Here is a 416,141-nt window from a genome sequence, read left to right on the forward strand (position 1 = left end):
CCAAAAGAAGAAAAGAAACCGCAGCCAAAAGATGGATGAAAGCCATGCAGAGCAGAAGTGAAACTCAGACAAGAGAAGAAGCCAAAGGAAAAGGAAAGAAAGAAAGCAAAGTAACAGCACATGCAAAGCTCAAAACGAAGAAGGAACCGTCCTGGGTATGACATTAAACTGCAACCAAAGAGAAAGCAAAATAACAACACATGCAAGACTCAAAAAGAAAAAAAAGAAGAAGCCAAACAAGGTTCATGGGATGCCGAAAAGGACAGATGGGGTCCCGCCTGAAGAAGGACAAATACCTCCGAAACGTCGCGATCGGGCCCCATCTCAACAAAGCGCTCTGGGGTGGTAATTAATTTAGAATAACAAAGGCGAAACACATACATACAAAGCTCAGATACGAGAGAAAAAGAAAGGCCAAGCAAAGGAGACAGAAAAGACTAAGTTAAGTAGAAAGAAGCTCATGCAAGAGAAAGAACTTAAATTAAAGATAGAAGAAAGACCAAATTGGGAGGAGTGTTTGTGGCACTGAAGACTCTGAGGCGCGGAAGGGCTCGAGTAATGGCAGGACCGTGCACTTCCTCCCTTATTGGGAGTTTCTTTCCTCTCACCTAACCAGCCTGTGCCGCCTTCTCGGCCCTAAACCCAACCCTCGGAGGACCTAGGTGACCCTTACCTATTAATGTGTATTAATGCCCTACTGTATGAAAACCCTAAACTCAACCAAATTACTGTGTGTCGAAAACCCGAATTGTCAATCTGCTAACCCTAATTGGATGTAACCCTTATTGCGGAGTATTGGAACCTAAATTAAGATGTAGCCCTAATTGTGATATACTTACCGTTGTACTTACCTGTGGGATGGGAGCCTATGCTACTTACCTGTACTTACCTCAAATCTGAAGACAGCCAACCCTGACCCAGATTGGATGGGTGGATGACTAACCTCAAACTAGAGTAGTCTTATGTAATAGGTGGCACGGTGTGTGCTCTGCGTAAAACCTGCGATAGGTGGCAAGACTCTACAACCTGCGTAAAACCTGCTAAATTATGGGATGGGAGTGTCAGTGCTTGTGCGAACTTTGGAGGAGATGGAAGTCTGGAAAAGAACATAGCCGGGGGAGTTGGATGGAAAACGGATGAAAGAGGAGAAGCAGATGGAGGAAAGGATAAGGGGGTGCCATAAGAGAAAATACAGAATTGAATACCACACCCAAAAGAAGAAAAGAAACCGCAGCCAAAAGATGGATGAAAGCCATGCAGAGCAGAAGTGAAACTCAGACAAGAGAAGAAGCCAAAGGAAAAGGAAAGAAAGAAAGCAAAGTAACAGCACATGCAAAGCTCAAAACGAAGAAGGAACCGTCCTGGGTATGACATTAAACTGCAACCAAAGAGAAAGCAAAATAACAACACATGCAAGACTCAAAAAGAAAAAAAAGAAGAAGCCAAACAAGGTTCATGGGATGCCGAAAAGGACAGATGGGGTCCCGCCTGAAGAAGGACAAATACCTCCGAAACGTCGCGATCGGGCCCCATCTCAACAAAGCGCTCTGGGGTGGTAATTAATTTAGAATAACAAAGGCGAAACACATACATACAAAGCTCAGATACGAGAGAAAAAGAAAGGCCAAGCAAAGGAGACAGAAAAGACTAAGTTAAGTAGAAAGAAGCTCATGCAAGAGAAAGAACTTAAATTAAAGATAGAAGAAAGACCAAATTGGGAGGAGTGTTTGTGGCACTGAAGACTCTGAGGCGCGGAAGGGCTCGAGTAATGGCAGGACCGTGCACTTCCTCCCTTATTGGGAGTTTCTTTCCTCTCACCTAACCCTAATGATAATCCCAACACATAACCCATAACCCGGTCTAATCCTTTAACCCCAACCCCTAACCATAACCGCTAACCCTAATCCCATCCCATAACCCTAAAACATGACTTTAACCCTAATCCGGTCTAATAAATTCTTAATTCGGGCCTAGAATAACCCTAACCCTTAACCCCAATCTCTAGCAATGATAAAAACTATTATGATAATTAAGATTAATGATAAAAATTTAAATACTTGTAAAATGGCTAAAAAGATAAATATATCATATAAATATTATAAAAGTTTAAATATTTGTAAATTGGCAAAAAAGATAAATATATCATATAAATATTATAAATATGTACATAGAGACAGTTACATTAAAAAATAAAAACAAAAAAAATACAGATGTGTATATAGTTGGGATGTATGTAATGTAAAAAATATATATAAAAATTGTATAAATATATAAAAATTGTATAAATGTATTGTAATCTTACTGTGTATATATATGGGATACTTTTATTTTAGGTAAAGTGCATTTCAGTTTCATAATTTTTGTTACAATGTATTTCAGTTTCATAATTTTTGTTACAATGTATTTCAGTTTTGTGATTTAGTTGTGTACGGACTCACGGCTGTTCAGTTGGAGTTTGATCGCGAAGGAGAAAACATCTCTTCAATAACTGCTTAATAGCAACTTGATTGTATTCATTGTGCCATAAACCTGAGGAAGGCTCTGAACGAGCCGAAACGTCGTTTTGGCACACAAATTTTCAAAATTTGATTATTAAGAAAAGATTTGAATATTTTTTTGTTTTTTTTCCTATTTTTTTATTTTTTTTATTATTACTTATATAACAAAGGCGACCCCTACAATTGGAAATTAGTGTTAATTAACTCATTATAAATATCAAACCTAGATACAAAAAAAATATATACAGATAAACAATAAAAAAATAAATATATATACATATAATGGATAGTGGATGGACAGTGGTCCACTATGGACGCCGGAGACCGGCGCGTTCCGAAAGGGACTATGGCGCTGGGAGGGGCCGAGGATGGAAGGACCGTGCACCTTCCTTCCGCTCCAGGAGAGGGGGATATTCCCCCTACCCTGCGAGAGGAAGGGCTCAGACCTTCACTCCTAACCGGCCAGTGCCTCCTCCGCGGCCCCCCCAGTATGCCGGTCCCAGGAATCGCTCGTATGCAGCGGTAGTCCAACAACGCTGGAGACCCGCTCAACGCAGACCCCCCTCGCGGGAGACAGGAACAGACGTACGACGACAAGCAGCAGACCCCCAGTTCGGGAAGCTGGTGCGAAAATTACACGCGGTGGTCAAGGTGGTACATCATCTACGCAATGTAGACATGAAATACAACAATCCACAACCACGCATGATTGGAAGAATGGTTGACATTTTGACCTCGATGATCAAGCCGGCATTCCCCAAACGTCAGACATTGGAGCTGGTGGAGGGGAATGCAAAAAATTGGGCCCACACCACCTGCATGATTTTGGTAGAACACTATCAGGGGTGCTTGGAGGAACTCTTGGGAGAGTTATCAGAGATACTCACCCCAGATTGGAAAACGGCTCTAGAAGTGGCAGTCCGTTGGGCCAAGAGAAAGCTACCCCGGGTCACACAGGAGGTGATTGACCAGGTGGAGACACTGGTCAAGACCATAGTGGATGTCATCAGTCCGGAGGTAGCACAGGCTCCGCGGCCAACTATGCCGACGCCCGAGGCACCATTACATTCTACACCAATGCCCGAGGCGCGACCAGCGGCCCGATTTCAAGTTTCTGCCCATGAAAATGCGGGAGAGGACCAAGTGGAGATCCCCAAGGAGCCTGCACGAGAACGTAGAGAATCCCGGAAAGTCAAACTTCCTACAACTTGGGTGCAGCCTCTCGAACTAGAGAAGGAAGATGTTCAGACCCTCGAGTGGGAGGGGGAGAAGGTGGATGCACCACAAGTTGAGAGATTTGAGGGGACCTTGGAAACCACGATTGGGAAAATGTGGAGGGATTGGATTCCGGAAACAATGAAAGAATTATTGTTGAGGCCCCCAGTGGAGGACCCCGAGGGGTTGCTGTCACTGGAACCACGGCCACAGCCTCCAATAAACTTGGCCTTACAAAGAATTCTGGAAACAACTGAGCCGGAGGAAGTTGTAGGCGAATTAATCTCCTTAGAAGAAGAACCAGCCCAGGAAGAAGTCCAGAGGCCACTAACCAGGACGGAGGAAAGCTCCGTGAGCGGGTGGTGGGACGTAGAGGAACCCCGGCCAAGTAGGGTCGTACGTCACCGGAACACACAAAGGAAGCTGACGGACTGGACACTTGAGGTTGGGAGAAAGTACCTAATAATTGGAGATTCCAACCTAGCTAAGATCCCACCTTATCACAATAAAGACATACAAGTGGACAGTTTCCCAGGCAGTCATTTCAGGCACGGTCAGGCCCTGATGGAAAAAACAGTGGCACCAAGTGATGTAGTGGTTGAAAAAATTGTGTTGGCCTTTGGCATCAATAGCAGAGCCAACAAAAGTAAGGAAACCACAGTTAAGAATCTACAGGGAGCTATCAGAGCCGCTAAAAGAAAGTTCCCATATACAGAGGTTTGGGTGCCCCTGATCAATTTCTCAGAAAACCTCCCGGAGGAAGAGAAAGAGAATCTACAGGAATTGAACGGCCACATTGAGAGAAATATGGGCTATATCCCCCGATTGCCGGCATCCCACTTTCAGGTGGAGGAAGATGACATACATTGGACCGAGGAGACGGCGGCAGCCATGTTTTCCCATTGGCTGGAAACGTTAAACTTGTCCGCCCATTGAGTCTCAAGATGGAAGGGGCGGTGAAGGAACGGTCCTTGGTGGCACAGGATGTTGTGGTCCTAGCAACAAATTTTTCTTTGTCCGGGCCGCAACTGAGTGTGCTACAGAAGGGCTTGTCTTTCATTCCTTCCTTGGATATTGGAAAAGATCAAAAAGCACAATTTGAATTAGATTTGCAAAATTATCATAGGAAATTAAAATTGATTGCCTATTACAAAGACTCAGGTAGACAGGACGCACTACCATGGGTGGGCCCTTCTACATGGGCACCTCTGATACAGGAATTACCTGGTGAAATCCAACAATTGATTCAGACAGATCACGAAACTTTTGACAAATTTTGGATACCGACTTTAGAAAAACATAATTTGACGATCGAAGAGGTTAAAGCATTACGAGACTTAATGCATATGAAACACATTGTCATAAAGCCGGCTGATAAAGGCTCGGCGGTGGTAATCTTGAGTAGAGAACAGTATATCATGGAAGCGGAGAGGCAATTAAATGATCATGTATATTATAAGAAATTAGAAAAACCCATATACAGGGAAACATTGCCAAAAGTGGCTGAAATTGTAAAACGATTAAAAGACAAAAAATTCATAAATGCAAAACAACAGAAATACTTGATGGGGGAGACGGACCCTAGGGAACGTCGATTTTATATCCTTCCCAAAATTCATAAAAGCCCCGAAAAGTGGACGGTCCCATTTCAGGTCCCCCCTGGAAGACCGATAGTATCAGACTGTGAGAGCGACACATATGCCACGGCTGAGTACTTAGATTACTATCTAAATCCGCTTTCGGTGAAACATCCAGCGTATGTGAGAGATACGTACCACTTCATTGAGATGGTGAAGGCGTTGAGGATTTCCTCTGACTTCCTGTTTTTTTCTATGGATGTGGACAATCTGTACACCAACATTCCAATCCCAGCAGGGATGGAATGTATACGAAGAATATTTGAAAAATTCCCCGACCCAAAACGCCCGGATGCCGAACTGTTAGAACTATTAAACATTAATTTGACAAGAAATGATTTCAATTTTAACAACAAGTATTATTTACAAATTAAGGGAACAGCCATGGGCAAAAAATTTGCCCCGGCATATGCCAATATATTTATGGCAAATTGGGAGAAAGAAGCTCTGGCCAAATGTGTACAGAAACCAGCCTGTTACCTAAGATATCTTGACGATATATGGGGCATTTGGACCGGAACAGAACAGGAATTCTGGAAATTTGTCGAAATTTTAAATTCACATGATTCGTCAATTCAATTAAAAACAGAAATTAACCGCCAATCCATTAATTTTTTAGATACTACAATATATAAAGGAGATAATTTTACTCAGGATTTCAAATTGGACATAAAGGTGCATTTCAAAACTACCGATACACATGCTCTAGTACATAAATCGAGCTTTCATCCAGCCCACACGTTCAGGGGAATTGTAAAATCACAAATATTACGTTTCCATCGAATATGTACAAAACAGGAAGATTTCATAGAGGCAGTCAAGACCTTATTCAAAGCGCTGAGGGGCCGTGGTTATGGGAAGTCATTTTTACGGCACTGCCTGAAGACCTTCCAAAAAAAAGGGAAACGAGACCGCCCCAATCTCATTCCATTGATCGTTACTTACTCATCAACGACTAATAGACTACAAAGTAGATTAAAACAGAACTTTCAACAAATTTTGTCTTCGACGACATGGATGCCAAAATCGTCGGTAATAGCGGCATTCAGAAGAAACAAAAATTTACAAGACTTATTAGTCAGGGCCAATTTACCATCATTGGAAACTCGAAAACCGCAGCCACTGAGTAGGCATTTCGCGAGTCTTAAATTTGTTCGAAATACCCGCGAAAAAACGCTTTTCAAAATCGAACAGAGCTTCAGCCCGCGTTCCACAAATTGTGTTTATTTGATTTTTTGTACGAAATGTGGTGTCAAATACGTAGGGGAAACCAAAAATTCCCTAATACTACGGGTGACACAACACATATATAATATACGAAACAGAAAAGAAATGGACAGACCATTGGTCTCCCATTTTGTGGACCATGGTCTGGATTCACTTAGAATTGCAGGATTACAGAGAAATATGGGTTGGTTAGAGAGTCGGAGGAAAGCGGTTGAACGGCATTGGATTTGGTTGTTGGGCACGCGGATTCCATTTGGGCTGAATACCGGGGAACGCTAGGAGGAGTGTCACGTATGGAGAGTTAATCCCAACCATGGGGAGGTGACGAACCCTCACCCCGTTCTGACCCTAATCTCAACCAATTTCCCTGGGAGGGGACTAACCCTCACCTACATTTAAACCCTAAACTCAACCAACCCACTACCCCCTACCCCTAAACATAACCCTAAATTTAAACCCTAAACTCAACCAACCCCCTACCCCCTACCCCTAAACATAACCCTAATGATAATCCCAACACATAACCCATAACCCGGTCTAATCCTTTAACCCCAACCCCTAACCATAACCGCTAACCCTAATCCCATCCCATAACCCTAAAACATGACTTTAACCCTAATCCGGTCTAATAAATTCTTAATTCGGGCCTAGAATAACCCTAACCCTTAACCCCAATCTCTAGCAATGATAAAAACTATTATGATAATTAAGATTAATGATAAAAATTTAAATACTTGTAAAATGGCTAAAAAGATAAATATATCATATAAATATTATAAAAGTTTAAATATTTGTAAATTGGCAAAAAAGATAAATATATCATATAAATATTATAAATATGTACATAGAGACAGTTACATTAAAAAATAAAAACAAAAAAAATACAGATGTGTATATAGTTGGGATGTATGTAATGTAAAAAATATATATAAAAATTGTATAAATATATAAAAATTGTATAAATGTATTGTAATCTTACTGTGTATATATATGGGATACTTTTATTTTAGGTAAAGTGCATTTCAGTTTCATAATTTTTGTTACAATGTATTTCAGTTTCATAATTTTTGTTACAATGTATTTCAGTTTTGTGATTTAGTTGTGTACGGACTCACGGCTGTTCAGTTGGAGTTTGATCGCGAAGGAGAAAACATCTCTTCAATAACTGCTTAATAGCAACTTGATTGTATTCATTGTGCCATAAACCTGAGGAAGGCTCTGAACGAGCCGAAACGTCGTTTTGGCACACAAATTTTCAAAATTTGATTATTAAGAAAAGATTTGAATATTTTTTTGTTTTTTTTCCTATTTTTTTATTTTTTTTATTATTACTTATATAACAAAGGCGACCCCTACAATTGGAAATTAGTGTTAATTAACTCATTATAAATATCAAACCTAGATACAAAAAAAATATATACAGATAAACAATAAAAAAATAAATATATATACATATAATGGATAGTGGATGGACAGTGGTCCACTATGGACGCCGGAGACCGGCGCGTTCCGAAAGGGACTATGGCGCTGGGAGGGGCCGAGGATGGAAGGACCGTGCACCTTCCTTCCGCTCCAGGAGAGGGGGATATTCCCCCTACCCTGCGAGAGGAAGGGCTCAGACCTTCACTCCTAACCGGCCAGTGCCTCCTCCGCGGCCCCCCCAGTATGCCGGTCCCAGGAATCGCTCGTATGCAGCGGTAGTCCAACAACGCTGGAGACCCGCTCAACGCAGACCCCCCTCGCGGGAGACAGGAACAGACGTACGACGACAAGCAGCAGACCCCCAGTTCGGGAAGCTGGTGCGAAAATTACACGCGGTGGTCAAGGTGGTACATCATCTACGCAATGTAGACATGAAATACAACAATCCACAACCACGCATGATTGGAAGAATGGTTGACATTTTGACCTCGATGATCAAGCCGGCATTCCCCAAACGTCAGACATTGGAGCTGGTGGAGGGGAATGCAAAAAATTGGGCCCACACCACCTGCATGATTTTGGTAGAACACTATCAGGGGTGCTTGGAGGAACTCTTGGGAGAGTTATCAGAGATACTCACCCCAGATTGGAAAACGGCTCTAGAAGTGGCAGTCCGTTGGGCCAAGAGAAAGCTACCCCGGGTCACACAGGAGGTGATTGACCAGGTGGAGACACTGGTCAAGACCATAGTGGATGTCATCAGTCCGGAGGTAGCACAGGCTCCGCGGCCAACTATGCCGACGCCCGAGGCACCATTACATTCTACACCAATGCCCGAGGCGCGACCAGCGGCCCGATTTCAAGTTTCTGCCCATGAAAATGCGGGAGAGGACCAAGTGGAGATCCCCAAGGAGCCTGCACGAGAACGTAGAGAATCCCGGAAAGTCAAACTTCCTACAACTTGGGTGCAGCCTCTCGAACTAGAGAAGGAAGATGTTCAGACCCTCGAGTGGGAGGGGGAGAAGGTGGATGCACCACAAGTTGAGAGATTTGAGGGGACCTTGGAAACCACGATTGGGAAAATGTGGAGGGATTGGATTCCGGAAACAATGAAAGAATTATTGTTGAGGCCCCCAGTGGAGGACCCCGAGGGGTTGCTGTCACTGGAACCACGGCCACAGCCTCCAATAAACTTGGCCTTACAAAGAATTCTGGAAACAACTGAGCCGGAGGAAGTTGTAGGCGAATTAATCTCCTTAGAAGAAGAACCAGCCCAGGAAGAAGTCCAGAGGCCACTAACCAGGACGGAGGAAAGCTCCGTGAGCGGGTGGTGGGACGTAGAGGAACCCCGGCCAAGTAGGGTCGTACGTCACCGGAACACACAAAGGAAGCTGACGGACTGGACACTTGAGGTTGGGAGAAAGTACCTAATAATTGGAGATTCCAACCTAGCTAAGATCCCACCTTATCACAATAAAGACATACAAGTGGACAGTTTCCCAGGCAGTCATTTCAGGCACGGTCAGGCCCTGATGGAAAAAACAGTGGCACCAAGTGATGTAGTGGTTGAAAAAATTGTGTTGGCCTTTGGCATCAATAGCAGAGCCAACAAAAGTAAGGAAACCACAGTTAAGAATCTACAGGGAGCTATCAGAGCCGCTAAAAGAAAGTTCCCATATACAGAGGTTTGGGTGCCCCTGATCAATTTCTCAGAAAACCTCCCGGAGGAAGAGAAAGAGAATCTACAGGAATTGAACGGCCACATTGAGAGAAATATGGGCTATATCCCCCGATTGCCGGCATCCCACTTTCAGGTGGAGGAAGATGACATACATTGGACCGAGGAGACGGCGGCAGCCATGTTTTCCCATTGGCTGGAAACGTTAAACTTGTCCGCCCATTGAGTCTCAAGATGGAAGGGGCGGTGAAGGAACGGTCCTTGGTGGCACAGGATGTTGTGGTCCTAGCAACAAATTTTTCTTTGTCCGGGCCGCAACTGAGTGTGCTACAGAAGGGCTTGTCTTTCATTCCTTCCTTGGATATTGGAAAAGATCAAAAAGCACAATTTGAATTAGATTTGCAAAATTATCATAGGAAATTAAAATTGATTGCCTATTACAAAGACTCAGGTAGACAGGACGCACTACCATGGGTGGGCCCTTCTACATGGGCACCTCTGATACAGGAATTACCTGGTGAAATCCAACAATTGATTCAGACAGATCACGAAACTTTTGACAAATTTTGGATACCGACTTTAGAAAAACATAATTTGACGATCGAAGAGGTTAAAGCATTACGAGACTTAATGCATATGAAACACATTGTCATAAAGCCGGCTGATAAAGGCTCGGCGGTGGTAATCTTGAGTAGAGAACAGTATATCATGGAAGCGGAGAGGCAATTAAATGATCATGTATATTATAAGAAATTAGAAAAACCCATATACAGGGAAACATTGCCAAAAGTGGCTGAAATTGTAAAACGATTAAAAGACAAAAAATTCATAAATGCAAAACAACAGAAATACTTGATGGGGGAGACGGACCCTAGGGAACGTCGATTTTATATCCTTCCCAAAATTCATAAAAGCCCCGAAAAGTGGACGGTCCCATTTCAGGTCCCCCCTGGAAGACCGATAGTATCAGACTGTGAGAGCGACACATATGCCACGGCTGAGTACTTAGATTACTATCTAAATCCGCTTTCGGTGAAACATCCAGCGTATGTGAGAGATACGTACCACTTCATTGAGATGGTGAAGGCGTTGAGGATTTCCTCTGACTTCCTGTTTTTTTCTATGGATGTGGACAATCTGTACACCAACATTCCAATCCCAGCAGGGATGGAATGTATACGAAGAATATTTGAAAAATTCCCCGACCCAAAACGCCCGGATGCCGAACTGTTAGAACTATTAAACATTAATTTGACAAGAAATGATTTCAATTTTAACAACAAGTATTATTTACAAATTAAGGGAACAGCCATGGGCAAAAAATTTGCCCCGGCATATGCCAATATATTTATGGCAAATTGGGAGAAAGAAGCTCTGGCCAAATGTGTACAGAAACCAGCCTGTTACCTAAGATATCTTGACGATATATGGGGCATTTGGACCGGAACAGAACAGGAATTCTGGAAATTTGTCGAAATTTTAAATTCACATGATTCGTCAATTCAATTAAAAACAGAAATTAACCGCCAATCCATTAATTTTTTAGATACTACAATATATAAAGGAGATAATTTTACTCAGGATTTCAAATTGGACATAAAGGTGCATTTCAAAACTACCGATACACATGCTCTAGTACATAAATCGAGCTTTCATCCAGCCCACACGTTCAGGGGAATTGTAAAATCACAAATATTACGTTTCCATCGAATATGTACAAAACAGGAAGATTTCATAGAGGCAGTCAAGACCTTATTCAAAGCGCTGAGGGGCCGTGGTTATGGGAAGTCATTTTTACGGCACTGCCTGAAGACCTTCCAAAAAAAAGGGAAACGAGACCGCCCCAATCTCATTCCATTGATCGTTACTTACTCATCAACGACTAATAGACTACAAAGTAGATTAAAACAGAACTTTCAACAAATTTTGTCTTCGACGACATGGATGCCAAAATCGTCGGTAATAGCGGCATTCAGAAGAAACAAAAATTTACAAGACTTATTAGTCAGGGCCAATTTACCATCATTGGAAACTCGAAAACCGCAGCCACTGAGTAGGCATTTCGCGAGTCTTAAATTTGTTCGAAATACCCGCGAAAAAACGCTTTTCAAAATCGAACAGAGCTTCAGCCCGCGTTCCACAAATTGTGTTTATTTGATTTTTTGTACGAAATGTGGTGTCAAATACGTAGGGGAAACCAAAAATTCCCTAATACTACGGGTGACACAACACATATATAATATACGAAACAGAAAAGAAATGGACAGACCATTGGTCTCCCATTTTGTGGACCATGGTCTGGATTCACTTAGAATTGCAGGATTACAGAGAAATATGGGTTGGTTAGAGAGTCGGAGGAAAGCGGTTGAACGGCATTGGATTTGGTTGTTGGGCACGCGGATTCCATTTGGGCTGAATACCGGGGAACGCTAGGAGGAGTGTCACGTATGGAGAGTTAATCCCAACCATGGGGAGGTGACGAACCCTCACCCCGTTCTGACCCTAATCTCAACCAATTTCCCTGGGAGGGGACTAACCCTCACCTACATTTAAACCCTAAACTCAACCAACCCACTACCCCCTACCCCTAAACATAACCCTAAATTTAAACCCTAAACTCAACCAACCCCCTACCCCCTACCCCTAAACATAACCCTAATGATAATCCCAACACATAACCCATAACCCGGTCTAATCCTTTAACCCCAACCCCTAACCATAACCGCTAACCCTAATCCCATCCCATAACCCTAAAACATGACTTTAACCCTAATCCGGTCTAATAAATTCTTAATTCGGGCCTAGAATAACCCTAACCCTTAACCCCAATCTCTAGCAATGATAAAAACTATTATGATAATTAAGATTAATGATAAAAATTTAAATACTTGTAAAATGGCTAAAAAGATAAATATATCATATAAATATTATAAAAGTTTAAATATTTGTAAATTGGCAAAAAAGATAAATATATCATATAAATATTATAAATATGTACATAGAGACAGTTACATTAAAAAATAAAAACAAAAAAAATACAGATGTGTATATAGTTGGGATGTATGTAATGTAAAAAATATATATAAAAATTGTATAAATATATAAAAATTGTATAAATGTATTGTAATCTTACTGTGTATATATATGGGATACTTTTATTTTAGGTAAAGTGCATTTCAGTTTCATAATTTTTGTTACAATGTATTTCAGTTTCATAATTTTTGTTACAATGTATTTCAGTTTTGTGATTTAGTTGTGTACGGACTCACGGCTGTTCAGTTGGAGTTTGATCGCGAAGGAGAAAACATCTCTTCAATAACTGCTTAATAGCAACTTGATTGTATTCATTGTGCCATAAACCTGAGGAAGGCTCTGAACGAGCCGAAACGTCGTTTTGGCACACAAATTTTCAAAATTTGATTATTAAGAAAAGATTTGAATATTTTTTTGTTTTTTTTCCTATTTTTTTATTTTTTTTATTATTACTTATATAACAAAGGCGACCCCTACAATTGGAAATTAGTGTTAATTAACTCATTATAAATATCAAACCTAGATACAAAAAAAAATATATACAGATAAACAATAAAAAAATAAATATATATACATATAATGGATAGTGGATGGACAGTGGTCCACTATGGACGCCGGAGACCGGCGCGTTCCGAAAGGGACTATGGCGCTGGGAGGGGCCGAGGATGGAAGGACCGTGCACCTTCCTTCCGCTCCAGGAGAGGGGGATATTCCCCCTACCCTGCGAGAGGAAGGGCTCAGACCTTCACTCCTAACCCTAACCCTAACCCTAACCCTAACCCTAACCCACTAACCCTAACCCACTAACCCTAACCCTAACCCTAACCCTAACCCTAACCCTAACCCTTGGGCTTGATGACATCATTCATCCCGTTCGCGGCAGTCTAAGACGTAAATAAGCCATTAAAATTCCCTGGATGAGTTTATTTCACAAAAGACAGTTGAAAGAATGAATCATTAAGTCAACTGACAACCGAAAAACGTGCCAAATGCACAGCATTATTCCAAAAACAACCGAAAGAAGCGAAAACTACAAAACCGCCGCCATTTTTGTAGTCCCGAGGTAGACACGTGGCCCCCACGCCCAGCGACAGCGCCCTCTGCTGGTCGCGGGTGGCTTGGGCTTGATGACATCATTCATCCCGTTCGCGGCAGTCTAAGACGTAAATAAGCCATTAAAATTCCCTGGATGAGTTTATTTCACAAAAGACAGTTGAAAGAATGAATCATTAAGTCAACTGACAACCGAAAAACGTGCCAAATGCACAGCATTATTCCAAAAACAACCGAAAGAAGCGAAAACTACAAAACCGCAGCCATTTTTGTAGTCCCGAGGTAGACACGTGGCCCCCACGCCCAGCGACAGCGCCCTCTGCTGGTCGCGGGTGGCTTGGGCTTGATGACATCATTCATCCCGTTCGCGGCAGTCTAAGACGTAAATAAGCCATTAAAATTCCCTGGATGAGTTTATTTCACAAAAGACAGTTGAAAGAATGAATCATTAAGTCAACTGACAACCGAAAAACGTGCCAAATGCACAGCATTATTCCAAAAACAACCGAAAGAAGCGAAAACTACAAAACCGCCGCCATTTTTGTAGTCCCGAGGTAGACACGTGGCCCCCACGCCCAGCGACAGCGCCCTCTGCTGGTCGCGGGTGGCTTGGGCTTGATGACATCATTCATCCCGTTCGCGGCAGTCTAAGACGTAAATAAGCCATTAAAATTCCCTGGATGAGTTTATTTCACAAATGACAGTTGAAAGAATGAATCATTAAGTCAACTGACAACCGAAAAACGTGCCAAATGCACAGCATTATTCCAAAAACAACCGAAAGAAGCGAAAACTACAAAACCGCCGCCATTTTTGTAGTCCCGAGGTAGACACGTGGCCCCCACGCCCAGCGACAGCGCCCTCTGCTGGTCGCGGGTGGCTTGGGCTTGATGACATCATTCATCCCGTTCGCGGCAGTCTAAGACGTAAATAAGCCATTAAAATTCCCTGGATGAGTTTATTTCACAAAAGACAGTTGAAAGAATGAATCATTAAGTCAACTGACAGCCGAAAAACGTGCCAAATGCACAGCATTATTCCAAAAACAACCGAAAGAAGCGAAAACTACAAAACCGCCGCCATTTTTGTAGTCCCGAGGTAGACACGTGGCCCCCACGCCCAGCGACAGCGCCCTCTGCTGGTCGCGGGTGGCTTGGGCTTGATGACATCATTCATCCCGTTCGCGGCAGTCTAAGACGTAAATAAGCCATTAAAATTCCCTGGATGAGTTTATTTCACAAAAGACAGTTGAAAGAATGAATCATTAAGTCAACTGACAACCGAAAAACGTGCCAAATGCACAGCATTTTTCCAAAAACAACCGAAAGAAGCGAAAACTACAAAACCGCCGCCATTTTTGTAGTCCCGAGGTAGACACGTGGCCCCCACGCCCAGCGACAGCGCCCTCTGCTGGTCGCGGGTGGCTTGGGCTTGATGACATCATTCATCCCGTTCGCGGCAGTCTAAGACGTAAATAAGCCATTAAAATTCCCTGGATGAGTTTATTTCACAAAAGACAGTTGAAAGAATGAATCATTAAGTCAACTGACAACCGAAAAACGTGCCAAATGCACAGCATTTTTCCAAAAACAACCGAAAGAAGCGAAAACTACAAAACCGCCGCCATTTTTGTAGTCCCGAGGTAGACACGTGGCCCCCACGCCCAGCGACAGCGCCCTCTGCTGGTCGCGGGTGGCTTGGGCTTGATGACATCATTCATCCCGTTCGCGGCAGTCTAAGACGTAAATAAGCCATTAAAATTCCCTGGATGAGTTTATTTCACAAAAGACAGTTGAAAGAATGAATCATTAAGTCAACTGACAACCGAAAAACGTGCCAAATGCACAGCATTATTCCAAAAACAACCGAAAGAAGCGAAAACTACAAAACCGCCGCAATTTTTGTAGTCCCGAGGTAGACACGTGGCCCCCACGCCCAGCGACAGCGCCCTCTGCTGGTCGCGGGTGGCTTGGGCTTGATGACATCATTCATCCCGTTCGCGGCAGTCTAAGACGTAAATAAGCCATTAAAATTCCCTGGATGAGTTTATTTCACAAAAGACAGTTGAAAGAATGAATCATTAAGTCAACTGACAACCGAAAAACGTGCCAAATGCACAGCATTATTCCAAAAACAACCGAAAGAAGCGAAAACTACAAAACCGCCGCCATTTTTGTAGTCCCGAGGTAGACACGTGGCCCCCACGCCCAGCGACAGCGCCCTCTGCTGGTCGCGGGTGGCTTGGGCTTGATGACATCATTCATCCCGTTCGCGGCAGTCTAAGACGTAAATAAGCCATTAAAATTCCCTGGATGAGTTTATTTCACAAAAGACAGTTGAAAGAATGAATCATTAAGTCAACTGACAACCGAAAAACGTGCCAAATGCACAGCATTATTCCAAAAACAACCGAAAGAAGCGAAAACTACAAAACCGCCGCCATTTTTGTAGTCCCGAGGTAGACACGTGGCCCCCACGCCCAGCGACAGCGCCCTCTGCTGGTCGCGGGTGGCTTGGGCTTGATGACATCATTCATCCCGTTCGCGGCAGTCTAAGACGTAAATAAGCCATTAAAATTCCCTGGATGAGTTTATTTCACAAAAGACAGTTGAAAGAATGAATCATTAAGTCAACTGACAACCGAAAAACGTGCCAAATGCACAGCATTATTCCAAAAACAACCGAAAGAAGCGAAAACTACAAAACCGCCGCCATTTTTGTAGTCCCGAGGTAGACACGTGGCCCCCACGCCCAGCGACAGCGCCCTCTGCTGGTCGCGGGTGGCTTGGGCTTGATGACATCATTCATCCCGTTCGCGGCAGTCTAAGACGTAAATAAGCCATTAAAATTCCCTGGATGAGTTTATTTCACAAAAGACAGTTGAAAGAATGAATCATTAAGTCAACTGACAACCGAAAAACGTGCCAAATGCACAGCATTATTCCAAAAACAACCGAAAGAAGCGAAAACTACAAAACCGCCGCCATTTTTGTAGTCCCGAGGTAGACACGTGGCCCCCACGCCCAGCGACAGCGCCCTCTGCTGGTCGCGGGTGGCTTGGGCTTGATGACATCATTCATCCCGTTCGCGGCAGTCTAAGACGTAAATAAGCCATTAAAATTCCCTGGATGAGTTTATTTCACAAAAGACAGTTGAAAGAATGAATCATTAAGTCAACTGACAACCGAAAAACGTGCCAAATGCACAGCATTTTTCCAAAAACAACCGAAAGAAGCGAAAACTACAAAACCGCCGCCATTTTTGTAGTCCCGAGGTAGACACGTGGCCCCCACGCCCAGCGACAGCGCCCTCTGCTGGTCGCGGGTGGCTTGGGCTTGATGACATCATTCATCCCGTTCGCGGCAGTCTAAGACGTAAATAAGCCATTAAAATTCCCTGGATGAGTTTATTTCACAAAAGACAGTTGAAAGAATGAATCATTAAGTCAACTGACAACCGAAAAACGTGCCAAATGCACAGCATTTTTCCAAAAACAACCGAAAGAAGCGAAAACTACAAAACCGCCGCCATTTTTGTAGTCCCGAGGTAGACACGTGGCCCCCACGCCCAGCGACAGCGCCCTCTGCTGGTCGCGGGTGGCTTGGGCTTGATGACATCATTCATCCCGTTCGCGGCAGTCTAAGACGTAAATAAGCCATTAAAATTCCCTGGATGAGTTTATTTCACAAAAGACAGTTGAAAGAATGAATCATTAAGTCAACTGACAACCGAAAAACGTGCCAAATGCACAGCATTATTCCAAAAACAACCGAAAGAAGCGAAAACTACAAAACCGCCGCAATTTTTGTAGTCCCGAGGTAGACACGTGGCCCCCACGCCCAGCGACAGCGCCCTCTGCTGGTCGCGGGTGGCTTGGGCTTGATGACATCATTCATCCCGTTCGCGGCAGTCTAAGACGTAAATAAGCCATTAAAATTCCCTGGATGAGTTTATTTCACAAATGACAGTTGAAAGAATGAATCATTAAGTCAACTGACAACCGAAAAACGTGCCAAATGCACAGCATTATTCCAAAAACAACCGAAAGAAGCGAAAACTACAAAACCGCCGCCATTTTTGTAGTCCCGAGGTAGACACGTGGCCCCCACGCCCAGCGACAGCGCCCTCTGCTGGTCGCGGGTGGCTTGGGCTTGATGACATCATTCATCCCGTTCGCGGCAGTCTAAGACGTAAATAAGCCATTAAAATTCCCTGGATGAGTTTATTTCACAAAAGACAGTTGAAAGAATGAATCATTAAGTCAACTGACAACCGAAAAACGTGCCAAATGCACAGCATTTTTCCAAAAACAACCGAAAGAAGCGAAAACTACAAAACCGCCGCCATTTTTGTAGTCCCGAGGTAGACACGTGGCCCCCACGCCCAGCGACAGCGCCCTCTGCTGGTCGCGGGTGGCTTGGGCTTGATGACATCATTCATCCCGTTCGCGGCAGTCTAAGACGTAAATAAGCCATTAAAATTCCCTGGATGAGTTTATTTCACAAAAGACAGTTGAAAGAATGAATCATTAAGTCAACTGACAACCGAAAAACGTGCCAAATGCACAGCATTTTTCCAAAAACAACCGAAAGAAGCGAAAACTACAAAACCGCCGCCATTTTTGTAGTCCCGAGGTAGACACGTGGCCCCCACGCCCAGCGACAGCGCCCTCTGCTGGTCGCGGGTGGCTTGGGCTTGATGACATCATTCATCCCGTTCGCGGCAGTCTAAGACGTAAATAAGCCATTAAAATTCCCTGGATGAGTTTATTTCACAAATGACAGTTGAAAGAATGAATCATTAAGTCAACTGACAACCGAAAAACGTGCCAAATGCACAGCATTATTCCAAAAACAACCGAAAGAAGCGAAAACTACAAAACCCCCGCCATTTTTGTAGTCCCCAGCTAGACACGTGGCGCCCACGCCCAGCGACAGCGCCCTCTGCTGTCGCGGGTGGCTTGAAAAATTCGTTAAATCCGTTCGAGTCAGTCTAAGACTTAAATAAGCCATTAAAATTCCCTGGATGAGGTTATTTCACAAGAGAGAGTTGAAAGAATGAATCATTAAGTCAACTGACAACCGAAAAACGTGCCAAATGCACAGTATTTTTCCAAAAACAACCGAAAGAAGCGAAAACTACAAAACCGCCGCCATTTTTGTAGTCCCGAGGTAGACACGTGGCCCCCACGCCCAGCGACAGCGCCCTCTGCTGGTCGCGGGTGGCTTGGGCTTGATGACATCATTCATCCCGTTCGCGGCAGTCTAAGACGTAAATAAGCCATTAAAATTCCCTGGATGAGTTTATTTCACAAATGACAGTTGAAAGAATGAATCATTAAGTCAACTGACAACCGAAAAACGTGCCAAATGCACAGCATTATTCCAAAAACAACCGAAAGAAGCGAAAACTACAAAACCGCCGCCATTTTTGTAGTCCCGAGGTAGACACGTGGCCCCCACGCCCAGCGACAGCGCCCTCTGCTGGTCGCGGGTGGCTTGGGCTTGATGACATCATTCATCCCGTTCGCGGCAGTCTAAGACGTAAATAAGCCATTAAAATTCCCTGGATGAGTTTATTTCACAAAAGACAGTTGAAAGAATGAATCATTAAGTCAACTGACAACCGAAAAACGTGCCAAATGCACAGCATTATTCCAAAAACAACCGAAAGAAGCGAAAACTACAAAACCGCCGCCATTTTTGTAGTCCCGAGGTAGACACGTGGCCCCCACGCCCAGCGACAGCGCCCTCTGCTGGTCGCGGGTGGCTTGGGCTTGATGACATCATTCATCCCGTTCGCGGCAGTCTAAGACGTAAATAAGCCATTAAAATTCCCTGGATGAGTTTATTTCACAAAAGACAGTTGAAAGAATGAATCATTAAGTCAACTGACAACCGAAAAACGTGCCAAATGCACAGCATTATTCCAAAAACAACCGAAAGAAGCGAAAACTACAAAACCGCCGCCATTTTTGTAGTCCCGAGGTAGACACGTGGCCCCCACGCCCAGCGACAGCGCCCTCTGCTGGTCGCGGGTGGCTTGGGCTTGATGACATCATTCATCCCGTTCGCGGCAGTCTAAGACGTAAATAAGCCATTAAAATTCCCTGGATGAGTTTATTTCACAAAAGACAGTTGAAAGAATGAATCATTAAGTCAACTGACAACCGAAAAACGTGCCAAATGCACAGCATTATTCCAAAAACAACCGAAAGAAGCGAAAACTACAAAACCGCCGCCATTTTTGTAGTCCCGAGGTAGACACGTGGCCCCCACGCCCAGCGACAGCGCCCTCTGCTGGTCGCGGGTGGCTTGGGCTTGATGACATCATTCATCCCGTTCGCGGCAGTCTAAGACGTAAATAAGCCATTAAAATTCCCTGGATGAGTTTATTTCACAAAAGACAGTTGAAAGAATGAATCATTAAGTCAACTGACAACCGAAAAACGTGCCAAATGCACAGCATTATTCCAAAAACAACCGAAAGAAGCGAAAACTACAAAACCGCCGCCATTTTTGTAGTCCCGAGGTAGACACGTGGCCCCCACGCCCAGCGACAGCGCCCTCTGCTGGTCGCGGGTGGCTTGGGCTTGATGACATCATTCATCCCGTTCGCGGCAGTCTAAGACGTAAATAAGCCATTAAAATTCCCTGGATGAGTTTATTTCACAAAAGACAGTTGAAAGAATGAATCATTAAGTCAACTGACAACCGAAAAACGTGCCAAATGCACAGCATTATTCCAAAAACAACCGAAAGAAGCGAAAACTACAAAACCGCCGCCATTTTTGTAGTCCCGAGGTAGACACGTGGCCCCCACGCCCAGCGACAGCGCCCTCTGCTGGTCGCGGGTGGCTTGGGCTTGATGACATCATTCATCCCGTTCGCGGCAGTCTAAGACGTAAATAAGCCATTAAAATTCCCTGGATGAGTTTATTTCACAAATGACAGTTGAAAGAATGAATCATTAAGTCAACTGACAACCGAAAAACGTGCCAAATGCACAGCATTATTCCAAAAACAACCGAAAGAAGCGAAAACTACAAAACCGCCGCCATTTTTGTAGTCCCGAGGTAGACACGTGGCCCCCACGCCCAGCGACAGCGCCCTCTGCTGGTCGCGGGTGGCTTGGGCTTGATGACATCATTCATCCCGTTCGCGGCAGTCTAAGACGTAAATAAGCCATTAAAATTCCCTGGATGAGTTTATTTCACAAATGACAGTTGAAAGAATGAATCATTAAGTCAACTGACAACCGAAAAACGTGCCAAATGCACAGCATTATTCCAAAAACAACCGAAAGAAGCGAAAACTACAAAACCGCCGCCATTTTTGTAGTCCCGAGGTAGACACGTGGCCCCCACGCCCAGCGACAGCGCCCTCTGCTGGTCGCGGGTGGCTTGGGCTTGATGACATCATTCATCCCGTTCGCGGCAGTCTAAGACGTAAATAAGCCATTAAAATTCCCTGGATGAGTTTATTTCACAAAAGACAGTTGAAAGAATGAATCATTAAGTCAACTGACAACCGAAAAACGTGCCAAATGCACAGCATTATTCCAAAAACAACCGAAAGAAGCGAAAACTACAAAACCGCCGCCATTTTTGTAGTCCCGAGGTAGACACGTGGCCCCCACGCCCAGCGACAGCGCCCTCTGCTGGTCGCGGGTGGCTTGGGCTTGATGACATCATTCATCCCGTTCGCGGCAGTCTAAGACGTAAATAAGCCATTAAAATTCCCTGGATGAGTTTATTTCACAAAAGACAGTTGAAAGAATGAATCATTAAGTCAACTGACAACCGAAAAACGTGCCAAATGCACAGCATTTTTCCAAAAACAACCGAAAGAAGCGAAAACTACAAAACCGCCGCCATTTTTGTAGTCCCGAGGTAGACACGTGGCCCCCACGCCCAGCGACAGCGCCCTCTGCTGGTCGCGGGTGGCTTGGGCTTGATGACATCATTCATCCCGTTCGCGGCAGTCTAAGACGTAAATAAGCCATTAAAATTCCCTGGATGAGTTTATTTCACAAAAGACAGTTGAAAGAATGAATCATTAAGTCAACTGACAACCGAAAAACGTGCCAAATGCACAGCATTTTTCCAAAAACAACCGAAAGAAGCGAAAACTACAAAACCGCCGCCATTTTTGTAGTCCCGAGGTAGACACGTGGCCCCCACGCCCAGCGACAGCGCCCTCTGCTGGTCGCGGGTGGCTTGGGCTTGATGACATCATTCATCCCGTTCGCGGCAGTCTAAGACGTAAATAAGCCATTAAAATTCCCTGGATGAGTTTATTTCACAAATGACAGTTGAAAGAATGAATCATTAAGTCAACTGACAACCGAAAAACGTGCCAAATGCACAGCATTATTCCAAAAACAACCGAAAGAAGCGAAAACTACAAAACCCCCGCCATTTTTGTAGTCCCCAGCTAGACACGTGGCGCCCACGCCCAGCGACAGCGCCCTCTGCTGTCGCGGGTGGCTTGAAAAATTCGTTAAATCCGTTCGAGTCAGTCTAAGACTTAAATAAGCCATTAAAATTCCCTGGATGAGGTTATTTCACAAGAGAGAGTTGAAAGAATGAATCATTAAGTCAACTGACAACCGAAAAACGTGCCAAATGCACAGTATTTTTCCAAAAACAACCGAAAGAAGCGAAAACTACAAAACCGCCGCCATTTTTGTAGTCCCGAGGTAGACACGTGGCCCCCACGCCCAGCGACAGCGCCCTCTGCTGGTCGCGGGTGGCTTGGGCTTGATGACATCATTCATCCCGTTCGCGGCAGTCTAAGACGTAAATAAGCCATTAAAATTCCCTGGATGAGTTTATTTCACAAAAGACAGTTGAAAGAATGAATCATTAAGTCAACTGACAACCGAAAAACGTGCCAAATGCACAGCATTATTCCAAAAACAACCGAAAGAAGCGAAAACTACAAAACCGCCGCCATTTTTGTAGTCCCGAGGTAGACACGTGGCCCCCACGCCCAGCGACAGCGCCCTCTGCTGGTCGCGGGTGGCTTGGGCTTGATGACATCATTCATCCCGTTCGCGGCAGTCTAAGACGTAAATAAGCCATTAAAATTCCCTGGATGAGTTTATTTCACAAAAGACAGTTGAAAGAATGAATCATTAAGTCAACTGACAACCGAAAAACGTGCCAAATGCACAGCATTATTCCAAAAACAACCGAAAGAAGCGAAAACTACAAAACCGCCGCCATTTTTGTAGTCCCGAGGTAGACACGTGGCCCCCACGCCCAGCGACAGCGCCCTCTGCTGGTCGCGGGTGGCTTGGGCTTGATGACATCATTCATCCCGTTCGCGGCAGTCTAAGACGTAAATAAGCCATTAAAATTCCCTGGATGAGTTTATTTCACAAAAGACAGTTGAAATAATGAATCATTAAGTCAACTGACAACCGAAAAACGTGCCAAATGCACAGCATTTTTCCAAAAACAACCGAAAGAAGCGAAAACTACAAAACCGCCGCCATTTTTGTAGTCCCGAGGTAGACACGTGGCCCCCACGCCCAGCGACAGCGCCCTCTGCTGGTCGCGGGTGGCTTGGGCTTGATGACATCATTCATCCCGTTCGCGGCAGTCTAAGACGTAAATAAGCCATTAAAATTCCCTGGATGAGTTTATTTCACAAAAGACAGTTGAAAGAATGAATCATTAAGTCAACTGACAACCGAAAAACGTGCCAAATGCACAGCATTTTTCCAAAAACAACCGAAAGAAGCGAAAACTACAAAACCGCCGCCATTTTTGTAGTCCCGAGGTAGACACGTGGCCCCCACGCCCAGCGACAGCGCCCTCTGCTGGTCGCGGGTGGCTTGGGCTTGATGACATCATTCATCCCGTTCGCGGCAGTCTAAGACGTAAATAAGCCATTAAAATTCCCTGGATGAGTTTATTTCACAAAAGACAGTTGAAAGAATGAATCATTAAGTCAACTGACAACCGAAAAACGTGCCAAATGCACAGCATTTTTCCAAAAACAACCGAAAGAAGCGAAAACTACAAAACCGCCGCCATTTTTGTAGTCCCGAGGTAGACACATGGCCCCCACGCCCAGCGACAGCGCCCTCTGCTGGTCGCGGGTGGCTTGGGCTTGATGACATCATTCATCCCGTTCGCGGCAGTCTAAGACGTAAATAAGCCATTAAAATTCCCTGAATGAGTTTATTTCACAAAAGACAGTTGAAAGAATGAATCATTAAGTCAACTGACAACCGAAAAACGTGCCAAATGCACAGCATTATTCCAAAAACAACCGAAAGAAGCGAAAACTACAAAACCGCCGCCATTTTTGTAGTCCCGAGGTAGACACGTGGCCCCCACGCCCAGCGACAGCGCCCTCTGCTGGTCGCGGGTGGCTTGGGCTTGATGACATCATTCATCCCGTTCGCGGCAGTCTAAGACGTAAATAAGCCATTAAAATTCCCTGGATGAGTTTATTTCACAAAAGACAGTTGAAAGAATGAATCATTAAGTCAACTGACAACCGAAAAACGTGCCAAATGCACAGCATTTTTCCAAAAACAACCGAAAGAAGCGAAAACTACAAAACCCCCGCCATTTTTGTAGTCCCCAGCTAGACACGTGGCGCCCACGCCCAGCGACAGCGCCCTCTGCTGTCGCGGGTGGCTTGAAAAATTCGTTAAATCCGTTCGAGTCAGTCTAAGACTTAAATAAGCCATTAAAATTCCCTGGATGAGGTTATTTCACAAGAGAGAGTTGAATGAATGAATCATTAAGTTAACAGACAACCGAAAAACGTGCCAAATGCGCAGCATTAATTCAAAAACAACCGAAATAAGCGAAAACTACAAAACCGCCGCCATTTTTGTAGTCCCGAGCTAGACACGTGGCGCCCACGGCCAGCGACATCGCCCTCTGCTGTCGCGGATGGCTTGATAAATTTCTTAAATCCGTTCGAGTCAGTCTAAGACTTAAATTAGCCATTAAAATTCCCTGGATGAGGTTATTTCACAAGAGAGAGTTGAATGAATGAATCATTAAGTCAACTGACAACCGAAAAACGTGCCAAATGCACAGCATTATTCCAAAAACAACCGAAAGAAGCGAAAACTACAAAACCGCCGCCATTTTTGTAGTCCCGAGGTAGACACGTGGCCCCCACGCCCAGCGACAGCGCCCTCTGCTGGTCGCGGGTGGCTTGGGCTTGATGACATCATTCATCCCGTTCGCGGCAGTCTAAGACGTAAATAAGCCATTAAAATTCCCTGGATGAGTTTATTTCACAAAAGACAGTTGAAAGAATGAATCATTAAGTCAACTGACAACCGAAAAACGTGCCAAATGCACAGCATTATTCCAAAAACAACCGAAAGAAGCGAAAACTACAAAACCGCCGCCATTTTTGTAGTCCCGAGGTAGACACGTGGCCCCCACGCCCAGCGACAGCGCCCTCTGCTGGTCGCGGGTGGCTTGGGCTTGATGACATCATTCATCCCGTTCGCGGCAGTCTAAGACGTAAATAAGCCATTAAAATTCCCTGGATGAGTTTATTTCACAAAAGACAGTTGAAAGAATGAATCATTAAGTCAACTGACAACCGAAAAACGTGCCAAATGCACAGCATTATTCCAAAAACAACCGAAAGAAGCGAAAACTACAAAACCGCCGCCATTTTTGTAGTCCCGAGGTAGACACGTGGCCCCCACGCCCAGCGACAGCGCCCTCTGCTGGTCGCGGGTGGCTTGGGCTTGATGACATCATTCATCCCGTTCGCGGCAGTCTAAGACGTAAATAAGCCATTAAAATTCCCTGGATGAGTTTATTTCACAAAAGACAGTTGAAAGAATGAATCATTAAGTCAACTGACAACCGAAAAACGTGCCAAATGCACAGCATTATTCCAAAAACAACCGAAAGAAGCGAAAACTACAAAACCGCCGCCATTTTTGTAGTCCCGAGGTAGACACGTGGCCCCCACGCCCAGCGACAGCGCCCTCTGCTGGTCGCGGGTGGCTTGGGCTTGATGACATCATTCATCCCGTTCGCGGCAGTCTAAGACGTAAATAAGCCATTAAAATTCCCTGGATGAGTTTATTTCACAAATGACAGTTGAAAGAATGAATCATTAAGTCAACTGACAACCGAAAAACGTGCCAAATGCACAGCATTATTCCAAAAACAACCGAAAGAAGCGAAAACTACAAAACCGCCGCCATTTTTGTAGTCCCGAGGTAGACACGTGGCCCCCACGCCCAGCGACAGCGCCCTCTGCTGGTCGCGGGTGGCTTGGGCTTGATGACATCATTCATCCCGTTCGCGGCAGTCTAAGACGTAAATAAGCCATTAAAATTCCCTGGATGAGTTTATTTCACAAATGACAGTTGAAAGAATGAATCATTAAGTCAACTGACAACCGAAAAACGTGCCAAATGCACAGCATTATTCCAAAAACAACCGAAAGAAGCGAAAACTACAAAACCGCCGCCATTTTTGTAGTCCCGAGGTAGACACGTGGCCCCCACGCCCAGCGACAGCGCCCTCTGCTGGTCGCGGGTGGCTTGGGCTTGATGACATCATTCATCCCGTTCGCGGCAGTCTAAGACGTAAATAAGCCATTAAAATTCCCTGGATGAGTTTATTTCACAAAAGACAGTTGAAAGAATGAATCATTAAGTCAACTGACAACCGAAAAACGTGCCAAATGCACAGCATTATTCCAAAAACAACCGAAAGAAGCGAAAACTACAAAACCGCCGCCATTTTTGTAGTCCCGAGGTAGACACGTGGCCCCCACGCCCAGCGACAGCGCCCTCTGCTGGTCGCGGGTGGCTTGGGCTTGATGACATCATTCATCCCGTTCGCGGCAGTCTAAGACGTAAATAAGCCATTAAAATTCCCTGGATGAGTTTATTTCACAAAAGACAGTTGAAAGAATGAATCATTAAGTCAACTGACAACCGAAAAACGTGCCAAATGCACAGCATTTTTCCAAAAACAACCGAAAGAAGCGAAAACTACAAAACCGCCGCCATTTTTGTAGTCCCGAGGTAGACACGTGGCCCCCACGCCCAGCGACAGCGCCCTCTGCTGGTCGCGGGTGGCTTGGGCTTGATGACATCATTCATCCCGTTCGCGGCAGTCTAAGACGTAAATAAGCCATTAAAATTCCCTGGATGAGTTTATTTCACAAAAGACAGTTGAAAGAATGAATCATTAAGTCAACTGACAACCGAAAAACGTGCCAAATGCACAGCATTTTTCCAAAAACAACCGAAAGAAGCGAAAACTACAAAACCGCCGCCATTTTTGTAGTCCCGAGGTAGACACGTGGCCCCCACGCCCAGCGACAGCGCCCTCTGCTGGTCGCGGGTGGCTTGGGCTTGATGACATCATTCATCCCGTTCGCGGCAGTCTAAGACGTAAATAAGCCATTAAAATTCCCTGGATGAGTTTATTTCACAAATGACAGTTGAAAGAATGAATCATTAAGTCAACTGACAACCGAAAAACGTGCCAAATGCACAGCATTATTCCAAAAACAACCGAAAGAAGCGAAAACTACAAAACCCCCGCCATTTTTGTAGTCCCCAGCTAGACACGTGGCGCCCACGCCCAGCGACAGCGCCCTCTGCTGTCGCGGGTGGCTTGAAAAATTCGTTAAATCCGTTCGAGTCAGTCTAAGACTTAAATAAGCCATTAAAATTCCCTGGATGAGGTTATTTCACAAGAGAGAGTTGAAAGAATGAATCATTAAGTCAACTGACAACCGAAAAACGTGCCAAATGCACAGTATTTTTCCAAAAACAACCGAAAGAAGCGAAAACTACAAAACCGCCGCCATTTTTGTAGTCCCGAGGTAGACACGTGGCCCCCACGCCCAGCGACAGCGCCCTCTGCTGGTCGCGGGTGGCTTGGGCTTGATGACATCATTCATCCCGTTCGCGGCAGTCTAAGACGTAAATAAGCCATTAAAATTCCCTGGATGAGTTTATTTCACAAAAGACAGTTGAAAGAATGAATCATTAAGTCAACTGACAACCGAAAAACGTGCCAAATGCACAGCATTATTCCAAAAACAACCGAAAGAAGCGAAAACTACAAAACCGCCGCCATTTTTGTAGTCCCGAGGTAGACACGTGGCCCCCACGCCCAGCGACAGCGCCCTCTGCTGGTCGCGGGTGGCTTGGGCTTGATGACATCATTCATCCCGTTCGCGGCAGTCTAAGACGTAAATAAGCCATTAAAATTCCCTGGATGAGTTTATTTCACAAAAGACAGTTGAAAGAATGAATCATTAAGTCAACTGACAACCGAAAAACGTGCCAAATGCACAGCATTATTCCAAAAACAACCGAAAGAAGCGAAAACTACAAAACCGCCGCCATTTTTGTAGTCCCGAGGTAGACACGTGGCCCCCACGCCCAGCGACAGCGCCCTCTGCTGGTCGCGGGTGGCTTGGGCTTGATGACATCATTCATCCCGTTCGCGGCAGTCTAAGACGTAAATAAGCCATTAAAATTCCCTGGATGAGTTTATTTCACAAAAGACAGTTGAAAGAATGAATCATTAAGTCAACTGACAACCGAAAAACGTGCCAAATGCACAGCATTATTCCAAAAACAACCGAAAGAAGCGAAAACTACAAAACCGCCGCCATTTTTGTAGTCCCGAGGTAGACACGTGGCCCCCACGCCCAGCGACAGCGCCCTCTGCTGGTCGCGGGTGGCTTGGGCTTGATGACATCATTCATCCCGTTCGCGGCAGTCTAAGACGTAAATAAGCCATTAAAATTCCCTGGATGAGTTTATTTCACAAATGACAGTTGAAAGAATGAATCATTAAGTCAACTGACAACCGAAAAACGTGCCAAATGCACAGCATTATTCCAAAAACAACCGAAAGAAGCGAAAACTACAAAACCGCCGCCATTTTTGTAGTCCCGAGGTAGACACGTGGCCCCCACGCCCAGCGACAGCGCCCTCTGCTGGTCGCGGGTGGCTTGGGCTTGATGACATCATTCATCCCGTTCGCGGCAGTCTAAGACGTAAATAAGCCATTAAAATTCCCTGGATGAGTTTATTTCACAAAAGACAGTTGAAAGAATGAATCATTAAGTCAACTGACAACCGAAAAACGTGCCAAATGCACAGCATTTTTCCAAAAACAACCGAAAGAAGCGAAAACTACAAAACCGCCGCCATTTTTGTAGTCCCGAGGTAGACACGTGGCCCCCACGCCCAGCGACAGCGCCCTCTGCTGGTCGCGGGTGGCTTGGGCTTGATGACATCATTCATCCCGTTCGCGGCAGTCTAAGACGTAAATAAGCCATTAAAATTCCCTGGATGAGTTTATTTCACAAAAGACAGTTGAAAGAATGAATCATTAAGTCAACTGACAACCGAAAAACGTGCCAAATGCACAGCATTATTCCAAAAACAACCGAAAGAAGCGAAAACTACAAAACCGCCGCAATTTTTGTAGTCCCGAGGTAGACACGTGGCCCCCACGCCCAGCGACAGCGCCCTCTGCTGGTCGCGGGTGGCTTGGGCTTGATGACATCATTCATCCCGTTCGCGGCAGTCTAAGACGTAAATAAGCCATTAAAATTCCCTGGATGAGTTTATTTCACAAATGACAGTTGAAAGAATGAATCATTAAGTCAACTGACAACCGAAAAACGTGCCAAATGCACAGCATTATTCCAAAAACAACCGAAAGAAGCGAAAACTACAAAACCGCCGCCATTTTTGTAGTCCCGAGGTAGACACGTGGCCCCCACGCCCAGCGACAGCGCCCTCTGCTGGTCGCGGGTGGCTTGGGCTTGATGACATCATTCATCCCGTTCGCGGCAGTCTAAGACGTAAATAAGCCATTAAAATTCCCTGGATGAGTTTATTTCACAAAAGACAGTTGAAAGAATGAATCATTAAGTCAACTGACAACCGAAAAACGTGCCAAATGCACAGCATTTTTCCAAAAACAACCGAAAGAAGCGAAAACTACAAAACCGCCGCCATTTTTGTAGTCCCGAGGTAGACACGTGGCCCCCACGCCCAGCGACAGCGCCCTCTGCTGGTCGCGGGTGGCTTGGGCTTGATGACATCATTCATCCCGTTCGCGGCAGTCTAAGACGTAAATAAGCCATTAAAATTCCCTGGATGAGTTTATTTCACAAAAGACAGTTGAAAGAATGAATCATTAAGTCAACTGACAACCGAAAAACGTGCCAAATGCACAGCATTTTTCCAAAAACAACCGAAAGAAGCGAAAACTACAAAACCGCCGCCATTTTTGTAGTCCCGAGGTAGACACGTGGCCCCCACGCCCAGCGACAGCGCCCTCTGCTGGTCGCGGGTGGCTTGGGCTTGATGACATCATTCATCCCGTTCGCGGCAGTCTAAGACGTAAATAAGCCATTAAAATTCCCTGGATGAGTTTATTTCACAAAAGACAGTTGAAAGAATGAATCATTAAGTCAACTGACAACCGAAAAACGTGCCAAATGCACAGCATTTTTCCAAAAACAACCGAAAGAAGCGAAAACTACAAAACCGCCGCCATTTTTGTAGTCCCGAGGTAGACACGTGGCCCCCACGCCCAGCGACAGCGCCCTCTGCTGGTCGCGGGTGGCTTGGGCTTGATGACATCATTCATCCCGTTCGCGGCAGTCTAAGACGTAAATAAGCCATTAAAATTCCCTGGATGAGTTTATTTCACAAAAGACAGTTGAAAGAATGAATCATTAAGTCAACTGACAACCGAAAAACGTGCCAAATGCACAGCATTATTCCAAAAACAACCGAAAGAAGCGAAAACTACAAAACCGCCGCCATTTTTGTAGTCCCGAGGTAGACACGTGGCCCCCACGCCCAGCGACAGCGCCCTCTGCTGGTCGCGGGTGGCTTGGGCTTGATGACATCATTCATCCCGTTCGCGGCAGTCTAAGACGTAAATAAGCCATTAAAATTCCCTGGATGAGTTTATTTCACAAAAGACAGTTGAAAGAATGAATCATTAAGTCAACTGACAACCGAAAAACGTGCCAAATGCACAGCATTATTCCAAAAACAACCGAAAGAAGCGAAAACTACAAAACCGCCGCCATTTTTGTAGTCCCGAGGTAGACACGTGGCCCCCACGCCCAGCGACAGCGCCCTCTGCTGGTCGCGGGTGGCTTGGGCTTGATGACATCATTCATCCCGTTCGCGGCAGTCTAAGACGTAAATAAGCCATTAAAATTCCCTGGATGAGTTTATTTCACAAATGACAGTTGAAAGAATGAATCATTAAGTCAACTGACAACCGAAAAACGTGCCAAATGCACAGCATTATTCCAAAAACAACCGAAAGAAGCGAAAACTACAAAACCGCCGCCATTTTTGTAGTCCCGAGGTAGACACGTGGCCCCCACGCCCAGCGACAGCGCCCTCTGCTGGTCGCGGGTGGCTTGGGCTTGATGACATCATTCATCCCGTTCGCGGCAGTCTAAGACGTAAATAAGCCATTAAAATTCCCTGGATGAGTTTATTTCACAAATGACAGTTGAAAGAATGAATCATTAAGTCAACTGACAACCGAAAAACGTGCCAAATGCACAGCATTATTCCAAAAACAACCGAAAGAAGCGAAAACTACAAAACCGCCGCCATTTTTGTAGTCCCGAGGTAGACACGTGGCCCCCACGCCCAGCGACAGCGCCCTCTGCTGGTCGCGGGTGGCTTGGGCTTGATGACATCATTCATCCCGTTCGCGGCAGTCTAAGACGTAAATAAGCCATTAAAATTCCCTGGATGAGTTTATTTCACAAAAGACAGTTGAAAGAATGAATCATTAAGTCAACTGACAACCGAAAAACGTGCCAAATGCACAGCATTATTCCAAAAACAACCGAAAGAAGCGAAAACTACAAAACCGCCGCCATTTTTGTAGTCCCGAGGTAGACACGTGGCCCCCACGCCCAGCGACAGCGCCCTCTGCTGGTCGCGGGTGGCTTGGGCTTGATGACATCATTCATCCCGTTCGCGGCAGTCTAAGACGTAAATAAGCCATTAAAATTCCCTGGATGAGTTTATTTCACAAAAGACAGTTGAAAGAATGAATCATTAAGTCAACTGACAACCGAAAAACGTGCCAAATGCACAGCATTTTTCCAAAAACAACCGAAAGAAGCGAAAACTACAAAACCGCCGCCATTTTTGTAGTCCCGAGGTAGACACGTGGCCCCCACGCCCAGCGACAGCGCCCTCTGCTGGTCGCGGGTGGCTTGGGCTTGATGACATCATTCATCCCGTTCGCGGCAGTCTAAGACGTAAATAAGCCATTAAAATTCCCTGGATGAGTTTATTTCACAAAAGACAGTTGAAAGAATGAATCATTAAGTCAACTGACAACCGAAAAACGTGCCAAATGCACAGCATTTTTCCAAAAACAACCGAAAGAAGCGAAAACTACAAAACCGCCGCCATTTTTGTAGTCCCGAGGTAGACACGTGGCCCCCACGCCCAGCGACAGCGCCCTCTGCTGGTCGCGGGTGGCTTGGGCTTGATGACATCATTCATCCCGTTCGCGGCAGTCTAAGACGTAAATAAGCCATTAAAATTCCCTGGATGAGTTTATTTCACAAATGACAGTTGAAAGAATGAATCATTAAGTCAACTGACAACCGAAAAACGTGCCAAATGCACAGCATTATTCCAAAAACAACCGAAAGAAGCGAAAACTACAAAACCCCCGCCATTTTTGTAGTCCCCAGCTAGACACGTGGCGCCCACGCCCAGCGACAGCGCCCTCTGCTGTCGCGGGTGGCTTGAAAAATTCGTTAAATCCGTTCGAGTCAGTCTAAGACTTAAATAAGCCATTAAAATTCCCTGGATGAGGTTATTTCACAAGAGAGAGTTGAAAGAATGAATCATTAAGTCAACTGACAACCGAAAAACGTGCCAAATGCACAGTATTTTTCCAAAAACAACCGAAAGAAGCGAAAACTACAAAACCGCCGCCATTTTTGTAGTCCCGAGGTAGACACGTGGCCCCCACGCCCAGCGACAGCGCCCTCTGCTGGTCGCGGGTGGCTTGGGCTTGATGACATCATTCATCCCGTTCGCGGCAGTCTAAGACGTAAATAAGCCATTAAAATTCCCTGGATGAGTTTATTTCACAAAAGACAGTTGAAAGAATGAATCATTAAGTCAACTGACAACCGAAAAACGTGCCAAATGCACAGCATTATTCCAAAAACAACCGAAAGAAGCGAAAACTACAAAACCGCCGCAATTTTTGTAGTCCCGAGGTAGACACGTGGCCCCCACGCCCAGCGACAGCGCCCTCTGCTGGTCGCGGGTGGCTTGGGCTTGATGACATCATTCATCCCGTTCGCGGCAGTCTAAGACGTAAATAAGCCATTAAAATTCCCTGGATGAGTTTATTTCACAAATGACAGTTGAAAGAATGAATCATTAAGTCAACTGACAACCGAAAAACGTGCCAAATGCACAGCATTATTCCAAAAACAACCGAAAGAAGCGAAAACTACAAAACCGCCGCCATTTTTGTAGTCCCGAGGTAGACACGTGGCCCCCACGCCCAGCGACAGCGCCCTCTGCTGGTCGCGGGTGGCTTGGGCTTGATGACATCATTCATCCCGTTCGCGGCAGTCTAAGACGTAAATAAGCCATTAAAATTCCCTGGATGAGTTTATTTCACAAAAGACAGTTGAAAGAATGAATCATTAAGTCAACTGACAACCGAAAAACGTGCCAAATGCACAGCATTTTTCCAAAAACAACCGAAAGAAGCGAAAACTACAAAACCGCCGCCATTTTTGTAGTCCCGAGGTAGACACGTGGCCCCCACGCCCAGCGACAGCGCCCTCTGCTGGTCGCGGGTGGCTTGGGCTTGATGACATCATTCATCCCGTTCGCGGCAGTCTAAGACGTAAATAAGCCATTAAAATTCCCTGGATGAGTTTATTTCACAAAAGACAGTTGAAAGAATGAATCATTAAGTCAACTGACAACCGAAAAACGTGCCAAATGCACAGCATTTTTCCAAAAACAACCGAAAGAAGCGAAAACTACAAAACCGCCGCCATTTTTGTAGTCCCGAGGTAGACACGTGGCCCCCACGCCCAGCGACAGCGCCCTCTGCTGGTCGCGGGTGGCTTGGGCTTGATGACATCATTCATCCCGTTCGCGGCAGTCTAAGACGTAAATAAGCCATTAAAATTCCCTGGATGAGTTTATTTCACAAAAGACAGTTGAAAGAATGAATCATTAAGTCAACTGACAACCGAAAAACGTGCCAAATGCACAGCATTTTTCCAAAAACAACCGAAAGAAGCGAAAACTACAAAACCGCCGCCATTTTTGTAGTCCCGAGGTAGACACGTGGCCCCCACGCCCAGCGACAGCGCCCTCTGCTGGTCGCGGGTGGCTTGGGCTTGATGACATCATTCATCCCGTTCGCGGCAGTCTAAGACGTAAATAAGCCATTAAAATTCCCTGGATGAGTTTATTTCACAAAAGACAGTTGAAAGAATGAATCATTAAGTCAACTGACAACCGAAAAACGTGCCAAATGCACAGCATTATTCCAAAAACAACCGAAAGAAGCGAAAACTACAAAACCGCCGCCATTTTTGTAGTCCCGAGGTAGACACGTGGCCCCCACGCCCAGCGACAGCGCCCTCTGCTGGTCGCGGGTGGCTTGGGCTTGATGACATCATTCATCCCGTTCGCGGCAGTCTAAGACGTAAATAAGCCATTAAAATTCCCTGGATGAGTTTATTTCACAAAAGACAGTTGAAAGAATGAATCATTAAGTCAACTGACAACCGAAAAACGTGCCAAATGCACAGCATTATTCCAAAAACAACCGAAAGAAGCGAAAACTACAAAACCGCCGCCATTTTTGTAGTCCCGAGGTAGACACGTGGCCCCCACGCCCAGCGACAGCGCCCTCTGCTGGTCGCGGGTGGCTTGGGCTTGATGACATCATTCATCCCGTTCGCGGCAGTCTAAGACGTAAATAAGCCATTAAAATTCCCTGGATGAGTTTATTTCACAAATGACAGTTGAAAGAATGAATCATTAAGTCAACTGACAACCGAAAAACGTGCCAAATGCACAGCATTATTCCAAAAACAACCGAAAGAAGCGAAAACTACAAAACCGCCGCCATTTTTGTAGTCCCGAGGTAGACACGTGGCCCCCACGCCCAGCGACAGCGCCCTCTGCTGGTCGCGGGTGGCTTGGGCTTGATGACATCATTCATCCCGTTCGCGGCAGTCTAAGACGTAAATAAGCCATTAAAATTCCCTGGATGAGTTTATTTCACAAATGACAGTTGAAAGAATGAATCATTAAGTCAACTGACAACCGAAAAACGTGCCAAATGCACAGCATTATTCCAAAAACAACCGAAAGAAGCGAAAACTACAAAACCGCCGCCATTTTTGTAGTCCCGAGGTAGACACGTGGCCCCCACGCCCAGCGACAGCGCCCTCTGCTGGTCGCGGGTGGCTTGGGCTTGATGACATCATTCATCCCGTTCGCGGCAGTCTAAGACGTAAATAAGCCATTAAAATTCCCTGGATGAGTTTATTTCACAAAAGACAGTTGAAAGAATGAATCATTAAGTCAACTGACAACCGAAAAACGTGCCAAATGCACAGCATTATTCCAAAAACAACCGAAAGAAGCGAAAACTACAAAACCGCCGCCATTTTTGTAGTCCCGAGGTAGACACGTGGCCCCCACGCCCAGCGACAGCGCCCTCTGCTGGTCGCGGGTGGCTTGGGCTTGATGACATCATTCATCCCGTTCGCGGCAGTCTAAGACGTAAATAAGCCATTAAAATTCCCTGGATGAGTTTATTTCACAAAAGACAGTTGAAAGAATGAATCATTAAGTCAACTGACAACCGAAAAACGTGCCAAATGCACAGCATTTTTCCAAAAACAACCGAAAGAAGCGAAAACTACAAAACCGCCGCCATTTTTGTAGTCCCGAGGTAGACACGTGGCCCCCACGCCCAGCGACAGCGCCCTCTGCTGGTCGCGGGTGGCTTGGGCTTGATGACATCATTCATCCCGTTCGCGGCAGTCTAAGACGTAAATAAGCCATTAAAATTCCCTGGATGAGTTTATTTCACAAAAGACAGTTGAAAGAATGAATCATTAAGTCAACTGACAACCGAAAAACGTGCCAAATGCACAGCATTTTTCCAAAAACAACCGAAAGAAGCGAAAACTACAAAACCGCCGCCATTTTTGTAGTCCCGAGGTAGACACGTGGCCCCCACGCCCAGCGACAGCGCCCTCTGCTGGTCGCGGGTGGCTTGGGCTTGATGACATCATTCATCCCGTTCGCGGCAGTCTAAGACGTAAATAAGCCATTAAAATTCCCTGGATGAGTTTATTTCACAAATGACAGTTGAAAGAATGAATCATTAAGTCAACTGACAACCGAAAAACGTGCCAAATGCACAGCATTATTCCAAAAACAACCGAAAGAAGCGAAAACTACAAAACCCCCGCCATTTTTGTAGTCCCCAGCTAGACACGTGGCGCCCACGCCCAGCGACAGCGCCCTCTGCTGTCGCGGGTGGCTTGAAAAATTCGTTAAATCCGTTCGAGTCAGTCTAAGACTTAAATAAGCCATTAAAATTCCCTGGATGAGGTTATTTCACAAGAGAGAGTTGAAAGAATGAATCATTAAGTCAACTGACAACCGAAAAACGTGCCAAATGCACAGTATTTTTCCAAAAACAACCGAAAGAAGCGAAAACTACAAAACCGCCGCCATTTTTGTAGTCCCGAGGTAGACACGTGGCCCCCACGCCCAGCGACAGCGCCCTCTGCTGGTCGCGGGTGGCTTGGGCTTGATGACATCATTCATCCCGTTCGCGGCAGTCTAAGACGTAAATAAGCCATTAAAATTCCCTGGATGAGTTTATTTCACAAAAGACAGTTGAAAGAATGAATCATTAAGTCAACTGACAACCGAAAAACGTGCCAAATGCACAGCATTATTCCAAAAACAACCGAAAGAAGCGAATACTACAAAACCGCCGCCATTTTTGTAGTCCCGAGGTAGACACGTGGCCCCCACGCCCAGCGACAGCGCCCTCTGCTGGTCGCGGGTGGCTTGGGCTTGATGACATCATTCATCCCGTTCGCGGCAGTCTAAGACGTAAATAAGCCATTAAAATTCCCTGGATGAGTTTATTTCACAAAAGACAGTTGAAAGAATGAATCATTAAGTCAACTGACAACCGAAAAACGTGCCAAATGCACAGCATTATTCCAAAAACAACCGAAAGAAGCGAAAACTACAAAACCGCCGCCATTTTTGTAGTCCCGAGGTAGACACGTGGCCCCAGCGACAGCGCCCTCTGCTGGTCGCGGGTGGCTTGGGCTTGATGACATCATTCATCCCGTTCGCGGCAGTCTAAGACGTAAATAAGCCATTAAAATTCCCTGGATGAGTTTATTTCACAAAAGACAGTTGAAAGAATGAATCATTAAGTCAACTGACAACCGAAAAACGTGCCAAATGCACAGCATTATTCCAAAAACAACCGAAAGAAGCGAAAACTACAAAACCGCCGCCATTTTTGTAGTCCCGAGGTAGACACGTGGCCCCCACGCCCAGCGACAGCGCCCTCTGCTGGTCGCGGGTGGCTTGGGCTTGATGACATCATTCATCCCGTTCGCGGCAGTCTAAGACGTAAATAAGCCATTAAAATTCCCTGGATGAGTTTATTTCACAAATGACAGTTGAAAGAATGAATCATTAAGTCAACTGACAACCGAAAAACGTGCCAAATGCACAGCATTATTCCAAAAACAACCGAAAGAAGCGAAAACTACAAAACCGCCGCCATTTTTGTAGTCCCGAGGTAGACACGTGGCCCCCACGCCCAGCGACAGCGCCCTCTGCTGGTCGCGGGTGGCTTGGGCTTGATGACATCATTCATCCCGTTCGCGGCAGTCTAAGACGTAAATAAGCCATTAAAATTCCCTGGATGAGTTTATTTCACAAAAGACAGTTGAAAGAATGAATCATTAAGTCAACTGACAACCGAAAAACGTGCCAAATGCACAGCATTTTTCCAAAAACAACCGAAAGAAGCGAAAACTACAAAACCGCCGCCATTTTTGTAGTCCCGAGGTAGACACGTGGCCCCCACGCCCAGCGACAGCGCCCTCTGCTGGTCGCGGGTGGCTTGGGCTTGATGACATCATTCATCCCGTTCGCGGCAGTCTAAGACGTAAATAAGCCATTAAAATTCCCTGGATGAGTTTATTTCACAAAAGACAGTTGAAAGAATGAATCATTAAGTCAACTGACAACCGAAAAACGTGCCAAATGCACAGCATTATTCCAAAAACAACCGAAAGAAGCGAAAACTACAAAACCGCCGCAATTTTTGTAGTCCCGAGGTAGACACGTGGCCCCCACGCCCAGCGACAGCGCCCTCTGCTGGTCGCGGGTGGCTTGGGCTTGATGACATCATTCATCCCGTTCGCGGCAGTCTAAGACGTAAATAAGCCATTAAAATTCCCTGGATGAGTTTATTTCACAAATGACAGTTGAAAGAATGAATCATTAAGTCAACTGACAACCGAAAAACGTGCCAAATGCACAGCATTATTCCAAAAACAACCGAAAGAAGCGAAAACTACAAAACCGCCGCCATTTTTGTAGTCCCGAGGTAGACACGTGGCCCCCACGCCCAGCGACAGCGCCCTCTGCTGGTCGCGGGTGGCTTGGGCTTGATGACATCATTCATCCCGTTCGCGGCAGTCTAAGACGTAAATAAGCCATTAAAATTCCCTGGATGAGTTTATTTCACAAAAGACAGTTGAAAGAATGAATCATTAAGTCAACTGACAACCGAAAAACGTGCCAAATGCACAGCATTTTTCCAAAAACAACCGAAAGAAGCGAAAACTACAAAACCGCCGCCATTTTTGTAGTCCCGAGGTAGACACGTGGCCCCCACGCCCAGCGACAGCGCCCTCTGCTGGTCGCGGGTGGCTTGGGCTTGATGACATCATTCATCCCGTTCGCGGCAGTCTAAGACGTAAATAAGCCATTAAAATTCCCTGGATGAGTTTATTTCACAAAAGACAGTTGAAAGAATGAATCATTAAGTCAACTGACAACCGAAAAACGTGCCAAATGCACAGCATTTTTCCAAAAACAACCGAAAGAAGCGAAAACTACAAAACCGCCGCCATTTTTGTAGTCCCGAGGTAGACACGTGGCCCCCACGCCCAGCGACAGCGCCCTCTGCTGGTCGCGGGTGGCTTGGGCTTGATGACATCATTCATCCCGTTCGCGGCAGTCTAAGACGTAAATAAGCCATTAAAATTCCCTGGATGAGTTTATTTCACAAAAGACAGTTGAAAGAATGAATCATTAAGTCAACTGACAACCGAAAAACGTGCCAAATGCACAGCATTTTTCCAAAAACAACCGAAAGAAGCGAAAACTACAAAACCGCCGCCATTTTTGTAGTCCCGAGGTAGACACGTGGCCCCCACGCCCAGCGACAGCGCCCTCTGCTGGTCGCGGGTGGCTTGGGCTTGATGACATCATTCATCCCGTTCGCGGCAGTCTAAGACGTAAATAAGCCATTAAAATTCCCTGGATGAGTTTATTTCACAAAAGACAGTTGAAAGAATGAATCATTAAGTCAACTGACAACCGAAAAACGTGCCAAATGCACAGCATTTTTCCAAAAACAACCGAAAGAAGCGAAAACTACAAAACCGCCGCCATTTTTGTAGTCCCGAGGTAGACACATGGCCCCCACGCCCAGCGACAGCGCCCTCTGCTGGTCGCGGGTGGCTTGGGCTTGATGACATCATTCATCCCGTTCGCGGCAGTCTAAGACGTAAATAAGCCATTAAAATTCCCTGAATGAGTTTATTTCACAAAAGACAGTTGAAAGAATGAATCATTAAGTCAACTGACAACCGAAAAACGTGCCAAATGCACAGCATTATTCCAAAAACAACCGAAAGAAGCGAAAACTACAAAACCGCCGCCATTTTTGTAGTCCCGAGGTAGACACGTGGCCCCCACGCCCAGCGACAGCGCCCTCTGCTGGTCGCGGGTGGCTTGGGCTTGATGACATCATTCATCCCGTTCGCGGCAGTCTAAGACGTAAATAAGCCATTAAAATTCCCTGGATGAGTTTATTTCACAAAAGACAGTTGAAAGAATGAATCATTAAGTCAACTGACAACCGAAAAACGTGCCAAATGCACAGCATTATTCCAAAAACAACCGAAAGAAGCGAAAACTACAAAACCGCCGCCATTTTTGTAGTCCCGAGGTAGACACGTGGCCCCCACGCCCAGCGACAGCGCCCTCTGCTGGTCGCGGGTGGCTTGGGCTTGATGACATCATTCATCCCGTTCGCGGCAGTCTAAGACGTAAATAAGCCATTAAAATTCCCTGGATGAGTTTATTTCACAAAAGACAGTTGAAAGAATGAATCATTAAGTCAACTGACAACCGAAAAACGTGCCAAATGCACAGCATTATTCCAAAAACAACCGAAAGAAGCGAAAACTACAAAACCGCCGCCATTTTTGTAGTCCCGAGGTAGACACGTGGCCCCCACGCCCAGCGACAGCGCCCTCTGCTGGTCGCGGGTGGCTTGGGCTTGATGACATCATTCATCCCGTTCGCGGCAGTCTAAGACGTAAATAAGCCATTAAAATTCCCTGGATGAGTTTATTTCACAAAAGACAGTTGAAAGAATGAATCATTAAGTCAACTGACAACCGAAAAACGTGCCAAATGCACAGCATTATTCCAAAAACAACCGAAAGAAGCGAAAACTACAAAACCGCCGCCATTTTTGTAGTCCCGAGGTAGACACGTGGCCCCCACGCCCAGCGACAGCGCCCTCTGCTGGTCGCGGGTGGCTTGGGCTTGATGACATCATTCATCCCGTTCGCGGCAGTCTAAGACGTAAATAAGCCATTAAAATTCCCTGGATGAGTTTATTTCACAAAAGACAGTTGAAAGAATGAATCATTAAGTCAACTGACAACCGAAAAACGTGCCAAATGCACAGCATTATTCCAAAAACAACCGAAAGAAGCGAAAACTACAAAACCGCCGCCATTTTTGTAGTCCCGAGGTAGACACGTGGCCCCCACGCCCAGCGACAGCGCCCTCTGCTGGTCGCGGGTGGCTTGGGCTTGATGACATCATTCATCCCGTTCGCGGCAGTCTAAGACGTAAATAAGCCATTAAAATTCCCTGGATGAGTTTATTTCACAAAAGACAGTTGAAAGAATGAATCATTAAGTCAACTGACAACCGAAAAACGTGCCAAATGCACAGCATTATTCCAAAAACAACCGAAAGAAGCGAAAACTACAAAACCGCCGCCATTTTTGTAGTTCCGAGGTAGACACGTGGCCCCCACGCCCAGCGACAGCGCCCTCTGCTGGTCGCGGGTGGCTTGGGCTTGATGACATCATTCATCCCGTTCGCGGCAGTCTAAGACGTAAATAAGCCATTAAAATTCCCTGGATGAGTTTATTTCACAAATGACAGTTGAAAGAATGAATCATTAAGTCAACTGACAACCGAAAAACGTGCCAAATGCACAGCATTATTCCAAAAACAACCGAAAGAAGCGAAAACTACAAAACCGCCGCCATTTTTGTAGTCCCGAGGTAGACACGTGGCCCCCACGCCCAGCGACAGCGCCCTCTGCTGGTCGCGGGTGGCTTGGGCTTGATGACATCATTCATCCCGTTCGCGGCAGTCTAAGACGTAAATAAGCCATTAAAATTCCCTGGATGAGTTTATTTCACAAATGACAGTTGAAAGAATGAATCATTAAGTCAACTGACAACCGAAAAACGTGCCAAATGCACAGCATTATTCCAAAAACAACCGAAAGAAGCGAAAACTACAAAACCGCCGCCATTTTTGTAGTCCCGAGGTAGACACGTGGCCCCCACGCCCAGCGACAGCGCCCTCTGCTGGTCGCGGGTGGCTTGGGCTTGATGACATCATTCATCCCGTTCGCGGCAGTCTAAGACGTAAATAAGCCATTAAAATTCCCTGGATGAGTTTATTTCACAAAAGACAGTTGAAAGAATGAATCATTAAGTCAACTGACAACCGAAAAACGTGCCAAATGCACAGCATTATTCCAAAAACAACCGAAAGAAGCGAAAACTACAAAACCGCCGCCATTTTTGTAGTCCCGAGGTAGACACGTGGCCCCCACGCCCAGCGACAGCGCCCTCTGCTGGTCGCGGGTGGCTTGGGCTTGATGACATCATTCATCCCGTTCGCGGCAGTCTAAGACGTAAATAAGCCATTAAAATTCCCTGGATGAGTTTATTTCACAAAAGACAGTTGAAAGAATGAATCATTAAGTCAACTGACAACCGAAAAACGTGCCAAATGCACAGCATTTTTCCAAAAACAACCGAAAGAAGCGAAAACTACAAAACCGCCGCCATTTTTGTAGTCCCGAGGTAGACACGTGGCCCCCACGCCCAGCGACAGCGCCCTCTGCTGGTCGCGGGTGGCTTGGGCTTGATGACATCATTCATCCCGTTCGCGGCAGTCTAAGACGTAAATAAGCCATTAAAATTCCCTGGATGAGTTTATTTCACAAAAGACAGTTGAAAGAATGAATCATTAAGTCAACTGACAACCGAAAAACGTGCCAAATGCACAGCATTTTTCCAAAAACAACCGAAAGAAGCGAAAACTACAAAACCGCCGCCATTTTTGTAGTCCCGAGGTAGACACGTGGCCCCCACGCCCAGCGACAGCGCCCTCTGCTGGTCGCGGGTGGCTTGGGCTTGATGACATCATTCATCCCGTTCGCGGCAGTCTAAGACGTAAATAAGCCATTAAAATTCCCTGGATGAGTTTATTTCACAAATGACAGTTGAAAGAATGAATCATTAAGTCAACTGACAACCGAAAAACGTGCCAAATGCACAGCATTATTCCAAAAACAACCGAAAGAAGCGAAAACTACAAAACCCCCGCCATTTTTGTAGTCCCCAGCTAGACACGTGGCGCCCACGCCCAGCGACAGCGCCCTCTGCTGTCGCGGGTGGCTTGAAAAATTCGTTAAATCCGTTCGAGTCAGTCTAAGACTTAAATAAGCCATTAAAATTCCCTGGATGAGGTTATTTCACAAGAGAGAGTTGAAAGAATGAATCATTAAGTCAACTGACAACCGAAAAACGTGCCAAATGCACAGTATTTTTCCAAAAACAACCGAAAGAAGCGAAAACTACAAAACCGCCGCCATTTTTGTAGTCCCGAGGTAGACACGTGGCCCCCACGCCCAGCGACAGCGCCCTCTGCTGGTCGCGGGTGGCTTGGGCTTGATGACATCATTCATCCCGTTCGCGGCAGTCTAAGACGTAAATAAGCCATTAAAATTCCCTGGATGAGTTTATTTCACAAATGACAGTTGAAAGAATGAATCATTAAGTCAACTGACAACCGAAAAACGTGCCAAATGCACAGCATTATTCCAAAAACAACCGAAAGAAGCGAAAACTACAAAACCGCCGCCATTTTTGTAGTCCCGAGGTAGACACGTGGCCCCCACGCCCAGCGACAGCGCCCTCTGCTGGTCGCGGGTGGCTTGGGCTTGATGACATCATTCATCCCGTTCGCGGCAGTCTAAGACGTAAATAAGCCATTAAAATTCCCTGGATGAGTTTATTTCACAAAAGACAGTTGAAAGAATGAATCATTAAGTCAACTGACAACCGAAAAACGTGCCAAATGCACAGCATTATTCCAAAAACAACCGAAAGAAGCGAAAACTACAAAACCGCCGCCATTTTTGTAGTCCCGAGGTAGACACGTGGCCCCCACGCCCAGCGACAGCGCCCTCTGCTGGTCGCGGGTGGCTTGGGCTTGATGACATCATTCATCCCGTTCGCGGCAGTCTAAGACGTAAATAAGCCATTAAAATTCCCTGGATGAGTTTATTTCACAAAAGACAGTTGAAAGAATGAATCATTAAGTCAACTGACAACCGAAAAACGTGCCAAATGCACAGCATTATTCCAAAAACAACCGAAAGAAGCGAAAACTACAAAACCGCCGCCATTTTTGTAGTCCCGAGGTAGACACGTGGCCCCCACGCCCAGCGACAGCGCCCTCTGCTGGTCGCGGGTGGCTTGGGCTTGATGACATCATTCATCCCGTTCGCGGCAGTCTAAGACGTAAATAAGCCATTAAAATTCCCTGGATGAGTTTATTTCACAAAAGACAGTTGAAAGAATGAATCATTAAGTCAACTGACAACCGAAAAACGTGCCAAATGCACAGCATTATTCCAAAAACAACCGAAAGAAGCGAAAACTACAAAACCGCCGCCATTTTTGTAGTCCCGAGGTAGACACGTGGCCCCCACGCCCAGCGACAGCGCCCTCTGCTGGTCGCGGGTGGCTTGGGCTTGATGACATCATTCATCCCGTTCGCGGCAGTCTAAGACGTAAATAAGCCATTAAAATTCCCTGGATGAGTTTATTTCACAAAAGACAGTTGAAAGAATGAATCATTAAGTCAACTGACAACCGAAAAACGTGCCAAATGCACAGCATTATTCCAAAAACAACCGAAAGAAGCGAAAACTACAAAACCGCCGCCATTTTTGTAGTCCCGAGGTAGACACGTGGCCCCCACGCCCAGCGACAGCGCCCTCTGCTGGTCGCGGGTGGCTTGGGCTTGATGACATCATTCATCCCGTTCGCGGCAGTCTAAGACGTAAATAAGCCATTAAAATTCCCTGGATGAGTTTATTTCACAAATGACAGTTGAAAGAATGAATCATTAAGTCAACTGACAACCGAAAAACGTGCCAAATGCACAGCATTATTCCAAAAACAACCGAAAGAAGCGAAAACTACAAAACCGCCGCCATTTTTGTAGTCCCGAGGTAGACACGTGGCCCCCACGCCCAGCGACAGCGCCCTCTGCTGGTCGCGGGTGGCTTGGGCTTGATGACATCATTCATCCCGTTCGCGGCAGTCTAAGACGTAAATAAGCCATTAAAATTCCCTGGATGAGTTTATTTCACAAAAGACAGTTGAAAGAATGAATCATTAAGTCAACTGACAACCGAAAAACGTGCCAAATGCACAGCATTATTCCAAAAACAACCGAAAGAAGCGAAAACTACAAAACCGCCGCCATTTTTGTAGTCCCGAGGTAGACACGTGGCCCCCACGCCCAGCGACAGCGCCCTCTGCTGGTCGCGGGTGGCTTGGGCTTGATGACATCATTCATCCCGTTCGCGGCAGTCTAAGACGTAAATAAGCCATTAAAATTCCCTGGATGAGTTTATTTCACAAAAGACAGTTGAAAGAATGAATCATTAAGTCAACTGACAACCGAAAAACGTGCCAAATGCACAGCATTATTCCAAAAACAACCGAAAGAAGCGAAAACTACAAAACCGCCGCCATTTTTGTAGTCCCGAGGTAGACACGTGGCCCCCACGCCCAGCGACAGCGCCCTCTGCTGGTCGCGGGTGGCTTGGGCTTGATGACATCATTCATCCCGTTCGCGGCAGTCTAAGACGTAAATAAGCCATTAAAATTCCCTGGATGAGTTTATTTCACAAATGACAGTTGAAAGAATGAATCATTAAGTCAACTGACAACCGAAAAACGTGCCAAATGCACAGCATTATTCCAAAAACAACCGAAAGAAGCGAAAACTACAAAACCGCCGCCATTTTTGTAGTCCCGAGGTAGACACGTGGCCCCCACGCCCAGCGACAGCGCCCTCTGCTGGTCGCGGGTGGCTTGGGCTTGATGACATCATTCATCCCGTTCGCGGCAGTCTAAGACGTAAATAAGCCATTAAAATTCCCTGGATGAGTTTATTTCACAAATGACAGTTGAAAGAATGAATCATTAAGTCAACTGACAACCGAAAAACGTGCCAAATGCACAGCATTATTCCAAAAACAACCGAAAGAAGCGAAAACTACAAAACCGCCGCCATTTTTGTAGTCCCGAGGTAGACACGTGGCCCCCACGCCCAGCGACAGCGCCCTCTGCTGGTCGCGGGTGGCTTGGGCTTGATGACATCATTCATCCCGTTCGCGGCAGTCTAAGACGTAAATAAGCCATTAAAATTCCCTGGATGAGTTTATTTCACAAAAGACAGTTGAAAGAATGAATCATTAAGTCAACTGACAACCGAAAAACGTGCCAAATGCACAGCATTATTCCAAAAACAACCGAAAGAAGCGAAAACTACAAAACCGCCGCCATTTTTGTAGTCCCGAGGTAGACACGTGGCCCCCACGCCCAGCGACAGCGCCCTCTGCTGGTCGCGGGTGGCTTGGGCTTGATGACATCATTCATCCCGTTCGCGGCAGTCTAAGACGTAAATAAGCCATTAAAATTCCCTGGATGAGTTTATTTCACAAAAGACAGTTGAAAGAATGAATCATTAAGTCAACTGACAACCGAAAAACGTGCCAAATGCACAGCATTATTCCAAAAACAACCGAAAGAAGCGAAAACTACAAAACCGCCGCCATTTTTGTAGTCCCGAGGTAGACACGTGGCCCCCACGCCCAGCGACAGCGCCCTCTGCTGGTCGCGGGTGGCTTGGGCTTGATGACATCATTCATCCCGTTCGCGGCAGTCTAAGACGTAAATAAGCCATTAAAATTCCCTGGATGAGTTTATTTCACAAATGACAGTTGAAAGAATGAATCATTAAGTCAACTGACAACCGAAAAACGTGCCAAATGCACAGCATTATTCCAAAAACAACCGAAAGAAGCGAAAACTACAAAACCGCCGCCATTTTTGTAGTCCCGAGGTAGACACGTGGCCCCCACGCCCAGCGACAGCGCCCTCTGCTGGTCGCGGGTGGCTTGGGCTTGATGACATCATTCATCCCGTTCGCGGCAGTCTAAGACGTAAATAAGCCATTAAAATTCCCTGGATGAGTTTATTTCACAAATGACAGTTGAAAGAATGAATCATTAAGTCAACTGACAACCGAAAAACGTGCCAAATGCACAGCATTATTCCAAAAACAACCGAAAGAAGCGAAAACTACAAAACCGCCGCCATTTTTGTAGTCCCGAGGTAGACACGTGGCCCCCACGCCCAGCGACAGCGCCCTCTGCTGGTCGCGGGTGGCTTGGGCTTGATGACATCATTCATCCCGTTCGCGGCAGTCTAAGACGTAAATAAGCCATTAAAATTCCCTGGATGAGTTTATTTCACAAAAGACAGTTGAAAGAATGAATCATTAAGTCAACTGACAACCGAAAAACGTGCCAAATGCACAGCATTATTCCAAAAACAACCGAAAGAAGCGAAAACTACAAAACCGCCGCCATTTTTGTAGTCCCGAGGTAGACACGTGGCCCCCACGCCCAGCGACAGCGCCCTCTGCTGGTCGCGGGTGGCTTGGGCTTGATGACATCATTCATCCCGTTCGCGGCAGTCTAAGACGTAAATAAGCCATTAAAATTCCCTGGATGAGTTTATTTCACAAAAGACAGTTGAAATAATGAATCATTAAGTCAACTGACAACCGAAAAACGTGCCAAATGCACAGCATTTTTCCAAAAACAACCGAAAGAAGCGAAAACTACAAAACCGCCGCCATTTTTGTAGTCCCGAGGTAGACACGTGGCCCCCACGCCCAGCGACAGCGCCCTCTGCTGGTCGCGGGTGGCTTGGGCTTGATGACATCATTCATCCCGTTCGCGGCAGTCTAAGACGTAAATAAGCCATTAAAATTCCCTGGATGAGTTTATTTCACAAAAGACAGTTGAAAGAATGAATCATTAAGTCAACTGACAACCGAAAAACGTGCCAAATGCACAGCATTTTTCCAAAAACAACCGAAAGAAGCGAAAACTACAAAACCGCCGCCATTTTTGTAGTCCCGAGGTAGACACGTGGCCCCCACGCCCAGCGACAGCGCCCTCTGCTGGTCGCGGGTGGCTTGGGCTTGATGACATCATTCATCCCGTTCGCGGCAGTCTAAGACGTAAATAAGCCATTAAAATTCCCTGGATGAGTTTATTTCACAAAAGACAGTTGAAAGAATGAATCATTAAGTCAACTGACAACCGAAAAACGTGCCAAATGCACAGCATTTTTCCAAAAACAACCGAAAGAAGCGAAAACTACAAAACCGCCGCCATTTTTGTAGTCCCGAGGTAGACACATGGCCCCCACGCCCAGCGACAGCGCCCTCTGCTGGTCGCGGGTGGCTTGGGCTTGATGACATCATTCATCCCGTTCGCGGCAGTCTAAGACGTAAATAAGCCATTAAAATTCCCTGAATGAGTTTATTTCACAAAAGACAGTTGAAAGAATGAATCATTAAGTCAACTGACAACCGAAAAACGTGCCAAATGCACAGCATTATTCCAAAAACAACCGAAAGAAGCGAAAACTACAAAACCGCCGCCATTTTTGTAGTCCCGAGGTAGACACGTGGCCCCCACGCCCAGCGACAGCGCCCTCTGCTGGTCGCGGGTGGCTTGGGCTTGATGACATCATTCATCCCGTTCGCGGCAGTCTAAGACGTAAATAAGCCATTAAAATTCCCTGGATGAGTTTATTTCACAAAAGACAGTTGAAAGAATGAATCATTAAGTCAACTGACAACCGAAAAACGTGCCAAATGCACAGCATTTTTCCAAAAACAACCGAAAGAAGCGAAAACTACAAAACCCCCGCCATTTTTGTAGTCCCCAGCTAGACACGTGGCGCCCACGCCCAGCGACAGCGCCCTCTGCTGTCGCGGGTGGCTTGAAAAATTCGTTAAATCCGTTCGAGTCAGTCTAAGACTTAAATAAGCCATTAAAATTCCCTGGATGAGGTTATTTCACAAGAGAGAGTTGAATGAATGAATCATTAAGTTAACAGACAACCGAAAAACGTGCCAAATGCGCAGCATTAATTCAAAAACAACCGAAATAAGCGAAAACTACAAAACCGCCGCCATTTTTGTAGTCCCGAGCTAGACACGTGGCGCCCACGGCCAGCGACATCGCCCTCTGCTGTCGCGGATGGCTTGATAAATTTCTTAAATCCGTTCGAGTCAGTCTAAGACTTAAATTAGCCATTAAAATTCCCTGGATGAGGTTATTTCACAAGAGAGAGTTGAATGAATGAATCATTAAGTTAACTGACAAGCGAAAAACGTGCCAAATGCACAGCATTATTCCAAAAACAACCGAAAGAAGCGAAAACTACAAAACCGCTGCCATTTTTGTAGTCCCCAGCTAGACACGTGGCGCCCACGCCCAGCGACAGCGCCCTCTGCTGTCGCGGGTGGCTTGATAAATTCGTTAAATCCGTTCGTCAGTCTAAGACTTAAATAAGCCATTAAAATTCCCTGGATGAGGTTATTCACAAGAGACAGTTGAAAGAATGAATCATTAAGTTAACTGACAAGCGAAAAACGTGCCAAATGCACAGCATTAATCAAAAGCCGAACTAAGCGAAAACCATACAACCGCCGCCATTTTTGTAGTCCCAAGCGACTGACAGGGAGTTTCAAATATTCAAGTCTAATCTAATCTTATTAACGTCTGTTTCAGAGAATTTTCGGACGATCGGTGTTTGTTTGTTCTTATAGGAATTAACTGAGTGTTTAAATATGTTCAGAGTGTTTGATTTGGTACATTTTATTCTAAAAGGTTTTGGCTAAAACTGTGTAATGTTGAGAAGCTTGGGCTGGTAAATTCTACATGTCCACGTTCTCAATCTGTTGCTTGACAGCTCGAGGAATTGCTTTTGAAATCTTTTTAAATGTTCATCTTCGACATATTGTAGAGCGCACACAAATGTTGAAAAGGAAAGCCAGTTGCCCTGATCAACCATTAGATGGCGTAGTGACCCACACTCCTTTATCTCTCCAGTTGTGCGAGGAGATTGATTTTGTTTTGCCAATAACATAACCGTTGTTCCATATTTGGGATTGATGTGTTGTAAAATTGTGCTTGTACATAAGGGAGCAGGGCTTGCTTATGAAAAGACTATTATAATACTGTCAGTTTATCAACGTTAAATAAAAATAAAAAAATCACACCGAAGCACAAATTCATCACCTCCCATGTATTTATTTTTTTTAAAACACCTTTGGAGAGAAAACCAGATGCTATTATTTTCTATCAGTAAAGATATTACGTAACCATTTGATTTTTAGTACAATACGTCAACATTAAAAATCAATTGCTGTAAGTCCACCTTCTTTATCTTTTTTTCCCCATATGGTGGACTCTGTTTTTCCACAAATGAAAACGATTTGGTTTATTGCTTGTATTGATTTGTCATCGCGAATATGCTGGATAAATGCATCTTGCTAAAGATTCCATTTTAGTTGCATATGGTTCCATCTTGGTTGTAGCCAAGAATTCAATTTGAGTTGACACTGATTGATCTTTCTTTGGATATTGAATGATTGACTTGCAGCAGTGTCTTTCGTTAGGTTCCTAATAGCTCGGTATGTATTTCACACAAGATTTCATGGGGATACGATATGTATTGCGCCATCTAGTTTGTTTTGGGGAGGGAAACAATGCTGACTCGCGCCGTTTGTTTGTTTTGAACAATTTCCTCGCTTCTTTTCTAAGCCACAACATAGCGAGAAGGCAGGCAGGCACTCGGTTTGCCGAGCAAGGTACCTTTCGAAGACGGCAGTGCACCTCGTTCCTTCCACATGCAGCACGAAGTGACGTTGCTTCTCTTTGGTCACACTTGACGGCTGCACGTATTCAAAGTTGATTGTTGGACTTTCACTGGATTCCAAGATCGCGTTTGCACGCTCAACAAAACAGTTTCTTCCCCATGCAGGTTCACCCCACCAGGTGATCAATGCCAGATAGCCACACCCTCCCCAACACAGGTGAGCCCACTTACCAATTAAGCCAGACCACGCCCACCGCCAATCATCGTGCGAGTACAATGTGCGAACGTTGATGACGTGTTCATCGCAATTATCCGCACATCCCACAACAGGAAGAAACCACCAAAATATGGATCATACAGTATTCATCACATGCAATCTTACTTTCATCATCGTCTGCAAAAACAAACAAACAAACAAACAAACAGAATGTTGTCCCATTCCAAAGATTTTCCAACAGTCCCGCAGATCGTCCCACAAAGTTTTTGTGCAAACACATCTTCTGTATTTTCAATGTCTTGCTCACAAATAAATACATTTTGCTCAATATTAAAACTTTTTCTAAGCAGTTCACTGGATGGATGAATATCATACAAGATCTTAAAAAATAAAAATCATGGAGCTAAGGCGTTATTTTGTTTTTTTAAAAACAGGAAGGTGTTTCTTTTTTTTTCCCGACTGCTTGTGCAATAGCAGCTTTAACCAGCAGATGGGGCGCTATTGCAGTGTGACCATCTGAATCCGCGGGGGGGGGCCATGTTGGGCGGGGCTTGAGTGTGCCTGTCGTTTGCACGCAAACTCAATCAATTGCGATCTTTTGCCATTCTTTGATGTACTTAACAAAACAGGCGAGTGCTGATTTTCAACGCTGAATGCTGGAAATGTGTTCAAATAAGAGATGATTTGCTTGCTTTGGCTCCTGATTCCAAGTCGGAGCGACGGTTGCGCAAACGCATTTGAGATGCGAGTTGCGCTCACACCAATTTGCCACTTAATTGGAACAAAAAACTCGTCAAGTGCAAACAAAAAAACAACAAACAAACATTTGCTTGCCATTCAAAAGAAAAGGAAAAACTCAATGAAGCTGCCCTTGACATCAAGGTCAAAGTTCAATTCTGCACTCTTGTAAAAACAACCCAAAAGTATACATGCAGGTCAGCAGTGTCACCCCCTAGTGGTAAAACAAAAATATCTCCAATAAAAGAGGCGACATTTTTAAAATCACAGGAAACCAAAAATCAAACATCTTCAGTGCGTCATACGAACAACAACAGCAAATACAAGAGTTTTTTTTAAATGATTATTATTTGACACTCTAGTGGAGAGCTGCAAAACATTTCCACTTACTTTCCATGACAAATTGAAAGTTGGCAAAAGAATGACGCCAAATTAGAAAGTGACAAATTCAAACCCGAGCGCAAATGTTTTGCTTGACGTCACTCTTCTTCAACACATTTAACAATTGCAACAGCTGCATTACTTTTTTGGGGGGTTTTTGGACTTGAACGTCACCAAGTGGAAAATCTTCAACGATGGACATGTTCCAAACAATCGGCATGGAAAAATGACGCATATGAAAAAGCTCTTCATCATCATCATCATCATCAGTGACTGCTCAACGTGTTTGTCGCTTGTGTGTGGGAAGAACACAGGTCACATGACCTGCTCAGATGATCATTTCCATATGAAAAATGGAAAGATGTCAAATCAATCCTTGTTCAGAACAATTTGCCTTGATGTATTTGTCAGGATGTTTTGCTTGCTATTACTGATCAATAACTTTTTGACTCCAAAGTCACAGCACACATGGACGTCGTTTTCCACGCCTTGTAGCTGTAATGGCGCGGCTCTGCCACAAGGTGGAGGCGCCGTTTTGACACGCGTGTGACATCACTTCCTGTACTCTGTTTGTTTCAAACGCCAGTTGGCATGTCGAGGACACAAGTTGGACTTCCACTTGACTTGATTGATCCCTCTGGGAAATTGGCATGTCCAGCAGCAATGAGAACACATCATCAAATCCAAAATCATTCAATCAATCAATCAATCAATCAATAAGCTTATGACACCGGAGATTGAATGAAATAAATGAAAGCGCACGCTCCCCCCTCGCCCCCCCAGTGAGGACTTGCCGATTTGCGGACAAAAGAGAGTTGTTGAGTGTGTTGGTCGGCCGCTCGGGGAGCTGGCGACGTTTGACCTTACACGCTTTCAACGGCGCACAATGGCCGCGGGCTCAGCTTACGCCGGCAAACACAAGCGCCTTTCACGCTCAAAGAGCAGACGGCCGACGACGCCACCCGACCCCGCCGGCAAAATTCCCCAGCGCCGACCAAAAGGAGCAAAGGATCGAGCGGACGCCGGTCGCCCGACGGGAGCGCTGACCACATCGTGGCGTCCCACTCCATGACCGGCGACCCCCGCAACCACCAAAAAAGCAACAATGCGGGTCCCGCCCCCGCTTCAATTCCATCCGGTTGCGGCCGGTAATCGGAGCGGAGGAGCCGGCGCGGGAGGGGGATTCCGCAGACACAAGCGCGCACTTGTTGTGTGGGGAAACACGCTGATGAGGGCACAAGAGAGCGCCTGGGCGGGTCAAAGGTCACGGGTCGGAAAAGGCGGCAAGTCCGACGTGACGTGACAGTCGACGTCGTGAAATGGTCAGCTTGAAAAACACAAAATCCACGTTGGGAAAAAAAAAAAGGGAGCGGATCAGCTGATCAGTTGACGTGGTGGGCGGGGCACAGAGAAACCATGCCAGGAAAAGACTTTTGCCGTTTGTTTTTTGTTGCGACGCTCCATCCTCCAAAAATGTTGATTTTGGTTCGCTCCGCAGCCAATTGACAATTTGGTGCTCTTCAATCAGCCGTTTGCCACCAAAGTCGCAGTTGGCATCTCAACGCCCCACTTGGCGAGTATCCGGCAACACGTGGAATATTGCTGGCAAAAACAGCAAACGTTTGTGTGTGCGCGAGTGGACGCTTCACACAGGAATGTCACGCGCGCGCACGCCTGCGCGCACGCGTGTGCGCTGACATTTTGGGGAGATATATAAACGGCGGCGCAGGACGGCGCAGGGCACAGCCTTCCTCCACGGACCGCCCTGACCGCAGCATGTTGACCAGGTAGGTCCGCAATGCGAGTTGAGCTCAATGAAATGTTGGAAAATGGCCTCCATTTGCCAGAATGACAAGAAAAAAAACAAAAAAAAGTTGCTTTTGTTTGTGATTGGCAGACGGGCGCCCTTCCTCCTCCTCCTCCTCCTCCTCCTCTGCTTGTCCGCGTTGGTGGTGCGGGTGCAGGGAGACATCAACGCCGACGGTCAGTTGACGTTTGCGTCCGACTTGTCAACTTTCTTGCTCACGGCTCGCAATTTTCTTTTTCTTTCTTTCTTCCCCGTGCAGATTCCACCTCCGACGAACTTCCCACTGGTGAGCGGCAAACATTTGCCACTTTCTTGACACACGCAAAGTTGAGGGCGGGCAAATCCGACTCGCGGCGTATTTGTTGGTCAGCAGGGTCCGCAAATCTTTCATCCCGCCAATCGGCAACGGCCACAAAATCTCATTTGGGGCGGCCATGTTGAATTGAGCGCACATCCGTTTCCTCGCCGACCGCATATGACGCATTCCAGATGCACACGGATGACGTCGCCAGCGATCAATCGATCACATTGATCGCTGGCGTTTGGCCGAAGGACGAGTTTGTCGTTGCAGGCTGCCGCAACGCTTGCCGTCAGCTCGGCCAATCGGACAGGAAACATCCGGAAGGTGGTCGCTCAGCCATTTTTCTTTGGGAGATGCTGTTGCCGTGGTGACTGATGACTTGGGCCATTTCTGGCAAGACATGAAAACAAACGCAAAAGGCTGAGCGTCTTCAGACAGATGCACTCCAACAAAGGACAAATGCATGTGACAGTGGGCGGGGCTTAGTTGCGGCTTCCTGCTGGAAACGCGGCACGCAATCCGCTCGGCGCCTTTCGCCAATTAGCGAGTCACTGGTGTATCGACACGACATTTGTTTTCAATGTTGTTTTCTTGCAGCTGGCGCCGCCAATCGGGTAACAATCGTCGGTACGTCTCGTTTGGCCGCCCGCTCCTTTTCTTCACGCACACGCGCGTGACCCTTCTTCAATTGCTTTGCAGAAGCGGCGGCGGCGGCAAACGGCGGCGCCGAAGCGGAAGAAGGTGAGAGGGCGGCGGGCGCGTGGCGCCTCCTTTGCTTGAAATGATTCTCCGCTCACCATGACGACGAGAGCAAATGTCATCTTGCGGCCACACAAATCAAAGTGGGCGCTTTGCCGTCTTTTCTTGCAGATGACGAGAGTCCGGTCGAGAGACGCCAGGACACGTTCAGTCGTCCCGCCGCCAAAGCCGAAAGGGTGGCCGGCGCCGGTTTGAGCCTCGCCTCCAATTTGCTTCATGTTGAGCGTCCCCGGGGCCCCGGCGCTTCCACGGGCCCCAAAAGTCCATCTGGCCGCCTTGGAGCCAAACTTGCGGCAAGAAAGGGAAACGCGTCCAAAAGGAAATCCAAAGTGCGCCGCGTGTGAAAAGCAGCAAGAAAAAAAAAGCAGCTTGATAATAAAAGATTACAACCTTGTCACTCCTCCACTCATCAATCAATCCATCAATCAATCAATCAATCCTTGACATATCTTCCATTTGGCATGAGGTCGTGTTTGCGTTTGCTTCTTCAACCAAAGTCTGATATGATATTTGTGCGGATGAAACGCTCCCCCACGTCCCGTTGCAGCATTTAGCGCAAAACAACAATCACCGCCACCAGCGGCTCCATCCAATGGCGGCCATCTTGCATGTGGCGCTTTTTGGGGCCTGCTGGAAGATCAAGGCCGGCTTTTTGCAAACAAACATTCAACAAGCAACAAAAAATAATCATGTTTTCCAAACGTCGTACTGACCGGTCGTGACAAGCGTCGCCGCTGCCGCCTTTCCGTTTGGCCAGCGCGTCACCGGCTTTTGTCGACATGTCCTCACTTCCTGTTGGACTGCCACCAGACGGCACACTTGCACCACTTTTCATGTCAAACGCGTCACTGGCTGCAAACATCCAAAATGGTGCACAAGTATAAAGCGACTGCGTTCACGGCTCAAACCTGAGACAAAGAGGAAAAAAAAAAAAAAAAAAATCAACTTGTCATCAAGTCACATTTTTTCAACGCTTGTTCAATTTGACCAGCAAAAAATTTGCTTTCACAGCTGCTGAATGCACAACATTACATTTGGAATGGCCGTCAAATCAAGTGCATACTCTCGGAAATTTTTTTTTTGTAAAAATCAACATGCACACTCTTGAAAAAAATCACAAAAAAAAATCAAAGTGCGCACTCTCATTCAATCTCACATTGAAAGCCGGATGCACTTCATGGACGAGTCCAAAGTCCAAATGAGCTCAGCAGATTTGCTGCTCCGGGAACAACTTTTGAAGGAATTCCTTTGGCGCAGGATCACCTCATTTCATTACGCTTCATTTTGTTTCGTTGACTTTCATTTCGTTTCGTTGACTTTCATTTCGTTTCGTTGCGTTTCATCTCGCTTCGTTTCGCTTCATTTCATTGGTGCCTTTATTTCCCTAATGTGACAGGTGGCAGATCCGGTTCTTCCAGCTTGAATGCGGCCCGCTCGTTCAGCTTTGGCTGTCGCCATGACGACGATGAAGAAGGTGAAGGTCGACCTCGACCTTTGACCTGCGCACAGACGGGGAGGGGTCGCCTCCGCTCGTCCGTCACCTTCCCGTCGGCTCCTTCCGCTCCGCTCCCGCCGTCTCGCGGCTCGGGTGGGCGGAGCGTGAGGAGGCGTGGCCCCGGCCAGCCCACCCATAAAAGCGTCGCCGGTCCGCGGCGAGAGGATGAAGTTGAGCGGGCGCGACGGGAGAAGCCACCGTGAGATCTCGCTGACGTCGCCGGCCGTCTCGCCAAAATGTTGACACGGTGAGTTGAGCGACGGGAAGGCGAGCCGGCGCGAGCGAGCGAGCGTGCGTGGCAATCTTTTGCCCAAGACGGACGATTGGCGCCTTCAGCGACTTTTCTTGCAGCCAATGAACAAGGCGGCTCCGAGGCTCGCTCGTCACAACAAACTTTGTGTATTTGGATGTAGGACAATTAGAATGTGCTTCTTTTATTTGACTGCAATTGTGTTCCAATCGTGTTGCCGATTGTGTGTGCGCGTATGTTGCAGGTGTATCCCAGTGTTAGCGCTCGTCACGTTTGCCGCTTTTTGTGCAGCTGCTCCGATTTCTGGTGAGCCGGCAACATTTACTCTCACCTTTGCGTTCTATTTCCAAATGAATGAATGAATGAATGACTGCCTTATGCGGCCAAATGGCAATTGGATGTTTTTTTGTTTTTTGGAAAGATAGTGCACCAGGTGGTGCCCAAAGCGCTTCACAAAGCTCGCCATTCATACACGTGCACGCACACACCCCAGTGGTGCTCTTCTGCCATGTAAGCGCCAGTGGGAGAAAACGGCTTTCAGTGTCTGGCTGGAGGAAACTTGGTCACAAGCGCTGAGGATGGAAGGCACAACCTCGAGCACTCGAGCCGTGCGACTGACAAAGTCGCTTGCTTTGAAGATTTGCAATTGAAAAAGGCGCCTGCAATGGAAGCAGAAATGTGTTTGATTTGTTCCAGGCAGAAATGCGGCGCCGATCGCTCACCTTGACGGTAAATTTGGTTTGGACGTTTGTCCTGGTGTTTGAATTGTCAACGTTTTGTTCCTGCAGGAAAAGCAACAACGCCAGCGACGGCGACGTCACGGCCAGGTGCGCTCCACACACACACGCACGCACATGGGGGTGGGCGGAGCCTGACCCAAATGAATCTCATGTTTCATTACGTGGCACATAAGCGACATTAGCATGTTGCGTCATCCGTTGCCGTGTTGTTGAGAAAGTGGTGCTTGTGAAAATGCGCTTCCATCTCAACGCGCTCCGTTTGCGTTGCAGTCCGTACCGAGTGGCGCCACACGTCCCATCCTCCAGGTTTGAGTGCGCTTTTTCCCCACACGTCTTTCTTTGCGTCTCTCGCGGCGCCGACTGGAAGCTTTGCGTTTGTCCGCAGATGCCGACGACTCGCAAGAACGAGGCCAAGGTAGATAGAGTCCGAGCCGGTCTTGTTCTCGTGCCGTTCGTAGGAGTCATCCGGTATTTTGTGTTGCTCAGCGCAAGCCGACGACGAGGACATGGAGCAAGTGGAGCGCCAAGGTCGGAATCCTTCAAAGTCGTTTCTGGTGCGCTAACTGACTCCTCACTTGACCGAGTGTCACGTTCATGTCCGCAGGTGCTTCCGACTCTCCGGATTCAGGTAGGGCTGGGTCTGCAACAGATCCAGTATTTGCGGTGCTCTTCTTGACACATTTAAAAAAAAAAAATAAAAAATGAATGCGTGTGTTCACAAGACTAGCTGACCGACTTGCAGTCTTCTCAATGGGTTTACCAAGCATCCCGTTGAAGAATCCTAAACGTTTCCATACTGACGATGATGTCAACATGTTAACAACACACTATATCTCTGCAGAAGGAGCAGCAGAAGGTCCTGACAAGTCCCTCATGGAAAGTCAAGGTACAACCGTATGTCTTCTTACCCTAGCCAAGTCTGTCAAAGACTTGGAGGACTTTTTGAACCCCCAACAAAAAAAACAAACAAAAAAACAACAACTTGACAGATGAGAAACAGTTTCTATTTTTTAACAGTTCCAGAGTCTCTAGAATCAGCCGATTCCAAAAAATCACGCGAGTCTGCAGAATCATCAGAGTCTGTGGATACACCAGGGTCTGCAGAATCTGAAGAGTCTGTGGATACACCAGGGTCTGCAGAATCATCAGAGTCTGTGGATACACCAGGGTCTGCAGAATCTGAAGAGTCTGTGGATACACCAGGGTCTGCAGAATCATCAGAGTCTGTGGATACACCAGGGTCTGCAGAATCTGAAGAGTCTGTAGATACACCAGGGTCTGCAGAATCATCAGAGTCTGTAGATACACCAGGGTCTGCAGAATTCTCAGAGTATGAGGATACGCCAGAGTCCGCAGAATCTGCAGAGTCCGTGGCATCGCGAGAGTCTGCAGCCAAGTCTGCAGAGTCGGCCCAGTCGTCAAAGTCTGCTGATTCGGCAGAGACCTCCGATTCACCCGACTCCCCTGAATCACCCGAGTCTCTGGACTTGCCGGACTCTGTGTCAGAGTCGGGTTAGTTGCTGCGTTACCTTAAACTGATACCCTTTGACCACATTGAGAAATGCTGGCCAGGTTTGACATTCCGCTACCTTCTGTTGTCAGAGTCAAGTTCGGAGACCGACAAGGACAAGAAGAAGACGAGCGCCGAGTCCGAGTCGGACACCGCCGGCGCCGGCATTGATGATGAGGGCGACGGTTCTGACCCCGTGGCTACATTAGAGGAGGGAGGCGAGGCGGGTCCGGAGGTCTTAGATGAGGACGACGCTCGGGCCCGGGAAGGAAGCCAGATGGCGGGAATGGACTTGTCTGAGCAGTCAGACTTGATGGAAGGGGAGGAGATGAGAGCCCAAGATGAAATCTCTCCCAAGGACGACAGAAGGTCCGATGGCGGCGTCAGCATGGAGGAGGTGGAGCTTGGCAGAGATGGCGTCAAGGAGGAAGTGGCCACGGAGGAGGAGCAGAAGAATTTTGAAGCACGTGACAAGAGCTCCCAAATCTTCCAGTCCACTGAGGGTAACCCAGTCCCGCAAACACGCGTGTTCAACTCCAAGTCGCTTTCTGACCTTGCTTGCTTGCTTGTTTGTTTGCTCTTTGACAGCAACTCTTGTTGACAAGCCAAAGGTCACGCCCTCCCACCTCGGGGTAAATCCCACCTTCACATCCGACACCTGAAATATACAAAAAGCTGGCCAGGAAGAACCAACTTGAACATTCTTCTTGTGCTTTTCTTCCTTCAGGGGTGAATTTGACCTTCCAGCTCCAACTGAGAGGGTGACGACCCCCATCCTTGTCCAGATCTGGATCGACTTGCGCACATCTGACGCCTGTGCTTTCTTTTTTCTTTTTTCTTTTCTTTTCTTTTGTGTGTTTGCAGAAGCAAGCGTTCACGAGGCGCGGGACTTCCTGGAATGCTGTTGCCATGACAACTTCCCGTCCGCCGAATGAACATGTACATCCGCGTCTGTTGTGTAGCACTCGACGCAATAAATCCCATTTCAACCCTCACCTTGTCCTTGTTGTCATTTCTGGCCGCTCCATTTGCTTTGCTTTCTGTTCTTCTCAAGCTTGTCTTGCAGTCTTGCCACTTTTGTTCCGACCTGTGCTCGTCAAGTGAAGTCCTCGCCTCGTGTCTTCCAATCAATCGGCCGCTTTTGTTTGTCCTTGGGTTTGGGGTTAGGGCCTTCTTTCACTCTTTGGCGGGCAGCTCCTTGTTGCTGTCACCTTGTTAGCCGACCCTTCACTTTCCTGCTCTTACTTTCACTTTGCTTTGACTTGTTGACTTTCAATTGACAGCTTTCTCGTGCTTTCGTGAGTAAAAGGGGCTTTGTTCAGTCCAGCCTGCGTTCTTGCCCGCTGCTTCTTCAAATTGATCATTGACGTGTTGAGCAAATCAGACGGCCAAAAGTTCCAGCTCCAGTCAGCCCGGCCCGGCCACTTGGAATGTTTCGGGTCAAATCAACAAAGCCATTACGGCCGTTTGCCACAAATGAGTCGGCTGTGTGGGATTTTCTCGCCTTTGGCAAAGTCACAACTGCACCGCTGGACTTGAGTTGACTGCAAGTTGTGCATGTGGACACCACGCGCACCTTTGAAACATTAAGAGTCCGAAGCAAAGACATTTTTCTCTCAGCAACCAATTGAAGTCAATAAAATGATTTGGACTTCCCTCGCTTGCGTTCTATCTCGTCAGTTTTCACTTAATCCCCCCCCCCGCACCCCCCTCGCTCTTTCCGTCTCTCTCGCTCTCTTTGGAGGGCATTTCAAGTTTCTTTGAGAATCCCAAGTTAATTGCAGGAGTGGAGGCGGGTGGTTTTAGGTTACGCGGTGGGAGGTGGGGGTCAGTCTGTGGTCCAGTTACCCACATGCAAGAATGACGGAGATGAACAAGATGTAGTTTCCCCAAAACCATCAATGAGGAAGGTTGGTGGTCTTCACACACACACGCACGCACGCACGCACGCGCACGCACGCAGTGGCCTAAGCCCGCCCCCTGGGTATAAAATGCTGAAGCAGAACTTTTGCGCAGAGCAGCATCGTCATGTCGTCGTCTCGGTGAGTAAACTTGGACAGCCAAATGCTGAAATCTGATTGACTGATTGATAAGCGCTGAAATATGTGATGATATGTTCATGACTTGTGATCCGGAAGACGATAGTAGCTCATTATTGACGGGCACGATGACTGATATTGATTTGCCGCGTGATGTGTTGACCGATGGGTGGCTTCGGGGCCCTCAGGAACTTGATTGCGATGTCCCTGCTGGTTGTCCTGGCGGCATCGGCGGCACGGGCGGCTTCCGTGGAGGGTAAGGCCAAGCGAAGGCCGTTTGCCGCTCGCCGACGTCAGCCCTGCGCTTCTTTTCCAGAGCGCGAGGAGGCGGAGCCGGCCGAGGAGGCGGACGGCGACCGGTCCGAGGAGGACGAGGGTAGGCCGAGGCCGAGTTAGGCCCGCACGACGCGTTGGTCACCATTAAGCCGGACGGCTCATTTATGAAACGCTTCTTGACTGTCAAGACACGAAAGCTTGCCGACTGACTGGGAAAGCTTTCGGTTGGTTTGGCATCGGTTGAAAAAGACATCAAATGGCGTCCGCTGGTCCAGTGGTGCTTTGACTTGCGTGTGAAGGCAAAGCAAGCGACGGCGTGCTCGCCAATTAAGCGCTGCATTCCAGACAAGCCACCAAGGCCAATACGAGCAAAATGCGGATGTGTCCTTTTCCTTTCAGATGACGCCGACTCCACAAAGGAGGAGGGTGAGAGGGGCCCACCTTTCCCCTCGTACCTTTCCCACATAACATAAAGTCAATCCCAAGTCGCTCTTAGGGGGACAAAGGGAAGCCATGTGAATGAAAGGCAACCTTTGTCCAGTTTTTCATTAAGTGCAGGAAACCTGAGCAGCATTCATTCAGTGTCTCTCCTCTCCAGCAGGCCCGGCGGGCGCCCACCAGAGCGCAGCGGGTAAGTCACGTAAGTCACACAGCTTTTCCCCATCCTCAAAATCAGACCACTTTCTGATCCCAACAAAAACCGGCAGGGTTAACGCACTTTCCTCTCAAAAACAAACAAAACACCCATTCTGTTTAGAACTTTCATGGACAGAGTTTCGAGGCACTGAGGGAGTCCGGTTTGGTGGCCTCAACATTGCATCTCTGCCTTTTGCTGATGATGTGGTGCTGTTGGCTTCATCAAGCCGGGATCTCCAACTCTCACTGGAGCGGTTCACAGCTGAGTTTGAAGCGGTCGGGATGAAGATCAGCACCTCCAAAGCTGAGACCATGGTCCTCAGTCGGAAAAGGTTGTTGGCTTGCCATCTCCGGGTCGGGGATGAGATGCTGCCCCAAGCGGAGGAGTTCAAGTATCTCAGGCTCTGGTTCACGAGTGAGGGCGGGATGGAGCGGGAGATCGCCAGGCGGATCGGTGCAGCGTCTGCAGTCATGCGGACTCTGTATCGGTCCGTTGTGGTGAAGAAAGAGCTGAGCCTAAAGGCAAAGCTCTCAATTTATCAGTCCATCTACGTTCCGACCCTCACCTATGGTCACGGGCTGTGGGTCGTGACGGAAAGAACAAGCGGCCCAAATGAGTTTCCTCCGCAGGGTGTCCGGGCTCTCCCTTCGAGATAGGGTGAGCCAGCTGAGGTGGCTCGGGCATCTGGTTCGGATGCCTCTTGGACGCCTCCTTGGGGAGGTGTTCCGGGCATGTCCCACCGGCAGGAGGCCCCGGGTACGACTCGGGACACGCTGGAAAGACTGTCTCTCAGCGTGCCTGGGAACGTCTGGGGATCCCACCGGATGAGCTGGTTGAAGTGGCCGAGGAGAGGGAAGTCCAGGCTTCCCTCCTAAAGATGCTGTCCCCGCGACCCGACCCCGGATAAGCGGTAGTAAATGGATGGATGGACAAAAGGGGGCCGACTTGCTCCAGCCGTCACTCGTCATCGTCAAAGTCACGGCACTTTTCGACCGCCCGTCTCCTTCATTGTTAGCTCATCTCCCGCTGCTCGTTTCTCACCTTCATGGTGGCTTCATTCCATTGGTCATGAGCTCACCTCCATGATTGTTGCTTCTCTTCCCTTTGTCATCCGCGGGTTGGGCGTAGCAGCAGGCGTCAGACCCGACATGTGGTCGTCGTCGTCGTCATCCCTCCCCGACATCAGCGGTGAGCAAACATCCGGGAACGAGTCCGAGCGCGTGTTGGCCTGATCTCGAGCTGACGGCTCTTTTGTCACCCGCCAGGTGCTCAGGAGGCCTCGGCGGCTGCAGGACGCGCCGACGAGAGAGCGGATGCGTCGACAGGTACGTGACAGCTCGCCGAGCGGCAGGTAACGACACTGGTGACAAAGGCGCTGCCGGCCTGCCGGGCACAGTCAAGAAAACCAAAGAACTCAACTGGACAAGATCAAAATGTGACTTGAGCTTTGCGGCGGCTTGCCGACATGTACGACATGTCGGTGTGGGACGCCCAGGTGGGCGCGGTCTTGCTTTGCCGGTTGATATCTTTTGTGCGTCGGCAGATGCTGACGACGTGGACGCGCATCCAAACGGTGACGATCTTTTCAAACTGGAACGGCGACGGTGAGCAATCAATTCAAACGTCTTCCCTTATGCGAGCGCGTTGTGCTTCAGCCAATGGAGAGAAACTGTTGACCGGAATGGGCGGAGGCACGGGAGCCACAGGTGAGCATAAGAGGGAGGGGCAACAGCAGGAAGGATGTGAGACATATGATTGGTTGTCAGGAGCGCTGACGTCATCGGAGGGAGGGGTCTCTCAGCCGGAGTACACAGGTGAGGCTGGGATGTCGGAGGGGCGGGGCCCCAGGCCAAATGTCAAGGTAATTGACGGCCGGCTCTCTGTTTGGAAGGAACCGCCGACGGCCACTTCCTGCTCGGCCTGCCGGGTAAGCAAAACGGCCGTCGGGAACCGGCGTCGGCGAGGAAAACGAGACAAAAAGCTCACGGTGACGCGGCTTTTCTTTCGGCCCAAAGCAGGCCAAGACACTTGGAGCGACTCCACAGGTGCGTACGACTTCTTTTTCTTCAATCTTCTTCCCACGAGCCGTCGCGGCATCACCTTGATGACAAGTGTGGGGATGCAGACCAAGAAGGTCCGACTGAGTCTGACGTCATCACGCGAGCGGAAGGCGAGCACACCGGGGACCAATCCGCTTCTACTCCTGCCGCAGGCCACGCCCACTCGTGTACTTGCTCAAAACGCTTTCACGCTCAGGGACAAAAAAGAACCTGCTTGTAAACTTTGCTGTCCTCTTTTGTTCAGCATGGTCCTCCTCCGCATCGCCCTCAGCCCGGCAAGAAGGTAATTGAATGAGCGTGTACTCCAATTGATGTGTGCAAGCGGAGGCTCAAAGGCGTTCAGTGCCGACGTGTAGCAAAATCAACCGACAGGCTCTCGTGCGGCCTCCCGGCTACAAGAGCGAGCGCAAGTCGGCAACTAAGCAGATCAATCCAATCTTTTGTCCTTTCCGCAGGCGGCGACCGCTCCCAAGCAAACGGTACCGACAACCGTCTTTTGGCACGAGCGAGTCGTTAGCACGCCTTAAGTGCTCGCTGCTGACGAGCGTCTTGTGTTGAACAGGAAATGGCCGACAGACTCATCTGCTGGACAAAGATGGAGGTCAGCAACGTGCACGTGGGGACGCCAGTGAGCATGACCGACAAGCGCACCCGCTTACAGGCTCCTCCTCCTTGTTGTTGTTGTCGTGTTCCGCAGTGACTCAGCTGACTTCCGTCAGCCGACCTTCAGTCGACCTTCAGGCTCACCAACTCCCGTGGACCCGTCGGTGGGCGAGCGCTCGCGTTCTTCCCCTGTCAACTTTGGCCCAGGACAACTGGCGTGTACGCACGGACGGCACGGGTGAGCGCCGCCTTCAACACAAAGCTGCCGTCCGTCTTTTCCACAGGGAGAAAGTCAGTCACATGTCCAAATGATTTTGGTGACTCAACATGGACGGTAATCACTTCAAATAGGGCGAAAGAAAACACTAGAAAGCTGCAAATATCCACTCGGGTGTCCAAATCAAAGAGCGGAAGGAAAAGCAGCCGATAGTTGCGCTTGACGCTGCAAAGTCGGGCAGGCCCAACACGTGCCAACATTAAATCAATAAATCAATACACCACTAGATATTTTCATTCATTCAATGTTTCATTTATGAATTCAATGTGGAATTAAATAAATCAGTTATTAAATGTGTCATTCATGAATTAAATTCCCTATGATTATTTGTAAATGTATTGAATTGTCTATCGAATGATTTCCTGGCGAGTGTGTTGCGCTGTTTTGTGAATGGATTGTATCTGTCAAATTGGCCCATCCAAAAATGGTACTTTATGGAAATGGAAGAAATGTTGCTTTGATTTTGATGTTGCTTTTCACTCTATATCGGCAAAAAATCCATCACCATAGCCGCCACGTTTGGAACCAATTCAGGCCCAAGCAGTCCATTAAGCAAGATTTGAGTGAAGCATGCTTTAGCCCCGCCCACTAACTTTGACGGGCCAGTTTGACAGATCAAATAAATTCATGAAACGCTGCAACACAGGACCATGAAATAAATAAATACAGAAAATAATTTGATATATCGATATATAGATAATTGAATCAAGTTTAACTCTTGTTTTTTGAATTCCATTTGGAATGCAATGACATTGAATTTTTTCACGATAACTGTATTTGATGATTTAATGTTGGCACTTTTGGTCCTTCCTAAATATCCTGTCGGGCATCAGCATTCCAAATGAATGAATGAAAAGTGAGGTGTGAATAAGAGGATGAAAAGACGCGAGGTCACAAAGGACCCTGAGAGGTCAACCGGACTCAATGAAAAGGTCGTCCGTCATCCATTGATATGAAGGAGGATGGCAGCAGAAAAGAAGGCTGCCGCTTCCCAAATGGGCCTTGGCAAGTCCAAACTCGATTTCACTCCAGGTCAGCACATACACGTCGGGCCACATTGGGGAAGGTCGCGTTTTGACTTCTGAGCGCATTCAACTCATATGTCAAGGCGCCTCTGTCATGTGTTGATCCTGTCGCGTGACCTCACTTCTAGAGTCGTCCGCGCACGTGCACGTGCGCAGCGAGCCGGCAGGGGGCACCTTGGCCGACACTCCGCTCACAGGTACGTGCGCGTGCACATTGTCAACATGCCAATCGCGGCGCCATTGATCGCTCCCGTTTGTCGCAGGCACGCCGGCGTGGGCCACCGATGCCGTTACCATGGCAACCCATTCAGGTAAGCCACCGGCGCGACATCGGCCAATCGTTTCAAGCTGACAAAAGTGGCGTCGACCATCTTTTCAGAGGCGACAGGAAGGCCCCTGCAGGACTCCAGTAAGTCCGATATTTACAGTTGCCTTCACGTGCTATGGGAAAAAGGAACGCTCGCGCTCGCCAACCGCTAATTACGACCAAGTTGCGTTCATGCCGTTTTGCTGTTATCGCAAAATTGCGTATGCTACATCATTGTATAGATTGATGTGCTAGCGGACGATGACAGCCTTCTAAGTGTGAATATTTCTTGCCATTCACAAATCCGCCATGTTGAAACTTGAAAAGTTCTCGCAACTCGGGTATTAAAATCAATTCCCGCTTGTTGAGTAGAAAACACAATTTTCGACTTGACGTGCTATTTCGCATGATTAGAATTTCACATGAATGCATCACGAGTGGCAAGTGATCAAACGTATCGATTGCTTCCAAAAGTCTTGACAGCAACATTGAAGTAGGTACGGACGATGTGATGCGGAGTGTCTCACTCACCTCCAGATGCATTGTGGGACGGAAGGAAAACATTCGGGCAGGCTGCCGCAAACGCCGTCCGCAGGTGACGTGGCGTGACTTTGCCTTTGTGTGCTTGCAGGCGGCGGTCGGGCGTGGCAAGACCCCCACAAGGCCGGTGAGTGTTGTCACGGCGACGGTGACGACAAGCCGTCATGGCCGCCGTGCTAATTGCGCCGTGCGCTCTGCCGGCGCGACTCGCTCTCCGCAGATTCCGTCACGGAACGCTTGGACGCCGCCTGGGGTGCGGGTCCTGAAGGTGAGGCCGCGGTTGGCGTCGCCGTGACGACCGCACTCCATCCCATAAGTCCCTCCGCCATCTTTTTGTGCCCGCAGCTGCGGACAACGCGGACGTGGAGGACACCTGCTGACCCGCAAGTTGGCTTTTGCCGCCGCCGCTTGCAGTGCGTCCGCCCGTGCCGACGACGCTCCGCCGGCGACAGGCGGGCACCGGAAATATTTGTAGACTCCATTTGTAGAAGCGGCTCAACTTGACTTTGTGAGAGAGAGAGAGAAAAAAAAAAAAAAAAGAAAAAAAAAGAAAAAAAAAAAAAAAAAAAGTGTGTGTGTGTGTGTATTTACAACATGGACGACGTCCGTTGGCTCAAAATGGCTTCTCACCTTCAAGCGGGTGACAACAATCAATAAAACATGTTGCAAAATCATTTCCAGCATCATTTTGTGAAGAAAATAAAAGGCACAGCGGAGGAAATTCATGTCAATGGGAAACGCCCGACAATGATCCGAGAACATTTGTGTGTGCGTGCGCACGCAGGTACGTACGTAGGTAGGTAGGTAGGTAAGGCGGGTCAGGTGAGCAGACGGGAGAGAGAAATGCGCGCAAACAGCTTTAATGCGGCGGACACTATAAATACAAGATCAACGTTTGCAAAAATATTGTCATTCCTTCTCTTGTGATCAAAGCAAAGAAAAGATGGCTGGCGAGTCGTCTGCATAGGAAAATTGTCACCTCCGACCTGGTCGTCGTCGTCCCGCCCCCCCGCATCCTGTCAGAGGTCAGAGTTCAAGCCGGCGCTCAGGTCAGGGCTGAGGAAAGGCTCCGCCTCCAGCTCCAGAAGCGCCGGCAGGTCGGCGACGCCCTCGCAAGTCTGCACGGGCGTGTACTGCACCAGCTGCTTGCCTGGACCAATCACAGAGCGCCGGCGTTACCTTCGGACGCACCTTGACTTCGCCACTTTATTTGCTCCCAAAGCAACATTTGATTTTGAACATTTGACAGCGCTTCCCGTTTCCAGAACATACAGTTTTGTCTGGCAGTCACCTCTGTTGGGCAATATCGCCCTCTGCTGGCGCATGTTGGTAGCTTTTTCCACTCAAGGGCCTCAAGAGCCAAAGAAAGCAAAAGTGAAAAGCTCATCAGCTCAATAAGCGGAAAAAGTCAAACGTTGCTTGGGGCATTTGGCGTGACGTCACACGTGTCATCCATCACACGCTCACGTTTGCATTGGCCAATCTTTCACGGCTCGTGTCACGGATGTGTGCATGCGTTTTTACCGGCATCGTCGCTTCCCTCGGCTCCTTTGGCCAAGTTGTCACACAGAAGCTGGCAAGAAAAAGCAAACCAAAAAAAAACAGGACAAGACGGCAAATGAGCAATCGCCGTCATCTCAAATGTTGTCATAGTGGCGTCACACGCGTTTCTCACACTCACCGTGTCCAACGCGCTGATGTCGAAATCTCCCGGCGGACACGACGGGTTGAAGAACTGAACACACAGAAGACGTTTGTCACGTTTGCGGGCGTGTTCGACACACGGACACGCACGCACGCACCTCCATGAGCGGCGACGTGTCAAAGGTGAAGGTTTGGCTGTTGAGGATGTTCTGCAGGTTTTCCAGACTGTTGTCAATCGTCTCGACGTGATCCGTCAATTCCGACCTGAAACGCGCACGATGTCAGCAACTCGACGCCATCCGCGCGTCCGTACATACGTCCGTCCGTACGAGCGGCGAGCATACTTGTCAATGCACACGACCGTCTGGCAGGTGGACGCCGGGTCCGGGTTGGTGGCGGTGAACGGACGAGGCCTGGCAGCTGCAGGAAAATAAAACAAAACAAAACAAAAGTTGATTGTCAAGTCAACGAGGAGACGGCGACGTCAACTTGGAAGCGGACTTGCCCGCCGTTGACAGCGTGCCTGCGTCGGACGCGTCGCCGTCTTGCAGGATGGAGTCGATGAAGGTGGTGGGAGAAAGGGGCGTGTCTGGCGAGGCAACCGCCACGTCGGGGGTCGCCGGCTCCTCCTCCTCCGCCGGCCCCTTCCTGCGGAGGGCAAACGCGCTTCAGGCTTCACTCACGCCACATTTTTGCAGGCGTCATTATTTTGTTTTTGTTTTTGGTGCCAGAAAGCAGCCATAAAGAGACCTGCTGGTGACGGAGATGTTTGGAAATTGCCAAACATGTTTGTGACGTGACGACGCTGTCGGACACCTTGAAGGTGCCCGTGTGGCTTTCCAGAAAGCAAATTGGAGAAGACGGACAACAATTTGGGATTGAAAGAAAAGAAATAACAAAAAAGCTCTGGGGCCCCATTTATAAAAATAAATACATAAATAAATAAAAAAGACGCTTACATGCAATCACAATGAGGCAAAAAAAACGGTACGTTGGAACATTTCCGCGCCAAAGCTGCTATTTATAGCAAATAAAGTGAAGGTGAGACTTTCCGCACGACCACATCACGTCTGGACCGAGCGGACGCAATCTGCACATTCTGGAGATGTGCACGGAAAATAGTGACACACACGACTCTCTGCTGCCTCAAACACGTCACGGATGCATTTCCATTCCTCAAACACGTCACGTTTGTCGGATGTTGGCTGACGCAAAGGTTTGTTTTGGCTCCAGACTGGCTCGGATGTCACAAGCGGCTACAATAATTTCACCCGCTCGTCATTGCAGTAGCAAAGACGACATCAAAGTAGGATATTTGCCACCAGACCGTACGGATAAAAATGAGGTGGGAAAATAGCGTCTGGTACAAACGAGTATCTTCGCTATGATATGCTTTTGTCCGGCAAGAAATAAATCAAGGAAAGAAAGGCGTCAATAAAGTCTGTGGCGAGCGTTCACAGTAAGGCTGCACGATATTGGAAAAAAATGACATGTGCGATATAGTTGTTGAATATTGCTAGATCCATATTACTGCAAAATTTAACATACATCTAAAGAAATGACATTTTATTATGAAATGAAAGAATAAGGTGGTAAAATAAGTTCTTGATGAATGAATTGTAATGGCCGTCGATAATGTTCAACTATTGGATGATGATGCACGTGTAAGTTTGTGTCTGATTGGTCAAATTCAGGTCAAAGCAAAAAATTCCATCTGAAAATGATTGCATGCCTTTGCAATATGCATATTGCATGGGCCACTATCGCAATGTCAATATTTTTTGGATATATTGCACAGCTCTAGTTCACAATGCAATCCACACAGCTGTGGTGATGTTGGATGAAAATCCATAAGCAACACATTGGGAATAATAATAAAACTATTAATACGAACAATAATGACAATAATTATACTATTAATCGCCTCATTTTTGCTTCGCAGGGACAAGTCATTTTAACAAGTGTATTAAAGACGACAAAATTGGACAAATTATTTATGTTCACCTTTGTATCAGACCAAATTATTATTATTATTATTATATTTTTCTGTGGGCGGCACAGTGGATGAGCGGTTAGCACGTCGTCCACCTCCCAGTACTGAGGACTCAGGTTCGAGTCCAGGCTCCGGCCTTCCTGGGTGGAGTTTGCATGTTCTCCCCGTGCCCGCGTGGGTCTTCTCCGGGTACTCCCGTCTCCTCCCACATTCCAAAGACAAGTTGATTGAACGATCCCAATTGTCCTTAGGTGTGCTCGTGAGTGTGGATGCTTGTTCATCTCTGCGATTGGCTGGCAACCAGTTCAGGGTGTCCCCCGCCTACTGCATAAAGCCAGCTGAGATAGGCTCCAGCACCCCCTGCGACCCATGTGAGGAATAAGCGGTCAAGAAAATGGATGGATGGATGGATGGATATTTTTCAGTTTCTTTTTTTCAATGTGCGGCCAATCATCACGGCCTTCCGTGACTCCACCTCTCCAACTGTTCTTATTATTGACAGAAAAATTGAACGGACACCACGGTGACATTAGCCTTCTTTCGTGCCTTTTGCTGATCGTCCATCGTTTTCATTTGTTGCTCGCCGACATGTGCCGCTTTCCAATTTTCAAAAGCATAAATAATCATTTCGAAGTGGAAATTGCGTGCGCGTGTCTCCTAATCTCCTTTTTTTTTCTGCGTACATGAGTTTTGGGTTTTGTTTTCTGCGCAGGTTTTCACGGACAGTTGTTAGAAATGACATCACTGGTGAACGCTTGACATTCACAATCACAAAATCAGATCTGGATTTGTTTTGTTTTTTTTTGCGAAAAGTCAAAATCAACAAAAGTTTGGCGTTTCCCTGCCTTGTCCAAACGGAAAGAGAAAATCCTGCCGACGGGTTTTGCCGACGGGCATAGTGTTGCATGCCGATTTTGCGTCATTTTTGACCGACATCAATTTGATTCAGGCAAAGACACGACTGACACGACTGACGCGCACTTCCACGCGCACGTCCTCACCCGACTCGCATCCACTCGCCGAGCGCCTCGGGCGGAGGGGGCGTGGCCAGCTCGGTGACGTCTGAGATGATGGGCCCCCCCGAGCCCGCGGAGGACCCCGGCGGCAAGATGGAGGGCGCGGGCTCCAAGGAAAAGGCGCGGGCGTACTTGGGCAGCGAGTGGGCGGAGCCCGAGTCGTTGAGCATCAGCGGGCTGCGGACGGACAGACGCACGGACAAAAAGTATCAGACATGCGGCAGCGCCGGTGGAAAAAGGCAACGGTGGGTCAACTTGCAGTTTGCGCTTGACTCCCATGATCCTGTTGGACTGCACCAGCGACACCAGGAAGTGGATCAACTGCACACGCGTGCGCATTTGCACACAATCAGCACACTTGCACACCAGACCAAAGCAGACCAGACGCCATCGTTACCTTGTTGACCATTTTCTGCTGCTGAGCGTGCTTCTGTCTCAGACACACCAACTCCCTCCACAAAGCCTCGTTCTCACTGAAACATCACAAAAAAAAACAAAAAACAAAAAAACATCAGCATTGCGCACACGCTGTCCCCGCCGCTGGCCGGCTTCTTACTGTTTCATGGCCATGATTTTGGAGTCCATGCTCTCCTGCTTTCCCTTCATGGCCTGCACGTCGCTCAGGAGCTTGCTGACCTCGTGAGACGACATCTTGCCCTCCTCCTGACGCGCCGCCGCCGCCGCCGCCGACACCTGCGGCGGCAAAGGACAGACGAGATGGAGGCGATGCCGTGGAAGGCGGCAGCTGCGTGTCGCGCGCTCACGTTGGTGACTTTGCGTTTGATCTTCTCCAGCAAGTGCTCCTGGCCTCGCACGAAGAACGGGTGCTGGAACTCCGTGTCGTCTTTCTCGGGCTTCAGCAGGCCGCCCTGCTCCATGTGGACCACCTTGCGGAAGCCGTCTTGGAGAGGGGAAAAAAAAAAAGAAAAAAAAAAAAAAGAAAAAAAAGAGGCACGCTCAGTTTGAGCAAAAGGCCAGCAGCGGCCTTCACGCATCTGTCGGCTACTCACACATGTTGAGCTGCCGAATGAAGCTGGCCATGTTGTTGTGTTTGAAGAATTTGGGCAGGACCTCTTTGGAGAAGCGACCCTGATCGTACACGTGGAAACTGGTTCCGCTCTGGCAACAGGACAAACAAACACACAACAAGTTGTTGGCAGCTCACAGGCCGCTGCCGACGGGCCCGTGAGCAAGCCAAGCAAACAAACGCTCGGTCGGGTGTCAAACGTAACAAGTCGGATATCAAGCTTTTGACCTTTTCCATTCGGACAGCAAAGGTGAATGCAAAGCGAGCAACTGTGCTTATGTGAAGAAAAGGGAATCATTCTTACACTTCAAACGTCTTTTTGTTCTCCCATTGATGAAATGAACGCATGCTCGTTTGGTCTGGCAAAGACTTTTTTTTTCCCACACTTACCTCCAGCAGCTAACAGCAGCTAGCTAGCTAGCCTCCATTCCCCAAGTAGGCTAAGCTAAACCGCGCTGACGACGAAGCGAAAGTTTGGAGTTCGAAATGCAAAAGTCGTACCGGGCTCCAGCAGATGAGCGGGTCGGTGTCGGGGTCTTCCAACAAAGTCCACAGTTTGCTGAGGAAGGCCGGGACGTTACTGGCTGCCAGCAGCGAGCCTTCCAGCGAACCTCTGGCGTACTCCATCGGCGGGAGCGAGCAAAGTCAACGCGCAACTTATTAGTAAGCAGCTTGCTTATTGTACTTGGCCCAGTTCTCGTGTCGGTGCTCCTCAGGAGTTTCGAATCGAAGTCGCAAACGCAAGTCCCAAGATTCTCCAGAGGACTCTGGTGGAAAATTCCAAACAAGTAACTTACTGCGCAGCGCCGACAACGTCGCCTGCTGATGACGTCACTGCCAACTCTCCCGAAAAAAAAAAGAAAAAAAAACCCCAAATACAACTTGTTTTATGCTTTTAATTCCATTTCGATTCTTTTATCACAGCTGTCGAAAACAATTTTGCCGTTGACTTGTAATAAAGATTACGCAACTGTCCTGTGTGTCCCTTCATTCACTTCTTGGACTTGAGTCTTGTAACTTATGATTACGCATTGAAGCAGTTACTTGTTAGCGCTCACCTGGCAGGCAAAGTGGAAACAAATGATTCGTTCGCTGCGACGTGAATTGAATCAAATGACATCACATTTGCCGTCATATTTTGACGCATTTTATTTATGTATTTATTTGAGCGTTTTTTGTGCTTTATCGTACGTCAGACTTGTGTTGTGTGACGCCATCGGTCTGATTTGTTACTGTCCGCCGTTGTGGTGTCAATAAAGTTTTGGCTCTGACGTTGCCTCGTCGGGCAAGTTCACGTGAGAGCGATGGCGGACACGCGGATGAGCGAAAAGGTGGACGGGGACCCCGTCGGCAAAGTTCCACAAAAAAATCCAAAGAAGAAGGAGAAAACCAAGCGGGCCGCCGAGGACGATGAGGTGACACGCCGACGATACATCTCGAATCGGACGCGAAACACAACCGGAACCGGGCTAGCTAGTTAGCTAGCGGCTGCCTGTTAGCATGCGAAGCCGAATAGGCTGCAAATGTTGCTTGATCCAATGTGTACTCCGCGTGGAAGCGTGCCGAGACGAGACCAGACGACGCATACTTGCTCACGTTTCTTCTCAGGAGAACGTGCAGAATGTCAGTTCATGAAAAACGTTCGATCCACTTGTGATCAAGTCAAGGCCCTCCCGAAAAAAAAAATCGCATGAGAATATCCACAAGCAAAAAATTGCCTACTACTGCCTGTTCATATAAAGCTGTAATAGCAGCATTAGATGATTCCGAAGCATTTCAGCTGGGTAGTCTGCACATTCCAACTTGTTGACAAAATGTTTGTTGCTGGGGAATATGTCGTTCTTGTGCCGATTTGCTCGTGCGCGTCTGACGTTGTTGCAGATCTTCAGCATCAAAGTTGACGACGACGAGTCGGCAAGCGAGGAGAGCGTTTTTTCTGGACTGGAAGATTCAGGGAGCGACAGTGAGGATGAGGATGGCTCATGCAAGGATGAGGATGGCTCATGCAAGGATGAGGATGAGGATGAAGTGCTGCAGAAGGACGACGCGTTGAACGGCGAACAGACGGAAGAGTACGAGCAGGACTCGTCAGATGAGGAGGTGAGTTGTTTTCTTGGCGTCTTGTTTGCCTTGAGTGACTTTTTGTCTGTTGCTGTCGCTGGCTCAGGACATCCGCAACACGGTGGGGAACATCCCCATGGAGTGGTACAAAGACTTCCCTCACATCGGCTACAATCTGGACGGAAAGAAGATCTTCAAGCCCATCCGAAGCAAGGACGAGCTGGACCAGTTCTTGGATAAGATGGAGAACCCCGACTACTGGTGAGTGCGTCGCGCTTGCCGGTTGCTGGCGGCGGGCGGACCATGCTAACGTGCTAACGTGCTAACGTGCAGGAGAACGGTGCACGACAAGCAGACGGCGAGCGACGTGGTGCTGTCGGACGAGCAGGTGGCGCTGGTCAAGCGCCTGCAGAGGGGACAGTTTGGAGACGCCAACTTTGACGAGTTCCAGGTGAGGCGCTCTGCTCGCCGCTCCCGCTCGTCATGCTAACGCGCGTCTCTCGATGGCCCGCAGCCCTCGCTGGACTTCTTCAGCCAAGACGTGATGCTTCATCCCGTCAGCAACCGGCCGGCCCACAAGCGCAGCTTCATCCCCTCGCTGGTGGAGAAGGAGAAGGTGAGCGCCGACGTGACGTGACGTGAGGCTGACGTGACGTGACGTGACGTGACGTGACGCGAGGCGGTCCGCTTGCAGGTGTCCAAGCTGGTCCACGCCATCAAGATGGGTTGGATCAAGCCTCGCCGCGCACGGGACGACAGCCGGGGGCGCTACTACGACCTCTGGGGCAAGGAGGACTCGTCTGTGCTGGCCCAACACAGGATGCACCTGCCCGCCCCCAAGACCCCTCTGCCCGGACACCACGAGTCCTACAACCCCCCGCCAGAGTACCTGTTCAGTGAAGAGGAGGTACGTCCGTCTGTCCGCCCGTCCGTCCGTCCGTCCGTCCACCCCGCTTGACCGTCCGATCTGGTCCGCAGCGAGCCGCGTGGGAGCAGCAGGACCCCGAAGAGCGCAAGTTGCCTTTTCTTCCGGTCCAGTTCTCCAGCCTGCGGCAGGTTCCCGCCTTCCCTCGCTTCATCCACGAGAGATTTGAGCGCTGCCTGGACCTTTACCTGTGCCCCCGCCAGAGGAAGATGAGGGTAAGGCCCGCCCCCTGGGCAGCGGCCGGCTGACGCTCTGCCGCTCGCTCTCGCCGCAGGTCAACGTGGATCCCGACGATCTCATTCCCAAGCTTCCCAAACCCAAAGACCTGCAGCCGTTTCCCACCACGCAGTCGCTGGTATGCGCGCGCACGCACACACACGTTGGCGGAAGGTGAGGTCAGGTGTGACCCCGACCCGCGTTTGCGTCTGCCTGTGTTAGGTTTATCGGGGTCACAGCGGTCTGGTTCGCTCCATCAGCATTTCTCCATCGGGACAGTGGCTCGCGTCAGGTAGGTGCAAGGAGGCCCCCTGCTGGTCGGGAGGGACATCTCACGTCCTGGTCCTGCTTTCCAAGACTTTTAAAGGCTTGACAACAACTCTAATTATCTGCACGCAATGGCGACGACATTTTGGAGAGCCGCTGACAAAAGCTAACGTCTTGAGACTTAACCCCATTCGCTGCCCTTCAGAACTTGTGTTGGGAGCGAGCAAAATGGCTTGACGGGATTTTGTTCCGACGTGTCCGTCCGTCCTCTTCCAGGAAGTGACGACGGCTCGGTCCGGTTGTGGGAAGTTTGCTCTTCCCGCTGCGTCAAGGTGCTGCAGGTGGGCGGAGCCGTCAAGAGTGTGAGCTGGAACCCCAACCCGTCCGTGTGTCTCCTGGCCGTGGCCACGTAAGGACACGCCGGCCCCGCCTATCTGGCTCCGGGACCGCCCAACTGACCGATGTGCGTCGGCAGGGACTCGCTGGTGCTGATCGCGTCGCCGGCGCTGGCGGATCGGCAGGTGCTGTCGTCCACGGAGGGTCTGCTGGCGGCGCCGCCGGAGGCCGAGGCGGGGGACGGCGCGGGGTCCGTCAGCTGGAGCGAGGCGGAAGGCGAGGAGCGCGGGCGGGACTTGCGGCTGAAGATCCGACACCCAAAAGTGCGACGTCGCCCGACGACGCTTCTTTCTTTCTTTCTTTCTTTCTTTCTTTCGATCGATCGCGACTTGACACGTGCGCTTGCGCGCAGGCGGTCCAGCAGGTGACGTGGCACGCCAAAGGCGACTACCTGGCCTCGGTGATGCCGGAGCACTCCAGCCACCAGCAGGTGCTGATCCACCAGCTGAGCCGGCGCCGCAGCCAGAACCCGTTCCGGCGCAACAAGGGCCTGGTGCAGTGCGTGCGCTTCCACCCGCTGCGGCCGTACCTGCTGGTGGCCACGCAGCGCAGCGTGCGCATCTACAACCTGCTCAAGCAGGAGATGAGCAAGAAGCTGCACGCCAACTCCAAGTGGATCTCCAGCATGGACGTGCATCCCGGAGGTGGGTCGCCGGTTTGTTGGCTCGTTCAGGCGTGTTGCGAGATTTGACGCGTGCGTCTTTGTCGCAGGCGATCACGTGATCTGCGGCAGCTACGACTGCCGGCTGGCCTGGTTTGACCTGGACCTGTCGGCCAAGCCTTACAAGATGCTGCGGTAGGTGGCGGGCGGCTCCTCCCTCTTCTCCTCTTCCTCTTCTTCTCTCACGGCGGCGGCGCCACTTCCTGTTTGGTCTGCAGGCAGCACAAGAAGGCAGTGCGGGCCGTGGCCTATCACAGATCGTACCCGCTTTTTGCCTCGGCCTCGGACGACGGATCCGTCATCGTCTGCCACGGGACCGTTTACAAGTAAGTGCACGCACGCACGCGCAAGTGGCGTAAATGAAAGGGTGCCGGCGCTTGTGCTTTCAGTGACTTGCTGCAGAACCCGCTGATTGTTCCGGTCAAGGTTCTGAAAGGTCACATGGTGACTCACGAAGTGGGGGTCCTCGATGTGACCTTTCACCCCAGCCAGCCGTGGGTCTTTTCGTCAGGTGCCGACGCCACCATTCGCCTCTTCACCTAGAGGCCCCGCCCCCACCTGCCGCTCAAATGTTGCTTTTCGAATAAATGTTGTTTTTTGAAGCTTGTGACTTATGTTTGGTCTTTCAAATGATATTTGAAGTGGCAAGCCCACCAAACCGTCGTTTGGGTGCAACTTCGTACGAGCAATTTGTTGTCATCTTTTGTGGGGTTTTGTTGTTGGGGGCTCGCACCAAGCAGGAATTCTTTTGGCTACCTAACTTTCCTCGACAATTGGCGAAGATTGATCAACTGACCAAAACATGGTCAACATTTTTCTACTTGCCGTCGACGGGTGATGACATCACCTGTGCTGAGGAAGTAGGTAAGTAGGTAGTAGGTCAATCACGGCTCAGTTTGCTGACCAAGCCCGGATAAACAGGTGAGTCATGATTGGTCGTTACCTACTTCCTCAGCACGGGTGATGATGTCATCACCAGTCGACAGCAAGAGGAAAAAACATTTTTTTAAAGGTATTAATTGTACATTAAAAAAAATAATGAAGTTATCAAATTCATTCTGGACAAAATCTGAACTTTTGACTGCTGAAAATTGTCAATCCATCAATCAATATCATAATGATAGCTCAGTAAATGAAAAAGTATGAAAGTGAACAAAGTCCATTATTGTGGAAATGGCATCATTTCTCAAGAAAATGAGAAGAAGAACAAATTTAGGCAACTTTACCCACGTGGAGCTTTTCTTTGGGAGATTGTGGCAAAATGCGCGACAGCAAAACTGCTCACGTTTCTTCTTCTTTCTCAATCTCTGGACACAAAACAAATGGAGAAATCAAATTTGTATCCTTCTCAGTTTTTAAAGTCAAAATGGAACGATTTCATCATTTCGTCTGATTCCCAAAACGGAAAAAACATCTTGATTAATGTTGTCAATTGGATCTCCAAATGGGGGAGCTGGACGGCGAAAACATCTTGAAACAGACGCAATGTGCCACACTTTCTATTTCAACTGTCGTTCAATTTCAAACGAATAAATGACAAGGGACAAAGGGGCGGTCTGTTCGGACAATAGCACCAGGAACACCACGACCATCCCGACCGCCAATAGCCAGAGGTCAGCCATCTTGCGTTGCCACCCTTGCCGACAACTTGAACGCACTTTTCAGGGCCTGATTTGACTTGAGTCTTTTGCAATCAAGTGAGTCCACGTGGAAACTCTTTGCACACTTTGATTCACCGACGACGACGATGGCCGGTCAGTGGGTGTGTCCGACGTCTGTCCTGACCATTGCTGTCCTCAAAGTCACTCAATGGCGCCTCGTTTGCACTAAAACGTCTTTGAGAGTGCAGGAGAGAGCAATCACAAAAGGTCAGCCCAAAATAGGGCTGCAAAATATATGGAAAAAATATCCATATTTGCATATTGGCTCATGCAATATGCATATCGCAAAGTCATGCACTAAGTTTCATAAGGAATTTGATGCTTTTTTTTTTTTTTTTTTTATATCTGAATTTGACCAGTCAGTCGCTAACTAAAATGTGCACCGCCATCCAATAGTTGAACATTATCGAGAGGTCATTACGATTAATTACGATGATACTGAATTTGCTCAATTTGCTGCATGAAAATATTCAGCAACTATGTGGCATGATTTTCCAATATGGTCCAAAAGGGCCCTGCGATTGGCTGGCAACCAGTCCAGGGTGTCCCCCGCCGACTGCCCAGAGCCAGCTGAGATAGGCGCCAGCACCCCCCGCGACCCTTATGAGGAATAAGCGGTCAAGAAAATGGATGGATGGATGGAAGGATGGTCCAAAACATCCAAAATCTGTTGACGGTGCAAATCCGCTTTGTTCTGCTCCTGGCTTGTTTGCATTTTTGCCTTTGAAGTAGGCCGTCACGAGTGTGACTTGATGATGACCTTTGACCTCTTGGTTGCTTGCTAAGGTCCTGATTGGGATTGAATGCAAGTTGCTTTTTGTCAGCCTTTTGGCGATCCACAACTTGCAAAAGAGATGCAAATTTGCCCCAGTACGTAGCTCCGCCCCTGAGGAAAGCGGAAGGAGGGGCGGATGTGCTGACGGGTGGCGCGGCCTCAATCCTCATTCCAGGATTATTCTGATTTACGCCGTCTGTCTTATTTGCAGCAGAGGATGAAGACGACGAGCGCCCGCGTGCTGCTGCTGCTGCTGCTGCTGCTGGCTGGGGCGTGTTTGCGGAAGGCCGAGTGCAGCCTGCCCGTGGAGGTAGACCACGCCCACAAGACCGTCCCCGGGCCTCACCTTGGAGACAGGCGGTCCGACGCGGACCGACTTCCCGGACTGTGTCGGCGCCTGAGGAGGCGTCGCCTCGGCTACCTGGTAAACAAACCAAACGCCGCCGCCACGTTGTGAGTGACGTTAGCCTGGCACGCTGACGGCTTCCTGTCTCGGCAGTGTCACAAGAAGAACTTCTGCTGGTGGGGGCGGAGCCGGGGGCGGGGACCGAGTGGCCAGACGTGCAGATGCCCGCGAGGTTCCACGTGTGGGCGCGTCTTCATTCCGAGCATCTGATGACGAAAGTTCATTTTACGTCCAAATGTGCTCACTTGTGTTATTTGAATTTCGTGTTGAATTAATTTCTTGTTACTTTGTGAATGTGTCATTTGGGATTTTGGAATATAATCGGACTGCCCACGTACAATTGTATTTAGAAAGCTTCTTATTATTTTTGAAAATTTCATCAATCCAAATGTTTGCGTACGAAAGCAAACTGTGTTGAAAATGATTTTTCGACATGATCATCTAGTTGAAAGAAACAAGAAGCTGTGAAAAGGGATGATGACGGCAAACAGTGTTTAGTTGCTTGAGGTTACATTGCATCTTCTTTTCCATTTCATCTTTATTTATTATTATTTTTGTTATCCTTTGTGAGCTCCCTGCCATGACGTCATTGGTGAATTTGCACACGATATTTTTCGATACAAATGGGTCATTAAATCAAGTTTCTTGCAAAGAAGAAGCGGGACTTGAATTTCTTCTATTGAATGGAACGTAATGTTATAATCAGAACGATAGCAATTCCAATGTATGAGACTCTCGAAGTGTTTGCCCCCCCCCCCCCAAAAAAAAAAAAAAAAAAAAAAAAAAAAACAATGCACAAACTCTCACTGTGAGATTGTCGCCATCTCCTGGCCGGTATGAGAATTGCTCGCGGTGCCTTCAAAAGTCTTGGCCTCGCGGCTATCCAGCGACATATATAGATCAGTGGTAAGTGTTGACGTAGGCGACTGTCAGGCCGCAACTTCCGGTTATGCGCCAATAGGAAAAGCTCATACGCGTCTTTCATAATAAAGAGACACAGTACGAGCCAGTGAATATTTAAGACGGTCTACGAAAGGAATAAAAGATACGACCCATTAAAATCTGATTAGTAATCGTTCAAGGTGTATCATGAAAATTCCCAACTTGTTTGTTCGCCACGCGACGGAGTGTGAGGCGGCGTCAGTGGTGTTATTGTGAAGGCTCACTGGCGGACTTGCTGCTGCGGCATCAATGGAGACTTGAGGCTTCATCGTCATTATCATCATGTTCGTGTTGTCGTCGACGTGATCAGTCCGATCAAGACAAATATTCATTCGCTCGACGTCGTCACCTTCGCTCGTTAGCTGGAGTTGACGCTTGAAAAAAAATTGACCGTTTGATTGGCTGCTAAAATGACGATGACGGTGAGTGTGCTAACACTAGCATCTGTTAGCATTAGCACTTACAATAGCTTCTTCGTGGATGACGTCACATAGTGTCTGGAAGGGATCAACGTAGGGGTTCATTTCATTCTTTCAAACACGAGCGAAATATTCCATACGTCAGCGCGTCCGCCATATTAGATGTGTGACAAAGCTGTCAATGGACAGCACTACGCCAAGTCGCAAAAATGCAAAAACAGACAACTACGGAGCAAGAATTAGTCCGGGAGTTTTACAATAAGTCAAGAAATGTGACGTGGATTCTAACTAACAAGAGAATTCTTACAAATAAGCACGTCAACCTTTCTTTGGTGCTTTTTATGACTTTTTTTTTTTGCAGCTACTAGGGGTGTGAATTGCCTAGCGCCTAACGATTCGATTCGTATCACGATTAATAGGTCACGATTCGATTGGATACCGATTAATCCCGATACAAATGTATAAATCGATTGTTGCGATTTTTTACTCAAATTTAGAAAATACTGTTCAGTAAACTTGTGCATGTACACTGTAAGATTTGTATGAAAAGGTATTATTTATGTATCTGAAACTTCACTCTTATAACTGTGAGCCACTGTATCTAACAAACAGGTTGCAACCTGTTTCATGTTGGAACAGCATTGAAATAAAATATTAAGGCTTAATGTTCCATTAATATAACATTCTTCCATGCTTAAGGTGTGAATCCTAACCCTAAGTAAGACGTTTTGTTGAATATTTTTCCATCAAAAATTGATATTTAAAAATTGATTCGAGAATTGCGAGCTGTAGTATCGCGATATATTGCCCAATCGATTTTTTTTAGTACCCCTAGCAGCTACCATGTATAGATTGTGGCTACTAAACTGATTTCAAGCAGGCCAAAGTTGAAAGGTCATTGTGGAAATGTGACAGCAAGGTGTCAAATGTTTGCTTACTTGTCCAAGCAGCACGAGTGAGATCTTCCTGTCGTCACCACCTGGCACCCTTGCTTGCCACATCCAATATGGACGGCGCATTGCGCGCTTGATCGGGCCAGCGGATGTGGTAGAGACTGACGACGCAGCCTGACGTCCTTTGAGCGGCTTTCAGCATCATCTCGGATGGAGAGCAGCGGCGGGTGTTGGCGGGCGCCGCTGGCGTGCTTCCGCCCTCGCGTGCTGCTCCTGCACGCTCTCTTCTGGGGCCTGGTGGCCCTCAGGTGGGTCCAGCCGCCGCCGCCGCAGTGCACTCGCTCGACTCTCCTTCCTTGACTCATTGGGACGCTTGCCTTCCAGAGTGTTTGGAGCCGCCCTGCTGGCAGAAGACAAACTTGCAGGTAACAGCCATCCACAAGGACAACCAAGTTGATGTCCATTTGATTATCTGTCAACTCGCCACTTCTCCAAACAAGTGTGCTTCCACATACAAGTTTGTTTTGCTTCTATGTTTAGTAATTGCCATCCAAAATGATTGTTTCAACTGCAAGTGCAGTTTTTTTGTTCCACAAATTGCTGCACGATGTTTCGCAATCCGCTAAGTCCTCTTTTAGTTGCGGACTTTCTTTGTCTCGTCTTGTCGCTGTTACCTCATTGACTGGCAGCCATTTTGACATTGAGCAACCCACGTCGCTCCCAACTGTTTTACGGGATTTGGACTGATTTTGCAAGGCCCACACAATATTGTGTTTGATTGCTATAAAAACGTGGAACGTACCAAAACAAAGATTAGAGTCTGTTCTTTCATCAGGGGGGGAAGAAAAAAAAGTCTATTTCTATCTGTTTCCGTTTTGCAGCAATTAGCATGAGAATATCGCTAAGTTTCATTATTATTCACAAATATGTGAGCGATGGATTAATACGTTTTTGGGAGCAAATGACACGTTGCGATAGAAGTCAGCGCCGCTTAGCATCTTGTGGTAGTTAATAATAATAATAATAATGAAGTCAATTTGTAATGCACTTTTCATCAGCAGGATCTCACAGTGCTACAGAAAATAAAATAACAAAAAAAAAAAAAAAGGAAATAGAATAAAATCGAATTCTCAATTAAATATGATAGGCCTTTCTAAATGAAAAGGTTTTCAGGCCTGATTTCAAAGAGTCCAGGCTCTGGGTGGCCCTCAATCGAGTTGGGAGTCGCGGTGCGGCTGCGCAGAAAGCGCTTTCGGAAAGGACTTTGTATGTAGGATTCTTTGAGGTAGGTTGGTGCAGATCCGTGGATTCATTTGTGAGTCAGGAAGAGAATTTTGAAATTGATCCGGGATGCAGCAGGGAGCCAGTGAAGTGATTTGAGAATGCGAGTCATGTCCGTCCGTCCGTCCATCCATTTTCTTGACCGCTTCTTCCTCGAGTTGCGGTGCGTCAGCGTTGTTGTGGTCTGCTGTCATTCACGCAGCCGTCAAGGCCGCCGTGGCCCCCTGCTGGCTGCTGGAGGAGTTTGTGGTGACGGCCGAGTGCTCGCAGTGCGACGCCTTCCAGACGGTACGTTGACGGGCTTTCGGCCGCCGGCTAACAGCGCACTGAGCGACGTCTGCCTTTGTGTTCAGAAGACGCGGGCGGCGTGTGGCCAGACGGGCTACGTGGAGAAGGTCAACTGCACCAAATCCAACCGGGACGAGTACAAGAGGTCAGGCGGGTCCCCGCGTGCGCCTCCGCCATCCCGCACACGTTCTCATCTGGTCTTCTGTGGTCCGTCCTCAGCTGCCGCTCGGCCGTCATGGAGGAGCATCTCTTCTGGAAGTTCGAGGCGGCCATGTTGTCCGTGGCGGCCTTGTCGGCCATCTTGGTGGTCCTGCGTCAGCACCGGCTGGACCGCCTGGCCTCGGAGAAAGTGCGCCGACAGATCGAGTCCATCTAGCGGCGGCGTGGGGGGAGCGGCTCGGGATGCGGAAAACGGCCGCCGCCCAAGTCAGGAAAAGTGGGCGGGGCTCAGTCCTTCCGCAACATTTCCCATCATCCTTCACAAGCAGCCGCCACTACAAAATGCCATTTGTAAGGCTCGTTAAAAAAAAAAAGTGGAGGTGGACATCACAAGGTGTGCGTTTTTGGGTTTTTTTTGGGGGGGGGGGCCGGTCAGCTTTGCAACTTTTCACATCCCAGCGGCCGGGAGGATGACATTGACACATTTGTTTTGATGAATGGTAAAACTAAAATAGGAAGAACATTTCAGTGTTGAATAAAGATCATGTGGTTTTTTTTGTTTTTTGGAGCAAAAATGTCTTCTTACAGCATTTTTTTTTTTTTTTAAAGAGTTCATACATTGAAAAATTCATATAATGAAAATTAAACATTGCTTTTGAATTGTGGTGCAGCAGATTTCATAATTAAAGCACACATGAAAAATGGTGGTCACCTTCATATTTGGCTGCAAATTTTATTTGGTATTTTTTGTGCCCATGTTGCGTCAAGGATGCAGTTGAAGAATTCTGGGCCCTCCTTTGAAAATCTCTGTAGCTCACCTCTCACTATTTACCTTATGTGACGTCATCACCCAGCCGCTGACAAGTTTGAAGACATCTGTGATGCTAATTAGACAACATGGTGAAGCTACTACATTATTGATATAATAATTAAGATTATTTTCTGAGGACCATTATTTTTTTTCATGAGTTGTTTTATTACATTAATTTTTTTTTCACAAAACTGCTGATCCACAACTCAAATCAAAGTCTGATTTCCATTTTCATTTAGGGTTTTATTTGTGACTTTTTTTTAAATTTTATTTTATTATTATTCATGGTTTTTTTTTTCCCTTTCTTTCGAGCGAGGTAGCAACAATTATTTGTGCGTGGGATTTGGCTTGTTGATGGATCATTCCAGAACACGATTGTGTATCGTTTGCAGACGTCGCGCTGTCGCCATCTCCTGGACACTTTGAGAAATGCTGTCGGTGAACGTAAAACTATTCCGTGCTATAGCCTTTTTTTCGTTTAAGGAAAAAAAAAGTAAATATAGTAAAACAAAGTGTTATTGAAATGTTTTACCCAATCCAGACAACAAAGGTGAAAACTTTCAATTGTGGTGTTTCTATTTTAAAAACGAACATCACATAACGAGTCGTTTTTCGATTTCCAAACGTAGCAAAAGTGACATGGAGCTCCCGGGGGGAGATTTCACAATTCATATCAATTCTTTCTGAGCAATTAGGCAAAGCGAATATGCAGCAAACAAACAGGATTGGGAATTGTATAAAGACAAAAATATTGGTTTGAGCCACAGGTGTTTGTAATCAAGTGGCAAGTAAACGAGCTGATAGAAGAGTCAAACTACAAAGTTGACTGATACAAAAAGACAAACTATCGCCTGTTAATCGTGCCAAAAGTCAGTATTATTCCAAGACACTTTGCTTGAAACTAAATTCTCTTGCTTTGAACTAACGTTCGTCAGCTGGTTTGCCGCTAAACTAACATAAGCTGGCTCCAAATATCACGATTTGGGACTTTTGGAAGTGGAGGAAACTTGAAAATGTTCCAGGTTGAAACCAATGTTACTACACAAGACAAACAAACAAACAAACAAACATACATACCTCCATCTTGACGTTTCTCCTCATCCTTTTTTTGTTTTTTTTTCTGCTCGTGACCGACACGTCCGTCCGCGTTCACGACATGACGACTCTGTCCTGTTGCCTGCTATAGCAGTATGGGGAAAGATTTCAATTCTCACGTTTGTCTCAAAATCATTCACACAAATATAGCGACCATTTTGACGCGTTTGTTCATGTTGTGTCGTCACATATTCACCTATCGACAGGCCCGTTCCTCATCCGTCCACATGGCGGCAGTGCTGCTGTATTGATTGAACGGGAACGAACCATCTCCAAAGTTCCTCGTTTAAATTTTGAAACTGAAGAACGGAAAACGAGCCATTATCGGATCCTATTTTATCTATCTATTTATTTAACACAAAACGGGAAACAAAATGCGAGCCGTATTTGTTTCCCGTTTATATTTCTGCTGCCTTGATAGAAAGGCGTTCTGGCTGTAACGTTTTCTTCTTCTACGTCGATGAGCATGATAGAGGATCAGATAGAGCAACGCTGCCTACTTGTGGACGGAGGAGGAACGGGCCTTTAGACACGTGAATATCTGCGGATCTGTGTGCGTGTGTGTAAATATCTTGAAACGACGGAAGAGGATTAGGACCAGCGGGGAACTAAAGGTCACTTTGCCCACTGTGCAGGGTGAACATCAAGCCCCAAACACAAATCGGTCATGTAAACAAGAAGAATCGTTTTATGGCTGTGCTGTCACATGACTTAAGCTTTCCCTTTTCCACACAAGACCAGAAGACGTCACAAAGTATACGCACACTTTTATAAGATGAACAGATTGACGACAGGGTGGCGCTCACCGCATTAAGCCGCAAATATGCTGACTGTGCCTCCATGCCATGTTGCTGAGGTCTTACAAGCGTTTTCACGGCTCTTTGCGGCGTCTTTGAGCGAGGACTTGATGAAGCTCGCGGACTCAAAAGTCAGGATTTCAACCGGCAGGGGTTACAATGGGTCAAGGCCTTGAATTCTGGGGGGGGGGAAATAAAGAAGGGGTCCTCACTCATTGGTGCTCTGTGTGTGTCTGACAGGAGGCGGAGCTTTGTGAGGTTTGGAGAGAGGCGTGTCGCCGCTCTACAGGTTTGCAGAAGACCAATCGGAACGCTGACAGACGCTGACGTCCTGATGCTGAGCAGTGCTTGTGGTTGCCTAGCAACAGAAGCATCCCTTTGAAGTCAACTCAGAACATGGCGACGCTGGACCACCTGAGCCTGCTGACGCCAGGGTCCGGTGAGACCACAACCGGCGCGGTAGGCCTGACTTGCCGGCACTGACGCCCGTTTGCGCTCATAGGTCGGAGGTCGTGCTCCCCTCCGCGGGGTCCTGTCTCTCATAAACAGCTTTGCTGGAGCCCCGCCCACAGGGGGAAATCAACCAATGGCGGTGTCACCCGCAGGCCAGGAAACGCGCTCGCCATCGGTAGCCCCAGCAGCTCGGAGGAGGACCTTCTGACCGCCGTACTTGAGAACAGCGGCGGCGAGACGGACAGTGAGTGGCTACAAACTTGTGTCTACGCGGCACGCTAGTCATGTGAGAGGCAAAACGTCGGAATGTGAGGATGCCCGCCAGGAAGAGGAAATCAAGCATCACGTGACCATTTGCGTCGCCTCGCTGCGATTGGACCACAAGTCAGCGAGCCGATTACAAGCGCTGATCCGGGATCTTTCCTCTCGGGCCGAGGAGAGCGCGCCACGCCGGGCTCACGGTTCCACTGGGCTTTCCGCGACTCGGCTGAGACGGCGGCCAAGAGGAAGAAGAGGCGGAGGCAGAAGCTGCTGACCACCACAGACCGGAAAAGTCCACGGACACTCCGAGAAGTGAAAGCCTGGGAGCCTGCGAGTGCCCCTGATGACAAACGAAGCATCTCACACTCAATTGGATTAAGAGAGGGCGGGAGGGATTAGCCGGCCGGTGAGCCTGCAGATCACCATGGAGACGCCAGAATAGAAACAACATGGCCGCCGACCTGCCGGTCTTCCGCCATTTGCTGCCATTTAATGGAAGGTCCAAGAAAAATTTCAGGGCCGTCGTAACAACTTCGACCCACTCGAGTTTTGCGCTTTGACCAATCCCGTCGCGGAGGAATGAAGGCAAAAGGGCGGAGCCGTGAGTGCCGGTGCGGATGAAGTCAAGTGACATCATCATGTCACCTTTTTGCCACTTTCACACGTTCTCGTCTTCATGTGTTCATCTCTGAGTGAGTGCGGCATTCTTTCCACTTGACACGATTTTGTTTTCCAGCTTCGGCATTCATGCGTTCATCTTTGAGTGAGTGCGGCATGACATGACATCAGTGATGAGTGTGTGACGTCATGACAAAGTGTCTGACCCTTCACCTTTCCCTTGGTCGCTAGGGGACAACATGGAGCGCAGCCATTGGTGGGAAGGCAGCGAACCCGCCGCCGTGCCCTCGGTAAGTCCCGCCCCCGCCACAAGCTGCTGTTGCTTGTGTCCGTTGCGGCTCGGCGGCCGCTAATTCCGTCTCCCTGCTCTGACCCTTCAGCAACGGGTGTCATGGCAACAGTCCACGGACGGCGAGCGTCTGATTGGCCGAATTTTGCTCAACAAGACCGTGAAGGACGGATCCATTCACGCGGACACGGGCGCTCTGCTGGGACTCAAGGCTTGTCCTCCTCTCCTCATCCTTCTGTCTGTTCCTCACGACATCCCTTCATCCGTCCCCAACCGTCCCTCCTCATCCCTCCGTCCGTTCAAGCCGTTTGACTTTTTGGTGAGAGCGACCTCGTTGGACCTTGCAGGTGGTTGGCGGAAAAATGACGGATTCCGGTCACCTGTGCGCCTTCATCACGAAAGTGAAACGAGGGAGTCTGGCAGACGTTGTGGGACACCTGAGAGCAGGTCTGCCAACATAAACATGTGACCTTGCTACGCTAGAAGCCGGTCTTCAAGCTAAACCAGGATAGCTTGCTTGACAGCCGTCTTCAGGCCAAACGAGGTTGGACCTTTTCTGCGACTTCCCGTAACAGGACATGCTGTTGTGCTGTTGCCATGCTTTTAGGTGACCAGGTTGTGGAGTGGAACGGTCACGTTCTCCAAGGAGCCACCTTCAACGACGTTTACAACATCATCCTGGAGTCCAAGTCGGAGCCGCAAGTGGAGCTGTTGGTATCGCGACCAATCAGGTGAGCCGGCGCTCTTTGAAGTGGGAACACGCCGCCGACGACTGACGTCCGTCACCTGACTGTGAGTTGCTTTCCAGGGCTGCAGACTCCTCCCATCGTCAGCTGGTCTCCAGTGAGTTGACGAGCCAGTCAGATGTTTGATCTTGACTAAAGAGCCAGACGCAGTCAAATGTTTCGTTTCAACAGGTTCCGCTTCCTTTGACTCTCCCATAAGCCCAAACACGATGCAAGGACCGCTCTTGGTAAGTTTCCATGACATGCAGCGCCGTCTTCCGATTGGTCAGTCGGCTGAAAGCAGTTTGTCGTTGCTCTTTCAGACGGGCAGCGAGCACGTTTTGCTTCCCAGACTTCAGGTGAGTGAGACATCTGTGGCGTGGCCTTAACTCTGGGTTTTAGGACTATGCTAAGTTGGAGGTCCACCCCTGGTCACCAATTAGCAGAATCTCCCTACGAAACAACATGTCACAATGTTTCCAATGGCGTCTCCCAACATCTCAAACGGTCATCCATTCGATGAGCCGGCCTGTTCGGGGAAAACGGCGTTCTTGCCAACGCTGGCCTTCGGTCGACAACGTGGCAAAAACTTGAGCAGTCGTCTCTTCCTTATTCATTTAATGCAAGTGTTGAAGCGTGATTACGGCACACCGGCGTTTTCCTCAAAGGTGAAGCTGTGGTACGATCAAGTTGGCCATCAGCTGATGGTCACCATCCTCGGAGCTAAAGAACTTCCTGTTCGAGTGGACGGACGGCCCCGAAACCTTTATGTCGAAATCTACTTACTCCCTGACAGAAGGTGAGAAGGTCACCGGAGCAACGGGATGCCCTCAATGCCATGTGCTCGGCGGTTCAACGAGAATACGCTTCTTTCTTCAGCGGGAAGAGTAAGCGGAGGACAAAGACCGTGAAGAAGTTGGCAGAACCTCGGTGGAACCAGACCTTCATGTACTCCCCGGTCCACGAAGGGGAATTCCGGGAGCGCACGTTGGAGTTGACCGTCTGGGATCAGGCGGGAGTTGCCGAGGATGAGAGTCAGTTCCTCGGCGAGGTGAGAACAGGCCACGTATGGACATCATTTGCCATGCTTACCTTCAGAAGGAAAGTCAATGTCATGGCACCAACAAGTGACGTGAAAGCACCGGAGGTGGCGGAGGACGGTAAAGAAGCACGTGTGGGTGTTGCGCTTGTGCAGGTTGTGATCGGGCTGGAGAAGACCACGCTGATGGACGATCAGCCTCACTGGTTCAAACTTCACAGGAACAACTTTGCCTCTCTGCCGCGAGTCAACACCTCACCGTGCCCTCAGAGGAGAGTACTGCAGCACGGAGCCGCTGCCAGGAGGCTACATTGTGAGTACACCCACGCTCGAAGGGCTGTCGCAGTCACAAGAACACCGATCGAGCTACTCATGTCAAATCACTGCCTATCCTGTAAAAATGGATCTCGAATGGCAGCGAATGGGAATTCTGAGAACCTTCTCAGACCCAACGTGTAGACCAGTGCTGCAAGGCCATGAGATGTTGTCCACTTTCCCTTGGCGCGTCTGCAGGTTTTCATAGGTTCAGCGACGGGGACTTTTCCGATTACGACTGCGAGGACGGCCTCGGCGCGATATCAGGTGACCTCCGAATGCCAGCATGCATCGCCTACACACGACTGACTGTGCATCTCGTGGCGACGCCTCCCTTTTTATCGGCAGACTGCCTGCAGGACGGGCCACACCTCTGCAGCTCGGCCCACTCTCTGGGCGAGCGCGGGCCGTCGTCGTGTCCCGGTTCGCGATGTGACCCGATGCCGGGGAGGTGCGATCCGGTCCCAGCAAGGTGCTCGTCACCAAATCCCAGGTAGACCTGATGACTTGTCACTTAAATTTGCCACGGGGTCTGCAGCGCAAACCCACTTTACCCGCTTTACCGCGACGACGCCGTGCGGCTGCTACGAGGCTCCAAGATCACTCGAGCGCATTCTGATGTCGGACGTCATGGCAGCCTGGACAAGTAAGCAAAATGCTGCTTTCACTCGTGCAAAATATGCAACGTCATCTTCTGCCTCTACAACAATGAGGCCTTCTTAACCGTGAAAGAGGAAATGCAGCTGTCGGCCATCTTGAAGTTGCTCATGTGGAGTAACGTGCTCCATGTGTCCAGGAGGTCATTGAGGAGGAGGAGGAGGTCTGGCGCCATCTCCCTTGATTCCCATGACTGGTACTGCAAACATTCCACAAATGCTCTCTAATGCTAATCGTAATGCTAACGCTAAAAAGAAGGTGCTCTTCATCTCTGTGTGTAGTTACTCTGGAAGATCGTGCAACACTTCTTGGCCCAACGGGAGCGTTGAGGACTTCAGGTGAGTCTGGAATTTTTTTTTCCGGTTTGCCCTGAGGTTCAAACATGCTGCTCCTCTTCTGATTTTCAGCCAGAACTTCATCCCGGACTTACCTTTGGAAGGAGAACCCTTCGACGAGGAGCTGCTAAGGTACCAATGTCCGATTGTCTTGCCACCGGCCGTCCTTCTACTAGGTGAAAAATTGGATGGCTTTGGTTTTGAGCCGAATTTCTAAACGAGATCACGTCCATCCTGAGTGCTGTTGTCCAAGTGACGGCGAGACAAATGCGTCCAACAGTCAGTCTGGTGCCGAGTCATTTTTGCTGTTCCATCTCATTGTGTTCCTCCGCTAGGGTCGGCCGGCATGACGGCTCGTTCCACATGAGTCCCATCGGAAGCCCCGAGTGCACTCACCGAGGACGCCAGTTGCCCTCCGTCCCGCCCAAAGGTGCTCCAGACACACGTAAGACAGGCAGGAGACCCGCCACTCCATCCACACGCCGCTTGCTAACCCGCATCGTGCCACATCCTAGCGTGACACGGAAGCGCCACGTCATATTGCTTTCTTCTTTGTTCTGTGCGCCAATCAGCACAGCGTAGTGTGTCTCGTTCTGCCTTTGCAACTTTGGTCTTCTCTCAATCTGCTGTTGATCAGTTTGGGCCACGGCCACTCAAGGACCAGCAACTGGTGCCGGAGCTCCAGCCGCTCGCCTCTCCCCTACCCCGCTGCAGAGACGGGCTCCTCCCACTGGCAACCATCAGTGCCCTCCACTCATTAGAATACAAGCTCCGCCTCCCACAGGAGCCCCATCCTTCCAGCAACCCATTGAGGCGGCCAACCTCCAAGTCTTGTCCTCTCCTCCTGCTCCAAACGCAGCTCCTCCCCCTCCCCAATCTCATCAAGCTCCACCCCCACCCATCGCAACTTCTCCACCCTCCACTTGTCTTCAAGCTCCACCCACTCCCTTGACAACTCCCGATCAGGATTCTGCCCCCGCCCCCTCCGTGTGTCCTCAAGTTCCACCTCCACCTGCAGAACCTCCAGCAAGCTGTTCTCCAGCTCCGCCGCCTCAGACTCCAGGTGCGTGCTCAAGAACTGTTCTGCGGCGTGTTGACATCACTCGTATGTCATCATCGTATCATGTTATGACGTGTCAGAGGCGGAGAGACGTTCGGCCACGCCCGGAGGCAGCAGGAAAGGTGAGCGATTGCGCAACGCCGTCACGTGAGCTGGCCCTGAAGTCCGCCATGCAACTTGCGCTCCGTCTCTTTTGCTATTTGTCATTGTCATGCTGCGGCGCAGAGGTCACGTGGGAGGACCAGCAGGACAAAGCGACAAACGGTACGTCGCCATCTTTAGCGCCCACCGTCGCAAAACAAAAGCAAACGAGCCGAGCCCAATTCATTCAGAGGCGGCTCATCAAATGTGAGCCGATCTTGACGGAAGTCACGACAGTTACGTTGCAAGGTGGAAGTTAGCATGCTAAAGCCCGAGTTAGCCAATTGTGCGACGACGACGACGACGACTCGAGTCAGCCAAGCTGGAATCTGATCGATGCCAACAGATCGGCCGCGTGCTGCCTGATCAAAAATGCACAGAGCACCTTTGGCTTCTCAATTACTCGACAAGGGCTGCCCGATGTGCCTCGTGCAGAAGAGCATCCACATTTAACGCATTCGCTCCCAAAGACGTGTAAATGCGTTCTATTTTGATTAAATATTACCAGTGTACCAAAGACATATTTATACTTTTATTTTATTATTTTTTTATGCTAGGGCATACAGAAGGCTTTGATGCAGGTGAAGCAATGGTAGTTATTACAAAAACGGCCAGCAGGTGGGCAGCAGAGTATAAGAGATCAACCAGGGCCATGTCGCACCAAGCTGTTGTTTTCTCCAGCTTTGAGAATAATGATTTAACTGAGCTATATTCGAATGCTAATTGCTGCAAGACGGAAACAGATCGATAGAAATGTACTTTTTTTTTTTTTTTTCCCCCTTGATGAATCAAATCAAAATCAATCCAAATCCAGCAAAACAGCAGGGAGCGAAGGGGGTTCGCTTCAGTGAAAATGGCTGAGAGTGAATGAGTGAAGCACAAACGGAAGTTCACATACTTTTTTCTGCAAGTGAATGTGAGAGGGTTGACGCCAGGTTGTCTGAGTGTTGACGTCAGAGCAGGTCACATGACGGAGCTTTCCGTATTCTTGGTCCCGGTGTCTGTGCAGGTGTGACCAAGAATCCGGAAAAGGTGAGCACGCATATCACAGGTGACACCACTGGCAGATGACGCGATGGACTAACGGCGGCGGGCGCGCGCAGATGCGGGACAACCTGTCGTCCAAATCGTCCCTGAGCAACTTGAGCGACGTGTCGGCCGAGTCGCTCGTCCTCGACAACCTCCAGAGCGTCAGGTGACCGCGCTAACGTTTGCGAGCGCAGCCGGCGCGTCCCGTCCACCTTCTCATCGTGTTCTCTCGTTGCCGGATGCAGTCAGGCGGAGGGTTCGGAGGCCCTGTCGGAGGACTCGGGGATTGGGTCGGCAGAGAAGGCCACGCTGCAGACGGAAGGAGGAGATGAGGAGGAGGCCAAGTAAGTTGATGGAGCGACGCCCCGCCCCTTCGAAGGACTGCGTCTGCTGATGACGTGTAAGCATCAATGGGCAATTCAAGCCGGAAAAGGAAAAGTGAGGCAAAATTCTTCCAGCGCAGCTTCCGTCAAGTTATTGCTGCAATGGCCTGCGCAAGTCCTCATTTGGCGCAGGGGGGCAAAGACTTTTTGCCAGCTTTGTCACATTCAGCCTTGAATTTTGACGTGCCGTCCTCCCCCGCAGGGGAGCCGCCGCCGCACCGGCCGCCAAGTCCTCCAGCGTGGGCGGCGACATTTGTTCCCTGAGCCGCAACGACGACGACGACGACGACAAGAAGCGGCGATCCAGTTTGGGCGCCCGCGTGATGGGAATGGTGGGACTGGGAAAAAAGGGCCAAAGCGCCTCGCAACTCAACCCCGAGGGTGAGTCCCGTCGTCGGGCTTAGCGACAGCGAGAAATGGAAATCCGGCAGAAGCGGGACGGGGCCTTTGTCATCCTGAAAGACGCCCGAGCACTGTGAGCGGACCGCTCCTCTTTTCTCCCAACTTCAGAGGAAGAGAAGAAGAAGAAGGTGGTGAGGCTTCCCGTCCAGCGGAGTGTGGAAACCGGACTGGCCGTCGAATTTAAGTCTCGCCTCACCCGACAACCGAGCCGCGATCCTGATGCAGAGGACCCCAAGCCCGGCGCGTACGAGTCCTCCATCCCGGTGGGATCGGATCAGGCGGACTCCTCTCATCCCATCCTGTCTTTTTTCCGTCTTTCAGTTTGATCTTTCCGGGAGTCAAGCTGGCCACAGACAAACACTTCACCGGCTTCCTGGAGGGATTAGGCCCCGCCCAGCTGGCTGGGAGGCAGACGCTGGCCACGCCTTCCATGGGTACCGACCAATCGCAAAAGGTCCTGCGTAACGGCCAAGTCGGGTAACGTCCAACGAATGCCGTTGTGCCGCTCAGGCGACATCCAGATCGGAATGGTCTACAGGAAAGAGCGCCTCGACGTGGAGGTGATCCGGGCCAGGGGGCTTGTGGGTAAACAAGGCAACAAGAACACGCCGGGTAAGTCCCTCGCAGCATGTGAAGGTTCTAGACCGCAGGTCTCAAACTCCGGTCCTCGAGGGCTGCAGTCCTGCATGTTCTCGAGCTTTCTCTCCTCATCAGCAAGGAACCTGATGAATGATCCTCATGATGTGCTTCAGCTGCGTTTGACGAGCGAAACCTGCTGCCCTCCAGGACTGGAGTTTGAGACCTGTGATCTAGATGAGCTCGGTCAACGCCCCTATCCAGCCTGTTTTCCATGAGTGCCTGCTTCAACGCAGCTGAATCCAATGATCGGCAAGCTTTGCAGAAGCCTGCTAACGATCCCGATCACGGATCAGATTTGTGAGTGGGGAGAAACGTGGAAAACGGGCCGGATAGGGGGCTGTGCAGGACCGAGCCTGGGCACCGCGCAGAAAGTCGTCGGTGAATTTGTCGAGACGAGAGCGCGTGGAGTTGCGGCTGGAGTTGTGACAAATTGCTGTGTGCGTCCGTCCCAGCTGCGTACGTGAAGGTCTACCTGATGGATAACGGCAAATGTCTGTTGAAGCGGAGAACTCGCCTGGCTCGGAAAACGCTGGACCCTCTTTATCAACAGCAGCTGCAGTTTGAAGAGAACCCGGAAGGCAAAGTTCTGCAGGTAAGCAAGGCGCCAGCCACACGAGCGCTGCGACATTTGCCACTGGCAAATAACCACGGCTCCAATGCTCAGATCATCGTGTGGGGCGATTACGGCAAGATGGACCACAAATCCTTCATGGGCGCCGCTCAGGTTCTACTGGACGACTTGGACCTGTCCATCATGGTGATTGGCTGGTTCAAACTGTTTCCTGCCACGTCCCTGGTGGACCCCGCCTTGGCCCCACTTACCAATAAAGAAACGGAGGGCAGCGGCGCTCCGTAGAGCAAACTAGCAAGCGCCTCCTCGGCCGCGGAGAGGGAAGGCGCGCAATCCGTCACTCCTCCTGCAAGGTTGGGGAATCCAAGTCCACAAAGTCCAAACCTTGACATACGTTTTGTGGCTTTCTACTCAACAGGCGGAGACGATCTGGTTTACCTGCCGGGTGAGTGGAAGCGCCTGTTGCTCATGTTGCTCATGTGGCCAAAACTCTTTCAGGGTTTGGCCTTTGTGGACCTGGATCCCCCAAGCCTGCTCCCAAGGAGTCGCGTGACCTTGTGCCCACAACTAAAGCATGAGGCCAACTTGGAGAAGAGTCCAGCGAGAGGCTTATTAGCGCGCTAGCTAACGGATAGCAAACGAGTCCTGCTGTCAAATCTCCAAATAAAGATGACAAATGTCTGGCGGCTCGTTTTCATTCTGGTTGGCTTGACTTCACAGGTGACAAAAGCCTTCATTAAGCAGGGTCCCGTTTAGGACATTTGGGGCCGCCCCCGGCAAAGGTTGGCATGGGGCCCTTTGGAATGAGAAGACAACACGCAAAAGGCCACAGGTCCTTTCAATCAACAAGAAAGAAATGAATGGGGCGCTACTGCACATGATGTTGCTGCTTGCATATTTCAAATGCTCCCTGCCAACCTTCGATTGTCTCTTCGGCCCCGCTGAGATAGCTTTGTTTCATTTGGCTTTTTCTTTGACTTTGACTTATACTTTTGCGCAGTAAGGTGGACCAATCCAATGTCGTGGGAACTGGAGGGGGGGGGCAAGAAACATACGCTCTGCATGCTTTGAATGCCTCCAGACGTTCGTCTCTCTGATGCATGTCTCGCTTTTATTTGGAGGCTGGAAAATGAAATGGCACAAGAAGAATTGGATGTCGTACTGCCGGTCGCTCAAATATGGGGACAAGGTTTTTTTCAAGGAATTGCTTCATTTTTGCATAGCTTTTTTTTTTTTTTTAAAGTGGCCACTGAATCTGAAATAAAAATCAAATTGAATCAACAGCCCGGAATTCATTCCTTCCTGGTTTCTCCTACGCCTTCTCTGCCTTTGAGCTCAACCTTTTTTAGCGGCGCTCTTTGAATCTTTTTGCTTTTCACCGCGTCTGACTGGGTCGGCCCATTTGCCGCCACCGCAAGCCACTTTCGCTTTCCTCTTCATCAAGAAATGCAAAGAAGTGAGCCGTTTCAAAGTTTAATGACTGCGTTTGAAATATCAAAGGAGAAAACATCAAACAATCATGCAGCTGAGAGAACACCACAATTCCAACAACGCCAACAATAAATAGGCCAGGTACCAAAAGTGGGAACACTAAATAAAATACTGACGGGTCATTAGCAGAACGTCAAGGATCCGTTTTCATTCGCTTCACGGTTCAAATTGTGGGAGTTGCACACAAACGCATCCAGCATCAAAAGTGTCCCAGGAGAACAACACCATTGGTCCCGCTTCCAGAGGGGGAGGAGCCATCAACACGAGGAAGCGGGTCCCGTTCGCCGCTAGCGACGTTAGCGTGCTTAGCGACGGCCCGACTGCAGTCCCCAACATTAGCACTTTAGCCCGTTAGCATAGTTGAAGCAGCTCGTCGTCGCTGCTCTCCGTCTTGCCCGCCACCTCCAGACACGTGTCGGGAACGTGAGCCGTGTGAACCTTGCCGCAGTGTTCGCAAGGTCCGCCCCTGCCCGCCCTCGCGCCCTGACGCCGCGGCGGGTCCGGGAGCGGCCGGCCGACGTCGCCGAGCGACGAGGACGAGGACGACTCCGGGTCCGGGATCAAAAGCTCAACGTCTTCGTCTTGGTCCGCGCTACCTCGCCGCTCGCTGGACTCGGCCCCGCCCCTTCCCGGATCAAGCTGGCGGAGGGGACTGTGACGGGTCCAAGTCTGGTTCTGCTGGATGCCACCGCTTGGCAGAAGGTTCCTGGCCAGGCGCTGCAGATTGTGGCTCAGACGGTGCAGGGCAGAGGCGCGCGGGGCTCGGAGCTGGGACGGCTCGCCGGGACGTCCCCCGTCCGGATTGGCCGTTGCCACGGTGACCAAGCCGGCCACGGCCTCGTTTCGGGGCCGGCCGAGTCCGGGCGGCGGGTTTGCGGCGGCGGCGGCGGAGGCCGTCGACGACACGGCGGCCTCCACCGAAGTGGCGGGCGGAGTCTTTTGGGGCAGGCCGCCCACCGCCCCGACGCCGCGCTCCCTCCCCCTCTCGCTTTCCGTATCCGTGTCGTCCGAGTCCGGGGACAGCGGGTCCGACGCGGAACCGGCGCTGCCGCCGCTGTCCTCCAAGTCGGAGGAGACCAGCGGCAAAGAGCCCGACTGGCGAGAATGCGAGAAGCTGAAGAGGCTGCGCCACAGGTTGCCGCGGCGACCGGTGGAAGGGAGGCGGAGCGAGGTGAAGCCCAGTTGAGAACGCACCGCCAAACGCAGGTTCTCCAGAACCGATGCCTGAGGGCGGAAAGCCACAACAAGTCATCGTCACGTCACGACAGGACAGGACAGGACACGTCATCGTCACAACACGACACGACACGACTGGACAAGTCACCATCACGACACGACACGACACGACACGTCACGACACGACACGGCACGACACGGCACGTCACGACACGTCACGACACGACACGGCACGTCACGACACGACACGACACGACACGACACGACACGACAGGACACGACAGGACAGGACACGTCACGTCATTGTCACGTCACGTCACGACACGACAGGACACGTCATCGTCACGTCACGCCACGCCACGACACGACACGCCACGCCACGACACGCCACGCCACGACACGACACGACACGACACGACACGACACGACACGACACGGCACATTTGAGCCAAAACACGTGAGCGAGCGGGTATCACGCCTGGTGATCAACCCCCCCCGAGTCCAAGCCCTCGGGCGGGTGCACGCACGCACGCACGCACGCACGCCGGTCATTCATCCTTACCTGGCTGCCGGAGCATACGGGGAAATCCTCCACGGGCGGAATCAAACCCTGAGCAATCAGCTGGCCGTAGGAGGGCGGGGCTTCCCTCCTCAGTAGCTCCGCCTCCACCCTGGACAAGTGCGTCTCGAAGGACCTGCGGCAAGCGGAGGCCGGGAGTGAGCGCCCAGCGCCCAGCGGCCGGCACGTGCCGGCGTTTGCTCACCTGCGTTCAAACATGCGCAGCGAGTAGAGCTTGCAGGTGCAGCCCAGCGCGATGACCAGCAGCAGTCCGCACACCAGGCTGCCGATGACGGCCGCCGTGATCACCCGGGTGGGAACCACCACCGGGCAGCTCTCCTCGTCGCTGCCGTCGCCGCAGTCGTCCTGGGCGTCGCACACCCACGACTCAAACACGCAGCGGTTGTTCTGCGCACACAAGCGGACGCCGGCCACGTTGGCGCAAGTCGTGCCAAGGAGTCGCGCCAAACTCAGTTTTCATGGCAACGTCAAACGGAGCCCGTCTCGGGACGGATGAATGTCTTCCGCAAGTCAAAGAGCGCCGACGAGTCTTCTTCTTCGCCCGAAGACTCGCCTCCATTTCCCCACCACGCTTATGAGGCGCTCCCCCTAGTGGCCCGCCAAGTCATTGCTCGAGAAGCCATCAAGGGCGGAGCCTCGGTTCTCGTGGCTACAAATGTCGCGTAGGCCCAAGTAAAGTACGGCGAGATGGATCTACGGCGGCTGACCTTGCAGTGGAAGTTGCCGGGCTGACAGAACAAGCAGTTCTTCTCGTCGGATCCGTTGGGGCAGCGGTTCTGGTAGTTGCAGCGGTCCGAGCGCGGGTAGCAGGCGCCGTTGCGGGAGCACGGGAACTCGTCGGCCTGGCACGCCGAGCAGTTGGACTCGTCGCGGCCGTTGGCGCAGTGCCAGTAGCCGTCGCAGCGCTGCTGCTCCGCGTAGCAGCCCCAGCCGGCCCCGCACGGGAGCTCCCACGGCAGGCAGAAGCCCTCCACCTGAGGACCGCGGCAAACGGGCGCCATCAACGCGATCGGCGGGCGGGGCGGCCGCTCTACCAACCTGGTAGGTGACGTTGAAGCCTCTGGCGGCGTTGATCTTGTCGGCGTAGAAATGGACGCGCAGGCGACCGGACGACGACAGCACGGCCAGCGGCGCCCGCGAGTCGAAGGCCGTCAGGACCCGCAGGAGGCGGCCGGGGTTCTCCTCCAGACCGTCGTACACCTTCACGTAGTCGCCGTAGCCCGTTCCGTCCAGCTTGAAGTCGGCGAAGCGCAGGATGACCTGCGGCGCAAGCGACGGCCGTTGGAGCCGGACGGATGCCAGCCAGGTGCGGGAGCCGGACGGATGCCAGCCAGGTGCGGTCGGTCGGTACCTTCCTGTGGTCTCCGGTGTCGATGAGCCAGGTGCAGTTGCTCCCCGGAGGGTAAAAGTCCGGATAGTTTGGAGAGCTGAAGGAGCCGTAGAAGTTGCGCAAGCGTTCGCCGCAGGTCGGGACTTCGCAGTCGATCTCGTCGCCCAGATCCTGAAACCGGCGGGAGGTCAAGGGTCAAGGGTCAAGCTTAACTTATTGGCTGGCAGCCATTTTGACAGAAGCAATCCCCTTCACTCCCGGATTTTTGGGGTTTGTTTGTTTGTTTTTTACTGGATTTGGACTGACTTTGCAAGGCCCACAGAATATTGTGTTCTTTTGATATTAAAAACATATAAAAATACCTACCAAAAGATGAAAGTCTCTTCTTTCATCAGAAAAAAAAAAAAAAAAAGTATATTTCTATCTGATTGAGTTTTGTAGTAATTAGCATGAGAATAAAGCTAAGTTTCACCAAATCGAATTAGAATTGTGAGTAGTTTTTTCAACATGGCCCTGGTTGATCTCTTCAACTCTGCTGCCATCTGTTGGCCATTTGTGTAATAGCGACCATTGCTGTCAGCGTTCTCTTCAGTTGAGAGGCTGCATCAAAGCGCTAGCATAAAAAAAAATACTAATAAAACGTGTAACTACGTCTTTGGGACACCTGAAACATTTCAAATGGAACGCATTGATACGTTTTTGGGAGCACACGAGTCGACTGAAGTGGAAATTGGGCTTCCCTTGCTAGCCGAGGATCCGAACTCTGGAGACGGAAGGTAGCCAAATCTGACCTGGCAGTCGATGGATCCGTCGCAGCGCAGGCTGTGCGGCAAGCAGGTGTAGACGCGCGTGTAGCGCGACAAGCACGGGAACTGGTCCAGGCCGCAGGGCCGGAAGGAGAAAGGCGAGTCGGCGGCGCAGCGGCGCTCGTCCGAGTCGTCGCCGCACTCGTCCATGGCGTTGCAGCGCCACCAGTCCGGGATGCACTTGCCGTTGGAGCAGTGGAACTGGTCGGCGTCGCAGCTGGACGCGTCCGGCTTGCCTGGCGACGCACGCGCGGCAAACGTCAAACGTCAAACGGAGCGACGGGCCCGTCGCCGACCGCACCTGGCAAAACATCTGGATGCTCCGATTCTGCTCTTTGCATTAATTGAGGACCAACTTGCGCTCATCATCAAACACTGACAACAAATTGTCAACATTGCCAATTCAAACACAAAAGTGCCACAAAAACATCATCTGGATCCAAACGGAGGCTTTTTTTTGCGACTATAAATAGTATCATTTGACTGTAACATTGCTGCAAGCCAATGACCTGTATATATGCCTGGATATCTGTCCAAGTCACAGGGCGGCCATCTTGCACCAGCAGACTACTGTCTCAACTCGATGGCACTTAGTACAAGTGGCAGAGGCCTGTGCCGGTGCGCTTAGTATTCCAAGTAAAAATGGCGGGTAGGCGGCGCTTTTTCTCGAAGCTCACCTGTGACGTAGGACAGGCGGAATCCTTTTGCCGTGAGCGCGTCGTCCGAGCGGAAGCGGATCCAGACGCGCTCCTGCGACGAGACGTAGGGAGCCGGCAGCGAGGAGCCGCACACTCGCAGGCCGTCCAGGTTCTTGTAGCTGCTGATGGACAGCCAGTCGGACGAGCAGCGATGCGACCCCTGCAGCTCAAAGTCCTGAAAGCTGCACGCCAGCCAGCCGTGAAAACGTTGGCGCCAGCCAGCGTCATGGGCGACGTACCTGATGGTGACCCTGTCTCCGGGTCGGCCTCGGATGTTCCAGCTGCAGTTGAGGCGGGCCGGGTACCGGAGGGGCCAACCGGGACTGGCGACGACCCCGCTGGACGCCCGCAGGAGCTCCGACGAGTCGCCGCACGCTGAAAAGTGACACCGGGTGAGGACGGCTTCCGGTAAGCGCGTTTGGCGCTGAGCGCAACGCTCACCGTTGGAAAGCCCGGACACCACAACGTTTTGGTTCCTCTGAGAAGCCGCCACGCATCCTGCACAAACAAATGCGAGCAGCTGAGATGCCAAATGTGCTCATTTGCCAAGTTGCCACGAAGGTCAACGTTGCTCCCATAGGATGCCAAGTGTTTTCTACTATTGTCAAAAACAATGAAATACATAAAATGGCGCAAGCGTTGGCTTGACGTGAACTCACCTGCTAGGAGAAGCAAGAAGACACCTGGGAAGGTCATGTCCATGACGACGTTTCCAAGGTCAAAAAATAAAATGAGCACAATGAGCTCAGCAGCAGTCGATGGTGATGCTCGCGAAGCTAAGCTAAGCTAGGCTAGGCTAGGCTAGGCTAAAATAAGCTAAGCTAAGCTAAGCTAAGGTGGAAACAAAGGGGCTCGACTTGGCTCGCTCACTTTTGCTAGCCCGACTTAGCTGGACGCGCCATCATTTCTGTCGTTCGACAGTTTGGTCTACAAACGGGACATTATTGTGCTGTCCGGCCTACGGCGAGTGACGAGCCACCTTCCCGTGCTAACGTTGCCTGCCTGGCTGGCTGGCTGCCGGCGACGACGCTTGTTCACAAAAGCTTACCGAGGCCGATTAGCATCGCATGCTAACGCGGCTAAGCATTCGCTCGTCCACGACAACGTTGACGCTGCTGCCCAACATGACGGGCGCACTTTTCTGTTCGGAACACGACGAGCGTCCTTTGTGACCACGACATCCGCTCGCAGACGCGCTTTTTGTTGCCGGCAACCGCTGTTTGTTTGACCACAAACGAGACACGCCTCCCCTGTGACGTCACAGTACGAATACGGACGCGACAGGAAAACACGAAAAACTAAAACAAAATAAAAAATAAAATATAAAACAAAGTATCTTTATTGAATCCTCCTATTTTTTTATTCGACATAATCGATCTCAAATACAAACAAAATAAGCACCACATCATGTTACACACAAGTCAATGACAGAAAGCTTCAAGAAATATACCCTTCATAAAAACATACACAAATGAACAAACAAAGCACAAGGGGTGTTGTTACAAATTTCCAAAAAACAAAAGGATCCCATCAATTTGTAAAGAAATAAAATGACTTTTAAAAAATGACTTGATTTGGGAAAAACAAAACAAGCTAAAACTACAAAACCGCCACCATTTTTGTAGGCACAAGCCATACACGCGACACCTACGGCGATCGACAGCGCCCCCTGCTGTCGCTGGTGGCTTGATAAACTCATTCGTTCCATTGGCGCCAGTCTTCGCCTGGATGGACGCAAAGAGCAAACATGTCTGACGACAGGCAAGAAGGTAAAGGTCGCATTATCTTTTATGAGCCATTCAAATTCGTTGGCTGGGGTTATTTCACAAAAAGACAGTTGAAAGAATGCATCATTAAGTCAACAGTCCAATGTGGAATAAAACCAAAAACAGAAGATTTTTTTTTTGAAGACTGCTTTTCCAAAGGTATAGCGAAAGAAAGTATTTTTACAACATGATGTTTTTTTTGTGAGAAATTTCAGATCCAGTGTATGAAGAAAAAAATACAAGCAAATTGTTAAAGCTATACATCATCTCAACAAGATATGTATTACTCAAAATAAAGCCCTCATTTGAAAAGATTCTGGATCGGAGGCAGAAATGCCAGGATGTTGGCAATTATCCATAACAAAAAAAGAAAGGGAGAATTGATTCTTTTAGCTGGTTTTAACAAAATAAAAGAAATCCTATTTTGAATTGACGTGACTTCATCTTCTCGATGACACATTTTATTTTGGAAAATGTCATATCAAGCGTATGAAAGCACATTGAGCAAGACACACAAACATGCTACGTCGGCGGTGGTGCTGGCAACTGTTGCGCGTAGCGCCGCAGGAATCGCTCCAAAGTAAAAACCTGTCCCCATCCGCGGGTGGGCTCCATGCAGATGAAGTCATCCAGGTTCATGTGGGAATCTGCGGAAAGGAGAAGGTGACGTCAATCAGAGGTCACGGAGAGGTCGCCGGCTCGACAAGTCAACTTTGACCTGCGGTGGAGATTGGAGGGTAGGGCGGCGGGGGCATCTTCCAGGACCCGTCGCCATTCTTCATGTGTGTGCGGTCCGAGGCGAAGTTCCACAGGAAGCAGTCGGCGGGCACCACGCGCAACTTCCTGTGTGATGTTGACAGTGTTGTCAAGCCAAAAGTCCAAAGCGGGACTTTCCACTGCTGCAACTTTTGACACTACCAATTTGCTCTTTGGAATATTCCAAAATTGGGAGTTCGGGCATGTGGGCAAGGAGAGCCGCCCATGCAGTGGCCCGTGCGGTTTCAGTCATTGACAAAGCACACAAAAGCAACATGAAAACGTGGAAAGACACGAAGCAGTGTCGCACGCTAACCGAACCGCGGCAACAAAGTGCCACTGGTGACGTCACTCGCTCGGCCACGCCCCTCAACTGCGGCTTCATTCTGCTTTCAAAGCGCTTCGAGTCCAAAGGGGACGTTCGAAACAGGAAGAGATGCAAGTCAAGTGTGGGCGTGGCTACCTGTGGTAGGCGGGCTGGAGGCCGCGCTCGCTGCGCAGGGCGCGGGCGGCGTAAAGCTGCAGGCCGCAGGGGAACGGCAGCAGCGAGTCCAGGTCGTAGATGGCGGCCTCGCGACCCGGCCGCGCGTGAAGCAGGAGCACGTGATAATCCTGCACGGGCAACGCGCCGGTTACACGTCGCGCCGTGTCATCGCCAAGCGACGAAGGACGCCAAGCGGCCGCCCACCTACCCAAATGACGGGCTGCTCGCCGCGCGCCGACTTCTGCTTCCACAAAGGCACCTGAAGCGCATTTCCAACGGCCACGTGAGACAATCGTCGTCGTTATCATCATCTCACTCACCGTTCTGTTGTCGTTGGAGATGAACACCACCAAGAGTTCTTGGAGAGGCGCGCGCTGCTCTCTGCGGACCAACTCGCAAAGTTGCCACACATTTTCTTCACTGCAAACACACCACAGAAGAAGAAGAAGAAGAAGCAGCAATTTGTTGACATTTGTTTCCAGGCAACATCATGTCGAGCCTCGTCATTTTGCTGTACTGCAGTCGTCGCACGTCTCAATCAAATGCTATGAAAACATAAATCTCACACTGAGCCGTCATATCATACAACAAATATGTGTCACAAATGGCGAAGAACATTCAAACAAGCCATTGCGTTGGTTGTCGTTGTTTACCAGTAACAGCTGCTGTAAGCGCATTCTTCCCGCCGTGGCGTGATTCTGCCCTCCGCCGTCATTTTACAACGCCAACACAAGTGAGCGTCTGTTCTGTGTGCTCAGTTTGATTTGGATGTTTGCTGATTTTGGAAATAATAAAGGCATTAAAGAAAAACAAGTGAGTGACTTCCTCTTCCGCCACATGAATGTCACTTCCTCGCTGCGAGGTGAAAAGTGAAGCCGCCGGCGGCCATCTTACGTTGTCACTCACTCGGCCTGCCTAACTTGAATCGCCACATTGATTTCTCGACGGAGTTTTCACCTTTTTTTCTGCCGCTGCGGCGAAAATGCCAAACATGTATGAAATATGCTTGTAGCGATACGTCTGCTGGAAGTGCTACATGTAGGCGACATTTCATCGCGAAGTAAACGACTTTTAATTTTCTCTTATAGGGAATTATCTCCGGGAGCGACTCACTGTCCCTAAAAAGCAAAAAGGTGTTTTCAGTGGCTTCTTAAGATGGCTGCCTTCTGGCTTCAGCTGCGAGGATCCTGTTACTGTTATTTCCGCGTCTAAATCGCACCCGACCAGCTTTCAACTTAAAAGTACTCACCCATGCCACAAATGCACGTCTGTATTACTCTAAATGTGGATAACATTTCAAGTGTAATTATGAATAAGAAGACCTTTTCTCTCGAGGAAGTACAAGCGGCGATAAAGCTTTTAATTTGAAGAGTTACCTGGCGGAAATACCTTTTTTAAACAATTCTTTAACAATCTGTGAATGTGAACGGCATACGTATACATTGTGTACACGGGCCGTGTACCGAAAGTCCGTTTGACTTTCTAAAACGAAAATAAGAAATAGCATGAGACACAAATCGATAGAATTTGTTTTGCGTTCCCGAAAATTTGAACGGCAGCATTTCTCAAACTGTCCAGGAGATGGCGACAGAGTTGCGTCTGACGATGAGTAGTGTTCTGTCATGATACGAGAACGTCCTAAATTCCCCAAAAATCAAGTGGAAAAAAAATAAAAAAAAATAAAAATAAAAAGTGTTGGTACCCCTCCCTTAGAGAAAGTCTACTTTAAAAGTAGGAATAGATAAACCTAATGAAAATTAATTAATGAAAATCCGACATTGCTTTTGAGTTGTGGTGTCAATCACAATTATCAATCTGGCTTGTGAGGCGACTGAGATACGGTTATTTATTTATTTATTTATTTAATTTATGTATTTATTTAATTTATTTCACGTCGTCTCGGGGTACTTACCAAGAACGGAAAAAAATGGTTTCAGCCAATTTTGGCTATTTCACCAAAGCACATTCGCCACTTTGAGAGTCGACACAAGCCCGTGCTCGCTGTGGAAGTCACAGGGCGGCCATCTTGTTACCTCGCCAGCAGACTAAAGCGGTCGACGTGAAGATGAGACAGCTCGCTACAATATATGGACTTAAGGCAAGTTGTAAAATGTCGGAAGTCCTCTTGTTTAATACATTTAAATCAGCATAAATCATGCTGTTTCGACGAAATCAAACGTTTCGGATTGTATGGCAAGATGCGTTTCTTGGGAGAAGCAATATGGCGGCCTCGCGACTTCCAAAGTGGATATCCAGTCTTAACATATTCAGATCAGCGATACCGGGAAACGAGCTCGTTTTTCGACTTGTCTCGTGCTTTATATATCTATCTATCTTATTTTGGATATTATCTTTTCAAACATATTAAAAATAGAAAATGCACTGTCAAGAAGTTGTCTCAAACCGAAAGAATCAAAAGAAGCAAGCGAGTCTCTTGTTAATGAAAGATTGACTTCTTCTTATTTAGTAGCTCGGCCGGTTCGCAACATTTATGTCTTCTCATCTTCTTCCATTTTGAGATCTTGCTCATTCCAAGTATTTGATTTCAGATTTGACTCCAAAGGAGGAAATGGATGTGACAGAGGTTGTTTTGAGTCGACATTTTGTTCACAATTAGCAGATGATCCGGATGCTTGCAAAAGCTTTTTATTCACCATCTTTCAAAAATACGGAACCATCTGCTCATGTCTGGAGAACTTTTTCACAATCGGACAAAAATCCCCCCCCCCAAAAAAAATAATAAAAATAAATAAATAAATAAATAAATTCATGTTGGATGGTATTAAAGCCTGGAAAAAAATCAGCATGCGTGTACAAAACGTGAACGGATTGATTTGTCTCGATGAACTTGCGAGTCACACAAAATAAAACCATCTTGAGTAATAAACAGAAAAAAATGTTTATTTTTTTATTTTTTTTAAATTGATATTCCCATCGCCAGCATTATTGTTATTGATCATAAAAAATATGAACCATTGAGCTTATAAATCATCGGAACGCTACATGTCGGATGCTGCCCTGGCCACTGGGGGCGCCGCGACTGCTTCAAACAACAAGCTGAGGTCAGAGGTCACATCCAGCTTCCTGCTTCCGCTTTGGAAGTGAGTCAAACGTTGGAGACAAAACGACATCCGATTTGTTTTGATTTTCATGGTTGTCACGTGAAAAAAAACAAAAAAAAACGTTTTGATTTTGTAAATGTTTGCATGATTATTTGTGTCAGTCAACTTTGCATTGTGATATGTGCCCTCCCCCTTCAGATTTCACTTACCAATATGGTAGAAAAGTGGGCGGGGCTAGCGCCTTGACGTTGACGTTAGCGTAGCTTCTGCTGCCGGCGGCCGCCAGCCATTTGCCCTCAGCACCCAAACTGGCCCTGCGGCGCCGACACGTCGGGCGCGAACAAATGTTTGGGTTTGGGCGGCACTTTGGGCTTGAGCGAGACGGCGCGGCGCACGCCAACGCCGGCGTTGGCGCGCCGCACGCGCGCGCCTTCGCTGTAACTGTGCTGGCGCGTCAGGCAGGTCCCGGACGCCGACGGCGGCGGCGCCCGCTGGCGGCGCGCCGGTTGCCCGGCGCCGTCGTTGCTGTTCATTCTGGCCAGGAAATGCGAGCGCGGCGGCGCCCCCCGCTGGTTGAAGCTGTGGTGGCGCGGCAGGCCGCCAGCCATTGTGATGAGGGCGGGGCCCCGGGGCCAAACGGCCGCCTCCGGGATGGCGGCCGGTCGCGAGATAGCGCCATTAGCATTTAGCGCCAGCGCGTGGTTGCCGTGGTGATGGCCGTTGGCCCGCATCTTGCCACTCTGATGATGATGATGATGATGATGATGATGACGGTCGGCGGGGGCAGTCGTCAGGACCCTGATGCCGCCGTCGCCGTGGGCGCTGACCTGCTGGATGTGCCGCAGGAGCTCGTCCAACGCCGACACGTCGCCGCCGGGATGAGGGGGCGGAGTCGAGCGCTCGGCCGCCAAGGGGGCGGGGGCGGGCCCGCCCGCCGGACGGCGCTCCGAGCTTTGCTCGCCGTCGGGGAGTTCCGGGCTGGCGGTCGGCGGCTCGCGAGCTGCCTGCCGGCAAAATAAAAAAGTCGGAGCTTCTGATTATTCTTTTGCAATGGGGTCAAAAGGTCAAACGGGAGAAAGACTGACTTGGGGCTCAACCGCAGGAAGCGGTCGGGACGCGGTCACCGCCGTCACGGCCGCCGCCGGCGGTCCGCCGGGGATGAAGGACGCGTACGTCTTGGGGCACGGCCAATCGGCGCTTCGCTCCTCCTGGGTAGGCAAAAGGTCAGCGGGTCGCGCGTTCCCGACGGGCCGGCGTCTCACCTTGGGGGCGGGGTCCGGGAGTCCGCCCGGCCCGGCGGGGGCGTGCGGGGTCAAGGCGCGCGGCAGCGAGGCCTCCGCCTCTTTGGCGAAGGCGCCCTGCCGCCGCGCGTCTCGCCCGCCGCAACGCGACACCGCCAGGCCCGACAAGGCGGCGCCCAGCGAGAAGGCCAGCAGCGTGCACGCCAGCAGCAGAGTGTAGTGGACGCCCGACGGCGGGTCGGCATCGGCGCCATCGGCGGCGGCGTCGGCAACACGCACGCCTGAAACACGGACGACAACAACACGCCGTCAAGCGCCCGTGTGTGGCGGAGGCCACGACTTGTGAGGCGGCCATCTTGCTCCTCCCAACAAGCGTTTCACCGCAGAGCATCCGACACATTTACAGGGTCCAAATTGGGCAACATTTCAGATCGCACTTGTGCTGCATTCCAGGATGGTTGAGTGCCAACCAGGAAGTGCGTCCGGGAACGCCCCCTTGAACCCGGCGAAGTGGCAAAAACCACGGACACCGACTACAACGTGGCGTCGCTCTGAAAGGCAAAACACGATTGACTCGAGAATACAACTCGATCGCTTTGCTCATTCAAAACTATTCAGCATAAGTTGACGTACGTGACAGTGTTGTCGTTCGATCTCTGCGTGAAATTCTACGCTCAACCACTTCACTGTGTGGAATGCTTATGAAATGAGATGCAAAAAGGTCCGTTTGCCGGAGGTCCAAAAAAAAAAAAAAGATTTCCGACTTGCGACCATCCTGGAATGCAGCATGAACATTTTCAGGTCAGTGGCAAACATCAACAAGTCACACGCTCATGCTAACGTGCTAATGGTTAGCATCCGTGCGCCTTTCGGGAAGGTTGCGAGCGTGTGTCGAAAGGGCGGCCATCTTGCTCCTCCCACCTCGCCAACAGGCTTCTGTGTAAACACGTCCACCATCTTTCTGCGGCAGGTGAACAAGTCGTCCGAGGTCGTCGTCATCGCCGGCGTGCACTTTTTGTCTAATGATCAGTTCTGACCTCTTGAGTGGCGTTGGTGTGACGTGCGCAGCGGCGGGAGGCGGGGCTTACCGTAAGCCGAGTCCGCGGGGGGCACGTCGCGGTCACGAGAGGTCGCCGGCACGTCGGCTGCAAAGCAAAACACAGCAACAAAGGAGACGCGAACGCTAACGCTAACACGTCACCGTCAGGCAGTCTCACCGTGACAGGCGGCCATGTTGGAGAGGTCTCCCTCCACGTCTTGCTCAAAGCCCGCCCTGCCCGCAACGACACGCAGGCAAACGTCAGCCTTCTTTCATCGAGCTCACCCAGGTACGTGTCAGGTGCGTCGGGGGCCCACGTACTTGAATCCGGGCGCGGCGTCGGCGCACGTCCCCGTGCGCAGCCAGATGCAGTAGGGGTCGCCAGAGGCCAGGCACGACCTACGAGCGAGACCAGACCAGATGAGACGTGACGGGCGGTCGGTCGGTCGGTCGGTCGGTCGGTCGGTCGGTCGGGGCTGACCTCTTGCAGGCGCCGTGTCGTCGGCAGCGGCTGAGCGGCACGCGCAGCAGGCAGCCGCGGAAGGCCACAAACAGGGCGTGGTGCTCCTTGTCCAGCTGAAGGGACAGAACGCGGCGGTCCGGCCGGCCGACGCCCACGTCGCACCTGGCCAACGCACACGTCAGGTCAACTCGTCTCGTCACTTGGTCGCCAAAAGCACGTTTACAATCGCCGATTACAATGTTGCCGATTCCTTCGGCCGGATGCGTCGAAGCGGCGAAAGCAAACGAGGCAAACAAATTCAAGCGCAATTTGTTGTGACGGCCGTCGGACCCGATCCAGGCAAAACCTTTGAGGCATTTTTGCCGCGCTGTGCTCAAATATCTTCTCAAGCAAACGAGCTGCTGCATTTCCACCTGCATATCATTGTTCACTCTCTTTTATCATATTCATTTGAGTTTGTATTATTATGTATTGATTTATTGACATCATTTTTATTTCATTAGGAAAATTTATTTTCCATTTGTATGACTTATTATTGATTGATATTTATTTTATTATTTTATGTATTATTATTATTTTGATCATCTGTTTTTTCGATTTGTATGATTGATTTTTTATGATTCATTTTATCTGTATTTATGATTCTGATTTCAATGTATGTTTTTCCGGTTCGCTTTCTGGTAGACGACGGTGACGTGATGGATATATTGATAACGGCGGTCCGGGCATAGCGGCCGTTTGCGCCGCTCTGTTGCACCTGTTGGGGTCGTACACGTGGATGTCCTCCAGCAGTTTGGAGCCGGCGGCGCGGTCGGCCAGAACTTTGGCCACTCGCCCGTCCTCCGAGCCCAAGAAGAGCACCGTGCGATCCTTGGAAGGCCCCGCCCACACGTCGGCCGCCATCTGCGTCAGCCTGGACCTGCGCGGAAAACAAAAGAAAAACCACGTTGGGCCGGCGGGCTCCCATCGGGGAGGGGCCGGCTTGAAAACCAGGAAGCGGAATCCTATGGAGCGTCCGTCTACCTGCCGGCGGTCCGGGTGTAAAAGGGGCGTCGGTTGGCGGCGGGCACGGCGCCGTCCATCAGCGGGAAGGATTTGACGAACGCCAGCGTCTCGTCGGGGAAGTCCAGCGACGATTTCAAGGCCGACGCCGTCCCCTCGCCCGCGCACGCGCCGGGCCTGAAAGAAAAAGGTCACATGGCCATTTTACCCACCCGGATTGTCCTTTTTTTCCTGAAGCAAAAGGAGCGCGCGCGCGCCGCATGTCGGCGCTTGGCCTCGCCGTCACGTTTCTCACTTGTGCTCAACGGAACGGAAGGAACGGCGGCGCCGACGGAACGGGCGAGCGACTCTTGAAAGGCGGAAGCCAGGCGGGATCGTCACGGCAAAATAGCAAAACAGGCGACCCGAGCAAAGCGAGGCGGCGAGGTTGGCGACGCACCTGGGCGTGGGCACGGCGCGCTCGGGCACGGGCGTCCACGCCGAGTCGCCGGCGCGCTGCTCCTTGAACTTGCCGCCAAACACGTCGTCCACCTCGTCCATGTAGAAGGCGCACACCGCCGAGCCGGGAATGCTGACGCGGCACAGACGTTGACTTCCTGTCGGGGGCGGGCAAACACACCTGCACCCACCTGTTGGCCTGCGTGGTGAAGACGGCGAGCACGGCGGGGCGTCGGTTGATCTGCACGACGCCGCTCAGCGATTGGAGGACGTCAAAGTAGAAGAGCGAATCTCCCGGCAGCGAACAGTTGAGACGAGCCTGCGGCGCAAACATGACAACTTCCTGCTCCTTCTTTTTGGATTCTTACAAAAATGACGAGCAACAAAACGCAGGCTGGCTGCAATTGTGGGCCGGGAAAAAAAAAAAAAAAAGTATACTTTGGAGTTGTAATATGAGTGAGCGCCACTAGATGGCCAACGCGAGATGTTGGTCTGACTTGTTTTTTTGTGTTCAGCTGCACTGAAAAAAACACGTTTTCAGGGTGCTTTTGTTCGTTTATATTAGTTGTATTTAATAAATGCTTAGTTTGACTTCGTTTCAGTGAATTGAAATTGGAATTGTTTTTGTCCTTGGGCGCAATATTTCAAAAAACAGCATGGGGGCGACGTCACCTGAAGGTGCTTTCCTCTCGGCTGCTGCCAGATGACGTCACACTTTCCAACTTCTTCCATATTGCGCTTCATGTCAGAATAAATGTGCTTCCACTTCAAATGACTATTTATGATATATTAGTATCATAATCGACTTGGACTTGACTTTATCGATCCCTTTGGGAAATTGACATTTCCAGCAGCAATAAGAAAAAAGCATTCAATCAATCAACACATAAGGTTAGAAATAGTATACTTACTTATTATTATTAATAAGTAATACGTACATTCATTTTTATGAATAATTAATACATGATTTTTTTTATATTCTATATATTATTAGTAGTAATTCTAGTAATTCATTGCAAAAGACTAAAACAAACATTTTTGCTATAATGATAGTTTTCTAAACATAAAATGTCGTTTGAGTTTGTTGTCGTTTTTGAAAAGTATTTTTGTTTTTTTTGGGTTCACGAAAAGAACCTTGTTGACACATATCAGGATGACAACATGCTCACGATGCCCCTCCCCCCCATGACATCATCACGTTTCCCGGCCGGCGCTCTGACCTTGAGGAAGGAGGTCCAATGCTTGTGGAGAAGTCGCGGGGGGCCGCCGTCGTCGTTCTTGCAGACTCGCGCCACCCGAGAGAAGACCACCTGCGCACGCACACACGGACGTGACGCGAGCGGCGTGCCGGCGTGCCGGCGTGCCGGCGAGACGACGCACCTTGCCCAAGGCGGTGTACTCGGACGCGATCTCGCTCAGGAAAAAGTACACGTAGCTGCCGTAGTCGACGGCGTGCAGGAAGCGCGGCTCTGCGGGACGCGCGCGTGATGAGGCGTGATGGCGAGGGGGCGTGTCCCGCTGGCGTTACCTCGCAGCCACTTGGAGTCGTACTTGACGGTCCTGAGGACGGCCGGCCCGTCTCCGAGGCCGCTGCGGTAGATGACGGCGTCGCTGGCCAGGAAGTCCGTCACGGTGGCCGAGTAGAAGGCGCCGCCTGCCCGCAGAAGGTCACAGGTCACGGGTCACGGGTCACGTGCAGGGCGGGAAGGCGCGGCACGTTACCGGCGAAGGTTCCCGCGCTGGACTGTCCCGAGCGGAAGGGACAGCGCGCCTGACCCGGCAGGTCCGAGCCCACCTGCTCCAACGTGCTGGTCTGACACGCCAAAGCAAAAAGGTCAAAGGTCACGGCGGCCGCGGCCGGCCGGCCGGCGGGCGCTACCTTGTAGATGCGGCACGCGGGGTTGAAGGCGTTGGTGCCGCACACCAACAAGGTCTCGTCGTCGCGAGGCGCCAAAACTTTGATGTAGTTGTAACACTCGTCCTGGCCAGAAAACCAAAAACGAACCAGCAAACGTTAGCGCGCGGCTAACGCTAACGCTAAATAGCTTTCGACGGCGGGGAAGCGCCAGGACTCACGCCGTCCATCCCTCGCACGGCGCACTTGCTCACGTCCGACGGACGCCACGTCAGCGTCTGGAACGGGAACCGCGCCCGCGTCACTTCCTGTTGCGTCACGGCCGCCCGACGCAAACTCACCATCTGCGGGACGAAGGCCTCCGCCGCCGTGCTCAGGTTGACGGCAAACACGTGATCCCTGGCGGTGACGAAGAGCACGCGGTTGACGCGCGTCATCGTCTGGAAGCGGAGATCCGGCGGCGCCGTTCGGTCGATGGTCAACGCCGGGAAGTCGCCGGGATCTGACGGATGACGCGCACACGCACGGTGAGCCTGGGAAAAAAGCGCAAGGTGGCCACCGCCCAGCGGGGGGCGCCCTCCGCTCACCGTCCAGCACGCTGATGGCTTGCAGGTCTTGCGGGAACGAGCGCGCGCGCAGGAAGCAGGAAGTCAGCAGGAGCAGCAGCACCGGCCGCCCATCGGTCATGGTGGGCGTCGGCTGAGATGGAAGGAGAAACGGCTTGGGCGCATTCACCTGCATATATGAGCGGATAAATGAGTGCGAGCCGTTGAAGTCGCACGGCAGCCATCTTGCTACTCCCACCGGTGTCCAGTTCCTGCCCCGGCCGCCGCTGATCTCCGGGAAGCTCATCCGCGCCGTGAGTGGCGCAAGCTAGCGTGAGCCGAGCCGTCCGCCGCCGCTCACTCGGGGGACTTGATGCGCCCGCTGACCTCTGACCTCTGACCTGCTTTTTCAAGCGCGGCCGGCGGCAGGAATTAGTGGCAAAGGCGGAGCGGGGATGAGATGGCCGGCTGCCCGCCTAAACCTCAACAAGCCCGACACGATCCGATTAGCCAAAAGATGTGACGGCACAGCGGGACGAGACGGGACGAGACGGGACGAGACGGACCCCCACCACGCATGCTAATCCCCGTCTGGCTTGCGGTCAAATGCGACAATGTTTCACCCAAGTGGGGGAAAAAAACTAAACAAAACAAAAAAGGTTTGATGAAACATCCGTCCTGCTGGCGACATGCAGTCAGGATTTGGTTTTCAACACATTCTCATGCTGGTGGCGTTGATGACATCATCACGTTCGAGCGCAAATAAACGTGACTTGACGAGAAACGGACTCGGTGCAAACTAAGTCACATGACAGCCCCCTAGCAACCAGCATAGCAACCTGGCCGGGAAGACAACAAAGATGTGGAGGACAGCAAAAATATTTTCACACACGCTTGATTGGTTGAAAAGGCGCCAGATGGTTTGCCAGACAGAAATCTTCCACCACGTGTTGCGCTGGCGTTACCCACAATGCATCACACACACACACACACACACCACAGCAAATACTGGCCAAAGGTAAGCTCCGCCCCCCCACGGGCCAAAAGCCGCAAGTGTCAATCATGAGGCCACATATGGAGAAGATTGCGCAAGGATGCGGGATTAGCAAGCTAGCGAGCTAGCGAGCGAGCAGGAACGCAAGACAAAGAAAAAGAAAGGCGACAGGAGGCACTTAAGCTAATTAATGGCTCAGCGTGTGCAGATCATTTCAGGGGCTTCAATCTTAGACGCACGCACACACAATCGCTAAGAACTGCAGACATGCCAGAAACAACACAAACAAAAACAAAAAAAGGACGCAAGGATGCAAAGTCGGAAGGATGGAAGGAAAAAAAAAAAAAAGTCAAGAAGGAAGGAGAGCAAAGAGGACGCAATAAATTGCAAATGGGGGAGGGGCCTCCCAATGGAGGGGATTAGATCCAAAGGCATACGAGGCAGCATTAGGAGGGTGCGGCTCCTCGGACAGACTCCGCCCACCCCCGACCGCCATGTGGTGAAATGCTTGGCGCCCCCAAATGCAACGGCGCAATTTGGAAGGCGTTCCTGCGATGATGCCCTGGCATGCGGGAAAGGAAAAGCACACGTTTGCTTTTCTTCGACTTTTGACTTTGACCTCTGACCCCCACCAATGTCACTTCCTGTCAAACACGGGCGGCCTTTCCTTTCCAGACGCAAGCGCCGCTGCTTGCGCTGGTTGCTAGGCAACAGGCAGCCCGCCATCTGATTGGTCATCGCCAGCTCGAACTAAGATGGCGGCAGCCTGTTGTCATGACAACCACCCCAAGCTTTGAGTTGCACATCCACGCTGATGCTTCCTCTGCCTGCCAATCAACCATCATCATCCTCACACACGCACACATCCACATGAATGGGACTCACCAAGCACTTTGGCGGCGGGGGCCAATCAGGGAAGAGCAGTCGGCGCGCTCGTCAAATCTGGACAAAAACAAGAGAGTAAAGTTAACTGTGACGTCATCACATGACACGGACGAAGCCCCGCCCCCTTCCTGCACGGCTCCGAAACATCATCATGAGCACACACGTGCGCGTGCGCGCCGTTCCCACCTTCCTGCCGTTTATTTGTTGGCGCGCATGCGTGTTGACGAGCAGCACTTCCGGCTCGCATCAAATCATCACAACTTAGCCGATCACACAACTTTTTGGATGACATCATTTCTGTCACGTGACACGCCTTGGCGTTGTCCCGCCTCTCCTCAAGGGCGTTGCGGCCAGTCAACCTTTGACCTCATCAGCATTTGCCGACCATTTCCCGGAGCCCCGTTTGGGCTAAAATGCCGGGCGGCGATGACGTCATCCGCCACTCACGGCGTTGCGGGGTGAGGGGGCGGGGTCGCCCCGCGTGATTGACAGCTTCCCAAGCGTGCGCGTCGGAACGACTCACCTCTGCGCGTGCACGTCCCCCGCAGAAAAGCATCCGGCAGCTTGCAAGGCGCTCGCTGGTCCACGAGAACGAGCGCGCGCGGACAGACAGACGGACGGACGTGGCGGCAAGAAAACGGAAAGAAAAAAAGCCGGCAAAAAATGTGCAGCGAGCGTCGGAAACAAAAGGCTGCTCGCGAGCTGCTAATCGCTTCACACGGCCACCCGGCCGAGGCCACGCCCCCCGACACGCACGGCCAATCAGAGGTGGCGACGATGCCAGCCTGACTCCACCCCTTCTCTGAGCCTTTTTCCGGAACAAGATGGTTTGGTTTGCTTTTCAAAATCAATGAAATTGACACACACACACAAAATATCACATTCCAACTACTTGTGTCTTTTATTTCATCCGTACCACAACTTTTTGACTGATAACGTGCGTTTTATTTGCGTTTTATTCGGTGACGTTGCCGGATGGAAACAAACAGGAAGTGGTCATCACGCCACTTGACCTTTTTGCTCGGCATCCCTCGTCGCTATGGCAACCAGCAGCTGGAGGGAAAAAAAAAAAAAGGAAAAAAAAAAAAAAAAAAAAAGGGGGTCACTCCGCTTCCTCATCTTCATCTTGTCACACATTTGTGGGGGGAAATAAAAAAAGTGGTGTTATGGAAAAAAACAAGTATTTGCCAGCTGCTTCCTGCTTGGTGACATCAGATGGAAGCCCCGCCCACTCCAGAGCCGAGGAGCCTTCCGAGACATCCGTCTGGGGCTGTCACTCAAAGTTTTGCTCTTGTGACACGTTTTCCCATGTTGTCTTCTGGCGACCGCTCATCTGTTACCACGGCAACATCTTGACACCTGTCACGTCAATCGCGGCCTCATCTGTAAAAGGAGGCCCGTGAAAAGTCCCGCTGAGACGTTTTAGGAAATCTGCCCGGCAACAAGTACGGACGGGCATGTGTCCTCCTGGAAACCAACAACCAATTTTCTTTCTTTTGTGTTTTTTTTTTTTTTTTTGGAATTAAAAAGTTGAAAAGAGGTTGAAATCTGCCCAGCAACACCAAATGCGAGGCGCCATCCACTTCCTGTGCGGCAGGCGCTCGGCTGTTCCCAATTTCAGTCTTCCAATTCAGTGGCGAGGTCCCGTTGCATTGTGGGAAACTTGCAAGTTGACGACTTGTGCCACTTTGCCGGCAAAAGCAAAAGCAAACAATCGGCGTTTGTCTGCCACCCGAGCGGGAATGCTGAATTCCTGCCTCGCTCGTGTGCATTTGATACCGATTTGTCCTCAATTATTGAGATTTGTTTTGAACTCAATTTGTATGATTATGTATTTACCTCAAAGGTCAACACTCGAGGTGTCAAAATGAAGCGACAAGTAATTGATTATCAAATGAATCAATAACGGAGTAATTATTTCCCTAAATCGTCTGATTTGAGCATATCAACAAGAATTGACTGATTTTTGAAGAGCGATTATCCGCTTTTGACTTTGGAGCCTTTTTTTTTTTTGGCTCCAATTATCGCTGGCTTGAAAAATGGTCAACGTGATGGAAAAGCGGACTCGCCTGCAGCTCCTCCTCCCCCCTCAGGCGTGACGGCGGCCAGCGATTGGCCGAGGTCCCGACGGAGCTTAGCGTCGGACGGCGCCCTCCGCCGGCCATCTGCCGACACCTGCGGATGACGCGACCCTTCAACTTCGTTCAAGTGACGCGGCAGGTGCGCACGTACCTGCGCCAGCGCGAGCGCGAGCGCGTCTCTCTCCACGGCCAGTTTGCGGTCGCGTCGCCCGAGTCGGACTTTCTTGCGCTCCAGTTGGATCTCCAGGTGAGCCACGCGACTGAGCAGCAGCAGTCTGGCTCCGCCCCCCCGCCGACACCACGCCTCCCCGACGGCCGGCAGCTCCGCCTCCTCCTCCTCGCCCTGAAAAGGGGCCGCGCGTCATTTGCAGCTCAACTTTTTTGTTGACGCTTAATATGACTTTTTTTCCGTATGTTCAGCCTGCTCGCAATATCACAAGAATGAAGGTGACTTTTTCTTTTCAAGTTGTCAAAAATGACATTTGGATTTTTAAAGCATTGGAACAAAAGATTTTGAAATGTTACCCGAGTGGGCGTTTGTCCGCGCCTCCTCGGCTCCTCGTCCCGGCCGCTCTTGCGACTCCCTTCCTGGCTCTCCTCCTCCTCCTCCTCCTCCTCCTCCTCCTGCCGCCGTCGGTCGAGGGCGCTCCTCGGATCCTCCCGGCGGCTCTCCTGGCCCGCACGGAGGGACGGAGGAGGCGTCAGGTTGGAGTCAGGGAGCAAACGGTCGTCAAGCGATCGGCCGCACGTCCTACCGGCACGAGTCTGTGTCGCGTCTCCTCCCTGGCCTTCATGTGCTTGTTGCTCACCTGAACATCATCAAAAATGATTTATCATCAGATTGAAAAACTCAATGTTTCAATTAGAACTTTTTTTTTTTTTTTCAGATGATTTTTTGCCACGTTGCATTCATTTACAACTTTTTCATTTTTTTATTGCAATTCTATCGTCTCGTGTTTTTTGCAATTTCTATGTGAATGTTTTGTTTGTATTTGAATATTTGCTGTTTTTTGGATGCCTTCAAAATCTGAAAATGTGCCTGTTCCTGCAGGGCGGCGACGTGGAGCGCCATCTGCTGGAGCAGGCGCCGCGCTCCTCTCAGCTCCTCTTGCACGTCCACTCGCCTCCTCTCTTCCCTGGTCAGAGCCTCCCTGAGAGCCGGCAGCTCCTCCTCTTCGCTCCTCACCAGTTTGCGGTCATCCTGCGCGTCCACTCGGAGGAGTCGCGCCTCCTCGCGCTCTCCTTTGCGGACTTTCTCCTCTTCTGTCCCTCTCGGGTCCTCCTCCGCACTGATCTGGGCGGCCGTTGGGAGCTGCAGCTCCTCCGCTCGGGCCTCCTTTTGCCCCAGCTCCCCTTTGGCGTCCCGAAGCTGGGCCAAGCTCAGGCGTTGCGCAACTTGCCGCAGTTGCTCCTCCGCTTCCTGCTTCTCCTTTTCCGGCTGCGCGGCGCGGGAGCGCAGCTCCTGCTTTCCCTTGGTGACCTCCACCGGAGCTCTCTGCTCATTGGACGCCTCCTCCTCCTCCTCCTCCTCCTCCTCCTCCTCCTCCTCCTCCTCCTCCTCCTCCTCCTGTAGCGCATCAAGGCGCCTCCTCAGCTTCTCCGCCTCCTCCCTCTTTGCTCCTAACTCCCGGGCGAGTTGCTGCACGTGCTCCTCAAGGCGCCGGCTCAGGGTCGCCACCTCCGCCTCTTTTGCCCGCAAGTCCTTCCCAAGCCGCTCCTCCTCCGTCCGGCGCCGCTCCTGGCGGGAGGCGACGGCGCGCAGCTCCTGCGGCACGCATGCGAGCCGGCCTGGCGGGCGGAGCAAGATGGCGAGTGAGCGGGCGGGGGAGGCTTGAGAAGGAAAGGCGAGAAAAGCGGCGAGGCTCACCGGCGAGCGCCTCCTGCGGGGAGCGCACGCGGGCGTCCGGGCGCGACATCTGCTCCGGCAGGGACGCCGAGCGACTCCTGATGACGACACACATTTGGGGGGAGGCGGTGGGAGGCCGGACGTCCGCTTTGCGACCACCGTTACCTGAGCTCCGGCGCCTCCCGAAGGCCGCCGCCGCCGCCGCGCTCTCGGCGCTGCTCCTCCCGCACGCGCCGGATCCGGGCCGACTCCTCGGTCGCCAGTCGCAGCTCCTCCCGCGCCTCCTTCAGCTCCTGCAGCGCCGCCGCGTGCTGGGAGGAGCGCTAAAAAGAGTTTTGCAAAGTGGGCCAATTGATCAGAGAGGAGCAAGACTCCATCTGGGGTGTCCCATTAGCATGATAACTTAGCATGATAACTCAGCAATAGCGTTAGCATGCGATCATTAGCATACTAGCATTAACATTGGCGTTAGCATACTAGCACTAGCGTGATAGCTCCATAATCACACCTTCTGTGTATTTTTGTTGGCCAACGTGTATGTGAAAGAATGCAAAATGGACGTCATCATGTTTTGACACGCTCGTGTCCATTCGGACGTCCACGCGTCCTTCATGACTGCATAAAAACAATTCCCGGGGGGGCGGAGCATGTGAGGCTGCGAGCATCCGGTTGCGTCACGTATTATTGGACCTTGAGTAACTCGCCATCTCGTCGAGCGCCGCGACTTTGCGATGCTAAGCGGCCGCTAAGCTAACGCAAACCTTTTGTGACTGACGGAGCGGTCGCAGACGTTCCGATTTGTGGGCGGAATATCGAGCGGTGGCTTACCTTGAGGAGGGCGTCTCTGACGCCCGCCGCTTCTCCTTCCGCTCGGGCCCTGGCCAGCTCCTCTTTCTGCAGCGCCTCCTGCGGGACAACGCGGGTCTCGTCTCAGTGAAGAAAGGAGGCGGCGGAGGGAGGCGAGGAGGTCACCTTGACGTCTCGGACGGCGGCCTCCCGTTGCAGCAGCTCCGCCTCCAAACTGCAACAAAAGTCGCAAAAGTCGCTCACTCGCACCAACAACACCGTCGTCGCCGCTCCTGCACCTCCTCATACCTCTTCTGCACTTCCTCCTCTCTCTTCACCAGCTCACGCCGTTTCTTCTGCGCCTCCTCTTCTCTCTTCTGCAGCTCCTGCTGCCTCTTGTGCACCTCCTTCTCTCCACTCTGCACCTCCTCTTCTCTGTTCTCCACCTCCTTTACTCTGGTCTGCACCTCCTTTACTCTGGTCTGCACCTCCTCTTCTCTCTTGTGCAGCTGCTGCTGACTCTTGTGCACCTCCTCCTCTCTGCTCTGCACCTCCTCTTCTCTCTTCTGCAGCTCCTGCCACCTCTTGTGCACGTCCTTCTCTCCGGTCTGCACCTCCTCTTCTCTCTCCTGTACCTCCTGCTGCCTCTTGTGCACGTCATTCTCTTCGGTCTGCACCTCCTCTTCTCTCTTGTGCAGCTGCTGCTGACTCTTGTGCACCTCCTCCTCTCTGCTCTGCACCTCCTCTTCTCGCTTCTGCAGCTCCTGCTGCCTCTTGTGCACCTCCTTCTCTCTGCTCTGCACCTCCTCTTCTCGCTTCTGCAGCTCCTGCTGCCTCTTGTGCACCTCCTTCTCTCCGCTCTGCACCTCCTCTTCTCTGTTCTGCACCTCCTTTACTCTGGTCTGCACCTCCTCTTCTCTCTTGTGCAGCTGCTGCTGACTCTTGTGCACCTCCTCCTCTCTGCTCTGCACCTCCTCTTCTCTCTTCTGCAGCTCCTGCCACCTCTTGTGCACATCCTTCTCTCCGGTCTGCACCTCCTCTTCTCTCTCCTGTACCTCCTGCTGCCTCTTGTGCACGTCATTCTCTTCGGTCTGCACCTCCTCTTCTCTCTTGTGCAGCTGCTGCTGACTCTTGTGCACCTCCTCCTCTCTGCTCTGCACCTCCTCTTCTCGCTTCTGCAGCTCCTGCTGCCTCTTGTGCACCTTCTCTCCGCTCTGCACCTCCTCTTCTCTGTTCTGCACCTCCTTTACTCTGGTCTGCACCTCCTCTTCTCTCTTGTGCAGCTCCTGCTGACTCTTGTGCACCTCCTCCTCTCTGCTCTGCACCTCCTCTTCTCTCTTCTGCAGCTCCTGCTGCCTCTTGTGCACCTCCTTCTCTCCGCTCTGCACCTCCTCTTCTCTGTTCTGCACCTCCTTTACTCTGGTCTGCACCTCCTCTTCTCTCTTGTGCAGCTGCTGCTGACTCTTGTGCACCTCCTCCTCTCTGCTCTGCACCTCCTCTTCTCTCTCCTGTACCTCCTGCCGCCTCTTGTGCACCTCCTTCTCCCCGCTCTGCACCTCCTCGTCTCTCTTCTGCAGCTTCTGCCGACTCTTGTGCACCTCCTCTTCTCTCTCCTGTAGCTCCTGCTTCCTCTTGAGCACCTCCTCTTCTCTCTTCTGCACCTCCTTTTCTCTGGTCTGCAACTCCTCTTCTCTCTTGTGCACCTCCTTCTCCCGCTTCTGCAGGTCCTGTAGTTGATGGTGCCTCTTCTGCACCTCCTCCTGTTTCTCCTGCTCCCTTTTTAGCACCTCTTTTTCCTTCATGCGTCGCACTTCCTCTCCTTTATGCACCTCCTCCTCTCTCTTCTGTAGCACCTGCTGTGCATTATACACCTCCTGTTTTGCCCTGTGCAGAATCTGCTCACCTCGGTGGAGCGCCTCCTCCTTCCTGTGCACCTCCCCCTCTCTCTCGTGTAGCCCGGCCTCCTTGCTCCGCACCTCCTCTTCCTTGCTCCGCAGCGCCGCCATTGCCGTGCGTAGCTCCTCTTCCCTGGCGCGAAGCTCCGCCTCCAGCTGCTGCGGCGGAGGCGCGGCCTCCTGCTGTCTGCGCCAATCAAACAGTATTCAAAAAGTTGCCGGCAATCGGAAGCTCGTACACAAAAAAAAAAAAAAAAAAAAAAAAAAAAAAAAAAAAAAAATGCTTTTCTCAGTATTCCTTGCAAAAACCAAAATGAAGAAAATGGGAAAAGCGGACAACGAACGTTTCATCCAGTTTGGATATTTGCACTTGACGCAAGTTGTGTGACCTGGAAACCATTTTTTTGTTTTTTTTAATTTTTGGGTCATTCAAGAGCACATCATCAGCCATCTTTGCAATTCCTCGTGCACACTCACTGACCTGTGCATGTGCAAGCCGTTGAAGCCACAAGGCGGCCATCTTACCACTCCCATCGCGCGAGCAGACGTGTATACGCGTACGCGCTTTTCATTTCAGCGCTTCAACGCTCACCTGTCGTCCGACAGCTCGCCCAGCGACAACGTCCCCAGGCCGGACCGGTCCGACGAGGAGTCGGGGGGCGGGGTCAGCGGCCGGGACATTCCGATGAGGCGCAAGGAGGCGGAGTCGCAGCTGGACTGAAGTGACAACGACAGGCGGGACAGCTCCGTCCTCATCTCCAACAGGTCCCTACAAACACACGCGTGCACGTGTGGACGCTCGTCCGGACAGGTGAAGGCCAACGTACCTGTCGGCGGCGCTCCTGAGTGCGCGGCAGTGTTGCCTGAGCGACATGACGCCGCGCCACACGCGCCACAGCCGATCCTGATGTCGGGCCGTCTCGCTCGACGCGCACTGCACACGCACGTTTCCATGATGCGGAGGCGAGGGCGCGGCCGGCTCACCCGCCGGTCGCCGCACCTCTCGCTCCGTCTGCCATCGCGCCGCCCGACGCTCCGCCTCCTCCAGGGCGCCGGTCAGACGGGCCGTCAGCTGGCGGACGCGCTGGGCCAGCTCGCGCTTGTCCTCTTCCGATTGGCCGAGCTGCAGTCGCAGGACGGAGGCGGTCCGGCTCAGGTCCGCCGCCCTGAAAAATTCAAACACGTGGAAGCCGAGTGATCACATGACACACACACGCACGCAAGCACGCACCTTTGCTGTTCCTCCTCCAGGCTGATGAGGGCGCTCTCCAGCGACTCGGAATTCCTCTACGAAAAGGCCAATTCCGAATTGGCAACATTTTGAGGCAATCAAGTCATCTCGATGGATGTACCTGCGTGCTGATCAGCCGACTGTGTCCCGCCTTCACCTGCGCCTCCAAACGTTGACATCGCTCCCTGTACTCCATCACCTGCGCGACAGGTGGCGGCGTTAGCAGTCGCGCACGTGTTGTTGTCGGCGCACGTGGTTGACCTTGTTCTGCAGCCGGTGCACGAGCAGCGCCTGGCGGGCCTCCCGCTCCCTGGCCTCCCTGTCGCGCCTCCTCCTCTCTCTCTGCTCCTCCTCCTCCTCCTCCTGATGGCCACGGGAGAGCGAGGGAGACGCCGACTCCTGCAGCTGTGGGGACAGACAGACAGACAGACAGACAGACAGTGAGAAAGACAAAGGAAGAAGAAGAAGCGAGCAAATGAAATGAAATGTCACCCTCTCATGGAGCGCCCTGCCCCTGGACGCGAGCTCCTCCCGCTCGGCCCGACTCTTGGCCAGGTCCTCCTGCAGCAGGCGCACTTCCTGCTGAAGCTCCACCCTCTCCCGCTGCCAGCCAATCGCCGGCTGCGTGTCCATGGCGGCCGTCTGCTGAAACACGTTAACGCTCGTCGTTTTTCCAACCTGAGGTACCGCTTTCATCTAAGACGACAGCACACTCATGTCGCAAAACGTTTGCATGTCAAATCAACTTTCCAACAATTCGTTCGACCCCAAAATGGCCCGCCGCACATCACAGACGACACAAACACATTTAGCAGTTTCAAACAGGACAATTATTATTTTTTGAGTAACCACATTGGAACAGAAAATTCATCATGTTATCACATTTTTTCAAATTGACCACAGAAATGAAACTGATCACGTTGAAATGAAAAGAATCGTCTTGAAAGCACACGTGACGTCATGAAAAAGTGACGACACCAAATGCTATTTGTTGCTAGCCCGTCTAATCGATGGCATTTAAGCAGACATGAAGGAAAAGCTAAGTGATTATTTCATACAACACAATTCACTTTTGTTTTACAGGAAAATTCAGCTCGTGGTGGCAATAAACAGCTTCACATCTACGTTTATTTTCTTTTTCTTAAATGAACAATTGTTCACTAGTATTTACCTAAGTGTTGCTTGTTTCCAAGCGAGTCGAGTTCACCGTCACAATCCGTCTTCATTTGGCTTTGCTCGTATATTGTGTTTTGCTCGCTTTGTTTGGTCTTGCAAGCTGGTCGCCATTGCGAGAAACGATGTGAGAATGTGCTCAATAAATGTGGCGACGGAATGGACGCGCCTGCCTTCCTTCCTTCCTTCCTTCCTTCCTTCTCACCAGCCTTCCAAAAGTTAAACTAAGTTGTGAGACTGAACAGGATAAACGCGCTGGATGAAACAAAAGAATCTCGGCGCTGGAAGAAGTTTGCGGCAGCGGGCTAACGGCGTCGTAGCATCATGCTAACCGGAAGTGGCGCGGCGAATAAAATGTTTGTTCAACAAGTCTTTACCCGACGAAGGCGCCACTAAACTCGAGCCCGACAACAAGTTGTCGCTCATGCTTTGTTTTCCCTTTCTTCTTTTTGCTTTTGTGTTAACTTATTCGAAAAAGGCGGGTAACGTGACCTTTCAACCCAGTTGACGGAACGACGCTGAATGATGACGTCATCCAAAAACTGAACAGACAACAGGCAACAAAATTTTCGACAGCTCCTGCTATCGATTTGTGCCAACTGTTGTACACAGCTAAATTTAGACAAAAAGGCCACGTCGGCTTTAAGCCACACCTTCACAGTGACGTCATCAATTGTTTGTCTTTTTTTTTTTTTTTTGAGCGGCCAAAATCTAAAATGGACATTTTGACTCACCGTGTTGCTTTTGTTGGAATGCAGAGGAAACAATGCACCATTCACCTTTGTTTGGACAATTTCATAGTCATCAATGAAGTCATTGCACAATAAATAACCCGAAGAAATGAACAACTTCAAACTTTTAAAATAGTCAACGGATTTAACAGTTGTCTATAATTGATCACGTGCTGATGTTCTACTTTTTAATCAATTGTAGTTCACAGTAACGTTTGATAAGATCGCACAACCAAAACATTCCTTTGTCATCAAACGAATGAATTTAATATGTAGTTTGAGTTTTCATTCTGTTTGTAGGTCATCACGTGCTGCTGTTCAAACTGTAAAGTCTTTTCTTTTTTTCTTTCACAGCTTTGACACAAAAGAAGCTAACGACTAACAGAACATTTGCATTATTGGCTTATCGTACAACAAACAAAGTCACTTGACGTCACGATGGGAGTGGGCAAATTCAACTTTTCAACTGCCAATGAGCAGTCGCGAGTGGCGGGCTCAAGACGTGACATCACTTCCTGGAGGCGGGGCTTACAAGCTGCTCCCGTTCACGCGGCCGCGCGGCCGGTCGTCATCACGGTGACCAGTCAGTCCGTGCCGCTGCGTAAATTCACTCACTCACTCACACGGCGCCAGGTGATGACGTCATCACTAAAGGCCCAGGGACTTGCGCACAATCTTCTGAGCCAGTTTGTAAAAGTGATCTCTGTCCTCGCGCCACATCTTGGAGGCGTCCACATTGGCGCCGCTTTCATCGTTGGGCTCTGAAACAGAGACAGGATCCGTTTCCATGGTGACGCATCTTTGTCAACGTTTCATGGCTGTTTACACTTTGGAAGCGCTTACTTTTTAGGTTATGTTGAGCATGAGCACCCTCTTGTGGTAAAATATGTAACCAACATCCAATGGAAGAATTCCGTTGTCAACGTGTGGGAGCCAAATGACAGTTTGAGCCATAGTATGAATGCAACGTGTTGAATGAGCAACGTTGGGAACTTGCTTCGACTCCAACTCCACTTTTACTAACGGCTCAATGGCCGAAAAGCAAAAAAAAAAAAGTTTGGACTGAGGGCAAAATGAGGCACACGTGTGTACAGTAAGAGTGCGACGATATATTAATATCACGATAAATCGTGATACTTTGTCTCCTGATAGATTATCGATACGTCTACGCAAGTATCGCCATATTACGGCTCAATTTTTCACAACTTATTAAGCAATTACTTGGCGGGCCACTAGGGGGAGCACCTCATAAGACTGGTGGAGAAATGCGAACATGACTCATCAGCTTACTTTTATGATGATGATGATGATGATTAATTCTTCATTTATTATTTGTTGTATTTATATTTTATTATATATTATGTATTTATTATATTTTTTGATATGAATTCTATTTTTGTATTTGTTATTATTTATTGATATTAGTATAGTATTAGTATATTAGTTTTATTGATATTAATTTATTCTATATTTTGTATTTCATTTATTGCTATAGCTGATTCTGGCAAGAAGGTTAGCGACAAGAAATAAGTCCAAGAGGAGCCAGCAGTCATTGACGCACACGCACCAACCAACGCGAGGGGAAGTTGTGTCACGTCAACTCGCTTTCCAAAGGATGCAAATTGGGATTGGTCTCAGTTACGCAGTTAAAGTTGAAGGAATCGACAGCTTTGTCGCCTTTTCTACACTCGGCGAGTGAGTCGTCGGCTTTTTTCAGTTCCGCAGCCGATTTTTTGGACATAAAATCGTCCAATTGAAGCGTGGGAAAAGCGAGGTTTGACCGTACGTACAGCGCGGCGGCGGCGGCTACCTGCTAGCATGCTAACGACGGAGAGCAGGATCTTCTCCACGCTCTGGACGGGACTCCACCTCTCGGCGCTGCTCTCGTAGCCCATGGGGTCGTCGCCGGGCGCGTGCAGGATGGAGATGCACACGCGACCGTCCGGGTAGACTGCAAACGCGGCAACAATCACGGGGCCGTCGCTCGATGCCGACGGACGGACGGACATACGTACTGTTGGGGTGAAACATGTCGCAGGTGAACCTCATCTTGGGGGGGCTGAGCGGGTAATCGGAAGGGAAGGTGAGCACGGCCGGAAAGACGCCGCCTTCGAAACACGTGTCCTGCGGACCCCTGAAAAACCAGCACAAAGTGTGGGTGTGCTGCACGTCTTCCACGTTTCCCTCCTCCAACACACCTGATTCAGTGATCGCGATAAGGCTCACAAACATGCACCACCGCACTTTGACACGCGTGCGTTCACTGAAAATATGTTTGATTGTCAATTGGACGTCCATTTCAATGATCAACACTGACGCTAGCATGGAGCTAGCGGGCATCGTCGGTCGGCTCGTGCCGCAACCGTACGTCGCAACGTCATCATCACCCGGACTCAAAATGGAGATCTTGTGGAATGGTGGGCGGAGCCAACTCACATGATGAGCGCCTCCCACTCAAAAAAGTTCTCTTCATTGGCGGGACCTGCAAAATAGGGGAGAATCCATCACTCATCCCAAACGGTTTTCCACAGCAACTTGACGCGACGCACCTGCTACGATTCCTTCCGGCGGGTTGAGTGTCAGCTCTGGAAGAAAACACACGTTATATCTGCACGTCAAAAACAAGACCGGACGACACTTTTTTGCAAACTTTGGAGTTGACAAGAAGTACAATTGCCAAGGCAGCGCATTTAATGTCAATATCCGAATGCAAAAAAAAAAAAAAAAAGCCATCAAAAGCTGCAAATTTTAGTTCATTTCATTTCTATTGGTCACGCCATCAGGTTTTTTTTTTGTTTGTTCTGGTGAACTATGCTTGTTATTTGTTGACGAGCTTTGTTTGGTGAATGCAGATTTGCCACCACGCCATGACGGCAGCGAACGTAGACCAGGTCGCGGCATCCTTCACGGCACAATAGCGTTCGTACGGCAAAATAGAGCCACTGCCACAACTTACGTCAATTTATTAGGACACATTGTGATGACGTTAAACCCGCAATCTATCTTTTCTTTCCTGCTGGTACGGCAGCCACGATTCCGCTGTTGAATAAACGTTGAAGAGGGATGAGAAAGGCACTTTACGTTCCCGTGTGCGCTCGGCTGGCAAGCTAACAAACTAACAAGCTATCCGCCGGGACAACAGCGGCATCGTAAGTCGGAGCGGAAGTCACGCTAGCACTTAGCTCCCAACAACAACAACAACAACAACAACCGCATCAGCAAGGCTTGCTGTTGTTGTTGTTGTCATGTTGCTCGTCATTTGTCTCGAGCGAGGCGACATCACTCAAAGTGACGCCAAACGAAACCCGCAACAAATCTCCAGCGTGTCCGCGCTCAACTTGTGTTTTTCCGACTGCGTGGAAGCTTCTGGAAGCGACGGAGGCTGCGCGCGTGCGCACTTGGAGGCGCGCCGAGAACAAAACGTCGCCGTGACGTGACGTGACGGTGAGGAGTCTTTGAAGGACGTCAGCGCGGTTGTCCTCACGTTTGTATTCGGCCATGAGTCTCTTCAACGCGGTGCCCGCCATCTTCGTCGTCCTCGTCGGCGACACGACACGACGCCAACCGAGCCGCGATGACGTCACAGGCCAGCCCGCCCTCCTCGTCGCGCGTGCGCACATCCAGGCCGGCCTGGCCGTTTTGTTTTGTTTTGTTTTTATCATCCAAACAAAATGGCTACTATTCCATTCCAATCATTTTCGAAATGCACATGAATTAAGAGTTTCATCAAACAAACATTTCAATTTCAATTTCAAATAAAAAACAAAAAGGGCTCATGAAAAAAAATCCCAAGGAAGCTTTTTCAATGAATGACGTCATCTTGCTGCTATTAATAATGAACAGCAAAATATAAGATTTCAATTCCTTTTTCCAACGAGCAATATTTGGTTTTGTTCTAAAGAAACAACATTTGTGTTTACCTCGTAAAATATTGTTTCGACAAAAGTCAACATTTCCAAAAATATATTTCATATCTGATGGTAATATTAGCAATTTAGAACAAATCCAATGTTTCACATAAAAGGAAAAGATGATCCAAATCTTTATTTTATTACACTTTCACAAAAACATCTTCAATTTCTTTTGTCGGCGAAATATCAATCATTTGAAAACATTTTGTTTGCTGGCAAATTTCAAATATCTTCCAATTGAAAGTCTCTTTTTTTTTTGAAATGTGATTTTTCTGCAAGCAGTTGAGGGGCCCCGCCTGCTGCCCACTGCCAGCTGAGATAGGCTCCAGCACCCCCCGCCACCCTTGTGAGGAACAAGCGGTTCCGAAAATGGTTGCATGGATGAATGGCCTTTTTTTTTTCAAATCAACTTGATTTCATCACATTTTACATCAAATGACAAACAGCAGAAAGGCCACCAAAAAAAAGTTTCAAAATGAAACAGTGAATGAAAAGAAAGCAACACTTGGGGACTTTTTCAACCTTGACCAAATGTTTGCTGAACTCTCCTGAAGAAAGATGGCGTCGCTTTTGTGCACGTGCCATTGTGGCGCAAAAAACACAAACAACGGCAAAGTTTTGTCTGAGGAGAGAAAATCGAAATTGTCCTGCCGGGCAATTCCGCTTCTGTCCAGATGGTGGCGCCAATTCTTGCAATAATGGCGCCATTTCACCCTGAAAAGTCCGGACGGGACGTCGACGTCACGCAATGGCCACTGACGGCATCCGATCGGGAGACGCTTGCTTTTGGCCAATGGCGCGGCGGACGTCGAGGCCCCGCCCCCTCCGGCGGGACGGACGGGAAGAAGAAGAAGAAGCGAGGAGAAGACGACGCGTCCGAGTTGCGCCGCTCTTCGCTTCATCTGGCAGGTAAGCGTCACGTGACAGCTGCCACATACGTGACGTGACGCCTCGTTTGTTGTGGCACCGACACGCCACGCGCCACGTGACAGCTGCCACATACGTGACGCGACGCCTCGTTTGTTGTGGCACCGACACGCCGCGCGTCACGTGACAGCTGCCACATACGTGACGCGACGCGACGCCTCGTTTGTTGTGGCACCGACGCCACGCGACAGCTGCCACATACGTGACGCGACGCCTCGTTTGTTGTGGCACCGACACGCCGCGCGTCACGTGACACGTTGCGCGTCGCTGCTGAGCGCTAATTTTAGCGCGTTTATTTCGGTCCGGGAGGCTGGCGTGCGCCTTTGATGGTCGTCGACGTTTTCTTTTTGCAGTCCCGTCCGTGCGTCCGTCCTCGCCATCCACCATGACGGAGCAGACCTACGGCAGCGGCGCGCCGCCGCCCCCCTCGGAGGCGGAGCCCGGGTCCTCGTCCTGGCTGAGCCCGGAGCAGCGCGCCGGCGCCGTCCTGGTGGCGGGTCTGCTGCTCTTCCTGGCCGCGCTGCTGGTGCGCTGCTGCCGCATCCTGGTGGATCCGTACCGGAGCATGCCCGCATCCAACTGGACCCGACACGGACACAAGGACGCCTTGGAGCGCCGCGTGGCCTCCTGATTTCGCTCTTCCTCCTTCCTCCGGGACGCGCACTCGGAGCGACGACGAGGCGCTCTACGGCGAAATCCCCGCCCGCTCTCTTTTCTCGACGGACGAAGACCAGCCGAGCGGCTGCGTGTGGTGGCAAGTTTGGCGTTGACGTCGGCTGCTCGCAACTTGCGGAATCAACGCGCGCCACCTGCTGGACCGGCCACTTCACGCCACCATTTTTCTCTGGCAATATTGATGGTTACGAGCAGCAAACTGCCACCAATCGCTTCCCGTGATTTGACGGACGTTCTTTCATATTTGATCTGCTTTGATTTTCCGATTTGATGCGCAGCACTTTGGGAAATGTGCCATGCAAATAAAGTTGATGGATCGATGGAGAGTGGGTCCAGCAGCCCGAAGCCACAAAACAAGTCGCGGCTATTCTGCCTTTCACACACTCACGGCTGACAACGAGGCACTCGATCTGCATTTTGGGGGAGACGAGCGCCCCCAAACACGAAAGTGACTTGGATGGCAAAGGAGCGAGCGACGGAAGCTCTTGAGCAAGGCGCGCCAAACTGGGCCGCCGACCGACCTTTGACCCCGGCCGGGGCCAACATCTCGTTGGGTTTTGCATCCAAGGTTTGCTCAATCAATGCAGGCTCCTGATTGGTTGGCGTGACTCCGCCTCCCCCGCATGACATTTGGACCCGATTGTGAATCTCAAGAGTTGAAAATGTTTTCACAACTTTCGCTCATTGAGATGCAAAGAATCCAACTTTTCTTTTCCCCCTTCAATGCGACGCGATTTTTCACGCGCATCTCAAAGCGATTTTCATCAATCGAGTTCAAATTCCCCTTCAATGCAATCAGGAAGTGAAGCCGTCGCCTTTTCCAGCATTTTGAACCAAAACTTGTGACCGTCAAGAAATGAATCACGTAAGAATACAAAAGTAGAGACGAGTCAATAATCGAAACAGGAAAGCACACAAAGTCCACAATCGTCAAGACTCACAAAGGTCAGCAAACAAGGAGCAAAAAACACCTTTGATGACAAACACGACTTCAACGTCACTCAATGGGACAAAAATATTTGGAAATGTTGCCAAACATCACGACGCATGATTCTTGCATGTCACCAAATATTCACGCTCGCAAATGTCGACAAATGGAAGCAATGAATAAAAGTGATGAAACATTTTCAGCATTTCTTCCAAATATGACCAAACGTCCACTCAGGTGTTTTCAGGGTCGCCAAATGTTTGCCAGGTCCAGGTCCAGCCGGGTCGAAGGTCACGTGACCTCGCGTCAACAAAAGCACGCGTGGCCGCCAATGCTAAAGTCCGCGAGGCGGCCGTATAAAAGTGGCGCTCGCTGGTTGGTTGGTTGGTTGTTTTTGTGGCCGATTTGTCCTCATCATGAAAGCGGCGTGCCTCCACTTCCTGTTTGCGCTGGCGTGCGCCGGCGCCGCGCCGACGGCCGACGAATGCGCGCCGCTGCTCGCCCCGCTGCCGCTGGACGACCGACAACAGGTGAGCGTCGCCACACCTGCTAGCGTAGCATGTTAGCATCTCGCCAGACTGAAGGCAATCGATTCACATTCTTCAAAAAAAAAAAAGTGGATTCTCATTGAGCACAATTCAGAATCGATTTGAAATGTCCTCAAATCAATTGTATTGAAGTGATGACTTGTTTGTGTACTGGGGACACTGTTGACGTTGTACCCGATTTGGCCACTTGGGGCAGTGTGGTTCCACATGTTCCAACAATATGCAGTGAAGTTGTTGCCACGTTAGAGAGGAAAAGGAAAAAGTCAGCATCAAGTTTTGCCGATAAAAGTTGATGTTTTTTGCAACCCAAGAAGATGAGTTATGTTAAGATGCTTCTCTGGAAACATTTTTTGTTTGAATGGTCATTTTTTTTGGAGGGAAAAGAGTAGCGTGCTAATGAGCAAGTCAGACTGGAGTCGACGATGACGATTATTTGCTCATCTCGAAACTGGAGTGAGAAATTCTTGTTGACGTGTTGGCAGCTGTCGGGCTGGCGAACGTTCATCTCGGCCTACACGGACAACGAGGCGTTCAAGGCCATCCTGCGCATCACCGACAGCACCCGCCTCCAAGTCAGCGCCGCCGCCCACAACGACAAGGACCTCCTCCTCTACGAGGAGATGATGATGTCAGATGATGTTGCGACTCGTCGACGTTTCTCATTTGCCGATTTCAAACTCGCCCGCTGATTTTTGTGTGTTGTTGTTGCCATTTGCAGGAACGGCAACTGCTACGGCACCAAACTCAACATCTCCGTCGACGGCAAGGTGGCGTCGGCCACAAGTGCGCTCGCCCGCCCGCCCGCCCGCCCTCTTTTGCGGTTGGCCGCCATTGTGGTCTGACGCGTGCGCTTCTGTCGTCCGCCAGTGCAAAACATCTCGTCCGTGTACCGCCTGCTGCCGACGTGCGCCGGCTGCCAGGTGATGAGCATCAACAGCACGGCCCACCACCTGAAGGACTTCCTGGAGGCGTTCGGCATCCGCGTGGACGGGCTCGGCAACGAGGAGATCAGCGCTCGATCGCTCTACCTGTTTGGTGAGGCCCCGCCCACCCCCATTTCACCATTGAACCGGCAAGTCCGACATTTCCATCGGGTTTGTTTTGAACTGGCGCTGGAGGCTAGCGCTAGCATGCTAGCTGAGGCGGCGGATGGCGCCGTCTTGTCATTTGGAAGGTGCGTTTGTTTGCGTTTGCGCAGCTGCGGGGAAGGAGGCCAGCGACTCGGACCTGGAAGGCTTCAAGAAGCAGGCCGCCTGCTTGGGATTCTCCGGAGAACCGAACTTTATCATGGAGCCCCAAAAAGGTTTGCCGTCCCGCCGCGTCCGTCGCCAGCGCCCATGGTGCCGCCGCTCACGTCTTTTTTCTTTGTCCCTCCCGCAGACTTGTGCGACGGCCACAACGTGCTCATGATCAACTGAAGCGCTTCCTATTAAAAACGCATCCAACGGCAACAAAACCAGTTTGGGTCTTTTTGCCTCACCGCCGTCAGCGCGAGCAAAAGTCTGTCAAATGCACAAAACGCTGTTGAAGTCACAGGCAGGACGCTGGCTAGCTAGCTAGCTTTAGCCGCACTTTAGCATGATCAAACTCAATCAAGAAATGTTGCACACACACAATACAAAGAAACACAAATGGGATGCAAAAGTTGAACCCCAAAAAAGTGGAGACCAACGTAAACATTTGTTGTGCCAGTAGAGGGCGCCGGCGTTGCAATGGCATCGGCATGAGCTCAACATCACACATTCCCACATGAAGAAAAACAAAACAAAACAAAACGCGACGGCGTTCCGGAACGTTCCCCGTTTGCGTTTTGTTTTGGTCAAACTTTTGTTTTGGGCTCCATTTGTGGCCCTTTTCAAACAGTTTCACTCAACTGGTCAGCCCAAGACGACTTTGGCACTTTTGGACAAACAAAAGAGGTCGACAGCACTGAGCACGCTCACACAGACACACACACACGTGTGGGCGGGGCTTGGATGGGGGCGGGGTCACCTGCTTTAAAAGGCTTCCAACACGCGACGCCGCAGTCCAGAACAACGGCGAGGATGACGACGACGACGATGACGATGATGATGAAGATGCTGACCGTGAGCATGACGTTGTGGGCGGCGCGAGGGCACACCTGCGACCGGCATTACCAGCCCCTCCCCGCCAAGCACCTGGATCAGGTAAGCTTCATTTGGTGTGGATTTGGGCTTCTTTGGCTGACGGAGGGCGGGGCCGGGGCCGGGGGGGCGCGGCCTATCCGCAGGTGTTCGGGGAATGGCGTCTGGTTTGGGGCGCCGCCGACGTGCTGAAGATCTCCGACGTGCTCGCTTCGGTCGTCAGTTTGCACCCCAAAGGTGACGTCATTCACTTCCTGGAGAACAACAAGTACAGGTGAGGTGACGTGAGGTCGCGCGCGTGTGCGCGTGTGCGTGTGACGTTTGTGCGTTCCAGCGACCATTCGTGCGTGACGTACTCGAACGCGACGGCGCCCGTCAACAAAAGCGGCGAGGACCCCCTCGTCTCGCACGCCGTCATCGACAGTGAGACTCGCTCGCGCGCGTGCGCGCGCACACGTCCGTCCATCTCATTTGCATATGTGTGTGCGCGCGTGTCAGAGGTGGTGAGCGACGGTTCGCTGCTGGACGTCAACATTTCCTTCACGTTGCATTTCTACGAGCGGTCGCCCGACGCCATGCTGATGTTTGTGGAGGCCGAGCAGATGGGTCGCTTCCTGCTCAGCTACGGTAAGCGCGCGCGCGCGCACGCACGCACCCGCCTCGCGCGCGATGACCTGTGTGTGTGCGCGTGTGTCAGCGAGGGCGTCGGCGGACCCGGATCGCCTGAAAGCGGAACACGACAAGCTTGAGAAGATGGCGGCGTGTTTGTCCTTCACGCCCACGCCACGTTTCGTCGACGATGGCGCCGCAGGTCAGAGGTCACCCAGAATCAATGGCTGCGCACGTGTGACGTCATCGGGCGGTTTGCACGCACGAACGCACCAGTCACTTGCTTACACGTTGCGGTTGAAAATGTCCTCATCAAATCCAATTGGCCTCCATTTTGTGGACCTTTTTCCCAAAATGGAGGCATCAAGTGGATTCGTTTGGAAAAGCTTTTGACAATCGTTTGTTCTCAGCTCAAGCATAAACAAAACATGACGTCAACAAAAAGCCGCCATGTTGACTTTCTCACCATTTGACTTCATGTGGCAAATCAAGTCAAAAAACGATTCAAATGAGAAAAAAAACAAAAAAGTTGACCAATTTTTCCAACATTCGAAAAAGGAAGAAGCTCACGTTTGTTGAAGTTCACGTGTAAAATGACGTCACGTGAGCTGAGCGTGACTTTTCGTTTCATGAACAATTTCTTACCTGTTTCCTCTTTCCGTTGCTTTCCTGACCTCATTTTGCTTCTTGTCGCCGTCTAAAAGGTGCCACGGAACTAAGAAAAGCAAGCACAAGCTGGCCAAAAACTTTTGGGATCAAAAGTTGTGAATCTGAAATCAACCGGAGATAAACGAGCTTGCCAGCCAAACGGAGAACAAGAAGAAGAAGAAGAAGAAGAAGAAGCGCGCCCTTGTGTACTCTCTCACGGTGCAGTGCGCCCCCTTCAGTACGGAGGCCGCAAGCACATTGAAAACAAAGGAGGCTTGTGGAAAGCCGCCCCTCGCGCTTCATCTTCATTTGTACAAAACAAAAGTCAACAAAACAAAACAAAAGTCAACAAATAGTGCGTGACCATGGAAATGAAATGTTTGAAAAGGAGCGAGCAGAATGACGTCGCCTTCCCCTCGTCTTGTAGTGCACTACCTTGACCAGCAGATGGCGCCGTTGCCATTTAGGAAAAATGAAAGGCACTGCTGACTTCCAAACTTTTCCATCTCATCAGCCTGCAATTCAACAGCAAATATGCGAAGTTTGCCATCATTAATTTGAAAGAAAAAAAACGCTTATTTGCGACTGTTTGGTCCTGTTGATTTAAAAAATATATAAAAATTGTGAAGTGCCTCAATTGCTGTTAGCGTCCCAAAATGCGCAAAATTGTCCAATCAAACGCATCCGATAACATCAATTTCGATTGATTTGTCCTCAGAATTTTGCCAGATGACGTCAACGACGCCCGCCGAGCAGCAAGCCGACGAAGCGGCCTGACCTGATCGCAATGGAACGGAACCGTTGAGGAGAAACAACCAATAAAAAATGGGTTTGTCATCTCACCATTGCGGTCTCTCTCATTGGCGTTCGCGCATGCGTGAAAAAGACGTGCGCCATTTTGGTTGAAAACACGCCAGCAACATCACTTGAAGCCAGCAAATGTCCAAAAAGTGGCATTTCGGTGCAGCTCGGTTTACCTTTTTGCAAGTTGCGCCGCTGAAAATGAGCCCGACTGTGACGTCACAAAGACAATCGATGCGCCCCCTGTAGATCATTTCTTGTATTACGTCGACAAACAATACAATTGGACTTTTAAAGTCTGATTTACTGATCAAATCAAAACATAAATAATGAACAAGTGTCAAATATTCCATCGGGCGGGCGAGCAAGACGAAACGCCGGCGCCTCGTCCGCAACAAACCAAACAACTCAAAACATAGAAATAGGAAAATAGGCAACGTGGCTCGCGTGTGGACCCGTAAACGTTTCAAACAGTATGCGGACACTTCACAGTTTTTCAGACATAACGTGTACATATCTTTCATATACAGCCAACATATTTGAAACGCACGTCACGTTGTAAACTTTTTGTACAAAAAGAAAAAAGAAAAAATCTCATGTGACGTGTGCAACATGCAGTAAGAGTAACAAACGTACGTGTACACGTAACATATTGGAAACATGTCACCTTTCTGACACGTGAGTGACGTCAAAATCATACAACATATTTTTCAAAACGCGTTTACCATGTGTCAAGCATCTGGAAGCATATTATGGGCGTGGGAGGAACGTCCAGTGTCAAAGCGAGCGCGTCATTTGTCACTTCCTCAAAAAAAAAGTCACTTCCTGTCATGTGACATAGCACAGACGCCCCCTGCTGGCCAGGCCAGGAGGAGGCTGCCTCCCTTTCTTGCTTCCTTGGTTCGCTTCCACGCGCTCCAATCCAAACACGCGTTCGGCCATGACACCAACTGGCGACCAATCGCTCCTTCATCGACATTCTTGGCTCATGTGCTTCCGGTGGGACGACAGATTGGTCGCCAGTCAACATCCGAGAGGCGACCGTTCCGTTGCCCGTCGCAACTCGAGGACAAAGTGGCGCCAACGTGGCGGCCTTCATCGCCCCCTGCGAGGACAGGTGGGCGCCTTACGCAGGCGACGGAGGATCCGTTTGGAGAAGCCGCAGAAGACGGCCAAGCGGCGGGACGTCTCGGCCGAGTAGCGCACCGCCTCGAAGGCCGTCCGGACGGTCGGAAACGACGGCGAAGGCGGCGACGGCGGAAGATAGAGCGCCTCCATCTGAAAGAAAAAAAGAGAAGAAAAATGTGAAGGCGGCGTCCCATCATCATTCGCTCGCGGCCGGCGCTCGCTCACCTGGACGAGCGCCGTCCTGAGGAGGTCGACCAGCCGCAGCAGGTGAACGTGAGCGCCCCCCGCCGCCTCGGAGGGCACGCCCACCTTCTCGGCGCTCGCCTTGAGCCAGTGCGCGTGCGCGCCGAAGGCCAGCGCGTTGGCGTGCAATCTCCGCAGCGACTCGTCCGCCTGCCGCGACAAATGCGCGCCCAAAAAGACGTCATCGCGCGGCAAATTCCGAAGCCGCTTCCAACACACGCCGGCTCCCTCTAGTGGCTGGCCAAACAATGGCACCAATAAATCCATCAAACGTTTCTTTCCTTTTTTTTGTTTTGTTTTTCTTTCTCAAAGTGCGACGTGACACGTCTCATGCAAAAAAAATCCAAAATCAAATAAAAAAGAGCAAAGTTGACCTTCCACGTGCGCAACTGAGCGGCGCTGGTCGCCAGGATGGGAAGACTTTCAAGCGGCGCCTCCAACAGGTCGTCGTCGTCGTCGTCATCCTGAAAAAATCGTGGACATTTGCTGCAATTTGAGGATCTTTTTGTGACCTCTCAGGCCCCGAGTACTTTTTTCGCTTTATCATTCTTTTTCTGTTTTCTGTCTTTATTTCTATTTGTTGTTTTGAGCGATTGTTTCAATGATTATGTTGAAGTTGTACTTTGTGTTTGCAATAAAAATTAAAACATTTAATAAAATAAATAAATAAACAAACACGGCGACGGCCATTTGCACCCTCGCGGTCACGTGAGCAAGCAAGAAAAACTGCAAGAGGATGATGATGATGATGATGATGAGCGGCGGCGGCACGCACGCGTCGCAGGCGTTGCGCCGTCTTCCGGATGACGTCCAGTTGGCTGGCGGCCAACTTGAGCGCGTCGCAGAAGGCGGCGGGCTTGCGGTGGGCGGGGCCGCAGCGCGAAGGCCGCAGCAGCTCCACCAATAGCAGCAGGCGCAGCAGACGGGAGGCGGAGTCACGGAGCACTGCCCGGGGAGAGAAAGCTATCATCATCATCATCATCATCATCATCATCGCCGCTTGCACACGTCACTCAATCACAACAAAACAAAAACAATGACAAGAAGGACAACATGGAGGAAAATGACAACCAGGCCACGTCGGCAACAAAAAAAGTCGACCAAAAGTGCCGAACAAGCAGCGTGACCCACACGCAACCTCACTTGTGGCTTCAGCAGGTCACAAGCACGCGCATGCGCACGAGCACGCACACACACACACACGCAAGCCCGCATGTGTTTGCTGAGTCAGACGCAGCACATCAACTTTGGACTTTCCACATTTTTTTGGCCCAAAGGGCCTCCAGGGAGACGAAAGTGGCCCCAGAAAGAGGCAGGAAGTGGCTCCTGGGCGGGGTCGGCTGACCCTCACCACCTTCAAGCAGTGACCTCCATGACCTTGTCAGCATCCTTTGACAACAAGGAAGATGTGATGACATCATTTGTGTTGACAACTAGCTTTAGCACAATGCTAGCACCGGATGCTAGCTTAACACTATTTACTTTAGCTTGGCTTTATCACAATGCTAGCTACAGTTAGCTTTAGCTTCACTTTGACTTGAGCTTCTTTGGGATCGGCTTTAGCAACTTTTAGCTTGTTGACGACACAAATTTGGCGACTCCTGTTGATGTGGCCATGAAGCAAACGCACTTGCCTTGTGACAATACGTGACCTCAGGATGACCTTGAATGACATCACATTGCTTCTTTTGTCTAGACGTAGGGAAATGTTGACACACTTTGTGACCTCCTCACGAATTCATGACACGGCGCATTAATGCGCATGATGACATCACTGTCTGCACGCACACGCCCACACTTAACACACACACACACGCAAAGTGTATGCATGTGCACACATAAATATATCTCACACTCTCTCACTCCCACTCTCACGCACACACAAAGCATTGTCGCGAGCGGGCTGGCAGTGCGGCGCAGCGCCAGGAAGAAAAGGTGACGGGCCAAAAGCGTGAATCATTTGCGACGTCCCGACACGACACACCCACACTTTGGGGGTTTTACCTTTTAACTTCTTTTTTTGTGTGTCGTTTCACACAATTTTTTTTTTTTTTGGTACCATCGCGGACACGCCGGTCCATCGCAACACCTCCGATGATGAGCGTCGTCCAATAGAATGCTGCCAGCTGAGTCACGTGATCATTTGAAGACGCAAACGGTGCTCGCTAGCCAAGGTGTTATTAGCATGTTTGTAAACAAAAGGCTATTGAAGCATCCAAAACAAAACGTGGCGCCATTTTGTGACCCGGACTGAGCGTGAGGAAGAAATTACTTTCTTGAAAGAGATATTTTTTTTTCTCTTCAAGGTTTTTTTTTTTTTTTTTTTTTTTTTCTTGTGTCGGTAACAATCCGTAGTATGGCACCGCGCCACATGGTGGCGCCACTTTGTTTTTGTTGTGCTGATGCAGCACTTGTTCGTTTTGCTTTCAGTGTATTTTATGCCACGGACCTTGTACACTTATTTGTCAACAAAGTTTTTTTTTGTAATAAAGTTACTTTTGGCTTCTTGTCGTTCTTCCTTTTTTCTTTTTTTTTTTCATGTGGCCCCTTTTCATCCCAGCGACAAGCGCGGGCGCTAGCCACGCCCTCAACATGTGTCCATTCCGCAATGAAACGGCAAGAAGGAGGAAAAATAATGAATTGCCTTCTGAAAGGTGAAAAGCTTTCAGGCACACGAACTTCTCACACGCACGTCACTTCAAAGAGGTAAGAAAAGAGCAAACTTACGTCTCATATTGTTTCCGCGCGTAATCAATAAATCCAGCATGTGTGTACAGTACGCGTTGTGTTTGTGGACATGTGAAAAGTTCCCCTTTATAGCGTGCGAGTATGACACATCACCTGAGTCATCAGACGGCCGCGCGGCCATTCAAGCATCAACGCCCACCATGACACCCCCCCACACACACACACACACACAGAATCCTCCCCAACCCACACACGCACGTCTGTCTGACACGGATAAAAAAAAAAAAAAAAAATTAAGTAATTTTGTAAGTGAATAAAGTGCATCAGAAAAAAGAGACATGGCCCCGCCCCGCGGAGATGATGTCATCACACGCTGGCTGTGACGTCATCGCTAACAAACACGACAAACGATTGGCAGGGTAAAATTTGTCAAGGATGGAGAAAGGAAAGGTCGCGTGGTCCTTTTTTGGGACGTGACAAACGCTGACCTGCTCTGATTGGACGCCGTCACACCTCAAACAGAATGACAGACGACCTTTCCTTTCCCACAAGGTGTGTCCTGACGACAGGTCGCCGATGAGCTGGACTCGATCCTGGCTGACGTCTGGGGACCGGTCGCCATCCACTCGACGGACAATGGACAAACAACGAGACAACAAACAATGGACTGGTCGCTGACCAATGACGTCATCAGGGGGATGACGTCATGCTTTTCAGGAGAAGGCTGGGCTTTCCTTTCTTGCTTCTGCTGAAGCTCCGCCCACTGCGGGGACTGCAGGCAAGGTCTGACTTTTTTGCGACTGCACTTGAGCAACAAAAAAAAAAAAGAAAAAGTTTGTCTTTGACATTCCAGGCAATGGGAGAGTCAAAGCACTACTTTTATCTTAGCGAAACACCTCACCTCACTTCAAGATAGTTCCTTGACAGCAAAATGCTGCAAGACGGCATCAAAGTGCAACTTCTGTCCGACGCTTCAATTCATTAAAAAAATAAATAAAATGCACAACTTTTGTCTGAAAGATTGTTATCACAATTTGGCACCAAAGCACTACTTTTTGACTTCCTCCACTTTTGACTGCGCGATGAAACGGGATGCACTATTACGGAAAGCACTACTTTTTTGTCATCTTATTTTCATTTGTTCATTTTCGGTAACATTGTATTTATTTACTACTTTCTGTCAAAATGTGTACTTAGCGTTCGTGGAATTTTTGGATGTGGATGGATCGTTCCAAAACACGCAAATCGTTTTTTGGACGCCACTTAGTCGCCATCTCCTGGCCAGGATGAGAAATGCTCGCGGTGATGATAGTAATCATATCTAGGGCCCGTTCCACCTCTGCTCACGAGGGGGCAGTGTTGCTGTCTCCATGTAACCGTTTAAAATTAGGAATTGAAAATCGGGAAATGAACCTTGACCTTCCATTATGTGTTCGTTTTTATGTGATCTTAGTTTGTTGCCTCTAGCTCGCTTTGCCTTCACCCAGTGCTTCAACCGGAAGACACTCTTCTTCTATTGCTACGTCTTTGACCGCTGATCCTTTAGTGGCGTAAAAGAAGAAAGTTTGACAGTAGAAGAAAGTCTTGTAGATATGCTGGAGGGAAAAATCTCGTTGTGTTCAATAAATGAACATATAATTGCATATAAGATTAAGGCTCCTTTTCAGTGACGCAATTTGAAATGTTCGTTAGAGACAGTAACACTGCCACCTCGTGGACAAAGGAAGAACGGGGGAAGCAGTCTTACTTACCGGCGATATACTGTACCTTATAAGAGACGGATGAATTCTTTTTCTTTGCAATGAAATGTACTGGTAGCGCTTCTCTCAGATTGACTACGTCATCCACGGCGTCATGTTGTTTGCTGTTGAGGCAGAAAATAACGTGAAAAGGCAGCAGAGAATTCATTCAATGTATTCTTGAGCAACCCAAATGGCAACCCAAGATGGCCGCCAGGGACTTCACCGGTCCCGACGGTGAGTTGACAGTCCATTCATGTGAATTTTTTATTTTGCTTCACTGAACAAACTGCACATTCAACGTTAAATATTACAAAAATTATCAAAATAGTGCAAAAATACAGTTTGCGGATCTGAAAAACAGGTGGAAATCACGGCTGTATTGTCAAAAACAGGTTTCATTATCATTCAATTTGTCAACTAAAACCATCTATATGACAAAATTATGGCTACAATTAAATGACATTAAATTTGACATATTTGCAGCTAGATCGATGTTTATTACTCAATTAGAACTAAAAGACGCCGTTCTCTGACGTCATCGCTCTCGTCTTCATTATCAATACATCGTCGTCAGTCCGATGACATTTCCGCTTTGATGTTGACCTTCAAAACAAAGCTTGCCAATTCGATATTTGCTCGCGAACCGTTTTGAAAACAAAAGCACATTTGACACATTTGGGTAAAGCTGAAATAATCTTGTATACATAAATAGAAAACGCGTTCTAATATAACAAAGCGACGTGTCCGTTTGCAAAAGCTTTTACTTGGAAAAGGTGAAAACGGACATGAGCGATTGCCGTTGCTGCCATTCAAAATGTGTATTCGCACATTGGCTTCGCCACCGAAAACGGGCTTTTGTTTTTTCTTCCCTACCAACTGTCGCCGTTGCCAACTCGACGAAAACATAAGATGAGAGTCGGCATCCGGTTCGGTCGGTCAGGACTCGTCGACGTCGTCGGGCTTGAGGCGGAAGGGTGAGAAGAGCCAGCGAGTGACGCCCAAGCGCGGATGCTCCACGGCTAGCTAGCCGAGGCCGCTAGCTACCAGTTGCTTGCTTGACGCACGCACGCAGCTGCTAATTAAGCGGGCAGCATCGAGCTCGCTCCAGGTAAACATCATCAAGGAAACTCGTGATCCCAAATTTGAGCACGAGTGGAAGTGAATTTGTCTTGGCTCGACTCGTTGCGATGGTCGCCACTCAACTTCCGGTTGATCGAGACCAACTTGATCCATGAAGCTTTGAGTTGTTTTTTTTGTTTTTTTTAAATCGTGCGATGAAATCGTGACAGTCAAGTTAAAGTCCGACCCCCCCGCAACGGATGTAAAGATGTCGCACCAGCGAGGCGCCCGCAACTGAAGCAGCTTTGCGCCCAAAAAGTTGTCATGGCGAGCCGCAGGAAGTCCAGCACGCCGTGTATGCTTCCGCCGCACTCGGACGTGGACGTGGACGCCGATGCGGATCGGTCCGAGGACGACAGCTTCTCCGAGCCCTCGTCGGGAGGCTACGAGTGCAAGTCCTGCAGCTTCAGGACCAAAAGGCTCCAGTTGTTGACGGCGCACGTCGACTCGGAGCATCCGGACGCGGGCACGAGCACGTCGTACCACACAGGGAGGTACGCCCCGCCCACATGTGGCAAAAGTACGCGCAACAAAAAGAGCTGAACAAGTTTGAGACATAGAAAAGGTCAAAACAAAAGCAAATCTTTTCACTTTGGCCGCAAATCAGCATCAGTTCCAAATTTCGGTCTCGGGCCTCCTTGGCTACGAAGAATTGTGACTCGTCATCTCGTTATTATTTTGTTGACCAAATAGTTTTTGTTGCCGAAATGCCGACTAGTTCCCAGCTTTCCATCTGTTGCCAAGCTCTCACTCGCTCACTCTCTCTCTCGACGGCAGCTCCGACACCGTTGTGCCACACAACTGGCGCCATCACCCGGACCAGGACGAGTCGACGGGCGCCGAGGCACGACTCGGCGAGCGGACGGACCCCCGGCACGAGCGAGCGGAGGACGAGCGGCGGCGCGAAGACGGCGCGTGCCGGAAAGGCATCGCCCTCAGCAAGACGCCCATCATGAGGAGCCGAGCGGAACCCAAGAAGTTCGGCGCCGCCTCTCACAAGATGGCGGCGGAAGAGGCGCTCAAGGTGGAGAGCGAGGACGAGACGGACGAGTACGAGGAAGCGGCCGCCGTCGCCCCTCCGCCGCTCCCCGTCCCGGCGCCGCTGCAGATCCCGACGGGGCCGCAGCCCGCGTTGCTGCTCAACGGCGCCAACGTGCTGCACGTCAAAGGCGGCGGGGGCGTCGGCGCCCTCCCGGCCGAAACCCTGGCCCAGGTCCTGGCCGCGCTGCAGAAGCAGAACCAGAACCAGCTCCTCATCCCCGTCAGCAGCATCCCGGCCTACAACGCCGCCATGGACAACAATGTCCTCCTGCTGGGCGCCTACGCAAGGTAAGTGGGGTCGGGCGGTCCCAGTTCCGGCGTTGTGACCCGTTGACCCCCGCACGCAGGTTTCCCTACCCGTCGCCGGCGGAGATCGCGGCGCTGGCGTCGCAGACCCAGTTCAGCGAGGAGAACGTCAAAGTGTGGTTCTCCGCCCAGAGGCTCAAACACGGCATCAGCTGGACCCCGGACGAGGTCGGTACCGGCCTCCTCGCAGAACCCGTCCCATCGGGCTCGGTGGCAGGAAGCCATGTTGGAAAGAGAATTCATACGTTCAATGAGCAAAGTCAAATGTATGCACATTATTTGCTCCCAAAAACAGAGAAATAGGTTCTATTTGAAATGTATCAAGTGTCCCAAAGACGTATTTATACGTTTTGGTTTTTTATGCTCGAGCATATAGAAAGAAGGCTTTGGTGCAACCTTTCAACTGCAGTGAACGGGTGGAAAAAAATGGTGATAATTACAAAAAGGGCCAGCAGGTGGCAGCAGAGTACACGAGATCAACCAGGGCCATGTTGCAAAAAACTCTTCTTCCACCCCCCCCGTTTTCACCAGGAATGTGAAAAATGATGAAACTTAGATATATTCTCATGCTAATTGCTGCAGAAAACAAACCGATAGAAATCTACTTTTTTTTTTTCGTGATGAATGAAGAGACTAATCTTTCTTTTGTTAGGTTCCATGTTTTGAAATATTTAGTGGGCCTTGCAAAATCAGTCCACATCCAGTCAAATAAATATCCGGGGTTGCTTCGGTCAAAATGGCTGTTCATCACAAAAGACGGTTGAAATCAAAACAAGTGCAAGGAGCGCACAAGTTATCAATAATGATTTGCGCGCGACGCGGATGTGACGACGTGCTTGTCGCGGCAGGTGCAGGAGGCTCGCAAGAGGAAGTCCAACGGCAGCGTCCAGACGCTCCCCCAGACCATCGCCGTCATCCCCGCCAACATGGCCGCCAACGGCCTGCAGTCCATCTTCCAGACGTGTCAGATCGTGGGCCAGCCGGGGCTGGTCCTGGCGCAGGTGGGCGGCGGCCCCGCGGCGGCCCCCGTCGCGCTCGCCGTCAGCGGCGCCCGAACTTCAGAGCCCCGCCCCGAGAAGGCCTCCTCGTCCGGCGCCGCCCTCGACTCCGCCTCCAAACCTAAAAAGTCCAAAGAGCAGCTGGCCGAGCTGAAGGCCAGCTACGGCCGGCGCCAGTTTGCCACCGACGCGGAGATTTCCCGCCTCATGCAGGTGACGGGCTTGTCCAAGCGCGCCATCAAGAAGTGGTTCAGCGACACGCGCTACAACCAGAGGAACTCCAGGGACCTGCACCACGACGGCGGCCAGGTCGGCGGGAACGACGGCAAAGAGGACGACGACGACGGCGGCAAAGACGCCAACTCCGCCTCCGCCATCGTCATCGACTCCAGCGACGACGCGGGCGACTCGTCGCCGACGGCCGGCCGGGGCTGGCGGCGCAGCAAGACGCGCCACGCCTTCCCGGACTTCACGCCGCAGAAGTTCAAGGAGAAGACGTCGGGCCAGCTGCTGATCCTGGAGTCCAGCTTCCGCAAGTGCGACACGCCATCCGACGAGGAGCTGACGCGCTTGCGGGCGCAAACCAAGCTGACGCGGCGCGAGGTGGACGCCTGGTTCAGCGAGCGGCGCAAGGGGGGCGGCGCGCCCAAGGCGGGGAGCGGCGGCGAGGCGGCGGCGGCGGGGGCCGGCCGCAGGATCCTGAAGAAAACGCCGGCGCAGCTGGACATCCTGAAGAAGGCCTTTGTGCGCTCGCGCTGGCCCACGGCGCAAGAGTACGACAAGATGGCGCGCGACTGCGGCCTGCCTCGCAACTACGTGGTCAACTGGTTCGGCGACACGCGCTACGCCGCCAAGAACAGCAGCCTCAAGTGGTTTGACCTCTACCACGCCGGCAAGGTCGGGAGACGCGCAAAGCGGCAGCGCGTATACGTGCCGGTCCCAGCCTGTTTGTTTGTTTGTTTTTTGTGCAGGCGGACGAGGCCTCGCCCGACGCGGCCGCCAGAACGCCCAAGAAGTCCAGGAAGCGTTTCCGGGGTTGGTCCAGGAGGACGCGGCGGCCCTACGCCGGAAAGCAGGACGCGCCCGCGCACGCGCCCGCCGAGGTGGGTCTGTCGTGGCCACAAATGTCTCACAAGAGTGCCCCTAGTGGAGGGATCGCCAATGACAATTGCTCGCTCACCAGGCCAAGTCTTTCCTCTGTAAATTCCCATTAAAAGCGTCGTTTTTGGGTGGCGCTATGCTGGCAGACAAAAGAGTTAAGTTCAAACGGTTAGAAGGAAAAAAACGTCCATCACAACAAGCGCTTTTTGCTAACCTTGGAGCAGCCGCATCCTCGCTTTGGTTCGTCGGTCATGCAGACACACCTACTGGCCTCTTTGGGGAATCAAATGCTTGTCGTCGCCATCCTAATTGAAGCAAAAGAGTCAAAGTTGAGTGCGAGTCGATTCCAGCAAAAGCAACGTGTTGATGGAGTGAACGTAAACTTGCCATTTCAACTCCATCCGTTTTTTGTGTCTTTGGGCCAGTCCGGGATGCTTGTTGGCCACAAGAAGATGGCAAAACACATCAGCACTTGCCATTTGGTCCAAGTTGAAGACGATTGTTTGTTGGTTGGTTTGTTTGTGTGGCGCGTGCAGGCCAAGAGCGGGAAGGCCTTCCTCCGGGCCTACTTCCTCCAGCAGCCGGTCGTGAGCGAGGAGCACCTGGACGAGCTGGCGGCCAAGTCGGACATGAGCGCGCAACAAATCCGCGAGTGGTTCTCCCGGGCGGGATGCCGGCTGGCCGAGGGCAAGGAGCCCTTCAGCGACCACGACGAGCAGGAAGCGCAGGCGGCCAGTGAAGACCAGCAAAAGCAGGACACCATCCAGGAAGCGTCTCCCGGCGCCCACCAACCCGACCGTCAAACGTGAGACGGCTGCTTTGCCCGCTTTCAGAATAAGAGGCGGGACTCTCCAGCATGGCTGACGTGCGCATCGTTTGGTTTGGGGAAAAGAACATTCCGGACAACTTCCGGTGGCGGGATTGTCCCCCGATTGGCCTTTTCCAATATTAGCAAATATTTGGTTCTGTTTGTGGGCGGGGCTTTTATTGTGAAAGGAAGGCCACTTGGTGCCACACGTATGCAACAAGTTGCACTTCACGTCATCAAGATGGACAAAAGTTTGCCATGGCAACCATGACAGAAAACTTTATTGACAAGGTGGGGAAACGGACTTCCTTTCCCACTTTGCTTCGTTTATTCAAATGAGCCTTTTGAAAGATTTTCTATGATGTCACATTTGTGCATCGAAGAGCATGACAATATCACACCCCAAAAACAAACATAAAAAAATCCAAATAAATAAACATGAGAAGAATGTGACGACGGTGCACTCAACACTTTCCCGGTGGAACAAAAAAAAAAAAAAAAAAAAAAAAAGCACTTGAGACGCCAGCTTTTCTTTTTCTGCACGCACTTCCTGTTTCCCGAAGCCATTTTTAGCACGGATCTATTTATTCTCCTTCTTGGCTTTGACCGTTTCCTTGCAGGAAATAAAAGAAATGGGAAATAACGTATCGTCGTCATTGTTGTTCTGATTGGCCGATGTGTTCATTTTGTCTGCCATTTTGAAACCGACTCTCAATTTTAGTCACACGTTAGTTTTTATCACATAGTCAACTTCATCACATTTTTATTTAGTCGACTCTAAATGGAGCATTTTCTTGAATTTCGGCCAAGAAAACATCATTTTATTCATCTCGTTTTAGTCAACAAAAACTGTCAACGTTTTAGTCAGGTCAACCATATGACTCCTGCATATATATAAATATATATATATTTTTTTTTTGTCAGCAGATGATATTTTAACTTTTTCAGATCTAAAATATTTCACATCAAATGTTCTCATCTTTTTGATGAAAAGCAACTTGACACACAATGACAGCAGCTATTATCACTAAGTTAGCAGTCACATTAACATTTTTGTTGGAACGTTATTACCGCTGGATTCATGTTCAGTTTATATATATATATATATATATATATATATATATATATATATATATATATATATATTATTTTTTTTTTTTTTACCTTTCACCGTTAATTCAAAAAAAAAATATTCTAATTAAGATTTGGCAAAAATCATATTTGTCTCATTTTTGTTAATGAACTAAAATGTAGAGATTTTAGTCCAGTTTTTGTGAGAGTTCTTGACTCATTGAACAGTTTTCAGCAGTGAAAAAGTTCATATTTTGTCCACAATGAATTTGATAACTTCATTATTTTTCAAGTACAATCAATATCTATGAAAAGTCATTTTTCTACTTGCTGTCGATTGATGATGACATCATCTGTGTTGAGGAAGTATGTAACAGCCAATCACAGCTCAGTTTACTGACCAAATCCAGAAAACAGGTGCCGACTTCCTCAGCACGGGTCATGATGTCATCATCAGTCAACAGCAAGTAGAAAAATGCCTTTTTATAGTTATTGATTGGATATGAAAAATCATGAAGTTATCAAATTCATTGTGGACAAAATATGAACTTTTCACTGTTGGAAATTGTTCAACGAGTCAAGTATCCCTTTTAAGTGAAGGACATTTTTGTCTCATCTTCATTAGGTGACGAAAATCCATACTGATTAGCAGAGACAACATTGGATCAAATCATAATTTTCCTCTCATCCAATGTCAAAAGATTTGAGTCCAGTTTTTATAAGACATTTTTGTCTCGTCGTCCATGAGACGGCGAAAACGCGTACGCATTTAGTCGCAGTTATCAGTTTTAGTTGGGTGAAAAATGTGTGTTGACGAAATCATTTTATCCTGCTGACGTTCCACATTTGGACGGCAGCAGGTGAACCACGTCGGCGAGCTTGGCTGTGCAGAGGCCTCAACGGAAGGCCAACCTGGAGACCGTCAAACACGAGTTTGTCAGAACAGGTGTCGCGGCGGCTACAGGTTCCAAGACGGCGACAAAAGCGTGGCGAGCGCCGACTATACGGCGCCAACGTGTTGCGGCTGTCACGTCGCCGTTTGATGTATAGCGTCGGCATTAACCTGCATTCAAGTCAGCCGCCGTCTGCCGCTCTTCAAAGCGCCGTTTGCGTCTGTCGCTTCCCACTAAGCGTTTCGCCGCTCGCCGACGCTCCCCCGGCGCACCGCCAACTCCCGGAGGAGCCGCGTTGTCGCGCGCGCCGTTACCCGGCGGGATGACCCGGAGCCGACGCGCGCCCTCACCTCTGATCCCATGAAGACGGCGACGCGCGCGTGCCGGAGGACGCCATTTCGGAACGGAGAAAAGGCGCTTTCGCCGGCTCGTTTTGCCGCGACGTCTTTCGACAGCGGGTTGAAACGGCGGCTGATGAAAGCGCCGCCATCCTGACAGCGAGCGTGATCACAAGCGGCGGGGTGAGCGCGACTCGCACTTGAAAAGCTGACAAATCATCAAAAGCGCTCGCGTGACAAACTCGTCAGCGTGAAACTCGTCTACCGGGAACCAAAGTCACCGTCGACTTTTCTCGCCTTTGATCGCCACTCCAACATTTCGTCTTTCCGTTCTCTCCTTTTGTTCCCAACACGCTCGCCGCCTTTTCGGAAAAGGACAACGCGAGACGCCAACGTGCTCGCGGCTGCTCGTGTGATCAATACATAAGCTCAACAATCAATCAAAGAGGACGTGACGCCGATTCAGATTCTTGGAGGCCAGTGCACATTTACAAATTTGGCAGGAACATTTTACAATCAGCAATTCAAGAAAAAACATATCACACACACACACACAGCGATTCCTCGAGTTACGTCGTCGTTCCATTCCTACGCTAGCGATGTAACCCGAATTTCAACATTAAAGTCAACATTAGACATCAAAACAATTTGCATAAAAAGTCTAAAATACAATAAACACAAATAAAATAAGATGCTGTGCGACTGTCCTACTGATGCTAATGTTTGTCGGTTGCTTTCTCTCCTTTCTGTGATGTCTAGCTTGGTTTCCGCGGTAACTGCTTTCCTTTTGGCTGGACCAACATTGATAGAAGACGTTGCTTTCATCTTCTTTGAGGCCACAAAGTGGAAACATGTGGGCGAAAAAGACAAACACGTCCCGACACGTGAACGAGCACTTGCTACGGGCTAACGAGTCGACGAGGGGAGAACACTGCGACTGCGGGCGAGGAGCCAAAATGGCGGACCGGGCGTCAAAACGTCTTCGGTCCAGTGCGCCGGAACTCGAAGACTCCCTGTAGCTGATAAAATAGCTCGTTTTGCTTTTTGTTTTGTCCCTATGCATTCAGGCCGAACGTTTGACTTTTTTTTCCCAGTGAATATTTGAGAAAATGTCGGACATACTGGCCTCCAGCTCCACTTGCTGCCGTTGACGAGAACAGAACAACAAGGCGGCAATTCTTCTTCGTCGTCGTCATGGTGGTGGCAGAATGCATCAGCGGCTCAGCAACCACGCGCCCTCTAGTGGACAAACGTTGCATGCACATCACTCTGTGGGGAAACTCGACAGCATTTATTGTTTCATTTGGAAGAGATCAGCATTTTTGTTTGTTTTTTCATATCGTCCAGTAAAATGAGCCTAAAAAGATAGCAAGCACAAGATGGCGGTGTAAAAAGCGTTTTATTGGAGGACGACACAAACGTAAGCCAAAAGTGACGCCTGAGATGAGACGACGACGACGACGACAAAAAAGAAAAAAGAAAAAGAAAAACAAAATGGGTGGGGGGCTCATAGAAACAGCAGCGTGTATGCGTGTGTGTGAGGAAGAGCGTGTCCTGGTCCAAATGCTAACTGATAGCAATCAGGTGCTAATGAACTAGCATGTGTGCGTTAGCTTAGCATCAACATTCCTGCTGCGCCATCACGAGTCATGACGACGACACGCGACTGGATGGCAGCCAGCCAGTCGCGCTTCCACATTCATCAAGTCAAAGGACACAAAAGTAGTGACGGGACGGACGCAGCCATTTTGAATCTCGCCATGGAGAACGTCAACTCCATTTCTCCTGACGGCCGACATTTTTGTTGGCACCGATCCCGGGTGGCTTTTGGGCGAGAGGCCGGGTTCGCCCCGACTGGTCGCCGGCCAATCACAGGGCACAAACAGACAAACGCGTTTTTGCGCGTTTGCGTCACTGAGCTCAACAGATTTTGCCGTCTGTTGGTCCAATGGGGTAAATGGCACGGAAGAGGCGGGACCGTTTTTGCACAAATGGGTTTTGGTTCCGGTTCGGTTTGCGACGTGTGGGCTGCGTCAAAAAACGCGCTCCCCACTTTGTGCCCCTCGGTTGCGCGTTCGCAACCCGACCGGAACCAAACTGATGTGCAAAATCACGTCCCGCCTCTTCCGTGGCATATTGACCCCACTGACCTTCGTCAGCAAGCACGCCCCGCCCACTAAATGCGACAAGCCACACCCTCCACATGAGCTCAAGTGCATTCACAGGAATGACAAAAGTTGTCAAATCTTCCCTGCATTGTCAGCAAAGTCAATAAAGAAGAATGTCAATTCATATTATTCAAGGATACTTGACTCAGAGAACAATTTTCAGCAGTGAAAAAGTCATATTTTGTTCACAATGAATTTGATAATTTCATTATTTTTCATGGACAATGAATACCTTTCAAAAGTCATTTTTCTACTTGCTGTCGACTGATGATGACGAACGACATCACCTGTGCCGAGGAAGTAGGTAACGACCAATCAGGGCTCACCTGTTTTCTGGGTTTGCTCAATGAATACAGGTGATGTCATCATCAGTCGACAGCAAGTAGAAAAAATACTTTTGAACTCAAAGGCAAAAAGGTGTAAACATGGTTTTTAATACTTTGTCCTTCACTCCCAAAAACGTATTTATACATTTTGTGTGTGTGTGTTTTTATTGTATTTTTATTTTTATTTTTTAATGCCAGAGCATACAGAAGGCTTAAAGCAAAGGTAGTTATTAAATAAAAGGGCCAGCAGGTGGCAGCAGAGTATAAAAGATCAACCAGGGCCATGTTGCAACAAGCTCTTTTTGACAGTTTTCACCAGGAATGTGAATACTGATGACACTTAGCTAAATTTTAATGCTAATTGCTCCAAAACAGGAACAGATAAAACAGACTTCTTTGTTTCCTGATGAAAGAAGCGACACTAATCTTTCTTTTGGTAGCTTCCATGTTTTGATAGCAATCCAAGACAATAATCTGTGGGCCAGTCAAACAGTGAAAATGGCTGCAAGTGAATGAGGTCAAGGTACTAATTGGACATAAAAGTGACATTACAAAATATCAACTTTTTTTACTGCTGAAAATGAACAATATTCATGGATCGATATGACCTCATGGTTTCAATGTTTTGTTGCCATTTGTAGTCAATAGCAAATCAACAAACGTTAGCGTGGACGGTTTTCTATCGTTAGCCGTTGGCTAAAAACAACAACATGACGTCGTCGTTTCGGCTCATTTTGGAGGGATTGCGCTGCTCCGATGACATTTGTTGTCGTGCTTTCAGGCTTGAGGGAGGGAAGAAAACGGACACAATCGCTTCCGGCAAGGCAGAATCGGAGACGTTATCGGTGCATCCCGAAAAACAAAACTATGCACACTGCGTGTGCGTGTTGGAAGTTTGTCGGTGCGTTTTGGTCCGCTCGTGTGACATGACAAACGCGCGCGAGTGTTCGCAAAGAAAACAAGTTTCGATGGCGTGTTGCGCGCAGGACCACTTCCAAAAAATACATTTCTTCTTTTTTTTTTTGTCTGATTGAACGCGATGATCCCAACCCCCAACCGGCTTCTCTTTCTCAGCAGGGGATTGGTGGGCTCGAGTCCAGCAACCGCTCACATCGCATCAACAACTCACTCGAGTATTGCCAAGCGCTCGCACGCACGCACGCACGCACGCACGCACGCACGTTCTTTTGTGTTCAAGCGGTGGAAGCAAGCCATTTGAAAACAAAAGAATCTCTCTCACGCACGCACGCACGCACGCACAAGCTAAGAACAAAAGTTCCAAACTGCTCTTTTGTCTGACATTTTTTGCAACATCTGCACGGGACTATGAAGAGCCAAAAATCTGCAAAAACTCCAGTTGGGCAGTGAGAGTGGGTGTGGCTAAAGCTACTTACAGCAAGGAGGAAGGGGGCAGTGCCAAAAGTGTGTTGCAGTTCAGTCCTCATGGCAACCCGCCCCCCCCCCCAAAAAAAAAAAAAAAAGTCGCAAAGTCAACATGAGCGCATTGGGGAACAAAAATGGCTGCCAGCTCCGCCCCGCCCACGCTGACATGAAATGGAGACCCAACCTGAGCGGTCACGTTAGCCGCGGCAGCTAACTGTAGCAATGGTTTCGGGGGACACGCCTCCTGGCCATCGGAGACGGGTGGCGGCAGCCAATCGCAACGTGGCAGCCGGCGGGAGATGAAAAGATGATTGGTTGGGGTTATTCGCACCTGGAAAACAAACAAAAACAGATTGTCACAACGTACACCTGGATAGTTCCTCCAGCAAAAGATGCCATCATTTTCAATCGTTTGTCAGCGTGACGCTTTCGTGGCTCGGGCGCCACAGGGGGGCGCCGACAAGACCCGCTGCCACCGCCGCTATTTTGGGCACAAACGCGGATCCGCTTTGTTTGAGAGTGCAGCAAAAGCAGCCAAATATTGCACACACCTGCCAACTCATCGTTCAAACGACACAAACACAAAATGGCAAACTTCAAAAGGACAAAAAAATGCAGCAGTCGTGCCAGGATGTCGACTGCACGTGCGAAACAAAAAGATGGTGGACTGATTGATGGCAAAAGTTGTGCGGATGTTTGCCAGCGAGCAGCAGCACCGACGTCGGACAATCAACAACCGAGCGCTAAACAAAAAAGGGATCTGAATATTTGTACTTGTTAAAAAAGAAAATGGCCGCGTGTTCAAAAACGGTGACCAGCCCACCTCCGGCCTTCTGCCAACTGCCTCCGAGTTGGAAATGTTGTCGCGTTGACACGGCAGGAGAAAAGCGGCGTCGAGTGTACGCTGGTGTGCGGTATACGCTACCTGCCAGCCAGGCGGTCTTGGAGCTCGCCATGTTGCGGCGCGCCAAGGCCGTTAGCTGGCTGTTCCGCCAGCCAGCCCAGCTCCGCCTCCAGAACCTTGGCCCCTACTTCCTGGCAGCCGGACGGAGCCCTTTTGTCCGGGAGCCCCGCAACTCCACCGTTGTTGAAAAAGTCGGCGCGCAGCGTTGAACGGCCGTCGCAGAACCAGCGCGCCAGGTCCACGCGGGCCAGTCCGGGCCAAACCTCCGACGGGCTCGTCCCTTCGCTTTGAGCAAAATGGTCCTTGGGCAGCGCCGCCGCCGCCGCCGGCCAGCGGCAATTTGGAAGGGAGCGCGCCGAGCCACTTTTGCGATCCTCCGCACCGAAGCTTAGCTTGTGAATCCCGTTGAGGGGCGGAGTCGCGTCTCTGTCCAGCTCCGTCCTCTTGGTGCCCATCGAGTTGAGGAGGGCCAGTTCCAGGTTGTCCCGGAGCGCCCGGCGCTCAGCAAACCAGCCGTCGATTTCCCGGTGGGACAGACCGGTGGCGAGCGCCAGAAGATCCACGTCGCCGTGAGAGAGGAAGCTGTTCCTCAGGAATTGCTCCTCCAGAATCTTCAGCTGCGCCGCCGTCTTGCCCTTCATTCTTTCCAGCAGCGGGAACTGAGTCGGCACCGAGGACTTGTGCTGGGAATCGCCGAGCGGAAGCTTGCCGCCCTCCGTTTGCGCCAGCCCGTTGTTGTGCGCGGGTGTCGGCGCGTCGCCGGGACACTTGGAGGAGGTCCCGGACGTCCCGTCGCCAAAAGCCGTCGCGGCTCCGCGCAAACCGCCGTCCTCGTCCGCACTCGGCGGTTCTGGTCTTGGAACGCCGGCGGGGACTTTAGCCGGAGTGTGCGCGGACTGGATGATGGGGGGCCTCCTTAACTGAGGGGTGACGAGTGAAGGTGAATTTGGGAACGTCACATTCGCGGCCGGCAGAGTGTCCGGAAGCTCGTCTTTGGGAAGGCGGGGCAGGAGTAATGGGCTTTTAAATGGCGGGGCAAAGATGGGCGGCGGCGCAATCGTTGGCCTCGTTAAGGACTCGGGAAAGACGATGGATGGCAGTGACACCACTGGTTTGGTTTTGGGGTTTCCTGACAAAGGGAGAAGCTTCCCCTTGGTGCACGGAGATGATGATGATGATGATGATGAAGATGAGGTCATCAAAGGCACAACAGCGGGCGACTTCTTCATGTCGGTTGTGAAGGGCGTCACTCCTGCCGGCGGAGCCATGGGACGGTTCTCTTTTTGAGAGGGCAGCAGAAAGCCCTTTTCTTTGGGCTCCCCTTGACTCGGGGCGACTGCCATGACGGGTCTCTTAGACTCGGGACCACAGTGAGCCATCAGAGCGCATCGTTTCGGCGCATGACCGGAGCCGACGGCGACTCCGGCGGGAACGTCGGCAGCGAACGGGAGCGTGCCGGAACTTGAGGCGGCCGTTTGCAAAGGACGCGCCGCGGGGGCAGACGTTGGAGAGGCGAGACTCGTGGACGGGGCTGTGAAGGTGTGATGGGCCGCCGGGATGGAACCGTTGAACATCTTCTTGCGGGCCTCCTCCACCTCTTCCGGGGACCAAGTGATTCCTTGCTTGAGCCGCTGGGTGGTGAACCAAACTTTGATTTGCTCCTCCGGGTGCTTGGAGGCGGCCGTCAGCCAGGACAGCTCGGAGTGCGTCGGGTAGGGGAACTTGTTAAAGGAGGTGATCAGGGTCAGGTTGTGGTCCAAGGTCGGGTTGTATTTGCTGCTGTGGAGGGGAACGGCGATTTTTGGTTGGCAGTTGTAGTTGGGCGGGCGCTGGAGCACGGGGGCGACGTGGGACAGGTCTCGGAGGACGGCGGGCTCGGGAATGATGACGGTGCCGTTGATATTGAGTGCCGCGATGGGATCCTTCTGGACGGAGACTCGCCCGCCACCGTGGAGACCCTCCGAGGCGTCTGGCGATTGGACGGTGGTGGATAAGCAAGGCGGGAAGACGGAAGCGTCACTTCCAGATTGCTCTTCGGGATCGGGACGGCCCTCAAACTGGACGGCCTGTTCCAAGATGGTCTGATTGTTCTTCTTGATTCTCCTGAACTTGAAGTTGTTCTCGTCGGGATGGAGGCTCTTGTTGTGCTCTGTGAGAAGCTCAAACTTTTTGGTGTTGAAGTCGCAGACGGCGCAGTGATACATGGGATTAAGAATCACGTCGGGGTGGCTGGAGTCCACGTGGGCTTTAAAGTCTTGAAGGTTGGGACACCAGAAGGGGCAACATTTGCACTCGTAGTCTTTGGACTTTCTCTCCTGAGCCTGGAGGTCAGATTGAGACGACGATTCCCTTTCCTGCTTGTCTTCTTCACCGGACTGCTTCTCTTCTAACGTGTCAGGGTGGAACTTTGCCTGGTCCGGACCTTCCGCCTTCTGATGGCTTGCCTCACAGGGCTCAGACTCGTCCATCGGATTGTCACTGGACATTTCCATATCCAGAACGTCCACATCCAGCGCCTCCTCGGGGTCACTCGCTCCGAGGACCTGCACCATGCAGGGGTTGGAGGACTTTCTGCGACTGGGCATAACGACGACCTTCAGGGTGACGACGACGACGGGCTGACGTCAGTCGGCTTCGAGCGCTTCTCGTGGACTGCGACGGCCGGCCGGGCCGAGTGCGAGAAAGGAGGAGAGTGTGTCGGGGTGCCGACCCGGGCTCCGCTTGGCATTGGCACCGGCGCTGGAATGTCAGCTGACCAGGACTTTGTGGGGGCTCATTCCAGACCTGCACGAGAGAAAGAGAAACAAGTCAGTGCAGAGGAAGCCAATGTGCAGAGACCAAACGGCAACAAGACCAAGCTCGTTGTTGGAACGGGCCGCTTGGGTGACCAGCTGAATTTTGGTTCAGCTTGAGCCGTTTTGTTCACGCCAGCATCTGCGCCAAACCTGGCCAGGTGCCACCCGCCGGCCACACCTGGCCCGGCGGCAGTCTCAGACCGACACTCGCGGTCCTCACGCAAAAAACCCCCGCAAAACTGGCGCAGAGTTTCACTTTCTCTTTCTGCAACTTTGGACCCTGCCCTGCTCGCATGCTCTCTTTTTTTTCTTCCTTTTCAAACATCTCAACTCGGGCTGCAGGATATTGAAAAACAGGCCATAGCCGATATAGTGATTTTCCGAAAGAAATGCTATTTTTATGATCTCGTGAAAGAACGACATTTTTCCATGCGGCAAAAGAAGCAAACTCAATACATTGGTAATGAATTGGAATGACCTCTGGATAATGTTCAACTCTTTTGGTGTTCCGACGACGTCTGTTTTGCGTTTGCATGGAACCAAATAAAAAGCCAAATAAAAAGAGAGGCTGAAGAGGGGATTTTTTTTCCTGTCGTGAATCGTAGCGGTCGCTTCGTCTCCTCGCCAGCTTTCAACTGAGCGTCTTCTCGCCTTTTTTCTCACGTTGAATAAATGTCAACTCGGTGGACTGAAGGGACTTTTTCGTCCCGCATTTGCTCACAAATCAAATCTTCGAACCGGCGTTGACCTCCACAAACGCGACCTGAAGTGAAGCGAGCCGATCAAGCATCATGACATCATCACGTGATTGACAGTCAGTCGCAAGGGGGGGGGGGTGCTTGAAGTGGGCGGCGGCCTGTCAGCTGTGAGGAAGATTTGAAGAGGAGGAAGATGAGAAGAGGAAGATGATGACTCTTCTACCCCCACCGCCCTCCCCTCTCCAAAAAAAAACATCCTTTGATCATTTGGGTTCTATGACAAAACTTGATGAGGTTTCATTTGCATGACTTGACATGATGAAGAACATGTCTGTGCGTGTGGGGGGCTGTTGATGTTACCATAGCAACAGCAGCCGAAGAGACACAATGTGCCCTTGTGGCATCACACAACACGCGCACAAGAAGTGATTGGCCCTCAGCAAACAGGAAGTGATGACCGACAAACGTATTGGAGCTCAGGCAGCAGAAAGATTCTGTTGCTGGCAGGAAAAAAAAATCAATTTAACGATGAAACGAGGACCATTAAATTCATTAAACGCACGCACGCACGCACGCACGCACGCACGCACGCAGACGCTCGCGCGCCTTCTCCCGGTAGTGCAGTTGGGGTTGTTTCCATGGCAACGGGCCCAGTCTCATGGCGACGGCGGCGTGACGGGAAACCAAAAGATTGAGCCGAGTAACGTGACTTTCAAACAAGACCGCCGTCTCCACTTTCGGATAAGTGCAGCGCGTCTTGTCCAAGGAAGAAGAAGAAATATTTGGCGCCTCCCCTTCAATCTCCACCGTGACATCATTCGTCCAGAACGTTGTTGAAAGTAGACAACATGGACAACGAGAGCACCACTGCCACCTACTGTAGTGGATGCGGAACTACAATTTATACTTCTACATAAAATACTTCAGAAATGGCCAAATAATTGAAATGTGTAACAGTCTGATTGACGGATTGTTTTTAGTATGTTCAATCAGTTCAACAAAAAAACTAAATAAAACATTTGAGAGTGTGCCAGCAGGGGGCGCATTTGGCCCAGTTCAAATCCTGCAGCAGACCAATTGCCAGTCAGCGCCGTCCGCTTAGCAACTCCTGGAAGGGGGAGGAGCCGGACGCCAGTGGGCGCAGCCTGTCTGTCGTTGCACACGTCTTTCACAAGTCAGTTCATTTCATTTCCATTCTTTGGCCTGCGCTTGCTTTTCGTTCTTACAAGAGCAGAAGCAAAACGAGCCACTTCAGTCAACAAGGAAAAAGTGCACATCAACTTAAGACATGAATGATTTGATTCAGCTTTCAATTCATGTTTGACTCATCAATGAATCCGATAAAAACACAAAATAAAGTTTGCTTGATAACATTCAGTCGACATGTTCACCGCAAAAGCAGATATTTGCAAATGTCTTATTTTGCAAAAGCACATAATCAGTCTGTTTTCAGGGCTGACTACAAAAACCCGAGATTTCGTAGGATTCATGGATCAATGATCATGAATTTGATCTGATGGCTGAATCGACTAATTGTCGCGCGTCGCCTCGCCGCCACGTTGACGCGTTCTGTTGCGAAGGGTCGCAAGGTGACATCCGCAACATGTGAAGCCGCCGCAACTTTTGCTTCCGCTCCGTGCTCATCTCCATGGCAACCCGCCTTAGCAACAGGCGATCGATCACGTGCAAGCAAGCCAGTAAAAAGGCGCACACGCATGCGCGTGTGTGCAAAGGCGCGTGGCAGCCGGCGGCCATCTTGTGAGATGCCGGGGCAGATTGTTGCTTATTTTTAGTTCCGTGGCTCCCTTTGGGCGCTTTTGGTGAAACGAGTTTATCCGGAAACGGCGCCAACAGTTGGATGTTTGTGCTCAGCAAGCCGGGTCACATGATGTTTTGTTTGGTTAGAGGGGGGCGTGGCCAAGGCAGCTGCTGCGGTCCGATTCATTTCACAAGGCAACTTGCCCGTCTTTCAACTCTTTTAGGGCCTTTGAAGACCCACCAACAAACAAACAAACAAACAAAAAAATCGTTTTCTCTCACAAATCCACCAAAAATCTATTCAACAGACAAAAGCAATGTTTTGTTTCAAGCTTCTTCAGTCATCAGCAGAACACGAGCTAAAAAAAAAAAAAAGAAGCCATTTCTGATCAAAAAGCCAAGCAGAAGAGTGATTTTGAGGCACTTTTGTGTCACCTCCAACTACAAAACAAGAAAAATAGGGCGGCAAAGTCATCCTTCAACATTCACTCCACAAACTAATTTGCTCACAATCGATTTTCCAAATCAAGCTGGAAGCAAAAGCAACAGCATACCTTGGCAATTTCGTACGAAACGTTGCATTTGTGCCGCTCGTCCACTAGACGGCGCTCTAAACGTGTTCAATCCGATCCGGTTCTTGCGTTGGATTCGGCTCAGCGCGTCTGATCGGAATCAGCGTGAAAAGAAAGCACGTCAGTGGGACAACATCTGAGCCCGCCCCCAAATTCAACTTGATCCGAGCACGTCACAAGATGGCTGACGTGACACCAAATTGGAACAAGTTGCCATGTCCTGGCGGTGGCAAGGAAAAGTTTGTTTGGCGCACGCCTCAAGCATGTGTGAGACACAAAACAACAAAAGTTGGGGCCAAACGAAAGCCGCCTCCATTCAAGTCCCCATTCGATTTGTTCCGCAAAATCGCCACAAACATTCTCACGCCATGACAAATTATTCAGAAAAATAAATAAATAAATAAATAGCAAAGCGTCCAACGTTGGCGAGCCACGCCTTTTTCTCCGCGCTTCCCGACATGGACCCCGTGACGTCACTCCGACCAACGCTCGAGTCCCGCTGCCCACATTTGACACCTGCGCCACCACAACAAACTCAAAAGTGACATCACGACACAACTTATTCACACTGCTGGACTCGCCCGTGGCCGCCATAAGATCAAATGTCACGCACATGCGCAGAAACAGGCACACGCGAATACACAAACAAGAACACACGAACTACACGAATGTATACGCAACCATGAAAACAGACACAAACAGTCCAACACACGACGTCACACATATACACAAAAACGCCACAAACACGTGTCAAAGCACAGAAAAGAGACACGCGTACACACTGGCAGTGTGAGTTTACCTCGGATGACCCCCGTCTGATGTTAGCTTAGCATCGTCACACGCTGGCGTCCAGCAGGAGCAGCGGGAGGAGGAGGAGGAGGAGGAGGAGGAAAAAAAAAAAAAAAGCACTGGAGCGAGCCCGCAAGCTCGGCCGAGACGAACAGAACCGGAGCGACTCGTCAAGAACCGCTCAAGCTAAACAAGTTAGCCTGCTCGCCATGTAGAAGCTTGGCGGCTAACGGCTAACATTCGGGATGCACTTTCACCGGGGGGGGGGCGAGGGGTCACCAAGGGGGCGGGGGTGTCCACCAAAGTCCCCCCCCCCGCCCCCGAGGAAAAACGACGGCGGCGTGACGTGACGACACAACAGCAACTCTCGTTGTTCACGCTCCCGACACTTCGGCTCCGATGTCGACAGCGGGCAGAACCGAGCCGGCAGACGAGCGGCAAGAACGGCGCGCTGCCCGCTGCACGGCCGCTCGTCAAACTTTGACTTTTGCTCCCACCACTTGTTCGACATGTGGCCGAGCGGAAGCGCGACAAGTTGCCCGAGTGTTCTTGCTTCTTACCTGGCGGTGTCGCGTGCGTCAAGCTCGTCCCGTCTCGAGCGTCGCAGCGAAGGATCCAAGCAAGCAGCGATTGGGAGCGCGCGCGCGCGCGCACACACGCACCAAAACTCGCGCTGCACGACATGTCACGTGATCTGCAACGTCATCACTCGTTTGTATTTGTGCAAAGTTGACGGCCCCGCCCCCCTCCCAGAACGCGGAGGTCGTGACGATGACTGAAGGTCTCAGGCCTGACGTCACATCTCGCCTCGTGACGTCAGCGGCCTTTTGCGTCAACGTATGACCGACGACGTACAAGTGTGGCAGAGGCGACACCTGCACGTCGCCGACAGAACTACGCGTGCTGTGCATTGCGCGACCTCTGACCCCGGGACGGACGTGATGACGACATCAACGAACGTCCAACATTTTGGACACATTGCAAAAGATCAACTTTCAAGTTTTACTACCGTAAAAGGTTGTTTTTTTTAACTGTGGCGCGCGTGCCCTCGTGCGCGTGTTCGGGTGGGTGGGCGTGGTCTCTGGAGGACGGGGGTCAGATGAGGTTGCCAGGCAGCGAGCAGCAGCCAATAGGAGGAGAGCTTGGCCAACGCTGCTTAGCAACCGAGGCAAACGCGTGCAGCGGCTGAATGGAGGCACCGGGGTGAACACATGAAGCGCAGGGGTGGGGCTATCGGGGCCATCTCTTCAAGTACACAGGAAAAGATGAAGCAATGAAAACAAAGAGGTGAGCGCATGAAAACAAGTGGGGACAATATGAAGAGGTGAGCAGAGCTGGAGATGAAAAGATGGTGACGACATGAAGAGGCGGAGATCTGAAGTGGCAAAAGGGATGGAAACATGAATGACCAAGACTTGAAGAAATGCTGAATTAGGTGAAGACATGAAGGGGTGATTCCATGAAAACGTGACGGTTGTTAGTGAAAAGATGAGATCATGACATGAAGAGGTGAAAATATGAAGCCATGAAATGATGTCAAACATATGAAGAGACAAAGACATGAAATGAGGTGAATACATGAATATGAATACATGAAAAGGTCGTGAAGAAATGAAGAGGTGAATAGATGAAGCTACAAAAATGTGAAAAGAGAAAAACAGCTGACTTGAACAGAAATGAAAACATTCAAGTGTGAAGACATGAAAAGATGGTGACGACATGAAGGAGTAGATAAGTTCTTGTACTCTTCCGAGAACTTCCTGTTAGGATGCATCAGACTTGGACTGTTATGTCATTCTTTTATTATTGTGTGGACAAACTGGACAGGAAGTTGTCCAAATAAATTACTTTGACTGCCACAAGCTCATTCAAAGACTTCCTGGATGTCAAGCGCCATCATTTCCGAGTGACCAACATTTATGGACGGCGGCCAATTAGACGACGGAGGTGTGGCCTCATCTGCGGCCCTCCCGGAAGTGCTGTTGAACGACAAGCAGCATGTACAGAGATTACATGTGTTAGCGACGTTCCCTCGTCCGGACCTCCTCACACTGACGTCACTTCCTGACGCCACCTCTTCTCAGCCTCCTCTCGGGCCCCGCCCCCTCATCCTGGGGGCTCAGCTCCACTTCTGAGCGCTCCGTGTCCAGCTCCGGGTCCCGGACGGGCCGCGGCGGCGGGTAGTCGGGCTGGTAGTAGCGGTAGGGGTCGTCCTCCTCCGCCTCGCCGTAGTTGGGGAAGATGTTGGACGGCAGCTGGACTGCAGGAACAGCGGACGCCGTCACTCAACTCGGTCCATCAGTCAGCGCAGCCGCACTTCCGCGTTAGCGTAAGCCCCAAAGCAAGACGTTACCAAGACACTCAAAGAGGTTTTGATTGGGTTAGTGGGACAGGAAGAGGAGGAGCATTGGATGAGCGAGGAACGCGGCCGACTCCAGACACAAAGCGTCACGGCCCGGGTGGGTGGCCTTCGCCGTCGTACCTCCAACGTTGTAGCCCATGCAGGAGTTCTGGTCACAGTAACCGGGAGGCCCGGCAGTGCCCACTGGGCCGGGAACCCCGGGACGTCCCGGTGCTCCTGGATTTCCAGGTCTTCCCGACGAGCCCTGGCTGCCGGGTCTGCCCTGGCCCGGAGGACCTGCGGCGGGTTGGCGGGTCGGATGTGAGGAGGACGCCACTTCTTAGTGTGGAGGACAAACGATCGGAACGGGATTGATTACCAGGAGGTCCTGGCGGTCCTCTGGGGCCTTGAACTCCCACACCAGCAGAACCCTTTTCACCCCTCTCGCCTGGGGGACCTGCGCACACGCATGCACACTTGTCAATGTCCCCGTCGGGAGTTGTCCGCTCAAGGCGCCGCACCTCGTTCTCCAGGTTGGCCGTTCTGGCCGTTTTGTCCGGGGAAACCGGGCCTTCCAGAGGGGCCCTGTTCCCCCTGGGGCCCTGGGGATCCATTTCGACCAGGCTCTCCGGGAGGTCCCGGGACGGTGCGGACTGTCACAGACGAGCTGGGCGCGTGGTTCAGGATGGCGTTAAACTGAGCCATGTGACCTGCAAGCGGCAATGCACCCGTCAGGTGGGTTGAAATAGGGCCCCGCGGCGAGCTTGCGATGCTAATACACTCACTCTGGATCAGCTGCTCGCACACCTCCCTTGCGATGGTCTGGACCGTGGCCGTGGACTGCAGGTCACCCTGGCAACGCAAAACCTCAAAGTCAAGTCAGCGGAGGATAGCAAAAACAGCAGCAGATTGGAGAGAGGGATGGCGTACCCGTTCACCTTTGTCGCCCTTGGATCCTTGCGGGCCCTGCACCGAGAAGGAAAACGTTGACAGCACAAACTTGTCAAGACCTGCCCTGATTGATCAACCACTAGCAATGCCCTGCACTTCCTGGTTGATGTTTCATGCTTGGACTCACCGGCGGTCCCAGTTCTCCCTGTTTTCCCGGAGGTCCCGTGTTACCGGGGGCCCCGGGGACTCCGGGGCCTCCCTGCGTTTGAGAAGAAAGTGCACCAGCGTCATTTATACCGCGACATACAATAAGACTTTGCATCGTTCCAAACCGCTTACGATGGTTCCGGGGGGGCCCGGTCGCCCGGGGGGGCCATCTTTGCCCGACAGCCCCTGCGGACGTAAAAAGAACGCGTGTGAGACTCAACAAAGCAACGCTGATGACAGCGCGACTCACCCGGGGGCCAGGAAGTCCTTCTCTGCCGGGAACGCCCACTCGGCCGGCCACACCCTGAAACGCAGAGGTCACTCCGGGTCACCCACTGGCCAGCCAGGTTTGGAAATCGCACGACGTCGGCAGCATTTACCTGCAGACCCTGCTGACCCGACTCTCCTTTCTGTCCTTGCTCCCCCGGAGCACCCTGCACGTACGTACACATGTCGTGACACGCGTGAAGACGCACACGTGCTTGCACGCTTTTGAAATGCATAAGCTTCAGCATGCGTGACGTGCTAGCATCCCGGGGGTCTTACTGGGGAGCCTCTGATGGAGCGTCCGCTGGGCCCCAGTGGTCCTGGGGCCCCCTGGGGTCCTGGTACTCCGGGCTCACCTACTGCTCCAGCAGGCCCCTGGAGGAAGGGGTTTAATCAAGAAGTGGATCTGAAATCCCGGTCGACATTTGGATCCAAACTCACCACTGGACCGGGCACTCCACGGTCACCTCGGGCTCCTCGGATTCCGGGCCCGCCCTAATTGAAAACAGGCAGGATGACGTGCTGAATTCAGCATGTCGAAATGCAAACAGTGCGTGTGTGCGTGTGGCTCACGGGTGGTCCAGCAGGCCCCGGGGGACCTTTGCTGTCCTGCGTGCAGGTGCAGGCCTTGGGCATGGCAGGGCACTGGGCCTCGTTGCGCTGGGTGGCGTTGGCATACGAAGAGGGCGGGCGGGATGGCCGTTAGTTGATAGCGCGTGGCCGCGCAAGCATGCGGAGGACTCACCAAAGCAGGAAGTTCGCAGCACTGATCCCTGGAGGCCCACGAGGTGCTGCACATGATGTCGAACGTCTGGAGCTCAAACTGCAATGCAGCGACTGTCAGTGGCGGCACCAACCCCAACCCTGGACCCGGACCCGGACCCGGACCCGGACCCGTCCCATTTGCTCTTACCGGTGCCGAGTTGTCCTTGCTCCCTCTGGAGCGGACCATCCTGCCCAGAACTTCCATCCCCGCCGTGCTGATGTTGCCCGCCGCCTCAATGGCCTTGGTGGACACGGCCTGGCAGTCCACAAGTACGCTGGCGCTGGTCTTGCTGATTACCACATGAAGCTGCAGAGAGGACACTGTTTGGTCGACTCGTCTTCTTCACTTGAGGACAAGCGGTCGCAAAAGCCAAAGCCAGCAGCGGCACCTGACCTTGTGAAAGCTTCCGTGGAACAGTTTCTTGACGTGCGGACCCTCGAAGGTGACGGTCTGAAAGTGTCCTCGGTAGTCGTTGTTGAAGAAGGTCAAGGTCTTCCCTCCATCTGCAACGTCAGTCCGCACAAGTCAAGCGGAGCAACGACATTGGACAGTCATTATGCACCAAAGACTCACTGTCCAGGATGACGCCCACCAGTGGCTGGTGGTCCTGGTCCAGGACCTCCCAGAGTGCAAAAGGCTCCTGGGGGGTTTCAGGTAGCAGGCGGAACAGCAGCGTAATGGTGTAGTCTGAAGGAAGACCTTCGGGGTGGAGGAACCTGAGGGAGGCGGAGCATCCTGAACGAAGGTCACAACTTGCCGGCAGATTCCTTGCACCTGAGACGAAGGACAACCTGGTCGGCTGCGCCAGCAGCGCGTCGCCGTGCAGGCGGAAGCACGGGAATGCGTTGAAGGTTCCGGGCAGCATGGACACGCCGGCCAGGCTGCTGTAGCGATCCTCCAGCAGCCCAAACAGCCCCATCATGCGGAATCCTGCCAAGCACCGGAGGACAACCTCAAAGGTGACGGCCGTCTCACAGCGAGATGCTTCAAGTCTTACCAGGAGTGCTGGCGCCGTCCATGGCCACCAGAGGACATGCTGAAGACAGAGAGAAATGCTCTTGAAGTAAAAAGTCCCGATGAAGGCGCCGGACTGGTGGGCGAGCGCTCACTCACTGGCCGTGGCAGCTTCGCACACAAAGGTCACCAGCTTCTCTTCGATCTTCTTGACCCCATCCAGGTCGTCCACAAAAAAGACGTGCCTGTCGCTGGGCTTGCTGGCGATACTCACCAACTCGCCGTAGTCGGCGTCAGCGAAGCCGATGGCGAAGACGACCGAGCCTGTGGGCGACGGGGACGGGTTACAGCTCGGCCCTCACCTGCCGGGACAGGACGCGGCGAGGACCTGGGCGGACCTTCCAGCTGCATCTCCTTGGAGACCTTGTTGACATCATCCTGCGATCGGCCGTCGGTGAGGACCACCAGGACCTTGGGGACTCCCCTCCTGACTCCGCCTTCTGCCGTGAAGATGTTGTCCTTCACGTGCTGGATCGCGCGACCTAAGCAGACAGACGGACGCCATCGCTCCAGAAGGACAAGCCGAGCGCGGGGGGGCGGGTCACGTGATCACGGGTCTTGCCTGTCTTGGTGTTCCCTCCCTTGTAGGAGATTTTGTTGATGGCGTCCAGGAGGCGCTCCTTGTCGCGGTACGCGTTCAATGCAAACTCGGTGCGCGTGTCGTCGCTGAACTGAGCGATGGCGACCTGCGGCGCATCGGACTTGCTGGGGTTAACGTGTTGGTCACGTGACATGAGTGGTGTGGAAAGCGCCCAGGCTAGCCGCAGCATTTTGAGGGAGTCCAACCTGTGTGCCATCAGGTCCAATCTGGTCCAGCGCCCCAGCGGTACTGAACAAGAAGCTGATGATCTTCAGGAAGTTGTCGTCACCGATGCTCCAGGACCCGTCCACCAAGAACGCCAGGTCGGCCTTGGCTGCCTTGCAGACTGCACACGTTGCCGGAATGTCGACACGTGACGTCAGCCATGTCATCTTTCCAGCTGTTCTTCCCGCTTACTCTGCTGCCCCCTGTTGGCTTGCTAAGGTCGCTTACCTTCCTTGGCAGGGGGAATTGTGGGTAGTGGGGTGGTGCTTGGCGGCGTGGTGGGCGCTGGGGTGGGGACAGCGTCTGTACAAACAGTCGTGTCACATTCCCGCGCCACCAGAGCGAGCGTCGTCAGTCGGCGGCTACTCACGAGTCCGCTCGCTGGTAGACACGGCCGGGCCTTCGCTTCCGTCCTGCAGTTGGGCGTAAACGCTGACCTCGTACGGCGTGTCGGGCCTCAGGTTGCCGAAACAGTGCCGGCTGGATCCCGCGCTCAGCTTGGCTTCCTCCACGTCACCGCCTGACATTCGCAGGCTAAATCGGTTTTCCACGTCTTCCAGCACACGCTTCAAGGAGCCTCAGGACTCAAACCAGCAGGTTCAACAACAACTTTTTCCTGACCTCGGCCCCAACTCACCAGCGCCCCCTGGACTCAATCAACTGCACTGTCCCTGGATTAACAGCATTCGTTTTTCACTTAGCAGATAGATATACAGGTTGGGGTCTATCCATCATCTACAGCTTATCCGGGGCTGGGTCGTGGGGGGCAGAAGCATTAGGAGGGAAACTCAAGACTTCCCTCTCCCCAGCCACTTCAACCAGCTCCTCCGGCGGGATCCCAAAGGCGTCCCCAGGCCAGCCGAGAGACAGACGTCGCTCCGGCGTGTCCTGGGTCGACCCGGGGGCCTCCCGCCGGTGGGACATGCCCGGAACACCTCGACAAGGAGGCGTCCCAACCTGATGGCCGAGCCACCTCAGGTTGGGGTTAAAAAAAAAAAAAACTCAGTGAATTGAACCTATTTTCCTTCTTATAGCCTGATAGTGATTTCTAAAACCATAAATCGATCCTTTGAACACGTCCAAAAAGAGAATTTGACTTCAGTGCCTAAATGTTTCTTTTTTGTATCTTGACATTTTCTTGGAATTGACCCGGCCCATGAAATACGACATACATGACAATTCTGTTCTCGTCTTCTGCTCGAACGTGATCTCATCTCAAAGGAGTGTTTGTTCTGGTCTGTTGCCAGCAGGTGGCGTGTGACTTACTGCCGGCGGACTGGACGACAAGCCTGTAGGCGGCGGCGTGTCTGAGCGGCTGCCACTGAACGCACATGCCAGTCGTCCTCTGCTGGTAGACGCTCAGGTCGCTCACGGCCATACGCACTGCCGGGGCAACGGCCGCGCGTCAGTCGGCTTCAAACCGCCACCGCGCTTCCAAGGGCGGCGCACGCCCAGACACTCACGCGTCCTGGCCCGGCCCGACAGCGCCTCGCTGGACCCGCTGCCGTAGGACGCCAGGACCTTGACGCCGTACTCGGTGCCGCTCAGGAGGTTGACGATCATCATGGTGCTCACGTCCGCGCCCACGAAGGTCTCCAGGGCGGGTCCGGCGGCTGCAGCGGGCGGGGACGGCAACGACGGTTGGAGGGCCGCTTAACGAGCGCGAGCGACGAGCGGACACACTGACCCGACAGCGGCTGGTACACCACGCGGAAGCCCGTCGTGGGAGAACCGGGCGGGAGGTCCCAGCTGATCCGGAAGCGGTTGTACCACTCCTCCGACACGCGCAGATTCCTGGGAGGCAACTGCGGAACTGACGGACGGGATGGAAAAAAGGAGATGGATTAGCGGCAAAGGCGACATTTTTGCACCCGGCCCGTCACCACGCTAACAAACGTACGCGTGCGTCCGCTGGCCGTGGCCGCGGCTCCGTCTCCATCCAGATAAACGGCCGTGACGGACACTTTGTACTGCGTGTCGGCCGACAGGGGTTGTAAAACCAAACTGGTCTGCGTGGACGGAAGCATCCTCTGACAGCACAAAAAACAAACGAGACGTCAAATTTCAAAGCTGGTCTGGCGCGCACCGCGCCGCGGCCCTTTTGGGAACGGCGAGACAAACGTCGCAGATATCACGGCGAGTCATTGCGAGGCGGACGCCACCTTGGAGTTCCGTTGCAAAATGGCTACTGGTTGTCCGGTCTTGACGAAGCCATCGCCGATTGGCTTGGCGGAGCTCCGCACACCAAATTGTTGTCGGCCTGCTCCGGAAGCTTTTGGAGATCTGGATCAAGAACTCCAGCTGAACGCTGGCGTTTCTCCACATGACCACCGCGGGGGTAACGGGACCGTATGCCCAGTGCAGCAGTGGGGGGACGCTGATATCGAGCAAATTCCAAGCACAAAGTTGCTCCTGGCTTGCTGGCCACTCGGCGATGGTTCCGTCACCAGCATGTGCGGGTTTTTTCCCGGCTCTCCCTTTGGGAAGGCGACTCTTGCTTTGCCCGGTTTTTCCTTCCTCCCGCTCCTGGCGTCATCCCCAATCTCGTCGGGTCATCGTTTCGCGTGATCGGATCTCGTCTTGCTTTGCTCAAGTCGACCTTGACGAGGTCTCGGTGTCCCTCCATTGCTGCTCACTAATCTTTCAATTTGATTCAATTCGATCCCAATTTTTCATTCAGAACGGATTTGCCATTGAAAATGATTTGATTGACAATCAATGTGTCGTCATCGGCTCCGGTCAGTCTGACTCGTTCATGCTAATTAGCTTGCTACTCGCAGTACTTTAATCACTCAGAAGAACGTCTTTCCAACTCCCGTTGTCTTTGACAGATGACATCATCTTACCGTCTCTTGGTCGCCGTCCGCGCTGCCGTAGCTGAGGCGGTAATGGCGGACGTGGTGGGCGTCGGCCTGTTGCCATGACACTCGCAGGCTGAAGGCGCTTCGGTCATCGACGGTCAGGCCCCGCACGCCGGAACGAGGGGCTGCGAGCGCAAGCACGAGCCGCCGCCGCGTCAAAGCGCTGCGACTGGGCGGGGCTTAACAAAACGGGACGCTCACCTGCGATGCTGGCGGTCGCCGTGGCAACGGTGGTGCTTCGCTCCGCTACAAAGAACAAAAAAGCAACTCAATCTCCTCACGTGCCTGAGAGTCGGCGTGCGCGTGCGCGTGCGGGCCGCACCCGTGTATTCGAGGAGCGAGACGCGCTCGCTCTCCACCTCGTCGGCGTAGACGGCGCTCACGACGACCTCGTACTCGGTGGAGGGGCGGAGTCCGCTCACCGTGTAGCTGTTTGCGTCCACCAGCACCTGACAACACACACGGACAGCTTGAAGCTCCGCCCACCCCGACCGACAGGCCAAAAGCCAAGCGCGCCCACCTCTCCGCTGTCGCTGGCCTCACCCGGGCCAGCGTCCGCGGGCGCCCACCCGAGGCGGTAGAGAGCCACGTCGGCGGCGGGCGTCCGCCACGACACCCGGAAGCCGCCGGCGGTGGCGTCGTGGCTCCTCACGTCCGCCGGCTCCGGAACGTTGCCTGCGCGCGCGGAAGCCACCCGAGTGCGTGAGCGTGCGTGCGTGACGTCGCCGCGGCGACGGGCCCAACCTGTGGTGAAGCTCCGCGTGGCCGGCTCCGCTCGTCCCTCGTCGTACGTGGCCACCACGCCCACCGTGTACTCGGTCAGGGGGCTCAGGTTGCTTAGCAACCAGCTGGTGTCGCGGCCCACCTCCACCTGCGCGCGTCGTCATCATCGTCATCGTCATCGTCGTCATCGTCATCGAGTCGTTTTGCGCACCTGGTTGCTTTCCACGCCGTCGCTGCGGGCGTAAACGAGGCTGTAGCCCGTGGCCTTCCTGGAGGCGGAGTCCCAGCGGAGGTGGGCGGAGCTGTGGCCCACGTCCGTCACTCGCAGGTCGCTGGCCGGGAGCAGCGCCACTGAGCACACGTCAAAAACGGCGACTTTTTTGGTTTTGGAACTTTCGTGAAAGACGACATCACACGAAAGAAGCATATGGACGACCAAAACTGATGATGACATAAATAAATGTCAACACAAAAATGATCTATTATATATATATCGACAGAAATAAATACATTTGTATTTCATTTTCAAATTGGATTTTTTTATTTCTGTTTTTATTTTATAAAAGTGAAAAAAAAATGTATTTATTTATGACTTTTTTTTACATTTTTTTCAAATCTTATTTGTTTTTATGTACACTTTTTATGTCCGTTTTGGTCCTTCCGACGCCGCCAACGCCTCAAAACCAAAACAACCCAAAAACCGCCGGCATGCCGAGCGGCCATTTTGAGGACTCACGCGTGCTGATCTGCCCGGTGACGGGGTCGCTGGCCTCCTCGCCGTACATGGCGTACACCGTCACCGTGTACTCCGTCGACGGCGTCAGGCCCTCCAGCTCCGCCTCCTCCACGTCCGCCGCCACCTTCACCTGCCGCGGTCGGCGTGCGATGACGTCATCGTCCTGGAATGACCGCATGGTCTTCTTTGGCTCTCACCTCCTTCTCGTCGTCGGGCTCGCCCTGGCTGAGCGCCGCGTAGAGGATCATGTAGCCGGAGGCGGCGGGGGCGGGGCTCCAGCGGACGCCGATGGTGTTGTGGCTGGGGTCCAACAGGTCCAGGCGCTCCACGGTGGGCAGGGCCACTGCGGCGGGAGGGGCGAGGGCGGTCAACACGGGATTTTGGGCCTCGGCGTCGGCGTGCCGGCGACGTACGCGTGGCGGCGCTCCCCCTCAGCGCCTCGCTGGCGGCGCTCCGGAACACGGCGAACACGGCCACCTGGTACTCGCTGACGGAACTCAGGTGCTCCAGCAGAACGCTGCGCTCCCGGCCCGGGACCACCTGAAAAGCGCCACGGCGTCAGCGAGCGGCCATCTTGCCGTATTGGGGGGGGGGGGCCAAAAGCAAAAAGCGTCCACCTTCTCTTCGGGTCTGCCGCCGCTGGCCGGGTAGTAGACCACGCGGTAGCGCTCCACCTCGCCGGCCGGCGGCGTCCACGACACGCGGAAGCTGCGGGCCGTGATGTCGGAGGTCACCAGGTCACGGGGCGGAGCCACGACTTCCGGCGGGGGGCCGGCTCCGCCTTCCACTGCAAAACAAACCTGCTGAATGCAGCGTGTCGGCCATATTGGATGTGTCAGAGCGCTCACCTCGCTTGAGATGAATTTTACAGCTGCACAACGAATGTAAAAATGTTTGAACATGAAATTAAGTGCTTGCGTGTCAATTTTCCACTCTGCGTCCTTTTCATTTTTGTTTTAGTCAATTTGGAGAGAACAAATAGAATTGACAAATATTTTTTGCTCTTGATATTCATTTTTTGCCGATCTCATTTTCCAAGCACGAAACCAGCCGCCACATCCAAGATGGCGTGGCGTCAAGGTACCCGCCAGCTCCTCCAGCGTGCGGCAGACGCTCCTGGTGAGAACGCCCACGATGTCGCTCATGGCGTCAAAGTCGGCCACGTTGTAGACGTGCGTGCGTGCGGGCGGCGACGCGATGGCCTCCAGCTCGTCCTCGTCCGCGTTCTTCACGCCTGCCGAGGGAGGGAGCGAGATGAGCGAGCGCGAGCGCCGCCAGCCTACCGTCGCTGCGCGCGCCCGCGTCGACTCGCACCGATGGCGAAGACGCGGATGCCGGCGTCCCTCAGGGTCTGCGCGGGCGGCGCCACGTCGTCCTGGGACTTGCCGTCCGTGACCAGGATGGCCACCTTGGGAACGCGCGCTCGCGAGCCCGACTCCGCCTTGAAGCTGTTCTCCAGGACGAAGGTGAGCGCCAGACCTGCGCGCAGGTTTCAAAGCGCTAGCGAGCTGGCTACGGCGGGAGGCGACGTGGCGTACCGGTCAGCGTGTTTCCGCCTTTGTACGGCAGGTTCCTGACGGCGTCCACCACGGCGCCTTTGCTGGCGTGACTGTTGAGGTGCCACTCCACCCTCGGCTCGCCGCTGAACTGCACCAAGCCTGCCGACGCGCCGCAGGCGTCACGCGCGCGCCGCTCGCTGGCTCGCTGGCCGCGGCGCCGTCCGTCCCGGCCGCTCACCCACGCGCGTGTGCTCGCCGTCCACCGTGAAGGCCTGCACCAGCTTCTCCAGGAAGCTTCGGACCAGGCGGAAGTTGCTGCGGCCGATGCTCCACGAGCCGTCCACCAGCATCACCACGTCGGCGGCGCCCGGCGTGCCGCACGTGAAAGCGTCCGAGCCTGGGCGCAAATCGGCAAGCCTTCAAAATCAAACCTTTGGCCATCAAAATCAAAACAAGACAAAATACGCCTCATTTTGGACTTCAATTTAAAAAAAAAAAAAAATCTGTATATATTTGGACTTAATATTAAAACAATGCAAAATCTGGAACTCATTTTGGAGGTTTCAAAAAAAGAAGAGAAATCTGATTTTGGACTTTTAAAAAAAAAAAAAAAAAGAGAAATGTGGGTAATTTTGGACTTGAAATGAAAAATAAAAGTGAAAACAAACAAACAAACTTTTGTTTTCTGCGAGCAAGTGACAAATGTTAGCAAACGTGGCAAACGGTTGTCGACGTGGCGCGTCGGGCGAGCCCCAACGTGTCCCGGACATCTTGAGGCCACTTTTTGTTGTTGCTGTTTTTCGTGCAAACGCAAATTTAGGAGCCCTTCAGAACGCCCGACGACGGCCGTGGGGCGTTCAGGTGCAACGTTGCGCACGTTGCGCGCCCGCCGGGTCAAAGTTGAGCTTCTGCCGATCGTTGAAGCGTTCCGGGAGCTCGTCCGGTCTCGTCTGGTCTCGTCTCGGCTTGTCGGATTGCCGAGCCGTGACATCATCCAATTTCGCAAGGCTGCGGAATGTTTGGCTTTCGGCCATCTTGTGCTCACGTGACCAACGTTTGATTGGCACTTTGGCGCCAACAAAATCACAAATGTTTTTCAAATGATTTTTTGGGTTTCATTTTTTGACGGGTTTTGCCCAGAATTTTGGAGCGGCGCCGACGTGCGGGGACAGAACGCCGCATGATTGACAGGTCGCCGGCGCAGGCGGGAGCCGCGCCCGCCGCCTCAGCCATCCGACAAGTGCTGACAAGATGGCGCCGGGTTGCTCCGCCTTGACATACGAGTGAGTTCCTCGCCGCTTTGGGAGTCGCAAGCCTTTTTTATTTTGGCCAAAATGGTCGTTCCCAGCCGGGACAAACTCAAGTGGGAAGTCGACTCATTTCCTGCCGTGGCAGCAAAAAGTGACGTCACTTCCTGGCCGTCTCACCTTCCGCGATGGCGTTGACGTGCGCGGCGGGGCCGCCATCTTGTGGACTTTGGGACTGAAAGGGTTCTCGTCCGGCCCGCTCAGCTGAAGCAAACAAAAGACACGTCAAGCGCCAACGCGCCGACGACCTCGGCCAATTGGACGCCTTCACCTTGGTGCTTGGCCAGCAGCGGTTTGCTCCTCAGCGCCCCCCTCAGGGCAAACACCTTGAAGACGTAATCTGTGCTGGCGTCGAAGCTGTCGATCAACAGCTCGGCGTCCTCTTTGGCCACGCCCACCTCCGTCTCCTCGCCGCCTGTTGGCAAGCGCGCGTCCGTCACCATTTTTGGGTGCCTTTTTTTTTTTTTTTGGCGTGCGTGCGTGCGTGCGCCTCACCGGGCCGCGTGCTGTAGGCCAGCACGTATCCGTCCAGCGGACCTTTGGGCTCCTTCCAGGACACCAAAAGCTCGGTGGGACTCAGCACTTTGCTCCGGAACCTTCTCGGGGAAGACACTGAACCAACGGCAGCGAGGACACACGTGACCGACATGGCCGACACGCACCTCAATCAAGATGGACGCACGTCTTGATATGATATGACCGGATTAAGACTTGTGAGGTCGTGAGGCGGCCATATTGCTCCTCCCAAGAAAAGGTTCTTTCTTGCCATACGTTTACAGGATCCAAAATTGGAGAACATTTGAGACAGAAACGGTGATGACTGATGCGGTTTTAAACGTATTCAACATCAACAAAAAGACGGCAGACATTTGACGAGTTGCCTTAACGCACGTCGAAATGCTTCATGATGTTTAGCACATCTCGGATCAGTTTTGTTTCGTCTGCTGGCGAGGTGGGAGGAACAAGATGGCCGCCTGGTGACTTCAACAGCTTGCATTGGCGCGTGCAGGCAGCAAATTGCTTCATCCAATTCATTGACAAAAAAACTCGTGTACATATTAAAACGGAAACAACAGCCAACTATCGGCAAAGAAGGATGGAAATTAAAAAAAAAAAGTGTGCACAGCCAAAAGGACGCGCTTTTCCCGCTCATAGTTGACGTTTACTTGCAATCAACTGAAAAGATGTTTGCGGTCAAAATAAACATCACATTTGGAGCTTGAAATGTGGACGGGAAACAAGTAAACGCGCCAGCGAATGTGGATGATCACGTGAGGGTGATGAGCGCGTGAATGATGATGATGATGATGATGATGAAAACTCACCTTGTGCTCGCGCAACGTGGGCGCGCATCAACACCAGCAAGCCCAAAGTGACGATCCAGTGGCGTGACGTCATGGCGAAGCCGCACTTGCCTGAAACGACGCGAACGAAAAGAAAAGAAAAGAAAAGTTGGCGGCAAACGCAAACGTTAAACCTTCGCCCAACAATTGGCGCGCGTTTACCTGACGGGCGATTGGGTGTGCTCAAGAAGCTTCCGGTCGCTCGGCAGAACCCCCAACTGACGTCCGGTCCGCTCCGCGCGTCCCGCTGCTCTGAATCTGAACCTGAACCTGAACCCGGCGCACCCGCAGCCGGAAGTGCTTTCTTTCAAAATACCACCGTGACGTCACCTGCTGTTGCTCCTCTGCCTTTCAACGGGTGTCCCGCGCGGGTCAGGTGCAAACAACGACGTTGACGTCATTGGGCGTTCGGCACCTGCGGCTTCATCCCCTTCTGCCACTTTTGCACCTTTCCACGTGTTTTACTTTGCAGGTAAGTCGGCGCCACTTCCTGTATGCGCGTGCGCGTGCTCCTCTCTCGAGTCGGTTGGGACTTGTTCGACACTTTGCTTGTTTTTTTTGGGGTCTTTTCTTTCTCGCCGTCATCGCCCCGAAGGCACTCATTCCGAAGGTTAGGCCCCTCCCCCCCCACGTCCCGGACACGCCCCCACGTCGCTCGTCACCGCGGAATTTAGTTTGGTCTCAACAAGATGTCTTCAAAAAAAAAAAAAAAAGATGTCTTCAAACAAACCTGGTATTAAAAATAAAATAATTTCCTTTTCTATTTAATTTAGCATTTTTCATTCCTTTTGCATTTTGTGGTTTCCATTTTGACACTTGCTCTTGTTTTATTTCTACGTGACCGAAAGAGGGCGCCAAAATCACGTTAATGGCAGAGGACTTTCTGAAACGCGATATTTTTTTTTTTAAAACATTAGCTATATTTATTTTCCTTCATTTTGTCCATTAAATCTTTTACGTTTGCATTTTTGTCTTTTCCCCTTTTATTTTGCATTTTGTTGTTTCCATTTAATTTTGATACTTTCTATTGTGTCTATTTAAAAGTTTAGACATACAAAACAAACATATTGACTACAAACATGGCATTGTGTTAGCATCTAAGCTAACGATGCTACTGACCACTTTGGCCTGCTCAATCAACGGCAGTCTTCTTACACAAGTGACCATCACAGTCATGAATGCTTTAACAGCTTCTGAAATCAATTGGATCCATTTGCTCAACTTTTCCAACAAAGAATGATGAGAAAACGCAAGCAGCCTCGAAAGAAAGGAAAAGACGTGTCAGCCAACGCTTGTGGGCGTGTCAAGTCACGGAAACGCTGTACGCCCGCAACTTCCGGTTTAACATGTTAAAATAAAAGCATCATACTGAAAAAGGAAATAAAGATGGCAGCATTTACACAAACTAGATTCTCAATTATTTGATGATTTATCCAAGGACCGGCAAGAAGGATGAGCGCCCTCTGCTGATCCAAATAAAACGTAAATCAACTGGCGAGGAAACTAGCAAGTCTTGTTTAGATTTGTATTTCTTTATTTACAGCCAGACAAGCCAACTTGATTCGACAAACAATAAGTTGAACAAACAACCCTCACAGTTCAATTCCCAAGTAGAAAGCGATCAGGTGTGTCAATGACAACAATTAAAAAAATACAAATAAAATGCTGACCATGACCAGCATAAACAAACAAAAAGCGTCTGAAAGGATGTCAAGCGTGCTCAAGGGCGCGAATCTGAACCGCTGTCGTGTCCGTCGCGTGTGCAAATCCTAAAAGAAGCAAAATGTCATGTGACGAAGAGGAACAAACGACAAACATTTGCTCACCGAGCTGACGCAAGGCCGCCATCTTGCCGTACCTGTCCCCTGCGGGTCTGACGTCACTCCAGCAGTCCGCTACCGCTTTTTGCATACTAGCGCCGCCCGCTGGCCTGTCATCAGGACTGCAAAATGGTTGCTTTTCACGCCACAAAAGTCAGTGATATGAAGAAAAGTTATTTTGTCTTTTTTGACATTATTTGTCTTTCATGAACAGGATTGTTCCCAACAATTCCATACGCGTGTGGAGTTCGCGATTGTGGAGTTTGGTCTGGAAGTGGATGATTCCGGATCAGCTTCAGGCGCCAAAGTGCCGCCATCTCCTGGCCAGTTTGGGAAATGCTGTCGGTGACGACCACTGATCTATATATATATATGCTGGATAGCCGATAGCCAAGACTCTTTTGCGGTTGCGAGGCCGCCATATTGCTCCTCCCAAGAAACGTTTCTCGGCGTACGATGCTATCCATTTATAGTATGCAAATTGGAGAATATTTGAGACAGTACTTCACAGAAATATCATTTAAGACGTTTTAAATGTATTAAACACAGACAAGAGGACGTCAGACATTTTGCAACAGAAAATTCAACGGCTTGCACTGGCGTGTATGGGCCAGCGGTTATCAAGTCATATATACAGGTCAGTGGCATCGATGTTGACTACATTTCAGAGTGCATTGTGGGTAATTTTCGCTCCCAGCCACGACGAAGTGTTTTTCGAATGAAAGCAAAACAAGCTCAAGGGAAACAAACTAAGGTCACATTTTGTATCCCGACTTGTGTAAAATAAACACATAGCAGAGGATCAGACAACGGCTCGTTTTCCGTCCTTCAATTTCCAATTTTAAGCGACAAACGGCTCAATCCCCTCAAATGCAGACAGCAACACTGCCTCCCCGTGGACTGGGGAGGAACTGGCCTTTAGACGCATCTCGAAACAGCGGGGTTTGTCTCACAAATAAATGCGCGTGCGCGGCGATAACCACCGCCATTTTTTTCCCCAAGTTAAAAGCAAAAAAATAAGTCATTTTTCTGCCAGCTTATCATTCCATCCTTTTCACAAATTTCATTCTGGAGTTTGGGATCAAGTCCAGCTGACGTGACACATTCACGATACGCACAAAAAAAAAAAAATCCAACCCACAATCATACTGTAACTTCTTTTTTTGTTTGTTTTTTATTCAGTCAGTGTGCGTTATAATAAAATAGATGATCACATCACATGAGCGGGCGCCCACTTTTACTTCCTCTTCACGACAAACAAAAAAACGAAGACAAACGCCAAGAAAACATTTCACTCGGTTATCTTGTTTAGCTTTTTTTTTCCTCTTTTCTTTTTGACAGTTGGGTCGACTTTCCACGACGAGAACAAAGAACAAGTATAAAGTGCAAACGAGAAACAACACAAACACGGGAAAAGCATGCGGGACGTGTTGTCATAGCAACACACAAACAAAAGTCCGTTCTCGCATTCGCCGGCAGTCAAAAAGTTGATGCCAATCGCACTTCCTGCCTCCTCCTCCTACTTCCTGTGTCAAAGTGCACGATGGTGCGCGTGCGCCGCACGTTACCCGATTACCGATCTTGGATTTCTCCACCAACTTGTCCTCCTTCCAAACACTTCCTGCCACGCCTCCCTGCCGTTGCCATGGAAACTGCCAAGATGACGATCTCGTCGTCACATTTCCCCAAAAACACGTCGTCGTCCATGCGGCTTTAGTGCAAACAAACGTGTGAGCTAAGCTAACACGCTAACAACAACAACAACATTTACTGCATGAGAACATTTTGCCCAACATTGTGATCGTCGTTCTGGATGATGACGTCATCGCAGCAGCCATCAATCCATTGGAGGTCAGCGGGTCATGTGATCAGTCTTGGGGGGAGGGGTTATGAAAATACACACGCACATGTCAATAAATAAACTCGCACACACAAAGTGAAAGCGTGAAGGTGGGCGCAAAGAAAGAACCCAGAGCGGGTTCTGACCCGTCGCTGGCCCCTCCCTCCCAAATCAAACTTCCTGTTTGGGCTGGGGAGGGGGCGTGTCCTACAATTGGATGGACGGAGGAGGAGTCGCTCGGCTTCATTCATCCCATGCTGGATTTCCGCCGGTGAGAAGGATGAGGGGGCGGGGCTTTAGGGGCTGCCCGCCGCCTGGTCTTCCCGCGTGACCGCCGAGGAAGAGGACGACGGCAGGTTGCCGTCGACGGGCGTGAGGGTGATTTCCACTTTGGTGGGCGGAGTCTTGTTGTTGTTGTTGTTGTTGCTGTTGGGGCGGGGCGCCTTCTGGATGACCTCCACCATGGGCGGGCGAGCCGACGGCGGCGCCAGCTCCCAGCCGGCGTTGCCTGCGTTCTGGAAGAGCAGCAACGGGCGGGCGCGGCGGTCCGGCTCGGGAGTGGCGGCGGCGGGCGTGGCGGCGGGCAGCGCGCTGAGAAGCAAACCCGGCGGCTCTCGGATCACCAACTCCAGCACCGACGACGACGACGCCGCCGCCGCCGCCGCCTTCTGGATGACGCCGCCCGTCATGGAGGTGATGACGGGCCCGTGAGGGGGCGGCGGTTGAGGCGGCGCAGAGGTGGGCGGAGCCAGCGCGTCCTCCGGCCGCGGTTTCCTCGGTCTCCCGCGTTTGCGTTTGACGGGAGGGGCCGGCGCGGCCTCCGGGGGGCGCTTGGCGGCGCCGGACGCGGGCGGCGGGGGCAAGGGCGGCGCTTTCTCGCGCTCGTACGACAAACAGCTCTGCGGGACGATCACGAGGGGCAGCGGGCCGCCCTGCTGCTGGGACAGCGTCGCCATGGCGATCACCTTGACGCCGCCGCTCGCCGGGCCGCCCGCCGACCCGGCGCCCGAAGCGTCTTTGGGCGCCAGGGAGGGCGGCGACGAGCGCAGCGGCGGCTTGTCCGGGCTGCGGGGGAGGATTCGGGGAAGCTGCTTCATGTACGCCTCCACCTGCCACACACGCGCACACATCAGCGACAGCGACGATTTCGTGATAAATGGAGATTTCTATATTTGTCGGCCAAAAGATGAAGTGTTGGAACTCGGCAAGCGTGGCCATATTTCGAGTTGCTTTCCAGCCACTGGAACTGCTGCATTGTTGATGGCTTATTGAGCAGTTACTTGGCGGGCCACTAGGGGGTGCACCTCAAAGGTTGTGGGGAAATGGACGCAAGTCTTCGGGCAAAGAACAAGACTGACTTGTGGCCGACATTTATCTGTCCTCACTTTTGCATGTTTCCTTGGAAAAAATCTTCGATTTTAACTATTTCTATATGTTTGGATTTTCGAAGGACAATATCTGAGGAATGTTAATATTGAAGTCAATGTATTGATTGACTTTTGCAAAGTTCCAATTTTCGTCTTATGGTAGATGATGGTGGATTTATGACCTGAGCGATCGTCCTATTGTGACGTAATAGTTGTCGTGTATTGCATCATGATCGTGATCATACGGAGAGGAGATTGCCACCCGTACGAGAAACGTTTGATGTTTGCGTGACTGTAGCGCCCCCATGTGGCCACACAGCAGACGGTGCAGACGAAAACTGAACGCGGCGACGAAATGAAGATGAAAAAATGTTCTGACCTGCTTAAAATCCAAAACACGCGTGTCGGCGACCTACCGCGGGCCGCAGAGAAGAGACGGCGGGAGAGGGCGGAGCCTCAGGCGGCAGCGGTTTGGCCGAGGGCGCCGCCTTGTCGGCGGCCGGCGGCTTGGACGGCGACGAGGAGGCGGAGTCTCCGCAGTCCCTCTGAGGAAACAGGAAGCGGTGAGCGGCGACAGCGGACGCCAAACCGCCGGGGCCGTGGGGGTCACCTTGAGGTCGGCCAGCGGCGTCTTCTTGATGACCTTGTGCGGCCTGGCGGGCCCGCCGGCCAGCGCGGCCGCCGCCACCAGCTCGGCCTGGCTGCAGCGCGGGTTGACGATGTGCTCCTGGATGAGGTGTCGCGCGATCTCCACCACCGTGTCGAAGGAGCGCTTGAGGATCTTCTGCGCCCAGTCGCAGATCAGCTCGCACGCCGCCTCCGTCACTTCCTGCTTGTACGTCTGCACCAGCTCCGTCAACTCCGCCTGAGCGTCGGCGGCATGAAAAAAGGTCACAAAAATCCATCAATCAAAAAATGATCTCATCCTCATAACCGTTTATTAGGGATGGAACAACATCGATATCACCATATGACAAGATCGGGCTGCTCGCTTATGGGGAAAATAATTATCAGCATTATTTTGGCAATAACTGGAATCGCAATTATTTATGTTTTGGTACAAAACACCAAAATGTTTACACTTTTAAAAATATTAAGACCAATCAAAAATTACAAAGACTATAATTATGTAAGTTCCTTTTGGACAAAACACAATTGATAATAGTAGATATTTATAATAATATATATTTATTCATGTTGGAGTGCAGAATGTGCACTGTGCAGTATTTATTTTCCAATACAAAGCAAGAAAATGTTTAAAGGTACAATATATATATATATATTTAATTTATTTGAAACGCTATAATTACACAAGTTGATTTTAAAATTAATACAATTAAAGTTTAAAATGAATTATTGTTTATTTATTATTATTATTAATCAAATAAAATGTATTAAAAAAAAGGTGCAATTGTATAAATTTAAACAACTAAAAAATTTGTATTAAAAATCTTTTTTTTTTTTAATGATGATGCTGATTTTGTAATTGTGGAGTGTAATAATTGAAATTGTCATTAAATTTACACAGCCCTTGGTCACGATATGATAATTATTATGATATTTTGAGGAGGATGGCAATACACAAAAAAAAAAGCCATAATATTGTAAAAAAAAAAAAAAAACAATACTAAAAAAAAACAATATTGTGCATTGCGCTTTTGTATATTACAGCAAATCAAAAATATGCTAAAAATGTTAATAAAAACTCTATAAATATGTGTGCACTGAAACACAGGAGGGCCAAAACATGTCTTATGAAAATGAAACTGCATGAAAACAAACAACTGCCCAAATGGAAAAATTTTGGATATCGTGACATGCCGCCGGCGAAATATGGCGGCAGTTTGAATCCGGCGTGAATGCGTGTGCGCGCGTACCGGGTCACTCTTGAGGTCGAGGTTGGGCAGCAGCGGCATGTTGAGGACGCTCTTCCTCCTGATGCCGCTGTAACAGTACGTGTCGCCGCAGCAGTTAGGGAAAGCACACGTTGGCAAAAAGGAGGCGGGGCGGGGCGGGGCGGGGCGCGGCGCGGCGCGGCACGCCCGCTCTCCACGGCAACAAGGCTGAAGGATATTTGGACTGTCCTCGTCCGCCGAGCCGTCGGGCTTTAATGTTGGGGAAAATGTCTCGGATGATTTTGCCAAAGTTGGCGGCGCTCAGCGGCCGATGCTGCAGGTTGTCGCAGTAGCGCCTGCAAAAGGGCACGGGATGCTCAGACGGCGCGGCCGGCGGGTCGTCGCCCTGACGTGCGCTCACCTGTACGTTTCGTAGACGTCCTGCTTGGGCAGACACGTGTCCGAGTGCTCCTCCAGGTGGCTGCGGATCCAATTGCACGTGTGAACTTGTTCCGCCGCCGTCAGCAAACTGTCGCCGCCGCCGCCACCGCCGCCGCTACGCACGCACGCACACAAGATTGGTTTGGAGGGGCGGGGCAGGAAGCGGAGCGGTGGTTATTAGAGTTCGCCAATTTTCATTTGACTCAGCGTAGTTTTCATTTGGTTTGGAGGATTGTTTTTTCAATTGACTTTGTTTTCACGCCGCTTGTGTTACTTTTGATTAGTTGGAGATATTTCATCAATGCTTCGTTTTAGTTTGTTTCAGTATTAGTTTTAGTTTTTAAAAAGTTCCAAAAACTACCCGCAATAATGGAAATTGCCGTTCATTTCAAAATAAAAAAATTCCCATGAATTATACATATTTTTTGTTTATTATGTTCTTTCGTTTTGGTATTATTTTTACTTTATTATAAATGTTTCTTTTTTAATTTACATTCATTTTTCCATTAAAATGTTTTTTTTTTTATTTACTTATTACAGTATACAGCACAGTATATATATTTTTTCATTTATTTATTTATTTTTTTTTGTTTTGGTATAACTTTTAGTTTATTATGAATTCTTTTTCAATTATCATGTTTTTTTTCCCACTTACAATAATTTTTTCCCCATTAAAAGTATGTTTTACTTGTTACTTGTTAAAAAAAAAGTACGTTGTAAAAAAATTCTGCAAAACAGCAAGGCTGCGAAAGATAAACGTGCGATAAAGGAGGAAACACTGCATACGTGCGATATTTAAAAGAGCGGCGTCATCTTTTGGTACTTTTCCATTGGCTGCTGCTAGCTAGATGATGTCACTTGTGCGCGACACGCTTTCAAGCGTATTCCATATTGGGATCAACATGAAACGAAATGCAGACCTCTTGTCGCCGGCGCCGAGGCCCGACGGCAGCTGCAGGTACAAGTAGAGCTTGTCGTTGTCCGAGAAGCGCTGAACGTCTTGCTGTCAAAACAACAAGACACGATGATGTCATCAGCATGCGCCAAACACCACCACCACGGCGGCAAGGACGCGCTTCTCACCAGGATCTGCTCCACTTTCAGCTGAACGCTCTTCCTGCAAGGCAAGACAAACAAAGAGAAGGTGAGACGCCCCGACGGGCGTTTGCGCGTGACGTTGTCCGTCCGCCGTCCGGCGTGTCGTACGAGATGTTGGTCTTGAGCTTCTGCAGCAGCATGCTGGGCTCCGTGTCGCCGTCGGGCGCTTCCGCCTCGCCCTCCTTGCCGCCGCCAGGGTGGCGCCGGTGCTGCTGCTCCTCCTCCAACATGCGGACCGCCCACTACGCGGCGCTCGCGCGCGCCATCTGAATCTGAACGCATGCAGATCTTCATTCGTGCATTCCAACAAGACGCAAAAATTGCCACTTTGGCCCGTCGACTTTGGAAATCGCAATTCATACACTTAGAAAGGTCCACTTCAAGCCGTCCAGCATTTCAAAGAGCCTTCTAGTGGGACGTCACGTTTAAGTGCGCCCCCTTGCGGTGGAGGGCAGGGCGTGAATGCGAGTGAATTACAAAACAATCCGTTCAGTTCAAAATTCTCGAGCCGTTCCTGCGTGACTCACATTTCAAACAGTGTCAACAAAAACGAATCATTCCATCAACATTTCATTGAATAGCGTCACAGTGGGCACACATTTGGATGAAGCCCACCAATACACAAGTAGTTAACGCTAATTGGTAATGCAAAGAGAATGAGTTGCTACTTCCGCCGCCCGACACCGGTTCGACCCCGGGTGGAGGAGGCAAGTGACGCGAGGCTGCCTGCCTGCCTGCCTGTCGCCATGTGTCGGCTTCGTTAGCACCGAGCTAAGCGGCTAAGCTAGCCGCCAAACTAGCGGACCGCCGCGGACACGACGTGAGCACTATTCGAGTGGTCGTCGTCGAAAATGTCACGTCGCGAGCACACGCACAAAATGGCCAACACGACGACATCACAAGACAAACGACGCGAACGTTTTTCTCAGGCTAGCTAGCTAGCTACCGCGGCTAGTTGCTAGCAAATAGCATCGGCTAGCATGCGACGAAGCGCGCCCTTGACTCTTCCCCGGCTCCATTCGACTTGGAAATCATTCCCAAACGCCGGCAATGATTCGCCTTGTTAAATGGCGGCATCACAAATGACGAGCGTCACGGTTAGGACTTTTAAACAAGAAAAGGAAAGTACCTGAGCCAAGATACAGCAAAAAATAGCCCTTAAGATTATTTTGTGATTGGACGACTCTGTTATGTCTGCCTGACTACAAAGCGCACGTCCATTCCCATTGGTGGGGGTGCGCTAACCTGCCCGGATACCCAAATCTGGCCGCGTTCCATTCGTCGAGGCCAAACATTTTTCTGACGGAGATTATTCGGATTGGACAGGCGTCGTCTGGTCTGCCCAGTTACGAGACGGATGATTTTGATCTCGGCTATTCTGCATGGCAACATCACAGCAAAAATAATCGTGTGTCTGGCAGAAAATATGGAACGCAAATCAACTTCTCATTTGATACATCTATATTCACACGTGTATACTTAGAAAAGGAAAAACTGGACAATGTTTGGTTGAACACATTTATTGGAACAATACAAAAGTAACAAACACAAAAAAAAAACATTTGCGTAAGAGCAAAGAAACTGGAAGTGTGGCTCCCTCTGGTGTTCATTCAAAGCCACTGCAGGCAGACAGACAAAAGACCATACACAAACGTGTACTTCTTATTGCACCAAAAATGAATATGGACTTTTGTGGGGACTTTTGCCACCTTAGTTTGCTGCGGATGACCCAGACGAGACCTTTGACCCTTACCTGACCAGGTGAGCAATATCCCAGTTGGTTTCGCAAGACAGCGGGCCCACAATCTCCACGCCCTCCTCGGTTACCATGGCAATCTCGTACTGAAAGGACAACAAAAATGGCCGTGATGCACTTCAATCAGGAAGTGGCGTTGCCGCGCGTCGGTCGTGGAACGCACCCTGTTGTAGGAGCGAGCGTCTCGGTAGTAGAGAACCTTGAGGCAGCGCTCCACCAGCTCGCGCGCTTCCTGTTTGCTCACCTCCACCTTGTTCCCCAGCGCCTCCCGCATCAGAGGCTGCACGCACGCACATGCACACGGGTGGTCAAATAGGCGGCCACCGAGCGTATTCTGAGGGACGCCAGGACGACTGACCTGAGCCAGGTAGGCGCCAAAACCGGTGGCCACTGTGGGGGCCTCGTAGGCCACGCCCAGCTTGTCCACGTAACCCAGGAAACTGCGGACAAAAAACACGTCGCTCGTTATTCACACGTCTGTTGCCGAGGGAACTCAAACGTCACAATGAAGCCAAAACAAATGCAATGTTCGCATTTTGCCACTGGAGGGCGCTGTCGCGCCATTCGTGGCACTCACCAAGTTAGCTTGAAGAAACAAATAACACAAAAAAGCGGTCACAGGCAAGTCATTATTCATAAGCTAGTTTCAGTATTTGTTTGTTTGTTTTGTTTTAACAAAATGTGTATTACTTGTGCACAATATTCAAAAGGCAGCATGGGAGTGACGTCATCTGAAGGTGCTTTTCCATTGGCTGCTGCGAGATGACATCACTTCTGTGTGACACTTTCAAACGTCCGGTTCATATCCAAATCAATCGACTTCAAATCACATTTGAAGGGATACTTCACTGATTTAGGGCCCATTATAGCAATAAAAAGTTCACATTTTGTCTATAATTAATTGATACTTTCATTATTTTTCACATACAATTAGTATACCTTTAAAAAGACATTTTGCAACTTGCGGTCGACTGAAAATGACATCACAAGGGCCCAGGTAACCAATCACAGCTCACCCGTTTTCTCGGTTTGGTCATGTGACATTCACAAGCTGCGCTGTGATTGGTTACCTGAGCCCTTGTGATGTCATTGTCAGTCGACAGCAAGTTGCAAAATGTGTTTTTAAATTGTACATGAAAAATAATGAAAATATCACATTTATTAAAGGCAAAATATTAATGTTTGACTGCCAAAAATGGCTAAATAAGTCAAGTATCCCTTTAAATAATCCCCAAAGGCACACGCATTCTATTAATTGCCAAAAACGAAAACAAAGGACATTTTTTTTTGCGATCCTTAGTTTTAGTTTTGTAAACATAAAATGTAGTTCCAGTTCGCTTTCGTTTTTATTACGTTTTTTTTAAAGTTACAACTTACAAGACATTTTGAGCCCTCTCTTTCACAAGTATAATCACCCCAACCCCCCCATTAAAACCCTGACGTATACGATCTGACACATATGTTGCACAGATAATCCATTAGAGGGCAGTTTCACCCATCTGATGGCTTTTCCAGTGACCTTGCAAGATTACCCTAATTGATAAAGGAGAGACAATTAATAGTGGGAAATGTTTTTATCTGATTTTTGTAAACATTAATATGTTTAACATGTCTGTTTATTATTATATTTTTGTCACAGTTATGAATGTACTAATTTAAAGCATTGTGACCGGATGTATCAAATTTGACACAAAAGAAAAATCATATGTGGAAGTTGAATTTTTTTGAATGTTTTTTTTTTGTTTGTTTGTTGAAAAGGACTAATAAATAAATACTGTATTTGCAAATGTTCTCTCATCTATTTCATGGTACAGGCTTTGGTGCCAACCGACCTGCGTCCGCCGTAGAATCCGCCGATGACCACGGTGTTCCACAGTGGGTTCATCTTGCAGCGCCGGTTGTACATGACCCTGGTGAGCCACGAGTGCATGGCCTTGGGGCTGTAGCTGTGGCCGTCGCCCAGCAGCTCCTCGTCAATGCTGGCGGTTAGAGGGGGGAAAGCTGACGTCAGATTACGCGCAATTTTTGTCTTCACGCTCAAACAGAGTTGACACGTACACCATCTGCTCCATGACCTGCTTCAGGTACTGGTAGTCGGCGTAGTCGCCCGACGCGCCCAGGATAGTGCTGTTGTTCACCTGGCCAAAAACAAACACACATTACCAAACAAACATTCTCAGAGATATATAGACTTAATAACAGTCAAACTAAGTTGGCACGTAACGGTCCTTGTGCAAATTTCGGGTCATCTTGACATGTCAACTTTCTGGAAGTTGTGCACGGACGTCAACAAGCGTCACACCTTCATGAGTCGGGAGATGTTGCGGAAGCGGGCCAGGGAGCCGTACGAGCCCAACATGTCGGCCGCCATCACCACGCCGCCCGTGAACTTGACCGCCAGCACCGACGTTCCCGTCACCATGGGGGTCCTGCGCATTATTCACATTTCAACACAATTCAAACTTACGTATTCCTTCTTGTTGTGTGCAATATTCTGCCATCAACTACGCAGACCAGAAGAAAAAAAAAAAAAAAAAAAAAAAAAAGTTACTCATCATGATCTTGATTTTATTTTGAACTTAACATTTGTGTCTATGTGATGAGAATTTGTGGCCATGAAATCAGTATAACATGCGCACGAAATAGTATTTTCTGGGTTTAATATCATTCTTTTGACCAATTCTCACATCCGGGTAGGCAAATGGAGGAAACCTTCATTTGTGACCAATTCAATACGTCATGTGCTCTCTATATATATTTTTTTTAGAAGGTGGCCTCCATTTGTTTGCTTATCGCACAATTGGGTCCAAGTGTTGTGGCAGAAGGAGCCTAATCAGTTAGCTTAGCATCAGTTAGCTCGACGATGATACAGCAGCTGGAGGCGCTCAAAGCGAAAGTTAAACAGCTTCACGTTAAAAACAAACATAACGACGAAAACTTGGCTGCTCACAGCGTGTGCCGAACCGGACCGCCAGCCGAAGTCTGCCCGACGTCGCCGCCGCCGCCCCGGAGCGAGAAAAAGGCGCCCGGTTTCGGTCCATTCTCCCACAAGTTGACGTTCAAGCCGCTCGCCGCCATGTTGGGGAAAATCTTTGCCGGAAGTGACGTACCGGATGACGAGGCTTGTTGGCGAAAGTTTTATTTTTTTTTGTGTTTTCCTTTGAGGTGAATTGTTTGATTTTCTAATATTGTGAATGTTAAGAAGAAAAGATGGAAACTTTGAACTGGTGTTTATGTTCTAATACTGTAATTGTTAAAAGAAGCGGTTGAAAAAAAAATGGAATCGTGAAACCGGAAGCCAAGCCTTTTATCTTGAAAGCTTTCACCGGAAGTGGGCTTCACCCGGTGAGACTTGACTTTTCAGAGCGCTTCAGAACTTGAACAAGAGACGCAAGCGCATTCCGAAAGTCGCTCGTTGGCTGCTTTTCTTTTCAGACGGAGGTTAAGAGCAAACTTTTTTTCATTCATTTCGGTGCCGCGCGCTCGCCATGCTGCGCTTGGCGGCGCTTCGCTCTGCTGCGGTTCGACCGCGGAGGCTCCCGCCGCCGCCGCCGCCGCCGCCGTCTGCGCCGTGGCGGTTGCTCGGAACTCACGGGCGCAAAGAGGCCAGGGAGCCGCTGAACTCGCCCAGGCGGGCCAAGGAGTTCATCTACCGCCTGCAGCCCCGCGAGAGGGCCTGCTTGCTCAAGGAGCTGCAGGACTTTGAGTCCATCGCCATCGCTCAAGGTGCGTCCCTTTTTATACGCCTCACTTCCGGCTTTGAGACTCACCTGGGGGCCTTCGAAACAATGGGCGTGGCCTACACCCCAGCGCCGGCCGTGATTGGTCGCGCGAGTTTTAATTGGACATCCGGGAACTCTTTGGGAGTTCGTCAGCCCAAAGACATGTTTGTCTCCACTGGAAACATCAAATCATCCTCAAAAGATGACTTTGTTCATGTGACTCACCATATTTTTAGTCCTAGATTTTTTTTTCTGACCACCTATGTAGAAGTACCTTCTAGAAGTCCAAATTTGATAGGTTTTTTTTTTTTTTTCTCCCCCCCCCTCCACAGAATCGTTGGAACCTTCACCGCCAACCGCGGCTCAGATCCGATATGGTGAGTTTCATCAAAACTAAATTAGGACTAAAAGGACGCAAACTCACCTGGCGCCGGTTTGCTGGTTTCAGTTTTATTCCACAATACGCTTCCCTTCATCGGCTTTGGTTTCCTGGACAACGCCATCATGATCTCAGCCGTGAGTTTTTCTTGCGTTGACGTCAGCTACCGGGCATGGAAATGATGTACTGCATTGACTTTCGTCTTCCTGCAGGGAACGCAGATTGAGCTTTCCATCGGAATCACGCTGGGAATCTCCACCATGGCCGGTAACATGCTATCATTTCAAAGAAATCGTTCCCAAAAAGTTGGGAGTTGAGTTTAGCGCGGCCACCTTCCATCGCAGTGTTCCCACTAGCGCCCCCGGCTGGCCCGGAGGATCATCAGCACGACCGTTGCGAACGTTTGCAAATGTTTTTTTTTTTTTCTCTCTTTCTTTTGTGCCCGCGCAGCCGCCGCCCTGGGGAATCTGGTTTCCGACCTGGCGGGTCTCGGGTAAGAACTTTCGCCGCTTGCCTCCAACAAGTCTTGAATGGCAATTTTGGAGATGTTATCGGATTGTGATATTTGTTGCGAGCAGGCCGAGGTTATTTTAGTTCACGAAAACGAAGGAAAAGCTCAAATTCAAAAAACGAAAATGCTCTCAGAAAAACAAAAACTAACAAACTACATTTTATGTTTACAAAACTAAAAAAAAAAAAAAGTTAAATAAAATAAAAACGAAAATGCCTTCTAAACAATGAAAACTGAAACTACATTTTCCGAATTAAAACTACCTACATTAAAAAAAACAACAACTCAAGAACTAAAATAAAATGAAAACTATAATAATAATAATAATAATAATACCATCTGGCAGCAGCCAATCGAAAAGCACCAAAAGATGTTGCCTGCCCACGGTCCACAATTTGTTTCAAAAACTCAAACTCCTTCGGTACCTGCAATCTGTGCCGTCCATCTCATTTTGCTTTCTTTTTTTTTCTCTCCAGCTTGGCAGGTTACGTGGAGGCGCTGGCGTCCAAGCTGGGCATGCAGGTGCCGGACTTGACGCCCAAGCAGGCCGACATGTGGCAGACCCGGCTCAGCTCGCACACGGTCAGGCCGACGCCCGAACCCCGCCCGCTTCGCCGCCATTAATCACGTCCGTCCGTCCGTCCGTCCCGCAGGGGAAGGCCATCGGCGTCATCATCGGCTGCGTCTTGGGAATGTTCCCGCTCTTGTTTGTCAGCGACGACGACGACAAGAAGAAGAAAGCCAAAGCGGCGACGTCGTCCTGATGTCTCGTCAAGAAGCACCTGCGCAATTTCCTCACAACATTTCCACCGCAATTGTGGAATTACGGCTCCATAACATTCATTCACACGCCAAATGGCAAAATGATTGACACGCTTTCCATCATTGGCAGGAGAAAAATATTGTCTTGTGGTTGCAATCGTTTTCATGGCTTCAGTCCACTTGTGACATTCGGGAAAGTTCTCCTCTCCGATGCCACCGACGGGAAAAATGGAATGTTATTTTGCTGCGTCTCGCACCAAACACGACTTTTTTTTTTATTTTTTTTTATTGCTGGATATATTTTATGGCAAAATAAAAAATAATTTCATTAACAACATAAAATAAAAGCAAAATGCTTTTTTAAAAACACTAACTGAAAATACATGTGATGTTTACAAAAAAAAGTAAAATAAATAAAATCAAAACAAAAATGCCTTTCAAAAAATGAAAACGACCAAACTTGATTTTGTTTACAAAACTTAAAAAAAAACACTAAAACTTAAATAAAATAAAAAAATTGTTAAATAATAAAATAAATAAAACCGAAAATGCCTTTTAAACAATAAAAACTACATTTTATGTTTACAAAACTAACAAAAAAATAAAAGTAGAATAAAATGTTAAATAAAATGAAAATGCCTTTTAAAAGACAAACTACATTTTGTTTGCAATACTAACATAAAACTAAAATAAAAAAAGTTAAATTAAAAATGAAAATGCCTTTAAAAACTAACAAACTACATTTTGTGTTAATAAAATGAAAGAAATGCACAAAATAATCAATAAAAGTAATAAAACGTTTTGTTTGGCAATATATTTACATCTGGATGATTTTGTTGCCCTAAAAAAATAATAATAAAAAGAAAATAGCCAAAAATGAAAAGCCCGATCATTTTTCTCCTGAAAATGACGCGATTGATCAGGACTTGGTTTGCCATCACGTGACCGCCAGGTAAAAAATCATTTTGTACGTCAGCACAAATGCAGTCTGTCATAAAACGCATGTTAAAAGTTTACATGGCAACAATGCAACTAAGTTTGGGTTTTTTTATTGCTGGAAATATTGCAGTAATATTTTGTGGCTTGTGTTGCAGAAATTCCTGGAAAGTTTTGATGGAAATATGTCACAAATGCATTGAAATAAAAGAAAAATAGAGTTTGTTTGTGTGTGGATCGCATTTCTTACGCACGCACATTTTGGAGAGCGCAACATTTGTCACTCGAGAGTCGATGGAAAACAAAAACAAACCAAAAAAAAAGTCGTGTGCTAGCCACGGTTATTTTACTCAACAAAAACAAATTCAAAAAATAATTTCATTAACAAAATAAAAAGGAAAATGCCTTTTTAAAAAAAACTAACTGAAAATACATTTTATGTTTACAAAACTAAAATAAAAATGTAAAATAGGTCAAATAAATAAAATAACGAAATTGCGTTTTCAAAAATGAAAACTAACAAACTACATTTTTTTGTATAAAACTAACAAAATAAAATAAGATAAAGTCAAATAAAAAGGAAAATGCCTTTTAAAAAATGAAAATGAAGTGAAAGTACATTTTACGTTTGCAAAATGAACTATTATTCGAGCAGAAATTGAATGTGACTGGAAGTGGTTTCATTGGGATACGAACCGGAATTGGGTACATGCCACGGAAGAGGCGGGCGGGACTTGCGTGATTTTGCACACGAGCTTCGATTCCGGTCCGGGTTGCGAACGCGTATTGAGTATTTTTGAGGCAAAGTGATGCGGCCGCCTCTTCCGTGGCATCGAGCCCAGAATGAGGAGCTTTGAAAGTGGGTCACACACGAGTGACGTCATCTGGCAGCAGCCAATAGAAAAGCGCCAACAGATGACGTCACTCCTCTGCTCTTTTTGATACACTGCACACAAGTAATACACATTTTTTTCAACAACTAATACTAATACTGAAACTACGCATTTATTAAATCACTAAAACTAACCAAAACCACAAAAACAATCTATGGACGGAAACATCAGATTCAAAGGGACAATTTTTCCAAAATCTTTTCACTCAAATTTCCATGTGGCCTTCCAAACAAACAAAAAAAGTGACGAGTAAGATGACATTTCAAAATGGCGACTCACGTTTGTCGCGGCATTGGCAGCAAAAGTTCTTCGAGTCACCTTCAGTCGCGCTTGCTGCAAACAAAACAAACATCACAATTTCAACTATTTCCTTTTATTTTGTCAACAAACATTGCAAGCACACTTCCTGTTTGCACTTGTCTACTTCCTGTCTTGCTGGGACCGCAAGGCCAACACGCACGCACGCACACACGTGACGAGACAAAAAGCGGGAAGGAATGTCGAGGTTGCGTTCCAAGTGCCTTCAGTGTCTGTTGCCACGGCGACCGACGCCCTGCGGCCGCTCGCCGCCACAGGTCGATGACATCACTTCCTCCAAGAAACTGAGAAGGCAAAAAAAAAAAAAAGGGAAGGTGCGCATCAGTCACTGATCTGAATAAGTGCCTGGATAGCCAAGACTGGACGCCATATTGCTACTCCCAGCAAAAACATTCTGTTAACATGACTGTCATGTGAAAAATACAGAAATGATGAATTCATAATAAACTAAAAATCATAGCAAAACGAAAAAACAGATAAAAAAAATGCAAAAAATACATATTGTGATATATACTGTACTGTAACATTCAAATATGGGAAAAATGAATGAATGAAAAGCATTTCTAATAAAGCAAACGTGAATGAAAAAGGTGTATAACGAAGAGATTTTGACAGGTGCGTGCGTGCGTGCGTGCGACCTGCTGGTGTTGAGCACGGTGCTCCCGCCCAGGACGACGCGCACGCCGGGCGTGTTGCGGTTCAAGTTGTAAACGCAGAGCGCCTCCTCGTACGTGGCTCCTCCGATCACAAACGCCAGCACGTCCTGAGGCCTGCACGCACGCACGCACGCACGCACGTGGCGACAGTCAGCTCGGCTCGGCTGGCGCCGGGCGAGCCGTCGTCACGGTTACCTGTCCCTCAGGCTGCTGGAGCCCAAATAGGGAAACTGGCTGTCCTTCAGGCGACCTTTCAGCAGCTGGTCCAGCGTGTCGTGAAGAAGCGGCTGATGTTGCGCGTACACGTTCTCCACGCCCTGCGCACGCACGCACGCAGTCACATGACGCATGACGCAGTCACCTCCCAGAGGGCGAGCGCTCGCGCACCTTGAGGCCTTTGAAGAACTGCTTGGTGATGGCCACGGCGTCCGTCGGGGTCATCAGGTCGCTTCCTCGGACACGCTTGCCGCCGTACTCCACCACGCACTCCACCATCTCACACGCACACACAAATGGGACACGTTTGCGGCCAAGGACACGGACGGACGTGATCGGGGATCCCCGACTCGTTGAACAATTTTCACAACTTTTTCATGTACAGTGAAGAGCTTTCTCCTTGCTGTCGACTGATGATGTCATCACCTGTGCTGAGGTCACGGCCAATCATGACTCGCCGGCACATACCATCCACTTAGTTGATTTTTTTTTTACTTGATAAAAAATAGTGAGCACCCCAGCACAACCCCCGCCACCCCGCCGAATATTATATTATTATATTAGATTTATTATTATGATCTTTCTGATTATTATTGTTCTAATAATAATGAGCGGCACGACGGCGTGGCCTGCCGGCGAGGCGGGAGTAGCAAGATGCTTGCACGGACGCGTTGGGGCTGTCCGGTCGTGGCCACAGGCGAGCGCAAGGGGAGCAAGAACGTGGGCGTACCTTGCGGCGGCGCTCGGACACGCCCCTCCTGGCCAGCTGGTCCATGAGGGCGGGCAGCACGCCGGCGCTGTGGCGCTCGTAGCGCAGCGCGTAGAGCGCCACCAGCCGCACGGCGTCCAGCTCCGTCACGCGCGGGTTCTGCAGCAGCCGCCGCACGTTCTGCGCACACGACGGCAGGTTGAGGTCGAGCGCGCGGCGCGACATGGGCGCCGCCGCGGCGGTACCTGCTGCGCGCTGCTGTGGTCGTTCTGGCAGGCCAGCTCCTGCTCCACCTCCGACACCTCCATCAGGCGGCGCTCGGCCACCAGGCGCGACAGCTCGCCCACCACCGTCACGTGCTTGGACACGGCGCCCGACATCTTCTTGAACTGCGGGTAGTTGTCCACGAAGGCCTGCCGGGGCCGACTCGGCTCAGTGGGCGGGGCAAAACGCACGCGGACGGCGGCGGCCGCACCTTCATGTCGGAGATGGACTCCAGCTTCTGTTGGCCTTTGGGTCGCTTCTTCTGGAAGTCCTCCATCAGGTTCTTGATGTTGCTGCCGATCTCGCCAAAGTTCAAGTACAAGTTCTGAAACAAAAACAATTCCTGTCACGAATGTGACACGAGGGAAGGAAAACAAACGGAAACAATCCAGCGCTTTTCATTTTGATGGTGCTGGAGCTCATCGAGTGACACACAATTGAGGGCCCTTTCGGGCTCTTCTTCTTCTTCTCTGCAAACGATGCCATTTTCGGGGACCCAAACATTGACAAAAACTCACCAAACTTGTGATATTATGAACTTGTCATAACCACGTGACTCTATCGCGCACCCTCGCATAGGAAAACCAAAAGCAATCGCAGCTGGGGAAATTGGCAGGCACGTGCAGCGCCATTTCGCAACAGGCCACGAGGTGGCGAGGCGGCCATATTGCTCCTCCCAACCATCCAATCTATTTACAATATCCAAATGGAAGAACAGACTTTGTCGAAATAGCATCATTTATGCTGTTTTGCCTGAATGAATGATATGCTTCATGATGCTTCGTACCGTGTCGATTTTTGTTCATGAAAGAATTCCAACTGTAATTCTTCTGCCAAATCTGATATTGGGCTCAAAAGAAAAAGGTGGTGGTGAAAGCAGCACAAGCCACTTGCTACATTTTCGACTTGTTCCAAAACAGTGACCACCCCAGCACAAACCCCGCCCCCCGGCCTTCCTCTATAGTAGTGGGAGGAGCAAGACGGCCGCACTGTGACTTCAGCGTGTTTCCAGTCCGAAAAATGGCAAATCCTGTTGCAAAGGAAGAGAAACGAATTGCCAGGCCCGAATCCAACACGGTGACTCTCTTATTTTGCGGCTGCTTCCAATCGGGAGCGGAAGGCGGACGGATGTGTGATGTGTCAGCTTGGGCAAACTCACGTTGGCGTAGAAGTCGTCGCTGTCGGCGGAGAGGACCACCTCGCGCAGGTCCTTGCTGATGCCGGGAACGCCCGACAAGTCGATGCGGTTGTTGTTGAGGCCCAGCAGCTCGTGCACCATCGCCTGGTACGTCCACTGGCAGGCACGCGGGCCAACAGGGAAAGGGAAGGAAAAATAAAAACTCAACTCAAGACTAAACGAGGGGGCGGAGCGTCACCTGGTTGAGCAGCGGCGTGATGGCGTCGTCGCTGCGGTCCAGGATGAGCAGCAGCGGCGGCACTTCCGTCTTGCGGAAGTCAAACAGCTCGTACTCCTTGGTGATGATTTGCTGCGCGGCAGAGAGGTCAGAGGTCAGGTGGCCCCGGCGCCGCTCGCCACCGCGCTCGCGCCCACCTTGACGCTCTGGGCCAGCCGCTTGGCCATGTCGGAGGACAGCTGGTAGCGGATCATGGGGCACTTCTTGAGCGCCAGCAGGAGCGAGGTCAGGCCCTGCGTGCAGCGCCACAGCGCCGTCGGGTCCCAGACGCCGCCCTGTCGCCGACACGCGCGCACGTGAGCCCGCCGCCAACCGCCGGCAAAATCCCGCCTTTCCTACCTTGGCCACGGCCGGCAGGTTGAGGGAGAACACGTGAGGATTGACGGCGATGAAATCGCCGTAAAACTCCTGCGCAAGCACACACGCGCGCGCTCCATTAGCACCGGGGGAAAAATAACCATGTCAGCCATCTTTGCTTTGCTTTGCGTTAGGTGATCGCTCATTTCCAGAACCATCAAATGGCTTCTTCACCAACTTTCACATTTGTCGACTTGCCAAATTAGAAATTTGCACTTTTCACAAATTACGAGTGTGACGATAAAGATCGATATCACCATCAATTGTGATACTTGGTCTCCCAATAGATTATCGATGTCGCTGACTTATTGAGCAATTACTTGGCAGGCCACTAGGGGGAGTGCCTCATAACATGGGCGGGAAAATGGACACAAGTCTTCAGAAGAAGAAGACTCATTAGTTTACTTGTTTTTTTATTATTATGATTAATATATATATATATATATCTAATATAAATAATAATAAATAGATTTATTATTTTTTATTATTGTATTATGAATTATTCTTTATTTTCTTTTTATGTATTTTTTACTTTATTATTTATTGATATTATTATCATCATCATCATTATTATTATTATTTTGTAGTGATTAGAACATAATTCACCCACGGAAGGTTGGGACGAAGGGGGAGTTTGTTGGGATGAAAGGATGAAAGGATAAAAGAACAAAATGTTGGTAGGTCTGTGAGCCTCGCGCAGAGTGAGTTGTTGTTGCTGTTAAACGATGAGAAGCTGATATCAATAAACCGCCGGTCTTTGGCTCCGGACTTCAACACTCTGCCTCCGACTCCCGTCACTGCTCGCTACAATTTTCTGATTACTTTTATCCTTCGTAGATGATTGTGGATTTATGACCTGAGCAATATATCGATAATTGCGGTATTGTGACATCGTGAGATAATCGTTGCATGGCATATCGTATTGTATTGCGAGGTACCAATAAATCCATTTTTATTGTCATAACTTGATCGTGACGTTTTCCTTCTTCTACTCTCTAATGTAGCGACAACTTAAGTGTGTATCAGAACGTGTGGAACCACACTGCCCCTACGTGGCCAAATTGGGTACAACATGAAGAGCATCCCAATAAAGATGCACACAAACAAGGGGCAAGTCAGTCTCAAATGATTGAAGTCAAATCCATTTGGGGACATTTCAAATCAAACAATATTGTACGAAATTAGCGACGCACGCGAGCGAGCGTCGCTTTCGGCTCACCTGCACTTCGGCGACCACTTCCTGTTCGTCAGCCTCGGCCAACGCTTTGATTTCGCTTTTGCTGATCACGTTGCTGAAGTCTGACATATGCACGCAAACACATACAAATATGAGTGGCGCGCGTATGTATGTGTTCCAAGATGGCGGCCGCCGACTGCGCGTTCTCACAGATGAAGTAGACGCTGTACTTTGGTCGTCTCAGCTCCTGGATCAGATGCTCCACGTTGTCCTGCGTGCGACACAGAACAAAAAGAAAAGAAAAGAAAAAACCCGTCACCTGCTGCTCTGCATCGCCTCATGACGATGACGAGGACGAGGACGAGGACGAGGACCTTGGTGGGTCTGAGGAAGCAGACGGCCTTCAGGTGTTTCATGCTCTCCCTGCCGTGAGAGTCGATGCGCTCAAACAGGTACACCTCCTTCTGCAGGATCTCCGACTGCGTGTACACCACGCTCACCACGCTCGTCTGCGCACGCACAAGCAAAGACATTGGATGGAAATATGGATCTCAACAGCTTTTCTTTCCACGCCATTGGAAGTGACGCATTCGGGGTGGGAACCTCGGCCTGCATGGATGCGGTCGCTGCTCGGGCCCTAATAATACAAAAACTAAGCTCATGAGTCTCGTTCGCCTGAAGACTTGCATCCATTTCCCCGCCACTCTTATGAGCCGCTCCCCCTAGTGGCCCGCCAAGTCATTGCTCAATCAGTCATGAACAACGGAGCTCGTGGCTGTATATTAACTGCCTACAAATATCGCAATACTTGCGTAGTCTCGCTCTCGTGACTCCATACGTGGAAAACACGCACTGACCAGACCACAAACAAACAAACAAACGAACAAAAACTATAGGCTGTCAGTAACGGTGGCAACGTAAGATGGCTGCCCACTGGCTTCAGGGTCCTTATTAGTCCGTGCTGTCCACCTGTCAAGTGGCTGTTGCGCGCAAATGCGCATGCGCAAGTCTAGACGCCGTCGCATTATGGGGAAAAGGCTCATGTTTTTAGCCTACGACGTTCCAACGACTTTATCAATACGTTGGAAAGACACTTTGCAGTCCAAACTGACAGTGTGGACTCACTCACTCCCTCACTCACTCACTCACCGTCTCCTTATCCATGAGCAGCACCTTCATCCCGGTCCCGCTGCTCTCGATCATCTTGGAGATGTACTGCTTCACCGCCAGCGTCACGTTCATGGCGGCCGTCAACAACAACAACAACAACAACAAGGACAATAACAAGAGCCGCCAAAAGACAAGCGGGCGTCCAGGTGAGCCTGGAAAGGAAAAAAAAAACCTCGAAGCGCACTCAACTACGTCCGCTGATCCTCCGCCAGCTGCTCAACACAACACAAACTGCTGAGGAACCGTCCGCGGTGCGCATGCGCGACACGTCGGCCATTTTTGAGGAAGTGTCTTTGACGACCAACCACAACATTCAAAATAAACCTCGGCATCAGAGAAAAACAACAAAGAAAGATTATCAGCCAGCGTGAAAAATAATCAAAGTATAATGCGCAGAACACTGTTTGTTTGTGGACCCTTCAAAGCAATAAAAGTTTCTCTTCACAAATATATACCTGTATTTGGTTTTACTTTGACGAGTGACCGAACGCGACCTTAATTCAACGAAATAAGACTTGTCAAATATGAAAGAGGTGCATTATCAATACGTTTCCTTTTCCACTTCTGTACTTGAAAGCAAAATGATTGTCTTTTTGGAGTTATCGCAACACAAAATGTTTGTTGAATAAAAAAAATATTCAATGACTCTTTAGTTCCACGATAATAAAAAATAAAGGTGTACTGATGTCACAATAAAGATGATAAACATCACATATTAGTTTTCATGTGCTTTATTGTTGCTATGACGTCATCCATGTTCTGTGACCTTGCTGATCTCTGACGTCATCACGACTCCCATTCGACAGAACGAGACTGGATTTGTTTGGGCGTATTGAACAATTTTTTCAGGTCAAAATGATTACATTAAACAATTAAATTCCATAACATTTGGACATGAGTGTTTTTCCACAATTTATGCTCACGTTTGACATTTGGACGGCTTGACAGAATCCTAATAAAACATAAAGGCCACACACAGAAAGTAACCCTTCAAATTCCAGCTTGTTTTGTCTGCATGCTTGTAAACAAAGTTGGAACACAAACTACAAGGAACACATTTGCGTCAACAAACTCAAATGAGAAGGAAACCGTTTGCTTTCTTCAAAGGGGAGCGCACACCTGCGCATGCGTGACTTTGCCGTTTGCTAAAGGCCACGTTGCCTTTTCATGTTGTACTTGCTGCTTGGAGATCAACTTCATCATGCGCGCGCATGTGCCCGCGATGAAAGGCGGCTATCAGCGCACGAAATGCCAAACCAAAAGAAAAGAAGCTTGAAAGCGTCACGGTGACGTCACCTCGCTCGTCTCCGATTGGACGACCCCATCATCAGCGAGTCCAACAAACGCATCAGAAACATTTCTCAAAATTGTCGCGTGTCGATCTGGTGATGAGAGAATCCAAACTCTCCGTTCATCCTTCCAACCCGATTGTGCAAAAATCCACAAAAAGTTGATGACAGAGCAATTAAGGAACTGCGCGTTACGTGCACGTTTTTATTTTTTATCACGAGTGTAAACTTGACAGCGTTTACACTGTAAACAAGATCTTTGTGACTTCGTGTCTGTGAAAAGCGCTGCACAAATAAAGCTTGCTGACCGACTTTCTTACGTACTTACGTGACGGCGTGCAAACAGGAAGTCGTGACATGGGCAGGTTTTTTTTTTTAACTTTATTGCGATGTACAAAACAAACAAAACAACATAGGGAGATTGCCAGAAGGAACATCGTGCATACATTAAGACAAAAAATAATACAATTACAAAAGCGTCAATAATAAGGAATTACACAAGTGTGAAAGCAAAAAAAAGGTGAAAATCAAACACAAGGGAGGCAAAAAGACATTTAGATCTTTGACGATTGATTTTCTGTTTCTTGAAGAAAATGGATGTGACAAGGTGATACTTGACAGGGACAAGGACAAGGACAAGGACAGCGAGCGAGCGAGCGAGCGATCGGCGCCGCAGGTGTGGGACGCGACACGTGTCACATTTGTTTTATTATCCGCTTTTCTTTTGTGTCTGCTTGCTCGTTGACAGCAACTTCAACACTCGCTGGCGGCCATCTTACGACAAACTGCGGTTACGTCTCAAGGAGACTGCCACCTAGTGGCACTCGTGCATCATTCAACTTGTTTCCAATTGAGTGCCTTGAAAAAAAATCAATTTTTGGAAGAGAATGACTTAGCCGTTAGCATGCTAGCTGGACGACACAAGACTTTGATGCAAAATGGAGTCAAACGCGTTGGTGCGCTGGCGTCCTCGCGGTCGCTCGCTCGCTCGCTCGCTCGCTCGCTCGATCGATCGATCGATCGATCGGTCGCTCGGTAGGTTCAGTAGCAGCGCAGGAAGAATGTGTTGCAGGCGGCTCCTCGCAGGCAGTCGCACAGTCTTCCGATTCGCGGTCCGTGCTTCATGGCGCAGCGCTCGCCCACGTCGCACTGGCCACGCCCACGCACGCACAAAACACAAAACGCAAAACACTTTTGGATCACGTGTTCTTTGTGTGGCGAAACAACATCAAATGTGTCCGTTCTCACCCGCGGGATGAAGCTGGCCTTCTTCTCCAGCGGCAGGCCGGCCACGCCTCCTGACACGCCCCCCGCCACGCCTTCCGCCTCATCCAGGAAGCCGCGCAGCACCTCCGCCTTCACGCACACACGCGCCAGCCTTATCAGTACGCATGAAGAATGTGTGTGCGTGGGTGGGTGTGGTCAAATGCAGCTTGCTGATTTAGTTGGAATTTTTTTTTTTTATGTGTGCAGTATTTAAAAAAAGACACAAAAAAACAAAACACGCATGGGAGCGACGTCATGTGAAGGTGCTTTTCTATTGGCTGCTGCGAGATGATGTCACCAGTGTGTGAACATTTTCAAACGTCCTCATTCCGGCGGTTAATAAATAAATTCAATAAATTGCACTTCAAATCATATTTCAAATCATCCCCAAAGACGCGTGCATTCAATTCATTACTAAAGAGGAAAACAAAGCACATTTTTGCTGTAATTATAGTTCAAATATGAATAAATCAATGAATAAAATAAAAAGGAAAACTAACTCAAACTCCAATTTTATGTTTACAAAACTAACTCTAATTTTATTTTTTATTTTTTTATTTTTAGTTTGAGTTTTTTTGTTAGTTTTGCAAACATAAAACGGAAAGTTTCAGTTAGTTTTCTTTGAAAAACAAAAACAAAATAGTTTTTTGAATTGTATATTTTCCGTTGCCTAAAATAAGATTTGGTGACGCGTTACGGGCCAAACTTTGAGTGGCTCCGAAACAGGAAGTGTGCACGCAGTCACACAAATGCAATCGTGACGCACCAGGTCGTCGTTTTGGAGTGGCGAGAGTCGTTCTGGATCGGGCGCGGGCGGAGCCTGCGCCTGGGCGGATAACCTTTGACCCCAGCAGGCCAGCGTCAACAGGGACAGGCACACGTACGGGAAGAGGAACGCTCGCGTGCAGATCTCCATCGCACCTGCAGCAGCAACAACAACATGGTTGACATTTTGGAATTTGAGAAAAGACAAGTTTGAAATTGAAATTGTTACCTGTTTGTCACTTTCCAATTGCAATTCTGGTCCTTGTGGTGGTTGTGATGTTTGCGCGCGTCGGCGTTGCGCCGCCTTTTATGCCGTCCTCTGCCCCTCCCACCCGCTCGCTCGCTCGCTCGCTCGTTCGTCACACGCTCACCTCAAAAGTGCGTGCGTGCGTGCGTGCGTGCGTTTGGCGTGATGGATGAAGACGGCGTCCGCTCCATATTCAACAGGTCGCCGCAAGGTGAGCGAGCGGTCGCCAACAAAAAGCCCCTCGGACCCGACGGATGTCAGGCGACGGCTGCTCTGCGTCCGCTCGACATTCTGTCAGCTTTGACGCGAAACAGCGGCTGAGGTCGGAGGTCGCGTCAATCGCGTCGCCTCCTTCAGGTTGAGCGGCGACCTGTCAAAGACAAACGCAAATTTCATCTAGTGTGTAAATAACCATCATTATATTCATTGGAAATGGAAATTGTTCACTGTCGCTTCCGCTTTCAGCACTCGCACTTTGATTTTTGAAGAGTCACTTCCGGTTTTGTGCTTTCTGCACTTCAGCAAGCTCGAAAAGTTTGTTGCGCAAAAGCAAATTTCATCCCGTGTGTACCTTGTGTGTGTCAAGTACCGTCACTTCCGGTTTTAGCACTCGCACTTTGATTTTTGAAGTCACTTCCGGTTTACTACTTTCTGTACTTCAGAGAAAACGTTTGTTGCGCAAAAGCAATTTCATCAGTGTGTACTTAACACGTGTAAAAATAATCATCATATTTTCTGACCAAAGTATTGATTGTATTTTATTTTTGAAATCTAAATTGTAAACGGCCACTTCCGGTTTTGGTGCTACCACCTTTATTTTTGAAGAGCCACTTCCGGTTTAGTACTTCCTGTACTTGTGGTCACTTAACAGCGTAAACAGCATTTTGTTTCAGATTTAGTTTTTTAGTATTTATGTGTTGGCATTGGTCGCCCTCTTGTGGACGTTTTTTTTTTGTTTTATTTTTTTCCCACCAGGAAGTAAAAATGAGACGAATGTGAAACGTCCGCTCGCTTTGTGCAATTGGAAGGAAAAAACAGGCCGTTCTTGAAAATGATTGGTTGCTTTTTTTTTTTTTTTCGCTATTAGTGGTATCGGACTTGGTATCAACTCAACTCAACTCAATTCAACTTAAAAAAAAAAAAAAGAGGAAGACGATTTCCGTTTCTGATTATTGATTTGTACTTGATTGATCCTTTTTCAGAAAGGAAACAACAAAAGAAAGTGTTGAGCAATCTTTATTTTAAAAACATACCCAAAAACTTTCAATTGATTGTCTTCTTGAAATGCAAATTGTTGCGTGCGTGTCACACTTCAGGTCACGTGTGTGTTTCCATGACGACCATCGTCATCATCATCATCATCATCATCATCATGGTCACGCCCTGCACAGAAAGTCAACAAACATCAGCACAAAACATTTGCATGTTCACGCAGGTGTGACGTCATCATCGTCATCATCATCGTCATCATCATCGTCATCCTCACCGAGCAGCAGGCGAAGGTCGACGATGACGCGTTGCCGGCCGTCGTGACTCCGCCCCTCCCTGCGCGCTCCCGCTGGGTTGCTGTGGTAACGACGCCCGCCTCATCTTCATCCCAGTCCTGGTCCCGGTCCCGGTCCCGGTCCTGGTCCTCCTGCGAGTCCAGCAGTGGGTTCCCGTCCTTCAGGAAGCGGTCCAGGTCCTCGCTGCTGGTGTTACCTGCGCACGCACACTTTCACAATTGGAGTTTGTGTGTGTCGAGTCCGCGTGTTTGTGTGTCGTCTCACTGAAGAAACTGTAGTGCAGTGTGACGTTGTCGACGTAGTCGTAGTCTGGCGATGACGTCATCAGATCGTCATCGTAACCTACGCACGTGAACGAACGCAACGTTCCAGAAGAGAAGAACAAAAGTGGGAACGTGAACACAACAGCGACACAAACTAGTGATTGTTTAGATAAAGGGCGTGTCCTCATGTCATCCAGCTGTCAATCAAGGCCGCTTCCCGCCACACTTGATGTGAAAGATGGCATGATCGACAGCTGACACGAAACAGAGAAGGAAAAGAAAGTGGAGCTCACAGACGCAGGCGCGCATGCGCGAATGATGACTCACCTGCTGCGGTGACGATGACGAGGACGAGCGCGAGCGCGAGCGCGGACACACGCCAGGACGACATGTTGCACTTGTTGTGTGCTTGCGTGATTGTGTGAGTGAGTGAGTTTTTTTCCCCCAACTAGAAGGAAGAGGAGTGGGCGGGGCCTCACTGTTGCGGTTTCTTTCCCTGCCAAAGTTGATTTGGGGGCTCGCCAAAAGATGAACAACAACTTTGACTCGCGTCCACTTTTTCAACACCAACTTCTGGATACGTGTGCGCGTGCGCCACAAAACGCTCTTTGTTTCACTCGAGCACAGCTGGACGCTCAACAATGGACTCAAAACACACACGAGTCACTTCCTGCGTCTCCCTCTTTTTTTTGTCTTTTTATGATTGGAGCAGTTCCTGCGCGTCCTTCGTCCATTTTCCGTTCTCAGGCCCAAAAAAAGGAATTGGTGCTGATGACGTCATCGCAGGTGAAAGGTCAGGGTAGGCGGATTCTGCCACCAGGTCCCCCGAAAAAGAGGAAGATCGATTTTGAGGCTCCTCCCAGGAAACGTTTGTCGCCATCCCATCCCAGACATTTACAGTATCCAAATTGAACATTTGACACAGTACTAAGTAGAAACAGCATCATTTGTCACCTTTTAAGTGTATGAAACAAACAAGAGGACTAAAGACATTTTACAACTTTAAAACGGAAAGCGTCTAGTTGGCAGTCGTCTGCTCGTGAGGTGGGCGGAACAAAATGGCCGCCTTGTAACTTTCAACGGCTTGCACTGGCGTGTACGGGCTATCGGCTATCCAGGTACAGATACAGATCAGTGAGACCAAATGAGAATGGCAAAGGTCAAAGTTCACGCCAGAAAGGATGGACGGACGGCGACGTGACATCGCTCCAATCTGTTGTTCGCGGCTTTCCTTGTCCAGAAGAAGAACAAAAGTCCTTGTCCGGCGGGTCACGTGATCTGGCCGAAGGGCATCGTGGGAAAGACGACGAAGAAGAATGTGATAAGTGATGACAGGACATGGTCGGTCTCACACAGCCCAGGGGGAGGTGGGCGGGGCGGGGTGTCACTCACCCAGTGGGGTGCGCGCGCATCCTGTCAACACTCATGCGAGAATTCAACGCGTGCGCGCTCAAAAAGGTGCGGCGAGTGGGGCGCGCACAAAAGTAAAGAAGAATTTAAAACAAATAAAATAAAATAAAAGTCAGCGAGTGGTGACACGCGTGACAACAATGGCGCACAGGGGGGGTCAAAGTGCGCGGATGCGCTTCCCTTCGCGCAGCTGGCCGGCCGGCCGGCCGGCTGGCGTCCTCCTGAGAACGACGGCGCGCCCCAGGGCATGCTGGGAAAGTGCCGGCTTCTCACGACGCTAAATTTAAACCACCGCCGCAGCGGGAGCACGTCACCGACACTGTCAAATGTTCCGACGCGCAGCGAACGCATCGCGGCCGGCAGACGAGCGCACGCAGTTTTTGTTTTGGTTATGTAGACTTAAAATGTATTTCATCATTCACACAAATAAATTGGTCATTTTCACGTTTCGTAGCCACAAATGTATCACCGATTTTCACCTCATTTCAGGGATGAATTGCTGATATCAAGTTGTTTTGTTTTGCTTGAAGATGGCCCGTTCCTCCTCCGTCCACGAGGCGGCAGTGTTGCCGTCTCCGTTGAAGCAGACGTTTCTTGTTTCAAATTGGACACTGAAAAACAGAAATCGAGTCCTTATCTGACTTTTCATTTTGTGTTGATTTCGCACAAGTCTGGAAACAAAGCGAGACTTTAGTTTGTTTCCTTTGAGCTTGTTTTGCCTTCACTCGAAAGATACATTCTTCTTCTGCTGTTACATTTTCTTCTTCTACGCCACTAAATGAAACAATCTGTCAATCAAAATACGCTCGAGGGAAACAAATGAAGATCGCATTTCATTTCCCGACTTGTGTGAACTTAACACATAATAGAGGATCAATATTACGGCTCGATTCCCGTTTTTCAATTTCCAATTTGAAAAAAGGAACAGCTCGTTCGACTTTGGCCACGGCTCTGATCTGTATATATTATTGGCTAGCCGATAGGCCGCCATATTACTCCTCCAAAGAAACTTTTAATACAATTAATGACAACTAATTCAACAAAAGATGCAGCCGCCAAATCTAATATTGAGGTCTTAGGAACTGAGCGATAAAAGAAAAAGGGGGTCTTCAAAGCAGCGCACAAAAAAAAAGTCCCCAGCAACCACAGATATAGTGACATCAGTGGGCCGCTGCTGCTTTAGTGGTGTAGAAGAATGTTGTGTTTTTCGTGAGCTTGTTGCGACTTCACTTCTTCTGCTGTTAATTTTTCTTTCTTCTAGTGAAGTTGCAACAAGCTCACGAAAAACAAAACAAAAAAACAGGGTTGTGTAGCGTTTAGTTTCCCGACTCGTGTTAATAAACACAAAATGAAGCTCGGATAAAAGGCTCGTTTTCCATTTTTCAATGTCCAATTTTAAACGAATAGCGGAAGACGGCTCGTTTCCGTTCAATCGAGACAGCAACATTGCCGCCTTGTGGACAAAGGAGGAACTGACCTGAGGACGTGCGCGCCGGTATTTAAATATAACGAACAACTTGTTGAACAAATGAAAATATACTTAAAACAATTTGAGGAGTATATAAGCATTTTAGATCAAATAATTTGGAATAATCAACTCATAAAAAATAGCTATACTATTTTATTTAAAAGCTAACTTTGACTTGATGGAAATGACAAAATTTGTTTAATGAATATTATAAACTGGTAAATGCCTTGAATTCTAATCAAATAACTCAAGATTTTCAAATACGCAACAAAGCGTTTACAAGGTTTCTGTCGACTAGAGCCTCAGCGCGCCCTCCTGTGGTTGCTAAGTTCATTGTTTTGTTGACCTCTCCAACGTGGCAGCACGTTCATTTCTACGCGGATGGTTTTGGATCCTATTTTTGTTGCTGCTTTTGGACAAGAAAAAAAAACAAACAAAACAAAACCATTTGTTTTGTCATTTTATTTCCTGCTTTTACGATGACCTAAAGAGGGTCACGGTCAGAGGCCATTACCGTATTCAAATTAACAGCCCAAAAAAGGAAAAGCAAGTCTGCTTCTTTGGAACGTCCTTTTAAATCGAGAAGCTTCCGAGTAAGGACGCCATAGAAATCCATTTATTTGAATGAACCACATTTGATTTTAGGCGGACAAAATGGTTATTAATGGAACAATTTACATAACAAATGTGACTAAACAGAAAACAAAACTACACACAAGTGGATGTAAAATTCCTTTTGTAATTGTCACAAACGGTGCAATTCACAAAAAAAAAAAAAAAAAAAAAAAAAAAAAAGGGAAAAAAAAAGACCACCAGGTGTCGCCAAAGTCACATGCACCCTCTCCTAAAAAACGTGTATTCGAATTTGCCAAAGTGGAGATTGAAGGGCAACCTTTTGATTTTGGGCTTTCCCATCAAATACAAGTGACGGTGAAAAAGACTTTTTTTTTTTTTTTTTTTTTTTTATGTCAGGAACGAGCAAACGATTCCCGACTCGCCGCCAACGACTTCACGACGTCATCGTCCGCTCGCCGTCCGCCGGGCCCGGGTCGGCTTTCTGCTGCCGGTCCCGGCGCAGCACCAACACCAGCTGAACTTTCCTGGTGGCGGGACTGGGATCAGCGGGATCGGGATCGGCGGCACCGGGATCGGGATCGGGATCGGGACCGGGACCAGGAGGAGGTTTGGGGACATCCAGGGGCATGTTGAGCTTGGCGGTCAGCAATTGGATCAACTGCTCGGCGTCCGTCTGCTCCTTCTGCAGGTGGCACACCGACGCAAAGGACCTGCGGTTGCCACGGCGACATGGTCAAAAAAATAAATAAAAGGACAGGACGCACGCCAAGGAAAGCTTTCGTGTGCAAGAGGTCACGCCAGGTCAACTGCACCCAACGACAGATTTTGGATTTCAACACACCTTGCCTTGGCTCTGTTAGGTTTAGTTTTACTTTCTAAATAAAAAAAATGTTTTCGTTGGTTTCAGTACTAGTTTTTTTTGGTGTATTACTTGTGTGCAATATTTAATAAAGGCTAACCCTAACCCGTTTCAGTGAGTTTCTCTTTTTATTTCATGAGCAAAATGTTTATTTGAATGAACTCAAATAACCTCAGGTGCCACCTCAAGGAAACTTGTTTGGATGGAGGTGGGTGGAGCTTATTTGCCACTTGACGCCATCGGGTTGCAAAATGCTCTGTGGCAATAAAGGCGGCGGGGGGGAAAAAAAAAAAAAAAAAAAAAGCATCATGGGAGTTTTTTTTGACACAGTCGTCGACTTTTGCCAGCCTCAAAAAAACAAAGAAAAAAAGAAAGAAATGGCGTCTACCTTCTCAAGATGTGCGAGTCGGCGGCGAGCGTGGACGCCAGCTCGCTGAGCCAGCACGCCAACATGAGCGCCAGCTGCTCCAGACCGAGGCCGTCCAGACCGCCGCGCGCCGCCAGCTGCTTCCAGCGCGCCTGCCGCAGAGACGCCAACGTCAGATTTCCATTCGAGCGCCATTCGAGACGATGACGCGACGGACGCACCTGCAGGAAGGTGACGAGGACGGGCTTGACGCAGACGTCCAGCGGCTGCAGGCGGCAGCTGCAGCCGGCGGGGATGAGGACGGCGTCGGTGGCGGCGCCCAGCAGCGCCAAAAACTCCCTGCTGGCGTGCCCTCGGTGGACGTCGGCCAGCAGGAGCGACTTGCCGCGCGACGGCCACACGTGACTGCGCCACACCTGTCGCAAAAACAAACAAACAAACAAACAAAAACGCTCGTCAACAGTTCGCGCTCGCTCATTTGAGTTTGATTCATCAGCAACAGGGCCCGACCAATTAATTAGCCGATTAGTGGCCTTCAAACATCGGCCGATTATTTCCCTGTTAAACCGCCATTAAAGAAAAGCATGTTGTCAAAGTACCCTGAATGCACCATTTTGCATGCGTAGCATTAGCAGCTAGCAAGTATGGCGCATGTTCTTCTGTTGTCCCTTTAAGTTGTTGAATGGCACCGCAGTTGGAGTTAACTGGAAAACTAAATACACAAGGTTAAAAATCACATCCACCGTATATTTAAATCCAAAACATGCTAGCCTAGCGCTAACGGCAAGTTATCAAATGCTAACAGGAAGTTAGCATCGACTCCGGAAGTCTTTTTCCTTCAAATAACGAATACACACATACACAATTGCGGGAACACATACATACAGATGAGATAACTTAGCATTAGAGTGCCAAACTAACAGCATTAGCATTAGCATGCTAAGTTAGCAATAACATGCCGTTTCTTTTTTTCAGTTTATTCTCTTCTTATTTCACTTACTGTTTTAATTTGGTGATTTGTCCTTTCAAGTTATATTATAAAGTTGATATTTCAATGATTCAAAGACAAAATTCAAGGATGCATACATCTAAGGATTTTTTTTGTTGTGTCTTAACTAGCATTTCCAAATAACACAAGATCAAAATATATAAGAAAAGTTGAATGCTTTAAAGCAGTTTGGTTTTATTATTGACACATAAGTCTATACAATAAGCATTGAATTTTTTGGATATGCAGAGAATATTAATAGCAAAGTGGCACCCATTGAATGGTTGATTTTATGCATTATACAATGTAAAATAATCAGCAGATTCATTGGTCATTGGTATTTTTTTCTGCCAATAATCTGTCCCGGCATCAGCCTAAAAAAAGAAGAAGAAAAAAAAAAAAATGCATATCTTCATCAACAACAAAACAATTGTCAAACAAAATGAAAAATGGTTCACTAATTTCAACAGATGATTTGCAGTTGCAGACCCAAATGTTTGAACAAAACAAAAAGACGGATTGGGTTGAAAGCTCGTCATTTGTTTTTTGCCGCGCGTGTTTACCTTGCGCGTCCACAGGTGCAGCCTCTGGGCGTCGCTGAAGCCGTGGGGGCGGGCCTCCAGCAGCACGTTGTCGGGGAAGCCGTCGGGGAGGGCGGGCGGCGCCCCGCGGAAGAAGAGCACGGGCGGCAGGAAGGTCCCGTCCGACAGCGCCGACAGCACCACGTCAAAGGCGGGCGCCTGCGCCAGGCCGCGCTGCAGCTGGAAGGCCCGCCCGCTGCGCCGGGCCAGCAGCTCGGCGTCCACAAACACCGACAGCTCGTCCATGAAGCCCACGTCGCACGGACGCACGCGCGCGCTACGGATCTGGAACGCCCACAAAAGCAACATTCCATTCATTTGGACAAGACATGCGAAGTTAGCATGCTAACATACGCTAACACCATGTTAGCTTACCATGCTAACATAACATTAGCATGCTAACATGGCATTAGCATGCTAAGCTAACACCATTGTTTATTTATTCCACAAAAAAAAAAAAAAAAATCACACAAACAATGAATACAATTACGAATCCGTGTGTTCAACAAGTCTTCTTACGTCGGAATATGTATTTTTAGTTACCGGTAAATTGTGGAAAGGGACACTCCAGGAAGCTAAAAGGTTATTAAATGGGGCTCAAAGCCACCACCCTGAGCAGGAAATTGATTTACAAAGTGGAGTGTATTAACTAATGAGTAATTTATGTCATCATTAGGAAAAAAACAAAAAATAAAAAAAATAAAAAATTGGTCATTCTATTGATATATTTACAAAATACAAAACAGCTGATGCTAATGCTATGTTAGCATGCTAACATAGCATTAGCATGTTAACATTAGCATGCTAATGCTGTTAGCATTAACATGCTAATGTTAACTAAGCTTTAACTTAATCATTTTTGTTCATGTGACATTTGAATGTCGTTTTAGTTATAGGCTTGACTAAAATTAATTTGCTTTCATCCAATTTTAGTCGACTAAATTGACAGTTTAGTCTATTTCAACTTTTACACAGAATTATTTATTTTTTCTCCAACCTGGTTCCTTCTGATTGGATTGTGTCAATTTTCCTCACTGTGTTGTTTTAGCCACTGACTAGTTATCGTTTTTGTCCCATTGAATGGCTTCTATTTTATTTTTTTGTTTCATTTTCGTCTGGAAAAAAACCTTGACGAAAATGATGACAAATGTTTTGTCATTCTTATAATAATAAAAGCTAACAGAAGCAGCATGAAAACAAAACTCATGAAATGAAAACAAACTCAAATGAAAACTTTGGCGGCGGAGTCACCTGCGAGCAGAGCGAGAGGACGAAGGTGGCGCTCTTGTCCCTGATGGCGTCCAGGATTTTGTCGGACAGGCGTCGGCCCCCGCCGGGGCCGTTGGGCCCCAGCAGGCGGCGGCACAGGCGGAGGAGCGCGCCACGCCGGCGCTCCGCCTCCTCGCCGCTCTGGGACGGCGGCACGCGGGAGCCCAAGCGCAGGAGGACGTCCTCGCTGATCGCCAGCTGCTGCTCGTGGCGGAGCAGCGCCCACATGGTCATGCGCCACTCCCACTCCGCCAGCAGGTGGCCCTCTTGTGGCATCGGCGGAGGAGGGGGAGGGGGAGGAGCCGGCTGGGATGGAAAGAGCGCAGTCCGTCACATGACATTTCAAGCAGCCGTCGCCAAGGTGATTTGAGTCAACTAAAACTAACAACAAAAACTATTTTGTTAACAAAGTCAAATAATGAAAATGCTTTCTAAAAAGCAAAAATGAACTGAATCTCCATTTTATGCTTACTAAACTCAATGAAAGTGATACTGATAGCACCAATGTCCTCGTTTTCGTCTTTGGTCATTCATTTCATGCATGAGCCTTTGGGGATGATTTTAAAATGCATTTATGTGGATATGAACACAAGTGACATCACCTCGCAGCAGCCAATAGAAAAGCTCCTTCAGATGACGTCGCTCCTATGCCGGTTTTTTAAATATTGGAGGGTGACGATATATCCATAATGCGATACATTTTGACACTTTGTCTCCCGACAGGTTACCGATATTTGTTGTTAATATTCAACCACTATAATGGCTCCATTGTTCATGACTTATTGAGCAATTACTTGGAGAGCCACTAGGGGGAGCGCCTCATAAGAGTGGTGCGGAAATGGACACTATATATAATTTCTTTGTATTATTTTTTAAATATTTTATATGTATTTATGTATTATGTACTTATGTATTTTTTATTATTTATTTTTATTAATTATTTATTTATATCATTACTTTAAGATTAGTTTTATTGTAGATAATTGTGGATTTATGACCTGAGCAATATATGGATAATTGTGGTATGATCATATGGCGAGAATCGTTAACGTGAGCCTTGTATGTCATATGGAATGCTATTGTCAGGTATCCACAGGTTCCCAAACTTCCTGCCCCTACAAGTAATACATGTTTCTTTTAAAAACTCAAACTAAGCATTTATGAAAGAAGTCAAACTAATCCGAATGAACCGAACCAGAACCACTAATTAAAAACAACTTCATTTCAAAAGCAAAACCAAGTCAAATGAAAATTCCAAGACTATAATAACCCTGGCGGTCGGTCGGTCGCTTCATGTCGAGCTTCGCCACTTTCTAAACTAATAATTATCAGTCAGAATTAATCAACCAATCACATTCATTTATTGCTCGGCAGGCATCAATATGAAAATGTGACATTTCCTCATCATCTGGACAACATTCCCAGGAAATCACAATTGACCATCACTGTTGCGCTATTTGCACATCCGACCGCTTTCAACGCGCAACGAGGCAGAGAAAGACAAAAAAACAAAAGTTGGAAAGTGAGAGCAAAAAAAAAGAAAAAAGAAATGGACAAAGAGTGAGGGATGAAAAAAGAAGAGTTGGAGAGAGGTTGCGCAAGCAAAAGAAAAGAAAAGAAAGAAAGAAGATTTGAAATGGGAGCAAACTGACCTCTGCAGCTGGAGGTGGGTGTGGCCTGAGGAACTTGATGGTCATGGCGGCGGGCGAGGACGCGCCATAGGGGGAGGCCAGCGCTTTGACTGACAGCCGGCGGGACGGCGCCAGGCCGATGGGCACGAAGGCTCCTCCTCCTCCTCCTCCTCCTCCTCCCAATGAGCTCGCACGCCTGACGCACACAAAAAACAAAAAGAAAACTCCCATTTGAGCGGCGTTTCCCCTCATAGCTCAATGCAAAGTCAACCGCCACCATGACAACGTGACATTTATGTCGTGTGACTTCATTGGCTGACGTTGCTTGGAGGGGACCAAGAAGAGGAAGATTATTTTGCACATTTGAAGGGGTACTTGTTGAGATTTTGTCCAGAATCAATGTGGCAACTTCATGATTATGGAGTTCCAATCATGCTGGTGCCAAAACCCCGTCAACACAAAAAAACTCATCTACGTACACAAACAAGTAGAGTATATCGTCAATTACAAAAACAAAAACCTTTCAAGTACATCAAAAAATGTTTTGTGTACGTAAAAAACAATTCCACAACTACAGGTAAAAGTCAGGTGACTTTTGGCAGCGATATTCTGCCGAGCAGTTCGACGCGCCAAAAAGCCGACATCCACACAGTGAAAAGCCAGTCAACTTTACAGCAGGGGGCGCTGTTGAGTTTGGCCAACTTGTTGAAGACCTACTACGCTGTGATTGGTCAACTGCTGGTCACGTGACAGATGGATGTCTTGTCGTTGCCAAGTCGAAAAATGACTTTCCAAAGGTATTCAAAGGGGGGTCACCAATGATACAGTAGCAGCCGGTTTGGGGCGTCAAGCTACGTACATGTTTAAAAAATGCTTTTCCCTCTGCGATTCTTTCGGCACTGAGTGGTTATTTTTGCGGCAGCCGGCAGCAACCCTCCTCCTCGCCGTGAATGGCTCGGATGGGTCGATCAGAAGAGGGAGAAAATGCCGCGTTTCCTTGTAGACATGACTAGCGGCTATGAATAAGACAAATGTGCACTTTTAGGGCGCTGCGCCATACAAACGTGCACGCCTTCTCGTCGAGTCGAGCGGTCGATTAGCATCACAAACTCGCGTGAATTATCGGTCACGGTAAAATAAACACCGCGGATTGTTGATCTTGGCCAAACAATACGCGACCGCTTCAGTATTAACCAACCACCGTCTGTTTTTTTTTGGTTTTTCATAAGGAGTGCATCGAATCAACTTTTGTTCACCCCCAACCACACGAGCTGTTGACAGCAACAGTTTTCCTGCACGATTTGCAAGCGATTGTTTATTGGTGACAGCCTCCACACGACGAAGCTCACTCGCACTTTGTCGAAGACGCGACAGAAGTGGCGCCCGCGCTCCTACATTGGTTTTTGAGCAGCGGCGAATGACGTACAAGGTGACGTCATCACGTCAATTTTTATCACCTCAAAAAATACACCGGTAATATCGCAGACGATTTTTTTGGGAACATCTCAAGCATCGCTCAGCTCGACTCAACGGCAGCAAACAGACAGCAAATTCTCGGCTGAAGGAAAATGTGCACAAAATCTTCCAATTGGCACAAGAAAAATGATCTTATTATATTAACAGATCAAGATATGAAGAGACGTGACTTGACGGACGCGTTCACTTCAAATTGGCACCACCAGATCGGACAGAATAAAAAACAAACGTTGAGAAAGCGAGTAAGAATTGAAGGATTACATGGCTGCCGTGCAGACGACGAGCGTTCGACAGGAAGTGGCACGGGAGGAGGGAGGGGGCGGGGCTACCTGTCAGAACGGCAGGCGGGTCGGCCGTGGGCTCCTTCCGTCTCCCAAGCACCTGAAAAAGGTCACAACATTATCAGGTAAGCGAGCGAGCGACGTCGCAAACTTTTTTGGATCGCCTCTCAAAACGTGCGCACTGCAAGCCGGATAGTGTGGAGGACCAAAGCTGACAACGTTCCAAATTAAGACAGAAATAAATAAACACATGACTACAAGTGAAAATAAACACACACGCACGCACACAAATACATTTAGATTTAATTTTTGAATTATATTTTTGTTATCAATTTTTTTTTTTTTTACTTCTAGTCATTTATTTATTAATTGAGTCATTTACTGCCAAGTGGAAATGTTCATTCAAATGAGGGGGCGGTCCTAAGCACATTTTGGGTTGGACTCCGCCCTGTTGCAACAGACTTGTTGCCTAGCAACTTGCCAATGGACCACTATCTTGTCCCAACATTTTGACTTACGGCAGTACGGCTCAGAACTGAGAAATGACCAAATCAATAAATACATGAAAAAGTGAAAATAAAAATGAATATAAAAAAATAGAATTTGAAAATTATATCCAAAAAAATTCATACAAATGGTAAGAAAAGGAGAAAATAAATACATTTGTATTTATTTTTCGAACTATATTTTTTATATACATTTTTATTTTCACTTGTAGTCATTTATTTATTTGGAATTTTGGCACTTTTTGAGGTTATTTGTGGAGAAAAGGTCCAACTTGTCTAATCTCAGCCGTCCATTATTTGTAGATCAGGGGTCTTCCAAGTTGGGTCCTGGAGATCCCCTCGCCATCCAGCCCGTTTGCCATGTTCCTCTCCACTAACACACCTGATTCATGATCGGGATGGTTATCGTGCCGATTGGCTGATCACTAGATTCAGCTGAAGGACGGAGACATGGAAAACAGGCTCTCCAGGACCCAACTTGGAGACCCCTGCTGTAGATTGATCCTGCCGACCGACAGTGGGTCAATTATCAACTTTTTATGACTATGATGGGCTAAAGCAGTGAAACAGCTGCAAATATTTGTTGTCGAAGGCTACACAAGGTCACCTTTGATTTGACGCGGGTACGCCATCATTGAGAAAAATCAACAAGTCAAGCAAGCAAGCGTCGCCGCCACGCGTTACCTGCCGTCACGCACACGTGATCGAGCTCCTGTGCCAGGTGAGCGGCCATCTCGTCTCCGACGCGGGTCGCGAATGAACACAAGGCGCATATCAGATGCTCCTGCAAACTGCGCATGCAAACACACATCAACAATTCAGCGGAATTCAATTACACTCCATAATTAATAAATCAGCATCATCGTCAAAAAAATTATTCATACTGTACTCAGTTTTGAGTGGTTTCAATTGATACATTTGCACCTTTATTTTTAAAGTAACTAATTGAATAAATGTTAATTATATTGTTTCAAAGAATTTTAGTTGTCTTCATATTTTGTGTTTGTTTTTTTTACTTTTAAACATTTTGTTTTGTACCAAAAAAAAAAGAAAAGAAAAAGATCATCCTACTGCACAGTCAACATGTTGCAACTCCAAGTTTTTGCAAACATAAATAAGTAAATAAATATTATTGTTATAAATTCAGTTTGTTCTAACAGGAACTTATATAATGATAGTGTGTTTTTTTTTCATTGGTATTTTTAAATGTGTCAATATTTTGTTGTTTTGTTGCAAAAAAAAAATCATTGAATAATCGGGATTTCAATTACTGCCAAAATAATCGTGATTATTTTTTCCCTAATTGAGCAAACCTACATCAACACGCAAACGCCACAAGGCAAATTTTGCAGCAATCGAATGTAGGCGTGGCAACCTCAAGATAACGATGATCTCACGATATATGATCGATATATTGCTCAAGTCATAAATCCACGATAAAATGACTCAAGACATAAACAGATGTTTTTTCAAAGCCATCACTGAACGACAATATTCAAACTCGTGTCTTCGTCACACTGACTACTTTAGTGTATTTTGTTTTTGAAACAAATACAAACGTCTTCTAACAACTCATTTGTGTCTTTCTTAAACACTATTGTCATGCAACATGTCAATTGTTTCATTTTATAAAGTGGGACACCAATTTTTTGTGTAGCATTGGAAAAGCAAATAAATAAAATGACTTCAATATTAAAATTTCGCAAAAATTGTGTGCTTCAAAAATACGGAAACATAACATTTGTTTTAAATTGTTAAAAGTGAAGATATAATACAGATGATTTTTCCTAGAAACGTATGCAAAATGGAGTCCGCTAAAAGTCAACGTGCTTCTGCATGATGATGAGAAACTATTTTTTTTTGGTTGGCCGTGTGATTGGGAGCAGGCGTGTGCGTGAAGTTTGATGCTCACCGCGCAGGCGCCTGGAACATGCGGCTGTAGCGCCGCCTGTTGCCGACGGAGGTGTGGTCACTGTGGGCGGGGACACGAGGACGGCAGTCGAGTGAGCGTCAAGACGGACGGGACGACACGACGCGATGCGACGCGATGCGGAGGTCGCGTGTTGCGGCCACTTACTTGATCATGTGGTTGGCGTAGGCGGCGGAGCAGCAGGTGGCGAAGGCGCAGAGCGAGCAGCGCACGCGCGACGGGAAGTGAGCGCTCAGCGTGCGCACGAGCTTCAGGCACTCCACGCAGCGGCGGCGACCGGCGGCGTCCTCGCTGGCCAATTCAAAAAAAAAGAAAAAGTCAACAGACAAATAGCGTGCGTGCGTGCACGTGCGTATGTATACCTGCTCAAGTTGGTCAACAGGTGCGCTAAACTCTCCCTGGTTTTCATTTGGGGAACTCTGGGCAAGGGCAGCGCCGCCTCAACATTGACCACCTGTCGGCCATGAACAACAACTGTCAACGCAACACTTGACCAGCGTGCAATTCATTCAAAACAAAAAAACAAAAACAAAAAAAAACTGTAAAAAAAAATAAATAATCTATATATTTCCATCTATTTTTTTTTTCACCTCTGACCTCCAAGTGACTTGTTGCAGACCTGCATGAATGACTGGATCACAACTCACCTTACACGCCGTCACAGGCGGACGCACCATCGCCATCGCCATCGGCGTCGCCGCCGCCTCGCGTTTGGCTCCTGCCACCACCGAGTACGTCCTGACGGTCACCTGCAAAGGTGCGCGCGTGTGACGGGCTGACTGACTGACCGACCGACTCGGTCGTCGTACCTTGGTGCCCGGCTTGAGGCCGGTGAGCTGCGTGGGCGTGACGTGCGTGCGGTGGTGCAGGTGGGAATGCTGCTGGCGCTCTTTCACGTACAGGAAGTGGAGACGGCACTTCTTGCAGCTCAACACAAACTTTCTCTGAACAAACACATACACACATTTGTTGACATATATAATAATAATAATAATAATAATGACAAAAACAGCCACGAGCTAGCAAGTTTAGCTAGCATGGGTTAGCGGTCAGATGAGCACTGTTTGAACGTTAGCCTGTTAGCACTCTGTGGCAGCCGCTAGCCGTAGACTTGAAGGGTGCGTGTAGGGCGCCCCCTAGTGCTTTGGGGGGGGGGCAAGCGACGGCGTCGTCACCTGATGCTTGGCAAAATGCTGCATGTAGCAGAAGCCGCTGCGGAGGACCTTGAGGCAGTACGGACACATCAGGTTGTTGGTGTTGCCGTGGAACTCCTCAAAGTGGCTCCACACGTCCGAGTAGAACGACGACCTGAAGTCGCACACCTGACACACACAATCACCAATCAAGTTTGGCTTTACAATATGGAGCAATCTCAGCAAAGCAAATCCTATTGAACAACTTACAAATATTGATTTATTATTATTATTACTACATTTCATTAAAATAAATTAAATCATTTCATACAAATGTATTAAAATTAAACAAAAAAATACTGATTGACTATTTTTTATTAAATTAAATTACATTAAACAAATTAAATACAAATAAATTAATTCATTTTAATTATTTGATAAAAAAATATTAAAATTCAAAAATACTGATGGGATCATCCATTTAAAAAATTCATTTGGGTGTGTCAACAAAAAAAATAAAATTCAAAAAAATTTCGCTCACAAAATAAAATAAAAACGGAAACTTTTTTTAAACTAACTGAAACTACATTTTACGTTTACAAAACTATATAGCATTATATATATATATATATATATATATATATATATATATATATATATATACACATACATACATATATATATATATATATATATACACATACATACATATATATATATATATATACACACATATATACACAAAAGTTCTTCTTCCCAACATTTATTTCCCATAAGAAACCATTAAAATGAGAATAATCCATTCCCAGGTCCCTATAAAACATAATTTTCTACTAAATAAGCCTTAAAACTACACAAAAATAGACCTTATTTTATGTATAATAAATGTGCTATTGTATTGTAATTAAAGAAATAAATTCTACTGTATAATAAAGTGGTTTTATTTTACTTTGTGATGGTAGTTCTTAAGGATAGTAGCAATGGTAGACTTACTTCATTCGCGAGCGTTTCACCGCGTGGAGTGTTTATGGAACGGTTGTCGCTCATTCGCACTTTTTACGTTTAGCGAGTCAACAAAAAGTGAGCACCGCCAACTACTTTCACCTCTTTCCTGGGACTAAACAGCCGTGGCCCGATTTTCTCCTTTTTTGAGGTACGTGATGGCACTTTCGCTTTTTTTAGTGGCGCCAACTCCATCGACGACAATGCAAACGCGCCGCCGAATGGCCGTCCCTCGCTGGTAAGCATTCGGCTTAACACGAGCCTGTGGTGGGGTCTTTTTCGCTCCCATCATAGCAAAAGTACACTCAAAATGTCTCTCAAACACAAACCGCGTCCGCACTAAAAGAAAGTGGGTGACGAACCGGGACGCCGTGAGCGTGCGTCAGCTTCTCGTGGCCGCCACCGTGGTGCTGTTCGACCGCGCGGTTTGGTTCGTCCGCCGAAAACTAGTTCGTCTCGCAAATTGAATGTTCGTGAGGCGAAAAGTTCGTGAGCTGAAGCGTTCGTCAGCCGAGGTATCACTGTATATATACATATACACATATATATATATACATACATACATATACACACATATATACACACACACACACTACTACTACTACAATTAATAATAATAATAAGAAAAATAAAAACTAAGCTGATGAGTCGTCTTCTTCGCCTTAGACTTGCGTCCATCATGAGGAGTAATTGCTCAATAAGTCATGAACAATGGGAGCCGTTATAGTGTCTGGTTATTAACTACAAATATTGCGATACTTGCGTAGATGTTATTAATAACCTATCGGGAGATAAAGTGTGGCGATATCGAAGTATCGTCGCGCTGTCCTCGTGAAAAGGAAAAGAAAAGCGTCCGCTCACCTGGCAGACGTACGGCATCTCTCCGGCCTTGTGCGTGTACTTCATGTGTTGCAGGAAGGACGGCTCCGTGCCCAAATAGACTTCGCAGATCTCACACTTGGCTGGCACGCAAACAAAAAAGGCGTTTGACACACGCCGGCCGACGCCGTTGACCGCGCGCGCGTTACTGACCGCTGGACACGCGCTGCGTGTGCACCTCCTCCACGTGTTGCTCAAGTCGGAAGGGAGAGCCGAAGCGGCGGAAGCAGTGAGGGCAAACGCACGTCGACGACACGTGGCCGTCCTCTTCCAACATGGCGGCCGCGTGCGTCTTCAGGTGACGCATCAGCCTGCGCGACGACAACAACCGCTTGACAATTACAAACTTGATCCGCATATCCACACGTGACAATTCCACATATTGACAATATTTACTCATTCAAAGCCAAAAACGCATAAATACGTTTTTTAATACTTTGCCCTTCACTCCCAAAAAACATATTTATACCTTTTTAAGCTAGCGCATACAGAAGGCTTTGAAACGCAAACACGAATCTTAATCTTTCCTTTGGTAGATTCTAGGGGTGTTAAAAAAAATCGATTCGGCGATATATCGCGATACTACATCGCGCGATTCTCGAATCGATTCAATAATCGGCAGAATCGATTTTTTTTTTTTTTTTTTTTTTTTTAGGATTCACACCTTGAGCATGGAAGAATGTTATATGAACGGCACATTAATCCTTAATATTTTTATTTTAATGCTGTTCAAATGTGAAACAGATTGCAAACTGTTTGTGTACAGTGGCTCACGGTTATAAGCCTCAAGTTTTAGATAAATATATTCATACAAATCTTACAGTGTACATGTACAAATTTACTGATAGTATTTTCTAAATTTGAATGGAAAAAAATCGCAACAATCGACTTATAAATTCGTATCGGGATTAATCGGTATCGAATCGTGACCATTCGTATCGGGATTAATCGGTATCGAATCGAATCGTGACCTGTGAATCGTGATACGAATCGAATCGTCAGGTACTAGGCAATTCACACCCCTAGTAGATTCCATGTTTTGATATTGTTATTATATATTCTGTGGGCCTTGCAAAAATGTGTCAAAATCCAGTAAAACAGCCAGCGGGAGCGAAGGGGGTTGCTTCTGTCAAAATGGTGGCGAGTGAATGAGTTAATATTCCTCACAAATTGTGCTTCAAAAAGTCAAAACATAAAATGCGTTTTAAAAAGGTTAAAACCGAAGATATAATCGACATTTTTCATCGAAACGTATGCAAATGTGAGTCAGGTAAATGTCTTCCACAAGTCAAACAGCGCTCAAGAGTCTTCTTCGTTTTGTTGAACATTTTTCCATCAAAAATGGATGTTTAAAAATTGAATCGATTCGAGAATCACGCGCTGTAATATTGCCGAGTCTTTTTTTTTTTTTTTTTTAAAAACACCCCTAATTTGTGTAGATTGCAAACATGAAATGATCAGCGCAGAAAACGCCATTCGGTCTCTGGTTTGGTCCTCAACAGCCGACAGAAAATCAGTCAACATTATTTTGAAAAGTAAAAGCGGATGCTGATGAAAGTCGAATTTTGATCCAGCATAAATATAATCACATCAACTCTCATGGGAGGTTGGCAGAAATCGGAGAAAATTTGGAACGATTTCGACTCGGGTTGCACGATATTGGAAAAATCATGCAATATAATTCCTGAATATAGTAATAGATATTGTGATGTTTAACATTGGACCTAAAGGAAAGACATTTTTATTACCCAATGAGGGAAGAACATTTTTTATGCAGCAAAATAATCAAACTCAATATATTCTTTGTGAATTGTAATGACCTCTCGATAATGTTCAACTATTGGATGGCGGTGCACATTTTAGTTCAGTACACTTATTGCATGCAATATGCGATATGCATCTTGCATGATATGCATCTTGCATGGGCCAATACGGCGTTGTGGATGTTTTGGGCTATATGGTGGATCCCGAAAGAGGCGATTGTGTGTGGTTTCTTACTGTATGTTGTTTTGGAGGGTGTTGGTGCAGTAGAGGCAGTGGAAGGGTCCGGCGTGCCTGCCGTGGTTGTCCACGCGCTCGCTGACGGCGCCGCGTCCGGGGTCGCAGCCGTAGTAGAAGTCGTCCGCCATGATGACCAGCTTGCCGCGCTCGGGCTCGGCCCGGGCGAGCTGCGGGGAGGAGCCCAGGAGGCGAGCGGGCGCCGGCGGGCGTCCTGGAGGCGGGGCGACGGCGGGCGGAGGCGGGGAAGAGGCGGAGTTGACCTTGAGAAACTAAAAGAGAAATGAGGTCGCGCGGATGGCGGCGGCCATGCCGGGTGTTGGCACGGATGGACGGGCGGGTGGGCGGGACTCACGCCGGGCGGCGGCGACTCTTTGGCGGACGACGAGCGGTTGCCCAGCGCCAGCTGGTTGCCGACCGCCAACTCGCCTCTGACTGGCGCTGACAACTCTTTTCCCGCCGCCGCCTCTTTGATGAGCATCTTGGCTTTGATTTTCAGCCGCTTCTTGACGTTCTTCTTCTTCCGGATCGTCTTCAGCTTGTTGACGCTCTCGGCCACCACGGGACTGCACAGCTGGCGGGGAGGAAGTCACGACGACATGGTCACGTTTCAGGTTGAGGTCGCCGTCTGCGTGGCATGGCGCCAGGCGGGCGGGCCTCTTGCAGGCACGGGCCAATGAGCAGTTTGCTGCTTGACGACGATTGGCTGCTTGCACAATTGAGTCAATTACCGGACTATAAGCTGCCACTTTTTTCCTCACGCTTTCAACCCTGCGGCATTTACATTGATGCGGCCAATATATGAATTTTTCATCCTGAACCGTAACAAGCGTTTGTCGCCATAAAATTCATGACATTAACACTGGAAGCGAGAGAATATTTGATCTTTATCTCTTTCTGTGTGGGAGGATGATTGATTACTTTTCACATTGCTATCTTTGGGGATGTATTTTGTACTGTGAATGAGGTCATTGGTGGAAGGATCCATGAAAAGAAGGGGGGAGCTTCTGCTATGAAGTTCAAGCGTGCATGTTCAGTGAGCATGTGTCCTCTTTTTTTCTTTTTTGCTGGTTCTAGAGCTTGACGAGCCACTTACAGTTAATTGTTTGCTTGCCACTAATATGCGAGGATGACGCGAGCGTGGGGGGAGGGAGAGAGGGGGGCCGCGTGTCCGTGAGCTTCAACGAGGAAGAAAAAGTGGGAACACTTTCAACACAGCCGACTCCTATTTAAGCTCATCAGCAAGCTCTGCAGGAGCCTGATCATTAAATGGGGTGCGTTGGAGTATAGAGACACCTCGAAAAGCTGCAGCACTGCGGCCCACGAGGAATGCAGTTTGACACCTCCCGTTTATACAGTAGTCTGTGGCGAGATAGGAGTAGCAAGATGGCCGCCCCGTGACTTGAATGGCTTGCACGGGCGGGCGTGGTCTATCAGCTATCCAGTGGACGCTTTTTTTTTTTTGCTACGTAGGCCACGGGCCTGTTCTCGGAACAGCTCAGCAGTGAACGGGACATTGCGATTTCCTCAGCGCAGAGTTACAGAAATGGAAAGGCATCCCTTTCCTACCTTTGTTGAAATTTCTGAAGACAAAATTAACGTTGGATTGAGGCCGATTGGAAACAAAAACAGGTGGAAAGGCGTTGCTGTGGGTGCTTCCAACTTACGCAAATGAATCCTCGCAGCTCCGTGACCAGTTTGTACTGCGACGAGCAGAGCGCGCACTTGAAAGGCCGAGCCGGACCTGAACACACCGCGAGCGAGTGTCAGTCCCGTGTGTGCTTTTCCTGTTGGGAGACCGTTTGCAAACCTTTGGGAATATATCGCTTGGTGGCAACTTCCGGCCTGGCGGCGTCCTTGGGCGTTGCCGGATGCAGCTGCTGAGGCTTGTGGGTATTAACGCTGCTCTCCTGGTGCGCCTGGAAAACTTGGCGGGCGGCCCGACCCGAGACCACGCCCGTGATGATGGGGGCGGGGTCGGAGGGGGGCGGCGCCGGCACCGCGCGGACGCTGACGAAGCCGCTGGACGAGCCGGCGGGGTGGAAGTGCAGCTTCAGCTCGGTAGCGCCCCCTGCGGGGAGGTGGAGCAGGACGTTGGAACGTTGCCACGGCAACCCCAGCGACGAGCCGCTCGATCCCCCCCACCCGCTCGGAACGTCTTCCGATTTCATGTCGGCTCTCAATCGGAATATAGTTCGTGCTTTCGTTTTCAATTGGCAAGCCAAAATTAAATCAGTACAAACTTTTTGTATTCAAACATAAGGTGCGTTTCCATGGCAGTTTTTCACAATTTCAACTTGTCGGTGCTCCACAGGGAATGCGCAAAAAAAGCATTTCCGTGACACTGAACCTGAGTTTCCAACACGTAAAGCAGACTTTTCGTGAGGCTGAAAGCAAAATGGTTGCCAAGAGGCAAGCGCGGCGACGCGCGCGCTGACCTGCGGGCGGCAGACGGACGCGGCGACCGTTCACCGCGAAGCCGAGACGATCGCCTGATGACTGGACACGGAAGACGGCAGGGTGGCCGACGCTCGCCGGCGGGCCTGCTTCCTCTTCCTCATCGGCATCCTCGTCTTCCATCCCAAGCAAACATGAAAACACGCATTACATATTGCTGACTTGATGACGACGCCAAATGTCGGCAAAGTTCACCTTCGTCGTGCGGCGGCGACTCCTCTTCAAACTCCATCGGCACGTGGAAAGTGGCGGCCATCGGCACGAGACCTTCGCCAACGACAGGGACAAGTGGAAAGTCGGATACAGCCAATCACGTCGCATTTTCTAGCTTTTGGTCATGTGACATTTGCAAGCTGAGCCGCGATTGGCTGTTAACCCGAGCCTTGGACGCCATTTTCAGTCAACAAGTGGCAAAAATAAACTTTTTTTTTTTTCAGTGCCGATACCGATGCTGATTATTAGTCGTCAAGGACGCCCAATAACTGATATTTGGAGCAGATATTTTTTTTCACTAAAAAAGGGAAAATATTGGTATTAAAATTTTGGGAAAATACAAACTCCAACTTTAATTTTTTTTTTTTGGGGGGGGGGGGGGGGGGGGGGGTTAAAGCATATGTTTATTGATTGATTATTTTTTAATCTTAGTCAATAAACAAGTTTCCGGGATCTCCCAGGAGCAGTCGCATGTTTTCAAAAGTTCAATAAAAACAATTGTTTTCCACACTAAAATAAAGTATTTCAAAAATTTTAAATATCTCAAGTATTATTATTATTATTTTACTTATCTTAGTTTTATTTTCTTAATGGATCAATTATCGGCCATATGATTCTTCAAAATGGCCGATGCCGATATTCATCAAAATGCTTAATATCGGTGCTGATAATTGGGCTATCCCCAATATTGACAAAATATTCACTTTTTTACTGCTGAAAATGGCTAATTAAATAAAGCATGCCTTTGTTTGTTTGTTTGTTTTAACCTGCAAATTCTGTTTGTCTGGTGAACATTATTTTTCCACAACTACTTTAAAGCCATTGTTATTCAATGTCGTCTGGTTCTGTGTTGAAAAATTTGCTAAAAATAAATAAATAAAAATACTCCAGAAATGGGTGCATCAATTTTGCTTTACCAGTTGGAAAGATTCGTCGCTTTCCGAATGTTTGTCACGGTGAAAAATTAAGTTAAGTTCACTTGAACGGTCTTGAAAGATGTCTGACAACACTTTACATCAACTCATCTTGGAAATTTGACACATGTACTGTAGCTAAATGAACTTTCAATTGAATGTGGGACTTGCTATTTCTGACATGCCAGTAATATGAAGATAAGTCACGGTTGGAATTCAAACTGAAGGCTAATTAGTCTCCGTTGGTGACGTCACCAGCCTGAGCTGTGAAATGACACAAAAAGTTGCAAGCACAAGGCTTTTCTTTCAACATTATCCGTTACATTTCTTGTTGACTCATGCCCGTTGTGCTACTTTCCGAATGATTGTGTCCAAAGTGTTCGGTGGTGGGACTCTCCCAGGCCGCCCGCTCCCCCTCCTCCTTCTCAATCCACAGATGCTAACATGCTATCGAGCTAGCCCGGCATCTCGAATCCACCAATGCTGCCGATAACTCCGCAAAAGCGGCGTTTCAAAAAAAGTTACTCACAAATTCTCTTACCTTTTGTGTGCCTTTACAGTCTTCGAAAAACACTTCGCGGACTAAAAGTGTAACCGTAAAGTGTCGTCTTCCTCAAGAAACCAGCAAGAAACAGCTTTGACTATCTGCTAGCCGAGAGAGACACGATGTGTGCGTTTTCAGTCGTGTGATGCGGCTACTGCCTCTCGTGTATCCTTCCACCCCTCAAGTCATGCTGTATACTGCACGTTCGAGCACGCTGTCCTGGCGGAGGGATATTGTTAGCTTTGCAAGCTATGCTAACAGTTAGTCACCAGTCAACTCTTCATTTATCCCCCTGATGAAAACAAATGTTTATCCTCAACCGATAAAACAATGACTTTATATATATAGCTAATATTGCCACCTACTCAAGTGGTGAAAAGTGTATTTAGCCTCGTATTTTTGGAAGAGTTTAGTACAATCCACGTGGTTAGCGGAGGCGTAAATCACATGGGTAACTATAAGTGCGAGGGTAAAGCTTATTGTTATGATCTGTTATTCACGAACTAAACCTAGTAAGTGATCAAAGCGTGATCATGCACAAATATACGTGTATACTCTCAGTTGCTTTCATTTCATACGCGTTATTATTACGAATGCTGTGTGTGTGTGTATCCTTCCGCCCCTCCTGTATTTATGCCGGGCGGATGGATATTATTAGCATCGGAAGCTCGGCGAACACAAGTCTACTCTGAAATGATCGTCCCGATGAGAACGAACGTTATCTTCAACCGATCCTACCGATTAAAACAAATTGCCTAACTTATAAATGCGTGTACAAGTGGCTAAAAAAGTGCGCTTGTGTACAACGTCACTTTGGAATACTGTAAACAAGTCCCGAATGACGTCATTAGCATGTTGACTTGAATGGCGTTTGTCATTTCCAAGTCGTATTAAAATGTTCAGTCACTGTTAGACGAACCAGTTCTTCGATGATGATAATAATAATAATAATAATAAATCATAAAGTGCAAAAACAGAAACCTCATAGTCCCACGGCTGATGGAACCTTTTCAGCAGGAGTAAAACAATGTGCAACTAAGTTAGCAAATGCTAACCGTCCTTAGCTATCATTTTTAATGTTTTCCTATGAACGTTGTATTAATGAAAAGAATCACAAAGTCAAAAAGATTTCTTGTGTTTTTTGTATTCAATTGTGGAGTAACAATTATTTCCATCATTGTCATATGTATTAAAAAAAAGAAAAGAAAAGAAAAGTTGAACCCAGATTAGATTTAGAAAATACCACAATGTGACTTGTGAGTAAATGATATATTCAAAAGATTAAACACATTAATACACAATATGTATGCATAAAATGAGAATTTACTGGTTTCAAGTAAGGGTTGCTTTGTTTTTCATTTTGCCAAACCAAACCAATTTAGGAGATGTGCTGAGCACTATAGGAAAGAATGTCAACACTTGGTGGGGGAATGAAAAAGAAGAAGAATATATCAATTCAAATTCATGTCGATTGTATTTTTCAACATCTTCGGTGGAGTTGTGCATTCCCTTTGCTTGCGAGCCAGTTAGTCAGTTGAGCTAGCACTTCCATCGGTTTGTGGACGGAGTTAGCAAATATCGCCAGGTGCCACCAGGTCAAGAAAACGTGTGAAAAATGCGGATACGAAAATGTGCAGTCACCAAATCATGTACTGAGAAATACGTGCGAGAATGTCTTTGGTACGAGATCCACGTTCACTTCAAGCTAGCGGCTCAGGGGTCACATGATACGTCCTGACGTCAAGCCTTGCATCGTCACCAATGCCGATAATATTTGCTATATTGGAATCTGATAAGAATGTCTATACACAGTTTTAGTTGATAAATCTTATGATTGTTCTAGCCAAGTTTTACATTCATAAGTCTAAATGTAATGGATTTTTTTTTTGTATCCATGAGAAATGTTTTTTTTTGTCATTGTCTGGTTGTTTGTGTCCGAAAACTGTCAAAACCTATTGCAAACTTTATCATCTATTTATATGATTTTGTGTTATCCTTTTCTCTTTTCTTTCAATGATACTATTGATTCTATTTTGTTTAGCTTTGAGATGTTTTCACTTCTCTGGCGTGTTCATACCTTTACAAGCAGGCAGATGGCATCTGTCACGGAAAAGACAGTCATGCCTACCATGATCAAATAATGGGGCAGCTTGGTGTGCCATGGTGTGATTGTTTTGTGAAATGTGAAGAAGACTACCACCTAGAAAGAATACAAAAAAAAAATGGGAACAAACTTGATGCGTTTTTCTTCGACTACTATATTACATGCATTTGAAATAAATAGGCACATTTGTTCTACAGCTAGCATTTCTTTGCACGTCTTCATTTATGACGAGAATGATTGTATGGAGAAAGTTACATCCCCTGTCTTAAACATCTCTGAAAAAAATGTGCATCGCTCACCACTGTCAACCAGATACTGTTCAGTCTCTGCTACATGATCAGTGCTGGAGGTTTCAGCATCCGCAGCTGAAACGGACCTGGAGACGTCCTGCACATGGAGTCTGCATCTGTACACATTTTTTGCAAATGAATATCATGCATCATGCAATCAAAAATTGTCAATTGATCTGCTACTCTCGTGTCTAACAAGCTGTTAACATGTATTTGAATATTATTTGACTTGCATTTCAACTCAAATACTGGCAAGATAAGATTCTCGTGTGAAGTGTACCGTTTTTCGGGTGGCTTTGGACCGCCTCCGAGCTGCTCCCTTGTCTGGTTCGACACTTGTACAGCGAGCACAGGGTTGGGATACTCCGGAGACGGCTGTCCGTTCACAAAATGCTGCATGGAAATGGAAAACAACATAAGCTCCAGGTGCTTATTAAAATTGACAAAGCAATGTGTGAATTTGAGCTCCCAACAACATTCATACAAATGCAAAAGTGAACAGAAGACATGAAGTCAACTAACATTCAAACTTAACTTGGATAGCAAAGGCATTCTAGTAATATATATTAGTCGTCAATAGTAACTAACTACAATAACTTGAATATCCCGTTTTGTGACAGCAGATATCAAAGTACACTCCAGCTTAGCAGTTAGCATCGTCTTACCTTTGAACACACGTACGTATGCTTGTTTATTTTCGAGACATGGAGCTGGGACGGAGGTCTTCCGCATTGTTGAATCCATTGTAGGCACTGGTCCAATTTGGTTTTGGGCTTTGGAAAGGGAAAGAACTGGACTCCCCCAGACAAACTCTTTGGGTACCTCGTGTCGGACCGACATCCGCCATAGGAACACCGCTTCACCATTTTGGCGGTCCGCAGCTTGTTGAAAGTTGTTCCTCTTCTTCCGTCAAGTTTTATGCTGGTGAGCAGGCTCGGTATCCACCAAGTAAAATCAATCAGACGACGACAGCTGAGTACGGCTTGACGAACTTGACGTGCATAGCAACCGTTGCTAGAATGTATGATTGGTCAATGCCCGTTTGGGGGGCGGAGTTAAATAGCCATTAAACTAAACATCTCCTCGAACACACATTAAAATTATTCATCTTCTCATAGAGTCAAAAAAATTCGTATATATATATACAAATATTTTCTTATAATTATTATTAATGCCCAATATTATATCATTGAATTAATATCTTCATTCATTATTTTATTAATAATTTCAAATTCTTGATGCTTTCTCCAAAAGCAACAGAAAAGTGATGATTCAGTTTTGATTTGGTTTCCTTTCATGTGATCATTTCACGTTTAGGCAGTCTTTCACCTCAAACATAAAAATGGAAATGTTGTTTTGAAAATAAGCACAGGAACAGCGATAAATTAAAAAAAAAAATAAAGAAATTAAAAAAGGACAAAAAGGTGGAAAATTCCTTTTCTTTGAAACTGTCCACTTGGGCTCCCTCTAGTGGTCATCAACTGTTCCGACGACGGAGCATCACGTTCAATTTTGGATTTCGACTCCAGCACTGAATTAAGTTGATTTGCATTCTTTACGAATGGTTTCTTTCAAAGCTTTATTGAAATGGATTTTTATTTTTTCAAGCTAACTGTTGGAGGTGCTTATAGTTTGTGTTGCTTTGTCTCCCTCTACAGGCGTTTTTGAGTCATTGTTTTTTCTGTTGACTCCAGCCGTGCTCCGTCACGTGATCACTCCATGATCGATCCAGTTCGGAATAGCGAACATTATTTGTTCTTTTCAAATATTTGTTGACAGCATTTAATTGGTAGCTTTTTTTTGTGCAATAAATACTGACTATTGCAGTATAATATTTCAAAGTGCCTTCTAGTAATATGAAATGATATCAATCATTTGGTCTCGGGTATGTAAATGAATGAAGATGATCAACGGATGCAATTCATCAGTTTCCGAAAGGCTGCGAACTGCAAATTCATCCAGATCAGCACGCCGGTGACACCTAGCGGCCAACTTGGCGACCTACACCATGTCGCAAAAGTGAGGTCAAAGTTGACGACTTGTCTTGTGTTGTGTTCGTCAGCGCGCAACAATTTGTCAATGAGTCACTGGCGCGAGGCCCCGCCTCCTCCTCCTCCTCCTCTGCGGAGTGCGCAGGCGCGACCTCACCTGGCTTGCCTGCCTGCCTGCCTGCCTGGGTGTGTCCTGTACCTGCCTCTGCATTTTTCCCTTCTCAGCTCCAAGACGACGACCATGACGGCGACCACCTGCACCTGCGCCTGCGCCTGCGCCGTCCTCGCGCTCCTGCTCGCCTTGTCGGCTAAGCGCTCGCTCGCCTCAGGTGACGTCCTGTCGCCGGGCCCCGTGGACGCCGTGGTGGGCAAGAACGTGACCCTGGCGACCCTGCTGAAGGCCCCCGACTACGTGTTCGTCATCTGGGCCTTCCATGACGGCCGCCAGCAGACGCACGTCGCCACGCTGAGCCGCGACGGGCCGATGCGGGTCAACGAGCCCTACCGGGGGCGCGCGTCCGTGGACGCCGACAGCGGCGCGCTGCGGCTGAGCGCGCTCACGACGGCCGACAGCGGAGACTTCAGCGTCACCGTCGTCAGCGGGAACGGCGAGACCGCGACCGGCGAGGTGCGCGTGCGCGTGCTCGGTGAGTGGGGCGCGGGGGACACTTCCGGGGGCGCGCGAGGGCGGACGACGGGGACGTCGGCTTGGTGGACTTCCGTCAAAAAAAAAAATGCTTTTCCTGGATCCAAGACGTGCGTGCCACAGAGAAATCGTATTTTTAGAGGGCATTTTTTTTCTTGCAAATAAAGTCACAAATTTACAAGTTTGCTTGCAATTTTGCCACCTTCGAAAGTCTGAAAATTGGCTACTTTCTAAACTAATATGCTGTCAGGTTACGTGAATGGGATCAATTTCACGCTGCCAAAAGGCAAAAATTGTTTTTGCCGTCATGTCTTTTGGCTTTTTTTGCAAAAAAACGAAGCAAGTGCAAAATGGTTTGGAGTTGATGATCGTTTGCAAACTGTCCAAGCGACATGTGACATGTCAACGTGATGATTTAGTCATTTTTGGCTTCCGTTGGGCGGGATTCTCCGGCCGCCTGCCGAGGGTGCGGCGGCCCCAAGGGGGCGTGTCCTCTCATTTATTTGGGTTCGGCTGTCGGCGGCTTGTTTTGTTGTTGTCCCGGTGACATGTCGGCCGACCCGGTTTCAGAGCCGGTGTCGAGCGTGACGGTGAGCGCCAACATGGCGGAGGCGCTGGAGCACAACAGCACGCTGGTCCTGACCTGCGCCGCCAAAGGTTCCTTCCTCAAGTTCGTCTGGCTCAACGGCAGCCAGCCGGTGGTCCCCGGCGGCCGTCTGTCCATCGCCGAGGTCAGAGGCCGCCGCCCGCTCAGCGCCGCTCCGTGGCACCGCGCCATGCCGCCGCCGCCTGTCAACCCCCGCTGGTGTTCTCCCGCCAGGGCGAGGCGAGCAGCCGGCTGACCATCGCCGGCGTCCTGCGCAGCGACCTGACGCGACCCGTCTTCTGCAGCGTCGCCAACGAGCTGGAGACGGAAAAGAGCGCCCCCTTCGGCCTGCCCGTTCACTGTGAGTAGCGCCGGGCCGGCACGTGACCCGGCGACGTCTCCGATCCCGTGTGACGGCGCTCCCGCCTCCCCTTGTGGTCCAGACGGTCCGGACGAGGCCAGCGTGGCGCCGTCGGCGCCGCCGGCGTTCGTGCGCGCCGGCTCCGACTTCAACCTGACGTGCGCGGCGCGCTCCAGCCCGCCCGCCGCCTTCAGCTGGTACCAGAACGGGAGCCTGCTGGACGCCAGCGGGCCGGTGCTGGCGCTGCAGGCCGTGCAGCGGCGCCCCCTGTGGCGGCACGCCAGCCAGTACGCGTGCAGGGCCGCCAACGCCAAGACGCGGCGGGCGGCGACCTCGCGCGCCGTCTCCTTCGCCGTCATGGGTGAGTCAAATGCACCGCGCGCATCTTGACACAGTCGGCGCGCGCTTGTCGAGTGCGCCGTGGCCCCGCCCTCCTCGTCTTGACTGCTTGGGAAACCTGCTCAACAGGTGTTCCCGGTGGGGGTCTTCAATTGTGCCCTGAAGAGTTTCACTCTTTTCTTTGTGCGTGTCAATAAGCGCACACACATTACACGGCAATGTTACGTTCTCACTACCGTGCTGAAAAAAATGATTGACTTTAAAAAATGTCAAATACTTTGAAATGTAATTTAATAATAGTAAATAATAGTTTTTGTTTATTTTATTTCAATTTTTTACTTTATTTATGGTCACTATCCATTTTTTAAGTCAATAAAATTAATAATAGACATCCACGTCCATGTCAAAATTTGATCAGTAATAAATGTCATAATAATGCAGAGATCTAACATTTTGTAATCATTCATTACCATTAAAAATTTGAATGGCCCTTTCTTATATATATATTCATGATACTATTTCTTCTATTGTATCTTCCATTATTAATAAACAGCAAGAAAATGAACCGATGCTAAAGAGTTAGCAATCACGATTAGCATGCTAGCAATGACCGTATCGAGGTAAACAAACACCTAACTGACATTTATGATATGATATCCCTGTTCTGCATGTTATGGTGTCAAATGATGATTTGTTATTGTCAGATTTTAGAATTTGGATTCATCACAATTAATGAGACCGTTTGTGGTTGCGTGGCGTGTCCACCAGAGGCGCTGTCGGACGTGCAGATGAGCACGCCGCCCGAGGGCGCCGTCCTGCTGGCCGGCAACAGCTCGGCCAACCTGAGCTGCCGGGCGGCGGCGGGCGAGGTCAGCGTGCGGGCGTGGCTGAAGGACGGCCGGCCCGTGGCGGCCGACGGCGGGCGCGTGACGGCGGCGCCGGACGGCTCCTGGCTCCGCCTGGCGCCGCTGCAAAAGGACGACAACGGCCGCTACGAGTGCCGCCTCGCCAACGCCGTCAGCGAACGGACGGCCGCCTACAACATGCTCGTTAACTGTGAGTGCGCCGACCGACCGACCGACCGACCGACCGACGACCGTCCGGACTTCGCTGTCTCCAACTTTTGACGGCGTGTCGAGCGCGTTTAAATGGCGTTTGGATCGTGCTTGTGGAGGACCAAAACTGACAACATTCTCAATAAATATAAACATCAGTGACTCAAGGTGAAAATAAAAATGGATAGATAGAAAAATACATATCATAAATACATTTGTATTTCATTTTTGAATGATATTTTTTTATTTTCACTTTTAGTCATTTATTTATTGAGTCATGTATTTTATTTAGAATGCTGTCAGGTTTGGTCCTCCGATACCCGTCAAATCCCGTCAAATCCCGTCAAATCGTTGCATTTGTATTTTTTGTGCTCCTTTTTCAGTCGGCCCCGAGTCGGTGACGGTGACGGGCGAGAGCGCGGTGGAGGTGGGCGACGGCGTCACCCTCCGCTGCTCGGCCGCCTCGGTGCCGCCGGCCGACTTCACGTGGAAGTTCAACGGCACGCTGCAGAGCGACGTCAAGACGGACACGTACGCCATCGCCGAGGCCGTCTACAAGAACACGGGCGCCTACACCTGCCAGGCGCGCAACGCCGTCACCGGCGCCAACGCCGCCTACACGCATAACCTGGCCGTCAAAGGTGAGCGCTCGAGCGCCCGAATGGGCCGAATGGGCCGAATGGGCGGTTGCTGACGGCGTGTCGCTTGCGCAGAGGAGGGCGCGCTGGACCAAGGCCTGTCGGACGGCGCCATCGCCGGCATCGTCATCGGCATCCTGGCCGCTTTGGGCGTGGCCATCGGCCTGGTCATGTACTGCAGGCAGAAAGTGCCGTAAGTAGCGCGTTACAATCCAAGCCGCCGGACGGCATTCCTGGCACGCACGCACGCACTCTTCGTACACACCCGTCGGCTCGTTGCTCAACTTTAGCGTTTGTGTGCTTAGGGTGGAGTCGCCGTACTAGCGAGCGTCGTGCGCACGGCTGGTAAGTCCTTCGCACGCACTGCACGCACGTCCCTTGATTTGGTTCCCATTCAAATGGATGCCGATCCGACGCTTCCGAGTAGGTTTGACTCATGTGAGCTCGCATCCGCTAATCTCCATCTATGACTGGATAGCCAAGACTTTTTCATGTTGCTCCTCCCAAGAAACGTCCATTTGCGCTTTGGAACATTTGAGACAATACTGAGTCGAAACAGCAGCATTTGTTCAACGTAAGCCAAAAGACTTGAGACGTCTGGATTTATTTCTAACAGAATAAATGAATATAATATAACAGACGGCACCTCTCATTTCGCGTTTCCTTGATACAGTGGGAGGAGCAAGATGTGGCTTGCATCGGCTATCCGGTCAGATTAGCGGTTGCGGGTGCCGGTGAGAGCGCCCCGCGGTGGGCAAAGCTCGCAACGCCACTCGTTGCTCCTCACCCAACTCGGGCGCAATCGAATGCATGCGATGATGTGTGTGCGTGCGTGCAGGAGATTCCGGACCTCGCCGCTTTTCCCGTGACGTCTCCACGCGGGACGCGACGTCGGCTGACGGCGCTCGCCGCAAGTCGGACGCTTTTTGCGTTTGGCTTGGGCCGGCCCGCAATCTCCTCCCATCCATCCTCCTTTTGTCGCCACTCGTGTCTTTGTCGCCTTCAACACGTCCCGCCTGACCGCCTTGTCAACGGCCCCGCCCACCCCAACCACGACTCCACCGGCAGCGACTCCCGCACGCGCAATATGGCCGCAGCTCCGTTCACAACACGCCGTCGATATTTGCGATTCCTCCCGTCGCCAAGGAAACGGCGCCGCGCGGACGGACGACATCGTTTTGCGCGTTCCAAAATCACATTTTCCCTCATTTACGGCGGACGTTCCGATTGGATCGCCGACAGCCCGTCGGTGCAAGCCGCTGAAGTCACGCGGCAGCCATCTTGCTGCTCGCCAGCAGGCTACCGTATCGACGATACGTCCTAATGGGACATCGACAGCTCGGAGGCAGTTAGCAGAAGGCTGGAGGTGGGGTGGGCGGAGTCACTATTTTTCAACAAGTTTCAAAAAATAATAAGTGGATGCAACGTGCCGCTTTGAAGACCCCCTTTTTCGTTTATTGCTCAATTCCTTAGACCCCCACTAGTGGATTTGGCAGAGGCATCTTTTGTTGAATTACTGTTGTCATTATTTCATTTCAAAAATATCTGAAGTTTATGTATAAACTGCCGTTTCTACCAAATACTGCCTCAAATGTTTGACACTGCAAATGTATCCGATCGTACGGCGAGAAACGTTTCTCGGGTGGAGCAATATGGCCGCCTCAAAAGTCTTGGCCCATCCGCCTATCCAGGCATGTATATAGATCAGTGATAGATGCGCACACTGATGAGAGAAAAGACCTCCAATGGATTCAAGTTAGGCCTGCTTAGCAAGCGGGCAACGTAAGATGGCCGCCGCCACTCATACGGAAGAGCACGTTCGGCTTGTTTAGCATTTGGATGACAAATTTGCCTTCTGACTGCATGAAAATGGAGTCGAAACGCGCGCGCGCATACACTGGAATGTGAGGACAAGTCTGGACCGGGCCAAGGTGGGCGGGGCCCAACTGTGACTTTTAGGCGGTAAAAAAAAAAAAAAAAGAGCTTTTATGGTGTTTGTTTTTTGTCTTGTTAAAATGTCTGAAATGACTTCAGGTGTGTGCACTGAAGTATTTATTCTGTGAAAAGTGGAGCTGAAGGTCATCGCAGGTCACCTCGTTAGAGCTCGTTAGCGTGACGTGTGTTGTGGCGAGCTCAACAAATGTTGCCTTTTTTTGTTTTTAACAGCTTTGAACACGCAAAATGTCGTTTGTGTTTTTCTTTTGTCTACTTGTGTGGGGGGGAAATCTAATCAAATCAAATAAAAAGAATAAAATCCGAGTGCGTTTGAGTGCTTGAAGCAGCCCATCAAAAAAACAGAAAGAAAAAAGTGTGCCAGCCAACACCTGCATGCGTTCCTCGTTTGTCGACGTTTGACGTTTGTGTCCCAACATGCTGCACAATCACCATGGAATGTGTGTGCGCGCACTATTAGTCTACCCTGTAATCATGCACGCACACACAAATTCCTGCGTGGCGTGTCAGCACGCGTCTTTTTACAGGTAAACAGCTTCCACTTCCCCACTCGATTCAAAACGATTCCCTCGCAGTCTTCTGCGCGTGTGCGTGAAGCTGCGCGATTATACTTTGGCAATTTTTCCATTGAGTTTTGTTTTGAAATGTGTGCAATATTTCCAAAACGGCACGAGAGCGATGTCATCTTTTGGTGCTTTTCTATTGGCTGCTGCTTGATGACGTCATTTGTATGCGACACACTTTCAAACGTGAATCCACTTGGCATCCCAAAGGACATTTTTGCCGTCATGAGTTAGTTCGTTTAGTTTTTTACGTCAGCAAGGTGACAATGATGGACAGCTGCTCATCGCGTCTTCCCGTTCGCGACAGTCCGACGAAATCACAAGCAAACTCTCTCGTTTTGGCGCGGCGGAAAAAGCAAAGTGAAGATGACAAGCGGTCAAAGGAGAACTTGTTGGTGACGGACAGTTGGAGCTGAAAGTCCATTTGAGCAACTTTGTTCATTTGTTTTGCTCGCCAACTCGCGAGCCTCGCCCATTTCTTTGCAGATGTTAACTTTCTCTTGGCCAGCCATATAATTCAGTCACAACTTTCTAATTGGTGACAAGCACGATACATCACAATTTGAAATATTCAAAACAATGAATATTCTGTATTACTGCAATATTACTGTAATTAAAAAACAAAAACAAAACCTAAGGAGGTTTGTCTCTCGATGAGCACTTAATCATGCTAATGAGCCAGCGGGATCTTGTGAACTTCCTGACAAGGACGCCACACGACCATCATCACATCCTTCATCAGGACCTGCGTCCGTCCGTCCGTCCGAGCAGGAAGCGTCAGGACCACCTCCTGACCACTACACAGTATTCGATGTTATTCTGATTCCATTCAAGTTAGTTTTCGAGTTTGTTTTGTTGTGCTTTATTTCAATTAAACACTCAAGAGCTGTTTTATTTCTTGACGTAACGAGGACTGTCAACTTAAGAGGTTTCATTTGATTCATTCGCCACACTGTCGCCATCTCCTGGCCAGTATCAGAAATGCACTTCCGGGAATGTTTTTTTTTTTTTGCTGTACTCGAATAAATTGCAATTGAGTTTTTTTTTTGTTTTTTATATCTAAGTGAGCTTAATGTATTCGGATTTGGGGGCCGCACAATGTAACATGTAAACAAACTTCCACTTACCCACACATGGAGCATCAGAACATATTTTTGCAGTGGGCGTGGTCACTTGATGTCATCACAACAATCTTTCCTTCTCGTCCATCTTGCGCCCCCTGCTGGCAAGCTAAAAAATAAAGACACGCAGATTAAGGTACAGTACTTGTGTTGACCAAAAGGGTGCAGCAGTGTGCTGAAATTCCTCAACTTCCGCTTTTTGGAAGCCTCCGAAATAAAATTAAATGTCCTCATTTGAGTCAACATGACTTTTTCTTTGCATTAACGCCGGTTAGCAATGTGGAGATTGCAACACCATGTTGGTGTGTGTGCCCAAGTGTGGAAGCGCGGTGGGGCAAATATTAACTGTCCAAAGTACACCAAAGGAACGTCAAACACACTTTGTGTTTGTGTGCAGTGCAACTCAGTTGAAGTCACAAGCCGACTTTGGTGCCATCTCGTATTTCGATTTCCAGGAAGGCGAAGGCGGCCGTCGGAAAACGTCTTGCAAGCCTCCAAAAAATTCTTTGCTTTCCATCCAGTCCAACATACAAATCATCCACAAAACACACGTCGAGCGGCCGTTCCAACTCCCATGCACCCTCCAGGATCCTGCCGAGGGTTTGGAGCCGCCCCTCACGGATGAGCAAACTTCTCACCCCATCCTTCGAGAAGCTCGGAAGCAGTTGAGGCGGCTCGGGCATCTGCTTCGGATGCGTCCCTGGACAGGCGTTGCGGTCGCGAGGCCCGGGACGAGCTGCAAAGACGTCCGTCTGGCGGCTGGCCTGGGAACCAACGCCGTGGGACCCCCGCCCGAGGAGCTGCTTCAAGTGAAGTGGCTGGGGAGAGGGAAGTCTGGGCTTCCCTCCAAAAGCTGCTGCCCCCAGATAAGCGGTCGGAAAGGGACGGGCCACAAATCATTCATCCTAACATGATGTTCAATCATTTCACGCACTTTGGAAGAAATGCAATATGCATGTTGGCCTGTCTTGATTATCATCTCTCAATGCTTTTGTGTCAACAACAACAACAGCAACATGGCTGACACAAAAGCGTCTTGGTTGGGGAGCGTCTGCTGCTGTCTCGCAGTCGTGCTAACGACACGCTTTGATTCCAATTTGTCATGCAAAGTGTCAGTCAAATTCTTTCATGAACTCATCAAAGCCGCTGGTACAAAATGGCCGACTCAGCAAATTGGCCACCAGTGTGCGGCGATTCCCAGCACCGTCCAAATATTTGGACAAGCTGCAGTTAGCATGTTAGCGGCTAACTGTTTAGCATTATTAGCCACCGGGAAGCTGGCAGCATTATGCTAAAGGCTGCTAAATAATAATAATAATAATAATAATAATACCGCTTATTCCTCACGAGGGTCGCTGGAGCCTATCCCAGCTGGCTTTGGGTAGTAGGCGGGGGACACCCCGAACTGGTGGCCAGCCAATTGCAGGTATTTTCATGGACTGAATTTGACATAAGGGCCAGCAGGCGGGCGGGAGGCCAACGAGGGCCGGCCCACGCGGGGGCTTCTCGCCGACAGGGCCAGGTGCGCCTCCGTCTCCGACTTCCTTCCTGCCGGGATCACGGCACTAAGCTAGGCCTCAGGTGAGGCCCGCCGCCCGGGCCAATCGCAGCGTCTGCTGCTTTAAGAAGATAATCCGGCCCCCCCCCGGGCGGGCGGATGTAAGACGAGGAGAATGTTGAAGGAGCTGAGAGTAAAGAAACGCAACCTTCCGGAAGAATGTCACTCATGTCTTGTCAACTTCTACGCACACACGCACAGCATCTGATGACGTTTAGTCTCCGCCTCCAACACCAACGCTGACAGGCATATGAGAAAGAGGTCAGAGGTCATGTGTCAGGTGGATCTTGCACATCAGAGAAGTGTTGAACTCCCCTCGCCCTCCCTTCACATACAAATATACACAGAACCCCCCCAGTCCCCCCTCCGTGCTCATTGGCTGGACAAAACAAACAATGAGACAGTTGAGGGGGGAACGGGGGCGCGTAGCGGGGGCAGGAGGACGAGAGAGCCCGACAGACAGAGAGAGAGAGAGAGAGAGAAGCAGCCAACGAGCGAGCGAGCGAGCCAGCGAGCGAGCGAGCCAGCGGTCACTCATCGATCTGCACAGGCGCAGCGAGTTCTCCCGGCGGACGTTGGACACTTTTCACTTTTTGACGTCTGCTTGACCAACATGCTCGTCAACTATTTGGTAAGAGTCGCTCTTCGTCTTCTCCTCCTCCTCCTTGTGCGAGTCATCCACACGATGGCGCCGGTGGAAGACAAGGAGGCGCTTCAGCTTGTCAACAAAAGTACCGTCGGATGACGCGACGGCGACTTGTTGTTGTCTGTGTGCAGCTGCTGCTGCTGGCGTTGAGCGGCTGGCGCTGTGACATCATCGCGGCGTACGTCTTTCAGGCCAGCCGACCGGCCGAGGGCGGGGACGCCCCGCTGGCGCACACCAAAGGTGAGAACAAGCACGGGTGAATGGGTCCCCTTGAGTCAGTCCCCGGTTCGGGTCCACTTGCGTAACCTGCGTCTGGTTCTCGGTGTCACTCTCGTGTCCTTTGTGGTCCTGGTTTGCTGCGCCTCACCGTTGTCTCCCGTGTCCCCCGCAGTGGTGTCGGAGTGGGTGAGCTCATCGGGCTCCTGCAAGGGTCGCTGCTTCGAGCTGGAGGAAGCCGAGCCTCCGGGATGTCGTTGTGACAACTTGTGTAAAACCTACTACAGCTGCTGCTCCGACTTTGACCACCACTGCCTGAAAACGGGTCAGTTCCGACACCGACTGACTCACGCTCGCCGAGGCCGTTTTGAACCCGCGTGCGTGTGGTCCGTGTCCCTAGCGGGACGCTTCGAGTGCCGTCCGGACCGTTGCGGGGAGGAGAGGAAGGACGAGCACGCGTGCCACTGCACGGATGACTGCCTGGAGCAAGGGGACTGCTGCTCCAACTACAAGGCGGTCTGCAAAGGTAGCACTCAACTTCCTGCTCTACTCGGCTTCATTTCCTGCCTACTGCGTTGCTGTCATTGTGCAGGCGAGGCATCATGGCTGCAAGGAGACTGCGAGGAAATAGTCAACCCTGAATGTCCTGCCGGGTGAGTCGGCCACTCTCACACCAGCAGGTGGCGCTAAAGTGCGGTGAAGGACGAAAAAAAGGAAGCGCAAATATTTGTGCTGTTTTTGCGTCCTGCAGTTTTGTCCGTCCGCCGCTCATCATGCTGTCTGTGGACGGATTCCGAGCATCCTACCTGAAGAAAGGCGTGGCCGTCATGCCCAACATCCAGAAACTCAGTAGGTCGGCCCCGCCCACCGCACCAGGCCTTGCTAATGGTAACGGCTTCTCCCACCAGGATCATGCGGGACGACTGCTCCATACATGCGGCCTGTCTACCCGACCAAGACCTTCCCAAACTTGTACACGTTGGCCACGGTGAGTCATGTGACCTGTTAATGTGTACTGAGTCAACACCGGCGCCCACCAGGGGCCACAAGTGCCTAGAGGTTTTGAAACACTGGCGGCTAGTCAGATCCTTGGCAGCACGCTAGGGTCGGCCAGCGACTGCTCCGATGACAAGGGCGGGTGTCAGGACTGTGCTAGGATCTGCCAGTCAGCTTGGGGCCATACGCCCAAGGTCCTGACGAGATTGGGGGCGGCGTGTAGGGACCCCGGGAGCGTGCCAGAGAGAGTGTGCCAACGTACCGGCACCTGCCGTGTTGGGCCACCTGACGGCCCCGCAACTCAGGGTGGGTAGCGACATGTCCAGACCTCAGGAGCATGCCGGGGGACACCAGTGGCCGTGCACGACAGGTCCCGAAACGGTGGCGGCTTCTCAGATCACCAGAGATCCTGACAAGGGGGGGTGTCAGAACTGTGCTACGATCTGCCAGAGTCAGCTTGCAGCCATGCGGCCAAGGTCCTGACGAAGTTGGAGGTGGCCTGTAGGGGCGTGCCAGAGAGTGCGCCAACATACCGGCACCTGCCGTGTTGGGCCACCTGACGGCCCCGCTGTGACATCCCCGCAACTCATGGTGGGTGGCGGCGACATGTCAGGACCTCATGAGCACGCCGGGGGTACCAGGGCTTAGCGGCAGTGGCCAAGCTTGCAGTACCTGCATGTGACATCCCATTGCGTCACCTGGGCAGGGCCTCTACCCGGAATCCCACGGGATCGTGGGGAACACCATGCACGACCCGGTTTTCAACGCCACCTTCAACCTGCGGTCCCGAGAGAAGCTGAACCATCGCTGGTGGGGCGGGCAGCCGGTGAGTGCCGAGGGTGCCGGGTAACCCTAACCCGAACCGCCAACATCACTTCCTCTTTTTAACGTCACGCGCTGGTCTTGTCCACAGATCTGGATCACGGCCAAGGAACAAGGTGTCAAAGCCGGAACCTTCTTCTGGCCCTGGTACTTGGATAGGCCTACTGATGCACTCGGTACTGGTTGCTGCCATTGCCCGGGAGACGGCTCAGCTGATGAGGTCATCAATTTTGTTTCAGGGTCATCGAACTGGAGAGACGCATCCTCACCATCCTGCAGTGGCTGAAGCTACCCGACCAGCAAAGGTCCAAAAACACAAGCGCACTTGAGCCGGGCTTCGCGCGCACTCTAACGTTGGTTTGTGGTGTTCGTTGTTGGCGTGTGCACAGGCCGTACGTGTACGCCGTGCACTCGGAGCAGCCTGACACCTTCGGACATCGCTGGGGACCGCTGAGCAGCGAGGTGGGCCAGGGGGCGGAGCATTATCGAAAACAGATGAAATGACCAAAATGAGGTTCCCAAAAAACATTTTCATGACATGAAATTGAAAAACGGCAACATGGCGGCTTAGCCGGTTCGGACAACTCTACAGTCCACAATCTAAAAAATCTCTTTGTGGTGATTAGCGAGTCGGAATGACTCGTTCTCAACTCCACATAGGCTGTGTTCATTCTACTGGTTAATTGGGTGACATGTATCAGATTTTTTCTCACGGTTCAATTCAGAGTTCTTCCAATCCGATTTCCTATGCGGATATAAATCGGTCATGTATCCGATACAACTGCAGGCTCAGGTCCCACTCATCCCAAGGCGACAAAGGTCACGAGTGGGCGCTAACTGTCAGTGGGCAAAAGAAGATCAGGTGAAATTCTTTGGCTTGCTTTGCACAAAAGCCTTGAAATTGTTTCAGGATTGAGACCAGACGAGCGAGGGGCCACATTTGCTCCCGTGAACACACAGCACCAATGATCCGGATTCAGGAATCATTCAGTCCTTCTTTACTCCCTAAAGTCTACAGAAGGATTATTTTGGAATTATGCAGGTCCACTATTGAGAAACGCCCACATAGTGATTACACAGTCGGGGGTTGCCATGGAAGCAAACAAAAGCCACAAGTAAAAGGTAAAGTCTTCTAACCTGGCGTTTGCGTGCGTGTCAGCGCAGCTGGACAACACGTTGCGCCAGCTCGACGGCGTGATCGGTCAGCTGATGAATGGCCTGAAGCAGATGAACCTCCATCGCTGCGTCAACGTCATCATTGTGGGCGACCACGGTGAGGCCGCGCCCGCCACTCTGAGGACGACAGGTGAGGACAATGATGACCGTTGAAGGTGTGACCCCCCCTTGCAGGCATGGAGGAGGCGCACTGTGACCACACAGAGTTCCTCAGCAGCTACCCGCTCAACATCGACGACATCACGCTCATCCCGGGCTCGCTGGGCAGGATACGGCCTCGGGACGCCAAGTCCACCACGTGTGAGTCCCACCGGCCCGCTTCAAAAGTCCACTTCCTGTTCCTCGATGCTTGTACCTCCTCATGTGGATCTACTTCCTGTTGTACTCGGCTTGTATTTCCTGCGATGCATCTACGACCTGCTAGAGCAGGGTTCACTGATTCCGGTCCTCAAAGTCCGGAAAATACTGCAGGCTTTCGATGTTTCCGCCTAACAACACTAACATTGTTATCAGGCATGCTGGTTCGCCGATTATATGAATCAGGTGTGCTAGTGGGCGGAAACACCTAAAACGTGCAGGACTCTGGACCTTGAGGACCAGACTTGGTGAGCCCAGGGAGTAAAAACCCTGCCACAGATTGGCTTTAGCCACCCGGTGCTTCCACTCAACCGGCAGCCTTGTTTATCTGCGGGCAGGGTTTTTACTTTCTTGGCATCCACTTGGCGCTCCGCCTGTTTCGTACGTTCTGCTTGGCGCTAACTTCCTGCTTGCTTAGCTTCTACTTGCTGAACCATTTACCTCCTACTTCCCGAAGACCCCCGCCCCGTTCTCAGCGCCCGCATGTGTTGCCCCACAGATGACCCTAAGCAGGTGGTGGCTAACCTGACGGTGAGTAAAGAGCGCCCCCCCGTGAGCGGCTGTGGGTGGTGTCCGTGGCGTTACCCTTACGTTGGTTGCAGTGCAAGATGGCGACGCAGCACTTCACGCCGTACCTCAAGCAACACCTGCCCAAGAGACTCCATTATGCCAACAACCGTCGCATTGAGGACGTGCACCTGCTGATGGAGAGGAAGTGGCACGTTGCCAGGTAATGCCAACGTCACCTGTCATTGGCTAACCTTGGAAACACCAATGGCAATTGCGGCGGCAGGAAAATGCCAGAAAAGATGCGGACGCGCTGCGGTTTCTGCGGCGACCACGGCTTCGACAACAAGATCACCAGCATGAGGGTGCGTTGACTCGATGTGTGGTGGCACTTTTCCCTGCGGGTCCTGACCAGGTTGCTGCTCCGCCTGTAGACCATCTTCATGGGACACGGGCCCAGCTTTCGCTTCCGCACTCAAGTGCCGGAGTTCGACAACATTGAGCTGTACAACGTCATGTGCGGTACGTCACGCGCGCACTAAAAGCGCGCACACAAATGTGACTCCGCCCCCTTCTTCCGTCACAGACCTTCTCGGCCTGAAGCCGGCGCCAAACAACGGGACGCACGGGAGCCTGAACGCCATGTTGAAGTCGCCGCCCTTCCAGCCCGGCATGCCGGATGAAGTGACGCCGCCGGCACAGGACGAGGATGCGCCAGACGCGGCGGCTGTCACCTTCGACCTCGGCTGCAGCTGTGACGACGAGGTCAGCCTGGGATGTGATGACATCCGCCGAGGGAGGAGGGAGCGCCGCCCTCCACCCAAAAACGCCTTTTTACGTCTTTGTGATTGATTGCAGAACAAGGTGGAGAAGAATGTGGAGGCCTTCAGCCCCGTCCAAGACGGTTTCTATGACTACAGTACGTTGTAAAGTTCGGTGGGAACTTTCACCGTTTCTTTTTTCGTGAATGCTCGCTATACTAATAACAACCAGGAGACTGCATCTTCTCAGTTGAACTATTTAGTGGATGCCAGAAAGATGGAGTACACAGCTGTGGAGCCTTATCTGCTGAATGCGGAAAAAGATCTGACCCACTCAAAATGGTCGCTCGTCTCATACTACCTTGGTCACCCACCCTCACGGGGGCCGACGCTGCCTATGCCCGTTTAAGAATGTGTGATCTAATGGTCTTAAGTGGTTTCAACTGGATAAATGTGCGCCAGAGTGCAGATAGATCGGAAGACGCCAAGCCAGGACGGGTCACAGCGACACAACGGCCTAGCTAAAGTCATCTACCTAATCATTAAGACCCCTGATCTAACAACGTCCCTGATGACATCACCGGCTTACGCTGCCATCATTGGTGGCAAATCCGGGTCCAGAAAGACAAACAAACCCTGCCACAGTTTCACTGTAGCCACTTTGAGTCAACCAGATCCCGGGGAACTCGTTTACCTGCCGGTTGAGTCGAAGCCCCTGCGGCAAAAAGCAAACTGTGTCAGCGAGGGCTTTGACTTTTGGGGTCTGGATTTGCCACCTCTGCTTTTCTCTTGACTGTGCCACTTCCGCCACTTGCATCATTCGTAACCCCTGACGTCAGTTGTAACGTCAGCCCTCCAATCAAGCCAAACATCTGCCCACACCTCACCTGAACTATCGGAGCTAACGTCGCCCCGAATGTTGCCTCCAGTCCAGTGTCATTCCTGACTTCACCTTGACATTGCGGCTTGAGCGATGCCAACCCCCCTAACGTCACCCCTTGATAAAACCATTTACCTCTCACCTGACCTCCCGTCTAGCGCCCGCCCCCCCAATAACATCAGCTCTAACATGTGCTATGTCCCGCAGATGTGACACAGTTGCCGTTCGGCCGCCCCGCCGTTATGTTTGACGCTCGCTACGCTTTGCTGCATCACTCCGACTTCATCAGCGCGTACAGCCGCCAGCTGGCTATGCCGCTGTGGACGTCCTTCACACTGACGCCGCAGGTATGCTGCGTCGTCACCTTGGCTACAGGTAAACTGGCAAAGAGGACGAGCGGCTGTGTGGCCTGCGCCACCTTGCTAACTCTCATACAACCTTAGATGGATGGGGCAGGAAGGAGGTGAAAAGTGGGTGTGGCCTCGAGCAAACGCGACCAGGCTGTTTTTTGTTTTGTTTTTTTTCCCCAGGACGACGCGACTCCTCTTCCGGATGGTTCCGCCGGCAGCCCGTGCCTGCGGGCGGACCCGCGAGTGTCGGCCGCCCACAGCGCCAGCTGTGGTGCCTACGAGCAGAACCGCCTCCTCGGCTACGGCTTCCTGTTCCCGCCTGGTAATCACGTGCGTCGAGGGCGGCGGCCATTTTGTGGTGGGACTCGTGTGCTGAGTCAGCTTGTTTTGCAGAGTTGGCTTCATCGCCCGAGTCCAAATACGAAGCGTCGCTCATCACCAACACCGCGCCCATGTTTCCCGCCTTCACCCGTAAGTCACACAAGACCTTTGTCCCGCACGCGCCGCTTTGGGGAGAGATTTGTATCACGCAAATATATCAGAGATTTAAAAAAAACAACAACAAAAAACAAACAGAGAAAACGTTTGTGTGAACAATTTCCCCGCAAATCTAAGCGCAGGGGTGGTGAAGGGTTCCGCCGCGACGTCTCTGCGAGCCAGACAAAAGGAGGCACTGTCCTCCTCCTCGTCAAACTGCGTCTTTGTTTGATGGTGTGACTCAGCACTTTTGGTCATGTGACGTGCGCCCGTCTGCATGCACCCACAGGAGCGTGGCATTACCTGCAGGGGGTGCTGCTGAGGCGTTACGCGCAAGAGAACAGCGGCATCAACGTCCTGGCAGGACCCGTCTTTGACTACAACTTCGACGGCCGCCGAGACACCCTGGAAGAGATTGGCGAGTGAGTGATACAACTTTTGTGAGCGCCGACTTCCTGTGAGGGACGGGAAGCAGGCACCTAACGGCTGTGGCATGCAGGTGGTCCGCCAGCACCCCGCCGGTGCCCACCCACTACTTCACCGTGGTGACGAGCTGCCGCCGAGCCAACCGAACGCTGGACGAGTGCGACGGCGACCTGAGCGTCTTCTCCTTCCTGATTCCTCACCGAGACGACAACAGCGAGAGCTGCAACGTGAGTTGCGCCGTCCGCCGGAAGGCTACCGCGTGCGCGCTGACGCGCTTCCTGCGTTGTAGAGCAAAGACGAGGAGCGGCTTTGGGCGGAGCAGCTGTTGCAGCTTCACACGGCCCGGGTCCGAGACGTGGAGATCCTCACCGGGCTCGACCTCTACCGGGCCAGCAACCAGAGCTACAGTGGCGTCCTCGGCCTCAAGACATACCTGCGCACCTTTGAAACGGACGACTGACACCCGAGCGGCTAGCACCCGACCCAGAAACGCAGGACCCGGCTGACACTAGAGGTGGGAATCTTGGGGCACCTCACGATTCGATTGCGATTACGATTCAGAGGCGACGATTCGATTATAAAACGATTATTGATTTCCCCCCCAGGCAGCAGAAAAAAAACAATGTATTTTTGTGCTTTTAATGTTTCGTACATTAGTTACAAAAATAGTACAAAAGTCCTCTCAGGCCTACATAAACTACTATTTCAGTATCAAGTTAACAGTTCAAAACAGTAAATAAAATACTCAAGTCCTCATTCTGTAACAACAGCTTTTAAGTATATTCAGTCTTCAACAGAATAAAACATAGCATTGAGCAAAAATATATTATTTTTATCCACTCAAAAGTGCACTGAGGTATAAATGAAAGACAATGTGAACTACTACTTCAATACAAATGCCTAAAAAAAAAAAAAAGTGCTTTCCTGCTTTTTAAGTTGTGTAAAGATGAACATGTAAACATTAAAGTTTCTCAGAGGTACAAAAAAAAAAAACCCTCAAGTGCTTTTCTGCTTTTTAACTTGTGTAAACATGAACGTGTAAACATTAATGGGATCGTTCGGCTTTTTTAACATGAATCTCAATTTGATCCAAACCTCCCGTGTGTGCGATCAGCACTGACTTCTTTCTGACAGCGTTCGGTGACACGCGTTCTGGTTCGACGTTGGACGAGAAGAAAATAAAAAAGAAAATAGTCCAGCAAGCTGGCTGGGGTCTCGGAAATAAAGCCTTTTTCTTCTAAAAACTATTTGTTTTCAAAAGCGTGATACATTTCCACCACAATACTCTTTTTCTGAATAAAGTCAGACGCCATTACCGCCAGCCTACTTTTCTGTTCGTTCGTTCGTATCACTGCGCGGCGCCCTGTAGAACGCTAACCGACGCACTGCAGCCAGCTAGCTGATACTTCCGCCTCAAGTTGTTTGCCTTTTCGGAGCAGGTCTGATCTGACGAAGAGGTGGGTTGGTCAGCTCAGCCATGCTTGTTGTTGTTTTGAATGTCGAGGCGTGAGTTGTGGATGTGTACTCTCGGTCCGTCCCAAAAAGCGTCCCGAAGACCGCGCGCGCTACTGCGTTTCAGTTCCGCGTACTTTTCGCTCGTTTCGCTTCCCTTGGCATATTTATATAATCGGAATTTGGACGTTTGTGAATCGTTCTCGATTGTTCCACGGCCGAATCGTGAATAATCTAAGAATCGGAAATTTTGCACACCTCTAGCTGACACCAAACCTACTGGCACCCCAACAGCTCAAGACCCAAGACAGAACCAAGCAGCAGACACCTGATGGAGAGATGCCCGACTGTGGTGTCACCTGACCCACTAACACATGAGCAGCTGACACCGGAGCCAGTGACACCCAAGCTACCGGCACCCAACCGGCTGACAGCTGAACAAAAGAGTCACCAGACCAATTGACATCCATACTACTCGCTGCCAACCAAAAGATGCCTAACCAAGTGACACCCGACCAACTGACATCCAACCACCCGGCACGACTGATTGGCAAGCTGCAGACACCTGATTTGCCGGCAACTGACCAAGAAACCAAGCTTAGTTCAACCTTGAAATAGTTTTTTTTTTTTTTATATATATAGAACAGGAGCATAGTAGAAGAAATCTCAACCATTTCTGACTGAAGACCCAGTGGGTGTGGCTAAATAGAAAGTGGACACGCCCACATCACTTTGCTTTCACTCGTGAACTGTTTGCTTGGCCCCGCCTTGAGCGCCTCCCAAGTTTTAGGCTCAGCTAACACGGTCTGGCTCCCACGTCTTATTTAACACACTCAGGCAAATAACCAGTAAAGGACTTTGTTATGAACTGTTTTCTTGTTTCCAATTTGTCGGGGCTCGCCTCGCACAACAACACAAACAAATATCTCTTCTTTCCTCTGTTTTTAGTTGGAATGAATCTAAACGAAATCAGTTGGCTTGAATTTTCATTCTGAAATGAGTTGAGATGACGTTTGTGACATCATCCAAGTCTAAATTCGTTTGATCTTCAAGCAAACCCAAACAAATTTCAGTCCAATGAATCCTCAAAAGCTCATCTATGATATTCGCTGACGGTTTGTTTTATAAAATGTTACTTTTGTTTCTATTTTATCTTGCTCACCGAAAGGTTTTTTTCATTCAGTTGTCATCATTTCTTAACTAAGATCACCTTGGTATGGACCAGTGTTTGTCAATTGCGGTCCTCAGGCCCCCTCGCCAGCCTGTTTTCCAATTGCAACGCAGGTGAGGCTCGTTATCAGGCTTCTCCAGAGCTGTGATTGCAATCAGCTGCATTGGGAATTGGTTGACATGGAAACAGGCTGGCTAAGGGGGGCCGCAATTGACAAACGGTGGTATCGAAGCAGCTGCTGATCATGTTTGACTTGAAAAACCTGGACAATGACAATTGTCCCCCACGCTCCTCTGTTGCTCTGCCTGACGGGTTCTCTTGTGGGAGGGGCTTACACAAGAGCGAGGATGGAGGGGGTTGCAAACAACCCAATGAGAGTCAAAAACCAGCAGGAAGCTGAAAACACAAAAAATGCAGCGTACCTGGTTGCCTGCATGGTCCTGCTGGTCCCCAATGTCTTGATGGCCCGGTTGGTCCAGCTGGTCGTGCCAGTCCCGCACAGCTGTGCCCAATGAGGCGATCAGGCCTTAAGTAGCAGCGCGGCAGGCGCTCAAGCAGGTCGGACGCTTGGAGTGATCGCGCTGCAGAATGTGTTCAAGTTCACCTTTGGGGTAACTCGATGCTCACCTCGCTTCCGTTTGCTGGCCTGATTTTGACTCTTGTACTTGCTGTGGTCAGGGTTGTGGCGCTCCAGCTGCTGTCGCTGCTGCCGCTGCTGCTCTTTGGACAACATGTGTCTGGTGAGTTGTTGACGGTCTGATATGTGGCACGAGACAAAAACAGACAAACTTGCTGTCTTGGCTTCTCAACGTTTGGCCTTTGGAAGGTGGCAGATCAAACACAAATGATTATTTTCATAAAAATGTTGATGTGACGAATCATTTTGTGCTCCAACTTGGAGCCTGAACTCACTTGGGAGCCAAGTCTCCAGTTTGGCTCATTTTTAAACACGAGAAACTGGGCCATCCCAAACAAGTTGGAACTTTGGCAGAATAGAGGGAAAGAGAAGGAAAAAAAAAGAAGCTTGTTACCTTGCTTGTTCTGTAAAGTGAGCGATATCAACTAACTTTCCTTTCTTCTTTTCTTGGAGCTTCTGGGCCTTACTTTGCTCCACCGAGTTTCCCGCGAAGCCTGAAGGATCATCAGCCCCCTGCTGGCCAGCAAGCATCAGCGCTGTCTCACCTTGGACCCAAGTACCCCGGAAGCGCCTCGCAGCAGAACCGGATGCCTGCCGGAGGTCGTTTCCTTCCTTCCTCCGGTGGGCGGGTATATCAGGGGCCAGCGGGAAGCGCTCCCATTTACAGGCTCGATTCGGAGCAGCACCAGCAACGCCGAAACCCTCCAAACCAGCAGGGAGGTACGATCGTTTCCAGTCGGGGGATCCAGATGGTGGCCGCTGCCATGCCGCCCAAGTTGCACCGTTATGAAGCGAAATCTTCACCGGTTCGGAGCCCACTGAAGTATGAAAAACCACCACAAGCTCTCCTGAGGTACGGCCTCAAACCAGCGCAGAGCTATGAAGGCCTGCCACAGGATTTGAGGGGACCAAAATATGAAGAAGCAGCCATTTTGCCAAGGTATGACCATCAACTGCGACAGAGGTACTGGAATCCAGCACAGGTGCTACCGATGCACCAAGCCAACCCTGCAGAGGTTGTGGCGTCACAGTGGTACAAGGCCGAACCACCGCAGACGTATGAAAAACCAGCAAGGTCCCCAAAAGTGCCACAAGCTCTACCAAGGCACAACCACCCGGAACGGCTGCAGGTGTACCAACAACCGCTACCGAGCTATGAAGCCACACTGCCGCAGAAGCTGATGTGGCCAAGTTATGAAGCCAAACTGCATCCCGGTCTCAAGACAAAAGTGAGTCCCAGAGGCTTCCAAGCCAACGTGCGAGCGTCGCCGTTTGGCCGTCCTTCCTGGCAGTAGCTGCCAGTTTTGGGGCAAGAAATGACTTTCTGACAACTGCTTCAAATGGTCTCTGATGTTGAATAAACCGTCAACACTTGAACTCGTTTGCATCTTTTTCTTTTTATTTGACATGCACACAACACCCAAATGGGCAAAAATGAAAAAGAAAGATGATTGAGCTTTCGCTTCAAGGCTTTTGATTGGCGGCTGTGGGGCGGGTCTTGAGCTGCAGCAGCTCAGGGAGCGGTCGCTGACTGTCCTGGTAAAAGTCCAGTCCCGTGATCCACTCCACGTCTCGCACTCGCGCTTGGTGGAACCAAATGTGATCTTCCACCCAAGAAGCTTCATCCTCGGCGCTCTGTTGGAGCAAAGCCGTTTTGTGTCAACATTCCGTACGAGCCAGCGTGAGCAAAGTCGGGCAGGAAGCGAAGGCGCTACCTTGCAGTTTTCCGAGTTGTCGGGTCTGTGAGGCAGCAGGAAGGCCACGGCGCGCAGCGGCCCGTCACATTCCCCGAGCGCCTGGCCGGCGTCGCGGCAGCTGCTCAGCACGGCAAAGTAATGCGTGGGCACGGACACGTTGGTCGGGCTCGCCCACCTGGAGCAAAGCGCTCACCTCAAGCACCCTCATGTGGATTCGGCAAACGCGGACAAGAGGCCCGCTGCATTGTTTTTAGACTTTTGGACTTGATTCACATTCAATTTTTGATTTTGGTCGGGATGAACACGAACTGTCAGTCGGCAAGAGCGGGCGTCGTGGCTGGGAAATCGCCACCTTTCTTCTGCTTTTTCTTCTCGGTCAGACGCTCGTGTGTGTGTGTCGGGTTCACGGGACCGTTCAAATAAACGTTCCAAGGGTTAGGTTTAGGTTTAGCCCCAGGTGCGAGCTAGCTAGCTAGCTCCTATGGTGCTCGTTTACATGCTAATGAGCTAGCTATGTAGCATCAATGGTTAAAGCCAAAGTGTGGCAGGGTTTGGACTTTCTGGACCTGGATTTGCCATCTCTGGCTCCAAGTACCGTAAGCCTGTTTTCGTTTGCTTGACTCCCTTTTGCTAACTTGTCGAATTAGCATCAGCACTACGCCACCGACATAATTAGCATCTCGACGCAATCCGCTCACCTTTCAAAATAAAATACTTTTGTGCCTCAGCTAATCAATGATGCGGAAGTACATTTGTATTTTTTTTATTCTTTCAACTTGCGTTTTGTTCAAAGTGTTGCCATGGCGGCTTTCTGCGCCCTCTTATGACATCCTGCTTATTGTTTGAACACAAATGACGAAAAGTGAGCGAAAGCCAAATAGTAAACCTCAATCGTCCAGGAATGCGCCATCTGCTGGGCACAAGTAGTACTGCACCCCTCCTTTTCCATGTGGAGGAGACCAATCGGAATTTACGACTGGACGGCCTCATTCGCGCCCATGCAAGCCGTTGATGCGACAGGGGCGGCCATCTTGCCCGCAGACTATCATACCATTAACTATTCGGTGGCAGGACCGTCACTATGTTTTTTCAACAAGTTAAAAAAAATAAATAAATACATTTACATATTAATTAAATATATTATTTTTTTTATATTCATTTCAATGAAATGGACTTTATATTATATTAATTCAATTCAGTAAGATATTTGGACATGATAATCCATAAATATTTCTTATATTCAAAAAAAACAGTTGAAAGCATTTTGTCAGAATCGTTGTGGGCGGAGTCAAATGTTGTAAAAATGAGCGCGTGTCCTGGTGGGCAGCGGCCCTTACCGCCTGATGAGTTGGGGCGGGTCCGGACGTCCGTCCAGGTCGTAGTCGAAGGCGGGTCCCGTCAGCACGTTGACGCCGTTGTAGGCGGCCGCGTACCTCTTGAGCAGCGTGCCGTGCAAGTAGGCCCAGATTCCTGACGGGGACGGAAAAAACGCACGGCCCCTCACAAACGGGATGTTCAAGAACACACGGCTCAAAACAGACAGACGGACGGACAGACTTTATCATTGTCAGTGTTTGGTGTGCGTTATTCCACAAACTGGTGGTGGTGAAGGTCGGCATGGAAAACAGGAGCAAAATGCAAATCGCGCCAACTCCAACATTAGCATTAGCATTAGCATTAGCCAGCGTGGTTGACAGTCGGGATGTAACGATGAGGGCAATATCGTGAGATTAAAACTGCCACAATATCGTCATGTTCAAAGGTTGATTTGCATTTGTGCAGTTCTAGCACCCTCTGGTGGCTAGTTTTTTTTTTAGTGCAATTTCATTTTCACAAGGGACGTTTTGGCCCTTCTATGTTTAGAATCGATGCTAATCGTCGTACGATGTGCTTGTGAAGAGATTCAATATGTGGACAAACTCGATGTGTGCGTGCATTCGCAAGTAAGTGCCTCAATATTAAATATTATGACATATTGTAGGTTGTTTATATGCATTGCTATTATGTACAAAAGCACATTTTTGTGCTTTTTTTCGTGAACTTTTTTTTTTTTTTTTAAATATTGCCAACCTCCCCACACAATATCATAATATAATAATTATGGTATCATATGGTGATGTTTGGATCTTGTTACTCCAATCTCCAGTTGACACTCGGGATGCAAGCATTATCCAAACATGAAACGATATCACGATATTATAGCTAGCTAGCTATAAAAGGTCACAATATTGTTTACATTAAAAAAATAAAAAAAATAAATCACAATATTGTGATTTTGATATATACATTTCTAATATCGAGGCACTTGCTAATGCACGCACATATTGAGTTGCTCCACATATTCACAAGCATATGACTTATGATTCATCGGACCATTAACGTGGTTTTGAAACATAGAAGGGCCAAAACATCCCTAATGAAAATTAAACTGCACTAAAAAAAAAACTAACCACCAGAGGGTGCTAGATCTGCACAAATGGAAATCAAGCTGACTTTTTTTGTTTGTTTTTTTTTTAACAGATGTGCTGTTTTTAATTCATATCGCGATGACGACATTTTAATATGGTGACGTAACGACGTTGCCCAGTTGTTCAGATTCGGGCCCGACCGATTGTAATCAAAGCGTTTTCATGACGTCCTTGGTGGCTCGCCGGCCTGCAGATGTCACGAGCGGGCGGCCATCTTGCTCCTCCCACCTCGTCTCAACTACACGCGATACGTGCAGATGCGACGGCGACCGCTCGGAGGCACGAAACGGACGGCGAGAAACGTTTCTTGGGAGGAGCAAAATGGCCGCCTCGCGACCTGGTTTGCCGGAAGCGTGCGGCTGCGTACTGTGAAAATGCGGGTACATGGGCACCACGTGGCTGCTCAGCAGGGCGTCGTGCCGCTCCGCCTCCGCCGGGCTCAGGCCTGCAACGGCACCACAGCAAAGGTCACGGGGAGGTCAGGCGGCGAGTCGAGGCGAGGCGCGGCACGGCGAGGCGGCCGCCCGACGCCTACCGGGCGGGTAGAGGAAGGCGCGGCGGAAGGCGCTGTAGCCGTCGCAACGCCGGCTGTCGGACGGCGGGATTCGGACGTCGGCCCGCAGGCACTCGGGGCCCACCGGCGCCAGCGGCGCCTCAGGGTTTCGCTGGCAAAACAAACAAAAACGCCAACAAGGACATTTAGCGACACGCTTGCGTACTTTCAGCTCATTTCTTCCAAAAAATAATCATTGTTTTGACACGGCACGATAATATCGCCGCACGACAATTATCGGCAATTTGAACAGATGCAAACTCAGAACGCGTCGGCGCTCGTCTTTGAAGCAGAGATTTCAATTCAATTCATTTCATGGTGTTTGTACATGTCAAGTTCCTTTTGCAAGCAATTATCGGCATCGGTTGAAAACGGCAGAATCGTGCACGGAAGCAGCAGCGAAGGCAAAGCGGCCTACCGGCGCGTCCATGCTGAAGGAGCTCCACAGCGCCATCTTCAGGTCCAGGCTGTAGCCGCTGACGAAGGCCTCCTGGTGGAGGACGCAGTAACGCTGGGCGGGCCCCAGCGAGCGAGGGCGGCCGAACGGCAGGTGATTCCGCCGCGAGGACGCCTCTGCGGGAAGCGCCACACCGCAAAAGTTGACGAGGGACCGGACGGACGCCGGCCGGACGCCGGACGGACGCCGGACGGACGCCGGCCGGCCGGACGCCGGCTCACCTTCAGCAGACGTCATGTTGAGGCGGCGGTTGGCGGCCGTCTCCGCGTCTTCGCTCTGAGGACGACACAAATGGCGACACCAGACGGCTCACCAACAGGACCGCTAACGCTCAACAAAAAAAAGGACACTCGTGCCGACAGGAACGAGACCACGCGGTTCCAGAACAACATGCCAACACGCAGTCCCGGCACAAGACTTGCCGGGAACAGGAGCGAGCCAGCGTGCCGGAAAAGCGCGAGCCGCGACGCACCATGCCAGGACAGGAACAGTTGAGGCGGTCCTGCGGCCGCAGACCGCCGAGGCGGCACTCGGCCGGCGCGTTCTGCTCCTGCGGCCGGCGCGGCCGGTGGAAGGGCTGTCGCAGCATGTGGTTGAGGCTGCCGTGCGTCCCGTTGTTGGCGGCCGGCGAGATCTGCAGCGCGTCTGCGGGTCGCGAGGGAGGCGTCACAAAGGGGTCAAGCGAGCGAGGGTCGCCGGCGGCGGGAAGCAACTGACCGCACATGAGGTTGTAGAGCTCGATGTTGGCGAAGGGTTCCACTTGCGCGCCGGAGGTGAACTTTGGCCCGTGCGCGACAAACATGGCCTGGCGGGAAGTTCCAAAACGTGAGCGTTCATGTTGCCGTTAGCGTTAGCGTTAGCGTGGGCTCACGTGCATGCTCGCCACGTCGTTGTCGTAGCCGTGCTGGCCGCCCGAGCAGAAGCGCAGCGAGCCCGGAGACCTGAAAAGGAAAAATGACAGCTGCAGACGCCGGCCGGCGGGGGCGGGGCCGGTCGTGCCGCCGCCTACCTCTCCAGCAGCCATTTGGGCTCCACCAGCACGTTGACGTCTTCGATGCGCCGGCTGTTGGCGAAGTGAAGCCGTTTGGGCAGGTGGCGCTTCAGGTACGGGCGCAGCTTCTGCGTCGCGCGCCGGCACTGGAAAACGCCGTCGGCGACGTGACTCGCTCGCATGCTCGTTCCGTACGTGGACGACGCGCCGATTCTTACCGTCAGGTTGGCAACGAGTTGAGCTGGGAGCACTGAAAAACAAAGATGGCGCTGATCGACTCGTCGCTTGTGTTACTGATCGGGCCGCACGATATCGGAAAATCGGGCCGTGTCCTTGCTGAATTGGAGTGTGACGATACATCGATTCGTCTGCGCAAGTATGGCAACATTTGGACTTCCATTACGACGGCTCCATTGTTGAGCAATGACTTGGTGGGCCACCAGGGGCAGCGCCTCAAAAGGACGCAAGTCTCCAGAAGAAGAAGAAGAAGAAGAAGAAGTCTCATCAGCTGACTTTGACTTGTGGAAGATTTTTATCTGGCCAGCAACTGACTCACTTTTGCATGCGTTTCTATGAAAACTGTGTCTTATTATTGTGATTGTTTTTACAAATGGAATATGAGGCTTGCTAAAGCCCTTCCGACAACATGTCAAGTGATCGTTATTGACGATTATGATCCAATTTTTGTCCAAAGTACAATTAGTAACCCGTTCCAGTTGATTGACTGGCAGCCATTTTGCTTCCCGGCCGTTTTGCTGGATTTGCAAGGGCCACACAATATATCGTCTTCCATTGCTAGCATTTGAATATAGCCTGATACTCTGCTGCCACCTGTTGGCCATTTTTGTCATTACCACCGGGGTTTTTTTTTTGCCTTCTGTGTGCTCTTGCATTCAAAACGTCTAAACACGTCTTTGGGATCCATTTCAAAGATGACGTGTTTAGACGTATTTGTGAGCTAAAAACGATCAAGAACCGTCAGCAAGGGGATTTTTGGGTGCTCGGCTTGGCCAATCTTTTCTTTCCATACTCACAGTGGGCGTCCTTGTTGGTGGGCCGGATGCGTCCGAAGGGGCCCTCGGTGACCATGTAGTCGCTGGTGTCCCCCAGAAAGTCCTGCAGGTTTTCCTTGCGCTCGCAGCTGCTCTCCTCCATGCCTGCCCAAACAAGACGGAATGAAACAAAAACAAAACGTGCGCTGGATGGTCGCCGCGGTTACCGTGATCGGCCACCACCAGCAGGTTGACGCATCGGTGAAGTCCCGCCTGCTTGAGTCCGTTCATCAGCTGACCCATCATCTTGTCCACGCCTTTGATGGACTGCGCCACCTGCAGGACGTTACTCCAATCAACAATATATTGTGGGATTATTTTGCCGCATCAAGACAAAAACAGAATTCTTTCGTTAGATCATAAAAAAAAAAGCTCATTTCTTTCGGTACAAAGTGCACAAATCAAAACGGCTTTTTGAACCGAAGTGCTGCTTTTTCATCTCGCGATATTGCCGTGATCGTCGCGTCCCTAATAAGCGCGAAACGCCCCACCGGGAGCCGATTTTGCCGTCTCGCGTTCCGATTGGTTTAGTGGGCGGCGTGGGCGTGGCTTCCGCTACGTACCCCGCCGCTGACGGGGCCGAAGCGGTGTCCCGATTTGTCGGGTTCCTCCAGGTAGAGCGTGTAGAAGTCCGGCCTGGACGCAGGAGAAGTTCGAGCGAGCGACGCGACGCGGCGCTTCGGCGAGCGGCGAGCGACTCACCGTTGCCGCTCCGGCAGCTGGAGCCACTTCAACAGCGTCAGCACTCGCTCCTCGAAGGGGATTTTCCTGCCCGGACGGAAACGAAACGAAACGCAGCGGGTGAGTTTGCCATCCGGTTACGCAGGAAGACGCTCGTACCCGTCGTACGGCCGGTGGATGTCCGGGTAGCTGCCGTTTATTTTCACGTCCGATCCGGGCCAGAAGAAAGTTCCCGCCTTCAGGCCCTGGTACTTGGCCGTGTGCCAAATCTGCAGAGGACAACGCAAAGCGGCTAACGGCGCTCAAGCGCCCGTCGCCCGTCCACTCACCGGCTGTCCCAGGTACCAGTCCGGGTTCTCCTTCTCCGGACCCGACAAGGTGAAAACGGCGTCCATCACCGGATCGTACATCACGTTGTCGATCAAACCGTTGGACTCGGGGTACAAACCCTGAGGGGAGGGGGCGGGGCTTAGCGGAACCTTGCCCGCGTGCGTGATTGCGTGTGCGCGTTACCGTGACGATGGTGTAGTGGTTGGGGAAGGTCTTGGTGGGAAAAGCTGACTGCATGTACGGCGTTGACGTCCCACATTTGCCTGAAAAAGTGAAAAAAAACTTTTGTGCGCTTGCTCGAGATTTCCGCCTCGGATGAAATCGGTGCTGAAACGTTCACAAAAAGAAAAGGAAAGAAAAGGAAAAGCGACCCTCCACCTTAAGCGGATACTTGACAGTCTCGCCAGAGTGACATTGGGAAGGTCAGGAGAGCAGAGGAAAGATCAAAGGAAAGCAAGCCCCGGCAAGACGGATCTGGCTGAGCGGCTTCTGTCCATTTGGTGTGCGGCGCTCACGCAGTTTGTCCAGAACGGGGACGAGCGCGCTCCACAGCCGCAGGTAGTCGGCTCGCAGGCCGTCCAGGGACACCAGAAGCAGCGGCTGGCGCCCGACGCTAGCCGCAAGCGCAGCAAAAACACACAGAAAAGGCAGTTGGCTTTCGCCCAAATCCGCTTCAGGGGAGGAGAAGACACGACTCCAAATCTTCCAAATCAAAAAGCGACATGACGGAAAGACGGATTTTCATTTTTACATTCATCATATATGCAGTACGTTTGCTTTTTTTATTGTATTATCAATGCTTTTCATTCACAGTCATTACAAGTATTTTTTTATTTACTTATTAGAGGTTTTTTTTTTTCCATTTTGATATGATTTTTCATTCGTGTCTTTTTTTGTTTCCATTTAAAGGATGTGGGTTTTTATTGATTTATTTGTTACATGATACAGCACAGTATCGGTATACATTTTTCATTTGCTATGTATGTTTTTATGATTGTTAATCTGCGAAAAGATGAAGTGGCGCTAAACGAGGGAAGACAAATGTGTGTGTGCGTGCGTGCGGTACCCCGGTGGACAGGATGGGCGTGACATGTCGTCGCACTCGTCTTCCACCCACTGGCTTTGTCCTGCCAAGGCCCAAAGTCAGATGAGGTCGCGCTATTGCGTCACGGCGACGTCACGGCGGCGTCACGGCGGCCTCACCGTGGCAGACGTGTCGGTAGTTGCTGCAGCAGTCCAGGTTGGCGGCGCAGTCGTCCGAACAGTGACACCTGCTGGCGGGAAGCCTGCTCTCGCCGCAGCGCAGGCGCGTGCACTCCCACAGTTCACCTGCCGCCAAACGCGCGTCAGACGCTGGCGTGGGCGTGGCCGTGGGCGGAGTCGGCGCTTCGCTTACCGGGGGCTTTGCAGAGGTCGTGGTAGTCATGGCAACAGGTGGCGCTGTCCTGGCAGGCGGCGTCGCACCTGCAGCCGGGCACGTCGCCGTCGTACGGCTGGTAGCAGCGGTTCCTGCACGACGTGTGCGGCGCCACTAGGGGGCGACAACGCCAAAAACATCGCCGACGGCAAAATGAATACGATTCAAATCCGAGACCATTGCGGATTTATTAGCCGAGCAATTTAGCCATAATTGCGGTACCGACATATGGCGAGATCGGCGTCATGGTGAGCGTCGCGCGAGCGTTAGCGTTAGCCAGGAGGAACGAGTGTCAAAACAAAGCCACAAACGACGCAACTGCATCGACACCGCAAGCTCGCTGGACGCCATCGTCGTCGACAACAAGCGCTTTCCATCGCGGACGGGAGGAAAAGCGTTTTAGCGACCAAATGCAAACAAAACATAATCAAGCTAAAGCGAGTTAGCCGCCGTCTCCATGAGCTGACTTTCACGCGACTCAATGTGGAAGGAACGATACCCAAACATGACGGTACGATAATTATCTGCATATTGCGGGGAGGTTGACGATCCAAACAAACTAAAGAAAAGATGGTGGCTTTAAGCGAATATTTCCTCAAATGCTTGCTGGTGCTGGCGGGAACATTTGGTCAAGTGCAGTCGCCAGCAAGTCCATCTGTCAATTGGCTCGAGAAGCATCCAAATGTGAACATTTCTCCAGAAATGTGCTTCAAAACACGCCAGCCGGCTGCCAGGATGACTCGGCATTTATTGGCCAAAATAAAAGAATAAAGATCCTCATCTGCTGATTCGGCGGGAAGGAGCGAATAATTGCAATCATTCGCTCGTTAAAATCCGTTTGGAGTCGACCTTTGACTTGTCAATGATTGACAACGGGAACCAAACAAAACAAAACACTTGAAGCACTTTGTCGCTTTAGTGGATTCGCTCGTCTCGCGTCACCGTGACGACAAAACAACCCGCGAGGTGAGCGTGCGTTTGCGTTTGGAGGTCACCTCGGTCACGACACGTCCGCAGTTCCAGACCCAGTCCCAGGCCCAGTCCTAGGATCAGCGTCAGCAGACACACCGACAACACCGCCACCTGACACAAAAATCTCAATCACTGCTCAAATTTCAACTCGCTTCAAAAATGGATTAATTGCAGGCTTACACATTACTGACACTATTTATTTGCACAATCCAACATTTAATATCAACTTTTACACATTCATTTTCAAAGTGACACTTTCCACGCCCACTATATATATAGATATAGATATATCAATATAGATATATATATCGATAGATAGATATATAAACAACTAAAAAAATAAAATAAAAAAAACAACATGGCCCTGAAAATGCTTGGTTGGGTTAACAAAACAAAAAACAAAAAAAAAATTTAAAAAAGGCCCAGAGGCATGCAGTACCACATGTCCCCAGCAGAGGAAGCATGGCATGAAAAAGTGTGAAAATGATAAGCCAGCGCATCGTTCAGGAAATGGTTTGACAACAACCAAAAAATGCTTTCTGGTGGTGAACCCCCATATGGGCGGAGTCAAACGTTTCGCTCCAGCCCACGTTGAGCCCCGCCTCCAAGTAGACTCCCTCCACAATTCAAATCCCTTCCAAGCCTCGCACGAGCCTGCTAAGCCATGAAAACAAACAAATAAACAAAAAACTGCTGTTGACACGACAATCTTTTGTTGTTTATTCAAGTTTGACGCAAATATTATTTTAGAGACTTTTTTTTTCTTTTTTTCTCAAGGACAAACAAGCATGTGTGAAAACACGTTCAAGTGCATTATTGCCCAAAATCGGCACCGACCGACGCGATACTTACAAGCTGCGACGCCATCGCGAACGTGACAAACTTTTCTGCAAGTGGACAGTTAGCAAACATTTGTTTTCTAAAAAAAGAAAAGAAAAAAAAAGCCTCCTAGAACAGCTGGACCTGATTTGCTACTAACGAGAGGCCTGTTAAATGGAGGCAGGTGCGTCGGACTTCGCAATCAACCTACGCTCGAATGCGATTGGCTGACCACAAGCGGGGCCACGCCCCTTTCAAAGAGGTCAAGTACATTTACTCCATTACATTCACACAAGTTACTTTTCATGCCACTTGTACTTGAGTACTTTTTGGTTGAAAAGTAATTACATTCCGCGACCTTTGACCCCATTAGATTTGGTCTTCAATTGAGTTGTACAGGTCAAAGGTCACGCCAAAGACTTTAAACGACTTTTTCTAGCCACCGTTGATCTTTTTGTCGACTGACCTTTGCCAACGATTTGTTTAATTCCTGCCGTCACCGTAGCAACGGCGTGTTGACTTTGTTTGACGCGGAAAAGAAAGCGAGCGACTCACCAGGACCATCTGCTTCTTCTTCTTCTGTGGTGCCTTCATGGCGGCCAGACAAACAAACAAAACCGGCGACGACGAGCGGCGGCAGGGTTAACGATGCAAACGCTGACCAAGTCGGCGTGCGTGTGCGTTCGACCTCCGGACTGCGCAGGCATTAGTCACCGATTAGCAAGCACTCGCAGATAAAGCTGCCGCATTGATAACGCGGCCGTGATGTCACTTCCTGCTCGCCCTCCTGCACGTGTTGTGCCTTTCAGTCAACAATGATGTCATCAACATGGCTATCCTGAAGAACAAAATGAATCGAGACGCATCAAGTGCAGTCAAAACATGACGTGGTCAACAAGACGAATTTTTGTCTTCGTCAGGTCACACGGACAAACTTGATGGAAAAGTCAAGTCAAGTCAAGTCATCTTTATTTAGAAATGTGCATGTCGGGAATATTTGATGACTTCTGTTTGTTTGTGCAAAGCACCTTGTGACAGCTAAGGCTGTTGGAAAGCGCAATATCAAGAAAGATGACTTGACTTGACTTGACTTGAAAAGTCCGGAGGTTCCGAACGCAATGTTCGTAATTCTTTCGTCATCATCGCAGGATTTTTAAGTCCATTTAGTGGGGTTGATGTTTGTTATCAATCTTTCAATATTTGATTTGTAATTTGGGGAAGTGAAAAAAGTTCCAAATGATTTGATTTGAAAATGATCTCTGCTGCAGAATCGTCACAATCGACTCCAGTCTGGTTTGCAAGACAATTGAACCATTTTCAGCAGTGAAAAGTTCATATTTTGTCCACAATGAATACCTTACCGACTTGATGTCGACTGATGACATTATTGGTGACGTCAGCGGCCAGGTGCGTTGTTTGGTAACGACCACAAGAGGGCGCAATGAGGCGTTAAAGTGGATCCAATCGAAGAAACGTCGCTCGTGAAGGATTCATGCGAGTTCCGGTTTTAAAAGCAAAAGACAAGAAATGTGTGTAAATTACACCGCGTGGACTTTCATTTCATACATATAATTTTTTTTCCCCTTGGACTCAACCACCGACAGCTGAGTTGAATTTGTAAGAACCGAACTAAAGAAGTCACTTGGAAAAACGATTCCCTTAAAAACTAAACCTTTTTTGTTTTTGTTTTTTTACAAACGAAACCCACCAGTTCCAGATCGATAAACGGGAAGAAAGAAAACATGGTCCGTGTACTTTTCGGCCATTGGTTTTTCCTTCTTGAAGCAAGGACACGGAAAACAGGAAACAAACCGATTTCCGTTTTTTGTTTTGATGTATATGAACAAATGCCGGGAAACGAGTTGAGTTGTCTCCCGTTTTTGTTGAAATAAAAACCAAAACCGGGAAACGAGCGTTATCCGATGTTCTATTATGTGTTTATTTAGCACAAATCGGGAAACGAAATGTGGCCGCAAACGGTTTTTCGCAAGCTGGTTTCTCCTTGACCCGGAAGCCGTTCATCTTTTGCGGCGCGTCACTGCTGCTGCTGCAGGAGCAGCTTGCTGCCCCCTAGTGTCTATTTCGAGGCCTCTTTTGGCGCCTATTTTTCGGGACTTCCAAACAAGGCTTTAGATGGCTATCACAACTTGATAGTGGAAATGAAAAATAACGGCATGACTAGTGAAATCGCTACACATCCGTGTAGCCAATTTGGCCCTATAAGAGGACTTTCGGAGAGAAATGTCCGAAGGTGGCTCTCAAATCATTGTCTGACAGAGGCCTCGAAATAGACACTAGGGGGCAGCAAGCTCCACTGCAGCAGCAGCTTGTGACGTGCCACAAAAGATGAACGGCTTCCGGTCAAGGAGAAACCAGCTTGCGATAAACGGTTTATGATTTGTGCACATAATAGAACATCGGATAAGGCTCGTTTCCCGTTTTTCATTTTCATTTTTATTTCAACAAAAACGTGAGACGATTCGCCTCCCGTTATTTGTTCATATATATATATATATATATATATATATATATATATATATATATATAAACGGAAATCGGTTTGTTTACCGTTTTCCGTGTCCTTGCTTCAGAAGGAAAAATGAATGGCCGAAAAGTACACGGACCAAACATCCGTCCGTATTCTGAACCGCTTGCTCCTCCAATAAAATTGCTCACGGAAATATTAGTAGACAAACTGGGAGTGGAACAACCCAACATCATCACGTGCCGTCAATTTAAAACAAAGAAATGTCATTAAGTACTTACAGGCCGTCCAGGTAAAGATGGATTTCACACGTGACGTCATCGCTCCGTTCAAATCACTTCCGGAATTGTCGGCTCACTAGAGTCCGAAACACATTTCTCAAAAACTACAATTCCCAGGACATTGTTCAAACGTTTTTATTAGAAACAGGAAGTTAAAAGTGATTGACAAAAAAAAAAAAAAAAAAAAGTGACATCATTGCTGCTCTGCCCTCACGTCTCTTTGGCATCCCATCACACGCGTCGGCCGTTTGGGGTCGCGGTGAAACAGGGATTCTCGGCGCCGCGTGCACGGGCTCCGCGCCAGAACCGCCCGGAAGCCATACGGGGTCGTGACCTTGTCCACGTGCCGCAGGGACAAGGCCGCGCGCGTACTAGCGTCGCCGTCGCGCTGCGTGTCCGTCTGAAGCGGCGGCGGGCGGGGTGAGGAGGAGGAGCCTCCCGGCCGATCCGGACCGCCGACGTTGACGTCACGCGACCTGTCCGCTGACGTCGGCGACAGGAGCAGCCGTGGACTGCGCGGCGGGATGACGAACTCCGGGACACGCTCCGGAGTCAGCAGCAGAGTCCGTAGAGACAATGACGACGACGTCGTCTTGGCGGCGGACATGACGGCGACTAAAATGGCCGCTCAGACGCTTTCTGCCAGAAGATCTTGCGGGCGGCAGTCAAGCACAACACTAAATAATAAAAAAAAAAAAAATCATTCCACCCAAGCTGATGTCCATCACAAGAAACGATGTGGGCGGGGCCACTAAACAGGAAGTGTTGAAAATCAGAGTAAAAGCGTTGGGCTTCGTACAAATGCTTTGACTGCAGCGGGTTGAACCAAAGAGTGGCTAAAAACAAGAGGAAGTAGAAAAAAAGTTCAAAGTTCACTTGGCGCCAATCAGTCGCTATCGGAGGCCACGGCCGACGAGCACTTCCTCTTCCTCTTGGGCGCTTTGGGCTTGGAGTCTTCCTCCTCCTGAGACACAAACAGGAAGTGAGGTGAGGCGGGTTGCCGCGGCGACGGCGGGCGATTACGTACCGAGGCGCTGCTGGAGGCGCTCTCCTCCTCCATGTTGTTGTTGCTGTTGCTGCTGCTGCTGGTGGCGGCGGCGGGCGGCGCGGCGCCCTTGCGCGACCTCGGCGAGGTGGCGGCCGCCTTGCGGCGAGACTTGACGGGTTTGGCCTGCGAGTCCTCGTACTCCTCGGCCAAGGCGAACAGGTCGCTGAACCTGCGCGACGCAAAAACGCATCGCTGACCTTTGGCAAGTCACCTGCATTTGACGCTCTTGGTTGACAAATCAATTGTCATTTGGATTTGCCCTTTCTGAAGTTCAAACAGGAAGTGGCCTGTCAGCGGCGTCCTCCGCTGACCTGTATATATGAGCGGATAGCCGATAGCTCATACGCGCCAGCTCAATATGAGATTTGGCAGAGGCATCTTTTGTTGAATGACACTGATAATTCTTTCAGAAATATATTGAATAAATGTCATATCAATAAATCTACAGTGTTCCCTGGTTTCTGGCGGGTGTTAGGTTCCAAAAATCATGGAAATCGACGCTTGCTGTTACGTTGTGGGTCAAAGCGAACCATTTGAAAGTCTTGAACGGGACCGATAGTGATGGAATTATGATTGATATTAAACACAATGTACCTCATCTTGTGTCCTTCGTCGCAACTGGCCTGAACGTGCTGCAGCGCCTGCAGGATGGGCGTCTGACTGAAGACTGCAAACGGCAACACATCAATCATTGAGCGACCGACCGACGTGCGTGCGTGCGTGCGTGCGTGTGCAAACTGACAGCTGTTCTTGGTGTTGTTGAGACTCAAGCGGAGGTTGTCCAGATGTTCCAGGATCTGCTCCAGGGTCAGCTGGGCCAGTTTGCTGCTGGAGCTGCGCAGACTGCAAACGTGCACACAAACACGCGCGCACGTTTGCACAAAGGATGTGAGAATGTTGTCGTCGTCGTCGTCACGGAAACGAGCCCGAGTCAACTGGCAAGTCACGTGAGCTTCAACACGTTATCATCATTGCTTTTTTTTGTGCTCATGAATTCACCTGAAAGCTAATAAAAAGGCCTTCGCCTTAAGTCTCTGGTCGGGAGACCAGAGGAAGGATCCCAGGAAAGAAAGATGAAGCAAAGTGAAATCCACAAAAGCACAATCTTTCACCTCACTAAGCCCGGAAATTTCCAACGTACGCGGAAAAGCTCAAGAGACCAGAGGAAAGACTAAAGGAAGGAGTCACGCGGCATCCTGAGCGAGCCCGGACAGGTGAGCACCTTTGCCTCTTGCGGGGCTGGTTGTTGTTCTTGATGAGTTGCGCTTTGATGTGCTCGGCGAGCGCGTCGTCGTGCTTGGCGGCCCAATGTCGCAGCAGGCTGGTGGCAAACTGGTCCTCGCTGTGGCACGGTCTGCTCAGGACCATCTTCACCATCTCCTCGCTGGGCCTGACGCACGCACGCAGGTGAGAGGCGGGCGGGTGCGCGGCAGGTGCGCTCGTCATGCTTGTGTGTCATTTACTTTTCTCGTCGCAGTTGCAGCAGCAGGCAGGACAAGGCTTCGGGATGCTCTGCAAAAAACAAAAAGCTCACACCAAAAAATGACACTTTTGCTGCAGTTGAGGAAGGTGACATGAAATTGTAATCGGAATTTTCACCAAAAATGGTGTCATTTTGCTGAAATACTGACAAGGTTTTGTGGAACGCAGCGAGCGTCAAAACGTTGACAGGATTCCGTCACGCGTCCCGTGAAGGAAGACGACGATGTTACCTTTGTACTTGAGGTGCTGCAGGATGGGGATGATGGTCTCCAGCGGGATGCTGTGCGCCAGGAACAGCTGCCACGTGCTGTACTGCTCAAACGTCTCCCAGTCCAAAGACTGGACTGCACAACAACAAGAAGAAGAAGAAGAAAGCCTGTCAGACGGCGCCACCTGCTGTCAACATGCATGCAAACAAACTCACTCAGGATGTTGAGAACCGAGTCCTTGCGGAACATGACCAGGTTGCCCATCATCACGTGGCACATCAGCTCCTGCAACTGAGGTGGCGCCGCGTTAGCGCACGCTAAGCTAAGCTAAGCTAAGCTAAGCGTCGCGCACCTGCGTGGAATCGATGACGGCCACGATCATGTTGAGCAGCTCGCCGCTCCTCAGCGTCTCGTCTGGAAACTGAAAGCCAAAAGTTGCTCGGGCGTGTGCGTGCGTGCGCGCGCGCGCGCGTACCTCCGAGTAGATGGACGGCGTCAGGTAGCAGAGCAAGCGCACGTCGTCCTCCTGACACGCCTTCATGTCCATCATCAGACACGTGTGGAGGTCTCCCAGCGCCGTGGCCTGCGCAAACGACTCGTACAGCATCATCTTGCCGTTCGCCGCTTTGCTGCCAGCGCACGCACGCACACGCACACGCACACACACACGCAGGTATTAGCGCAAGACAAAAAACTAAACAAAACAAAACACTTTGAAGCAGAAACTTGTTTTTGATGCCAACGGTGCAAAGTACAGCCGTCACTACCAAATATTCCTACAATCAATTCATCTAGTGATTATACGACAGATGTAATTCATTTTAATTAGTTTTCACCAAAAAAAAAAAAAGTGGATCAAGAATAAATCACAAATAAATGATCGATTATTCAACAATGACAATGAAAAACCATTTCCATCAAAATGAGCAATATTTCTTGATGCTTCGAAGCTGAGCTGCATTGTGTTTGTTGACGATGTCACTCGCATGCGGCGTCGGCTTGCATTTGTCTCACCTGGCTTTCAGGTAGTAGAGCAGGTGGTAGCCGATCTTGGGCTGCTTCTGGTAAAGCTCGGCCAGCATGTCGAGAAGGACGGAGAAGCCGCTGTTGTCCTCCTGCATGGTGACCAGGTTGCGGAAGACCAGGCACACCGCCTTGCACACCGACTCCTCCAGCGACCTGGCGCGCACACGCCAAATAGCCGCTGTTGTCAAATGCAGCTTTTTCACCTTCCACAGCTGGCCAAGGTGAAAGAAAAAGTCTCATTCACGCCTTTGCTACATCTGCAGCGTCTCCCGCTTGTCCAAAATGCTGCTGCTCGTCTCCTTACTGGTGCCCGTAAGAGGGAGCACATCGTCCCTATCCTGGCCTGGCCTGGCCTGGCCTCTCTTCACTGGCTGCCTGCGCAATTCAGAGCTCTTGGCTTTGTTTTGAGAGCTCTCAATGGTCTGTCTGGCCCGGCGCCTCAGGTCAGCAGACCGGACTCGACTGGAGGTCCCGAGGGCAAAGCGGAGGCTTCGAGGAGATGTTGCCGCTCCCTTCCGCTAAATATTCGCCATTCATCCTCTTTGAAAACTTCGTCAATCAGACTTAACATTGCGTTTGGGGTTTTGTGGTGGATGTTTGATGCTTCATCGACTTATTTATGTATGAATTGACGGCTGTAAGATGCACTTGCAAATGTCTGCTTTCTTCTTGTTCTGCGAGCTTATTCTTGATTGCACTTTGTACTTTGTACTAGACTGGCTGCTCTGCAAGCGCTTTCGAAATCAAGTCGAGTGGAGTCCGAGCAGCGTCCGCGCGCTCTTACTCGTCAGTGATGTCTTCCGGGAGGACGTCCCCTCGGAAGTGCTCCTTAAAGATTTCCGCCAGACACGACGCCAACGCCGACATCTGCTCCGTGTCAAAGTCGTCCTGCAAAACACACACGTGCCTTGCGGTTCACACCTGCGCACGCACGCACGCACGCACGCACGTCTCACCTCCAGGATGAGGTCGACGATGTCCTGCATGACTTCGCACTGCGTCTCGGTGTCACTGGGGGAACAACAAAATCAATCAAATAAATGTCACCGTCAACCGATTTGCTTGTCAAGGACGCCGCTGTCGACCTCTGACCTGGACTTCTGCAGCTGGACCACCTTGTCCTTCATGGTGTCCTCCAATTGGTCGAGCCAGGGCGTGATGTCGGCGGGCTCCTCCACGACGGCCTCTCGGATGGGATGGAAGCGGAACTCGCGCTTCTTGCCTGCGCAACGTTATCAATATTATCAATACGGAATCCGTCGTCGCAACTGGGAGGAAGATGACGACGACGACCTTTGTTGTTGACCTCCTCCTCATCGTCACTGAAGGCTGCATCCGTGTTGTCATAGCAACCTTCCTCCTTGTCCATCATGTGCTCCATCTCCATGGACGTCATCTCCTCCATTTTCACTGCGCGCGCACAAACACGACATTCAAATATGGAGGGTCAAAACTGCCGTCATTCAAAATAAATAAATGACTAAAAGTCTAAATTAAAACCAATATAAAAATATATATAATTACAAAATTAAAGACACTTTTTGGTTCTTTTTATTTCCATTTATATTTATTTTTAAATATATATATACACACACACATATTCTTTTTATTTCCTTTTGTATTTGTTTTTATTTATTTTATTTATTATTGGTCCTCCATACAAAACTGCCAAAATTCAAAATGAATTAATAAATAAATGTGAGTCAATAAATCCATAAATAAATGACTAAATAAATAAATAACTAAAAGTGAAAATAAAAATGGATATAAAAAAATATAATTCAAAAATTAAATACAATTGTACTTATTGATGTATATATATACTTTTTTGTTCTTTTTATTTCCATTTGTATTTATTATTTTTTTTAATCTAATTTTCATTTTATATCCGTTTTTATTTTCACTTTTAATCATTTCTTTCTTTTGAACGTTGGCAGTTTTGTTCCTCCATATTCCGGTGTGTGCGTGCGTGCGTGCGTGCGTGCGTGCGTGCGTGCGTGCGTGTACCTTCCATCGGTGGCGAGGGTGCGCTGCAGAACTCTGGAAATCTTTCTCGGAGTATGGAGCGAAGTTCTCTGTCCAACTTTGGATTGTCAAAGAGCGGCGCCAAGTGGCTACAAGGTCACATGACCGTCAAATCTCACGTTAGTATGACGCAGGCGTGTGCGGCAACAAGTGCAAATGGCAACAAATGCTTACGATTCCCTAACAACAGGCTGAAGGCCATCAAGGATCCAAATGAAAATTCATGTCAATTCAAATCACGGCAAAAAAAAAGAAAATTCTAATTAAATTAAACAAATTTTTAATTGAAAAAAAAAAAAAAAATGCCTGTTACCATCTTTTTGTTTTGTATTTCAATGTGTGCATGTCAATTCAAATCACGTCAAAAATAAATAAATAAATGAATACAAATTCAACAAAACAATGAATATGGCCGCCTTTTGATGGACTTGCACCTGTCGTCAAGGGAGGAGGAGTTAAAATTGCGTGCGTCTTACGCCAGCACTCGCTTCTCCATGATGAACGTGAGCGAGTTGAAGACGCCCTGACGAACTTGAACTTCCAGCGGCGGGAAGAAGTGCGGGATGATCTGAGGGAGGGAGACGGCGTCAATGTTGGCGGCGCCCGCGGAGAAGGGAGGCGGAGTCTCACCCGACACATGAAGTCCAGCAGCGTGGCGGTGATGGCGGGGTGGGGCTTCATGGAATGATGCATGACCAAGATGGCCGGCTCTAAGTCACGTCACACCAACCGTTACAAACACTCAAACATATATTTTGAAGAGCGGAAAGCCGATAGGCCAAGACTTTGAAGGTCGCGAGGCGGCCATATTGCTCCTCCCAAGAAATTGTCAATGATGTAAATGAAGGAGTAAAAACAAAACATTTATATTCCTGGGGCAGATTTGATACTAAGGTTCTCGTGGTTCATAAATCAATATATACAAATTGATCTGTGTTCATGTAGCTGCTGAGTATAGCGATATCGATATTATTGTGATACTTAACATGTACCTAAAGAAATGACATTTTCTTTTCGAATTAAAGATTTTTTATTTATTTTTCATGCAGCAAAATAAGCAAACTCAATCTATTCTTAGTTCATTAATTGTAATGACCTCTCGATAATGTTCAACTCTTGGATGCTGGTGCACGTTTCAGTTAGCGGCTGACTGCTCAAATTCAGATAAAAGCAGCAAATTCCAGATGAAATTTATTGCATATTGCATGGGCTAATATCAAGATATCGATATTTTTGGGGATATATTGTGCAGCCCTATAAGAGACACAGCCAAAGTACATCATTATGCATCTACATTTTGTGTTTTGATGTCCAATTCTGACCTTAATTCTTTCGGTGGGCTTTTGGTGAATTCATTTACCATATTAAGCCGTATTAAAAGTAGCGATTCATGGTTTCATGAATGGATACTGGGCCTCTGAAAAGGAATATTAATTTGATATTGGATATTTTAGACCCAGCCTTAGTTTATACAGTAGCCTGCTGGCGAGGTGGGAGTAGCAAGATGGCTGCCCTGTGACTTCAACGGCTTGCACTGGCGCGTAACGGGCTTATTGTCTATCCAGTCATATATACAGATCGGTGATTAGATGTGACCAAGTGACTGGTGCGTGCGTGCGTGCGTGCTCACCTATGTTCATGATGCTGTCCTTGTCGGGGTTGAAGAAGAGCCAATCGTAGAAGAGCGCCAGCTTGGCGTTGGAGGCGGCCACGTTGGACTGCACACACGTTCCGGGTCAAAGGTGAAAGGTGAGAGGCGCGCGCGCGCACGCACGCGCGCGCGCACGCTCGCACGCACGCTTGTCTTACCGTGCAGGTGGTGAGCAGCCAGCCGATGATGGCCCAGCGCGGCAGGATGTCGGAGCTGAGCACCTCGTTGGACGGGTGCACCACGCCGCAGATGTAGCGGATCAGGTCGCAGCGCAGCGACTGGCTCTCGGCCATGGACAGGTACTGGCGCTGGAACCAGTCCTGGTAGCGCTTCTGCTGCCCGAAGCGGACCTGCGCCCGGACAGGAGAGGACGGGCGGGTTTTTGCCGGCTTTCGACCAACGGCGGCAGGAGGTCAAGTCGGCCACGCGTTTACCCGGGAAGTCATGAACAGGAGTTTGGTCTCCATGTCCGGGGTCAGGCGACACGCCAGGAACTTTCGGGAAGTCCGGGCTGTGAGCAGCTGCAGGATGCCTGGCAACGCACATCAGGGTTATTATCGTTTTGGAATTTTCGCTTTATTTCATTTTGAAGCTTTTTTGGTTTTTCCCCAGTTAGCTTTAATTCCTTTTCAGGGAGGTTTTTAGTAGTTTTAGTTATTTAATTCATGCTTCGTTTTAGTTAGTATTAGAAAAAGTGTATTACTTGTGCGCAATATTTAAAAACACAGCATGTGAGTGACATCGTGTCAGGTGCTTTTCTATTGGCTGCTGCGAGATGACGTCACTTCTGTGCGACACACTTTCAAATGTATTACATATTCCAGCGGTTAACCTCAAAATAAATCGACTTCAAATCACATTCAAAATCATCCCCAAAGGCTCACGCATTCAATTAATTATCATAGACTAAAGCCAAGGACATTTTTGCGATCATTATAGTTGAGGTACAATCAAATGAATTAATTGAACGTATGAACCTTTTGGAATGACTGGAAATGTGATTTTTAAGTGGATTTATTTGGATATGAACCAGAATCAAGACGTTTGAAAGTGTGTCCCACACAAGTGATGTCATCATGCAGCAGCCAATAGAAAAGCAGACGACGTTTTCCATTTAACTGAAATGCAACACTAGGTAAGAAATGTATTACTTTTTTCATTTGAACATTTGGATTTTGAAATATTGCGCACATGTAAAACACATTTTTTTTTTTTTTTAAAGAAAAACTAATACTGAAACTAACTCTAGGTAATAACGAAAACGAACAAACAAATTCAAACTTACTCAATGTCAAAATCAAATCTAACTCAAATGAAGACTCCAAAAGTAGAATGCACATTCGGGAGCGTCGCCACGGAGACGGAGGGGCGGCGCCGGACTCGCCGGCCGGTCTTACCGGTGAACTGCGGACTGAGGACTTGCGGGTTGTGGAGCAGGTCCCGCCACAGCAGATCCATCTCGGGGATGCGAGCCACGTTCTGCAGCAGGCGCACCAAATCGCGCCCGATGATCACGCACTCCAAGAACTGCAAAGACACATCAATCAATCGCAGGCAGGTCGGTAGGCGGAGAGCCGCCGGCCCCGCCCTCACCTTCTCGCGCAGCATCCCGATGCAGAAGTCCACCTCCTTCTGGCGCAGCGGCAGCAGGTTGGGGGCGCCGTGGTCCACGATCAGGCGCAGGTACGTGTACACCGACATGGCGACCAGCATGCCGCTCTTCAAAAGCCACTCCCTGCGCACACACGCACAGGTGACGAGATGCTTTGGAATGAGGCGCGTGTGCGTCATACTTCTGCTCCAGCAGGATGTCGAGGACGCTCTCGGCCAGCCACAAGTTCTTGGCGGACACGTCTCCACCTGTGGGCACGCACACGTCACCACGGGTTCTGCGTGCGCCCACGCGTGCACTTCTGACCTGCAATCTGTTTGAGCAACGTCATGACGACGCCGTCGGCCGCCATCACGCCGCTCTTCACCAGCTCTCGGACCAGCCACACCAGCTGCACAGACGCGCCTTTCAACACCACACCAACCATCAAGACACGTGCACGCGCACGCCGATCGCTCACCTGCTTGCGTGGGGCGTCCTGTAGCTTGAGGAACTTCTCCATCAGGATCTGGTTGACCTTCACCAGGACCACGTTCATTCCGTCTCTGTTCACCAGCGTCAGGTCCCTGTAACACTTTTCACACGCGCACGCATGTCATCGTCATGGCGATGTCAAAGATGGCGGCGGCGGCCTTCTTACCCTCTGGGCCTGAGCCGGCTCAGTGAGAAGCAGAGCGAAGAGCCCGAGGCAAACCTCCTCATGCTGCTGCGGGCCTTTGCACACCTGGTTGCCATGGCAACAACAAATACATTAATGTTTACATATTGCCTAATTTCCATCGTTAACTTGTGATTAATCTCTTAAAAACAAAAAAAAACAAAACACAAAATAGCAAGGAAACCCCGTCATATTATGAATTTTGGACCCAAATACAAATACAACACTTGAGCGACGTCAATGGCGTGACGTCATCTTTACACGCCGTCATCGGACAAACTCGTCATGTGTCCAATCCTCGCTCTTGTTGTTGTTGTTGTTGGTGGGAGGAGCTAACGCGGAAAACGAGCGGCACATGTTGTTGATGACGTCATGAACTTACGCTGGCGGTCAAAGCGTCGTTAGCTTCTCTCTCTGAAAGGCCATTAGTCAACGAGTGCACCACTCCGACACAACGCTCCAGTTTCTACACACACACACAAACACAACGTGAAGCGAGCAGGCAGCGCATGCGCACTTCTGCTGGAACGTGTGCATTTGTTTTCATGAACAAGGTAGAGGCTAGCGGGCTAAGCTAACGAGCGTAGCCGCCGGCTAGCCATGCTAGCAGCCGTAACGTGTCGCTTTCTGTGTCTCCTCCTGCCGCGGTCTGACGGCGGTCGGGCTTACCTCCTCCAGCTCATCTTTGGCGTCCAGCTGCGTGGACACCAGCAGGCGGCCCTGCGGCTTGCTCTTGGCCGGCGCAGCTTCCATCTGGAGCGGCCGCTTCGCTTCTCCTTCCCGGCCGAAGCGAAGGCGGTGTCAGGGCGGCGCGTGTAAGTAGCCAAAAAATAACTAACTAAAACGTGTGAGGAAGGAAAATGAAACTCGGGGAGGGAGTTGTTTGTTTGTTTGTCACGGTTGTACTCGGGGAGCTTCCCCCCACCCCCTCCGTGCTACTCTTCCAGTTCAGGAAGTGAATGGACATTACTTCCGGCCTGGCCACCAATCACGATCGGACGTACCGGATGTGACGCAAGGACCGCCCAATATTATATTGTTTTTGTTTGTTCTTAAGGTGTTTGTATTATTTGTCTTTGTGTAGAACCACACCTGTACTACCTTTTGTTTTGAACTCAAATACATTTCTTGGTTTTATTGACTATCCACTTGTGTCAGAAAAATCTAAATCTATACTTTGTAGTGATTAGAACATAATTCACCCACGGAAGGTTGGGACGAAGGGGGAGTTTGTTGGGATGAAAGGATAAAAGAACAAAATGTTGGTAGGTCTGTGAGCCTCGCGCAGAGTGAGTTGTTGTTGCTGTTAAACGATGAGAAGCTGATGTCAATAAACCGCCGGTCTTTGGCTCCGGACTTCAACACTCTGCCTCCGACTCCCGTCACTGCTCGCTACACTTCATTATATTGTATTGAGTGTGAAACTCGAGCATGCAGAACGATCAAGTATCAAGAAAGTCAAATTTACACGAAATAAAATCACATTTTATGAAGCTAAAAGTACTTGATGAATTGTCGAGGATCGCACAGCCCCACCGAAGTGAGTGAGCAGTCGCTGCTTGTCACGCTGCATTCAACTTGATGACGAGCCACGACGACGCGCAGCCGGAAGTCGCTTTTCTTTTCATTCAATGACACAGGAAGTCGGTTCATGCGTTTAATGGTGGAATATCGAGACATAATGATCCGATTCCGTTGAGGCGGCGTCAGGGTCCACCACGCCCTCGTCGCCGGGGGTTCCTGCCGAAGCGGAAGCCAAAGCCGCCTTTCTCTCGGCTGACGCTCTGGAGGCCGCCCAGGATGGAGGTGAGGGCCTCGGCCGCCACACCGCCTGCGTCCTGTCCGCCGTCCGCTCTCGCTCGCTTCTGGAGCTCCGCCCCTTCGCCGGGCCACGCCCCCTCCGAGGGGGAGGAGGAGGAGCGCAAGCGCAAGCGCAGCCGCAGGAGCCCCACGGAGAGCGGTTCAGGTCTGGGGTGCGGCGTGACCGGCAGCAGGAGAGTCATGGACAGGAGGACCAGCTGGGAGCCGCCGCCGGGACGAACCACGCGAGCCTTCATCTGAAACGCGCCAGTGAAAGAAATTCTCAGCTCAAGAAACAAGTCAACGACAGGTGCACGCCAACGAGTGCTCATTTTATCCGCCATTTTGAAATGTCGTCATGTTTCCATCACGCCTTGTTAGTTTTATTACAATGAGTCAACCTCATTCTGTTTTTCTTTCGTCCATTTTTAGTCAACTATGAAGCTAACATTTTAGTCCAAGAAAACCTAATTGTATTCATCTAGTTTTAGTCAACAAAAAGTGTCAATGTTTTCGTCAGGCCAGTCATTTATACATTTTTCCATTTGGTCAGCAGATAATGTTGAACACTTTCACGTAAAACGTGATGAAAAACAATTTGATGCACAATGACAGTATATCGACAAGTGGCTAATATGGCTCCATGCAGTTAGCGGTTGGATTATCGTTATTGTTGGAACGTGAAAGATGTTGGATTAATGTTACCTGATAACTAGAATTGACTTTTTTTTTTTTTTTTTTTACCGAGCTGCTGATTTGCAAGCGGGCGTGTCACATGACAGCATCACAGTTACAAATTAGCGGAGACAAGCTTTGACAAAAAAAATTTGTTTATGAAATAAAACGTCCATAGATTTGACATTAGAAAGTAATAGAAATAAAAAGAATAATATACACATTTTTATTTTTAGTCATTCATTTACTTATTATTATGTATTTTTAAGAATATTTTGGCAGTTTTTGTATGCAGGACCAAAAACTGCCAAAATTCAAACTAAATAAATAACTAAATAAATACAAAAAGGAATAAAAGTGAAAATCTTTTTTTTTACTTTTAGTCATTCATTTATTTATTTTTTAAAATATTTTTGGTAGTTTTGCATGCAGAACCCAAACTGCCAAAATTCAAAATAAATAAATGACTAAAAGTGAAAATAAATCTAATTTAAAAATGATATTATATATAAAATGGATGGATGGATAAACATATCGTGTTTTTGTCCAGTGAAAACTGTGCGTTGATGAAATTATTTTTGTTGACGAACTTAACGCAAACGTACGAACAAACAAAAGCAAGATCGCCACATTTGGAGGCTCGGTCAATTTTTTTTTTTTTTGTGAGCTGCAAGCCACAAATCGTTTCCATCAACAAAAGTAAACGGCTTGAAATATTTGCGTTTGTTCAGATGTGGCAATTCAATTCAATTGGGGTTTCATTTGATTGAAAAGTTAAATCCTCTTCATCTTGCCAAAACAAGGACCAAGCGATGATGATGATGATGATGATGAGACGCTTCTTACCTTGACGACCTTTGCCCGGCAGAGTGTCCGGCGTGGGCGCGGCGGCGACCTTTTTAAAGGCGCTTCCCCCACTTCAGGTCAGCGGTGGGCGTGGCCCCGTTGGCCCGCTGACGCACGCCGGCCGGTTCCGATCCGTTTTGCTGACCTCCCAATTAACGAGCACTTGGAAGGGCTAATTAGCAGCTTGATTAGCGCCGGCAAGCAGACGGCGGCTAATTAGCGTGCTCGCCAGCGCTAAAACCGTCTCCAAGACGGCGACCGAGCTGTTTTGAAGAACACGTCCTCGTTTGTCAATCCACAAAACAAAACAAATATATATATATATATATAATAAATATTAGATATAAAAAGTATATTGAGGCACTCAGTTGCTAACGCGCGCACACACATTGAGTTCCTCCACAAGCATATTGCTTATTATTTATTTGAAACATAGAAGGGCCAAAACATGCCTTGTGGAAATTCAACTGCACTAAAAAAAAACAAACAAACAAAAAAACTATCCACCAGAGGGTGCTACAACTGCACAAATGCAAATCAACCTGACTTCAATCAACAGATGTTTTGCTTTGAGCACGACGATATATTGTGGCACTTTTAATATCACGATATCGGCGGTATCGTTACATCCCTCGTGATAATTGGTAGGTAGGGCTGTGCAATTAATGAAATTGAATGACAATTTCAATTATTACACAATCGGCATAATCGTAAAAAAAATACAAAGTACCCATTTTTGAGTTGTTCAAATGTAGACATTTGCACTTTTTTGAAATTGTAAAATAACTCATCGAATCAATTTTGTTTCATCCAAAAGGAGTTTGCATCGTGGATAGTGTTTCAAATTATTTTGTCTTAATAGTTTTCATTTTCTTGTTTTGGTGCCCCCCAAAAAAAATAAAAATAAAAAATAATCATACTACTGCACTCAGACTTCAAGTTTTTCCCAACCTAAATTGTATTATTATCAATTGTGTTTGGTCCAAAAAGAACTTACATAATTATGGTGTTTAATTTATTGTATTTTTTAAATTGGGCTTAATATTTTTCAGTGCCGAAACATTTTCTTGTTTTAGGCCAAAAAATAAATAAATAAACAATCGTTTGTAATTTCAATTATTGACAAAATAATCCCGATTCCGGCCATCGTCTACAATTGGTGAGAACCTTGAGATACGATTCCATATATGTGAGACACCATAACGATTATCTCACCATATGACATCAATATATTGCTCAGGTCAGAAATCCACGATCATCTACGATAAAACTAACAATATAATAATAATAATAAAATATCAAATAATACAAATCTAATTCATATAATAATCAGATATATAAAAATATCCATTTTCTGAAGCGCTTACTCCACACAAGGGTTGTGGGGATATATAAATCTATATAATATCAATCAAACTAAAAGTAAGCTGATGAGTCTTGTTCGCCTGAAGACTTGCGTCCATTTCCCCGCCAGTCTGATGAGGAGCTCCCCCTAGTGGGGCCGTTGGAGTGTCCGGACCTTCTCATGATACCCGCGCAGGCGTAACGCGAATGTAAAGTATCGCAATTGATGGCGATATCGCTCAATCGTGACCCTCGGACGTTTCCCAGGCTTGGAATCCATTTTGCGGACGAGAAGCGAGCGAAGGTGACCCTTCAGGCAGGTTGCTGATTGGGCAAACGCGCAATCATCCGTCCACTTGAAACGGAAACAAACACTCGAGAAGGAAAAGTCGGCCCATCGACTGCGACGTTACTCGGAAGACGGCAAGATTCAATCGACATTAAAAGCAGCACATCTGTTCCAAAACAATGCTGGCTACTTTTTGAAGCTGCATTCTCACAAGGCATGTTTTGGCCCTTCGACGTTTCCAGTCCAATCGACAGACAAAGAATATGCTTGTGTCAAGATGATTAGATTGATATCTTTTCAGATTTTTACAATAAGGTTTGGATATCGGTACATCCCTACTAATCCGCCATTTTGGTGGTTTACAACATTATTAGCGTTTTCTTTGTGTTTTAATTAGTTTTCAGGGTGGTTTTGTTCATTTTTATTTGTTTGACTTATTTCATAAATGCTTAGTTTGAGTTTGTTTTTTTAAATGTCTTTTACTTGCGCAATATTAAAAACAAAAAAAGAAGTCATCTTTTGGTGATTTCCTATTGGCTGCTGCGAGATGACATCACTTTTGTGAGACACTTTCAAACGTCATTCATATCGGTTAATATCAACATCAATTTAAAATGATGAATTAAATAACATTTTAATGACTTCAAAGGCTCGTCGCGCATGAAATGAATGACCAAAGACTAAAATGAAGGACATTTTTTGCCAGAATTCTTACTTTCAGTTTTCATTTTGTGATCAAAACTGTTTGCTGTACAATACTTGGAGCTGATTGGACGATGCGGCATCTTTTATTTTGACCAATCAAGGCAACGGATGAAAAATGCCGTCTTGGAGAATCGTTACCGCCAACGTCTTTACCAGATTCAAAATACGTCTCGCAAATAGCGCCAGAATTCATCTTGAAGGCAAGGTTACAAAATGTGGGCGGGGCCAAGGGAGGAGCCACTTTGCTCGTCATCGCCTAACTTTATTTATCAAACACACACACAAAACAAAACATGGCGGCTATATAAACAAGTTGTATGTACACAGGATTCGTGGGGGGGTCGAGGAAAGGTGCTTGCGTCATCACCTGGAGCGACGGCCATCTTGCTGGCTCACATGTCGTCGGGGCCGCGCAGGCGTCGGGCCAGCTGGAGGTCGCGGGGGAACAGCGTGACCCGCTTGGCGTGGATGGCGCACAGGTTGGCGTCCGAGAACAGGCACACCAGGAAGGCCTCGGCCGCCTGCAAAACCAAACCGAAAGAAAGAAATACTGAGTGTTCCTGTTCGTTTTGGCCTCTTGGGGGCAGTGTGGTGCCGTGCAGCCATCGGTGTACACACCAAGTCAGTACAGAAGAAAGTTGCCATTGAATTCGATCGGTTTTCTCGCATTGGGAACAATTTGGGTCTTTGTGTCCTGTTAGCGTATGCTAACTTCCTGTTTGCGCAAGGCTAGCAATGTTTCAAAACAAATGACAAAGCACGTTTTGGATTGAAATACAGGTGGATGTCATTCGGAATGATGTGTATTTAGTTTGACAGTGAATTCTCCAAGCGCGGTGTCATTAAACAACTTCAAGAACACTTATTCGGACAACACAATTACATACGCTAACGCAAGCAAAATGGTGCATTCAGGATACTTTGACAGCGTCGGAAACTTCGCTTTCTTCAATGACCTTTTAAGGGGGAAAATAATCGGTCATTTGACCCAATTGGCTGATTGTTTTGGCCGATGTTTGAAGGCCAATTATAAATCGGTGGCCGATTAATCGGTCGGGGCCATAAACAAGAGCAAAGCAGAGACATGGTTTTAACGAGTCAAATAATACTTTGTCAAAAATAATCGATTATCAAATGAATCGACAACTATTTTAATAATCAACTAATTGTTTGGAGCCATTTTTTTGGATGAAAAATTGTCCAAATGCTCTGACTTCAGCTTATCAACAGTAATTGCTGATTGATTTCTGTAGTCCTTACTGATTATATTCGGTTTATTTTGGAAAAAAAATGAACGAAGCGGGAACATCACCCCCCCCCCCCCTTTTTTTTTTTTACAATCACTATACAAATACAAAGTACAAAATTACCAGCAATCACTGGCTAATAAGCAGTAATTAGGGAAAATGAATTTGTAATGGACTTTAAGACAAAATTCAAATGAATCTGATGAATGGATTGTAAAAATATTCGATGGTTGACAGCACTAACGTCCCAATTTGTAAAAAAAGTTTGTGGCAGTCGTGAAGACAGAAATGAAGGAGACTTTCACAAATACCGAACGCGACCTTTCGACCCCGGCGAGGCGGCCTTACCTCTTGAAGCGCCATCAGAGCCAGGACCTCCCACCTGTAGGCGCCTCTGCCCAAAAACTGGCACTCCTCGCGGACCTGCGTGCGTGGGGGCGTGTTACGGCGGCACGCTAACAAGCTAACATGCTAACACGCTAACGGGCTCACCAGTCGAGAGAAGGGCGCCTTCCTGAGGAGGAGCTCGGTGCTCTTCTGGAACTTGCGGATCTCCATCAGCGCTTTGGTCCCCGGGCGGTACCGGCGCCTCCTGGGGGGCGTGGCGGCGGGCGGCCGCCCTGGAGAAGAGACCCAAAAATAAATCAAGCCTTCAGAGAAAAGACAAGGGGACGGCGCCGGCGCGTCGCACTCACCGATCCCGGACGGGCCCGCTTGGGGCGAGGCCGGCGGCGGGCGGCGGGGGGTTCCGGTGGGGGGCGGGGCCGGCAGCGGTGGGCGGCGGCGCGGGTTGCTGACCTTCCGCCGGCTGGACGAGGAGTTGCGGGGCATGATGCGTGCGGGACACAAACCTTAGCACCCAAAAAAAACAAATACATGAAATCATAACATCACATCGCGGTCATGTGACACGCCCGTGACATCATCAACAGGTATCAAACATTTTGTTTCGTTTGCAGCAAAGGCTATTTATGCCATGTGCTACTAGTACACACTATTCGACCCTCGCAAAGCACGACAAACAAATCAGTGCACTAGTAGAGCAACTGATGAGGCAAAAGTGATCACTAGTTGACAATTACGTACTACTAGTGACATGATCAAATTGCACTAGCTAACGTCCTGGTACTAGTGTCACGTTGTCAACGAGCAGTTTTTGCAGCAGTTAAATCGACGAGTGAACTGAAATGTCTTATTAGTCAAGACAAAAGAAGGAACTAGTAGCCAGATCTTTGGACCACACCAGTCTGCCGGCGGCCATCTTACGTTGCCACTCATGCTGCATTGGAGGATGTTCGGAAGTTAGATATGTCAGAGTTGGGTTTTTTCCCCAGTTCCGACCTGAAAGCGTTCCAAAATGACCAAAATGGCGGATAGTGGTCCATTTGTTGTTTTTTATTTTGGTTCTTAAAACTCATTTTTTGACCTCCAGCAAACTTAACTGCTCGTAATTTTGCTTCATTTATTGTTCTTGATCTTATGTCACAAGCATTCCATACAGTTCAGATAGAAACTAAGTTTGCTGGAGGTCAAAACTAAGTTTTAAGAACCAAAAAAAACAACAACAATTGACCACTATCCGCCATTTTGGTTGTTTATTTTCGCCTCGACCGCTTTCAGGTCGGAACTGGGGAAACGAACAACTCGGATATTTCCAACTTCCGACTATCCGCATCGTCAATTCCAATGGAGCAGTCCCATATTGACAATTGTGGACTGATTCACATAATCAATGGAATGTGTCTCTTGCCGGATCGTCGCTTCATTTACTCACCTTCCTTGATGTAACTGACAAACAACACGCAGATTCTTTGATGTCGCAGACAGGCTAGCACGTTAGCTTCGTGTTTTCAACTCGCCTTTTTTTTCCCTCGTCTTGGCGTTCTCTCAGCTCGTAGTCGTTTGCGGTGGATCTTCAACGTCGTATGGTCGTAAAGTACCAAACAAAGTTAGCAAAAAGAAACTTCCACAAGCAAGACAAGCGCTAAAGGGGAAGCCGGTCCAAATTCAAACGTGCTTCGCTCGGCCTTCGACCAATCGGCGGGCAGTGACGCCGCGCTCCAACCACTGAACAACGGCTCCAACAGCCAATCAGCAGGCACCGCCACCGGAAGTGACGCCGCCACCGGAAGTGACGCCGCGCTCCAAACACCGACAGCGGCTCTAACAGCCAACCACAAAAACAATAAATCCAACTTCCAAATCAAATATTCCAACAGCTAATACCAGAAACACGTATTCATGTGATAACCACAGAAACAATTACAATTGACATACATTTTTAATTCAGTGCGAACGCTTCGTCGTGGTCAAAATGTGACACTTAAACATCCAATGTTTTGTTGACTGCTGCCACCTAATGTTGGTGACGTCGCAATGCAGGACACTTTTGATTGCGTCTGTATGGCGACTGAAGACTTTTGAGGCCGCCATATTGCTCCTCCCAACAAACGTCTCTTTTTTTTTTTTTCCCCTCTCTCTTTTCTCTTCCTGGTCCAATAAGACGCAAGGTCGCCAGCAGGGGGCGCTCAACCTTTAATGAAACTAATGAACAAACAGGAAGTGATCAACACGGTCATCCATAGCTAAACACAAAAACAACACAGACACTTTTCTTTCAAAAGTCAAAATGCAAAGAGGCTAAAAAACAAAACAAACAACAAAAAAGGAATATTTACATGTCACTGTACAAACATGAAATAAAAGTAGAAACCCCGCCCCCATCCGGCGTCCGTCACACGCCCTCCTCCATCTGGCTGAGGAGATATTGTGCACGGGCGCGGGGGCGCGCGGACGGCGGGTGATGCTGGTGGCGCCCTCGCAGGGCCGTGTGGTTGGCGGCGTGCGGCGGTGACGGCGACGGCGACGTCGGGGGCGGGTCCCGCAGGGACGGGGGGACGGCGGACGACTTGATGGGGACGGTGCGCGTGTTCATCACCTCGCAGTCCACCTGCATCATCAGCTCGTAGCCGTGCGACGCGTTGTACACGCTCTCTGCAAACATTTGACATTTCTTCAGAACGCATCGCAGTCACAAACAACGCATTGATTGGAAATTATTTTCAAGGACAAGGAATTGGTTTGTCAAAAAAAATTCTAAACTAAAATAAAGACGCACATTTGGGAGACAAAAGGTCAACTTTTAGCCATATATAATGTGCCGACATGGCGGCCATGTTGGGAGGGGCAACTTTCCCGTCAAAAGGCTTTTTTTTTTCTTTTTTTTTTACTTGCCCATTTCCAAACCAATTTTCCTCACGTTGGCCAACACGTGTCTTAATATGTATTTTGAATAATATTTATTGATTGAGCACACCATGTGAACTGTGCAGTAGGACGATCATCGATATATAATATATATTTATTTGATTTATTATGTATTTATGAAAAGCATTTTTTTTTTTTTTTTTGGATGCTGCTGCTTTTGTCCTAATTGAAATTTGGATGCAATGGCACATTGAGCGGCCGGGCTTACCGTTGACCGACATGGCGGGCATGACGAGCGACATCTTGGGCCGGCGCGTCTTGTTGTGGCTGATGGCGGGCAGCAGCAGGTGGTCCTGCGGGGGCCAACGCCAGTAAAGGTGAGAAAGCGGGCGAGCGGGCGAGCGAGCGCCGTCTTCAACGCACCCGTCTGAAGGACACCACGTAGAAGGTGTCCTCGCGCCGGTCGATGGCGTCCAGGAAGTCGCCGTAGGTGAGCTCGGGCCCGGGAAGCACCTGCAGCTGACTGCACAAGAGTCAGACGAGCGTGACGGACGAGCGAGACGACGGGCGCGCTCGCCGTCTCCTCACCTTTCGATGGATCGGTGCGTCTGGATGGGGAGGTAGCGCGACACGTTGCTCTTCCTCAGCTGGGCCCGCTGCTGCCGCGCACGCACGTTAGCGTCGGAATGTGACGCGTCGGGCAAAACAGGAAGTGACACCCACCTGCGCCATCTTGGCCTTCTTGGCCATCTTGGCTCTCCCGCCGGGCTTCTTGTGGTTGATGTGATGGCGCTGAGCCCAACCGCGAAGTTCTGCCGCCAGTCTGGGAAACGACAGTCCTGTTCATTTGGTCGGCCATTTTCAATCCCACTTGTTACTTTTTATTTAGTCCATTTTCAGTCAACTAGAAATTGAGCAAGTTTAGTCTTTATTTTACTTTTAATAAACAAAAACTGTCAATAGTCGGATTCATGTTAAGTTAGAACTGTCCTTTACTTGTAAATTAAAAACAAATGATGAATGAAAAGGCATTCATAATAAGCTCAAATATATCTAATGCGCTGTACTAATAAGTCAATAAAAAAATAGAGACTTTTAATGGGAAAAAATGAAGAAAGAACATATCATGAATGAAATCGCATTTCTAATAAAGTCAAAATCACATCAAAAGGAAAAAACATCATCAACAAAAAATGTATCGATATTAACAGGAATTTTGTATTTCTTTCTTTTTTGAATGAATGTGGATTTTGAATTGACGTAAACAAGATGGCCGACCTGAGCGACTCGGAGCGGTTGAACTGCGGGCAGTGGGCGTGGCTAAAGTATCGTTCCAGGCGCTGCAGCAAGTCGCTCTCCTCCTTGGCCGCGCTCAACGCCGAGCTGGCGTTCCTGCGCCAAAGGTCAAAATCGGACCGGTGTAGCGGCGGGTCAAAGGTCGAGCGTGCGCGTGCGTGAGCATCAGCACCTGAAGGCCAATTCTGCCGCAAAGGTTTCCGTCCGGCCGTGGTCGCGGGCGGTCGTCACGGCCACTTCCTGGCCACGCGGCGGCGGCGGCGCCGTTTGCATCTCCAGCAGGCGGCGACTCGTAAACGGCCTGGCCAAACGGTCGCCGAAGCCCGACGGCCACTTCCTGTCCAAGATGCTGCCGGCAGGCACCGTCAATTTACACAACTCAAACCAACAACAGCAAAAAACCCTCAAATTCAAAACAACTATTTCGTTAACATCATCAAATAAAAACAAAAATGCTTTTCAAACTCAAACTACATTTGATGTTTCCAAAACTAACGAGAGCACAAATGTCCTTAATATATAAATGACATATAAAAAATGAGGATATTAAAAATATTATTTGAAAATGATATCCAAAAAAATAAATACAAAAGGAAATAAAAAGCAATAAAAGTAAGTAATAAAAAATATATATTTTTTTTTTAATAAAATAATGAAGTATCAATACATTTCATTATAAATAATATCATAAAATATATATTATTAATTATACAAATGTATTACATCTAAAAAGATATCATATCATTTATAATATAAATGCATTTATTACTCATACATTAATAATAACCAAAAGATGAGTTTTTTTTTTTATATTGTGCAGAAGTAATAATAAACATAAAAAAAAAAAAACTCAAACTAAGCAACTAGCAGAAAAAGGAATGAAATGAAAGTCGTCGCGAAAAGCAAAAGTGGCCTTCGGACTTTTGCGTTTACCTGACGGGTCCGAAGGTGACGGTGACGAAGAGCAGGACGGCCATGACGCAGACGGCGCGCTTGCTGCCGGCAGACTCGCCGCCCTGCGCCGCAGACGAGGGGAAGCCACGTGGCTTTCAGGCGAAAGGTGAGAAGGGGCGATGACGTCACGGGGGCGGGGTTACCTGCAAGCGCGGCGCCGCCTCCTCCTCCAGCCGGCGTCGCAGCTGCTGGTTCTCGCGGCGCAGGCGCAGGATCTCCCGCTGGGCCTCCCGCACTTGCGTCTCCAGGCTGTGCACGTACTCCTTCTTCTTCTTGCGCGACTGGCACGCCGACTCGCGGTTCTTGATCATCCGCTGCTGGCGCTTCAGCACTTTCAGCTGACATGGAAAACCAAAGAAAAAATGGCCATCGCATCATTCTTCTTGCTTTCTCATCACCTTTTCTTTGGACGGAAACTGCAGGCAAGCCACGTCGACCATCCGCGGTGGGCCACCAAACCCATATCGATACTTGTCGAAAATGTCAGATCATAACAAACAATAACAAGACGGTAGCTGCATCATTGAATTGCTTTTGGGGTTTTTTCATTGAGAAATAGAAAATGTTTGATCCATTTTTTACCCCCGAGGAACATTTGTTTTATTCATTTTATTTCATTTACTAATTCATTATAAAATTACAATTGTATAAAATTAACATTTGATCAATTATTATTATTATAAAATTTAAACGGATTAAATTTAAACAAATACGTTATCATTATTATTATAAAAATCAAACTGTTATTGAATTATATATAAAACTAAAATTCTATAAATTATTCTTATTCTTATTTATTGTTATAATAATTTTACAATTGAATTTAATGAATTGAATATCAATTAATGTAAAGAAATACTTGATGAGATACGTTTATTATTTCATGAACTATTGTTTTACGCCATCGTAAAACATGACCGTTTTCATCCACTAGAGTGTGCTCACGCACCTTGCTAAATATGGAGCAACGCTGTGGCTCAACATTTCATTTTATTTCTGGATTTCGCGACGTTTGTTTTTGTTTGAAGGTCTTGGAAATGTTTCGAAACGATGTCGGTTGTATTCAACGAAGATATTGCCAAGGTGATAAAACGGAATCAGTGAAGGCAAACAAATCTGACTTGAGCGACGGGCAAACGCATCCGGAAAACTCACGTCGACGTGGTTGCAGCCGTTGCCGGGTAAGGTGGCGGTTGCCGGGACGATGGGCTTGGCGGCGGGCGAGACCGGCTCCATCTTGACCACGGCGGGGGCCGACGTCAGGCACACCACTGGGGGGAGACAAAAACAACTCAACTTTGGACTCTTCGCGTTCAAGGTTAGTTGAGTCCAAAAAAATTCTCAATCAATTTTCATTGACGAAATCAAATAAAAACAAAAATGCTTTTGAAAAAACTACATTTGATGTTTACAACACTAGCAAAAAAAAAACACAAAAAAATGTTCAATAAATAAAATAATTATATAAACTAACATGAAATCAAACTGAAACTATATTTTATGTTTACAAAACTAACCAAAAAATGTAAACTAAAATAAAAAAATGGTTAAATAAATAAAATAAATATATATATATTTTTTTATATATATACATTTTTTTTTTTCAATAAAATAATGAAATAAAAGAAAAAGGAACATGCCTTTTCAAAACTGTAACTGAAAGTACATGGGGTGAGGGGTGTGATGACTTTTGCAGGAAACGGCTTGTCATCATCATCTTGTTTTTTCTCACCGGGTCTCGCCGGCTCGGCGGCGGGAAGTCCTCGCAGGAGGAGGGGCTTGGCGGGCGTCCGGGCGACGGGCATGGCGGCCAGGCACAGGGGGCGGGGCTGCAGCGCCGGCTTGGCGGCCAGGATGGCCGTCGTGGTCGTCTTCGCCGTCGCTGCGTCAACAAACAACATTCCTCATTCGTTCACCAGCCACGACGACGTCACGTCTGGGGATGACGTCATCGACGGCACCTGTCGGCCGCGCTTGGACGGGCGCCGCCACCGTTCGCGTCAGCGTCGGCGCCTCCAGCGGCGGGGACATCACGTCGCCGCACGCGCACGGAGGCGTGGGCGGGTTCTCGCCTTTCGCCGCAAGCTGAAAAGAGCGCGAGTGAGACCGACCGACCGACCGACCGACGGACGGCAAAAGGTCGCCGCACCCACCTGAGACTGCTCCGCCTCGCCTGACGACACGGGAGACGCCGGCTCGGCTTTCACCTGGAACACTATGCGCGTGTTGTCATGGCAACGCGGGATGTGCACACAAAACAAAAATAAATAGATTCTCTTAAGAATCACAATTCTCATTCAGTACAACTCAGAATTGATTATTGATGTCCTAAAATCGATTTTATTTCAACGTCTTGCCCTTGTTTATGTACTGGGAACATTGTTCATGTTGTACCCGATTTGGCCACTGAGGGGCAGTGTGCTTCCGTTCCTTCTGATACACATTTGAGTTAGAGTAGAAGGAAAACATCACATCAGATTATGCCAATTATAGTTGATTTTTTTTTTTCAAATCTTTTTAAATATGCTGTACTTCTTTGTATACATTCCTCAAACATTTTTGTATGAATAGTCAATTCTTTTGAGGGATAAAATAAGGGCTAAAAGTGCATGAGCAAGTCAGGCTGGAGTCGATCATGACAATTATTTGCTCATCTAGAAAATGAAGCACAAATCATCATCAATCAAATCCTTTGGAATGGAAAATCGAATCGGAATCCAATCGCAGACGTGTTGCCATGACAATCGCGACCCAATCCGGAAGAACTTACGCGACTCCATTGGCTCGGCCGCATCGCTTTGGACGTTCCCGTGCGCGACGGCGCCACCTGCCACCAAACAACACATTTGGTTTGCTTTGGTTTTGTCAACACGGCGCACACGCGACAAACGAAGCGAACTCACCCGCGAGCAGGTCGTCGTGCACGTGTCGCCACGGAGACAAGGAGGCGTCGCCGTCGAGCGTCAGCGCCAGCTCGTCGCCCAACTGGCAGACGGGACAGGTCAAAACAGGAAGTCACTTGTGGGCGTGTGCCGAAAAACCCGAGGACGGACGTACCAACGTGTCGTACTTGGACGCCAGGCCCACGTGCTGGTCGCCGTCCGACGCGCCGTCCGACGCGCCGTCGCAGCGGTACAAGCACGCATCTGAAACGCACGCACGCACGTTTGTGCACAATATTTCAAAAAGCACCACGAGAGCGACGTCATCTGAAGGTGCTTTTCTATTGGCTGCTGCCAGATGACGTCACTTCTTGCGTCCCGCGACAGGAAATGGCGTCAAACATTGGAAAGAAAATATTCAAGCTGTCATTGATGTAACAAAATGACTGAAATTGCAAAAACGTAGATAAAGCTAAGAATATGAACACAAAATGTATTGAATAAATCATACAATAGATTGACTAAATGATCAATAGTATACACAAAATAATTGTCTCAGATGTGGCAAATATTGTCACTTTTGATAGTTAAAGTGTTCCTATTATCATTAAGACTGGTTTTTGTTATTGCGATTGATTTGCAAGCGCAAAGGCGCAATCAATTATTTTTTCGACTCTTAAAGTATCATGCTTTTATATTTTGAGGTTTATTGACGTTTTTACAATTTTAGCCCATAAAATGTGTTATTTTGAACAATTGTAAACGGACAGTCCTGTAGCGTGACGTCATCTGCGGGCGACCCCAGATACAATCTGGCAGCCCGATCACATCTTACACCGACACCGGTTCATATCCAAATAAACCGACTTCAAATCGCATTTAAAATCATCCCGAATGCTCATGCATTCAATTCATTACCAAACACTAAAACGAAAGACATTTTTGCTTAGTTTTAGTTAATTTTGTAAACATAAAATGTACTTTCAGTTAGTTGTCGTTTTTACTGTATTTCGTTCACGAAGTTGTTTGTTGAATTTGAGTTTTTTCGTTAGTTTTAGTCCTCTGGGAACATTTGGAAACGTCAAGTGTACCTAATCAAGTGGCCATATCCGGGTTGAGGGCATGAGGAAGCACGAGACCAGGTGCAACACATCCGTGACGTCACAATAAAGGTATCGCGGGTCAACAACGACTGATAATGTCTTATTTTATTAATTTTTTTAAATACACTTATACAAACACACGTCTGATAATGTCAGTGACGATGAAAAACGCACATTTTTGACGTCACCGGAGTGGGAGAGGGGCGGGGTCGGACGGGTGGTTCAAATAACACAAATGTGATGTGGTCGAGTGTCGACTCACCCCAATCTTCGCTTGTGAGCAGATTATCGGCAAAGAATCGGCCGACGTCCGAATCGCACAACACGTCCAGACTCATCGCCACCGGCAGCTCTTCGCCTTATAATGATTTAAACGCGAGTTTGTTGCGGGCGCGCCACCTCTCTTTCATCTCAGCTCGTCGTCTCACAATTTCACCAACTTTCCATTTTCGACGCACGCCGAAGCTTCCTTGCAAATTTTCTGGCGTTTTCTTCGCCGCTCGTTTCGATGCTCGCCTGCGTGAAAGCAACGAGGAAATGTCCGCCACGGGAAGCTCCGCCCACTCGGCGCTTATGGGCCGAAGGTTACGGATGACGTCGCAGCCAATAGGAATGTATCGCTTTTGATTGACAGCAACGACTCACCAATGACGTTCGAGCTTCCGGCTCCTTGTAAACTGACACTTTTGACAGCCAATGGCGTCCGACCAAAGGACCGTCACGTTTTCCTAACGTGCTCTTCCCGTCCAAACATCCAGAAAGTAGTTTTTGAATCAAATAACAAAAATAAAAGCGTACAAATTGCGTGACCGTGAAAATGGAGACTCCAGAATGTGATTATTTGGTTTTACCATTGCACTGGTCTATATATTCTGGATAGCCAATCGGCGAAGCCTTTTGAGGTGGCGAGGGCGCCATATTGCTCCTCCCAAGAAACCTTTCTCGCCATACCGTCCTATACATTTACAGGATCCAAAATGGACAACATTTCAGACAGTACTTCATAGAGTCAGTATGATTTATGGTGTTTTAAATTTAGTAAACATAAACAAGAGTATATTTATATTTTCAAGAAAGAATTCTAAGTGTAATTCAACAAAAGATGGCTCTGCCAAACCTAATATTGGTGTCTAAGGAAGTGAGCGATAAAAGAAAAAGGGGGTCTTCAAAACGGTCCACTTGTTTGTTTTGTTGTGTTAACTTGTTAAAAAATAGTGAAACAAACCCACAACCCTGCCCAGGAGCTGTCTGTCTGTCTGTCTGTCTGTCTGCATACCATAGTGAGGTGGAGTAACAAGATGGCCGCCCCGTGACTTTGACGGCTTGCACTGGCGTGTATGAGTTAGTCAAGTCATATAAACAGGTCAGCGGGTTGAACATTTCAACTTGAACTCGGCAAAATAAAACGCGGTAGTCGGGTGCTCGTTATGTAATAACGACGACAATAATGATAATAATAAAGTCATTAAGCAAAATAGCAGTTTAGCGACTAGTCAACGTTTCATCCCAAAAATAAAATAAAATAAATAAAAGCCTAGTTGAAGCCGTTTCTTGTTGGAGTTGAGTCAAAAAGTAAGCATCAAACATTGTTTATTTCAAAATAAGCAAACTATGTTGCTAAGAGAACTGAAAATGTGATTGAAATGCCAACGCTGGCATCGAAGTCTGCGATATTCGGAGCGTTTCAAGTCAAGAAATGAATCATTCTTCTTTTATCCTTTCCATCAAATGTCAGTGACAATGACAAATGTCCACCTGGCCGCTGAGAGGGCGTTTCGGGAGCCCGCGGTGCCGTCACAGCTGCAGCACGCCGGCGTCGGCGCCGGCGCCGGCGTGCACCTTGGCGTGCGCGTCCAGCGATCGCTTCTCCTGGTAGCGCTTGTGGCACAGGCGGCACGCGTGCGGCTTCTCGCCCGAGTGCGTCAGCATGTGTCGCTTGAGGTCCGACTTCTGCACGAAGCGCTTGCGGCACTGCGCGCAGGCGAAGGCGGCGTCCCGGCGGTGGAAGCGCTCGTGCGTCTCCAGCGTGACCTTCTGGCGGAAGCGCTTGCCGCACAGGCTGCACACGAAGGCCTTCTCGCCCGTGTGGATCTTGGCGTGCGTGTCCAGGTTGCCCGCCTGCTGGAAGCGCTTGCCGCACAGGCGGCAGGCGAAGGGCCGCTCGCCCGTGTGCACCCGCATGTGCACGCGCAGGTACTGGCCGGCGGGGAAGGTCTTGCCGCAGCGCTCGCAGGCGTGCCGGCGCGGCCGCCCGCCGCCCGTGTGCCGGCGCTTCAGGTGCTGCTTCAGCGCCGCCTCGCCCCGGAAGGTCTTGCCGCAGAACTCGCAGATCGACGACTCCTCGGCAAAGTCCCGGACCGGCGGCGACGCGCTCTCGTGGCGGAATTGGCGCTCGGGAACGCCGGCGTCCTCTTCCAGGGTGACCGCCACTTCCACGCCGTCTCCAGTGAGGACGCGCTCTTGAAGGCGGTCCGGACCGGCATCTCCGAGGCGCGTTGGTGCTTTGCTGCGGTGGAGAAGGCGTCGCTTCGGTCCCGTCGGGGTCGTGGGCGCGTGCTGGTCGCCGCCAGCGGTGGTCTGGGCGGGGGGGGGCACAGGTGCGAGTGTTCATTTGGTCAACGCAGGGTTAGTAGAATTTGGCAATCGTTCATTTGAATTGGTTTTGAGTTTTGCTTTTGAAACGAGTTTTCAGGGTGCTTCTGCTTGTTTCCATTGACTTATTTCATCAATGATTACTTTCTGTTGTTTTTTAAAATGTAGTTTTCTTTTTTTTCATTTTCATTTTATTTCGGTCATGAAATTGTTTTTGGATTTTAGTTGTAGCTTCTTTTTTTTCCGTTACTTTGAGTTCACTAAAATGAACTTGGTCAACCCACATTTTTCTCACCGGACTAAAACTAGACTAGACTGAAAGCCTCATTAATAAACAATAATTGGGATTCAATTTCGGTCGACTCATGAAGACGAGACGAAAACGTCCTTCACTTCATAAAAACTGGACATTTTAGTTCAAATCTGATGATTTCAAATCTGTCATGGTACACGCCCCCTTTCAAATTTGCAGCTTGCGAGTCAGGATTGCGGGACAGACAGGAAGTGGATTCACAGTCACAGGAAAAAAAAAAAGAAAAAAAGTCAAGTACAGTTGTGACGTAACATGAATGCAATCACGGCGATAACGTTCCAACAACAAGAATGCTAATCTGACGGCTAACTAACGCTGGCGAGCTCGCTAGCGTATCGCACGGAGCCATCGCGCGTCCCACCTGCGTGTCAGGGTCGCGGTGCATCCTGACGTGCGTGGCCATGGCGTCCGTGCGTGCCAACGATTTGTGGCACAGCGCAAAGGGCTTCTTGGCGCCCGCCGCGTGCGTCCGCCGGTGCGTCTCCCGCGCTTGCGCGGACGAGAAGGTCTTGCCGCAGGCGTCGCAGGTCCTGCTGCTGCGACGGTGCGTCTGCAGGTGGCGCCGCAGGACCTCGCCGGAAGCCCAGCGCTGGCCGCAGAGGCCGCAGACGGGCTCCGCCTCCTTGGCGTGTTTGTGCACGTGCCGCATCAGGAAGCCGTTGCCGGCAAACGACTTGCCGCACACTCGGCAGCGGTGCGACGACTCGACGGGCGGGCGGTCGGGCGGCGGCGGCGGCGCGGGCTCGCCATCTGCCTCTGGAAGCAAAGCGTGATGAGCAACGTGACAAGTGGCCGCCATCTTGGTGGAATTTTTACTAAACACAAGCAGAAAAGAAAAGGAAGTGCTGCGACGGTGCATGTCAGCTAGGAGGCGTGGCCTATATACAGTGATACCTCGGCTGACGAACGCTTCAGCTCACGAACTTTTCGCCTCACGAACATTCAATTTGCGAGACGAACTAGTTTTCGGCGGACGAACCAAACCGCGCGGTCGGACGGCACCACGGTGGCGGCCACGAGAAGCTGACGCACGCTCACGGCGTCCCGGTTCGTCACCCCCTTTCTTTGAGTGCGGACGCGGTTTGTGTTGGATAGACATTTTGAGTGTACTTTTGCTATGATGGGAGCGAAAAAGACCCCACCACAGGCTCGTGTTAAGCCGAATGCTTACCAGCGAGGGACGGCCATTCGGCGGCGCGTTTGCATTGTCGTCGATGGAGTTGGCGCCACTAAAAAAAGCGAAAGTGCCATCACGTACCTCAAAAAAGGAGAAAATCGGGCCACGGCTGTTTAGTCCCAGGAAAGAGGTGAAAGTAGTTGGCGGTGCTCACTTTTTGTTGACTCGCTAAACGTAAAAAGTGCGACTGAGCGACAACCGTTCCATAAACACTCCACGCGGTGAAACGCTCGCGAATGAAGTAAGTCTACCATTGCTACTATCCTTAAGAACTACCATCACAAAGTAAAATAAAACCACTTTATTATACAGTAGAATTTATTTCTTTAATTACAATACAATAGCACATTTATTATACATAAAATAAGGTCTATTTTTGTGTAGTTTTAAGGCTTATTTAGTAGAAAATTATGTTTTATAGGGACCTGGGAACGGATTATTCTCATTTTAATGGTTTCTTATGGGAAATAAATGTTGGGAAGAAGAACTTTTCGGTTTACACACACTCTGGGACCCAATTAAGTTCGTAAACCGAGGTATCACTGTAGTAGGGATGTAATGATAATGGCAATATGGGAATATCACGATATTAAAACTGCCACAAGATATCGTCGTCGTTATGTCACAATATTAAAAGCAGACAATCTGTTCAAAAAAAAGGTGACACCCCTTTTTGATGGAAAAATATTCAACACGTCTTACTTAGTGCACTTTAATCATGGAAGAATGTTATATTAATGGTACATTAAGCTTTAATATAATACAGTGGCTCACAGTTCTAAAGCCTAAAGTGTCAGATAAATAAATACATGTTCATACAAATCTTACAGTGTACACATACACATTTACTGATTAGTCATTTCTAAACTTGAGTAAAAAAAAACAAAAAACAATTTGCAATAATCGACATTGTGACGTAGTATCGAATCGTGACCTATAAATCCTGATACGCATCGAATCGCCAGGTAGATTACAGTTGCAGGTTTTGTGATCAGCAATTAAAGGCATTGATTGACATACTTTCCCCCAAAATATCAACATGAATTATATTGTCCTTTAAAAAAAAATAATAATAATGTTGATTAAAACCTTTGCGTGAAGTCCCTGGAGTGAACCTGCCACAAAATTCTCCTCAAATGAAGTGAAATGATTTAGTTGAAGCAAGAAAATGACGATCATGTTTACACGTCAACTTTGGAGAACCCCTTGGATGGAGTTTGAGTCCCCTGAGAAGTTTATTGAGCGGGGGGGAAAAAATGAAGTTAAGGTTCGCCAAATTTTCCCGACATTTTGTAGTTGACAGCTTGTCATCAATTGTGTGACTGTAGTGCAAAAGAAGGAAAAGCGACGTTAACTAACCTTCTGCTGCCGCCTGATACTCGCTGAAGATTCGCTCGACGGCGGCGGCGACAGCGTCCATGACCACCCGCCTGAGCTGATGTCCGCCGCCGCCGCCGCCGCCGCCGCGGTTCGGCCGCTCCTCAAGCAGCCGCACGACGCGCTCGGCCGCCGCCGAAAGTTGACGCTCGACGGCCGCCCTCAAACTCTTCTCTTGGTCCCGGACGCTTGACCGCGACCGCCGGCGGACGGGAGCTTCCTTCGCCTTCGCCTTCGCCTTCGCCTTCGCCTTCGCCTTCTCCTTCGCCGCCATTTGCACAACGAACACACAAAGCGCGGGCGGACGCCGGAAGGTAAACACGCTAACTTCCGGGTTGCTTCGTCACGTGCTTAAAAATAAATAAATACATACATATATAATGTCATGAATGTCAGATTACGTCTATGAATCGTCACCAAAATTCTACGCACATCTCGAATTTGAAAATTCCGAGTTGTCGTCATAATGCGTCATAAGTCAAAATGGCGGTCTAATGCTGCATTCGAGGACAAGAAGAAGGTGGGAACTTTAAAAAAAATGTGTACGGGAACGCTTTACTCAAAAAGCATTGCACTTTGGCTCGTTGTCATTTGAATTGTGACAATTACTTGGATATCAAAATATGATAAATGTTGTTTGACGACTAGGCTACAACAATATTCCTGGTTTGTATGCTAGTCACTGCTTTGTGTAAGGTGGGGAAATGTAAAAAAAAAAAAAAAAATGCCCAGATTAAAGTGTCAACAATATTTCACACTGTAAAAAAAAAAAAAAAAAACTTTAATAAAAAGGAATTTGACTTACATTTTAGTTTTTTCTGTTTTAAAAATATCATTTAATTTACAAAAATGAAAGTTTTGATTTTACATGTCAAATGTAAAAAAAACAAATAACATGAAAGCACTGCAACTATAAAAACACAATATTTCTGTTCTTTTCAAAAATATATATATACTCCATTAGAAATACATATATTGTTAAAATATGTTCACAAATGTATCCTAATTTCACAAATATTTGTCTGTTATTTAATGGAATAAAATGTAAAATTCAACTTTAAAACCTTGTAAAAACACATTTACTGAGAAATTAACAGTAAAATTCCATAATTTGACCACAATTTCTTTGTGAATTGACAATTTTTTTCTGCATTTTTTCAGTGAAAATAACAACAATGTCTGTCATGTCCTATAAGTGGTAGCATTCATTGTATTAATATTTATTTTGAAAGGACATCTGTAAAAAAATAAAAATAAAAATAAATAAAAATTGCAATTTTCCAGCACCTGTAGTGCCAGAAAAAATATTTTGAAATAACAGGAAATTACTTTATTGTTTAAAAAAAAAAAAAAAAAAACAGTAATTTTCCAGCAGCTGGGGCACCAGAAAATTATTTTCTCGTCCAAAAAAATGGTAATTTTTCCGTCAGCTGGGGCGCAAGAAAAATATTGTGAAATAACGGAAAATGACTTTCCCGTAAAAACTGTTGATTTCCCATAATTAATGTACATTTTGCCAAGTTTGTATGTAATATAAGAGTACAATATAACAGGGGAAATCATTTGCAAAGCAAACAATTGGACTTACAGATGTTTTTTTTGTTTTTTTTAACAGTGCATTTAATGATCCACATGTACATGTCACAATGATGTTAAGGAATGTTAGCGAGCGCACTCGTGTCGACAGAAATTGTCGAGCGTCATCGCGTTTCCTCATCAGATCCCTCCTCGTCCTCCTCCTCGTCCTCCTCCTCCTCCTCCTCCTCTTCCTCCTCCTCCTCTTCCTCCTCCTCCTCCTCGTCTTTGTCTTCAGCCTGCCGTTCCGAGGCTCTCTGCTAGCAAAAACAGGTCAGAGCAGGTGGGAGGGGAAGGGGGCGGAGATGTGATTGTTTACGTCCTACCTGGAAGGCGGGCGTGGACGTGAGGAAGGTGGAGGAGGCGGTCCCGTCCAGAGAGTTGTCGCGCACGGCGTCCAAGCGCTCCGAGTAGTCGGGCGGGTGCAGCGAGCTCCGGAACAACTAATCACACGAACGCAACCACTGCTAATGTCCAATATTCTTCAGAATCCAAAAAGTTATTTGCTCTTCAAAAAGACGAGACCGCCCCGAAAAGTCGAGTCCATTTTTTTCAAGCAAGTTTTGCGGAACAAGGACTCAATATGCTAATGCTAAGTTAGCATGATAATGCTAATATGCTAATGCTAGCATGCTAATACTAATGGTAAGTTAGCATGCTAATGGTAACGCTAATGCTACGTTAGCATGCTAATGCTAATACTACGTTAGCATGTTCAAGATGCTGCTAGGTTAGCATGCTAATGCTAAGTTAGCATTTTAATGCTAATGCGTTGATGCTAAGTTCGCATGTTAATTCTAATATGCTAATGTTAAGTTAGCATGCTAATGCTATCGCTCAGACCCCAATATTAGATTTGGCAGAGGCATCTTTTCTTGAATTACAGTTCAAATTCTTTCATTTAAAATATATACAAGATTCTTCTAAACATCATTAAAGGGATATTTGACTTATTTAGCCAATTTTGGCTGTCAAACGTTCATATTTTGTTGATGACAAATGTGATATTTTCAATATTTTTCATGTACAATTTCAAAACACATTTTGCAACTTGCAGTCAACTGAAAATGACGTCACAATGTGCTCAGGTAACCAATCAAAGCTCAGCTTGTGAATGTCACATGACCAAAGCTAGAAAACAGGTGAGCTCCCTGAGAACATATGACCCCATTTTTTCAGTCGACAACCAGTGGCAAAATTGTTTTTTTAAAAGTATTAATTGTATGTGAAGAATAATGTGAATCAAATTAATTATAGACAAAATATGAACTTTTTTTATCACTAATAATGGGCTAAATAAGTGAAATATCTTTTTGACATATCTTGTTTCTGTGTAATAAATAGAAAAGGTGATAAATGATGCCGTTTCGACTAAGTACTGTCTCAAATGTCGGATCGTACTGTAAACGTATCGGATGGGATGGCGAGAAACGTTTGTTGGGAGGAGCAATAACCACCGAAAAAAAAAGTCTTGTCCCATGGGCTATCCAGTCATATTCACGTGTTGGACGTACCTCCAGGTGGTTGTCCTCGTCCACGGCGCCGACACTCTGGTAGGCCAGCGTGAAGAGTTCCAAGGCTTTGGCGTGGAAGCACATCTCCACGCTGGCAAAGTCGCACAGGATCCTCTGGCGGCGGCAGGAAATTGAAAAAAAAAAAAACACCAAAATGTGGCGAGTAGGCGTCGGCAACGTGCCGTCCCACCTTGATGTCCCGAATCTTCTGCTTCTCAAAGTTGTCGATGGTCTCCTCCAGCTGCCGCGCCGTGCGAGTCGCTTCCACGCTCGCTCGCTGGTGCTCGCTCTCCGCCTGACGAGCATCATCGACATCATCAGCTCACATGCTAGCCGATGAGCGGCCATCGGGGGAACCCACCTGAGACTGGAGGCGGAGTCAAGGAAAGACGGAGGAACCATCCTTTTCAAGATACCACTTTGACCTTTTAGCCCCACCCCCAACCAACATGCCACTCACAGACGTTGCTCGCTACACTTTTTGCTTCGTTTCTGGTTTTTGTTTTTTTTCCGAACTTTGGATTACACTTGAATTGAACGTAAAGAACAACTTACTTACAACAACAACAACATAATAATAATCATTATAAATGTGAAATAATATATATATATGATCATAAAAATAATAAAATATATAGAATAATATATACAATTCTATAATAATAATAATAATAATGAATGTGAAGAGCAACTTACTTACTTCCAATAGCACTAGCCAACGTTTTAGCACTAGCGATCCGTTTTTGTTTTTTTTGTTTTTTGATTGAACGCGAAGGATACGATGACTTGTCGGTCGGACGGGTTCCGTTGCCGCGTGCGCTCCAGTAGCTGCTTCTGCTTGGACTCGCGCGACCAGGCGCTCTGGGCCGCCTTCACGTCCTCCTGAAGGAGACGCACGGCACTTCGACCCTTCGCCATGCACGCTAACGCTATACGCCGCAGGAACGCGCGTGCTGCACTCACCCGTTTGCGGCGCACCACCGCGCCGTAGCCTTTCAGCGGCTCGATCACTTTGGCCTCCAGTCGCTCCACCTGAAACAAACGCAGTTGCATAATCACCCATCCATCCATCCATCCATCCATCAATCCATTGGAACCCGCAGACCTGTGCTTGTCGGTAGTCCTGAATGCTGGCCAGGTGCTCGGCGAAGCGCTTGACGCCTTTCTTGAGGCCGGGCGTCTCGGTGTCGGCGTAGTCGGCCACCTCTCGCACCAGGACGTCGGCCTTGTCGCGCAGCCTGGCGCACTTGCGGCCGTAGGCGGCGAACATTTGGCACATCTCGTCAAAGTGCTTCTCCACGTTGCTGATGTTCTCCTGGATCCGCTTGGCCTGCTGCTCCCTGAACGCAACAAGATCACAAACGGTCACGCGTGCGCGTCGCATCCAAACGACACGTTTGGCCTTCTATCGAGGCTAGCGACATGTAGTGACAGGCAGGGTCATGAAATGCTCTTCCATGAGTTGCACAGAGGTTGTTGTTGTTGTGTATTGTGGTTGACATTCATTGAAGTGCGCAGCGCCCCCTGGTTTTCCTGTGTGTACTGACGGGGGATGTTTCGAATGCAGGCATAAGTAGAAAAAGCTCTCCCCGTGTTCAGCGTCATTTTCCCTCAATATTGTGCTCCTATAACAGTTGTGAATTGACATTTAAACAACAAAATACAACGTGGTTATTTTGCTGTGACCAACAACTCACCACTCAGCGTTATACATATGCTACATAGATATTAGCAACACGCGGCTAACTGGCTGTGCTAACAGCCGTCCCGAGAAAACGGCAGGCATAACGTTGAAACATAAAACAGTGACGTGAAAATGTTTACCTCGCTCGTGAATCGGGAGTTCGACTCATCTCTGCTGGAAAAAAAAAATCACCAAAAAACAAACAATAAAATGGCCAACCGGAGCGTCACACAAGAAGTGCAGCTAGCTGGCTAGCAAAGAAGCTATCAGGCGTTGCCATGGATGCTGGCGCGTTCTCGTGTCAATGTAAAGATGGGATTTTACGGCTCTAATGGAGGCGCGCGAGAGCGAGAACTTTTGTTTCATTAACCTTTTATTGAACAAGTTATTAATACAGAGAAAACAAAAACAAACGAAAGCCAGGGAGGAAATTAAACAAAAACGTTAAAAAGAGCATAAGTCAGACTTTCCACGTCGTTATTATCATTTTAATATTGTAATTTGGGGTTCCATTTCAAAAACTAAACATAACGGTTTTGAATGACTCCGTTTGGATTTTGTGTGTATGTAATTTCGCCGGATTACTTTTACGAGAGATTTATTTATTTATTTTTTAAATGTAAGTTTGTTCACTATTGATTATGTTCAGGTGGCAATTTTAACTTGACCGTGCTCATGATCTCAAGTTACGACTGTATTGGGCTAAAAAAAAAAAAAAAAAAAAAAAAAAGCTGCTCATATTTTTAAACGAGAGGCTTTGGAATGAAAGCAATGTGTGGAAAACCCACAAACGAGGAAGTAGACGCAGCTCTACATATTTCCGAGCTGCATCGAACGCACCACATAAAAGAAAGACGGACGAGAGAATCGCACCTGAAGACGAACCGAGTCTTCATTTCAAGTTGGACTTTTGCTTTCTTGACGACGTTTCGGACAAGATGAAGACGTTCGTCGTCTTCGTCTTGTGTGTCCTGATTGGCAAGCCGCCGGTCGCACGAGCAGGTAAAAGTTGTTTTATTCGAAGCGACGCCATCTCAAGAATCAAAGTGAAAGTCAAGATCAAGTTTGAATTTGCGCAAACGGCCGCAGATGAAGTGAGAAAACATCGGACGGAAATGGGAGTAGCGTAAACAGCCACAATGATATTGATATTGTTGATATTGATTGTATTTAATTTGATTTTGTTTTGTTTTGTTTTGAGTGCGCACTTGAGGTCGTTTCGACAAATATTTGGAATTATTATGGGCAGTAAAAATGAAGACGAGCGATGAAAAGAAACGACAAAATGATCATGTCGGGAGCGCAAGAAAGAATGACGAGCAAACGTGCGTGTTTGTCAAGTGCGTCACTTGACTGGAAGACGTGTCAAGGTGGCGCACATGCAGACAGACAGACAGGTGTGTTGTGTTGTGTTGTGTTGTGTGTTGTGTGTCCCCGAGCAGAGCTCCACACCTTGACGTACATCTACACGGGAGTGTCCGGCGACGCGTCGCTCCTGCCGGCGGCCTCGCGCGACTTCACGGCCATGGGCGTGCTGGACGGCCACGTGATCGACTACTACGACAGCGACGCCATGACCAAGGTCCCCAAGCAGCCGTGGATGGCCGCCGAGTTGAGCGCCACCTACTGGGAGCACGGCAGCCTGTCCAGGCGGAGCAAGCAGCAGTGGTTCAAGGTCAACATGGACATCCTCCTCAACCGCATGGGACACAACGACTCGGGTAGGAGACTCAAGACAAGCCTGCAACAACTTGGATTGATTGATTGATTTTTTTTGCTTAACTATAAAACTAACGGAAAAAATCCAATTCCAAAAACAATTGGGTGAACCAAATCAAATCAAAAGGAAAAAACAAACTGACTGAAACTACACTTAACTGACTATAATTATCACAAAAATTTTGTTTTCGTCTTTGGTCATTAATTGAATGCATGAGCTTATGGGGATGATTTTTTATATATTAACCGGAATAAGGATTATTATTATTTTTTTTTCCTTTTTTTTTTTTGGAAAATGTGTCACACAGAAGTGACGTCATCAAGAGGCAGCCAATAAAAATAAATCACCTTCAGATGACGTCGCTCACGTGCTGTTTTTTTTTTTTTTTTTTTTTGAAATATTGCGCACAATTAATAAAAATTTTCTTACAACTAAAACTCATACTAAAACAAACAAACTAAATATTTATTAAATAACTAAAAATAATACAAAATAATAGGGGTGTGAATTGCCTAGTACCTGACGATTCGATTCGTATCACGATTCACAGGTCACGATTCGATTCGATTAATCCCGATACGAATTTCTAAGTCGATTGTTGCGATTTCTTTTCATTCAAATTTAGAAAATACTAATCAGTAAGCTTGTAGAGTGTAAGATTTATATGAAAATGTATGATTTATTTATCTGAAATTTCAGTCTTATAGAGGTTGTAATCTGTTTCATGTTTGAACAGCATTAAAATAAAATATTAAGGCTTAATGTTCCGTTCATATAACATTCTTCCATGCTCAAGGTGTGAATCCGAACCCGAAGTCAGACGTTTTGTTGAATATGTTTCCATTAAAAATGGACGTTTAAAAATCGATTCACACACACACACACACACAAAAAAGGCAATGATGATAAGACGTTGAATCGGTAAGACTACCGAATGAACAATTCTGAGCTCTTAAAAAAAGAAAAAATCGATTTTTTTTTATTGAATCGATTCGAGAATCGCGCGATGTAGTATCGCGATATATCGCCGAATCGATTTTCTTTTTAACACCCCTACAAAATAAATAAATAACAGAACCACCCTGAAAACGAATTAAAACTAAAAAAAAAAAACAATTCCCAAACTATAATAACCATGGCCTGCAGCTAGCTAAGGTGTGGGCGGAGCTATTGGCTCAGTCCAGTCCATTTGTTTAGTTTGAACACTGACTCGCCCATATACACGCCGTGCAAGCCATTGAAGTCACAGGGCGGCCATCTTGCTACTCCCATCTCACGGGAAGACGACTGCATGCGATCCCATACAGATGAGACGTACACAGCTTGGAGGTACTTAGTGTTATGTTGTGGCAATTTGGTCACTATTTTTAACAAGTTAAAATAATAATAATGATGTCGGTTTCATACTTTGAAAAGACCACCAATCATGCTATTTCTACGAAGTCCTGTCTGAATTGCTCGATTCGAAGCGTTTGTTGGGAGGAGCAATATGGCCGCCTCGCCCCCTCACAAGTCTCGGCCTATCGGCTCATCATCCAATCATGTGAGTTTGCCCTCAGACTTGCACGTCCTGCAGTGGCTGCACGGCTGCCGCGGGCGCCTGCACCCCAACGGCACGTTGGCGTTCGCCGGCGGCGTGGACACATACAGCTACGACGGCCGGGACTTCCTGTCCTTCGACTACGGGCGCGCCGAGTGGGTGGCGACGGCCCCCGCCGCGCTGGAGACCAAACGGAAGTGGGACGTGGTGCAGCTCCTCAAGGACTACACGCGGGCCTACCTGGACAAGGAGTGCATCACCTGGATGCGCAACTTCCTGGAGTACCGGCGCCTGCGAGCCCAGCGCAAGCGTACGTATACGCCGGCCGCGCCCGCGCCCGCGCCCGCTCATCGCTTACGGACCGTCTCGCCTGCGTCGGCAGCGCCGCTGTCGCTGGACGCGTTCGCCAGGAAGGCGCGCGCCGACAACACGCTGCTGCTGAGCTGCCTCGCCAGCGGCTTCGCCCGCAAGGACGCCGTCCTGGAGATCCGCCGCAACGGCCGCACGCTCACCAAGGAGGACGGCGTGACGTCGTCGGGCGTGCGGCCCAACGAAGACGACACCTTCCAGAGGCGCGAGAGCGTGGAGATCCTGCCGAGCGACGCCGGCAAATTCTCCTGCGTCCTTCGCCATGGCGAGTCCGGACTGCACGCGGAAACGCGTTGGGGTGAGCAGGGCGGGTCACCGGCAGGTCGCAAGCACCTTTACCTGCCGTTAGGAGTGTGATGATAAATCGCAATACTTTGCCTCCCGATACATGATCGTATACCTACGCAAGTATCGCAATATTTGTAGTCAATATGCAGCCATGAAAACGGCTCCATTGTTCAGCAATTATTGAGCAATGACTTGGCGGGCCACTAGGGGGAGCGGCGGGGAAATGGACGCGAGTCTTCAGGCGAAGAAGAAGACTCGTCAGCGCTCTTTGACTTGCGGAAGACATTTAGCGGACTCAGGTTTGCGTTTGACGTTTCTATGAAAAATGTGGAGTAGATCTTCAATTTCAACATTTTCAAACATATTTTATATTTCGACTTTGTGAAGCACAACATTTCTCAGGAATATTCATATTGATTGAAAGGGATAGTTGACTCATTTTCAGCAGTGAAATGTTCATATGTTGTCCAGAATAAATTTGCGAACTTCATTATTTTCATGTACAATTAATACCGTAACAAAAAAAATAGTCATTTTTCATCGATGATGACATCATCACCTGTGCTGAGGAAGTAGGTCAATGGCCAATCATGGCTCACCTGTTTTCTGGGTTTGGTCGTAAACTCAGCCCTGATTGGTTGTTAGCACAGGTGATGTCATCATCAGTCGACAGCAAGTAGAAAAATGACTTTTGAAAGGTAATACTTGTACATGAAAAATAATGACGTTACCGCATTAATTATAGACAAAACTTTTTACTGCTGAAAATGGCTCAATGAGTCAAGTATCCCTTGAATTGGATTGACGTCATTTTATTTATGAATCATCTTTTGCAATGTTATACTTAAAATTACGTCACAGTGTGAAGAAGACACCCGTTTGAATATTGCGTTTCAGTGACGCTACAAAAAGAAACCGAACATCCGTTTATATCTTGAGTCGTTTTATCGTGGATTTATGACCTGAGCACGATATGGACAATGGCGAGATCATCGTTTATCGTGAGCCTTGTATCGCATATCGTGTACGTTGCGGTCTCACCAAACTGGAGCGACCTTTGGACTTTCTGGGCCTGAATTTTTCCACCGCTAAAGACCAACTACTTGAAATTGACGGCGGCTGATTTGAAACGGTTGACGTGAGCGGTACGCAAAAGAAAATTGTTTTCCTTTCCAGACGGCGAGATCTCGAAGACCCCCGCGGTGGACGTGACGATGGTGGTCTACGGGGTGCTGGTGCCCCTCGGCATGTTGGCCCTCGCCGTGCTGGGTTACTTCTTGTACAGGAAGTTGAAATGCGGTAGGTTGCCACGGAAACGCCCGCGTATTCAACGTTTTTTCTAACGTCTCAATTAACGTTGGCCGTCCGCAGGTGCCGCTCGCAAGGCCGCGTCCGCCGATGAAGGTAATTTTTGCATCACGTTGACCAAAGTGGGCCGATGACATCATCGTTAGTCTTAACCGCTCGCCGTGTCACGTGTTCCCCCGCCAGACGCCGACCTGCCTTTGGGCGCCGACTCCTCCAGCAGCGATTCAGGTCGAGAGACATTTTTTTCCAGTCCGTCAGCGGCTCCATTTGACCGCCATCTTTTCTGCTTGCAGGCAACAACTCCAGGGACTCGCTGTGCGACAATCCAGGTGGGATCCTCGCGTGACGCTAAATTGTGACCACCGCAGTCCATTGTTGACCGTTGCCATGTGTTTGTGCGCCCCCTGCAGACGAGCAGAGCGCAACGCCGCTGACCTCCGGCGGGTGACGTCATGGAGCTCCACTTGGTTTTGGAAGCGGCGATGCCCGCCAGCGACAAATCCGACAACTTGTTCTGCTTCCATTTTGAGTCCATTTGATATTCGAGCGTTCAACAAAACGGGACACGATTGATTGATATCAACTTCTTTTCACTGATTGCCTATTTCAATGGCAAAATAAAAAACAAACAATTTGAATCAGGATGTTTTTTTGTACTCACTTTTTTTGCCTCTTCCACGTGACGTCATCCCCCCCCCCCCAATTTGGTCGCAACCATTGCGTACTCGCTGAAAAGTGGGCGTTGATAACGACGGGAAGCAACGTTTTTTTTAGACTAAAGGAACGAGCTCAAGGGGAATTGCACATGTCATGTTAGCTTGCTTGCCTTGCTTGGTGCTTTTGTTGAGTTTTTCTTCCTTTCCCCGTGACGTGTTTTCATCTCGGTGCGACTTCCTGAAGACGTTTCAAAAGGAAGCGACGTGGTGACAGGGGTTGCTGTGGCCAAATGGTAGCCGTTAGCCATTATTGTGAAATGTAAGCGGAAATGCTTCTGTGGTCGTATCGTGGCTTGCTTCAGCTTCACTTCGCTGCCATTGGAAACAAGATGCGTTGACGCTCAGCCTTCTGTTGCCGGTTGCTTGCCGTCCTTTTCTTGTCAAAATGTTTCTCGTCAGCCAAGTTGAAAGGACGTACACTTGAAATGAAATGTTGCCAATTACGGTGGCGAAGGACGGAAGTTTTTTTGGGATTTTTTTAATAAATGAACTTGACTGAGGACTCGGGCCTTCCTGGGTGGAGTTTGCATGTTCTCCCCGTGCCCGCGTGGGTCTTCTCCGGGTACTCCCGTCTCCTCCCACATTCCAAAGACATGCATGGCAGGTTGATTGGGCGCTCCGATTTGTCCCTTCGGTGTGAGTGTGGATGGTTGTTGGTCTCTGTGTGCCCTGCGATTGGCTGGCAACCAGTCCAAGGTGTCCCCCGCCTACTGCCCAGAGCCAGCTGAGATAGGCTCCAGCACCCGCCGCGACCCTTGTGAGGAATAAGCGGTCAAGAAAATGGATGGATGGATGGATGAACTTGACTGTAGTTTACAAAATAAACATGGCAACAATTGTCCTTTGCATGTGGAAAAAACAAACAAACAAAGATTGCCAGAAGGAACCTCACATTATAAGTCCATCAATACAAATATGATTGAACAGCACAGAAGTATAAAGATCAATTAATAACAAAAAGTGTCGATAATAAATAAAAAGTAAGAAAAACTGTGAAATTAATATTATGCACAGGATGAAAACAATTCAATCTTTTCGTCATTACACAATTCAGTCGGGACTTGTTTGATATCGTCATCTGTTTTTAGGTACCCTTGACTAATTTCAGAGGTTTCAAGTATAAATTGAATAAACTTACAAAAAGAATATATTTGGGAGATTGGGAAGTTCTGTTCTTCTCACTGACAAATGATACGAAATCCGATAAGGAAATACTGAAGTTTATCGCCCAAAAAAAAAAGAAAAAAAAGGAAGGAGGCACTTTGAGGATGTTGGTCACTAGAGGGCGCCCAAGCAGCTGCTTGTAATCTGCATGCCTCATTTTTCATCCCTGAATTGCACAAGGCGACGACTAGAATACCGCACAATTATAAAAAGCAAAGCAAATCTGCAATAAACACAGACCATATGTACCTCCAAAAACAAAACTTGAAATGATGTCCCCAATTTGTCTTTGTATCATTGGCATAATGCCTCAATCATCCAAATTGATTGGCTACCCCCATTCCTTACCCTAACCTCAACCAAAACACAAATCAAACCTAAAGTCTAAAACCAAGTCTTGACCCTCAGAAAGAGGTCTGAACTTAACTGGTAGTTCAACCTGGAAAAAGAGGCGTGTATGGGCCCCACAATGTAGCAAAGACAAAGGCACACACACACACACACGCTTGAAAAAACATTTGAAGCGCTTCAATGGACGGACTGCTTCTTATGTCGCGCTCTAACGACACCAACACGGTAAGAGCGCTTCACTCAAGCGAGTTCTTCGCAATATCCGTCTGGTACCTCTCCACAGTAATGTGCTCGGAAAAGGCGGGACATTAACATCAACAATAATTGGAGCTGATTGGACGATGTGACATTCTGCACGTTTGTTTGAACCAATCACGGCCACGGGTGAACATTTCGTCTTCCTTCTTGTCGAAGGCGGGAAAAGCACGAACATCTTACTGGCTAGAAATGGTCGAAGCGCCTCTCGCTGTTCAACATTCAACAAGGAAACGGTGAGTCATTCTGCAAGAACACAATTCATTGTAGCGTCCATTCGTCCACTTTAGCCCCGGCGTCGACTTCCTGGTTTCGTCACAGTTACATATCCCGCCCCCAAACACAATGTGGCTCTGTGATTGGTCCAAACGATCAGCGGAAATCAACGGGAGCGGGACAAGTTGTATTCTCCAGAGTTTGTCAACTCACAAATGGCGCCAGAATTCATCTTGCCAGAGCACGGTCACAACGACATCATATGGTGCCCAAAGCGCTTTGCAATTGAAGCCTCACATTCAAACTCACGTCATCCTCTAAACAACATTCTTACACTCTTGCCGGTTTATCTCTCCATAAAAGAGGCAGACAACACTTGAAGTATTATTTGTGGCTCCCTGTTGAAGTTTGCGTCGGCATTTGGCCTCCCCTCCTAAGGTTTTTTTTATTTTATTTTTTATCCTACTGTAACTGGCAGAATTTCAATCCAATTACAAGCGGTGTGCCCCAGGGATGACTTTTAGACCCCTTCATGAACTGGTATAGGCAGCCCTTGGCGGTGTTTCTGATCGGACATTTTCACGTTTTCAGAGGACGCCGCGCAGTCCAACGACATCCGACATTCGATCTTGGATGGCATAGAACGTCCCCCAGCGTAAGCGGGACAAAAGTGAAGGTGTGCTTTTCAGGCCCACAGAGAGAGAAACTTCTCGCTTCATTACCAGCACTTACCCTGACATCAGACATCTCAAGTGAAAAAAAACAAACATTTTAGACTCTGTCCTCACTTTAAAACTACAACACAAAAGAGTCTTTTTTCTTTTTTTTTCTCGTGTAAGTCCGCCCAACTCTCTCAACACTCGCTAACGCATGCTATCATTGCCAGATGGATGGATGAATGTCATTCTCCACATTCTACTCGCCTACAAACGAGTTTTTCCGGTTTACAATGACAGACTTGAGCAGCCCGTGCTCAGACCATTTGCACCAATCCGACAATCGGCGCGCTGCCTTCTCGTCCGTGTGAACGATCAGTTTGAAAGTTCTTTTGCAGGTTTCCAAAAGCATCGTAAGGGTCTGGGCCCTTTTTTTCTTGGAGACCCTTTTACCTTCGGCACCCACACTGGCCCCGAGATCCTCCAGATCCGGCCTCTGAGACATTCCTAAAGTGGAAGCGTCCTTACGGTTTTAGGGCCCCGGCCTGTGGCGCATCTCAGGGATGCGGAGAAGGTTCACGTTTTTCAAGAGCTTGAGCTTTTCAAAATCATTCGTGGCTGCGATGAACTTTGTTTCATTTTATTTTCATTTGATGCAGTCTTATTTCAAGTCTGTTATGTTGGAACACTTTTCTTGTTGTTGTGTTTTTAGGATGAATTCATCATCTGCAATCTGCATTTGCGAGTTTGTGCGCGTGTGTATGATGAAAAGCGCTTTTACAATTCAAGTCAACCCGCAACTGCATAGTACCTGCGAGCCAGTTTAATGAAGTCATTTTGGGGTTAGGTCCTGGCCCGCATCAAAGAGCGACTCAGGAAATCACGTGTTTGAAGTGGAATCGTCAAAGACATTTCATTCTTGGTCCCGCTCCGCTAACAATGCAGACGCTATGCGCCCTTTCTTTGCTACTTGCTAGTCAGGTTTGCATGCAGACTGTTTTTCTCGGTCCGACCCAAGATGTCAGCCGTCAACCGTTTTATCATGTGATGTGGTATCACATGAGCCACAACCGATCACGCGTGCCGATCCATGCCAAACGAGCATTTGGATGAAGAGGACAGACTGCGAAACATCAACACCTGGCGTCATCACATCCGTCAACAGGCACCAGCGAACAGTTACGCTTCTGCTGGAACCGATTTATAATCAACCATATGAGGGCTATCGTTCGAGGTGCACCAATTAATTGGGCCACGTTGACGCTCTCCATCCGTACAGTTCCACGCGCACTGTTCGGAAGCCACCATATTGTCATGCCGCTAAACGATGACATCCCTGCGCATTTCCGTCCAGAATTTCCATTTGCGTTGTGCTTCTAACCCGATTGGGATGGAAATCAGTGAAATCGCGATGGAGACCTGGCTTACTGGCGAGCAGCTACAAGACTTGCGTTTCCTTTCTTTTAGCATCCCTGCAAGACGATCCAAAAGTACTTGAAGGAAATGTTGTTGATAGACGCCTGAACGTGAACATAGAGTTACTCCCGGCCAACCTTTACAAGAGAGAAAGGAGATATTTGTAAAAAGACAGCAGCAAAGCTTTTCACACCCTCCTGAGAAGAAGGGACTCTAGACTCAAATCGGACGGGATCATCGGTATTCAAGTGACAACGAGTCCTGCAGCAAAACACAACAGCATCACAAAGAACGCGACATGATATGTGTCAAAAAAAAAGGCGGACAAGTTTGGAATGCTCACTGTCCAAACATTTTATGGACGCTCGTGACTCATTGTGAGGCTGCTAACACGTATCGGAAATAGAGCGCGCGTACAAGCTCCGTTTATCAACAATGTTGGAGACCATTCATGTTTACTGAAGTGTTATGCAGATGATGACTAACGCCCGTTGCTAAAATCAGGATGAATCTATTCTGAGCAAGTGTTGCCATTCCGTATGTGGGAGTGTTTGCGTATGTTCTTGTTTCGGTACAGCAGCAATTAGCTCCACGCCTTACAATTACGATGCTCGAGTGTGGATAATTAAGGCGCTAATTATCATAGCTTTGTCGTCATGCGCCGTCACCTGACAGCATTCTGCACATAACACAGTTAAGCCCGGTGACGACACCTCTCTCATGTTAGTTCATTAACACAAGTGCACAAATGCACACATTCACAACCTACTCTCACGGGCACTAGGACAGGAAACTACCTGGTCAATCACTGCCTCAGAAATGAAAAAGAAAACCTCGATTATGTACAGTCAGTCAAAAACCAGGAACAGAAACCATTTGTCAGTTCGTCAGACAGGAAGGAACCTTGAAGTGGTTGGTCCATTTTTTCTGATGGGAGAAGAAACCTTGGACAAAACCAGTTTGTCCGATCTTCATACAGGAAGAAACAACAAACAGAACCAGTTTGTCAGTTCCTCAGAGAGGAAAAAAAATCTTGTTCAAGTCTGTCTCCTTGAACAGAACCAGCATCTCACTTTGTCGGATAAGAAGTTTCGTGAATTAGAGCCAATCAGTCAGTTTCTCAGATGGGAAGTAACCTCAAACAGACAAAGTCCATGTCTACGTCAATTTATGCCTCAGGTGCTAGTTCCTCAAAAGCCTTCAACCTAACCTACAAGCGAATCTACTAGTCAGTCCCCAAGACAGGAATACTGTACACCAAAAACAGACCCAGTCTGCTAGTTCCTCAGACAGGGAAAAAACATTCAACAGAAGGAGTCATTTAGTTTATTAGATGGCAAGTAACCTTGACCACTTGCGCTCATTTCGTTCCTCAGACTGGAAGCAAACCTTGAAGTCATCCAGTATGTTCAAGGTTTGCTTGAAGTACCCTTGATCAGAACCGGTCCGTCAGTCAGTTCCTCAGAAGCCTTGAAGGTTGGAGGAGGACCCACTTCTCTTTTTGCAGTTCTTCAATTCATTACATAGACTCTGTATAGCGGTATAGATTGTGTAAATTGTTGCCCGCCCTGCCCTGCATCCATCGCAGCCTGCTCATCCTGGAAGGGGGATTCCCACTTTTGCGGACCCTTGGCAAGGTTTCTTATTGTACCCTTGATGGCTTGTTTGCTTTGCTTCAGTTTTTCCTTGCCCTCTTGGGGTTAGGATCAGGGGATGTCATTAATATCTGTGTGAAGCCCTTTGAGACTGTTGCGATTCAGGCCGATAGAAATCGATTTGACTTGACTGGAAGGGAAGCATCCGGTCATCATTGCATGGAGAAGGAAGCCATTGAATCATTTGGTCAGGGTGACTCAGTAACGTGGAGTCACGGTCATAGAAGTGACGACACAAGGCGTGATGCTGCAGCTGAAGGAAGCGGGGGCGACGGACACTCAAGACAGCCCGATGTTACCCAACATTCCCTCCAACCCCAAAGTTGACGCATGAGAAGATCGGTCAACGCCGCCGTGTCACAAAGTTTTCCAAGGGAAACTTGTGATCATTCCAAGCAGAAGCAAAAACAATCAGATGGTAATTTCCAAATTGTCACCTACTCGGTTTGTGAAACAGCCAACATGACGTCAATTATCTAATTGATTAATTGCAGGCTGCAAACAAAAATGTAGCTTGACAAGATTCACTTGTTGACGCACTAAGCAAGAAGAAGAAGGGATAATTGAGGCCTCACCTTAATGAGGGCGGGGACAAGAGTTGAGTTCCGATCTTTATTAGTCAAACGCGTACCGTTGGAAGACGACATTACAAGGTGGGAGCAAACCGACACACGACAACACACCAGTTGAGTCGAGCGAGTATCGAAAAATTCACTTGATTGAGCGTGGTGAGTAGTTTTTCTCCATCTTGCAACTTGAAAGAATAACAAACGATAATAATAATACACTTTATTTCTAAGGTGCTTTTCAATCCAATCCAGGTCACTGTACAGGATTCAACATATTTTTCTCATTTTTGCCTGTGATGTATAAAGATAGAAATGAATTGGAAGTTTTATTCCACAATTCTCTATTTCCACCCATGCTGCAATATCAACTGAATGAAAATAAAATATGGCTGTTTGTAGCTGGGCTTCCCAATAATATGATTTCATATCAAGCAATTTTCGCTCACCTCCATCGTAAGTTAAGACAACATCTCGGATGTTTATGGATCCAAATCAAACGAGAAATATGTTTCCCAAGTGTAAGAAAAAAAAAAAAAAAAAGGATGCCGGTAGAGGAAGTGGAAATGACTGAAATAAAGATGATAAAAAATGAGGTAAGATTTGACATTTTAAATATATGAATACGACCAACCGTAGAAACAGATAACTCCAATGATTCTGTCACATTTGCCAGTAATGAATCATAATTATCTGATGAAGATTAGATCAGATGAAGATTAGAAAGAGAATGATAAGATTCTTATGACAAACTGGCTCGACCTTGAGAGCATATTGTTTCAAAAACATCTCCTGACGCTCTGAAATGCTTGTTAGCCGAACACAAACACATTTTGCTCTTTATTGATTAAATAGGGGATGTTTTTTTTGGCCGCAGCCTTACATAGAACTTTAGTGTTACATGACATTAACTCATTCGCTCCCAAAGACGTATTTATACGTTTTGTTTTGTTTATGTTTTTTTATGCTAGAGCATACAGAAGGCTTTGATGCAGCCTCTGAACTGAAGAAAATGCTTGAAGCAATGGTAGTTATTACAAAAATGTCCAGCAGGTGGCAGCAGAGTATAAGAGATCAACCAGGGCCATGTTGCAAAAAACGTTTTCCCACTGTTTTAAACAGATTTGTGATGAAATTTAGCGATATTCTAATGCTAATTGCTACAAAACAGAAACAGATAGAAATATACTTTTTTTCCCTGATGTAAGAAGAGATGCTAATCTTTCTATGTTTATATAGCAATAGAACACAATATTGTGTGGACCTTGCAAAAGCAGTCCAAATCCAGTAAAGCAGCCAGCAGTGAAGGGGGTTGCTTCAACAAAAATGGCTGCCAGTCAATGAGTTAAGGAAATTGGACGATATGATGTTCTATCTGTGGGGGATTCACCTTGTTTCAGTCAAAGGTGAACTGCTTCCAAAGGATTCCAGAAATATATGATGATGATCTTGTATAGTTCTATAGGCTGGCCATTTGGTGCTACTGAACTTTGCCATTGTGGGGCGGTATGGCTCAGTGGTAGAGTGGTCATCTCCCATCCGTGAGGTTGTGGGTTCGATCCTCATCCCCGGTGACCATGTCCAAGTGTCCTTGAGCAAGACACCGATCCCTGATTTGCTCCCAGTGGCCCTGGCCACGCCTTGCATGGCAGCAGTCGACCACATGGTGTGTGAATGCGTGAATACGATGTTTCAGTTTGGGCACCGTATGGTGTCGTTAAAAGCGCTCTATAAAAAGCAGTCCATTTACCATTACTATGAGCTTTCAAAGCCCCTATTGATTCATCAACACTTTATTTATTGCTCAAGATGAACTTTTGCATCTTCAATCAAAGTTGGAAATTGAAGTTTGTTAAGAAAGTAAGTTAGTCTTTGGATCAGGATATTCAGATTGATATGATTCTTCATAAGACTGTAAAAGCTGTATTTCGACTGGGTCAACAAAATTTGCTCCATCTTCATGAAATTCATCATCAAAGCTGCACACCCATCACCATGAGAGGCCAAAGGAGGCAACTGCTACTAGTGCCACCAGGTCGTCGGCAAAGGCTTGTACATAGATATTTTCTTTCTGGAGTTCCAAAAGTACGGAATTCACAACACAATTCCAGTGGAAGGGGCGACAGAATTGCACTTTGAGAACATCCTTTTCACAGTTTTTCCATCAAGCTCACTTAATACTCAATCCAAGCGACTAGCGCCAGAAGCATCTGTTGCGACTGCGGAGATACGCTCAAACTGTTGAAAGTCATTCTGTCAAAAGCTCCCGCAAAATTTCCAAAGACACAACGGCTAAGCGTGTTTTTGGCCATATTTCTCTCAACCCGCGACAAAAGTCAAGTAGAGCAGTTTTTATGGACATACCTGCCTTGAAGCCATACTACATTGGAGAGGGTCTTGCCTGCAAGTCCTGATCCTCATTCCATTTTTAGAGGATCCTTCACTCCAGCCACGTCTGTTGAAAGGACGTCTTAGCTTGGAGGTAGTTATTTAGTTATTCTTTCCCGCTTTTGGAAGTAAAACACCTCGGCCACTTCTCCAGGCCTACTGGGACGCAACTGGACCTTAGACATGTCTGGAATAAGGTACCAGAGTAGCATTTTTGAATGTCTAGCCCACCCTTCCGCGTCAAAATTCCATCTATATTCCATCCTGTCCCGGAGCATTGAAAGGCTGGAATTTGTCCATCCCCTTGATCATAACATGACTGCTTTAACCATTCATTTTTATTTCCATATTGCTCAACTCGCTTCATTTTATTCATTTCTATTTTTGTATTGTATTTTATTGTATTTTTTGTATTATTGTATGGATTTTTTTCCGCCATCTCGTTTCAAGTTACTTATGGCGTATATGCCACGGAAGAGGCGGGACTTGCGTCATTTTGCACATCAGTTTGGTTCCAGTCCGGGTTGCGAACGCGCAACCGAGGGGCACAAAGTCGGAAGCACAAGTAATTTTGACGCAGCCCACACGTCGCAAACCGAACCGGAACCAAACTGATGTGCAAAAACAGTCCCGCCTCTTCCGTGCCATATACCCCATTGGCCTTCTTTGTTCGATGTGTTTCTTGGATAATATAACAGCTTTTGATAAAAAGAGGGATTATTTTTGGAAATAAACTGAAAGTCACCTTCAAATGTTTTTGTTTCTTGTCATTTTTACAGGACGTAATCAAATTCAGCTGGGGACATCAGAGGGCATCACAATGATCATCAAAACATTCATCTTCCTACTTCTACTTTTTGGTAAGCAATCCGTATGACACGGGCAATTCCGATCCTCGAGGTCCAGAGTCCTTGCAGGTCTTTGTGGTTTTCCTCCTCCAACACAGCTGATTCCAATGAACAGGATCGTTATCAGGCTTATGCAGAGCTTGCTGATGAGCTGATCAAATGAATCAGGTGTGTTGGAGAAGGGGAACATCCAAAACATGCAGAACTCCAGCCCTCGAAGACAGAGATTGACCACCCCCGCTGTATGAAATATAATAAGTTTGGAATCATCAAAAGAGATATTTGACAAAACATGTCAATGGAAACAGGAACCAACGCTCATCCAAATACGAGATATCCTCGACACAGCACAGGAAGGCAACTCCTTCAGATTACCACTGATGAAAATGACACACCCACAAGTCTGCCAACCGACGCCCCAGCAGGATCCGACGCCCCGGCAGCATCAACCGGCGCCCCGACCGACGCCCCAGCAGGATCCGACGCCCCGGCAGCATCAACCGGCGCCCCGACCGACGCCCCAGCAGGATCCGACGCCCCGGCAGCATCAACCGGCGCCCCGACCGACGCCCCAGCAGGATCCGACGCCCCGGCAGCATCAACCGGCGCCCCGACCGACGCCCCGGCAGCATCAACCGGCGCCCCGACCGACGCCCCAGCAGGATCCGACGCCCCGGCAGCATCAACCGGCGCCCCGACCGACGCCCCAGCAGGATCCGACGCCCCGGCAGCATCAACCGGCGCCCCGACCGACGCCCCAGCAGGATCCGACGCCCCGGCAGCATCAACCGGCGCCCCGACCGACGCCCCAGCAGGATCCGACGCCCCGGCAGCATCAACCGGCGCCCCGACCGACGCCCCAGCAGGATCCGACGCCCCGGCAGCATCAACCGGCGCCCCGACCGACGCCCCAGCAGGATCCGACGCCCCGGCAGCATCAACCGGCGCACCGACCGACGCCCCAGCAGGATCCGACGCCCCGGCAGCATCAACCGGCGCACCGACCGACGCCCCAGCAGGATCCGACGCCCCGGCAGCATCAACCGGCGCACCGACCGACGCCCCAGCAGGATCCGACGCCCCGGCAGCATCAACCGGCGCACCGACCGACGCCCCAGCAGGATCCGACGCCCCGGCAGCATCAACCGACGCCCCGACAGACGCCCCAGCAGGATCCGACGCCCCGGCAGCATCAACCGATGCACCGACCGACGCCCCAGTAGGATCCGACGCCCCGGCAGCATCAACCGATGCACCGACCGACGCCCCAGCAGGATCCGACGCCCCGGCAGCATCAACCGGTGCCCCGACCGACGCCCCAGCAGGATCCGACGCCCCGGCAGCATCAACCGACGCCCCGACAGATGCCCCAGCAGGATCCGACGCCCCGGCAGCATCAACCGGCGCCCCGACCGACGCCCCAGCAGGATCCGACGCCCCGGCAGCATCAACCGACGCCCCGACAGACGCCCCAGCAGGATCAGGTGCCCCGGCAGCATCAACCGATGCACCGACCGACGCCCCAGCAGGATCCGACGCCCCGGCAGCATCAACCGACGCCCCGACAGACGCTCCAGCAGGATCCGACGCCCCGGCAGCATCAACCGATGCACCGACCGACGCCCCAGCAGGATCCGACGCCCCGGCAGCATCAACCGGTGCCCCGACCGACGCCCCAGCAGGATCCGACGCCCCGGCAGCATCAACCGACGCCCCGACAGATGCCCCAGCAGGATCCGACGCCCCGGCAGCATCAACCGGCGCCCCGACCGACGCCCCAGCAGGATCCGACGCCCCGGCAGCATCAACCGACGCCCCGACAGACGCCCCAGCAGGATCCGACGCCCCGGCAGCATCAACCGGCGCCCCGACAGACGCCCCAGCAGGATCCGACGCCCCGGCAGCATCAACCGGCGCCCCGACCGACGCCCCAGCAGGATCCGACGCCCCGGCAGCATCAACCGGCGCCCCGACAGACGCCCCAGCAGGATCTGACGCCCCGGCAGCATCAACCGGCGCCCCGACAGACGCCCCAGCAGGATCCGACGCCCCGTCAGCATCAACCGACGCCCCGACAGACGCCCCAGCAGGATCCGACGCCCCGGCAGCATCAACCGATGCATCGACCGACGCCCCAGCAGGATCCGACGCCCCGGCAGCATCAACCGGCGCCCCGACAGACGCCCCAGCAGAATCCGACGCCCCGGCAGGATCAACCGACGCCCCGACAGACGCCCCAGCAGGATCCGTCGCCCCGGCAGCATCCACCGACGCACCGACCGACGCCCCAGCAGGATCCGACGCCCCGGCAGCATCAACCGGCGCCCCGACTGACGCCCCAGCAGGCTCCGACGCCCCGGCAGCATCAACCGACGCCCCGACCGACGCCCCAGCAGGATCCGACGCCCCGGCAGCATCAACCGGCGCCCCGACCGACGCACCAGCAGGATCCGACTCCCCGGCAGCATCAACCGGCGCCCCGACCGACGCCCCAGCAGGATCCGACGCCCCGGCAGCATCAACCGGTGCCCCGACAGACGCCCCAGCAGGATCCGACGCCCCGGCAGCATCAACCGACGCCCCGACAGACGCCCCAGCAGGATCCGACGCCCCGGCAGCATCAACCGACGCCCCGACAGATGCCCCAGCAGGATCCGACGCCCCGGCAGCATCAACCGGCGCCCCGACCGACGCACCAGCAGGATCCGACTCCCCGGCAGCATCAACCGGCGCCCCGACCGACGCCCCAGCAGGATCCGACGCCCCGGCAGCATCAACCGGTGCCCCGACAGACGCCCCAGCAGGATCCGACGCCCCGGCAGCATCAACCGACGCCCCGACAGACGCCCCAGCAGGATCCGACGCCCCGGCAGCATCAACCGACGCCCCGACAGATGCCCCAGCAGGATCCGACGCCACGGCAGCATCAACGGGCTCCCCGACCGACGCCCCAGCAGGATCCGACGCCCCGGCAGCATCAACCGACGCCCCGACAGACGCCCCAGCAGGATCCGACGCCCCGGCAGCATCAACCGATGCACCGACCGACGCCCCAGCAGGATCCGACGCCCCGGCAGCATCAACCGACGCCCCGACAGACGCCCCAGAAGGATCCGACGCCCCGGCAGCATCAACCGATGCACCGACCGACGCCCCAGCAGGATCCGACGCCCCGGCAGCATCAACCGGCGCCCCGACAGACGCCCCAGCAGGATCCGACGCCCCGGCAGCATCAACCGGCGCCCCGACAGACGCCCCAGCAGGATCCGACGCCCCTGCAGCATCAACCGACGCCCCAACAGACGCCCCAGCAGGATCCGACGCCCCGGCAGCATCAACCGGCGCCCCGACAGACGCCCCAGCAGGATCCGATGCCCCGGCAGCATCAACCGGCGCCCCGACCGACGCCCCAGCAGGATCCGACGCCCCGGCAGCATCAACCGACGCCCCGACAGATGCCCCAGCAGGATCCGACGCCACGGCAGCATCAACCGACGCACCGACCGACGCACCGACCGACGCCCCAGCAGGATCCGATGCCCCGGCAGCATCAACCGGCGCCCCGACAGATGCCCCAGCAGGATCCGACGCCCCGGCAGCATCAACCGACGCACCGACCGACGCCCCAGCAGGATCCGATGCCCCGGCAGCATCAACCGGCGCCCCGACAGATGCCCCAGCAGGATCCGACGCCCCGGCAGCATCAACCGACGCACCGACCGACGCCCCAGCAGGATCCGACGCCCCGGCAGCATCAACCGACGGCCCAACAGACGCCCCAGCAGGATCCGACGCCCCCGCAGCATCAACCGACGCACCGACCGACGCCCCAGCAGGATCCGACGCCCCGGCAGCATCAACCGACGCCCCGACCGACGCTCCAGCAGGATCCGAGGCCCCGGCAGCATCAACCGACCCCCCGACCGATGCCCCAGCAGTATCCGACGCGCCAGCAGCATCGACCGACGCCCCAGCATCAACCGACGCCCCAGCAACAGGCAGCGCATCAACCGACGGCCCAGCAACAGGCAGCGCATCAACCGACGCCCCAGCAACAGACAGCTCAGGCAATACCGATGATGTGCCCACTGACAGTATATCCACAGACGACACAGCCACTACCGTCAGCACAGGCACCACAGACGAAGTCACAGTGACTGAAACAATTGCTGAAGTGGCAGTCCGAAGATCAGCAGAAACAGCCTTGGCAGCATCCACAACTGCTGCTTCAGCAGCGGCATCACTGGCCAGCTCAGCTGCGGCAGCAACAGCCGCAGCTTCAGGGGGTTCCCCACAAATAGAAGAAGCTGCAGAAGATGCTTCATCTGCTGCGGAAGAGGCAGCCACTGCTGCATCTTCATTTTCACAAGGCATGATAAATGCGCCTGCAGTCGTAGCAGCAGCAGATAATGCAGCAGACGCATCTGAAACTGCTGCAAGAAGAGCCCAAGAAGCTGCAGCGGGAGCGAGCGGGGACTTGGCCCAGTTTGCAGTAGAACTCGCGCAAGCAGCACAAAATGCAGCAACCATAGCAAGGTCAGCAGCAAATACATCTGATTTAGCAGCAAATATAATGGATTCTGAAGTCACCGCAGAAAATGCAGCATCTATCATAGAACAGGCAAGAAATGCAACCCAAGCGGTTGAGATGGCAGCGCAAGAGCTACAAGTTCTCCTCAATTCAACAGACCTACCGCCAGATGTCGAGGCCAGCGTAAGACAAGCCATAGAGTCGGCCGAAAGTTCAGCTGCATTGGCAGAACAAACATCATCGCAGGCTCAAGTTGCACTCGCCACAGCAGAGCGAGCTAGGGCACAAAATGGAGGAGATGTGGAAGCTGAGTTAGCTAGTGAACTCGCTCTCCTACAAATACAAACTGCAGCACAGAGCGCAGGTGCAGCGGCAGTCGCTGTGGAAGGACCGCCAATGGCAATGCAAAGATCAGCAGAAACAGCCTTGGCAGCATCCACAACTGCTGCCTCAGCAGCGGCATCACTGGCCAGCTCAGCTGCGGCAGCAACAGCCGCAGCTTCAGGGGGTTCCCCACAAATAGAAGAAGCTGCAGAAGATGCTTCATCTGCTGCGGAAGAGGCAGCCACTGCTGCATCTTCATTTTCACAAGGCATGATAAATGCGCCTGCAGTCGCAGCAGCAGCAGATAAAGCAGCAGACGCATCTGAAACTGCTGCAAGAAGAGCCCAAGAAGCTGCAGCGGGAGCGAGCGGGGAATTGGCCCCGTTTGCAGAAGAACTCGCGCAAGCAGCACAAAATGCAGCAACCATAGCAAGGTCAGCAGCAAATACATCCGATTTAGCAGCCAATATGATGGCTTCTGAGGTCACCGCAGAAAATGCAACATCTATCATAGAACAGGCAAGAAATACAAACCAAGAGGTTGAGATGGCAGCGCAAGAGCTCCGAGTTTTCCTAAATTCAACAGACCTACCACCAGATGTCGAGGCCAGCGTAAGACAAGCCATAGAAGCAGCCGAAAGTTCAGCTGCATTGGCAGAACAAACAGCAGCTCAGGCTCAAGTTGCACTTGACACAGCAGAGCGAGCTGCGGCATCAACTGGAGGAGCTAGGGAAGCTGAGTTAGCTGGTGAATTAGCTATCCTACAAATACAAACTGCAGCACAAAGCGGAGGTGCAGCGGCAGTCGCTGCGGAAGGACCTGCAATGGCAATGCAAAGATCAGCAGAGACAGCTGTTGCAGCGTCCATAACTGCCACTTCAGCAGCAGCATCATTAGCCAGCTCAGCTGCGGCAGCTACAGCCGCAGCTTCAGGGGGATCCTCACAAGCAGAAGAAGCTGCAGAAGATGCCTCAACTGCTGCGGAAGAGGCAGCCACTGCTGCGTTGGAGTTTGCACAAGGCACAATAGATCCAGAAGCAGCGGCAGAAGCAGCAGATAATGCAGCAGACGCATCTGAAACTGCTGCAAGAAGAGCCCAAGAAGCTGCGGCGGGAGCGAGCGGGGACTTGGCCCCGTTTGCAGAAGAACTCGCGCAAGCAGCACAAAATGCAGCAACCATAGCAAGGTCAGCCGCAGATACATCAGACAGAGCAGCGGTAGTTCTGGCTTCTGGAATCAACGCAGAAAATGCAGCGTCTATCATAGAAGATGCAAGAAATGCAAACCAAGAGGCCAAGATGGCAGCGCAAGAGCTCCGAGTTTTCCTCAATTCAGCAGACCTACCACCAGATGTCGAGGCCAGCGTAAGACAAGCCATAGAGGCAGCCGAAAGTTCAGCTGCATTGGCAGAACAAACAGCAGCTCAGGCTCAAGTTGCACTTGACACAGCAGAGCGAGCTGCGGCATCAACTGGAGGAGCTAGGGAAGCTGAGTTAGCTGGTGAATTAGCTCTCCTACAAATACAAACTGCAGCACAAAGCGGAGGTGCAGCGGCAGTGGCTGCGGAAGGACCTGCAATGGCAATGCAAAGATCAGCAGAGACAGCTGTTGCAGCATCCATAACTGCCGCTTCAGCAGCAGCATCACTGGCCAGCTCAGCTGCGGCAGCAACAGCCGCAGCTTCAGGGGGATCCTCACAAGCAGAAGAAGCTGCAGAAGATGCCTCAACTGCTGCGGAAGAGGCAGCCACTGCTGCGTTGGAGTTTGCACAAGGCACAATAGATCCAGAAGCAGCGGCAGAAGCAGCAGATAATGCAGCAGACGCATCTGAAACTGCTGCAAGAAGAGCCCAAGAAGCTGCGGCGGGAGCGAGTGGGGACTTGGCCTTGTTTGCAGTAGAACTCGCGCAAGCAGCACAAAATGCAGCAACCATAGCGAGGTCAGCCGCAGATACATCAGACAGAGCAGCAGAAGTTCTAGCTTCTGGAGTCACCGCAGAAAATGCAGCATCTATCATAGAAGATGCAAGAAATGCAAACCAAGAGGCTGAGATGGTAGCACAAGACCTCCGACTTTTAATCAATTCAGTAGAACTAGCAGAAGATGTAGAGGACAGTGTAAGACAAGCCATAGAGGCGGCCGAAAGCTCGGCTGCATTGGCAGAACAAACAGCAGCTGAGGCTCAAGTTGCACTCGACACAGCAGAACAAGCTGCATCATCAACTGCAGGAGATCCAGATGCTGAGTTAGCTGCTGAATTAGCTCTCCTACAAATACAAACAGCAGCTCAAAGCGCAGGTAAAGCGGCAGAAGCTGCGCCAATACCAACAGCTGTCCAAGCTTCAAGACAAGCCTCACTGGCAGCAGCAGCGACATCCCTCGCAGCCTCAGCGGCGGCAGTTACGGCGGCTGGTACTGGAGCAGATCTAGAAGGCCTCATCAACACCGCCTTGGCAAGGGCAGAGGCAGCAAATCTTGCAGCTATATCTGTTGCCAATGGAGACGCGGACCCACAGGAGGCTACAGCTGCCGCAGCAAGAGCGGCAGATGCGGCAGAAGCCGTAGCTCAAGCAGCTGATGAAGCAGGAACAGAAGGAAGGATTAATGATGAAGCGGCACAGGTGTCGCTCGACGCGGCGGCAGTGGCCAGACGAGTGGTGGAAGAAGGACCAGATGAATTTTCCAACACTGTGGCACAATTTGAGATGACATCCAGAAATGCTGTCGAACTATTTTCAAGTCAGCTTCCATCCATGCTGACACCTGAAACGTCTGAAGCAATTCAGCTAGCAAGAGAAGTTGCGTTGCTGGCAGAAGCTACAGCAATCGTAGGAGGAACCGCAGAGAATTTTGAGGGTGCAAGAGCCTTAGCAAGATCTGCAAGCACAATAACACAAACAGCGATTCAAATGATGCGAGACCTTCCAGAAGGAACGGCATTTAGCTTGGCGCAAGAGTCATTAGGGGTCGGTTTGACAGCCTCAGCTGCAGCAATAACTGCAACATGCTCGGCGGCCGCCGCTGCCGCCGGGCCAGGAGCAGAATCAGCCGCCAGAGCCGCTTTAACCGCCGCAGAGGAAGCAGCGAGCGCTGCCACCTCACTGAGTAACGGCGAAGGTACCCTGGAGTCGACAGTGAATGCCGGGCTTGCAGCGTCCGTCCAAGCCAGTAACGCAGCCAACGCAGCCATGGCAGCATCTCAAAACGGATCGGCCCTCGACATGGCATTGGCAAACGTGGCGACGGAGGCAGCTGAAATAGCATCGAGGGCAACAGAGACTGCGCAAAGCGTCGCCTCTGCCGGCGCAACGACGCAAACCATAATGGATGCTCGCCAAGTGGCCAGAGAAGTTGACGACGACTGGAGTGAGTTGACTGCGAGGGTGCAAGGCATGTTGGAAGATGCTTCGCAGGAAGGCTTCAGGGAGCTTGTGGACCTGCTGGCCATCCTGAGCGTGGCGTCCACAGGGCAGGTGTGCACCGACTTTACCAGGCAGACGGCAGAGTTGGCTGTGACGACAACCATGGCGGACCAACGCCTCAACCCTGAGACGGACAGGATGCGAGCTCTGTCGTCGGCGACGGCCTCATCCGCAAATGTCGCGGTGAGAACGGCAAACGCAGCGTTAGCCACGGCGACGCAAACAAACGGCGCAAACGTCCAGATGCTGTCACTCACCACCATGCTCGCCACCGTCATGCTCGCCTTGATATTGTGAAGCATGTTTTAAATCAAGGACTTGAATTTAGTGAAGAAAGCCGCCTATTTATGCTTGTGATATAATAATATATTTTTCATATGTGCACCTCATCATTTGTTCCGTAGTGCTGGCTCACGATAAGTGTGTTTATCTGTTAGGACACCATCATGAACGTCAGGACAAAGAAAAGTATCGAGTGCGTGAATCGTGCTTGTACTTCTGCTGTGACACACCACAAATAGTGTTTTGCAATTGTGTAAGATGAAAGAAAATGTGACTACATAAGGGATAGAAATCAGAGATAAGGTGGACTCTCTCCCCCCAGGTGAGCGGGAAGCCCAAGGGCCCCGCCCACCGATGGCACTTTTCAAATGATTATGTGCGCTTGTCAGCACAAAATTGGTTGAGTGAGATAGCTGCTCTGTTTCCTTCCTTTCTTGACCCCACACAATTAAAAAACAAAACAACAACAACTGGACTGATGGTTTCCCCTCTGCCATCACCACAGCCACACGACCATATTTCCAGGTACACTTTTGAAAGTTGACAATGTATGACACACATTTCCTCAAATCACCGATGTTGGAAAATGTGTACACATATAACCTGTATTTAATCATGAGTATTTTACCTCTTCAAAATAGTGTAGTCAGAAGGGACTTGACTGTTTTCTTTATATCGTTTAAAAAGGAGAATTCTGCGTGCAATGGGACGTGTTCTGGTGGGGAGGAGTGGGTCACTTGTTCGCAGGTCAAGTTCTTGTATGAGCTTGTAAAACAGAACTGTGAATTTTTCAATCTCGTACCACAGGTTTTGTTGATTTATTGAACAATTATTTATCCAAGTAAGGTAGACCAGGCTAACCTGGCAGAGTAAAAAAAATAAAAAATAAAGCAAGGTTAAGTACAGTTCAGTTTTCAACTTTTTTCCCCACATTTGATTGACGTCAAAATATATATGGACATACATCAGTCCAATTGTTTATCTTTTTTTTCTATCAAGACAAAACACTCAAGAAAAATAAAGATATACAAGGACCAAAGAAATACATTCAAAAGCAGTTACGAAGGGCCCTCACAGCCTGGGCCACATTGGGGACTTGCACATTGGAATACGAGTTTTTACAAAATAGTACAATAACATTTACACATGGATTTTTGTTGTTGTATTTTTTGCCAGGCCTAATTTCATGAGCTTTCTGTTTAGTCCAGCATAATTTTTCATGGCAAACGGCATCATCCCAGCAACATTGAAGGATGGTGTGCTTCGGTGGTAGAGTGATTGTCTCGCAATGCTGAGGTTGTGGGCTAGATTGCAGGCCATTGTGACCATGTGGAAGTATTCGTGAGTATAATACTGAACCCCCAGTTAATAATAACAACAATGCATCAATTTATAAAGCGTTTTTCTGGACACTCAGACGCTTTACAGTGGATACAGCATTCATGCACTCACACATTTCTATTTTCAGTGATCGTGGTGACGGTGGGTTCGTTTTCAGTGATCGTGACGATGGTTGGGTTCGTTTTCAGTGATCGTGGCGACGGTGGGTTTGTTTTCAGTGATCGTGGTGACGGTGGGTTCGTTTTCAGTGATCGTGACGATGGTTGGGTTCGTTTTCAGTGACCCTGGCGACGGTGGGTTCGTTTTCAGTGATCGTGCTGACCGTGGGTTCGTTTTCAGTGACCGTGGTGACCGTGGGTTCGTTTTCAGTGATTGTGGCGACGGTGGGTTCGTTTTCAGTGATCGTGCTGACCGTGGGTTCGTTTTCAGTGACCCTGGCAACGGTGGGTTCGTTTTCAGTGACCCTGGCGACGGTGGGTTCGTTTTCAGTGATCGTGCTGACCGTGGGTTCGTTTTCAGTGACCGTGGTGACCGTGGGTTCGTTTTCAGTGATCGTCCTGACCGTGGGTTCGTTTTCAGTGACCCTGGCGACGGTGGGTTCGTTTTCAGTGACCCTGGCGACGGTGGGTTCGTTTTCAGTGACCCTGGCGACGGTGGGTTCGTTTTCAGTGATCATGCTGACCGTGGGTTCGTTTTCAGTGACCGTGGTGACCGTGGGTTCGTTTTCAGTGATCGTCCTGACCGTGGGTTCGTTTTCAGTGACCGTGGTGACCGTGGGTTCGTTTTCAGTGATTGTGGCGACGGTGGGTTCGTTTTCAGTGATCGTGCTGACCGTGGGTTCGTTTTCAGTGACCCTGGCGACGGTGGGTTCGTTTTCAGTGACCCTGGCGACGGTGGGTTCGTTTTCAGTGATCGTGCTGACCGTGGGTTCGTTTTCAGTGACCGTGGTGACCGTGGGTTCGTTTTCAGTGATCGTCCTGACCGTGGGTTCGTTTTCAGTGACCCTGGCGACGGTGGGTTCGTTTTCAGTGACCCTGGCGACGGTGGGTTCGTTTTCAGTGATCATGCTGACCGTGGGTTCGTTTTCAGTGACCGTGGTGACCGTGGGTTCGTTTTCAGTGATCGTGCTGACCGTGGGTTCGTTTTCAGTGACCCTGGCGACGGTGGGTTCGTTTTCAGTGACCCTGGCGACGGTGGGTTCGTTTTCAGTGACCCTGGCGACGGTGGGTTCGTTTTCAGTGATCGTGCTGACCGTGGGTTTGTTTTCAGTGACCGTGGTGACCGTGGGTTCGTTTTCAGTGATCGTGCTGACCGTGGGTTCGTTTTCAGTGATCGTGCTGACCGTGGGTTCGTTTTCAGTGACCCTGGCGACGGTGGGTTCGTTTTCAGTGACCCTGGCGACGGTGGGTTCGTTTTCAGTGACGCTGGCGACGGTGGGTTCGTTTTCAGTGACTGTGGTGACCGTGGGTTCGTTTTCAGTGATTGTGGCGACGGTGGGTTCGTTTTCAGTGATCGTGCTGACCGTGGGTTCGTTTTCAGTGACCCTGGCGACGGTGGGTTCGTTTTCAGTGATCGTGCTGACCGTGGGTTCGTTTTCAGTGACCCTGGCGACGGTGGGTTCGTTTTCAGTGACCCTGGCGACAGTGGGTTCGTTTTCAGTGACTGTGGTGACCGTGGGTTCGTTTTCAGTGATCGTGCTGACTGTGGGTTCGTTTTCAGTGACCCTGGCGACGGTGGGTTCGTTTTCAGTGACTGTGGTGACCGTGGGTTCGTTTTCAGTGATCGTGCTGACCGTGGGTTCGTTTTCAGTGACCCTGGCGACGGTGGGTTCGTTTTCAGTGACGCTGGCGACGGTGGGTTCGTTTTCAGTGACTGTGGTGACCGTGGGTTCGTTTTCAGTGATTGTGGCGACGGTGGGTTCGTTTTCAGTGATCGTGCTGACCGTGGGTTCGTTTTCAGTGACCCTGGCGACGGTGGGTTCGTTTTCAGTGACTGTGGTGACCGTGGGTTCGTTTTCAGTGATCGTGCTGACCGTGGGTTCGTTTTCAGTGACCCTGGCGACGGTGGGTTCGTTTTCAGTGACCCTGGCGACGGTGGGTTCGTTTTCAGTGACGCTGGCGACGGTGGGTTCGTTTTCAGTGACTGTGGTGACCGTGGGTTCGTTTTCAGTGATTGTGGCGACGGTGGGTTCGTTTTCAGTGATCGTGCTGACCGTGGGTTCGTTTTCAGTGACCCTGGCGACGGTGGGTTCGTTTTCAGTGACCCTGGCGACAGTGGGTTCGTTTTCAGTGACCCTGGCGACGGTGGGTTCATTTTCAGTGACTGTCGAGACGGTTGGTTCGTTTTCAGTGATCGTGGTGATCGTGGGTTCATTTTCAGTGACCCTCGCGACGGTGGGTTCATTTTCAGTGACTGCAGAGACGGTTGGTCTGCTTTTGGTGACTGTGCCAGAGAAGGGTTCTTCCTCAGTGGTCTGGAGAAGTCGTCTACCTTGACTTCTCCCAACAAGCAATCCTTTATCCATGAAAGAGTTTGGTCAGATGCCTTATTGAGGCATATATGGCAATATGACATGAAGCTCCATATTGTATCTATATATGTATTTTACTTGTGATTACTTACCAAGAAGTAGAAATACAAAAATGAAGGTTTTGATCATCATTGTGATGCTTTTCCGTCCTCTGTTGTGCCAAAGCAAATGTGCTTATTTTCTGTAAAAATGATGAAAATGAGAAAAAATGAAAAACATTCTAACGTGAGATTGAGTTTGTTTCCCCAAAATATGTTGTTGCCTCAAGTTACTTGGATGTTCTGATGTGATGAGAAGTGCTCCAAGTCGGAATGGTTTCGACAAACCGTGGCTAGCATTTTTGTTTCATACTTGCTATTCTGTCTATTCAACCAGTCTTTGACGGCAGATTAACACAAATGGTCCCACAACCATTGCACTGCTTCTCTGCATGATAAGCACACAGCCACTGATTATGCAGTTGACACTGCCATCCACACAAACCTCACACCTGAAGGGAAGGGAGAAAGCTCTGCAAAATTCTTTCTTGCCTTTAATTCTGATGTCCCTCTTTTGTTCTTCTTTGAATCATTTTATATTTTAACTTGTATTTTCGCCTTTTCCCGTTGTTTCAAAGGGAAACATGCAAATAAAAAAAGTAAATGTCATCAATGTCAACCTTTCCTACATTTAAGAAGCTGATCCACACCAGACATTCTTTTTGTACGTCCTCGCTTCAATTTGAAGTGCCAACACTCTAAAATTGCATTGGCCAAACATCCCAAAGTGCAAGAAACAAATTCAGACTGAACTTAGTGAAATCAACCCCTCTCATGCGATTCTACAAATTGCGACACTAATACGTCCAACTTGGATCTTCTCTCAATGAAAAGACTTTGAGATGGAGGAAAGTACTCACCGCACTCAATCGAGTCCGCTGTCAGTACGCTGAGTGGAGTTCAACTTGATCTGTACGTTGATGTTGGTCCTCCTCGAGCCTCTTATGTTGCCTCCCAGCTGCGCCGCGTTTCTTTATACGGCGCCCTCTTCCTTGTCAAGTTTTCTGTCACCCTCGTCTTTTGAAGCCAAGTCATTGTTTGCGACTGGGAATCTTGTCAAGTGATAGTGTTGTCGAGAAATGAAACAGTTATTGTAAGTGACTCATGTCTGACTAAATGTGTCACAAAAAGGAGGTGACAATGGAGAAATTCACGTGCTGGTGTTTACAATGAGTGAGCTGGTCCTCGTCCTCACAGCAATGAACAACAAAAACGAAGTGCAAAGATCTCATTTGCATCTAGAAGAATACATGAAGTAGTCACTGGCTATAATGTGAGCTCTTCCCATGTTGAGTATTACGGTAAAAACATGCAGTTCGTACAAAACCCCTGCAGCAAGACTTAACAAGGACAAAGAAGTTTGACCTCATTGATCTGATACTGGCACACTCGATATGCAATTTCAAGGACTGCTTCCTCAACTCTCAACTCAACTTTTTTTCTAAAGCACTTCAAAACAAGCCTTGCTGTATACAAAGTGCTGTACGTGAAACAGAAATCGGTCATGCAGTCAAGAATAAGATGAGAAAAACAAGAACAAAGCAAACATTTTAAGTTGAGTATCCTTTTTTTAGTATACAAGTAAATAAAGTGTAAATCAGTAAATTAATAAGAAGTAGGTGAGTGAAAAAAATAAATAGACAGATAAATAAATAGAATCAACATTAGGTTCACAAGACAAAATACAGCACACACCACAAAACACCAAAAACAATGTTTAGTCTCATGGTGCGCCAAAAGCCAAAGAATACAGATGTGTTTTAACACGTGTATTAAAAGTAGATTTAAGCGGGGGATTGCCTAATATTTAGCGGAAGGTCGTTCCAAAGAGAGCGGCAACAGCAAAGGCTCCATCTCCTCGAAGGCTCCACTTTGCCCTCGGTACCTCCAATTGAGTCTGGTCTGCTGACCTGAGGCACCGGGCAGGGGTGCAAGAGCTCGGCCAGATAAGGTGGGCAAGACCATTGAGAGATTTGAAAACAAATAGAAGAATCTTAAAGTGGACTCTAAATTTCACAGGCAGCCAGTGAAGTGAGGCCAGGAAAGGGGTTATGTGTTCCCTCTTATGGGCACCAGTAAGGAGACGAGCAGCAGCATTTTGGACAAGCTGGAGACTCTGCAGGGAGGACTGGCAGATTCCAAAGTAAAGTGCATTACAGTAAGCAAGCCCAGATGTAACAAAGGCATGGATTACAGTTTCTAAGTGCTCACAAAGGTCGCGGGGCGCCGGAGCCTATCGCAGCCGGCTTTGGGCAGTAGGCGGGGTACACCCTGAACTGGTTGCCAGCCAATTGCAGGGCACACAGAGACAAACAACCACTCACACTCACAAGCACACCTTGAGACAATTCAGTGCACCCAATTAACCTGCCATGCATGTCTTTGAAATGTGGGAGCAGACCCATACAGCCACGGGGAGAACATGCAAACTCCACCCAGGAAGGCCGAAGCTTGGACTCCATCTTGCGTCCTCAGTACTGGGAGACGGACGTGCTAACCAGTCATCGGTGCCGCCCTTAGGGTAAACATGTTTACCTTTAAATTTGAATCAGCAAGAGCAATCTTTTTCTTCCTGTCAACAACCTGATCAGAACTGCCAAAAATCCAAATGTAAAAATCAACAAAATAGAAGTCACGAGCGAGTGCAGGAGTGAGTACAGATACGTCCTTCCTCAACAAATGCGTCCTTGACTTTTTTGTACGGCCATTGTTATGAGCTTGGCTTCAAGAATTCAAGAGGACAAGACAAACCGTAGGTAAGGTTACTGAAGGTGTTATGATCTGGGTTTTGGTTTGAGTCTTTTGGTCATGCTTTCCTTGCGTCTCCTTTTTGTCAATGTCTCGTCAAGTTTTATTATGTCCCACCCGTGCTCGTTATGCCCTTGTGTTACCCAATCAGCTCGCCAAGCCGCTTGTGTCTTATCCAGGTGTCTCTCGTTGTCTCGTTACTATGTGTATTTGGTTCCCTGCTTTCGGTCAGTCCTTGTTGAGTCATTGTATTTGTCACGTTTCCTGCACCTCTGAGTCTGACCTCTTCTAGTTTGCAGCTAGTAAGTTCATTCGCTGCTTTGGTTTGTATCTTGTACTTTTTTTTTATTTAATGTTTAAATTAAAGTATGTTTAAGAGCACACCCGCCTCGCCTCGCCTCCATCCACTTGGGTCCACAATCCTCGCACAACCTTGCCAGAATGAATACTCTATTTGAGGAAATAAATGAAATGAAATAAAAGACCACATTCTCTAGGGATCTATGTAACACAGCAGTTTTAAAAACCAAAAACCAAAACTGCGACGTGTTTATCCTATAACTCAACAATGTTTCTATTAATAGTGAGCTATTCCCAGAAAAATGCTTTGGTGAAATGTATTTTTAAAACCAGCAATACAGAAAAGATAAGGAACTACAGAGCAATTAGTCTTCTTCCAGTCATGTCAAAAGTACCCAGAACAAGTTTTTGATCATTTCCTACACTAGAGACAAATTACTACTTACTGTCAATCGTCTTCAGTAGACACAAATTCTCAACACAGTCAACTACCAGCTTATTATTGGAAAACTTCTAACGGTAATCCTCGTCCTAACCCTTGGAAATGTATACTAAGTGATTGTTCCTGGATTTAAAGAAGGCCTTTGACACTATGAACCATTTTGTTTTCTCAAATGCCCTTGTCAAATTTTTCTGAAAGGTCTCTTTCATGGTTCTACATATTTTTAAAAGGTTGTCAACAACCTGTTTTTTTCCCCCCCTCCCATACTGAAACACGAATAATAGCAGTTGATGCACTTTACATGCCTGAAACACTGGAACAAGGCGGCAGGTTAACAAACCACTTGCTTGTATTATACACAAAAACTTGCTCCAAAATGGAAAAGTCCGTCTACCATGTCAAAATGAAGACACACAGTGCCATCAAAACATAGTGACAAAAAAAGTATGTGTCCCCTTCGAGAAGTGTCCCCAGCAAAAATTCTTTTTTTTTTTTTTTTGCAGTTCCCCCACTTGAATGTGAAAGATCAAACAAATGTAAAGACCCCGAAAAAGCTAACCCAAGTCAACAAAAAAATTCATTTTATTTAAATGCTACTGACAACAGGTGAAGTACTTGCCCCTTTTGTTAAATCATGAATTTATCGCGGCTAATCACATTTTTTTCACCAAAGCCTAATTACCTTCGGACCTGTTCAATCAGGAAATCCTCAAAATCAATTACACAACAGCAACGCTCACATGACAATGGAAGAACGCCATCTGGTGGCGTGGGGGGAAGGGGGAGGGGGCGGAATAACACTGCCAAAACTCTGTGAATCCTCGTAACTTCGTTTTTGAAAGTTGAAGCCACACGGTGATGGTGTGGTTGGGAGGAGGAAGCGGAAGTGAACTTCAGTCCAATCATCTTTTCTGTTGGATGAACAGGGTGGGTCTAACACTTTGTGGCCAGCCCCACCCCCACCAGGCAGTTCTTCAATTGTCCTGTGAGTGTCGCTGTTGTGTACATGATTGGGACTATGAATTGCAGTTTCAAAATAACATTGGAAAACATTTTAGAAAATGATTTTAGTGTACTTCCAATACATCTTTCTACATCTAGTAGAACTACACTAAAATCCTTTTTGATCTCCTGTACTGGTGTGAAACTATGGAACTTATTAGATTGGGGAGTAACTAATACAGCGACACTGGCCGGCTTTAAGAAAAAATATAAACAACTTGTATTATTATATTCAAGAAGAGATGAGAAATAAAGTCCGACATCTATCAGTGGGGAAGGTTTTCTACTAAGTGCAGGCGTTTGTTACTGGACACAACAAGATTGCAACCAACACCAGAAATATTATTCGTGCCAGCTCCCCCTGGTGGTCAGAACTACACACAAGTCTCTATACATGCATTTTCTAATTGCCACACACATTTGTGACTCATGCACAGTGAAGAAATACACTCCTCAATGTCAGTTAGCATTTCATGACAGTGATGAAGGAGGTACAAACATATGATGGCTATAAACTCACACAGAACAGATAAACAACATTAAGAATATCCACCTAATTAATAATAATATTAATAACATGTCGACTTACATGAATAACGTCAGCAGCTTGATATAATTTAGAGGAGTACTGTGACAACATATCCTGTCGGCAGCAGAACAAAATGGAGAATTGCTGCTCCAAGGCAGTGCAACAAACTTAATCCCCCAGTGACCCCTAGTGGCCGGAGGAAACCTTTACACACAGCAGGACTGTGACAAAAGTCACATATAAAAATATACAGCCAATCAAGCCGCCATAGTTCACAGGTCATATATATATATATATATATATATATATATATATATATATATATATATATATATATATATATATATATGTGTGTATATATAGTTCAGTCACACATTTGGAGATTCTCGTTACACATTTGTGACTTTATGGATACAATTTTTTTTTTTTTACATATTTGTGGATAAAAAAAAATTCACATTTTTAAATAGTGTTGGTACTTTGATACTAATAATAATGGCCCCATATCCAGGCTTGCAACAAATCCGTGCCAGTCAACACCAGAAGCTGGAAAACTTTCTATTCTTTTTGGGACACATTTAGTATGACATTAGTCACAATCGAAGTGTACTGATAACCCAAAACCACTTTAACATCCATCCATCCATCCATTTCCCGGACCGCTTGCTCCTCAAAAGGGTCGCGGGGGGTGCTGGAGCCTATCCCAGCTGGCTATGGGCAGTAGGCGGGGTACACCCTGAACTGGTTGCCATCCCAGGACACACAGACGGGCAAGCATCCACACACACAAGCACACCTAATAATTCCCAATGAACCTGCCATGAATGTCTTTGGAATGTGGGAGGAGACCGGAGTACGCGGAGAAGACCCACGCAGGCACGGGGAGAACATGCAAACTCCACCCAGGAAGGCCGGAGCCTGGACTCGAACCCAAGTCCTCAGAACTGGGAGGCGAAAATGCTAACCACTCAAACACCGTGCCGCCCACCACTTTAAATAACATACAGAAGAAAAAAAGTGATTATCACTTAGCAAGATTCTCCATCTAATTATACACTAGGCACGAGCAACCAACTTCACAAGACGAGGCCGTGGCAGTAAAATAAAGGTGTCAAGTCAACGAGGCTTGGATGAAAGGGAAACTCACACTCATAAACTGCATAAACAAACACAAGACAGCCTGGAAGCAACATGCAGTAAAAGCCTGAGGGCATTTATGAAACATTGAGCTGCACCTGCTGCTATGGAATCGTAGCTGGTTGTGAATCCGTCCCTGTCCCACTGACTACATCCTGTACGTACAAGACTACCTGCGTCACAAACGCATGTTCTGCCAATATTTCCTCTTCCTATTATCAGTGAATGGAGTGCGGTTGCTGAAAGGTGGCCCCTTTCCTTGGCTTGTACTCAGTTCCCTCGGTCCGGGGCCCTCTTCAGCTTAACCCTGCGGCGATGAATAATGGCCAATGACATACAAGCTCAGTTGACAACATTCAAGTCAATTGAGTCACAATGCTGTCTTGCAACAGCAACTATGCTTTATTAGCTTGGGACTGTTGTTTCTTTTCTTCTTCAATCGTCTTACTTTTTTTTTTGGCACCAAAAGGATGCACTCTCATCGACATGATGTTGTGCAGCTTGCATCGTGCATGACACGCTAGTTTGAGCACCAATCATTGCAAAGTCGGGTCCAACGATACTCTTCGGGTTGCCAGATTTTTCGCACGTGTGCTACATACAACACCACCGACAGCATTCTGTATTAAATAGGGTTGCCAGATTAGGGGCTCTCGAGTGGCTACGGGGCCCTAAGCAGCTACTTAGTTTGAATATCGGCCCTGGATAAACATAAGGTAAAAAAATAATAATAAACAGGAACAAAAAGACGGACAGCTGAATAAGAACAAGTAAGACAATATTTATCTTTATTTTTGTATAGGGTGTATGTGTCCCTTGCCTTCAAGAAGGGAGGATCGTGCTAACTGCATAATAAGTGGATTGGTCCTGATGGGGTGCAAACAGAGCAACGGGACGTTTGTGGTTGAAACGGCTCACTGGGCTTTCGTCAAGTCAAAAAGAAAGTTAAAAATAATCCGCTAATATGGTTCACAGTAGGGATGTCCCGATCACACTTTATTGGACCCGAGTCCAAGTCACCTCATTTTGAGATCGGCCGATTCCGCGTCACGATCCATTCTATTGAGAACCTTTATTTATTTATTGATATATTTTACGAAACTACCACAACATCTTTTTTATATATATATAGTGAGTGGTTAAATTAAATAAACGATTTCAACCCCTTTTTTGGCGCATCTATGAGTTACTCAAAAGGCTATTATTAAACCTGTTTGGCTGCCTATCAATGAGGTGCAGCGGTTAGCAACACATTGCACACAGCGCTAGTTGCACCGCCTCCACTTTCCACATTAAAGATGACAACTTAGTATCTTGCCTTCCAAATAGCTCAGTACCATTTCCTTGTTGAGCCCCGCCGTTCGATGGCATTAATAGTGTCACTGTAGTTGAGTGGAAAAACGAGGTGCCGCTCTGTGGCACCGTCCAACTCCAGATTTAATTCAAAAAGTTGTATAGAAAATAAATAAAATAAAAATAATAATAATAACCTCATATATTTACCCGAGCCCTGATTGGGAGACAATGTCCGATACCGATAGGGTCAGCAAAGCGTAATCGAGGCCAGTTTCCGATCACGTGATCAGATCGGGACATCCCTAGTTCACAGTGTTGAAGCCCTTCCTTAAATCCAGCAACAGCGCCACCTACTGCATTTCCTTCATCCTGTTTCCTGATTTCCAATCACAAGCAGGTAGCTGAGTCTGTTGCGAGCAAATGTCTAAAACCAAAATGAAGACAATTGATGTAGTGATTTGTCTCTAGTGGAAAAAACGTCTTCTCCAGGACTTTTGACACAACTTCAAGAAGACAAATTTCTCTGTACTTCCTTATCTTTTCTGCATTCCCGGATTTTGAATTGTGTTTGACCAAAGCATTTTTTTTTCACCAATTGCCAAAAAGCCCAGTCAGTATTTCTAGATGCACCAATAGGGGAGTTGCAGGCTGTAACCAAATACTACGCTAAAAACTTTCTTGTCCTCGCCTTGCTGCAGGGTTTGGTACTAACTGCAGGCTTTAGATACTCAACATGGGAAAAGCAGGAAGTAGCTCGTTACCACGAGGTGAGATCGACACCAACGACTTCATGTCTGCTTGCGGATGTATAACTACACATGCAAGTGAAATATTTGTACTTCAGTTTTCTTTTGTTGTTCCTTCAATTGAGGACCAGACCTGCACTATAGAATATGACAATTCTTTTCAGACCTGCACTGTTTGGTCCGCTTTAAACGGACCAGAGTTGGTTTCCCACGCTGATCCGACCTTTTGTGCAGGTCTGAATACACACAAACGAATCCTGGTGCGGACCAAACAAGCGGACCGAGACCCACTTTTTGAGGTGGTCTTGGTCCGCTTGCAAACGCACTCAGTGCGTTTGACAGTCTGAATACAAACCACGGCTGATCGGCTCCAACTGCAGGACAGGACATATGCGCCTTTTGGGCCTTGAACAAGTCACCGTAGCCAAACATCGTGTGGAGGAAAAATTGCCCGATAGTTAATATTGTGCTAAATTCATTCATAATCATGCATTTTGTTTAGCCATGCTGCTGTCATTATGTTGTGGTGGGGGCGGGGAACACGAAGCGCGACGGCTCCTCTTATGCGTTCCAAAATTAGAAACAGCATCGTGGAACCTCCGTAGAATGAAATGCTCTTGACGCTTGCAAATATCTTACATCGAATAACGTCACAAATATGCCGAGCAGTAATGAAGCACGTCGGAATGTCATGTTTTCTTCTAATTCCAGGTTTTGTTATGCGTTCACTTTTTTGTCCAATGGGAGCACAGATTGTCACGCAGTTCGACGTGATTACGCAATCTAGTCCACTTTCAAAAAGCACAGTGTGAATACGAATCGCACCAAACGAAAAAAAAGGAAGTCCGCTTTTGGTCCGGACCAAACAAGCGGACTCAAGGACTTTTCTGGTCTGAATACACCTTTGACACATTTGGGATGACGTGAGCAGGGTTATTATAGCTTTGGAATTTTTCATACGAGTTCGTTTTGATTTTGTTTTGTTTCTGATATTTGGTTAGTTTTAATTTGTTTTCAGGGTGGCTCTATTAGTTTTTATTAGTTTCAGTTCCTAGTATTTTATTTATTTTTTTAAATGTGTATTGTGCGCTATATTCAAAAACCGGCATGGGAGCGACATCATGTAAAGATACTTTTCTATTGGCTGCTGTTAGATGACGTCACTTCTGTGTGACACACTTTCAAATGTCCTTATTCCGATTAATATCCAAATAAATCTACTAAAAATCACATTTAAAATCATCCCCAAAGGCTCATGCATTCAATTGATTGCCAAAGACTAAAATGAAGGACATTTTTGCTGTAATTATACTTAGTTTTGTAAACCTCAAATGTAATTTCAGTTAGTTTTCATTTTTTTAAAAGCATTTTCGTTTTTATTGTATTTTGCTAACGAAATTGTTTTTTGGATTTTAGTTTTAGTTTTTTTTTCTCGTTAGTTTTAGTTCACTAAAATAACCTTGGATGCGACTCTCTTAGCATAATTGTTTAAATTAGACAGCTATGTCACTTGACAAGATTCCCCACTTAATGACAGACAACGCACGGGCAACTAATGACTTCAAAAGACAAGGCAGTAAAATAGCAAAGGCTTCACGTCAACGAGGGTTGGGTGAAAGATAAAATTATACTCTAAATACAGCACAGCCGGGAGGCAGCATTAAAGTTCCGATGAGCTCCACTCAAGGTACCAACAGTGGACTTGATTAAGCCCGGTGAGTACTTTCTCCATCTTGAAGTATTTTCATTTAGAGAAGTTCCAAGTTGGACGTTTAGGATTTAGTGATACACTTGGCAGAATCTCATGAAAGGGGCTGATTTGGACTCAAAGGTTCAAGGGGACTTTGCATCTTTTACTCTGAGATATTTCCCCGATGCGATTTGTAGAGTGCTGACATTTAAGACTTGAAGTGTCTGAGATATTTCTCCGATGCGATTACAGAGTGTTGACACCTGAGACTTGAAATGAGAACGTACAAAAACAAGTTTATGGTCTCGATTAGCTGTTAACTGGATACGTTTACTGAATGCAGGAAAGGTTGAGACTGGCGACAGTTCAACATTTCAAGACATTGATTGTTATGAGTTAACTTTGCTCTCGCAAGATAAATTCTGGCAGTATTTGTGAGTTGACAAACTCCGGAGAATACATCTTGTATGCTCCTGCTGATAACCGCCGTTCTGAACCACCGATTGTTCGGACCAATCACAGAGCAACATTGTGTTTGGAGGCGGGATATATGCAACTGTGAAGAAACCAGGAGGCCGGCGCCGGAGCTAACAAACAAACCCAACATGGACGAATGGACGCTGCAATTAATTGTGTTCTTGCAGAATGACTCACCGTTTCCTTGTTGAATGTTGAACAGCAAGAGGCGCTTTTGCATTTCTAGCTGACAAAATGTTCGTGCTTTCCCCCCCTTCGGCAAGAACGAAGACGAAATGTTCACCCTTGGCCGTGATTGGTTAAAACAAATGTGTAGAATACCGCATGGTCCAATCAGCTGAAATTATTGTACAGAATGTCCCGCCTTTTCCCGACCAAATGACTGTGGAGAAATACCAGATGGATATTGCGGAGAACTCCCTTGAGTGAAGTGCAATATCCATCTGACTATTGCCAGGTTAGTTATGAGTCACGTAAGCAAACATTCAGCGATAATTTAATTTGCATGCTTTCTTTTGCAAGTACGGAATAAATAATTTATTTAAGATATAAGATTTAAGATTTATAAGATATTTTTTTGCAGCGTGGCAAGTGTCAGTTCCTTTAAAGTGTGTGAGGATTGTTAACTGCATTTAAGTTGGGGTCTTCCATTTTCACTCAGGAAAATGCACAATATAAATACAGGATTTTCAACACCTTTGAACTCCTCAATCTACACCTCTGGACTTCTCTTCTGTTAACGAGTGGTGGTGATATTTTCCTCAACCCCCACCCCGCCAGCCTGTATTTTGCCACTTTGTGTTTGTTTTGTCAACAGCGGGACATTTCTGTGGACAGACAGTTGTTTACCCCCACAGCCAATCGCACAGCGGGGGGTGGTAGGGGCGTCTCACTCACTGTCAGCAGACGGGGCCGGGCGAATTTGTTGGCTGCATGACGTCACTCAAGAAGCTTATGAGAGTGAGTGAGTGAGTGAGTGAGTGAGTGAATGAGTGAGTGAGTGAAAAACAAAACAAAACATCTGTGCATGCTGTCAAGTTGCAGCGGAAGTGACTTGTTTTCTGATTTTGTACACAAATGGAAAATGTGGAAAACGGACGGAATGAATATTGAGAAAACTTTTTTTCTTGTTTTTGTACTTCCTGTTTTGTTTGGAAAAACGACTAAACGAATGATACACACGGATTCTAATGGTTTGCATACTGAGCGGGAGTTTTTGAAACAGCTCACTGGGCTTCTCTTTGGTCGTGGACTTAAAACAGATTAGGACAAACGCCTGCATCAATAAGTTGAAGAGGCAGACAGACTGACCCACCGATGTCCAGATGTTCCTCAAGAATGTACCTGAGCCATGTGTAGGAAAACTTTATTCTTAAGAAATAATATGACGATGACTATCAACTATACCGTACGCTCACAGAAGGTGCAATATCAATAATGTGAATGAACTGATGGAAGCGCATACTGCAAGTAAGAAACAAACCTGCCAGCCACAGTTTGAACATCGTCTTCATGGAAACCATTCCTGGACTACAGTACAGTACTTCCAAAAATGTGCCACTTTTCAGCACATTGGAAAAAACAAGTAACGGACAAAAAAAAAAGGAAATATTTTGGGAGATAAACTGAATTTCACCTTTCAATGTTTTTCTTTTTGCTCTTTTCATACAGAAAATAACCACTTGGCATGCTTGGCAACACAGAGGACGGAAAAGCATCACAATGACAATCAAGACTTTCCTTTTTCTACTTCTACTTCTTGGTAAGTAATCTCAAGAAAAGATTAAAATATGGAGCTTATATGTACGGTGTCTGACCAAACTCTTCCACGGATTAAGCAGCACACGAAGAGGGAAGTCAAGGTAGACAACTCCTCCAGACTGCTGAGGAACCATCCTTGTTAGGCGCCTCCACCGAAAGTGAAACCACCGCTGTTACCACCACAGAAAGCGAAACCACCGCCACAGAAAGCGAACCCACCACCGCCACCAAAAGCGAAACCCCCGCTGCCACTGAGAGTGAATCTACCGCTGCCACCGCCACCGAGAGCAAAGCCACTGCCGCCACGGAAAGCGAACCCAGCACCGCCACGGAAAACATATCCACCGCCTCCACGGAGAGTGAACCCACCTCCGCCACTGAAAGCGAACCCACCGCCACCACGGAAAGCGAATCCACCGCTGCCAGCCCCACAAAAAGCGAAACGACCACTTCCACCGCCACCGAAAGCAAAGCCGCCACCGCCACGGAGAACGAACCCAACGCCATCACCGAAAGCGAAACCGCTGCTGCCACCGCCACGGAGAGCGAACCCACCGTTGCCACCGAAAGCGAAACATACACTGCCACCGTCACCGAGAGTGAACCCACCGCTGCCACGGAAAGCGAACCCACCACCGCCATCGCCACGGAGAACGAACCCAAAGCCGTCACCGAAAGCGAAACTGCTGCTGCCACCGCCACGGACAGCGAACCCACCGTTACCACCGAAAGCGAAAACACCACTGCCACCGCCACGGACAGCGAACCCACCGTTACCACCGAAAGCGAAACCACCACTGCCACCGCCACCGAGAGTGAACCCAACGTCGTCACCGCCACCGAGAGCGAACCCACTGCCACCACGGAAAGCAAATTCACAGCTGTCACCCCTACAGAAAGAGAAGCCGCCACCGCCACGGACAGCGAGCCCAACGCAGTCACCGAAAGCGAATACGCTGCTGCCACCAGAACCGAGAGTGAACCCAACGCCGCCACTGAAAGTGAACCCATAGCCACCGAAAGCGAATCCACCGCTGCCACCGCCACCGAGAGTGAACCCACCGCTGCCACGGAAAGCGAACCCACCGCCGCCATCGCCACGGAGAGCAAACCCATAGCCGTCACCGAAAGCAAAACTGCTGCTGCCACCGCCACAGACAGCGAACCCACCGTTACCACCGAAAGCGAAACCACCACTGCCACCGCCACCCAGAGTGAACCCAACGTCGTCACCGCCACAGAAAGCGAACCCACTGGCGCCACCAAAACCAAAAGCACAGCTGCCACCGCCACCACGGAAAGTGACCACACCGCTGCCACCTCGACAGAGAGCGAAACCAACGCCGCCACCGAAAGTGAAACCGTTGCTGCCACCGCCACGGACAGCGAACCCAACGCCGTCACCGCCACAGAAAGCGAACCCACCGGCGCCACCGAAAGCGAAAGCACTGCTGCCACCGCCACCGAAAGTGAACCCAACGTTGTCTCCGCCAAAGAAAGCGAAACCACCGGCACCACCAAAAGCGAAACCACCGCTGCCACGGAAAGTGACCCCACCGCTGCCACATCCACAGAGAGCGAACCCAACGCCGCCACCGAAAGTGAACCCACTGCCGCCACTGCCACGGAAAGCGAACCCACCGGTGCCACCGAAAGTGAAAGCACTGCTGCCACCGCCACCGAGAGCGAAACCACCGCCACCACGAAAACTGTATCCACCACTGCCAACGAAAGCGAAACCACCACTGATACCGACGCCCCAGTAGCATCAACCAATGCCCCAATTGCAGAAGTGGCAGTCCGAAGATCAGCAGAAACAGCCTTGGCAGCATCCACAACTGCTGCATCAGCAGCAGCATCACTGGCCAGCTCAGCTGCGGCAGCAACAGCCACAACTTCAGGGGGTTTCTCACAAGCAGAGGAAGCTGCAGTAGCTGCTTCATCTGCTGCGGAAGAGGCAGCCACTGCTGCATCTTTATATTCACAAGGCATGATAAACGCATTGTCAGCAGTAGCAGCAGCAGAGAATGCAGCAGACGCATCTGAAACTGCTGCAACAAGAGCCCAAGAAGCTGCAGCGGGAGCGAGTGAGGACTTAGCTCCGTTTGCACTACAACTCTCCCAAGCAGCACAAGTTGCAGCAATCATAGCGAGGTCAGCCGCAGATACATCAGAGAGAGCAGCAGAAGTTCTGGCTTCTGGAGTCACCGCAGAAAATGCAGCATCTATCATAGAAGATGCAAGAAATGCAAACCAAGAGGCTGAGATGGCAGCACAAGACCTCAAACTTTTACTCAATTCAAAAGATCTACCACCAGATGTAGAGGCCAGGGTAAGACAAGCCATAGAGGCGGGCAAAAGCTCAGCTGCGTTGGCAGAACAAACAGCAGCTCAGGCTCAAGTTGCACTCGATAGAGCAGAGCGAGCTAGGGCACCAACTGGAGGAGATACGGAAGCTGAGTTAGCTGGTGAACTTGCTCTCCTACAAATACAAACTGCAGCACAAAGCGCAGGTGCAGCGGCATTCGCTGCGGAAGGACCCTCAATGGCAATGCAAAAATCAGCAGAGACAGCTGTTGCAGCATCCATAATTGCCGCATCAACAGCAGCATCACTGGCTAGCTCAGCTGTGGCGGCAACAGCTGCAGCTTCAGGGGGATCCTCACAAGCAAAAGAAGCTGCAGAAGAGGCTTCATCTGCTGCAGACGAGGCAGCCACTGCTGCGTTGGCGTTTGCACAAGGCACAATAGATGCAGAAGCAGCGGCAGCAGCGGCAGACAGTGCAGCAGCCGCATCCCAAAATGCTGCAACAAGAGCCCAAGAAGCTGCGGTGGGAGCAAGCGGGGACTTGGCCCCGTTTACAGTAGAACTCGCGCAAGCAGCACAAGATGCAGCAACCTTAGCAAGGTCAGCCGCAGATACATCAGACAGAGCAGCAGAAGTTCTGGCTTCTGGAGTCACCGCAGAAAATGCAGCGTCTATCAGAGAAGATGCAAGAAATGCAAACCAAGAGGGAGAGAAGGCAGCGCAAGACCTCAGACTTTTACTCAATTCAGCAGACCTATCACCAGATATAGAGGCCAACGTAAGACAAGCCATAGAGGCGGGCAAAAGCTCAGCTGCGTTGGCAGAACAAGCAGGAGCTGAAGCTCAAGTTGCACTCGACACAGCAGAGCTAGCTGCAGCATCAACTGGAGGAGATAGGGAAGCTGAGTTAGCTGGTGAATTAGCTTTCCTACAAATACAAATTGCAGCACAAAGCGCAGGTGCAGCGGCATTCGCTGCGGAAGGACCCTCAATGGCTATGCAAAGATCAGCAGACACAGCTGTTGTAGCATCCATAATTTCTGCATCAACAGCAGCATCATTAGCCAGCTCAGCTGCGGCGGCAACAGCTGCAGCTTCAGGGGGGTCCTCACAAGCAGAAGAAGCAGCAGAAGATGCCTCATCTGCTGCAAAAGAGGCAGCCACTGCTGCGTTGGCGTTTTCACAAGGCACAATAGATGCATCAGCAGCTGCAGCGGCAGCAGACAATGCAGCAGACGCATCCCAAACTGCTGCAACAAGAGCCCAAGAAGCTGCGGCGGGAGCAAGCGGGGACTTGGCTCCGTTTGCAGTAGAACTCGCGCAAGCAGCACAGAATGCAGCAACCATAGCAAGGTCAGCCGCAGATACATCAGACAGAGCAGCAGAAGTTCTGGCTTCTGGAGTCACCGCAGAAAATGCAGCATCCATCATAGAAGATGCAAGAAATGCAAACCAAGAGGCTGAGATGGCAGCGCAGGAGCTCCGAGTTTTCCTCAATTCAGTAGACCAACTTCCAGATGTAGAAGCCAGTGTAAGACAAGCCATAGAGGCATTCGAAAGTTCAACTGTGTTGGCAGAACAAACAGCAGCTAAGGCTCAAGTTGCACTTGACACAGCAGAGCAAGCTGCAGCATCAACTGGAGGAGCTAGGGAAGGTGAGTTAGCTGGTGAATTAGCTCTCCTACAAATACAAACTGCAGCACAAAGCGCAGGTGCAGACGAAAGTGAAACCACCGCTGCCACAGCCACAGAAAGCGAACCCACCGCCGCCACCGCAAGTGAACCCACTGCCGCCACTGCCACAGAAAGTGAACCCACCGCCGCCACTGCCACAGAAAGTGAACCCACCTCCGCCACTGCCACCGATAGCGAACCCACTGCCACCACCGATAGCGAAACTACTGCTGCCACCGCAACCGCGAGTGAACCCACCACCGCAACTAAAAGTGAAACTACCGCTGCCACAGCCACAGAAAGCAAATTCACCGCCGCCACCAACACCGAAAGTAAACCCACGGCTGCCACTGTCACCGAGAGCGAAACCACAGCTGTCACCAACACCGAGAGCGAACCCACTGCCACCACTGAAAATGAAACCACCGCTACCACCGCCACCGAAAGTGAACCAACTGTCACCACCGAAAGCGAAACCACTGCTGCCACCACAACCGAGAGTGAATCCACCGCCGCCACTAAAAGGGAAACCACAGCTGCCACCTCCACAGAAAGAGAACCCACCGCCGCCACCAAAAGCGAAACCCCCACCGGTACCGAAAGTGAACCAACCGCCGCCACTGAAAGCAAAACCACAGCTGCCACCAACACCGAGAGCGAACCCACCGCCGCCACTGAGAGTGAAACCACCGCTGCCACCACCACAGAAAGCGAACCCACCGCCGCCCCGGAAAGCGAAACCACCGCCGCTTTGGAGAGCGAACCTACCACCGCCACCGAAAGTGAAACCACGGCCCTCACTGTCACTGAAAGCGAAACCACAGCTGCCACCGCCACAGAAAGCGAACCCACCGCCGTCAACGAAAGCGAAACCCCCACCGGCACGGAGAGCGACCCTTCCACCGCCGCCACAGAGAGCGAACCTACCACCGCCACCAAAAGTGAAACCACGGCCGCCACTGTCACCGAAAGCGAAACCACAGCTGCCACAGCTGCCACCAACACCGAGAGTGAAACCACCACCGCCACTGAAAGTGAAACCACCGCTGCGACAGCCACAGTAGGCGAACCCACCACCGCCACCGGAACTACCGCTGCCACTGCCCCTGAAAGTGAATCCACCGCCGCCACCGCCAACGAAAGTGAACCATCAACATTATCAGCATCAACTGACGCGCCAGCAGCATCAACCGACGCCCCGGCAGCAACAACCGACACCCTGGAAGCATCAAGCGACGTGCCAACAGCATCAACCGCCGCCCCAACTGACACCCCAGCAGCATCAACTAACACCCCAGAAACAACAAACGACGCCGCAGCAGTAACGACCGACACGCCAACCGACGATCCAGCAGCATCAACGGATGCCCCAACCGACGCCCCAGCAGCAGCATCTGACGCCCCAGCAGCACCAACCGAAGCCCCAGCAGCATCAACCGATGCACCAGCAGCATCAACCGACACCCCAATTGATGCCCCAACAGCATCAACCAATGCTCCAATTGCAGAAGTGGCAGTCCGAAGATCAGCAGAAACAGCCTTGGCAGCATCCATAACTGCCGCATCAGCAGCAGCATCACTGGCAAGCTCAGCGGCGGCAGCAACAGCCGCAGCTTCACGGGGGTCCTCACAAGCAGAAGAAGCTGCAGAAGGTGCCTCATCTGCTCCAGACGAGGCAGCCACTGCTGCGTTGGAGTTTGCACAAGGCACAAAAGATCCAGAAGCAGCGGCAGCCGCGGCAGACAGTGCAGCAGCCGCATCCCAAACTGCTGCAACAAGAGCCCAAGTAGCTGCGGCGGGAGCAAGCGGGGGCTTGGCCCTGTTTGCAGAAGAACTCGTGCAAGCAGGACAAAATGCAGCAACCATAGCAAGGTCAGCCGCAGATACATCAGACAGAGCAGTGGAAGTTCTGGCTTCTGGAGTCACCGCAGAAAATGCAGCGTCCATCATAGAAGATGCAAGAAATGCAAACCAAGAGGTTGAAATGGCAGCACAAGACCTCAAACTTTTACTCAATTCAGCAGACCTACTGCCAGATGTAGAGGCCAGCTTCAGACAAGCCAGAGAGGCAGCCAAAAGCTCAGCTGTACTGGTAGAACAAACAGCAGCTCAGGCTCAAGTTGCACTCGACACAGCAGAGCAAGCTAGGGCACCAACTGGAGGAGATAGGGAAGCTGAGTTAGCTGGTGAATTAGCTCTCCTACAAATACAAACTGCAGCACAAAGCGCAGGTGCAGCGGCAGTCGCTGTGCAAGGACCCTCAATGGCAATGCAAAGATCAGCAGACACAGCTGTTGCAGCATCCATAATTGCCGCATCAACAGCAGCATCACTGGCCAGTTCAGTTGCAGCAGCAACAGCCGCAGCTTCAGGGGGGTCCTCACAAGCAGAAGCAGCAGCAAAAGATGCCTCATCTGCTGCAACAGAGGCAGCCACTGCTGCGTTGGAGTTGGCACAAGGCACAATAGATGCATCAGCAGCTGCAGCGGCAGCAGACAATGCAGCAGACGCATCCCAAACTGCTGCAACAAGAGCCCAAGAAGCTGCGGCGGGAGTGAGCGGGGACTTGGCCCCGTTTGCAGTCGAACTCGCGCAAGCAGCACAAGTTGCAGCAATCATAGCGAGGTCAGCCGCAGATACATCAGACAGAGCAGCAGAAGTTCTGGCTTCCGGAGTCACCGCAGAAAATGCAGCATCCATCATAGAACAGGCAAGAAATGCAATCCAAGAGGCTGAGATGGCAGCGCAAGAGCTCCAAGTTTTCCTCAATTCAGCAGGGCTACCAACAGATGTAGAGGCCAGCGTAAGACAAGCCAGAGAGGGGGCCAAAAGCTCGGCTGCATTGGCAGAAGAAACAGCAGCTCAGGCTCAAGTTGCACTTGACACAGCAGAGCAAGCTGCAGCATCAACTGGAGGAACTAGGGAAGCTGAGTTAGCTGGTGAATTAGCTCTCCTACAAATACAAACTGCAGCACAAAGCGCAGGTGCAGACGAAAGTGAAACCACCGCTGCCACCGCCACAGAAAGCGAACCCACCGCCGCCACCACCACCGAAAGCGAACCCACCGCCTCCACTGCCACAGAAAGTGAACTCACCACCGCCACAGAAAGCGAAACCACCGCTGCCACCCCCACAGAAAGCGAACCCACCACCGCCCCGGAAAGCAAAACCACTGCCGCCACCGAAAGCGAACCCACCACTGCCACCAACACCGACAGTGAACCCACCACCGCGACCGCAAGCGAAACCTCCGCTGCCACGGAGAGCGAACCTACCACCGCTACCGAAAGTGAAACCACGGCCCTCACTGTCACTGAAAGCGAAACCACAGGTGCCAACAACACCGAGAGCGAACCCACCTCCGCCACTGAAAGTGAAACCACCGGTGCCACGGAAAACGAACCCACCGCTACAGAAAGCGAACCACCCACCGCCACCGAAAGCGTACCTACCTCCGCCACTGAAAGTGAAACCACGGTCGCCACTGTCACCGAAAGCGAAACCACAGCTGCCACCAACACCGAGAGTGAACTCACCACCGCCACTGAAAGTGAAACCACCACTGCCACAGCCATAGAAAGCGAACCCACCGCTGCCACCGATAGCGAAACCACAGCTGCCACCAACACTGAGAGCGAACCCACCCCCGCCACTGAGAGTGAAACCACCGCTGAAGCTGCCCCGGAAAGCGAAACCACCGCCGGCACGGAGAGCGAACCTACCACCGCCACCGAAAGTGAAACCACGGCCCTCACTGTCACTGAAAGCGAAACCACAGCTGCCACCAACACCGAGAGCGAACCCAGCTCCGCCACTCAAAGTGAAACCACCGGTGCTACGGAAAACGAAACCACCGCTGCCACCGCTACAGAAAACGAACCAACCGCCGCCACCGAAAGCGTACCTACCCCCGCCACTGAAAGTGAAACCACGGCCGCCACTGTCACCGAAAGCGAAACCACAGCTGCTACCAACACCGAGAGTGAACCCACCACCGCCACTGAAAGTGAAACCACCGCTGCCGCCGCCCCGGAAAGCGAAACCTCCGCTGCCACGGAAAGCGAACCTACCACCGCCACCGAAAGTGAAACCACGGCCCTCACTGTCACTGAAAGCGAAGCCACAGCTGCCACCAACACCGAGAGCGAACCCAGCGCCGCCACTGAAAGTGAAACCACCGGTGCCACGGAAAACGAAACCACCGCTGCCACCGCTACAGAAAGCGAACCGACCGCCGCCACCGAAAGCGTACCTACCACCGCCACTGAAAGTGAAACCACGGCCGCCACTGTCACCGAAAGCGAAACCACAGCTGCTACCAACACCGAGAGTGAACCCACCACCGCCACTGAAAGTGAAACCACCGCTGCCGCCGCCCCGGAAAGCGAAACCTCCGCTGCCACGGAGAGCGAACCTACCACCGCCACCGAAAGTGAAGCCACGGCCCTCACTGTCACTGAAAGCGTAACCACAGCTGCCACCAACACCGAGACAGAACCCACCACCGCCACCGAAAGCAAAACCACAGCTGCCACCGCCACAGAAAGCGAAACCACCACCGGTACCGAAAGGGAACCTACTGCCGCCACCGAAAGCGAAACCACAGCTGCCACCGACACCGAGACCGAACCCACCGCCGCCACTAAAAGTGAAACCACCGGTGCCACAGAAAGCGAACCCACCGCCGCCACCGAAAGCGAACCTACGAAGGCCACCGAAAGTGAAACCACGTCTGCCACCAACACCGAGAGTGAACCCACCACCACAACTGAAAGTGAAACCACCGCTGCCACCGCCACAGAAATTGAACCTACCGCCGCCACCGAAAGCGAAACCACCACCGGTACCGAAAGTGAACCTACCGCCGCCACCAAAAGCGAAACTACAGCTGCCACCAACACCGAGAGCGAACCCAGCGCCGCCACTCAAAGTGAAACCACCGGTGCTACGGAAAACGAAACCACCGCTGCCACCGCTACAGAAAGCGAACCAACCGCCGCCACCGAAAGCGTACCTACCCCCGCCACTGAAAGTGAAACCACGGCCGCCACTGTCACCGAAAGCGAAACCACAGCTGCTACCAACACCGAGAGTGAACCCACCACCGCCACTGAAAGTGAAACCAACGCTGCCACCGCCACAGAAAGCGAACCCACCACCGCCACCGATAGCGAAACCACAGCTGCCACCAACACCGAGAGCGAACCCACCCCCGCCACTGGGAGTGAAACCACCGCTGCCGCCGCCCCGGAAAGCAAAAACACAGCCGGCACGGAGAGCGAACCTACCACCGCCACTGAAAGTGAAACCACGGCCCTCACTGTCACTGAAAGCGAAACCACTGCTGCCACCGCCACAGAAAGCGAACCCACCGCCGCCACCGAAAGCAAGCCTACCACCGCCACCGAAAGTGAAACCACGGCCGCCACTGTCACCGAAAGCGAAACCACAGCTGCCACCAACACCGACAGTGAACCCACCACCGCGACCGCAAGCGAAACCTCCGCTGCCACGGAGAGCGAACCTACCACCGCTACCGAAAGTGAAATCACGGCCCTCACTGTCACTGAAAGCGAAACCACAGCTGCCAACAACACCGAGAGCGAACCCACCTCCGCCACTGAAAGTGAAACCACCGGTGCCACGGAAAACGAACCCACCGCTACAGAAAGCACACCAACCACCGCCACCGAAAGCGTACCTACCTCCGCCACTGAAAGTGAAACCACGGTCGCCACTGTCACCGAAAGCGAAACCACAGCTGCCACCAACACCGAGAGTGAACTCACTACCGCCACTGAAAGTGAAACCACCACTGCCACAGCCATAGAAAGCGAACCCACCGCTGCCACCGATAGCGAAACCACCGCTGCCACCAACACCGAGAGCGAACCCACTCCCGCCACTGAGAGTGAAACCACCGCTGAAGCTGCCCCGGAAAGCGAAACCACCGCCGGCACGGAGAGCGAACCTACCACCGCCACCGAAAGTGAAACCACGGCCCTCACTGTCACTGAAAGCGAAGCCACAGCTGCCACCAACACCGAGACAGAACCCACCACCGCCACCGAAAGCAAAACCACAGCTGCCACCGCCACAGAAAGCGAAACCACCACCGGTACCGAAAGTGAACCTACTGCCGCCACCGAAAGCGAACCCAGCGCCGCCACTGAAAGTGAAACCACCGGTGCCACGGAAAACGAAACCACCGCTTCCACCGCTACAGAAAGCGAACCGACCGCCGCCACCGAAAGCGTACCTCCCACCGCCACTGAAAGTGAAACCACGGCCGCCACTGTCACCGAAAGCGAAACCACAGCTGCTACCAACACCGAGAGTGAACCCACCACCGCCACCGAAAGTGAAGCCACGGCCCTCACTGTCACTGAAAGCGTAACCACAGCTGCCACCAACACCGAGACAGAACCCACCACCGCCACCGAAAGCAAAACCACAGCTGCCACCGCCACAGAAAGCGAAACCACCACCGGTACCGAAAGTGAACCTACTGCCGCCACCGAAAGCGAAACCACAGCTGCCACCGACACCGAGACCGAACCCACCGCCGCCACTATAAGTGAAACCACCGGTGCCACAGAAAGCGAACCCACCGCCGCCACCGAAAGCGAACCTACGACCGCCACCGAAAGTGAAACCACGTCTGCCACCAACACCGAGAGTGAACCCACCACCACAACTGAAAGTGAAACCACCGCCACAGAAAGTGAACCTACCGCCGGCACCGAAAGTGAACCCACCGCCGCGACCGAAAGCGAACCCACCGCCACCAACACCGAAAGCGAACCCACGGCCACCAATGTCACCGAAAGCGAAACTACAGCTGCCACCAACACCGAGAGCGAACCCACCGCCGCCACTGAAAGTGAAACCACCGGTGCCACGGAAAACGAAACCACCGCTGCCACCTCCACAGAAAGCGAACCCACCACCGCCACCGAAAGCGAACCCACCGCTGCGACCGAAAGCGAAACCTCCGCTGCCACCGCCACCGAAAGCGAACCATCAACATCATCAGCATCAACTGACGCGCCAGCAGCATCAACCGACGCCCCAGCAGCATCAACCGACACACCAACCGACGCCCCGGAAGCATCAACCGACGCACCAATAGCATCAACCGATGCCCCAAGTGCAGAAGTGGCAGTTCGAAGATCAGCAGAAACAGCCTTGGTAGCATCCATCACTGCCGCATCAGCAGCAGCATCACTGGCCAGCTCAGCTGCGGCAGCAACAGCCGCAGCTTCAGGGGGGTCCTCACAAGTAGAAGAAGCTGCAGAAGATGCTTCATCTGCTGCAGAGGAGGCAGCCATTGCTGCGCTGGAGTTTGCACAAGGAACAATAAATGCGTCAGCAGCTGCAGCAGCAGCAGACAATGCAGCAGACGCATCCCAAACTGCTGCAACAAGTGCCCAAGTAGCTGCGGCGGTAGCAAGTGGGGACTTGGCCCTGTTTGCAGTAGAACTCGCGCAAGCAGCACAAAATGCAGCAAACATAGCAAGGTCAGCCGCAGATACATCAGACAGAGCAGCAGAAGTTCTGGCTTCTGGAGTCACCGCAGAAAATGCAACATCTATCGTAGAAGATGCAAGAAAAGCAAACCAGGAGGCTGAGTTGGCAGCGCAAGAGCTCCAAATTATCCTCAATTCAGCAGGGCTACCAGCAGATGTAGAGGCCAGCGTAAGACAAGCCAGAGAAGCGGCCGAAAGCTCAGCTGTGTTGGCAGAACAAACAGCAGCTCAGGCTCAAGTTGCACTCGACACAGCAGAGCGAGCTGCGGTATCAACTGGAGGAGATAGGGAAGCTGAGTTAGCTGGTGAATTAGCTCTCCTACAAATACAAACTGCAGCACAAAGTGCAGGTGCAGCGGCATTCGCTGCGGAAGGACCTGCAATGGCAATACAAAGATCAGCAGAGACAGCTGTTGCAGCATCCATAACTGCCGCATCAGCAGCAGCATCATTAGCCAGCTCAGCTGCGGCAGCAACAGCCGCAGCTTCAGGGGGGTCCTCACAAGCAGAAGAAGCTGCAGAAGATGCCTCAACTGCTGCAGACGAGGCAGCCACTGCTGCGTTGGAGTTTGCACAAGGCAAAATGGATCCAGAAGCAGCGGCAGCAGCAGCAGACAGTGCAGCAGACGCATCTCAAACTGCTGCAACAAGAGCCCAAGAAGCTGCGGCGGGAGCAAGTGGGGACTTGGCCCCGTTTGCACTACAACTCGCGCAAGCAGCACAAGATGCAGCAACCATAGCAAGGTCAGCCGCAGATACATCAGACAGAGCAGCGGTAGTTCTGGCTTCTGGAATCAACGCAGAAAATGCAGCGTCTATCATAGAAGATGCAAGAAATGCAAACCAAGAGGCCAAGATGGCAGCGCAAGAGCTACAAGTTCTCCTGAATTCAACAGACCTACCGCCAGATGTAGAGGCCAGCGTAAGACAATCCATAGAGTCGGCCAAAAGTTCAGCTGCATTGGCAGAACAAACAGCAGCTCAGGCTCAAGTTGCACTCGACACAGCAGAGCGAGCTGCGGTATCAACTGGAGGAGATAGGGAAGCTGAGTTAGCTGGTGAATTAGCTCTCCTACAAATACAAACTGCAGCACAAAGTGCAGGTGCAGCGGCATTCGCTGCGGAAGGACCTGCAATGGCAATGCAAAGATCAGCGGAGACAGCTGTTGCAGCATCCATAACTGCCGCATCAGCAGCAGCATCATTAGCCAGCTCAGCTGCGGCAGCAACAGCCGCAGCTTCAGGGGGGTCCTCACAAGCAGAAGAAGCTGCAGAAGATGCCTCAACTGCTGCAGAAGAGGCAGCCACTGCTGCGTTGGAGTTTGCACAAGGCAAAATAGATCCAGAAGCAGCGGCAGCAGCAGCAGACAGTGCAGCAGACGCATCTCAAACTGCTGCAACAAGAGCCCAAGAAGCTGCGGCGGGAGCAAGTGGGGACTTGGCCCCGTTTGCACTACAACTCGCGCAAGCAGCACAAGATGCAGCAACCATAGCAAGGTCAGCCGCAGATACATCAGACAGAGCAGCGGTAGTTCTGGCTTCTGGAATCAACGCAGAAAATGCAGCGTCTATCATAGAAGATGCAAGAAATGCAAACCAAGAGGCCAAGATGGCAGCGCAAGAGCTACAAGTTCTCCTGAATTCAACAGACCTACCGCCAGATGTAGAGGCCAGCGTAAGACAAGCCATAGAGTCGGCCAAAAGTTCAGCTGCATTGGCAGAACAAACAGCAGCTCAGGCTCAAGTTGCACTCGACACAGCAGAGCGAGCTGCGGCATCAACTGGAGGAGATAGGGAAGCTGAGTTAGCTGGTGAATTAGCTCTCCTACAACTACAAACTGCAGCACAAAGTGCAGGTGCAGCGGCATTCGCTGCGGAAGGACCTGCAATGGCAATGCAAAGATCAGCGGAGACAGCTGTTGCAGCATCCATAACTGCTGCATCAGCAGCAGCATCATTGGCCAGCTCAGCTGCGGCAGCAACAGCCGCAGCTTCAGAGGGGTCCTCACAAGCAGAAGAAGCTGCAGAAGATGCTTCATCTGCTGCGGAAGAGGCAGCCACTGCTGCGTTGGAGTTTGCACAAGGCACAATAGATGCAGACGCAGCGGCAGCAGCAGCAGATAATGCAGCAGATGCATCTGAAACTGCTGCAAGAAGAGCCCAAGAAGCTGCAACAGCAGCGAGTGGGGACTTGGCCACGTTTGCAATAGAACTCGCGCAAGCAGCACAAGATGCAGCAATCATAGCGAGGTTAGCCGCAGATACATCAGACAGAGCAGCAGAAGTTCTAGCTTCTGGAGTCACCTCAGAAAATGCAGCATCTATCATAGAAGATGCAAGAAATGCAAACCAAGAGGCTGAGATGGTAGCACAAGACCTCCAACTTTTAATCAATTCAGTAGAACTAGCAGAAGATGTAGAGGACAGTGTAAGACAAGCCATAGAGGCGGCCGAAAGCTCGGCTGCATTGGCAGAACAAACAGCAGCTGAGGCTCAAGTTGCACTCGACACAGCAGAACAAGCTGCATCATCAACTGCAGGAGATCCAGATGCTGAGTTAGCTGCTGAATTAGCTCTCTTACAAATACAAACAGCAGCTCAAAGCGCAGGTAAAGCGGCAGAAGCTGCGCCAATACCAACAGCTGTCCAAGCTTCAAGACAAGCCTCACTGGCAGCAGCAGCGACATCCCTCGCAGCCTCAGCGGCGGCAGTTACGGCGGCTGGTACTGGAGCAGATCTAGAAGGCCTCATCAACACCGCCTTGGCAAGGGCAGAGGCAGCAAATCTTGCAGCTATATCTGTTGCCAATGGAGACGCGGACCCACAGGAGGCTACAGCTGCCGCAGCAAGAGCGGCAGATGCGGCAGAAGCCGTAGCTCAAGCAGCTGATGAAGCAGGAACAGAAGGAAGGATTAATGATGAAGCGGCACAGGTGTCGCTCGATGCGGCGGCAGTGGCCAGACGAGTGGTGGAAGAAGGACCAGATGAATTTTCCAACACTGTGGCACAATTTGAGATGACATCCAGAAATGCTGTCGAACTATTTTCAAGTCAGCTTCCATCCATGCTGACACCTGAAACGTCTGAAGCAATTCAGCTAGCAAGAGAAGTTGCGTTGCTGGCAGAAGCTACAGCAATCGTAGGAGGAACCGCAGAGAATTTTGAGGGTGCAAGAGCCTTAGCAAGATCTGCAAGCACAATAACACAAACAGCGATTCAAATGATGCGAGACCTTCCAGAAGGAACGGCACTTAGCTTGGCGCAAGAGTCATTAGGGGTCGGTTTGACAGCCTCAGCTGCAGCAATAACTGCAACATGCTCGGCGGCCGCCGCTGCCGCCGGGCCAGGAGCAGAATCAGCCGCCAGAGCCGCTTTAACCGCCGCAGAGGAAGCAGCGAGCGCTGCCACCTCACTGAGTAACGGCGAAGGTACCCTGGAGTCGACAGTGAATGCCGGGCTTGCAGCGTCCGTCCAAGCCAGTAACGCAGCCAACGCAGCCATGGCAGCATCTCAAAACGGATCGGCCCTCGACATGGCATTGGCAAACGTGGCGACGGAGGCAGCTGAAATAGCATCGAGGGCAACAGAGACTGCGCAAAGCGTCGCCTCTGCCGGCGCAACGACGCAAACCATAATGGATGCTCGCCAAGTGGCCAGAGAAGTTGACGACGACTGGAGTGAGTTGACTGCGAGGGTGCAAGGCATGCTGGAAGATGCTTCGCAGGAAGGCTTCAGGGAGCTTGTGGACCTGCTGGCCATCCTGAGCGTGGCGTCCACAGGGCAGGTGTGCACCGACTTTACCAGGCAGACGGCAGAGTTGGCTGTGACGACAACCATGGCGGACCAACGCCTCAACCCTGAGACGGACAGGATGCGAGCTCTGTCGTCGGCGACGGCCTCATCCGCAAATGTCGCGGTGAGAACGGCAAACGCAGCGTTAGCCACGGCGATGCAAACAAACGGCGCAAACGTCCAGATGCTGTCACTCACCACCATGCTCGCCACCGTCATGCTCGCCTTGATATTGTGAAGCATGTTTTAAATCAAGGACTTGAATTTAGTGAAGAAAGCCGCCTATTTATGCTTGTGATATAATAATATATTTTTCATATGTGCACCTCATCATTTGTTCCGTAGTGCTGGCTCACGATAAGTGTGTTTATCTGTTAGGACACCATCATGAACGTCAGGACAAAGAAAAGTATCGAGTGCGTGAATCGTGCTTGTACTTCTGCTGTGACACACCACAAATAGTGTTTTGCAATTGTGTAAGATGAAAGAAAATGTGACTACATAAGGGATAGAAATCAGAGATAAGGTGGACTCTCTCCCCCCAGGTGAGCGGGAAGCCCAAGGGCCCCGCCCACCGATGGCGCTTTTCCAATGATTATGTGCGTTTGACAGCACAAGATTGGATGAGCGAGATTGCTCATCCATGATGTTCTTGTGTTTCAAGTACATGGGCTAGACATGGCCGTCAAAGAGGCCGGGGGCGGGGTCTGGCACCGTGTAGTTCCTTGAGCACCTCCTCTTTTTGCATTCTAACCCTCACCTCTGTGTTTTGGGAATCGCTGTTGCTTTGTGGTGACTGCTGTATTTTGTGTTATGAATTTGATGATTATTATTCACTCATTCATTCATTCACTTACTTCTTGTTCTTAAATTATTGATTTAAATTTTATTCACTTGTATACTTACAATCTTTTGTTCTTATTTTACTTACCTTACTCTTTACTGCATGACCAATTTCTGTTTCATGTACAGTACTTTGTATACAGTAATGCTTGTTTTAAAGTGCTTTATAAATAAAGTTGAGTTGACCTTCCTGTTTTGATGCCACACAATAGAAAAAAAAGGACTGATGGTTTCCCTTCTGCATCTGCAGCCACACTACCGTATTTCCAGGCACACTTTTGAAAGTTGAGCTCTTCCTTGACAGCTGATGAATGCCATGTTTGACACGCTTCTGAAATGAAATATTTCCTCAAATCAGCTTTAATGGAAAATGCATTTTCATTATCTCATTTCAACACATACAGTATAACCTGTATTCAATAGGAGGGTTGCAATTACGTGATTCCAGCGGCGTGCGAAATTTAACTGGGGGTCAGGAAGTAGAGAACACCCATTGAAAATTATGGAAAGCGACGATGCAAAAGCATTGGGTGAGCCTGGACGTAGCCGATAGGCTCTAAAAAAAAAGTAGTAAAATATGTCTGATATGATACTTAAACTCTGAGGAAAAGAGATTTTTCCCAATACGTGTCGGAGAAGTCAATCAGAGATAAGTTGGACTCTACACTGTAATTGCATGGCTGGGTACGACATACTAAATTAACACCAAATCAACATGTAAACGAGTGTTGTTCCGATACCGATACTGGTATCGGCAGAGGTGCCGATACTGCATTCAAACAGTGGTATCAGTATCGGTGAGTACTCACAAGTAACATGACGATACCATTAATTCCAACACTAATATAGGATTTTGGATGCAGCATCTTGTGTCTTGCTTATGTATGACATTCACTGATATGTGACATGTTCACTGCATGCCAATCTAAGATATCCTATTGGCCATTGAATGCTCTAAACCAATGGCAGGACAGCTTTTTCATGTTGAGGAAAAAAAAAACGTAAGTATCGGTATGGTATCGGTATCGGCCGATACTGCAAAGCTGGGTATCGGTATCGGGAGCCAAAAAACGGTATCGGAACAACACTAATGTAAACATCGCGATTCATCGTCTTAGTCTCGTAGTCTACGCTATAAATACAGTATATATTTCCATCAGTATGTTGTGGCCTTCCTGGAAGAATAACCTCAATTTAAGAACCACTCGTTAACCACGGTTAACATAGCTAGCATTGCTACAAACAAACAAACAAAAAAACAAATAAACAAACAAACCGCTACCTAGCATGGACACGCGAGCTGTAGAACAAACTCTGCATAGTAATATCACGGTTAGCTGTGTTTCCAGTAATATCACACTGGCCTGTTGAGAGTTTTATTCAGCTATGTAAGTAGTTTCATTACTGTAGCCTTACCTTTCACAAAGTAATCACTGCATATACGAGCGTTGTCCGACTCCGCTCCTCCGGATTTTAGACGAAGGTTTTTAATCCAGGTCTGCCGTCTTCTTTCGGTACGTTTGCCTTTATTGGTTACTACTTTCGGGCCGTGAAAGTAGCTTTTATTGTTTTTTCCTCGATTAGACCGGTTGGCCCAGCCATAAACAGCACAAAACATTTTCTCAGCTTATTCTTCTGGGGAAATTACTTCCCGTCCCCCATCTGAGGTTGGGCGCTTGTCGTGACGTCACATGAATCCCACCTACAATGAGTATTTTACCTCTTCAAAATAATGTAGTCAGAAGCGACTTGAACGTTTGTGCCAAGATCTCATTTGCATCCTTTGTAAATCTGTAAGAAGACATGAAGTAGTCACTGACAATTGGAACGAGCGGATTTCTGCTCTTCCCATGTTGAATATTAAAAACTAGCAGTTTGGACAAAAACCCTGCAGCAAGACTGTCACGCCGCCACCAGGCGTGGCGGCTCATGCTTTTATTTTTGTGTCTCTGTTTCCCGTTTTACTCTGAAATCCTAACTCTCCTCTCACCCCAGGTCACTTGCCCTTCCTGCCGCTCACTCATTACCGGTCCCCGCCCATGATTATCACCACCTGCCACCAATCAACCCACACAATAAAAGCCACCTGCATTCTCCCCTCCGTTGCCGAAGTGTCACCGTCAGTGCATGGAAGCGTCCACAGTCCTTATGTCCTCGTTCATGTTGCCTAGCGTTGTTGCCTTGTTTTTGTGCCTTTTCCTCCCTTTTGGAGCGCCTTTAGTTACCCCTTTTGCCTTGTGCCCTTTTTCCTCCCTAGCGGAGCGCTTTCTGTTGTCCCCAGTACCTTTTGCCTGTTTTTTCCTCCCTAGTGGAGCGCTTTTTGTTCTCCACTTTTTCCCCTCCCTGTTCTCCTCTCAGTTTGAGAGGAGACCACTGTTGGCCGGAAATAAACCTGCTGCCTTGGTGGCCTACCTTACGCCCGCGTCTGAGTCCTACTTGACCCCGCCTTGTCAGTACACTTCGGCCAGCATGGACCCAGCAGGCATGGTCGAGGCCGCACTGCAGAGCCAGGAGGCCCGGCTCAACAACCAGTACCGGACCCAACAGACCATGCTGTCCCGGATGGAGGAATTGACCAGCCAGGTCCACGAGCTGGTAGGCCTTTCACGGCGTCGAGCGCCAGCTCCCACTGGACAGATTCCTCACCCTGAGTTCTCTGTACCGACCACGCCATTCACCGGGGTAGGATTGAGACTGGCCTCCCCAGAACGATACTCCGGTGAACCCGGACGCTGTCAGACTTTCCTCACAGAATGTGACATTCATTTTGAACAGTTACCACAGGCATTTCCCACAGCCCGATCCCGAGTGGCCTTCATGTTGTCTCACCTGACGGGACGGGCCAAAACCTGGGCGACCGCGGAATGGGCCAGGGGTTCCTCGGTCTGCCAAAGCGTACAGGACTTTCGAATCGCTTTGCGCCAAGTCTTTGATCCAGAAAATAATGACCGAGAGAAGGCACGAGCACTGAGCCGACTTCAGCAAGGCAACGAATCTGTCAGCGACTATGCAGTTCGCTTTCGAACGTTGGCAACGAGCAGTGGCTGGAACGCCATCGCACTTCACGACCATTTTCTGAAAGGACTCTCACCCGCCATTCAAGAGCTTCTGGTTCCCGTAGATCTCCCCGCGGACTTGGACGCCTTGATTTCCCTCACCATCCGCACCGATCATCGTCGCCGGGAACTGGCTAAGATCGGCGGACTCCGAAGGAGGGAGGAACCCACCCCCTGGTCACGACCACCGGGGCCCGGAAGGCCGCAACCCATCCTTCCTTCCCGACCTGAACCAGGAGAGGTGGACTTCGCCAGAGAGGAACCCATGCAACTGGGAAGGGCCCGGCTAACGCCCGAGGAGCGACAGCGCCGCCGCCGAGAGGGCCGATGCTTCTATTGTGGTGGTCTTGGCCACCTAGTGGGATCGTGCACCACGAAGAGCGGGTCACCGGTGAGTCCTCCGTCACCCCGACCCGCCAAGAACCACAGGCTCACGCAAATGCAGATAAACCACCACAATGTCACCACAAATCTGTCAGCCCTCATCGATTCCGGTTCCGACGAGAGCCTCATGGACTGGGAGCTCGTGAGGCAACTACGAGTCTCCACCGAGCCACTTCTGTCAACCATCCAGGCTCGAGCGCTGAACGGCAAGGAACTTTTCAGAATCACTCACATCACTGAACCTCTGGAAGTGCACATCGGACAGCACCTCGAGACCCTTCGCTTCCATGTGTTCCATTCTGCTTCCCCCACTTTGGTTCTGGGTCACCCTTGGCTGCGTCTACATAATCCCAGAATCGACTGGAACTCTGGAGTCATTCTGGAGTGGGGAAAGGACTGCATGACTCACAGATTGGAACAACCCGCACCCCGGAACACCACAGCCCAGGTTCACCAGGTGTCCCTCGCCTCGTCCGCTCAAGAGGAATACCCGAACCTGCACACCGTTCCCTCCTGCTACCACCACCTGCGGGAGGTTTTCAGCAAAACCAAGGCCATGACTCTTCCTCCCCATCGACCGTATGACTGCCCGATTGACCTGATCCCCGGATCAACCATCCCCAAGGGGAGACTGTACTCGGTCTCAGGACCCGAACGCCAAGCCATGAACAATTATATTGACGACTCCTTGAAGGCCGGCCTCATCCGACCGTCTTCCTCACCTGCAGGCGCAGGTTTTTTCTTCGTGAGATGGATCCCTACGCCCATGCATTGATTACAGTCCCCTGAATGACATCACTGTTAAGAACCGGTACCCCTTGCCATTGATGTCCTCTGTGTTTGACCAGCTGCAACAAGCTAGAATCTTCACGAAGCTCGATCTCCGCAACGCCTATCACCTCATCCGGATCCGCGAGGGAGATGAATGGAAGACTGGTTTTAACACTCCCCGGGGACATTACGAGTACCTGGTCATGCCTTTCGGCCTCACGAACGCTCCCGCAGTCTTCCAGGCCATGATTAACGAAGTACTCAAAGATTTCATCGACCACTTTGTGTATGTCTACCTGGATGATATCCTAATCTACTCTCCTGACCAAGCAAGCCATCGAAGCCACGTGGACCGAGTCTTGCAACGCCTGCTGGATCACCAGCTTTACGTGAAGGCAGAAAAGAGCCTGTTCCACGTCAACTCCATCTCCTTCTTGGGATTCGTCGTGTCACCCGGAAAAGTGGAGATGGAAGCGGACAAGGTCAGCGCCGTGCGGGATTGGCCCACGCCGGACTCACGAAAGAAGGTACAACAATTCCTCGGATTCGCCAACTTCTACCGGCGATTTATCAGAAACTTCAGCACGATTGCTGCCCCCCTGCACGCCTTGACCTCCCCGCAAGTTCGATTTAGGTGGAACACGGAAGCTGAAGGGGCATTCAAGGACTTAAAAGCTCGCTTCACTAATGCCCCTATCCTCAGAGTCCCTGACCCCAAGCGCCAGTTCGTGGTGGAGGTGGACGCCTCGAGTATTGGTATTGGGGCAGTCCTGTCCCAGCGTTGTCAAGAGGACGGCAAGACACATCCCTGCGCTTTCCTCTCACGAAAATTATCAAAAGCGGAACGCAACTACTCGGTCGGTGATCGGGAGCTCCTAGCTGTGAAGGTGGCTCTCGAAGAATGGAGACACTGGCTGGAAGGCGCCGAACTCCCCTTCGTGATCTGGACCGACCACCGAAATCTGGAATACCTACGCCAGGCCAAAAGACTCAACCCTCGACAGGCCAGATGGTCTTTGTTTTTTAACCGCTTCGTTTTCTCTCTGACCTACAGACCCGGCAGTAAGAACATCAAGGCTGACGCTTTATCAAGAATTCACGAGTCCGAACCACTGGAAGCCGAGCCTGAGACCATTCTGCCCCGGGACTGCATAGTCGGGGCCATGAGGTGGCAAATTGAGGACGACGTCAAAGAGGCACTACGGAACGTCACTCCCCCCACGTCATGCCCACCACGCCGACTCTTTGTGCCTGAGGAACTGAGGGCCCAGGTAATACACTGGGCCCATACTTCACGATTATTTTGCCACCCTGGAGTTCGCAGGACCGTGTATGCTGTCGCCCGGAGATTCTGGTGGCCGGCAATGGAGACCACAATCAAGGACTACGTAGCTGCTTGTCCTACCTGTGCCCGCAACAAGACGTCAAACCAGTCCCGGATGGGTCTACTCCAGCCACTACCAATTCCATCCAGACCATGGGCGGAAATTTCAGTGGATTTTGTGACCGGACTACCACCATCCCATGGTAAAACCACAATCCTCACAGTCGTCGACAGATTCTCTAAGATGGTTCGTTTCATCCCATTAACCAAGCTCCCATCCGCCAAGACCACAGCCGACATCATGATCCACCACATATTCAGGTTTTATGGTTTCCCCTTACACATCGTTTCCGACCGTGGACCACAGTTCGTCTCCCGATTTTGGACTCAATTTTGCAAAGCCCTAGGTGCCAAAGCCAACCTGACTTCTGGGTACCATCCTGAGGCCAATGGGCAGGCAGAACGGCTGAACCAGCAGCTCGAAACCGGTCTCCGATGCCTCGTCTCCCAGAACCCGACAACCTGAAGCAAGTATCTAGTATGGGTCGAGCTCGCGCACAACTCTTTGCCCACATCTGCCACAGGTCTCACCCCGTTCAAGTGTGTCCATGGCTACGATCCCCCATTCTTCGCCGAACTGGAAGAGGAGGTAACGGTCCCCTCGGTCAAAGCCATGATCCGTCGGTGCCACAAGGTCTGGTCGGCGGCCCGGACGGCGCTTCAACGCCAGGGAGACCGGGTAAAGAGGGCCGCCGACCGGAAGAGGAGACCGGCTCCAGAATACCGTCCAGGCCAGCGAGTTTGGCTATCAGCCAAACACCTCAGGCTCAAGGTACCATGTCCAAAGTTGGCCCCGCGATTTGTGGGGCCTTTTCCAGTAACCAAGTCCATAGGACCTGCCGCCGTTCGACTCCGTCTGCCACGATCCCTCAGAGTTCATCCTACATTCCACGTCAGCCAAGTCAAGCCTGTTCATGAAAGCACACTGGTGCCCTCCGAACCCGACCCACCCCCCCCGGAGATGATTGAAGGCGGCCCCGTTTACAAGGTTAGAAAACTTTTGGATGTTCGTAATCGGGGCCGCGGAAGACAATACCTGGTGGACTGGGAGGGATACGGCCCGGAGGAAAGGCAATGGGTCCCCTCCCGGTTCATCGTGGATCCCTCGTTAATTGATGAATTTTATGAAGATCACCCTGACATTCCTGGGCCGTCAAGAGCCGGCCGTTGAGGGGGGGGTACTGTCACGCCGCCACCAGGCGTGGCGGCTCATGCTTTTATTTTTGTGTCTCTGTTTCCCGTTTTACTCTGAAATCCTAACTCTCCTCTCACCCCAGGTCACTTGCCCTTCCTGCCGCTCACTCATTACCGGTCCCCGCCCATGATTATCACCACCTGCCACCAATCAACCCACACAATAAAAGCCACCTGCATTCTCCCCTCCGTTGCCGAAGTGTCACCGTCAGTGCATGGAAGCGTCCACAGTCCTTATGTCCTCGTTCATGTTGCCTAGCGTTGTTGCCTTGTTTTTGTGCCTTTTCCTCCCTTTTGGAGCGCCTTTAGTTACCCCTTTTGCCTTGTGCCCTTTTTCCTCCCTAGCGGAGCGCTTTCTGTTGTCCCCAGTACCTTTTGCCTGTTTTTTCCTCCCTAGTGGAGCGCTTTTTGTTCTCCACTTTTTCCCCTCCCTGTTCTCCTCTCAGTTTGAGAGGAGACCACTGTTGGCCGGAAATAAACCTGCTGCCTTGGTGGCCTACCTTACGCCTGCGTCTGAGTCCTACTTGACCCCGCCTTGTCAAAGACTTAACAAGGACAAGGAAGTTTGACCTAATTAATCTAGCTTCCGGCACACTTTTAAGGATTGGTAATATGAGTTTGGTAATATGATTGTAATATGAGCATGCGCATTTCTCACTTGCCGACTTGATGGTATTGTATGTTCTATCAACATTCTGGTCTTTTGGTGACTCCAACAACTAAAGACAGGTGCTAATGTAGAACATTCTTTCTTTGGACTCCAGAATGTCCTACCAGCTTAAACGAGAGCAGTTGCCTGTGTTGAAATGTTGAAATCTCTACTGCACAACGATTGTTATGCGTTTGCAATCGATTCAAACTACATGTGGGCCGATTTGACTGCCCTTTCTCCTCCGTCCCTCCTCTCCAGCTTTGGAAGGGGCGAGGTGGAGCGCACCGTATCTGAGGCTGCTGCTGGATAGATTCTGCAGTGACCGGCTGGGCCAGAGCTGGACCCCTTCCCATGTGGTGTTTATCGGCAATACTTCACTCAATAATTGGACTTTGATGTCGTTTTAAGTTAATGTTGAATTGCACCACATTGCGTGATAAATGGCGCCATCCATCGCACTCTGGGGATCCCTCCATCTGTGGTCCCTGCTCAAAGGTTTCTTATTGCTGCCCAAACAGGTTCTGAGTTTTTCTGAGATGTGATTTTGTTTGTTTTGTTTTATTAGTTTTTTTCCTTTCGGACACATTATTACAGGTTACATCGATCGCATCGCATCACATCACATCACATGCAACGTTGACATCCGAAAGAAGGGCTGACGGGTAGAAACCATGGCTTATGAGTAACCTGTCCTCATCGATTCTTACTAAACGCATCAGTCATATACATTGATTATGATAGACATTGATTCATATCGTTATCCATCAATCCCAGACTTGTGTCTGCGCACTCGCTCAGTTCATCTTACATGTCCTTGTGTAAGTTGCGGCTGGTCCCAGTCATTTGGAATTGGTAAATCGGTTCCCTGACGCCACCAACAGGCCCACCATAGAAAAAAAAAATCATTATCACTTGACAAGATTCTCCATCTAATTATACTCACACATGCATACACACAGACAAACAAGTACACTGTGTTCCAACAATGCCTTGCATTTGAGTTTTGAGGGTTGCAACACCCATGGAACTAGGGGCAGGGAAACCAAATAAAAAGAGGGCGAGGAGGGAGGAGAGTGCAGTAGTGAATTGCATCAATTAGTTCCTCTCCTCTCTCCTCGCGAGCCTTGAACTGAGTGTCTTCTCTCCTTTTTCTTTGTTTTAGTTTCGTTAGTTTCAGTATTAGTTCTTTTTTTTTTTTTTTTTTTTTTAAATATGTGCATTGTGTGCAATATTCAAAAACGAGCATGGGAGCGAGGTCATCTAAAGATACTTTTCTATTGGCTGCTGCTAGATGACGTCACTTCTGTGTGACATTTTCAAACGTCCTTATTCCGGTTAATATAAAAATAAATGGTAACACTTTATAATAACTATCCGTTATAAGTAGTTCATAGATCATTAGTTGATTGTTAATTAATGAGTTGTTAATGACTTATTAAATGTTTGTTAACTGTTTGTTAAGGATTTATACTTATGACTATAAACAGTTAATATGTCATTATTAAACTGTTAGTTATTGAGTTATAAATGACTTGTTAACTGTATATTAATCATTTGTAACTATATATTATAAATTAGTAAGACTAAGTTAACAAACTATTAGTAAATTACTTAATAATGACTTGTTAAGTATCAGTTAATAGTTTATATCTGTTATTAGGACGTTATTCTAAAGTGGTAGCTATTCCTCATTTATTAACTGTTATTAAATGAGGAACAGTTGCAACTTTACGATAATATCCCAATAGTATAAATTAGCTACTTACTAGGGGTGTGAATTGCCTAGTACCTGACGATTCGATTCGTATCACGATTCACAGGTCACGATTCGATTCGATACCGATTAATCCCGATACGAATTTATAAGTCGATTGTTGCGATTTTTTTTCATTCAAATTTAGAAAATACTAATCAGTAAGCTTGTAGAGTGTAAGATTTATATGAAAATGTATTATTTATTTATCTGAAATTTCAGTCTTATAGAGGTTGTAATCTGTTTCATGTTTGAACAGCATTAAAATAAAATATTAAGGCTTAATGTTCCGTTCATATAACATTCTTCCATGCTCAAGGTGTGAATCCTAAAAAAAAATAAAATAAAATAAAAAAAAAAAAATCGATTCTGCCGATTATTGAATCGATTCGAGAATCGCGCGATGTAGTATCGCGATATATCGCCGAATCGATTTTTTTTTTTAAAACACCCCTACTACTTACTAATATTTAACTTATATATTAGCTAATTCTTTACATAGTAGATGTTAACCATCTACTAATAACTATGAAACTTTGTCAAACAACAAACAGGTGGAACAAGTTGAAAGTACAGAATTTGAAGGTGAAATTTAAAATATAAAATTACTATGCCTTACCATGCCTAAATATCAATTTTCCGTACCATTGAACTTTTTCCACTCATGTGCTCCTCTACAAAGTTTCACTGGTATAGTATTAGTAGATGGTTAACAAACTATTAACAACTGCTGTAAAGAAGTGAGTTAATCTACAACTTAAATATTAGTTATTACTCTATTTATGTTATTGGGACGTTATTCTAAAGTTGCAACTGCTCCACATTTACTAACACGTAATAAATGAGGAATAGTGGCAACTTTATAATAACGTCCCAATAACCTATACAAACTATGAAGTAATACTTATCAAGTCATTAGTAAGTAATTTTCTAATAGCTTGTTAACGATGTATTACTAATTTATAAAATATAGTTATGAATAATTACTATACAGTTAACAAGTCATTTAGAGCTCAATAACTAACAGTTTAAAAATAAATTTTTTACTATTTATAGACATCATTTTAAAACCTTAACAAACAGTTAACAAACATTTAATAAGTCATTAATAACTCATTAATTAACAGTTTACTAATGGTCTATTAACTAGATATAACGGGTAGTTATTATAAAGTGTTACCAAATAAATCAACATTTAAAATCATCCCCAAAGGCTCATGCATTCAATTAATTGCCAAAAAAAGACTAAAACGAAGGACATTTTTGCTATAATTGTAGTTAATTTAAAAAAAAAAAATTTTTAAAAGCATTTTCGTTTTTATTTTATTTCGTTAACGAAATAGTTTTTTGAATTTTAGTTTTAGTTTTATGGATGTTAGTCCATCCATCCATCCATCCATCCATCCATCCATCTTAACCGCTTGCTCCTTACAAGGGTCGCGGGGTGCTGGAGCCTATCCCAGCTGGCTTCGGGCAGTAGGCGGAGTACACACTGAACTGGTTGCCAGCCAATCGCAGTGGATGTTAGTCGCTTACCATAATTGTTTAAATTAGTCAGCAAAAGCAATGTCACTTGACAAGATTCAAAGACAAAGCATGGCAAATAATTACATCAAAAGACAAGGCAGCAAAATACAAAAGGTTTCGCGTCAGCAAGGGTTGGGTGAATGGGAACATTCAACTCTAAACACAGCACAGTTGCGAGGCAGCATTAAAGTTCGGAGGAGTTCTACTCAGGGTACCAACAGTGGACTTGATTAAGCCTGGTGAGTACTTTCTCCATCTTGAAGTATCTTCATTGAGAGAAGTTCCAAGTTGGACCTTTAGTATTTAGTGATGCACTTGGCAGAATCTCATGAAAGGGGCCGATTTGGACTCAAAGGTTCAACGGGACTTTGCGTCTTGTACTCTGAGATATTTCTCCGATGCGATTATAGAGTGCTGACACTTGAGAATTGAAGTGAGAACGCACAAATACAAGATCATGTCTAGATCAGTTGTTAATTGGATGCAGGAAAGGTTGACACTGGCGACAGTTCAACATTTCAACTAGGGGTGTTAAAAAAAATCGATTCGGCGATATATCGCGATACTACATCGCGCGATTCTCGAATCGAATCAATAATCGGCAGAATCGATTTTTTTTTTTTTTTTTTTTTTTTTTTTTTTTTTTTTTTTTTTTTTTTTAGGATTCACACCTTGAGCATGGAAGAATGTTATATGAATGGAACATTAAGCCTTAATATTTTATTTTAATGCTGTTCAAACATGAAACAGATTACAACCTCTATAAGACTGAAATTTCAGATAAATAAATAATACATTTTCATATAAATCTTACACTCTACAAGCTTACTGATTAGTATTTTCTAAATTTGAATGAAAAAAAAATCGCAACAATCGACTTATAAATTCGTATCGGGATTAATCGAATCGAATCGTGACCTGTGAATCGTGATACGAATCGAATCGTCAGGTACTAGGCAATTCACACCCCTAATTTCAACACTGTGAATGTGAGTGAAGTAAGCAAAACATTATGTGATCATTTTCCTTGCATGCTTCCCTTTGCAAGTACGGAATAGATAATCATATGGTTACAAAAGAGAGACAAAATAAAAACAAGACAGAAGATATATTTTTGCAGCATGGCAAGTGTCAATTCGCTTCAAGTGTGTGACTGAGGATTATGATAACTGCATAATAAGTGGACCAATCATTCCTTCAGTCATTTTTCCCAAAAAAAAAAAAAAAAAAAAAAGACTTTGGTTTCTCAATATTTGTTCCAAAAACCAAAATGGAGAAAAAAAAAAAAAAAAAAAAAAAAAAAAAAAAATCGGAGCAAGACTCGTTTTCCGATTTTGTGCACAAATGGAAAATGGGGAAAACGGGCATTTCTTCCAGTTTGGATATTTTCACTTGATGCAAGTTGTGTGACCCGGAAGCCATTTTTTTTGGTGGTTGTTTTATCTGACTTGTGGCTCCACTTTGACGGTGGTCATGTCTTCTGGCCTCAGGGTTACCCTCTTACATCCGCTGAAGAGCACATAATCAGCCATGTTTGCAATTCCTAGTACACACACACTGATCTGTATATATGATTGGATAGCTGGATAGCTATATTGGATTTTTGTTGTTGAAGATATGCTTCTTTGTGTACGTAGATCACATTTTTTGCGTTTATGGGGTTTTGGCATGATTCTAACTCCATATTTAGACTCGACTTGACAAAATGTTAAAAGACTCGCAACTTCACTTGGACTTGAACAACTATGACTTGTGGCTTAACTTATACTTGAGCCCTTTGACTTGAAAAGACTTGCTTCTTCGACCTAAACAAAGAGATACAAATGTATGTAAACGTTAAGTTCCGTCTCGGCGTGTGTGCGTCACTGCGTGTGTGTGCACGTGTGCGACCTGGGCTGGCTGACGTGACAGCGCAGTCATTCAGACATGTCAGGGAAGCCGCAAACACGGCACCGACGCTAAGGAAAACTTCAAACTAAAGCTGACCAAATAATACATTGACACCAATGCAACAGCCTTGGTGAATTTTACCTGCCTGCATGGAGGCATGAACGCAAAGCTTGACTACTTTCCTTTGACATTTTGGCTTGCATTATTGACATTTTTATTGAAATGACATATTTTCTACCACCATTATCATAATGCCACCCCGAAAGTAAATTAAATTGCTAAGTTAGGATGCGAAGAAACTGCAAGTTAATTTCGCCGTCATTGTATGATACAGTACAAGTCAACGGTGTTTGTGGCTAGTAGCTAGCTTTTAGCGTTAGCCTGGCCGGCAACAGTCGTGACAGATGTTCCTTGGCTCGCTTGCTTTTCGTATTGATTTCAATATTGTGGACCTAGGTTACTTTGTAATCCACTCTCCCTGTTTAAACGATGGAAATGTGCCTTAAATTGCACTTAGATGTATTTTTCATTCTTAAAAATAAATAAATAGAACTTTGCCTTCATTTATAATTTAATGAAACTATAAATTAACCCTAACCTATAGCTTTAAAAAATCAAAATAACAACAACAACAAAAACACATTCAGTATGTCCAATATGGCCATTTGTATTTTAGAAACCAAAACTTCAAGTGCATTAAAAGTGCAATACAACGTAAGGCAGGATGCCTCGTTATTTTATACATGGACCATGTCTAAAATAATGATATACAGTATCGTGTCTTATATTGCACTTAAAGCTGTATTCCTAAATCCTAACGGACATGTGAGACATTTTGAGTTTATATATTGAGTTTTCCGTGTTGGCCGTCGGCAGCCGGATCCGCCGTGACCAAGGCTGCCGGAACTACTCGGGGAACAAAAATCGCTTCCGGGTCACGTAACTTGCTTCAAGTGCAAATATCCAAACTGGATGAAACGTCCCAAATCGCCCGTTGTCCATTTTCCCCATTTTCCATTTGTGTACAAAAACGGAAAACGGGTCCTTCTCCATTTTCTCCACTTTCATTTTTGGAACGAATATTGAGAAAACAAGTAGTTTTTTTCTGTTTTTGTACTTCCTGTTCTGTTTGGAAAAACAACTGAATGAATGATACACGGATTTTGACGGCTTGTCGTTGTGCGCTGTCAATAAAGACTCGGTTCCCATCGTTCACATTCAAATGACTCGATTCGTTCATCATTAATCAACTCAACGCAGCTGAAAAGGCGGACAAACCAGCGTCCGGTTTAGGGTTGCGCATGATGGCTAACACTGCTGTTAGTCTCTGTTAGCTAGCAGTCGCGGCTAAACACTGGCAACGGGAGCCGAACAATAAAACGTCAGCATAATTATGTCTTAGCCCAGGGGTGGCAAACTGCGGTCCTTGAGGGCTGGTGTCCTGCAGGTTCTGCAGATTTCCCTACTCGAAGTGCAGCTGATTCCAATTAACAGGCTCGTTATCAGGTTTCTGCAGAGCTTGCTGATGAGCTGATCATGAATCAGCTGTGTTGAAGAAGGGAAATATCCAAAACCAGCAGGACTGCGGCCCTCGAGGACCGGATCTCGCCACCCCTGTCTTAGCCTCTTACCTGGGGCTTGAACGGAACTTCAGGAGTAAGTTGTGTTACTGACGTCTGGCCCAACAGTTTGGTTCATTTACATTGCCATTGTTCACAAACTCCAAAAAGAGGCGCACATCTTAAGCCTCGATGACACGCTTCCGGTAACAACTTCAAAATAAAAGTGCTACAATGCATTGATCAACATATACTACAGTGGAACCTCTACTTACGAACGTCTCTTCATACGAAATTTTCGAGTTACGAAACACCTGAACGGGAAAATATTGCCTCTTGTTACGAAATAAATTTCTAGATACGAAAGGTAAAAATACATTACCGAAAGCAACATACTTTTGGCTATGGCTATTTCCTACCATAGGTACCTATGAGCGTAAATACTAGATTGGTGTTTGTGCAAGTTTCTGGCATCCCATTGGCTAAGAGGAACCTCTACCATAGGTATGAGCGTATACTAGATCGGTGTCTATACAGCGTCCTCATCATTCATCCCGCGGCCCATGAGGTGTTCCGATAGTTTTTCGTAAATGTATGAACTAACAGCCAACGAATTTGTGCAAACATTCAAACAATTGGTGATTGATGAAGGCACAGTAAGTTTTTAATTGCGACGAGACGGGCCTTTTTTTTTTTTTTTTAAAAAGATGCCTCGCCATACCGGAAGTTTCCATGAAGTTTCAGAATTTGTTTAATAAAAGAATCGCCCAGAAAAAGTGTTCACCAGTCGGGCGTTTGCTCACTATGATGATGTTTGCATTGGACATTAACGAAGGATTGTTTTAAAAAAAAAAAAAAAAAAAAAAAAACACTTCTGAGGGAGGAGAACATGAACCAGAGGGCAAAAAAATGATGAGGATAGTAGTTAAAAAGGTAAATGACCATCATTTTTATTCTTTACTCTATTCTTTGTTATTTACATTATGCACAACTCTCATTTATTGTGCAATAATCTAATTGTAACATGGATTTGTTACATGTTTTGATGCATTTTTAAGCTTTATAAAACATTTTTGTCTGAAATTTGGGAGGCTTGTTACGGATTAGGGCATTTACATAGAAAATGCGTCTCTACTTACAAATTTTTCTACTTAAGAACTTTCTTCCAGAACCAATTAATTTTGTACCACTGTACTTGGTTAAGTAAGGTTTATTTTGAAATTTGGTTTCTCACAGCCCCGTGTACTGTCATGCATACTGCCGTTAGCTTGACTACGACTATCTCAGCGGCTAGCTGAGGCAGAAATGTCATTTCAGCCTTCGTATTAATAATCGTTTTTGTACGATTATGCCTATTTTGTAATCGTGGAGGGTAATAATCAAAATCATAATTGAATTTCGATTAATTGCACAGCCCTGCTGAGCGGGCAGTTGTTGAAACAGCTCACTGGGCTTCTCTTTGGTCATGGACTTAAAACAGATTAGGACAAACGCCTGCATCAAGAAGTTGAGGAGGCAGACAGACTGACCAACCAATGTCCAGATGTTCCTCATGAATGTACCTGAGCCATGTGTAGGAGTACTTTATTCTTAAGAAATAATATGATGATGACTATCAAATACACAGTAAGCACAGAGAAGGTGCAAGATCAATAAGATGAATGCATTGATGGAAGCGCATACTGCAAGTATGAAACAAACATGCCAGCCAGAGTTTGAACAGCCTCTTCATGGAAACCATTCCGAGTGTACAGTACTTCCAAAAATGTGCCACTTTTCAGCACATCGGAAAATACAAGTAACAGACGAAAAAGAAATATTTTGGCAGATGAACTGAATTTCACCTTTTTTCTGTTTTCATAATATTTACAGAAAATAACCACAAATGCTTGGCAAAACAGAAGACGGAAAAGCATCACAATGACAATTAAGACATTCGTTTTCGTACTTCTACTTCTTGGTAAGTAATCTGAAGAAAAGGTTAAAATATGGAGCTTCATGTAAGGTGTCTGACCAAATTCTTCCACGGATTATGTAGCACATGAAGAGGGAAGTCAAGGTAGACCATGCCCCCAGACTGCTGAGAAACCATCCTTTTCAGGCAAAGCCACTGAAAGTGAACCCACCTCCGCCACAACCACCGAAAGCGAACCCACTCACGCAAGCGGAAACGCAACCACCGCCACCACCGAAGGTGAAACCACCACAGCCACCGACACAGAAAGCAAACCCACTGTCTCCGCCGAAAGTGAAAGCACCTCTGCTACCGCCACAGAAAGCGAAACCACGGACGCGACTGCGACAATCAGCGCATCAACCGACGCCCCAGCAACAGACAGCACATTAACCAACGCCCCTGAAACAAACAGAGACTCAACCGATGCCCCAACAACAGATCGCTTAGCCAATACTGCTGACGGGCGCACTGACGGTAAAACCATAGACGACGCAGCCACTACTATCAGCACAGTCACCACAGACGAATTCACAGAGATTGAAACAATTGCCCAAGTGGCAGTCCGAAAATCAGCAGAAACAGCCTTGGCAGCATTCACAACTGCTGCGTCAGCAGCGGCAACACTGGTCAGCTCAGCTGCGGCAGCAACAGCCGCAGCTTTAGGGGGGTCCTCACAAGCAGAAGAAGCTGCAGAAGATGCTTCATCTGCTGCGGAACAGGCCGCCACTGCTGCATCTTCATTTTCACAAGGCATGATAAATGCATTAGCAATAGCAGCAGCAGCAGACAATGCAGCAGACGCATCCCAAACTGCTGCAACAAGAGCCCAAGAAGCTGCAGTGGGAGCGAGCGGGGACTTGGCCCTGTTTGTAGTAGAACTTGTGCAAGCAGCACAAAATGCAGCAACCATAGCAAGGTCAGCTGCAAATACATCAAACAGAGCAGCGGAAGTTGTGGCTTCTGTAGTCACCTCAGAAAATGCAGCATCAATCATAGAGCAGGCGAGAAATGCAAACCAAGAAGCTGAGATAGCAGCGCAAGAGCTCCAAATTTTCCTCAATTCAACAGACCTACCGCCAGATGTCGAGGCCAGCGTAACACAAGCCATCGATGCGGGCAAAAGCTCAGCTGCGTTGGCAGAACAAACAGCAGCTCAGGCTCAAGTTGCACTCGACACAGCAGAGCGAGCGAGGGCACCAACTGGAGGAGATGCGGAAGCTGAGTTAGCTGGTGAATTAGCTCTCTTACAAATACAAACTGCAGCACAAAGCGCAGGTGCAGCTGCAGTCGCTGCGGAAGGAACCACATTGGCAATCCAAAGATCAGCAGAGACAGCTGTTGCAGCATTCATAACTGCCGCATCAGCAGCAGCATCATTGGCCAGCTCAGCTGCGGCAGCAACAGCCGCAGCTTCAGGGAGATCCTCACAAGCAGAAGAAGCTGCAGAATATGCTTCATCTGCTGCAGACGAGGCAGCCGCTGCTGCGTTGGAGTTTGCACAAGGCACAATAGATGCATCAACAGCTGCATCAGCAGCAGAGAGTGCAGCAGAGGCATCCCAAACTGCTGCAACAAGAGCTCAAGAAGCTGCAGGAGGAGCGAGCGGGGACTTGGCCCTGTTTGCAGTAGAACTCGCGAGAGCAGCACAAAAAGCAGCAACCATAGCAAGGTCAGCAGCAAATACATCCGATTTAGCAGCAAATCTGATTGCTTCTGAAGTCACCGCAGAAAATGCAGCATCCATCATAGAACAAGCAAAAAATGCAAACGAAGAAGCTGAAATAGCAGCGCAAGAACTCCAAGTTTTCCTCAATTCAACAGATCTACCACCAGATGTAGAGGACAGTGTAAGACAAGCCATAAAAGCGGGAAAAAGCTCATCTGCGTTGGCAGAACAAGCAGCAGCTCAAGCTCAAGTTGCACTCGACACAGCAGAGCGAGCTGTGGCATCAACTGGAGGAGATAGGGAAGCTGAGTTAGCTGGTGAATTAGCTATCCTACAAATACAAACTGCAGCCCAAAGCGCAGGTGCAGCGGCAATCGCTGCGGAAGGACCGCCAATGGCAATGCAAAGATCAGCAGAGACAGCTGTTGCAGCGTCTATAACTGCTGCATCAGCAGCAGGATCACTGGCCAGCTCAGCTGCGGCAGCAACAGCCGCAGCTTCAGGGGGGTCCTCACAAGCAGAAGAAGCTGCAGAAGATGCTTCATCTGCTGCGGAAGAGGCAGCCACTGCTGCGTTGGAGTTTGCACAAGGCACAATAGATCCAGAAGCAGCGGCAGCAGCAGCAGACAGTGCAGCAGACGCATCTCAAACTGCTGCAAGAAGAGCCCAAGAAGCTGCGGCAGGAGCGAGTGGGGACTTGGCCCCGTTTGCAGTAGAACTCGCGCAAGCAGCACAAAATGCAGCAATCATAGCGAGGTCAGCCGCAGATACATCATACAGAGCAGCGGAAGTTCTGGCTTCTGGAATCAACGCAGAAAATGCAGCATCTATCATAGAAGATGCAAGAAATGCAAACCAAGAGGCTGAGATGGCAGCGCGAGAGCTCCAAGTTTTCCTCAATTCAGCAGACCTACCGCCAGATGTAAAGGCCAGCATAAGACAAGCCAGAGAGGCGGCCAAAAGTTCAGCTGCATTGGCAGAACAAACAGCAGCTCAGGCTCAAGTTGCACTCGACACAGCAGAGCGAGCTACCGCATCAACTGGAGGAGATAGGGAAGCTGAGTTAGCTGGTGAATTAGCTCTCCTACAAATACAAACCGCAGCACAAAGCGCAGGTGAAGCGGCAGTCGCTGCGGAAGGACCTTCAATGGCAGAGAGCACATCAACCAATGCTCCAGCAACAGACAGCGCATCAACAGGCGGCGCAGCAACAGACAGCGCATCAACCGACGCCGCAGCAACAGACAGCGCATCAACCGAACCCCCAGCAGCATCAACCATTGCCCCAGCAACAGAGAGTGCATCAACCGACGCCCCAGCAACAGATGGCAAATCAACCGACGTCCCAGCAACAGACAGCACATCAACCGACGCCCCAGCAGCATCAACCGATGCCCCAGCAACAGACAGCACAACAACCAACGCCCCAGCAGCATCAACCGATGCCACAGCAACAGAGAGTGCATCAACCGACGCCCCAGCAACAGACAGCACATCAAACGAAGCCACATCAACCGACGCCCCAGCAACAGAGAGTGCATCAACTGACGCCCCAGCAACAGACAGCACATCAACCGAAGCCTCAGTATCAACAGACGCCCCAGCAGCATCAACCGATGCTCCAGCAACAGAAAGTGCATCAACCGAAGCCCCAGCATCAACCGACGCCCCAGCATCAACCGATGCCCAAGCAATAGGCAGCGCATCAACCGATGCCCAAGCATCAACCGATGCCCCAGCATCAACTGACCCCCCAGCAACAGAAAGTGCATCAACCGACGCCACTGCAACAGACAGCCCATCAACCGACGCCCCAGCAACAGACAGCACATCAACCGACGCCCCAGCATCAACCGACGCCCCAGCAGAATCAACCGATGCTCCAGCAACAGAGAGTGCATCAACCCACGAACCAGCAACAGACAGCACATCAACCGACGGCCCAGCAGCATCAACCGATGCCCCAGCAACAGACAGCAAATCAACCGACGCCCCAGCAACAGACAGCACATCAACCGAACCCCCAGTATCAACCGACGCCCCAGCAGCATCAACCGATGCTCCAGCAACAGAGAGTGCATCAACCCAAGCCCCGGCATCAACCGATGCCGCAGCAACCGACGCCCCAACAACAGAGAGTGCATCAACCGACGCCCAAGCAACAGACAGCCCATCAACAGAAGCCCCAGTATCAACCGACGCCCCAGCAGCATCAACCGATGCTCCAGCAACAGAAAGCGCATCAACCGACGCCGCAGCAGCATCAGAGAGTGCATCAACCGACGCCCCAGCAGCATCAACCGATGCCCCAGCAACCGACACCCCTGCAACCAACACCGCATCAACCGAAACCCCAGCATCATCAACCAATAACCCAGCAGCATCAACCGACGCCCCAGCATCAACCGACGCCCCAGCAACAGAAAGCGCATCAACTGATGCCCCAGCCGCATCAACTGATGCCCCAGCAGCATCAACCGATGCCCCAGCAACAGGCAGTGCATCAACAAACACCCCAGCAACATCAACCGAAGCCCCAGCATCAACCGATGCCCCAGCATCAACCGCCCCAATTGCATCAACCAATGCCCCAATTGCAGAAGTGGCAGTCCGAAGATCAGCAGAAACAGCCTTGGCAGCATCTACAACTGCTGCGTCAGCAGCAGCATCACTGGCCAGCTCAGCTGCGGCAGCAACAGCCGCAGCTTCAGGGGGTTTCTCACAAGCAGAGGAAGCTGCAGAAGCTGCTTCATCTGCTGCGGAAGAGGCAGCCACTGCTGCGTTGGAGTTTGCACAAGGCACAATAGATGCATCAGCAGCTGCAGCAGCAGCTCAGAGTGCAGCAGACGCATCCCAAACTGCTGCAACAAGAGCTCAAGAAGCTGCAACAGGAGCGAGTGGGGACTTCGCCACGTTTGCAATAGAACTCGCACAAGAAGCACAAGTAGCAGCAATCATAGCGAGGTCAGCCGCAGATACATCAGACAGAGCAGCGGAAGTTATGGCTTCTGTAGTCACCTCAGAAAATGCAGCATCTATCATAGCAGATGCAAGAAATGCAAATCAAGAGGCTGAGATGGCAACGCGAGAGCTCCAGGTTTTCCTCAATTCAGCAGAGCTACCAGCAGATGTAGAGGCCAGCATAAGACCAGCCATAGAGTCGGCCAAAAGTTCAGCTGCATTGGCAGAACAAACAGCAGGTCAGGCTGAAGTTGCACTCGACACAGCAGAGCGAGCTAGAGCACCAACTGGAGGAGATGCGGAAGCTGAGTTAGCTGGTGAATTAGCTATCCAACAAATACAAACTGCAGCACAAACCGCAGGTGCAGCAGCAGTCGCTGCGGCAGGACCTTCAATGACAGACAGCACATCAACCAACGCCCCAGGAACAGGCAGCACATCAACCGACGGCCCAGCATCAACCAACACCCCAGCAACAGACAGCACATCAACCGACGCCCCAGCAACAGAGAGTGAATCAACCGACGCCCCAGGAACAGACAGCGCATCAACCGACGTCCCAGCAACAGACAGCGCATCAACCGCCGCCGCAGCAACAGACAATGCATCAACCGACACCCCAGCAACAGACAATGTATCAACCGACGCCCCAGCAACAGACAGCACATCAACCGACGCCACAGCAGCATCAACCGAGGCACCAGCAACCAACAGTGCATCAACCGACGCCCCAGCATCAACCAACGCCCCTGCAACAGACAGCTCATCAACCGAAGCCCCAGCAACAGACAGCACATCAACCGACGCCTCAACAGCATCAACCGAGGCACCAGCAACCAACAGTGCATCAACCGACGCCCCAGCGTCAACCGACGCCCCTGCAACAGACAGCTCATCAACTGAAGCCCCAGCAACAGACAATGCATCAACCGACACCCCAGGAACAGACAGCGCATCAACCGACGTCCCAGCAACAGACAGCGCATCAACCGACGCCGCAGCAACAGACAATGCATCAACCGACACCCCAGCAACAGACAATGCATCAACCGACGCCCCAGCAACAGACAGCACATCAACCGACGCCACAGCAGCATCAACCGAGGCACCAGCAACCAACAGTGCATCAACCGACGCCCCAGCATCAACCAACGCCCCTGCAACAGACAGCTCATCAACCGAAGCCCCAGCAACAGACAGCACATCAACCGACGCCTCAACAGCATCAACCGAGGCACCAGCAACCAACAGTGCATCAACCGACGCCCCAGCGTCAACCGACGCCCCTGCAACAGACAGCTCATCAACTGAAGCCCCAGCAACAGACAATGCATCAACCGACACCCCAGCAACAGACAATGCATCAACCGACGCCCCAGCAACAGACAGCACATCAACGGACGGCACAGCAGCATCAACCGACTCCCCAGCAGCATCAACCGATGCCTCAGCAACTGACGCCCCTGCAACAGGGAGTGCATCAACCGATGCCCCAGCATCAACAACCGATGCCCCAGCAACAGAGAGTGCATCAACCAATGTCCCAGCATCTACCGAGGCCCCAGCAACCAACAGCGCATCAACCGAAACCCCAGCAGCATCAACCAATAACCCAGCAGCATCAACCGACGCCCCAGCATCAACCGGCGCCCCAGCAACAGAAAGCGCATCAACTGATGCCCCAGCCGCATCAACTGATGCCCCAGCAGCATCAACAGATGGCCCAGCAGCATCAACTGATGCCCCAGCAACAGGCAGTGCATCAACAAACACCCCAGCAACATCAACCGACGCACCAGCATCAACCGCCCCAATTGCATCAACCAATGCCCCAATTGCAGAAGTGGCAATCCGAAGATCAGCAGAAACAGCCTTGGCAGCATCTACAACTGCTGCGTCAGCAGCAGCATCACTGGCCAGCTCAGCTGCGGCAGCAACAGCCGCAGCTTCAGGGGGTTTCTCACAAGCAGAGGAAGCTGCAGAAGCTGCTTCATCTGCTGCGGAAGAGGCAGCCACTGCTGCGTTGGAGTTTGCACAAGGCACAATAGATGCATCAGCAGCTGCAGCAGCAGCTCAGAGTGCAGCAGACGCATCCCAAACTGCTGCAACAAGAGCTCAAGAAGCTGCAACAGGAGCGAGTGGGGACTTCGCCACGTTTGCAATAGAACTCGCACAAGCAGCACAAGTAGCAGCAATCATAGCGAGCTCAGCCGCAGATACATCAGACAGAGCAGCGGAAGTTATGGCTTCTGTAGTCACCTCAGAAAATGCAGCATCTATCATAGCAGATGCAAGAAATGTAAATCAAGAGGCTGAGATGGCAACGCGAGAGCTCCAGGTTTTCCTCAATTCAGCAGAGCTACCAGCAGATGTAGAGGCCAGCATAAGACCAGCCATAGAGTCGGCCAAAAGTTCAGCTGCATTGGCAGAACAAACAGCAGCTCAGGCTGAAGTTGCACTCGACACAGCAGAGCGAGCTAGAGCACCAACTGGAGGAGATGCGGAAGCTGAGTTAGCTGGTGAATTAGCTATCCAACAAATACAAACTGCAGCACAAAGCGCAGGTGCAGCAGCAGTCGCTGCGGCAGGACCTTCAATGACAGACAGCACATCAACCAACGCCCCAGGAACAGGCAGCACATCAACCGACGGCCCAGCATCAACCAACACCCCAGCAACAGACAGCACATCAACCGACGCCCCAGCAACAGAGAGTGCATCAACCGACGCCCCAGGAACAGACAGCGCATCAACCGACGTCCCAGCAACAGACAGCGCATCAACCGCCGCCGCAGCAACAGACAATGCATCAACCGACACCCCAGCAACAGACAATGCATCAACCGACGCCCCAGCAACAGACAGCACATCAACCGACGCCACAGCAACAGAGAGTGCATCAACCGACGCCCCAGGAACAGACAGCACATCAACCGACGCCACAGCAGCATCAACCGAGGCACCAGCAACCAACAGTGCATCAACCGACGCCCCAGCATCAACCAACGCCCCTGCAACAGACAGCTCATCAACCGAAGCCCCAGCAACAGACAGCACATCAACCGACACCCCAGCAGCATCAACCGATGCCCCAGCAACAGGGAGTGCATCAACCGATGCCCCAGCATCAGACAGCACATCAACGGACGGCACAGCAGCATCAACCGATGCCCCAGCAGCATCAACCGATGCCTCAGCAACTGACGCCCCTGCAACAGGGAGTGCAACAACCGATGCCCCAGCATCAACAACCGATGCCCCAGCAACAGAGAGTGCATCAACCAATGTCCCAGCATCTACCGAGGCCCCAGCAACCAACAGTGCATCAACCGACGCTCCAGCTTCAACCGATACCCCAGCAACAGGGAGTGCATCAAGCGAAGCCCCAGCATCAACCGACGCCCCAGCAACAGACAATGGATCAACCGACACCCCAGCAACAGACAATGCATCAACCGACGCCCCAGCAACAGACAGCACATCAACCGACACCCCAGCAGCATCAACCGATGCCCCAGCAACAGGGAGTGCATCAACCGATGCCCCAGCATCAACAACTGATGCCCCAGCAACAGAGAGTGCATCAACCGATGCCCCAGCAACTACCGAGGCCCCAGCAACCAAAAGTGCATCAACCGACTCTCCAGCTTCAACCGACGCCCCAGCATCAACCGACGCCCCAGCAACAGGCAGCACATCAACCGACGGCCCTGCAACAGACAGCGCATCAACTGATGCCCCAGCCGCATCAACCGATACCCCATCATCAACCGACGTCCAAGCAACAGGCAGCACATCAACCGACACCCCAGCAACAGACGGCGCATCAACCGACACCCCAGGAGCATCAACCGAGGCACCAGCAACCAACAGTGCATCAACCGACGCCCCAGCATCAACCAACGCCCCTGCAACAGACAGCTCAGCAACCGAAGCCCCAGCAACAGACAGCACATCAACCGACACCCCAGCAACAGACAATGCATCAACCGACGCCCCAGCAACAGACAGCACATCAACGGACGGCACAGCAGCATCAACCGACGCCCCAGCAGCATCAACCGATGCCTCAGCAACTGACGCCCCTGCAACAGGGAGTGCAACAACTGATGCCCCAGCATCAACAACCGATGCCCCAGCAACAGAGAGTGCATCAACCAATGTCCCAGCATCTACCGAGGCCCCAGCAACCAACAGTGCATCAACCGACGCTCCAGCTTCAACCGATACCCCAGCAACAGGGAGTGCATCAAGCGAAGCCCCAGCATCAACCGACGCCCCAGCAACAGACAATGGATCAACCGACACCCCAGCAACAGACAATGCATCGACCGACGCCCCAGCAACAGACAGCACATCAACCGACACCCCAGCAGCATCAACCGATGCCCCAGCAACAGGGAGTGCATCAACCGATGCCCCAGCATCAACAACTGATGCCCCAGCAACAGAGAGTGCATCAACCGATGCCCCAGCAACTACCGAGGCCCCAGCAACCAAAAGTGTATCAACCGACTCTCCAGCTTCAACCGACGCCCCAGCATCAACCGACGCCCCAGCAACAGGCAGCACATCAACCGACGGCCCTGCAACAGACAGCGCATCAACTGATGCCCCAGCCGCATCAACCGATACCCCATCATCAACCGACGCCCAAGCAACAGGCAGCACATCAACCGACACCCCAGCAACAGACAGCGTATCAACCGACACCCCAGGAGCATCAACCGATGCCCCAGCATCAACCGACGCCCCAGCAACAGGCAGCGCATCAACCGACGCCCCAGCAGCATCAACCGATGCCCAAGCAACAGAGAGTGCATCAACCGACGCCCCAGCATCAACCGACGCTCCAGCAACTAACAGCGCATCAACCGATGCCCCAGCAGCATCAACCGACGCCCCAGCAACCAACACCCCTGCAACCGACACCCCTGCAACCAACAGCGCATCAACCGAAGCCCCAGCAGCATCAACCGACGCCCCAGCAACCAACACCCTTTCAACCAACAGCGCATCAACCGACGCCCCAGCAGCATCAACCGATGCCCCAGCAACCGACGCACCAGCAACAGACAGCACATCCACCGACGCCCCAGCAGCATCAACTGATGCCCCAGCAACAGAGAGTGCATCAACCGACGCCCCAGGAACAGACAGCACGTCAACCGAAGCCCCAGCATCAACCGACGCCCCAGAAGCATCAACCGATGCTCCAGCAACAGAAAGCGCATCAACCGACGCCGCAGCAGCATCAACCGATGCCCCAGCAACAGAGAGTGCATCAACCGACGCCCCAGCAGCATCAACCGATGCCCCAGCAACCGACACCCCTGCAACCGACACCCCTGCAACCAACAGCGCATCAACCGAAACCCCAGCAGCATCAACCAACAACCCAGCAGCATCAACCGACGCCCCAGCATCAACCGGCGCCCCAGCAACAGAAAGCGCATCAACTGATGCCCCAGCCGCATCAACTGATGCCCCAGCAGCATCAACAGATGTCCCAGCAGCATCAACTGATGCCCCAGCAACAGGCAGTGCATCAACAAACACCCCAGCAACATCAACCGACGCACCAGCATCAACCGCCCCAATTGCATCAACCAATGCCCCAATTGCAGAAGTGGCAGTCCGAAGATCAGCAGAAACAGCCTTGGCAGCATCTACAACTGCTGCGTCAGCAGCAGCATCACTGGCCAGCTCAGCTGCGGCAGCAACAGCCGCAGCTTCAGGGGGTTTCTCACAAGCAGAGGAAGCTGCAGAAGCTGCTTCATCTGCTGCGGAAGAGGCAGCCACTGCTGCGTTGGAGTTTGCACAAGGCACAATAGATGCATCAGCAGCTGCAGCAGCAGCTCAGAGTGCAGCAGACGCATCCCAAACTGCTGCAACAAGAGCTCAAGAAGCTGCAACAGGAGCGAGTGGGGACTTCGCCACGTTTGCAATAGAACTCGCACAAGCAGCACAAGTAGCAGCAATCATAGCGAGGTCAGCCGCAGATACATCAGACAGAGCAGCGGAAGTTATGGCTTCTGTAGTCACCTCAGAAAATGCAGCATCTATCATAGCAGATGCAAGAAATGCAAATCAAGAGGCTGAGATGGCAACGCGAGAGCTCCAGGTTTTCCTCAATTCAGCAGAGCTACCAGCAGATGTAGAGGCCAGCATAAGACCAGCCATAGAGTCGGCCAAAAGTTCAGCTGCATTGGCAGAACAAACAGCAGCTCAGGCTGAAGTTGCACTCGACACAGCAGAGCGAGCTAGAGCACCAACTGGAGGAGATGCGGAAGCTGAGTTAGCTGGTGAATTAGCTATCCAACAAATACAAACTGCAGCACAAACCGCAGGTGCAGCAGCAGTCGCTGCGGCAGGACCTTCAATGACAGACAGCACATCAACCAACGCCCCAGGAACAGGCAGCACATCAACCGACGGCCCAGCATCAACCAACACCCCAGCAACAGACAGCACATCAACCGACCCCCAAGCAACAGAGAGTGCATCAACCGACACCCCAGGAACAGACAGCGCATCAACCGACGTCCCAGCAACAGACAGCGCATCAACCGACGCCGCAGCAACAGACAATGCATCAACCGACACCCCAGCAACAGACAATGCATCAACCGACGCCCCAGCAACAGACAGCACATCAACCGACGCCACAGCAGCATCAACCGAGGCACCAGCAACCAACAGTGCATCAACCGACGCCCCAGCATCAACCAACGCCCCTGCAACAGACAGCTCATCAACCGAAGCCCCAGCAACAGACAGCACATCAACCGACGCCTCAACAGCATCAACCGAGGCACCAGCAACCAACAGTGCATCAACCGACGCCCCAGCGTCAACCGACGCCCCTGCAACAGACAGCTCATCAACTGAAGCCCCAGCAACAGACAATGCATCAACCGACACCCCAGCAACAGACAATGCATCAACCGACGCCCCAGCAACAGACAGCACATCAACGGACGGCACAGCAGCATCAACCGACGCCCCAGCAGCATCAACCGATGCCTCAGCAACTGACGCCCCTGCAACAGGGAGTGCATCAACCGATGCCCCAGCATCAACAACCGATGCCCCAGCAACAGAGAGTGCATCAACCAATGTCCCAGCATCTACCGAGGCCCCAGCAACCAACAGCGCATCAACCGAAACCCCAGCAGCATCAACCAATAACCCAGCAGCATCAACCGACGCCCCAGCATCAACCGGCCCAATTGCATCAACCAATGCCCCAATTGCAGAAGTGGCAATCCGAAGATCAGCAGAAACAGCCTTGGCAGCATCTACAACTGCTGCGTCAGCAGCAGCATCACTGGCCAGCTCAGCTGCGGCAGCAACAGCCGCAGCTTCAGGGGGTTTCTCACAAGCAGAGGAAGCTGCAGAAGCTGCTTCATCTGCTGCGGAAGAGGCAGCCACTGCTGCGTTGGAGTTTGCACAAGGCACAATAGATGCATCAGCAGCTGCAGCAGCAGCTCAGAGTGCAGCAGACGCATCCCAAACTGCTGCAACAAGAGCTCAAGAAGCTGCAACAGGAGCGAGTGGGGACTTCGCCACGTTTGCAATAGAACTCGCACAAGCAGCACAAGTAGCAGCAATCATAGCGAGCTCAGCCGCAGATACATCAGACAGAGCAGCGGAAGTTATGGCTTCTGTAGTCACCTCAGAAAATGCAGCATCTATCATAGCAGATGCAAGAAATGTAAATCAAGAGGCTGAGATGGCAACGCGAGAGCTCCAGGTTTTCCTCAATTCAGCAGAGCTACCAGCAGATGTAGAGGCCAGCATAAGACCAGCCATAGAGTCGGCCAAAAGTTCAGCTGCATTGGCAGAACAAACAGCAGCTCAGGCTGAAGTTGCACTCGACACAGCAGAGCGAGCTAGAGCACCAACTGGAGGAGATGCGGAAGCTGAGTTAGCTGGTGAATTAGCTATCCAACAAATACAAACTGCAGCACAAAGCGCAGGTGCAGCAGCAGTCGCTGCGGCAGGACCTTCAATGACAGACAGCACATCAACCAACGCCCCAGGAACAGGCAGCACATCAACCGACGGCCCAGCATCAACCAACACCCCAGCAACAGACAGCACATCAACCGACGCCCCAGCAACAGAGAGTGCATCAACCGACGCCCCAGGAACAGACAGCGCATCAACCGACGTCCCAGCAACAGACAGCGCATCAACCGCCGCCGCAGCAACAGACAATGCATCAACCGACACCCCAGCAACAGACAATGCATCAACCGACGCCCCAGCAACAGACAGCACATCAACCGACGCCACAGCAACAGAGAGTGCATCAACCGACGCCCCAGGAACAGACAGCACATCAACCGACGCCACAGCAGCATCAACCGAGGCACCAGCAACCAACAGTGCATCAACCGACGCCCCAGCATCAACCAACGCCCCTGCAACAGACAGCTCATCAACCGAAGCCCCAGCAACAGACAGCACATCAACCGACACCCCAGCAGCATCAACCGATGCCCCAGCAACAGGGAGTGCATCAACCGATGCCCCAGCATCAGACAGCACATCAACGGACGGCACAGCAGCATCAACCGATGCCCCAGCAGCATCAACCGATGCCTCAGCAACTGACGCCCCTGCAACAGGGAGTGCAACAACCGATGCCCCAGCATCAACAACCGATGCCCCAGCAACAGAGAGTGCATCAACCAATGTCCCAGCATCTACCGAGGCCCCAGCAACCAACAGTGCATCAACCGACGCTCCAGCTTCAACCGATACCCCAGCAACAGGGAGTGCATCAAGCGAAGCCCCAGCATCAACCGACGCCCCAGCAACAGACAATGGATCAACCGACACCCCAGCAACAGACAATGCATCAACCGACGCCCCAGCAACAGACAGCACATCAACCGACACCCCAGCAGCATCAACCGATGCCCCAGCAACAGGGAGTGCATCAACCGATGCCCCAGCATCAACAACTGATGCCCCAGCAACAGAGAGTGCATCAACCGATGCCCCAGCAACTACCGAGGCCCCAGCAACCAAAAGTGCATCAACCGACTCTCCAGCTTCAACCGACGCCCCAGCATCAACCGACGCCCCAGCAACAGGCAGCACATCAACCGACGGCCCTGCAACAGACAGCGCATCAACTGATGCCCCAGCCGCATCAACCGATACCCCATCATCAACCGACGTCCAAGCAACAGGCAGCACATCAACCGACACCCCAGCAACAGACGGCGCATCAACCGACACCCCAGGAGCATCAACCGAGGCACCAGCAACCAACAGTGCATCAACCGACGCCCCAGCATCAACCAACGCCCCTGCAACAGACAGCTCAGCAACCGAAGCCCCAGCAACAGACAGCACATCAACCGACACCCCAGCAACAGACAATGCATCAACCGACGCCCCAGCAACAGACAGCACATCAACGGACGGCACAGCAGCATCAACCGACGCCCCAGCAGCATCAACCGATGCCTCAGCAACTGACGCCCCTGCAACAGGGAGTGCAACAACTGATGCCCCAGCATCAACAACCGATGCCCCAGCAACAGAGAGTGCATCAACCAATGTCCCAGCATCTACCGAGGCCCCAGCAACCAACAGTGCATCAACCGACGCTCCAGCTTCAACCGATACCCCAGCAACAGGGAGTGCATCAAGCGAAGCCCCAGCATCAACCGACGCCCCAGCAACAGACAATGGATCAACCGACACCCCAGCAACAGACAATGCATCGACCGACGCCCCAGCAACAGACAGCACATCAACCGACACCCCAGCAGCATCAACCGATGCCCCAGCAACAGGGAGTGCATCAACCGATGCCCCAGCATCAACAACTGATGCCCCAGCAACAGAGAGTGCATCAACCGATGCCCCAGCAACTACCGAGGCCCCAGCAACCAAAAGTGTATCAACCGACTCTCCAGCTTCAACCGACGCCCCAGCATCAACCGACGCCCCAGCAACAGGCAGCACATCAACCGACGGCCCTGCAACAGACAGCGCATCAACTGATGCCCCAGCCGCATCAACCGATACCCCATCATCAACCGACGCCCAAGCAACAGGCAGCACATCAACCGACACCCCAGCAACAGACAGCGTATCAACCGACACCCCAGGAGCATCAACCGATGCCCCAGCATCAACCGACGCCCCAGCAACAGGCAGCGCATCAACCGACGCCCCAGCAGCATCAACCGATGCCCAAGCAACAGAGAGTGCATCAACCGACGCCCCAGCATCAACCGACGCTCCAGCAACTAACAGCGCATCAACCGATGCCCCAGCAGCATCAACCGACGCCCCAGCAACCAACACCCCTGCAACCGACACCCCTGCAACCAACAGCGCATCAACCGAAGCCCCAGCAGCATCAACCGACACCCCAGCAACCAACACCCTTTCAACCAACAGCGCATCAACCGACGCCCCAGCAGCATCAACCGATGCCCCAGCAACCGACGCACCAGCAACAGACAGCACATCCACCGACGCCCCAGCAGCATCAACTGATGCCCCAGCAACAGAGAGTGCATCAACCGACGCCCCAGGAACAGACAGCACGTCAACCGAAGCCCCAGCATCAACCGACGCCCCAGAAGCATCAACCGATGCTCCAGCAACAGAAAGCGCATCAACCGACGCCGCAGCAGCATCAACCGATGCCCCAGCAACAGAGAGTGCATCAACCGACGCCCCAGCAGCATCAACCGATGCCCCAGCAACCGACACCCCTGCAACCGACACCCCTGCAACCAACAGCGCATCAACCGAAACCCCAGCAGCATCAACCAACAACCCAGCAGCATCAACCGACGCCCCAGCATCAACCGGCGCCCCAGCAACAGAAAGCGCATCAACTGATGCCCCAGCCGCATCAACTGATGCCCCAGCAGCATCAACAGATGTCCCAGCAGCATCAACTGATGCCCCAGCAACAGGCAGTGCATCAACAAACACCCCAGCAACATCAACCGACGCACCAGCATCAACCGCCCCAATTGCATCAACCAATGCCCCAATTGCAGAAGTGGCAGTCCGAAGATCAGCAGAAACAGCCTTGGCAGCATCTACAACTGCTGCGTCAGCAGCAGCATCACTGGCCAGCTCAGCTGCGGCAGCAACAGCCGCAGCTTCAGGGGGTTTCTCACAAGCAGAGGAAGCTGCAGAAGCTGCTTCATCTGCTGCGGAAGAGGCAGCCACTGCTGCGTTGGAGTTTGCACAAGGCACAATAGATGCATCAGCAGCTGCAGCAGCAGCTCAGAGTGCAGCAGACGCATCCCAAACTGCTGCAACAAGAGCTCAAGAAGCTGCAACAGGAGCGAGTGGGGACTTCGCCACGTTTGCAATAGAACTCGCACAAGCAGCACAAGTAGCAGCAATCATAGCGAGGTCAGCCGCAGATACATCAGACAGAGCAGCGGAAGTTATGGCTTCTGTAGTCACCTCAGAAAATGCAGCATCTATCATAGCAGATGCAAGAAATGCAAATCAAGAGGCTGAGATGGCAACGCGAGAGCTCCAGGTTTTCCTCAATTCAGCAGAGCTACCAGCAGATGTAGAGGCCAGCATAAGACCAGCCATAGAGTCGGCCAAAAGTTCAGCTGCATTGGCAGAACAAACAGCAGCTCAGGCTGAAGTTGCACTCGACACAGCAGAGCGAGCTAGAGCACCAACTGGAGGAGATGCGGAAGCTGAGTTAGCTGGTGAATTAGCTATCCAACAAATACAAACTGCAGCACAAACCGCAGGTGCAGCAGCAGTCGCTGCGGCAGGACCTTCAATGACAGACAGCACATCAACCAACGCCCCAGGAACAGGCAGCACATCAACCGACGGCCCAGCATCAACCAACACCCCAGCAACAGACAGCACATCAACCGACCCCCAAGCAACAGAGAGTGCATCAACCGACACCCCAGGAACAGACAGCGCATCAACCGACGTCCCAGCAACAGACAGCGCATCAACCGACGCCGCAGCAACAGACAATGCATCAACCGACACCCCAGCAACAGACAATGCATCAACCGACGCCCCAGCAACAGACAGCACATCAACCGACGCCACAGCAGCATCAACCGAGGCACCAGCAACCAACAGTGCATCAACCGACGCCCCAGCATCAACCAACGCCCCTGCAACAGACAGCTCATCAACCGAAGCCCCAGCAACAGACAGCACATCAACCGACGCCTCAACAGCATCAACCGAGGCACCAGCAACCAACAGTGCATCAACCGACGCCCCAGCGTCAACCGACGCCCCTGCAACAGACAGCTCATCAACTGAAGCCCCAGCAACAGACAATGCATCAACCGACACCCCAGCAACAGACAATGCATCAACCGACGCCCCAGCAACAGACAGCACATCAACGGACGGCACAGCAGCATCAACCGACGCCCCAGCAGCATCAACCGATGCCTCAGCAACTGACGCCCCTGCAACAGGGAGTGCATCAACCGATGCCCCAGCATCAACAACCGATGCCCCAGCAACAGAGAGTGCATCAACCAATGTCCCAGCATCTACCGAGGCCCCAGCAACCAACAGCGCATCAACCGAAACCCCAGCAGCATCAACCAATAACCCAGCAGCATCAACCGACGCCCCAGCATCAACCGGCCCAATTGCATCAACCAATGCCCCAATTGCAGAAGTGGCAATCCGAAGATCAGCAGAAACAGCCTTGGCAGCATCTACAACTGCTGCGTCAGCAGCAGCATCACTGGCCAGCTCAGCTGCGGCAGCAACAGCCGCAGCTTCAGGGGGTTTCTCACAAGCAGAGGAAGCTGCAGAAGCTGCTTCATCTGCTGCGGAAGAGGCAGCCACTGCTGCGTTGGAGTTTGCACAAGGCACAATAGATGCATCAGCAGCTGCAGCAGCAGCTCAGAGTGCAGCAGACGCATCCCAAACTGCTGCAACAAGAGCTCAAGAAGCTGCAACAGGAGCGAGTGGGGACTTCGCCACGTTTGCAATAGAACTCGCACAAGCAGCACAAGTAGCAGCAATCATAGCGAGCTCAGCCGCAGATACATCAGACAGAGCAGCGGAAGTTATGGCTTCTGTAGTCACCTCAGAAAATGCAGCATCTATCATAGCAGATGCAAGAAATGTAAATCAAGAGGCTGAGATGGCAACGCGAGAGCTCCAGGTTTTCCTCAATTCAGCAGAGCTACCAGCAGATGTAGAGGCCAGCATAAGACCAGCCATAGAGTCGGCCAAAAGTTCAGCTGCATTGGCAGAACAAACAGCAGCTCAGGCTGAAGTTGCACTCGACACAGCAGAGCGAGCTAGAGCACCAACTGGAGGAGATGCGGAAGCTGAGTTAGCTGGTGAATTAGCTATCCAACAAATACAAACTGCAGCACAAAGCGCAGGTGCAGCAGCAGTCGCTGCGGCAGGACCTTCAATGACAGACAGCACATCAACCAACGCCCCAGGAACAGGCAGCACATCAACCGACGGCCCAGCATCAACCAACACCCCAGCAACAGACAGCACATCAACCGACGCCCCAGCAACAGAGAGTGCATCAACCGACGCCCCAGGAACAGACAGCGCATCAACCGACGTCCCAGCAACAGACAGCGCATCAACCGCCGCCGCAGCAACAGACAATGCATCAACCGACACCCCAGCAACAGACAATGCATCAACCGACGCCCCAGCAACAGACAGCACATCAACCGACGCCACAGCAACAGAGAGTGCATCAACCGACGCCCCAGGAACAGACAGCACATCAACCGACGCCACAGCAGCATCAACCGAGGCACCAGCAACCAACAGTGCATCAACCGACGCCCCAGCATCAACCAACGCCCCTGCAACAGACAGCTCATCAACCGAAGCCCCAGCAACAGACAGCACATCAACCGACACCCCAGCAGCATCAACCGATGCCCCAGCAACAGGGAGTGCATCAACCGATGCCCCAGCATCAGACAGCACATCAACGGACGGCACAGCAGCATCAACCGATGCCCCAGCAGCATCAACCGATGCCTCAGCAACTGACGCCCCTGCAACAGGGAGTGCAACAACCGATGCCCCAGCATCAACAACCGATGCCCCAGCAACAGAGAGTGCATCAACCAATGTCCCAGCATCTACCGAGGCCCCAGCAACCAACAGTGCATCAACCGACGCTCCAGCTTCAACCGATACCCCAGCAACAGGGAGTGCATCAAGCGAAGCCCCAGCATCAACCGACGCCCCAGCAACAGACAATGGATCAACCGACACCCCAGCAACAGACAATGCATCAACCGACGCCCCAGCAACAGACAGCACATCAACCGACACCCCAGCAGCATCAACCGATGCCCCAGCAACAGGGAGTGCATCAACCGATGCCCCAGCATCAACAACTGATGCCCCAGCAACAGAGAGTGCATCAACCGATGCCCCAGCAACTACCGAGGCCCCAGCAACCAAAAGTGCATCAACCGACTCTCCAGCTTCAACCGACGCCCCAGCATCAACCGACGCCCCAGCAACAGGCAGCACATCAACCGACGGCCCTGCAACAGACAGCGCATCAACTGATGCCCCAGCCGCATCAACCGATACCCCATCATCAACCGACGTCCAAGCAACAGGCAGCACATCAACCGACACCCCAGCAACAGACGGCGCATCAACCGACACCCCAGGAGCATCAACCGAGGCACCAGCAACCAACAGTGCATCAACCGACGCCCCAGCATCAACCAACGCCCCTGCAACAGACAGCTCATCAACCGAAGCCCCAGCAACAGACAGCACATCAACCGACACCCCAGCAACAGACAATGCATCAACCGACGCCCCAGCAACAGACAGCACATCAACGGACGCCCCAGCAACAGACAATGCATCAACCGACACCCCAGCAACAGACAATGCATCAACCGACGCCCCAGCAACAGGGAGTGCATCAACCGATGCCCCAGCAACAGAAAGTGCATCAACCGATATCCCAGCATCTACCGAGGCCCCAGCAACCAACAGTGCATCAACCGACGCTCCAGCTTCAACCGACGCCCCAGCAACAGGGAGTGCATCAAGCGAATCCCCAGCATCAACAGATGCCCCAGCAACAGACAATGCATCAACCGACACCCCAGCAACAGACAATGCATCAACCGATGCCCCAGCATCTACCGAGGCCCCAGCAACCAACAGTGCATCAACCGACTCTCCAGCTTCAACCGACGCCTCAGCATCAACCAACGCCGCAGCAACAGGCAGCAGATCAACCGACACCCCAGCAGCATCAACCGACGCCTCAGCAACAGCCGACGCCCCAGCAACAGAAAGCGCATCAACCGACGCCACAACAACAGACAGCGCTTCAACCGACGCCTCAGCAACAGACAGCGCATCAACCGACACCCCAGCAGCATCAACCGATGCCGCAGCAACAGAAAGCGCATCAACCGAAGCCCCAGCATCAACCGACGCCACGGCAACAGACAGCGCAACTACCAATGCCCCAGCAACAGGCAGCACATCAACCGACGGCCCAGCATCAACAGTTGCCCCAGCAACCGACAGTGCATCAACCGACGCCCCAGCAACAACCGACGCCCTAGCAACAGACAGCACATCAACCAACGCCCCAGCAGCATCAACCGATGCCCCAGCAACAGAGAGCGCATCAACCGACACCCCAGCAACCAACAGTGCATCAACCGACGCCCCAGCATCAACTGACGCCCCAACCGATGCCCCAGCAGCATCAACAAATGCCCCAGGACCATCAACTGATGCCCCAGCACCATCAACCGATGCCGCAGTAACAGGCAGCGCATCAACCGACGCCCCAGCAACAGACAGCGCATCAACCGATGTCCCAGCAGCATCAACCGACGCCCCAGCATCAACAAACGCCCCAGCACCATCAACTGATGCCCCAGCACCATCAACCGATGCCGCAGTAACAGGCAGCACATCAACCGACGCCCCAGCAGCATCAACCGATGCCCCAGCAACCGACACACCTGCAACCGATGCCCCAGCAACCAACAGTGCATCAACCGAAGCCCCAGCATCAACCGATGCCCCAGCATCAACCGACACCCCAGCAACCGACAGTGCATCAACCGACGCCCCAGCAACAGACAGTGCATCAACCGATGCCCCAGCAGCATCAACCGACGCCCCAGCATCAACCGACACCCCAGCAGCATCAACCGACGCCTCAGCATCAACCAACGCCGCAGCAACAAGCAGCAGATCAACCGACACCCCAGCAGCATCAACCGACGCCTCAGCAACAGCCGACGCCCCAGCAACAGAAAGCGCATCAACCAACGCCACAACAACAGACAGCGCTTCAACCGACGCCTCAGCAACAGACAGCGCATCAACCGATGTCCCAGCAGCATCAACCGACGCCCCAGCATCAACAAACGCCCCAGCACCATCAACCGATGCCGCAGTAACAGGCAGCGCATCAACCGACGCCCCAGCAGCATCAACCGATGCCCCAGCAACCGACACACCTGCAACAGATGCCCCAGCAACCAACAGTGCATCAACCGAAGCCCCAGCATCAACCGATGCCCCAGCATCAACCGACACCCCAGCAACCGACAGTGCATCAACCGACGCCCCAGCAACAGACAGCGCATCAACCGATGCCCCAGCAGCATCAACCGACGCCCCAGCATCAACAAACGCTCCAGCACCATCAACTGATACCCCAGCACCATCAACCGATGCCGCAGTAACAGGCAGCGCATCAACCGACGCCCCAGCAGCATCAACCGATGCCCCAGCAACCGACACAACTGCAACCGATGCCCCAGCAACCAACAGTGCATCAACCGAAGCCCCAGCATCATCCGATGCCCCAGCCGCATCATCTGATGCCCCAGTCGCATCAACCGATGCCCCAGCAGCATCAACCGATGCCCCAGCATCAACCGACACCCCGGCAACCGACAGCGCATCAACCGACGCCCCAGCAGCATCAAACGACGCCCCAACCGATGCCCCAGCAGCATCAACCAACGCCCCAGCACCATCAACTGATGCCCCAGCCGCATCATCTGATGCCCCAGCCGCATCATCTGATGCCCCAGTCGCATCAACCGACACCCCGGCAACCAACAGCGCATCATCCCAAGCCCCAGCAGCATCAACCGATGCCCCAGCAACCGACACCCCTGCAACCAACAGCGCATCAACCGACGCCCCAGCAGCATCAACCGATGCCCCAGCAACCGACGCCCCAGCAACAGACAGCACATCAACCGACGCCCCAGCAGCATCAACCGACGCCCCAGCAGCATCAACTGATGCCCCAGCAGCATCAACTGATTCCCCATCAACAGAGAGTACATCAACCGACGCCCCAGCAACAGACAGCACGTCAACCGAAGCCCCAGCATCAACCGACGCCCCAGCAGCATCAACCGATGCCCCAGCAACAGAGAGTGCATCAACCGACGCCCCAGCAGCATCAACTGATGCCCCAGCAACAGAGAGTGCATCAACCGACGCCCCAGCAGCATCAACCGATGCCCCAGCAACCGACACCCCTGCAACCGACACCCCTGCAACCAACAGCGCATCAACCGAAGCCCCAGCAGCATCAACCAATAACCCAGCAGCATCAACCGATGCTCCAGCCTCAACCGACGCCCCAGCAACAACCGACGCCCCAGCAACAGACAGCGCATCAACTGATGCCCCAGCCGCATCAACCGAAGCCCCAGCAGCATCAACCGATGCGCCAGCCTCAACCGACGCCCCAGCATCAACCGACGCCCCAGCAACAGGCAGCGCATCAACCGACGGCCCAGCAACAGGCAGCGCATCAACCGACGCCCCAGCAACAGACAGCTCAGGCAATACCGATGATGTGCCCACTGACAGTATATCCACAGACGACACAGCCACTACCGTCAGCACAGGCACCACAGACGAAGTCACAGTGACTGAAACAATTGCTGAAGTGGCAGTCCGAAGATCAGCAGAAACAGCCTTGGCAGCATCCACAACTGCTGCTTCAGCAGCGGCATCACTGGCCAGCTCAGCTGCGGCAGCAACAGCCGCAGCTTCAGGGGGTTCCCCACAAATAGAAGAAGCTGCAGAAGATGCTTCATCTGCTGCGGAAGAGGCAGCCACTGCTGCATCTTCATTTTCACAAGGCATGATAAATGCGCCTGCAGTCGCAGCAGCAGCAGATAAAGCAGCAGACGCATCTGAAACTGCTGCAAGAAGAGCCCAAGAAGCTGCAGCGGGAGCGAGCGGGGACTTGGCCTTGTATGCAGTAGAACTCGCGCAAACAGCACAAAATGCAGCAACCATAGCAAGGTCAGCCGCAAATACATCTGATTTAGCAGCAAATATAATGGATTCTGAAGTCACAGCAGAAAATGCAGCATCTATCATAGAACAGGCAAGAAATGCAACCCAAGCGGTTGAGATGGCAGCGCAAGAGCTCAGAGTTTTCCTCAATTCAGCAGACCTACCACCAGATGTCGAGGCCAGCGTAAGACAAGCCATAGAGGCAGCCGAAAGTTCAGCTGCATTGGCAGAACAAACATCATCTCAGGCTCAAGTTGCACTCGCCACAGCAGAGCGAGCTAGGGCACAAAATGGAGGAGATGTGGAAGCTGAGTTAGCTAGTGAACTCGCTCTCCTACAAATACAAACTGCAGCACAGAGCGCAGGTGCAGCGGCAGTCGCTGTGGAAGGACCGCCAATGGCAATGCAAAGATCAGCAGAGACAGCTGTTGCAGCGTCCATAACTGCCGCATCAGCAGCAGCATCATTAGCCAGCTCAGCTGCGGCAGCTACAGCCGCAGCTTCAGGGGGGTCCTCACAAGCAGAAGAAGCTGCAGAAGATGCTTCATCTGCTGCAGACGAGGCAGCCACTGCTGCGTTGGAGTTTGCACAAGGAACAATAGATGCATCAACAGCTGCAGCAGCAGCGGAGAGTGCAGCAGACGCATCTGAAATTGCTGCAACAAGAGCCCAAGAAGCTGCGGCGGGAGCAAGTGGGGACTTGGCCCTGTTTGCAGAAGAACTCGCGCAAGCAGCACAAAATGCAGCAACCATAGCAAGGTCAGCAGCAAATACATCCGATTTAGCAGCCAATATGATGGCTTCTGAGGTCACCGCAGAAAATGCAACATCTATCATAGAACAGGCAAGAAATACAAACCAAGAGGTTGAGATGGCAGCGCAAGAGCTCCGAGTTTTCCTCAATTCAACAGACCTACCACCAGATGTCGAGGCCAGCGTAAGACAAGCCATAGAAGCAGCCGAAAGTTCAGCTGCATTGGCAGAACAAACAGCAGCTCAGGCTCAAGTTGCACTTGACACAGCAGAGCGAGCTGCGGCATCAACTGGAGGAGCGAGGGAAGCTGAGTTAGCTGGTGAATTAGCTATCCTACAAATACAAACTGCAGCACAAAGCGGAGGTGCAGCGGCAGTCGCTGCGGAAGGACCTGCAATGGCAATGCAAAGATCAGCAGAGACAGCTGTTGCAGCGTCCATAACTGCCGCTTCAGCAGCAGCATCATTAGCCAGCTCAGCTGCGGCAGCAACAGCCGCAGCTTCAGGGGGGTCCTCACAAGCAGAAGAAGCTGCAGAAGATGCCTCAACTGCTGCAGACGAGGCAGCCACTGCTGCGTTGGAGTTTGCACAAGGCAAAATAGATCCAGAAGCAGCGGCAGCAGCAGCAGATAATGCAGCAGACGCATCTGAAACTGCTGCAAGAAGAGCCCAAGAAGCTGCGGCGGGAGCGAGCGGGGACTTGGCCCCGTTTGCAGAAGAACTCGCGCAAGCAGCACAAAATGCAGCAACCATAGCAAGGTCAGCCGCAGATACATCAGACAGAGCAGCGGTAGTTCTGGCTTCTGGAATCAACGCAGAAAATGCAGCGTCTATCATAGAAGATGCAAGAAATGCAAACCAAGAGGCCAAGATGGCAGCGCAAGAGCTCAGAGTTTTCCTCAATTCAGCAGACCTACCACCAGATGTCGAGGCCAGCGTAAGACAAGCCATAGAGGCAGCCGAAAGTTCAGCTGCATTGGCAGAACAAACAGCAGCTCAGGCTCAAGTTGCACTTGACACAGCAGAGCGAGCTGCGGCATCAACTGGAGGAGCTAGGGAAGCTGAGTTAGCTGGTGAATTAGCTCTCCTACAAATACAAACTGCAGCACAAAGCGGAGGTGCAGCGGCAGTGGCTGCGGAAGGACCTGCAATGGCAATGCAAAGATCAGCAGAGACAGCTGTTGCAGCATCCATAACTGCCGCTTCAGCAGCAGCATCACTGGCCAGCTCAGCTGCGGCAGCAACAGCCGCAGCTTCAGGGGGATCCTCACAAGCAGAAGAAGCTGCAGAAGATGCCTCAACTGCTGCGGAAGAGGCAGCCACTGCTGCGTTGGAGTTTGCACAAGGCACAATAGATCCAGAAGCAGCGGCAGCAGCAGCAGATAATGCAGCAGATGCATCTGAAACTGCTGCAAGAAGAGCCCAAGAAGCTGCAACAGCAGCGAGTGGGGACTTGGCCACGTTTGCAATAGAACTCGCGCAAGCAGCACAAGATGCAGCAATCATAGCGAGGTTAGCCGCAGATACATCAGACAGAGCAGCAGAAGTTCTAGCTTCTGGAGTCACCTCAGAAAATGCAGCATCTATCATAGAAGATGCAAGAAATGCAAACCAAGAGGCTGAGATGGTAGCACAAGACCTCCAACTTTTAATCAATTCAGTAGAACTAGCAGAAGATGTAGAGGACAGTGTAAGACAAGCCATAGAGGCGGCCGAAAGCTCGGCTGCATTGGCAGAACAAACAGCAGCTGAGGCTCAAGTTGCACTCGACACAGCAGAACAAGCTGCATCATCAACTGCTGGAGATCCAGATGCTGAGTTAGCTGCTGAATTAGCTCTCTTACAAATACAAACAGCAGCTCAAAGCGCAGGTAAAGCGGCAGAAGCTGCGCCAATACCAACAGCTGTCCAAGCTTCAAGACAAGCCTCACTGGCAGCAGCAGCGACATCCCTCGCAGCCTCAGCGGCGGCAGTTACGGCGGCTGGTACTGGAGCAGATCTAGAAGGCCTCATCAACACCGCCTTGGCAAGGGCAGAGGCAGCAAATCTTGCAGCTATATCTGTTGCCAATGGAGACGCGGACCCACAGGAGGCTACAGCTGCCGCAGCAAGAGCGGCAGATGCGGCAGAAGCCGTAGCTCAAGCAGTTGATGAAGCAGCAACAGAAGGAAGGATTAATGATGAAGCGGCACAGGTGTCGCTCGACGCGGCGGCAGTGGCCAGACGAGTGGTGGAAGAAGGACCAGATGAATTTTCCAACACTGTGGCACAATTTGAGATGACATCCAGAAATGCTGTCGAACTATTTTCAAGTCAGCTTCCATCCATGCTGACACCTGAAACGTCTGAAGCAATTCAGCTAGCAAGAGAAGTTGCGTTCCTGGCAGAAGCTACAGCAATCGTAGGAGGAACCGCAGAGAATTTTGAGGGTGCAAGAGCCTTAGCAAGATCTGCTAGCACAATAACACAAACAGCGATTCAAATGATGCGAGACCTTCCAGAAGGAACGGCACTTAGATTGGCGCAAGAGTCATTAGGGGTCGGTTTGACAGCCTCAGCTGCAGCAATAACTGCAACATGCTCGGCGGCCGCTGCCGCCGCCGGGCCAGGAGCAGAATCAGCCGCCAGAGCCGCTTTAACCGCTGCGGAGGAAGCGGCAAGCGCTGCCACCTCACTGAGTAACGGCGAAGGTACCCTGGAGTCGACAGTGAATGCCGGGCTTGCAGCGTCCGTCCAAGCCAGTAACGCAGCCAACGCAGCCATGGCAGCATCTCAAAACGGATCGGCCCTCGACATGGCATTGGCAAACGTGGCGACGGAGGCAGCTGAAATAGCATCGAGGGCAACAGAGACTGCGCAAAGCGTCGCCTCTGCCGGCGCAACGACGCAAACCATAATGGATGCTCGCCAAGTGGCCAGAGAAGTTGACGACGACTGGAGTGAGTTGACTGCGAGGGTGCAAGGCATGTTGGAAGATGCTTCGCAGGAAGGCTTCAGGGAGCTTGTGGACCTGCTGGCCATCCTGAGCGTGGCGTCCACAGGGCAGGTGTGCACCGACTTTACCAGGCAGACGGCAGAGTTGGCTGTGACGACAACCATGGCGGACCAACGCCTCAACCCTGAGACGGACAGGATGCGAGCTCTGTCGTCGGCGACGGCCTCATCCGCAAATGTCGCGGTGAGAACGGCAAACGCAGCGTTAGCCACGGCGACGCAAACAAACGGCGCAAACGTCCAGATGCTGTCACTCACCACCATGCTCGCCACCGTCATGCTCGCCTTGATATTGTGAAGCATGTTTTAAATCAAGGACTTGAATTTAGTGAAGAAAGCCGCCTATTTATGCTTGTGATATAATAATATATTTTTCATATGTGCACCTCATCATTTGTTCCGTAGTGCTGGCTCACGATAAGTGTGTTTATCTGTTAGGACACCATCATGAACGTCAGGACAAAGAAAAGTATCGAGTGCGTGAATCGTGCTTGTACTTCTGCTGTGACACACCACAAATAGTGTTTTGCAATTGTGTAAGATGAAAGAAAATGTGACTACATAAGGGATAGAAATCAGAGATAAGGTGGACTCTCTCCCCCCAGGTGAGCGGGAAGCCCAAGGGCCCCGCCCACCGATGGCGCTTTTCCAATGATTATGTGCGTTTGACAGCACAAGATTGGATGAGTGAGATCGCTGCTCTGTTTCCTTCCTTTCTTGACCCCACACAATTAAAAAACAAAACAACAACTGGACTGATGGTTTCCCCTCTGCCTCTGCATCCACACCATCACCACAGCCACACGACCATATTTCCAGGTACACTTTTGAAAGTTGACAATGTATGACACACATTTCCTCAAATCACCGATGTTGGAAAATGTGTACACATATAACCTGTATTTAATCATGAGTATTTTACCTCTTCAAAATAGTGTAGTCAGAAGGGACTTGACTGTTTTCTTTATATCGTTTAAAAAGGAGAATTCTGCGTGCAATGGGACGTGTTCTGGTGGGGAGGAGTGGGTCACTTGTTCGCAGGTCAAGTTCTTGTATGAGCTTGTAAAACACAACTGTGAATTTTTCAATCTCGTACCACAGGTTTTGTTGATTTATTGAACAATTATTTATCCAAGTAAGGTAGACCAGGCTAACCTGGCAGAGTAAAAAAAATAAAAAATAAAGCAAGGTTAAGTACAGTTCAGTTTTCAACTTTTTTCCCCACATTTGATTGACGTCAAAATATATATGGACATACATCAGTCCAATTGTTTATCTTTTTTTTCTATCAAGACAAAACACTCAAGAAAAATAAAGATATACAAGGACCAAAGAAATACATTCAAAAGCAGTTACGAAGGGCCCTCACAGCCTGGGCCACATTGGGGACTTGCACATTGGAATATGAGTTTTTACAAAATAGTACAATAACATTTACACATGGATTTTTGTTGTTGTATTTTTTGCCAGGCCTAATTTCATGAGCTTTCTGTTTAGTCCAGCATAATTTTTCATGGCAAACGGCATCATCCCAGCAACATTGAAGGATGGTGTGCTTCGGTGGTAGAGTGATTGTCTCGCAATGCTGAGGTTGTGGGCTAGATTGCAGGCCATTGTGACCATGTGGAAGTATTCGTGAGTATAATACTGAACCCCCAGTTAATAATAATAACAATCCATCAATTATTTAAAGCGTTTTTCTGGACACTCAGACGCTTTACAGTGGATACAGCATTCATGCACTCACACATTTCTATTTTCAGTGATCGTGGTGATGGTGGGTTCGTTTCGAGTGATCGTGGTGACGGTGGGTTCGTTTTGAGTGATCGTGGTGACGGTGGGTTTGTTTTGAGTGATCGTGGTGACGGTGGGTTTGTTTTGAGTGATCGTGGTGACGGTGGGTTCGTTTTCATTGATCGTTGCGACGGTGGGTTCGTTTTCAGTGATCGTGGTGACGGTGGGTTCGTTTTCAGTGATCGTGGCGACGATGGGTTCGTTTTCAGTGATTGTGGTGACGGTGCGTTCGTTTTCAGTGATCGTGGCGACGGTGGGTTCGTTTTCAGTGATCGTGGCGACGGTGGGTTCGTTTTCAGTGATCGTGGCAACGGTGGGTTTGTTTTCAGTGATCGTGGCGACGATGGGTTCGTTTTCAGTAATTGTGGTGACGGTGGGTTTGTTTTCAGTGATCGTGGCGACGATGGGTTCGTTTTCAGTGATTGTGGTGACGGTGCGTTCGTTTTCAGTGATCGTGGTGACGGTGGGTCCGCTTTCGGTGACTGTGCCAGAGAAGGGTTCTTGCTCAGTGGTCTGGAGAAGTCGTCTCCCTTGACTTGGAAAAACAATCCGCCAATATGTTTCACAGTGTCAAAGCCCTTCCTTAAATCCAGCAACAGCGCCACCTACTACATTTCCTTCCTCCTGTTTCCTGATTTCCAATCACAAGCAGGTAACTGAGTCTGTTGAGAGCAAATGTCAAAAACCAAAGTGAAGCAAATTGATGTAGTGATTTGTCTCTAATGTAGAACTGATCAGCAAGGTTTTCTCCAGGACTTTTGACACAACTGGAAGAAGACAACTTGCTCTGTAGTTCCTTATCTTTCCTGCATTCCCGGATTTTCAATTCTTTGACCAAAGCATTTTTTTTTCAACCATTGGGCTGATTTGGACTCAAAGGTTCAAGGGGAGTGTCGACATTTGACACTTGAAGTGTTTGAGATATTTCTCCGATGCGATTATAGAGTGTTGACACGTGTGACTTGAAGTGAGAACGTACAAAAACAAGTTAATGGTCTGGAACAGCTGTTAACTGGATACGTTTAAGGAATGCAGGAAAGGTCTTAATAAATATTATGAAAATGATTATTTATCCAACATACTGTACACTCACAGAAGGTGCAATATCAATAATATGAATGCATTGATGGAAGCGCATACTGCAAATATGAAACAAACATGCCAGCCATAGTTTGAACATCCTCTTCCTGGACTACAGTACAGTACTTCCAAAAATGTGCCACTTTTCAGCACATTGGAAAATACAAGTAACAGACAAAAAAAAAAGGAAATATTTTGGGAGATAAACTGAATTTCACCTTGGAATGTTTAGCTTTTTTTTCTGTTTTCATAATATTTACAGAAAATAACCACATATGCTCTGCAAAACAGAGGATGGAAAAGCATCACAATGACAATCAAGACTTTCGTTTTTGTACTTTTACTTCTTGGTAAGTAATCGGAAGAAAAGATTCAAATATGGAGCTTCATGTAAGGCGTCTGACAAAAATCTTCCACGGGTTAAGCAGCACACAAAGAGGGAAGTCAAGGTAGACAAGGAACGACTCCAGACTGCTGAGGAAACATCCTTGTCAGGTACAGCCACTGAAAGCAAACCCACCGCCGCCACCACCCCGGAACGTGAACCCACCGCCGCCATGGAAAGCAAACCCACTGCCACTACGGAAAGTAAACCCACCGCCACGGAAAGCGAACCCACTGCTGCCACGGAAAGCGAACCCACTGCTGCCACGAAAAGCAAACCCACCGCTGCCGCCGCCACGGAAAGCAAACCCACTGAAAGCACCACCAACACAAATGATGTCACAGTGACTCAATCAATTGATGAACTTGTGGATCAATTGAGACACTTTCGAGAAGTTAGAAACATTCAGCTATGTAAATGTTTAAAAACAAATGTTTAAAAATGATGACATGGAAATGTATTGGAACTGTCCCTTGATGATTGTGCCCTTTTTTTGGGGCGGGCTTAAAGACTTCTCTTAAGTACTCTGGAAGCAGGGTTGGATGCTCTTAAAGTATCAGACATCGAAGCTTCACTGTTGTGAAAGACGACTTTTTGGCTTCTTCCCAACATTCCTCCGCCCATTGCGGGTGTTGCACTCAATAATAACCGGTTTGGTTCGTTTGATTAGCGCAATTTGCAAACGATACAAGGAAGGAACAAAGCTGGGAGGGCTTGTACAAAATTCCAATCATTTCATTAAGTTACATTAAATGTCAATTGACTAGGTAGACAGAACATAGGGGTCAGAAATAGTTAGAAACAAGACAGAAATAAAGTGAAACAACATTTAAGAACACAACAATCCAATAATAAACTCTAAATAAGTATCTACTGTTAGCTGCATTGAAATTCAGAATCAAACAAATCTTTTTTTTCAAATAAAAGATTTAATTTGAGAAAAGTCAACATATTATCCATCTATTCCAGGTGTCTCAGCTCTTATGTTCAGCACGCTTCTCACCTCCACCAGAGGTCGACCTCCTCTATATACCGGTATATGACACAGGCAAGGTAGTGGGGCCAGCCTCTTTGCTTTTGGTCTAGCAGTGACACTCAGTTCTGTTTTTAATACCAGGCAAGTGTCACATTTCTTCTGTGACAGACTAAAAACATGCCACCTTGATGCATGCATTTCCAATCATGAAAAAAAAAAAAAAAAAAAAAAAAAAAAAAAAAAAAAAAGAGGTGTTTTGCTTTCAAGTAGATCCTAAATTATGTTGAAAATGTTTCATCTTTATTTGCCATTATTTGCTCCTAAACCCAGAGGTGTAGCTTTCCATTAGGCAAACCAGGCAATTGCTTGGGGTCCCCCTAGTCAGAGGGGCCCCCAGAGGGCCAACAGATATCACACAAACAGCATATCGAATTCTTTCACATCAGGAGTGCCAAGGTGGATAACAATTGAACGTCTCAAATTCCCTACAGGGGCCCACGAGCCAAACTCGCCCCTCCCCCACTTCTTGCTCCTCAGAGTCACAGCGTGCATGTGCTAGTGTAAACAAATAATAGGGTGACAGGATGATTATCCTATTACTGTTTGTATGTTGTTTCAACAAGTCATCTGAATGAAGCACAATTAACGTTGGCTTGTTAACTCATTCACTGCCATTGACGGATATACACGTCAATGGGAACGGAATTGACTTAACTCATTCACTGCCATTGACGGATATACACATCAATGGCAGTGAATGAGTTAAGATGCAGACGTGCAATTTTAAAATTTAACAACATGCATGATCTGATGAACGGTTGTCTGTCGTGCCCTGTCGAAGATTTTGCCTCGAGAGCTTTGACCTTTTAGCTCCTTTGGTTGCTAGTTAGTGTTATGGCTTTAGCCTAGCCCATTATAGCTACTTTACACGCCCTTACCTTGAAGCAAAGGTAGGAATGCTCGTCATCTTGGAGACATTTAGCTGTAAGTGAGGCCATCCACACCGTTGAATCCATTGAAGAGACTGCTCCAGCTGTGTTTTTGGCTTTGGTAATGAAAGAATAGAGCTCCAAATGACAAACTCTTGAGATAACTTGTGTCCAGTTTACATAATCCATGGGCACGTCGAGTGACTATTACTGCTTGTTGGGGGGTCCACAGGTTGTTGGAACTTTTTTTTTGGTAAGGCTTTATGTCATCTGAGAATAGTTTTCTGGGTCGACATCACAGCGGAAGTCAATGGGCTGGATGGCACCTTGACGGACCTTGACTGGGAGCGTGGTTTGCTTAAGGTCATTTGGATAATAAAAAACTTTAGAAAGTGCACACATCTTTATCCATTTAACGTGTACATAGTTACATCCATAAATATCACAGACAAGCTGAAATTTGTTTTCACCTGGCCTGGTATAGGAGTGTATTCCCCATCAGTGTGCTCCCTATCAGTGAGACAGCTCAAGTCAGTGACTGTAGGAGGAGCCCTGTTGAGAGATCCTTTATATGGACGGATGCTGTGTTCAGTTTCAGTTCAGCAAAACAATCAACAGAAATTACATTTATTATTCAACGTATTCTTTCTGTAATGCTTCCAAATACTCACTAGAGTGGGTTTCTAAATAAAACGCGAGTATTGAAAGCTTTCTAAATACACCTGCTCACTTTGTACAGGACGCTGTTTTCATTTTTAGTTCGACAGAAAAATAAGCAACAGAAATGACTTCTCACACAAAATGGTATTTCAGTAATGTTTCCAGATACTAACCAGAGCGGCAGTTTCTAAATAAAATGCATTTAAACGTTGAACAACGTTGTGATACAGCATCGTATTTACGACCAGAAATAAGCATTGTGTGTAAACATTGTGGCCACATTGTGTAGAAAATTAGCATCAAACCAAGTTGCCCACTCTAACCTCCTTGGGTTATTAACAATATAATGAAAACAACAAGACGCTACATATTACATCTTGAGTATTAATGATGAGTGGGAAAAATTTGGGCTTCTGTATTATGTATATTATGATGGGGTAGGCGACTATAAGCTTAGCTTTTGCTTCAGCCTACTCCTTTTGGGCATTAACACAGTATACTGTTTGTTTGATTTGTCTTGTTTTTTTCTATATATATATATATATATATATATATATATATATATATATATATATATATATATATATATTATACTCAAATAAACTAAACTAAACTATTTTTTATTTGAGCACCACTTACCTCAGAACGAAGAGATGATCCAAAAATGGCAGCATCACACATTTCCAGCTTAGCAGTCCAAATTGTAATGGCAATGTATCAACCGGCAGTGGAGGAAAACAGATGCAGTCATTATTGGACGTGAACAAATTGACGGTCTTCTGGATGGTGTGGACGAGCGGTCAACACTCAAGACTCAGGTGGCCAGTGAACTCTTGCGACACTACGCAAATGGTTAACAACGTGGAGATGTTGACGTATCGTCTTGGAAAATTGATTGGCAAATTTATTGCCCTTTGAGCAGCTTACCCATATTGTCAAAAATATCGTCACGCAAATTTCTTTGCAATATCCTGATATAATTTTGAAGTTCACGCCCACCCCTAGTGTGGACATGATTTCATTTTTTGCCGCCAATGAAATATCATCAGCTAATGTGAACTGAGGACTTGTGAGGATCATTCCAACACGTTGCATGTGACATTTTATTTTTGCTGGCACTGCAAGTGAGGGGACACTTTTTTTTTTTTTTTTTTTTTTTTTTTAAAGTTTGTCGGGTCATATCGCACCCCAGAAACATCAGGCCTGCAATAAAACCTGAACTGAACGCCGAGAACCCAAAAACTTATCTCATTTATTATTTGTTGTGTTGAATATTTTTCTTTCTTTCAAAATCATGCCGTCTACATTTGGATTTAATGTGTTTGTGTTTTCTTTTTAAGTGGTATATTGACCTAAAGATTATAAGATGCATTCATCATTCTTAGTGAGATAAAACAGGTCATTTAATTATAATTGTCCTGACTAAGTGGAAGCACCGTCAATCCTAATTTACTTCAAAGGTCTGCCATTATTTTTTATTATATTACCTGTTAGTTTACCAGGTTGATTTACAAAGTACTCCCACTACATTAACGAGAGTCTTAATAGCCCCGAGCTACATGAGACAGGTGTTGCAGACTGCAGGTAGATTGTGTAGCACATGAAGGCTGTGGACACCAGGGGGCGGATAAAACTTGCGATTTGGTGCTGTATTATTTCTCCTGTCTCGTCTAAAGCATGATGACGCACAATCGATTAATTAGGGTGTGTCATACTTGTGTGCTTGTGATCAACGAAGGCAGGTGATTCAGCTTTCATCTTTGTCCCACCCCAGCTCAGTCAGACATTTGAACATTTATTTCGAAACTGTGTAGCGCTCTTGCCTTTGTCAAAGTGTGATTTTGAGTAGCAACAGACAATAACGTGTCACATTTTCTTTGTAGTCACTCTCAGTTAAGTTTGTAGTTGAGGTATAAACACAGTTCATCACCACGCTTGGCATGAAAGGCTTTCAATGTTGACTTCTCGTATGTTTGGCCAGGTTCTGCAGCGGGCGCGAGTGAAAGAGAATCGTGCGTCAGCATACCGCGCGCAAAGGCAGGGTTTGCTGGAAGCTTTCCAGGAGACGCTCAAGGGCGGCAACTGGGAAACGCGGCTGCCCTGGTGTATGCTTGAAGCAGGTTTTGCACTTTTCGACATTGTGTGCAAGGCCTGTGTTGCATAATGGTTTAGCTGAGAGCTGCCCACCTGAGAAATTGGAACATTCCGTAAACTGTGTGGGGCTGTGACAAGTGACAAGAAAACAAATCTGAAAGGTTCGACGGTCAGTTTAGTCCAGGTGAGCAGGCCATGGCTCTTGCGCCCATTCAGGTGTCTCCTTTCTTGGAAAAGCATAGCAGAACGGTGCTAAAGAAGACCTGAAAAATTTATTTCGACACCAATTGTTTCATGTCAAACTTTGAAGCCATTTTATGCAATTAGGGGAGGCGGTATTTCTGCTCCGTTAACGGTTCATTCGGTGCTTCCAGATCCGAGAAGATGCTAAAGCACCAAGTGATCCTGATATCTGTGTTAGCCAGATAAAAATTCTGTGCATCTGCATAACTTAGTTGGATCGTTTGCCCACAATGCGATTGTTTTTGCACATTCCTAACCAAGGATGTCCAAGTCAGAATATTTGATGAGATTATCTTTAGGCATGAGGTGTGTTCAGGGTGTCCTGATAATTGGGTCCAAAATGGATCGGTGGCGAAAATGTTAGATAAGAAATTAGTAATTCCATCCACAAATCTTCATTTGCAAGTAGAGAAATGTTGTCAAACCAAGAAGCGCCCTGACAAAGAACAAGGAAACAGGAAGAAATAAAATGGATAATAAGGATAATGACACCAGCCATTAGCTTCATACGAGTGTTGCGTTCTTGTATTCCCCACGTAGCTATAAGGAAGTGTTCCTTAAGTTATGAGAGATCGCTAGTTATGCTGGACTAGAATTGCTTACTTGGCATTCCAAATCATGCAGGTAGGACGTGGACTCCCATCACTCAACTCAACATTTATAGAGCACTTGAAAACAACCACTGCTGCTTTCTTAAGATGGATCCTAGAGGCCCCAGAAATGAACCCTGTGGAACACCATACGTTCCGATATACATGAGAATTCATTTTGCACATATTCATCTGACCACTTTTTTTTTTTTGCTTGACTTAGCATGAAGGGATTACGATAATAAAGAAATCACATGACTTATACATCACAACAGCCACAAGATGACTCAAATTCAAGCACCAGGTCAAGCACCTGGTGTCATGGTGTGCTAACCATAACTTGGCCCTTAACATAAAAAAGACCAAGGAAATAATTATGGATTTTCACAAATCACGATGTTCCATCCCCTCTCCACCCCTCATCGGGAATGAGGCAGTGTAGAGGGTGAGTAATTTCAAGCACCTGGGTTTGACAGTGTCAGAGAACTTGACCTGGAACAAGAACACCAATTCAGTTGTGGGAAAGGCCCAACAACACCTCTGCTACCTGAGGAAACTTAAGTCTAACATTTCTCAGCAGCTCATGATCAACTTCTACCAGTGTGCAATCTGCAGCATATTGACATACGTTTTTTTTTTTTTTTTATGGTTTTCTAGCTGTACTAAAGCTGAGCAGCAGGCCCTCCAGAGGTTGGTGAAAACAGGAGGGAGACTCATCGGAGATCAACACCATCTACACCAGCCGCTGTCTGAGGCGAGTACATAACATCCTGCGTGATGGGCACCACTCTGCACATCACCATTTCTGCCTGCTACCCTCTGGAAGGAGATATAGGTGCCATCCGTGCCAGGACCACCAGACTGGCCCATAGTCTCTCCCCTCAGCCAGTGAGGCTGCTAAATGAACAAGCCCCTCCCTCTCTAGGTCTTGCTTTGCTGCAGCTCCAACACAACTTTCCACTCTCTTCTGTATATTTCCACATCCTCCTTGCCATAGACTCGCCTATTACACTCCAGTTCTCTTGTTCTTTGGTTTGAGGGTCCACCCTTTGCCTATTAACACCAAAAAGTTTTTTTTTGTTGTTGTTTTTTTTTACCTAACAGCAGGGGTCAAGCGCACTTCCTCACTAAGAGAATAATTTCTGTCCATTGTTGGCTCAGAGTTGTTGGAGAACGTTCTGGAATCAGTCTTAAACTCCTTTGCTAGGAATTTTCATCTTAAGTTAAAAGCTCTCTGAGAGGATTCTTTGAATCTTGAGGAATATGTGTTGTGATCTTTTCGGAGGTCCAAGTGGGTATAAGCAACGACGACCACATAGTTGTCGCAATTGACTCCACTTCTGCTGTCACACCAAGAGATGGCGGCGTATTGATTTTGGCGATGGACAGCAGCATTCCAAAGATGATTTACCGATTGCTCCTAAACAGATTGGTATTATTGAAAATGACTGCCAGTCAAAAATATGGCTACTGGTAAAAATGTGTCTTCACGTGAAGCTGGTCTGTGGTGCAAAAAATGGTTGGGGGCCACCAATTCAAGACATGTTTCAAGCGCATTGACTCTTGACTTTTTTAACCTTCTTCTCTTCCAGCACTCCACCTGTTTGCTCCTTGTCGTGATGAAATTGTTTCAGTCAGTGCATACTGACTCAACTGAATATTCCGATACATATGGGTATTACCGTACCTCAGTTAAAATCCGATTTTGGCTTAATTGTGTTTAATTTCATTTCCTGCATTTCCTGACCAAGAAAGTATTCTTTGAGTAACCTTATCCACGGTGTGTCTCCCTTCTTCTTCTGTCTTTTGAGCAGAAGTGGTGACAAGTGTCTAATGCAACACACCACAGACACAACTACGTGTCTGGATGCAAATGAAATATTTTGACTTAATTTTTCACCGAAGAACCACACCCGCAACAAATCAGCGCTCTCATCACCAGTCAACAGCATCAGATGTGAATTCCTCACTTGTAACTTGTTCTGTTTGGAACTCATTTAGTCTGACGTTAGTTCCTTAATTGGCCAATTACAAACAGAAAAAAACAATGTGGCTCGACAAGATTCATGTCATGATTACGCACTAAGCGTGAACAATTACGTTTCTTCAAAAGATGAAGGCGTGGCAGTCAAGTAATTAAGGCCTCACCTCAACAAGGGTAGGACGCAAGGTAAGGTGACACGATTTATTAACGATCATAAGCCAGCTGTGATGCAGCATAAAACATTCGAGCGGGATCAACACCAACGCATAGATCCATTCGAGCGCCACTCAGCGGACCTGATTGAGCGTGGTGAGTACTTTTCTCCATCTTGAAGTCGTTTCATTGAGAGGAGATCCATATTGGACGTGTTAGTGTCGCAATTTGTAGAATCACATGAAAGGGGCTGATCTGGACTCAAAGATCCAAGCGGACTTTGCTTCCTGCACTTTGGCATATTTGGCCAATGGGGTCGTTGAGTGTGGACACTAAAAGACTTATAGTCACAATGTACAAAAAAAAAAGTTACTTGTCCAGTGTGGATCAGCTTATTGAATGCAGGTAAGGTTGACATTGGCGACAGTTTAATATTTCAGGACGTTGATTGCCATGAGCACAGCAAATGAACAGACATTTAAAAAAAAGCACAATAATAATAATAATAATAATAATAATAATAATAATAATAATAATAATAATTAAAGAGACAAAAAGGGGATATATCGGAATCAAAACAAGAAACAGCGCTGTGTGTGTCCCTTCATGTGTGTGAAGATTGTAGAACTGTTCTGATGGTTTGAAAGAGGAAAAGGTCTAGGGTGGCAGCGATTGGCATTTTAACGTGTGCCATGCCGATCACCTCAAAGCACTTGATTCCGAAGGGCGTGAGCACTGTGGGAGAGTAGTCGCTGAAACAACTCACCGAGGTTTTCTTTGGGAGGGACTCGATGGGTGTGGACTTAAGGCAGATGGGAACAAAGACAGCTTGACTATATGGGTGGAGACCTCGGCCAATGAGAAGGGTGTCAGGGCGCACCCCCGGGAAGGGTTCTGGTCCGGCTACCTTTTGGGATTTGTTCTTGTGCCACTGGCCTAACTCTGCTGCTGTTCCGAGGACCACAAAACAGACGTAGTGTGTCCCCTGGCTGATTGTGACTCCTCTTGGTAGCCAGTGATGTGCTTCAGTCCTTTTCACACGCGCAGGGAGTCTGAGTTTTTAAAGCAATCCTCTCGTATTGGTCTGGCACGTTTGAAGATTTTACGCCAGTCGTATTTTGCCTTTTTGTCATCTGCAACATCCTCAAAGCAAGTGCAGCAAACTGGTTATGTTGCATATACCTCACCTACCAGTCCATTATCTATTAGTTGGAGATACACTGCAGTGGCAATAATGTTTCCAGTGCAAGTGCTTATGTTCTAACCTGACACAGAAGAAGCAAAACCATCTAGATCCACCGAGGACTCTTTTCTCAGAGCAGCAGTTTTGACCATCTGCCAGTTGGTACTCAAAGCAGTCGTGTAAAAGCTGCACTGACTGGCTAGGGTGTGGCACTGTTCTGTAGGCATCCTTCACATTACTGCTGACCAGATCTAGAGTACTGCACACCCTCCTTGGAAAGTCCACATATTGGTGGGATTTGTGGAGTGGTAAATCATCAGCTGCTACAATGAAAACAAAACCAGAGTGGGCAACTTGGCGTCTTCCTCGGTAATCAATTTGTCCATCATCTACAGTTCAATATCAGTTGAATAGTGTGTTTCAAAATCCTGAACATCCTCACAAATCTGCTGCTCACATACATGCTCTTCCCCAAAGCTGATGTATGATCCATATGTGAGTGAGCTGCAAAGCTGAGTCATTGTCCGAGAGCCAGATTGGAGCTCAATATTCCCTGATTTGACACTGACCAGTCAGTCTGACTCTCAGGTAGTCCGTTTTATTAGCAAAGGTGTGGACGTTAGCGTGAGAGCGGTGGTCTTTTGGCCCTATGGCCTTCAGCCTAGCACGTCTCGCTCCACATCCGTGTGTTGCTTTTGCGTGGGTCATGTGAAGCCAAGCCGGTGCTGCTGTTACTTGCCACCTGCTGCTAGCTTGATTCAGTCGTTAAAAGGAACCCCGGCTGTCATGACTAGTTTGCTCTGTATTATTTATTTGGTTGTTACTAACATAACTATGAGATTCATTTTTCAAAAATCATTTCCAGTTTAATACATTTTGTGATTTAGACGTACGCCGCCATTGTTATTTACGTCGCAACGCATTCTGTGCGTAGTGACGTAGAATTGCTGGCGGTGGTTCTCTGCCGAGCAATGTGAAACGCTGAAAAAAAGAAAGCAAGGTAAGCGTCTGTTTCGTTCCTAAACGGACGATCAAAACCCTTGAATGCGTCAGTTGAATGACAAGAGCACCGCGCGGGGGACCGTGACTCTCCCGCTCGCACGTTGTTTCTTTTGGAACTCTACAAGGTTTATCTTGCTTTCTTTTTCAGCGTTTCAAATTACTCAGCAGAGAACCACCGGCATTCTACGTATATTAATAATTATAATATGCAGACAGAAACAAGTAAGCCAAGCTGCTGTTGACAAAAGTGGAAATATTTTGGAAATTAAGTGAATTACACCTTCTTCTTGTTCTTCTTTTCCTCTTCATCCTTTTTACAGGAACTAACCACATTTGCTTTGGTACATCCGAGGACGGAAAAGTGTCACGATGAATATCAAAACTTTTGTTTGTGTACTTCTTCTAGTTGGTAAGTAATCTGAACTGAATATTACAATATATAGCTTCATGCCATCACTTCAATACTTGACAAAACTGCTTAATTGAAACAGGAACTAATGTTGAGGGGCTTCAACAACACAGCGGTAGTGGCAGAGTGCTCCTCCAGGCCAGAACACCAGACGAAAACGCACCCGTCAGTACAACCACCAGCGGCACAACCACTGTAGGCACCACCACTAGCAGTGCCACCACTACCGTCAGCACAGGCACCACAGACGAAGTCACAGTGACTGAAACAATTACCGAAGTGGCACTCCGAAAATCAGCAGAAACAACCTTGGCAGCATCCACAACTGCTGCGTCAGCAGCAGCATCACTGGCCAGCTCAGCTGCAGCAGCAGCAGCCGCAGCATTAGGGGGGTCCTCAATAGTTGAAGACGCTGCACAAGATGCTTCAACTGCTGCGGGAGACGCAGCCACTGCTGCATCTTCATTTTCACAAGGCATGATAAATGCAGGAGCAGCAGTAGCAGCAGCAGGCAATGCAGCAGATGAGTCTGAAACTGTTGCAAGAACAGCCCAAGAAGCTGCGGCGGGAGCGAGCGGGGAATTAGCCCAAATTGCAGTAGATCTCGCCCAAGCAGCACAAGATGCAGCAATCATAGCAAGGTCAGCCGCAGATACATCAGACAGAGCAGCTCAAGTTATGGCTTCTGGAGTCACCGCAGAAAATGCAGCATCCATCATAGAAGATGCAAGAAATGCAAACCAAATGGCTGAGATGGCAGCGCAAGACCTGCAAGTTTTACTCAACTCAGCAACCCTACCGCCAAATGTAGAGGTCAGCGTAATACAAGCCATAGCGGCGGCCGAAAGTTCAGCTGCGTTGGCACAACAAACAGCAGCTCAGGCTCAAGTTGCACTCAACACGGCAGAGCAGGCTGCGGCACCAACTGGAGGAGATGCGGAAGCTGAGCTAGCTGGTGAATTAGCTATCCTACAAGTACAAACCGCTGCACAAAGCGCAGGTGCGGCGGCAGTTGCTGCGGGAGAACCGATCACAGCAAACCAAAGATCATTCCGGACAGCTGTAGCAGCATCCACAACTGCCGCATCAGCAGCGGCATCATTGGCCAGCTCAGCTGCGGCAGCAACAGCCGCAGCTTCAGGGGGGTCCTCACAAGCAGAAGAAGCCGCAGAAGCTGCTTCATCTGCTGCAGACGAGGCAGCCGCTGCTGCGTTAGAGTTTACACAAGGCACAATAGATGCAGAAGCAGTAGCAGAAGCAGCAGGCAGTGCAGCAGCCGCATCCGAAACTGCTGCATCAAGAGCCCAAGTAGCTGCGGCGGGAGCAAGCGGGGAATTGGCCCCGTTTGCACTACAACTCGCGCAAGCAGCACAAGATGCAGCAACCATAGCA

The 416,141-nt window shown here is 49.4% G+C and overlaps 38 protein-coding genes and 1 long non-coding RNA gene across 108 annotated transcripts; 17 read left to right on the forward strand and 22 right to left on the reverse strand.

Annotated features, from left to right (window-relative positions):
* The first annotated feature begins 50,650 nt into the window (after window positions 1–50,650).
* Window positions 50,651–55,042, forward strand: LOC144007725 (uncharacterized). The gene is made up of 7 exons (XM_077507587.1): window positions 50,651–50,681; window positions 52,741–52,948; window positions 53,698–53,783; window positions 53,867–53,893; window positions 54,506–54,535; window positions 54,608–54,649; window positions 54,779–55,042. Exons 1-7 carry the CDS (start codon window positions 50,651–50,653, stop codon window positions 55,009–55,011), a joined length of 657 nt encoding a protein of 218 aa, XP_077363713.1. The 3' UTR covers window positions 55,012–55,042.
* A 768-nt stretch (window positions 55,043–55,810) lies between these two features.
* On the forward strand, window positions 55,811–59,657 carry LOC144006979 (uncharacterized). 12 transcript variants are annotated; one of them, XM_077506176.1, is made up of 13 exons: window positions 55,815–56,409; window positions 56,657–56,718; window positions 57,201–57,239; window positions 57,423–57,458; window positions 57,538–57,567; window positions 57,639–57,680; window positions 57,757–57,780; window positions 57,994–58,038; window positions 58,170–58,664; window positions 58,755–59,165; window positions 59,251–59,294; window positions 59,390–59,423; window positions 59,527–59,657. In XM_077506176.1, exons 1-12 carry the CDS (start codon window positions 56,399–56,401, stop codon window positions 59,393–59,395), a joined length of 1,245 nt encoding a protein of 414 aa, XP_077362302.1. In that variant the 5' UTR covers window positions 55,815–56,398; the 3' UTR covers window positions 59,396–59,423; window positions 59,527–59,657. The 12 variants fall into 12 exon arrangements, with proteins under 12 accessions (XP_077362297.1, XP_077362293.1, XP_077362295.1 ...); XM_077506171.1 differs by having other exon boundaries at window positions 55,811–56,409; window positions 56,657–57,141; window positions 57,538–57,680; window positions 57,875–58,038; XM_077506173.1 differs by having other exon boundaries at window positions 55,812–56,409; window positions 56,657–57,239; window positions 57,875–58,038.
* A 3,105-nt stretch (window positions 59,658–62,762) lies between these two features.
* Window positions 62,763–66,951, forward strand: LOC144007726 (uncharacterized). The gene is made up of 18 exons (XM_077507588.1): window positions 62,763–62,802; window positions 62,880–62,939; window positions 63,158–63,187; window positions 63,270–63,320; window positions 63,381–63,428; window positions 63,506–63,541; window positions 63,633–63,659; window positions 63,740–63,841; window positions 63,919–63,957; window positions 64,130–64,153; window positions 64,237–64,275; window positions 64,372–64,515; window positions 65,708–65,776; window positions 65,843–65,890; window positions 65,959–65,988; window positions 66,518–66,553; window positions 66,647–66,694; window positions 66,772–66,951. Exons 1-18 carry the CDS (start codon window positions 62,763–62,765, stop codon window positions 66,804–66,806), a joined length of 906 nt encoding a protein of 301 aa, XP_077363714.1. The 3' UTR covers window positions 66,807–66,951.
* A 319-nt stretch (window positions 66,952–67,270) lies between these two features.
* On the reverse strand, window positions 67,271–85,819 carry hsf1 (heat shock transcription factor 1). 12 transcript variants are annotated; one of them, XM_077506185.1, is made up of 16 exons: window positions 85,559–85,819; window positions 85,345–85,444; window positions 81,774–82,128; window positions 77,859–77,939; window positions 72,090–72,198; window positions 71,844–71,980; window positions 71,636–71,772; window positions 71,477–71,552; window positions 71,339–71,400; window positions 71,065–71,256; window positions 68,576–68,718; window positions 68,415–68,490; window positions 68,229–68,334; window positions 68,108–68,161; window positions 67,951–67,999; window positions 67,271–67,576 (listed from the first exon to the last, which is right to left on the reverse strand). In XM_077506185.1, the coding sequence occupies exons 3-16, from the start codon at window positions 81,852–81,854 to the stop codon at window positions 67,446–67,448; spliced, it is 1,434 nt and encodes a 477-aa protein (XP_077362311.1). In that variant the 5' UTR covers window positions 81,855–82,128; window positions 85,345–85,444; window positions 85,559–85,819; the 3' UTR covers window positions 67,271–67,445. The 12 variants fall into 12 exon arrangements, with proteins under 12 accessions (XP_077362311.1, XP_077362312.1, XP_077362308.1 ...); XM_077506186.1 differs by having other exon boundaries at window positions 81,774–82,131; XM_077506182.1 differs by having other exon boundaries at window positions 85,345–85,447.
* bop1 (BOP1 ribosomal biogenesis factor) lies at window positions 73,334–77,234 on the forward strand. The gene is made up of 15 exons (XM_077506166.1): window positions 73,334–73,521; window positions 73,988–74,206; window positions 74,274–74,428; window positions 74,501–74,618; window positions 74,682–74,783; window positions 74,862–75,074; window positions 75,146–75,307; window positions 75,367–75,447; window positions 75,531–75,600; window positions 75,852–75,984; window positions 76,051–76,234; window positions 76,324–76,615; window positions 76,683–76,767; window positions 76,851–76,958; window positions 77,022–77,234. The coding sequence occupies exons 1-15, from the start codon at window positions 73,411–73,413 to the stop codon at window positions 77,173–77,175; spliced, it is 2,187 nt and encodes a 728-aa protein (XP_077362292.1). The 5' UTR covers window positions 73,334–73,410; the 3' UTR covers window positions 77,176–77,234.
* On the forward strand, window positions 78,983–80,084 carry LOC144006986 (uncharacterized). The gene is made up of 2 exons (XM_077506196.1): window positions 78,983–79,492; window positions 79,568–80,084. Exons 1-2 carry the CDS (start codon window positions 79,286–79,288, stop codon window positions 79,682–79,684), a joined length of 324 nt encoding a protein of 107 aa, XP_077362322.1. The 5' UTR covers window positions 78,983–79,285; the 3' UTR covers window positions 79,685–80,084.
* Window positions 80,459–84,017, forward strand: jtb (jumping translocation breakpoint). Of its 2 annotated transcripts, none has more exons than XM_077506195.1 (6): window positions 80,459–80,838; window positions 81,786–82,036; window positions 82,113–82,153; window positions 83,212–83,297; window positions 83,366–83,442; window positions 83,517–84,017. In XM_077506195.1, exons 2-6 carry the CDS (start codon window positions 81,939–81,941, stop codon window positions 83,671–83,673), a joined length of 459 nt encoding a protein of 152 aa, XP_077362321.1. In that variant the 5' UTR covers window positions 80,459–80,838; window positions 81,786–81,938; the 3' UTR covers window positions 83,674–84,017. The 2 variants fall into 2 exon arrangements, with proteins under 2 accessions (XP_077362321.1, XP_077362320.1); XM_077506194.1 differs by having other exon boundaries at window positions 80,461–80,838; window positions 83,363–83,442.
* On the forward strand, window positions 85,793–95,757 carry LOC144006976 (regulating synaptic membrane exocytosis protein 2-like). Of its 11 annotated transcripts, none has more exons than XR_013280009.1 (33): window positions 85,794–86,322; window positions 86,400–86,598; window positions 86,662–86,856; window positions 87,723–87,781; window positions 87,872–87,991; window positions 88,128–88,227; window positions 88,388–88,511; window positions 88,589–88,623; window positions 88,698–88,753; window positions 88,829–88,864; window positions 89,174–89,304; window positions 89,385–89,556; window positions 89,701–89,857; window positions 90,058–90,126; window positions 90,208–90,331; window positions 90,398–90,505; window positions 90,656–90,712; window positions 90,798–90,854; window positions 90,924–90,983; window positions 91,187–91,296; window positions 91,489–91,914; window positions 91,992–92,033; window positions 92,137–92,175; window positions 93,062–93,084; window positions 93,156–93,247; window positions 93,327–93,425; window positions 93,667–93,845; window positions 93,975–94,110; window positions 94,188–94,300; window positions 94,377–94,478; window positions 94,958–95,097; window positions 95,170–95,429; window positions 95,575–95,757. XR_013280009.1 is itself a non-coding variant. In XM_077506157.1 (33 exons), the coding sequence occupies exons 2-32, from the start codon at window positions 86,556–86,558 to the stop codon at window positions 95,359–95,361; spliced, it is 3,396 nt and encodes a 1,131-aa protein (XP_077362283.1). In that variant the 5' UTR covers window positions 85,794–86,322; window positions 86,400–86,555; the 3' UTR covers window positions 95,362–95,394; window positions 95,493–95,757. The 11 variants fall into 11 exon arrangements, 10 of the variants coding, with proteins under 10 accessions (XP_077362285.1, XP_077362283.1, XP_077362280.1 ...); XM_077506157.1 differs by having other exon boundaries at window positions 95,170–95,394; window positions 95,493–95,757; XM_077506159.1 differs by having other exon boundaries at window positions 85,793–86,322; window positions 90,208–90,310; window positions 95,170–95,757.
* A 776-nt stretch (window positions 95,758–96,533) lies between these two features.
* lrp12 (low density lipoprotein receptor-related protein 12) lies at window positions 96,534–102,429 on the reverse strand. Its single transcript, XM_077506165.1, has 11 exons — window positions 101,817–102,429; window positions 101,599–101,655; window positions 101,397–101,532; window positions 101,137–101,339; window positions 100,445–100,695; window positions 99,675–99,824; window positions 99,362–99,583; window positions 99,031–99,297; window positions 98,508–98,710; window positions 98,306–98,438; window positions 96,534–97,791 (listed from the first exon to the last, which is right to left on the reverse strand). Exons 1-11 carry the CDS (start codon window positions 101,857–101,859, stop codon window positions 96,919–96,921), a joined length of 2,538 nt encoding a protein of 845 aa, XP_077362291.1. The 5' UTR covers window positions 101,860–102,429; the 3' UTR covers window positions 96,534–96,918.
* Window positions 102,430–102,492: 63 nt separating this feature from the next.
* On the reverse strand, window positions 102,493–105,254 carry ntaq1 (N-terminal glutamine amidase 1). Its single transcript, XM_077508168.1, has 6 exons — window positions 104,817–105,254; window positions 104,484–104,583; window positions 104,372–104,422; window positions 104,143–104,291; window positions 103,642–103,766; window positions 102,493–103,570 (listed from the first exon to the last, which is right to left on the reverse strand). The coding sequence occupies exons 1-6, from the start codon at window positions 104,876–104,878 to the stop codon at window positions 103,446–103,448; spliced, it is 612 nt and encodes a 203-aa protein (XP_077364294.1). The 5' UTR covers window positions 104,879–105,254; the 3' UTR covers window positions 102,493–103,445.
* A 1,784-nt stretch (window positions 105,255–107,038) lies between these two features.
* On the reverse strand, window positions 107,039–116,440 carry LOC144008090 (semaphorin-6C-like). 3 transcript variants are annotated; one of them, XR_013280609.1, is made up of 22 exons: window positions 116,211–116,440; window positions 114,068–115,744; window positions 113,851–113,998; window positions 113,605–113,765; window positions 113,485–113,541; window positions 113,288–113,389; window positions 113,131–113,221; window positions 112,937–113,062; window positions 112,789–112,877; window positions 112,629–112,718; window positions 111,600–111,727; window positions 111,410–111,541; window positions 110,992–111,147; window positions 110,726–110,887; window positions 109,987–110,130; window positions 109,827–109,904; window positions 109,684–109,739; window positions 109,555–109,611; window positions 108,488–108,747; window positions 108,311–108,433; window positions 107,435–108,229; window positions 107,039–107,256 (listed from the first exon to the last, which is right to left on the reverse strand). XR_013280609.1 is itself a non-coding variant. In XM_077508155.1 (21 exons), exons 3-21 carry the CDS (start codon window positions 113,948–113,950, stop codon window positions 107,522–107,524), a joined length of 2,820 nt encoding a protein of 939 aa, XP_077364281.1. In that variant the 5' UTR covers window positions 113,951–113,998; window positions 115,688–115,744; window positions 116,211–116,440; the 3' UTR covers window positions 107,039–107,521. The 3 variants fall into 3 exon arrangements, 2 of the variants coding, with proteins under 2 accessions (XP_077364281.1, XP_077364280.1); XM_077508155.1 differs by having other exon boundaries at window positions 107,039–108,229; window positions 115,688–115,744; XM_077508154.1 differs by having other exon boundaries at window positions 107,039–108,229.
* Window positions 116,441–116,564: 124 nt separating this feature from the next.
* On the reverse strand, window positions 116,565–125,522 carry LOC144008089 (uncharacterized). Of its 4 annotated transcripts, none has more exons than XM_077508152.1 (18): window positions 124,698–125,522; window positions 124,019–124,168; window positions 123,788–123,931; window positions 123,648–123,725; window positions 123,527–123,582; window positions 123,123–123,461; window positions 122,888–123,064; window positions 120,710–122,482; window positions 120,587–120,635; window positions 120,443–120,520; window positions 119,780–119,937; window positions 119,636–119,712; window positions 118,787–119,556; window positions 118,524–118,577; window positions 118,294–118,440; window positions 117,920–118,111; window positions 117,757–117,862; window positions 116,565–117,070 (listed from the first exon to the last, which is right to left on the reverse strand). In XM_077508152.1, the coding sequence occupies exons 2-18, from the start codon at window positions 124,157–124,159 to the stop codon at window positions 117,024–117,026; spliced, it is 4,386 nt and encodes a 1,461-aa protein (XP_077364278.1). In that variant the 5' UTR covers window positions 124,160–124,168; window positions 124,698–125,522; the 3' UTR covers window positions 116,565–117,023. The 4 variants fall into 4 exon arrangements, with proteins under 4 accessions (XP_077364278.1, XP_077364279.1, XP_077364277.1 ...); XM_077508153.1 differs by having other exon boundaries at window positions 124,019–124,171; XM_077508151.1 differs by having other exon boundaries at window positions 118,808–119,556; window positions 124,019–124,222.
* A 152-nt stretch (window positions 125,523–125,674) lies between these two features.
* ube2g2 (ubiquitin-conjugating enzyme E2G 2 (UBC7 homolog, yeast)) lies at window positions 125,675–135,962 on the reverse strand. 6 transcript variants are annotated; one of them, XM_077508164.1, is made up of 7 exons: window positions 135,779–135,962; window positions 134,412–134,778; window positions 127,980–128,015; window positions 127,867–127,912; window positions 127,446–127,564; window positions 127,241–127,381; window positions 125,675–126,191 (listed from the first exon to the last, which is right to left on the reverse strand). In XM_077508164.1, the coding sequence occupies exons 2-7, from the start codon at window positions 134,512–134,514 to the stop codon at window positions 126,079–126,081; spliced, it is 558 nt and encodes a 185-aa protein (XP_077364290.1). In that variant the 5' UTR covers window positions 134,515–134,778; window positions 135,779–135,962; the 3' UTR covers window positions 125,675–126,078. The 6 variants fall into 6 exon arrangements, with proteins under 6 accessions (XP_077364290.1, XP_077364291.1, XP_077364288.1 ...); XM_077508165.1 differs by lacking the exon at window positions 135,779–135,962 and having other exon boundaries at window positions 134,412–134,784; XM_077508162.1 differs by lacking the exons at window positions 134,412–134,778; window positions 135,779–135,962 and adding an exon at window positions 128,915–130,070.
* Window positions 129,469–132,122, forward strand: LOC144008098 (uncharacterized). Its single transcript, XM_077508169.1, has 2 exons — window positions 129,469–130,250; window positions 130,622–132,122. Exons 1-2 carry the CDS (start codon window positions 130,016–130,018, stop codon window positions 130,897–130,899), a joined length of 513 nt encoding a protein of 170 aa, XP_077364295.1. The 5' UTR covers window positions 129,469–130,015; the 3' UTR covers window positions 130,900–132,122.
* On the forward strand, window positions 132,232–133,875 carry LOC144008094 (uncharacterized). Its single transcript, XM_077508161.1, has 6 exons — window positions 132,232–132,401; window positions 132,902–133,047; window positions 133,138–133,202; window positions 133,287–133,454; window positions 133,618–133,722; window positions 133,800–133,875. Exons 1-6 carry the CDS (start codon window positions 132,288–132,290, stop codon window positions 133,835–133,837), a joined length of 636 nt encoding a protein of 211 aa, XP_077364287.1. The 5' UTR covers window positions 132,232–132,287; the 3' UTR covers window positions 133,838–133,875.
* On the forward strand, window positions 134,513–138,228 carry LOC144007727 (uncharacterized). Its single transcript, XM_077507589.1, has 4 exons — window positions 134,513–134,587; window positions 134,671–134,761; window positions 134,804–135,151; window positions 135,222–138,228. The coding sequence occupies exons 1-4, from the start codon at window positions 134,513–134,515 to the stop codon at window positions 135,524–135,526; spliced, it is 819 nt and encodes a 272-aa protein (XP_077363715.1). The 3' UTR covers window positions 135,527–138,228.
* LOC144008092 (uncharacterized) lies at window positions 136,866–148,801 on the reverse strand. 4 transcript variants are annotated; one of them, XM_077508160.1, is made up of 7 exons: window positions 147,336–148,801; window positions 143,257–147,253; window positions 142,393–142,505; window positions 138,729–138,898; window positions 138,328–138,417; window positions 137,936–138,103; window positions 136,866–137,860 (listed from the first exon to the last, which is right to left on the reverse strand). In XM_077508160.1, the coding sequence occupies exons 2-7, from the start codon at window positions 143,304–143,306 to the stop codon at window positions 137,678–137,680; spliced, it is 774 nt and encodes a 257-aa protein (XP_077364286.1). In that variant the 5' UTR covers window positions 143,307–147,253; window positions 147,336–148,801; the 3' UTR covers window positions 136,866–137,677. The 4 variants fall into 4 exon arrangements, with proteins under 4 accessions (XP_077364286.1, XP_077364283.1, XP_077364284.1 ...); XM_077508157.1 differs by having other exon boundaries at window positions 136,866–138,103; XM_077508158.1 differs by having other exon boundaries at window positions 136,866–138,103; window positions 143,257–148,801.
* Window positions 143,039–148,399, forward strand: LOC144008091 (zinc fingers and homeoboxes protein 1-like). The gene is made up of 6 exons (XM_077508156.1): window positions 143,039–143,996; window positions 144,280–144,831; window positions 144,891–145,017; window positions 145,698–146,744; window positions 146,819–146,950; window positions 147,485–148,399. Exons 1-6 carry the CDS (start codon window positions 143,767–143,769, stop codon window positions 147,755–147,757), a joined length of 2,361 nt encoding a protein of 786 aa, XP_077364282.1. The 5' UTR covers window positions 143,039–143,766; the 3' UTR covers window positions 147,758–148,399.
* Window positions 148,802–151,438: 2,637 nt separating the features above from the next.
* On the reverse strand, window positions 151,439–162,157 carry LOC144006996 (zinc fingers and homeoboxes protein 2-like). Of its 3 annotated transcripts, none has more exons than XM_077506225.1 (3): window positions 162,012–162,157; window positions 154,861–157,623; window positions 151,439–154,266 (listed from the first exon to the last, which is right to left on the reverse strand). In XM_077506225.1, the coding sequence occupies exons 2-3, from the start codon at window positions 157,422–157,424 to the stop codon at window positions 154,257–154,259; spliced, it is 2,574 nt and encodes an 857-aa protein (XP_077362351.1). In that variant the 5' UTR covers window positions 157,425–157,623; window positions 162,012–162,157; the 3' UTR covers window positions 151,439–154,256. The 3 variants fall into 3 exon arrangements, with proteins under 3 accessions (XP_077362351.1, XP_077362352.1, XP_077362353.1); XM_077506226.1 differs by lacking the exon at window positions 162,012–162,157 and adding an exon at window positions 161,462–161,707; XM_077506227.1 differs by lacking the exon at window positions 162,012–162,157 and adding an exon at window positions 160,645–161,419.
* Window positions 162,158–163,236: 1,079 nt separating this feature from the next.
* Window positions 163,237–176,853, reverse strand: LOC144006991 (collagen alpha-1(XIV) chain-like). 3 transcript variants are annotated; one of them, XM_077506206.1, is made up of 49 exons: window positions 176,374–176,846; window positions 176,194–176,283; window positions 175,364–175,480; window positions 175,140–175,283; window positions 174,989–175,072; window positions 173,800–173,958; window positions 173,601–173,720; window positions 173,377–173,541; window positions 173,147–173,296; window positions 172,680–172,849; window positions 172,476–172,602; window positions 172,260–172,405; window positions 172,063–172,192; window positions 171,538–171,677; window positions 171,348–171,474; window positions 171,124–171,278; window positions 170,926–171,052; window positions 170,805–170,849; window positions 170,589–170,728; window positions 169,643–169,772; window positions 169,430–169,555; window positions 169,206–169,355; window positions 169,009–169,125; window positions 168,113–168,262; window positions 167,971–168,045; window positions 167,724–167,863; window positions 167,500–167,623; window positions 167,276–167,419; window positions 167,037–167,201; window positions 166,921–166,959; window positions 166,715–166,853; window positions 166,497–166,639; window positions 166,317–166,426; window positions 166,071–166,229; window positions 165,903–165,980; window positions 165,731–165,817; window positions 165,599–165,652; window positions 165,437–165,532; window positions 165,271–165,324; window positions 165,141–165,194; window positions 165,023–165,076; window positions 164,871–164,942; window positions 164,723–164,758; window positions 164,578–164,644; window positions 164,314–164,502; window positions 164,172–164,249; window positions 163,934–164,089; window positions 163,526–163,711; window positions 163,237–163,430 (listed from the first exon to the last, which is right to left on the reverse strand). In XM_077506206.1, the coding sequence occupies exons 2-49, from the start codon at window positions 176,264–176,266 to the stop codon at window positions 163,369–163,371; spliced, it is 5,553 nt and encodes a 1,850-aa protein (XP_077362332.1). In that variant the 5' UTR covers window positions 176,267–176,283; window positions 176,374–176,846; the 3' UTR covers window positions 163,237–163,368. The 3 variants fall into 3 exon arrangements, 2 of the variants coding, with proteins under 2 accessions (XP_077362332.1, XP_077362333.1); XR_013280010.1 differs by lacking the exons at window positions 163,237–163,430; window positions 163,526–163,711; window positions 163,934–164,089; window positions 164,172–164,249 and having other exon boundaries at window positions 164,440–164,502; window positions 164,731–164,758; window positions 176,374–176,853; XM_077506207.1 differs by lacking the exons at window positions 170,589–170,728; window positions 170,805–170,849; window positions 170,926–171,052; ... (14 more) ...; window positions 176,194–176,283; window positions 176,374–176,846 and adding an exon at window positions 169,905–170,048.
* Window positions 176,854–177,724: 871 nt separating this feature from the next.
* Window positions 177,725–185,955, reverse strand: rfx5 (regulatory factor X, 5). 2 transcript variants are annotated; one of them, XM_077506231.1, is made up of 10 exons: window positions 185,742–185,955; window positions 184,721–184,884; window positions 184,598–184,631; window positions 184,435–184,517; window positions 183,495–183,629; window positions 183,313–183,429; window positions 183,116–183,194; window positions 181,849–182,103; window positions 181,655–181,783; window positions 177,725–180,980 (listed from the first exon to the last, which is right to left on the reverse strand). In XM_077506231.1, exons 2-10 carry the CDS (start codon window positions 184,840–184,842, stop codon window positions 180,168–180,170), a joined length of 1,767 nt encoding a protein of 588 aa, XP_077362357.1. In that variant the 5' UTR covers window positions 184,843–184,884; window positions 185,742–185,955; the 3' UTR covers window positions 177,725–180,167. The 2 variants fall into 2 exon arrangements, with proteins under 2 accessions (XP_077362357.1, XP_077362358.1); XM_077506232.1 differs by lacking the exon at window positions 185,742–185,955 and adding an exon at window positions 184,975–185,735.
* Window positions 185,956–186,116: 161 nt separating this feature from the next.
* psmb4 (proteasome 20S subunit beta 4) lies at window positions 186,117–189,486 on the reverse strand. The gene is made up of 8 exons (XM_077506236.1): window positions 189,319–189,486; window positions 188,671–188,797; window positions 188,427–188,506; window positions 188,201–188,347; window positions 186,727–186,808; window positions 186,532–186,648; window positions 186,366–186,454; window positions 186,117–186,231 (listed from the first exon to the last, which is right to left on the reverse strand). Exons 1-8 carry the CDS (start codon window positions 189,444–189,446, stop codon window positions 186,219–186,221), a joined length of 783 nt encoding a protein of 260 aa, XP_077362362.1. The 5' UTR covers window positions 189,447–189,486; the 3' UTR covers window positions 186,117–186,218.
* Window positions 189,487–189,496: 10 nt separating this feature from the next.
* tmem65 (transmembrane protein 65) lies at window positions 189,497–192,160 on the forward strand. Its single transcript, XM_077506237.1, has 7 exons — window positions 189,497–190,094; window positions 190,423–190,467; window positions 190,539–190,606; window positions 190,682–190,736; window positions 190,920–190,962; window positions 191,457–191,562; window positions 191,634–192,160. Exons 1-7 carry the CDS (start codon window positions 189,857–189,859, stop codon window positions 191,742–191,744), a joined length of 666 nt encoding a protein of 221 aa, XP_077362363.1. The 5' UTR covers window positions 189,497–189,856; the 3' UTR covers window positions 191,745–192,160.
* A 1,768-nt stretch (window positions 192,161–193,928) lies between these two features.
* vps45 (vacuolar protein sorting 45 homolog) lies at window positions 193,929–200,149 on the reverse strand. Its single transcript, XM_077506233.1, has 15 exons — window positions 199,833–200,149; window positions 199,058–199,192; window positions 198,894–198,954; window positions 198,726–198,805; window positions 197,489–197,557; window positions 197,287–197,424; window positions 197,111–197,221; window positions 196,894–197,028; window positions 195,946–196,059; window positions 195,716–195,883; window positions 195,492–195,650; window positions 194,933–195,040; window positions 194,741–194,862; window positions 194,528–194,659; window positions 193,929–194,173 (listed from the first exon to the last, which is right to left on the reverse strand). Exons 1-15 carry the CDS (start codon window positions 199,923–199,925, stop codon window positions 194,095–194,097), a joined length of 1,704 nt encoding a protein of 567 aa, XP_077362359.1. The 5' UTR covers window positions 199,926–200,149; the 3' UTR covers window positions 193,929–194,094.
* A 419-nt stretch (window positions 200,150–200,568) lies between these two features.
* On the reverse strand, window positions 200,569–203,499 carry cart4 (cocaine- and amphetamine-regulated transcript 4). The gene is made up of 4 exons (XM_077506243.1): window positions 203,403–203,499; window positions 203,175–203,329; window positions 202,391–202,498; window positions 200,569–202,291 (listed from the first exon to the last, which is right to left on the reverse strand). The coding sequence occupies exons 2-4, from the start codon at window positions 203,322–203,324 to the stop codon at window positions 202,184–202,186; spliced, it is 366 nt and encodes a 121-aa protein (XP_077362369.1). The 5' UTR covers window positions 203,325–203,329; window positions 203,403–203,499; the 3' UTR covers window positions 200,569–202,183.
* A 16-nt stretch (window positions 203,500–203,515) lies between these two features.
* Window positions 203,516–206,807, reverse strand: LOC144007005 (uncharacterized). 3 transcript variants are annotated; one of them, XM_077506242.1, is made up of 5 exons: window positions 205,516–206,807; window positions 205,190–205,267; window positions 204,907–205,121; window positions 204,674–204,803; window positions 203,516–203,790 (listed from the first exon to the last, which is right to left on the reverse strand). In XM_077506242.1, the coding sequence occupies exons 1-4, from the start codon at window positions 205,577–205,579 to the stop codon at window positions 204,738–204,740; spliced, it is 423 nt and encodes a 140-aa protein (XP_077362368.1). In that variant the 5' UTR covers window positions 205,580–206,807; the 3' UTR covers window positions 203,516–203,790; window positions 204,674–204,737. The 3 variants fall into 3 exon arrangements, with proteins under 3 accessions (XP_077362368.1, XP_077362366.1, XP_077362367.1); XM_077506240.1 differs by having other exon boundaries at window positions 205,190–206,807; XM_077506241.1 differs by lacking the exon at window positions 203,516–203,790 and having other exon boundaries at window positions 204,644–204,803; window positions 205,190–206,807.
* A 1,812-nt stretch (window positions 206,808–208,619) lies between these two features.
* Window positions 208,620–244,838, reverse strand: pogza (pogo transposable element derived with ZNF domain a). Of its 5 annotated transcripts, XM_077506209.1 has the most exons (27): window positions 244,693–244,838; window positions 239,324–239,426; window positions 230,345–230,457; window positions 230,074–230,180; window positions 229,748–229,870; window positions 226,195–226,266; window positions 225,981–226,115; window positions 225,353–225,613; window positions 225,210–225,286; window positions 223,898–224,116; window positions 223,543–223,814; window positions 221,698–221,855; window positions 221,527–221,627; window positions 219,706–219,852; window positions 219,340–219,474; window positions 219,178–219,279; window positions 218,893–218,984; window positions 218,678–218,821; window positions 218,513–218,572; window positions 217,285–217,391; window positions 216,143–216,194; window positions 214,359–214,533; window positions 212,689–213,012; window positions 211,420–211,722; window positions 210,090–210,284; window positions 209,890–210,020; window positions 208,620–209,352 (listed from the first exon to the last, which is right to left on the reverse strand). In XM_077506209.1, exons 2-27 carry the CDS (start codon window positions 239,336–239,338, stop codon window positions 209,076–209,078), a joined length of 3,897 nt encoding a protein of 1,298 aa, XP_077362335.1. In that variant the 5' UTR covers window positions 239,339–239,426; window positions 244,693–244,838; the 3' UTR covers window positions 208,620–209,075. The 5 variants fall into 5 exon arrangements, with proteins under 5 accessions (XP_077362335.1, XP_077362334.1, XP_077362338.1 ...); XM_077506208.1 differs by lacking the exons at window positions 239,324–239,426; window positions 244,693–244,838 and adding an exon at window positions 230,730–233,104; XM_077506210.1 differs by lacking the exons at window positions 208,620–209,352; window positions 239,324–239,426; window positions 244,693–244,838 and adding exons at window positions 209,386–209,757; window positions 230,730–233,104.
* On the forward strand, window positions 232,208–237,939 carry LOC144007000 (cell adhesion molecule CEACAM20). Its single transcript, XM_077506234.1, has 9 exons — window positions 232,208–232,702; window positions 233,272–233,432; window positions 233,522–233,648; window positions 233,731–234,009; window positions 234,756–235,043; window positions 235,426–235,683; window positions 235,756–235,873; window positions 235,986–236,025; window positions 236,519–237,939. Exons 1-8 carry the CDS (start codon window positions 232,297–232,299, stop codon window positions 236,002–236,004), a joined length of 1,656 nt encoding a protein of 551 aa, XP_077362360.1. The 5' UTR covers window positions 232,208–232,296; the 3' UTR covers window positions 236,005–236,025; window positions 236,519–237,939.
* On the forward strand, window positions 241,340–250,809 carry LOC144006994 (autotaxin-like). 3 transcript variants are annotated; one of them, XM_077506217.1, is made up of 26 exons: window positions 241,340–241,506; window positions 241,653–241,761; window positions 241,913–242,062; window positions 242,138–242,263; window positions 242,330–242,390; window positions 242,489–242,586; window positions 242,646–242,725; window positions 243,440–243,559; window positions 243,647–243,702; window positions 243,795–243,860; window positions 243,945–244,017; window positions 244,720–244,828; window positions 244,906–245,031; window positions 245,546–245,619; window positions 245,691–245,818; window positions 245,882–245,960; window positions 246,030–246,117; window positions 246,182–246,360; window positions 246,454–246,514; window positions 247,444–247,583; window positions 247,767–247,908; window positions 247,980–248,057; window positions 248,353–248,485; window positions 248,563–248,716; window positions 248,779–249,003; window positions 250,206–250,809. In XM_077506217.1, the coding sequence occupies exons 1-25, from the start codon at window positions 241,489–241,491 to the stop codon at window positions 248,947–248,949; spliced, it is 2,619 nt and encodes an 872-aa protein (XP_077362343.1). In that variant the 5' UTR covers window positions 241,340–241,488; the 3' UTR covers window positions 248,950–249,003; window positions 250,206–250,809. The 3 variants fall into 3 exon arrangements, with proteins under 3 accessions (XP_077362343.1, XP_077362342.1, XP_077362344.1); XM_077506216.1 differs by having other exon boundaries at window positions 250,236–250,809; XM_077506218.1 differs by having other exon boundaries at window positions 245,588–245,619; window positions 250,236–250,809.
* Window positions 250,810–251,560: 751 nt separating this feature from the next.
* LOC144007001 (uncharacterized) lies at window positions 251,561–253,126 on the forward strand. Its single transcript, XM_077506235.1, has 3 exons — window positions 251,561–251,723; window positions 251,791–251,852; window positions 252,203–253,126. Exons 1-3 carry the CDS (start codon window positions 251,701–251,703, stop codon window positions 253,042–253,044), a joined length of 927 nt encoding a protein of 308 aa, XP_077362361.1. The 5' UTR covers window positions 251,561–251,700; the 3' UTR covers window positions 253,045–253,126.
* A 1-nt stretch (window position 253,127) lies between these two features.
* On the reverse strand, window positions 253,128–265,197 carry LOC144006995 (venom phosphodiesterase CdcPDE). 6 transcript variants are annotated; one of them, XM_077506223.1, is made up of 26 exons: window positions 264,895–265,197; window positions 264,548–264,561; window positions 262,391–262,478; window positions 261,375–261,509; window positions 261,182–261,307; window positions 261,045–261,105; window positions 260,494–260,591; window positions 260,162–260,241; window positions 259,978–260,097; window positions 259,808–259,917; window positions 259,670–259,735; window positions 259,531–259,603; window positions 259,135–259,243; window positions 258,950–259,072; window positions 258,134–258,165; window positions 257,934–258,061; window positions 257,796–257,865; window positions 257,642–257,729; window positions 257,397–257,569; window positions 257,146–257,200; window positions 256,886–257,040; window positions 256,450–256,579; window positions 256,282–256,359; window positions 254,784–254,916; window positions 253,465–253,621; window positions 253,128–253,384 (listed from the first exon to the last, which is right to left on the reverse strand). In XM_077506223.1, exons 1-26 carry the CDS (start codon window positions 264,950–264,952, stop codon window positions 253,214–253,216), a joined length of 2,631 nt encoding a protein of 876 aa, XP_077362349.1. In that variant the 5' UTR covers window positions 264,953–265,197; the 3' UTR covers window positions 253,128–253,213. The 6 variants fall into 6 exon arrangements, with proteins under 6 accessions (XP_077362349.1, XP_077362345.1, XP_077362348.1 ...); XM_077506219.1 differs by having other exon boundaries at window positions 256,886–257,098; window positions 257,129–257,200; XM_077506222.1 differs by lacking the exon at window positions 264,548–264,561 and having other exon boundaries at window positions 256,886–257,098; window positions 257,129–257,200.
* Window positions 265,198–266,071: 874 nt separating this feature from the next.
* Window positions 266,072–277,151, reverse strand: ints3 (integrator complex subunit 3). 3 transcript variants are annotated; one of them, XM_077506215.1, is made up of 29 exons: window positions 276,333–277,151; window positions 276,046–276,129; window positions 275,646–275,729; window positions 275,466–275,579; window positions 275,312–275,396; window positions 275,187–275,253; window positions 274,987–275,128; window positions 274,791–274,920; window positions 273,828–273,925; window positions 273,552–273,743; window positions 273,373–273,460; window positions 272,373–272,452; window positions 272,219–272,310; window positions 271,725–271,831; window positions 271,011–271,127; window positions 270,810–270,939; window positions 270,674–270,728; window positions 270,502–270,605; window positions 269,706–269,870; window positions 269,167–269,320; window positions 269,044–269,112; window positions 268,907–268,982; window positions 268,713–268,826; window positions 268,464–268,512; window positions 268,223–268,390; window positions 267,743–267,843; window positions 267,595–267,667; window positions 266,980–267,169; window positions 266,072–266,916 (listed from the first exon to the last, which is right to left on the reverse strand). In XM_077506215.1, the coding sequence occupies exons 1-29, from the start codon at window positions 276,414–276,416 to the stop codon at window positions 266,839–266,841; spliced, it is 3,090 nt and encodes a 1,029-aa protein (XP_077362341.1). In that variant the 5' UTR covers window positions 276,417–277,151; the 3' UTR covers window positions 266,072–266,838. The 3 variants fall into 3 exon arrangements, with proteins under 3 accessions (XP_077362341.1, XP_077362340.1, XP_077362339.1); XM_077506214.1 differs by having other exon boundaries at window positions 268,464–268,554; XM_077506213.1 differs by having other exon boundaries at window positions 267,595–267,843.
* Window positions 277,152–277,307: 156 nt separating this feature from the next.
* Window positions 277,308–279,034, reverse strand: qrfp (pyroglutamylated RFamide peptide). Its single transcript, XM_077506244.1, has 2 exons — window positions 278,985–279,034; window positions 277,308–277,720 (listed from the first exon to the last, which is right to left on the reverse strand). Exon 2 carries the CDS (start codon window positions 277,718–277,720, stop codon window positions 277,370–277,372), a length of 351 nt encoding a protein of 116 aa, XP_077362370.1. The 5' UTR covers window positions 278,985–279,034; the 3' UTR covers window positions 277,308–277,369.
* A 2,513-nt stretch (window positions 279,035–281,547) lies between these two features.
* cenpa (histone H3-like centromeric protein A) lies at window positions 281,548–284,760 on the reverse strand. 2 transcript variants are annotated; one of them, XM_077506239.1, is made up of 5 exons: window positions 284,429–284,760; window positions 283,265–283,420; window positions 283,062–283,189; window positions 282,918–282,992; window positions 281,548–281,843 (listed from the first exon to the last, which is right to left on the reverse strand). In XM_077506239.1, the coding sequence occupies exons 2-5, from the start codon at window positions 283,398–283,400 to the stop codon at window positions 281,715–281,717; spliced, it is 468 nt and encodes a 155-aa protein (XP_077362365.1). In that variant the 5' UTR covers window positions 283,401–283,420; window positions 284,429–284,760; the 3' UTR covers window positions 281,548–281,714. The 2 variants fall into 2 exon arrangements, with proteins under 2 accessions (XP_077362365.1, XP_077362364.1); XM_077506238.1 differs by having other exon boundaries at window positions 284,344–284,737.
* A 320-nt stretch (window positions 284,761–285,080) lies between these two features.
* Window positions 285,081–292,581, reverse strand: atf6b (activating transcription factor 6 beta). 2 transcript variants are annotated; one of them, XM_077506228.1, is made up of 17 exons: window positions 292,274–292,581; window positions 291,084–291,172; window positions 290,930–291,011; window positions 290,797–290,853; window positions 290,180–290,241; window positions 289,988–290,111; window positions 289,759–289,908; window positions 289,182–289,297; window positions 288,170–288,364; window positions 288,006–288,088; window positions 287,245–287,421; window positions 287,055–287,168; window positions 286,500–286,599; window positions 286,365–286,435; window positions 286,200–286,299; window positions 286,045–286,129; window positions 285,081–285,563 (listed from the first exon to the last, which is right to left on the reverse strand). In XM_077506228.1, the coding sequence occupies exons 1-17, from the start codon at window positions 292,347–292,349 to the stop codon at window positions 285,304–285,306; spliced, it is 1,941 nt and encodes a 646-aa protein (XP_077362354.1). In that variant the 5' UTR covers window positions 292,350–292,581; the 3' UTR covers window positions 285,081–285,303. The 2 variants fall into 2 exon arrangements, with proteins under 2 accessions (XP_077362354.1, XP_077362356.1); XM_077506230.1 differs by having other exon boundaries at window positions 286,365–286,432; window positions 292,274–292,580.
* A 1,003-nt stretch (window positions 292,582–293,584) lies between these two features.
* Window positions 293,585–297,943, reverse strand: LOC144007885 (uncharacterized). 2 transcript variants are annotated; one of them, XM_077507828.1, is made up of 4 exons: window positions 297,903–297,943; window positions 297,453–297,820; window positions 295,278–295,672; window positions 293,585–294,588 (listed from the first exon to the last, which is right to left on the reverse strand). In XM_077507828.1, exons 2-4 carry the CDS (start codon window positions 297,742–297,744, stop codon window positions 293,806–293,808), a joined length of 1,470 nt encoding a protein of 489 aa, XP_077363954.1. In that variant the 5' UTR covers window positions 297,745–297,820; window positions 297,903–297,943; the 3' UTR covers window positions 293,585–293,805. The 2 variants fall into 2 exon arrangements, with proteins under 2 accessions (XP_077363954.1, XP_077363955.1); XM_077507829.1 differs by lacking the exon at window positions 297,903–297,943 and having other exon boundaries at window positions 295,278–295,731; window positions 297,453–297,601.
* Window positions 297,944–298,352: 409 nt separating this feature from the next.
* On the reverse strand, window positions 298,353–302,468 carry cibar1 (CBY1 interacting BAR domain containing 1). The gene is made up of 9 exons (XM_077506153.1): window positions 302,384–302,468; window positions 301,665–301,899; window positions 301,523–301,591; window positions 301,340–301,441; window positions 300,921–300,926; window positions 300,750–300,854; window positions 300,560–300,673; window positions 299,372–299,488; window positions 298,353–299,305 (listed from the first exon to the last, which is right to left on the reverse strand). Exons 1-9 carry the CDS (start codon window positions 302,410–302,412, stop codon window positions 299,171–299,173), a joined length of 912 nt encoding a protein of 303 aa, XP_077362279.1. The 5' UTR covers window positions 302,413–302,468; the 3' UTR covers window positions 298,353–299,170.
* Window positions 302,469–303,068: 600 nt separating this feature from the next.
* On the forward strand, window positions 303,069–308,112 carry LOC144006970 (class I histocompatibility antigen, F10 alpha chain-like). The gene is made up of 9 exons (XM_077506152.1): window positions 303,069–303,245; window positions 303,686–303,964; window positions 305,523–305,813; window positions 305,886–306,170; window positions 307,337–307,459; window positions 307,532–307,564; window positions 307,652–307,696; window positions 307,762–307,797; window positions 307,879–308,112. Exons 1-9 carry the CDS (start codon window positions 303,182–303,184, stop codon window positions 307,914–307,916), a joined length of 1,194 nt encoding a protein of 397 aa, XP_077362278.1. The 5' UTR covers window positions 303,069–303,181; the 3' UTR covers window positions 307,917–308,112.
* A 6,438-nt stretch (window positions 308,113–314,550) lies between these two features.
* Window positions 314,551–318,048, forward strand: LOC144007883 (uncharacterized). Its single transcript, XR_013280442.1, has 3 exons — window positions 314,551–314,625; window positions 317,631–317,711; window positions 318,008–318,048. It is a non-coding gene; the product is annotated as an uncharacterized LOC144007883 (long non-coding RNA).
* The last annotated feature ends 98,093 nt before the right edge of the window (window positions 318,049–416,141 follow it).

This window comes from Festucalex cinctus, chromosome 19 (genome assembly GCF_051991245.1).
Source record: "Festucalex cinctus isolate MCC-2025b chromosome 19, RoL_Fcin_1.0, whole genome shotgun sequence".
In the NCBI taxonomy this organism is placed as follows: Eukaryota; Metazoa; Chordata; class Actinopteri; order Syngnathiformes; family Syngnathidae; genus Festucalex; species Festucalex cinctus.

Excerpts from the sequence above, each read along its gene's own strand:
- LOC144006996 (XM_077506225.1), bottom strand. The coding sequence starts at position 157,424 with ATGCCCAGTCGCAGAAAGTCCTCCAACCCCTGCATGGTGCAGGTCCTC.
- cibar1 (XM_077506153.1), bottom strand. The coding sequence starts at position 302,412 with ATGAGTCGAACTCCCGATTCACGAGCGAG. Across the intron at positions 301,592-301,664 it reads AGGACTACCGACAAGCACAG|GTGGAGCGACTGGAGGCCAA; the intron begins GTCTGCGGGTTC and ends CGTTTGTTTCAG. Across the intron at positions 300,674-300,749 it reads AGAAGATTCGGGACATCAAG|AGGATCCTGTGCGACTTTGC; the intron begins GTGGGACGGCAC and ends TGCCGCCGCCAG.
- cart4 (XM_077506243.1), bottom strand. The coding sequence starts at position 203,324 with ATGGAGATCTGCACGCGAGCGTTCCTCTTCCCGTACGTGTGCCTGTCC. Across the intron at positions 202,499-203,174 it reads CACTCCAAAACGACGACCTG|GCGGAGGTGCTGCGCGGCTT; the intron begins GTGCGTCACGAT and ends GTGTGCGTGAAG. Across the intron at positions 202,292-202,390 it reads AGGCCAGCTTCATCCCGCGG|TGCGACGTGGGCGAGCGCTG; the intron begins GTGAGAACGGAC and ends GGGCGTGGCCAG.
- LOC144007001 (XM_077506235.1), top strand. The coding sequence starts at position 251,701 with ATGTGTTCAAGTTCACCTTTGGG. Across the intron at positions 251,724-251,790 it reads TGTTCAAGTTCACCTTTGGG|GGTTGTGGCGCTCCAGCTGC; the intron begins GTAACTCGATGC and ends TGCTGTGGTCAG. Across the intron at positions 251,853-252,202 it reads CTTTGGACAACATGTGTCTG|CTTCTGGGCCTTACTTTGCT; the intron begins GTGAGTTGTTGA and ends CTTTTCTTGGAG.
- LOC144006979 (XM_077506167.1), top strand. The coding sequence starts at position 57,115 with ATGCGGCGCCGATCGCTCACCTTGACGGTAAATTTGGTTTGGACGTTT. Across the intron at positions 57,681-57,756 it reads GGAGCAAGTGGAGCGCCAAG|GTGCTTCCGACTCTCCGGAT; the intron begins GTCGGAATCCTT and ends TCATGTCCGCAG. Across the intron at positions 58,039-58,169 it reads GTCCCTCATGGAAAGTCAAG|TTCCAGAGTCTCTAGAATCA; the intron begins GTACAACCGTAT and ends ATTTTTTAACAG.
- LOC144006995 (XM_077506219.1), bottom strand. The coding sequence starts at position 264,952 with ATGGCCGAAAAGTACACGGACCATGTTTTCTTTCTTCCCGTTTATCGA. Across the intron at positions 260,098-260,161 it reads ACCACTACACCATCGTCACG|GGTTTGTACCCCGAGTCCAA; the intron begins GTAACGCGCACA and ends CCCTCCCCTCAG. Across the intron at positions 256,580-256,885 it reads CCTTCAGCATGGACGCGCCG|CGAAACCCTGAGGCGCCGCT; the intron begins GTAGGCCGCTTT and ends TTGTTTTGCCAG.
- psmb4 (XM_077506236.1), bottom strand. The coding sequence starts at position 189,446 with ATGGCGGCGAGCGGCTTGAACGTCAACTTGTGGGAGAATGGACCGAAA. Across the intron at positions 188,798-189,318 it reads GGTCCGGTTCGGCACACGCT|GACCCCCATGGTGACGGGAA; the intron begins GTGAGCAGCCAA and ends AATAATGCGCAG. Across the intron at positions 188,348-188,426 it reads CAGGTCATGGAGCAGATGGT|CATTGACGAGGAGCTGCTGG; the intron begins GTACGTGTCAAC and ends TCTAACCGCCAG.
- rfx5 (XM_077506231.1), bottom strand. The coding sequence starts at position 184,842 with ATGTTGGAGGAGGAGCAGCAGCACCGGCGCCACCCTGGCGGCGGCAAG. Across the intron at positions 184,632-184,720 it reads AAGCTCAAGACCAACATCTC|GAAGAGCGTTCAGCTGAAAG; the intron begins GTACGACACGCC and ends CTTGCCTTGCAG. Across the intron at positions 183,430-183,494 it reads GACGTCTACGAAACGTACAG|GCGCTACTGCGACAACCTGC; the intron begins GTGAGCGCACGT and ends GCCCTTTTGCAG.
- qrfp (XM_077506244.1), bottom strand. The coding sequence starts at position 277,720 with ATGAAGGCTCGCGTGGTTCGTCCCGGCGGCGGCTCCCAGCTGGTCCTC.
- ints3 (XM_077506213.1), bottom strand. The coding sequence starts at position 276,416 with ATGGAAGCTGCGCCGGCCAAGAGCAAGCCGCAGGGCCGCCTGCTGGTG. Across the intron at positions 272,311-272,372 it reads TGCTGGACTTCATGTGTCGG|ATCATCCCGCACTTCTTCCC; the intron begins GTGAGACTCCGC and ends TCCCTCCCTCAG. Across the intron at positions 267,844-268,222 it reads CAGCCCCGCAAGAGGCAAAG|TCTGCGCAGCTCCAGCAGCA; the intron begins GTGCTCACCTGT and ends GCACGTTTGCAG.
- lrp12 (XM_077506165.1), bottom strand. The coding sequence starts at position 101,859 with ATGGACATGACCTTCCCAGGTGTCTTCTTGCTTCTCCTAGCAG. Across the intron at positions 98,439-98,507 it reads CTGCGCATGTTTGAACGCAG|GTCCTTCGAGACGCACTTGT; the intron begins GTGAGCAAACGC and ends CGCTTGCCGCAG. Across the intron at positions 97,792-98,305 it reads CCGTATGCTCCGGCAGCCAG|GCATCGGTTCTGGAGAACCT; the intron begins GTAAGGATGAAT and ends TTCCGCCCTCAG.
- LOC144008094 (XM_077508161.1), top strand. The coding sequence starts at position 132,288 with ATGAAAGCGGCGTGCCTCCACTTCCTGTTTGCGCTGGCGTGCGCCGGC. Across the intron at positions 133,455-133,617 it reads TCGATCGCTCTACCTGTTTG|CTGCGGGGAAGGAGGCCAGC; the intron begins GTGAGGCCCCGC and ends GCGTTTGCGCAG. Across the intron at positions 133,723-133,799 it reads TATCATGGAGCCCCAAAAAG|ACTTGTGCGACGGCCACAAC; the intron begins GTTTGCCGTCCC and ends TCCCTCCCGCAG.
- atf6b (XM_077506228.1), bottom strand. The coding sequence starts at position 292,349 with ATGAGTCTGGACGTGTTGTGCGATTCGGACGTCGGCCGATTCTTTGCC. Across the intron at positions 290,854-290,929 it reads GCACGACGACCTGCTCGCGG|GTGGCGCCGTCGCGCACGGG; the intron begins GTGAGTTCGCTT and ends GTTTGGTGGCAG. Across the intron at positions 286,600-287,054 it reads AACCGCTCCGAGTCGCTCAG|ACTGGCGGCAGAACTTCGCG; the intron begins GTCGGCCATCTT and ends GTCGTTTCCCAG.
- LOC144006986 (XM_077506196.1), top strand. The coding sequence starts at position 79,286 with ATGAAGACGACGAGCGCCCGCGTGCTGCTGCTGCTGCTGCTGCTGCTG. Across the intron at positions 79,493-79,567 it reads GGCGTCGCCTCGGCTACCTG|TGTCACAAGAAGAACTTCTG; the intron begins GTAAACAAACCA and ends CTGTCTCGGCAG.
- LOC144008098 (XM_077508169.1), top strand. The coding sequence starts at position 130,016 with ATGGTGGCGCCAATTCTTGCAATAATGGCGCCATTTCACCCTGAAAAG. Across the intron at positions 130,251-130,621 it reads CTCTTCGCTTCATCTGGCAG|TCCCGTCCGTGCGTCCGTCC; the intron begins GTAAGCGTCACG and ends TTCTTTTTGCAG.
- vps45 (XM_077506233.1), bottom strand. The coding sequence starts at position 199,925 with ATGAACGTGACGCTGGCGGTGAAGCAGTACATCTCCAAGATGATCGAG. Across the intron at positions 198,806-198,893 it reads GTACAGCGTCTACTTCATCT|ACTTCAGCAACGTGATCAGC; the intron begins GTGAGAACGCGC and ends TGCATATGTCAG. Across the intron at positions 197,029-197,110 it reads TCACGCCGCTGCTCAACCAG|TGGACGTACCAGGCGATGGT; the intron begins GTGACGCTCCGC and ends CGTGCCTGCCAG.
- jtb (XM_077506194.1), top strand. The coding sequence starts at position 81,939 with ATGGAGAGCAGCGGCGGGTGTTGGCGGGCGCCGCTGGCGTGCTTCCGC. Across the intron at positions 82,037-82,112 it reads TGGGGCCTGGTGGCCCTCAG|AGTGTTTGGAGCCGCCCTGC; the intron begins GTGGGTCCAGCC and ends CTTGCCTTCCAG. Across the intron at positions 83,298-83,362 it reads AGTGCGACGCCTTCCAGACG|AAGACGCGGGCGGCGTGTGG; the intron begins GTACGTTGACGG and ends CTTTGTGTTCAG.
- LOC144007726 (XM_077507588.1), top strand. The coding sequence starts at position 62,763 with ATGTGGTCGTCGTCGTCGTCATCCCTCCCCGACATCAGCG. Across the intron at positions 63,429-63,505 it reads CTCTCAGCCGGAGTACACAG|GAACCGCCGACGGCCACTTC; the intron begins GTGAGGCTGGGA and ends TCTGTTTGGAAG. Across the intron at positions 66,554-66,646 it reads GCAAGACCCCCACAAGGCCG|ATTCCGTCACGGAACGCTTG; the intron begins GTGAGTGTTGTC and ends CGCTCTCCGCAG.
- LOC144008091 (XM_077508156.1), top strand. The coding sequence starts at position 143,767 with ATGGCGAGCCGCAGGAAGTCCAGCACGCCGTGTATGCTTCCGCCGCAC. Across the intron at positions 145,018-145,697 it reads TCAGCTGGACCCCGGACGAG|GTGCAGGAGGCTCGCAAGAG; the intron begins GTCGGTACCGGC and ends TTGTCGCGGCAG. Across the intron at positions 146,951-147,484 it reads CCGCGCACGCGCCCGCCGAG|GCCAAGAGCGGGAAGGCCTT; the intron begins GTGGGTCTGTCG and ends TGGCGCGTGCAG.
- LOC144006976 (XM_077506154.1), top strand. The coding sequence starts at position 86,556 with ATGGCGACGCTGGACCACCTGAGCCTGCTGACGCCAGGGTCCG. Across the intron at positions 86,857-87,722 it reads CAGCGGCGGCGAGACGGACA|GGGACAACATGGAGCGCAGC; the intron begins GTGAGTGGCTAC and ends CTTGGTCGCTAG. Across the intron at positions 93,085-93,155 it reads TGACCAAGAATCCGGAAAAG|ATGCGGGACAACCTGTCGTC; the intron begins GTGAGCACGCAT and ends GGGCGCGCGCAG.
- hsf1 (XM_077506180.1), bottom strand. The coding sequence starts at position 80,748 with ATGAATATTTGTCTTGATCGGACTGATCACGTCGACGACAACACGAAC. Across the intron at positions 77,940-80,640 it reads CCGCAGCAGCAAGTCCGCCA|AGATTGAGAAAGAAGAAGAA; the intron begins GTGAGCCTTCAC and ends TTTTGTGTCCAG. Across the intron at positions 68,162-68,228 it reads ACACGTCGCCGCTCATGGAG|TTCTTCAACCCGTCGTGTCC; the intron begins GTGCGTGCGTGC and ends CTGTGTGTTCAG.
- LOC144007725 (XM_077507587.1), top strand. The coding sequence starts at position 50,651 with ATGCCAGATAGCCACACCCTCCCCAACACAG. Across the intron at positions 52,949-53,697 it reads ATTCCATCCGGTTGCGGCCG|ACGGGCGCCCTTCCTCCTCC; the intron begins GTAATCGGAGCG and ends TGTGATTGGCAG. Across the intron at positions 54,650-54,778 it reads CGGCGCCGAAGCGGAAGAAG|ATGACGAGAGTCCGGTCGAG; the intron begins GTGAGAGGGCGG and ends CTTTTCTTGCAG.
- LOC144007727 (XM_077507589.1), top strand. The coding sequence starts at position 134,513 with ATGACGTTGTGGGCGGCGCGAGGGCACACCTGCGACCGGCATTACCAG. Across the intron at positions 134,762-134,803 it reads CGTCAGTTTGCACCCCAAAG|GTGACGTGAGGTCGCGCGCG; the intron begins GTGACGTCATTC and ends AGTACAGGTGAG. Across the intron at positions 135,152-135,221 it reads TCGCTTCCTGCTCAGCTACG|CGAGGGCGTCGGCGGACCCG; the intron begins GTAAGCGCGCGC and ends CGCGTGTGTCAG.
- bop1 (XM_077506166.1), top strand. The coding sequence starts at position 73,411 with ATGGCGGACACGCGGATGAGCGAAAAGGTGGACGGGGACCCCGTCGGC. Across the intron at positions 74,619-74,681 it reads CCAACTTTGACGAGTTCCAG|CCCTCGCTGGACTTCTTCAG; the intron begins GTGAGGCGCTCT and ends GATGGCCCGCAG. Across the intron at positions 74,784-74,861 it reads CGCTGGTGGAGAAGGAGAAG|GTGTCCAAGCTGGTCCACGC; the intron begins GTGAGCGCCGAC and ends GTCCGCTTGCAG.
- LOC144007885 (XM_077507828.1), bottom strand. The coding sequence starts at position 297,744 with ATGGCGGCGAAGGAGAAGGCGAAGGCGAAGGCGAAGGCGAAGGCGAAG. Across the intron at positions 295,673-297,452 it reads GTATCAGGCGGCAGCAGAAG|AGGCAGATGGCGAGCCCGCG; the intron begins GTTAGTTAACGT and ends CTTTGCTTCCAG. Across the intron at positions 294,589-295,277 it reads ACCGCGACCCTGACACGCAG|ACCACCGCTGGCGGCGACCA; the intron begins GTGGGACGCGCG and ends CCCCCCGCCCAG.
- LOC144006994 (XM_077506217.1), top strand. Across the intron at positions 243,861-243,944 it reads AAGCTACCCGACCAGCAAAG|GCCGTACGTGTACGCCGTGC; the intron begins GTCCAAAAACAC and ends GCGTGTGCACAG. Across the intron at positions 246,361-246,453 it reads GCTGCAGCTGTGACGACGAG|AACAAGGTGGAGAAGAATGT; the intron begins GTCAGCCTGGGA and ends GATTGATTGCAG.
- ube2g2 (XM_077508162.1), bottom strand. The coding sequence starts at position 129,092 with ATGATAAAAACAAAACAAAACAAAACGGCCAGGCCGGCCTGGATGTGC. Across the intron at positions 127,913-127,979 it reads GCCGGAAGGAATCGTAGCAG|GTCCCGCCAATGAAGAGAAC; the intron begins GTGCGTCGCGTC and ends CCTATTTTGCAG. Across the intron at positions 127,565-127,866 it reads GAGTGGGAGGCGCTCATCAT|GGGTCCGCAGGACACGTGTT; the intron begins GTGAGTTGGCTC and ends CTGGTTTTTCAG.
- tmem65 (XM_077506237.1), top strand. The coding sequence starts at position 189,857 with ATGCTGCGCTTGGCGGCGCTTCGCTCTGCTGCGGTTCGACCGCGGAGG. Across the intron at positions 190,095-190,422 it reads GTCCATCGCCATCGCTCAAG|AATCGTTGGAACCTTCACCG; the intron begins GTGCGTCCCTTT and ends CCCCCTCCACAG. Across the intron at positions 190,737-190,919 it reads GGGAATCTCCACCATGGCCG|CCGCCGCCCTGGGGAATCTG; the intron begins GTAACATGCTAT and ends GTGCCCGCGCAG.
- LOC144007000 (XM_077506234.1), top strand. The coding sequence starts at position 232,297 with ATGACGGCGACCACCTGCACCTGCGCCTGCGCCTGCGCCGTCCTCGCG. Across the intron at positions 235,044-235,425 it reads CTACAACATGCTCGTTAACT|TCGGCCCCGAGTCGGTGACG; the intron begins GTGAGTGCGCCG and ends CTCCTTTTTCAG. Across the intron at positions 235,684-235,755 it reads GCATAACCTGGCCGTCAAAG|AGGAGGGCGCGCTGGACCAA; the intron begins GTGAGCGCTCGA and ends TCGCTTGCGCAG.
- LOC144008090 (XM_077508154.1), bottom strand. The coding sequence starts at position 114,115 with ATGAGCTTCCCGGAGATCAGCGGCGGCCGGGGCAGGAACTGGACACCG. Across the intron at positions 113,542-113,604 it reads AGGCCTTCGTCCCGCAGATG|ACGCTGACGTGGCGTCCGTC; the intron begins GTGAGTTTGCGT and ends TTCCCGTTCCAG. Across the intron at positions 112,719-112,788 it reads AGTACACCGCCTTGGGCAAG|GTGGTCTTCTCTCGGGTGGC; the intron begins GTGCGTCGTCTC and ends GTGCGTGCGCAG.
- LOC144008092 (XM_077508157.1), bottom strand. The coding sequence starts at position 143,306 with ATGCCGACTCTCATCTTATGTTTTCGTCGAGTTGGCAACGGCGACAGT. Across the intron at positions 142,506-143,256 it reads GTTGGCAACGGCGACAGTTG|CAAACAACATGACGCCGTGG; the intron begins GTAGGGAAGAAA and ends CTGCCTCAACAG. Across the intron at positions 138,104-138,327 it reads CTCAGTTGCGCACGTGGAAG|GCGGACGAGTCGCTGCGGAG; the intron begins GTCAACTTTGCT and ends TTGTCGCGGCAG.
- LOC144008089 (XM_077508150.1), bottom strand. The coding sequence starts at position 124,222 with ATGAAAGCGGTACCTCAGGTTGGAAAAACGACGAGCGTTAACGTGTTT. Across the intron at positions 123,583-123,647 it reads GTCGGCTGATCAGCACGCAG|AGGAATTCCGAGTCGCTGGA; the intron begins GTACATCCATCG and ends GCCTTTTCGTAG. Across the intron at positions 123,065-123,122 it reads CTCAGGAGCGCCGCCGACAG|GGACCTGTTGGAGATGAGGA; the intron begins GTACGTTGGCCT and ends GTGTGTTTGTAG.
- LOC144006970 (XM_077506152.1), top strand. The coding sequence starts at position 303,182 with ATGAAGACGTTCGTCGTCTTCGTCTTGTGTGTCCTGATTGGCAAGCCG. Across the intron at positions 305,814-305,885 it reads CCTGCGAGCCCAGCGCAAGC|CGCCGCTGTCGCTGGACGCG; the intron begins GTACGTATACGC and ends CTGCGTCGGCAG. Across the intron at positions 306,171-307,336 it reads GCACGCGGAAACGCGTTGGG|ACGGCGAGATCTCGAAGACC; the intron begins GTGAGCAGGGCG and ends TTTCCTTTCCAG.
- LOC144006991 (XM_077506206.1), bottom strand. The coding sequence starts at position 176,266 with ATGACGTCACGCCACTGGATCGTCACTTTGGGCTTGCTGGTGTTGATG. Across the intron at positions 167,420-167,499 it reads GGGAGGGAACACCAAGACAG|GTCGCGCGATCCAGCACGTG; the intron begins GCAAGACCCGTG and ends CTGTCTGCTTAG. Across the intron at positions 165,077-165,140 it reads AAGGACTTCCTGGCCCCCGG|GGGCTGTCGGGCAAAGATGG; the intron begins GTGAGTCGCGCT and ends TTACGTCCGCAG.
- ntaq1 (XM_077508168.1), bottom strand. The coding sequence starts at position 104,878 with ATGACGGCGGAGGGCAGAATCACGCCACGGCGGGAAGAATGCGCTTAC. Across the intron at positions 104,423-104,483 it reads TCTCCAACGACAACAGAACG|GTGCCTTTGTGGAAGCAGAA; the intron begins GTGAGTGAGATG and ends AATGCGCTTCAG. Across the intron at positions 103,571-103,641 it reads CCCTCCAATCTCCACCGCAG|ATTCCCACATGAACCTGGAT; the intron begins GTCAAAGTTGAC and ends TCCTTTCCGCAG.
- cenpa (XM_077506239.1), bottom strand. The coding sequence starts at position 283,400 with ATGCCCCGCAACTCCTCGTCCAGCCGGCGGAAGGTCAGCAACCCGCGC. Across the intron at positions 283,190-283,264 it reads AGCGGGCCCGTCCGGGATCG|GGCGGCCGCCCGCCGCCACG; the intron begins GTGAGTGCGACG and ends TCTCTTCTCCAG. Across the intron at positions 281,844-282,917 it reads CTCTGATGGCGCTTCAAGAG|GCGGCCGAGGCCTTCCTGGT; the intron begins GTAAGGCCGCCT and ends TTGGTTTTGCAG.
- LOC144007005 (XM_077506240.1), bottom strand. The coding sequence starts at position 205,376 with ATGAGGACACGCCCTTTATCTAAACAATCACTAGTTTGTGTCGCTGTT. Across the intron at positions 205,122-205,189 it reads ACTGCACTACAGTTTCTTCA|GTAACACCAGCAGCGAGGAC; the intron begins GTGAGACGACAC and ends GTGCGTGCGCAG. Across the intron at positions 204,804-204,906 it reads CGACCTTCGCCTGCTGCTCG|GGCGTGACCATGATGATGAT; the intron begins GTGAGGATGACG and ends CTTTCTGTGCAG.
- pogza (XM_077506208.1), bottom strand. The coding sequence starts at position 230,930 with ATGGTGAAGCGGTGTTCCTATGGCGGATGTCGGTCCGACACGAGGTAC. Across the intron at positions 229,871-230,073 it reads ACAGTATCTGGTTGACAGTG|GTGGTAGTCTTCTTCACATT; the intron begins GTGAGCGATGCA and ends TATTCTTTCTAG. Across the intron at positions 221,628-221,697 it reads CACGCAGCGCGTGTCCAGCG|CCAAGTGTGAGATCTGCGAA; the intron begins GTCAGTAACGCG and ends TTTGCGTGCCAG.